General features: G+C 39.3%; 5 protein-coding genes across 6 annotated transcripts in view; 2 read left to right on the forward strand and 3 right to left on the reverse strand.

Moving 5' to 3' along the window:
• LOC133652341 (aquaporin-3-like) overlaps positions 1-6,097 on the forward strand; it is a 17,882-nt gene extending 11,785 nt beyond the window's left edge. Inside the window, exons 2-6 of the mRNA XM_062050974.1 lie at positions 1,610-1,736; positions 1,817-1,954; positions 3,066-3,181; positions 3,276-3,493; positions 3,584-6,097. Of these exons, the coding sequence (XP_061906958.1) occupies positions 1,610-1,736; positions 1,817-1,954; positions 3,066-3,181; positions 3,276-3,493; positions 3,584-3,785 (801 nt within the window). The 3' untranslated portion in view covers positions 3,786-6,097. The remainder of the gene's footprint in view (positions 1-1,609; positions 1,737-1,816; positions 1,955-3,065; positions 3,182-3,275; positions 3,494-3,583) is intronic.
• Positions 6,098-18,925: 12,828 nt separating this feature from the next.
• Positions 18,926-41,030, reverse strand: si:dkey-245n4.2 (uncharacterized). Its single transcript, XM_062049571.1, has 6 exons — positions 40,897-41,030; positions 37,091-37,476; positions 36,110-36,263; positions 24,897-25,022; positions 21,434-21,524; positions 18,926-21,356 (listed from the first exon to the last, which is right to left on the reverse strand). Exons 1-6 carry the CDS (start codon positions 40,946-40,948, stop codon positions 21,158-21,160), a joined length of 1,008 nt encoding a protein of 335 aa, XP_061905555.1. The 5' UTR covers positions 40,949-41,030; the 3' UTR covers positions 18,926-21,157.
• Positions 41,031-47,466: 6,436 nt separating this feature from the next.
• LOC133651596 (uncharacterized) lies at positions 47,467-58,927 on the reverse strand. The gene is made up of 5 exons (XM_062049572.1): positions 58,810-58,927; positions 58,588-58,735; positions 56,545-56,620; positions 53,045-53,298; positions 47,467-49,185 (listed from the first exon to the last, which is right to left on the reverse strand). The coding sequence occupies exons 2-5, from the start codon at positions 58,654-58,656 to the stop codon at positions 48,784-48,786; spliced, it is 801 nt and encodes a 266-aa protein (XP_061905556.1). The 5' UTR covers positions 58,657-58,735; positions 58,810-58,927; the 3' UTR covers positions 47,467-48,783.
• Positions 58,928-64,759: 5,832 nt separating this feature from the next.
• Positions 64,760-88,650, reverse strand: si:dkey-172m14.1 (uncharacterized protein LOC567451 homolog). The gene is made up of 6 exons (XM_062049574.1): positions 88,250-88,650; positions 82,076-82,133; positions 81,819-81,966; positions 78,182-78,278; positions 69,705-69,961; positions 64,760-67,755 (listed from the first exon to the last, which is right to left on the reverse strand). Exons 1-6 carry the CDS (start codon positions 88,506-88,508, stop codon positions 67,186-67,188), a joined length of 1,389 nt encoding a protein of 462 aa, XP_061905558.1. The 5' UTR covers positions 88,509-88,650; the 3' UTR covers positions 64,760-67,185.
• An 11,668-nt stretch (positions 88,651-100,318) lies between these two features.
• LOC133651598 (RCC1 and BTB domain-containing protein 2-like) lies at positions 100,319-409,772 on the forward strand. Of its 2 annotated transcripts, none has more exons than XM_062049575.1 (6): positions 100,319-100,440; positions 108,728-108,906; positions 271,154-271,196; positions 284,628-284,862; positions 378,369-378,481; positions 409,052-409,772. In XM_062049575.1, the coding sequence occupies exons 2-6, from the start codon at positions 108,744-108,746 to the stop codon at positions 409,164-409,166; spliced, it is 669 nt and encodes a 222-aa protein (XP_061905559.1). In that variant the 5' UTR covers positions 100,319-100,440; positions 108,728-108,743; the 3' UTR covers positions 409,167-409,772. The 2 variants fall into 2 exon arrangements, with proteins under 2 accessions (XP_061905559.1, XP_061905560.1); XM_062049576.1 differs by having other exon boundaries at positions 100,342-100,440; positions 108,732-108,906.
• Positions 409,773-420,000: the final 10,228 nt, after the last annotated feature.

Consider the following 420,000-nt stretch of genomic DNA (forward strand, 5'->3'; position numbering starts at 1 on the left):
ATATATATATATATATATATATATATATATATATATATATATATATATATACATATATATATGTATATGTATATATATATATATATATATATATATATATATATATATATATATATATATATATATATATATATATATATATATATACAGTATATATACATATATATACTGTATATACATATATGTATACATACACATGCGTATATATGTATATATATATATATATATATATATATATATATATATATATATATATATATATATATATATATATATATATATATATAAAATATATATATATACATACACTACCGTTCAAAAGTTTGGGGTCACCCAAACAATTTTGTGGAATAGCCTTCATTTCTAAGAACAAGAATAGACTGTCGAGTTTCAGATGAAAGTTCTCTTTTTCTGGCCATTTTGAGCATTTAATTGACCCCACAAATGTGATGCTCCAGAAACTCAATCTGCTCGAAGGAAGGTCAGTTTTGTAGCTTCTGTAACGAGCTAAACTGTTTTCAGATGTGTGAACATGATTGCACAAGGGTTTTCTAATCATCAATTAGCCTTCTGAGCCAATGAGCAAACACATTGTACCATAAGAACACTGGAGTGATAGTTGCTGGAAATGGGCCTCTATACACCTCTGTAGATATTGCACCAAAAACCAGACATTTGCAGATAGAATAGTCATTTACCATATTAGCAATGTATAGAGTGTATTTCTTTACAGTTAAGACTAGTTTAAAGTTATCTTCATTGAAAAGTACAGTGCTTTTCCTTCAAAAATAAGGACATTTCAATGTGACCCCAAACTTTTGAACGGTACTGTGTATATATATATATATATATATATATATATATATATATATATATATATATATATATATATATATATATATATATATATATATATATATATATACAGTGTATATATATATATATATATATATATATATATACAGTGTATATATATATATATATATATATATATATATATATATATATATATATATATATATATATATATATATATATATATATATATATATATATATATATATATATATATATATATATATATATAATATTATTAGTAGAAGTTGGAATCCTTGGGCCATCCAAATCCAATTCTTGGGCTGACAAATCGACTCAATTGCATACGATTCCCCATTCAAACTAATTCTCACAATGTTTTGTTTGGTATAATAATTACATGTCACAAAACCTCCTTTTGGTTGCTGACATATGACGAAACCATAGCAATGGCCTAAAAACATATTTTTTTTAAATTACGTTTTTTTTTAATCGATTTTTGAAAATTATTAATTGATTTAGAATCGTGTTGAAAAAGAATCGTGCTTTGGATGTGAGTCTATTTTTTGAGCACCCTTAATTATTAGAGACAAAACAAAAAACGTGTTAAATCTGCCTGCCCCAAATGATCCCTTTCCCCCTCTTTGGAAGTCAACTGAACCGAAGTTGTGAGTCCAAAGTTTTGAAACAATAAGTCATAACCATGTTTTTCTGAGGCTACAGTAAATTCACAATTGTCCAAGTTCCGCACCATCTGACATGAGAAGTTACATTCCGTACATTTATCTTCCAGATGTTCGGCTGCGGCGCCGTGGCCCAGTTGGTGTTGAGCGGTGGTTCTCATGGTTTGTTCCTGACCGTCAACTTTGCCTTTGGCTTTGCTGCCACTCTGGGCATCCTCGTCTGTGGCCAAATATCAGGTATCTTTCCAGGCTAATGTTTCCTATTCCACGAAGTTGATGCAACGTTACTCACGGTCTACATGGACTTGCTGTCACAGGAGGACATCTGAACCCCGCAGTGACCTTCGCCTTGTGCCTGCTGGGCAGAGAACGATGGAGAAAGTTTCCCATGTACTTCCTCTTTCAGACAATCGGCGGGTTCCTCGGAGCGGCTGTCATTTTTGCCATGTACTACGGTAAGTCCTAACATTTGGGTTCAACTGTAAGCCTTTTTTTGAGTCATTGTCAGTGAATGTTTATGTGTGTCAGTGTTGTGGCCACAACCATTGTTTTTGCACACTCTTGGCATTCTCTCGATGAGCTTCAAAGTCCATGGTTTTCACTTCGCAGGTGTGCTTGAAGCTCATTGAGAGAATGCCAAGAGTGTGCAAAGCAGTAATCAGAGCAAAGGGTGGCTATTTTGAAGAAACTAGAATCTAAAACATGTTTTCAGTTATTTCACCTTTTCTTTGTTAAGGTCATAACTCCACATGTGTTCATTCATAGTTTTGAAGCCTTCAGTGACAATCTACAATATACATAGTCATGAAAATAAAGAAAACCCATTGAATGAGAAGGTGTGTCTAACATTTTGGACTGTACTATACATGTTCCTGAATTTTGTCATTTTACATTTTAGAAATTCAGTGTACCATTTACAATCAGTGTAGATATTATATTTAAAATTGTATTTGTACTTTAGAAATATACTCTGAACCAGGGGTCTTCAACGATTTCCAGGCCAAGCATTCCCACAATAATGGAGAGATGACGTAGGGACCCTCTACTTATATATCCTGTATAAAATGATGTTTAGAATTAACCTAGTCCTAAAGGTACCTTGTTTTTGTGAAATATTAAGATATTCATATAATATAGTATATTGTCGCTAATAGCTGACTGACAACTGGCATTGTTAACTGGCTGGTTGTGCCGTCAATGGCTAGCAGTCAACTAGCGCGCTAATCGCCTGCATCGAGCGAACCTGTCCTAAAGACGGCACCCTAGCGCAAACAATAACACGCCTTTTCAGTGTCTGTTGATAAATATTTGTTGAATACAAAAAATGTCCGTCAGCAAACAAAAAATCTGTAAATTAGCTGCACCATTTTATAAGCCGCAAGGAAAAAAAATTGCGGCTTGGAGTCCAAAAAATATGGTACTTGATTTTTACATAGCACAGTTTTGATTTGATTTCACTCAAATCAATGTCTTGTGTATTAAATTAACGTCTGATTCAAGACTGAGTTAAATGTGTGAAATTAACCTCATTGGCAACAAAACTGTTATTTTCTTGAACCCATTCAGACGCCCTGTGGGACTTTCCTGGAGCATTTAATGTGACTGGACCAAATGCGACAGCTGGTATATTTGCTACCTATCCTGGAAAACATCTCACTCTTGTCAATGGATTCTTTGATCAGGCAAGATTTTAAACAGCTGCATATTCATTACACACACAAAAATGCTTTGGTAATGAAACTCACAATTTCCATCCGTCCCTGAACTGTACTGTAGATTATTGGCACGGCGGCACTGATCGTTTGCATTCTGGCCATCGTTGATCCTTACAACAACCCCATCCCCCAAGGACTGGAGGCCTTCACTGTGGGTTTTGTGGTCCTGGTCATCGGCCTGTCTATGGGATTCAACTCTGGATATGCCGTCAATCCCGCCAGAGACCTCGGACCTCGCATTTTTACCGCAGTAGCCGGGTGGGGCACAGAAGTTTTCACGTAAGCGCCCATTTTACACTTAATTATAGTAATTTGGTGAGCTTCTTGACAAAAAGTGCTCATGATCTAATCCTAACGGTCACTTTTCAGCGTCAGAAACGGCTGGTTCCTGGTGCCTGTTTTCGCCCCCTTCCTCGGTACGATCATCGGAGTCATCATCTACCAAATGATGGTCGGTTTCCACGAGGAGGGTGAAGTACGTGACCGAAGGAACGCGCAGGAGGAGAGTGTTCGACTCACTAACATCAGCACCCACGACAAGTCGAAAGAGGCCGCCAAGCAAGTGCACTGAGCACCGATTTTGATCCACTTTCCAGCACAGTTCATCTCAATCCTCTTTTCTAAGCTCCTGTCAGAATGCTGTGATCATCAAAATGAAGCTAATTTGTCGTTATTTGTATTATGTGTGGAGGGGAGCTTTGAAAATTCTTGTTCAAACAGTATTTAATGCCTTGTACCAGTGTAGTTTTAGGGATTTCAATCCACATGAGCATTTAGACATGATGCATTGCCAGTCCACACAATTTCAAGGAATTTGAACCATTTAAGTAATTTATGAAAATATTCCTTTTTTTAACTGTGGAAAAACAGTTCAATCACATAAGCTTTGTTTACATCCGCAAAATGTCTCCAATCCGATCCGAAATTCGGTTAAACGGAATTCCAAATCCACTGTTTACATGTTAAACCCCATGTGGTTCACTCCCTGATTTTTCTGTTCCGCCCGGGACTTGAACCTCGGTTGTCCAACTCGATTACCAGCACTGCTCTTGAAGTTGTTAGAGAATGAAGTTTTCCCAACGTACACATGGCCTAGCAACACCGGCTAGCCTCCGTTACACTCATCCCCTGAAACTTCACTCTCCTCCGGGTCACGGCACCACTGTATTCAGCGTTATTTGGTCCCTGCTTTTTTTTTCCGCCCAGGACTCGGACCTGGGTCGTCCGCATCAGACGCGATATAGCACTGCTCTTGAAGTTGTCAGGGAAGGAAGTTTCCCCAACGTACACATGGCCTAGCAACACCGGCTAGCCTCCGTTACACTCTTCCCCCTAAACCTCACTCTCATCCAAGTCACGGCATCACTGTAACCCGTGTGGTTCGGTCCCTGCTTTTACTGTGCCGCCCTGGACTCAAACCTAGGTCGTCCGCATCAGAAGCGAGCCAGCACTGCTCGTGAAGTTGTCAGGGAAGGAAGTTTTCCCAATGTTCACATGTCCTAGCAACACCGGCTAGCCTCCGTTACACTCATCCCCCAAACCCTCACTCTCATCCGGGTCACGGCACCACTGTATTCAGCATTATTCGGTCCCTAATTTTTCGACCCAGGGTCGAGCTAAAAGCCCGGGCTATCAAACCGATAGCCAGCACTGCTCTTGAAGTTGTCGGGAAATGTGTTTTTACCAACAGACACATGGCCCTCCATTACACTTTTCCCCCTAAACTTCACTCTCCTCCGGGTCACGGCACCACTGTGACACGCGTTATTTGGTCCCTGCTTTTTCTGTTCCGCCCAGGACTCGACCCTGTGTCGTCCGCATCAGAAGCGGGCGAGCTAAAAGCCCGGGCTATCAACCCGATAGCCAGCACTGCTCTTGAAGTTGTTGGGAAATGTGTTTTTACCAACATACACATGGCCCTCCATTACACTTTTCCCCCTAAACCTCACTCATCCGGGTCACGGCACCACTGTAACCCGCGTTATTCAGTCCCTACTTTTTCTGTTCCGCCCAGGACTCGAACCTGGGCCGTCCGCATAAAAGGCGATTGAGCTAAAACCGGATAGCCAGCACTGCTCTTGAAGTTGTCAGGTTTTACCAACGTACACATGGCCTCCGTTATGCTCAACCCCACGAAACCTTACTCTCATCCAGGTCACGGCACCACTGTCCCCCGTGTGGTTCGGTCCCTGATTTTACTGTGCCGCCCTGGACTCAAACCGAGGTCGTCCTCAGGAGAGGCGAGTGAGCTACCTACCGAGCTAAAAGATTTGGCTACCGGCTGGCCTCCTTTGGAACACGCGCCAAGTGTTTATTTAGAATATAAACCGTCTGGGCCATTTTTCGTGGAAATAGTAGAGAAATATGCTACTTTCACCAATGTTGTAAAAAAAAGTTGTATTTGTGTCCAACACATTTAATTTTACGCCTCTGTTTATGTTCGGTAATTTTTTTTAAATATTATTTTTATGAATTTGTTTCTACAACTCAGTGTTTCTATCAAGGCGTTCAACAACTCTTAACATTTCTAAAAATAAAGTTGTCAAAAATGCATATTTGCTGCTGGGCTCGGCTCTTTTCAAGGCCGGTGAAGGTGATTCACCCCAACCACGAAGCCAGGATCTGAATGGATGTGTACATTGGACCTTATTGGATTCAAATCTTCTGATTGATGTGCTTATATGTACCATTTTTAATCTGATTATTTGTGTCTAGTAAACATGGCTATGGTTAATAATAGTCACAAATGACTCTTTTACCCCCCACACAGGTACATAGTCATGAATTGAACCGTTAAAAATGCACCTTTTATGACACGTGTTACGGTGCAAGACTATATGACATTTATTTTGTATGTCGGGTGAGGGGTTGTTCTTTTGTACTGATACAATAAAGTGTTTTTATCGATTCATGACTGTCAAGGTCAAGTTTCTCTCTTTACTAATTCTACTGATTTATCATTAAAAATTAAATTTGTGAATCTTTGGGCATCAAACGATTCGATCAGATTCCGATTCCTGCGGTGACAAGTCGATTCACAATCGATTCTCGCAATGTATTATTTGGTATAATAGTTGTAATGAAACTTTTTAAAACCAGGCTATTCTGGTTGCATAGACATGGTATAAAAACGTTTTTATAAAAATTGATTCTCATGAAAAAAAGGAACATATGCATGTATATTTTTTATCGTTTTTTTGGAAAATTCTGAATCAATGTGGAATTGGGATGGGTAAGCATGTATTATTCGGTATAACAATTGATTCCTATAAAAAATAAATAGGTAAATAAAATGAATATACATTTTTGGAATCGATTTTTTAAAATTATGAACCGATTTAGAATCGGGATGAATCGGGATTAATTTTTTGATCTTTTTCACCCCTACTAAACATGCTTAACTTTATATTTAGTTGTAAAAACAAATGCGGCCATGTTGTTATCCAGTGAGCTACAGCGCCTGTAATGTGAATTAATTTAGCATTAATGTTAAAAATGTAGTCTCATAAAGGTAGGAATCATGGTCACACTCCTTAAGACGTGATCTAAAATAGAACAAGCTACTCTATTATTATTATGCAGTACACAGCAATGTTTCAAGATGACACTTTAATTACCGACTGCTATATTTAAAGCCTCATGAAATAAAATCTGCTTCGGTTCGTTGTTATGTTCTGGAACATTAGCCAAGAGAGGATTTGCTTCACTTGATTTAGCCTAACTTGCTGTAAAAAACAGGGCAGACAGACAAGCTTCCAGAATGGACCAAGACACTCCTGTGAAGCTCACTAATTATAATTTGAACAAGTATAAATCATTAATATTTATTTTTGGCGGCAAGAGTCGCCCTATTTTTACATAATAGCTTGAATATTTTAATCTTTATCTTTAGCATGTTAACCTAATGTGACTCAAAAGTCATTTTTTACAAGGACTAAATCTTTAACTGAACTCATGTTACTACAATAAAAATGAATACTGCCTTAAAACCTTGGAGATCAAAGATGCTTAAAGGGGTCGCATACACTCAAAGTTCGATATAACGCGATCATCCATGGACCCCAAATTTTCTCCCGTTTACATCGTAGTTTGGTGACCGGTAGACTGGGGTGTAGGACTCGCTAACGAGCTAAATCTGTTAGGCGTCTTAGCCGTAACTTGTAAGCCGTTTAAGGCTGCTACAAACTAGGCTTGTTAGCTCAATAAGGCTAACGCTAGCAAGTGTATTTTATGGATCCCAACAACCGTGTTATATCAAACGTTTAAGTGTTTTATGTTTTTTTATTATTATTATAGAGGTTTATTTGAAATAGGGACAGATACAAAAACATACTACAAACTAATGTAAAGTATCCAAACAACAGAAGAATAAGTGATTATTACATTTTAACAGAAGTGTAGATAGAACATGTTAAAAGAGAAAGTAAGCAGATATTAACAGTAAATGAAAAAGTAGATTAATAATTCATTTTCTACCACTTGTCCTTTATAATGTTGCCAAAATAATAGAATAATAAATGACACAATATGTTACTGCATACATCAGCAGACTAATTAGGAGCCTTTGTTTGCTTACTTACTACTAAAAGACAAGTTGTCTTGTATGTTCACTATTTTATTCAAGGACAAACATGTAATAAGAAACATATATTTAATGTACCGTAGGATGTTTTTGTTAAAATAAACACAATAATGCTATTTTTGTGGTGCCCCTTATTTAGAAAAGTACCGAAAAGTATTGAAATACATTTTGTTACCGGTAGCAAAATATTGGTATCGGGACAACCCTATTCTAAAAGCTTGCTGGCTCCAAAAAAAAAAGTAAAATTGGTGGAATTGATCCATATGCTAACAAAGGACAAGAGACTATATCAGTGAATAATTTCATATAGCAAAGTCTGTTAAGATTGAACTCATCCTTCGCTTATATGTCCTACAGGGAGTGAAGGTGCCCAGCCTCATTTCATTAGCAGGTTTCCCTGAAAAAAAAAAGCAAGCCCAATATTACTTTAAATATACTTCGACATCTGTGCTACTTCTCCGAAAATAGTGCTCATTCATTTTAGTGCTTACACATGACCAAAAGTAAACAGACAACATGCTTTTTACCAAAATACTGTACGTTGTTTGTAGCCCGCTGCTAGCTTGGCTAACGCTAACAGCCTACTAAATGTTACGCGTGAAACAGAATAAAACATGCTTTGATTCAAATTTGCTAGTCTGAAAATGCTGTCAACTCACCAACATGTATTAAGCGTTAAAAGTGATGTTTAATCGTCTTACAGCTGCTATCCAGACTAGGCGTCGTCTCTTTATTAGCTCACTATCCTAAATTCCTTGGCTTTGCTTTCACACAGGAAATGAAAAAAATCTCACAATTTTTTTTTTCCCACCTGGTTATGACGATTGGGGCAGTTAATGAGGTCGAGCGCTCACGCCATGTTTTGAACTCAGCCATGAAAAATAAGACCCACAATGCATTGCGGTTACTGTGTCACACTTTCAAGCTCTACAAGTATACAGCTTAGGTGTTATTATAATGTCTTTCTCCTGATTGTGTACATCCCTGCATTATTTGTAGCATGTTTATGTCTAGAGTTTGTTCTTAAACATCCATCCATTTTCCTCCGCTTATCCGAGGTCGGGTCGCGGGGGCAGCAGCCTAAGCAGAGAAGCCCAGACTTCTCTCTTCCCACCCACTTCGTCCAGCTCCTCCCGGGGGATACCAAGGCGTTCCCAGGCCAGCCGGGACACATAGTCTTCCCAACGTGTCCTGGGTCTTCCCCGTGGCCTCCTACAGGTCGGACGTGCCCTAAACACCTCCCTAGGGAAGCGTTCGGGTGGCATCCTGACCAGATGCCCGAACCACCTCAACTCCTCTCGATGTGGAGGAGTCGCAGCTTTACTTTGAGCTCCTCCCGGATGACAGAACTTCTCACCCTATCTCTGAGGGAGAGCCCCGCCACCCGGCGGAGGAAACTCATTTCGGCCGCTTGTACCCGTGATCTTGTCCTTTCGGTCATAACCCAAAGCTCATGACCATAGGTGAGGATGGGAACGTAGATCGACCGGTAAATTGAGAGCTTTGCCTTCTGGCTCAGCTCCTTCTTCACCACAACGGATCTATACAACGTCCGCATTACTGAAGACGCCGCATCGATCCGCCTGTTGATCTCACGATCCACGCTTTCCTCACTTTTGAACAAGACTCCGAGGTACTTGAACTCTTCCACATGGGGCAAGATCTCCTCCCCAACCCGGGGATGGCACTCCACCCTTTTCCGGGCCAGAACCATGGACTCGGACTTGGAGGTGCTGATTCTCATCCCAGTCGCTTCACACTCGGCTGCAAACCGATCCAGTGAGAGCTGAAGATCCTGGCCAGATGAAGCCATCAGGACCACATCAAAAAGCAGAGACCTAATCCTGCAGCCACCAAACCGGATCCCCTCAACGCCCTGACTGCGCCTAGAAATTCTGTCCATAAAAATTATGAACAGAATCGGTGACAAAGGGCAGCCTTGGCGGAGTCCAACCCTCACTGGAAACGGCTTAAACAATGGGTAGCAATAGCAAGAGGTAGCTAACGCTAATGCTACCGCGCTAATGTACAATAACAAATTGTCTGCCTACTGTTAGTAGACTTACCTCTGCCATAAAAATTAAATTTTCTGGGACAATCCTATTATATAATTGTTTATGGAGGTTAGTAAAAATGAAAATATTGAATTGACACTAAACAAAAGAGTTGAGATGAGGCTGGAGATGGGTGTAGTGACTTGTGCTGGTTGACACGACAACAACAACAGCTCAGGTCTTAGGAAGGTGAAATCTTCTACGTTTGTACATTTTAGGCAGAGTAATTATTTCTAACACGGTATATTTGTGTCAACTTTCCAAGCACAACATGGGTAAAATGTATTTTAAGTGGTATGTATTTTAAGTGGCGGACAAACATCTGTAGAAACTTTGTCATGTAGGAAAAAGCTACAATTGAAGTCCTACATGTTGCAAAAGGCAGGAAATGTAAATCCCTGGCTGGTCTGCTTCTGCAAAAAGAACATGGAATGCTTTCATCTTTAAACTGTATAATACCCTCAATATAGCATCCGACATACCGAGTTTAATCAATTTTACAAGGCAGTATAGCTTTAAGGTTGGTATTACATCCCCTGGGTCAGGTTGTTCATACCAAAGTCTCATCTCCAACATTGTCTCTTGTCTGGATGTCAGTTTATTTCGGGCAAAACAAGCTGATGACCATTTGGGGCAACTGTCGTTCTTCAGTCTTTGTTCTGACAAATGGTTTACAATAAACTAAAATCTACTAATAATTGCAAATCCAAAATTGTCCGTAATTGCATAGAAACGCTTATGTTATTGCTTTCAGACGTTTTGACAACGAAAAGTCAAAATGACTTATTTGGTCAAACATATTTTTTTTGTTTGACCAATGCACAAAACCTCCCGCCCCTTGTGTGTTTTGTTGAATCACTACGACTTGTCCCGCCCCTTGTGTGTCTCGGCCAATCAGGCCCTGACCTTCTCTTGCGTTCATACAGTGCTGTGGTACCTAAATTTCCATACGCCCCAGATTTAGTACGGTTTGGTTTTAGGTCAAAATATGTCTCGTTTTTTTATACTCGGTATAAGTACGATCAAACACACCTTTGTGACACTCCCACCCACCATGAAGCCAAATAAAATGGTTGCGTACAGTCATAGTTTGATCATAGTCAATAAGAGCCTCAATAGGGTACCAGTGGTAGTGTAAGAGAGAGACAGCAACAAATTGTATTCGAATGGATCGTACAAAAGAAAACAATCAAGAACCGGTACAAACTGAAACCTGCACTGCAAAAAGTCAGTGTTCAAAAACAAGAAAAAAAAATACAAAAATTAGGGGCATTGTACTTGAACTAAGCAAAATTATCTGCCAATAGAACAAGAAAATTTGGCTTGTCAAGACTTTCCAAAACAAGTAAAATTAGCTAACTTCAATGAACCCAAAAATACCTTAAAATAAGTATATTCTCACTAATAACAAGTGCACTTTTGTTGGTAGAAAAAAAAGAGACTTTTTTACTCAATATGTTGAAAACTATTCTTAAATTAAGTAAATTCTAGTGCAATTATTTTGACATAATGATATGCATCAGGCATTACATTTCTTGAAACCAGCAAACTTATACTAAAAAGTAATTTATTGTTCTTAATGGAAAGGCAACAAGGCAACCGCTTGTTACTCTCGGGGTCTACTAGCCGCTCAGGCAAATCATATTGTCTAAAAATGCATTTTTCCATTGATAACATGACATCATCGCGCCAAGTGCATGCTCTTTCAGTCCATTAGTGCGCATATACTGTATACAGCCCGGCCCCCGGCCAAAACATTTTTAATTGTAATTTTGAAGAATTCATCTGAATGTGCATGAACTATTTCTGTTCAAAATAGTTTCAAATGTCGCATGTGAAATGTTTAAATATTAACTGTCCGTTTACTATACTATACTGTGCCAACTGTACTACTATATGAGTGCGTATTTTCTATTGTTTCATTGAAAATAAAACAGCAAAGTCCATTTGGCTGTCATCTGTTTTAATTATGAGACACAATTGTGTCAAAGTCATGATTTTTTTTTCATGCTTGAAATAAGAAATTATTACCTTCAAAAAGTAGTTTTATACTTGTGAGTGTTGATGACACAGCTTTGCAACAGTTGATATTCTAGTTTCAAGCATGTTTTACTCAATATAGGTCATAAAATCTCAGCAACAAGCTGTAATATCTTACTGAGATAATTTAGGACCAAAACCCTTAAAACAAGTGAAACACTCTAACATAAAATCTGCTTAGTGAGAAGAATTATTTTATCAGACAGAAAATAAGCAAATATCACCCTTATTTGAGATATTAAATCTTACTTAGGTTTCAGTTTTTGCAGTGGGATCCAAAGGCTCGCGACCATAAAAATAAGTAAAAATGGTACAATTGATCCATGCTCATGATCAGGCCTGGCCCTACCAATCTGGCGCCCTAGGCAAGATTTTAGGTGGCGCCCCCCCACATCGGCAGTGAAGTGTATATACTCACGAGAAACCGAATAGCTTAGTCTTTGACCTTTTTTTTAACTTAAAGAAAGCAAATTAACATATTATATGAGAATGTTATGTTATGATTATCTTTAACCGAATCACAGCAGTGCTCAAATTAAAAAACAGGGGGGGGGGGGGGGGGGGGATTTTTTGTATTTAGAAATAATAGTACCAACTTTTTTATTTATTTATTTTTTCTCCAACATTTGTGGCACTGGCGTGGCGCCCCCTGATGGACGGCGCCCTTAGCATTTGCCTATACGGCCTATGCCACGGGCCGGCCCTGCTCATGATTATGAACAAGTCCAATAGACGAGATTTGTGTAAGCTAGCAAACATGTCCTGTTTCCCGGTCGTCAACCGAGTCAGTTTTTATACAGGCCAAACAAAAGTCGGTAAAGGCTCACCGTCAAACTAACTTTGGGTTTGTACTAGGGTTGTACGGTATACCGGTACTAGTATAGTAACGAGATACTAATGAATCATATTCGGTACCATACCGCCTCTAAAAAGTGCCGGTCCTCGCCCCCATTTTTTTTTTACAGGCATGATGGCGCGTCGTCGTCATGTCGTGACTTTGCTGGTTTTACGAGCAGAGGAGCATGTTCGGCAGCACGCGCACACAGAGTACTTACAAGCAGACGCAGTGTATGGAGAGAAAAGGGAGAACGGACACATTTTGGCTTAAAAACTAAAAATAAAGGTGAAGTTAAAACACTGAAACGCCCTCAGGAAGAGGTGCTTTAAGACATGGCTAGCTAGCTAGCAGCTAACGCCCATCCACAGTTGGCAGTGTTTTAGCTACTTCTAAATCACTAATTCTCGCCTCCAAGGTGACAAATAAAGTATGTTTCTTACAAGTATCATCCCTGCAGGACGAGGAATAGCTAAACATGCTTCACTACACACTGTATCTCACCGGCGTCACAATGTAAACAAACGCTATGGGTGGATCGACACCTGACATCCACTGTAATGATATACTGTATATATTACGTTTTTCATTATGTTACCTTGGTTTTGGCTATGGTGTCATTTTGATAATTCTTTTGTTAATATTATAATTGCAATATTTGAATAATGATAAATGATTGGCAGTTGCGGATTTCAGCAATGCGGTAGTTCGAGGAAACACTCCATTGCTTTTCCAAACGTTTTTAATGGTGAACTGCCACTTTGAAAATCCTAAACAGGAAGTGCTTAAAGTTGAATGACTTTGTAAAAACACTGAGACAAAGTCTAATTTAATTGTGTTCTTCGTGGTGTTTTTGAAACTGCACCCATTTTGTCCTTAGAATTTTCAACTCACTTGAAGTGTTTTGCCAAGAAGATTTATTTTAATATGCACACTTTCAGAATGTGCTTGTTCTATTTTAGCCAATGTAAGACAAAGAAAACAATCTGAAGCTGTCTTTAATTTTAAGTTATTACGCCATGATTCCATCAGTCCGGCCCGCGTGGGAATAGATTTTCCTCCATATATATAAAAATATATTTTATTGTACAAACCTTGCATCAGTGTGCGGCTATCTCAGTCACCCATTTTGTGGCCGGCAGCATATCCATTGTGGGCGGGCTGATACATTTTCTGCCCTGATTCAGTCAGCTACTGTTCTCAGTGCTACTTTGTGTAATTTTTAAGTGTTTAAAAAAAAAAAATTTTTTTAATTTTTGTTTGTTTTGCCAACTCAAAATGAGTCAAAAGAAAGCAATTGACAACCAATGTGTAGTTTGAAACATTTGGGAAAAATCCACAGCGTTGTCGACACTGCCCACTCACCCTAACCCCCTCCTTCCTCTGCCAACAAATTTAACTGACACGTTTTTTTTGTGTTTTTTTTAGCGCACCACATGACTAGTCACACAATGTGTGTGCGTGTCAACAGTTCAGCTTGTTGTTGTTGTTTTGGCTTTGTATTAAATAGGAGGTTAATCCATCACCCCTTTGTCATGTTTGTTTGATATACAGTACTGTATAGTACTTTATAATGTGCTATACCATAACATATACTCTTTCATTCTAGACTTCTAGAGTGTTTGATTATCACATCACTCTAAATGTATAGAATATAAAGTTCACAAACATAAAGAGGGATCCTAGTTGGCCAGGCCAATATTTCCTTATCTTTTTGGTGTAAGTAACTGAGTTAGTAACTGAGTAACTAGTAACTGTAACTAGTTACTGGTTTTCAGTAACTAACCCAACACTGGTTACTAATAAGCAATAATTCTGAGGTTATTGAGGGAAGACTCTTAGTTAATGGCTTACTGGTTGTATAATAAGGCAATGCAGAATAAGGCATTAATAAGTACTTAATATTGACTAATTAGGAGCCAATATGTTACTAATTTGCATGTTAATAAGCATCTAATTAATGGTGAATATGTGTTCCCCATACTAAAGTGTTACCCAAACGTTTATTAAAATATGGAATTTTTTTAAAGCTGGAACCAAATTTTCATATTTACATAGTCTTTTATGGAAATATTTGCTTCTCTATACAAACTTTTTTAAATGACCAACTCTGTTCAAGAATCAATTAGGTTTGTGAATTGTTGTTCCACTGTCGTTGGCTATATTTAAACTTTAATGGATACAATGAAACACAATTAAGCATACAAAGTCGACTTATTTTTCCCACTCCACTGCTACTTTAAGGTGAAACAATGACTTATTTAAATGGTGTTACGCAGGTATCGTGACTCTGACTCCCACTATTACTCAGCGATTAGGCATTTACAGGATGACAGATCATGTCAAAGTTGACAATCCTCGCATCATTGTCATAACTATCAAGTGTGTCACAGCACCGACACACCATGTTCTTCAAGTTCCGGCAGCACAAATAAGAATATAACTGTCACGTCAGGTCTCACGTGTTTCTTTCCCCATTTAGTCAGCGCTTTTATTCTGGTTCCTCTCCCTGGATGTCTTTCTGAGCGCTTTTTACCCTCACCTGTTCCTGATTGGCAACCTGAGCACACCTGTTCCTGGTTGCCAATCAGGCTTCTTTATCCGCCTGCCTCGGCCGCCAGCCAGGACTGACTTTGTTTAGCGGCATGTGTTGCTGTACTGCACCTCCCGTGTCATCAATAAAATCCTTGTCTTACTACCTCAGACGTGCATGTTCATGACAATAATGTTATATAAGGGTGATTAAATGAATATTTTGCAAACAATTACCATTCATTAAAATTCTCCGTTAAGTGATGCTTTGTGGATAAAAGAGAGTTGTTTTCCCCCCCAGCATATGGATGTAGTTTGGGGAGGGTGGGTTTAAGGTGCCATGCCATTTTCACAGTGTAGTCTACACTTTATGATGTGGTTCCCCTCTCATTAATTCAAACACTGCCAGCGGGGGAGACTCCTTCTCCCAATAAAAAGAATCATTTTCACACAATGAAAACAAAAACAAGTACTGGGTGAAAATTAATACATGAGAGGAAAACAATGTCCCACACTGTCTAAGATTAGAACATTGTTTAATGATCGCGAGCTACCGACCGATCGCCAGCCAGGCATTAAAAAATAGATCTAAAAATGATCGATCATCAATCTTCACCAAGACGTCATTTTCGTCACTTGATTGACATTCACGGCACCCGAGGGTCTTGTGAGATGACGCTGGCTGCTGCGAGATCGTTGTTAAAAAAAAACGACCGACAGGAAGGCGAGAAAGACTTTTTATTTCAACAGACTCTCGCGCCGTACCTGCCGTCAAAACACTAAAGACCGACCGCACAGCTCCTGTCTTCACAAAAGCGCTGCTTCATCCTGCCTGCGCTAACAAAATAAGAGTCTCAGAAAGCTAGCAAGCTACGGAGTTTGTCGCCAATGTATTTCTTGTAACGTGTATAAAAAGGAGTATGGAAGCTGGACAAATAAGATGCCAAAAAGCAACCACTTTCATGTGGTATTGGACAGAAAGGAGGACTTTTTTTCCTCCTCTATTTGAAAATGTGGACGTTATCATCACTACTGTCTGATTCTAATCAATGCAAGTCATCAGAATCAGGTAAAACACCAACTTATATTCTTGTCTTCATGAAAGAAAGGAATCTATATGTGTTAAACATGCTTGTATTATCACTAAACACCTTTAACTTGCTAACAAAAACGTCTCTTTCATAAATAAATAAATATAAATGATATATATGAATGAGGTAGATCCCCTCCACTTGGTCAATTGAAAAGTAGCTAGCCTGCAGAAAAAGTGTGGGCACCCCTGGTTTAATGCAATCCAATTACAGCCCCTGGGGCCCTACCGCCTCCTAAAAAACGGAAAAAAAAAAAAACGAAAAAAAAAAAACACTTCGTTGACACCAGATTCCTCATTCTGGGAAGTTTCCATGCATGATTCTAAGAGGATGTATTGTTCTTCAGAACTCCAGTCACCATACTTGCCAACCTTGAGACCTCCGATACCGGGAGGTGTGGGGAGGGGGGGCGTGGTTGGGGGCGTGGTTAAGGGTGTGGTTAATAGGGCAGTATATTTTCAGCTAGAATTCACCAACTCAAGTATTTCATATATATATATATATATATATATATATATATATATATATATATATATATATATATATATATATATATATATATATATATATATATATATATATATATATATATGTATGAAATACTTGACTTTCGGTGAATTCTAGCTATATATATATATATATATATATATATATATATATATATATATATTTTTTTTTATTTTTATTTTTTATTTTATTATACATATAAATAAAATAAATATTTCAATTTCAGTGTTCCGGAGGCTATCCAGTAGATGGCAGTATTGTCCTGTTTAACTTCTCCGTTCATGACTGAGTATATCATTTCAGCCACCGTGTTCAATGGAGAAGTCTGTTCTACAAAATGTACAGGTAAATTAATTACATACCCCTTCCCCTTCTAACTGTCCTGGATGAACTGAAATTCTTGTTTCCATTCGCTTTGGAACTTGCGAGCGTATTTCTTCATCTTGCCCGTCGACGGCGTCGCCATGTCTGTAACTTCCTCGTTCTTCTGCTTCGTCTCCTTGTTGTGTGCGCAGTTGTGCACTCTACTCTCTAAAAGCCGTAGATGTTATGACGTCATTGGGCAGGCAAGCTGTTTATATTGTGGGAAAGCGGACGTGAGAACAGGCTGTCCCCACTCAGGTCTGCATTGAGCTGGAGGGGGCGTGGCCTCCAGCTCCGGCTGAATACCGGGAGTTTGTCGGGAAAACATTTCTGCCGGGAGGTTATCGGGAGAGGCGCTGAATACCGGGAGTGTCCCGGTGAAACCGGGAGGGTTGGCAAGTATGCCAGTCACATTCACTGCATCCTATAGACCAGGTATTGTCAAACTGTAGTACCTGTACCACTAGTGGTACGCGGGCTCCATCTTGTGGTCCACCATAGAATCACTTGATTAAATTTCAGTGTTTTATTGTCCCTTATTCAAACGCAGTGTTACTTTTCAAACTGTGTGTAATGTCACAGTGGCTAAACATATTAAATATACTTGTTAAATCCAACCTCTGCCTTGTGTTTAATGAATACTTAGGCCTACTACGCTAATGTGTTTTACTAACGGTCCTTAAAGTTGCACTTAAAGTATTTTCTGAGGTGGTACTTTACTACTTGGTGAAAAAAGTTTGAGAATCCTATTTCAGTGGTGTCAAACTCTTATTGATTGAGGGCCACATTGCAGTTATAAGGTTGCTTTTAACAGTAAATATGTATGACTATTAATGTATATTCGCCTCATGATATCATTGCAAAATTGCCTATGCATTTGATATGTTTTTTAGGCACAAATTGATGAATACTTGCCTTGAAATTATTAGTCAGTGGGACAAACGTATATTAAAGTATTTTTTGTTTTTATTTTTATGAAGTTTCTCAGTTCGAACAATAAATATCTTGTCTTTGCAGTCTATTCAATTGAATATAAGTTGAAAAGGATTTGAAAATCATTGTATTCTGTTTTTATTTACAATTTACACAACGTGTGACCCTCGCCCCATCCTTGTTTGTGAATGACTGAGCATTTCATGGAAGTTGCTTTTATACCCAATCATGGCACCCACCTGTTCCCAATTAGCATGTTCACCTGTGGGATGTTCCAAATAAGTGTTTGATGAGCATTCCTCAACTTCCTCAGTCTTTTTTGCCACTTGTGCCAGCTTTTTTGAAACATGTTGCAGGCATCAAATTTCAAATGAGCTAATATTTGCAAAAAATAACAAAGTTTTCCAGTTCGAACGTTAAGTATCTTGTCTTTGCAGTCTATTCAATTGAATATAGGTTGAAAGGGATTTGCAAATCATTGTATTCTGTTTTTATTGATCATTTACACAACATGCCAATTTCACTTGGTTTTGGGTTTTGTAAATTAAAAAAAAGCATAATTTCATATAAATAAAAACAAAAGCATGACAAAAAGTTGGATTGGGGAGAGCGCAGCCCTGCACACACTTGCACTAAACACACACATACCTGTGCGCAGACACACACAGAGGGCAATATTTTCTTAAGAAGCAGCAACAATGTGCAAACATTATGTCTATCATGGATACACACACACACACACACACATGCAGTACATACCAAATACAAAGCCAGTGGTAAACATCACGTTTTATTACATGAAACAATAGCTTTAAAACTTGCAAAATGTTTATTTTGAAAAATAAAGTTATTTAGAGTTAAACTTACAACCTACCTATCTTTAACATACCTTGGAAGTCATGGTCAATATAAACCTACATTCAAAGGAAAAACATAAACTGTACATAACTGAACAATGCAAGAAAGTGCACTACATGGAGAACAACACTGAGTTCTAACTTATCCAAACTAATGGTTAAAAGTGAAAAGCTAAACCATTATTCCTTTATTACATGGTTGTCATTAAGGTAAATACATCAGATATTTCCAGCCTTAAAGGCAACTGGGAATTATGGTAAGAAAGACTACAAAACAACATTCTTCCAAGTAAAAAAACAAAAACAAAACTTTAGTAAGGCACCAGTAAACAAACCATTAATAGATTAGGTTTAATACAACAAATGACTTTAATGTGACTTATTATCCTTTCCATTCCCCCAAATGACATTTATTTTTGTTAAGACCACGTATTATACTATTTTTCCCCAGTTAAAAGTCTCACAGGTCCCAGTAGGGCATTGGAAATGTGTTGGAATTTACACCTTTTTTTAGTAAGACCAACTGGGGATAATTAGTGTGTCTGTAGCTTTAATGCTAATGAGCTGTTTCTCCGACAGCGTGTGGTTCCAAGAAGTGCATCTTTACTTTTTACATAAACACCGTGACTCTGCTCTTTTGCAACGTAGCAGAAGTCGTCCATCACACACAACGTGACATGAAGCGGTGAGGGAGGGCACGCGCGTTAGCAACGTTAGCATCTGCAGCTGCCTGACGGAGAAAGTGGAACCTCGGTTTACGAACCCCTCGTTGTATGAACTTTTCGACAAATGGACCGCAGACCGAGTAAAAATATACTTTGTTGTACGAACTTTCCATCAGTGTGCGGCTATCTCAGTCACCCATTTTGTGGCCGGCAGCACATCCACTGTGGGCGGGCTGATCAATTTTCTGCGCTAATTCAGTCAGTTACAGTTCTCAGTGCTACTTTATGTAATTTTTAAGTGGGTTTTTTTGTTGTTTTTTTAGCATTTTCCAAATTTTGCCAAATCAAAATGAGTCCAAAAAAGCAATTGACAATCAATATGTGGTTTGAAACCTTTGGGGGAAATCCACAGGGTTGTCGACACTGCCCACTCACCCTAACCCCCTCCTTCCTCTACCAACAAATTTAAGTGACACATTTTTTTATTTGTATTTTTTAAATATTCCTAATCATTGTAGCGGCCTGGCTGGTAAAGTTAAGGAGTTTTGTGATTTCAAACTGTGAGCGCACCACATGACTAGTCACACAATGTGTGTGCGTGTCAACAGTTTAGCTTGTTGTTGTTGTTTTGGCTTTGTATTCAATAAAAGGTTGATCCATCACCCCTTTATTATGTTTGTTTGGTATACAGTACTGTATAGCACTTTTTAGTGTGTTCAATCTACAAACTTTTACTAAAATATGGACTTTTGTCAAAGCTGGAATCAACTATTCATATTTACAAAGTTTTTTTATGGAGATATTTGCTTCATTAAGCTGTTTGTTTACATGCTTTTTTTTATTTCTCTTTGCTATTTGGGCTTATTGGACCCTAATTAGAATAAAAACTAAAAATCATCTTTTGATATGATGTACTTAGTCCATAAGTACACAAATGTGTACTTCATGTGTAGTGACATGCTAATTTTAATTTTTACACCTTTTTTTTTTTTCCAAATTCCATTGTATGTTATACTCTTCTGACACCACCAAATGGCAGTATAAGTGTCCACATAAGCGGCATAAGACCCCAATTCAGTAGTGTACACAATTTTGGAAATAAGAGCTAAAAGGTGCTGTCCATGCATGTGGCCTCTGAGGCCTTTAGAGGCTATACAAACTTTTTGATGAACAAACTCTGTTTAAGAACCAATTAGGTTTGTGAATCGTGGTTCTACTGTAGTTGGCTATATTGTAAGATGTGTAGGGAAGCCTGGATTTTCTTCCACACAAAGCATTAGTCATATGTCAATGTCATCATAATAACGTGCTACTCAAAAACCCGACTGTTTGAGTGTCTCCGCTCTGAAAATGGAGCAAACAAAATGAAGAGCATAATTGATTTTTGTCACGTTCAGTGCACATAAACATCCTCCATTATTGTTACGTCGTTAAAATGTCAATTTTGCTTTGAGTTGCGTGTCATCACATTGACGGCACAACCTTCAGGCCTCATAGAGTGGCGTGACGCTGCCATCCTTCCACTCAATCAGGATCTCTCCTCGCTGCAGAGTAGGGGAGGAGAGCGGGAGGCGCATGGCGTGCTCGGTTAGCGGGGCCCTCTCACTGGGCACCGGGGACCCTGGAACACCGGCCTCTGGCCTCGGAGTGTACGACTTCAGAACGCACACCACCTTTTTCCGTCTGCAAGAGCGAGACGACGACAATGCGAGATTGAGGTTGACATGTGAGGTTCTCTCCTTGGCCGTGTTTACACTCACCTATTGGAATAAACATTGAGAATAAGGATCACCGTTCCCAGGACGAGAGCCAAAGAGCTTAATACCAACATGGTTATTTTCCAGCCCATGCCTGTAAAAGGTGTATATATAAGCAGCGCGTCATTACTTTTACACAAACCACAATGCAACCACTCACTGTTAACTATTTCTAACCACTTTTAGCAGTCTAAATTTGAATGTTTACTCTACACTCCACCTGACAAACTCCAAAACAACACATTTCGTGTGAGTACTGAAGAGCCAAAATAGAACTGAAAGTGTCAAGTAAAGAAAAACCTGCTTACAGTTAGCATAAGTGAAATACCAAAATATTAATATATTTTTATTTTAATAGCAAAGTATACTTAGGTGTATACCTGATAAATTAGCTAAAAAGCTAACATGCTAACAGTACTATGCTAACAAAAGGCTGTTTACAGTTAGCATAAGTGAAATACCAAAATATTATATTATTCATATTTTATTAGCAAAGTATACTTAGGTGCTAAATTAGCTAAAAAGCTAGCATGTCATCAGTACTATGCTAACATGCTAACAAGCATGGTTACAGTTAGCATGAGTGAAATACCAAAATATTTTAATGTATTATCAATATATTAATACCAAAATGTACATAGGTCTCTATCTGCTAAATTAGCTAAAAAGCTGGCATGTTAAGAGTACTATGCTGACAAAAGCAGGCTCACAGTTAGCATGAGTTAAATACCCAAATATTATTATATTATTAATGTATTAATACCAAAGTATACTTAGGTGTATACCTGCTAAATTAGCTAAAAAGTTAGTATGTTAACAGTACTATGCTAACAAAAGCATGCTTACAGTTAGCATGAGTAAAATACCAAAATATTAATATTTTATTATTTTTTAATGCCAAAGTATACTTAGGTGTATACCTGCTAAATTAGCTAAAATGCTAGCATGTTAACAGTACTATGCTAACAAAAGCATACTTACAGTTAGCATAAGTGAAATACCAAAATATTAGTATATTATTAATATTTTAATAGCAAAGTATACTGAGGTGTATACCTACTAAATTAGCTAAAAAGCTAGCATGCCAACAGTACTATGCTAACATGCTAACAATAGCATGGTTACAGTTAGCATGAGTGAAATACCAAAATATTTTAATATATTATCAATATATTAATACTAAAATATACTTAGGTGTATACCTGCAAAATTAGCTAAAAAGCTAGCACGTTAACATTACTATGCTAACAAAAGCATGTTTACTGTTAGCATGAGTGAAATACCAAAATAATGAATATATTATTAACTTATTAATACCAAAGTATACTTAGGTGTATGCCTTCTGAATGACCTAAAACGCTAGCATGTTAACAGTACTATGCTAACAAAAGCCTGCTTACAGTTAGCATAAGTGAAATACCAAAATATTAATATAGTATTATTATTTTAATAGCAAAGTATACTTAGGTGTATACCTGCTAAATTAGCTAAAAAGCTATCATGCCAACAGTACCATGCTAACATGCTAACAATAGCATGGTTACAGTTAGCATTAGTGAAATACCAAAATATTCTAATATATTATCAATATATTAATACCAAAATATACTTGGGTGTATACCTGCTAAATTATTTAAAAAGCATAATGCTGTTAACATGCCATCACCAAATGTACCACAGTACTATGCTAACATGCTAGTATTAGCATGCTTACAGTTAGCATGTGTGAGATACCAAAACTTTTAATATATTATAAATGTATTAAAACCTTAGTATACTTAGGTGTATACCTGTTAAATTAGCTTTAAAGGGCTGAATGCTAACAGTACTATGCTAACATGGTAGAAATCACATGTTTACAGTTAGCATGACTAAAATACCAAAATATTATTAATATATTGATACCAAAGTATACTTAGGTCTATACCAGCTAAATTAGTTAAACAAGCTAGCATGCTAACATTACAATGCCAACATGCTAGCAATAGCATGTATACATTTAGCATGAGTAAAATACCAAAATATTTTAATATATTAATAATATATTAATTCCAAAGTATACTTAGGAATGGATATACCTGCTAAATTAGCTAAACACGCTAGCATGTTAACATTACAATGCTAACATGCTAGCAATAGCATGATTACAATTACCATGAGTGAAATACCAAAACATTTTAGTATATTATTATTATATTAATTCTAAAGTATATTTGTATACCTGTATACTTAGACTTAGACTTAGACTTAGACAAACTTTAATGATCCACAAGAGAATTGTTTAACACAGTAGCTCAGTTACAATGATGGAAAGTGTAAGGTTGGAAAGGACAATGCAGGTATAAATAGACTAATATAGCGATAAAAAAATCCAACATATATATGAATATATACATAATATGTGTACAGAATAATATATATCCAGATATATTATATTAACAAACCTGTTAATTTGCTAAAAAAAAAAAAAAAAGAAGCTAGCATGCTACCACTACTATGCTAACAGGCTAAAAATAGCATGCTTGCAGTTAGTGAGATATCAAAAATAAATATATGACACTGAGGTGTACACCTGATAAATGAGCTAAAACAGCCAGCATGCCAATGTTAACATGCTAAAATTCTAACTGTAACATGCGTCAAGTACAAAAATATATACCTCTTAGGTGTGTTTGAATTTATTTGAATGCTAGCCTCGTAACGTTAGCATGCATCAAGTACCAAAATATGACTGAGGTGTACAGCTATAACATTTGCTAAAAAATATATGTATAAAAAGCTACCATGTTAATGTTAGCATGCTAACAGGTATCATTCATAAAGTAACAAAATATTGGTATAGAATAGATTTATACCTGCACAATTGGGAAAGAAGCTAGCATGCTAATATTAGAATGCTAACCATTGTGCCGCACTCTGGACACTCCTGTTTAAGGCAATGTTTACTACTGCAAACTATAATTATACAAACATTATTAAATAAATACCGCTTTGTCAATCAAAATCAAGCATTACTATCTGAACAAAAGTATATTTTCTGATTACATTGTGCTAGTCCTTGGTTATGTGATTTGATTTTTATTTTTTTTTACTGGAAAGAAGTTGTAATAAATACACATGACATTCGGTATGTAATACATATATTAAATAAATACACATATTTAAAAAACATGAATAAAATAAGAGTTGTGGACGTATTGCTAAAACTCTGGAAGAACAAACTTCTGTTTGGGTTGAAAAAGGCTATGGAAATAAACATAATATTTTTGTTTAGTAAAAGTAGCTCTCAGTAGAAAAAAGCTTATTTAACATTTAGTTGATCTTTCCTACATCGCCCCCTAGTGGCGGACCATCAACATAATTTAGTGGTACAGTAAAGTCCATTTGAACTGCATGGCTGGATGCAACCTTCCCTCTCCTTTAATGAGATGATTCTAAGATGTATATTTTCACGTCAATAATGTACCATAGTCCATGCTGAAGAAGACCATGGTGGGGTCTGCAGGGGATTTGGTGCTCGGGGATAAAACATCGGACACGTCTCTTACTGGAAGTCCTTCTGTGACGCCATCACCAAATGTAGCAGCAGCAGCTGTTTGGAAGGAACATCTGATTCAAGTCAATGCAGATTTTGTTTGACATGAGAGAGAACAAAATATATATATATACTTATATATTCATTCTGGTTTAAGGAAAACATGACAGTATTTTTCCATGACTGGACAAAAAATTATGACAATATTGATTGGAGCAGTTTGTGTACATACAGTATGTGTATATATATATATATATATATATATATATATATATATATATATATATATATATATATATATATATATATATATATATATATATATATATACATATGTGTATATATATATATATATATATATATATATATATATATATATATATATATATATATATATATATATATATATACATATATATATATATATATATATATATACAGTATATGTATGTGTGGGAAAAAAAATCACAAGACTATTTAATCTCTACAGGCCTGTTTCATGAGGGGTTTCCTCAATCATCAGGAGATTTTAATGGAAGCATTCACATACCATGGTTTATATAGGGCACAGAGCGGGTGGGTACAGGCAGGCGTAGGGGCGTGGTGATTGGCTCATGTATTACCTAGGAGGTGTTTCCTTCTGTGACGGCATGCTGATACAATTTCGCTGCACTTGTTGAGGGATGACAGGTCTGGACGGTATATAATAAACAGTTTCTCTTTCAAGCATAGGTTGCATCTTTTATTACCACTGTTGTAAGGTGTGCTGGATGCAAGAATTTGCCATGTTATTGAACATTCAACATTATTGTCTTTGAGATTCCAAATGTGTTTGCTGAGTTCTGTAGTGTTCCGCAGGCTTTTGCTGCTGAAAGAAGCCTTGTGATTGTTCCATCTGGTTTTGAATTCTCCCTCAGTTAATCCTACATATGTGTCGGATGTGTTAATGTCCTTGCGTGTTACCTTTGCTTGGTAAACGACTGATGGTTGTAAGCACCCCCCGTTGAGAGGGCAATCAAGTTTCTTGCGGCAGTTACAGCCTTTGTCAGTTTTGGAGTCGTTCTGCCTGGTGGTGGACGGCTCCTTTTCAATTGCTTTGTTGTGGTTTGAAATTATTTGTCGTATGTTGTTCATGCAGCTGTAGCTCAATTTAATGTTGTTCTTGTTGAATACTTTTCTTAGGGTGTTGCCTTTGGGGAAGTGTTTGTCGATCAGGGTGAGGAATTTGTGGCCAATATTAGTTGAGACGTTTTTACTGTATGGGGGGGTTGTACCAGATAATGTTGTTTCGTTTTCTGCTCCTTTTTGGTTAGTTTCCTGGCGTGGGTTCTTAGGTGAGGGTGAAGTTGTATCCGCTTTCATCAAGTGCTTTTTGGTAAGGAGGGGTTGCTTTGTCGAATTCAGCTTTGCTAGATGACAGCATTGATAGTCTCTTATTAATTCCGGTAGGTATTCTTTTCGTGGTGGTGGGTGGGTGGTTGCTGTCATGGTGCACGTATTGGAGTGTTGTGTTGGGTTTCGTGATTTGTTGGTAGCTGTTATTCCTCAGGTTGAAAGTGACGTCGAGGAAGTTGACGGTTTGCTTGTTGGCTTCAATCGTGATCCGTAGACCGTTCTCTTTGAAGATTTGGCATATGCGCTTCTTGGTATTCTCGCTGCTCCTTGGCGAGGCGCGACACACTGCCAGTCCGTCATCACGGTAAATACCAAGGTTCAGGTTGAGGCTAGCGAGCTGGGAGAGGAGGAAACTCCCAACAAGTTCGCACGTTTCTGCTCAGTCAAAACTCCCCATAGTGACGTCGAATGTTGAATTGTTCTTTCTTTGCCATGGTGTACCGTTGCGGATGAGTATGGAGTTCTTTGCGTGGATGATGATGTTTCTTTCGTTGCCTGTGATTGAGTCGTAGTCCGAGGCGAAGTCTAGTGCTTGAGTCAGTAGGTCTTGCGTGATGGAAGGGTAAAATTCTTCGACATCGAAGGAAATAAAGTTGTGCTGTTGTTTGTCTTGGATGTTGCTAAACCATTTGATTACTGCTGCTGTATTTCTCCATTTGTTGAGTGGTGTTTTGTTCGTTATTTTTGTGTTGATTCTGTCCAGGATTATTTTGCTGATTTTTCCTATTTCGGATTTAGTTGGGTTTATTAGTCGGCATGATGGGTTATTTGCGAAGTTGGGTTTGTGGTCCTTCAATGTGATGAAGGCTTCCTTGTTGGCTGTAGCGTCCACCCTGTCCTCGATGTGTACCCACCCGCTCTGTGCCCTATACAAACCATGGTATGTGAATGCTTCCATTAAAATCTCCTGATGATTGAGGAAACCCCTCATGAAACAGGCCTGTAGAGATTAAATAGTCTTGTGATTTTTTTTCCCACACATACGTGTTACGCTCTACCACGGTATCGAGCACTATTTTTTTGGATAATCTAATTAAGACATATATATATATATATATATATATATATATATATATATATATATATATATATATATATATATATATATATATATATATATATATATATATATATATATATATTTATATACACTATATGTAGTGTGTATATATACACTTTGTAATGCACTATATTTAATGTATGTATATATATATATATATATATATATATATATATATATATATATATATATATATATATATATATATATATATATATATATATATATGCACTATATGTATATGTGCGTATACACTATATCAGGTGTGTCCAAACTTTTTCCACTGAGGGCCGCACATGGTAAACAATTAGCTGCGGGCCGCAAATGGCCCCCGGGCCGCACTTTGGACACCACTGCACTATATGTATATGTACGTATATACTATATGTATGTATACACTATATGTACATATACACTATATGTATATGTGTGTATACACTATATGTACAAACATATACGTATACACCATATGTATATGTACGTATACACCATATGTATATGTACGTTGTTAATTCAAGTAATTATAGTAGAATGTAAAATATATATACAGTATATGTCCGCGACCCCGAACGGGACAAGCGGTAGAAAAATGGATGGATGGATCGATGGATATATGTAGCAATGTGTATAGTTATAGGCTCACACAAGTCCTGTAAATAGTTTAAATTTGGAGCATAGCACCATAGTTTTCACAGCTTTTTGGTTGTTGTTTAAAGTAAAGTTCTAACTCTTTTTTAAAGGCACAAAAAATAGGTTGGCTATTGAGAACTTTACATTTATGAATATAAAACTTAGCCAATAGTTTATTGAGGTTGCAAAGGTAACATTAATTTGAACATAGCCACTCCTGATAATCAAACAGGAAGTGATCACTGATCAGTGGGAGGGACACGCTAACAGCCAATCAGGGAACAGCATCAATTGTCATGTTTGGTTGCACCATCTTGTTGTCTTCCGGTTGATTCTTTGCACAAGTTTTGATTGATTGATTGAAACTTTTATTAGTAGATTGCACAGTACAGTACATATTCCGTACAATTGACAACTAAATGGTAACACCCGAATAAGTTTTTCAACTTGTTTAAATCGGGGTCCACGTTAATCAATTCATGGTAAGTGAGAAGAGAGAGTAAAAATGAGTGAGCGAAGAAATTGTGGTTAAAACAGGAAACGTCACCTCGACAGGATGGCAATTTTTTGGATTAAAAAAAACAAAAACACACCGTAGTCGGACCAATGTCTCCCTCTGTAAATGATCCCACCAAGACCGGTAATACCACACCACCGTAGCTGTGCTCCCTATAGAGCACGGCCGTAACTTCCTGGCACTAAACCTGCAGAAAATAGTTCTTCTCAAGTTTCTCTCTGTTTATATTTTCACACTTTAAATGCACTATTTTGTTGCACTTTGTTAAGCATTTCTTACATATCCCTTTTTTTTTTACCCTTCTTTTAAGAGATTATTGTTAAGTGTTCAATGTTCAATGTGATTTTAGAATTTTGTTAAGATTGAGGCCCCTTCTACACTTATCCAGGGTAAATCCCACCTAACCTTATCCTTGTCCACACACACACAATGGTCGTATAAGACCCCCTCCGTCTGCCAGCGCAACGCGACCTAGTATGCATGCGCGGAAAATACGCACGTCATAGTCACCTCCAGTGTTGCTTTGTGTGCAAGTTCTTAAATTAAATGTAATTTATCTGAACAATATCCAGTGTTGTGGTATTTCAATTAACTGGAATCCAGTGTGTTGTGAGGCCCTATTGTAGTGAATCACACCTGAGCCATCATAAATTAATCAAATCTTTAATGGACATGTGAAAGTAAACAATGTGATAAAGAACATTTTACATCAGTCAATCGAGGGATCTAGATATCTGGTCAGGACAGTCCTCACTCTTTTGCTTTCACCTTCATTGTCCATTCGTTTTTGGTGACTTTATATACTCTGGACCTAGACGTTGAGTCCATGACATACATGGCGGATAATAACTGATACAGTCTGCTTTGCCAGTCCAAATGCATTCAATGTTTTCCGTAGTCTTCCCTCGTCGGCCAGGTAATACAAAGCACAAGCTACCTTTTTTTTTTAATCAAATCCACGGGAGCCCGCATTCTCGTTGTCTCTCCTTCGACAAATGGACAAAGTTTTTCGGTAAGTAGAATCACAGCTGACCTGGACATTGGAAAGTTCTCTTGCCGTCTGAGATGTGTTGTATCCCAAATAGCAACAATCGCTTTCTCTTAAGGTATTCATGTGTGATTTCCACAAGCGTCTCTACATGTCGAAGAAGGAGAAACACGGGCATGTCTGCATGATTTGCCTCCATCTTTCTAGTGTTTACCTCCGAGTGGAAACCGGTTGTTATGAAGCTGGCTGTGGTGTGTTCTTTCTGACGTCACTTCCGGTGTGGGGCGCTGTCTGTCTGGCGTCACTTCCTCTCCAAACTCAGTTTGTGAACGATCAATGAGTCCATACAAAGCTAAGAGCCGGAGATTCAAGAAATAAACGGCGCACTTACCCGTGTAAAAAATTATCCAAGGAGGGGAACCTTAAATGATGGTTTAGTGTGGCTGAAACTGGGATTAGGCTAAATAATTATTCGTTTAAGGCATGACCGTCCAAAGTGCGGTCCGGGGGACTTTTGCGCCCCGCAGCTAATTGTTTACCGGCCCGCCACACATTCTGAAAATGCCATTGCAAAAATTTTAAAAAACATTTAAAAAAGTGGATTGAGGTCAAATCGAACTAGAAAAAGTTGCAATGTTGACACAAAGCTGCCATGCAGGCTGTTTTTTTTCTTTTGTCTCTCTTTATTTTTCTTTTTTTTGCCATTGCTCAAAAAAAAAAAAAGAGTTCAATATTATAAGGAATTATTGACCTATTCAAGGCTCCAATTATTTCAAATATTTCACTTTAAAATGTTTTATGTGGAAAATATTGCATATATTGTGTGGTTGCCATATAAAAACATCAACGTTTTCTTTGACAAAAGAGCATAAAACAAACAAAATAATAGTTCAAACGTAAAATTGACAGATTTATCTGAAGTTGATCTCGTAACTTAAGTGTTGAAAGTAAAAAAAAACTAATAAAAATGTATCACTTTATGAGTGGGGGACCTTTTGGATCCCAAATATATTTAACAGGATTTTATTGATCTTTTAACTGTGATTACTCAAAAATGTTAAAATAATTAAAATCAATGGTGTCCTGCATTATTGATCTTTTAGGGCTCGTATTACTAAATACTGCATATTTCAGTTTTACTATAAAAAACAAGCTTGTCTTTGACAGAAAAGGCATACAAACTTTTTTTTTATTATTACTTTATATCACTCTGAAATTGATATGGAGATTTACTGTACGCGTTAAATAAATTAAAACAATTATAATTGGACTTGTTTTTAAAAATTGAATAACTGAGACCCTTTATGGTCCCTGGGAGCCCTAAAGGTAAACAATAAAAATCCATATAATTTGTTATGTTTGAAAATAAAAAATATTAAAATGGCCCCCGCATGCTTTAATTTTCCGGCCCTCAGTGGAAAAAGTTTGGACACCTCTGGTTTAAGGAGTTATCCGGCTTATTAGGCTCAACAGGGGCTGATTGTTTTCCATGGTTGTGTTGACATTTTCTCTCTACGTTTGTAGCTGAGGGATTATAATCAGAGGAAGGTTACATTTGAATGTTTACATTTGATATATTTTTCTCCTGGTTCTTATTTTCAATAGGTCAACAAATATCAATCATTATGGAAATCAACCAATATAAAACACTTATATTGTGATACAGTTTTCAGCAATGTCACCCAGCCCTAACACACACTCAAACACATGCTTATTACTTTTCTACAACTGAACCAACTAACGTGTGTTATTGATGCTCCCGGCAGTTGTTGAACCAGCTTTGTGATACCAAACCCACGACTTATTCATTGCCTTTGTTTGTTTTTGAGGGATATTTACAAAAAACTCATGCCACTCCCTGTGTCATTGCTTCACACGACATCTTCACTATTTGAGCAATTCTGATGGCGCAAACTAGAATTGTGTAACGTCAGTCGACCACAACGTACACGACTTGACACAATGGTGTTCTTGGGAGCGCTTACACTAAATAACGTTGGATATTTGCTGCAAAATAGGTCAGGTAGAACTTAATAGGGATAAACTATCTTGCTAAACTGAGTTGAATGTGCATGTGTTATTATTAGTTGAGGACTACAACATTTTCATCTCATTATTCAATTATGAAGAATAAAATTAATTACAATAATATGTAACCTTCTCAGTTGTGTTAATACATGTACTGCATATAGAATCATGGTATTCGTATTTTCACATTCAAGTGGATGAAAGTATAATTAGCAGAGGTGGGACCAAGTCATTGCTTTGCAAGTCACAAGTAAGTCTCAAGTCTTTGCCCTCAAGTCTCGAGTCAAGTCCCGAGTCAAGACAGGCAAGTCCCGAGTCAAGTCCAAAGTCAAGACTAGAAAGTCTCAAGTCAAGTCCCAAGTCCTGCATTTTGAGTTTAGAGTCCTTTCAAGTCCTTTTAACCACAGACTAATATTTTTACACAGATTGTGTATGCTTTTAAAACGCTGTATTTATTTATTAAAACAAGTGCATTTGAAATTGCAGGAAAAAAAATAGTGCTGACATTGCAATTCATAATAGCACTATTAACCAGTCATTTTAATAGTTTAAACAATTTTAAACATTTAACTCATTCCTTTACAGAATAAACACATTTGCAAAAACAAACATTAACATACTATTGGTTGTATTTTATGAAAATAATATTACCACAAAGTTGAGAAGAAGCGAAGATCTTCAATATTTGTATGTGAGAATCACAAAGAAATCTTCCAGGGGAGGATGACGCACCTACAGGGGTTTGGTTTACAAACTTTCAGCCCCACCTAAAACAAAATTCACCAGCCGCCACTGATTATGATGCATTCTCATTTTAGGCAAAGTATAAGACAATACTTTCTTAACAGTATAATTGTAACCAGGAATAAGTCTTCAAGTAACAATATTCAAATACTAACATTGTTGGGTAAGACAGCATTTGGTTTTATTCTGAATCCAGTGAAACAGATTGGTGGTTTTAGCTGATATAAAGACTTTCAGGTGTTTATATATGTTTAAGTATTTGGCAGACGCTTTTATCCAAAGCGACATACATAAAAAATAGATATAAAACAATCACTGTAAACATTATCATTTAAGGGAAGAATGTAATACAAAATATCAATACAAAGTGTCAAGACAGAATAAACTCTCTGCTGCTGCAGCAACAGTTACAGTCTATAGGTCCCTAAAATGTATAGATATCTAATGTATTCATACATTGTTTATGTAGGATATACGCATGTAAATATAATCTAATCATATTGTTCCTTCAACTTAAAAATAGCTGACCGTTTTTTTCCCCCTTCTCTGGGATTATATTCCCAGTTTTGATCTCGGACGTCTGGTCACTTATAGTGTATAAGAATATTATATTACTGTTAAGCAAACTATGAATAATAAAAACGCCAAAACATGTGTCCGTTATCATAGCTACACGTATGACAAAAAAACGCGTGAAAATCAGTGGTATTCAGTGAGGTAAGATGAATTAAATTTGCTGACAGTTCATTGCTCCTGCCAAATGAATTGCACTGAGTGGAGCGGATCACCACTCCAAGATGGCGGCTCCGCGTCTCGTCTGCGCCAGTAGCCAGTAGCGCTCAATGCTGCGTACCCTTATAAGATGTCTATGGTTATAACGTTAGCAGTGAGTTTGCAACCTCACTGATTTAACTACACAGCAAATAAAAGTCATGTTACTTAGCCAATAAACGTTATCTTACATTCAAAACTTACCCTTCTTTGTGCAACTTCAAATGTCGAACGAAGTTGGAAGTTGTTGCGTCTCCGTCTGTAATATTCGAACTGCGTGATTTGCATACGGCATTCGTTTTTTGTTGACCAAGTCGTAGTTTTTATACCCGAACGAAACCAACTTTGGCATAATTGTTTCTCACTGCCGCATTGTTTGACAACTCATGTTCGGTGTTTGTCCTGCAATTGGATTGGCTGAATGCTGTGGGATGAAAACAACATAGATTTAATTTGATTGGCTGTTGTACTGACAGCACACACGCTGACACGCAGCACACACGCTTATAGACACAGACGTATAAAATGAAAGATACGGAGCGCTCCCAAATAACTTTTTAAGGTTTGGGTTTTGGGGAAAGTAGCAAGTCATGTCAAGTCAAAAGCCTCAAGTCCAAGTGAAGTCACAAGTCATTGATGTTAAAGTCTAAGTCGAGTTGCAAGTCTCTTTACATTTTGTCAAGTCGAGTCTAAAGTCATCAAATTCATGACTCGAGTCTGACTCGAGTCCAAGTCATGTGACTCGAGTCCACACCTCTGATAATTAGTATTATATTGATAATGTTGGTTAATTACAGTTTTAAAAACTCTGCAAACTGCTGGTAAAAAATAATCAAGGAGTACAAATGATCATTGAAAAACCAATGGACAAAATACCAATATGTGTATAAAAAAGGAAACAACTGAGTATTGCAGCTTGTTCCATGTTAAAGGAAAACAAAGAAATTAAGCTTGAATAAAGTAAGAAATTATAAGGAATATAAAATACTATAAAACACAGTAATAATTAATAAAGCTACAATAACATGCACTCAACAATAATATATACATTTTATTTTGCCCTATTTTTCGTCAATATTGTCGTTTGTATTATTTATTTTATATTATATATTATATTATATATATATATATATATATATATATATATATATATATATATATATATATATATATATATATATATATATATATATATATATATATATATATATATATATAATTTATTTATATTATATATTTATTGTTTATTATTTTTATATATTTTTTTGAATTATTTCTTTAGTTCTCATGTGTCTAAAACTTTTTTTTTAAGTACACGCAAAGCCTATTTCTCTCCAACATTGTTGAATAAATCTGTTGTCAAAATAATCCATCCACTTTACAGGTGTGGCATATCAAGCTGTGGATTAGACAGCATGATTATTGCACAGGTGCGCCTTACGTTGGCCCAAATGTGCATTTGCCACATACAAGCCGAATTAGAGCCCGCCAAACATGCTCAAAGGCTAACATGTCTGCTTGCCATGCAATACCTGAGATGTTGGTCTTTTACAGTGGCCAACCTAAGGCGTAACTGTGCAATAATTATTCTGACTAATCCGCATCCATGCCACACATGTGAGGGGGATTAACTATCATGGCAAACGAGAAAGACTCGCTAAAGATAAATCTTTTTTTTTTAAAGTTTGTTACAGCCTCCTACATATAATGACAAAAATAAGACAATGACAAGTTCTGATGGTTACCAGCTCCACACACTCAGTGATTCTATCCCATCACTTGGGCATAGGCTAGTCCGGGTGTCAGCAACCCGCGGCTCTAGAGGTGGCTCTATGGAGGTTTTTGTATATGGAAAAAATGTATGGAAATGGGAAAATAAGATTTTTGTTGTATTATGGTTTCTGTAGGAGGACAAACAACGAGCTTTCAACTAATTATTAGAAAGCCCACTGTTTAATATGTTTGTGTTTATGCTTCACTGATGAGAGTATTTGGCGAGCACCGTTTTGTCCTACTAATTTCAGCGGCCCTTGAACTCAGCGTTGTGTGGACTGTGACTCAAAAGTTTGTTTAAATGTACAACTTTCTCCGACACTGCCACAGAAAGACGTGTTTTATGCCACTCCTTCTGTCGCATTTTGTCCACCAAATGTTTTATGCTGTGCGTGACTGCACAAAGGTGAGCTTTGTTGATGTTATTGACTTGTTGGGGTGCTAATCAGGCATATTGGTCACTGCATGACTGCAAGCTAATCGATGCTAACATGCTATTTAGGCCAGCTGTATGTATATATTGCATTATGTATTTGCATCGTGTATCTAGTTTATTTTTCCATGTCTCATGACACATTATCTGTATGTAATATTGGCTGCATTTCTGATAGTTGTTTGTGTGCCATGTTGTTCCAGACCACAGCAAACATTACCCAGCTTGCAAAGATTGTAATAAATCCATTAGAAGAAGACAGGCTGCCGTATCCTTAAACTTGGACACTCACATCTATCCCTTTGGTCATTCTAAGACAGTCATTTCCAGGCGTTATCTCACCCTCTGACAATATTTATGACTTATGTGTATTTTTGTTGAGAGTATTATGTTACATTTCCGCATGGAGACAGTGTCGTGATCCAAATATGCACAGGACAGCAGGCGGTGTGCAGGGAATCACAAGGCAAGTAAGGAAACACAAACAGTCGCGTGTAGCGAGCGATAATCCTTCGCCAATCAGATGGCAGGACCAGCATAAATAGCCCTTTGATTAGTAATCAGCGACAGGTGAGTGTCCTGATTACTAGTCAGAGGCAGGTGCGATCAATCAGCGCTCCTAATAACGAAATTAGGGACGGAGCGCTGAAACAGAAAGAGATCCTAAACATAGGAAAACTATAACAAACACAAAACAAGACATAACAAGACAAACAGGAGATATTAAGGATACATGAATAATTAAATATATACTGCATTTTATACACATTTTGACAGAAACACATATAAATCGAATAACCCCTACCTGCTTGTCCATTCATTTCAGTGATTGGTAAGAGAACATGTTCCATTGACCTTTCCAGAAAGTGTTGATGTTGGTGGTGGTGGTGATGGTGATGTTTGCTGTCTCTGCCATCACACAGCGTTTGGTTGTCCAATGTCCTCCAACGGCTTCCCTGCTAGTGAGTAGAAAAACTCCAAGATAACGTGATGGTTTTAATCAGGTGTGTCCAAACTTTTTAACTGGGGGCCCGCATTGGGCTTAAAAAATTTGGCCGGGGGCTTAAAAGGGACTGCATGCAAAGTAACTATATATATGAGTACATACTTGTCCAGGGTGTACCCCGCCTACCGCCCGAATGCAGCTGAGATAGGCTCCAGCGCCCCCCGCGACCCCGAAGGGAATAAGAGGTAGAAAATGGATGGATATATAATTAGTAATTATTATAATTGGTTATTGAGAGTATGTGAATGTTCAACTCCTATTTTGTTTACTTCCAAGACAACCTCCTTAAGGTTTTATAATTGATCAGAAATATCATGCAGCTAAAATGCACCAAACATTGATAAGTGTGGAGAATGTTTTGCGGTTCTCCCATGATGCTTTGTAATGGATTTAAATGGGTGTCATTTTGATTAATTTTTTTTAATGTTGATCTGACTTTTTTTGTATTATCCACAAAGTTCAATGAGCAGGTTGTTGGGTTTTTTTGCACCATGACTAGGGAAGGTTGTCTGGATTGGGTAATATGAGTTATTATTTATTACTGTTCTAAAAATACAATTAATGGCACAGTTTGTTTCTTTAGCCACCAGATGGAGACAGAATGACAATTATCAGACTGCTGAATTTTTATATATGATTTGGACACACTGCTCCTGGTTAATTTGTTTATTGAACTTGTGCTGTCTCGCTGGCCACACTAGTTTGGACACCCCTGGTTAAAATATTAATCTTTCCACTGGCCTAATATCAGTGTAGGCTAGAGACCTCTAGTTGTCTCACCTGTTTATGTTCCCTCGATAAGAATAGTAAAGTAGATTCTTGCGCGGCACTCAAGTGCAGGCCCTTCCCCAGCGAAGTCAGGTGGCCTTTCTTGGAACAAGACCATTTCTGGCTGCCTGCGTCGCCGCCCAACTCTGCACCAGCTTCTTCACTTTGGATTTGGGCGTCGCAGGGCTGCATGCGCACGCCCTCAAACTGCTCCTCCGGTGCAGTCAGACACTCCCCGCTGAAACGGTTGCTAAGAGCCTGGCCGCCAGGCAGCCACAGCCATTCTTGTAAGGCCGAATGCGGGTCGCATTCTCCGAGGGACACTCTCCCCCCTGGGCTTCCATCTTGCACCTGCAAGCATGTTCCCAGCAGCTTGTTTCGTATCTTCAAACCAGACACTTTAAAGAGAAAAGAGAGTGAAAGGAAATATTTAGATTTTCATTTTTTGTGGCTACTATGGTTGTACGGTATACCGGTACTAGTATAGTACCGCAATACTAATGAATAATATTCGGTACTATACTATGTTTGAAAAGTACTGGTTCCCCATGTTTTTTGGGTTAGTTTTTGTCACGTCATGACATTGCTGGTTTTACGAGCAAAGGAGCATGTTCGGCAGCGCACAAACAAGGAGTACTTACAAGCAGACACAGTGTGTAGACAGAAAAGGGAGAATGGACGCATTTTGGCCTAAAAACTACAGATAAAGGTGAAGTTATAACACTGAAACACCCTCAGGAAGAGGTGCTTTAAGACATGGCTAGCTTTTTAGCAGCTAACATCCATCTGCAGTCGGCAGTGTTTTAGCTACTTCTAAATCACTAATCCTTGTCTCCATGGCGACAAATAAAGTATGTTTCCTACAAGTATCATCCCTGCAGGACGAGGAATAGCTAAACATGCTTCACTACACACCGTAGGAGGATACAATAGCTCACCGGCGTCACAATGTAAACAACGCCATGGGTGGATCTACACCTGACATCCACTGTAATGATACCAAGTACAGGAGCGTATCAAGTCGATACTACTATGATTACATCAACATTTTTTAGCATCACAAAATCTTTTTTTATTTAAAAAAAAAAAAATTATATTATGTTTATAAACTCAGGAAATACGTCCCTGGGCACATGAGTACTTAAATTTTGACCATTGTATGATCCTGTAACTACTTGGTATCGGCTCAATACCTAAATTTGTGGTATCATCCAAAACTAATGTAAAGTATCAAACAACAGAAGAATAAGTGATTATTACATTTTAACAGAAGTGTAGATAGAACATGTTGAAAGAGAAAGGAAGCAGATAAAAACAGTAAATTAACAAGTAGATTAATAATACATTTTTACAGCTTGACCCTCATTGTTGACAAAATAATAGAATGATAAATGACACAATATGTTAATGCATACATCAGCAGACTAATTAGGAGTCTTTATTTGCTTACTTACTACTAAAGGACAAGTTGTCTTGTATGTTCACTATTTTATTTAAGGACAACAATGCAATAAGAAACATATGTTTAATGTACCCCAAGATTTTTTGTTAAAATAAAGCCAATAATACCATTTTCTGTGGTCCCCTTTATATAGAAAAGTATCAAAATACAGTTGGTGACAACATATTGGTATCGTGACAACACTCGTGGCTACACTTTCATATTCATGTTATAATGATAAACAAGCCTGTAGCTAGGTGGCAGCAGTGCTCAATCTAATCCACAGGTTCCATGTATTATCCTAAGGAACCTCGATTTACGAACTCCTATTTGCAAACTTTTAAATCGCGCTAAATATGCCTCCATGTGCGAATCATGTCTCTGTGTTTCATTCATTCATCAGCGAAGCCGGCGGCGTGTCTGGGTGTTGTTGATAAATGGCTTTCGCTTTGCATAGTAGAGTTTTAACTTGCACTTACAGATGTAGCGACCAACTGTAGTTACTGACAGTGGCTTTCTGAAATGTTCCTGAGCCCATGTGGGGATACCCTTTACACACTGATGTCGCTTTTTGATGCAGTACCACCTGAGTGATTGAAGGTTCGCAATATCATCGCTTATGTGCAGTGATTGTCACACCTGGGTGAAGTCTGGTCTGGGTTTCGTCTGGTTTCATGTTTTGTCATTTTGCCTGTTTTATTTTGAAATGCTGACTCTCCCTCTCGTTTCAGGTCACTTGCCCTTCTTCCTGTTTCCCTGGTCTGACGTCTTTCCTGATTGCCTGATTGCGCCCACCTGTGTCACCCTCCCTCATGTGTATAAATGTCTCATCCTCCTTCTGTCCTGTGCCAGAGTGTTTCATATTGTCTTGTGCGTACCGCCAGCGTTCCTTTGCCACAGTCTTGTCTACAGCTTTTGCCAAGTTTTTTGTACTTTTGATCCACGGGAGATTCTTTGTTTGTAACCTTCTGTCTGGTAAGATTAGCTTCTAGCATCGCCTCCGTAGGAGCGCTTTTTGTTGTATTTGTTAGTTTTTGTTCTTTAGCCCCTTTTTCCCTCCATAGCTGGAGTGTTTTGAGTTGTTAATATTTTTGTTAGTTTAGTAGTCAGGTTAGATCTGTTTTGATAGCCTGTTTTGTTTCTCCCGTTTTGGACCCCTCCCCTTCTGAGAATAAACAACTGTTTTCAGTAATCCTGCATCTGTGTCCAGAGTCCTAGTCGGGTCGTGACAGTTTTCTCCAGATTCTCTGAACCTTTTGATGATATTACGAACCGTAGATGGTGAAATTCCTGAATTCCTTGCAATAGCTTGTTGAGAAATGTTGTTCTTAAACTGTTCGACAATTTGCTCACGCATTTGTTCACAAAGTGGTGACCCTCGCCCCATCCTTGTTTGTGAATGACTGAGCATTTCATGGAAGCTGCTTTTATACCCAATCATGGCACCCACCTGTTCCCAATTAGCCTGTTCACCTGTGGGATGTTCCAAATAAGTGTTTGATGAGCATTCCTCTACTTTCTCAGTCTTTTTTGCCCCTTGTGCCAGCTTTGCAGGCATCAAATTCCAAATGAGCTAATATTTGCAAAAAATAACAAAGTTTCTCAGTTCGAACTTTAAGTATCTTGTCTTTGCAGTCTATGCAACTGAATATAGGTTAAAAAGGATTTGCAAATCATTGTATTTTGTTTTTATTTACCATTTACACAACGTGCCATCTTCACTGGTTTTGGGTTTTGTACATGTATAGTGTTCTATATTCTCAAAAAATCATCCATGTTTTGGTGTTGCTTGCTCGCGTCATCTATTTAACAGGTGTCAGCTTGTAGTCCACACGTATCTCTTATGTGTGACTGCCACTTACTGGTCACACTTTTCACTACATTAAGTACCAAATAAAATCTATTCGAGGTTGGTAAGCACAACCAGAATTAATATGTACATAAGGTTTTTAAACGCACTGTTGAATTTTTTTTTTTTAATGAAAAGATTTTAACTGTGCCTTATAGTCTGAATAATAATTTATATTATCCATGCATTTTGATGCACGACACTTTAGAGTGAATGTTTATTTCTCAGCAATAGTGCAATTGTTATTTGACAATCAAGTAGAGTTGCATTGCGGAATCTTGCACAAGCTCTATGAACAAGAAACTAATTGTTGGACAATGCGGCATTTGTTTGCTAAGCCTTGAATCTAACTGGAAGGAAAAAAGTGTTTTTTTTTTCAAGTTGTCGCTAAATCGAGCTCTAAAACAGACCCACAACTCAGAACAACAGCTCGCATCGCAGTACAGTGAACATCCAAGCTAAAGCGGCATCCAGCAAATAATGATGGAAAAATATGTTAACATTAAAGATTAAGTAATTGTGTCTCACCAGTATAAAGGAGGAGAGGAAGGAGGTAAACAGTCTTGATCTTTCTCCCCATGGTGGCGAAGGGTCCAGTGGGCCACTCAGAACTGGAAAGTGGACTTCATGCAGCTTCCCTCCTCTCTTGCATTCATTACGGCAGTGAGTGGATGAATGGACGCAGGGTGGGGAGTGGTGTTGGGGGTGGGCTTGCATTCCTTCCCCAAACTCCAAGGGACATCCATAACTCCCAAAGGGGGGGTGCACTCCTTCATTATTAAAGCTCCAGACAGGGCGTTTGCCACCATTACTTATAAATGCTTTAAATATTTCCAGACGCGTCAGTTTTTAAAAGATGATTAAAATGGAGAATCTCTTCGCTTGGTTTCTCTTTTTGCACGCAGTCTGTGATCGAGTCAGTGTACAACATGCAAATGAGCAACGGTTTGAGATAGGTTTAAGGGGCATAAATCTGTTGGGTGGGAGAAAACATTGTTCCACACTGAATGGGGTTGCCCACTCGTTATGGTGAGAAATGGGACAGCGATGGAGGCCTCTGCAGTCACATGATGTTTTTCTGTCGTGATGCCCCCCAAAGAATGTGATACTGTATATAAAAAACTAATCTAATGGTTTGAAAAACTGTGCTTGGATTTTTTTTAAATGTGGATATTGTTTTAAGTGACCAACTTAACGTGAAACCTGTTAAATGTGGCAAATGATTACAATTGTACCCCAATTAAGCCCTGATGTTTAAGACAAACATCACTGGTATAATTTTTTTCTTCAGACATGGTCGAAAATAAATGTCTTAAATAAATACTACAGTACATACTAGGGTTGTCCAGATACTAATATTTTGGTAACGGAACCAAAATGTATTTCGAGATTTTTCGATACCTTTCGATACTTTTATAAATAAAGGGCACCACAAAAAATTGCATTATTGGCTTTATTTGAACAAGAACTCTTAGGGTACATTAAGCATATGTTTATTATTGCAATCAAAGAACAATGTTATCCTTCAATAAAATAGCGGACATACCAGACAACTCGTCTTTTAGTAGTAAGTAAGCAAACAAAGGCTCCTAATTAGTCTGCTGACGTATGCAGTAACATATTGTGTCATTTATCATTCTATTATTTTGTCAACATTATAAAGGACGAGCTGTAATAATGTATTATTAATCTATTTGTTCATTTACTGTTAATATCTGCTTATTTTCCGTTTTAACATGTTCTATCTACACTTCTGTTAAAATGTAATAATCACTTATTCTTCTGTTGTTTGATACTTTACATTAGTTTTGTATGATACCACAAATTTAGGTATTGAGCCGATACCAAGTAGTTACAGGATCATACATTGGTCATATTCAAAGTCCTCTTGTGTCCAGGGATGTATTTCCTGAGTTTATAAACATAATATGAATTTAAAAAAAAGGAAAAAAGATTGTGTGACGATAAAAAATATGGATGTAATCATAGTACTATCGACTAGATACGTTATTGTTCTTGGTATCATTACAGTGGACGTCAGGTGTAGATCCACCCAAGGCATTTGTTTACATTCAGGTGAGCTAGCTTTTGTTAGCGGTGACGCCGGTGAGCTATTGTATCCTCCTACGATGTGTAGTGAAGCATGTTTAGCTATTCCTCGTCCTGCAGTGATAATGCTACTTGTAAGAAACGTACTTTATTCGTCGCCATGGAGGAGAGGATTAGTGATTTAGAAGTAGCTAAAACACTGCCGACTGTGGATGGATGTTAGCCGCTAGCTAGCTAGCCATGTCTTAAAGCACCTCTTCCTGAGGGTGTTTCAGTGTTATAACTTCACCTTTATCTTTAGTTTTAGACCAAAATGCATCCGTTCTCCCTTTTCTGTCTACACACTGTGTCTGCTTGCAAGTACTCTGTGATTGTGCGCTGCCGAAAATGCCGAACATGCTCCTCTGCTGTTCCGGCGCCGTCATGCCCGGGAATCGGTACTTGAGAGTATAGTACCCTTTTTGATTCATTAGTACCGCGATACTATACTAGTACTGGTATACCGTACAGCCCTACTACATGCAAACCAGCATTTAATAAATCAGCCAATCAAACTTTATTTATAAAACACTTGTCCCACACAGGCAAGTAAAACACAAAGTCATTGTTTCTTAACGATAGGGTCGGGCCACCAAAAAGTGTCTGTTTTTCATCTCTGGTCCACAGCAGTACTCAGTTGTAATACACGTTTTCCACCACTTGTAGCAGAAATGACAATATCAGACAATCCCGAAGAAGTCTGGCACTGAAGTCATAGAAGAGACGTTTATTTAGCGCAAAAATTATGACTAAAGGGGTTTAAAAATGGCGGCGCATGGCGATGGCGATGCTGCGGCTATGCTAACGCTCTTGGGAGTGTAGAGCGATTTGGCAAAAAACACCCGTCATTTCTGTCAATTTCATGGCTGGCTCAAAGCGTGAACACTCTGTGATCACATACGACCGACAGACAATTCTGGATGTGGATGGATCGGGTCGTTATAGACTGAAAGATGCATGTACGGTGGACCTCCTCGCTAGCATGGGAATACTTCGTGGGCTACATCGAGCGGCCTTTGTAGCAGCGGAGTCAAGTGCTAGCGGTGACCGCCAATGGAGACGACATAAGCGGTGCGAGCGGAAGCAGAAGCGGGGATGCCGAGCTGGGCTAACAACAAAGAGAAAAGCTAACCAAAGAAGCGTGGAGTCTCCGGGTAAGAAGCCATTTAAACTAGAACTAGCCGGCGTCAGGCTGGATAATCCCTGCACACATAGCAATTCTCTTAGAATAAAACACAACTCACATAATGTTTTTTCTTTTGTGACCGTGTCAGAGGCAGACATACATTGTACTGAGGTAGCTAACTTTGATGCGTTCAGTTTATCGCAATATCAAGCACACAATCTGAATATCCCCGTCGTATCAATTCCTAGATATGGACATAATATTGTGAAAGTCCAACACATCAGCGAAAGTCCAGTCCATGGTGGGGCCAGCGGGAACCATCCCGAGTGGAGACGGGTCAGCAGCGTAGAGATGTCCCCATCCGATGGACAGGCTAGCGGTCCACCCCGGAGCAGAGTAGAAAAGAAAAGAAAAGAAGCGGCAGATCAACTGGTCTAAAAAGGGAGTCTATTTAAAGGCTAGAGTATACAAATGAGTTTTAAGATGAGACTTAAATGCTTCTACTGAGGTAGCATCTCTAACTTTTACCGGGAGGGCATTCCATAGTATTGGAGCCCGAATAGAGAACGCTCTATAGCCCGCAGACTTTTTTTGGGCTCTGGGAATCACTAATAAGCCGGAGTTCTTTGAACGCAGATTTCTTGCCGGGACATATGGTACAATACAATCGGCAAGATAGGCTGGAGCTTGACCGTGTAGTATTTTATACGTAAGTAGTAAAACCTTAAAGTCGCATCTTAGGTGCACAGGAAGCCAGTGCAAGTGAGCCAGTATAGGCGTAATATGATCAAACTTTCTTGTTTTTGTCAAAAGTCTAGCAGCCGCATTTTGTACCATCTGTAATCTTTTAATGCTAGACATAGGGAGGCCCGAAAATAAAACGTTACAGTAATCGAGACGAGATGTAACGAACGCATGAATAATGATCTCAGCATCGCTTGTGGACAAAATGGAACGAATTTTAGCGATATTACGGAGATGAAAGAAGGCCGTTTTAGTAACACTCTTAATGTGTGACTCAAACGAGAGTTGGGTCGAAGATAATACCCAGATTCTTTACCGAGTCTCCTTGTTTAATTGTTTGGTTGTCAAATGTTAAGGTGGTATTATTAAATAGATGTCGGTGTTGAGCAGGACCGATAATCAGCATTTCCGTTTTCTTAGCGTTGAGTTGCAAAAAGTTAGTGGACATCCATTGTTTAATTTCATTAAGACACGCCTCCAGCTGACTACAGTCCGGCATGTTGGTCAGCTTTAGGGGCATGTAGAGTTGAGTGTCATCAGCATAACAGTGAAAGCTAACACCGTATTTGCGTATAATGTCACCTAGCGGCAGCATGTAAATACTAAAGAGTGCAGGGCCAAGAACCGAACCCTGGGGAACTCCGCACGTTACCTTAACATAGTCCGAGGTCACATTGTTATGGGAGACACACTGCATCCTGTCAGTAAGATAAGAGTTAAACCAAGACAAGGCTAAGTCTGACATCCCAATACGCGTTTTGATACGCTCTAATAAAATATTATGATCAACAGTATCGAAAGCGGCGCTAAGATCAAGAAGCAGCAACATAGATGACGCATCAGAATCCATCGTTAGCAATAGATCATTAGTCATTTTTGCGAGGGCTGTCTCCGTAGAGTGATTTGCCCTGAAACCGGACTGAAAAGGTTCACAGAGATTGTTAGACGCTAAGTGTTCATTTAGCTGCTGTGCGACAATTTTTTCGAGAATTTTTGAGATAAACGGTAGGTGGGACACCGGCCGGTAGTTCACCATGAGGTCAGGATCGAGGTTAGGTCTTTTGAGTAGAGGATGAATAACCGCTTTTTTGAATGCTAGAGGAACAGTACCAGAGGAAAGTGATAAGTTTATAATATTTAACACTGATGGACCTAATAAAACAAAAAGCTCCTTGATAAGTTTTCCAGGAATTGGGTCAAGTAAACATGTTGTTTGTTTTGTCCCATTTACACATTTTAACAATTCCTCCAATGTTATTTCATCAAAGAGAGAGAAACTATTTTGGAGGGTGGTATCCGTCGTATATACAGTCGTATTTGTGTTAATAGAACCCAGCTGTAGCTGAGATGCATTGTCTTTAATCTCTTTTCTAATGACTTCAATTTTCTTATTAAAGAAATTCATAAAGTCATCTGCTGAGTGGGTGGAGCTACTGGGAGAAGTCCCTTGTTGGGTTAGCGATGCTACTGTACTAAACAAAAATTTAGGATCATTTTTGTTGAGGTGGATGAGATTTGAGTAATATTTAGCTTTAGCTGAGGTAAGCATGCGTTTATAAGTTATTAAACTATCACTCCATGCTTGATGGAAAACCTCAAGTTTAGTCGCACGCCATTTGCGTTCCAGCTTTCTACATGATAATTTCTGGGCTTTAGTTTCTTCTGTAAACCATGGGGTACGCCTTTTAGGGGCCCTTTTTAGCTTTAGCGGTGCTACAATATCAATGGTGTCGCGCAGGGCGTCGTTAAAGCTGTTAGTGAGGTTATCAATAGAGCCCACATAATTTGGGAATGGTGCCATTACTGAAGGCAGTAGGTCAGTAAGAGTCGTCGTTGTGGCAGCATTAATGTTGCGGCTGCTATAGTAGTTATTATTATTATTATTAGTTTGTTGACAATGAGTCAGAACTTCGAATTTTATAAGCTAATGATCGGACATCACTTTAGTGTACGGGAGTATCGTAACTTTAGAGGTGGTGACACCCCTGACAAGCACTAGATCTATCGTATTACCGTTGCGATGCGTGGGTTCATTTATTATTTGTGTAAGACCACAGCTATCAATTATAGTCTGGAGCGCCACGCATGGAGGGTCCGATGGGGTATTCATATGGATGTTAAAGTCTCCCATTATGATTATATTGTCGGCGTGCGTCACTAGATCAGCAACGAACTCTGAAAATTCATTGATAAAGTCCGAATAGGGCCCTGGGGGCCGGTAGATGACAGCCAGGTGCAGAGGCAGCGGTGTGACAAACCTCACAGTAAGCACCTCAAACGAGTTATATTTATTATTTAGGTCCGAGGTAAGGCTAAAGTTTTTGTTGTATATTAGTGCAACACCCCCACCCCTTTTAATGGGACGGGCAATATGCGTTCCCGCATAGCCAGGAGGAGACGCCTCACCCAGCGCAAAAAAATCGTCTGGTTTGAGCCAGGTCTCGGCTAGACCAACGACATCAAGATTGTTGTCTCTGATGACTTCATTAACTAATAACGTTTTGGAAGACAATGACCTTATGTTTAAAAAGCCCATATTATAGGTAGTGGGCTGTTTTGAGGAGTTTTTGTTGAAAGTATCCGTAGTAGCAATATTAATAATGTTACGTTTATTATGCATAGTGCACTTTAAATAATTTCGACCATATCTAGGAATTGATATGACAGGAATTTTTAGATTGTTTGCCACCTCAGTAAAATAAACATTGATTGATTGATTAATTCTACAGACAGTTTATTTAAGAAACATATATATATGAATATAAGTCATTATTAATTTACTTCTTTTTTTTAATTTTAGAACTGCATAATTGGTTATCCAGGGTAAATCCCACCTAACCTCTTCCGTGTCCACACACACAAAATGGTCGTTTAAGACACCCTCACCCCCCTCCGTCCACCGACGCAACGCGACCTAGTACGCATGCGCGGAAAATGCGCACGTCATAGTCACCTCCAGTGTTGCTTTGTGTGCAAGTTCTTAAATTACATTGAACTTATCTGAACAATATCCAGTGTTGTGGTATTTCAATTAACTGGAGGCCCTATTGTAGTGAATCACACCTGAGCCATCATAAAATAATCAAATCTTTAATGGACACGTGAAAGTAAACAATGTGACAAAGAACATTTTACAACAATCAATCTAGGGATCTAGATATCTGGTCAGGACACTCCTCACTCTTTTGCCTTCACCTTCATTGTCCATTCATTTTTGATGACTTTATATACTCTGGACCGAGACGTTGAGTCCATGACATACATGGCGGACAATAACTGATACAGTCTGCTTTGCCAGTCCAAATGCAGTCGCCGTTTTCCGTAGTCTTCTCTTGTAGGTCAGGTAATACAAAGCACAAGCTACCTTTTTTTATCACATCCACGGGAGCCCGCATTCTCGTTGTCTCTCCTTCGACAAATGGACAAAGTTTTTCGGTAAGTAGAATCACAGCTGACCTGGACATTGGAAAGTTCTCGTGCCGTCTGAGATGTGTTGTATCCCAAATAGCTGCAATCGCGTTCTCTTAGGGTATTCATGTGTGATTTCTCCAAGCGTCTGTACAGACGGAAGGAGAAACACGGCCATGTCTGGATGACTCGTCTCCATCTTTCCAGTGGTTACCTCCGAGTTACGAAACCGCTTGTTATGAAGCTGACTGTGGCGCGTTTTTTCTGACGTCACTTCCTGTGTGGGGCGCTGTCTTTCTGGCGTCACTTCCTCTCCGAACTCAGTTTGTAAACGATCAATGAGTCCATACAAAGCGAAGAGCCGGAGATTCAAGAAATACACGGCGCACTTACCCGTGTAAAAAATTATCCAAGGAGAGGAACCTTAAACGATGGTTTAGTGTGGCTGACACAATGCTTAGGCTAAACAATTAATAATAAGAGTTATCCGGCTTAATGTAGACAGCGCTTAAATCACAGCAGTTCAGACGAGGAACCAAGCAGTGTGGGTGTGGAGCGTTTCCAAAGAGTGTTTCCAGAGCGGCCAGCCTGAAATGCGGGTGTCAGGGACAGACGCGGAAGGAGATTTTTACAACAAAGTTCTAAAGCTTAGTGATATATCAGATGTATCAGATTGTAGGTGGGGTAAATATGTCGATGGAGAGGGAGGATGACATTCTTATGTTGTCAATATTCAGTGTTTTATCGGCCATAGTTAATATTGTAAACCCCACATTCTTTATTTTCATGTACATTCTGGGTGTCTCAGTCAGTAAAAAAACTTAAAATTCCATTCCGTTTTTTGAGGCGGTCTGTCATAACGTTTTTAGCATTCAATCAGACATTATTGTGAGGTTTTGTATTAGTGTTCCTAAAAATCAGATATACCAGACCCCGGACACATTTTTTCTCTAAATTTGGGACCCCTGAGTCAAAATAATTTCCCAGGCCTGGTGTAGCAGGGAAAAAGAAGTAATAATTTAAAAAGATGCCTTTAAAAGCCCACCAACTTACTTGTTGCTGTTGGGGGGTGGGAAAACAGCCATGTAAGATGGAGGCTGTTCCCCATGCTGAAACATAGGTGGAGCATAGGGTGCTTGAGGCTGCACTAGAGCAGGCGGGAAAACCGCAGAAGAAAAGCCATAGGAAGGAACCGACTGCGGCGGGTATGCGATATTGTGGCCGGTGCTAAAGGCCCCGTATGGGATCTGAATTGGTGCCGGGTTTCCGTAAGGCTCTGGCGCCACAGGTGCCGGGTAGGAAAAAGCCTGGGCGGGAAAGTCATTGGAGCTTGGACCACCGGCCGCACCAGCTGGGTGGGGACCAACAGTCTGACCGATCACACCAGCAGGAACAATGACCAGTGGAAATGCCACCTGTGGGTCGATGGTGAACTTAATGTCCAGGTATACCTGGGAATTAAAAAAAAACACAAATAAAAGTCAGTGGCAGAGGTTGATTCAGACTGATGATTATGGAAGCGTGTCGTGGTATGCATTTTGCCTCTAAATCACAGCCGGGCAATTTTGGCAAATATAAAAGTCATGTTAATTTGAACCTTCTAGTTCACAGGTGTCAAACTCAAGGCACGGGGGCCAGATCTGGCCCGCGACATCATTTTATCTGGCCCACAAACACCTGGAAATGATATGTGTCAATAAAGTACTTAATATTTTATCATTAAATGTAATTAATTTTTTTAATTTTGACAGAAAAAATATATGTACTGCTTAAAATTGGATACGTTTTCAACTTTAAAGGCCTACTGAAATGAAATTTTCTTATTTAAACGGGGATAGCAGGTCCATTCTATGTGTCATACTTGATCATTTCGGGATATCGCCAAATTTTTGCTGAAAGGATTTGGTAGAGAACATCGACGATAAAGTTCGCAACTTTTGGTCGCTGATAAAAAAGCCTTGCCTGTACAGGAAGTAGCGTGATGTCACAGGTTGTGGAGCTCCTCACATCTGCACATTGTTTACAATCATGGACACCAGCAGCGAGAGCGATTCGGACCGAGAAAGCGACGATTACCCCATTAATTTGAGCGAGGATGAAAGATTTGTGGATGAGGAAAGTGAGAGTGAAGGATTAGAGGGCAGTGGAAGCGATTCAGATAGGGAAGATGCTGTGAGAGGCGGGTGGGACCTGATATTCAGCTGGGAATGACTAAAACAGTAAATAAACACAAGACATTTATATACTCTTATTAGCCACAACACAACCAGGCTTATATTTAATATGCCACAAATTAATCTGCATAACAAACACCTCCCCCCTCCCGTCCATATAACCCACCAATACAACTCAAACACCCGCACAACACACTCAATCCCACAGCCCAAAGTACCGTTCACCTCCACAAAGTTTATACAGCACATATATTTTCCCAAAGTTACGTACGTGACATGCACATAGCGGCACGCACGTACGGGCAAGCGATCAAATGTTTGGAAGCCGCAGCTGCGTAGTCACGGTAGCGCATCTGCTATCCAACTCAAAGTCCTCCTGGTTGTGTTGCTGCAGCGGGCCGCTAATACACCGCTTCCCACCTACAGCTTTCTTCTTTGCTGTCTTCATTGTTCATTAAACAAATTGCAAAAGATTCACCAACACAGATGTCCAGAATACTGTGGAATTTTGCGATGAAAACAGACGACTTAATAGCTGGCCACAATGCTGTCCCAAAATGTCCGCTACAATCCGTGACGTCACGCGCAAACGTCATCATACCGAGACGTTTTCAGCAGGATATTTCGTGGGAAATTTAAAATTGCACTTTACTAATCTAACCCGGCCGTATTGGCATGTGTTGCAATGTTAAGATTTCATCATTGTATAAACTATCAGACTGCGTGGTCGGTAGTAGTGGGTTTCATTAGGCCTTTAATAGTAATCAATATTGCAACAAATATTACAGTATATTATCATACTTTCCAAACATGTTTTTTTCTAAATAAAAATACTTAACTTTACAGCAAACTACCCATCAAATTAATACAAATTACAATACATTTTACGTTGTTCTTTACAGCGTATTACGGTAAATTGAAAAAAACTACTAGTGTTTTTTGCGTTAGAATTCTGTTGACTGAGCTGACAGTTTTTGACTAAAATCTACGGTTGTTGTTTTAACGGTTTATTACTGCAAATGGAAAGAATGTGCATTTGTTTTTACAGTAGAAAAACTGGCAGCTAAGTTGCCAGAATAAAAAAACAACTTGTACTGTTTTTCCATGAACAATATAATGTTGTAAAAACCAATGTAAATTTAACAGTAAAACTCTGGCAACCAAGCTGCCAGCTTTTTCTGTAAAAAAACAAAACAGTGGTACTGTTTTTATATTTACTGTAAAATGTTGTTAAAAAAAAATACACTATATTTTACAGTAAAATGTTGTAAATGTAAAGTTTTTACTGTAAAATCGACAGTCTACTCAAAAGAGTTGATATAATTAATAATAAAATTCAGAGGCAAATTCATACATTATTCACTGTCACAAGTGGCCCTCTGATTGCAGCCAAAACTGCTATGTGGCCCTCAATGAAAAGGAGTTTGACATCCCTGTTCTAGTTCAATGCATGGTAATTCCACTCTCAACTCAGTTCATTCTCTGAATATTTGTATAATTTTGAAACAAGTACACTAGTACCTCAACTTAAGAGTGTTTTGAGATAAAAGCTGTCTCTATTATCTCTAATTCTTATATTTTCTGGAATATAGAATGCACTGGTATATAAGCTGCCCCCACAAAACTTTAGAAGAGACATTTTTTCTAATTTTATTTGCCGCACCGGACTATAAGCCGCAGATGTATACATTGCAAAATTAGATATTTACAAAGATGGATTTTGTAAATGTTTACATTACGGCCCTGTAACACGGCAGTAAAACAGCTGATCAAACAAAACAGAAGTCATTGTCACAAACGCACTAGGTGCAGAAGCTAGCTCTCCAATCAGCTAAACAGACTCAATAAGTCCACGGTGACATCTGGGTGAATTTACTGAGGAATTTATGAAACTGAAACAATACAAAAAAATGCCATTGTCTGTTAATAATGCTAACACAGACTCTTGTAAACATGTTAGCATATTAGCTAATGCTAATGAGGCTTGATTACATTAAGATAAGACGTAATGTAATAACAAATATGCATGAAAACACTACTATCAAACATGTGACGGTTTAGTAAGTATGAATTGTTGGAGTTATACTGTAAAACTTACAAACGTTGCTTGGAGCGATGAATGAAAAATCCATACGAGTAGAACCGCTATGGATAACTCGTAGACAGAATGGCATTATTACTTTTGGTTCAAGGCGTGAAAAAAGGAAATGCAGTGAGCGAACCCATCCAAAAGATGGCGCCATAACAAAAACAATAACACCTTTTCAGTCTCTGTGTTGGTGTTACTACCATATACGTTTGTTTTAATACAACACATGATGGCCGTTAGCGAAGAAAAATTATATATGAGCCGCAGGATTCAAATCTTTGTAAAAAGTAGCGGCTTATAGTCTGTAAAATATGGTAGTTGGCATAGCAAATAAGATCCTACCAATAAATTACGCCTGCGTATTTTTTTCGTATTTTGCGAACAAACTTAAATTTTTCATAGGAAATCCACGCAATTCTTAATACATAGGGTCTTAGAGATGGGAGATGGACATAACTTTTTTTTCCAACCAAGAAAGCGAATGTGAAGGACAGTGCTAAGAAGAAGCGGTTTATATTCATTGACCTAAAGGAAGAAATCATCAAAAACATTACCCAGCAATTTGAGCGTCTCACTGCGAGTCCGCACCATAGTGAAGCAGAATGAGTCTAACGCCAACAAAGGATGTTAAAATAATACCTAAACACAGACATTTGTTCATGAAAATATGGAGAAGCTGCTGATGGTGTGTTTGACAGAGAAGCAACTCAAAGGAGATGTCCTAGGAGTCCAGTCTGCAAGGTAATGCTGTGCATTATTATTACATTATAGTTGTTCATAGTACATTCTGTTGCATTGTTTGTTTTTTTACAGTATTTATTGTTTAAAAGTTTTTATTTTCTAAAAGGTTTGGGAAAAATGTGGTGTTTTGATTTCAATGGGCCAGGTTGATTTGAGATACAAGTGTTTTGAGTTAAGAGCTGGGTCATGGAGCCAATTGTGCTCGTAAGTTGAGGTACTATTGTGTTATCGTATATCACATATTGTATCGTGAAGTGCCCTGACTGGACGAACGTAGCTTAATGTGAAGACAAAAACACAACACACCTTAACATAGTAGTGGACGGAGATAATGTCACAGTTGTGGACAGTGTAGGACTTTTCAGGGACCCTCAACTGGCAGGAGACATTTTCCACTGAGTTTGGCATGATGGTGTTGCCGACCACTTTGCACACACTGAGGTCGCTGTATTTTGACTTGCCGATGGCGAGGTAACATATCTTCTCCTGTATGCTGACTTTGGGAGCAACATTTTTAGAAGACATGTTGCTTATGTGAGCAGTTACGATCAGCGTTTCACCTGTTAAACAAAAATAATCGTCAACATTAGGCTTTTTTTGGTAGACACAATAAAACGGATTGGGATGTTGAGTCATTCTACAAAACCTATATATATATATATATATATATATATATATATATATATATATATATATATATATATATATATATATATATATATATATATATATATATATATACACTACTGTTCAAAAGTTTGGGGTCACATTGAAATGTCCCTATTTTTGAAGGAAAAGCACTGTACTTTTCAATGAAGATAACTTTAAACTAGTCTTAACTGTAAAGAAATACACTCTATACATTGCTAATGTGGTAAATGACTATTCTAGCTGCAAATGTCTGGTTTTTGGTGCAATATCTACATAGGTGTATAGAGGCCCATTTCCAGCAACTATCACTCCAGTGTTCCAATGGCACAATGTGTTTGCTCATTGGCTCAGAAGGCTAATTGATGATTAGAAAACCCTTGTGCAATCATGTTCACACATCTGAAAACAGTTTAGCTCGTTACAGAAGCTACAAAACTGACCTTCCTTAGAGCAGATTGAGTTTCTAGAGCATCACATTTGTGGGGTCAATTAAACGCTCAAAATGGCCAGAAAAAGAGAACTTTCATCTGAAACTCAACAGTCTATTCTTGTTCTTAGAAATGAAGGCTATTCCACAAAATTGTTTGGGTGACCCCAAACTTTTGAACGGTAGTGTATATATATATATGTAAATATTTATATATGTATATATATATATATATATATATGTATATTATATATATATATATATATATATATATATATATATATATATATATATATGTATATCATATATATATATGTATATATATATATATATATATGTATATTATATATATATATATATGTATATTATATATACATATATATATGTATATATATATATATATGTATATTATATATATATATATATATATGTGTATATATATATATGTATATATATATATATATATATATATATATATATATATATATGTATATATATATGTATATGTATATGTATATATATATATATATATATATATATATATATATATATATATATATATATATATATATATATATATATATATATATATATATATATAAGGGCTGTGAATCTTTGGGTGTCCCACGATTCGATTCAGAATCGATTCTTGGGGTCACGATTCGATTCAAAATCGATTTTTTTTTTTCAATTCAACACGATTCTCGATTCAAAAACTATTTTTTTTATTCTATTTAAAAACATTTTTAAATGAAAACAATACACAAAAATACAATAATAATGCAATACAATTTCAAAACCAAACCCAATTTTGCTGCCGGTGGTGTTAGTGGATGATCCTTTTCCTCTGATAACTGTGGGTGGTGTCTGTCCAAGTGAGTGCGGGGATTTGAAGTATTCCCAAAATACTTAACTTTAGCGTTGCAAAGAGCTGCAAATTGCATGAGTCATGTCAAGCCCTTTCTTGCCACGGTAAAACCCAAAGTGTCTCCAAACGTTTGCTTTCAAAGCCCGCGGAGGCGGTTGTATTTCTTTAGGCTGCTCTGTGTCTTTGTCTTTTACCTGCATTTTAGCGGCAACACAACAACACTACACTGTACACTCCCCTTAGTACTAGCTAGCCACCAGGTAGTAACGCTGCTTATTGCGCAATACCTACGGTAGCCCAGAAGGCACATACACATTGCTGGGAGCGGGGTTTGAAATTTGATTTTTGAAAAATGAGAATTGATACTGAATCATACAACGTGAGAATGGCAATTTGAATTCGAATCGATTTTTTCCCACACCCCTAGCTGACATGCAAGCAGAGTAGTAGATTTTTGTAAAAAGCTTTTATAATTGTAAAGGACAATGTTTTATCAACTGATTGCAATAATGTACATTTGTTTTAACTATTAAATGAACCAAAAATATGACTTATTTTATCTTTGTGAAAATATTGGACACAGTGTGTTGTCAAGCTTATGAGATGCGATGCAAGTGTAAGCCACTGTGACACTATTGTTCTTTTTTTATTTTTTTTAATAAATGTCTAATGATAATGTCAATGAGGGATTTTGAATCACTGCTATGTTGAAATTGTAACTAATATACTGTTGTTGATAATATTAATTTTTGTTTCACTCCCGGGTTTGGTTTTGGAATTGGATTGCATTGTTATGGTATTGCTGTGTATTGTTTTGTTTGATTGATTAATTAAAAAAAAAAAAAAAAAAATATATATATATATATATATATATATATATATATATATATATATATATATATATATATATATATATATATATATATATATATATATATATATATATATATATATATATATATATATATATATATATATATACATATATATATACTTTTTTTTTTTAAATCAATTTTTTAAAAGTGAGATTTGATTCTGAATCACACAATGTGAGAATCGCGATTCGAATTCGAATCGATTTTTTCCCACACCCCTAATATATATATATATATATATATATATATATATATATATATATATATATATATATATATATATATATATATATATATATATATATATATATATATATATATATATATATAGACTTAGACTTAGACTTCCTTTTTATTGTCATTCAAATTTGAACTTTACAGCACAGATAAGAACGAAATTTCGTTACATAAACTCATGGTAGTGCAGGATAAAAAAGCAATAAGGTGCATATATAAATAAATAAATATAAATATATACATAAACTAAATAAATATATATAAATAAATAAATAGATTACTGTACAGATAAATATATTGCACTTTTCCACATGCGTCCACGTTTATGGATGTATGTTATATTGTCTTTTTTATTCCAGCGAGTTAATCCATTTTGGGGGAGTTGAGGGGATAATTTAAGTATGATGCGTTCAAGAGTCTTACTTATATATATATATATATATATATATATATATATATATATATATATATATATATATATATATATATATATATATATATATATATATATATATGTGTGTGTGTGTATATATAATGTGTATATACTGTATATATATATATATATATATATATATATATATATATATATATATATATATATATATATATATATATATATATATATATATATATATATATATATATATATATATATATGAATTTTGTAGATTGTCCTGGTGTATCTAATGAATTGGTCACTGAGTGTATGCAACGATGTGAATCCAGCAGCGTCATTGGTACATTTTACCTGGAGAGCAAGATTTCTTGTCAACAGTAGCAGACATTTGGACGTCCCCTTTGGCAACTGAATCAGTGTGAGGACACTTAAAAAAAAAAAAAGGGGTAACAATTAAAACATTTTAAATCCTGACCCAATTTAGTTCCTAAACAATGCAACATCAGGCAAATAAGACATTTTAAAAAAGAATAGGAGATGCACAATATGTCTCCAAGCTAATACCGATAACTTCCTACTTCTCCAGATCAATGCTTAAAACCAAATCTTTTTTTTTTTTAATGTTTTGAATTTTGTCTTTTCTGACTTACAATTGTTGTATCAATGCTGGATACAAAAAAAGGTAGGATAAAGTATTATTGTTCATCCAATCATGACATGTGCATAACAATAGACACGTGACATGCAGTACACATGTGCTGTAAAAAACAGCATTTATCAAAGAATGTATCAAAGAAGGTGTAAATAATATTGTGACCGGATGAATCTATTTAACGTTTATAAAGTTTATTTTCGTGTCTGGAGAAGAAATTGCGGTGAAGATTTCAAGATATATATTTAATAGGTCTCTGATGTCCCCTTTAACTCTAATTTGTGCCCACCTGGAAGTAGGAAAGACTCGTACAGAGGATTGTGGCATAACTCTCCAAAAAAAACCCTAAAGGTCCGTGGGTGAAAGATGCCTTTAAGGACAGTAGTCGAAGGCGGAGGGTCAAAAGATGGCGCTAATGTTTTAACGGCATTACGAAGTTTATCTTAAACAACAACGGAGCAGTATCTCCACATCTGTGACTTACTAATGCAACAACACACACACCAGAAATGTGACCGTGAAAACCCGTCCAACTCTCTAAAAACAACTAAAGTTTTGTGGGTGAATTATGTAAACTTGCTACAGGATTATCAAATATGACATCTCTGCTGTAGTAGGGCTAACATCTCGTCCATGAATCAGTAATGACGCCATGTTTGTTTACACTGTGAGCTCTGGGGTAGCTCAGATAAAGTTTACGTCCGCCTACGAGGTATGAGCTCTTGATTTGTTCTACTTAACCAATCTACAGCACAGTATGGGTAATCTCGCCTCATTGAAGCATTTCTTTCTTCTTTTAAACCACTGATGTCAAACTCAAGGCCCGGGGGCCTGATGTGGCCCGCCACTTCATTTTATTTGGCCCTCAAAAGCCTGGAAATAATATGTATCAATAAAATACTCTAACTTTTCTTACTAAATGTATTCTTTCTTTCTATTTTGGGAGAAAAAATATATATGTACTCCATGTAATCGCAAATTATGTTAACTTAAATATTGTCTAATTATGCAAAGATATATTATCAAACATTCAAACCATTTTTTAAAGAGAAATACATACTACTAATAATAATGATTTCAAAGCAAGTTATTCATCAAATTGTGCAATATAAAAGTAGCAATAGATTTCATGGTAAAATTGTGAAATTTACTGTGGTTTTTACAGCATTTTTCTCTAAATTAAAACAATACTTTTTTTTTTACTGTAATAAACTGGTGCAGTTTTGGCATTTACAGTAAGACACCGAAAAATCCACAGTTGCTGATTTGCAGTAAAAAAAACAAAAAAAAACAAACAAACTGGCAGTTCAGGTGCCAACATTTTTTTTCTGTAAAATTGCAGTTTTTTTTATTTACAGTAAAAAAAACAAATGTCAATTTTACAGTACAATTCTGGCAACTGAGCTGCCTTTTTTTTTTCTTTACCATAAAAACAGCAGTACCTTTTTTCCATTTACAGTTATATACACTAAATTTTGAGGTGAAATTATTGCAACTTACCATTTTGTTTACATTTTAGTTTAAAAAAATCTACTAATAAAATGCATAAAAAATTGTGTAATAATAGTATTCACTGGTAGAGGAGGCCCTCTGGGGCCAAACGTAGCTGCGATGTGGCCCTCAGTGAAAACGACTTTGACACCTCTGTTTTAAACAGTTCTATGAGTTATTTTTTGATGCCATCGGATTTGTCTGTGTGACGTCATTACCATTAATATCGGTCTGATAACTATCGTGCATACCATGGTTTGGTCAGGCTGTGGAAAGTATTTTGCAGAAAATTTGAGTTCTTTTTGCACATATGTAGGCATATGCCAGCTCCGGGAGATCCACGCTTCGAGGGTGTAAACAATCTTTCCGCTGTACCCACTGAAGGCTGATGGCCAGTCCCTGGAAGTGCAGAGGAGTTTGGAAAATGTGAACATTTGCACAAATCAAACAACAGAGACTAACTAACTACTCACCCCTCTGGGATTTTAAGCGTGAACTTATAGGAATGATCACCTTTGGAAATTTCTGTGCCTGCAAAAAGAATAATAGAAAAAATACGTTTATTTACTCAACTGCAGAGAATACTAGGTGTTTATTAGAGGTTAGGCATGAATGGGGGACAGGCAGTGCCCCTAAATATGTAAAATATGTATGGCTGTCAAACGGTTAAAACATTTAACGATGCAGCACCAACCAACACAAATAAGCAGGGATAAGTTGGGGGGGGCTGGTTATGAATAATAACACATCCATAACATGACAACTATAAGAGTAAGACAAGCTTGGGGAGATTTTGACAAGTTGGGGGGGGTTGTTTCTGAAAAATAACACGTCAGTAACACAACTATAATAGGTAGACCAGGGGTCCCCAAACTCCGGCCCGCCAGGGTCCAAAGTCCGGCCAGCGGGATGTCCCAAGTTAAAAAAACTAAAAATAAATAATAATAATTTTTTTGTATTATTATTTTTTTAAATATGTTCTTTCTAATCCATTTCTACCGCTTGTTACTCTCAGTGTCTAATCATATTGTCTAAAAATGCATTTTCCCATCGATAACGTGACATCATCACGCTCGGAATATGTATACAGCCCGGCCCCCGGCCAATCTTTTTTAACCCAATACGGCCCCCGAGTCAAAAAGTTTGGGGCCTGAGCCAGACAAAAAAAATAACAAAAATGCAGCACCAACCAGCACAAATGTGGCACAAATAAGCATCACATCAATAACATCAAAAGTGTAATATTGTCGTTAGACAAACATTTTTTGCAGCACAAACCAGCACAAATGATTGGAGACAGACTTGGGGGGATTTTGACAAGTTGGGGCAGTTATTTATGAAAGAATAACACGTCACTAACACAAAAACTATAAAAAAAAACAATACAAAAAATTGCAGCACCAACCAGGACAAATGTGGCACAAATAAGCAGAACAAAGTTGCGGGGGCTGGTTATGCATAATAACACATAAATAACATGACAACTATAAAAGTAAGACAAACATGTTTTGCAGCACAAACTAGCACAAATGTAGCACAAACGAATGGAGACAAGCTTGAGGGGATTTTGACAAGTTTGGGGCGGGTGGGGGGCTTGTTATGAATAATAACACATCAATAACATCAACATTATAATACTGTCGTTAGACAAACAATTTTTGCAGCACAAACCAGCACAAACGAATGGAGACAGACTTGGGGGGATTTTGACAAGTTGGGGTGGTTGTTTATGAAAAATAACACATCAGTAACACAAAAACTAAAATAGTTAGACAAAAAAAATAGCACAAATGTAGCACAAAGAAGCAGGGACAAGTTGGGGGGGCTGGTTATGAATAATAACACATCCATAAAATGACAACTGTTAGAGTAAGACAAACATGTTTTACAGCACAAACTAGCACAAATGTAACACAAACGAATAGAGACAATCTTGGGGGCATTTTGTCAAGTTGGGGGGGGGGGGGGAGGTGTTGTTTATGAAAAATAACAAAAACTATAATAGCTAGACAAAAAAATAAATAAATTGCAGCACCAACCAGCACAAATGTAGCACAAAGAAGCAGGGACAAGTTGGGGGGGCTGGTTATGAATAATAACACATCCATAAAATGACAACTGTAAGAGTAAGACAAACATGTTTTGCAGCACAAACTAGCACAAATGTAACACAAACGAATAGAGACAATATTGGGGGCATTTTGTCAAGTTGGGGGGGTTGTTTATGAAAAATAACAAAAACTATAATAGCTAGACAAAAAAATAAATAAATTGCAGCACCAACCAGCACAAAGAAGCAGGGACAAGTTGGGGGGGCTGGTTATGAATAATAACACATCCATAAAATGACAACTGTAAGAGTAAGACAAACATGTTTTGCAGCACAAACTAGCACAAATGTAACACAAACGAATAGAGACAATCTTGGGGGCATTTTGTTAAGTTGGGGGGGTTGTTTATGAAAAATAACAAAAACTACAATAGCTAAACAAAAAAATAAATAAATTGCAGCACCAACCAGCACAAATGTAGCACAAATAAGCAGGGACAAGTTGGGGGGACTGGTTATGCATAGAAACACATCCATAACATGACAACTACAAAAGTAAGACAAACATTTTAAAGCACAAATGAATGCAGTGTTATTTTTTTCTTTGTAACGACTTCACAGAGGTCAAGTTCTGGTGTGAATGGCCTAACAGTAAAAGACATGAAGAAGAGGAAGGATTAAATATGAGCAAGGAACATGAGCTAACTTGTTAAACATGTCTGACAGAAAGAAATATTAACAAGTAGGTAAAAAAACATGACACGTAATCTAAAAGCCAACACTACCATTTTGGACTTACCTTTATCATTCTTTTCAATAAAATATTTCTTGTCCTTGAAGTATTTCCTGTGCGAGGTGTAGGATCTTCTATCATCGCCAACAGTTTCTCTCCAGTGCACGTGCGCTTCTCCTTTGACCTTCACCTTGAAGCTCTTCACTTTGGTATCTTTGGTCAAAGTGAAAGAAACGCATCCGGTGACGGTGTCCCCGTTAGAAAAGAAGCCTGCTCTGTTGGGAGCCTCGTAAATGAGCGCCAGATCTTTGATTGGAGACATTTCAGCAGTGCTCTGGGAAATGAGGAATTATAGTTTGAAGGTGAAAAAGAGTCACCTGTACAGGTAGAAAATGCCTTCCTGTTTCACAGTGGTGCTGATAGGTTGAGTCATAAATGTATGCACCCTGCACCTGGTGTGACGAGTATGTATATTGTAGTCGCCTGAGCTTCTGTTGACATTATAGACAACGCCCTCTTGCATAATGTGTTGCAAGACCTGGGATAATTACAATAAAATACTAGTCTATTCGCGGTCTGTGGTAATGTTTTTTTTAATGGTCACAAATCAGATATTTACTGCATGGAGTGTCAAATGGGACAAATATAATTAAATAAATACATATTTAAATACTTATGCAACATTATTTAATTGATTATAATTTGAATTATTACACAAATGTGTCATTATTTAATTATAGTTGGAATGAAATACACAAATGTACCGAAATATGTCATTATTTAACTATAATTTGAATTAATTCCATACATGTTATTAAATGTGTCATTATTTAACTATAATAGGAATTAAATACACAAATGTACCTAAATATGTCATAATTTAATTAATTCTAATTTGATTTAAACACCCCCGTGACCCTGAGAAGGACAAGCGGTCGAAAATGGATGGATGGATAAATTAAATACATAAATGTGTCATTAATGAACTATAATTGGAATTAAATACACAAATGTACCTAAGTGTGTCATTGTAAAATAAATTATAATTTCAATTAAATAAATACATGTTATTAAATGTGTCATTATAATTTAATTATAATTTGTAATAAATACACAAATGTACTTAGTTTCATTATTTGCTCAATCATAAATTGATATAAATACATGAATGTGTTATTAAATGTGTCAGAAATTATAATTGAAACTAAATGCAAAAATGTACCTACATTTTTCATTAAATATTTAATCATAATGTGAATTAAATACAAACAGGTGTTATTGAATGTGTCATTAATTATAATTGGAATTAAATACACAAATTGTATCATTATTTGATCAGTTATAATTTGAATTAAATACATAAATGTGTGGAAAAAATGTGTCATTAATAAATTATGATTGGAATACACAAATGTGTTTAGAATATATTTAATGGAAAGGTGCATTTCATTACGTAATATTTCAATAATTATTTGAGTGATTATTATTCTCATTAATTATTTTTGAATGTCTCTTGTTGTTTATTGACAGAGAAATAGTAAATTTGCAGCAAAACAACAGAGCTGTTTCTGTTATTTTGACCCACACATGTAGTTATATATATATAGGAACACTAACAGTTTCTCTATATAATCCACACCAAATGGCGAAGCACAATAAAATGATTGCTTTGCCCGGGATTTAATTGGATCGAAAAAAAAGTACTTATTGTAATGTCCAGCAGCAAAGTCTTTACACCAAGTACCACTGCAAAAACATTTTTGCTTAATAGGTACTCTTTTTGCTACTTCTGTTGACAATAACAGTTTATTTGTGAGAATATTTGTCTTCTAATCTCAGGTTGTTGGTGTGTGGCATATCAGTGAATATTTAATTTGTGTTAATACCTTTGTATGATTATTTAATACATGTATGTCTGTAATATCATTTCAAATAATTTGCCAGCAGCACCATGTCTTATCATGCTGCACACAAACGAGAAACTAGTTTGGAGGGGACAGTAATAATGAGTAGAAGTAAATTAATTTGGATATTTACACAAATATATCACAGTAAAATACATCACTGTAAAAACAGCAGCACGTTAGATTTTATAGTCCAATGACACAAACATGTGGCAACAGAGCAAAGTTCACAAAATAAATACAATAATACTGTTGTGTAAAATAGTAATACAGATTCTATGTTGATTTTATAGTAATTGTTGGTATACATGCTATATGCTTATATTTCATATAAAAGTGTTTTCTTAGTGGTGTGGTGAATGAAAAGATGACACAAGAAAGTCTGCAAAAAAACCTCGAAGAAGTTGTGTTACATTTTGACTACAAATTCCATCCCCAACGTGTTTAGGCATATCGGTTCCGTTTGTTTAGATCAGGGGTGTCCAAACTACTAATTGGCCCGTGAGACGTCATAAGATTAAAAAAGGAATTTTGCCCGCAGAGAGATTGCACTCAACATTAATGATGCTGTTTTGTCGCCATCTAGTAAACAAAAAAATGTTTTTCAGGTCATCCATCCATTTTCTACCGCTTATCCTTCTCTGGGTCACAGGGGTGGCTGGAGCCTATCCCAGCTGCATTCTGGCGGAAGGCAGGGTACACCCTGGACAAATTGCCACGTCATTGCAGGGCCGTTTTTCAGGTCAATGACCATTAATTATGATATGAATGGACCTCAGCGCATAATTCACTTATATGACCTAATGCAAACAACCTTCCTTAGTCATCGTGCAAAAAAAAGATAAATAAATACAAAGTCCAACCAAAACAAAACGTCCACAGACATGGTCGCTGAACTTTGTGGATATTATACAAATATATCCATTCACCCTAAAAATTTTTAAAAAATACACCTATTTGAAACAATTACAACGTATGATGGGAAAAATGCAAAACACTCCACACTTATCCATGTTTGATGCATTTTAGTTGCTTGATATTTCTGATTGATTAGAAAACTTTAAGAAGGTCGTCACAGAAGTAAACAAGGTAGAAGTCGGACTTTCACATACTCCTAATATCAAATTATATTAATTATATATCCATGATGCTAATATAATATGTACACATATATATTTATAGGATATATATATATACATTTACATATATGTATACATATATATATATATATACACTCACTTTACATGCAGTCCATATATATATATACTGTATATATAATGTATGTAAAGGTTTCTGTGGTTTATCCGTTATACAGTGCTCAATACAGAGATTGAGCAGAATATACATTAGGTCAGAAGAAAACACAGAGGCTATATCATCCCTAAAAGCCTGTTTCGCAGGTTTCCTGCAAAACAGGCTTGTAGGGATGATGGGTCAAATGCAGAGAATAATTTCGCCACACCTAGTGTGTGAAGATCATTGGTACTTTAACTTTAATATAGCCTCTGTGTTTTTTCCTGACCTAACCTATATATATATATATATATATATATATATATATATATATATATATATATATATATATACTTACATTACATGCAGTCCATACAGTATATATATATATTTATATATATATATATATATATATATATATATATATATATATATATATATATATATATATATATATATATATATATATATATATATATATATACTTACATTACATGCAGTCCATACAGTATATATACATAGTTACTTGACATAATTTAGCCCAGTGTGGCCCCCAAGTCAAAAAGTTTGGACACCCCTGGTTTAGATTATAACAATTTTCTTTACCATAGGGAGACATCAGAAGGCTGCAGGGGAGGCACAGCAGTTTGGTAAAGATAAAATATATTTTTCCAAACCTGCAACTGTATCTTAAGTTGTATCAATGGCAACATTTTTTTGTTTTTAACATACAATTGTGCTACTAAAAATGCTTTTTTTTAACAGAGTCAGGTCGGTCCCAATCATACTAATTCTCACAATTATTTTCATTGAAATTGTGAATATTTTTTATTAATACTGTATCTCTAATGCAACTTCATTAAGTTTTTTTTCCTTTTATTCCTTTTCTTGTGTCCTAATTTCCAGCAAACAATGCCTCACGACAGGGGTGTCCAAAGTGTGGCCCGGGGGTCATTTGCGGCCAACAGCTCATTTTTGAACGGCCCACAGCACATTTTAAAAATACAATTATTAAAAAAACAAGGATTAAAACCCCACAAAACAGTGAAATAAAAGACCAAACAGGTGTAATGGAACAAAAAAAAGTTGAAATGTCCACACTAATAACAGAAAACTGACTTTTCTTTCTAAAAGTGTTCATATTACACTGGTTTTAAAAGTGAGAAATATCAAAATGGCCCCCGCATCCTTTCATTTTTCAGTGTGTGACCCTCAGTGGAAACATTTTAGATACCCCTGCCTAAGAGCATCAAAGCAGTACCAAAATCCTCGCGCGCTAAAAACACACGTTGCAGAAAAGCCACACTAATTTAGCGTTGGAATGCGTAATGTCACCGCCATGCCAGACAAAAAGAATTGAATGGAAACGGAAAGAGTCCGACGTTTCGCATCCAGTGGAAATCCACGGACACTGTTTGCACTTGTGATGTGTTTCTCTGTTTCTTTTGGTACTTATATGTACATACATATATATGTGTCACGTAGCACAGGAAACAATGAACATTTAAAGTGACCAATCGCACAATTTAGAATGGACTTTACAGCACATTATTACATGTAAATCACAGGTGTCAAACTCAAAGCCAGGGGGCCAAATCTGGCCCGCCACATTATTTTATGTGGCTCGCGAAAGCGTTAATAAAATGCTTAATCTTTTCTTACTAAGTCTATTTATTTCCCTTTTGACATTAAAAATAATGTACTGCATGCAATTGCATATCTTTTCAAATTCAATGTTATCAAAATATAATATAATCATTTATTCCAAACATATTTTTTGTTAAAATAAAGATAAATATTGTACTTAAATATCTGCTTGACTTAGGATTTCAAAACAAATTACCAAGCAAATTGTATACTGTAAAATTAAATTTTACGGTTAAATTCCGCCGACTGAGTTTTTTTTACTGTAAAATCAACTTTGATGCTGTTTTTTTTCCATATAAAAACACTAAAACATAAAAAAACTAACAAAAAAAACTTTAAAACAACAAGATTTTACGGTTAAAAAAAAACGGGCAACTCTGTTGCATGAATTTTACCGCTAAAAACAGTGGTATTGTTTTTCCATTCCATTCCATTTATTAAATTTTGTTATATGCTGTAAAAAAACAAAACAATATATTACTCATTGTTAAAAATGGCCCTGTGAGGGCAACCATAACTGCGATATGACTCTCAATTAGCTATTCCTCATCCTGCAGGGATGATACTCGTAAGAAATGTACTTTATCCGTCGCCATGGAGGCGAGGATTAGTGATTTAGAAGTACCTAAAACACTGCCGACTGCGGATAGATGTTAGCTGCTATTAAAGTTTGTATGCAATACATGTACTTTTTTTTGGTCAAAATGGAAAGAACAAATACGATTTGTAGGAAAAGTAAGAGCAATTTATTGACGCATTTTATTTTAAAGCTCTTGAGGGCCACGTTAAACCATGTGGCGGGCCAGATCTGGCCTCCGGGCGTTAAGTTTGACACTTGTGGTGTAGAGCAGAATCAAAAAATCACCTAATTAAATATTCAGACACAGTGTAACTGTTCAAAATGTGTTACCGTGGCCAAAACTATTAAATACACTTGTTAAATAAAACCTTGGCCTTGTTTTTAATGAATACTTAGGCCTACTACGCTACTGTATTTGAATGTTGGTCATTATGGTTGGCGAGTGTTTTTTACGCGCAAGAATGTTGGCACTGTTTGGACCCCATAATACCTGTTAAACAACAACATAACGCATGAATACTTTGGACATTGTAAGGCAGGAATAAACACGACAAGGCCACTAAGGACGTGTAACTGTTAAAGGTGCCGATATCATCAACTGGCCAAAGACAATTTTACAACCTAAAAAAAACGTTGCACATCAAAACAATCACATGCAAACATGACACTTAGCCTTTTGATGGTAGTGTGAATACTGCTTGGCTATTTGCCCCCTTCATTTGCAGCTGATGGGAAAATAACCGAATAAGCCGGAGGAGGTTCATCCGAATGAGACAGGAAGTTGGTGCTCGTCGAATAAGAAGGCGGTTCGTACGCAGGAGCAGATGGGGCCGGGACGAATACTGGTGGTGCGGACGGGTTTTGGCGGGTCAGTTGGGTGGGTGGACATGAATGAAACGCTGGAGAAGGTGCGTGAAATGCTGACGCATTCGGCGGAGGGTGGAGAACGCTCGATGATGAAGATAAATATGGAGGGCCGTATGAAGAAGATCCTGGTCTGCTGTAACCCCATGCCATGGAAGCAGGCTGATTAGGATTCATGATCGGTGGGCGAGTAAATGGATTACCCGGGTAAGAAGGCGGGGGTGCTGAATATGCTCGGGCTGCTGGGGAGGCAGGATAACAAGGCACACTGGCTGCAGGAGGGAGGAAGTCGCTGTTGTGAGAAGGCCCAAAATCACCAGGCTGAATACCGGACGTTAGTGCAGAAGGTATGATGATGATTGGGAGCTTGACCTCTGGGTCAAAGGCAAAACTTATATCTAAGTACACCTGAGGGGGAAAAAACATCTCGTTACCTCAGAAATACCAAAACAATTACATGTCAGATAGAGTTCTACATGTATACATAATAGGGATGATCTTGTTTAGTAACTGAAGTTACTAATGTCGCGAATGTGATGTCAGACAATCATCAGTCAGGATTAGAGTTGTCCCGACACCAATAGTTTGGTACCGGTACCAGTACCAAAATGTATTTCGATACTTTTCTAAATAAAGGGGACTGGTAGAAAATGGATAGATGGATGGATGGGTTCCCAATTTTTTTTTTTTTTTTTTTTTAACGGGCATGACGGCGCGTCGTCACGTCGTGACATTGCCTGGTTTACGAGCAGAGGAGCATGTTCAGCAGCGCACAATCACAGAGTACTTACAAGCAGACACAGTGTGTAGACAGAAAAGGGATAACGGACGCATTTGGGCCTAAAAACTGCAGATAAAGGTGAAGTTATAACACTGAAAACGCCCTCAGGAAGAGGTGCTTTAAGACATGGCTAGCTAGCTAGCGGCTAACGTCTATCCGCAGTCGCCAGTGTTTTAGCTACTTCTAAATCACTAATCCTCGCCTCCATGGCGACAAATAAAGTATGTTTCTTGCAAGTTCTTGGAAGACGAGGAATAGCTAAACATGCTTCACTACACACCGTAGCTCACCGGCATCACAATGTCATCTACTGTAATGATACCATGTACAGGAGCGTACCTACTTGATACTACTATGATTACATCGATATGTTTTAGCATCACAAAATCTATTTTATTTTTATTTTTATTTATATTATGTTTATAAACTCAGGAAATATGTCCCTGGACACATGAGGACTTTGAATATGACCAATGTATGATCTTGTAACTACTTGGTATCGGATCGATACCCAAATTTGCGGTATCATCCAAAACTTAGACTTAGACTTAGACTTAGACAAACTTTAATGATCCACAAGGGAAATTGTTCAACACAGTAGCTCAGTTACAATGATGGAAAGGACAATGCAGGTATAAATAGACTAATATAGCTCTAAAAAAAAATCTAACATATATACGAATATATACATAATATGTGTACAGAGTAATTTATATACAGATATATTATATTATGTATATAACGTATATACAATATAAACCAATGACCATGTACAATATTACAGTATATACAGTCTATATGACAGCAGCAGCATAAAATGGAGAGTAGGTCCAGCAGGAAATAGAAAATAGACATTATAAACAAAGAGAAGTAGCTAACATGTCAGGTGTCAGGTAATAGGCAGATATCATCTATTGCTGTATGGCGAGTGATTATACAGCTGGATGGAGTGTGGAATGAAGGAGTTCTTGAATCGCACAGTGCGGGAAGGAAGTTGAAGGAGCCTAATGTAAAGTATCCAAACAACAGAAGAATGAGTGATTATTACACTTAACAGAAATGTAGATAGAACATGTTAAAAGAGAAAGTAAGCAGATATTAACAGTAAATGAACAAGTGGATTAATAATTTGTTTTCTACCACTTGTCCTTAATAATGTTGACAAAATAATAGAATAATAATTGACACAATATGTTACTGCATACGTCAGCAGACTAATTAGGAGCCTTTGTTTGTTTACTTACTACTAAAAGACAAGTTGTCTAGTATGTTCACAATTTTATTTAAGGACAAACTTGTTCTTCGATTACAATAAGAAACATATGTTTAATGTACCGTAAGATTTTTTGTTAAAATAAAGCCAATAATGCCATTTTTTGTGGTCCCCTTTATTTGGAAAAGTATCGAAATACATTTTGGTACCGGTACCGTTACCAAAATATTGGTATCGGGACAACCCAGGTCTGAGCTGAAAAAGTTTGGGAAAACTTCCTCCGTACTAACTTCCTCTTATTTTGTATCACCCTACTTTACGACTACTTTAATAATGGAGAGCTGCCATAGGCACAATGGTTACCTTTAAGCAGTATTCCACTGAGAGGATGTCGCAGTTCTTGATGGTCAGCTCCTGATTGGTGGGAATCTTCAACGCCCAACTGACCTCTTTCTCCGAGTGAGGTCCAATACTTTGGCCAGCTATTTTGTGGATAGTTGTGCTTTCGTGTTTGGTACTGGTGTTGGCGGTGTATACGACGGCCTGGGACAAACGCACTTTGGGTGTCATGTCACTGGATGAGGAGTTGTTGATTTTTGCGACAACCACTGATGTTTGCCCTGGGGAAGAAACACAAACATTTTGTCAAACTGTCAACTTTCTCAGAGGATAATGTAACTAAATAACACAATGAGTGCACACACAGTAGTAGGGTTTGTTTGCCTTATTTATTAGCTACATATTTTGACTCAACAGTAGATCCCCACTATTAATACTTGTTATTATTCAAGTCCCCAACAAACAGTGTAAAACCACGAATAATGCACGGAACCACAGAGATAAGTGCTAAATGTTGATAATCTAAACCAGTTATTCTTAAACTGTGGTACAGAGAATCACTTATTTAAATATTCCAACACAGTGTTACTGTTCAAACTGTTTTACATTTTACAGTGGCCAAAAATATTAAATATACTTATTAAATGAAACATCTTCCTTGTTTTTAATGAATGTCTATGCCAACTATTCTACTGTATTTTATTGTTGGTCATTACAGTGGAGAGCTAAGTGTTTTCTGAGGTGGTACTTGGTAAAAAAAGGTTTCGGAAACCACTGTTTTAAAATCTGAAAACCAATTAATATACCTCTCACAGATATTAAATGCATTTTAAATTGAGTATTACACTGTCACAGGTGTCAAACTCAAAGCCCACCCCTTCATTTTATTTGGCCTTCGAACGCCTGGTAAGAAAGTGTCAACAAAGTACTTTATCTTTTCTTTTTCCTTCTTTCTATTTTGACAGAAAATGTACTCCATGCAATCTTAAATATTATGTAATAATGCATCAAATATATTTTTATACAATGTTAAAATATAACTTAATACTTTTTTTCTGCTTGACTTATGATTTCAAAGGAAGTTATCCATCCAATCATATACAATAAAGTTTAATGTTGAATGAATAATTAATAATAACAATTAAAATAATAAAAAATAAATACAATAATCATACAAATAAATCATCTTAATTTCGCCTCGGGATTAATAAAGTACTTCTGATTCTGATTAATGTGTTTTGTTTTGTTTTTACAGCATTTTACTGTAAATAGAAAAAACAGTACCTCTGTTTTTTGACAGTAACATTTTGTCAAATGAGTTGCCAGTTTTTTTTTTACTGAAACAAAACGGTGGTAGCGTTTTGCCATTTACAGTAACACACCTCAAAATCTACAGCTGTTTTTACGTTACAACTGGCAGCTTCGTTTGCAGAACTTTACCATAAAAAGCAGTTTCCGGATTACGGTAAGAATAAAAAAATACATTTTTTTTGGCAACAGCAATACTGTTTTTCCATTTACCGCGATATGCTGTAAAAACTAGGGCTGCAAATCTTTGGGTGTCCCACGATTCGATTCAATATTGATTCTTGGGGTCACGATTCGATTCAAAATCGATTATTTTCGATTCAACGCGATTCTCGATTCAAAAACTATATTTTTCCGATTCAAAACGATTCTCTATTCATTCAATACATAGGATTTCAGCAGGATCTACCCCAGTCTGCTGACATGCAACAGAGTAGTAGATTTTTGTAAAAAGCTTTTATAATGGTAAAGGACAATGTTTTATCAACTGATTGCAATAATGTAAATTTGTTTTAACTATTAAATGAACCAAAAATATGACTTATTTTATCTTTGTGAAAATATTGGACACAGTGTGTTGTCAAGCTTATGAGATGTGATGCAAGTGTAAGCCACTTTAGAACTATTGTTCTTTTTTTAAAAATTTTTTTATGAATGTCTGATAATGTCAATGAGGGATTTTTAATCACTGCTATGTTGAAATTGTAACTAATATTGACACTGTTGTTGATAATATTCATTTTTGTTTCACTACTTTTGGTTTGTTCTGTGTCGTGTTTGTGTCTCCTCTGCTCTGTTTATTGCAGTTCTGAGTGTTGCTGGGTCGGGTTTGGTTTTGGAATTGGATTGCATTGTTATGGTATTGCTGTGTATTGTTTTGTTGGATTGATTAATAAAAAAATAAAATAAATAAATAAATAAATAAAACATTAAAAAACGATTTTTTTTAAAATGAGAATCAATTCTGAATCGCACAACGTGAGAATCGCAATTCGAATTAGAATCTATTTTTTCCCACACCCCTAGTAAAAACCCCTGTGAATTTGGCAGTAAAGTTCTGCCCAGTTTTTTACTGTGAAATTAACATTTTTTTTGGAAAGTAAAAAAAACAATTACTAATCAAATGCATACAGTAGGACAATGTGTAATAATTCACTGTTAAAAGCGGCCCTCTGAGGTCAAACATAACTGCGATGTGGCCCTCAAAGACACCCGTTGTACTTACAAAATGTGCAGTTAAACAACATTATGTCTTGTCAAAGCATCTTCCTACTGGAAAACATGGGTGAAGTAACAGCAACATCAAACCAGATTATATTTAAATTATACAAAAACAAATGTATTAACTATTCAAAGTAAGAAAAACAATCCCAGAAATATTTGAATGAGTAGATGCTGAACCTTGAATTAGCAGGGATCTACTGTAAAAGTGTACTGTAAAAGCTATAGTATATGCATATTAGGGTTGTCTCAATACCAATATTTTGGTACCGGTACCAAAATGTATTTCGGTACTTTTCGATACTTTTCTTAATAAAGGAGATCACAAAAAAAAATGGCATTATTGGCTTTATTTTAACAAAAAATCTTAGGGTACATTAAACATATGTTTCTTATTGCAATCAAAGAACAATTTTGTCCTTAAATAAAATAGTGAACATACAAGACAACTTGTCTTTTAGTAGTAAGTAAACAAACAAAGACTCCTAATTAGTCTGCTGACGTATCAGTGTTGTTTTCGTCAACGATGACGATGACAAAATCATTTCGTTGACGCCACTTTTTTTCATGACTATAACAAGACGGTGACGAGATAAACATGTCTCTCTGATGACGAAAACATGACGAGACGTGTGTGAGTTTTCGTTGACGAGACGAGAACGGACGAAAATGTTAGTGGGTAATCTGTCAGACGTTTAAAATGCATGGCATTTCTGTTTATTGTGTGTGTGATGGGTCAGGTGTTGTACCGAAATCTGTTACCCATCGGAATTTGTAACTCCAGGGGGCGATGTTCCCATGGCGTTTGTTTGATGGTTAAACGGCAAGCCCAAAGAGGAGGAGAAGAAGAACGCTTGCGTAAATGGCGTAAACTATCCTTAATGCTGAAACGTCAGTTGTCAGAATTTCAGCATTAATAAATTACACATATTCTGGAAATCAATGACTTACTTTCATTATTGTATGAGTCCATTGTATCGCGTAAATGGCGTAAACTATCCTTAATGCTGAAACGTCAGGTGTCAGAATTTCAGCATTAATAAATAAATGAATTAATCCGGAAAATGTATGTGTGTGAGAGAGAATCAACAGCTGATACAATGGACTCATACTATAATGAAAGTAAGTCATTGATTTCCAGAATATGTGTAATTTATTAATGCTGAAATTCTGACAACTGACGTTTCAGCATTAAGGATAGTTTACGCCATTTACGCAAGCGTTCTTCTTCTCCTCCTCTTTGGGCTTGCCAGAATATGTGTAATTTATTAATGCTGAAATTCTGACAACTGACGTTTCAGCATTAAGGATAGTTTACGCCATTTACGCAAGCGTTCTTCTTCTCCTCCTCTTTGGGCTTGCCGTTTAACGATCAAACAAACGCCATGGGAACATCGCCCCCTGGAGTTACAAATTCCGATGGGTAACAGGTTTCGGTACAACACCGGCAACACAGATGCATCGGCGCATGCGTCGAGCTCATAGAGCGATACCCTGTGTCGGTGCGCGTACCGCTTTTAGAAAGTCACGTGACCGATCATGAGCTGCTTTGGTCACGTGACCGATACGCGAACTGTATCGCACTGACGCCTCCTCTGTGGCCTGTGAGCAACGTTCCCTCTAAGGTGCGCGCCTGCGCAATTGCGCACTGCTCAAGCGTCCTCTACGCACACTGTGCGTCGCACAGCAAATATATGCCGCGCACCAAATCAAACCCATCTGAATTCTAAACAAAATAAACACATTTATCCTGTGTAATTTTGAAATGCAACTTTGAGTGACAGTGACAACAAGCGGCCCTAACAGTGTTCGTCAACAACACGCATACCACTAAGCCACTGGTGCGCTTATGGCCACACAAAAAGTCGGACAACTCAAACACCGCACAAAGTTACACTATGACTCCTCAGTCATACGTGTGCTTATTTTTCTGTCATTTATTATTAATGTTGATTTATTGATATTAATCATGGAATGCTGTTACTTGAGAAAGTTACAGGAACGACGGCGTGGCAAAGTTGGTAGAGTGGCCGTGCCAGCAATCGGAGGGTTGCTGGTTATTGGGGTTCAATCCCCACTTTCTACCATCGTAGTCACGATACATGATCACATTATTTATTGACTGTATCTAAAAAAGATAAAAATATATTTTTATTTAAATGAAGATATGAAAGAATCCTAAATGAAATACAATGACTTGGTTTATATTATTGTATATACTAGGTCAGACCTGGGCATTCTGCGGCCCGCGGGCCGCATCCGGCCCTTTGTGCGTCCCTGTCCGGCCCGCGTGAGGCCAATTATGAATTACAAAATACATTTTAAAAAGTATCTATGTCGAGTGTGCAATACAACGGTGCTGCTTTTGTTTTGAAAATCGTTATTTGTATGTATTCCGTATGGACGTATGCGTGTGCGTGATTGTGAGTGAATGTGAACAGCTGCAATCATTAATTACAAAATAAAGTTGAAAAAACATCTATGTCGTGCGCGCAATACAACTGTGCTGCTTTTATTTTGAAAAGTATTATTTATGGGCGTGTGTCCGTGTGTAACCTGCGAGTGAAGGTGCACACGCAGCGACAAGTGATGCACGGTTTACACCCGAGACGCCAAAAAGAGAAAAGTTGATGAAGAATGGCGTGTTTCCAACAAGACATGGACTGCAAAGCAACGTTCCCTCGAAGGTGCGTGCCTGCGCAATTGCGCACTGCTCAAGCGTCTGCTGCGCGCAGCAAATATATGCCGCGCACCAAATCAAATCCCATCTGAATTCTAAACAAAATAAACATATTTATTCTATGTAATTTTGCAATGCAACTTTGAGTGACAGTGACAACAAGCGGCCCTAACGGTGTTCGTCAACACCGTTCAATTATTGTAACGTCTATCGAGATGCTTCAAGGACAGGAATTATATCGATCACTTTATTGAGCAAAACTGTTTATATTCGGACATAACCACACCAAAAACATGAGTAAAACAATTCTATCTCGAAAAACTAGTCATTTTCTGCCGTACAAACCAGGCCAAAACCAACTTGTCATCTGTCACCAACACGCATACCACTAAACCACTGGTGCGTTTATGGCCACACAAAAAGTCGGACAACTCAAACACCACACAAAGTTACACTATGACTCCTCAGTCATACGTGTGCTTATTTTACTGTCATTTATTATTAATGTTAATTTATTTATAATAGTCATGGAATGCTGTTACATACACTATGTTGAAGTATTACTATTATTATTAATTATTATTATTATTATTATTTATCTTACGGTATATATCAAAAATAATATTGAGCAAAATTTATTTGAAATATTGTCGATGTGGCCCTCCAGCAGTGCTCGGGTTGCTCATGCGGCCCCCGGTAAAAATTAATTGCCCACCCCTGTACTAGGTCATAAAATCAGTGTCAGTTGAGTCGGTTTATAGGTTGCCTGTAGGGATTTTTAATGTCCAGCAGATGTCAGTATTTAGTGAGACAGTATTGACACAGTAGCAATACAGTTTTGCAATGTGTCGAAACGCTTCATGACGCCTCATCAACCCATCACTATGTGTGTCAATTAAAACCACGCCCACCAACTGACGTGCAGCGCACAACGTGCTCAACACGTCAGACTGTTGTTACTCATCAGGCAATGGACCGTGATGGCAGCGGCAGTTTCAACACAGGGGCTCGGTGGTCGCAAACGTAGAGACGACATATGGGTGTATTTTAAATATAACCCAGCAGATAATAAAACAGAGTGTATTGTGAAGGAATACGGTGACAAATGTGGCCACAAAATATGCGGAAAAAATACGACCAACCTTAAGGCTCGCCACAAGGATATTTTTTCGAAGGTAAGTTACAAATGCTGTTAACATAATCGATAAATGTCATAGTAAGCTAATACATTAGTACGTTTTCCACATACTCCTGGCGCAAATGGGCTGCTAACTTCAGGCTAAAGTTAGCTTTTGTTACGCTAACGTCAATTCATTATGTGTGTGTTACTTTAGCAACATGTTTAGCCATGTTTACATTCAGTGACGGTGTGGTTATCTCTTTGTGAGTACGTTCTGTCAGCACGTAACTTGATATGTTAAACAGGTCGAGTTACTGTTATACGTAGAGTCTGCTAGCTTTAGCCTAAAAGCCACAAGTGACGTTGTGCAGCCCCATTAAGGAATCAGGAATTAATTGATTATTTTATTACATGGTTTGCACAAATTAAAGAGAGTGGGGTTGTATGATATCTGTTGTAATTGCACTGGCAGACAGGGCCAAGTTGAGCATATGTGTTCCTCATCCATCACTCATATTTTGGGCATGTTTATGTTCATTGTACTTTAACAAATTCTGAGAAATAAAGCCACAATTGCTGAAGTAGAATGTTTTTGTTTTTTTGGCTTTTTTGGAGTAATGAACTTTGATTCCACTGTTACCACTTTATCTGTGTGTAATACACAATCCTTGGATCAGAAATTTGCTGTTGGGTGGAAACCTTATATGTCTAAAACCATTCCTTTATTGTTATTATTCGTGAAAATAGCAGATCTGCAAGCTTACAATGGGTTGAACTTATAGATCTGCTGCTATTTTCACAACTTATGTGTGACACTGCCCAACAGCAATCTCCAATACTTATTGACCTAAATTAATTTGTTAAAAGACTATACGTATATACTTATATTATACTTTTTATTCTTTTTTTTTGGACTAAAACTAGACTAAAACCTTTTTGACTTTTCATCGACTAAAACTAGACTAAAACCCTTTTGAGTTTTCGTCGACTAAAACTGGACTAAAACTATCACATATAAAAGTGACTAAAACTAATAAGCATTTTAGTCCAAAAGACTAAGACTAAGACTAAATGTAAGATGGTTGTCAAAAACAACACTGTGACGTATGCAGTAACATATTGTGTCATTTATCATTCTGTTATTTTGTCAACATTATGAGGGACAAGCTGTAAAAATGATTATTAATCTACTTGTTCATTTACTGTTAATATCTCCTTGTTTTCTCTTTCAACATGTTCTATCTACACTTCTGTTAATATGTAATAATCACTTATTCTTCTGTTGTTTGATACTTTAAATTAGTTTTGGATGATACCACACATTTAGGTATCGATCCGATACCAAGTACTTACAGGATCATACATTGGTCATATTCAAAGTCCTCATGTGTCAAGGGACGTATTTCCTGAGTTTATAAACATAATGTGAATTTAAAAAAAAAGGAAAAAACAGTTTGTGACGATAAAAAATATTGATGTAATCATAGTGGTATCGACAAGATACGCTATTGTACTTGGTATCATTACAGTGGATGTCATGTTTAGATCCACCCAGGGTATTTGTTTACATTCAGGAGTGCTAGCTTTTGTTAGCGGTGACGCCGGTGAGCTATTGTATCCTCCTATGGTGTGTAGTGAAGCATGTTTAGCTATTTCTCGTCCTGCAGTGATAATGATACTTGTAAGAAACGTACTTTATTTGTCGCCATGGAGGCAAGGATTAGTGATTTAGAAGTAGCTAAAACACTGCCGACTGCGGATGGATGTTCACTGCTAGCTAGCTAGCCATGTTTTAAAGCACCTCTTCCTGAGGGCGTTTCAGTGTTATAACTTCACCTTTATCGTCAGTTTTTAGGCCAAAAGGCGTCCATTCTCCCTTTTCTGTCTACACATTGTGTCTGCTTGTAAGTACTCTGTGATTGTGCGCTGCCGAACATGCTCTTCTGCTCGTAAAAACAGTAATGTCACAACATGACGTCATGCCTGGGAACCGGTACTTTTCAAACAGAGTATAGTACCGTTTTTGATTCATTAGTACCGCAATACTGTACCAGTACCGGTATACCCCATCCATCCATCCATTTTCTACCGCTTGTCCCTTTCAGGGTCACGGGGGGTGCTGGAGCCTATCTCGTACAACCCTAATACATATATCTAGTTCTTCTTTCTCACCTGGGGCATAAGCCGTCCGATCAACAGTGACTTCCATGTGCACATGTCCGCTTGAGAACATTCCCACTTCTTTGTCTGTTACTCCAATTTGTCGTGACTAGAAAAGGAACACACAGAAAACTCCAGTTAATATATCCCACAACTATCTTATTATACAGAGAAATAAAAAATTGGGAGGACGGAAAGAAGAGCTGTGTAAGGACCATCCATCCATCCGTTTTTCCACCGCCTATCCGAGTCCAGGTCTTGGGGGAAGCAGTCCGGGATGATTGAACTCCTCACCCTATATCTGAGGGTAATCCCAGACATCCTGTGGAGGAAACTTATTTCTGCCGCTTGTATTCGCAACCTCTTCCTTTATCCGAAAGCTTGTGAGCATCGGTAAGGGTAGAAACGTAGACTGACCGGTAAATCGAGAGCTTTGCCTTCTGGCTCAGCTCCTATTTCACCACAACAGGCCGGCGCAGTGATCCGTCTGTCAATCTCACATTCCATTCTTCCCTCCCTCGTGAACAAGACCTCGAGATACTTGAACTCCTCTATTTGAGGCGGAGGTTCACTCCCAACCCGGGGGTGAGGATTAGTGATTTAGAAGTGGCTAAAACACTGCCGACAGCGGATGGATGTTCGCCGCTAGCTAGCCAGCCATGTCTTAAAGCACCTCTTCCTGAGGGCGTTTCAGTGTTATAACTTCACCTTTATCTATAGTTTTTAGGCCAAAATGCATCCGTTCTCCCTTTTCTGTGTACACACTGTGTCTGCGTCTGCTTGTAAGTACTCAGTGATTGTGCACTGCCGAACATGCACCTCTGCTCATAAAACCAGCAATGTCACGATGTGACGACGCGCCGTCATGCCCGGGAACCGGTACTTTTCAAACACAGTATAGTACCGTTTTTGATTCATTAGTACCGCGATACTATACTAGTGCTGGTATACCGTACAACCCTAGTTTTTACGCATGATGTCACGTTAGATGTCTGCATATTGTCGCTTAAAATCTGGTAGGCCAACACCAAACAATTGACTATACAGTAGTTGTAACTTTTCGTATGATTCGGTTTTCGACCAAATTTTGCCTTCGGTTTTGTACATCGTACAAACTAGTCTGTTGGCGAGAGTCTTCAGTAAATGCAAAAATTATGTTGCAAGACATTTTCATGCATACATTTTATTCAACGTTTATACGTATTTCACAGTGTTTTCTGCAGGTAAAACGACAATTATTCCTTATAAAATGTGTTTTGTGTTGATATTTTTGGCTGTCTGGTAAATTGGATTTACATGATTACTTAAGGGAAAGACTGCTTTGTTTTTTGTACAATTTGGTTTTCGTTTGCTATTTATTAGGGGAATATTTACAGTGAACTGTACTTGAGATCTTATCTCATGAGCAGTAGATCATATTTAAAGACATCCGGTAGTTCCTATCTTTGCAAATACACACACACACTGTATCTCCTTAGGTTCCGGAAGAAGAGGTACCAGGAACGAGATGAAGGGAGAATGGACAGATGTGGCGTGTATCTTTCAGTTTTGTTCTCCGCCAAGGTGGCACACCAAGGAGGACAAAAGCATATGTGGTGGGTGACCATTTTAGAGATTGCTCCGAACTTTAGACTGGCTTGGTTCGCTCCACAGCGCTGATATTACTATTGTTTGTACTTATTCTTTTCTGTAGATTAAATTGGTAATCTTTCATTCTAGTCACCTGACATAATCCTTGGAACAAAAGGATCTGGGTGGACTCTTCCCTTCAAAAGCGAGGGTCTAATATATTTTAGAAAGGCTTGATAATGGAAAAACAAGGTACTAATGCTAAATCGTTTTGCTTAATCTTTGGCTTTTTTACCAAACTAACCCCAAAAAAGGACCAGTCTTAACGTTGGGGCTTTGTGTGAAGAAGAATGCAAGAAGATAAGAGTATGCGCTAAACCTCACAGGAAGTAAAGTGGAATAAAGGATTTTAATTTGCGTTATTTCCAATGGAAAACAATGACTGAAAATGGAGGATGACGCGGGTCTTCCAAACATTTTTGGATGTCCCACTCTAGCTTTTTTTAAATGATATTCCCTCTCTTCATGTAAAGTATGGTACTATATAGGCCTAAGCGATATGGCCTAAAAATAAATTATCCTTTTTTTTTTTTACAAAAAAATGTATTTACAATTTTTATCCCTACTTTTTAAAGAAACCGGTGCATACAAATGACCATACCAAGTTTTGCTTTTACGTGATAAAAAAAAAGTAGTTTGAAATGGCACTGCCGCTAAAACAAACAATCCAAGTATTGTTTGTTTTAAGAAAATAACAGGAAATTATTATCCCCGACTGAAAGCTTAGCAAGATAGACATTTTTATGAAGTGCGTTATTTTTAGAACAGATATAAATTGGACTTTGTATCTAACTGTGTTTCCGGTTTGGTGGCTGCAGGATTAGGTCTTTCCTTTTTGCAGATGATGTGGTCCTGATAGCTTCATCTGGCCAGGATCTTCAGCTCTCACTGGATCGGAGAATCAGCACCTCCAAGTCCGAGTCCATGGTTCTCGCCCGGAAAGGGTGGAGTGCCTTCTCCGGGTTGGGGAGGAGACCCTGCCCCATGTGGAGGAGTTCAAGTACCTCGGAGTCTTGTTCACGAGTGAGGGAAGAGTGGATCGTGAGATCGACAGGCGGATCGGTGCGGCGTCTTCAGTAATGCGGACGCTGTATCGATCCGTTGTGCTGAAGAAGGCAAAGCTCTCAATTTATCGGTCGATCTACGTTCCAATCCTCACCTATGGTCATGAGCTTTGGGTTATGACCGAAAGGACAAGATCACGGGTACAAGCGGCTGAAATTAGTTTTATAGCTCATTCTAGTATATACTGTGATCATTTTGCTCGTATGTTGATCAAAAAAAGTATGGATTGTTCTAATCAAATAAAGTTATTCAATATAGGGCTTCCTATGGGAGGAAAAACGCCTGTCTTGAATAAAATACTTGTGTAAATAAAAATGTAGCATTAAGAGGTCTCTATAGTTTAGTAAATGGGTGTTCGGACACCACATCTTGATCGACTTGCAGCATGTCCGCTATAGTGATTGTTTTCCACTGTGCTTCTTTTTCTCATGATACATGGTACCTTGTGTAAATTATTCCACCACAGTAAGCTGCTTTTTAGGAGGAGTTTGCTTGTTTGTTGTTAGGTTCTTATTCGCCTTATAAGTGTCGCATCTCCACCACTTGGCTGGATGCTTTGGTTACAGATAATGGAATAAGTTTGTTGTGCTGCTGCCTTTTTTAAACAAACTTTGCAGCGTGCACTCATTTGGTCCACGTTTGTTGCCGCAAAACCAAACCGCTGACAACACTTTTCTTTTCCTGGAAACAAACTTCTCGCTCTCGTTTGCGTTTTTTGATAAGTGTGTGTGAATGCAAGGAAATGAGGAGGGCGGAAGCTCCAGAAGCTCCTATGGGCAAAAAATATGCAGGAACAAGAAGAGGAAAATATCGATGTTAAATGTTCCAAATCATCTGCATCAAAAAAGTTGAACTCATTGATAAAAACATATTTATTGCCCAGGCCTAGTATCGAAGACGGGGTGATGGGGCACATCTTTTTCATTTTCAGATAAGTGAAAGTAAAATGACAAACCATCAGTGATTGTAGTTGTGGGAAAGACCTGGAGCAAAAATGTATCTTTTGTTCAATAGTCTGATCCACTCTCCAACTTCTGGACAACTTTGCTTCCAACTTGTAGACAATAGATCCATGGCTGCCTTTGAAGCTTGAAGGCATGCTCCTGTAACAGATATCACACATGCAATGTAAACAGAACAGTAATTCATATATTTAGTGATTTACTTTGACAATCGTGCGTCACATTAATTCATGTTGAATCTCTTACTTACGTTGACGGTAAGGTAAAGCTAAAGTTATACACATGGGTACCTCGGGGAAGCACAGTCTCTGCAAATGAAAGAAGTGGGATTTTACGATTAGCCTGATGACAAGTACAGTACAACTGGTATGGTAGTAAAACCCAACAGTAGTGTTGGTTGGAAAGATCACGATGGTTGTCATTGTCAATAGGGTCAGACAAGAGATTTGTTTTGACCTATAAGCCACGCACCAGTCTTGAATTTCTTAATTGATAACTCAAATGGGGTTCTGCAGAGCCACTAAATTCCCCGCATAACAAACCTGTACAAGCAACAGTTGGCGTTATATACCATAATGGGGCGGTATAGCTCGGTTGGTAGAGCGGCCGTGCCAGCAACTTGAGGGTTGCAGGTTCGATCCCCGCTTCCGCCATCCTAGTCACTGCCGTTGTGTCCTTGGGCAGGACACTTTACCCACCTGCTCCCAGTGCCACCCACACTGGTTTAAAGCTAAATCTTTTAACGTCCGCACTGTTTTTATTTTTATTGTCTGCATTTTAATTTTGCTTTTATTTTCTTTCATTTCACTTTGTTGTCTGTGAAGCACTTTGAGTCTGCCTTGTGTATGAAAAGCGCTATACAAATAAAGTTGCCTTGCCTTAAATGTAACTTAGATATTGGGTTTCACTATGTAAAGCGCTTTGAGTCACTAGAGAAAAAGCGCTATATAAATATAATTCACTTCACTTCATAATACTGCCACTACCATGCTTAACAGTAGGAATGGTGTTCTTGGGATTAAAGGCCTCACATTTTCTCCTCCAAACATATCGCGTGGTATTGTGGCCAAACAGCTTAATTATTGTTTCATCTGACATCACATGGACAAAAATAAGACCTTCTGGAGGAAAGTTCTGTGGTCAGATGAAACAAAAATTGAGCTGAACACCATGCCTACCGTCAAGCATAGTGGTGGTAGTATTATGCTCTGAGCCTGTTTTGCTGCCAATGGAACTGGTGCTTTACAGAGAGTAAATGGGACAATGAAAAAGGAGGATTACCTCCAAATTCTTCAGGACAACCTAAAATCATCAGGCTGGAGGTTGGGTCTTGGGTGCAGTTGGGTGTTCCAACAGGACAATGACCCCAAACACACATCAAAAGTGGTAAAGGGATGGCTAAATCAGGCTAGAATTAAGGATTTAGAGTGTCCTTCCCAAAGTCCTGACGTTTAACGTGTGGACAATGCTGAAGAAACAAGTCCATGTCAGAAAACCAACAAATTTAGCTGAACTGCACCAATTTTGTCAAGAGGAGTGGTCAAAAATTCAACCAGAAGCTTGTGGATGGCTACCAAAAACACCTTATTGCAGTGAAACTTGCCAAGGGACATGTAACCAAATATTAACATTGCTGTATGTATACTTTTGACCCAGCAGATTTGGTCACATTTTCAGTAGACCCATAATAAATTCGTAAAAGAACCAAAATGTTTTTTGTGACCAACAAGTATGTGCTCCAATCGCTCTATCACAAAAAAAAAGGGGTGTAGCAATTATTGGAAACTCAAAACAGCCATGACATTATGTTCTTTACAAGTGTATGTAAACTTTTGACCATGACTGTATGTATATAAAATGTTGATGGAGTTTTTTTTAGAGCGCTTTATAAGAGAACTGGATCGAATCTCCATGACTTGCATTGTTAGCCACCTTGCAAGTGTTTATTTACAATTTTCCATGCATACACAAATTGTCATATAGGAATTGTAATGATAGGCAAAATTCCCCAAAAGTGCAGTTCTCCTGTCAGAAATTGCAATTGTCAAAAAGAAGAGGACTTAAAGTGGTGCCTTGAGGAACGCCTCAGTGATGTAAATCACAAGTTTGGACCCCAGTGTTCTATGTTTGCTAGTTGTAACGGAGGCCAGCCGGTGGTGGCTGGGCCATGTGTACGTTGGTAAACCTCCCTGACAACCTCAAGAGCAGTGCTGGATATCGAGTTGATAGCTCGGACTTTTAGCTCGGTAGCTAGCACACTCGTCTATCATGGTTCCAGTCCCGGGCGGACCAGAGAAAGCAGAGAGTGAACCATGTGGGTTACACTAGCAAGGCTAAAATGTCAGTGCAAGGGTATGCCAATGTGTTTACAGTGGTCCAAGTTCCTACATACAACGTTTTTTTTAGAATTTGCTGAAAAAATGTTTGTTTACCAAGTTTTGCACTGAACTCAGGAGCCAATATGGTGTCATTCCTGAGCCGGGTTTGGCCCCTGGGCCGCCAGTTGAATACCCCTGGTGTGAAGTGTGCAAACAGACCCTTAAGGTTGAGCTATTAAGAGGTATATTGTGTATATCAGGTGTGTTCAAACTTTTTCCAGCGAAGGCCGTGTATATAAGAGTTGAAGGCTTCAGGGGCCAAGTTGATACATTTCGTACATTCAAGTTACTAGAACCAATACAATGTCAATGTGTGCTACCTGAACACAACATCCTTATCTTAGCTTTGTGTTATCAGTAAAAAAAATTCTAAATTAAGCATTTTCAACCAAAAATTTTTATAAATTAACCAAAAAAAATATTGATTTTACAGTAGTATTGGCCACTAGACGCGACCAAAACAACAACAGTATCCTGGCCACTGATTGGCTCAGCCTCAGGCAGCATCACTAACTTAAGAATTCTAACTTTTGCAGTTTTGCAGTCGAACACCTCAGTCATATACTGCAGGAAGGGGATTCAAATGGCCTCATTTGTCTTGGTTTACCTGACTCATGAAACGTGACAATTTGGGAGGTGCCCTATCCATTTTAGCCGCCAGACGGCAGTAGAGTGTTGAATATCTTCAAATATGTTTTGTGGCAAATCCAACTTTGACCACGGCGTCAGTCGCTATGTAGAGTGGCGTAGGGCTGGGCGATATATCGATATACGCGATATATTGCGGGTTTGTCTCTGTGCGATATAGAAAATGACTATATCGTGATATCGGAGTATACGTTCTCACGCAGTTGCTTTTAGCTGCTGGCATTACACGACAGGCTCTTCCCACTCTTTCTTGTGTCTCATTCTCAGACAGCAAGCGCACATTCTTACATACGTCACATACTGTCACGTCATACGTCACATACGTATACGCCCTCGCGCAGCAGAGAGGTAGCGGCATGGGTAACGTTAGCTGTGGTGCGAGTGGTAATACGAGAGAAAGAAGGTGCGAATCTGGTAACAAATGAAGGAAGAATTCATTCCCGAGAAAAACAGCACAGGGTCCATCGTCTGGCGGTGGTTTGGCTTCAAGCGGGAATATGTCGAACAGACAACCGTAATTTGTCAAGTGTGGGGCAAAAGTGTTTCTACAAAAAGTAGCATTACTGCTAATATGTAGCATCATTTGAAAAGTCACCCACTAGAGAATCAAGAGTGCTTACTCCGCATGTCAACATCTCCGTTCGGTGCCACACGCCCACACCATCAAAATGCCGAGGCAAACATTTCCAGATCAACTCCGTATGAAAAAAAGAGTCCACGACAAAAGGAGATAATGTCCGCCGGAACCTACCACATAGCGAAGGATGTACACTATTTGATTTCCTATTATGCAGCTCATTTTTGTTTGACACTTATTTAAATATCTTGTGTGAACGCCACTATTGTAGTGGCGTTCTGTACAAAAAATGCACTTTAATTTAGTGTTGTTTTGATAAGTCATCTTAGTGACGTCATGCACAAAAGTGCAATAATAGCTTGTTTTAAAATGTCTCTGACAATCTTGCACTTTCTGTTTTGGAAATGACGTGAATGTTTGTGCCACTGCTTAATAACTGTTTAATAAATACAGTTTTGGTAAATTGACTTAGTTGTGATTTCCCTCTCTGCATGAAAGTTTAAAATGAGCATATATTAATGCAGTATGAACAAGAATGTTTTAATGTAGACACATAGAATCATCATACTGCTGTGATTATATGCATCAAGTGTTCATTCAAGGCTAAGGCAAAATATTGAGATATATATCGTGGATAGGTTGATTGGCAACACTAAATTGGCCCTAGTGTGTGAATGTTGTCTGTCTATCTGTGTTGGCCCTGTGATGAGGTGGCGACTTGTCCAGGGTGTACCCCGCCTTCCGCCCGAATGCAGCTGAGATAGGCTCCAGCACCCCCGCGACCCCAAAAGGGACAAGCGGTAGAAAATGGATGGATGGATATTGTGTATCGCGATATGGCCTAAAAATATCGAGATATTAAAAAAAGGCCATATCGCCCAGCCCTAGAGTGGCGCATTCAAAATGATTACCCCCCACCCCCCATCATGCGAGATCCACTCAGGCATGGGGCCATACGAATCCCTTCTCTACTGTAACTTGTTACCTGACAAATGCTAATTGTTAGTATGTTAACTTTTAAAGGTAATTTTACATGCATACACTTCATACACATATAACCTGGTACTTGACGCATTCTAACTTTAGCATTTCTGCACCCACATACTGAAATTGCCTATTATAATTTGTTTAAGTAGTGCTCTAATCCGGCATGTGTTTAGTTTGCCTTTGGAATGTGTCACAGGCCAATAAAAAACAAGCTGCGGGTTGCAAATGGCAACACTGGCCGCACTTTGGACAGTACACGTAAGCGACAAGGCTGAAAACCAACATTGAATGCCCATGACCTTGGATTCCTCAGGCGGTACGGCATCAAAAACGGACATCAGTGTGTAAAGGATATCACCACATGTGCTCAGGAACACTTCAGAAAACCACTGTCAGTAACTACAGTTCGTCGCTTAATCTGTAAATTCAAGTTAAAACTCTACTATGCAAAGCAAAAGCCATTTATCAACAACACCCAGAAACGCCGCCGGCTTTGCTGGGACCGAGCTCATCTAAGATGGACTGATGCAAAGTGGAAAAGTGTTCTGTGGTCTGACAAGTTCACATTTCAATTTTCAATTTTCATTTTTTTGGAAACTGTGGACGTCGTGTCCTCCGGAACAAAGAGGAAAAGAACCATCCGGATTGTTATAGGCGCAAAGTTAAAAAACCAGCATAATAAATTATAAATGTGTTATACTTGTATAGCGCTTTTCTACCTTCAAGGTACTCAAAGCGCTTTGACAGTATTTCCACTCACCCATTCACACACACATTCACACACTGATGGCGGGAGCTGCCATGCAAGGCGCTAACCAGCAGCTATCAGGAACAAGGGTGAAGTGTCTTGCCCAAGGACACAACGGACGTGACTAGGATGGTAGAAGGTGGGGATTGAACCCCAGTAACCAGCAACCCTCCGACTGCTGGCCCGGCCACTCTACCAACTTCGCCACGCCGCCCCCTCATCGCCGACCCATACCATCACAGATGCTGTGATGGTATGGAGGTGTATTAGTGCCCAAGGCATGGGTAACTTACACATCTGTGAAGGCACCATTAATGCTGAAAGGTACATTTCGCCACACCTAGTGTGTAACAATCATTGGTACTTTTGGAGCAACATATGTTGTCATCCAAGCAACGTTATCATGGACGCCCCGGCTTATTTCAGCAAGACAACGCCAAGCCACGTGTTACGACAGTGTGGCTTTATAGTAAAAAGTGCGGGTACTAGACTGGCCTGCCTGTAGTCCAGACTTGTCTCCCATTGAAAATGTGTGGCGCATTATGAAGCCTAAAATACCACAACGGAGACTGTTGAACAAGCTGTACATCAAACAAGAACGGGAAATAATTCCACCTGAAAAGCTTCAAACATTGGTTTACCGAGTACCAAATGTTTACCGAGTGTTGTTAAAAGGAAAGGCCATGTAACACAGTGGTAAAAATGCCCCTGTGCCAACTTTTTTGCAATGTGTTGCTGCCACTAAATTCTAAGTTGATGATTATTTGAAGAAGAAAAAATCAGTTTCTCAGTTCGAACATTAAATATCTTGTCTTTGCAGTCTATTCAATTGAATATAAGTTGAAAAGGATTTGCAAATCGTTGTATTCTGTTTTTATTTACGAATTACACAACGTGCCAACTTCACTGGTTTTGTCATTCATTTCAGTCAAACAACCCTGCTGATTTTTATCATCACCCATAATAATTGTTTGAGACATGTTCATAACGGGTGCCCTTTATTCCTGGCTTGAGCATGTGGCCCCCAAAGTGTCTGGGCACGTCCCTGACTAGAGTTGAGAGTCCTGTAGTAAAAACAAGTCCTACCATCGTTCTCTGCAGCGGTGATCAAAAAGTGTTTGAGCTTGAAGTATCTGCGGTGTGCCGAGTGTGTGTAGTTGTGGTTCCCGCTCCTCGTCGTCCAGCGGACTTGAGCCTCTCCTTTGACTTTGACGAACAGGTTTTGCACGGCCGTGGGCTTCAGCAAGGCCAGCGTGACTTTCCCTGAGAGAGTGTCCCCTTCGGAGAAGGTCCTGTCCTCATTCAGGGCGTTGTAATCGATCGAAAAGCCGTTAATCGCGGGCATATTTTGCAAAGAGGGAGCATGAATGAAGACAAAAAATAGATATTCATCAAACAGTCATGCAATCGATCCACAGTTTTTGTGACTTGGTCAGTTTTTTTCTTCTTCCCCGAGACCCTCCTGACGCCGAGCCACTGATACGATCGGACAGGCCACACCCATTGTAGTGTTAACACAACACAAAGAGCTCTGCTGCCATCTAGCGTTCACAAGGGAAAGTGCATGTCACTTCTGTACACAAATATTGTTCGGATGGTGTTCAGTACTGTATGTATGTTTTTTGTTTTTGAACCTGTATACATAATAAACGGTCAAAGTATGCAGGGGACCATTTTGATATATTTTTTTTATTTCGGAAAAAAAACACACCTGAAAACAGACATTATGTATATTTAAAAACAAAACTGCGTCAGCGAGTGTTGTGTCATAGGTGACAAAGCATGATGTAGCGGCTGGCTACGGGGTGTTAGCCAATGGCTTTGGCTGGGGGGCGGGACTTCTGGGGAAGTGAGGGAAGTGACGTTGTTGACAGGAAGTGTGGGTTCGAGTTTGGCCGGGAAAGGAGATAGACGCATGTTGGAGCTGTTGTGTGCCTTAAATGCATCTTATACAATAAATGCAAGATAACGGAAGAAGTCTCTGAGCCTACATTCCTGGGATTATTACACTGGTGTCAGAAGTAAAACCGACGATTTTCGGAAGAGACTTTGTCGCGGTAAGGACACGCTGCGTATCGCGCATTAGCAAGTTAGCTTCAGTCTGTGAGTTAGCTAGGACCGCAAGCCGTTTAGCATGTTTAGCTCCGGTGAGCATAAGTTTAAAGTTGAGCGGGATGACGCTGTTTTGGAACGGGTGACCGTCGAACAGCCGCGCTCCTGCTCGCACACGAGCGGCTCGTCAGCCCATGAGGACGTAAAGATGTCGCCGCTGCCGCCGCAACCCACACCTTCCCCGCACGGCGCGTCCCCCCCACCGTCTGCGGCCGCAGTGAAGACGCCAAAATTTGCCGGTGGATCAGATTGGGAGGCGTTCCACGCTCAATTTGAACTGTTGGCGGACGCTAGAAGGTGGGAAGAAAGGGACAAAGCATTGCAATTGGCTTTGTGTCTGGAGGGAGAGGCTCTTTCGTGCCTTCTGCTGCTGGACCCTGAACAGCAGCGGTGCTACGCAGCCCTGGTGGGGGCGCTCAAGAGGAGGTTTGGGAGATGGTCTCAGCCAGCGCTTTTAAAAACTGAACTGAGAGGGAGGTGCAGGAAGCCTGGCGAGCCACTCCGGGGGCTCGCTAATGACATTGAGGGCCAGGTGCGCCGTGCATATGGTCACCTGCTTGCTGATGCACGGAATGAGCTCGCAACTGACCTGTTTGTTGGAGCCATTACTCCTCCTGATCTGCGTGTGCAGGTGCAGCTTCAGCACCCGAGGTCCCTGCAGGAGGCACTGGAAGCTGCCGTGGAGAGGGAGATGCTGAGGAGCGCAGCTGCAGCCGGGGAACTGGAAAGTATACCCCATCCAGTGAGGGCGGCATCGTCACACCCGTCTAGCGACGGGGCTCCGGCTTGGGCGAAAGAAATTACCGAACTGCTGAGGTCGGTGACTCTGCAAAGTCAACGTGGCCCGCGCCCCATGCAGGTCTGCTGGGGATGTGGCCAACCTGGACACTTTCGCAGGGAGTGCCCTGCCACTCGTCGTGAGCCGGGAAACGGCGCCGGGCCCGCATAGTCAGGGGTATGCGGGCCCCTACGTCCACCGCGGACCCTGACTCGCCAGCCCAGGCTCGTCAAGCAGGGGAAGGAGCACATCAGCACAGCCAGGGGGGAGGGGCTCCATCCCCCCCAGAAGCAGACGACGACTCGCCTTCTACTCCTTCTTCTCGCTTTCGGGCACCCGGAGGAGCCCAGCGGCACAGCCAGGGGGGAGGGACTCCATCCCCCCCAGAAGTAGATGACAGCAGTGTGCCACCTATGGCGGTGGGCTGGACACGGGGGGGGGCCAAAAGTGGGGGCTCCTGCCATGTTGCTGTCTCTGTCCAGGGGGTGCCTACCGTGGGTCTGGTGGACACAGGGTCATCGGTAACGCTGGTAAGACCGGACGTTCTTCCCAGCAGTACACCACTTGAACCCACGGCAGTACAGCTACGCACAGTCACGGGCCAGCTAGCTCCTATGGTGGGGAAGGGGTTCCTGTGGTTGTGCGTGGGGGGAAAGCGAGTCCGCCACCTAGTTTGGGTGGCAGACGTGCAAGACTGCTGCATCTTAGGGCTGGACTTCCTCCAAGTCACTGGGTGCCTGCTAGACATGGGGAGGGGTACACTTAACTTCCCGGGGGGCCCTACAGTTGCCATGGGTACCCTAGTTCCCGGGCCCCTGCCCGTTTCACCGCATGCCTCTACATTCTTGTTGCCTCACACATCACCTAGTTACTACCCCTGCCCTCGCCCTGTCTCCCTTCAGCCAATGAGGGGGGAGACAGAGCTGTGTATTACCCGGGGATGCCAGCCCTGGGCATCCCTACCCACGGGCCCCCACCCGCAGCCGGCACCCCCGGTCATAGGGGGAGGAGTGTGGAGAGAGGAGTACGGGGACTTGGAGAAACAGCAACAGGAGCAGCTGAAACAGCTGCTTGTGGAATTCCAGGGCAGCTTTGCAATGAACGAGAGTGAAGTGGGAAGAACCCACTTGGCAGAGCATGTCATAGACACTGGCTTGGCGCGGCCCATCAAGTGCCACGCACGCCGCATCCCCCTCGCTCGACAGCAGGTATGCGACAAGGCCGTAGATGACCTGCTGCGGGCCGACTTTATTGAGCCGTCCGAGAGCCCCTGGGCGGCACCTGTGGTCATGGTCGCCAAGAAGAAGGCTGGAGATTGGCGATTCTGTGTGGATTACAGACGGCTGAATGAAGTGACCACAAAAGACTCTTACCCCCTCCCCCGTATTGATGAGTCCCTGGACCTAGTTTCCGGCTCCTCGTGGTTCACCACTCTGGACCTTAAAAGCGGGTATTATCAGGTACCCCTTTCTCCTGAATCTCGCCCTAAATCTGCCTTCTGTACTGGCCGGGGCTTGTGGAAATTCAAAGTCCTCAGTTTTGGGCTCTGTAATGCCCCCGCCACTTTTGCCCGGCTTATGGACAAAGTGCTTGCTGGTATTTCCCGTCAAGAGTGCCTGGTGTACCTGGACGACATCTTGGTACATGGGCGTTCTTTCGAAGCAGCCCTGGGGTCCCTGAGGAGAGTCCTGGAGAGGATTCGAGCAGCGGGCCTTAAACTGCACCCCGAGAAATGCAGTTTCATGCGGCGGGAAGTAACTTTCTTGGGACATGAGCTGGGGGCAGATGGCATTGGCGCCATGGGAGAGAAGGTGCGGGCTGTGAGAGATTGGCCCGCCCCTCGGGACCAAGGACAGCTGAAGAGCTTTATTGGGCTTGCCTCGTACTATCGGAGGCATGTGCGGGGTTTTGCCACAATCGCCGCGCCCCTATATCGATTGCTGGAAAAAGGCAAAGACTTTGTGTGGTCCGAAGGGTGCCAGGAGGCATTCTGGGGGCTGAAACGGGCCTTGTGTGAGGCCCCGGTACTCGCCCCACCTGACCTCGCCCTGCCCTTCTTACTGGACACTGATGCCAGCGGAGTGGGGGTCGGGGGTGTACTTGCACAGCCGTGGCAGGAAGGGGAAAGGGTGGTGGCATACTTCAGCCAGAAACTCAACAAGTCTGAACGGAACTATTGTGTCACCCGCCGAGAACTCCTGGCAGTGGTGCTCTCTATCAGACACTTTAAATATTACTTGTGTGGCCTCCCCTTTGTGATCAGAACTGACCACTCTGCCCTCCAGTGGCTAATGACTTTCCGGGAGCCGGAGGGGCAGGTTGCCAGGTGGGTGGAAGAGCTGCAAGGATACAACTTTAAAATAGAACATCGGCCAGGTGCTCGCCACTCCAACGCGGACGCGCTCTCGCGCCGGCCGTGTGCAGCAGACGGATGTCGGTACTGCGAGCGCAGGGAAGCCCGGGAACAAGAGCGGCGGGCAGAGGGCGCTGAGTGTGCGGCCGTCAGTCAGGCTGATGACGTTGTCTGCGGAGAACTACAGACTGTGACGAATGCTGACTGGAGGCGCACGCAGGTGGAGGACACAGACCTTCATCCTGTTTTGCAGTGGGTAGAGGCTCGGCAGCGCCCGCCTTGGGAGGCGGTGGCACCATTCTCTAAGGCTACTAAGGGCCTGTGGGCCATGTTTGACTCATTGCGGGTGTCCCAAGGCGTGTTGCAGCGGGCATTTAAGGCCGCGGCCACGGGGGAAGAACAGTGGCAGGTGGTGGTGCCAAAGGGACTGCAAGGGGCAGTGCTTAAGGCAGTGCATGGGGGAGGTGGGTCTGGACATTTCGGGGTCGCCAAAACACTCAAGCGGCTGTGACAGGGGTTCTATTGGGGTCGGCAGAAGAGAGATGTGGAGGACTTCTGCCGCCGCTGTGACCCTTGCGTTGCCCGCAAAGGCCCCACTGGGCGCTCACAGGCACCGCTCCAACAGTTCCCAGTGGGGTGCCCCATGGACAGGGTGGGGATTGACATTACAGGGCCGTACCCACTGTCTGTCAAGGGGAACCGCTATGTCCTTTCCGCCATAGACTATTTCACCAAGTGGCCAGAGGCATACGCCATTCCCAACCAGGAGGCAGAGACCATTGCTGATGCCCTGGTGGAGGGCATGATAGGTCGGTTTGGCATCATGGCGTCTCTGCACAGTGACCGAGGCACAAACTTTGAGTCCCGGGTGTTCGCGGCCTTGTGCGAGCGCCTGGGCATTCACAAGACCCGCACTACCCCATTGCACCCTCAGAGTGATGGGTTAGTGGAGCGGTTCCATCGCAACCTGGGAGACCAGCTCGCCATTGTCACCTCCCGCCACCAGCGTGACTGGGACCAACACCTACCACTGGTGCTGATGGCGTGTCGCTCTGCTGTCCAAGAATCCACGGGGTGCACACCGGCGCTTCTCATGCTAGGGAGAGAGATGCGCACACCAGCAGAGCTGGCCTTTGGCCGCCCACCGGATGCCCCGGCCTTCGCTGCAGGGCCAGAGTACGCCAGGAAATTACAGGACCGGCTGGACTCAGCCCACAGTTTCGCTCGGGAGCAGCTGCAGGAAGCTGGCATCAAACAAAAGCGCTACTATGATGTGACGACCCGAGGAAGGGACTTCGCGCCAGGCGAGTTGGTCTGGGTCTACAATCCGATTCGGAAGAAGGGCCGCAGTCCCAAGCTGGACAGCAAATGGACAGGACCCTGTAAGATACTCCAGAAGCTGGGAGAGGTTGTGTATCGTGTCCAGCTTCCCCCCCGGGGAAGGAAGGTGGCCCTCCACAGAGACAGACTCGCCCCCTACCGGGGGGGTCCCCCTTCCCTTGCCTCGGATACACAGGTGACCTCTCCCTTGCCCGCCCAGCCCTTTACCAATACCCCGCTTATGCCCCAGGGGGAAGCAATTTCCCCACTCCCCTCCTCCCCCGCCCCCTCCAGCTCCCTCCCGAGGACTGGCACACCCGACCCAGCTGTCCCACTGCTGGGAAATGGAGGAGAGCGGCCGAGGCGGATGAAGAGGCCTCCGGACCACTTGCAAGACTTTGTGGTGTCCTTAGACTGAAGGGAACGGGGGTGGGGGGGTTTGTGAACCCGTTTTTGTGTGATGTGAGGATTATGTTGTTTACACTGTTTTGTTTGCACTAATGGGTTGCTCTGTTTTACATGCTGCTATGGTGTTGCCAAATGTTGCCTTACGGGTCAGTCCTCGAGGGCGAGGACTTTTTGTAAGGGGGGGGTGATGTAGCGGCTGGCTACGGGGTGTTAGCCAATGGCTTTGGCTGGGGGGCGGGACTTCTGGGGAAGTGAGGGAAGTGACGTTGTTGACAGGAAGTGTGGGTTCGAGTTTGGCCGGGAAAGGAGATAGACGCATGTTGGAGCTGTTGTGTGCCTTAAATGCATCTTATACAATAAATGCAAGATAACGGAAGAAGTCTCTGAGCCTACATTCCTGGGATTATTACAATATTATAATTAATCTTTAGTATCAACATATCAGCTTTTTTCTCATCTTTTTGGTCTTTTTTTTTTTACTGTTGTTGTGTTTTCCCGACAACATGTTGTGGTCCCCTAATGTAAGACTATAATAATAATAATAATAATAATAATAATAATAATAATAATAATAATAATAATAATAATAAAAACCAAATTGTGTCTAAGTCTAGTGTTGTGTCATAGGTGACAAAGTATATTATAATTAATCATTAGTATCAACATATCAGCTTTTTTTTTCATTATATTACGTCCTTTTGGTCTTCTTTTTACTGTTGTTGGGTTTTTTGATGATACATAATAATGATAATAATAATAATAATAATTATAATAATAATAAAAATGATATTAATAACCAAATTGTGTCAAACATTCTGCATATGGCAGAAATAATAATGTTCAGATTTACATTTAAAAGTGTTTATTATTGTTGTAATTTTTCAAATGAACTAATTCGTAAGTTAATAGTATTATTTTGTTTGTTTACTTTTTTTTTTTTTTTTTTAAATATCTCAACTTTATCTAACTTTGTATTTCATGTTATCTTTATTTCAAGAGCTTCTAATATTAGATCCGGGGTGACAAAACTGAAAAGTCAAAGTCAAAATCTACTCCCAAGTATTTTTCTGTTTTAATCACATAAATATTTAAAGAAAAAACTTTGTGTTAGCTTCGTGTAACAGATGACAAAGTATAATATTGTTAATTATCAATTCTAAGATTTCAGTTTTTTATCATTACATTTGAATTTTTTGCAAATTTTTTCTTAAATTTTTTTCTGTTGGGGTTTTTCATGTTGCGGTACCCTACTGTAAGAATATAATAATAAAGATAATAATAATAATAATAATAATAATAAGATTCTGTAATTGCATAATCTAGTGTGTCAAAAATTCTGCCTCTGTGAAAATATTAATATTGAGCTATACATTTAACAGTGTTTATTATTGTTGTAATTTTCAAAACTTATTAGTATAATTGTGTTTACTTATTTTTAATGAACCAAACTTTGTTCATATTAATATGTATTTCATTGTATATTTATTTCAAGAGCTTCTAATATTAAATCAGGGATGTCAAAACTGAAAACTGAAAGTATGCGGGGGCCATTTTGAAATGTTTCTGTTTTTATTACAATCAGATAGTGTACATATTTAAAGACAAAACTTTCTGTCAGCTTTTTCAAAGTATATATCCAAAACCAGTGAAGTTGGCACATTTTGTAAATGGTAAAAAAAAACAGAATACAATGATTTGCAAATCCTTTTCAACCTATATTCAATTTAATAGACTGCAAAGACAAGATACTTAATGTTCAAACTAGAAAACTTTGTTATTTTTTTCAAATATTAGCTCATTTGGAATTTGATGCCTGCAACATGTTTCAAAAAAGCTGGCACAAGTGGCAAAAAAGACAGAAAGTTGAGGAATGCTCATCAAACACTTATTTGGAACATCCCACTGGTGAACAGGCTAATTGGGAACAGGTGGGTGCCATGATTGGGTATAAAAGTAGCTTCCATGAAATGCTCAGTCATTCACAAACAAGGATGGGTCGAGGGTCACCACTTTGTGAACAAATGCGTGAGCAAATTGTCCAACAGTTTAAGAACAACATTTCTCAACCAGCTATTGCAAGGAATTTAGGGATTTCACCATCTACGGTCCATAATATCATCAAAAGGTTCAGAGAATCTGGAGAAATCACTGCACGTAAATGATGATATTACAGCCTTCGATCCCTCAGGCAGTACTGCATCAAAAAGCGACATCAGTGTGTAAAGGATATCGCCACAAGGGCTCAGCAACACTTCAGAAAACCACTGTCAGTAACTACTGTTACTGACAGTTGTTCTACCTGTGCCCGCAGCAAGGCCTCACACAGACCTCCGGCTGGTCTCCTTCACCCGCTTCCCATCCCTGCCCGCCCTTGGTCACACATCGCCTTAGACTTCATCACGGGATTTCCAGCCTCTAAAGGTAACACCACGATCTTATCCGTTGTGGACCGTTTCTCCAAGGCTGCCCATTTCATTCCGCTTGGCAAACTACCTTCGGCTTCGGAGACGGCTGACCTCCTCACCCTTCATGTCATCAAGTTGCATGGTATCCCGATAGACATCGGCTCTGACCGGGGTCCCCAGTTTTCTTCACAAGTCTGGAGAGCCTTTTGTAAGGGGATTGGGGCCTCGGTCAGTCTTACTTCGGGATACCACCCCCAGAGCAACGGGCAGGCAGAAAGGGCGAACCAGAGCGTGGAAACCATGCTCCGTTGCGTCGCCAGCAAGAAGCCCACAACCTGGTGCAAGTTTCTCCCTTGGGTGGAGTATTCTTACAATTCCTTGAAGAGCTCCGCTACCGGTATGTCACCCTTTGAATGCTCTTTGGGCTATCAACCCCCTTTGTTTCCCCAACAGGAACAAGACATAGCGGTTCCTTCGACTAAGGCCCATATCAGAAAGTGTCAGAGGGTGTGGAGAGCCGCTCGAGCTGCTCTAGAGAGAGCTTCTGTGAAAATGTGCCGCAACGCCAACCGTCATCGCATCCCCGCTCCATCCTATCGGCCAGGACAGCAAGTTTTGTTACTGGCTAAGGACCTTAACCTTCAGGTACCATCTAAGAAATTAGCACCACGTTATGTGGGTCCTTTTTCCATCACCTCTATCATTAACCCTGTATCTGTCAAGCTGGCTCTCCCACCCTCGGTCAAGAGACACTCAGTGGTACATGTTTCTCAGATAAAGCCGGTAGCGGAGAGCGCTCTGTCCCCTCCTGTCCCTGCCCCCCTCCCTCTAGGTTCTTGCCGAATGGGGATCAGGTTTGGACGGTTAGAGAGATCCTCAGGGTCCGTCGACAAGGTAGGGGGCTCGTATATCTGGTCGACTGGGAAGGATATGGACCAGAGGACAGATCTTGGGTGCCAGCCTCCTACCTTGTCGATCCCTCGCTTCTAGAGGATTTCTACCGTGCCAATCCTGATGCTCCCCGGCGCTCGTCGGGTGCCTCGCCTAAGGGGGGGATACTGTCACGACGCGGACTCGTACCCGCAATCCTCCTGCAAATGTTTGTCAGAGTTTCTCCTCTGGCTGCTCGTCTGGACACGCCCCTGGGCGCGGCCAACCCACGCAGCAACAAGGCTGCAAACAATTGTGCATCAGCACACCTGGACTTGACGAGAGGGACCAGCATAAAAGCCAGCGGACTCAGGAGATCTTCGCCAGAACGTAGCCAATCCCCCCTGAGTAGGCATCACGTCTGGCACCCCTCCCTCGTTCCTTGCTCGCCTTCTTTGTGCTCTTCCTCGTTACTTATTGATGTCCTTTGTGTCTTCCACAGTGTCTTCCCTGTTACCCGAGTTCGTGTCTTGCCTCACGACTCCCTCCCGGATCTTTGCTTGCCTCCCTCGATCCTTGACCACTGCCTGGACATTGACATCGTTGCCCCTCTCCTGCCTTCGACTGCTTGCCTCCCCGCTGACTGCCTCTTTGCCTTCCCCCTTGGATTTGGTGAAAGATTCACTCAACACGCACCTACAACACCCACTGGTAAATATCACATTGTTAATTCCACACATCGTCCGCATTCATTCACTAGTGGTAGCATACACACCCCACACATTCATCAAAGGTTTAAATAAACCGTCTAAACCGCAGTTCTGCCTTGGTGTCGCCTCCTTCCCTTTGACATTACATAACAATGTCCTCCGGCACAAAGTGGAACAAAAAAGTTAAAGTTAAAGTACCAATGACTGTCACACACACACTAGATGTGGCGAAATTATTCTCTGCATTTGACCCATCACCCTTGATCACCCCCTGGGAGGTGAGGGGAGCAGTGAGCAGCAGCGGTGGCCGCGCCCAGGAATCATTTTTGGTGATTTAACCCCCAAATCCAACCCTTGATGCTGAGTGCCAAGCAGGGAGGTAATGGGTCCCATTTTTATAGTCGTTGGTATGACTCGGCCGGGGTTTGAAGTCATGACCTGCCGGTCTCAGGGCGGACACTCTAACCACTAGGCCAATGAGCAGAACCATCCGGATTGTTATAGGCGCAAAGTTCAAAAGCCAGTGATGGTATGGGGGTGTATTAGTGCCCAAGGCATGGGTAACTTACACATCTATGAAGACACCATTAATGCTGAAACATACATACAGGTTTTGGAGCAACATATGTTGCCATCCAAGCAACGTTATCATGGACGCCCCTGCTTATTTCAGCAAGACAATGCCAAGCCACGTGTTACAACAGTGTTGCTTCATAATACAAGAGTGCGGGTACTAGACTCAGCTGCCTGTAGTCCAGACCTGTCTCCCATTGAAAATGTGTGGCACAATATGAAGCCTAAAATACCACAACGGAGACATCAAGCAAGAATTGAAAAGAATTCCACCTGAAAAGCTTCACAAATTGGTCCCCTCAGTTCCCAAACGTTTACTGAGTGTTGTTTAAAGGAAAGGCCATGTAACACAGTGGTAAAAATGCCCCTGTGCCAACTTTTTTGCAATGTGTTGCTGCCACTAAATTCTAAGTTAATGATTATTTGCAAAAAAACATTACGTTTCTCAGTTCAAACATTAAATATCTTGTCTTTGCAGTCTATTCAATTGAATATAAGTTGAAAAGGATTTGCAAATCATTGTATTCTGTTTTTATTTACGAATTACACAATGTGCCAACTTCACTGGTTTTGAGTTTTGTATATATACTGTATATATACTGTATATGTGTTTGTGTATATATATGTATATATATATACGTTTATATATACATAAATGTATATATATATATATATATGTGTATATACATGAATATACATATATATGTGTATATATGTATATATACATACGTACTATATATATATATATATATATATATATATATATATATATATATATATATATATATATATATATATATATATATATATATATGTATATACATATATATATATGTATATACTGTATATACATATATATGTATTTATGTATGTATGTGTATATATGTACATATATATATATATATATATATATATATATATATATATATATATATATATATATATATATATATATATATATATATATATATATATATATATATATATATATATATATATATATATATATATATATATATATATATATATATATATATATATATATATATATATATATATATATATATATATATATATATATATTTTATAACAGGCAAATACAGTGCCAATTGCTTGCTATTCTAATATGCCAACATTAATACAATAATATAATTATTCATTCATGTTTTCATTTTAAACCTGTTAAGCTACAGTCAGTAGCGTGGTCACGCCACTGCCATTTCTAAACTGCAATACAGTGAGTTGTGAAAAAAATTGCGGGGACATGCAACATTTTTTTTTTTTAAGTCTACTTAATCTTTTGAAGACCTCTGCTGTACAGAATAGCTTTAGAGATACAAAAATAAATACAAACTTAGATTTTTCCGTTTGCAGCCATTGGTAGAAAATGTTTGGACAAACCCTATTGAACTTTTTTACCTTTCACCTTTTTACATCTATATTTGAGCATATTTAGTAGTCTAGTTCTCACTTGAAAAAAATAAAGAAATTAATTCAATACAAATTATTATAAAATATTGTTAGATAAAGCACTGAGTTTAGACAATGTACTGCGTTCTGTATGAACTCATCTACAATATACTGTTATATATAATTCCCCTCTTGCAGTTCCATTGTAGGTTGCAAGAGGGCAGTAATGGTCATGGAACATCGTTGCCAGACGTCAATCAAACCAAAAGAGGACGTTCAAGACGCCATCACGCTGCATAATTCCAGTCTTTACTCCACAAAAAGTGTCAACTAAAGCGGTAAGTAAATGTTAGCAGTTGTTTATTGTGCTATAATTGCAGAGTTTCCTTTTTTTTTTTTTATCAGGTGAGTGCTTACTAAACATCTTTGTTGACTATTTATGCAACTGCTAACATTATGTCAAATCCCTCAGGCTTTTGTGCACACATCATTTTGAAATGGTTGTTCCGGTTTTCAAACTGTTAATTTAATGAAAGTGGTCCACTTCGCAATGCAGTAACATGTGCAATCTGTGTATTGTCTATACTAGTTACGGTAGGCTATACTACTAGCAGCTACGCAACAGCTAAGCACGCAACCCAGACATAAATAATAAGTGTTCTTAATTGAACAATATTGCAGTCTAAAACACAACATTTGTCATTGTAAAGAAGTATCAAATAATAATAGTTGCTTATTACTTACACATACAAAGTCTCTAAGGCAGACGCATATTAGAAAGTATCCAGTAACAAACGTGTCCGCATCATTACATTTACTGTGTACAACAAATACAATAGAAACACTTTGGAGGGCTAAAGAAAATAAAAGACTGGCACCTTCAACTTAATGGCAAAGAAGACCACTTCCTGGCTAAGGCAACACACATCTTGAATTTGCAACGGCCTGCAAAGTCTACTATGTAATACTTTAAAATGAGATACAGAAGTGTAAGAAAACAAGAAAACAATTGGACAGCATGCATATAATGGGAGCATGCTAAGGTTAGCATGATGACATAGGAAAAGTTAGCATACTTCTAAGCTGGCGCCAAGTATTGAAAGCCATTATTTTTAGGTTTATACAAAATGGGGACGGTGGGGACGGTGGGGCGTGGTTGGGACAGTGGCCGTGCCAGCAACCTGAGGGTTCCTGGTTCAATCCCTACCTTCTACCAACCTCGTCACGTCCATTGTGTCCTTGAGCAAGACACTTCACCCTTGCTCCTGATGGGTCGTGGTTAGCGCCTTGCATGGCAGCTCCCGCCATCAGTGTGTGAATGTGTGTGTGAATGGGTGAATGTGGAAATAGTGTCAAAGCGCTTTGAGTACCTTGAAGGTAGAAAAGCGCTATACAAGTATAACCCCTTTACCTTTACAAATATAATTAGTTAAAATGCTAGCATGTAATGTCAGTATGCTAAGGTTAGCATGATGACATAGGAAAAGTTAGCATGCTTCTAAGCTGTCACCAAGTATAACCCATCCATCCATCTTCTTCCGCTTATCCGAGGTCGGGTCGCGGGGGCAGCAGCCTAAGCAGGGAAGCCCAGACTTTCCTCCCCCCAGCCACTTCGTCCAGCTCCTCCCGGGGGATCCTGAGGTGTTCCCAGGCCAGCCGGGAGACATAGTCTTCCCAACGTGTCCTGGGTCTTCCCCGTGGCCTCCTACCGGTTGGACGTGTCCTAAACACCTCCCTAGGGAGGCGTTCGGGTGGCATCCTGACCAGATGCCCGAGCCACCTCATCTGGCTCCTCTCGATGTGGAGGAGCAGCGGCTTTACTTTGAGCTACCCCCGGATGGCAGAGCTTCTCACCCTATCTCTAAGGGAGAGCCCCGCCACCCGGCGGAGGAAACTCATTTCGGCCGCCTGTACCCGTGATCTTGTCCTTTCGGTCATAACCCAAAGCTCATGACCATAGGTGAGGATGGGAACGTAGATCGACCGGTAAATTGAGAGCTTTGCCTTCCGGCTCAGCTCCTTCTTCACCACAACGGATTGATACAGCGTACGCATTACTGAAGACGCCGCACCGATCCGCCTGTCGATCTCACGATCCACTCTTCCCTCACTCGTGAACAAGACTCCTAGGTACTAGAACTCCTCCACTTGGGGCAGGGTCTCCTCCCCAACCCGGAGATGGCACTCCACCCTTTTCCGGGCGAGAACCATGGACTCGGACTTGGAGGTGCTGATTCTCATCCCAGTCGCTTCACACTCGGCTGCGAACCGATCCAGCGAGAGCTGAAGATCCTGGCCGGATGAAGCCATCAGGACCACATCATCTGCAAAAAGCAGAGACCTAATCCTGCAGCCACCAAACCGGATCCCCTCAACGCCTTGACTGCGCCTAGAAATTCTGTCCATAAAAGTTATAAACAGAATCGGTGACAAAGGGCAGCCTTGGCGGAGTCCAACCCTCACTGGAAACGTGTCCGACTTACTGCCGGCAATGCGGACCAAACTCTGGCACTGATCGTAAGGGGAGCGGACCGCCACAATCAGACAGTCCGATACCCCATACTCTCTGAGCACTCCCCACAGGACCTCCCGAGGGACACGGTCGAATGCCTTCTCCAAGTCCACAAAGCACATGTAGACTGTTTGGGCAAACTCCCATGCACCCTCAAGGATCCTGCCGAGAGTATAGAGCTGGTCCACAGTTCCACGACCAGGACGAAAACCACACTGTTCCTCCTGAATCCGAGGTTCGACTATCCGGCGTAGCCTCCTCTCCAGTACACCCGAATAAACCTTACCGGGAAGGCTGAGGAGTGTGATCCCACGATAGTTGGAACACACCCTCCGGTTCCCCTTCTTAAAGAGAAGAGAATTCCTTTTAGGTTTATACAAATAAAAATAGCAACAATGTTAGCATAAAATATTAGCAGGTTAATGTTAGCATGCTAATATAGAAGAAGTTAAGTTATTTTTTTGACAATTAACATTTGTTGACACACTGAAACACACACCAAAGTACCAAAAATGGGTACTTTTGAGTACCAGTATCGATTCTTTGGTATCGTATCAATTCAAATATGAAAGGTACCCATTCATAAGGCCGTTAGAACGTAATTTATGCTTGCACAAGTGTTTTTTCTGGTTGAATGACATACATGGCAATGTTTTGGGTTACTTTACATCAGGGGTGTCTTAAAATCATTTTCGATCGGGGGCCACGTGAAGAAAAATCTACTCCCAAATGGGCTGAACTGGTAACATCACGACACGTTAACTTAAAAATAAAGACAACTTCAGATTGTTTTCTTTGTTTAAAAACAGAACAAGCACATTCTGAAATTGTACAAATCATAATGGTTTTTTTTTACACTTACATGTTGCAATTAATTGTATTCTATCTTTATTTGTCGTTATTTATATTTTCTGAATAAATGATGTGATAATGTTCATCAGTTAACTCATTGGCATTAATTTTCAATCTATCAAGATAAGAAAATTATATCAAAATCAAATTACATTATGTTATTTATGTCGTTTGATCATTTTCCTCGACTGATGTACTAACATCATGTGGTTTATTTTGTACATATGTAGCTAGGGATGATGTTTGATAAGAAATTATCGAGTTTGAGCCCATTATCGAATCCTCTTATCGAACCGATTCCTTATCGATTCTCTTATCGAATCCAGATACGTTGTTGTATATGGAAAAAAACACAATATTTGGTTTAACAAAAGCTCACATTTATTTTATAAGAAAAAAATAAAATAAAATAAATAAATAAATATTGACTCTTACCCCTCTAAATAAATAAAATAAATAAATATTGACTGTTGTTAGCCAAAGTATATTAAGTGGGATTTTTCAGAAAAACAAATACCGTAATTTCCGGACTATAAGCCGCTACTTTTTCCCCTCGTTCTGGTCCCTGCGGCTTATACAAGGGTGCGGCTTATTTACGGCCTGTTCTTCTCCGACACCGACGAAGAGGATTTCGGTGGTTTTAGTATGCAGGAGGAAGACGATGACACAATGATTAAAGACTGACTTTTCATATACCGGTAGGCTGGTTATTTTGATAACGTACGGGCGAGCACTTTGTATTACTTTGCACCGTTGTATTATTTGTACTCTGCACGAATGCTGTTCGCCATGTCAAAGATGTGAAAGTTTGATTGAATGATTGAAAGATTTATTGTTAATAAATGGGACGCTTTGCGTTCCCAAACAGTCATCTCTGTCCCGACAATCCCCTCCGTGGTAGCAAGAACCCCTATATACTACGGTAATTACACATCAAAACCCTGCGGCTTATAGTCGGGTGCGGCTTATATATGGAGCAATCTGTATTTTCCCCTAAATTTAGCTGGTGCGGCTTATAGTCAGGTGCGGCTTATAGTCCGGAAATTACGGTATATACAGTAACACAAAACCAACCTGTCTCTGTGATCACTATAGGTGTATAAATAATAATATAGTGTTAAATAAAATCAGTCCCTTGGGCACAAAACTGAAAATAATACCGCTCTCCCCAAGGGGATGGGACAAATGCAGAGGACAAATTTCACCACATCTAGTGTGTGTGTGACAATCATTGGTACTTTAATCTTTAATCTCCAAAAAATGCACTTCTGCTGCTATTGGAACATACTCACTACACACACTATGACACTAAGAACGCCACAGTCATTAATCAACAATTCTTCTTCCAAAAAATTAGCATGTATGCTTTTCAGGACCCAGTCTGACCCGCTCTTCGCTAATCGTGTCGCCAACGGTGGAAAAAACCCGTTCACTTGGCATGGAACTAGCTTGGACACACAGATAGGTTTGACAACATCCTCCTCCAGTCTGTATCGAAACCTTCTGGGGTCCATCAGTGCGGCCTCCTCCAGGAATGACTGCACGTCCTTGTCCTGGAGGGAAAATGAGGGACAGACACAGCATAGAATTAGGGGGGATATTAGCTGAATGTGAAGACTAGGGTGTCTGTCATTAAGTCTTTAGCATTAGTATGTGAAATTAAATGATGGACTGGATTAAGTAATGATGTTAAACATTGTACTGATATGATCCACTTTAAGAGGTTGTTCAAATTAATAGTGCTTACAAAGTACAAAGAAGAATTATGAGAAATACTTTCAACCTTATTGAAAATAAGATATTCTTCATCTCAGTATATTAATAATGACTGAATTAATTAATTACATATTACACAACTGTTGTATATACTAATTCACAGAAGTTATTTTATTATAAAAAGGTCAGTAAATGATGTATATATTTGTAAACGCTCTGAAGTGGGAAAGGGGTAGGATTAAATAAGCTTTACTTCTTCCTAGGGATGTCCGATAATGGCTTTTTGCCGATATCCGATATTCCGATATTGTCCAACTCTTTAATTACCGATACCGATATCAACCGATACCGATATCAACCGATATATGGAGTCGTGGAATTAACACATTATTATGCCTAATTTGGACAACCAGGTATGGTGAAGATAAGGTACTTTTTAAAAAAATTAGTAAAATAAGATAAATAAATTAAAAACATATTCTTGAATAAAAAAGAAAGTACAACAATATAAAAACAGTTACATAGAAACTAGTAATGAATGAAAATTAGTAAAATTAACTGTTAAAGGTTAGTACTATTAGTGGACCAGCAGCACGCACAATCATGTGTGCTTACGGACTGTATCCCTTGCAGACTGTATTGATATATATTGATATATAATGTAGGAACCAGAATATTAATAACAGAAAGAAACAACCCTTTTGTGTGAATGAGTGTAAATGGGGGAGCGAGGTTTTTTGGGTTGGTGCACTAATTGTAAGTGTATCTTGTGTTTTCTATGTTGATTTAATAAAAAAACAAAAAAACAAAAAAAAAATGATACCGACAATAAAAAAACCGGTACCGATAATTTCCGATATTACATTTTAACGCATATATCGGCCGATAATATCGGCAGGCCGATATTATCGGACATCTCTACTTCTTCCTACTCCTTTTCGGACATGATGTAAAGTGAAATGATATGAGACTGTGATGTGTTATGCTGTAAGTGTGTTCATGCACAAAATAAACTAAAGAAAGAAAGAAAGCACTAGTTTATTAGACAGACCTGCAAACTCTGGAGTGGTGTAGGCTACAAGATACCGTTAACGTTATCAGACACATACAAAAAGGCTAACGTTAACGTTACCGTTAGCCACTGACTATGCTTAGGTAACGTTAGTCTAGCTAACATTACTGCAGTCCTGGTTGACATAACAGGTAATGTTATTTTATCCTAAAGGTTACAAGTGAGCAAATATGGAAATTAACCGGCAACAGTTAACGTTAGTTACTCACCGCCACTATCACTGGAGCTGGGGCTGCAGGTTTGAAGCAGAGGAAGAGGGGCGTGCTTCGTCATCTCTGTTGCTGCTTCTCCACGACACCTTTCTCTAACCTTCAGGTTATGTACGGCCTGAATATGTTTCAACATGCTTGTTGTACTTCCCCCCTTACATGAGAGCGAAGCCTGGCAATAATTGCATATTGTCGTTTCCTTGTCGTATTTTTTTGTAAAATGAATCCATGCCTTGAGGCGTTTTTTCCGGTCCATTATTTTTGCTGCTTGTGTGACATCACAGGAAATGTAGTAGCTCAGTCATTAGATTGAGCTACGTCATTTCCTGTGATGTCCCAGAAGGGCATTTTTCTGTGGGAAGTGATTCGTTCCCAGCGATTTTAATAAAGAACCAACTCTTTTTCTTTACTATAGTGGCCTCAATAACGGGAACCGGTTCTCAAAAAGAGATTTGAGTCCATGGAATCGGTTCTTTTCTTATCGAACAACCGGGAGAACCGGTTTCGAACATCATCCCTATATGTAGCATCATATACAAAGATACAAATAATTGCTATTGCGACATCCAGTGGACACATTTAGAACAGCAGTTTATTTTATTAAAACATTTCTGGTAAATTTTTATACTTAGCAAACTCATCCCGCGGGCCCTATAAAACCTAATCCGGCCCTCGGGCCGTACGTTTGACACCCCTGCTTTACATGCATATGCACGGCACATATACAGTATATGGTATATGCCTTTGACCAGTCTCCCGCTCTGTTTATAGCTAACTTCAATTCAGAAAACATTAGCTCAATGTTTATTTCCTGCCAACGGGTGCCATGGAGACCGTAACCCTGCCAATGTGCCGAGTGCATAGACAAGAGGAGGGGTACATGGAGCCAGGGCGACAGGGGGCAAACATAGCGGTGGTGGGAGAAAGTTGTCAATGCACGCCAGCAAGGGAAGCAAGAACACGTGGGCACGGGTCAGTCTGATCGAGGTAATTCAACAATGCAAACCCTTAAACTATGTTGCAGAAGAAAAGTCACATTTTGAAGTAAATCTAGTTCTCTGGATGTTCGCAACTCCAGTGTTGTATTGACAAGAGTTCTGTAATGTCTTGATTTATTTGGACCTCAGACCAGCTGAGACTGAATCCGCAGCGCCGTTGTTGGTTGCAGCTTTTGCTAATTGATCTCCAATCAGTTCCGCACAATTAACAGGATTCTTAAGGATTAATTAGCCTTCTAATCCATTTGCCGACATGCCTTATTTCGACAGTTCTGACTAATTAATTGTAGGCGATATTCTAGGATAGTCGATATGAATATTTTAAATGATAAATAATAAATGATAAATGGGTTATACTTGTATAGCGCTTTTCTACCTTCAAGGTACTCAAAGCGCTTTGACAGTATTTCCACATTCACCCATTCACACACACATTCACACACTGATGGCGGGAGCTGCCATGCAAGGCGCTAACCAGCAGCCATCAGGAGCAAGGGTGAAGTGTCTTGCCCAAGGACACAACGGACGTGACTAGGATGGTAGAAGGTGGGGATTGAACCCCAGTAACTAGCAACCCTCCGATTGCTGGCACGGCCACTCTACCAACTTCGCCACGCCGTTCTTTTTTAATTGGTGGTTAGGACTTAAATCACAGCCGACAGAGGATGCCTATTCGGACATGTGTTTGTATGTGTGCTTCTGTTTGTGCAAAGAGAGGGGGCGCTGTGGTCAAGTCCAGCCTTTATTAAGATTAATGAACAGCTTGACATTTTTAGTCCTCTGTCTCAATCGATAATTTTAATACTTGCAAGAGCCAATGGGGATGTCGGCGGGCGGAACACACACCGCGGCCACACGGTGAATGTTAAATGTCCGAGGGGTAATCAATGCCAAGAAATTAGCTATTGATCTCTTATAGTTTTGTAATGGGTTATCTATTGGTTTGCTCTTTCGGAAAATTCCAATATCAGTCGGATGGAATGGTGTCGGTTATATTGCTGTGGGGTTGGTGTGTGCTCACGCACAGTTTTTGTGTGTGTGTGTGTGTGTGTGTGTGTGTGTGTGTGTGTGTGTGTGTGTGTGTGCAGGGTCACATTCTAATTAGGGCAGAAATAAACACGTTTAGAAGAATTTGTATCACATTCATGGTTTATTACTAATTCGGCTTCAGGTGAACTCAATGCTAATGACCAGAACAATATTGGTTCTTTATCATGTCAACCCGAAATGAATAGGAACTAATCGGCGTTTGTTCACTGCATCCAGTTAGGTTTAACTGACGATGGATCTGCTGTGCTGGGGCAATGGAGGGCTGGGCCAGAGCGGGCATGGCAGACCAGGTGACATCACCCCTGAGGACTCCCACCTCGCAGAGTTCACAGAAGGAGGGCTGGGCAGGGTGAAGATGATGGCATGTGGGTCTACCCACTCCGTGGTGGTCACAGGTATAGTTCCCTTACTTACGTACTACAAGTGTTCAAAGTGCGGCCCTATTCTAAAAATGCCATTAAAGACTAAACAACAAAAAAACCTCAAAAAACATTAAAAGTGGAATAAACGAGGAAACAGGTGAAATGTAACGAGAAAAAGTTGCAGTGTTGACTGTAATAACGCAACTCTGCTATACAGGCTACTTTTTTCTTTAAACCTGTCTTTGCTCAAAAAATAATAACACATCAAAATCAATGTTGTTATTAAGTACTTCACTTTAAATATTCCACTTAGAAATATTTGTCGGCGAAAATATTGCAAATTTGTGTGTTTGCCATATAAAAATTAGGTTTTATGACAAGAACGGCATAAAACAAACAAACAAACAAACATAAAAGTATAATAAAAACATATAATTGACGGATAAATCTGAAGTTGATAGAGAGCAGGCAATTACTTTAACTCGGGGGGCCAAATTTAGAGAAAAAAAATGTGTCTGGAACACTAATACAAACACAAATACAAAACCTCACAATAATGTCTGATTGAATGCTTAAAACGTTATGACAGACCGCCTTAAAAAATAGAATGAAATTCTACATTTTTTACTTAATGAGACACCCAGAATGTACATGAAAATAAAAAATGTGGGATTTACAATACTAACTATGAACGATAAAACACTGAATATTGACAACATATGACCGTCACACCCCCTCTCGATCGACATATTTTACAACCAAGCGAAACGCAACAAAAATGCAACAAACACAGCGAAATATGAACACGAAGGGTAAAAAATAAACCCACTTACAAACTGATATATCTGATATATCACTAAGCTTTAGAACTTTGTTGTAAAAATCTCCTTCCGCATCTGTCCCTGACACTCGCATTTCAGGCTGACCGCTCTGGAAACACTTTGTGGAAATGCTCCACACCCACACTGCTAAGTGCCTCGCCTGAGCTGCTGTGACTTAGATTACCATAGTAACTAATTAGATGACCATAGTCACTAATTAGAATACCATAGTAACTAGTATATCATGCAAAAGCGCAGATTCCAACCATTGAAATATGTTGTATAGTTCAAGACTTACGGTCATTTGAAAATATCACTGCACATCATAATGGCGGCTACAGTTTCCATCTTAAAGATCGGAAAAAAATATTTGGGAATGTCCGGCGGGCCAGATTGAAAAGCTTAACGGGCCGCATGCCCCCGAGCCTTAATTTGCCCAGGTCTGGTCTAGAGACTTAAAGGCCTACTGAAATGATTTTTTTTAATTTAAACGGGGATAGCAGATCCATTCTATGTGTCATACTTGATCATTTCGCGATATTGCCATATTTTTGCTGAAAGGATTTAGTAGAGAACATCGACGATAAAGTTCGCAACTTTTGGTCGCTGATAAAAAAAGCCTTGCCTGTACCGGAAGTAGCGTGACGTCGCAGGTTGAAAGGCTCCTCACATTTCCCCATTGTTTTCAATGCAGCGAGAGCGATTCGGACCGAGAAATAGTATGAGTATGTGAAAGTTTGACTGCTACCTTGTTTGTACTTCCCTGATGATCTCCTGAAAGTTTTGGAATCAATCAGAAAGATCAAGCAGCTAAAATGCGCCAAACACGGGGAAGTGTGGAGAGAGTGTTTTGCACCCATCATGCACTGTAGTGAATTTATATATGTGTAATTTTTAAATTATATATAGTGTTTGAACATTTATTATAATGTAACAAAGTTCAATGAGCAGAAGGTGTTTTATATAAAGTATGTATACTTTATTTGTTGATTATAGGTAATTTACACCATGAGTGGGGAAGGTTGTTTGGATTGGGTCATATATATTGATGCCGTGCTTTAGATTTTTTCCACATGAAATTCGTAGACCATCAATTCTATATTCACCCACAAGAGGGCAGCAGGATTGCTCCACTCCAATCAACAAGGGACCAATTTTAGGCTAAAACACGCGATTGGACAATCTTCTAGATACACTTTTGAAGACTGATGGGCCGCAGTTTGGTTAGTCATGACTTTGATTGATTGATTGAGACTTTTATTAGTAGGTTGCACAGTGAAGTACATCTTCCGTACAATTGACCACTAAATGGTAACACCCGAATAAGTTTTTCAATTTGTCTAAGTCGGGGTCCACTTAAATTGATTCATGATACAGATATATACTATCATATATACTATCATCATAATACAGTCATCACACAAGATAATCACATTGAATTATTTACATTATTTACAATCAGAGGTGTGGGGGGGGGGGGTAGGATATGGACAGTAAGTAGTGGACATAGAGAGAGAGAGAGAGAGAGAGAGAGAGAGAGAGAGAGAGAGAGAGAGAGAGAGAGAGAGAGAGAGAGAGAGAGAGAGAGAGAGATCAGAAGGCATAAGAAAAAGTATCTGCATTTGATTGTTTACATTTGATTATTAGCAATCCGGGGAGGGTGTTAGTTTAGGGTTGTAGCTGCCTGGAGGTGTACTTTTATTGCGGCTTTGAAGGAGGATAGAGATGCCCTTTCTTTTATACCTGTTGGGAGCGCATTCCACATTGATGTGGCATAGAAAGAGAATGAGTTAAGACCTTTGTTAGTTCGGAATCTGGGATTAACGTGGTTAGTGGAGCTCCCCCTGGTGTTGTGGTTATGGTGGTCATTTACGTTAAGGAAATAGTTTGACATGTACTTCGGTATCAGGGAGGTGTAGTGGATTTTATAGACTAGGCTCAGTGCATGTTGTTTAACTCTGTCCTCCAGCATGAGCCAGCCCACTTTAGAGAAGTGGGTAGGATTAAGGTGGGATCTGGGGTGGAGGTCTAGAAGTAACCTGACTAGCTTGTTCTGAGATGTTTGGAGTTTAGATTTGAGGGTTTTGGAGGTGCTAGGGTACCAGGAGGTGCATGCGTAATCGAAAAAGGGTTGAACGAGAGTTCCCGCCAGAATCCTCAAGGTGCTTTTGTTGACCAGAGAGGAGCTTCTGTAGAGAAATCTTGCTCGCTGGTTAACCTTTTTGATTACCTTGGTTGCCATTTTATCACAGGAAAGGTTAGCCTCTAGAATGGAACCTAGGTAGGTGACCTCATCTTTCCTGGTGATAACAATGTCACCCACTTTTATGGTGAAGTCATTGACTTTCTTAAGGTTGATGTGGGACCCAAACAGGATGGATTCTGTTTTACCCAAGTGTATGGATAGCTTGTTGTCAGCGAGCCAGGTGCAAGTTCTACAGAGCTCAGCACTGAGGATTTTCTCCACCTGTGACTTGTCCTTGCCGGATACCAGCAAGGCAGAGTCATCCGCAAACAAAAACAATTCACAGTCGCATGCCGATGACATGTCGTTTATGTATATTAGGAACAGTAAAGGTCCCAATATACTGCCTTGGGGGACTCCACAGCTCACCGAGAGGGGGGGGGGGGGGGGGGGGGGGGACACGGTGCCGTTCACCTCTACCACCTGCTCCCTCCCCTCCAAGTAAGATTGCATCCAGCTCCATGAGGTTTTGTTAAATCCGATTGCTCTGAGCTTATCCAACAGTATAGCGTGGTTAACAGTGTCAAAGGCCTTCTGAAGGTCCAGCATGACCATGCTGCAGTATTTGCCCGCGTCCACCTCATGTTTCATGTGGTCGGTCAGATAGAGAAGGCATGTGTCAGTGGAGTGGTTAGTTCTGAAGCCGGATTGGAATTTGTACATGAGTTTATTAGTAGCAAGGTAACTATCGACCTGTTCATAAACTATTTTCTCCATTACTTTCGAAATGGAACTGAGAATAGAATAGATCATTGGGGAGGAAGCTAGCCTGCCTATTGAGTGCATTAGCAAGCCCTACACATTAGGGTTGTACGGTATACCGGTATAGTATTGCGGTGCTAGTGAATCAAAAATGGTACTATACTCTGTTTGAAAAGTACCGGTTCCCCCTTCTTTTTTTTTAACGGGCATGAAGGCGCGTCGTCGTCACGTCGTGTCATTGCTGGTTTTACGAGCAGAGGAGCATGTTCGACAGCACACAATCACGGAGTACTTACAAGCAGACAGTGTGTAGACAGAAAAAGGAGAATGGATGCATTTTGACTTAAAAACTAACGATAAAGGTGAAGTTATAACACTGAAACTCCCTCAGGAAGAGGTACTTTGAAACACGGCTAGCTAGCTAGCGGCTAACATCCATTCGCAGTCTGCAGTGTTTTAGCTACTTCTAAATCACTAATCCTCGCCTCCACGGCGACAAGTAAAGTACGTTTCTTACAAGTATCATCCCTGCAGGACGAGGAATAGCTAAACATGCTTCACTACACACCGTAGGAGGATACAGTAGCTCACCGGCGTCACCGCTAACAAAAGATAGCACTCCTGAATGTAAACAAACGCCATGGGTGGATCTACACCTGACAAAATAGCGTATCTCATCGATACTACTATGATTACATCGATATTTTTTATCGTCAGAAAATCTTTTTTCCTTTTTAAAAAATTAATATTATGTTTATAAACTCAGGAAATACGTCCCTGGACACACGAGGACTTTGAATATGACCAATGTACGACCCTGTAACTACTTGGTATAAGATCGATACCTAAATTTGTGGTATCATCCAAAACTAATGTAAAGTATCAAACAACAGAAGAATAAGTGATTGTTACATTTTAACAGAAGTGTAGATAGAACATGTTGAAACAGAAAATAACCGGATATTAACAGTAAATGAACAAGTGGATTAATAATACATTTTTACAGCTTGTCCTTTATAATGTTGACAAAATAATAGAATGATAAATGACACAACATGTTACTGCATTAGTCAGCAGACTAATTAGGAGCCTTTGTTTGCTTACTTACTACTAAAAGAGAAGTTGTCTTGTATGTTCACCATTTTATTTAAGGCCAAAATTGTTCTTCGATTGCAATAAGAAACATATGTTTAATGTACCCTAAGATTTTTTGTTAAAATAATGCCAATAATGCAATTTTTTGTAGTCCCCTTTATTTTAAAAAGAATCAAAGTATCGAAAAATAACGAAATACATTTTGGTACCGGTACCAAAATATTGTTATCGGGACAACCCTACTCTCGACATTTGGTGTATCCATTTAAAACATGCAAGGCCAGAAAACAGATCTATTGTGTGCAGGTTTCAAGCAGACATCCGTTTTTTATTTACAAACAAGACATGATGTATACTGCTGCCCTGCCCTACTTATTTGCCAATTTGATAGAAACCCCAAAAACAAGACGAGAGGAGGCTCTTTTAGTGCATTGGCTGGCAGTTGTCATAAATCAACAGCCGGGGATGAGTCTTAGTAGATCACCCTTTACCTCTACTATCATTACAGGAGAAAGGTGACATGTTTTGATTGATTAAAATGGTGTGCGCTAGCTTAGGCTAAATCACGTTAAGTGATGTGACATTGCAGTTTCACATATCATATTTCTGTCAAGACAATGGCGGTTAGACGGCTTTGTCAAGGCATGATATCTGACAACAGCAGACGTCTGGGGGGGAGATTTATGAACAGGTTTTTAGTGGTGTGAGGGAGATGAGAGAGTGTAAAAAGTGGTCCTTTTTTGTACATTGTCACTTCCTGAGTGATTGTAAATTTTACCCCACTCCTGTTAGGAATCGGAGACATTTACACCTCGTGACAAATTGCCTGCTGTAAAAGTATTTACAGGTCTTAGCGCCCCTCCTCTTTACACTCGGGCAGATGCATGCCCACCACAGCACATGCAGAAATATTTACCCACAGATAATTTATGTGAGGCACATTTATGTGTTGCACCGAAGCCTTAACCCGAGACATGTCGTAATGGTGTCATGTTAAGAGTACTTGTCTGTTGTTATTGCTTGAAGAAAGTAGGTCTGAGTTGATCGTAATGGTTTTATATTGCACACATTGTCTCAAATCAGCAGCTATCTAGCCCTGACACCCCTCAGAAAGGCTTGTTTCAAACATTATAGTACATATTGACTTTATTGACCCAGAAATGCATCAGTCAGTTCAACATTGCATTTTGCTTCATGCCATGGTATTGTTAGGTGACCTCAAATGACAAACACATGAATCCTCACTGTACTGCATGTCAAAATACCTCAAGTTTGAACCCAAATAATCTACAATATGAGCCACTGGGTGGCACTGTGAGACTGCTAATAAGACTATGAAGTGTTAAAAGGGAGGCCCACTCTCTCACCATATGCAGACAGAACTATAATTTACTAATAGTGCAGGAGCCGCCGTTGCTGTTATCTTTTAATAGATTTGTACGGGTGGGAAACAGGTGCCTCTTCCTAATGTGTTCAATTGGCCAAGTTGCCGACTGAATTTAAGGCATACATCACTGTCGTATATTTGGACATCCCTGCTTATACTCGGGCTGGGTTGGTTCGCAGAGGAGCTTTCTCTCTATATATGCCCACAGTCACGCAAATTTGCATATACAGACCCAAAAACATCTCTCAGACCAAAGTTTCTTATGTGTTTTTTTGCAACAGAAATTGAAACCGGCAGTCGTTTCCCATTATGTCAGTTAGTTGTAGAGCAGGGGTGTCAAAGTCAAGGCCCGCAGGCCAGATCCGGCCCGCGAATGAATTATCAACGGCACCCGGGATGATCAATCAATCAATCAATGTTTATTTATATAGCCCTAAATCACGAGTGTCTCAAAGGGCTGCACAAGCCACAACGACATCCTCGGCTCAGATCCCACATCAGGGCAAGGAAAAACTCAACCCAATGGGACAACGAGAAACCTTGGGACGACCGCAGATGTGGGCACCCCCCTCCCCCTGGGCGACCGGTGCAATGGACGTCGAGTGGATCTAGCATAATATTGTGAGAGTCCAGTCCATAGTGGATCTAACATAATAGTGAGAGTCCAGTGATATTTGATTAGTATTAGAACCGGCCCGCAGGCCACAGCCGCCTGCTGCTGTTTTGCACGCACCAATACTTCATCAGTGTTGGCGCTAGGAATTTTCAAAAAGTCATAAAAATGGGGTCCCACAGTAAGTTTTTGGGGTCCCACTTTTTTGTAACCGTTTTGAAAACAAATGATAAATGTATGCATTATCCTGTTATTCTGTATTGTGTTTTGGAAAAAGGTTGTCTTAAACGTTACTTAATTCATTAAAAAAAATAATACAAAAGAAAACAAATTTTTATGCATATGTGAATTCATTCAGTTATAAACATTCATTCACTTTCTTCTATCCTTCATGGATCTAAACTTTACCGTTGCCGGTATTTTTTTCTATATTTTTATTGTAATATTTTCAGAATGTGCTTGTTCTATTTTTGGCCAAAGTAAGACAAAGAAAACAATCTGAATTTGTCTTTATTTTTTAGTTTTAATGCCATGACTTATTAGTCCGGCCCGCGTGTGCACTGATTTTCCTCCATGCGGCCCATGAGCTCAAACTAATTTGACACCCCTGTTGTAGAGCAATTATACTTGGATCGCCCCCTTTTTATCTCCAAAATCAATATGATGCCCTGTCTTGGTGTAATGTTATCAACGGTACTGGAGACGAATTAGACACACAAAGGAATGTTTAAGGGGACCTATGATGAATTTCATCGTTTCTAACTTATAAATGTTGTTACAATGTTGGATACCCGTGTTAAACTATTTCAAAGCATCAAATCATAAGGTTCATGGTTCATTAATTTTGGCCTGAGCTATGTTGTGACGTCAAGGCAAGGTGGACGTACTTAGCATAGGGAGCACTTCTCCCTATGCTCCACACCGTGAAAGAAAGACAAATAAAAGTAGGACAAAGTATAATTTTCAAATAATTGTGGGGGAATGTGTATAGTTGAGGTGTTTCGAAACTTAAACAATTTAGCTAGTATTGCTCTGCTATTTACTAGAGATTTGCCAATCAATCGGCCGATTTTCATGTAAAAGTACATACTGTACCCTTTAATGCCAATCACAAACTCCTATCCCCTCTTGCTGACATTATTTATAGTCACCCGACTAACAAGCGGCTAGCAGCTAATTGTGTGTCTCCATACACAGTGTAGAGCTAATAATAATCACCAAATAAACTGCATTTCTTGGTATCTTAAGTATCATTGTCACTGGAGGACCAGGCTAAACATGTTGCACACTGAGAGCAAGTCAGCAAGCTAATCGCTAAGCAAAAAAATAAGTGATTAGTAAAGTTTGGAAAGTGTGCAGGCAGGTGTACCTAATGTTGTGACCAGATGAATCTATATACAAATTATTTATTATTATACAAATTTACGACTGTGTCTAGACAAAAAAATTGCGGTGACAATTTAAAGATATGCAAAGAAACATAGTACATTTTTTAAAAGATAAATGATTACACTTTTGTAGAGGATGCTGCGGTGGTTTCATTTGCAATCTGGGATAACCTTCGCAAGCATTTTGTAGATAGACTCAAATAAAAGTGGCTGTGGAGAAAAATCTATACAAAATGTATGTATTAACTGTTTTATCTATCCATCCATCCATCTATTCATTTTTTACCGCTTGTGCCTCTCAGAGTGGAGCCTTTCCCAGCTGCGGATGTGTTTTAAATGTAGATAAATCATCATAGGTCCCTTTTAAACTATTATTTGGGTATTTTGATTAGATTTTTGTCGCCTTAGTCAATGATTTCTTCAACATTGATATGGTTAATATTATGAACGAAAAAAGAGTAGAAAATGTGATAATATATAGACATCATAGCCTGTGTTTCCTCATTTTCTTTTAAGCATTTCCTCAAACATCAGTGGCATCAACAGCAAAACATCAGTACAAGGGGACACACAATAGGCTTACCTTCATTTTCTCTCGTTTTTTTGGCTTCGGTGTCATGCTGGATTGCGTGTCCATGGCTGAGTTTGTACACACACACACACACACACACACACACACACACACACACACACACACACACACACACACACACACACACACACACACACACACACACACACACACACACACACACACACACACACACACACACACACACACACATTTTTTTTAACGATTTTATGAATACTCCATAATGTAGTAGCCATTGATGTTTGTGCTGTAAGCCGAGGAGGACGCGAGCAAAGTCCCTGTATAACCACGGCAGGGAAAAGTGAGAAAAACTTGTACTTCATGTAATGTACAGAGTAACTTTTTCTGAGCCAGTCTTTCTGCCCTCGAGGGTATTTTGCTGATTTATTTGAAATTTGCGAGAAAATAACTAAGATGCAACCAAAACACAGACTAGGCAATTTGAGAGTATACAGACATGGCCAAAATGTGGCTTAAACGCAAAAGTCTGCATCCAGAAATCAAGTTTAAAATGACCACTGTGTCTATTTTGTGGGGAATTTGACCTGTAGATCTAATGTTTAGGTCTAGAACCTAAATGTCCATTGAAGTTGGCACGTTGTGTAAATCGTAAATAAAAACAGAATACAATGATTTGCAAATCATTTTCAACTTATATTCAATTGAACACCCTGCAAAGATAAATGTTCGAACTGAGAAACAACATTTTTTTTGCAAATAATCATTAGCTTATAATTTAATGGCAGCAACACATTGCAAACAAGTTGGCAAAGGGGCATTTTTACCACTGTATTACATGGCCTTTCCTTTTAACAACACTCAAAGTGGTGGCCCTTGCCCCGTCCTCATTTGTGAATGACTGAGCATTTCATGAAAGCTGCTTTTATACCCCAATCACGGCACCCACCTGTTCCCAATTAGCCTGTTCACCTGTGGTATGTTCCAAATAAGTGTTTGATGAGCATTCCTCAACTTTCTCAGTCTTTTTTGCCACTTGTGCCGGCTTTTTTGAAACATGTTGCAGGCATCAAATTCCAAATGAGCTAATATTTGCAAAAAATAACAAAGTTTACCAGTTCAAACGTTACTTATCTTGTCTTTGCAGTCTATTCAATTGAAAATGGGTTGAAAAGGATTTGCAAATCATTGTTTTCTATGCCATCTTCACTGGTTTTGGGTTTTGTAGTATCAGAGTAGCACTTTAAGAGGAAAGACTGACTTCACTGTACTACATTAGGAATGCATCCATTGCGTAGAAGCAACCTGAACTAACCTCAATTACCCCTAAGAACTGATATCCTTCGGATTCAGTGGAGTGTGTTCGATCATGGAGGGGGAATATGCCATTAAAAAAATCTGTATAAACTCTGCCCCCTCAACTGCTTTGAATTCTTGAACTCCCAGCTGCACCCTTGAGCTCACCCAAGCACCGCATGTTGCTTGCAGGTTTGCCCTGTGCGCCCTGAAAAACACCGCGTGCAGCTGTGTTTCTTTAGGCAACGAGTTGTAAGGTATATTTGAGGTGCCTGCTAATGCCTTGTTAGAGCTCTATCGGGTGATGGGTCTCTGCAAGGTCAGTGTCGGTAGTGCTTTAGTTCAAGGCCCTTGATCTGCTAGATGAAGGCTGAGGCGCATAGCTGTGCTGCCCATTTGCGACCTGCTGATGTTTCCTGGCGAGCGCCTCTTTCTCTCTGGAACCATTGCTGCAAAATGGGTTTGGTGTTGGAGCATTAGATGGGGAATGTGTATAATTGAGGTGTTTCGAAACTTAAACAATTTAGCTAGTATTGCTATGCTATTTACTCGAGATTTGCCGATTTTCATGAAAAAGTACATACCTTTTAATGCCAATCACAAACGCCGATCCCCTCTTGTTGACACTATTTATAGTCACCCGGCTGACAAGCGGCTAGCAGCTGATTATGTGTCTCCGTACACACTGTAGAGCTAATAATAATCCCCGAATAAACTGCATTTCTTGGTATCTTAAGTATCATTGTCACTAGAGGACAAGGCTAAACATGATACACACTGAGAGCAAGTCAGCAAGCTAATTGCTAAGCTAAAAAATAAGTGATTAGTAAAGTTCGAAGTGTAGATATTAACAGGAAAAAATAAGTATATTAATAAGAGTCTTAAAGCAGGGGTGTCAAACTCATTTTAGATTGGGGGCCAAAGGGAGAAAAATCTACTCCCAAGTGGGCAGGACTGGTAAAATCATGGCACGATACCTTCAAAATAAAGACAACTTCATATTGTTTTCTTTGTTTAAAAATAGAACAAGCACATTCTGAAAATGTACAAATCATGATGTTGTTGTTTTTTTACACTTAGATGTTGCGGTTAATAGTATTCTACCTTTATTCGTCGTTATTTATACTTTCTGAATAAATTATGTGATAATGTTAATCACTCAACTCATTGGTCCATCCATCCATCTTCTTCCGCTTATCCGAGGTCGGGTCGCGGGGGCAGCAGCCTAAGCAGGGAAACCCAGACTTCCCTCTCCCCAGCCACTTCGTCCAGCTCTTCCCGGGGGATCCCGAGGCGTTCCCAGGCCAGCCGGGAGACATAGTCTTCCCAACGTGTCCTGGGTCTTCCCCGTGGCCTCCTACCGGTCGGACGTGCCCTAAACACCTCCCTAGGGAGGCGTTCGGGTGGCATCCTGACCAGATGCCCGAACCACCTCATCTAGGTCCTCTCGATGTGGAGGAGCAGCGGCTTTACTTTGAGCTCCTCCCGGATAGCAGAGCTTCTCACCCTATCTCTAAGGGAGAGCCCCGCCACCCGGCGGAGGAAACTCATTTCGGCCGCCAGTACCCGTGATCTTGTCCTTTCGGTCATAACCCAAAGCTCATGACCATAGGTGAGGATGGGAACATAGATCGACCGGTAAATTGAGAGAATCACTCAACTCATTGGTGTGCATTTTTAATCTATCAAGATAAAAACAAAATATAAAAATATAATTACAGCATGTTATTTATGTAGTTTGCTCATTTTCCTCGACTGATGTACTAACATCATGTGGTTTATTTATTTTTTACATATGTAGCATCATATACATAGACACAAAGAATTGCTATTGCAACATCTAGTGGACACGTTTAGAACAGCAGCTTCTTTAATTAAAACATTTCGGCTCATTTTTATACTTGGCAAACTCATCCCGCGGGCCGGATAAAACCTCTTCGAGGGCCTGATCCGGCCCGCGGGCCTTACGTTTGCCAACCCTGATCTAAAGAGAAGTTCATATAAAAGCAACTGTTGCCGTGTCAGCATTGTCGCAGTCCATACATGACAAGTCAGAAGAGGGTCGATCAATCTATTAATTGGTGGTGTCGATAACAAGAGTAGTATCAGCATATAATTGATACTAGTGTGATTAGGTCAATGTTTTAATTTTCTCAAAAAACATTTTTTTTTTTTTTTTTTTAATTGTTTACGAACACAGGGAGTAATTACCTGGTTACAGGAGGACTTTGAGGGCAAAATCAAAGGATTTAAATGACTAGTAGATAGTAGTTTTTGTTTTTGTTTAGTTAATGTTTCGATCAAACAATTCAATGCAATAAAAGAGATAAGGAACTACTTTAAGTTCAATTCAGTTCAGTTCAGTGTCAGTTTATTTGGAACATGCATACAATACAATGTAATGCATCACACATTTCCAGTTGTTTCATTACAGCACGTCCGAAAAGAAGTAGGAAGAAGCAGAGCTTATTTAATCCTACAACTTTTCATACTATAGCAATTTTACCCAATTTCCTTGTTCTCTGTAACAGAACAGTGAACAAATAAATAATAAAAAAAATAATATACCATAGTAAGCAAACACATATTAAATACATAAATAATCGTTGTCTCAATAAAAGAAAAAAGAAAAAAAAAAGGGTTCAAGATGTTCATCATAATTCTTGCTCTGTGTATTTTGTGAACACTTGTAGTTTGAACAGTCTCTTAAACTGAATCATATTGGTGCTTTCTTTGATTTCTTTGGTTAATCCATTCCATAATTTAATCCCACATACTAATATACTAAAGGTGCATATACATGTATTGAATTAGATTTTCCTCTAAATTTATATTTCTCCTCTTTTGTTGAGAAGAATTGTTGTACATTCTTGGCTAGCAGGTTATAGTTTGTATTATACATAATTTTAGCTGTTTGCAAATGCACCAAATCGTTGAATTTCAATAATTGTGATTTAACAAATAAAGGGTTTGTATGTTCTCTACATCCAACACTATGTATTATTCTAATTGATCTTTTTTGTAACACGGTTAATGAATGAAGCGCACATTTGTAGTTGTTTCCCCATATTTCTGCACAATAACTCAGATATGGTAACACTAGCGAGCAGTAGAGAATATGAAGTGATTTTTGGTCTAGAACAGGGGTAGGGAACCTATGGCTCTCGAGCCAGATGTGGCTCTTTTGATGTCTGCATCTGGCTCTCAGATAAATCTTAGCTGACATTGCTTAACACGATAAGTAATGAATAATTCCGCTGGTAATCACAGTGTTCAAAATATAAAACATTCTCATACATTTTAATCCATCCATCCGTTTTCTACCGCACCTGTTCAAGAAGTCACAGTAATGGTAAGAAGTATTTAATTTATTATTGGTTAGCTTCAGAATAACAATAGCTCGAAGACCTCAATGAAAAATAAAACCTATGGACCCAGATTTCCCTCGCCCGGACGCGGGTCACCGGGGCCCCCCTCTAGAGCCAGGCCCGGAGGTGGGGCACGATGGCGAGCGCCTGGTGGCCGGGCCTGTCCCCATGGGGCCCGGCCGGGCACAGCCCGAAGAGGCAACGTGGGTTCCCCCTCCAATGGGCTCACCACCCATAGCAGGGGTCATAGAGGTCGGGTGCGATGTGAGCTGGGCGGAAGCCGAAGGCAGGGCACTTGGCGGTCCGATCCTCGGCTACAGAAGCTAGCTCTTGGGACGTGGAACGTCACCTCGCTGGGGGGGAAGGAGCCTGAGCTAGTGCGCAAGGTGGAGAAGTTCCGACTAGACATTGTCGGACTCACTTCGACGCACAGCAAGGGCTCTGGAACCAGTTCTCTCGAGAGGGGCTGGACTCTCTTCTACTCTGGCGTTGCCGGCAGTGAGAGGCGACGGGCTGGGGTGGCAATTCTTGTTTCCCCTTGGCTCAGAGCCTGCATGTTGGGTTCAACCCGGTGGACGAGAGGGTAGCTTCCCTCCGCCTTCGGGTGGGGGACGGGTCCTGACTGTGGTTTGCGCTTACGCACCAAACCGCAGCTCAGAGTACCCACCCTTTTTGGATTCACTCGAGGGAGTACTTGAGAGTGCTCCCCCGGGTGATTCCCTCGTTCTACTGGGGGACTTCAATGCTCATGTTGGCAGCGACAGTGAAACCTGGAGAGGCGTGATTGGGAAAAATGGCTGCCCGGATCTGAACCCGAGCGGTGTTTTGTTATTGGACTTTTGTGCCCGTCACAGATTGTCCATAACAAACACCATGTTCAAACATAAGGGTGTCCATATGTGCACTTGGTACCAGGACACCCTAGGCCGCAGTTCCATGATCGACTTTGTAGTTGTGTCGTTGGATTTGCGGCCTCATGTTTTGGACACTCGGGTGAAGAGAGGGGCGGAGCTTTCTACCGATCACCACCTGGTGGTGAGTTGGCTGCGATGGTGGGGGAGGATGCCGGACAGACCTGGCAGGCCCAAACGCATTGTGAGGGTTTGCTGGGAACGTCTGGCAGAGTCTCCTGTCAGAGAGAGTTTCAATTCCCACCTCCGGAAGAACTTTGAACTTGTCACGAGGGAGGTGCTGGACATTGAGTCCGAATGGACCATGTTCCGCACCTCTATTGTCGAGGCGGCTGATTGGAGCTGTGGCCGCAAGGTAGGTGGTGCCTGTCGTGGCGGTAATCCTAGAACCCGTTGGTGGACACCGGCGGTGAGGGATGCCGTCAAGCTGAAGAAGGAGTCCTATCGGGTTCTTTTGGCTCATAGGACTCCTGAGGCAGCGGACAGGTACCGACAGGCCAAGCGGTGTGCGGCTTCGGCGGTCGCGGAGGCAAAAACTCGGACATGGGAGGAGTTCGGGGAAGCCATGGAAAACGACTTCCGGACGGCTTCGAAGCGATTCTGGACCACCATCCGCCGCCTCAGGAAGGGGAAGCAGTGCACTATCAACACCGTGTGTGGTGAGGATGGTGTTCTGCTGACCTCGACTGTGGATGTTGTGGATCGGTGGAGGGAATACTTCGAAGACCTCCTCAATCCCACCAACACGTCTTCCTATGAGGAAGTAGTGCCTGGGGAATCTGTGGTGGGCTCTCCTTTTTCTGGGGTTGAGGTTGCTGAGGTAGTTAAAAAGCTCCTCTGTGGCAAGGCCCCGGGGGTGGATGAGATCCGCCCAGAGTTCCTTAAGGCTCTGGATGCTGTGGGGCTGTCTTGGTTGACAAGACTCTGCAGCATCGCGTGGACATCGGGGGCGGTACCTCTGGATTGGCAGACCGGGGTGGTGGTTCCTCTCTTTAAGAAGGGGAACCGGAGGGTGTGTTCTAACTATCGTGGGATCACACTCCTCAGCCTTCCCGGTAAGGTCTATTCAGGTGTGCTGGAGAGGAGGCTACGCCGGATAGTCGAACCTCGGATTCAGGAGGAACAGTGTGGTTTTCGTCCTGGTCGTGGAACTGTGGACCAGCGCTATACTCTCGGCAGGGTCCTTGAGGGTGCATGGGAGTTTGCCCAACCAGTCTACATGTGTTTTGTGGACTTGGAGAAGGCATTCGACCGTGTCCCTCGGGAAGTCCTGTGGGGAGTGCTCAGAGAGTATGGGGTATCGGACTGTCTGATTGTGGCGGTCCGCTCCCTGTATGATCAGTGCCAGAGTTTGGTCCGCATTGCCGGCAGTAAGTCGGACACGTTTCCAGTGAGAGTTGGACTCAGCCAAGGCTGCCCTTTGTCACCGATTCTGTTCATAACTTTTATGGACAGAATTTCAAGGCGCAGTCAAGGTGTTGAGGGGATCTGGTTTGGTGGCTGCAGGATTAGGTCTCTGCTTTTTGCAGATGATGTGGTCCTGATGGCTTCATCTGGCCAGGATCTTCAGCTCTCGCTGGATCGGTTCGCAGCTGAGTGTGAAGCGACTGGGATGAGAATCAGCACCTCCAAGTCCGAATCCATGGTTCTTGCCCGGAAAAGGGTGGAGTGCCATCTCCGGGTTGCGGAGGAGACCCTGCCCCAAGTGGAGTTCAAGTACTTCGGAGTCTTGTTCACGAGTGAGGGAAGAGTGGATCGTGAGATCGACAGGCGGATCGGTGCGGCGTCTTCAGTAATGCGGACGCTGTATCGATCCGTTGTGGTGAAGAAGGAGCTGAGCCGGAAGGCAAAGCTCTCAATTTACCGGTCGATCTACGTTCCCATCCTCACCTATGGTCATGAGCTTTGGGTTATGACCGAAAGGACAAGATCACGGGTACAAGCGGCCGAAATGAGTTTCCTCCGCCGGGTGGCGGGGCTCTCCCTTAGAGATAGGGTGAGAAGCTCTGCCATCCGGGGGGAGCTCAAAGTAAAGCCGCTGCTCCTCCACATCGAGAGGAGCCAGATGAGGTGGTTCGGGCATCTGGTCAGGATGCCACCCGAACGCCTCCCTAGGGAGGTGTTTAGGGCACGTCCGACCGGTAGGAGGCCACGGGGAAGACCCAGGACACGTTGGGAAGACTATGTCTCCCGGCTGGCCTGGGAACGCCTCGGGATCCCCCGGGAGGAGCTGGACGAAGTGGCTGGGGAGAGGGAAGTCTGGGCTTCCCTGGTTAAGCTGCTGCCCCCGCGACCCGACCTCGGATAAGCGGAAGAAGATGGATGGATGGATTGATGGATGGATGGATGGATAACAATGTTATTAAAAGGAATAAGAGACTTATTATACTCTAAAAATGTTGGTCGCACTTAAAAATGCACGCATTGAGTTGTATTCTGTGTTAAAAAAATTACATGGCTCTCACGGAAATACATTTTAAAATATTTGGCTTTCATGGCTCTCTCGGCCAAAAAGGTTCCCGACCCCTGGTCTAGAACTGTTTTGCTTTATTCATTATTGACGTGTTTCTTGCTACTTTATGTTGTATATTTTTTTACATGAGATTTCCCAATTCATTTTATCATCTATTATTACACCCAAAAATGTGTTTTCTTTTACCCTTTCAATATTTACTCCGTCTATCTGTATTTGTGTTTGACTTTCTCTTCTACTGTTACCAAATAGCATTATTTTAGTCTTACTGACTAAAGTGTTTGTATTGTTAAACTGTCAATAGCACTTACCAGACATACAATACAAAGTGTACAGTTAATACTTTGTGATCGGTATTGGTATCAGCTGATCTCACTCATGGATAATCGGCTTTGGATCAGACCGATATGAACAGACTAGGGAGTCTGCATGTGTTTCAATGGGAAAAGGATGTTTTTCAAATCATATCTTCTGTTCTTCACTTAGTCATGTGCTGTATATCTCTCCTGCACATGTACTATATCCATGTCTATCCACATTTATGATGGACATTAAAACAGATCCCTTCAGGCAACGTTTGCTCTGAATTACACGGTACTGTAATTCAAGACTGTCTTTTTTTTTTTTTCTGAAACAGAAAAAAATGGTACGCTTGTTTCCTGGTGGCCGCTATCTAAGAAATGAATAGCAGCATTTAGGACAGAGTTCTATCTCAGAGCGAAATAACCAAATACTGGGAGGGATTTGAACAAAATCAAACAGATTGATTCAAGGACAGACTGTTAGTGTGGTAGAAAAAACAAAACAAAACATGAAAGCGGATATATGGCCATGCTTTTCAAATCAGCAGTCATGGACAGGATGTGTCTTATGGCAGGCTCAAGTGGTTACTTCTGTAAATGCAAAAATCCACTGTCAGGAAGTTCGGTTGTTAATATGAAGAGCATTTTTCCCCATTTATCTCTCTTCCTGCCGTCTTTGCCTGGCGGCCCGAAGCACATCTACTTCGATATTTTATTGTCTCCTCTAATGTTTGTCAAAACGTGCTGCAGCTGAAGAAAAGCACTGGCCATCCATCCCTTTGCATGTCAACTCAAGTATGTCTGATTTGGAGCCAGAACTGAAGGAAAGCTTTTGGTAATAATTTACAGTTTAACTGTGTTATTTTTTGTACATGACTTCCTGTACATGACGGGGGAAAAATAACTCCCGTCCTTGTGTCCTGTACGGTGGCCAACAGGGCCTCCTGCGCAAATCCCCAAAACTCATGTCATTAGGTCTGTAGCTCTGTAATATTGTTTAAAAATGTTTTCATGAGTACAGAAAAGTCATGTTTTCACTCCGCCAACTTTCTTCCGGGCATCTTGTTCATGTTTTAGTACAGATGTGTCTAACTCGTTTTCATTCAGGGACACTTCGCAGTTATGGCTGCCATCAGAGGGCCGCTCTTAACAGTGAATAATTTACGAATTTGCCTATGCATTTTAATAATAAAAATATTTTTTTACTTGCACTGTAAAAAAAAAAAAAATCTGTATATTTCACATAAAAATTCTGGTCACCATTTTTTAAATGCAAAATCTACAGATTTGTTTTAAACATTATATTACAGTAGATGGAAAACAGTATCCACTGTTTATTTGCCATTTTAAAATGGTACCACCGTTATTTTACGGTATAATACTGGCAGCTAAGTTGCCAGAATCTTACCACTGTTATTTTTGAGCTGCCAGTTTGTTACCGTAAAATAACTGTGGTACCATTTTTCCATTTACAGTAACAACCGTAAATTTTACAGTAAAAAAAAAAAGCAGCGTAGTTGGCACCATTTTATAGTAAAAACAGTGGTAGAGTTTTTTTCAATTTACAGTTTTTAATTGAATATGCTGTTAAAAAAACATCGTAATTTTAACGTAATATCTGTTGTCCTTTTTACAGTGTACAATTTGATGGATAACTTGCTTTGAAACCATAAGTCAAGCATATTCTGAAGTATTTATTTTATTTTAACAAATACAAATGTCTGGAAACTATGGTACTACATTATTTGTTGCAATATTGCATAATATTAACATTTAAAATGTATGCAATTTCATGCAGTGCATACATATATTTTTTTGTCAAAATGGAAAGAACAAATACATTTAGTACGAAAAGATAAGGTACTTCATTGATGCATATTTTCCTAGGCGTTCGTGGGCCATATAAAATGATGTGACGGGCCAGATATGGCCCCCGGGCCTTGAGTTTGACACCTGTGTATTAGACCGCTGGAAGGGCTTACTTCCAGTGTTGCCTACTCCTGAGTAAAAGTCACTAAAAGTTCCTCGATGACATCATTGCCTATTTGCATAATGGATTACAATAGACCAGGGGTGTCCAAAGTGCGGCCCGGGGGCTATTTGCGACCCGCAGCATCTTTTTTTAGTGGCCCGTGACACATTTTAAAGACAAAATAAGAGCATTACACAAAACAACTAGACTGTGCAATTTTGGTAGAAACTGCATGTGAATGCTGAAATGTGCAAGCCAAATTTAAATGCTAACGTTAGCATGGTAACAGTTTGAATGTATCGCGTATCAGACTATAAAGCGTACGCATGTAAAATTAGCTAAAAAAAAAAAGTTAGCATGCTATCAGTTAGCATATGTCAAGTACCACGTTACAGTATAGGACTCTGAGGTGTTCGGCTGTAAAATTGGCTAAAAAGTTAGCATGTTGGCATGCTAACAGTTAGCATGTGTCAAGTACCAAGTTATATGAGTCTGGGGTGTTCGGCTTCAAAATTGGCAAAAAAAAAGTTAACGCACTAATGTTGGCATGCTAGTATGCTAATGTTAGCATGCTAACAGTTAGCATGTGTAAAGTACCAAGTTATATGACTCTGAGGCTAAAATTGGCTAAAAAAGTTTGCATTATAATGTTAGTAATGCTGCCTGGGGCTGAGCCAATCAGTGGCCACGATACTGAACAGCAGGGTTTTATCGGTTTGGTCTCGTCCGTTAAATACTACTATTGATATTATCAGTTCATTTAGCCAAGTTTTTGCTTGAAAATGCTCAATTTAGGGCAAACTTACAGAGAATACGCTTTGTTACCGACAACACAAAGCTAAGATATAGATGTTGTGTTCAGATGGTTTGGCACATATTGATTGACTTATGTTGTATTGGTTTTAGTCTCTTTAATGTACAAAATGTTTCAAAGTGGCCCCCGCATCCTGCAATTTTTATTTACGCGGCCCTCGCTGTAAAAAGTTTGGACACCCCTGCAAAAGACACTATAGGAGAGAGCAGTTAAGTTATGGGAGACATTAAAAGTGAGTTTTATTTTATTTGTTTTAAATATGATTAGAACTCTGACTGAACTTTCTTCTGTTGATTCTTAGTTGAAGTATTTTTTCTTGGTTGTACATTGTTAAATGTTAGAGTATCAAATCTGATCAAAAGACTTAAAGGTTGTGATATTCACGAACAAACCAAATCTGTTGACTGGTTCATTAACATGAACATGTGTTTTGTTAGAATTTTTAGCATGACAGCGATGAACCATTTACTTCTCACTCTGTAAACCAGGGGTCACCAACGCGGTGCCCGCGGGCACCAGGTCGCCCGTAAGGACCAGATGAGTCGCCCGCGGGCCTGTTCCAAAAAAAAAATATATATATATATATATATATATATTTTTTAAATTAAATCTACATAGAAAAAACACAAGATACACTTTCAATCAGTGCATCAACCCAAACAACCCCCCCCCCCATGCACACTCATCCACACCCACTCACACAAAAGGGGTTATTTCTTTCTGCTACCAATATTCTGGTTCCCACAACATAGACAACACATCTGCAAGGGACACAGTCCCTGAAGCACAGATGATTGTATAGGCTGCTGGTCCACTAACATTTTCATTAATTACTATATTTTATGTAATTATTTTTATATTGTTTTACTTTCTTTTTTATCCAAGAAAATGTTTTTTATTTATTTATCTTATTTTATTTTATTTTAAAAAAAAGGGCCTTATCTTCAACAGACCAGGTTGTCAATGAAATTAGATTTGTTTAAAGGGTTTTTTAAACCAGGCCCAGTCCAGATAATGTCCAAGTCGGACTCAGCAACACACACCTTCATTCATGTACACAGAAAAAAATTAGGGAACACAACAGATTGCATATAATTTATAAACAAAATTACATTTTCAAAATAAGCATTTATGTACAGTCCAGATTATGTCCAGGTCACTCAAATTAGGGAACACAACAACAGATATCATATAATCTATAAACATAATTATACTTTCAAAATAAGCCTTTGAGGACTACTCATCTTTTTTTAAATGTTTTTTGGCATCAATATCGTTTTCAACCATGTAACTTTCTAAAGTTAGAAAATACTGAATAAATGTTTTAAAGAAAGTAATACTAAGTGAATATCTGTTTTTGGCCTTAAAAATAAACATTTTACAGAGTACTATAATTAAATTGACTAAATCATGATTGTCAATGAACTCTCCTAAAATAACAGAAACCACATTAAGCTTCATAAACAAACCAATCCTTAAACACATTTTTTCAACTTCCACCCAAAACAAAGACACAATATGACAATACCAAAACAAATACAGGGTGGATTCAGGCTCCTGACAACAAAATCGGCAATCATCTGACTCTGTCATATTCCATAATTTTAACATTTTCCCTGTGGGTAAGAAGTTATAAATAATTTTAATTTGAAAATAACGATTTTGCACATCGATAGTGGTTTTATAGATTAGTTTGAATAAGGCATCCCATGGCAACGGGCAGTCAAAGTCCTCCCATTTTCCATTTGTGTTGTATGAGGCAGCCTTCAAAGATTTCTTTATTAAATAAAAATGATATCTTTTTCTATTTATTTTAGTTCCTTTTTGCCAACTAGAATTTCTTATTAGAGGTTTACAAACTAATAATTTAGTAGTTCCATAATTAATTATTTGTTTCCATCTTTTCCCAATTACTCCAGTTAGTTGATAAAATGAAAAGCTTGAGCAAGCATCACCATACATAGCTCTAAATTCATCATACTTCATAATTTTACCATTCTCATTGATAATATCATTGACAAAAATGATTCCTCTTTCAAACACATTTTTCCAAAAGAAAGGCTCTCCATCTATTACAATATTAGACTTCATCCATATTAACTGCTGCAAAATATCGTCTCTTTTTTCTGGCACATAAAATTGAAAACACCACTATGAGTGGATTGTTTCCTTTATGAACCCCGCCATGTTTCCCAGCAGACTCTCTGGGAGGGGATCACTTGTAAAAAAGGATACAATTTCTTTTGATACAGTACATGTTTTTTGTCCAACAGGACATTTGTGTACCACTCAATGTTTAAATACATCTTTGGAACAATTGATGCTTTTAAAGACAGACACATAGCTTCAAGGTTGAGAAGTTCCGGCCCCCATATTCATACTCTTTGTACAAAACCTTTCTTTTAATCTTTTCTGGTTTGCCGTTCCAGACAAAATCGAAGACCCTCCGCTCATAAATCTTAAAAAAGTTTTGTGATGGAGCTGGTAATGACAAAAACAAATAAATAAATTGAGGAATAATTAACGAGTTGGCAATAGACATTTTACCATACAAGGTTAGGGATTTCCCTTTCCATAATTGCATAATTTTGTCCAGCTTTCTTAGTCGATTATCATAATTTACTGAGCCTAGATCTTCCAGATTTTCTGGGACAACAACACCAAGTATGTTAACTGGTCCATCTGTCCACAAAACAGGCACTTTGCATTCCATTCGAAAGGACGTTCCCTTTAGATTTCCGATCCTTAACATTTTACATTTATCATAATTAAGCTTAAGGCCAGATTGCTGTGAAAATATGTCCAAAAGATTAAGAAGGTTCCGCAAACAATGAGGAAAAATCTTATCTTTGTGAATCAGCCTTTTCTGACATGAACTTCATCAAGAACAAACACAGAACACGCCTCACTAATGCACATCTGCAAGACTCACTCAGAGTTGCAGTGTCAAGTTACACACCAGAGTACAACACACTAGTTAACAGCATGCAATGCCAGGCTTCCCACTAACTGACAAAGAAACAGATAACAGATTTGGTGTCCAGTTCAAAGTGTGACATGATTTAAAAATTTGAGAGTTTACTTTTGTATTTTACATGAGTTATTATTTGTACAAACATGGTGCAAAGTAATTCATGATTTGTTAAAAAAAAATGTTAGTGGCTAGCTAGTTAAAATGGGATATTGTGATTCCACAAGACTGTCTTAGAAGTGATCATTTGAAAATGTTCAATTTGAAAAATGTGCACTTAGAGAAAATGGCTGTTCATTGAGGACATTATCAGCAGAGTGATGCGTGCTTTCGTGTCTCCAAAACATCCCAAAAAGTCACTAGGTTTGTCACTAGTCGCTTTTGAAGAAGAAAGTAGCTAAGAGGAGTTGGGTTTACAAAACCCAGTGAAGTTGGCAAGTTGTGTAATTCGTAAATAAAAACGGAATACAACCATTTGCAAATCCTTTTCAGCTTATATTCAATTGAATAGACTGCAAAGACAAGATATTTAATGTTCCAACTGAGAAACTTTTTTTGCAAATAACCATTAACTTAGAATTTAATGGCAGTAACACATTGCAAAAAGTTTCCACAGGGGCATTTTTACCACTGTGTTACATGGCCTTTCCTTTTAACAACATTCAGTAAACATTTGGGAACTGAGGAGACCAATTTTTGAAGCTTTTTCAGGTGGAATTATTTCCCATTCCTGCTTGATGTACAGCTTAAGTTGTTCAACAGTCCGGAGTCTCCGTTGTTGTATTTTACGCTTCATAAAGCGCCACACATTTTCAATGGGAGACATGTCTGGACTACAGGCAGGCCAGTCTAGTACCCGCACTCTTTTACTGTAACATGTGCAGAATGTGGCTTGGCATTGTCTTGCTGAAATAAGCAGGGGCGTCCATGAAAAAGCTGTTGCTTGGATGGCAACATATATTGCTCCAAAACCTGTATGTACCTTTCAGCATTAATGGTGCCTTCACAGATGTGTAAGTTACCCATGTTTTGGGCACTAATACTCTCCCATACCATCACAGCTGCTGGCTTTTGAACTTTGCGCCTAGAACAGTCCGGATGGTTCTTTTCCGACGTCCACAGTTTCCAAAAACAATTTGAAATGTGGACTCGTCAGACCACAGAACACTTTTCCATTTTGCATCAGTCCATCTAAGATGGGCTCAGGCCCAGCGAAGCCGGCGGCATTTCTGGGTGTTGTTGATAAACACTTTCGCTTTGCATAGTAGAGTTTTAACTTGCTCTTACAGATGTAGCGACCAACTGTAGTTACTGACAGTGGTTTTCTGAAGTGTTCCTGAGCCCATGTGGTGATATCCTTTACACACTGATTTTGGTTTTTGATGCAGTAACGCCGGAGGGATCGAGGGACACACGCTGCTTACGTGCAGTGATTTCTCCAGATTCTCTGATCTTTTTGATAATATTACAGACGGTAGATGGTGAAATCCCTAAATTCCTTGCAATGGCTGGTTGAGAAATGTTGTTCTTAAACTGTTAGACAATTTGCTCATGCATTGGTTTACAAAGTGGTGATCCTTACCCCATCCTTGTTTGTGAATGACTGAGCATTTCATGGAAGCTGCTTTTATACCCAATCATGGCACCCACCTGTTCCCAATTAGCCTGTTCACCTGTGGGATGATCCAAATAAGTGTTTGATGAGCATTCCTCAACTTTCTGAGTCTTTTTTGCCACTTGTGCCAGCTTTTTTTAAACATGTTGCAGGCATCAAAATCCAAATGAGCTAATACTTGCAAAAAATAACAAAGTTTACCAGTTTGAACGTCAAGTATCTTGTCATTGCAGTCTATTCAGGAGAATATAGGTTGAAAAGGATTTGCATATCCTTGTATTCTGTTTTTATTTACCATTTACACAACGTGCCAACTTCACTGGTTTTGGGTTTTGTATTTGAACTTGGCGCGAACCTCTTTTGGGCAGGCTCACTTTTGTGCTCGGTTCATCGTCGGGCAGGTGGGTTTCTTGCCACAATAAGGGTTTAACACTCTCAGCAGAGTACTTGATAAATGCAATTTGCCAACTACCCGACTGCCATTCACCCACTACAGATGAGACAAAAGTTATGCACAACAAAAGCCGAGGAAAAGTCTGGCCTATTAGCAGCTAATGAGACAAGCTTGTGAGGATTTCCAAGCCCAAAATGTGTTGGCGCTCACGGCGACCCCCATCCCGCGACTGCTTCAACGTGCACCTCCATGATCTGCCCTCGTTGCTAACCTCTTGTAAGGAGACGAAAGCTCCGCCGAGGCCCTCCCTATGATTATGCACACATGGCCCTGGCATTTTAAAGCTGCAAATAGGTGTGGGGGTAAAAAAAAAAAAAAAAAGCAGTGCTTTGTGCATCACAATTGTGAAAAGTGCTCTTCGGATTAAAAAATAGGCTATTCTTTTTAAATAAATGTATTGTTAACTGCTTATTCTTTTTTCATTTTATTGAATATTTGGACATATTTAGAGTTTGGCCCAACCGGACCAGATGAGGATAGAAAGAAGAAAACAGGAGACATAAGGGGGAATTGTGGGGACAGAGACAACAACAAATACACAATGACAACAACAACATGACAACTTCAGCATATACGGTTTCTACAAATAGGGTACTAGTATTCATAAAAACTAATTAGTGAAATAAACAGTAATAATACAATGCAAACAATGATCATTATTTCACTATAATTGTAACAATACTATTAGTGTTAATGATTACATTAAAAATAACAATAATTAAGGATGTCAAATTTAACAGGTGATTAATCACAAAAAAAAAAAATCATTAATCGTACATGTATATGCATTCAGGCGACACATTTAAAAAATGTTCCTGGAAGACGTTTTGACCATAAAATTGCATTTGGTTCCAAATATTGGGCTCTTTTTTTAAACTAATTTGAATTACGGCGTGGCGAAGTTGGTAGAGTGGCTGTGCCAGCAATCGGAGGGTTGCTGGTTACTGGGGTTCAATCCCCACCTTCTACCATCCTAGTCACGTCCGTTGTGTCCTTGGGCAAAACACTTCACCCTTGCTCCTGATGGCTGCTGGTTAGCGCCTTGCATGGCAGCTCCTGCCATCAGTAGTGAATGTGTGTGTGAATGGATGAATGTGGAAATACTGTCAAAGCGCTTTGAGTACCTTGAAGGTAGAAAAGCGCTATACAAGTATAACCCATTTAATTATGCAAGCTAGTAAAACCTGTGATTAATCATGATTAATCCAATTTCAAAAGTGTATTTAATCTGATTTGAAAAATTTTAATTTGACAAAACTAATATTTACCTCTATGTAAAAATAATAATAATAAAATGGATTCACGTTTTAATCATTATTATTGATTTTTACAATTCTAAATGAATTCCTAATGTTAAAGAATGGATTAAAGAAAACATTTTTTTTTTTGAAGAATCAATTTTCAAAAAGACGATTTTTAGGCCATCTCCGCGCTTCTATACGTCATACGTTAGCAGCCAAGAGGAGCTTTTGTAACTTGTAACCTGTTTTAAAAAGGTCTTATAGCAAATAATATAATGTGAGACTCGATTTGAATCAAAAATCGATTTGGATCAACTCGTATCTCAAGAATTTGAATCGAATGGGATTGTGAGTGCTGCAACTATCAAGTATTTTAGTAATCCAACAAACTAACGATTAGTCTGTTCGATTAATTGAGTAATCGGATACAAGACACTTTATAGCCTCAATGCGTATTTTAGGGAAAATATAATTATACATTTATAATAGGGTTGTACGGTATACCGGTACTATTATAGTATCACGGTACTAATGAATCAAAAACGGTACTATACTCTGTTTGAAAAGTACCTGTTCTGTCTATCTGTGTTGGCCCTGCGATGAGGTGGCAACTTGTCCAGGGTGCACCCCGCTTACCCCCCGAATGCAGCTTTGATAGGCTCCAGCACCCCCCGCGATCTCGAAAGGGACAAGCGGCGCGCCGTCACATCATGACATTGCTGGTTTACGAGCAGAGGAGCATGTTCGGCAGTGCAAACACGGAGTACTTACAAGCAGACACAGTGTGTAGACAGAAAAGGAAGAACTGACGCATTTTGGTCTAAAACCTGACGATAAAGGTGAAATTATAACACTGAAATGACCTCAGGAAGAGGTGCTTTAAGACATGGCTAGCTAGTTAGCGACTAATGTCCATCCGCAGTCTGCAGTGTTTTAGCTACCTTAAAATCACTAATCCTCGCCTCCATGGCGACAAATAAAGTGAGTTTCTTACAAGTATCATCCCTGCAGGACAAGGAATTGGTAAACATGCTTCACTACACACCGTAGGAGGATACAATAGCTCACCAGCGTCACTGCTAAAAACGGCTAGCGCGCCTGAATGTAAACAAATGCCATGGGTGGATCTACACCTGACATCCACTGTAATGATACCAAGTACAATAGCGTATCTAGTCGATACTACTATGATTATATCAATATTTTTTATCATCACAAATTATTTTTTCCTTCTTTTAAAATTCATAATATATTTATGAATAAATAATAAATGAATTTGTGGTATCATCCAAAACTAATGTAAAGTATCAAACAGCAGAAGAATAAGTGGTTATTATAATTTAACAGAAGTGTAGATAGAACACGTTGAAAGAGAAAGTAAGCAGATATTAACAGTAAATGAACAAGTAGATTAATAATCATTTTTTACAGCTTGTCCTTTATAATTTTGACAAAATAATAGAATGATAAATGACACAATAGGGACAAACCGTAGAAAATGGATGGATGGATGTTACTGCATACGTCAGCAAACTAATTAGGAGCCTTTATTTGCTTACTTACTACTAAAAGACAAGTTGTCTAGTATATTCACTATTTTATTTAAGGACAAAATTCTTCTTCGATTGCAGTAAGAAACATATGTTTAATGTACACTAACATTTTTTGTTAAAATGAAGCCAATAATGCAATTTTTTGTGGTCCCCTCTAATTAGAAAAGCATTGGAAAGTATCGAAAAGTATGGAAATACATTTCAATACCGGTACCAAAATATTGGTATCGGGACAACCTTAATACATATATATATGATAACTACACATTATAAGAATAATAATAATAATACCTGGGATTTATATAGCGCTTTTCTAAGTATTATCATTTTGAGCAAAAAACTTCAACGGAAAACTCTCCCGTGCAGAAACTATGTCTGCGTATTTTCAAGTTCTGGCCACTCCATGCAATCTGGATTTAAATTTTTTTCATTAGTTACCCTTATTAAACGATTAATCGAAGCGAGAGACTAGAGAATAAAGCTTTTTTTGTATCAAATTAATTGTTGCAGCCCTAACATATAATAACTTATATCAGGGGTGTCAAACTCATTTTAGCCCAGGGTCCCCTTTATTTACGGAGGAAAATCTGTGCACACGCTAGCCGAACTATTAAAATCATGGCATTAAAACAAAAAAATAAAAAGACAACTTCAGATTGTTTTCTTTGTCTTACTTTGGCCAAAAATAGAACAAACACATTCTGAAAATATTACAATAAAAATATAGAAAAAAATACCGGCAACGGTAAAGTTTAGATCATGAAGGAAAGAAGAAAGTGAATGAATGTTTATAACTGAATACATTTACATGTGTATAAAAATGTGTTTTCTTTTGTATTAAGTTTTTTTTTAATGAATTAAGTAACGTTTATGACAACCTTTTTCCAAAACACAATATAGAATGTGAGATATAACAGGATAATGCATACATTTATTAATTGGGTAACACTTTAGTATGAGGAACATATTCTAAGTAACAAAGACTTAATTTAGAGTTATTTGGTTAGGGCTAGAGTGTTAGGGTTAGACTGGTTTAGGGTTAGGGTTAGGGTTGGTTGTATAATAAGGCCATGCAGAATAAGGCATTAATAAGTACTTAATAATGTCTAATTAAGAGACAATATTTTACTAATTTGCATGTTAATAAGCAACTAATTAATGGTGAATATGTTTCCCATACTAAAGTGTTACCATCATTTGTTTTCAAAACGGTTACAAAAAAGTGGGACCTCAAACATTTACTGTGGGACCCCATTTGTATGACTTGATGGGGTCCATGGGACCCCATTTTGAAAATTCCTAGCGCCAACACTGATGGAGTATTGGTGCGTGCAAAACAGCAGCAGGTGGCTGTGGCCTGTAGGCCGGTTCTAATACTAATCAAATATCATCAAATGGGCCATAGATAGTTCATCCGGCCCGCGGGCCTTGACTTTGACACCCCTGACTTATACAGTGTGATGATAATGATAAATTACACTTAGGTGTGTATGTATGGTATTTTTACCCGCTATCCATTGCTACTTTTCCATGAAATGGCAACGCCAGGAATTGGGTTGGGTAAGTTGCAGTTAGGAAGTTGGTGAGGCACATTTGACAAGTGAAAAATTATATGCCAAGAGAAAAAAACCCCCACCTTTGTCAAGCTGTGTTGGAAGCAAATATAATCTGCTTTTGTAACAGAGTTCTTTGGACATCCTTGAATGATTCGCCACTACTCTTTCTCTTCCTGGCCTCATTTGTTTCCCCCGAGCGTGTATTTGGGAGATGGCGGCAGGCAAAAGTGCGTTGCAGTAAACAGTGAGCAATGCAAACACGGGCCAGTTCAGGGAATACCGTGCTTGCAGAGTAACGCTTGGACTAGAAAAATGGAATGTGGCACAAATTCCACTCTCCAAAGGGAGCGTTAATTGATTCTGTATTGTTTTATACTAAACGGATGCGCCTTACTTTACTGGACAATCGCAACATTAAATGGTAACTGCGATTATTTAGTACAGCTGGTACAAAATGTGACCACAGATGGGTGAGCTGCAATAAAATAGAGAGGTGTGGGAAGCACCAAACATCCACTTGATGTGTTATTTGTCGGAGGTATGTTAACTAAGTGTGCCACTGGACTTGGCCGGCCCACAATGGTGCAAACATTTTCTATTATTAATTCCGTCTGAACACATCCATAAATGAATAATGAAATAAATAATGAAAACTTTATTACTTTTTGGCAGCCGTGTCGGTTTCTTGAGGCCCTGCTTTGCACTCCTTCGCTGGCTTCTTCACTAATTAACTTTCTCAAGAGTTGTCCTCCTTTTAATGATTTTATCATCATGAAGATGGGCTTTTGCAAGTGGGCTTGTGAATACTCAACAGCTGGAGTAATACATACAGTACAGCCCAAAAGTTTGGACACACCTTCTCATTCAATGCGTTTTCTTTATTTCCATGACTATTTACATTGTAGATTGTCACTGAAGGCATCAAAACTATGAATGAACACATGTGAAGTTATGTACTTAACAAAAAAAGGTGAAATAATTGAAAACATGTTTTATATTCTAGTTATTTTCAAAATAGCCACCCTTTGCTCTAATCACTGCTTTGCACACTCTTGGCATTCTCTCAATGAGCTTCAAGCACACCTGTGAAGTAAAAACCATTTCAGGTGACTACCTCTTGAAGCTCATCCAGAGAATGCCAAGAGTGTGCAAAGCAGTAATCAGAGCAAAGGGTGGCTATTTTGAAGAAACTAGAATTATATTTTCATGACTATTTACATTGTAGATTGTCACTGAAGGCATCAAAACTATTAATGAACACGTGGAGTTATGTACTTAACAATAAAAGGTGAAATAACTGAAAACATGTTTTATATTCCAGTTTCTTCAAAATAGCCACCCTTTGCTCTGATTACTGCTTTGCACACTCTTGGGATTCTCTTGATGAGCTTCAAGAGGTAGTCACCTGAAATGGTTTTCACTTCACAGGTGTGCTTGAAGCTCATTGAGTGTGTAAGCAGTAATCGAGCAAAGAGTGGCTATTTTGAAAAAACTAGACTATAAAACATATTTTCAGTTATTTCACCTTTTTCACCCAATTGAAATGTTCCTATTTTTTCCTCAGTGTTCCTCCTTTTTTCTCAAAGAGTGCTCACATAAAACAGCAAGTATACAGTACAGGCCAAAGGTTTGGACACACCTTCTCATTCAATGCGTTTTCTTTATTTGCATGACTATTTACATTGTAAATGGTCACTGAAGGCATCAAAACTATGAATGAACACATGTGGAGTTATGTACTTAACAAAAAAAGGTGAAATAACTGAAAACATGTTTTATATTCTAGTTTCTTCAAAATAGCCACCCTTTGCTCTGATTACTGCTTTGCACACTCTTGGCATTCTCTCGATGAGCTTCAAGCACACCTGTGAAGTGAAAACCTTTTCAGGTGACTACCTCTTGAAGCTCATCCAGAGAATGCCATGAGTGTGCAATCTACAATGTAAATAGTCATGAAAATAAAGAAAACACATTGAATGAGAAGGTGTGTCCAAAGTTTTGGCCTGTACTGTATGTATTACTCCAGTTGTTGAGTATTCACAAGCCCACTTGCAAAAGCCCATCTTCATGATTTATAAATCATTAAAAGGAGGACAACTCTTGAGAAAGTTAATTAGTGAAGAAACCAGCGAAGGAGTGCAAAGCAGGGCCTCAAGAAACCGACACGGCTGCCAAAAAATAATAATGTTTTCATTATTTATTTTAATTAATTAAAGATTAAAGATACCAATGATTGTCACACACACACACTAGATGTGGTGAAATTTGTCCTCTGCATTTGACCCATCCCCTTGGGGAGCAGTGGGCAGCAGCGGCGCCGCGCCCGGGAATCATTTTGGTGACTTAACCCCCAACTCCAACCCGTGTTGCTGAGTGCCAAGCAGGGAGGTTATGGGTCCCATTTTTATAGTCTTTGGTATGACTCGGCTGGGATTTGAACTTCATTTGATATGAACACATGTGGAGTTATGTCCTTAACAAAAAAAGGGGAAATAACTGAAAACATGTTCTAGTTTCTTCAAAATAACCACCATTTGCTCTGATTATTGCTTTGCACACTCTTGGAATTCTCTTGATGAGGTTCAAGAGGTAGTCACTTGAAATGGTTTTCACTTTACAGGTGTGCTTGAAGCTCATTGAGAGAATGCCAAGAGTGTGCAAAGCAGTGATTAGAGCAAAGGGTGGCTATTTTGAAATAACTAGAATATAAAACATGTTTTCAATTATTTCACCTTTTTTTGTTAAGTACATAACTTCACATGTGTTCATTCATAGTTTTGATGCCTTCAGTGACAATCTACAATGTAAATAGTCATGGAAATAAAGAAAACGCATTGAATGAGAAGGTGTGTCCAAACTTTTGGCCTGTACTGTATGTATATATATATATATATATATATATATATATATATATATATATATATATATATATATATATATATATATATATATATATATATATATATATATATATATATATATATATATATATATATATATATAAATGTATATATATATATATATATATATATATATATATATATATATATATATATATATATATATATATATATATATATATATAAATGTATATATATATAAATGTATATATATATAAATGTATATATATATATAAATGTCCTTATTTTTGAAGGAAAAGCACTGTACTTTTCAATGAAGGTAACTTTAAACTAATCTTAACTTTAAAGAAATACACTCTATACATTGCTAATGTGGTAAATGACTATTCTAGCTGCAAATGTCTGGTTTTTGGTGCAATATCTACATAGGTGTATAGAGGCCCATTTCCAGCAACTATCACTCCAGTGTTCTAATGGTACAATGTGTTTGCTCATTGGCTCAGAAGGCTAATTGATGATTAGAAAACCCTTGTGCAATCATGTTCACACATCTGAAAACAGTTTAGCTCGTTACAGAAGCTACAAAACTGACCTTCCTTTGAGCAGATTGAGTTTCTGGAGCATCACATTTATGGGGTCAATTAAACGCTCAAAATGTCCAGACAAAGAGAACTTTCATCTGAAACTCGACAGTCTATTCTTGTTCTTAGAAATGAAGGCTATTCTTTTGAACGGTAGTATATATATATATATATATATATATATATATATATATATATATATATATATATATATATATATGTATATGTATATGTATATATATATATATATGTATATGTATATGTATATATATATATATATATATATATATATATATATATATATATATATATATATATGTATATCAAGTCTTTTATTGGGCGCCAAACAATCATCCATGCCACACCCACTTCAAGTCCACTACTTGAAGATTACCCATACTGTGCTGCAGATGGGTTAGGCGGTAGGGTAAATATATAGATTCACCCGGTCACAACATTTAGGTACACATGCACACTTTGAGATCGATCCAAACTTTTGGCCTGTACTGTATTTCTACTTACAGACATGTAATCACTAAACTTTGGAAACAAAGATTGACCGCCAACTTCGTACTACCAGGCCACAAGTATATGAAGTTGCTATTCAGTAAATTGTGCCAGAACAGGTGCGGGCCAAAGTCAGCTAAACCCTAAATCACTTTCAAAACAACCCATTTTCTAAATGTTAGGCTTTGTATCTTACAAGTTACCTAATTGTTAGACTGTGAGAGCGTCTACGGGGTCCCTCGACTCCACCACAACCTATCTCCTGTCTTTAGGATGCCCTTTGCCCAGCGTCCGGCTGTTAAATCCTTGTGTTTTTGGACAGAGTCTTGGCACTAAGTGGTCTGCATTCATTCAGCCTCTTAAAGAGTCCAGTAAACCTAGCGGTCCCCCCCCCCCCTACTTTTTCTCTCGCACTAAGCATATAGATGACCGTTCTGTCTCGGTCTCCTCATTAGAGTCGTTGCAAGTTCTTTCAAACAGCGCCTTCCTCCGCTCTGCGTTTTTACTGTTAATTAGTTTGCTTTGTAAGGTTAGACGTGTGGACGGTGCAACTTCTCGAGTGCTCGGCCGCCATCTGCGTGAATATGCCGCTAACTATGTGCAGATGGTGCGTGCTTGCAGACAGGTTGCCTCTTGTTGGGGAAACGGTGCGAGAGACGCTTTAGCTTACTCTAACAAGATTTATGGTCATTCTCGCAGGTAACCGCCGAAGCTCTAATGATGACGGGGTGTCACTTGTCAAAAATGATAATTTGAGGCAATAGGAAAGCGGAAGGAAAACGACATTTTGTACGTCTTCATCCACGCATTCTCTTTATGTCAAAAGGAAAATATTTGGGTGAATTTCTAACAGTAAAACACATTGAAGCAATTAACAAGAGTTAAGTCAAAGCACTATTAGCCACTCGATGAACCGGTTAAGTAAGAGCAAAGTGGAGATAATTGCTTGACAATTTGCGTAACATAACCAAATAAGCAATATATTGAATTATTGCACTTAAATCCAAAACTATGCAGAAGTGGTTTATTTAAAAAAAAGTTCACATAGATATTATGTACTCGGTCTGCTTGCTTAGGGGGAATCTGCCCTTGTCAGTCGCAGTTCAGAGGCTTAATTCTTAGTGCCGGGCACTGCGAGTGACCCTCCCACAATTAAGAAAAGGTTAGAAAAATTATCTTTGGCCTCTTGCCACACACTTCATGTATGTGAATCCCCAAAATGTGACTTTACCTATGGAGCCGCTTGTGTAATCAACACATTAGAGAAGAGACAGTCTTGCAGGAGGTGGATAAAAGGAGAACCGGTGGACGCCATCGTTGTTGTTACAGCTTGCTTTCGCCAAAGAGCGATCTGTCGCCAATCATGTGGACATGTTGGTATATTGCCCTAATTGTCCGAGTCAAAATAGATCATATTTCTGCTTTTGTTTCTACTACTTCAAAGCCAAAACCGTTTATTAAGTGGCAGATCAAAGTATGTCCTTGTTCAGGACATGTACGCCTGTTTGCACTTTCAAAACTTATTGATGTATTCAGAGTAATGCATCACTAAGAGAGGGCATTTCATGTTCACACTTTTGTCAAATTCGGTTTATTAATGGTTATCATTTTTTCTGCTGGCACCTTTTTTCTGTCTCACGATGAGATGAAGTGTTGACCAGGCTGAGAGTTTTAAAAGCAAGGCGTCAGCGCCCAAGGATTTAATGTAGGGCTGCAACGGTTAATCATGATTTGATTGGAAAAAAGCTTTGGTTTATATTTTGACACATTAATAATTGTTTGATTAGTGTAACTAATAGAAATTAGACATTAAACATTTATTTAATTAAAAAAAAGAATGATGGCAAGCAGATTTTTTTTTTTTTTTAACACTTTTTCTTAATCTACGCCTTAAGGCTAAAAAGTGTGTTTTATCCGATTAGTCGATTAAACGAACAAACTAATCAATACATTAATTGATTATTAAAATGATCAATAGCTGCAGTCATTTTGTTTATACAGCAATGCGTCAGCACCTGTGGGTTCAGTCGAGGGCTGCAACGATTAATTGATTAAATTGAATTAATTGATTAAATTTATTAATTTGATTGGAAACAAAGCTTTGTTTTTTATTCTGACACATTAATAATTGTTTAATTAGTGTAGCTTATACAAATTACACCTTAAACATGTATTTAATTAGAAAAAAGAATGATGGCAAGCAGAAAATGTTTAGTTTTTTTCAACCCTTTTTCTTAAACTACGCCTTAAGGCTAAAAAGTGTGTTTTATCTGATTAGTCGATTAATCGAACAAACTAATTAATAGATTGTTTGATTATTAAAATTATCAATAGCTGCAGTCATTTCGTTTTACAGCAACACGTCAGCACCTATGGGTTCAGTCGAGGACTGCAACAGTTAATCAATTAAATTGACTAATTTGATTGGAAAAAAACCTTTAGTTTATATTCTGACGCATTAATAATTGTTTAATTAGTGTAACTAATACAAATTAGACATTAAACATTTATTTAATTAGAAAAAAGAATGATGTCAAGCAGAACTTTTTTTTTTTTTCAACACTTTTTCTTAAACTACACATTAAGGCTAAAAAAGTGTGTTTTATCCAATTAGTCGATTAATCGAACAAACTAATCAATAGATTACTCGATTATTAAAATTAACGACTGCTGCAGTCATTTCGTTTTACAACAACGCCTCAGCACCTATGGATTCAGTCAAGGGCTGCAACAGTTAATCAATAAATTGACTAATTGGATTGGAAAAAAGCTTTGGTTTATATTCTGACGCATTAATAATTGTTTAATTAGTGTAACTAATACAAATTAGACGTTCAACATTTATTTAATTAGAAAAAAGAATGATGACAAGCACAAACTTTTTTTTTTTCAACATTTTTTCAAACTGATACTCTCAATATATGTCTACAATTTCAATGTTGATGATGTGCATTTATTAAAAAAAAGAATCAAGGTTATGGCTAGCAGAAAAATCTTCACATTTCCCCAAAATAAGCATCAAGGCTATAAAGTGTGTTTTATCCGATTACTCGATTAATCGGAAAAAATAATCGATGCATTACTAAAATAATCGATAGCTGCAGTCTGAGTATATTATGGACGGGAATCTTTCAACAACTCACCATTCGATTTGTTTCAGATTCTTGGGGTGACTACTCAATTCAGAAATGATTCTCGATTCAACACAATTCTTGAAGTAAATCAAATCTCGCAATATTTTTATTTTCATAAAAGGATGATAAAACATTTTTAAAACTGATTACAGTTTATAAAAGCTCCTTCCGGCCACTGGCGTATGACGCTAGAGAGTAAACGCAGAAATGGCCATAAAAACCTATTTTAAAAATTGCTTCTTAAAAACAGTTGTTTCCTTTTCGAAAATAGACTTTTAACATTTTTAATTGATTTAGAATTGGAATAAATGAGAATTTAGATTTTTTTTTTAAGAAGCCATAAAGTTATGGCAAGCAGAAATAATTTTGTTTATTTCAACTTTTTTCCTAAAAATACGCATCAAGGGCCATAAAGTGTGTTTTATCCAATTACTCGATTAATTGGACAAACTAATCAATACATCACTCGATTATTAAAATAATCGCTAACCGCAGCCCTAGTTCCGCCATTTCGTTTGATTGGCAATAGGGCTGCAGCTATCAATTATTTTAGTAATCAAATAATCAACTGATTATTATTCAGACAAATATTATTTATGTATTTAATATTGTTTTGCTTACTATGGTATATTATTAATTAATTATTTATTTATCCACTGTTCTGTTACAAAGAACAAGGAAATTGGATACAATTGCTATGGTATGAAAAGGGGTAGGACTAAATAAGCTCTGCTTCTTCCTACTCCTTTTCGGACGTGCTGTAATGAAATAACTGGAATTGTGTGATGCATTACATTGTATCGTATGCATGTTCCAAATAAACTGAACTGAACTGAACTGATTGCTTGTTAAATCTAATAATAACCTCAATGCGTATTTTAGGGCAAAAAGTTGAAATAAACAACCATTGCTTGCCATAAACCTCTTTTTTTTTTTTTTATAAATGCACAACATTTAAATATAACTTTTAAGATGTGTGCATTAATAAAAACATACAAATAAAATAAAAAGAACGTTCACCACCACACAAATCATGGCACCCACACACCACCGCTCTCATGTACGCTCTATTGCAGAAACTATGCATTTTTTAATTCCGGCCTGGATTTTATCAATTTTTATTAGCTTTTTTCTGATTGATTAATCATTGCAGCCCTAAGATTCTGCAACGATTGTGTATTGACATAGCATGGGTCATGGGTAACGGACTGTAATTGTATGACATTTGCAAGATGCAGTCTTTCTAAGAATCCATAAATACATAACCTTTTTTAAAAATCATACCACTGCCTATTATTGACTGCAAAATACCACAGTGCAGTATGTCACTATATGAAATAACTAATTTGCTCGTCTATTAAAACCAGACTACTCCTTGCTTTTTAAAAAATCTCAACGCCTGAGGATGATCTACAAACAAGTCAAGAGGCAGCTCCAAATACCGAGGACAAAAAAGAAAAAGAGATGGCTTTGTTCATTTCTTCCTCTCTCGTTCTCACTCTCCCCAAGGTTCTATTAGGAAATAGATCCCAGGTGTTCGATAAGCCTGTACTGGACATGACAGCAGTGCAATCAAGTGTATAAATTTAATTGCAGGCTCATTTTGTGCCATTTATTAGCCGTTTAGGGGCACATCGCTCCACTTGAACCCTGTTATTGCCAGACAGAACAGATGTTTGGCTCCTTTTTAACTGTTAGTTTTAAAAGCCAAATGCTGCTGCTTAAAATAAACATAAAGCTGTGTTAGAAATGCCAACCATTTGGTTAGTGTACACAAATTAAATGGAGTGTGCATATGATTTGGCAATAGAAAAATATACATGTAAATAAAGTATGAATCATTTATGGTTAAAAAAATGGTCAGACGTACTAAACAACACAAAAACGGTCTCTTAATGCTTCGTGTCTGGCTTTTGTTGTTGCTAACGACCTTCTTTGTGGCAAACGCCACCACCCACAAAGAGGCTTGCAAATATAGCAACTTGGTGGACGCCTTACCCTTGTGTGACACTCCATTAATAATAAAAGAAAAAAAAAGCAGAGAGAAACCCGCGTTAATTGTTACTATACACTCAGCCGTGGCGCTCCTATAAATCACCCGACTAATTGTAACAAATTACAGGCTGACATTAAGCTATGATTCCAAACCGGCAAATATTCATCAACATTGCGAGTAGCCCCTGTAAAAGAGCCCGGCCATTTCCCAGGCCGAACATATATCCACCCTCTAACTCGCCTATTATTTATGGATCTTTCTTGTCCTGGCCGTTTAAGTGCTGGGCGGTAATTGAATGAGGTGCCGTGTTGTTTATTTATCGTACGGCTGGATAAAGCCCAAGCGGTGGCAGTTGTATGACCAGTCGCAGACCTTGTTTTCCATGTCACCCTTGCAGCCTGGTGAGCTCACAGCTCCTTATTGATTAACGTCTCGCCTGTTGCATCACAATAACCTTGAAGGATTTGGGGGAATGGCAAGTCTGCTTGGTTTTAAACAGAACAATATTGTGAAAGATTAGGTTTTATTGAATGATCTCAGCTAATATTAATGAGCAAAAATCAATCCAATCAATGCCTTTTCCACTTTTAAAAAAAAATAATTTTAAAAAATAATTTGTCAAAAAAAAAAAAAAATCGGCTTTCGAAAATTATTTAGCAATTTACAATCGAGATGAAAAATAATCACGATTCTTATGTGATAAACATTTTTTTTTAGCACACCTAATTATTATATATCGTATTACAGTTTGTAAAAATAACAATAAATACTCAAATATCTGCTTGTCACCTGGACTTACGATTTCAAAGCAAGTTATCCATCAATTTGTACGTACACAAATCAAATAATCAAATGCATAGGCAATAATATAATGAGGCGATTATACTTTTATATTCTCACTGTTCCAGGCGGCCCTCTGAGGGCAGCCACGACTGCGATGTGGCCCTCGATGAAAACAAGTTTGACACCTTAGGGTTAAATCAGTCGATTGCCGGTCAGTTAAAAAGGCAAATATCGGCCCCTGATCCAATACAATGATTGACAGGACATTTCTACTTTCATGTTTTGCATTCTTTTTCCTTATTCTACCAAAAATGAATGGACCTAAAAACAGGCACGTACTGATGCGTTGTTATTAGACCCCTACTGGACACTATAACTGCACATTAACTGTTCGACAGCCCATTGCATCACTACCACTAATCTTCTGTCGAAACAGGAGAGTTTTGTTCAAAACAACTTCCTGTACCGTTGAAATAGGCTCCTCCCAAGTGTGTATCACTTTTCTACAGAGCAATTTGATTAGACGTCTCTTTTAGTGCAATCTAAGTGTTTTAATCTCCAGTCCTATTATGCTTAGGTTCAAATTGCTGACGTCCTAGGAACCTTGATGGACCACAATAGTTATTATAAAGACAAGGTGGAGGTGACAGGCTTAAGAAGAATCCCTCCTCTTGACACTGTTAAACATTGACGGCCTTATTAGCGTGTTCTCTGATTCAGCCGGCTGTGTTCAAGGATCTTCTCGGCGGTTAAAAAGGTCAGCTGCTCTTAGTTGAGCGACGCTATAGAATACTAATACTGTCCTTATTCAAATTATCTGCTCTAGCGCTTATTAAATGGATTAGATGGCCGCTGTGCTCTAATTTAATAGTGTTGTTGTCCAGGAGAGAGACAAAGCTGAAGCTACCGGTGTGTTAGTTGGATGCCTGGGATGTAAAGTTCAAGCTTGAGTCCACTTTGCTTTAGAGATGCATTTTTCTGCAGCACATTAGTGGCCAATAATGCTGCAGAAGAAGAAGTTGCATTTTCAACATTTGTATACATATTCATTATGATGAGTTTGACTTGTTAGTATAATTTGAGCTTTAGATGGGCATTTCCTTGATCCGATTAAATACATAACAATCCATTCATTGATTTGTAATGTTGTAAAACAAAACCCAAAACCAGTGAAGTTGGCACGTTGTGTAAATCGTAAATAAGAACAGAATACATTGATTTGCAAAGCCTTTTCAACCTATATTCAATTGAATAGACTGCAAAGACAAGATACTTAATGTTCGAACTGGAAAACGTTGTTATTTTTTGCAAATACGAGCTCATTTGGAATTTGATGCCTGCAAAATGTTTCAAAAAAGCTGGCACAAGTGGCAAAAAAACTGAGGAAGTTAAGGAATGCTCATCAAACACTTATTTGGAACATCCCACAGGTAAACAGGCTAATTGGGAACAGGTGGGTATCCTTGATTGGGTGTAAAAGCAGCTTCCGTAAAATGCACAGTCATTCACAAACAAAGATGGGGCGAGGGTCACCACTTTGTGAACAAAAGCGTGAGCAAATTGTCCAACAGTTGAGGGAACAACATTTCTCAACGAGCTATTGCAAGGAATTTAGGGATTTCATCATCTACCGTCTGTAATAGCATCAAAAGGTTCAGAGAATCTGGAGAAATCACTGCACGTAAGTGATGATATTACGGACCTTCGATCCCTCAGGCGGTACTGCATCAAAAAGTGACATGGAGCAACATATATTGCCATCCAAGCAACGTTATCATGGACGCCCCTGCTTATTTCAGCAACACAATGCCAAGCCACGTGTTACAACAGTGTGGCTTCATAATAAAAGAGTGCGGGTACTAGACTGGCCTGCCTGTAGTCCAGACCTATCTCCCAATTGAAAATGTGTGGCGCATTATGAAGCCTAAAATACCACAACGGAGACCCCGGACTGTTGAACAACTTAAGATGTACATCAAGCAAGAAGGGAAATAATTCCACCTTAAAAGCTTCAAAAATTGGTCTCCTCAGTTCCCAAACGTTTACTGAGTGTTGTTTAAAGGAAAGGCCATGTAACACAGTAGTAAAAATGCCCCTGTGCCAACTTTTTGCAATGTGTTGCTGCCATTAAATTCTAAGTTAATGATTATTTGAAAACAAAAAAATAAGTTTCTCAATTCGAACATTTAATATCTTGTCTTTGCATGGCACACATGGACGCGACGTCCCAGGCTCTCCCCTTAGGTGCATTGTTTATATTGTTTTTATATAGTTTATTACTAGCCCAGACTGCAACCTGCTGGGCGAAAGTTATATACAGCCGAAACGATTTGTTGGAGTTCGGATTGCGGTCTGAGCAGGCTATTTCGGTGGATTTTACGAGCCGAGACAACATCCCGGAGGAGCTAGCAAGTAGCCCTGGAGCACCGTGGCTACTGTTCTCGGCAAGGCGGAGGCGGAGGCAAAGACGCCGTGGCCGAAGGGGCGGCTTGTTAGCCAGACTAAAGATGAACCCAAACAGACCAGCGATACCAAGTCTATTCCTGGCTAATGCGAGATCACTCACTCCTCATGGTAAAGAGGATAAGATGGATGAGGTGAGGCTCTGTGTAGCACAAAACACTGTGATGGATAGCTGCGCTGTATTGTTTACGGAAACCTGGCTAACATCCTCAATCCCAGACGTTAGCATGGAGCTAACCGGTCACACAACACACAGGCAGGACAACACTGTACCCAAGATCTGGAATATATTATATTTAAATGCCGACCCTTTCATCTAGCCAGGGAGCACTCTGCTGTCCTGATCACTAACGTGCATATAGCTCCCGATGCTAACGCTAGCACAGCGCTAGCTCTGCTGCACGATACAATCAGTGCACAACAGAACAAATATCCCGACGCAGTCCACATCATAGCGGGGGATTTTAATCATTCCGACCTGAAAAAGATGCTCCCTAAACTACACCAGCATGTGAAGTGTGCTACGAGGGGAGCTAACACACTGGACAAAGTCTATTCCAACATAAGAAATGGATATAGAGCCAAACAACTACCTCAACTAGGCAAGTCTGACCACATGTCCCTGCTCCTGTTACCAGCTTACATACCAATAAGGAGAAGTGCTCCAATCACAACCAAAATGGTCAAACCATGAAACAGCTGCAGGGCTGCTTTGAAACAACAAACATTAAAGAAAACACAAAAAGAAAGCTACTGTATATAGATCAACTTACAACAAATAATAACTTTATTAGAGTTTTTTTAGTCTCTAACAGAAAATGTTTAATTTGCCTGAAACAAAAAAACAAAAAAAACAATCCTTATTTAAACTATAAACATTTTTGACCGACTTAAACCATCTGATACTGAAACATTTTTAATTTAATAAAATAAATAATTAATTAAATTAATTAAATAAACAAAATAAATAATAATACCTTTAAATTCATCAGGAGCACAGTATATACTAGAACATTTCTGCAGAAATTTTGATGGGCCTGCTATCTGTGCCCTGTACTTCTGGCTGGGGGTCGTCGGAAGCCGCCGTACTTTTAAGATGGTGCAGAGGGTCTGAATCCGTGAGTTTTAGGTGTAACTGTACAAAATGAGCTATAGAGCTAGCCTAAAATATTAGCATGCTTACATTAAAATGTAACAGTTAGCATGTGCGCTAACGATGGCAGCTAACAGTTAGCATGTCTCATATCAAGTAACACTGCTCTAAGGTGTATGGCTGCGGAAGTAAAGAAAAAAGTGAAAAAACATTAAAAAAAAGTTAGCATGCTAATACTGGCTTGCTAGCATGCTAACGTTTCCATGATAACAGTTAACAAGTGTCACGTACTAAGTTATTTGACTCTGGGGTAAACGGAAGCAAGTTTAGCTAAAAAAATATCATGCTTATGTTAGCATGCAAGCAAGCTATTGTTAGCATGCTACCAATTAGCTTGTGTCGAAAGTAGAGAAGTGTGTGAACAAAATGAGACATTAAGCACTGAGCTATGTAAAAGCATGGCTAAGCTACAAGAGGAGGTAATCTTGTCTTTTTGGCATTTGTCTCAGAGTAATCGTCCATTAAAAGGATATGTACCCATTCAATTGGCCCATTTTTTTTTAAATTCGTGAATAGGGTCACCATGTTAACACGAAATGTTGCCAACTTAAAGTACCGCCGTAGGCGCGACTGAGACCTTTCCGATGGTATAACATATGTGGGGGTTCGTTGGCCGATCTGTCTCGTATTAATCATAAGAGAAACATGCGGAACTATAATAATACAAGTTGAAGTGTGAGGAATAATAATATGGGCTGCTTGCATTGCAGCAGGCCCATAAAAATGTGCTAACCTACAAAAAAAAGAATAAAAACATTTGTTTTTTAATCAAAATTAAGTCATGATTAATGGCTACGATGAGCACATTTTGTCGTGCAGTGCAAGCGTCAGACTGCATGATACTGATAAAGCATGTTCCTCAAGGTCACACGCACTCCCCCAGGGGTGCCTGCTCAACTATTTGAGAAGGTCTGCTTTAAATCAAGGCAGCACGGTGCTAACAGGGGTTAGTGCATGTGCCTCACAATACAAAGGTCCTGGGTTCGATCCCCGGGCTCGGGGTCTTTCTGTGTGGAGTTTGCAAGTTTTTCCCGGGACTGCGTGAGTTTCCTCCGGGTACTCCGGCTTCATACCACCGCCAAAGGGATAGGTTGATTGGCAACACTAAATTGGCCCCAGTGTGTGAATGTGAGAGTGAATGTTGTCTGTCTATCTGTGTTGGCCCTGCGATGAGGTGGCGACTTGTCCAGGGTGTACCCGGCCTTCCACCCGAATGCAGCTGAGATAGGCTCCAGCACCCCCCGCGACCCCGAAAGGGACAAGCGGTAAAAAACGGATGGATGGATGGATACAGTACATTGTCACCTGTGTGACTGTACTGGGTAGTTCTGCTTTACCCAGAACTGCAATGTGTCTCGCGACAGATCCATATTAGGACATCAACCTCTGACAGCGCTTGTTGGCCAATACACTGAGATGAAGCCAGTCAGCGTCGTTGGCGTCTGATTGATGTGACCTTGATGCGGTTTAGCGCCGCATTTGTTTATTGCCACTTACTTGGACACATGTGTAAGTGAGTCTTTAAAGCGCAGCCAGTGACACTTGCACACTTCACAGAACGAGCGCGATAAAAATGGATAAAATGGCTGGAGAGATGGAAGGGGGAAAAAAGCCAGGGAGATGGAAGAGGAGACATGCACTCCCGGGGCAGATTACATAATACATCATTCACAAAGCCTTGTTGCCAATGCCTCTTTTATTCTCCTTAAATTGCCGTTGCCATCCCAGAGCCCCCCCTCTACGCTTTGACGAATGCATCACAACACACACAAACATATTGTATTCTCTCTCTGTACAGTTTGTGTATAGTTAGTGGAGTCTATCACGGGCCCCCCGGGACACGCCTGTGTGAGGAGAGGAGCTTGAGCCGTACAGTATTGATGGAGCCGTGTTTCTGTTAGGCAGTGAAAACAAAGTCTCCCCGATGCACGGCGGAGTGGAGGGGGGATCAATAGACGCGGGGCGCTTAATTTCCTCGGGCTTTTACTGAAGAAACACTCATTGATGTGTCAGGGCTGCTGCACGTTGGTGCTGCTTGCAAACCATCTTGCTCCACTGTATGGGGAAGGATGGGAAACACACGTTTAGTGGACATGTTGGCGCAGTACGGATGGGTATGATTGACTGATTTTGCCAGCAGAGGGGGGGCAATTCATTCGGAGTTAGTTGTTTTAGAGTTTTTTGAGTGGTACATATTAATACAGTGTAGGTTTGTCTCGATACCAATATTTTGGTACAGGTACCAAAATGTATTCAATTGGCCCATTTTTTAAAAATTTGTGAATAGTGTCACCATGGTAACACGAAATGTTGCCAACTTAAAGTACCGCCGTAGGCGTGAGTGAGACCTTTCCAATGGTACAACATATGTGGGGGTTCGTTGGCCGATCCGTCTCGTATTAATCGTAAGAGAAACGTGTGGCACTATAATAATACAAGTTGAAGTATGAGCATACTTGCCAACCTTGAGACCTCCGATTCCGGGAGGTGGTGTGGGGCGTGGTCAGGGGTGGGGTGGGGGCGGGGGGCGTGGTTAAGAGGGGAGGAGTATATTTACAGATAGAATTCACCAACTCGAGTATTTCATATATATTTCATATATATATATATATATATATATATATATATATATATATATATATATATATATATATATATATATATATATATATATATATATATATATATATATATGTATATATATATATGTATATGTATATATATATATATATATATATATATGTATATATATATATGTATATATATATATATATATATATATATATATGTATATATATATATATATATGTATATATATATATATGCATATATGTATATATATATATATATATATATATGTATATATATATATATATATATATATATATATGTATATATATATATATATGTATATATATATATATACATATGTATATATGTATATATATATATATATATATGTATATATATATATATATATATATATATATGTATATATATATATATATATGTATATATATATATATACATATGTATATATATATATATATATATATATATATATATATATATATATATATATATATATATATATATATATATATATATATATATATATATATATATGTATGAAATACTTGACTTCCAGTGATTTCTAGCTATATATATACAGGTATATATATATTTATTTTATTATACATATAAATAAAATAAATACTTGAATTTCAGTGTTCCGGAGGCTATCCAGTAGATGGCAGTATTGTCCTGTTTAAGAGTGTCACAACATTGCTGTTTACGGCAGACAAACTGCTTTACGGTAGACAAAAACGTGACTGCTGTTGTGTGTTGTTACCGCGCTGGGAGGACGTTAGTGAAACTGCCTAACAATAAACTCACATAAGAAACCAAGAACTCGCCCTCGATCATTCTACATTTATAACGTGATTGGGCAGGCACGCTGTTTATATCGTGGGAAAGCGGACTGTCGCCGCTGTCCCCACTCAGGTCCGCATGGAGCTGGAGGGGGCGTGGCCTCCAGCTCCGGCTGAATTCCGGGAGAAAATTTATTCCGGGAGGTTTTTGGGAGAGGCGCTGAATTCCGGGAGTCTCACGAAAATCCGTGAGGGTTGGCAAGTATGAGTATGAGGAATAATGATATGGGCTGCTTGCATTGCAGCAGGCCCATAAAAATGTGCTAACCTAAAAAAAAAAGAAGAAAAACATTTGTTTTTTAATCAAAAGAAGGTCATGATTAATGGCTACATTGAGCACGTTTTTTCGTTTCCTCTGGCTTTTACTGAAGAAACACTCATTGATGTGTCAGGGCTGCTGCAAACCATCTTGCTCCACTGTATGGGGAAAGATGGGAAACACACGTTTAGTGGACATGTTGGCGCAGTATGGATGGGTATGATACATTGATTGACTGATTTTGCCAGCAGAGGTGGGGCAATTCATTCGGAGTTAGTTGTTTTATAGTTTTGTGAGTGGTACATATTAATACAGTGTAGGGTTGTCTTGATACCAATATTTTGGTACAGGTACCAAAATGTTTTTCGATACTTTTGTAAGTAAAGGAGACCACAAACATTGGCATTATTGGCTTTATTTTAACAAAAAAATCTTAGGGTACATTAATCAGAATCAGAGTCAGAAATACTTTATTATTCCCCGAGGGGAAAATTAAGATTTTCAGCACAATCCCTTTCAACATTACAGGGAGACAGAACAGGTTCGCTGACGGGTCTGAATCCGTGAGTTTTAGGTGTAACTGTACAAAATGAGCTATGGAGCTAGCCTAAAACATTAGCATGCTTACATTACAATGTAACATTTAAAAAATTGTCATAAAATAATTAATTAATTAATCAAAATGAAATAAACTCAATAAATAATAATACATTTAAATTAATCAGGAGCACGGTATATACTACAACATTTCTGCGGAAATTTTGATGGGCCTACTATCTGTGCCCTGGACCTCTGGCCGGGGGTCGTCGGAAACTGCCGTACGGGGTGAAAAAAAAAAAAAAAATCAGTCTAAGCCTGGGCCCCTAGAGAGGGGGTCCAGACTGAGGCCAAGAAAAAAAAAATCATAACCATAGCACACATAAGCATGTGTGTAAGATGGAAACATTAAACATCAAAGAACACTAAGGACATCAAAGATATTAAAAGAGCAGAGCTGATGCAACCAGCCATTTCTACATACAGCTACAAAAGTAAAAAAAACAAAACAAAAAAAAAACATACACTGTGGTGGCCTCTGCAGTGTTCCACGCCATCGTCTGCTGGGGTGGGGCGAGCATGGTCAGAGACAGGAGCAGACCCAACAAAGCAACCAAGAGAGCCGACTCCAACCTCGGCGATTGTCCAGTCCGCATGGATGAGCGAGGATTCGTCTAAGGAGACCGAGGTGTCCGATACACGCTCATTCAACCAAGACACTGTAAAGTTAAAGTTAAAGTACCAATGATTGTCACACACACACTAGGTGTGGTGAAATTATTGAAGCTTGTTAACATATGTTTCTTATTGCAATCCGAAGAACAATGTTGTCCTTGAATAAAATAGTGAACATACTAGACAACTTGTCTTTTAGTAGTAAGTAAGCAAACAAAGGCTCCTAATTAGTCTGCTGACGTATGCAGTAACATATTGTGTCATTTATCATTCTATTATTTTGTCAAAATTATAAAGAACACACTGTAAAAAATGATTATTAATCTAATTTTATTTACTGTTAATATCTGGTTATTTTCCTTTTTTAACATGTTCTATCTACACTTCTGTTAATGTAATAATCACTTCTGTTGTTTGGATACTTTACATTAGTTTTGGATGATACCACAAATGTAGGTATCGATCCGATTCCAAGTAGTTGGTCATAATTTAAGTTCTCATGTGTAAGTACTCTGTGTGTGTGCGCTGCCGAACATGCTCGTAAAACCAGCAATGTCATGTCGTGAAGACGCACAGTCATGCCTGTTAAAAAAAATATGTATATGGGGAACCGGTACTTTTCAAACAGAGTATAGTACCGTCTTTGATTCATTTGTACCACAGTACTATACTACAACCCTAATACAGTGGAGCTAGTGTCACAGGTATTATAAGCTGTACTGTCTATGAATTGGTCCTTCAACAGGGTTCCTCCATCGAAAAGTTTGTATAGTGAAGCAAATTTCGCCGTAAAAACAATGTAAATATGAATAATGGGTTCCAGCCTTGACTAAAGTCCCTATTTTGGTTGGTTTAAATTGACATTTATTCTAAACATGTATATACTTGTATCAATATAATATATCACATATTTTACATATGTTCCATCCAAAAAGGAGTAGGAAGAAGCAAGGCTTATCTAACCTCCCCTTTTTCTCTTCACAGCATTATTAACACATACTTCCTGTTCTCAATTTGTATTCAATTTACATCAATGTGTTCTAAATACATCAGTTCTTCTCATAAGTAGGCGTCATTAGCATTAGCTAATATGCTAACACATTTTCAAGCTTCTGTGTTAGTATTATTAACTTACATTGGTATTCTTTTTTTATTGTTTCAGTTTCACAAATTCCTCATTAATTTCACCAAGACGTCATTGTGGAGTTATTGAGTCTGTTTAGCTGATTGGAGAGCTATCTTCCGCAGCTGGTGGGTCCATGACGGTGACTTCTGTTTTGTTTGATCAGCCGTTTTACTGCCGTGTTACGGAAACAATTAAGGTATGTAAATAAACATTTACAGAATCTTTCTGTGTAAACAACTCATTTTGCGAGCTAAAATAAAATAATTATGGACAAAAAATATAAAAAATCCTTAAAATTTAGTGGGTGTGACTAATATACTGGTGCGGAAAATACAATACCATCACAAAAATAAAACATAAATTATTAGAAAAACTTCACTAAAAAAGCAAACGGGTATAATTTAAAATGTTTAATATGTGATACATCACATATTTCCAGCGGTTTTAATTACAGCACGTCCGAAAAGCAGTAGGAAGAAGCAGAGCTTATTCAATCCTACCCTTTTTCATACCATAGCAATTTTATCCCATTTCCTTGTTCTCTGTAACAGAACAGTGGATAAATAAATAATACAGAGATAATGTTCCATAGTAAGTAAACACATGTTAAATACATCATCTTTATCTCAAAAAAATAAAAAAGGGTTCAAGATGTTCATCATAATTATTGTTCTGTGTACTTTGTGAACACTTGTAGTTTGAACAGTCTCTCAAACTGAATCATATAGGTGCTTTCTTTGATTTCTTTGGTTAATCCATTCGACAATTTAATTCCACATACAGATACACTAAAGGTTTTAAGTCAGGGATAACAAACACATTTTAGATCGGGGGCCACATGGAGAAAATTCTACTCCCAAGTGGGCCGGACTGGTAAAATCACGGCACGATAACTTAAAAATAAAAACAACTTCAGATTGTTTTCTTTGTTTAAAAATAGAACAAGCACATTTTGAAAATGTACAAATAATAATGTTTTTTTTTTTTTTTTACACTTACATGTTGCGGTTAATAGTGTTCTATCTTTATTTGTTGTTATTTATATTTTCTGAATAAATTATGTGATAATGTCCATCAGGCAACTCATTGGTGTTAATTTTCAATCTATCAAGATGAAAACATCATATCAAAATCAAATTACAGGATGTTATTTATGTAGTTTGATAATTTTCCTCGACTGATGTACTAACATCGTGATACAAATAATTAAAAAAATACAAATAATTGCTGTTGCGACAACCAGTGGACACATTTAGAACAGCGGTTTCTTTCATTAAAAAAATTCCGGTTAATTTTTATACTTACAAACTCATCCCGCGGGCCGTATGTTTGACACCACTGTTTTAGGTGTTGTACAAGCATACAAATGTTTTAAATTCAATTTTCCTCTAAGGTTTTAACAAGTTTGGACACCCCTGCTCCCAATGCTCGAAATGTTCAGTTCAGTTCAGTTCAGTTTCAGTTTCAGTTTATTTGGAACATGCATACGATAAAATGTAATGCATCACACAATTCCAGTTGTTTCATGACAGCACGTCCGAAAAGGAGTAGGAAGAAGCAGAGCTTATTTAATCATACCCCTTTTAATACCAAAGCAATTTTATCCAATTTCCTTGTTCTCTGTAACAGAACAGCGAACAAATAAATAATAAAACAATAATATACCATAGTAAGCATACAAATATTAAATACATAAATAATCTTTGTCTCAATAAAAAAAAAATAAAAAAAGGGTTCAAGATGTTCGTCATAATTCTTGTTCTGTGTACTTTGTGAACACTTGTAGTTTGAACAGACTCTTAAACTGAATCATATTGGTGCTTTCTTTGATTTCTTTGGTTAATCCATTCCATAATTCAATTCCACATACAGATATACTAAAGGTTTTAAGTGTTGTACCAGCATACAAATGTTTTAAATTAGATTTTCCTCTAAGGTTATATTTCTCCTCTTTTGTTGAGAAGAATTGTTGTACATTCTTGGGTAGCAGGTTATAGTTTGCTTTGTACATCATTTTAGCTGTTGGCAAATACACCAAATTGTTGAATTTCAATATTTGTGATTTAATAAATAAAGGGTTTGTATGTTCTCTATATCCAACATTATGTATTATTCTAACTAATCTTTTTTGTAACACAGTTAGTGAATGAAACGCACATTTGTAGTTGTTTCCCATATTTCTGCACAATAACTCAGATATGGTAACACTAGCGAGCAGTAGAGAATATGAAGTGATTTTTGGTCTAGAACATATTTTGCTTTATTCATTATTGATGTGTTTCTTGCTACTTTATATTGTATATTTCTAAAATGAGATTTCCAATTTATTTTATCATCTATTAATACACCCAAACATGTATTTTTTTTTTACCCTTTCAATATTTACTCTGTTTATTTGTATTTGTGTTTGACTTTCCCTTCAACTGTTACCAAATCGCATTATTTTAGTCTTACTGAGATTCAAAGAGTCTGTTTTTGTCAAACCATCTTTTTAATTTGTTAATTTCTTCTGTTATTATTTGTATTATGTTCTGTGTGTTCTCTCCTGAACAAAACACAGTTGTATTGTCTGCAAATAATACTAACTTTAAGTCCTTTGTAACTTCACAAATGTCATTTATATCGATATTGAACAATTTTGGTCCGAATATTGATCCCTGAGGTATGCCACTAGATATGTTTAGCTCTGTGGAAGTGTGTTTGCCTATCTTCACATATTGCTTCCTGTTGGTTAAGTAGCTTCTTACCCAGTTCAAAACCAACCCTCTGATGCCATACCATTGTAATGTGTTTATTAAGATGCTATGATTTATTGTGTCAAATGCTTTTTTCAAATCCATAAACACTGCTGCCGCACATTTTTTACTATCTATTGCATTTGTGATCTCTTCCGTTATTTCGATTAATGCCATTGATGTTGAGATGTTGGCTATGTAGCCGTATTGGTTGTCTGTGAGTGTTTTGTTTTCATTTATAAATTTGTCTAATCTGTTATTGAACAGTTTTTCAATAATCTTAGAAAATTGTAGAAGTAGAGAAACAGGTCTGTTGTTTGTGAACAGGTGTTTGTCTCCAGTCTTATAAATCGGTACGACTTTTGCTATTTTCAAATTGTCGGGGAATTTGCCTGTTTGAAATGAGAGGTTGCTGATATATGTTAACGGTTCTGAAATCTCTTCAAACACCTTTTTTATCGTTTTCATATCACTTTCGTTGCAATCAGTTGAGGTCTTGGATTTACCTTTTTTCACAATATTGATTATTTCTTATTTTGTCACTCCTTCTAGAAACATAGAGTTGGGGTTTCTATCTATGGTGTCATTCAAGTCCTCAACTGACTCAGGATCTGGAATCTTTTCCTCCAGATTTGGTCCAATGTTCACAAAGTACTTATTGACGCTTTCAACTACGTTTGTACTTCGTTCATATTGTCATTTTTTTACATTTCCATCTAGGAAGTATTTAGGATAGTCCTTTTTGGCACCATTTTTAATAATGCTATTTACCGTATTTTTTGGACTATAAGTCGCAGTTTTTTTCATGGTTTAGTGCGACTTATACTCAGGAGCGACTTATGTGTGAAATTATTAACACATTATCCTAAAATATCAAATAATATTATTTAGCTCATTCACGTAAGAGACTAGACGTATAAGATTTCATCGGATTTAGCGATTAGGATCGACAGATTGTTTGGTAAACGTATGGCATGTTCTATATGTTATAGTTATTTGAATGACTCTTACTATGACTCATAATATGTTACGTTAACATACCAGGCACGTTCTCAGTTGGTTATTTATGCGTCATATAACGTACACTTATTCAGCCTGTTGTTCACTATTCTTTATTTATTTTAAATTGCCTTTCAAATGTCTATTCTTGGTGTTGGGTTTTATCAAATAAATTTCCCCCAAAAATGCGCCTTATACTCCAGTGCGACTTATATATGTTTTTTTCCTTCTTTATTATGCATTTTCGGCCGGTGCGACTTATACTCCAGAGCGACTTATACTCTGAAAAAAACGGTAGGATGCCCCGTGTTGCTCTCATATTGTTTTGGTTCTGGTCCAATAATTGACTGTAATATAAATATAGATGTTTTGGAAATGAAATATATCAAAATGGTCATTTGATTTCTCAGTCGAACAAGTTTGGACCCCTGCTTTCAAAGCTCGAAAAGTTAGTTTTGGAATAACACTTTAGTATTGTAAAAACACAATTCATTTTTTTCCTTGTTGTTAATCCTAGAAATATATTTGAATCACATTGTATTGCACACGTACGGCGTATAGAGGGTAAAGGTAAAGGTCAGTGTTAGAATAACCAGAAACAGGCGTGGAGCAATAGGGAAGGCTTCAGCTGACAAACAGGATATAACAACGCGTGAGCTTGAGCGATTGGGAAGGGTTGAGCCCCCGCCCCGAACGTAACTCAACATGCGACCGTGCGCCGAGGAAGGCTTGGCTGGCGCTCGGGATGACACAGGGCCAGAGCCTGGGGCAGCCAGGGAGAGTTGAGGGCCCAGCTGTCACCTCAGTCAGCCCCTTCTCTGGGGGCAACTGTCAATCAGCAGCCCCTCATATCGCGCCGTCATTGAAGCTAATTGCTATTGTCATCCCCAGAGACCCTCGTGCAATTGGCCTTTTGGAGAGAATACTGCCTCCAAACATGAAATTAGAAAAAAATAAAAGCATGTGCAATCCAGAGAACCATATCAAAGGTGGTACTGGTAGAGCGTTAATAAGGCATTAGAAGGAATTAAAGCCAAGATCAGACGATCTTGGTCCACTGTGGAACCTTGGAATAGTTCAACATCACATGCACACACACTTTTTACACACACACACACACACACACACACACACACACACACACACACACACACACACACACACACACACACACACACACACACACACACACACACACACACACACACACACACACACACACACACACACACACACACACACACGCCGCAATAGACCTAATGAAAATAAGATGGATGATCTCGGAGAGATGTGTGGCCGCATTATTAATTGCTGTCCGTCCCCTCCTACTGATAATGATGGGCCGCATCCCGGAGAATTTGCAGGGAATACACTTTATTTGGAAAGATTATTTATTGTCCTCCTCATCGGAGGGGTGGTGTGTTTGGAATAGCGAGGCTTTAAATAATGGCCCGTGTGAGATAAGTCCTGGTGTTAATTCCTCTTGTGCCTCTTCTGGCACCTTCTTAAGCAAGCCGTCCCCGTTATAGGAATTTATCTCCGCGGTGAGCGAGACCTCAATCGGGATATTTACCGCCTCTATTTTCCATTCATAATTCAAACGCTCATGGAAAAAAAAAAGAAAACGATCTTGATGGCCAATATAAACAGTTTGCAGGGATTTTGTCATCTTCCTCCTAATGGCATTATTGACATTCTAGTCCCTGCTTGTTCACAAGTGGACATGCGCATTTTTACAGTAATTATCACCATGGATATTACCATTCTGTTTTTATGAAGCGCCACTTGGCTCAAATGCAAAGAGCGTGTCCTAGAACACAGGTGTCAAACTCAAGGCCCGGGGACCAGATCTGGCCCGCCACATCATTTTATGTGGCCCCTCGAAAGCCTGGAAATAATATACTTTATATTTTCTTACTAAATGTATTAGCTTTTTCCATTTTGACAGGAAAAAATACATGTACTCAATGTAATCCATATTTTTTCAACATAAATATTATAATGTAACAAATATATGATTATACATTCAAACATTGTTTTGTTAAACTAGAAATACATACTTTTTATCCGCTTGACTTATGATTTTAAAGCAAATTATTCATCAAATTGTCAAATTTTATAAATAGATTTTACAGTGACCTTATGAAATTTAGGATGGTTTTACAGCATTTTACTGTACATGAAAAAACAGTACCACTGTTTTTTGACCATAAAATGCTGGCAACCGAGCTGCCAGTTTTTTACTGTAAAAAAACGATGGTACTGTTTTGCTATTCACAATAGTACACGGTAAAATCTACAGTTGTCGTTTTTTACGGTAAAATCCGGCAGCTAAGTTGCCAGAATTTTACTGTAAAAATGCAGTTTTGTATTTAGAGTAAAAAGACACTGTACATTTTACAGTAAAATTCTATCAACTGAGGTGCCAGTTTTGTACCGTGAAAAACGGTGGTACTGTTTTTTCCATTTACAGTAACATGCTGAAAAAAGCACTTTACAGTAACATTTTTGCGGTAGAAAATGGATGGATGGACGGACATATGTATTTATGTATATATATATATATATATATATATATATATATATATATATATATATATATATATATATATATATATATATATATATATATATATATATGGTAATTGTAGATGCGGACAGACTCACCGCGTTCAGAGCATCTTTCCTGTCCAGACACACATCTCCCCAACGGTTTCGCCACTGAAAGAGCTCGCACTTGACGTCACGTTATCGATGGGAAAATGCATTTTTAGACAATATGATTTCCCTGAGCGGCTAGGAGACCCCAAGAGTAACAAGCGGTACAAAATGGATTGATGAATGGGCGAGAAAGGACAGATTAAAAAATAATAATAAAAAATAATATACTACAGCCTGTAGTTTGGGGACCACTGGCGTAGGCAATTGTGTAATAATATCATTCACTGTTAGAAGTGACTCTCTGAGGGCAAACAGAACTGCGATTTGGCCCTCAATTAAAACGAGTTTGACACCCCTGTCTTAGCAGAAGAGGAAAGGAAAAAAAAATAACAACAAAAAAATAACGCCCACAAGAGTTTTGAGCCTGCTCACACGTCTCACACTCCCCTCGAGTACAGAGGGAAAGCATTATCATAAGGTAACACCCCCCTGCATCCCATCACCCTCTCACAACCCATAAATCAGGATGCTGCTGTCATGGCGACTGTAGGCGTGGTGACACGGAGGAGCCTGGTGTGGGTGTGAAATCACTTGACCCCAAGCGTTAACCTTTCTGGTGTGAATGGCCCATCTCCTCAGCAGGCTGCGGACAAAAGAGGCCGAGTATTGATTAAACTCCATCACGCGCACTTGATGTTAAACACTCGCTCTGATACCCGTGTTCCTCTCAGTCCCCTCCGACGCGCCGTCTGCGGCTGGCGTGTCTCCAACGTAGCGCAAGGCGAACACATCTCGAAGTCTTCGTCCGCAGGTCTCCTCCCAGGGAGGGGGTCGAAGGTCGCATCGGGTGATGGCGAAAGAGAGCACTGGGAAGGTGGAGGTCTCCGGGGTGATCAGCGTTTTATCATTTGGAGCGGTGTTTACTTTTTCTGTCGGCCTCCCCCTTCACCTGCCCCTCGTCTTCCCGATCGATATCATGCATCCACAAGGGTCCGACTCAGAGTCTGACTCAGTCAACACTGACACAGCTAAAGAAAATGGAGTTTGAAATCTCCCAGCTCAGGTTCAGCATGCCATCCAATTTCTCTTCTACTTTATAGACTCCTAGAGCTGAGTCGTAATAGAGTTGTGTAGGTGCTGACTCTTCTGTGTTACCCCTTATTAGCCACCCTTGCTCTTAATTATGGGCCTGCTGCAATGCAAGCAGCCCATATTATTATTCCTCATACTTGTACTTGTATTATTATAGTTCCACACGTTTCTCTAACGCTTAATACAAGACGAACCGGCCAACGAACCCCCACATATGTTATACCGTCGGAAAGGTCTCACTCGCGCCTATGGCGGTACTTTAAGTTGGCAACATTTCGTATTACCATGGTGACGATATTCACATATTAATTAAAAAATGGGACAATTGAATGGGTACATACCCTTTTAATGGAGACAAACGCCAAAAAGACAAGATTACCTCCTTTTGTAGCTCAGCCATCCTTTCACATAGCTCGGTGCTTAACGTCTCATTTTGTTCACACACTTGTCCACTTTCAACACAAGCTTACTGATAGCATGCTAACGTTAGCTTGCTTGCATGCTAACATAAGCATGATATTTTTTTAGCTAAATTTGCTTCCGTTTACCTCAGAGTCAAATAACTTGGTACGTGACACTTGTTAACAAGCTAATATTATAATGCTAACTTTTTATTTGCTGTTTTTTCCCTTTTTTCTCTACTTCTGCAGCCATACACCTTGTATCCGTGCTACTTGATATGTGAGACATGCAAACTGTCAGCATGCCATCGTTAGCACACATGCTAAGTGTTAGATTTTACTGTAAGCATGCTAATGTTTTAGGCTAGCTCTATAGCTAATTTTTTACAGTTACACGTAAAACTCACGGATTCAGACACTCGGCACCATCTTAAAAGTATGGTGGCTTCCGACGAATCCCGGCCAGAGGTTCATGGCACAGATAGCAGGCCCATCAAAATTTCCGCGGGAGTTTTTGAGTTAGCATTATAATATTATATACTAGTATTAGGGATGGCCATCTTTCACATTTGATCCAGGTACATTTGTGTGCTAATAATTTTAATTGGTTTAATAATAAAATCAATTTTTTCATTCAACTGATATTGGTAACAACGCAGTCCAGTTGTTATTTTCTTACATTTCTAAATCTCATTTGCAAGTATTAGACCTTGTATGCAGTTGCACTTTCAAGACGTTGGTTGGTAGTAATAGGAGACGGTGTGTTACCGAGGCAAGGAGTAGTCTTTGCCATTAAGCTGAATGTCTAGTCTTTTGCTGCACCCTACAAAGTGCTTATACTGTAAGTATATTGTACCTAATGGACACCGGCTGTTATGTTTTAATGTGCATCTTAGTTGACTTTTTCAATACAAAATTTAGAGGTGTTAAAATCACCATGTTAAACCGCTAATGCTAATCAGTAGCATGTGTATGACGCAGCCAATGTAAATTAGCATCAAGCTAGCGGTTTATGAAAAGTGGAGCCTTACTGTACGCTCGAACGTTTTCTATCAGTCATACTTGCTTTGTTGGCATGTGAAATTGCAACATTCCCTAAAGACAGTCCCACTTATTCTGTTCTGAGTCCACTTTAGTGCTTGTTTCCTCCGCCAAAAGTCTTAAGGGATGTGACGTCACCATGAAGATGCTAAAAACAGACATTGTGTATATTTAAATATATAACTTCAATATTTGTATAAACATATATGCTTTTTCTCAAGACATTTTCATTTTGCTCTTTTTTTTCATTTTAATTTTTTTCCTTTTTTTTGTTTGATATTATTCAGCGCGGGCCAACAAAACTTGAGCTGCGGACCTCAAATGGTCCGAACATTTTGACATATTAGAACTGTGACTTAATTGAAGTATACACCTCAGAAATGATGATACTATATGCCCGGTCTCGTAAAATACCATAGATATGAGTTTTAAAACTAGAATATTTATTGTTATTTATTGAATCTTTGGGGTAACTACTCGATTCAGAATCAATTCTCAATTCAAAACGATTCTCGATTCAAAATCAGTAATTTTTTATAAAATTGGGTGGCAGTTCTATGATGAACTAGATTCAACCATAAAATAGCTTTGATACATTTCTATATTACTTAAAAAAACAAAAAAATGGCATTGTTTCACAAAATTATACCTAAACATTCACTAAAGTGGCTAGACAGGACAGATTTTGAATAACAAATTTAAGAAAATAAAAATAAATTAATAAATAAATTTAAAAATAAATAAATAAATAAATTAATAAAAAAAAAAATATATATATATATATATATATATATATATATATATAATTTATTTTAAACAATTAAGAATCGTTACAAATAAGAATTGCGATTATCGATTTTTTGACACTCCTAATGAATGTATTCAATATTTGTATTTATTTATTTATTTATTTATTTATTTATTTATTTATTTATGTAAACAAACAAACAGTATATATATATATATATATATATATATATATATATATATATATATATATATATATATATATATATATATATATATATATATATATATATATATATATATATATATATGTGTATTATCTTTATTTAAATTTCAAATACAATCTATTTTTTTAATCATACATTATGCTACCGTATAGCACTCCAAAAAAGAAAAAAAGAAACAAAAACACAGTTCTCAATTAGATATTTGTTATATACTTTCTAATAATACATATATTTATGTTCAATTGCTTTGCATATAGACCTAAAAATAATAATTGCGATTCTCGATCTTTTGACACCCCTAATAAATGTATCAATTTACTTCAACAAATATTGCAGGGACAGAAGCCTTTGCAAATATTTATTTTTATTTATTTATGTAAACAAAATACATAATATATATATTACAGATTTTGTTTATATTAACTTTATTGAAATTTCTAACACAATCTATTTTTGTAATCATATATTATGCTACAGTATAGCCAAAAAACAAAACAAAACACAATTCTCAATTAAATGTGTTATATATTTTCAAATAATAAATACAGTATATCTATGCTGAATTGCTTTGCATATAGACCTAAAAATAAGAATTGTGATTCCCGATCTTTTGACACCCCTAACACATGTATTAATTTACTTCAATAAATATTACAGGGAAATAAGCCTTTGCAAATATTTATTTGTATTTATTTATGTAAACAAAATATATATCATATGTATATTAATTATATTATGTATATTAACTTTATTTAAATGTCAAATTAAATATATTTTTGTAATCTTATAGTATGCTACAGTATAGCAAAAAAAAAACAAACAAAAACACAATTCTCAATTAAATATTTGTTATATATTTTGTAATAATACATACATCTATGTTCAATTGCTTTGCATATAGACCTAAAATCAAGACATTTCCTTAACGGTTGGAGAGACTCAAACAACAAAAGACAAGCCGCGGTGGCCTAAAAGGCGTCCTTGCTCCAGTCCTGCCTCTCCATTACAAAGAATCCACAACAACAAAGCTGCTTGTTCCCATACTCTTCGTCTTCCTCGCCACGTTCACTTTAACCACAGACAGGCCGGATAGGAGAACGCCAACATCTGTTCCGGGAAGTGCTCGTCTTGTTCAGCCTTAATTGTCGTTCCAAAACCAGTAGAGGGCTGGTAAGTGAAAGCGGTGCGAGAGGAGGGGTTCCTGTCACGTGCACGTCACATCCCAGTGGTCCAGCAAATAGAGCGTGTGAGCGTACACCCCCGCCCAACCCCCTTACTCCAAGTCACTGGCGGACCAATTGCCCACCAGTCTCCCTTATTTATCTCTACTCTGTCATGTTCTTCAACCCGCTTGAAATTTATTAATTACTGCACCCTGTGATGATGTATGATCCTACCGACATAATTAATGATACACATCAATTTTTCAGCCTAATTGAAGGGGGCTGCCGAGCCTGGGCTGCCCCCCTTGGAAAGGCCACTGCCCCGAGAATGTGACTACAGCCCTTCTCGCTCACACACACACACACACACACACACACACACACACACACACACACACACACACACACACACACACACACACACACACACACACACACACACACACACACACACACATTTTTGTATTAGTTAACTTCTTGAGACCTCCGAATAATGCCTTCCTCTTTCGGACCACCCTTTCTAGATATATAACGATTTTGTTTTTACAACACTAATAATATATACATACTATGCAAATATATAAAAAACTGAGTGGAATTTCAAAAGAAAAAGGTCACAATTTCACAAGAAAAACTTTGAATTTTGGCAGTATTATAATACAAGTCGTCATTTTACTCAATGCAAGTCAAAAGTTTACACGAAAAACTGAACATTTGTGCGATATTATGATAAAAGTTGGAATTTTACTCAATAACAGTCACAATTTTACAAGAAAAGCTTTACATTTTGATAATTTTATGAAAAGAGTCTTACTTTTACTCGACAAAAGTCACAATTTTATAAGAAAATGTAACATTTTGGCAATATTACAATAACAATCAAAATTTGACTTTCATTATTTTACAAAAACAACAAAACAAATTGGCAATATTGTGATACAAGTCATAATTTTATATGACAAATGTCGACATATTGCAGTAAAAAGTAATAATTTTACTTAAAAAAGTAATCATTTTACGAGAAAATATTGCAATATTACAGAAACAGAAAGAATATGAGAAATTGTTCCCAATTTTATAAGAAAAAAGTCGACACATTGAGAGAAAAAGATTACTTTTAGTTAATTTATTTTTTTTAATTTTTGTTCGTAGTTGGTTTTTAATCTTCATTATTTACTTCAAGTTATTACAGTATGTCTCTATATACATATTTATTTTATGTTTTAATTAATTTTGGCCAAAGGGGGTGCATTTCAATTTCTGACACACCCTTTTTACATATGTTAGCCAGAGGGGGAGCATTTCGACTTTTTACACACACTTGTTATTTCATATGTTGGCCAGAAGGGGAGCACTTTTAAAACCGATCCACAGTCAATTTGAAAAATCCCTCCTTCTTTGGGACCACCCTAATTTTGATAGATTTCACCACCAGGGGTGCAAATAAGATCTCTATTCTTGTTTTTTGTAATGTGTTTAAGGTCGATGACAAACGAGTCACGGACCACAGATGGCCCCTGTGCCGCACTTTGGGCAACTCAGCTGTAGAAGCTAACTTTTAATGGCCACTATAAAAATGGGACCCATTACCTCTCTGCTTGGCACTTAGCATCAAGGGTTGGAATTGGGGGTTAAATCACCAAAAATGAGTCCAGGGCGCAGCCACCGCTGCTGCTCACTGCTCCCCTCACCTCCCAGGGGTGATCAAGGGTGATGGGTCAAATGCAGAGGATAATTTCACCACACCTAGTGTGTGTGTGACAATCATTGGTACTTTATAGTCTTAGTACTGTAGTGTATTTGTTCATCCTATGGTCACATGGGACGTGGGTCATCTTATGTCCGCACCAGATGTCGTAAAATCAACTGTTCACCTGGCGGATTTTTCCAGGGATTAATAGGGAAGTCCTTCTTTAGCTGCCGTCTTGTTTTACCATATATTGCTACCTTTCCACCAGTCAATGTTTACTTTTGTATGCACATTAAATCAACAAAAAGAAATCCTGATTTTGGAGCAATGTTCACGGACTGTAGTATTTGGCTCTCTATTAGATGCAATGGTTTTCCGTATTGGGACCATGATTTCGGTCCTAACTTGTTCACCGGTCCTCATATGGAAGGTACTTTTCCCTGTTGATGTCTCAAGAAAGGCAGGAATACAAGAATACACACACACACACACACACACACACACACACACACACACACACACACACACACACACACACACACACACACACACACACACACACCCTCAGCTTACTTCCTCTTTTCCTACTCATTCGTCTTCCCTTCACCCGCCACTGAAGTGCTACAATGGCCTTGAAGTTTCACATATCACACCACTTCCTGTCCAGAAGCTCCAAATAAACCGGACATTAGTTTCCACAGGCATCCTTGCACACCTTGTTGTGTGTCGGTGTTAGCGTGAGTATGCATGGCGACTTCACGATGGCCACTAGGAGCGTGTGCGCGGGTATACAGTGATATATGATTCATGAAGATGCGTGTGAGGCATATGTAATTCCAGCTCTACCCTCAGGACCAGAGACAACAAGGTAGCGCATGAATATTTGATTTGCGGGGAGAAGGTATAGGGGTCTATGCGCAGCATTTTAAACAGACAAACGAGCATATTCCTCTTGGAAATCTGGACACTCAGCATTCCCGCCATGCAAATATATATATTTTTTTAAATTCATGTCTAATTGCTTTGGACCATTCACACATATGGTTTTCTACACCAAAATTAATCCATTTATAATTATTATTCAACAACTTCTTCTTCTTCTCCAGATTTTGGCATGCTCTACCCTCCACATTTTACATCCGATTCAAACAGTTCAAATTCAGATTTCCCAGAATTCCAGATTTTCCAGGACATTTTTTCCCATTTAAAACAAATTGGCCATTTTTCAAACTTGCACCATTTCCAAATGTTTCAACCTATACAAATCATTCCACCTTCAACACATTCCACCATTCTGGAAATTCAACCTACCTTTTTTCCAAGTTCAAAAAAATTCCAGGGTTTTCCAAAATTCTTGGTTTTTCCAAAGCCCTATTTCCATCCTTTTTTCTGGCGACTACTCCTCCCACATTCAACTCACTTCAACCGCTCCACCGTCAAAACAGTCCTCTTAATCAGGACAAAAAAAACAAAGTTGTTTTGTGAACTGGAAAAAATTCCCGTTTTCCCGAAATTCCAGGAATTTCATAATGCCATTTCTCAATTCAACATGTTACCACTTCAACATTTCTCGACCGATTTGAAAAATTTCAACACCAAACATTTCAACTCATTCAGACCATTCGAGTTTTTTACCATTTAAAAAAAAATAAAAATCCCGCTTTTCAGGAAATTCCCACATTTTTGGGAAATTCCCATTGAAATCAATGGGACACTCTTCAAAGTGCCACAATTCCCACATTTTTCATCTGATTCAAACTGTTCCAACTTAAAAATATTCAGCCTGTTCCGGAATTGCGTATTCTACTTCACCAATTGTAAAAAAAATTCCAGGATTTCAGTTCAACTTCAGCATTGGAGCATTCACACGCAATTCATTCAGGAATTGCCTCATCTAGTATGTATTTAGTAGCACTGTCAAACAAACAACTCTGATTAATCACACCTTTGCATTTTGATTAATCATGATTCATCGTAATAAATTACTCGCGTGCGTAATTTAAATTAACTTTAAAAAAATAATAATATTTTGACCCAAATTTTGCTAGAATGTCATGGAGGAATACTTTTATAGTGTGCTACTTGAAGCTTTACATTTGTTTGCTTATTTACTTTTTAGTTTTATCTAAAGTACAGTCAGGGTGTATTTTGAAGTGAAATATACAGGTAGCATGTAAGTGGCTTAAGGAAAATCAGAAGTGTGAGCACTAGAACTGGGTGAAGTATGTAGTATGGACAAATGTGGCCAATTGTTTTTATTTTTGTACTTGTCTTTAATCCTTTTGTATGTGTTTTACACTTCTCTCAGCTTTTTTAAAAGCCAAACCAGGGACAAGGTTTGCAAATTAGCCTGTGGCTAGAAGTCTTATTTACTCTGACATCGGTTACCTATGGGTAGCAATTTTTAATTGTACTGTCCTTGTCACATAAATACATGAATGAATGAATGAATGAATGAATCTGCGTATATGCATGATTAATGCGACAATGTTCTGTGATTAATCGCATGAGTTAAAGCAAAGAGGTCCAAACTTTTCCGCCAAGTGCCACATAACGAAAAGGCAAAGTATGCAGGGGCCATTTTTATATTTTTTGTAAAAAAAAAATGCTTTGGAGACAAAACTTTGTCATTTTTGTGTAGTATTGTAAGTTACCCCAGGCGTGTCCAAAGTGCGGCCAGGGGGCCATTTTTAGACTGCAGCTTGAGTTTTGTTGGCGGAAAAAAACCCAACAACAGTAAAAACGTAAGACAAAAAAAACTAAATACATAATGTAATGATAAAAAGCTGATATTGTGATACTAATAACTTAATAATGCAGTTTGTCACGTATAACACAAAGCTGGCACTAAGTTCTGATCCATAATTCAGTTTATAGCATTTAAAACAAAAAATGTCTCTCACATACTTAAACTTTTGTAAAGTTTGTATAAGATGTTCAGCCCGACTCATTTAAGAGTGTTTATTTACAGATTTCCAAAACTACGTTTATTATAATTTTTCGTATTTTTCTCTCAAGACAAAATCACCAGAGTTTGCATTTTTCAAGTGTGAGGTGGCCGACTAAACGTGTGACCAGGTACACTTTCAAAGACTGTCAACACACAGAGCGTGGGCACGGAGTGTGTCGGGGGGCGCAGATAAGTCTCCATGGCAACGGCAAAGTATCACTTTGTGGACTGACAAAATTCTGCTACATGTGAAAGTGATTGGCAGTCACTGATGACCCATAGAAATTAGCAAGTGAGGTCTCTCTACTTTTTTTATTTATATATATATATATATCTATATAACTACTCTTGTAAGTGCTTCTCTTTTTGCATTTGCATAAGAAACATGCCATGCTTACAGGCGGGGGCTCGAGCATGTTGTGGGCTGCTTTCATATCTTAAGCTTGACGGCTTCTTTGTGATCAAGGGAATTTGAAGGGGGAGGAAAGAGGCTTGCCAGATGAGTATAACTTCATTTCAGCCTTGAGAGAGAAAGAGAGGGGGGGGGGGGGGGGGGGGAAGAAGCTATAAGTTCATGATAAAGTCTCACTTACATACAGTATGAGTTAAAAAATAAAGTCTGTCTGTGTCATTGCATTCATGTGGCGGGGAGCAAAGAGGCCACAAATGGTCACAATTATCAACATCAAACTTTACCCGTATCTGTGTGACCACACATTGGCTTCCCATTAATTGTGGACCCCAATATGAAAAATATGTGCGCAGGCATGTGTGTATTAAAAAAAAAAAGACACTATATGCAGAGCCTTCTGATTGGATTACATATAAGGCTGCGGCTAGCAATTATTTTGGTATCGTTTGTTCGATTATTTGTGTAATCTGAGAAAAAACACCTTTTATAGCCTCATTGTGTATTTCTGGAAAATAGTTTGAATAAACAATGTTCTACTTGTTTTAAAAAAAAATAATACATGTGGATTTTTAACATGTGTATTAATAAAAAAAATAGGGCTCGCAAATTCTTCTTCTTTTTAAATCAGATTAATCACATTTTGGAATGTGGATTAATCATGATTAATCACAGAATTGGTTCAGAAAAGACCTCAATATTTGTGCACAAATTGCAATTTTATTGTTAGAATGTCATCCAAGAACGTTTTTAAACGTGGTATTTGAATGCACGTCATTTTATTTGCACAAAACTTGGTAACAGATAAACAGCTAAAGTTAACAGCTAAACAAAAACATAAACAGCTAAAAACATAAACATAAACAGCTAAAGGTAACAGCTGTTGTTCTTCCAGGATGAATTTTGGAGTGAAATTTGCCAACAGTTGAAGTCTCCTCACTCATTTCTGTATATATGCGTTGATCTGATCACTGGCCGGTTAAGATAAAAGAGTTTGTATAGATGTTCATGATTAATGCGACACCGCTCTCATGTACGCTCTGTTGCAGCATTCGTGCGCATGGTCCGGTTTTCATCAACTTTTATTTAATACATTGCGATTATATACAAATATGTATCAAAACTTTTTTTTAAAATAATTGGTGATTTGTTGCAGCCCTAAATTTATAGCTAGCATTAGCAATCATTCTGGGTTGAGTTTATAAAAGGTACCACAAGGTGTGATGTGGGATAAAGAGAAATCCAAACATAAGTGGATTAAAATGTATAATCATTGTGGGAATTGGTGATGATATAATGCAGTTAAAGCTTTTTGTAAGTTTTTTAATAAACTTAATTTTAGAAATAGGCAATTTATTTTACTTGAAGTGCATGTGTTGGCCCTGCGATGAGGATGGATGGATGATGCTAATTTTCAGCTTCAATTGAACTTTAGTCTAAAACCAAGCAGTAGTGTAAAGTGCATATGATTCAATATTTGATTGCCAATTTCACACATTTACACCCACTATGCAATTGCATCATGTAATATGTATTTATCTACACGTGGAAGTTCAGCACTTGCAGCAGGTTAGTCCCAATTGCGTTGAAATGTGATTTAATTCCAGTGTCACATAACGTCCACTAGGTGGCACCAGTGCTCCACATATTGTTTTTCCCAATGGCTTTCCAGTAGGGCCAGTCAGGCCCTCCAATGCAGAGCAAGGCTGTGCTTTTGGCAGCACAAAAAACGTCCTCAAGTAAGAAGAAGCACAAAAATAACCTTGTAGATATTTTTAATTGATTCTGACAAGCCGTTTAGAGAAGTCAAACTCACGCTGACATTGTGAATACATTTTGTCTGACAGTGGTGAGGAATTTTCTTTTCAGAAGAAGCGACTAGTGTAAAAGTTGGGGTCAAAATATTCACGAAGAAGCATGAATGGAAACAATCTCCTGTTTTCTACACTTGGCGCCTTCTATTTTCTTTAACGGCGGACAAAATACAACGAGTGAATATTAGCTGGCATGGGGATTTTTTTCAGTTTCAAATTGTATAATAAAAAAGGTTAGAATTTACAACAACAACAAAAATCCCTTGCTTGCATGGGATTTTTTTTAAATTCAAATTAAAAAATAAAAAAGTTGAGGATTTACAAAAGAAAAATCCAATCCTTTGCTGGCATGGGAATGTTTTTAATTCAAATTAAATAATACAAAAGGTTAGGAGTTACAAAGAAGAAAAAAGAAATCCCTTGCTGGCATGGGATTTTTTACTCTTCAAATTAAATAATAAAAAAGTTTAGGATTTACAAAAAAAATAAATCCCTTGCTGGCATGGGAATGTTTTTAATTCAAATTAAATAAAAACAAAAGTTAGGATTTACAACAACAAAAAAAATCCTTTGCTGGCATAGTATTTTGTTTTTTAATTCAAATTAAATAATAAAAAAGGTTAGGATTTACAAAAAAAAAAATAAAAAATCCCTTGCTGGCATGGGAATGTATTTAATTCAAATTAAATAATAAAAAAGGTTAGGATTTACAAAAAAAATAAAAATAAAACCCTTGCTCGCATTGGAATTTTTTTTTAATGCAAATTAAATAATAAGAAAGGTTAGGATTTACAAAAAAAATAACAATAAATCCCTTGCTCGCATTGGAATTTTTTAAAATGCAAATTAAATAATAAAAAAGGTTAGCATTTACAAAAAATAAATAAATAAATCCCTTGCTCGCATTGGAATTTTTTTTTAATGCAAATTAAATAATAAAAAAGGTTAGGGTTTACAACAAAAAAAATATTGCAATTATTGGTGTGTGTGTTGTATTTTAACAAGATATTACATCTAATAGGTACATTTTTACTTTCTATTTTTAATAAAACATACATTCTTTAATCTATTATTTCCTGTGTTCCCATCAGGTGTTACTTGAAAACTCTTCCCCCATATAGTCTGTAATAATTATCTATAATGGTAGTATTTGACTATTAACTATTCATTTTAATCCACATCTTTTAGTTGTTTTGTTTTAATCATAAAACACAGCAATCCATATATATATATATATATATATATATATATATATATATATATATATATATATATATATATATATATATATATATATATATATATATATGTATATATATATATATATATATATATATATATATATATATATATATATATATATATATATATTATTGATATTTTTTCTTTATGGTGTGTATATGAAAAGCATTAAATGGCCTCAATACGCACATATTCATACCCGGAGCCTTTAGTAATCATCGCTCAGTGACCCTCATCAGTTTGTTGTCACCTGTGTCTCATTAGGAACATCTACTTTTATCCAACACACACACTCTGACCCCCAAACCAGTAATTAAATATGCACCTCCACGACTTATGTGTCAAAACTACCATTTGATATTTCAGTAACTTCAGGGTGTTTGCTGGAGTTCCCCACGTTGACAAGAAATGGCGGCGTGTGCATGCGAGTGCAACGTGGAGCAGACATCTGCGTGCAGGAGTGAGGTTCCCTCAGGGGGCTCAGGTCATGGGGCATCATAAGCCACGCCCTCCGCCGTATTCTGATTGGTTGACAGCGTGAGGCCAGAGAAAGCCCAAATTGGTTCCCCCAGCCCTCTTTTTTTTATGCCTTGACTGAATAGTAGGCCGAATAATCAGCCCAAATAAGTCGTGAAAGTACAGTTTGGTGAAATTTCAAGACTATTTCTTATTCAACCTTGCACAAACATTCAGATTCAGACGGTTTAGAGTGTTTTTTTTTTATAGTTATTTGGTTGTGTACGCTTATTGGTTACCCTGCACTCCCCTGTGCCATTGTGGCAAGCAGAGCCCCATGCCCTGTCCCCATCATCTGGCTGTGACACCCACTCGGTGGGACGTGGCAGCTCCCTTTAGTTCCAATCATCTACACGCCATAAACGTACGACTGCCTTTGTCCGAGCTGCTGCACGATTGTGGGGAAAAAAATTACATTTGAGTGCCGTAATGATATTTAGACTAAGTTGGGTGTGTAGTCAGTAGTACATTTAGGGCCTTTTCTCTATATACACCTAATGGGAACACAGGAAATAATAGATTAAAGATTAGAGAAATAAATATGTTTGATTAAAAACAGAAAGTAAAAGTTGACCTATTAGATATAATATCTTGTTAAAATACAACACACACACACCAATATTTACCATAATTTTTTTTTTGTTGTAAATCCTATCCTTTTTTATTATTTAATTTGAATTTAAAAAAAATCTCATGCCAGCTATGTATTTTTTTGTTTTTTTTGTTGTAAAGCCTAACCTTTCTTATTATTTACTTTGAATTAAAAAGAAATCCATTGCCAGCAAGGGATTTTTTTTTGTGGGTAAATGCACACATTTTTTATTATTTAATTTGAATTAAAAAAAAATCCCATGCCAGCAAGGGATTTTTTTTTGTTTTTTGTAAATGCTAACCTTTTTTATTATTTAATTTGAATAAAAAAAATCCCATGCCACAAGGGATTTTTTTTTTTTTTTTTTTTGAAGGCTAACCTTTTTTTTTATTATTTAATTTGAATTAAAAAAAAATCCTATGCCACCAAATGATTTTGAACTATTTTTTTCCATACATTTCCCTATAAGAACATTCTTTGAAGAATATTCTCTAAAAAGTACAATATTGGAGTATGCCTTTAAAAAAAACGGGTACAAGGTGATATTCATTTTTGTTGTTGCGATACAAGGATTCAAATGGGAGAAGATTGTTTCGTTACCATGGTAACTGCTGCCTTACAATTGTGTTTAGCTCAAGGGTCTCCAACCAGTAGCTCACCAAAAGCATCAAATAATATTTGCATAAATTCTCAGAATTTGTGTAAGTGTTCAATTCAGGGAATGTTTAATGACACATTAACACAAAATAGCATTCGAGTGGATATCTGTTTCCTAACTAAAGTGCAATTTAAAACAGAAAATTCTTCATTTTTCTCAAAGTAACTCTAATAGTAATAATAATAACAAACTAAACTGAAAATACATTTACAAGATGTAGATAACCACTATTATTTTGTTGTTTAATTTTTTTTAACACAAAATGTGAGTAATGGTGGCAAAACAAGCACATTCCCTTTGCTTGGGTTGAAATAAGCTATGAAAATAAATAAAACAAAAACAGTATTTTTCTGCGATTTACATTTTGTAAAAGTAGGTCCCAGAAGAAAAACGGTTAGTGACCCCGGATTAGCTCATAAGTAGAAGACCTATTATTAGAAATATTTTAAATATACGAATAGATAGATAGATAGATAGTACTTTATTGATTCCTTCAGGAGAGTTCCCTCAGGAAAATTAAAATTAGTAGTATAACTAGAGTTAAGACATTTAAATTTACTGATAAAAGTGTGATAATTATGCTATTTTATGTGAATGTGAGTGTGAATGTTGTCTGTCTATTTGTGTTGGCCCTGCGATGAGGTGGCGACTTGTACAGGGTGTAGCCCGCCTTCCGCCCGAATGCAGCTGAGATAGGCTCCAGCACCCCCTGCGACCCCAAAAGGGACAAGCGGTAGAAAATGGATGGATGGATGTTTCTGTTATTAGCAAATAATTATTGATATCATCTCCATTCTATACTTGTTCTATATAATTGTAGTTTGACAATTATAATGAGTGCATAATCAAGGTGTTCTAGCAAGCTACTGTTTAGAACAAGGCTATTTTTTTGATTTTTTGCTAATTTTAAAGTTAAAATTTTCTATAAACACAACTAAAAGTCTAAAACCTAACAGTAGTGCATACTATTAAATAAATGATTATCAATTTTACACACGTACATCCACTTGGATGATGGATAATGGCTCTAAATACTTTAGCTATGCTATAGTTAAGGTATTTAGTGCCATAATCAATAATTGTATTTCTATAATAATAATAATATCAATCCCTTTTTTAGCTCTGATTATTGTTTTCATCTCTAGCCTATCCTTATTCTATACATTTATTTACTCTATTTAACTTGTATTCATAATTTCTAACATTATTTTGTTTTTTGTCAATGTTATCCTTTAATATTTTACTTATTGTTGTGTATTACCCTTTTATTTTCTTAAATTATGGCTTCAAGCATAATAGAACATGGTTTTATCTACACGTCTCTTAAAATATAATAACACTTGTTCTTCTTTTTGTTTGGATACTTTACATTGCTTTTGGCCAACACTAAACATTTTGGTATGGATGCAACACCAAGTAGTTACAGAGGTAATATTGCTCATGCCAATACTGATACTTCAAATTTTAAAGATCATTTAAATTATTACATTTTTTATCACAATTATAATCCAACCAGACCACAGGATGTTAGTGTAACAATATCAATTCATATTTAAATTATTTCCTTATTCCTTTTTTTTTTTACATACAATATTTATAATAAAGTTGTTTGTAAACAATAATAAAAACAAAAAAAAATCAAATTCTGATGAAATAATGATTGATCTTCTGTAGTAGCGACAACATACTGATACTATACTTAGTATTGTTACTGTTGATATTTATATCGATCCACCCACCCCTGTTTAGCTCTGTTTGTATCATCCTATGGTGTGTAGAGTAGCATGTTTAGCTATTTCTTGTACTCTAGTCCTCCAGTGATAATGGTACATGTAAGAAACAGTTTTTCTGCCATGGAAGTGAGGATTTAGAAGCGACACTCTGTAGCCATTAGCCATCTTCAACATGCATTATATGTAAGGTACACACATTTGACCTGGACCGAAGGGTACAGAAATGTGTCTAAAAAGGTACAACGCCAGCAACAGGCAGGAGCGTAACACCAATTTCTGGGCCCCTATACTTCAGCTTCCTGAAGGGCCCCTCATCAACAATATCCAGCACACATAGCGTTAACAGTTTAGAAGCTACAAGCGGTGTGGCCACCTTATTGATATTTTAACTTGTAACTATCGTACAATTGTTGTTAAAGATGATGCATATTTGCAAGTAGCAATGATAATCATAAATTAAAATGCTAATGTATACATTTAAACAATGATTCATTATTTACTATGCCGACGGAAACATTTGTTTATTTGGGTTTTGCATCACTGCACAAGCACTGCAAATTAGTTAAGCGTGTTATTTCATGTACCGTATTTTCCGAACCATAGAGCGCACCGGATTATAAAACGCACTGCCGATGAATGGTCTATTTTCGATCTTTTTTCATGTATAAGGCGCACCGGATTATAGGGTGCATTAAAGTAATCAAATTATTATTATTATTATTTTTTTAATGGAAAACACTTCCTTGTGGTCTACATAACATGTGATGGTGGTTCTTTGGTCAAAATGTTGCATAGATTATGTTTTACAGATCATCTTCAAGCCGCTTTCTGACAGTCGCTTCAGGATGCGCCGTTTTGTGGGCGGTCTTATTTACGTGGCTCACCTTCGGCAGAGTCTTTTCTCCGTCATCTTTGTTGTAGCGGTGTAGCGTGCAAGGATGGTAGTGGAAGAAGTGTCAAAAGATGGAGCTAACTGTTTTAATGACATTCAGACTTTACTTAAATCAATAACGGAGCAGCATCTCCTCATCCGGAAACAGCAACAACACCGGAAATGTGTCCCGTGAAAAACCGTCTGACCGGAACTCTCTAATAACTAAAGTTCCTTGGGTGAATAATATAAACTCCCTACACCGGTATGTTTTAACGCTTTCATGGCGAGTTTACTAACAGATATAAGTAAGAACTTTACACTACTTTATATTAGAAATGGCAACAGTAGAGAATGAATGTCCCGTAACAAGAAGATAAAGAAAAAGAAGAAGCTTATCGACTACAGATACAAAGATTTATGCAGATCCCAAATACAGATCAGCAGGTACCAGAAGGTAAGAAAAGTGCTTTTGCATATTATTCGAAACAAAACGCCAGATGATATGTCTTACCTTAAACACACACCATAGTAATACTCGTATGTTGAAGTACAATCCATCAAGCGGTGCGGCTTCATAGCTTACTAAAGTCGTACTAAAACATTTTGATAGATTTTAGAGCGCCGCCGTGTGTAATGTTTTATATTTTCAATGGAACATATGAAATGTTAGTGTTGCTTACTTGAGTCATATTGCCATCATATTGCAGGCTACACTATATATTATGTGTGACTGCCATCTACTGGTCACACTTATCATAACACCATGTACCAAATAAAATTGCTTCGAGGTCATCGGTAAGCAAAACCAGAATTATTCCGTACATTAGGCGCACCGGGTTATAAGGCGCACTGTCGAGTTTGAGAAGAAAAAAAAAGATTTTAAGTGCGCTTTATAGTCTGGAAAATACAGTATTTTTTATTCACATATTGTTTTTACTGTTAAGTAAAAGAAATAGGGATAAGTCGATTGATCAGCGATCAGTATCGGACGATTTTCGTGACCCCGAAAGGGACAAGCGGTAGACAATGGATGGATGGGATGCGATTATTATTGCCGATTAATGCATTTTATGGCCGATCACAAACACAGATCCCCTCTGCCTGACACCGTATTTATTTTTAGTCCAGTCCACCGGCTGAAAAGCAGCTAGCAGCTAATGTAGTGTCTTCATACACAGTGTGGAGCAGCTCCTATGAGCGAATAATAATGATCACTTATGAACAAATGATCGGTATCAGAACTGGCATCATAAAACCCTGGTCGAAACATCTCTACGAATGTTTGATATTTTTCTAGGTTCGACTTAGTAAATTTGCTTTATTATTTACTGCGTAAACAAATACAACTTTTTTAGTATAGATGCTTTAAAACTGGCAGGTTAAAAACATTGATATTAATCATGATCCGATAATGTGAAAAACAGTAACACATTTTTTAGTTATATTGTCCAGCCCTAGACTCAACTACCACATTAAAAAAAAACTTGTAAGCATTTAACTGCCTCCTTATTTTTTCTCCTGGCTGCCTGATAGTTTAAGTTTATTTTCATGTTTATAAAGAACCAGGATGCAGTGTGATTAGAAATAGAAAGAGCCAGCAATACAATTCAACTGATGGATTAAACCATTTTGCAGTTTTTGCAACCGTTGCCTCAATTCGATTAAAACACCCTTGTAAATGAAGTTTCATAGCAGAATGTATTTTATATTGGCACTTATAGCCTTGTTTATGATAACTAACATATTTAAATAAATATAAAATATATGGTATATATATTGTGTATATATACTGTATATGTTAGGTCAGGAAAAAACACAGAGGCTATTTCATCCGTACAAGTCTACAAATCCCCTGAAGAGCAGTGAAACCTGCAAAACAGGTGTGTGTGTGTGTATATATATATATATATATATATATATATATATATATATATATATATATATATATATATATATATATATATATATATATATATATGTGTGTGTGTGTATATATATATATATATATGTGTATATATGTATATATATCATTGTATATATGTGTATATATGTATATATATGTGTATATATGTATATATGTGTGTGTATATATATATGTATATGTATATATGTGTATATGTATATATTTATATGTATATATGTATATATGCATATATTTATATGTATATATATATATATATATATATATATATATATATATATATATATATATATATATATATATATATATATATATATATATATATATATATATATATATATATATATATATGTATATACATGTATATACATATGCACACTACCGTTCAAAAGTTTGGGGTCACCCAAACAATTTTGTGGAATAGCCTTCATTTCTAAAAACAAGAATAGACTGTCGAGTTTCAGATGAAAGTTCTCTTTTTCTGGCCATTTTTAGTCTTAATTGACCCCACAAATGTAATGCTCCAGAAACTCAATCTGCTCAAAGGAAGGTCAGTTTTGTAGCTTCTGTAACGAGCTAAACTGTTTTCAGATGTGTGAACATGATTGCACAAGGGTTTTCTAATCATCAATTAGCCTTCTGAGCCAATGAGCAAACACATTGTACCATTAGAACACTGGAGTGATAGTTGCTGGAAATGGGCCTCTATACACCTATGTAGATATTGCACCAAAAACCAGACATTTGCAGCTAGAATAGTCATTTACCACATTAGCAATGTATAGAGTGTATTTCTTTACAGTTAAGACTATAGTTTAAAGTTATCTTCATTGAAAAGTACAGTGCTTTTCCTTAAAAAATAAGGACATTTCAATGTGACCCCAAACTTTTGAACGGTAGTGTATATATATTTATATATATATATATATATATATATATATATATATATATATATATATATATATATATATATATATATATATATATATATATATATATATATATATATATATATATATAATGTCTTGAGAACCTATATGACTAAAGCAATCCACTAACTTCCTACAGCAACTTTCACTACTTTTCCTATACAGTAGAGACCTGTCGAAACACTCTTGGGGCAAATGTAATAAAATACTGTACACAGCGTGGTAAAAACAAAGACAATGCAACAACAAACTTTGCATGGGGCAGTAAAGGACAGAAGTGAGACAGCGATGTCAGAAAGGCCGACCAGTGGGAGAACACAACGCTTTTTGTGTGCTGCAGCACTGTGGCCCGGCCTAGGGCTTTTTTTTTTGCCATATATGCCTTGTGCAGCAGCATCCCAGCCTCCTGTAAAATAAGATGGAGGATGCACACACACACACACACACACACACACACACACACACACACACACACACACACACACACACACACACACACACACACACACACACACACACACACACACACACACACACACACACACACACACACACACACACACACACATATATGCACACACACGGTAAATCAGAAGAAGCTGGGCTTGTTTAAGAGTCCCGTAGTGCAGTAAAAGTCCCTGACAATAGAGAACCGAGGTAGACTGACCTATCCTGCATGCATCCTTTCAACCTCCTCCTCTGTGCTCAAACCAAGTCACAAATGAGCTCCCTTTATTCCTTCAAAGCTGCACAACGATGCCACGTACTGCACGTGTTTACCAGCAGGGGGCAGTGTTCCTTGCCACGCAAATAGAAAACCCACTGATTGGGCCTAAAATGCATGCACACTTAATTAAAGACCAAACATTCCATGTTCTCTTGTTTGTTGTAAACTTTGTTCACATACAACTTTTAGCCTATTTACATGATTAGTTTGACGGGAATCGCCCTGCCTTTATTGGCAGTAGCCTGCAAATACACAGAGGCCCCATAACTTCAAATGTTTGCTCCACTTTCCCTCACAAGGTACTCCACTATATGGGTCATATGTTTTGGAAGGTGGAGAATGAGGGGATGTGGGAATTGGCATATCTTTTTTTTTTTTTTGAACATTTTGCCCATTTCCATTCCTGGAGTCACCTCCAAACCCTAATTAAAAAGGGAAAGTCGTCAAATTGGACTTAAAGGACGCAGTTGGCACAAACATTCCCGATGCCACCTTTTTACCCCGACAGGTAACTCATTCACATGTATTGCAGTGGAACTTTGTGTGTGCAATTACACTTGGAAGCACATGTAGATAAGGCTGAAACGACGCGTCGACATAGTCGACGTCATCGGTTACGTAAATACGTCGACGCCGTTTTTGTGCGTCGACGCGTCGCATATTTACGTCACACTACCGTCATGGCGAAGCGCAAAGCAGACGATCAAAGCAGACGATGCAAGCGGTGCGAACGAGGGGGAAAAATCACGCCAAAAGTAGTCAAAAGTGTGGGAGTATTTCAATAAACGGCCTAATAATGTTGTTGTATGCACACTGTGTCGAGCGGAAATGGCCTATCATAGCAGCACAACGGCTATGAACGAACATTTGAAAAGAAAACCATCAACTAGTCAATCGTCTGCGTGAGCATACGTTGTCATCATTACACAAAAACATGAATGTGTCATTTGTATCTGCTAGGGGTGTAACGGTACGTGTTTTGTATTGAACCGTTTCGGTACGGGGCTTTCGGTTCTTGTACGGGGGTGTACCGAACGAGTTTCTAAGCTAAAGCTAAAGTGTTAACAAGCTGCTTTGCTCCTACTGCCTCTGTCTCAGCACGCAGCATTGTCCCACCCACACAACCATCTGATTGGTACACACAAAGCATTATCAGCCAATCAGCAGTGTGTATTCAGAGCGCATGTAGTCAGCGCTTCAGCGTGGAGCAGATAGGTGTTTAGCAGGTGAGCATCAGGCAGCGGACTCTCCCCAAATGATAATAAACACCTCCCAGTCAACTACTAGTAACATCACTATGAGCCCGTTGACCTTCTAGGAATATACACTGCAGCTCAGCTCACTCGCAGTCCTGGCTTGAGGTGAAGGCCAATTACCTCTCAGTTCCAGCCACATCGACCCCTTCTGAGCGCCTATTTTCAGCTGCTGGGAATATTGTAAACAAGAAAAGAACCAGAGCATGTAGACATGCTAACATTTCTTCATTACAACTGTTTGTCACTCACTGGAATGAGTAGAATTGGTTATTGTGTACTGTGTTGGATTGGATGTTTATTTTGCACATTTTAGCAAATAAGCAATACTTTCACTTTTGTTGAAATGTTTACACTGTTACAGAATATTTCGTTTTGCACTGCCTTCCGCTCGATTGTAGCTGAGATAGGCTCCAGAGCCCCCCGCGACCCCAAAGGGAACAAGCGGTAGAAAATGGATGGATGGATGGATGTATTGGATGTTTATCTTTATTTTTGCACATTTTAAAGCAAAATAAGCAATACTTTTACTTTTGAAATGCTTATACTATTGCAGAATATTAAGATTTGCACTGGATGTTGACTTTTATATTTGCACATTAAAAAGCAAATAAGCTACTTTTAATTTTGTTAAATGTTAAAAGTTTTAAATGTTTACATTGTTACAGAATATTTAGTCATGTTGTTGTCAATGTTGACTGAGTGGCCATACTTCTTTTTTTTTGTAAATAAAAGCCATGCCTTTTGAAAAAACTGGCCTACATTTATTTTTTCATCTTCATTTTGAATAAAAAAATAATCGGTAAAAGGAAAAATAATCTATAGATTAATCGGAAAAATAATCTATAGATTAACCGATTAATTGAAAAAAATAATCTATAGATTAATCGATAGAAAAATAATCGTTAGCTGCAGCCTTACATGTAGAGCCACTTTATTTAGTAATGACACGCTGCTTTGAATGTAAGTCCACTTACACAATGTTGTATAACACTCTGTGTTTAACGCAGGATGTCCTGTGTGTTCTCTCAATTATCCCATTGGTTACATAACGGACTGATCTTGGTAGTTGAGTTTATTTATTTTATGAATAATATGAATACTATTTGCATTGAAGTACTTTATAAGCCACAGGTGTCAAACCCAAGGCCCAGGGGCCAGATCTGGCCCGCCACATCAATTTGTGTGGCCCCCGAAAGCGTGGAAATAATATGTGTTAATAGAGTACCTTATCTTTTCTTAATAAATGTATTACAAAAATAAATGTACTGCATACAATTACATATATTTACACTTTAATCATCTCTAATAATTTCTCGCTGGAATATAAAGACAATATAACATACATCCATAAACGTGGATGCATATGCAAAAGTGCAATATCTGTACAGTAATCTATTTATATCTGCACCTTATTTCTCTTTTATCCTGCACTACAACGAACTAATGCAACAACATTTTGTTCTTATTTGTACTGTAAAGTTCAAATTTGAATGACAATAAAAGGAAGTCTAAGTCTACGTCTAAGTCTAAAACAAAATATTATATTATCATATATTTCAAAATAATTTTATTGTTCAAATAAAGATAAATACTTAAATATTTGCTTGACTTATGATTTCAAAGCAAGTAATCCAACAAACTGTTCATGTAAAAATTTTACAGTAAAAACCACTTTCAATATAGAGTAATAATAGCGCGTGGCGAAGTTGGTAGAGTGGCCGTGCTAGCAATCGGAGGGTTGCTGGTTACTGGGGTTCAATCCCCACCTTCTACCATCCTAGTCACGTCCGTTGTGTCCTTGGGCAAGACACTTCACCCTTGCTCCTGATGGGTGCTGGTTAGCGCCTTGCATGGCAGCTCCCACCATCAGTGTGTGAATGTGTGTGTGAATGGGTGAATGTGGAACTACTGTCAAAGCGCTTTGAGTACCTTGAAGGTACAAAAGCGCTATACAAGTATAACCCATTTATCATTTATTTATTTATAAAACAACAACCGTAGATATTACAGTATAAAAACTTGCATGAATTTTTACGTAAAAAAACCCCCAGTTGTACCGTTTTTCCATTCCATTTAATTTAATTCCATGTATTTTTTTATTTTATCCATCCATCCATCCATCCATTTTATACCGCTTGTCCCTTTTGGGCTGTGCATTCGGGCGGAAGGCGGGATACACCCTGGACAAGTTGCCACCTCATCGCAGGGCCAACACAGATAGACAGACAACATTCACACTCACATTCATACACTAGGGCCAATTTAGTGTTGCCAATCAACCTATCCCCAAGAGCATGTCTATGGAGTCCACACAGTCACGGGGAGAACATGCAAACTCCACACAGAACGATCCCAGGCCCGGGATTGAACTCAGGACTACTCAGGACCTTATTTATTTTATATGCTAAAAATGTTATGTATCAGAGAAGGGAAGGAGGCGACAACCAGGGCAGGACTGCGGTTTACAAGGTTTATTTGAAACCTTTGATGAATACGTGGCGTGTGTATGCTACTCAAAGTGAATGAGTGTTGACTATGTGTAAAATTAATAATGTAAATGTTACCAAGGGTTGTTGTCTGTAAATGTTGGTTGTATCTTTCATCGTTATCCAAGGGGAAAGTCGAAGAGGCAGTTCATGGACAGGCAAGTGGTCGTGGGCAAGAGCAGGGCAGCGTGGTCTAGGTCCGAGCAGGGAGGTCGTGGATCGAGGAGGGCAGTTAGGAATCCGGATGGGTGTCGAGTGACAAGGCACAATCACGGAGGTCAGGAGAGTCACTGTGGAAATACAAAAGGGCATGAACCAGGGGGAAACCACGGAGAGAGAGCAAAACAAGGACGAGGAAATCACTGGGAAAGGAATGCCAGACGTGATGCTTACTGGAAGGTTAGCGACGTTCTGGCAAAGGTTCCTTGGGTCCGCTGGTCTTTATGCTGCTCCCCCTCGTCAAGTCCAGGTGCTCTGATGACTGATTGTTTGCAGGCTTGTTGCTGTGTGGGCGTGTTGTGCTCAGCGCGAGCAGAGGGGTGTCTGAGTGTGCTGCCAGCAGAGGGGTTAACAGAAGTGCCTGCAGCTCCAGCTGCAGAGGAAACGTGGGTTCGACTCCGCGTCATGACAGTACCCCCCCCTTATGCGAGGCCTCCGACGAGCGCCGGGGAGCATCAGGATTGGCACGGTAGAAATCCTCTAGAAGTGAGGGATCGGCAAGGTAGGAGGCTGGCACCCAAGATCTGTCTTCAGGTCCATATCCCTCCCAGTCGACCAAATAAACGAGCCCCCTACCTTGTCGACGGACCCTGAGGATCTCCTTAACCGACCAAACCTGATCTCCATTGGGTAAGAACCTAGAGGGTGGGGGGGCAGGGACAGGAGGGGACAGAGCGCTCTCCGCTACCGGTTTAATCTGGGGAACATGGACCACTGGATGCCGCTTGACCGAGAGTGGGAGAGCCAATTTAACTGATACAAGATTTATGATAGACATGATGGAGAACGGACCAACATAACGTGGAGCCAATTTCTTAGAAGGTACCTGGAGGCTGAGGTCCTTAGTGAGAAGCATCACTTGTTGTCCTGGTTTATAGGACGGTTGGTGTTGCGACACATTTTCTCGGATGCTCTTTCCAAAGCTGCACGAGCGGCTCTCCACACCCTCTGACACCGTCTAATATGAGCTCTAGTAGACGGTACAGCGATCTCCAGTTCTTGTTGGGGAAACAAAGGGGGTTGATAACCTAATAAGCACTCAAATGGAGACATACCGGTAGCGGAGCTCTTCAGGGAGTTATAGGAAAACTCCACCCATGGCAGAAACTTGCTCCAGGATGTGGGTTGACGACTGGCGACACATCGGAGCATGGTCTCCAAGCTTTGATTCGCTCTCTCGGCCTGCCCGTTGCTTTGGGGATGATATCCCGATGTGAGGCTGACCGAGGCCCCGATTCCCTTGCAGAAAGCTCTCCATACTTGCAACGTAAACTGAGGGCCTCGGTCAGAAACGATATCCACCGGAATACCATGCTGCTTGACGACGTGAAGTGTGAGGAGGTCAGAAGTCTCTGAAGCAGTAGGTAACTTGCGCAGCGGAATGAAATGGGCTGCTTTGGAGAAACGATCAACAATTGTAAGGATAGTGGTGTTACCTCTGGAAGATGGAAATCCCGTGACAAAATCCAGGGCGATGTGCGACCAAGGATGGGCAGGAATGGAGAGAGGGCGAAGAAGACCAGCAGGAGGCCTGTGTGACGTCTTACTGCGGGCACAAGTTGAACAAGCAGCGATAAACTCCAGAGTGTCCTTGGCCATGCATGGCCACCAAAAACGTCTTCGCTGCAGTGATAGGGTTCGTTGAAAGCCAGGATGGCATGAGAACAGGCTTGAGTGACCCCGATCCAGGACCCTGGGTCGTAGCTCCCGATGGACGAACAGTCTGTTGGGAGGTCCACCTCCCGGTCCTGGATTGGAATGCAGTGCAGACTTAACCAGGTCCTCCACTTTCCAAGTTACCATCCCTATGATGCAAGTGGGAGGAAGGATGGGTTCTGTCACTGCCGGACCGGTAGGTTCTTTCAGAAATAGCCGAGACAGTGCGTCAGCCTTAGTGTTCTTGGACCCAGGTCTGAAAGAAAGCACGTAATTGAAGCGAGAGAAAAATTGCTGCCACCTTGCCTGGCAATTGTTGATCCTCTTGGCAGCTCGGATGTGTAGGAGGTTGCTGTGGTCGGTAAGGATCTGAAACTGGTGTCTAGCTCCTTCCAACCAGTGTCTCCATTCCACCAGGGCCTCATGGACCGCCAGTAATTCTCTATTCCCAGCATCATAGTTCTGTTCGGCCGTGGTCAGGCGCCTGGAGAAAAAAGCAACAGGGTGAACCAAATTGTCATTCTTTGACCATTGAGGGAGAATAGCCCCAATCCCCGAGTCTGAGGCGTCAACCTCCACCAAAAAAGCAGTATCTAAGTCGGGATGGACTAGAATGGGGGCAGAAACAAAACGCTCCTTTAACTCCTCGAAGGCCTTCCTCGCCAAAAGAGTCCACACAAAAGGAACGTTTGTAGACGTGAGTGAATGGAGTGGTGCCGCAACTCTACTGAAGTCTTGAATGAATCGGCGGTAGAAGCCAGCGAAGCCGAGGAACCTCCGAAGTTCCGTCCTAGTAGTGGGTTGCGGCCACTTCACCACGGCCTCCACCTTCTTCGGGTCTGGCCTTATGTGACCTTTTTCGACCACGAATCCGAGGAACTCCACCGAAGAGGAGTGAAAGCAGCACTTTTCAGCCTTAACAAATAGACAGTCTTCCAAAAGACGTTGCAGGACAAGTCGAACATGTTTCTGGTGATCAGAGAGGTTACGGGAGAAAATTAGAATATCATCGAGGTATACTACCACGAATTGGTCCAGCATGTCCCGAAGAATGTCATTGACAAGAGTTTGAAAAACTGCAGGTGCGTTGGTGAGTCCAAAAGGCATCACCCGGTACTCATAATGCCCCATATGAGTGTTGAAAGCCGTCTTCCACTCGTCCCCCTCTTTGATCCGGACCAGGTGATAGGCATTACGAAGATCCAGTTTGGTAAATATGGTAGCAGGTGCCAAAGGTTCAAAAGATGAGTTGAGTAGTGGAAGAGGGTACTTATTCTTAATTGTGATGTTGTTAAGGTGACGGTAGTCAATGCAGGGACGAAGGGATCCGTCCTTCTTGGCAACGAAAAAGAATCCCGCCGCCAGTGGAGACTTGGATGGTGTAATGATGCCTGAGGCAAGGCCCTCGGTGATATAGTTCCTCATAGCTTCTTTCTCTGGCAGAGACAAATTGTATAGGCGACTAGACGGCAAAGTAGCGTTAGGGAGTAACTCGATGGCACAATCATAAGGTCTATGAGGGGGTAGTCCCAGGGCACGTACCTTGCTGAAGACCTCGGCTAAGTCATGGTAGCAAGCTGGAACCAGAGATAGATCTACCTGGGGAGTCGTGGTAGTGGAATGGTAGACCGGATGAGATGCTGATCCAAGACAGTTGGCCATGCAGGGTGTGCTCCATGCCAGAATTCTGCCGGAAGACCAAGAGATATGAGGGTTGTGGTAACGAAGCCAAGATCTTCCAAGTACCAGCGGGGCTACCGGAGCTTCCAGCACCCATAAACTAATGGTCTCTCTGTGATTTCCAGAAATGGTCATGGAAAGGGGCTCAGTGTGGTAATTGATGGGGCCCAATGGCCGTCCATCCAGGGCCTGTGCTGGCAGCGTCTTGTCCAGGGAGATCAGGGGAATGCCCATCTGCCGGGCGAACTTGTAGTCCAAAAGACTTTCATCAGCTCCAGAGTCCACAAATGCCTGTACTTGAATGCTCCTCTGGTCCCAGGCCAGAATAGCGGGTAGCAGTATGTCAGGGTTTTCCTCATTACGGGGAAATAAAGTATGGCTCACCAGGACTGCCATTGAGGTAGTTCTCTGGTTTCGTTCTGCTGCTCGCTCACAAAGTCTTAGGTCAAATTGGAGGGCTAGTTCGATGAGGTCCTTGCAGGAAGTAGGTCTGTCTCTCAGTAGACCGTCCTTAATCTCTTCAGAGAGGCCGCGGCGGAATGCGCTTTGGAGCGCCCGGTCCCCCCAACCGCTGTCCGCCGCCAGGGTCCGGAATTCCAGGGTATAGGCTGCCACGGAACGTAAACCCTGCGAAATGGTGTGTAGACGTCCAGCCGCGTCCCCCCATCCTTGGGGTGATCAAAGACAGCCCGAAATTCTGCACGGAACGCAGAATAGTCGGCGTTGAGCCCAATGGTCCTGTCGACTGCAGCGGTAGCCCACTTGAGAGCCGGGCCGGAAAGTAAGGAGAAAATAAATGCAATCTTGGCGCCGTCTGAGGAATAACGGGAGGGCTGGTGCCGAAAAATGAGGTCACATTGTACCAAAAACCCTCTACAAAGTTCAAAGTCCCCTTCAAAGGGTTTAGGGCTGGCAATCCTGGGCTCTCGTTCCAAAATGCTGTATTCGGGTCCAGGAACTGGAGAAGCACGTGGAGGTACCACCGGTCCAGAACTGGCTCTGGGGCACATGTTGTCCAGCTTGGAATAAAGTCTGGTAAAAGCTCTCTCAAGATGATCCTCAAGGGCAGTAAACCGAACCTGGTGTTCGCTAACGATGGAGCTAAGGATAGCTAGGTCGGAAGATATGGCTATCTGGGCCTGGGGCTTGCTGCTGTCGCCTGGTTCCGACATGTTGGCCAGAACGTACTGTTATGTATCAGAGAAGGGAAGGAGGCGACAACCAGGGCAGGACTGCGGTTTACAAGGTTTATTTGAAACCTTTTATGAATACGTGGCGTGTGTATGCTACTCAAAGTGAGTGAGTGTTGACTATGTGTAAAATTAATAATGTAAATGTTACCAAGGGTTGTTGTCTGTAAATGTTGGTTGTGTCTTTCGTCGTTATCCAAGGGGAAAGGCGAAGAGGCAGTTCATGGACAGGCAAGTGGTCGTGGGCAAGAGCAGGGCAGCGTGGTCTAGGTCTGAGCAGGGAGGTCGTGGATCGAGGAGGGCAGTTAGGAATCCGGATGGGTGTCGAGTGACAAGGCACGATCACGGAGGTCAGGAGAGTCACTGTGGAAATACAAAAGAGCATGAACCAGGGGGAAAACACGGAGAGAGAGCAAAACAAGGACGAGGAAATCACTGGGAAAGGAATGCCAGACGTGATGCTTACTGGAAGGTTAGCGACGTTCTGGCAAAGGTTCCTTGGGTCCGCTGGTCTTTATGCCGCTCCCCCTCGTCAAGTCCAGGTGCTCTGATGACTGATTGTTTGCAGGCTTGTTGCTGTGTGGGCGTGTTGTGCTCAGCGCGAGCTGAGGTGTGTCTGAGTGTGCTGCCAGCAGAGGGGTTAACAGAAGTGCCTGCAGCTCCAGCTGCAGAGGAAACGTGGGTTGACCCTGCAAATATTACGGTAAAATTGTGGCGACTGAGCTGCCGGTTTTTTACATACAATCTAAAGCAGGGGTCCCCAAACGTATATATATATATATATATATATATATATATATATATATATATATATATATATATATATATATATATATATATATATATATATATATATATATATATATATATATATATATATATATATATTCCTCGCGCACTAATTGACTGAAAGAGCGCATACTTGCTGCGGCGTGAGTGCGATGTAGTCACGTTATCGACCGCAGGCGGGATTTTGGACGCCTGCGGGCCGTAGTTTGGATACCCTGATCTAAAGGTTTGGTTTTGTACAGCATACGTAAAAAAACACTTATGTTTTATATATACACATCTATATTCATACTGTATATTATTCACTGTGAAAAGCGGCCTTCTGAGGGCAACCATAACTGCGATGTTGCCCTCAATGAAAACGAGTTTGACACGTCTGTTATAAGCTCTCCACACAGCATTCACACACATTTATAAACACTACCTATATGCTCTTAAAACTCGTCAAACACTCTAAATTTGGCGTGATTTTAACATGAAACTTAAGCGTTTCTCGCAGAATGGCAATCTATTTGTGGTGGTGGTGGTGGCGTGGCTGGGGGGTGTGTTAACACAATTAAGAATGTCTAAGACTACCTACACACTATCAAAAATTAAATGGTTTGCGGAAAACCTAACGTCGAACCCTTATCTCAACACAGACGTCATAACATCATCAAAGCTCACCTTGGAGCATTCACACACAGCGTCAGTATTTTGCAACAAGGATGAAGTGATGGAACGAATGTAAAAAATACAATAAATCTATCCGTAGTGACATCGGAGAAAGTTGTGTATACGCTTTACTGTTGCATTTCATTGTACGCAACTGTGGTGCGTTCACAGACTCTCGATTACAGTTAGAAACAGAGGCGTCACTAGTTTTTTTTTAAGACAGGGGATATTGAACTTCCTGGAGATGCACTAATAATAATATATTGGTAATAATAGTGATGCATTATCATGATTGGTATTATCCACTGATGACAAACATACTGCATGTGTGTCAGCTAATGTGAAGTGAAGGGATACTTTGTTTGCTGGGTTGCTCATTCTTGTTGCTAGGAGCGCTGATTGTACACACCTGTGTCAGTTTAGTGATTAGGACTAGCACCTGCAGCCAATTCCACTCAGGCACCTTAAAATGCCAGTCGGATTATTTTTTGCTGTTTGCTGAATGCATCTGTTCGCGTTTTATTGCTTAGTGTTGTGTTTGTTTGCTAACTGGCTGTGTATGTGTAGCATGTTAGTGGTTCTGCCTTGTATTTTGCCCTGCTAGTCTGCACTGCTCCGTCCGTGCTCCCCGTGCGCCTCCTTGTGTTCCTGCCTTGTTTTTAGAATTAAAAGACTTATCTTACCTGCTGCCTTCTGCATTTCCGGGATCACGAACAGCATCACCACGCCAAGTTGTGACAAACTTGCCATATTTACAATTTAATGTATTCATCAATTTATCATAGGATTTATAATCCGTTAATGAGGACGGAATTATTATTTAAGTTCATTTTCTGGTCACCTTATATTGACTCTTTGTTTTAAAACAAAAAAAACAAACAAAAAAAACAAGTAAAAAAAAACAAATTAATTAGGGGGTTTATCGAGATATGTTCTAGATATGTTAATGCCATATTTAAAAAGTCAAAAATCTAATTCAAGTTTTTACATGTGTTTCAAAAGTCTGGTTTAAATTAAATTCATGCAATAATTATTTTTTAGTGCATGTAAAAATATCAAGTGTGTGTGTTGGGTTTAGAATGGGATGGGGGCCTTTTAGGAGTCTCAGAGTGTCCCCTAGATTGCCAAAATACCTGTGGTAATTAGGGGGCGTGGTTAGGGGCGTGATTACCATGATGTCATTGTATAATTTGCTATGCTATATTTTAAATTGTTGCTGCTTATTGTACAATGTATTTTGATAATTTTTTAGGTGTCTTTTAGTGACTTTTTCTTTATTAAAAAAGACTAGCAACAAATCTAGCATCTTTTTCCGGTGTTATCATAGACTGTACTCATGTTTGGAGACTTCTACCTTGACAAAAAGCATGACGTCACATTTGCTTGGCGCTGCTGCTCCAGTTGGACTTTCTCTGCCGCCACCACTGCTCTCTGTTTGCACATTGTTTAGGTTGCTATCCACGGGTATATCTGGGATATATTAAAGTATGTCCACGTCGCAGACGTGCTAACTGTGCTCCTGACAAACGCGTGCGTCTTGTTTACGTTATCACAACATCAGGCATGTGAAATGTCCACAAAAACGCAGAAATCGGTGTATTTGAACATTAATTATCACGTCAAAATATCCCTTCCGCGTTTTTTTGAATGAAATATTTTAGCGTGTAAGGACGGGAGTTGGCGGAGGAGTGTCAAAAGATGGCGGTAATTGTTTTAATGCCATTTACACTTTGTTTTTTCCGACCGGAACTTTTTCTCGTGGGATAATTACGTATACCCATAACAATATTGCAGGACATGGCGCCGAAACAAACTAGCTAGTTAGCATAGTTAGCATCATCAAGCTAGCCTACTTGTTTTAATGACATTTACACTTAGTCTTTAGTTTTTTCCGATTGGAACTTTCTCTCAAAACAATAGTTCCATGAGATAATTATGTAAACCCATAACAATATTACAGGACATGGTGCCGAAACAAACTCGCTAGTTAGTATAGTTAGCATCATCTAGCTAGCCTACTTGTTTTAATGACATTTACCCTTACTCTTTAGTTTTTTCCGACCGGAACTTTCTCTCAAAAACAAAAGTTCTGTGGGATAATTACGTAGACCCATAACAATAATGCAGGATATGGCGCCGAAACAAACTTGCTAGTTTGTATAGCTAGCATCATCTTGCTAGCTTACTTGTTTTAATGACATTTACACTTAGTTTTTTCCGACCTGAACTTTCTCTCAAAAACAAAAGTTCCGTGGGATAATTACGTAAACCCATAACATTATTGCAAGACATGGCACCGAAACAAACTCGCTAGTTAGCATAGTTAGCATCATCTAGCTAGCTTATTTGTTTTAATGAAATTTACACTTAGTTTTTAGTTTTTTCCGACAGGAACTTTCTCTCAAAAACAAAAGTTCCATGGGATAATTACGTAAACCCATAACAATATTGCAGGACATGGCGCTTAAACAAACTCGCTAGTTAGCATGGTTAGCATCATCTAGCTATCTTACTTGATGTCGCCTGCGTTCGCTCTCCGAGCCACAGCGTTGACGGCTTTCTACTTTACTGCTAATAATATTTGATTGATTACAATCCGAACACTGTTAGTTCCGAACTGGTTGTAGTTGTAGAGTATTTATTAGTAGCCAACAAGAAGGAATATTTTCCATGTGACGGATTGTAAACAGAGTTCACGACACCGTAAGTATATTACCCAAGGGGGCGTGGCTATAAGATTAAGTGGTTGCCAGATGGGAAACATTTTTCTGAGTTATGTGCGTGCATGTTATGGAATTTTACATTACATTTTCTATGATGATAATGTTATTAAATGATCTACTAAAAAACAAAAAATGTGGAACATGTAAATGTCAAAAAGCCAGCCAAAAGAGGTTGGTAGTTGAAAATAAATCTGAAGGTAAAATATAGTGTAAAAATGCACCCAATTGCAGGATATGTAGTCTTCGTTTTCAAATATTTATTTCGGGGCTTGCGTGGCAGGACTTTGTGCCGATATAAATGTTTGTCTTTTTTTCACATGCCTCAACATCCTGTTTCGCCAGCGCAGTTTTCGGGGATCTAAGTATTTTTTCGGCGGCTATATTTACCGTGCATCACCGGTCAATTATGCACAAATAATAGGCTATATATATATATATATATATATATATATATATATATATATATATATATATATATATATGTATATATATATATATATATATATATATATATATATATATATATATATATATATATATATATATATATATATATATATATATAGCCTATTATTTGTGCATAATTGACCGGTGTATATGTATATATACATATATATATATATATATATATATATATATATATATATATATATATATATATATATATATATATATATATATATATATATATATATATATATTAATTCATACTGTAACACCCTGCTGGTGGTTGTGTTTTATGTTTGGGGGGTTTTGATTTGATGTTTACACGGGAGGAATTGGGCCAAGATTGGCAATACAAGTTAAAAATAGCCTCAGACTTTTTGACTTTTGCTCGATGCTACACTACATTCTATTACTTTCATTTGTTTTCACATAGAAAAACGCGTTATTTTCAAGGTGTGGCGGCTATGATTTTGCTATGGCGACGCACCACCATCAGTTACGTTAAAGGGAAACCCTGAATCTTGTGTACGGAGACCCAGAATTTGGTGCTACCCAGTGAATATTGCACTTAAGATCAATTACTGTTTTCTTGGCAGTTAAGCTTAGGTTTGTGTTGAATCATAATACTTCCTTAATATTTCTTGTCCAGGTTAAACAGTACCCCACTAATTAAAGTGCATTACTTTTTGTATGACAATGGAATTCCCATGAGAAAAAGCTCTATTATGAAGGGCAGAGATGTGGAGAAATCCAACCCTAAAGAAAAAGCAAGGCCAGCAACACTCGTGTCCTTCTGATAATTTTAATACAAACTGCGCAGGCGCTACCAAACACGGACCGGTTTCGACAATATCTTCGTCAGTGTGCAATTTTCAACAGGAAGTGATGCACTTAAATAGTCACAGCTGTGGTCAATCAACTGACATAATAAATCAAGAACAACTTCAAAAATGAAAGTGCACAAATAAAAGACAAAATGGAAAATTGCACAAAATAAATCAAAGACTCAAGAGAACTGAGTCCAGAGCCCTTGCTGTGCGTCGAAGTGAGTCCGACTATATCTAGCCGGAACTTCTCCACCTCTCGCACCAGCTCTGGCTCCTTCCCCCCAGCGAGGTGACGTTCCACGTCCCAAGAGCTAACTTATGTAGCCAAGGATCGGACCGCCAAGTGCCCTGCTTTCGGCTTCCGCCCAGCTCACGTTGCACCCAGCCTTTAAAGTTAAAGTACCCATGATTGTCACACACACAGTAGGTGTGGCGAAATTATTCCCTGCATTTGACCCATCACCCTTGATCACCCCCTGGGAGGTGAGGGGAGCGTGAGCAGCAGCGGTGGCCGCGCCCGGGAATAATTTTTGGTGATTTAACCCACAATTCCAACCCTTGATGCTGAGTGCCCAGCAGGGAGGTACTGGGTCCCATTTTTATAGTATTTGGCATGACTCGGCCGGGGTTTGAACTCACGACAACCACAAGATGGCGCCCCCCGTGGCTGACGTTTTTGCGTCGTCCTCCCGACAACAACTACGTTTTTTATTTATTATAGTACTAATTTGCATCCTAAATGCAAAGTTTTTGCACGCAACAGTGAGATATAACAGAGATGCACTTCTGGACATCGGAAAAGCTCACCATGAGCTCACTTATAGTCTGACGGACTTCAACTTTCTGCTACGACGAGAACCAGCTAACAAAGCAACAACAACAAGGCGGCGGGGCAAGAGAGCGGGGCTACATGCTAGACTAAAGGCTAGAGCTACACGACCACCACTACCTAGCCTGCTGCTAGCTAAAGTGTGCTCGCTCGACAACAAGCTGGATGAGCTGAGAACCCGGATTACATCCCAGCGTGAACTGAGAGATTGCTGTGCTTTTATTTTCACGGAAACCTGGCTTTCGGACAACATCCCAGACTCTGCCATCCAGCTGGCAACGTACTCAGTGGAGACCGGACAAAGGCTTCAAGAAAGGCGAGAGGCGGCGGCGTCTGTGTTTACGTGAGTAACCGCTGGTGCTTGGGTGGTTGAAAGACACTGCTCGGACAACATTGAGTTTTTGATGGTGAAATGCAGACTATTTTACCTGCCAAGGGAGTTCAGTGCAGTGTTTATACTGTCTGTTTACATCCCGCCGCGGGCGGATTCCACTACAGCGCTAAAGCTGCTGCATGACGTCATCAGTAAACAAGAGACCGCACACCCCGATGCTGCGTTCACGTTTGCTGGGGATTTTAACCACCGCAACCTAAAGAGTGTCCTCCCGAAATACCATCATTTGTGAACTTTCCTACGATGGAAAAAAACATTCTGGACCAAGTATACTGCAACGTGAGGGGAGCCTACAAGGCTGTACCCAGACCACACTTTGGACTATCTGATCACATCTCAGCTTTTCTATATCCAGCGTACAGACAGCGCCTCAAGCAAGCCCCCCCAGTGAGGAAAACTGTATAAGTGTGGAATGAAGACACTGAACTAGTGCTTCAGGACTGCTTTGGGAGTACAGACTGGGACATGTTCAAAACTGCTGCTCAGAGGGATGACGGTACTGTGGACATAGAGGAATATGCTTCCAGTGTAACTGGCTACATCAGCAGATGTGTGGAAAACATTGTGCCCACAAAACAATTCGAAATATACCCAAACCAAAAACCCTGGATTAACTGTGATGTTCGGTCCAAGCTACATGCCCGCTCCACTGCATTTGTCTCAGGCAACGCTGAGGACTACAAGAAGGCCAGATATGACCTGCATAAATCCATCAGTGAGGCCAAGGGACAATACAGACTAAAGCTGGAGGGATTCTACTCCACCACAGATTCCCAACGCATGTGGCAAGGCCTGCAACACACCACAGACTACAAGCAGGGGAGCAGGGGGGTCACAAACAGCCAACGCTCACTGCCAGATGAGCTGAATGAGTTCTACGCCCGCTTCGAGGTCCTCAACACCAACCAACAGAGAGGGGTTCTGACCACGGAGCGCACACAGGACCCACCACTCACTGTGACAACAGCAGAGGTACGTACAGTTCCGAGGAGAACAAACCCACGGAAGGCAGCCGGCCCAGACAACATCCCTGGCCAGGCCCTCAGGGTGTGTTCATCAGAGCTGGCTGACGTACTTGCTGACATATACAACTTGTCACTAGCACAAGCTGTTGTGCCCACCTGCTTCAAGACCACCACCATCGTGCCCCTGCCAAAAAAAAACACTGTGACCTGTCTGAATGACTATCGCCCTGTTGCACTCACCCCAATAGTGATGAAGTGCTTCGAGAGGATAGTCATGTCACACATCAAGAAGACCATCCCAGACACACTGGACCCTCTACAGTTTGCCTACCGGCAGAACCGGTCCACTGAGGATGCAGTCAACACCGTCATCCACACCACCCTCACCCACTTAGAGGGCAAGGACACCTATGCCAGGCTATTATTCATCAACTACAGCTCTGCTTTTAACACGGTCATCCCACAAAAACTCACTGCTAAACTCCTCACTGTTGGTCTGACACCGGCTCTCTGTGACTGGGTCCTGAACTTTCTCACAAACCGGCCCCAGTCAGTCAGAATCGGCAACCAGACATCAGGCACAAAGGTTCTAAGCATAGGGACCCCCCAAGGCTGCGTGCTGAGCCCCCTATTGTACACCCTCTTCACACACGACTGTGTGGCCTCCCAGAACAACACCAGTATCATCAAGTTTGTAGATGATACTACGGTCGTCGGACTGATCACCGGGTGAGCTGAGGCAGCATACAGAAGGGAGGTAGCGGAACTGGTGGCCTGGTGTGAGGATAATAATCTCTCCTTGAACACAGACAAGACCAAGGAGATGATTATTGACCCACGGAGAAGGAGTGCACAGTACACACCTCTGTAAATAGGGGGGACAAAGGTGGACAGGGTGAAAACCTTTAAATTCCTCGGGACCCACATCAGCGAGGACCTCACCTGGGATCACAACACCCAACAAACAATAACGAAAGCCCAGCAGCGACTGTACTTCCTAAGAAGGCTGAGAAAATTTGGCATGCCACCCAAAATTCTCAGCAACTTCTATAGAAGTACGGTTGAGAGTGTCCTTACCAGCTCAATCACGGTCTGGTATGGAAACTGCACTGCTAAGGACAGGAAGGCACTCCAGCGAGTGATTAAAACTGCTCAGTACATATCAGGAGCAGCCTTCCCCTCAGTACAGGACATGTACTCTACCAGGGCCACCAGGAGAGCACACAACATCATAAAGGACAGTACACACCCCCAGCACAGTCTCTTCAGCCTTCTACCATCAGGCAGACGATACAGGAACCTGAAATCCAGGACTACGAGACTGACAAACAGTTTCTACCCACAGGCCATCAGGCTTGTGAATGCTAACTTGTGAATGCTAGCTCACCCCCTCCCCATCCCCCCGTTTTACTTTTGCCTTTTTGAACAAAAGACCGCTACCATGACCACCCCCGAACTGTGAACCATCACTGTAGACACTTTTCACCTTTGATCACTAAAGACACTTTAACTGCTGCTGTGACCCAATGTCACCTCCATATTTATACTGTTGACTGTCAATCAGAATGTGCAATACAATATGTTACTTACTGTGCCTTGTATATACATTTTTATTTTTATTTTTATTTTTATTTTTAGCCAAGTACCGTGTGACTTGTTGAAGGGTGGACTAGCAAAGTAAGATTTTCATTGTACGGCAAACTGTCTGTTTAACTGTGCATATGACAATAAACAATCTTGAATCTTGAATCTTGACTTACCGATCTTTATGGCCCCTCCTATGAGCGGTGAGCCCATTGGAGGGGGGACCCACATTGCTTCTTCGGGCCCACGTTGCCTCTTCGGGCTGTGCCTGGTGCTCGCCATCGTGCCCCACCTCCGGGCCTGGCTCCAGAGGGGAGCCCTGGTGACCCGTGTCCGTGTGAGGGAAATCTAGGTCCTCGATTGTTACTTTCCATAAAGGTATTCGAGCTGCTCTCCATGGTTCTCGCCGGGAAATGGGTGGAGTGCCATCTCTGAGTCGGGGAAGAGATCTTGCCCTGTGTGGAGGAGTTTAAGTACCTCGGAGTCTTGTTCACAAGTGAGGGAAGAGTGGATCGTGAGATCGACAGGCGGATCGGTGCGGCGTCTTCAGTAATGCGGATCCTGCATCGATCCGTTGTGGTGAAGAAGGAACTGAGCCGGTAGGCAAAGCTCTCAATTTACCGGTCGATCTACGTTCCCATCATCACCTATGGTCATGAGCTTTGGGTTATGACCAAAAGGACAAGATCACGGGTACAAGCGGCCAAAATGAATTTCCTCCGCGGGGTTGCGGGGCTCTCCCTTAGAGATGGGGTGAGAAGCTCTGTCATCCGGGAGGAGCTCAAACATCCACATCGCGAGGAGCCAGATGAGGTGGTTCGGGCATCTGGTCATGCCACCCGAATGCCTCCCTAGTGAGGTGTTTAGGGCACGTCCGATCCGACCGGTCGAAGGCCACGGGGAAGACCCAGGACACGTTGGGAAGACTATGTCTCCCGGAAGGGCTGGGAACGCCTCGGGATCCCCCGGGAGGAGCTGGACCAAGTGGCTGGGGAGACGGAAGTCTGGGCTTCTCTGCTTAGGCTGCTGCCCCCGCGACCCGACCTCAGATAAGCGGAAGAAAATGTATGGATGGAAATCAAAGACTCAGTACAGTATCATAGGAAATTAAATAAAGCAATAAAAAAAAAAATAATAATAGTAATAATAAAAAAAACGTGTGTACAATCATTATGATAAACCAGGCTAATCATCGCCATGTTTATTCTTGTTAAATTGTAGTAAGTGCGTCTGCATGCGGCCCCTTTCACTCTCTGTGTTTGCGACTGTGCTCTCGAGCGCCTTCTGTATGCATGGGGGTGACAAGCGAGTGTGCGATGTCAGCCGAGGTGAGCGGCGTGACATCGGTCCTAGAGACGAGGGTTAAGCAGGGAATAGGGGAATAGTCCTGAGGTAATAGCGTGGGGGGGGGGGCGGAAGGGTTGATGAAGGGTGCAGCAAAGGTGATGCAGTGTTTTACAAACACGATGCCCTGATATGCTTTGTTGGCTCATTTGATACGAGCATGTGAGTGAAGGAGTGTGCCCTCAGGGGAAATTTAATAGCAGTCTACCGCTTTTGGAAGTAAATATAGGGTAAACACACAAGGTACTGGGAATGGAATAATTTCACAATGTAAGTGCTTGCCATTCATTGGCAGCCATTATTTCAGTTATCATTCAGACTGCGGCTAAAAAGGGAACCCTCTGTGTACACATTGTGCAGGGGCTCGAGGGTCTCCCCGCAGTTTCATTCTTCTCTGAGCATCTGATATTTAGCCGCATTATACTCTCCTTTTTTTGCAAGTCGAGACAAGAACCAAAGCCCGATGCCACCTCTTAAAGGGGCAACTTATTCCCAGGTGCGAAAGCAGACCAGAAGAGCTCTGAACTTCACATTTAACGCTCGGGGGCCTAATGGCATCTAGGAAAGGGTAGCAGGCGAAACACTTGACCTTCCATTAATTGTCTCCTATGCATAACCACTTGTTAATTAGTGGAAGAGCCAAAATGGCTTCCGAAGCTAGTTTGTAAAAGGTCAGTCGCCACTGGGTAATGAACAGTCTCCGAGGCTCTCAAGTTTGATAGTGTGCTGTTCTACTGTCGCGCCAATGGCTGAATATGTATGACGGACTCGTGTGGACGCTGCCTTTTTGAGCCGGATGAGAAAGAGAATCTGGCTTTGGCTTTCAAGTTTACTTTGACCATTGTGAACGCTCTCTGCCATTTTAAGTCAGAGGCGTCAACTAGAATTTAAAGTCCCTCTGGGGCGCCTATTCAGCATTCGTGCCAAACACTGTCGTGTCAAAGTGGAGTAAATGTAAGTCTATGGAAGTGAGGTGCCAATTAATAATCCTTGGGTTCACACACACACACACACACACACACACACACACACACACACACACACACACACACACACACACACACACACACACACACACACACACACACACACACACACACACACACACACACACACACACACACACACACACACACACACACACACACACACACACACACACACCCCATTAGCCTCTGTTCTTCTTATCTTCTCCACCTAGTCTGCACAAGAGAATAGATACATTCTTTGTAGTGACAGCATTATCAGGCAAGGGTCATCTTTTTGCCTCCTTAACAATAAAGGCGTGTGCTAGTTTAAAGAGCTTGTTAAAAGAGAGCCGTGACAATTCAATGATAAAGCGATTAAAACATAAAGGTTTTTATGTGATGCACATTAACAGTTTGTCTCCTTTCATGTCTCCGGATAGATTTCCTATACTGTAAGTAGGGTTGTCGCCATACCAGAGTTTGACTTGCCGAGACTAGGAATGGGTACTGTATTTTGTACTTTTATAGGTATTCACCAATTCACCTAAAATCAAACAGTGTCATACATCGATAATGATACATAAATGATAAATGGGTTATACTTGTATAGCGCTTTTCTACCTTCAAGGTAATCAAAGCGCTTTGACATTATTTCCACATTCACCCATTCACACACTGATGGCGGGAGCTGCCATGCAAGGCACTAACCAGCAGCCATCAGGAGCAAGGGGGAAGTGTCTTGCCCAAGGACACAACGGACATGACTAGGATGGTAGAAGGTGGGGAATGAACCCCAGTAACCAGCAACCTTCCGATTGCTGGCACGGCCACTCTACCAACTTCGCCACGCCGTCCCCATAACTTTGTGTATGTGATGGCGCGTCCGTTTGCAGACTTGCCTCTAGGTATTGTTACAAGTTTCCATGCCAATAAAGCAGGAAGAAGGCACTCAAAAGTACAGTCAGGCTCCACTTTTCTAAATGCGCTAGCTCAATGTTAATTTAGGTCATGTCTTGTTTTGTCTGTGTTATAGTTTTCCTGTGTTTAAGGTTTATTTCTGTTTCAGTGCTCCTTCCCTCATTTGCTTTCTCGTTGCTAGGAGCGCTGAGTGTGCACACCAGCCTCTGTTTGGTGATTAGGACACACACTTGCAGACGATCCCAATCAAGCCCCTGAATATGCCTGTCTCGCCGCCCTGTGCTCGCGGGATTTGTTAGCTTTACACTACTGTTTGCATTTCACGTGAGCTTTACGCTACTGCTTATGTTTCGTTTTCTTTTGACCATGCTATGCTAAGACAGGAACTTACAATTTTTTTGTCTTAGGCGCTTCACGTGCGCCTCCCAGCGGCACAACCTTTTTGTATTTTTGCCTGTGTAAAGAAGTACATATTCATCTTACCTGCACATTGTTGTACACCTCCACATTTTAGGATCACACACATCACCACCATGACGAGATGTGACATGTACATTTGTTCTACAAAACAAATGCTACCAATTAGCATTTGTCATTTTAAAAAGCAAATGCAACATTTCCTAATGTGCTAATGAATTATATGCATGTTACAATCAAACAACTGGTGTGTGAAGTACACTACTTACAGTTTAAACACTTTGTAGGGCTCAACAAAAGACAAGACAGGTTTAACTTAATGGCAAATACTATTTCCTGGCTAAGGGAACCCAATGTAGTCTATACACTACTGCCATTTAACGTCTTGGAATTGCAACTGCATGCAAAGTCTACGACATAATACTTGCAACGTTCCCTCTAAAGTGCGTGCCTGTGCAATTGCGCACTGCTCACGCGTCCTCTGCGCACGGCAAATCTATGCTACGCACAAAATCCATTCATCAATCCATTTTCTTGTCCCTCTCAAAATAAAAAATAAGCGCACAACAATTTTCAATGTAACTGACGACAAGCGGCCACAACAGAGAAAACAGTTTTTGTCATCACTGTTCAATTATTGTAACGTCTGTAGAGACACTTTAAGGGGGACATGAATTCCATCGATCACTTTATTGAGCAAAAGTCTTTATTGTCGGCCATAAACCCATGACCAAAAACATTGGGAAAACAATTTCTATTGCGTTTACAGCCACACAAAAAGTCGGACAACTCCAACACCACACATAATGTGTAATTCCTGGTCGTTACACTATAATTTGCCAATCAAATGTGTGCTTATTCTAGTGTCATTCATTAAGAATCTTAATTTATGAATATTAATCATGAAATTCTGTTATTATATTAAAGGAATACTAATAAAAATATATATATAACAGAAAGTTACAGGAATGTACACATGATCCCTTGCTTACATCTCATTGTGCAACATGTGAATGTTTTAATGGGAACTAAATACAATATCTGAAAGGGGTACAAATTATTTCCAAAGCAGGACCCCCACCCAGACATACAATACTAGTACACAGCTCATTAAAAACAATATTTTTTGTTATTGTTATTGTAAGTGGGCTAAAACACTGATATTAGAAAATAATCTAATGTATATGACTGCTGTCATTTGATTATAATAATATAACATTTAACTTGTTATTTAGTCAGGTTTGGGACAGGTGTGCTGCAGGTGTGGCCAAAGTGTGCACGCCTGATGTTGCGCACATGTGCTCCACTGAATGCTCAAGGAATTTTTGCATTTGCTCACACACATGACAAATTAAAGGGAACATTTCTCAGAAGTGTAAGAAAACTAGATATAAAAACAGGCCAGCATAGTTATCATACATCTGTCATTGTTGAATATTAAATTAAACAATTTGATTTTGTTCTTAAACAATTGTGGGGGACGACATGGTTTGATCCGCAGCTTTCGCCGTCCTTGTCACGTTCATTGTGTCCTTGGGCAAGACACTTCACCCTTGCTCCTGATGGGTCGTGGTTAGGGCCTTGCATGGCAGCTCCCGCCATCAGTGTGTGAATGTGTGTGTGTGAATGTGGAAATAGTGTCAAAGCGCTTTGAGTACCTTGAGGGTAGTAAAGCGCTAAACAGGTATATGTCACGTGGGGGTCGCATCTTTATGCGGGATCGTTCCTCCAATGCAACACGGACACTCCGGACGAAAACGTGAAGGTAGGATATGATTTATTAATAATTAATAATACACAGTACCAAACAGACAGAAACAAACAAAAGAAAAGTGTGCCGAACGCACGGGAAGCTAAGGCAATCACTTAGCACAGGATCTAGAACATGAAATACATAAACGTGATTGTTGCTTACCGCAAACAAGGAAGTCAGGACGAGTGAACAGAAAGGCAGGCTTAAATAGTGTCAGTGATGGCAAACAGGTGCGCGTCGGGAACACAAGCGGCAGGTGAAAATAATAAGTAACCATGGTAACAAACTCAAACAAGGAAGTGCAACCAGGAACTAAAGAAGTCCAAAACTAACAGAACATAACTAAACTAAACATGATCTGGACCACGGATCATGACAGTATAACCCGTTTACCATTTCTTAACACATTTGAACACACACAAAAATACCGAAAATTGTTACTGTTGAGTACTGGTATTCATTGGGAATTGGTACCGTATCAATTCATATGTAAAAGGTACTCATCACAAGTATTTCGGAAAACACTGCGAATCAAATTTTTTCAAATCGTGAACTTAAAAAGATGCCGTGCAAAATGTACTTCAGGTACAAGTAAACGCCTGTTACCTGATTATTGGACAAAATAACCCAGGACACTAAGGAAAAACATTATTTCGAATTGGCCCTGCGATGAGTTGGCGACTTGTCCAGAGTGTACCCCGCCTTCCGCCCGATTGTAGCTAAAATAGGCTCCAGCGCCCCCCGCGACCCCGAAGGGAATACGCGGTAGAAAATGGATGGATGGATTATTTCGAATTATTTACTTCCCTAGGGGAAGGGAGGTATTTTCAGGCTGGTAATTCATTTTGGAAAGTTCCCATCTTTGTCCTTCATATGGCTATTGTGCAGTTATATTAAAGTTGAAATTACAGTTTGAACCCCAAAACAATTGTGCAATCAGATACAGCATCGGTATTACCACAAATCACATTATGCTTTAGGAAAAAATGTGCTGCCTTCGACTTTTCCAGAGGTCTGTAACCTCTCCAAAGGGCGCTCATCGGAGGTATGCAAACGTAGCCGACGTTTAGTGCTGCACCCTGCTCGTTCTCCACCTCGACCCCCCTTTTTTTAATAACTCCTGCTATTGTCTTGGTCCTTGCTGACAACAAAGGGGATAAATGAAATGCCTACTGTAAGTCCCCGTGGTTAGGCCTTGGACATGACATGTGTCAGCCCATGATAAATTGGCTGTGTGTCTGTTCAATTTCAAATGCAAAGCTCTAAAGAGAGAGAGAGGAAGAGAGAGAGAGAGGAATTGGGAATGGGTTGAGAGGGTGTGAGGAAGAGAGAGATGCAAGCACATTTCTGGCACGGTGCAGAGGAGGATGCCTCCGTTGCTGAATGTTTGCGTGCGGAGTAAAGATAAGGTAGTGCACAAGTTTCAGTGCAGGATGCCCACTTTCTGCGGTTTAGGAGGTGGACAATTGGCAGGGGGACAGGTGCGAGATGACTGAGGGAGGCAGGGAGGGACCAGGAATGAAAGACTAGAGCTCTTTTCACAGAGCTAAGGATCAATGTTTTGCTGACACATTCCACAAAGCACAGCTATAACAAATATATTATTAACACTGCTACTTGCCTTCCGTCCTTGTGGGGACATTTATTGCACGTCTGGCTTGAGAATTGTGCGCGGTACTAGAAAGCGAGGGGGAGAAAGTCTAAAATAAGAAATATGCCGGCGTCTGGCTAATAATCTGCCCGTGCTAATCAGTGCAGCTGGGCCGGGAGAGTTGGCGCTCACACACCAGGCAGCTCTAGAGAGTGTCGGGGAAGTGGCGAGCCAAATCCAGCTTGTATCTCCAAAGCGGAGCTTCACAGGCAAGACAGGGTTGGGGGCGGAGGGGGGTTTGCAGGGTTAAAAGAGGGGAGGAAGTGGCTCAAATGCCTTGGAATGCTTTCCCGCCTGCTTGATGCCTTGATAGGGAAAGGAAAGGATGGATCTTTCCTCAGCGATTGGCCTTTTTGGTGGCAAATCCGATATTATGGTAATGTCAGTCTAATCACAGAATGAGATATCCCCAGAAAAGGAGATACCTAGGGTCTACCAGTGGGTACACCCCCCTCTCATTTGCAGCCACCTCTTTAGTGTATACCACTTTAAAGACAATCCCTTCCTTTGTTTTGGAGGAAGTATTTACTAGCGTGCCACTAAAAATACAGGAGCAGATTTTCAGGTGTGCATTTTTGAGGTGGTTTTACCATTTCCACACTCTAATTCACTCCACTAATGGGGCGGCATGGCGTAGTGAGTAGAGCGCCCGTGTCAGAAACCTGAGGGTTGCAGGTTCGCTCCCCGCCTCTTACCATGCCGTTGTGTCCTTGGGCAGGACACTTCACCCTTGCCCCCGGTGCCGCTCACACCGGTGAATGAATGATGAATGAATGATAGGTGGTGGTCGGAGGGGCCGTAGGCGCAAATTGGCAGCCACGCTTCCGTCAGTCTACCCCAGGGCAGCTGTGGCTACGAAAGTAGCTTACCACCACCAGGTGTGAATGAATGATGGGTTTTTAACATGTAAAGCGACTTTGGGTACTTAGAAAAGCGCTACATAAATCCCAGGTATTATTATTATTATTATTATTATTATTAATGCTGACTACTTATTTCATAGTTCTTTGCCTAGAAGTTATGTCTCCATATAAATTCCCTCCCAAAAAGACAAAATATTGATTTTAGGTTTGTTTTTTAACAAGTTTCAGCACATTTTGGAACGCCCTCTTTTAGCTCCAAAATGTGGGCGGGCCTGCATCAGCCCGGTGATCAATCAATCAATCAATCAATGTTTATTTATATAGCCCTAAATCACAAGTGTCTCAAAGGGCTGTACAAGCCACAACGACATCCTCGGTACAGAGCCCACATACGGGCAAGGAAAACTCACCCCAGTGGGACGTCAATGTGAATGACTATGAGAAACCTTGGAGAGGACCGCATATGTGGGTAACCCCCCACCCCCTCTAGGGGAGACCGAAAGCAATGGATGTCGAGTGGGTCTGACATAATATTGTGAAAGTCCAACACATCAGCGAAAGTCCAGTCCATAGTGGGGCCAGCAGGAACCATCCCGAGCGGAGACGGGTCAGCAGCGTAGAGATGTCCCCATCCGATGCACAGGCTAGCGGTCCACCCCGGGTTGGGAGCAGAGTAGAAAAGAAAAGAAAAGAAACGGCAGATCAACTGGTCTAAAAAGGGAGTCTATTTAAAGGCTAGAGTATACAAATGAGTTTTAAGATGAGACTTAAATGCTTCTACAGAGGTAGCATCTCTAACTTTTACCGGGAGGGCATTCCATAGTATTGGAGCCCGAATAGAAAACGCTCTATAGCCCGCAGACTTTTTTTGGGCTCTGGGAATCACTAATAAGCCGGAGTTCTTTGAACGCAGATTTCTTGCCGGGACATATGGTACAATACAATCGGCAAGATAGGCAGGAGCTTGACCGTGTAGTATTTTATACGTAAGTAGTAAAACCTTAAAGTCGCATCTTAGGTGCACAGGAAGCCAGTGCAAGTGAGCCAGTATAGGCGTAATATGATCAAACTTTCTTGTTTTTGTCAAAAGTCTAGCAGCCGCATTTTGTACCATCTGTAATCTTTTAATGCTAGACATAGGGAGGCCCGAAAATAAAACGTTACAGTAATCGAGACGAGATGTAACGAACGCATGGATAATGATCTCAGCATCGCTTGTGGACAAAATGGAATGAATTTTAGCGATATTACGGAGATGAAAGAAGGCCGTTTTAGTAACACTCTTAATGTGTGACTCAAACGAGAGAGTTGGGTCGAAGATAATACCCAGATTCTTTACCGAGTCGCCTTGTTTAATTGTTTGGTTGTCAAATGTTAAGGTGGTATTATTAAATAGATGTCGGTGTTGAGCAGGACCGATAATCAGCATTTCCGTTTTCTTAGCGTTGAGTTGCAAAAAGTTAGCGGACATCCATTGTTTAATTTCATTAAGACACGCCTCCAGCTGACTACAATCCGGCGTGTTGGTCAGCTTTAGGGGCATGTAGAGTTGAGTGTCATCAGCATAACAGTGAAAGCTAACACCGTATTTGCGTATGATGTCACCTAGCGGCAGCATGTAAATACTAAAGAGTGCAGGGCCAAGAACCGAACCATGGGGAACTCCGCACGTTACCTTAACATAGTCCGAGGTCACATTGTTATGGGACACACACTGCATCCTGTCAGTAAGATAAGAGTTAAACCAAGACAAGGCTAAGTCTGACATCCCAATACGCGTTTTGATACGCTCTAATAAAATATTATGATCAACAGTATCGAAAGCGGCGCTAAGATCAAGAAGCAGCAACATAGATGACGCATCAGAATCCATCGTTAGCAATAGATCATTAGTCATTTTTGCGAGGGCTGTCTCCGTAGAGTGATTTGCCCTGAAACCGGATTGAAAAGGTTCACAGAGATTGTTAGACGCTAAGTGTTCATTTAGCTGCTGTGCGACAATTTTTTTGAGGATTTTCGAGATAAACGGAAGGTGGGACACCGGCCGGTAGTTTACCAAGAGATCAGGATCGAGGTTAGGTCTTTTGAGTAGAGGATGAATAACCGCTTTTTTGAATGCTAGGGGAACAGTGCCGGAGGAAAGTGATAAGTTTATAATATTTAACACTGATGGACCTAATAATACAAAAAGCTCCTTGATAAGTTTCCCAGGAATTGGGTCAAGTAAACATGTTGTTTGTTTTGTCCCATTTACACATTTTAACAATTCCTCCAATGTTATTTCATCAAAGAGAGAGAAACTATTTTGGAGGGCAGTGTCCGTCGTATATACAGTCGTATCTGTGTTAATAGAACCCAGTTGTAGCTGAGATGCATTGTCTTTAATCTCTTTTCTAATGACTTCAATTTTCTTATTAACGAAATTCATAAAGTCATCTACTGAGTGGGTGGAGCTACTGGGAGGAGTCCCTTGTTGGGTTAGCGATGCTACTGTACTAAACAAAAATGTAGGATAATTTTTGTTGAGGTGGATGAGATTTGAGTAATATTTAGCTTTAGCTGAGGTAAGCATGCGTTTATAAGTTATTAAACTGTCACTCCATGCTAGATGGAAAACCTCAAGTTTAGTCGCACGCCATTTGCGTTCCAGCTTTCTACATGATAATTTCTGGGCTTTAGTTTCTTCTGTAAACCATGGGGTACACCTTTTAGGGGCACTTTTTAGCTTTAGCGGTGCTACAATATCAATGGTGTCGCGCAGGGCGTCATTAAAGTTGTTAGTGAGGTTATCAATAGAGCCCACATAATTTGGGAATGGTGCCATTACCGAAGGCAGTAGGTCAGTAAGAGTCGTCGTTGTGGCAGCATTAATGTTGCGGCTGCTATAGTAGTTATTATTATTATTATTAGTTTGTTGACAATGAGTCAGAACTTCGAATTTTATAAGGTAATGATCGGACATTACTTTAGTGTACGGGAGTATCGTAACTTTAGAGGTGGTGACACCCCTGACAAGCACTAGATCTATCGTATTACCGTTGCGATGCGTGGGTTCATTTATTATTTGTGTAAGACCACAGCTATCAATTATAGTCTGGAGCGCCATGCATGGAGGGTCCGATGGGGTATTCATATGGATATTAAAGTCCCCCATTATGATTATATTGTCGGCGTGCGTCACTAGATCGGCAACAAACTCTGAGAATTCACTGATGAAGTCCGAATAGGGCCCAGGGGGGCGGTAGATAACAGACAGGTTATCTACCGCGGTGTGACAAACCTCAAAGTGAGCACCTCAAACGAGTTATATTTATTATTTAGGTTAGGTGTAAGATTATAGTTTTCATTGTATATTAGTGCGACACCCCCTTCCCTTTTAAGAGGTCGGGCAACATGTGTATTGGTATAGCCAGGAGGAGATGCTTCATTTAGCGCAAAAAAATCGTCTGGTTTGAGCCAGGTCTCGGCGAGACCAACGACGTCAAGTTTGTTGTCTCTAATGACTTCATTAACTAATAGCGTTTTGGAAGATAATGATCTTATGTTTAAAAAGCCCATATTATAGGTAGTGGGCTGTTTTGAGGATTGTTTGTTGAAATTATCCGAAGTAGCAATATTAATAATGTTGCGTTTATTATGCGTAGTGCACTTTAAATAGTTCCGACCATATCTAGGAATTGATACGACGGGGATATTCAGATTGTTTGCTTGATGTTGCGATAAACTGAACGCATCATAGTTAGCTACCTCAGTACAATGTATGTCTGCCTCTGACACGGTCACAAAAGAAAAAACATTATGTAAGTTGTGTTTTATTCTAAGAGAATTGCTATGTGTGCAGGGATTATCCAGCCTGACGCCGGCTAGTTCTAGTTTAAATGGCTTCTTACCCGGAGACTCCACGCTTCTTTGGTTAGCTTTTCTCTTTGTTGTTAGCCCAGCTCGGCATCCCCGCTTCTGCTTCCGCTCGCACCGCCTATGTTGTCTCCATTGGCGGTCACCGCTAGCACTTGACTCCGCTGCTACAAAGGCCGCTCGATGTAGCCCACGAAGTATTCCCATGCTAGCGAGGAGGTCCACCGTACATGCATCTTTCAGTCTATAACGACCCGATCCATCCACATCCAGAATTGTCTGTCGGTCATATGTGATCACAGAGTGTTCACGCTTTGAGCCAGCCATGAAATTGACAGAAATGACGGGTGTTTTTTGCCAAATCGCTCTACACTCCCAAGAGCGTTAGCAGAGCCGCTGCATTCCCATGCGCCGCCATTTTTTCTGTGATGTCACCTACAGAAGACTGGAGGCAATTTCATATTGCATAATTTTGGGGGTTTTGGTAGCATATTCATCCCGAATTACAATATTATGTGCAGAATTTGAAGGAACTAACACATGTGTCTGCAAGATGCATTGTTTGAGGTTGTAGCAATACAACTAGAGAAGAGGTAAGCCTCCATACATTTCAAAGTGATGGCAATATGAGGAAAGTATGGACCTCTCTAGTCAAACTGACTCATGCAAAATGAAAATAAGTGAAAGAAGTGTAATTTGCAGCAATCTTTTTCATGATTCTGATTTTGAAAAAGAAGGGTTTTGATCAGAGTTTGGATGAAAAAAGTTGAAAAGTCAAATGAGATCCAGAAAATCAGGAGCACCCTCAAGAGAAGAAAAGCTGAGTTAGAACTGGTCGATACAACAATATCAATATATATCGCGGTAGACACGCAATCCATATCAATTAAAAATGCGTTATATAAAACAGTTGATTATTTATTTTGTTCTTGTTCATCGGAAGAAAGTGGAAGTCGCAACGCAAGATTTGTTGCATGAACAAAAGCACAGGCTCTAACCGAGGTAAGCAGTAAGATTGGGTGTTTTTGTCGGTTGTGGGAGGATTGTTAGATAGATGTATATTTATATATATATATACATTAGGGCTGGGCGATATATCGATATACTCGATATATCGCGGGTTTGTCTCTGGGCGATATAGAAAATGACTATATCGTGATATTCGAGTATACGTTCTCACGCAGTTGCTTTTAGCTGCAAGCATTGCACTACAGGCTCTTCTCACTCTTTCTAGTCTCTCCTTCTCACAGAGACTTAAACAAGCGCACATTCTTACATACGTCACATACGCATATATATATATATATATATATATATATATATATATATATATATATATATATATATATATATATATATATATATATATATATATATATATATATATGTATATATATATGTATATATTTATATGTGTGTGTATATGTATATATGTACAAAGTATATATATATATATATACTTTATGTGTATATGTATATATAAGTATATGTACTGTATGTATGTATATAGCCCCCGGCTAAAGTTTTTTTTAGCCCAATGTGGCCCCCAAGTCATAGAGTTTGGACATCCCTGTTTTTGAGTGTATTTTTTTTTTTGTTCGCTCATTATGTTAACCATATCTGTTTTGAAGCAATCATGGAGCAAAGGAACAAAAACCTGCAATTAAGTGATCAAAATAATAGTTTTACATGCTTTTGCATAGAGTGGATTCTTTTACATGCATCCACTCTATGCAGGGAAATGGGCTCCAGTTCTGTAGATGATGTCACATTAAGAGAGGTCAGTGCAGCACATGGTCACGGGTTAGTTGGAATCTACCCCAGCTAGGGTAATAGGTGGTTTACACTCTTGACTAGTTGCCAGTGAGTCACCGGATAAAAAATGAACAACCATCCACATGGACAATTTTAAGTCTCCATTTAAACAAATGTGTTTTTTAACTGTGAAACCAAAGTATACCGAGAGAAAGTCCACGCAAACACGTGGAACTGAGAAAGTCCACGCAAACACGTGGGACTTTGAACATGCTAACACAGAGCTGGATTTAAACGCAGAACACACCTGGTTGTAAGGCAGGCACTCAGGTGAAAATTCACTCGGATGTCCTCATTTTTTATTTAGAAGTTAACTTTGTGGAAATTGCCGTTGGGTGGGAACTAGGGTTGTCTCGATACCAATATTTTGGTACTGGTACTAAAATGTATTTCGATACTTTTCGATACTTATCTAAATAAAGGGGACCACAAAAAAATTGCTTTTTTAAAATAAAAAATCTTAGGGTACACATTTGTTGTCAACCATAAAAATGCTATATTGCGCAAACGCAATGCAAATGCATTGTACTGACCAGGAAGAGACGGGTTCTAATACTTGCAGCTTGCTATGACACGAGCGACCACTAGACTGCAAACACCACTTTTTAGTGGTACACTTATTTAAAAGTATTTGCAATTAGTCACCACAACTTGATCAGAAATTGTAACTTTTTTCCATAATTCGGGAGTACTTTTTTGAAGCCACCAAACAGACTAAACCTGCAGAATAGCCCCCGAAAATCTTGTAAAAAAATGTGCTGACCAGTGTGATAAATGTGAGGGAATAGGGATGGAAACAAAAGGTGGACTGAAGGAAAAGTCCACGGCGCGTAAGATCCTAATTGTGCTGACCCAGGGCCGCTTTTTTTCTTGTGATCCATCCATGCCTGAACTCTTTGACACCTCATCTGCTGTGCTGACGAGACGTTGCTGTGCCTTAATTGAAGAGGGTTTGTCTCATCTCTGCTCTCCCATCATCCTCTTCTCTATGGGTCAGTGAGAGGTGGGGGAAACCCCTCGAGTGCACTGCATTGGCGGGATTGCTATTTGCCTCCAACCACCCCGCAGAGAGCATGTTAGATTGAAGTTATTTTATGCTTGGCTTACCCCTCTCTTCCACTCTTCTGCATCGTATCTTTTGTCGTTCTTTTTTTCCCTTCCTGCCTGACTGCTTCCACTATTCCACCGTTCTTAAACCCTCTCTTCCAGCACGGAGGGCGGAAGCATCCCTAACAGTTTCAAAGTGTTGTGATTTTGTGGCGGGCCAACACTTGAATAATATCCTTTACCCACTGCATTGTAATTCAGTTTGACATTATCCCTCTCTTTTTGCGGTTCAAAACACACTATGACGATTGGAAAACCTAGTAGGACTGTTTTTAGCTTACTTCAAAGATACGTTTTGAAGCACTAGTAACTTACCTACTGTAATGCAATGAGTCTAATGGTCACTAAGCATGCATTTTTCCATTAAAATTACAAAAGCAGCGTGAAGATTAGAAATTTAGAGAGTTTAACCCTTGAGTCTACTTAATTCAAAACAACGTTAAGCCTCCTATGAGCAACGGAAAACGGATGAGCTCATAAAAGTGTTAAAAGTAAGTCATATATATAATTTTTTTAAACTTTCAATGCTTTAAATTAAAATGTTCTCATCTCAGTGTAGGTACTGGAGACTCAGCATCACGCTAAACTCAATCCATAATGAACACATGAGCCGTCGCTGTAGAGTCGGGAACTTTACTGGGTTCATTCACCATGACACAGAGTGAAAACTGTCAAACTAGTCAGAACAAATAAAGATTAAAGTGCCTGTTGGCTTTTTAACATGACACCGCATTACTTAATGCAGTCTGAATTAGCATAAACCTGCGATTAGCATAGCGATTTTTAACATCCTTTTCAAACATAAATTATAAAGTATTTGCATGAAATAATGACTGATAACTGTACACAAACAACTGATTAATGCACCACCACTACTTACGACATTGATTTGTCAGTCCTGTGTTAAGGATGCGAACATATTGCTGCTGCTGCTGCTCAAAACCTGATGGTTTCCCTCTCTGTCCTTGTTTAGACGAAACCAGGAAGTGATGTACCTGTGCATCTAACTAAATTGTCCCACCAGAAACAATAAAATGACATGGCCTTACAAAATGAGATAGTTAAGATTTAAGAAGTATTTGTATAAACAGCACATAAATTCTTCAACAGCTTTAGACCTATCTAAATATGTAAAGTTTTTATATATTTGTAATCTTTTTTATGCTCTTTTTGTAAAAACAAACAAAAATCATTTGCATAAATTGCCAAAAAACTAATTGCACAATGGAATACTTTAGATGAGGTGATTACAGCCTTTAATAGGTAAATAATAGAGATGTCCGATAATATCGGACTGCCGATATTATCGGCCGATAAATGCTTTAAAATGTAATATCGGAAGTTATCGGTATCTGTTTCAAAAAGTAAAATTTATGACTTTTTAAAACGCCGCTGTACGCAGTGGTACACGGACGTAGGGAGAAGTACAGAGCGCCAATAAACCTTAAAGGCACTGCCTTTGCGTGCCAGCCCAATCACATAATATCTACGGCTTTTCACGCACACAAGTGAATGCAAGGCATACTTGGTCAACAGCCATACAGGCCGTATAAACAACTTTAACACTGTTACAAATATGCGCCACACTGTGAACCCACACCAAACAAGAATGACAAACACATTTCGGGAGAACATCCGCACCGTAACTCAACATAAACACAACAGAACAAATACCCCAAACCCCTTGCAGCACTAACTCTTCCGGGACACTACAATATACAACCCCCCACCCCCCGCCCCCCCTAAAACCCAGCCCACCTCAACCTCCTCATGCTCTCTCAGGTTGAGCATGTCCCGAATTCCAAACTGCTGTTTTGAGGCATGTTAAAAAAAATAATGCACTTTGTGACTTCAATAATAAATATGGCAGTGCCATGTTGGCATTTTTTTCCATAACTTGAGTTGATTTATTTTGGAAAACCTTGTTACATTGTTTTATGCATCCAGCGGGGCATCACAAGAAAATTAGGCATAATAATGTGTTAATTCCACGACTGTATATATCAATATCGGTTGATATCGGAATCGGTAATTAAGAGTTGGACAATATCGGAATATCGGATATCGGCAAAAAAAGCCATTATCGGACATCTCTACCGGTAACCTTAAAATTCAACTGATATGTCCAAAATGTAAAACAAAAACAAAAAATGCAGACAATATCAGTTTTTTGGTCAAAGGTGACTTTGGAAACAAAATTGTCAACTCACGATACGAAAGATAACAGTGCTCACGAGACGAAACACAGTGGGTCTGGGTTAGTTTTTGCCTCATCCCTCACTTAAAGCGTGAGTGAAGAATGCACTACCGACCTAAAAGGCCTGATAAGTCCAAAAGACAAAGAGATGATGCAGTTATCTGCACACACATGCTGCCTGGCGGTTGTTGCAGCTCATCCTGTTTCAGTCACATGCAGGATTCTCACAGGAATGAGGCAAAAACTGTACTCATAAACAAAAATAATAATTAACTATGCTTAGTGAGGCTAAAATTGCAGCAAAATGACATTAAAAAAACCCTCAACAATAATAAAGTGCACTAAACAATTTTACTTTCATACGTGATGCACATTGTACTGATTTTTGTGGAGTAAATATACAGTAGATTTTAAATGTCTCGGACTAGTGTGTGGTGGCAGTGAATGTTTGTTCCTGACTGTTTGTATCGCTAAGTGTTGAGCACATTAGGAGGATGAGGGTAATGATGTGCAAAGCAGTTTTGTTTTGTGCCAGGGCGACCCTGCGGCTCACACCCCATTCCCAGCCCACCGTGTTTCTGATTCTCTTCTTCCCTCGTAACGAGTCAGCCTCTATGTGCCGCAGCATCTTATGCGAAGGCATAAGTCGCATGCGAGGACGCCATCCTTTCATATCACATCACGCTGCTTGTTATCTAATGCACTCTCACACACGTTTATTATTTTCAATGGTGTCATGAGGTACCAGCTTGTAGTGAGAGTGAAAGAGGAGAATGTGTGACACGTCAAGTTAAGTTTCAGTTCGATTCCAGTTGCCGAGGTGGGGAAAATTGCGTTGTCGAAAGCATGAGAAGAGGGGCAAACATGAGAGGGACTGCTTTGACCTTTAGATAGCTCTGTTCACTCTCTCTGTATATATTTTGTTCGCACTTAGTCCCGTTTTAAAGAACAAATTGTTAAACTTCATTTTTTAAAATATTTTCCCTAAATTCCACATTGAAGCTTTACAGTGCGTTTTGGATTCATCGAACGGAAGAATCGATAGATTACTTATTTGCTGAATCTAACCCTATATGTATGTACGGCCATTAAATGCCACAAGGGACGAACAGAGGACGGCTGTTGCTACAGGGCCAGCTACTAATAGCAAAATGTTGCAGCCAGTTATGGACTGGACAAATCAACTGTGTATTAACTGGGAACATTGTGTGCAATCTATCCATCTTCTTCCGCTTATCCGTGGTCGGGTCGCGGGGGCAGCAGCCTAAGCAGGGAAGCCCTCACTTCCCTCTCCCCAGCCACTTCATCCAGCTCCTGCCGGGGGGTCCTGAGGCGTTCCCAGGCCAGAAGGGAGACATAGTCTTCCCAAAGTGTCCTGAGTCTTCCCTGTGGCCTCCTACCGGTTGGACGTGCCCTAAACACCTCCCTAGGGAGGCGTTTGGGTGGCATCCTAAACAGATGCCGAACCCCCTCATCTGGCTCAGCCTTTACTTTGAGCTCCCCCCAGATGGCAGAGCTTCTCACCCTATCTCTAAAGGAGAGCCCCGCCACCCGGCGGAGGAAACTCATTTCGGCCGCTTGTACCCGTTATCTTGTCCTTTCGTTCATAACCCAAAGCTCATGACCATAGGATTGGAACGTAGATCGGCCGGTAAATAGAGAGATTTGCCTTCCGGCTCAGCTCCTTCTTTACCACAACGGATCGATATACAGCGTCCGCATTACTGAAGACACTGCACCTGTCGATCTCACGATCCACTCTTCCCTCACTCGTGAACAAGGCTCCGAGGTACTTGAATTCTTCCACATGGGGAAGGATCTCCTCCCCAATCTGGAGTTGGCACTTCACCCTTTTCCGGACGAGAACCATGGACTCGGACTTGGAGGTGCTGATTCTCATCCCAGTCGCTTTACACTCGGCTGCGAACCGATCCAGTGAGAGCTGAAGATCCTGGCCAGATGAAGCCATCAGGACCACATCATCTGCAAAAAGCAGAGACCTAATCCTGCAGCCACCAAACCAGATCCCCTCAATGCCCTGACTGTGCCTAGAAATTCTGTCCATAAAAGCTATGAACAGAATCAGAGTGCAAACTAATGTCACATTTAAAGCGGGCCTAAAAACCCCAAAATGCACAGTAGTTTTTTGTGTACAATTGCAGACGTCTGCTTTGAGTTTGTGCGAACTCTGCTCAGTGTACATGACCCCCGAACAGAGTCTGTCAATCCTTGGCAAAGCAACCAGGCTGAGCAGCTGGAAAAATGTAAACAACGCACAAGGATTGTAGGAAACTTAATTTTTCACGGAAATATTACTGGAAACACGGCCGTGCACATAATTCTGATGACTTTGGACACTTCCCGCGGAATCCGCTCAAGTCTGTGAAAACCTTCAGCCCTCGCACAGTAATATCCAAGCGCATAAGCGTAGAGTAATTTATTTATTTATACCTGCACCTTATTGCTCTTTTATCCTGCACTAAAACGAGCTAATGCAACAAAATTGTGTTCTTATCTGTACTGTAAAGTTCAAATTTGAATGACAATAAAAGGAGGTCTAAGTCTCTAAGTCTAACTTACCTTCAAGGAGCACATTTTCTTTTTAACTTCAAAACAATCAGTTGCTTGACCACCCCTCCTTTCTCTCCGAAATGCAAGCACATAGCATTATTCCACCTCATTCCTAAGGTGAAACGGTAAGGTCATTTTATCATTCCATCATGCAAACACATGGGGAGACTCACACTCACCCATATAAATGGTGTCTCAAAAATCTGTCAGAAACATGCGGCTGCATATGTATTGTTGTCATTACCACCATTCTGTGTATTTCCCCCACCTACCACTGTGGGGTCTGACTGGGACACAAAGGCAAATACAGGCAATAAAACCTTCCCTTGAAGTGCTTACCTTTATGGTTTACTGCGGTAATTGGCCAAGGGTGAATGTAGCCACTCCACGCTGGCAGTTATATATTTGAGAAGATATTGAAAAAGCTGATGAGGGAGACGCACGGTGTGTTGTAGAATACAAAAGTTAATAACGATGGGGGTTTTGATGAATGGATCTCAGAATATATTCTGATGTCAGTCGAGATTGGACTCTTAGGTCGTTCTTTTTTGTGTTTTTAATTCATACCTGTCCTCAATGACTGCGCTTAAGGGAAGAGTTCACTTTATGTGGAGGATAATGCATGCAGGAAGCGCTGTATATATAAATGTCCACCGAGGTTGTTCAGACAACACTGTAAAAACCTCCCGCTACTGTAATCACAAAGGCACACCGTCAACGGAGTCCTGGGCTCAACACACACATTCAATGTGCTTTTGAGTACATACATATCATTTTATCACTGCATACATCATCCCCGCACAGAGGCATCTAAAGGAGAGCATGATCTATACGGAAACATTAATCATCATTCATTGTATGTTAATAAATTCAGAATTCCTCGATTTACCATGCGGACGTCCACGCGTGCTGGAAATGCAACCTTTCCAGAGCTCATAAATCACGCACACTGAGTCATCTGACAAAGTACCCTAAACACAGGCTGAGTCGCCGCGATCCCTGGGGCACAAACACAAGCCATGTAATGCGACGGAATCACAGCGGGAACCGGAGCTTTCTTATGCCTTTTTGTAAGGCAACCTGGGGGGGAAAAAAATGAAATGATGTTTACAGAGCAAAAAAATTATAAATCATAAAATTATGATTAATTTGGTAAAATTACAAAAAGGAGAGAAAATGTAATCTAAAGATACTTTGCATGTAGAGCAGAGGTGTCAAACTCGGGGGCCACATGGATGATAGTCTATTCCCAAGTGGGCCGGACTGGTAAAATCATGTCATGATAACTTAAAAATAAAGACAACTTCAGATTGTTTTCTTTGTTTAAAAATAGAACAAGCACAATTTGAAAACATACAAATCATAATGTTTTTTTTACACTCACATGTTTCTATCCTCTTTAAGAAGGGGCACCGGAGGGTGTGTTCCAACCATCGTGGGATCACACTCCTCCGCCTTCCCGGTAAGGTCTATTCAGGTGTACTGGAGAGGAGGCTACGCCGGATAGTCGAACCTGGGATTCAGGAGGAATAGTGTGATTTTCGTCCTGGTCGTGGAACTGTGGACCAGCTCTATACTCTCCACAGGGTCCTTGAGGGTGCATGGGAGTTTGTCCAACCAGTCTTCATGTGTTTTGTGGACTTGGAGAAGGCATTCGACCGTGTCCCTCGGGATGTCCTGTGGGGAGTGCTCAGAGACTATGGGGTATCGGACTATCTGATTGTGGCGGTCCGCTCCCCTTACGATCAGTGTCAGAACTTGGTCCGTATTGCCGGCAGTAAGTCGGACCCTTTTCCAGTGAGGGTTGGACTCCGCCAAGGTTGCCCTTTGTCACTGATTCTGTTCAACAGGTTAATGGACATCATTTCTAGGCACAGTCACGGCGTTCAGGGGATCTGGTTTGGTGGCTGCAGGATCAGGTCTCTGCTTTTTTCAGATGATGTGGTCCTGATGGCTTCAGCTGGCCATGATCTTCAGCTCTCACTGGATTGGTTCGCAGCCAAGTGTGAAGCGACTGGGATGAGAATCAGCACCTCCAAGTCCGAGTCCATGGTTCTCGCCCGGAAAAGGGGGGAGTGCCATCTCCAGGTTGGGGACGAGACCCTGCCCCATGTGGAGGACTTCAAGTACCTCGGAGTCTTGTTCACGAGTGAGGGAAGAGTGGATCGTTAGATCGAAAAGTGGATAGGTGCGGCGTCTTCAGTAATGCGGACGCTGTATCGATCCGTTGTGGTGAAGAAGGAGCTGAGCCGGATGGCAAAGCTCTCAATTTACAGGTCGATCTACGTTCCCATCCTCACCTATGGCCATGAGCCTTGGGATATGAACAAAAGGACAAGATCACGGGTACAAGCGGCCAAAATTAGTTTCCTCCGCCGGGTGGCGTGGCTCTCCCTTAGAGATAGGGTGAGAAGCTCTATCATCCGGGAGGAGCTCAAAGTAAAGCAGCTGCTCCTCCACATCGAGAGGAGCCAGATGAGGTGGTTCGGGTATCTGGTCAGGATGCCACCCGAACGCTTCCCTAGGGAGGTGTTCAGGGCACGTCCGACCGGTAGGAGGCCATGGAGAAGAACCAGGACACGTTGGGAAGACTATGTCTCCCGGCTGGCCTGGGAACGCCCCGGGATTCCCCGGCAGGAGCTGGACGAGGTGGCTGGGGAGAGGGAAGTCTGGGCTTCCCTGCTTAGGCTGCTTCCCCCGCGACCCTACCTCGGATAAGCAGAAGTAGATGGATGGATGTTGCTGTTCATAGTAGTCTTTATTTGTCGTGATTTATAATTTCTGAATAAATGATGTGATAATGTTCATCAGTCAAATAGGTGAGAGTCTGGCAGAGTTTTGAAATGCTCTCAATGGTGTACAATTTTAATCTCTCAGAAGATGTAATAAATAGTAATATCAAAATCAAATTACAGCATGTTATTAATGTAATTTACTAATTTTCCTCAACTGATGTGCTAACATCATGTGGTTTATTCTGTACATATGTAGCATCATCTACAACAAAACCTGTGAATTTAGACTAATTTCATGAATTACACATGAAGTCAAAGAGGCATACATGTTATTTCAGCATATTTATGTGCGCCCAGATAATGTGTCCCCAGTCCTCTATCTTAACCGGGCACATAGCTCCGCCCTCTCTGAAGTCATGCGCAGTCCTGCGGCAGGGGATACAATGAATTGCTATTGCGACATCCAGTAGACACATTTAGAAGAGCAGTTTCTTTCATTCAAAAATTTCAGCTAATTTTTATACTTACCAAAGTCATTTCGCGGGCCGGATAAAACCTGTGCCCGTGTGCCGTACGTTTGACACTCTTGATGTAGAGCATATTTAGAACCAACTGTTGAGCCAACATGAAATCAAGCGCAGAGTTAAGGAAAAACTCCTGTCTGCTACAGAGACCTCAAAGAACACTATGACTTCACACAAGGAAGGTACTGAAACTAAATAAATACATTTCCATGTTGCTCAGCAGATCATCTATAAATGGAGGTCATGTGAGAATGGGTGCTGTTGATTAATGAGGAGATCTCTCAAAAGTTCATGACAACTGCATGACAGATTTGTCATTGCAAATTCTACCAGGTTCTATTCTCTGTTGTCTCCAACCTCACGGAACAACGTTTTCAGGCAACAGACTATTTGCAGCAGACCAGATGATAATTTTGTTCAGGAGAAGCGAATCAAAAGGCTCCTATTTAAGATATAAAGACCAGTGAAGTAAATAAATGTATAACTACTTGTATGGTTGGGCACTGATGGGATGTTACATTACATTCCGATTCTCCCGAGTCTGTCCAAATTTTTAAACGTTGATTCCTGTTTTCGATGCCAAGTCTGCTCACCGGAAAGAATAGCTGCTACAGAGGCGGTTAGCAGCTGATTGTATATCCATGCACCGAGTGGAGCCGCTCCCCTTAGTCAATAATCCTCCATTGCGGCAAATAAAGTCAATTTCTAAAAGCATCTTACAGATGTAGAGACCAACTATAGTTACTGACAGTGGTTTTCTGAAGTGTTCCTGAGCCCATGTGGTGATATCCTTTACACACTGATGTCGCTTTTTGATGCAGTACCGCCTGAGGGATGGAAGGTCCTTAATATCATCACTTACGTGCTGTGATTTCTCCAGATTCTCTGAACCTTTTGATGATATTACGAACCGTAGATGGTGAAATCCCTAAATTTCTTGCAATATTTCGTTGAGAAATGTTGTTCTTAAACTGTTGGACAATTTGCTCACGCATTTGTTCACAAAGTGGTGACCCTCGCCCCATCCTTGTTTGTGAATGACTGAGCATTTCATGGAAGCTGCTTTTATACCCAATCATGGCACCCACCTGTTCCCAATTAGCCTGTTCACCTGTGGGAAGGTTCCAAATAAGTGTTTGATGAGCATTCCTCAACTTTCTCAGTCTTTTTTGCCACCTGTGCCAGCTTTTTTGAAACATTTTTCAGGCATCAAATTCCAAATGAGCTAATATTTGCAAAAAATAACACAGTTCTCCAGTTCGAACGTTAAGTATATTGTCTTTGCAGTATATTCAATTGAATATAGGTTGAAAAGGATTTTAAAATCATTGTATTTTGTTTTTATTTATGATTTACACAATGTTCCAACTTCACTGGTTTTGGGGTTTGTACACTCTTCCACAAGTGGGGTCGAAAATGATCCCAATTAAAATCTAAGCGTTTTTGCAATAAACTGGCTTGTTATTCTTCAAAATCTTAAACGAAGAGTTGCAATAGTTTTATAATACAGGTATTTCTCACAAAACATGTTTGTGACAGATTAGGCCATTTGCATTTGTATTTATTTTTTCATTAATTTTAAGAAATTGCAGTTTCTGTATCACTACCCACTCTTCCACAAGTGGGGTCAAAAGGGACCCGAAGCAGTTTCTATTGTAGTGGATTGTCCGAAGCTTAAGCAGGCATCAAAAGTAGTTTAGTACAACAAATTTATTTACCCTTTATCAGAAGTGCAGGTTGAATTAAGTTGGCCGTGCAGACAGACCACATGTTACTCCGGAGTAAACAAGACACACACAAGCCAAAATCACTCTCGAGTTCCGGTCTTCTGCCATTTTTTATATGTCTCTTGTGCGTCATTGTTTGTTATCTAATGCGTCAATGTCTTTTATCTAGTGCGTCAATGTCTTTGTTTTCCCTATCTGTTCCATAACAACTCGAATCCTTTAGACAGTCAACACATTCTGTAGACAGGTTGGCACGACTTAATATTCACGTTTGTCCCACTGGCACAGAATAGAAGAGAAATTAAATGAGCGTACATTCTTGACAGACATGCAATATAGGTCAAAGGTCAGAAATTCTACGACATACCCTCCTTCCAGGGTCTTAAGACCCTGGACCAAAACAATTTCTGATGTAGACCACTAAGTTAAATCTCTACCACAGATAGAGGCAAAAACCTCAATGTTTTTATACGAGGCAAAAATTCCGTCTATGACCCTCCTTCAGAGTGATCGCTGTTACCAGCCTGCAGTAAAACCATCTCACAGAACACAATTAGTGGCCTACCCTTTGATTTAGTTAAGGAATAACAAATACTTTGATCATGAACATCATTGAACATAAATAGATGAATGTATATAGACTTATGACTGTAAGACATTTGCAAAAATATTTTTCCCGGCATTTGCAATGAATGTAGTTACCAATATTGTTAATTATCAATTGATTTTGAACACACAACTGAATTTCGTATGAGTCCATGTTCGATTAGTGCTCGTATAGATGGCTCGGTGGTGCCTCAGGCTGGTGGCCTGCCGACACCTCGTTGGGCTTTTGGCTGCCTTGGTGAAGAAAGAGATCCACTCAAACAGTCTGTCTCTGTCTCTTCTTGGGGTGTGGTTCAGTCCATTGGGCAGACTGTGCAATGGCATGTGCGCGCTGGCCGCTTTGGGGAAAACTCAGGTAGAGTGCCCCTTCATGGACACATTCTTAGTATACAATACAACCACACCTTATTTACATCATCACACAAAGACAATACATGCTCTTGTTCACATCTGTCATCATTCATAACAACAACCAAGATTTTAACAGCCATACCTCACAATTTACAACAAAAATGCTCTCATAGATAAATATAATACTCATTAAATTGATGTGTCAACATAATGCCCCTCTTAGTGACCGTGTGAGCAGCCTTGATTGCTCCAAAGCCACATTTTAACTTCAAATGTTCTATTCCTTTTGTTATAACGTGGATAAGGCTAATTGGTCTGTACATGTTCTGGTCTTCTTTATTTCCTGCTTTATGGATTTAATCATAGTAGCAGTTTCTCGACGTGGTAGGGAAAGTGTTTTCCGTTATTGATTTATTTATCAATCGTTGTTATACGAGCAATAATACAATCCTTATGTTTTTAGGAAGATAGTGTCCAACCCATATATATATCTCTAGATCGTGAGTCTGATAATGCAGTGAAGATTTTGTTTAACTTTGTTTCATTTGTTAATTCTAAAATTAGTCCATCCTGAATAAATGACAATTATTTGCACTGATTTTGAGGGATTTTTTATTCAGGGTTTGTACAGACTGGATGAAATGTTCATTAAAATTATTACTTATGTCCAGACTGTCTGCGATAGTAGCGCCATTGATATTTAATGTTATAGTGTTGTTTCTTGTTTGCTCTTTTTCCGTAAGTTTGTATCTGGTTTTCCATAACTTTCTAATGTTCCCTTTTGCAGCTTTGATTAATTCTAAGTGAAAGTCAGCCTTAGACTTCCGCATAAACATTGTAACTTTGTTCCTCCAAACTTTTAAATCATACGATTTGTATTTAGACCTGTTATAATTGCTCTTATGAGAGCTGAGTCCTCATGTCTTTATTAGAATCCAATGGTATTTTTATTTTAGCACTCTTCTTTCTGGTTTTGTATTCGTGTATTTACAGATGTTCTCTTTGATTTTTGTCATCCAATTGTAATTCTAGTAGGGCTGCTTATCATTTGTATCATGTAGAAGCCGTTTATAATATCCTTAAATTTCTTTCTACGTGTTTTATTTAACCAGTCCAGATTAACGTCCCCCATGACATTACTTCTTTCATATTATGCTGTTTGAGGATGTCTGAAAATGAATCAAGAAAAATGTCTTTAGCTGTGGTCGGTCGGTATACTACAATTAACTTGAAATACATTTCTGAGGAAAATGTGATTTTAATTTCAACATACTCAAATTGATCTACTTTTAATGTTTTCCCTTTCATAAATCATAATTCCTCCCCCCTTTGTCACTCGATCTGTATTTTCTGTAATCTTGTCCCCCGGGACATTGATTAGAACAAAAGTTGTTGTGGGTTTTAACCTTGTCTCTGATAGACACGGTAATCCGGATTAGAGTCTGACAGTAACTGCTGTATTTGTTCAGTATATTTCCTGTGGTAGAAAGTTTAATAATGCGGACACGTTTGTTACTGAGTACTTTCTACAGACTTCTGTCTCTAAGCGACTTTGTGTATGTAATAAGCAACTACAATTTTTTGATATGCTTAAATTTGTTATTTTAGCTCAGCTGTTGTGTAGCTGCTAGCTCCTTGTAGCCTACAGCAGGAATGTCCAAATTGCAACCAATAGCTATGTTTTTAACAGACAACCGAAATAATTGAAAATGTGGTATTTGCGTATCGGTTCAATCAGCGGCAGCTACGCCCTGTTTTATCATTTGACCTAAATTTTTGGTTTCGTAGGCAGGACAGAGGGAACAATGTGGGTCATTAGTTGTCCATCTTACACCATTCTAATTGTTGTAAGGATAGTTCACATGAGCGGCCATACCTTGAGTCCCACCATATATAAGAGTCAAAAGGCTCCTATTATGAGTCGTCTAATTGGTGATCATACACTTTGGCGGTTTGGGTGGCAGGACACACGGACGCACCGCCGTCAGCCAGTGCTAGGACAGTTGGAGCAGTCCCCGTCCTCCACTCGTTCCTGGGAGGCGTCCCCAGTAGTTGTCAGCTGATGTCGTGCTGTCAGGCAACATCAGGAAGTTCCTTCTGTGTGGTATTGAATTGTCAGGGCACAGTTCGTAAGCAGGTCATTACAAGGTGTGTGCAGGTTGACCACAAAGGAATGCTTCAAAGATTGTGTTGAACATTGTCCGTTGACACTTATGTCCAGCAGGGGTCTGTTTGTATCCTGCTGTTCGTCCTGCTGTCACACCTGTATTTTTTGTGAGCATGTTCTGGCTACAACTTTGGAGCTTGTCTTGTTCAGAGAAGCTGGCAGTCCCCCGGCTGCACATCCTTTCCACCCTCGCTTGACCCAGCACAACCGTGGCTACCACCCAAGTCCGTCTGTATGGTGTTACGTTTTGTTGAGGTTTTTTCCTCCAGAATTTGGAACTCAAAACATGTACACCCATCGTTTTCATATCCTCTCGGTTAGTTCAATTTTGCATATCACGTTTTAAAATTATAGTCTTAACTATCCCATTAATTGCTAATCAATAACCTTAATTCAAAGATTATACGTACTACTTCATGTGTATTTAAGTACCCTTTTAATTCACTTAAAGATTATCTATACGTTAATTTAAACTATCATTTGTCTATCAGTAGCCGCGAGCAAGCTGTCATGCTTGCACTCTGACCTCCCGCTGTGCGTGATATTCTCCAAAACAAAAGAATGTTTTTATTCACGTTTCTCCTTATCTTTCAGCTAAATCTTTTAATCTTTTAACTTTTAACGTCCGCACTGTGTTTATTTTTATTGTCTGCATTTTAATTTTGCTTTTATTTTCTTTCATTTCACTTTGTTGTCTATGAAGCACTTTGAGTCTGCCCTTTCCTGGAAAAACGCCACACAAACAAAGCTGCCCCGCCTTGCCTTGCCTGTCTCCGACTGGTTATCCAACCTAGTCACAACAAACACACAAGGCCATGCTCTAAGCGCCAGGCTTAATCACACTTCTCCTCTTTTTAACACTTTACATATCGGCTCTTATTCTAATTATTAATGTAGGCTGTTATTTGTAATTATTATTCAACACTATTCACAGCAAACAGTTGTAAAGTTATAGTTATTCGCATTATACTCTCAAAATCTGTAGCTAACTGAATGCTGTTGAGATCTGGTTTGCCTCCTTCATCTCAGTGGCCTAGTGCTTAGAGTGTCCGCCCTGAGATCGGCAGGTCGTAAGTTCAAAACCCCGGCCGAGTCATACCAAAGACTACAAAAAATTTTGGGAGCCAAATCACCAAAAACGATTCCCGGGCGTATGGTATGGTGTACTGCAATGTCTAAATAAAACTATAAACTAAAATGTCAGACTGCACTTTAAAGTTACTTTTATTAAATTAATTTCCAAACTAACCACCACCACAGCAGACATCTTCCTCAATCCTATCCCAATACTCCCATAAATTAGAAAGGTGTTTCACAACAGTGGTTAAGTAGTTATTTTAAGTAATAGATCTCGATATGTAGAAATTAATAAGACTAAATTTTCCCTAGTGTGTGAATGTTGTCTGTCTATCTATCTGTGTTGGCCCTGTGATGAGGTAGCGACCTGTCCAGGGTGCAAAGTCAAATTGTGAAACAAAAATTAAAGTTGAATCAAGTGGAAATTGACAGAGTATATGAACTACATTCTTGAGAATAGTAATTGATCATTAATATGTTGGAAGCCGCATATTGAACATATTAAAGAAAAATATCCAAATCCATTGCTATTCGGTATAAAGTTAAACACATGCTGAATAAGAAATGTCTGCACATGTTATATTATTCATTTATTTTTCCATATGTAATATTGTTTTGAAGTTTGGGGAAATGTTTATAGAAGAAATATAGACCCAATACTTAAACTTAAAAGGCTAATTTCAATATTACACAAAGCATTATTATTATGATCATACCAATCCATTTTTATAAGTCATAATGTGTTAAATGTTCAGATAATTTAATTTTAAAACAATGGCAATTATGTTTCCGAGTAAAGAACAACAGCCTTCCAGTTAGTATTCTTAGCTTATTTACATTATGAAAAGGAAACTATCATTTACGGGGGATATTGATTTTTGAAATAGGTCAAGTAAAATAAAATAAAATCACAAATGTATTTCAGTTTTAGGAGTTAAATGATGTACCATCCTCAGTGATGAGCTGAACGCATGTAGTTTTTTGTTATGGTTTTGGAGACCCTTGAAAAGTAAAGTTTTTTGAACATTATACAATATAGTAACAATTACTTTCATCTTTTAATGTTGATGTTCCAGGTAATTTAATGTTCAGTAAATGTATATCATAGGCCAATATAAGCTTTGGCTTCCGCCTATTCTTTTTTTTTCGGTCATTCTTTTTTCTTTTCTTTTCTGTGTGTAAATGTGTATGATTGTTAATATGTCTAATTTACTGTTAAACTGCTCACACAAATTGGTTGATGGTTGATTATATGACCAAAATAAACCTATTTCATTTATTCATTCATTATCTATCGCACTCATAGTTTTATTCCATTTTGCATGTAATTATTCCTATTGATTTCTTCCCATTTCACTCAAACAACTAAACAAACAAATAAACAAACTTGCAGCTAACCACAATCAACAGCATACCATTTACGAATACCTTCATTTGTCACTTTCTCATCTTTTCTTCACTTTCGTTTTCCTTTACAAACAACATCCTGTATCCATCTCTTCCTTACACTTCACACAATGTTTCTATTTTCTGTTCTCCTAGAAACCATTCACATAACGTAAGGTTATAAACATCCTTTTCCCATATTTTCTCAAACCATCCTCTTCACCCTCCTTCTGTTTTTTCACCTGCTCTCTCTTCCTCTCTCTCTCACTTTCTCTCCTTCTCTCACAATACAAACACAATAATCCAAAATAATCAGTCTTATAAAATAATTTTAGCTTTAGATATGATTTAGGGCAGTGGGTTTCAACCTTTTTTCCCAGTAAAATAAAGAAATAAAATACAGCATAATGTCATCATTTTCTGATTTATTAAATTGTATAACAGTGCACCATATTGCTCATTTGTTGTGGTCTTACTTGACTTATTTGGACAAAAAAAAATAAGAATAACTAAAACGTTTTAAAAATTAAACAAGTGATTAAATTATAATCAAAATTTCTATACATATAATCAATCATCAACCTTCTTTGGATATTGTAATAGAGATCCATCTGGGCTCGTGAACTTAATTCTAAATATTTATTTTGTTGAAGAATTATTCTTCTATGGCTATATTTATAAAGGATTTTGAATTGTCGCTATTTTAAAATATTTAAAATCTCAGGTACCCCTTGGCATACCTTCAAGTACCCCACTTTTTTGTCCGGGCGGAAACACCATATCCTCCTTTGAGAACTACTGGTTTAGCCTATACAAAATCCTTTGTCTCATACATCATTAGACTGTACAACTCCTCTTTGGGGGGGCTAGGATGACAGGGAATGCAAAACAATAACAGTGCAATACTTTTTTATATCATGGTCGTGTACTCAAAATCTCAGTGTGTAAAACAACTGTAATATCGCACAGTCACAATCACCAGTATAGTTTAAAACAAATTCAAATGACTGGAATTCGCTCGCAGCGCCAAAGAGGGCGAGCTTCCCTGCTTAGGCTGCTGCCTCCGCGATCCAACCTCTTGATAAGCGGAAGAAAATAATTATATGGATGGATCATTCACTCATGTGTTTTCTGTACATAACTTTGTCTATTTTCTCACACGCACACACATTTTAGACAATTTCCCAACTTTTACAGATAGCGGGGCTGTGAGAAAAAGCGTGAAGGGAGGTTGCGAGGGGGGGGGGGGATATATTAAATTACGCATATATCTAAATGTACCAACATAAACTGACTCACTCAATACACACACATTTCAGCATTCATCATTATACACACACATTGTTAAATTACCATACCACCCCATTGTCCGGACAAATATAAACAACTAATGCATGCGTGCTTTTGTGGAATCGGCCGTCTCATATCACAAAAACCAGGTTCCATCATTGCTCATAAAACGGCGATTAACCCGTTTCATTGGAGCAGCACCTGCGTTATCCTTCCTGACCAACACGGATAATCGGCCTAAGGCGCTGTAGAATTACCAGGAATCACCCACCAATCCTACAGTACATCGTGTCTGGTCAGTCCATATAGTTTCACCAAGGCTCTACCATACGGAGCCCTTAACTCTATCCATCTATACTGCAGCAAATTTCCAAATTCGTGACAACTTGGCTCAGTTGATCTCCTTTACCGGAGTCACTGAACGATCACCTTATATCAGGCTTTTTACCCGGCTGCAGTTTCCACATAGACAGATACGTAGGACCTTCATAGACGTCATAAATTTGTGTGGGCCAAATGTCACACCAGTTAGCCAACCTTGCCTTAAATTTCGCTCTGTCCAACTCCGGCTAACCTAATGTACTTGCAGAAAAAAGCATCCTCTGCCAACAAGGACAGAGGATGAAGAGGTTAAATAAATTTTTCGTCTCACATCGTCTATGCTTCTACACTCCAAACCACCAAAATTATAATAACAATCCCCTTATGTTAAAAACAAGAGATCACAAGTTTTCAACAAACACACAGACAAATGATCACATATAAAACAACTCAATCCAACCATAATTTACCCCATTCCAGGTTGTTTTTGGAGAACCTGACTAAACCTATCTTTTATCAAAAATAGATTCAGCAATTAGTCTTATCGATCCGGCTCTCTCCAGGCAGAAAATGTTTACACTTTAAGCAAAACGCTTACCTTGTTATGCGCGCGTGCAGCACACTGTCTGCCTGACAGAGAGAGCGGGAGCGGCTGTCGACCTGTAGCTTCTAAACCATCCTGTACGTGACGCCAATTTGTGTAGTGGATTGTCCGAAGCTTAAGCAGGCAACAAAAGTAGTTTAGTTCAACAAATGTATTTACCCATTATCAGAAGTGCAGGTTGAATTAAGTTGGCCGTGCAGACAGACCACATGTTACTCCGGAGTAAACAAGACACACACAAGCCAAAATCACTCTCGAGTTCCGGTCTTCTGCCATTTTTTATATGTCTCTTGTGCGTCATTGTTTGTTATCTAATGCGTCAATGTCTTTTATCTAGTGTGTCAATGTCTTTGTTTTCCCTATCTGTTCCATAACAACTCGAATCCTTTAGACAGTCAACACATTCTGTAGACAGGTTGGCACGACTTAATATTCACGTTTGTCCCACTGGCACAGAATAGAAGAGAAATTAAATGAGCGTACATTCTTGACAGACATGCAATATAGGTCAAAGGTCAGAAATTCTACGACACTACGAACCTTTAATCCAAAGCATCTCTGACTGCCCCACTGACACACTTGGTGTAATCTCTCACATCTGATGCAACTTTGACTGTCAATACTGTCCCACTTACTTATCTGATGTCAGCAGTTTCACCACTAATTTCTTAAAATTAATGAAAAAATAAATACAAAGGCAAATGGCCTCACGTCACAAATGTGTCTAATGATGATTAGCTGGAATATGAATATCTTACAACTTTTCACTTTAAATATTTTGAAGAAAAACAACCAAATGGGGTAATTTTTGGCTTTGTTATAATTTAGATTCATTTGTATGAATATTAATTCGTTCAGCGTATGCATAGTCATTTTGTCATAGATGCTACTGGGGGTTATGTGTGGGCCCTAACGGGCTGTGAGCCCTTAGAATTGTCATTACCTTTCCCCCCTATACGTCGGTTCTGCTTGTGACAGTTCATAAATGGTTAAATGAATTATAATTGTATAGTGTTTTTCCAACTTCAAGGTACTCAAAGCGCTTTGATACTATTACAAAATTCAAACTCCGAAATTACACAGCATCTGGAGCAACTTGGGGTTTATTATATTGCTCAAAGATACTTTGACATGGTCAACCATCGGGTTAGGGGCACCCCATTCTACCCCCTGAGCTATGCTAAAAAACTCCAAATTGACCTGGGAACTCCTTGGTATACTCTCAATTGATCTTGAGAAAGTGGTCAGAAACTGGTCTTTCACAGTCCTCGCAACAAGGACATGTATAAGATGAGGACAGTGGATAAATGAGCATGATGTTTTACAAATAAGGTCACAGCAGTTTAATGTTTTCAATTTTGGAACTTGCAAAAAAAACACATTGTATTTAATCGATCAATCAATCAACGTTTGTTTATATAGCCTTTAATCACAAATGTCTCAAAGGGCTGCACAAGCCACAACAACATCCTCAACTCAGATCCCACATCAGGGCACGAAAAAACTCAACCGAATGGGCACAATGAGAAACCTCGGAGGGGACCGCAGATGTGGGGACCCCCCGGGTGACCGGTACAATGGATGTGGAGTGGATCTAGTTAGTAATGTGAGAGTCCAGTCCATAGTGGAGCCAGCAGGGGATCATCTTGAGTGGAGACAAGTCAGCAGCGCAGAGACGTCCCCAACTGATGCACAGAGGAGTGGTCCACCCCGGTCCCGACTTTGAACAGCTGGCGCTTCAGTGTCATCTGATAACCTCTCCACGCAGGAGAGGGGGGCAGAGCAGAAAAGAAAGACGGCAGATCAACTGGTCTAAAAGGGGTCTATTCAAAGGCTAGAGTATACAAATTACTTTTAAGATGGGACTTAAATGCTTCTACTAAGGTAGCATCTCTAACTGTTACCGGTAGAACATTCCAGAGTACTGGAGCCCGAATAGAAAACACTCTATAGCCCGCTGACTTTTTTTGGGCTCTGGGAATCACTATTAAGCCGGAGTTCTTAGAACGCACATTTCTGTCTGGGACATATGGTACAATACAATCAGCAAGATAGGATGGAGCTAGACCGTGTAGTATTTTATACGTAAGTAGTAAAACCTTAAGTGCACAGGAAGCCAGTGCAGGTAAGCCAGTATAGGTATATACATTATATAGGTTCAAAAGTTTGGGGTCACATTGAAATGTCCTTATTTTTTAAGGAAAAGCACTGTACTTTTCAATGAAGATAACTTTAAACTAGTCTTAACTTTAAAGAAATACACTCTATACATTGCTAATGTGGTAAATGACTATTCTAGCTGCAAATGTCTGGTTTTTGGTGCAATATCTACATAGGTGTATAGAGGCCCATTTCCAGCAACTATCACTCCAGTGTTCTAATGGTACAATGTGTTTGCTCATTGGCTCAGAAGGCTAATTGATGATTAGAAAACCCTTGTGCAATCATGTTCCCACATCTGAAAACAGTTTAGTTTGTTACAGAAGCTACAAAACTGACCTTCCTTTGAGCAGATTGAGTTTCTGGAGCATCACATTTGTGGGGTCAATTAAACGCTCAAAATGGCCAGAAAAAGAGAACTTTCATCTGAAACTCGACAGTCTATTCTTGTTCTTAGAAATGAAGGCTATTCCACAAAATTGTTTGGGTGACCCCAAACTTTTGAACGGTAGAGTATATATATGTACACCACCGTTCAAAAGTTTGGGGTCACATTGAAATGTCCTTATTTTTGAAGGAAAAGCACTGTACTTTTCAATGAAGATAACTTTAAACTAGTCTTAACATTAAAGAAATACACTCTATACATTGCTAATGTGGTAAATGACTATTCTAGCTGCAAATGTCTGGTTTTTGGTGCAATATCTGCATAGGTGTATAGAGGCCCATTTCCAGCAACTATCACTCCAGTGTTCTAATGGTACAATGTGTTTGCTCATTGGCTCAGAAGGCTAATTGATGATTAGAAAACCCTTGTGCAATCATGTTCACACATCTGAAAACAGTTTAGCTCGTTACAGAAGCTACAAAACTGACCTTCCTTTGAGCAGATTGAGTTTCTGGAGCATCACATTTGTGGGGTCAATTAAACGCTCAAAATGGCCAGAAAAAGAGAACTTTAATAATAATAATACCTGGGATTTATATAGCGCTTTTCTAAGTACCCAAAGTCGCTTTACATGTTAAAAACCCATCATTCATTCACACCTGGTGGTGGTAAGCTACTTTCGTAGCCACAGCTGCCCTGGGGTAGACTGACGGAAGCGTGGCTGCCAATTTGCGCCTACGGCCCCTCCGACCACCACCTATCATTCATTCAACATTCATTCACCGGTGTGAGTGGCACCGGGGGCAAGGGTGAAGTGTTCTGCCCAAGGACACAACGGCATGGTAAGAGGCGGGGAGCGAACCTGCAACCCTCAGGTTTCTGACACGGGCGCTCTACCCACTACGCCATGCCGCCCCACTTTCATCTGAAACTCGACAGTCTATTCTTGTTCTTAGAAATAAAGGCTATTCCACAAAATTGTTTGGGTGACCCCAAACTTTTGAATGGTAGTGTATATATATATGTATATAGGTATATAAATATATATATATATATGTATATACTTATATACAGTATCGGCGTAATATGATCAAACTTTCTTGTTCTTGTCAAGTCTGGCAGCTGCATTTTGTACCAACTGTAATCTTTTAATGCTATAGACATAGGGACATTTGATACAACTCATCCATTGATTGCAATTCAAAAAGATTACTTTTTATAGAGTTTGTTCAGTTTTGCCTCATTTACCTCATATTTTTTGTCTCCGCAGAATACGATCACTGTAATCTGGTGGTTGGGAAAGATTACCAAGGGAAGTAGAAAATCTTGGCCTTTACATTAGCTTCCCTAGCCTCAGCACAGCAAATCTCCTCACTTGAGAAGCTGAATAATATTAGGTTTGCTATTCAGGTGTAAGCCTGTTTTTTGTGCTTCTACATGACAGATTAGATTATTTTTAGCCTGCGGGGAAAGGATCATCATTGTGTCTGTCTTTGCACGGGAATAAGCAGGTCTTTTTACCTTTTCGCAAAGTGGTCACATGATCTCTGGGCTGTTTACACCTTCTTTATTCTTAAGATTAAGAGATTAAAGGATTTGTGTTGATGAAAAAAGAAGACACTGCAGTCATTGCCAACGGTAGCCCATTGAAAAGTGGGATACCGTCAGAAAGGGTTTGAGTCAGAGCCGCAGTTACGTTGTGTACATTATGGAGGAGACCCTCTGTAGTGCGATTACGGAGATAACGCCAGTGCATGTTAATGACCGTTGTGTTTGCAGTGTGGAAATGAGCGCCCTCTGATCTGCAAAACACTTCTGCTGAGAGTGTAGAATCGTCTGAAAAAAGAGACGCAAGTCGGTGCAGGATAGAAGAGAAAGCATTATTTATCCCTCCCCTTTTTTGCTCATTTTCTCCTTTTTACCCCCCCTTTGGGTCTCTGGATCCTTTCCCATCTTTCCTCTGTTACAGAGGCCCTTTTGCTGGCTCTCTGGAGACCGGAGGACGAGTGGTTATTTCTGACTCCGGAAGATGGTCGTGATTAATTGATTCGACATCTGATAGAACGTGTGTTACGTCGCTCTTTCTGTTTTTTCTTCCCCCTGCCGCTCTAGCCTGGCTGCTTGCTCAGATGAGCGGGAACCATTAATGTGTTGTGCATATATTTAAGTAATATATGGCAGTGTTTGATATGAGAAATGTGTTTACGCCAGTACTGTCTTTGTAAAGCCCACATGGAGTTTATGTCCCTGGCAATCGACATTGTTATTGTTTGCCGTTATCCTTGGAGAAAACAAATTCTGTACATCAATGTAGTCCCATTGGTTGGAAAACAATGCGTTTACATGGCTAAGATTCAACAGACTCTCATTTGTCATCACTTTGTATTGTTTTTACACAATTTTTCGACGTCGCACCACATGAACACAGTTGAATCCTGAGGCGCGCTAGTCGGGATGCCTCTTGTTGAAGTTTTGAAGTCCATTGTCTGTTTTTCTGTTGGAAAGAATACAGAAACATAAAGGACATCATAACGGTCAATGTCCCGTGGCTTTTGACGCTTCAGCAGTATGAAGCTGGTGTCCAGTCCAAAGGAACAAAGTGATCAGACCATTGGTCCTAGGGAAGACGCGCCCCATAACAAATGTACTGATATTGCTACAGTTGCCAATATACAGTAGTAATCAACGACCCGGTACATGTGCTCAAGTCACTGGGGCTTCTGTCTGCTAAATGATTTTGTAGAAAAAAACAACTTTATCGCTTGTTTTCTTCTGCTCGTCCAAAATTTCTGGTTCCAGAAATACATATGAAATGGATACTTAAGGACTTATCTAGCAAAGGTTTGTGTTTATTAAAACACATTCAAATTTGAAAACACATGCAGATCTACACTGGCAAAGAAGACGTGCTCCCTAACACAGATTTAGACAGATTGGTGAACAATATTTGAGAGGAATAGGTATTTTGTGTATATAGCAAAGGTTTTAGATCGTTGAGTTCGACCCATGAAAAATGGGAGCAAAAACAAAAGTGTTGCGTTATATTTTTGTGCAGTATACTAAACATGTGCGCAAAGGATTTAATCCCTTTGTGAAATTCGGTTCTGTGGCCACTCGTTTGCATCTATATTTAGTATGCCTGCAGAGTATTTGCAAACTGGCACAGTTATGCACAAATGACTGTGAGAAAGGTGTTGAATAATTACTAAAAAGGTGATTATTCGAATAATCATTACAAAGGTGATTAATCACTACAAAGGTGATGATTCGACGGGTGTCAGAAATGAAATAAAAATTAGACATATCCATTCAGCAATATCATTTTATATTTTTTTCGCTGTTGGATGAATTGAAGGGCAACTGCACTTTTTTTGGAATTGTTCCTATCATTCACAATCATTATCAGAAACCAGAACACACGTCTTTTAAAGTTGATGAAAAAAACGCCTGATAAATGCGGCTAACGGGAGAGCTCTAAAACAACTTTAAAACCCACACATATATACACACTGCAAACATATATATAATGTAGTAACAGACACTTTCGTAACAATATGTAATATGTACAATATACATACTGCCAGTATATGTATAATGTAGTAACAGCCACCTTCATAACAATATGTAATATGTTCAATATTTACCGTATTTTGATAATTTCAATCATTTCCGGGACTGATTTATTTCACACATTAATTTCTGTTTCCATAGCAGCGCACATCTGACTTCTGGCAACATGTGTGTTCCTACTTCCGGAATCAAACAGGAGTGTGTTTTCTAATCATGGCAGACTTGGTAACAGACAACAAAGACGGCTACTTTTGGACAGATGAGAATTTACAACCTTATACTTTTGAAGCTAAATTTACTGCTACGTATAGAAGCGAAGAGTGAGATGTCGGAGCAGACGGGAGAGGGGGATGAAAGCGATTTTGACGCTATAAATATGGAACTTGGAGAGAAGCTATTTTGACATAAATGGATTGCTTACCCAAAATCAACAGGAAACGTCCCCAGCCAGCTGGACCAAACAGACAATTGTCCATCGAGTGAGTCACTTTATATCGATCATGATACAAGCAGCAGGTCGTGTGTTATTACAACTACAGTACATACGCTGTCTGGCTAGCTGTGTACAAACAAAACATGAAATGTGTGCTAATAATACTTTACAGATACTGTAATATGATTGTTCATGTTTTTCAGTCAGTAAAAATTGGCGTTGCATCGCAGTGTTGTGCCTTACAAGCTCAAATGTGTTGTGTGTTGTTGTAGAAGCTAGCTTATCTTTTGCTGTAGTTAGCTTTTATGGCTAATACCAAAGCACGCCAATGTGTTACTACGCTAGAAAAATAGTTCCTCAGTGTTCACTCTTACAATAACAATGTTGCTACAGTTTGGTTATTATACAGGTTACGGAACGTAAATGAAGTATTGTTGATGGTTCTTAGATGGTGATTTAGAGCTAGAATTGATTGCTCCCACTAGCTGCAATGCTAGCCACCTAAAACAAGCCGATTTTTACTTGTCTCTCATGATTGTGAACGATAGGCAAAATTTAAAAAAGAAGTGCAGTTCCCATTTAAGAGGTTGCAGTTTTTGTGTTTGTTTTTTAATGGTTTTTTGTTTCCCCAAAGTGCAACCTTGATTTACTAACTTAATTAGTTTTTATATAGAAGTTCATGTACTGTATTGAAGCATATTTCTCCATTAGAAGCAATGTACTGTAAACATAAATGATGGCTTCGAGCTTTAACAGAAGTCCACATTTTTGCAAAACTTAGTCCACTTTCAACACAATATAAAGCATTTTGCAGTTTATATCAAACAAACTTAACAAGAGGGTGCTGGATCAACCTTTTTACTAACAATGTCAGAACGCCAAGCTGAACTGTCCTCATTTGCAGTAGCTTTCTCACTCGCTATCAATTGCACAATTGTCTTATTAGATCACCTGCAACACACGCACTGATAGTAGTCACAATTTTTTACTTTGCCACGCTATTTACACATATTTGGATTTTTGTAGATGAGACCCTTAAGTGCAGGGATGTCAAACTGGTTTTCATTGAGGGCCACAGGACAGTTATGGCTGCCATCAGAGGGCCACTTGTGACAGTGAATAATGTATGAATCTGCCTCTGTATTTCATTATTAATTATATAAATTGTTTTAAGTAGACTGTCGATTTCACAGTAAAAACTGGCAGCTCAGTCAACAGAATTTTAATGCAAAAAACAGTAGTAGTTTTTTACTGGAAATATAGTGGGTTTTTTTTCTTTACAACATTTTACGGTAAATATAAAAACAGTTCAATTTTTTTGTTTTTTTACGGAAAAATAATTTCACTGTTAAATTGACATTGGTTTTTACAACATTATATTGTTAATGGCAAAACAGTACAAGTTCTTTTTTTTATTCGGGCAACTTAGCTGCCAGTTTTTCTACCATAAAAACCAATGTACCGTTTTTCCTAACCTGCTCAGTGGCCTTGTGGTTAGAATGTTTGCCTTGAGATTGGTAGGTCGCGAGTTCAAACCCCGGTCGAGTCATACCAAAGACTATAAAAATGGGACCCATTACTTGGCCACCGCTGCTGCTCACTGCTCCCCTCACCTCCCAAGGGGGTGGAACAAGGGGATGGGTCAAATGCACAGGGTAATTTCACCACACCTAGTGTGTGTGACTATCAGTGGTACTTTAACTTTAACTTTTTAACTTCCATTTACAGTAATACACTGTTAAAAACAACAACTGTAGATTTTACAGTCAAAAACTGGCAGCTCAGTCAACAGAATTTTAATGCAAAAAACATAGTAGTATTTTTCAATAATATGCTGTAAAGAACAACCTAACATTTATTGTCATTTTTATTAATTTGATGGGTAGTTTGCTGTTAAATTAAGTATTTTTATTTAGACAAAACCATGTTTGGAAAGTTTGATAATATACTGTAATATTTGTTGCAATATTGGGTATTATTAAAGTTTAGAAGGTATGCAATTTCAAGCAGTACAGTCAAAATGTACACCGCCTTCCACCCGTGTGCAGCTGAGATAGGCTCCAGCATTCCCCGCGACCCCGAAATGGACAAGCGGTAGACAATGGATGGATGGATAGAAAATGAAAAAACATCTATTACATTTAGGGAGAAATTATTAAGTACTTTATTGACACATATCGTCTGCGTAGAGAGGTTATTAAGTGACCACAGATGATGCGCTAGCTGCTCAATGTTGGGACCCGGGGTGGACCTGTGCATCAGTTGGGGACGTCTCTGCGCTGCTGACTTGTCTCCATTCAATATGATCCCCTGCTGGCCCCACTATGGACTGGACTCTCACACTATTAACTGGATCCACTCGATGTCCATTGCACCGGTCGCCCAGGGGAAGGGTCCCCACATCTGTGGTCCCCTCCAAGGTTTCTCATTGTAACACATTGGGTTGAGTTTTTTCGTGACCTGATGTTGGATCTGAGCCAAGGATGTCGTTGTGGCTTCCAGGTGTTTGCGGGCCATATAATATGATGTTGCGGTCCTTGAGTTTGACACCTGTGCTTTAGAGTGAAGTTTGTGTTTCAGCGCACTGAGTGGTAAGCAATTTGATATAAGTTGCTAGTGAAAAGTACGTTAAAAAGGGATCCACCATTTACATCTTTAATGGTTGGCAAGGCTGGGTGCAATGGGTTTTATGTTATGAGAAAGACATGCTTGGTATATAGCGGGCGTGGAAAAAGCCACCAGGGGATGATCAAGTGTGCATCCCATCGACCCACATCCCCTTCCCCATTACCCTGACATTTCATCCCTACATTTAATTCCAGGCATTTCTAAAGAGCAGGTAATAGTGCAGAGGGGTACAGGGACCCAGAATTAAGCAGTTTTGCACCGAAGGGTAATTTGGTGTGATAAATGTGCCTTCGCTGCTAACTAATAATACATATTTTAAGTAGCAGCGACACGGCTCGGTGGCCCAGTAAAGGTAGCATCATTATTAATGTGGGAGTCTGCGTGTTTTAGTCAGGGTTACGGCACCAAGGTCAGTGCTACGTTTCACGGAATTAAAAGCCATTTTGAGCTATGGCACTGCTAATCAACTCGGACTTAAAAGGTGCATAGCTCAGTTATAATGAGGCACCAATGAATTTAAATAAACAGCGAGATCCAGTGATTTATAAAGGCAATGTGCTATCCTTATAGCTCGTTAGCCAGTGACAGATACACTTTATTTTCGGGGGCCTCTTTACCCACAGGAGCTTGAGCTTTTAACCAAGTAATGTCTGCCTCCATTGTCAGCGGATGCACACTGAGAGCAGGACACTTATCCCCGTCATTTAAAAAGTGGAGGCACAATACAAGAGTAATGGTAATGTATGCTACCCAAATAGGTGATTTTTCTCCAGCCCTCCCCTCCCGCTTCTTGCAGATGTAACAAAAAAAAAAAACTACCCCTGAGTTTTAGGCCTATGAATTCTTCATCATCATATTTTCACAAAGGGGTTTTCATATATCCTGAAAGGAAGCATAATCCTTGATAGTGGGAATGTTTTGCATTTAAAGGGCCGCTTTTGGTCGGGGGAAATGATGACGATGTTTAGAGGAGGGGGGGTGGGTGAAGTGTTAAAAAAAAGAGAATGAAAAGTTTTAGTTTGTAGTGATTACTTATATATATTATAATATTTTCACGACTGAAAAGTCTGTGGCTTATTCAAGCTACTCTGCTTTGAAATACCCAAACTTTGCAGGCAATGTGCCGCCATTAATATGCTAATTAGGGACTTTCCACCATAATAGTGTTTGATGCTGATACTCTGCTTTTCCAGCATGCTATGAATTAATTCTTAGGGAGTTTGCTGTTCGTTAAAAGGACCCATAGCGCCCAGATGACCGATATTTCACCTACAAGTTCCGTATGTCTTTTTTTGCTCTTGAAAATGAATCTGCAAGTAATTTCTCATCATATCAATTAGTTTTAAAGTCATGGGTAGACAACTGACTGTACTTGTAACTCTTGGTGTGACGTCATCTACTGGAGCATTGACAGTGTGGACAAAGGCATGCAAAACTAATATTTTCATCACATCATTGCATAATTTTGTCTCCCTGATCCATACTTTCTTCAAAATCGATGTTGCCATTTTCAGTTCGCCTTTGCCTTATAATAACAATATCACTAATACTTGGTTAATATTCAAGTCATGAAATGTAGTGGTTAGAGTGTCCGCCCTGAGATCGGTAGGTTGTGAGTTCAAACCCCGGCCGAGTCATACCAAAGACTATAAAAATGGGACCCATTACCTCCCTGCTTGGCACTCAGCATTAAGGGTTGGAATTGGGGTGTTAAATCACCAAAAATGATTCCCGGGCGTGGCCACCGCTGCTGCCCACTGCTCCCCTCACCTCCCAGGGGGTGATCAAGGGTGATGGGTCAAATGCAGAGAATAATTTCGCCACACCTAGTGTGACGATCATTGGTACTTTAACTTAACTTAACTTAAATTGAGTATTGTTTGGCGCTTTTTGGATGGTTATTTATCGGATTTTATGGGCGCAATAGTAGAGCTCCCATTGGCTCCGCTTAGTAAGCTGACTTTTATTTACTTTTATTTAATACTTAGAATTAATTTTTTTTAAATCCATCCGTCGTCATGTCTTTCATAATGATTGTGAACAATAGTGCAGTTCCCCTTTAATTACTCGATTAATAAAGTCTTGAAGGAGTGGAGTGGCTGCAACCAGCATTAAATTGTACTTTATTTAAAAAAAACACCGTTTAGTTTAGAGCACATATGTCAGAGTCAAGGCCCGCGGGCCATATCCGGCCCGCGAGAAGGTTTTTTACGGCCCTTGGGATGATCTTGATTTATTATTAGAACCGGCCCGCAGACCGCAGATCTTTTACACGCACCAAGCGGATGCCGGTCCAAGGTTCCGAAAGGGGGCGAGCGGCCCGCCGGGACGCGCCTGCCGGCCGAAGGGCTGCAGCCCGGCCGTCAGTCACGGAGCCCGCCGTGCCACGCGCGCCAAGGGGGCGGGCCGAAACCCGGCCCCGAGGCCCTGAGACTTCTGCTTTGTTTCCCCAAACCGCGCGTCACCGCCGGGCCCGCACCACCGTCGGGCTGCAGCCCGAGCGTCGGTGGCGGAACCCGTCATGTGCCGCGCGCGCCGAGCGGAGCGGGGGGGTCAAGCGGGCCGAAACCCGCAGGCCACCCCCTCACCACGAGGCCCTGAGACTTCTGCGTTTGACCCCTACGCGCGGCCCGTCGGGACGCGCCCGCCGTCAAGCCACGAGGGCCAGCCGTCGGGTCGCGGAGCCCGCCGTGCCACGCGCGCCAAGGGGCGGGCCGAAACCAGCGGGGGGTTTCGGGCACCCAACTCGCCTCCCTCCCACGGAGGGAGGAGGGGGGTTTAATGTGAACATTACTGTGCAATCACATATTTAGAGTTTTTACTCAATTCAAGTTTAAAAGTTAAAGTTTAATATTTGTTTTCACTGCATGTTACTTCTCCTTAAACAAAGTGTTGTTTTTGATTTATAGATTTTTGCACTTTATTTTTATTGTATTTCAATTTAATTATATTTTAAAAATATTTCAGTTGAGTGGATGATAGAAAATTGCTATTATTGTTTTTTTCTTTGAAGTAAATTTAGCCCACTTTTGCTAAAATAGAAAATATAGGCTACTGATGGTGCCTTGAATACCGGTTTCTTTCATTTAATGTTCATGTTATGGGGATTTTTATATAAAGGAAATTTGTCTTTTGTGTCTGTTGAAAATTAAAGATTACTGACAGAGCCATAAGAAAATATTGCTTTATTTATCTGATCATATTGGAATATATTTGTTAGGTTTTCAGTAGGTTCAATTAGGTTCACTAGACTATATGCGTCATTTAAAAATTTTTCAATGAACATTCGAACAGTCCGGCCCTCGGCTTGTAGCTAAATTTTTTATTTGGCCCTCCGTCCATTTGACTTTGACACCCCTGGTTTAGAGCATTGCTTCTACCTTGTTTTTGTTACGCCCCCCAGGATTAAGAAAACATTTCATGCCCTCTACCCCACGACTATGAATAGTATCATTCGTCTTAGATGCTCTTCCATCTCTTCTTCCATAGACACCATAGCTTGTGTTTCCTCATGCTCTTTCAGCATTTCCTCAAGCTTCGTGAGGAAAACATCAGTAGAAGAGGACACAAAATATAATACTAGCAACTGACCTTCTTTTTCTGTAATTTTTGAGCCACAGGTCTGCTCTTCTTTCTTCGTTTTCCCACAGGATGTGACTCAGTCTTTCTCCACTTGAAAGTGCTCCTATTTTTTGAGATCACATTTGACTTGACTCTTTTCAATGTTTTCCGTTGAAAATCAAAACCCTTCTTCTTTGAATTCTGAATCATTAAAATAATCACGGCAAATTACGCTACTTTCGCTCGGTCCGTCCCACAATTTGAGGTCCATACTTTCCTCATACTCCCATCATTTGTAAACGTTTTCAGGCTGAACCTTTTTTTTAGCTGCATTTGCTACAACCTCCAACAATGCATCTGGCAGACATATTTGAAAATTCCTTTAAATTCTGCCCAAAAACTTCATGATACAGGATGAGAATGCTACCAAAACACATACTCGGCAATATGACATTTCCTCCAGTCTTCTGTAGGTGACGTCACAAGGCTGATGCAGGCCCGCCCACATTTTGGATCTAAAAGTAGGCGTTCTAAAAATGTGCTGAAAACTCTTTAGAAAACAGACATAAAAATCACTGCTGTGCAACGTTCCCCCTAAGGTGTGTGCGCGCCTTTGCAATTGCGCACTGCTCACGGCAAAGTTATGCCACGCACAAAATCAAATAAAAAAATAAACGCATAACAATTTTCAACGTAACTGACGACACGCGGCCACAACAGAGAAAACAGTTTTCGTCATCACTGTTCAATTATTGTAACGTCTGTCGAGACGCTTTAAGGAGGACATGAATTCCGTCGATCACTTTATTGAGCAAAACTCTTTATTGTCGGCCATGAACACATGACCAAAAACATTGGGAAAAAATGATATCTAGTAAAACTGGTCATTTTCAAACCAGACCAAAACCAACTTTGTCATCTGTCATATCAACAGCACCAGCTCGCTCTTTCTCACGTGCACCAACTAGTGTTGTCCTGATACCAATATTTTGGTACCGGTACCAAAATTATTTAGATACTTTTCGGTACTTTTTGATACTTTTTTAAATAAAGGGGACCATACAAAATTGCATTATTGGCTTTATTTAACAAACAATCTTACGGTACATTAAACATATGTTTCTTATTGCAAGTTGTTCTTAAATAAAATAGTGAGCTTACTAGACAACTTGTCTTTTATTAGTAAGTAAACAAACAAAGGCGAAGTTGGTAGAGTGGCTGTGCCAGCAATCGGAGTGTTGCTGGTTACTGGGGTTCAATTCCCACCTTCTACCTTCCTAGTCACGTCCGTTGTGTCCTTGGGCAAGACACTTCACCCTTTGCCTCTGATGGCTGCTGGTTAGCGCCTTGCATGGCAGCTCCTGCCATCAGTGTGTGAATGTGTGTGTGAATGGGTAAATGTGGAAATACTGTCAAAGCGCTTTGAGTACCTTGAAGGTAGAAAAGCGCTATACAAGTATAACCCATTTATTTATTTATATAATTAGTCTGCTGACATATGCAGTAACATATTGTGTCATTTATCATTCTATTATTTTGTCAAAATTATGAGGGACAAACTGTAAACATTTATTATTAATCTACTTGTTCATTTACTGTTATTTTTCTGCTTACTTTCTCTTTTAACATGTTCTATCTACACTTCTGTTAAAATGTAATAATCACTTATTCTTCTGTTGTTTGGATGGTTTACATTAGTTTTGGATGATACCACAAATTGGTAGTTACAGGATCATACATTGGTCATATTCAAAGTCCTCATGTGTCATTGGACAAATTTCCTGAGTTTATACACATAATATACAGTTAAAAAAACCAAAAGAAGAGCTTGTGATATCAAGAAAATATCGACATAATAATAGTAGTATCGACTAGACACGCTCCTGTAATTGGTATAATTACAGTGGATGTTAGGTGTAGATCCACCTAACATCCTCGTCCTGCAGAGATGATACTTGTAAGAAACTCACTTTATTTGTATCCATGGAGGCGAGGATTAGTGATGTAGAAGTAGCTAAAACACTGCCGACTGCAGCTGGCCGTTAACCGCTAGCTAGCTAGCCATGTCTTAAATCACCTCTTCCGGTGGTCGTTTCAGTGTCATAACATCACCTTTATCGTTAGTTTTCAAGCCAAAATGCGTCCGTTCTCCCTTTTCTGTCTACACACTGTGTCTGCTTGTAAGTACTCTGTGATTGTGCGCTGCCGAACATGCTCGTCTGCTCATAAACCAGAAATGACACAACGTGACGACGACGGGGACTCGAGGGGGTGGAGGACCGGTACTTTTCAGAGGCAGTATAGTACCGAATATGATTCATTAGAATCCCGGTACCATACTATTATCGGTATATTGACAACCCTAGCACCAACACATGCACACATGGCACTTAGCCAGGGATGCGTTTACAGCCACACAAAAAGTCGGACAACTCCAACACCACATGTAATGTGTAATTCTAGGTCGGTACACTATGATTTACCAATCAAATTTGTGCTTATTCTAGTGTAATTTATTTAGAATCGTAATTTATAAATATTAATCATGACATGCTGTTATTATATGAAATAGATACTAATAAAAATATGTATTTTACAAACAGAAAGGAATGTACACATGATCCCATGCTTACATCTCATTGTGCAACATGTGAATGTTTTAATGGGAACTGAATGCGATATCTGAAAGGGGTACACATTATTTCCAAAGTAGGACCCCCACCCAGACATACAATACTAGTACACAGCTTATGAAAACAATATTTTTTGTTATTGTTATTGTAAGTGGGTCGAAAAACGTATATTAGAAAATAATCTCATGGATGATTATGATAATACAACATTTAACTTGTTATTAGTCAGGTTTGGTGCTGCAGGTGTGCACGCCTGATGTTGCTCACATGTGCTCCACTGAATGCTCAAGGAGTTTTTGTGTTTGTACATGAAAAATAAGAGGGAACGTCTCTGCTGTGTCTATTTCTGCAGCAATTTTACCTGTACCCATAAATGTAATCACTAAACTATGAAATACTTGCCAATGTTTTTTTATTAACCATATTATTTTTTCCATATTCTAACATTTTTCGGTCGGTTAACTTTACTGCCCGGATCTGGATTTCGCTAATCTAACAACCCCGGGAGGTTTGTTGGTACTTAATTCGGGGGCCAGATGGGGCAGTGGTGCATGCACTTGTCTGGGCGCCCCCCTACTGCTCCTGTTTGGGGGCATGTCTGGGCTTTAGCCACTTCATCATTGGCTTTGTTGCCTGACGCTTTTGTGTCACCCCCTTGAAGGACATTGCATGCAAATCAGTGTACTCAGCCTCCTGTTAACAAATTGATACACACTCTGGGAAATTAGCGGCCCTGGACAGTTCTAACTCTGAAATTTCCTCATGCTTTATCGCTGAAAAGGATTTATTGCTGACCAGTTTAAGAGCCCTACTTACTGGCCACCCTAGCATTTCCAAGAAATAATATGAGCGAGAGTTCCGCTGGTTTACTCTTCTATTGAAAGTGATAGTCACTTCACTTGTGTATGTCAAGGTAGCTTTATTGTTGAGCTGCAGACTGTCTTCAGCAAAACCAGCAAACCCTTCATCAAAAGTGACACGGAATATTTTCATTTCCAAAGGACAAAATGTGTTGACTCTCATTCAAAATACACTTGTTTGATTTCCCATGTGAAGGCAGCGCGGCGTGACACCCACAGCTTTCACCGCTCCTCGCCGTGCTCCTCATTGCGGGGTAATTTTCACTCCTGACACCACGGCTCTGCTCACCTGCCAATTTCCGTCTTGCCTCCTCAATGGGTGATTTGTAAAGCTGTGTTCACCTCAACACTCGGAAGATTTACGCGGGAGCGAGCTTGCCAGGTGTTTGAGCTGTCAGTTTGCACAGTGTTCACAAAGTTGCCGAGGGGCAAGCAACAGCCAGGCTCGGCAAATTGACTTGAGAGTTGTTTTTTTGCGGTTGTAGTTAAATATATATGGGTGTTCATATTGATTTGTGTGCAGTGTGGGCTTATTTCATGAAATAATTCACTTTTTGTTTTTCCAAGATGGCGCCGCTGTAGTGGCTGCTGTTGACAGGAGCTCTGTGCTCTTGTGTCATCCTTTTGCTCCTGGTGTTTCCCTCTTGTTTTCATGTGGTTTTTTTTTGCCTTTTGATTCGGGACCCTTTGGAACTGTGTGACAAGGGGTGGCACTTTTGGGACTTCTGCTGTGCTTTTTTTGTGAACTTCTGGATCTGTCTCCCGGGAGCCTTTTGGCCATGGGGACCATCTGCAGGGTCTCTGCCACACCAGAGTCCGTTTGGAGAGACTGGAGGAGATGCGGATGAAGAGACAGGGCTGCGGAGCTGACCGCTGAGCACCGGGACGGACAAGCTTCACAGTGTCTTGGCTGAATGAGCAGGTATCGGACACCTCGGTCTCCTTGGACGTATCCTCGCTCATCCATGCGAACTGGACACTGGCCGAGAGTTGGTGGGCGGCCGAGAGTGGAGTCGGCTCTCTTGGTTGCTTTGTTGGGTCTGCTCCTGTCTCTGGCCATGCTTCCCCCAACCCAGCAGACGATGGCGTGGAACACCGCAGAGGCCACCACAGTGTATATGTTTTTGTTTTTTTTGTTTTACTTTTGTGGCTGTGTGTAGAAGTGGCTGGTTGCATCAGCTCTGCTCTTTTTAATGTCTCTAATTTCCTTTGTGTCCTTTGATGTTCCCCTCTTACACACATGTTTGCTATGGCTATGAGTTTGTCTGCTCTTGAATGGGATTGTGCTGAAAATCTTAATTTCCCCTCGGGGATTATTAAAGTATTTCTGATTCTGATTCTGATTCTGATGCTTAATTTTTATTTCAAAGGCATGACATGCGAATGCTATGATTCTTCATTGTTGCACCATTGTCACGTCTAATAAATATGTGCACTTCAATCCTGAACTATACATGAGGGACGACCTTTAGAACGATAGACAAAGCATTGAGGTCGCAGTTTACAGGCCGTGGATCAAAATATGTTTCCATCCTAATTAGTGTTGTCCCGATACCAATATTTTGGTACTGGTACGGGTACCAAAATTATTTTGATACTTTTCGGTACTTTTCTAAATAAAGGGGACCACAAAAAAGTGCATTCTTGGCTTTATTTTACCAAAACATCTTAGGGTACATTAAACGTATGTTTCTTATTGCAAGTTTGTCCTTAAATAAAATAGTGAACATACTAGACAACTTCACTTTTAGTAGTAAGTAAACAAACAAAGGCTCCTAATTAGTCTGCTGACGTATGCAGTAACATATTGTGTCATTTATCATTCTATTATTTTGTCAAAATTATGAAGGACAAGCGGTAGAAAATTAATTATTAATCTACTTGTTCATTTACTGTTAATATCTGCTTACTTTCTCTTTTAACATGTTCTATCTACACGTGTGTTAAAATGAATAATCACTTATTCTGCTGTTGTTTGATGCTTCACATTAGTTTTGGATAATACCACAAATTTGGGTATCAATCCGATACCAAGTCGTTACAGGATCATACATTGGTCATATTCAAAGTCCTCATGTGTCCAGGGACATATTTCCTGAGTTTATAAACATAATATACATTTTTAAAAAACGAAAGAATATGTGATGCCAAAAAATATCGACGTAATCATAGTAGTATCGACTAGATACGCTACTGTACTTGGTATCATTACAGTAGATGTTAGGTGTAGATCCACCAATCGCGTTTGTTTACATTGTGACGCCGGTGAGCTATTGTATCCTCCTATGGTGTGTAGTGAAGCATATTTAGCTATTCCTCGTCCTGCAGTGTTGATACTTGTAAGTAACTTACTTTATTCATCATCATGTAGGCGAGGATTAGTGATTTAGAAGTAGTAGTTTTAAATGCGTCCGTTCTCCCTTTTCTGTCTACACACTGTGTCTGCTTGTAAGTACTCCGTGATTGTGCGTTGCCGAACATGCTCATCTGCTCGTAAACCAGCAATGACACGACGTGACGACGACAGGGGTGCGGGGGGTGGCGGACTGGTACTTTTCAGAGGCGGTATAGTACCGAATATGATTCATTAGTATCACGGTACTATAGTAATACCGGTATACCGTACAACCCTAATCCTAATATGTGAAGGAGGACAATAGGTTCCCACTAGAATGTTCCAGACCTTTCACTGTCATGACTATTCCAGCATATTACTGAAAATAGCCTTCTTCCACTATGGCTGGCCTTTCATGCAACTTTTTATTTCTGCGGGTTTGTGCACATTTTGTAACAACAACTAACCAACTAAACTAACTAACATTTTTAAAGTTGACTGATAATTTTTGGCGGATGGACCTATAAAAGGATTAATTTGATTATGTGGTATTAAAGGTGGAACTGGAATTTTGCCTATCGTTCACAATCATTATGAAAGACATGACGATAGATGGATTTTTTAAAATGCATTCTAAATATTGAATACATTCGATCAAAAGTCCTCTTACAAGGGAGCTGCTCTATTATACCTATAAAGCCCTTTAAAAAACATCCTCCATTAAGGTTTTGTATACATGATGTAAGTATATATGTAATGTAGTAACAGGCACATTTATAATAACATTTAATATTTACGTATTTTGATCATTTTAAGCATACGTGGCACATTAATAAAAAAAAACGCATCACGATGTTGGCTTTTTTTTTTCTTCTTCATCATAGATTTCTGCTCACTGCAGACTTTGTGAGAGCCAACACACATAATAAAACATCACTTACTGCACAAGGTCTGCTGTCATTAAGATGCCGACTGCTAGGATGTTCATATATTCCCATTTAGATGAAGAATGACTCATAATCCTCGCAAAGAAACAGGGTGTATGGGCGGGGGGAACACACACTTTTTGTGTCGTTCTCGCCAGTTCCAGATCCTAAGTGGCGGTCAAAATGTCTCAACTTGTCGGATTATATTCTCAGCCATCTACTTTCCAGGTGAGAGGCATAAATTATGATCTAGAATAAATTTACAGGGAGCAGGGAAGCGAGGAAATAGCAGACCACTCAATAATGTAAACATGATGTATGTGTGTGTGTGCGTGTGCGTGTGCGTGTGCGTGCATGTGCGTGTGCGTGTGTGTGTGTGTGTGGGGGGGTGTTTGTGTGTGTGTGAGAGAGAGACGGAAAGAGACCCTGTATTGGCAGGACCAATGTTAGCATATGCACAGCTGAAACATAAAACATATCTACAATTTACCAAAACAGTTGGAAGTGGACTTCTTGTAGGCTGAAACGTGAACATTTCTACTGACCCAGATGACCGCTGCTCTTTTTCGTAGTTTGTAAGTAAACATTGAATGAAGCGTTGTAGTTAGACTGCCATGGTGTGACTGCTAGGCTCCGTTTGATTGGTGTGATGGAATCAAACGTCACTAGTGCAGACATAGGATTTTTGAAACTAAGTCCTGTGACTGTGTATGAATACATCTTTGCAAGCAGTAATCAAGAGAATATAAATACATCTAATCATGACAGACAAGCGGTATAGAATGGATGATATAAATAAATGGATCATTAGTAATGAAATGCAGAGTAATGGAGTAAACGTTGTGTTTTTTATTCACAAAAATACTCAAGTAGAAAGTATGGTTGCAATAAAACTTCTCTGACAGTACATTTTAACCACAAGTAACTTAAATTCTGGATAGTGCCTACAATCACTTACTGCACACTTTTAACACATCTTCGGACTATAATTACCTAGTGCGGGTGCACACTAAAATTAATTGAGGAATAATTTTCAAAATAGTCGGTAAAGGAAATTCCAAAAACGACAATATGCCGCCTCCCAAATGCTGGTTTATAACAGGGGTGCACATTACGCAGATTGCGAGCTACCGGTTGATGGCGGAGGGTGTGATCGCCAGCCAGGCTTTAAAAAAATAGACCTAAAAATTAGCGATCATCAATCTTCATTATGACTTCACTTCCGTCACTTGATTAACATTCACAGCACCCGAGGGTCTTGTGAGATGACGCTGGCTGCTGCAAAGTCATTATTAAGAAAAAAATGCCCGATAGAAAGGCGAGAAACCCTTTTTATTTCAACAGACTCTTGCGCCGTACCTGCTTTTAAAACTCTAAAGACCAATTGCAGAGTTCCTGTCTTCATAATAAAAGCGCTGCTTCATCCTGCCTGCGCTAACACAATAAGAGTCTCAGAAAGCTAGCGTGCACGAGCTAGCAAGCTAGGGAGTTTGCCGCCAATGTATTTCTTGTAAAGTGTACGAAAAACAAGTATGGAAGCTGGACAAATAATATGCCAAAAACAAAACCACTTTCATGTGGTATTGGACAGAAAGGCGGACAATTTTTCTCCTCCATTTGAAAATGTGGACGTTATCATCACTACTGTCTGATTCCAATCAATGCAAGTCATCAGAATCAGGTAATACACCAACTTATATTCTTCATGAAAGAAAGGAATCTATATGTGTTAAACATGCTTGTATTATCATTAAACACCTTTAACTCGTTAACAAAAATGTATCTTTCATAAATAAATAAATATAAATTATATACAGTATATACGAATGAGGTACATCCCTTTGACTTGGTCAATTGAAAAGTAGCTTGCCTGCAGAAAAAGTGTGGGCACCCCTGGTTTATAGTAAAATACTTCACACTAAAAAATGTTGGATTAAAAAATAACCCAATTTTAACCCAACTGCTGGTTCAGAAAAGGACAAAGACCTTATTTGAGTTATTTAACTCAACATTTTGGGTACATTTTTTCAACCCAACTTTTGTGTTGAATTATTTAACCAAAAAGTTGAGTTATGATATCTTAATGTTGGGTTATTCCCAACCAAACTATTGGGTTAAATTATTTGGTTATTCCAAACCCAACCATTGGGTCCAAAACTATTTTCATTCCATTAAAATATACTCAAAAGCAAGATATGAGTGACTTTTTATTTATTTATTTTTTTTACAATAATTGCCGTGTGTGGTCATAGTTGTCATGGCGGGGTCGCATTTTACTGCATGGATTGTTCTCCCAGGATACAGACAAGACTCCAGAGGCAAGGTGCAGGTAAGGACATGATTTATTGTCCATAAATCATGCAGGATACAAATAAAAGAGCACCAGCGTGCTGATAGCACGGAGCTAACGGAATAGCGAACAAGAAAAGCTTAGCATGTAAACAGGCAAACAAAAATGCGAAGCTTAGCTCAGGGATCAAATAGTCATACCAAAGACTATAAAAATGGGACCCATTACCTCCCTGCTTAGCACTCAGCATCAAGGGCTGGAATTGTGGATTATATCACCAAAATGATTCCCGGCCGCGGCCACCGCTGCTGCTCACTGCTCCCCTCACCTCCCAGGGGGTGAACAAGGGGATGGGTCAAATGCAGAAGACACATTTCACCACACCTAGTTTGTGTGTGACAATCATTGGTACTTTAACTATTAGATTATCTGCTTAGTGCCCAGAAGCAGGTGAGCATCCCGAACACTAATCAGAGGCAGGTGAAAACAATCTGCAGTCATGGCAACTAAAACACAAACCCAGGTGTGCTCAAAACAGGATTGAGGGAGTCAAAAACTAAACAAACATGATCCGGACAGCGGATCACGACAATAGTAGTTTTATACAGCTTGCTGAAATATTTTCATGTACATACGATGTGTGATTGTAAATAATGTTAATGAGATTAATCTTTAATACAATTCCCTTCAAGAAAAATTACCTTTTTAAGAAAAAGAAAAAAAGCCTTTTACTCAAAAATGCGTCACTCATTGAAAAACAACGGTTCATAGTTTTGAAAACACAGAAATTGAGTTAAAATAATACCCTTATAACCCAAAAAATTGATTGCTCTACATAAAAAAAACTCCAACATTTAACCCAACACTCGCAACTCATAAATTGGGTTATGAAAATAACCCAGCATTTTGTAGTGTGTTGTCTTCATCTTGAATATTTATCTCTACTTCTTTCACACTTTGCACCTTGAACTGGCTGTAATATTTTGGGAGCTGGAGGTCGTTGATTCGTCTCCCTCCGCATGTAGGCCATCAGGGTCACCGTGGCCCCCGGGAAGCATCACGCTTTGAAAATGAGAAGCCCCGCTCGGCTTCCCCGGGAGCACCCCTTGTCCGCGCCCGCCCCAATGATTAATGCCACCCCCGTCCAGCCACAAACCTTTCTGCCTCAGATAATGCCAGGCAGCTAGCGTGGCTGACACTTTTAATGTATAATTAAGTAGAAAAAGTCAGCCCCGGCTATGCAAATTTTTAAAAATGATAAATGACGCTTTACAGCGGCAGGGATTGATTTGGTGTAAATGAAACTAATTAAGGAAATGTCAAACATAATTAATAAAACAGGTTTAAACTGCAAAACATTGTCAATTGAATGAATGAGGAGGCACGGGCTCCCATTGTTCAGGCTTTATTTAGGTCCTGTGTTTAGCTTGTTCCTTGCTCCAGAATGCTCCCTCCCCGCCTCGCGCCCTCCGCCACCAATTCCCTGAGAGCGGGAAAATAAATTTGCTTGTCTCTCCGCTGACTGTAGAAATTAATTGCTGAAATCTTGTCCCATCCAAGTGTTACATTCACACACAGGACATTAACATAACTAATTTGAAAGAGCTCAAATGACTGCATAATAGCGCTCCGTCACCATGCATGACAGTCGCTGGTCATACCAAATTAGCTTGGTTTTATAATTGAAAATCCCCCCAGCCCCCAGCCCCCACACCCAATCTCATTTTTACACCATTTCCCTACTTTTTCTTTATTCCCCCATATTCCTTGCACCTCTCGCCTCTTTTGCATTGTGTTTTCCTGATAAGAACACAGCTTTCATAATTTACAAAGTCAGAGTGCTTGACCTATAATTAGAGGGAAGGGAGGGGGGGAGAGTCTGATCCTTAGTCCTGGTAATGATGCTGGAGACCTTGTGCCCCCCAGGGAGGCAGAAGAATAATGGGACAGGCTATTTTTATGGGGGCGAGGGGGCAAAGCGATGCGCCACCAGCCGCCGGGATGCTAGTGCCCGGGCAGCGGGGGCAAAGGAGGGTGAACGCTCAACCTGTCATGCCGCCCTGCCCATCCGTTTTCTATGTCAGCCTGATGCACTGCTGGGCGCCCTCTGTGCCCCCGTGCCAGCCGCTGCCCTTGCCACAGAGGGAGGGGACTGAGCGGCTGGGTGAGGGTGGGAGAGTGGGCGAGGGCGAGCGAAACATCTGCCGCCAAAAAACAGCAACCACAAAGATACAAGGTTGAATGATGCAACGACGGATTTGGAAGAAAAGCTTTGATTTATATTATGTTGATTTGATTAATCATGTATTTAGTGTTGGAAGTTAAAATAAACAAATATCATTTCCGCACCGCCGTTGCAATAGAGCGCACATGAGAGCGTGGTGAGTGGGTGTTGTGTAGTTTTTTTTTTGTTTTGCTTTTTAATTAATGAACACATGTTAAAATGCAATTACAATGTTGTTAAAAAATAATGAAGGTTATGGGAAGCAGGAAAAATATTGTCCACGTCCTTTTTTTTTTTCTTAAACATGTCCTGTCCAGCCACTCAGGCGAATCATATTGTTGATGTAGATTGTACAGATTTAGTGTGGGATACTTCTCTTGTTGCCTTCTTTGTATCTGACTTTATTAAATGGATTTATATTAGTATTTGGTGCAGCCGGGCCGGAGCAGGAGGGGGTGGAAAAAAGACAAAGATGGAAGAAAGAGGGGGAAATTGCGGGGATAGAAGGGGGATAAGACAGAGAGACAACAACAACAGAACAACATCAGCAAATAGGATATGTACAAATATCATACGAAAAATGATAGCAAAGAAGCAGTTAGTGAAGTATAGATAATAATAACACAGAAATGACAATGAACATTATTACACTACAAATGAAGCAATAAAAATACCAAGAGAAATAACATTATTGATCATTAATAATAATAATAATTACCCTTTATTATTAACAACACAATTGTTTCAAATGCAACAATACATACAGTACAGGCCAAAAGTTTGGACACACCTTCCCCTTTAATGCGTTTTCTTTATTTTCATGACTATTTCAAGAAATGCTTTTCACTTCACAGGTGGGCTTGAAGCTCATCGAGAGAATGCCAAGAGTGTGCAAAGCAGTAATCAGAGCAAAGGGTGGCTATTTTGAAGAAACTAGAATATAAAACATGTTTTCAGTTATTTCACCTTTTTTTGTTAAGTACATAACTCCACATGTGTTCGTTCATAGTTTTGATGCCTTCAGTGACAATCTACAATGTAAATAGTCATGAAAAAAAAGAAAACACGTTGAATGAGAAGGTGTCTCCAAACGTTTGACCTGTACTGTATTATGTAATGAAAACTTGAATTCAAAAGAAAGCAAATACATGAAGGGGAAGTAAAATAAGCGGACTATAGTAACCTTATAGATTGTTATAGTAAAAGTAGGTTGAAGTGAAGTGAATTATATTTATATAGCACTTTTTCTCTAGTGACTCAAAGCACTTTACATCGTGAAACCCAATATCTAAGTTACATTTAAACCAGTGTGGGTGGCACTGGGAGCAGGTGGGTAAAATGTCTTGCCCAAGGACACAACGGCAGTGACCAGGATGGCGGAAGCGGGGATCGAACCTGGAACCCTCAAGTTGCTGGCACGGCCACTCTACCAACCGAGCTATACGTTTCCTCTAGGGGGACAAGTTAATATATGTGTGATAAAACGTGATTGTATGCATGAGTGTATGTATGTGAATGTGCTTGTGTATTTACAGTGTACATACAGTATATGTTTGTTTATACAGTGAATATAATATTGTTTATTTCTACAATTTTCCCCAAAATTTGCATTGAGGCTATAAAGTGTGTTTTATCCGATTACTAGATTAATCGAACAAACTACTGCCCTAATGTGAACTAAACTGCAGCCCTCGATGCCACTGAAAATGTGCGGGATTACAAATACAAAAACACATATAAAATCATATTTCATGACATTCTAACATAATTTATTTTGTATCTGTGTAACATTTTTAAAAACTTAAAAAATAACATTCTTTCAAATCTTTTCTTTTTTCTTTAAGCTGCTAAAAGTGCACTTTTAGTGTTGTTGAAAACAAATTATAGAGGTTATGGCAAACAAAAATAAAATTTATAAAGTGTGTTTTTATCCGATTTCTCAATTTATCGGACAAACTAATAGACAGATTACTCTCTTACTAAAATAATCGATAACTGCAACCCTACAATATTTGCATCATTACCAAAACAAAATCCAAATCCTATTTTATGACATGAGTTTTCTTAGTATTTGTTTTGCATATTTGTAGCATATATTAATATATTGTAAATCTGGTTTATTTCCCCTAAAATATGTCAAGGTCTAGCAGTATAATTTCTTTAGCATGGAATATTTTTATTTCCAAAGGACAAAAGTGTTGACAAATGTGTACCTTGTATTTTCCATTGGATATGCATTGTGGCTATATAGTGTGTGTTTATTTAATTTATTGATGAATTGAACTAGCTAATTGATATTTTACTCCTACTGAAGGAATGGATAGCTGCAGCTTTAGATGCCACTGATTATTTTAAGATACAAATACAAAAACACAGATCAAATCACATTTTGAGTCGTGAACATTTTTAAGTTAAGTTTTCGTAACTTATTTTGCAACTCTGTACATTTTTTAAAAACTTTTTCATTGTCCCAAGTCTGGTATATTAATGATGTGCCGGAGTCGCCGTACTTGGAACTCTGCATCAGACTTACGGCTTCCATCATTTTTGTTTTGGTCCGAACACTTTCTAAGCATTGCTATTCATCTCAATCCCACTTCACAAGTCTCTCATGTGCCTCGAAAGACTCCCAGGACAAAACAAGAGCACAATAACAACACAAAAACAAAACAAACCAAAACAACAAGAAAACAATACACTGGAAGAATCACAGACTTGATTTCCCATAGGATGTTCATCCTCATCTTTATTTCAAAATTCCAGCAAAGACTCTCGTCAAAGTAAACGTACATGATGGACCCCTGTGTCGTTTTTTTGTATTTTTTATGTGTCGCTGCAGATGTGGCCTCACTCTCTGCCGCTAAGCATGTTTTAAATTGTTGTACTTGTACAAAGGACAGGTGTATATATATATATATATATATATATATATATATATATATATATATATATATATATATATATATATATATATATTAAGTATAATATATATATATATATATATATATATATATATATATATATATATATATATATATATATATATATATATGAGCAATACCCCCAGAGTCGCCCGAGAGGGGGGGAGGATGAGAGACTCAACGGGACGGACACAACGATAACGGCCAGGAATGGATCACGGACAAAGAGACGGCTCACCCAAACAACAATAACTGGAGAGGTATTGGAGGTAAACTGTCATTGCGGAAAGACCTGCAAAAACACAAGAGGGCTTAAAATACATCAAGCCAGGACCACATGTGGAAAAGGGGGGACACAGGTGCAGCGCACAGCGGTAGCACCTGGTGAGACGCAGGAGAGCTCCAGACAGGAAGTGCCCCACAGCACTGGAGATCTCTCAGCACCTATGCCACCTCAAGACCTCAGGCGGGATCCACCCCATACCTCTTCAGAGAGCCAAACCCACACTGCGAGAGAACAAATTAAGTGGCCCAAGATGAGTGACACCAAAGAATGGAACCAACTAGATGAAGACCTCGACAAAGTGCTAGAAGCCGCACTAGCAGGAACAGCTGAACAGAAAGTCAATACACAACAATAACGTACAATCTGGCAAGGGAGCGTTTTGGGGTGGAGGACAAGAAGGTTAACACCAAAATGGCGCATCAGCCAAGCAAAAGAGAAAGAGAAATCCATCGCCTAAGGAAGGAAAAGGAAGGCATCAAGGATCTGACAAGGCAACTCCGGGAACATCTTTGTAGACTCCGTAGAGCAGAAAGCATTCGGAAGAGGAGGAAGGAGAGGGAGAACAGAAGAGCACAGTTCACCAAAGACCCTTTCAGATTCACCAGGAAACTACTGGGTGAAGCAAAATCCGGAATGCTGACCAGCTCGAGGGAAGATGTGGAGGCGTTCTTAAGGGAAACCCACCATGACACCTGCAAAAACCAGGCCCTGGGTGCCAACCATAAAATCGACAGCTTGGAAAAACCAAGAAAGGAGCTCAACATCAGTGAACCATCCTGGAAGGAAATCCAAGAGGTGGTGAAAAAGGCCAGAACAGGATCTGCCCCCGGCCCCAGTGGTATACCCTATAAGGTGTATAAGAAATGCCCGTTGCTCCTTCGGAGGCTGTGGATGCTGTTCCTGAGGATCTGGAAAAAGGGCACCATTCCATCATGCTGGAAGAGGGCAGAAGGCTGTTTTGTGCCAAAGGAAGAGAACTCCTCAACCATAAATCAATTACGTACAGTATCACTTCTAAACGTAGAAGGCAAAATCTTCTTTTCTGTACTGGCAAAAAGGATGACCTTATACATGACGGAGAACAGATATGTTGACACCTCTATCCAGAAAGGTGGAATTCCAGGCTTCTCTGGATGCCTGGAACACACCGGAGTTCTCAGTCAGATGATCCGGGAGGCCAAAGCAAGCAAAGGCAACCTGACTGTTGTCTGGCTCGATCTAGCTAACGCCTACGGAGCAATCCCTCACACCCTCATTCACACTGCACTAAACCATTACCACATCCCTCTGCACATCAAGGGAATGATAACCAGCTACTTTGGAGGCATCCAGATACGGTTCAAAACAGCCAATTTCACAACTCAGTGGCAAAACCTGGAAAAGGGAATCGTAACTGGATGCACAATCTCCCCCATCCTCTCCATCATGGGTATGAACCTCCTCATAACAGCTGCTGGGAAAGAAGCCAGAGGACCAGCAATGGAATCAGGCATTCGACAACCCCCAATAAGAGGTTACATGGACGATCTCACCGTGACGACCACAACCCATGTGGAGGCGAGATGGGTGCTAACAGTTCTGGACCACATGGCAACATGGTCCAGAATGAAGTTTAAGCCCAAAAAATCAAGGAGCATGGTTATCCGGAAAGGTAAACTGACGAACAGGTTCAAGCTGCAAGTGCAAGGAGAAGTGATTCCATCGATTGAGGAGAACCTTATAAAGTGCCTTGGAAAGTGGTTTGACAGCTCACTTACTGACAGGAACAACATCACCAGTACAGAGAAGCAGACAGAGGAGTGGCTGAGGAGGATTGAAAAATCAGGACTCCCTGGTAAATTCAAAATATGGCTCTACCAACATGGACTGTTACCAAGACTCATGTGGCTGTTGACGGTGTATGACATCCCTATGACATGCGTAGAAGGAGTGGAGAGAAAGATCAATAAGTACCTCAGAAAATGGCTGGGAATCCCTCCAAGCTTCACATCAGTAGGCCTCTACATAAGATCAGGACAGCTCCAGCTTCCCTTGTCATCCGTGGTGGAGGAATTCAAGGTAGCGAAGTGCAGAGTCTTAATGACATACAGAGACTCCCAGGACGAACAAGTCAGACAGGCAGGCGTCACTACAAGATCAGGACGCAAGTGGGCAGCTGACACATCTGTTGCACAAGCTGAGAGCATGTTGAGGCTACGTGACATCATAGGAACGCCATGCACAGGAAGACAGGGTCTTGGAACTTCTCATGTCCAACAGTGGAGTAAGGCAGAACCCAGAGAAAGAAGATCTATGATCCAGGAGGAAGTACGAAACCTGGAAGAGGAAGGTCGGAAATCCAGAGCAGTGGAACTAGCGTCCAAGGGAGCCTGGACCAAATGGGACCTCCCCAAGAGAAAGATCACGTGGGCGGATCTATGGAAGCTGGAACCATTCCGCATCTCTTTCTTGCTGAGATCAGTGTATGACACACTCCCGACTCCAACAAACTTGCACAGATGGGGCATGAGAGAGGATCCACTGTGCAAGCTTTGCGGACAGAAGGGTACCATGGCGCACATCCTGTCAGGGTGTAAAACAGCATTCACCCAAGGGAGATACAGATGGCGTCATGACAAGGTGCTCATGACACTGGCTAACACCGTGGAGCAGCAGAGATGCAAGAAACGGCAACCACAAGGGAGAACAACATCAATCCAGTTTGTGAGGGAGGGAGAAAAGCCACCAACCACAGCAACATCAAGGAAGAGCCTATTGCAAATGGCTCGTTCTTGGGACATGAAGGTAGACCTGGGAGGAAGGCTTCAGTTCCCCCAGGTTGTCCAGACAACCCTGAGACCGGATGTGGTGCTGTGGTCTGAAGAGGCAAAGAAGATCATTCTCATAGAACTCACAGTCCCATGGGAAGAAGGGTGCGACCAAGCCTTCGAAAGGAAAAGTGCCAAATACCAGGACCTTTTGAATGACTGCAGGGGAAAAGGATGGCAGGCATGGCTGTTCCCGGTCGAGGTCGGCTGCAGAGGATTCCCTGCCCAGTCGGTATGGAGAATGCTCACAGCCTTGGGAATAACAGGGAAGGAGAGAAAGACAGCAGCTAGCAGGATGGGGGAGGCAGCAGAGAGAGCCTCTTGCTGGTAATGGAGCAGGAGAGACGAGATGAGCTGGAAGCCAGGAGGAGGAGATAGGCAGTGACTTGGCCACCACTGCCGGCCCACCAGCGGTAGGGTGTTATGGTTCAGGGTCGAAACACCCAATGACCGCTGGATACCATCTGATGATATCAAGTCCTCCTGGCCAAGGCTCCATTCACCTAAGGTGAATGAAGAGGAAAGCATCTCCGGATGTAATATAATCATATATATATATATATATATATATATATATATATATATATATATATATATATATATATATATATATATATATATATATATATATATATATATATATATATATATATATATTATATAATTCCCTATTTAGGTCTGTGCTGATAATTTGCTGGCGGATATATTGTCCACCAAATTATTGCTAATAAAATACATTGTCAGCATTGTTATGAGACCAAATTAATGTAATTTAATGGAGTCATAATATATAGTAATAATAATAATAATAACAATAATGCAAAAAACCCTTTCAAACTTTTATATCTCATTAGTATTTTACCCTTTTAATTGGAAGGTCGAGAACTTGTAATTATACTAAATAGGTAAACAAACTCCAAAGACATGCACCTGGGGATAGGTTGATTGGCAACACTAAATTGGCCCTAGTGTGTGAATGTGAGTGTGAATGTTGTCTGTCTATCTGTGTTGGCCCTGTGATGAGGTGGTGACTTGTCCAGGGTGTACACCGCCTTCCGCCCGAATGCAGCTGATATAGGCTCCAGCACCCCCCGCGACCCCGAATGGGACAAGCAGTGGAACATGGATGGATGGATGAAAGTGAACAAATATAGAACAAAAATGGAATCTCAATCTCTGTCAGGAAAATGTTCAATTAAACAAATGGAAGTGAGGTTTTTTCCCCAGTTAAAAAAAAATAGGTCAGGCGGTTTGTTTTGTTGTTTTTTTGTTGCCCTCACTTTCCGACAATAAATACAATTAATTCCCTTGTCTTGTTTCCATGGTTACCCATTAGTTTCACCTGTTCCACGTTTGCACTCATTGTGCACTCTTGTTTGTCACCATAGCAACCCATTAGTTTTCACCTGTCCTCACGACTCATGCACCTGTCTTTAATCATGTCTTCACTATTTAACCCTGTAGTTGCCAGGCAGTCAGCCTGGCGACATCACACTCCTGACACTCTGTTTCATGTCCATCGTTCATGCTGCTCCTTTTGTCCGCAAGTAAGTTATTGTTTATTAAGGCCATAGTTAGCAAGTTTTGTTTTCTGTCCATAGTTTACGCCAAAGTGGTAGTTTTGTTTTTCATAGCCAAGTTTTCTACCTCCGTTGTGAGCGCCTTTTGTTTATTGTTCCTTTTGAGTGTTAAAATTAAATATGTCTTCAACTTCACGCCATGTCCGCTCCAACTTTTATTGCATCTCGGAAAAACAAACCCGCCATAGTCCCCATCATGACAATACTACATGCAATGGCATAACTTTTAAACGTTCTTATTATCTAATCATGCAACAAATATTAAAATATTAATTCCAAACATGTTTATGTTAATATAGAAATACCTACTTAAATATCTGCTTGACTTATGATTTCAAAGCAAGTTATCCATTAAATTGTACACCATAAAAATGACAATTGTTTTTACGGTGAAAAAGTGGTAGCTCAGTCACCAGAATTATACCCTAAAACAGTGTTATACTAGGTATACAGTTTTTTTTCCGTTTACAGTAATATGCTGTAAATTTAAACTGAGCCGTCAATTTTTCACAAAAAATAGATTTAAATAAAAAAATATTGATAATCAAGTGCATAGGCAATTGTGTAATGATATCATGAGGCAAACCCCTTTGCTGTATATTTTCATATATTATTTAAATATTGTCACTAGGGGGGTAAAAAAAAAGATATTTGAATTAATTGTGATTCTTATTTGTAACGATTCTTAATTGATTCAAAAAAATAAAAAATGTTTTTCTTAAACGTTATATGTTCTGTCCATCCACTCAGCAAATCATGTTGTTGATGTAGATAATTTATATCTGCTGTACAGATTTACTTTAGAAAAGAGAAGTGTTGGATACTACTCTTGTTGCCTTATTTGTATTTGACTTCATTAAATGTTTGGGTAGCATTTTATTAAACTAAACCAGTTTTCTTTTAAGTAATATAAACATTTATCAGCGCTTTTTTATGGAGGAATGTAGTTAATCGTAGAACTGGCACCCGATGTTATTAAAATGTATTGATTTTGAGTCGAATGAAATCCTACCCCCCAAGAATCGAATTAAATCAAATTGTGTGGTGCCCAAAGATTCAAAGCCCTAATTGTTACAAACGGCCCTTGAGGGCAGCCGTAACTGCAATGTGGCCCTCAATGTAAACAAGTTGGACACCATTGCTATAAAGATTATTCGATGACTCGAACAAACTTATCGATACATTACTCCATTACTAAAACACTCCAAGGCTGCAGCACTATTTGGCATGCATGTGATATTTACAACTTAGTGTCTACAAATGATAACACACACCACTGCCTAAAGTCAGTACATCTTTAAAAGCTTTTGCCGTGTTTTACCTTCTCTGCGGTACAACTCTTTCATGCAACCTCTAAAATGCCAAGGGGTCAGGAGTCAAACATATGCAGCATGGATTACAATTTATTACCCCGCATTTGCCTGATAATTTTTCTCCTTTGACAAGCTAAGGTAAATCACACAGCCTACTCTATAATGTATGAGAACTCTGCAGGCTTGATGAGTATGCTCTGTTGCCATTGGCTGTTTCCCGGGAGGCTTTTGGGTTCCCAGAAGACCAATAAGGCTCGTCGGTGCGCCAACATGGCCGGTATTACTGCCGGAACAGGTAGTGGTCCAAGTATTTATAGCAACCATATGCAAATTGATCAATGCCACGTTGGACTGTTAGAGCAGAGAGGTGACAGTTAAACACACGGACGTGGAAGTAGGAACATATTTCCCCCCTCTCCTTGAGACAAGCCTAATCAGTTAGAAAGGTCTCCCCTCATTTCATTTGAATATATTCATCCTGGATTCTTAAGTGTCCCTCTCTCCTCCCGTGCATAGTATTCCTTCATGCTGACGGCTCATTATTTTCTAGGCTCTGAGGGCTGGCCTCGCTCTCCGGACTCTCGTGTTGAGGTTGTATTAATCAAACTTCACACAACAGGGGACGGTTCAGCTACTGACGCGACACACCAATATTGTTTGAGGCCGAGCCCTCTGTGGTTGCTCTCAAACGTCGCTTGTTTGCTGTTAAGAAAATCGATGACAATGTGTTACTATAAAGTCGAAAATATCCTGCAGAAAAAGGCTGGACCTACAGTTGCTGTCGTACTGTGTCATAGGGTCACCACATCACCATTAAAGGCCTACTGAAACCCACTACTACCCACCACGCAGTCTGATAGTTTATATATCAATGATGAAATCTTAACATTGCAACACATGCCAATACGGCCGGGTTAACTTATAAAGTGCAATTTTAAATTTCCCGGGAAATATCCGGCTGAAAACGTTTATGTATGATGACGTTTGCGCGTGACGTCACGGGTTGAAGCAGACATTTTGGAATAGCACGGTGGTCAGCTTAAGTCGTCTGATTTCACCACATAATTCCACAGTATTCTGGACATCTGTGTTGATGAATCTTTTGCAATTTGTTTAATGGACAATGAAGACAGCAAAGAAGAAAGCTGTAGGTGGGATCGGTGTATTAGCGGCTGGCTACAGCAACACAACCAGGAGGACTTTGAGTTGGATAGCAGACGCGCTATCCGACGCTAGCCGCCGACCGCACCGATGATCGAGTGAAGTCCTTCGTCGCGCCGTCAATCGCTGGAACACAGGTGAGCACGGGTGGTGATGAGCAGATGAGGGCTGGCGTAGGTGGAGAGCTAATGTTTTTAGCATAGCTCTGTCGAGGTCCCGTAGCTAAGTTAGCTTCAATGGCGTCGTTAGCAACAGCATTGCTAGGCTTCGCCAGGCTGGACAGCATTAACCGTGTGGTTACAGGTCCAGGGTTTGATTCGGTGTCTCCTGATAGTAGAAGTAATAATAGTATTGTTGATCTTCTGTCTATCCTTCCAGTCAGGGGCATGTTTCTTCTGTTTCTATTCGCAGTTAAGCACGATGCCATCACGTTAGCTCCATAGCTAAAGTGTTTCGCCGATGTATTGTCGTGGAGATAAAAGTCACTGTGAATGTCCATTTCGCGTTCTCGACTCTCATTTTCAAGAGGATATAGTATCCGAGGTGGTTTAAAATACAAATCCGTGATCCACAATAGAAAAAGGAGAAAGTGTGGAATCCAATGAGCCCTTGTACCTAAGTTACGGTCAGAGTGAAAAAAGATACACCCTGGCGTCCTGCACTGCACTCTAATCCTTCACTGTCACTTTCCTCATCCACAAATCTTTCATCCTCGCTCAAATTAATGGGGTAATCATCGTTTTCTCGGTCCGAAACGCTCTTGCTGCTGGTGTAAACAATGTGCAGATGTGAGGAGCTCTTCAACCTGTGACGTCACGCTACTTCCGGTACAGGCAAGGCTTTTTTCATCAGCGACCAAAAGTTGCAAACTTTATCGTCGTTGTTCTCTACTAAATCCTTTTAGCAAAAATATGGCAATATCGCGAAATGATCAAGTATGACACATAGAATGGATCTGCTATCCCCGTTTGAATAAGAAAATCTCATTTCAGTAGGCCTTTAATTCAATTACAAAAACGCTTCGATTTATATTATGTAGCTTTGATTAAGTGTCTGAGGGTAATTATTACAAATTAATAAAAATCGTTTACCCTACGGCACAGGTGTCAAACTCAATGCCCGGGGGCCAGATCTGGCCTGCAAACACCTGGAAATGATATGTGTCAGTAAAGTACTTAATATTTTCTCACTGATTTTTTTCATTTTGACAGAAAAAATATATGTACTGCTTGAAGTTGCATACTTTTTCAACTTTAATAGTATCCAATATCGCAACAAATATTACAGTGTATCATCATACTTTCCAAACATGTTTTTGTCTAAATAAAAATACTTAACTTTACAGCAAACCACCCATCAAATTAATAACAATTACAATACATTTTACGTAGTTCTTTATAGCATATTACTGTAAATTGAAAAAAAAAAAAAACTACTACTGTTTTTGGCGTTAAAATTGTGTTGACTGAGCTGCCAGTTTTTGACTGTAAAATCTACGGTTGTTGTTTTTAATGGTGTATTACTGTAAATGGGACGGCGGTACATTTGTTTTTACGGTAGAAAAACTGGCAGCGAAGTTGCCAGAATAAAACAAGTACTTGTACTGTTTTTCCATTAACAATATAATGTTGTAAAAACCAATGTCGATTTAACAAAAACATTTTGGCAACTAATCAGCAAGCATTTTTCATAAAAAACAAAACAGTGGCACTATTTTTATATTTACCGTAAAATGTTGTATAAACAAAACAAAAAAACACTATATTTTACTGTAGAATGTTGTAAATGTAAAAGTTTTTACTGTAAAATCGACAGTCTTCTTAAAACAAGAGACAAATTCATACATTATTCACTGTTACAAGTGGCCCTCTGATGGCAGCCATAACTGTGATGTGGCCCTCAATGAAAACAAGTTAGACAGCCGTGCCCTACGGAATGCCCGGAACTTTAAATATGCAAACACAATTCCCGCATGGCAATAGAGCACACATGAGAGCGGTGGTCTGCTAATGTCGTGATCTGTGTGGATGTTTATTATTTTTATTTAAATTGTTATTCATTCGCACATGTTAAAATAGCAATTTCAATGTTGATGATGTGCAAAAATGAAGGAAATGACAAGCAAACATTTTTTTCCCTAAATAGAGCTTTCAGGCTATCAAGATTACTCAATTCATCGACCAAACTAATTGCAAAAACAATCACTGGCTAGAGCTCTACTTTGTACCTGATTTTGAGACTAATGAATTATTTTTCTTTTATTCAGTCCAATAATAATAATAATAATGTATTTTTTGTCCACAGTGGCTAACAAGATCTTTGCGTGGGGAAATGGCACCAGCGGACAGTAAGTACATTTCTTTACTGATAATATGGACAACAATCAATGCTTATTTGCCACATTCTACACAACATAGCATGCGACACAACACATTCCTCGAGCTACTATTTGGAAGTATATGAGCTAACGCTCGGGTGTCCAAATAATTTTGTTTATGAAACACACTAAAATCAGAATAATGTACTCTCAATATACAATAGCTGAATATATGTAAATAAACAGTAACAGTGTGATATATTCTAATGTAAAACATGTTTTACCTGTTTTTTTTAATGCATCCTTAATGTTGTACATGTATATGTTTTGATTTGAGCTGTAGTGAACTACAGTATACATTTTTTAGAATATGTTGTACGCGAAAGAGTTGTCTTTTTATTTAGAATGAGGTAAATTCTAGAACACAAAAATTCGACCATGTCAAGTTCAAACTATGGACATAATATTTAGCAACTATTTAATTACTTGTCTTGTCCTGACAAAGTACATTGTTCATTTAAACAGGACTGATGTATAGTAAAACTTGTATCATTATGCATGTGCAAACCTGGTGCACTCCTAAAACAGTGGTCCTCAACGACTGAATCGCGTTTCTTACTCGTAACGATTTCTAATTGATTAAAAAAAATGTATTTAAAAAAAAAAAAAAAAAAAGGTTTTTGTCTTTATAAATCTCTCTGATCCAGCCACTGAAGCAAATCATATTGATGATGTAGATCAGGGGTCTCAAACATGCGGCCCGCGGGCCAATTGCGGCACGGGAGACGTTATTTTGCGGCCCCCACCTTAATATGACAGTTTAATGTTAGTGCGGCCCGCGAGTTTTAAATGAATGGCGCTTGACAGCGTTGTGTGCGGAACGAAAGGAATCTACCATTCACGGTGTGGTAAAGGCTCTCACAATATGGCACTGCCTTTAGCGTCTTCTAGAAATTGTCACCGCATCATATTTTTCTCCATACTAACAGCCTGCCGGCCCAGACACATATTGTATGAGGCCTCTGCAGACACACACAAGTTGTTGCAAGACATACTTGAGGAACAGCCATACATGTCACACTGAGGGTGGTCATATTTTATTTTATTTATTTTTAACACTGTTACAAATATGCGCCACACTGTGAACCCACACCAAACAAGAATGACAAACACATTTCGGGAGAACATCCGCACCTAAACACAACATAAACACAACAGAACAAATACCCAGAATCCTTTGCAGCCCTAACTCTTCCGGGCTACAAAAACACCCCCGGTACCCCCAACCCCGCCCACCTCAACCTCCCCACACACACCTCAACCCCCCCCCCCCCCCCCATCTCCCGAATTCGGAGGTCTCAAGGTTGGCAAGTATGCATTGACGTCACTTGCGTGCTGCAAGTAGAGAAACATTTTGCCGCTTTTCCACGACACCCGCACACGCTCTTCCTCCCTCCCTCCCTCCCTGCCTCACTCGCTCGCCCGCCTGCTCGCTCCCGCCCTCGTTGTAAACAGTCCGGGCGGGGAAGACGAGCGGTCAAGTAGCTTCCAAAGCACTCCGCCGAAGGAGCAAGCGACAATACAAAAGTGTGGTGCACTGGACCCCAGCGCTGATACTCCGACAGAGAGTCGCTGGGCGAATCAGACGTGTAACACGTTAGTGGTGATGTTAGCCCGTTCGGGGCTAATTGTGGTACCGTAACTGTAAACTTCACGGCGAGTTAGTGTGTTCTAAGTAATCTACTTTATGAATAATCCTTATAGCTCTTTTCTGTAGTTGATACAGAGAAAGTTGCGGTGCACAATGAATACAATTTGAAACGTCATTATACAACTAGACATGCTGAGGAGAATGCAAAATACCAGGGAGATGAGAGAGTGAACCGGGTTGCAAATTTTAAAACCAGTCTACTGAGGCAACAAGATTTCGTCAAGAAAGCAAGCGAAAAGAGCGATCCAGCAGTCAAAGCTAGCTACATGGTGAGTGAGATGGTTGCAAGGGCGGGAAAGCCATTCAAAGAAGGTGAATTCATTAAAAAGTGCATGTTAGATTTTTTTTAAGAAATCTTTTCTTGCGGCCCAGCCTCACCCAGTTTCTGCATCCAGTGGCCCCCAGGTAAATTGAGTTTGAGACCCCTGATGTAGATGATCTGTATCTGCTGTACAGTTTTACTTTAGAAAATAGAATTAAGGAATTAAGGAATAAATAAAGGAATTACTTCTCTTGTTGCCTTATTTGTATTTGACTTTATTACATGTTTGGGTAGAATATGTTTAAACAAAACCAGTTTTCTTTAAGTAATGCATATTTTTATCAAAGCTGTTATTTATTTTATGGAGGAATGTACTTTGTGAGTTAAAACCCCGGCCGAGTCACACCAAAGACTATAAAAATGGGACCCATTACCTCCCTGCTTGGCACTCAGCATCAAGGGTTGGAGTTGGGGGTTAAATCACCAAAAATGATTCCCGGGCGCGGTCACCGCTGCTGCCCACTGCTCCAAATGCAGAGAATAATTTCGCCTCACCTAGTGTGTGTGTGACAATCATGGGTACTTTAACTTTAACTTAATCATAGAACTCACACCCAATGTTATTAAAACATTTTGATTTTGAATCAAGAATCCTTTTCAATCGAGAATCGATTCTGAATCGAATCGTTACCCCCAGAATCAAATCAAATCGTGTGGTGTCCAAAGATTCACAGCCCGAACGACCTGTGCTACCAGGCAGCACAGAAGCATTGAATAATTCATAAAAGACCACATTTTCTCCGACTTAACTTTTGCCTGTCCCATCCCAGCAGGCACATGACGTTGATACAACGCAGTGGCGTGCAGTCACTAGAGGCAGGGGAGGCGGGGCCTCACCTGCCATCATGGAAAGAAAAAAAATGTAAAAAGAAAAAAAATAAAATTAAATTGTTATATGTATCCAGTGATTATACTAAAGTTATTTTCCATTTAACTTCACCAGTTTTAGATTATTTTTATTTTTATTTTCACATTTGCCGTTCAAATACTGAGAAGAGACGGTGCTGTGATCAGCAGCCAGTTGAGGCACGTCACTGATTTGTGCCTCAACATGGATTGTGCACAATGACTCGGCTAACTGCTGAGCTGCTGTGCAGTGAGACTGTATTGCTATATGAATTATATCAGCTAACTAAACTATGGCATAGTTTAGTTAGCTGAGGTATATAATGTACAGTGTATTTTGTCAACAACTGTATGTGTGTAACGTATTTCTTGTGCTGAGCATTCATAAAACTGCTGCAAAAAACGTACTGTCTGAGGCTCGCAGTAATCCGGCCTCCTGGTGGTAGAGGGCGGTAGTGATCCCAGAGATCATTCCTCGCCGCAGAAGAAAAAAAAAAAAAAAAAAAGTTTGCAAGTCAATTAGTGCAGCGATTATTTATTTCCTCTCGCCTGGACTTTTATTAAAAACATGGAGGATTACATATGTAAAATAAAACAGTTTTCTAAACTGGACTTTCAATCGAAGCAGGAGGTAATAATTAAAGGTAGACCAACGCCGGAGCTACAAGGTTTGCTTTTGACTTCGGGACAGAAGACCCGTTCTTTTCAAACGGCATGGTACACACGCAAAGGCTGTCCAGCAAGAAAGGTAAGACCATAATAATGTTTTTTTTATTAAATGTGCTTTTTTGTGTGCTACAGTTGTGTAAAGAATGCTGGTATGAGCTTTTAAACATAACCCGTCAACTGCTGCCAATCACATGGTGAATAAGATACTATTTAGGGTTCATATGTTTGTAAATCTGACTGTGATGATGCAGTGCCTCACCAGACATTAACCTCACCGCACGCCACTGATACAACGTTGATTATACATATGTGTTTTTTAAAACTGACTTCGAAACAACGTTGCAAAATAATTGTATTTGTAAATTGAGACAATGTTGATGTCTGATGTTGGATCCACGTTGTTGGTTGGAAAATGACCACATTTCAATGGTCAAATCAACATCAGAACCTAACATTAATTAAACGTCTTCAAAAAGCATGTTGTTTCAACGTTGTATTTGTGTTGTAGAATATTGGCTGGGAAATGACCAAATGTCAATGGTCAAATCAACGTCACAACCGGACATTGAATAAACGTAGTCAAAAAGCATGTTGTTTGAACGTTGTATTTGTGTTGTAGAATATTGGTTGAAAAATGACCAAATTCGATGGTAAAATCAAGGTCAGAACCCAACATTGATTAAACGTCGTCAAAAAGCATGTTGTTTCAACGTTGTATTTGTGTTGTTGAATTTTGGCTGGGAAATGACCAAATTTTAATGGTCAAATCAACGTCAGAACCTCACATTGATTAAACGTCGTCAAAAAGCATGTTGTATCAAAGTTGTATTTGTGTTGTAAAATACTGGCTGGGAAATGACCAAATTTTAATGGTCAAATCAACGTCAGAGCCTCACATTGATTAAACGTTGTCAAAAAGCATGTTGTTTCAATGTTGTATTTGTGTTGTAGAATATTGGTTGAAAAATGACCAAAATTCAATGGTCAAATCAACGTCAGAACCTCACATTGATTAAACGTTGTCAAAAAGCATGTTGCATCCACGTTGTATTTGTGTTGTAGAATATTGGCTGGGAAATGACCACATTTTAATGGTCAAATCAACATCAGAACCCAACATTGATTAAACATCGTCAAAAAGCATGTTGTTTCAACGTTATATTTGTGTTGTAGAATATTGGTCGGGAAATGACCAAAATTCAATGGTCAGACCAACGTCAGAAGCCAACATTGATTTAACGTTGTTAAAAGCATGCTGTCTCAACATTATTTTTGAGTTGCTGAATGCAAAGACCGAATTCAACAAGTTCTCAACGTTGCTTTAATGTCTTGTGCCTGCCGGGATTAGACACACAGATAAGCTTGTTTAAAGATGTATAGTAAAACTACTGATAAGAAGTCGCCATTTGTTGTATTTGTTACACTGGACAATGCACATTAAAGAACATATAAAATGTGAAAGTGCCAAATTGTAGCGAAAGGCTAATTTCCTTCTGCAGTGCTCGGGTGGTTGATGTTGTATATAAAAAGGTCCATAAAAAGTTCAGTTAGACAGCACCAACATCAGACATAAACAGTCCCATACAATACACAGACTCAGATATATTAATAAAAAGCAAATGAAATACAGACCCATACAAAACAGTAGGTTGCTGCATGACCTCAGCTCAGGACAGATCAAGAATAAAGTCACCATTTTATGTAAAAGTGCTAATTTTGTGCAAATTTTAACCCAAGTATTAGTACTACTGTTATTATAAGCGCTAACACATTGTCACAGAGAGCGAACTAGCTTGTTGCTCGAGTTGGTGAGCTGCTTTCTCGCCTCGGCGCTCGTGAAAGTTCATTCTAGATCATAAAAAATGCCTCTCATCTTGATAGTGGAAGGATGAGGACATAATCCAACAAGTTGGTCAACTTTGACATCTAATTTAGACCCGTGAATGGCGAGAACGACACGAAAAGGCGTTTGTTCCCCCCCCCCTCTTTTTTTTTCTTTGCGAGGGCTGAAATATATCAACAACCCATCAGTCGGTATCCCAGTGACAGCAGACATTGTACAGTAAGTGATGTTTTACTATGTTTGTCGTCTCTCATGAAGTCTGCAGTGAGTAATAATCAGCGATGTTAATGAAGAAAAAAAGCCAACTTTGTAATGAGTTTTTTATAAATTAATGCACCGCCGTATGCTTAAAATGATCAAAATTCATACAAATGACGTGGTATTATGAATTAATATTTACTTTCAATGTGTTTGGATGTTTTTTTAAGCTCTTTATAGGCAACGTTATACTTAGTATATTTAGCACACGCTTTATGGTTGAGGAATTCACATTAGTCGCATAATTTTGGTCTTGACCTCTATATCCAACATTATATATTATTCTAACTTATCTTTTTTGTAACACGGTTAATGAATGAAGTGTACTTTTGTAGTTATTTCCCCATATTTCTACACAATAACTCAGATATGGTAACACTAGCGAGTAGTAGAGAATATAAAGTGTCGGCGCCCCCGTCGTCTTCACGTCGCGACATTGCTGGTTTTACGAGCAGAGGAGCATGTTCAGCAGTGCACAATCACAGAGTACTTACAAGCAGACACAGTGTGTAGACAGAAAAGGGAGAACGGACGCATTTTGGCTTAAAAACTAACGATTAAGGTAAAGTTATAACACTGAAACGGAAGAGGTGCTTTTAGACATGGCTAGCTAGCTAGCGTCTTAAGTTCAGCCGCAGTCGGCAGTGTTTTAGCTACTTCTAAATCATTAATCCTCGCCTCCATGGCGACAAATAAAGTACGTTTCTTACAAGTATCATTCCTGCAGGACGAGGAATAGCTAAACATGCTTCACTACACACCGTAGCTCACCGGCGTCAAAATGTAAACAAACGTCATTAGTGGATCTACACCTGACATCCACTGTAATGATACCAAGTACAGGAGCGATACTACTATGATTATGTCGATATTTTTTGGCATCACAACATCTTCTTTCATTTTTTTAAAATGTATATTATGTTTATAAACTCAGGAAATATTTCCCTGGACACATGAGGACTTTGAATATGACCAATGTATATGTATGATCCTGTAACTACTTGGTATTGGATTGATACCTAAATTTGTGGTATCATCCAAAACTAATGTAAAGTATCAAACAACAGAAGAATAAGTGATTATAACATTTTAACAGAAGTGTAGATAGAATATGTTGAAAGAGAAAGTAAGCAGATATTAACAGTAAATGAACAAGTAGATTAATAATTCATTTTCTACCACTTGTCTTTAAAGGCCTACTGAAATGAATTTTTTTTATTTAAACGGGGATAGCAGATCTATTCTATGTGTCATACTTGATCATTTTGCGATATTGCCATATTTTTGCTGAAAGGATTTAGTATAGAACAACGACGATAAAGATCGCAACTTTTGGTATCTGATAAAAAAAAGCTTGCCCCTACCGGAAGTAGCGTGACGTAGTCAATTGAACATATACGCAAAGTTCCCTATTGTTTACAATGATGGCCGCATGAAGTGAGAGAGATTCGGACCGAGAAAGCGACAATTTCCCCATTAATTTGAGCGAGGATGAAAGATTTGTGGATGAGTAAAGTGCAAGTGAAGGACTAGTGGGGAGTTGAAGCTATTCAGATAGGGAAGATGCTGTGAGAGCCGGGGGTGACCTGATATTCAGCTGGGAATGACTACAACAGTAAATAAACACAAGACATATATATACTCTATTAGCCACAACACAACCAGGCTTATATTTAATATGCCACAAATTAATCCTGCATAAAAACACCTACGTGTTTGTTATGCTAGCTCCTAGCTCCTCTGCTAGCTCCTAGCTCCATAGAACGCGCCAATACAATTCAAACACCTGATCAACACACACAATCACTCAGCCCAAAAGACCGTTCACCTAACCCAAGGTTCATAAAGCTTATATATTTTTTAAAAGTTACGTACGTGACGCGCACATACGGTCAAGCTATCAAATGTTTAGCAGCCAATGCTGCATACTCACGGTACCTGGTATTCAGCTGGGAATGACTACAACAGTATATAAACACAAGACATATATATACTCTATTAGCCACAACACAACCAGGCTTATATTTAATATGCCACAAATTAATCCTGCATAAAAACACCTACGTGTTTGTTATGCTAGCTCCTAGCTCCTCTGCTAGCTCCTAGCTCCATAGAACACGCCAATACAATTCAAACACCTGATCAACACACACAATCACTCAGCCCAAAAGACAGTTCACCTAACCCAATGTTCATAAAGCTTATATATTTTTAAAAAGTTACGTAGGTGACGCGCACATACGGTCAAGCTATCAAATGTTTAGCAGCCAAGGCTGCATACTCACGGTACCTGGTATTCAGCTGGGAATGACTAAAACAGTAAATAAACACAAGACATATATTTACTCTATTAGCCACAACACAACCAGGCTTATATTTAATATGACACAAATTAATCCTGCATAAAAACACCTACGTCTTTGTTATGCTAACTCCTAGCTCCTATGCTAGGTCCTAGCTCCATAGAACACGCCAATACAATTCAAACACCTGATCAACACACACAATCACTCAGCCCAAAAGACCGTTCACCTAACCCAAGGTTCATAAAGCTTATATATTTTAAAAAAGTTACGTACATACGCAAAAAAAAGTTGCGCACATACGGTCAAGCGATCAAATGTTTAGAAGCCAAAGCTGCATACTCACGGTAGCACATCTGCGTCTTTGTCATCCAAATCAAAGTAATCCTGGTAAGAGTCTGTGTTGTCCCAGTTCTCTACAGACGTCTGTGTATCGAAGTCAAAAGTCCTCCTGGTTAGAGTCTCTGTTATCCGAGTTCTTCCATCTTGACTGCATCTTTCGGGAATGTAAACAAAGACGCGCCGGCTGTGTACTGTTGTTGCTGACTTCGTTCGAAAAATACGTCCGTTTCGCACCGACAACTTTCTTCTTTGCTTGCTCAGCTTCTTTCTCCATAATGCAATGAACATAATTGCAACAGATTCACGAACACAGATGTTCAGAATACTGTGGAATTATGAAATGAAAACAGAGCTTTTTTGTATTGTATTCAATGGGGAAGGCATACCTCTGTTCCCCGGGCTACGTCACGCGCATACGTCATCCTCAGAGGCGTTTCGAACCGGAAGTTTAGCGGCAAATTTAAAATGTCACTTTATAAGTTAACCCGGCCGTATTGGCATGTGTTATAATGTTAAGATTTCATCATTGATATATAAACTATCAGACTGCGTGGTCGGTAGTAGTGGGTTTCAGTAGGCCTTTAATAATGTTGACAAAATAATAGAATGATAAATGACACAATATGTTACTGCATATGTCAGCAGACTAATTAGGAGCCTTTGTTTGCTTACTTACTACTAAAAGACAAGTTGTCCTGTATGTTCACTATTTTATTTAAGGACAAACTTGCAATGATAAACACATGTTTAATGTACCCTAATATATTTTGTTAAAATGAAGCAAATAATGCAATTGTTTGTGGTGCCCTTTATTTAGAAAAGTACAGAAAAGTATTGAAATAATTTTGGTACCGGTACCAGTATCGGGACATCACTAGTCCAGAACATGTTTTGCTTTATTCATTATTGACGTGTTTCTTATGTTGTTGTTTTTTTATATGAGATTTCCAGTTCATTTGATCATCCATCATTATACAGAGAAATTCGGTTTCATTTACTCTTTCAATTTCTATTCCGTCTTTTTGTATTTGTGTTTGACTTTCCCTTCTACTGCTACCGAATAGCATTATTTTAGTCTTTGGGTTCATGGATGAGCTGGAGCCTATTCCCTTCAACTTTTCTCTATGCGGCCCTTGTTGGAATAAGTTTAGACACTACTGGCATGTGAAATATAGCCTTACAGTGACACTATAGACAAACTTATATTTGTGTCCTCCTCATAAGCCTCCTTAATAAAACTTCACTGCCTTCCATTAGAGTTTCTGGCCTTGGGGCAACAATGAGTCGGTGGCCCTCCAGTAGTCCAACAAAACAGCCCGGGAGACCTCTGAGAAATACACAAACGGCACATTGTCACTTCTTCTCGTTATGTTGCACTGCATCTTTGTCTTGTTCCCTCAATCCAATAACGCTCTGACCTCCCCAAGCAGGCTGAGACTCACTTATATTCGGAGAAACCAATAGTTGGAGCTGCACAACACCCACTCACGGAGCAAAGGGCGAGCAACGCTGTTGTACAACCGGCACGCCGATATCTGAAAAGTCTGCGGTTCTCCTGCATGCCTCACTGCAGGCAACGGTTGAGAAGGAGCCGTGTAAATTTAAACTGGCAAACTTTCCGATGGAAATAGTTGTGACCCCAGAGTGGTCTTGTCTGGAGTTTGAAGCATTGTTGTAATCAATACAGGCTCTCACGGGAACGGCAGGCGAGGACCTTTCGTTCCCCCGTTAGTGGAAATAATGGAGAAGACTGTTTGTTATTTTTCCCAGACATGCCGCACACTCGCAGATACGGCCAGGGCATTGTAGGTTATGGAGCTGGCTGGGGACAAATACAAAGAGGAGCGTTTTATCAAGAAACAAACAGCCCAGCTCGGTTTGGAGCTGGGGGGAGCTGGCGGGTCACGGGGGTGCCGGGTCCGTGTTTGACCGGCTCATCTTAAAAAGGGCTCTCGGATGTACTTTGTTCACTCCCGCTGGGGACAGAGAGACCAATCGCAGAACTCTGTGCTGATATCAACGTGAAGTCCTTTGTACAGTAACAAATGTACTTTGGTGCAGATATTATTTCTTCCCACTGACATTATCGCAATGCCTTTGTTTATATCCACACTACTTGGTAAAACTGCTTTTGAGAGTGAAACGGGAATACTCGAGGGATAGTTGTCCTTTTGAATGTATGTCGTATTTTTTTTTCATGTCCAGAAAATTAGTCAGTCAAAAAATTAAACTTTTTCCACTTCCGATACGATGACGACATTAGAGTCTTGACTATTGGCCGATACCAATATTAAATTGATATGGTAGCAGCACAAATCATAGTACATACTAGGGTTGTCCCAATACCAATATTTTGGTACTGGTACCAAAATGTATTTTGATACTTTTCTGAATAAAGGGGTCCACAAAAAATGGCATTATTGCCTTTATTTTAACAAAAACTCTTAGGGTACATTAAACATATGTTTCTTATTGCAATCGAAGAACAATTTTGTCCTTAAATAAAATAGTGAACATACTAGACAAATTGTCTTTTAGTAGTAAGTAAACAAACAAAGGCTCCTAAGTAGTCTGCTGACATATGCAGTAACATATTGTGTCATTTATCATTCTATTATTTTGTCAACGATATGAGGGACAAACTGTAAAAAATCATTATTAATCCACTTGTTCATTTACTGTTAATATCTGGGTATTTTCTGTTTTAACATGTTCTATCTACACTTCTGTTAAAATGTAATAATCACTTATTCTTCTGTTGTTTGATACTTTACATTAGCTTTGGATGATACCACAAATGTAGGTATCGATCCGATACCAAGTAGTTACAGAATCATGCATTGGTCATATTTAAAGTCCACATGTGTCCAGGGACGTATTTCCTGAGTTTATAAACATAGTATTAATTTAAAAAAATGTAACAAATATTTTGTGACAATAAACAATCTAGGTGTAATCATAGTAGTGTCGAGTAGATACGCTATTGTACTTGGTATCATTACAGTCAATGTCAGGTGTAGATCCACCAATGGCATTTGTTTACATTCAGGAACATTCAGGTGACCTACGGTGTGTAGTTAAAGTTAAAGTACCAATGATTGTCACACACACACTAGGTGTGGTGAAATTATTCTCTGCATTTGACCCATCACCCTTGATCACCCCCTGGGAGGTGAGGGGAGTAGTGAGCAGCAGCAGTGGCCGCGCCCGGGAATAATTTTTGGTGATATAACCCCCAATTCCAACCCTTGATGCTGAGTGCCAAGCAGGGAGGTAATGGGTCCCATTTTTTATAGTCTTTGGTATGACTCGGCCGGGGTTTGAACTCACAACCTACCGATCTCAGGGCGGACACTCTAACCACTAGGCCACTGAGTAGGTGAAGCATGTTTAGCTATTCCTCGTCCTGCAGAGATGATACTTGTACGAAACGTACTTTATTTGTCGCCATGGAGACCAGGATTCGTGATTTAGAAGTAGCTAAAACACTGCCGACTGCAGATGGATGTTAGCTGCTAGGGCGTTTGTGTTATAGCTTTATCTTTATCGTTAGTTTTAGGCCAAAATGCGTCCATTCTCCCTGTCTGCTTGTAAGTACTCTGTGTGATTGCGCTGCCGAGCATGCTCCTCTGCTCGTTAAAACCAGCAATGTCACAACGTGACGTTTTCTAGTTTTATTTTAAAAATGGGGAACCGTTACTTTTCTGAGTATAGTACCATTTTTTATTCATTTGTACCGCAATACTATACTAGTACCAGTATACCGTACAACCCTAGTACATACTTTTAAAATGTTGTATTGTGTAATGTTAGAAAAGGCATGATCAAATGAAATTACACAGAAAACAATGGTAAGTATGAAAAACACTAACAGCTGTCTTTACATTGAAGTGATGTGGTAATTACTTTTTTGGTGACAATAATTGATTGTGTTAAACACATGGTGCAGTAAATTGAATGATATGGACACGTTTGTTACTGGATACTTTCTAACAGGCTTTTGCCAAGGAGAGTGTATGTGTAAGTAACATGCAACCCTAATTACTTGATACTTGTTTATATTGACAAATGTGTTTCAGACGGCAATATTGTTCAGTCAATCTTCTAGCTTATGTCCCATCGTGTGCTTAGCTGTTGTGTAGCTTCTAGCTCCTAGTAGCCTATAGTTGACCATATTTACCTTTTGTAAATAACTTGACTAAAATACTACAAAAGACCAATCTTGTGTGCTTATGGACATTTAGATGATAACTGGCTGCAAACACGCTGCAAGACTGCGTGTGCTTGATTTCAGATTTAGGCCGATACAATCAAAATCTCAGATAATCCAATTTTTTTCTCGTATTGGACAGATATCAATATTGGATTGAAACACCCCTTGTCACTGTTTGGACCCCTGTTAAAACTGGGGGCGTCCCAATCTGATATTAATATCGACCCGATATCATTGTAACATTGTAGACTATAGGCTACTAGGAGCTAGCGGCTACACGACAGCTAAGCACACAATAACACCCAAGCTAGACATAAATAATAAGTTTCCTTAATTAAACTGTAATGCAGTGTAAAACGCGACATTTGTCAATATGAACAAGTATCAAAAAAGTATACTGTTGTTGCATACAAAGTATCCAAGGCAGAAGGCGTATTAGAAAGTATCCAGTGACAAACGTCTCCACATCATTGTGCCATGAGCTCAACCTAATGAATTATTGTGAATTATTTTGCTTTAATTCAAAGACAGCATACGTCTTTGATATAGTTATTGTTTTCCTACAGTAAGTTCTCTGAGTAATTTCACTTGATCACATATGTTCTAACATTCGACACTACAAAATAATACAAGTATTTACTATAATTTGTGCTGCTATGGTATCGCATTAATATCGAGATCAGCCAATACTCAAGGCTCCAATGTCGGTATCGTGTCGGGAGTGAAACAATTGTATCGGGACACCGCTAATTAAAATTGGATCTGTCTTTACTTCCATGCATTTCCCAGTTTTTCAATCATATGAATGTCAGTGTTGTGATTTTAAGTATGTACTTTTCACAGGCTGCATCAGTTCATCACAAAATTCAAATAACTGACGACATGATTAGTAAAATTCCTACTTGCCAACTATTCTTTTTTTTTTTTTTTCATATTTGTTCTACTTTGCTTCAGGTTGGGTGATGGAGAAAGGGCAGTAAAGAACCAGCCAGTGGAAATCACATTACCACTGGAAGAGAATCGTAAAGGATGGGACGACAATGTTCAGCAGATGAAAATAGCTGGTGTTGCCTGTGGAAGCAGACACTCCTTCGTATGGACTAAAACTGGGCTGGCCTATGGTTTTGGAAACAATTATTACGCTCAGCTGGACTATGATTTCCAGAGGGCTGATTTCAAGGAACACCAGGTATGGATATGACAATTTATTCATTTTGATGACCAAATGCATTTTGAATAAGTATCTAAGGTATCATATTTGTTGTTTTGCTACCATTTTTTTTTAACTTGTTTTAAAGTCACTCAAGTGGCTTTTTAGAAGGGACATTGTGGTCTAGCTAAATACAAAAAAATATAATGCATTTGTCTAACTGCACAGAAACGCATGTCTACCATTTCAAATCCAAATGGAGTTTCATGGCTCTGTCAAAAAGTCATATTGAATGACTCCATGCAATGGGACTAGAACTGCGTTTCAGTTCAGTTTATTGCCTGTTTATTGGCTGATAGGTGAATGTTGCATTATTGCAGTGTGATGAATGGGTTAATCAACTTAACAAGGAAGAGCAATGCAACACAGGAGTAAACATGAAGCACTTATTGACAAATTGGTGTGTCTACAGTACTTTGTACTGTTACTGAATAGTAGCCTAATGGAAAGCTGCCATAACAAGGTACAGATTTGTTATTTGGTACCCTATAGACTACGGTTATTCAACCAAATTGTTCCCAGGGCCACATTTCTACAATGCTAAGGACTGGACTTCTCCTTTCACTATTATTCTTATTCGGAGAACCAATATTCTCTGGAGTGGATATTTGTTCTCAATCTTTTGTCGGAGTAAGTAAGTAAGCAAGTACATTTTATTTATAAAGCGCTTTTCACAAATAAAATCACAAAGCGCTGTACAAAACATAGGTGAAGTAAAACAACAATTAAATGAAAACAACAGGGGCCACATCATAAAAAGGACACAAAGTGGATTAAAAATGATAGTTAAAAGCTGCATTAACTAAAAGCTTTACTAAAAAGAGAAGTTTTCAAATGTTTCTTAAACGTGTCAACACAGTCAAGATCACTGAGGGACTGGTGCAAGTTGTTCCAGAGTCTGGGAGCTATAGTCTGGACTGCCAGGTCTCCATGGGTTTTAAAATTAGTTTTTGGGATCTTTGAAAGACCCTGGCCTGAAGACCCTGAGGAGTAGGGGCATAACAATTCAGTGATGTACTGAGGGGCCCCACCATGCAACACATGGAAAGTCTGGACTACAATCTAAAACTCAATACAGAATTTGACTAGAAGCCAATGAATACTGGATAACATGGGGGTGATATGGGCTGTTCTGGTTGCACCGGTCCAAAGTCTAGCAGCTGCATTTGGTACTGTCTGAAGTCTCTTTAGTGTTGACTTGTTGAAAAGAGTGATTAGAGAATTGCAATGCGAGATGAAATGAATGATCATTTCGAGATCCATATTTGACAGCAAATTTCTCACTTTAGAAATATTTCTGAGTTGATAAAAACAGTTTTTGGTCAGTTGACGACAGTGACCCTCCAAACACATTGACTGATCAAACCCAACCCCAAGGTTTCTGAAGCTGCTTTTAACAGATGCGCCCAGAGCACCAAGTTAGTTCTTGATCAGGGGGATCTATTTGCTTGTTTTAAAATCACTCATGCAGCTTTTTGAAAGGGATGAATAACATTGTGGTCCAGCTAAATACACAACATCTAATGTATTTGTGTAACTGCACAGAAACAGCACGCATGTCTACCACTTCAAACCCAAATGGAGTTTCATGGCTCTGTCAAAAAGTCATGGTATTGAATGACTCCATTCAATGGTACTAGAACTGCATAGATGCAGTGTGATGAATGGGTTAATCGACTTAACAAGGAAGAGCAATGCAACACAGGAGTAAACAAGAAGCACTTATTGACAAATTGGTGTCTCTACAGTACTTTGTACTGTTACTGAATAGTAGCCTTATGGAAATCTGCCATAAAAGGTACAGATTTGTTATTTTGTACTCTATAGACTACAGTTATTCAACCAAATTGCTCCCAAGGCCACTTTTCTGGAATGCTAAGGACCAGACTTCTACTTTCACTATTATTCTTACTCTGAGAACTGGTATTCTCACGAGTGGATATTTGTTCTCAGTCTTTTGTCAGAGTTACATATTTCAGAAAAAAAAATAGCTCTGTTGTGCTCCTTTCGGAGGTTAAAATGTCTATACGTGTTTACACTTGTCCACGTTTCTCTATATAACAGGAGCACGCTAGTGTTTTTAGGAATTTGCTGCAAAATTGTTAAACGAAAGTATCTCCTAAGTTTTGAACTGAACTCAGGGGCCTGTTTGGTGTCATTTCTGGGCCTGATTTGGTCCCCAGGCCACCTGTTGAATAGCCCTGCTACAGACAGACGGACAGACACATAGAGTACAAGCACTATAAATAGTATAGTAGTAATTATGGATTTTGTAATCAGACAATATTTTCAGAATATTACAAAATGTACCGAAAATATTGTCTGATTATGAGAACAATGGAAAAGTATATGAATAAGAAGACATAATTAACCTTTTTGAGCAGTAATTATGGATAGAACGGTTAATGAAAAACTTTTGAACTGTCCAGTTGACCTGATACGGTTTGGATCATGTTTAATAGTTTTTTCTTTGGAGTCAGGATTTCCGCGTTAACTGCATGGCAGACATATCACGGAATTGGTCAACACAAAGGGAATCTAGCAATCCACCAAAAATACGAGGAAAGTTGCAGAAATTGACATAATTTGACTGAAATGCTGTCACCGTGAGGAGAACGGACGTTTGGGAAAATGGTGTTTATGGGGATGCGTGAACATCCACCATATTTTAATTTACTGTACCTACGAGTAGATACAACCCCAAGCCCTACAAACATTTACACAAGAGATCAGATGTCGCTTTAGATGGCCACTAAGTCTGTGAATCTTTGAGAACAACACAATTTGATTCGATTCTTGGTGTAACGATTTGATTCAGAATCGGTTCTCGATTCAAAATAACGAAATATGAATGTGAAGGGTAAAAAAAAACCCCAGCTAAAATCTGTTATATCACTAAACTTTAGAACTTTGTTGTAAAAATCTCCTTCCGCGTCTGTCCCTCACACTCGCATTTCAGGCTGGCCGCTCTGGAAACACTCTGTGGAAACGCTCCACACCCATACTGCTTGGTGCCTCGTCTGAGGTGCTGCGACTTAGATTACCATAGTAACTAATTCGATTACCATAGTAACTAATTAGATTAACATAGTAACTAGTATGTCATGCAAAAGACACTCGTGATTTAGGGCTATATAAATAAACTTTAATTGATTGATTGACAAGCACAGATTCCAACCATTGAAATACTTTGTATAGTTCAAAATTTACGGTCATTTGAAAACATCACTGCACATCATAATGGCAGCTACAGTTTCCATCTCAAAAAACAAAAAAAATATTTGGGAATGTCTAGCGGGCGAGATCAAAAAGATTAACGGGCTGCATGCGTCCCCCGGGCCTTAATTTGCCCACGTCCGATCAAGAATGAGAGATAAAACATATCTCAGGGTATACAGTATCTGATAGCTGTACAAATATTAGGAATTTGAGCTAATTTGTGCAGCAGCCATTGCTTTTTGGCACGTGTTAGCAGTGTGCTGTGATGTGAGAATATTCATCTTCTCGCTCAGTGATTGGGTTTTCAGATTTGACTCACACCTGTGCTTCCTTTTGTTCAGGCTTGCAATGACATTTTATCAACAGACAGGTTAGACAGGGCCGCTGCTCAGTGGTTTGATGGCTTAATATTAATGTCACACTGAGGGACGCTATATGCCGGAGCAGAAATGAAAGTCAATCTCTTTTTACCTTCTCTTTTTATGCATGACAAGGTAGTTTTTTAAAAGGTTTTTTTCCGAGATATATTCTGTTATTTTAGTAAAAAGAAGCATCCAGAAACTGTAGCTTTCACATTTGAACTGATACTCTGCCGATTCCCGGTACATGGGAATCGATAACAGTACCCAACAGTAGCAATTTTTTTTTATTTTTGTGTGCTCACATATTAATAAATGTTGATAGGTAAATAATACAATTCATTTATTTTATTTAACATTTAACAGTTAGGTTTTATTATTATTATTATTTTCATTACGACAGTGCTGTCCAGTTGTTGTTTTCTTAATTTGCAAACATTACATTACAGCACAGGTCTTCAACAGGGGGTCTGCAACCCCCTGGGTGTCCATAAAGGTATTGCAGAGGGCCGAGAAATTTTTTTTTGGTAACACTTTAGTATGGGAAACATATGAACCATTAATTAGTTGCCTATTAACATAGGGTTAGGGTCAGGGTTAGAGTTGGGGTTAGTGTTAGGGTTAGGGAAGACTCTTAGTTAATGATTACTGGTTGTATGATAAGACCATGCGGAATAAGGCATTAATAAGTACTTAATAATGACTAATTAACAGCCAATATGTTACTAATTTGCATGTTAATAAGCAACTAATTCATGGTTCATATGTTCCCCATACTAAAGTGTTACCTTTTGTTTTTTAAAATATATATATATTTTTAATTTACCCCCACAATTTTTCCACAAATGGAACATGAACATGAACACTGTTATGTAGTTGCATTTGAATAAATAATAACATATAACATTGATGAATAATTGTATCATTATCCTAATGAATAATGCATTCTAATATTCATGTTAGCATTTAAGATAGCTAGCGAGCAATTAGCTCTCTATTTGCCAACTAATGATTAGCACTCTTGTGGTCACCTAGTGATAGTTGTCAGTTAGCAAATGGTGGGATATTTGCCAGCTAGCGATTAGCATGATAGTTTCCAGCTATCGATTAGTGCGCTAGTTGTCAGCTAGCGATCAGCATGTGCCTTGTCAGCTAGTGTTTAGCACTCTAGTTGTCAGCTAGTGATAAGCACTATAGTTGCCAGCTAGCGATTAGCAAGACAATACTGTTATTATTTAAATGTTGTTAATATTGCACAATAACAAAGTACCTTTCGGACCAGTTTAATGTAAAATACAATCATAATTTCATACAAGACATATAAGTCGGGGTCCCCGCTCCATCTCTCCATGAGTTCGGGGGACTTTGGACTGGAAAACGTTGGAGTCCCCTAGACTACGGTGTGTTGCTAGCCAGGAAGTAGTCTTTGCCCTGAAGCTGAATGTTATGTTGAGACCCACAAAGTATTTATACTGTAAGTATTGTACTTGTTATCCACTAGCTGTTTGATTGTAACTTGTATCTTAGTTGTTTTTTTTAACCACATTTGGAGATTCAAGGTGATTTGTTTATCACACCCGTACACATTTGCACATGTGCGGTATGAAATTTTAGCTAATGCTAATCAGTAGCAGTTAAGCCAATGTAAATTAGGATCCAGCTAGCGCGTTTTGGAAAAGTGGAGCCTTACTTTACCTTGGCATGGAAAATTGTGACATTACCTAAAAGCACTTTGGCTGAGTCTTCTCTGGGCGCTGTTTGTGTGCTTGTTTCCCCCGCCAAGGGTTTGAGCCGGTGCAATGTCTGCAACCGGCCGTGACGTCACGGGCAACAAAGGTATCAAAATATGTTACCTTTTTATTTTACGTCAAGAGTACAAAGGTATTAAATTTTGTAGCCACCCCTAATCATGTGTGCTTTTTTCTTCTTCTTGATTTCCTTAAAGCGGGGGTCAGCAACCCGCGGCTCTAGACTCTTTAGCGCCGCCCTAGTGGCGCCCTGGAGCTTTTTCAAAGATGTGTGAAAATGGAAAAAGATGAAAACAAATAAAATAAATTGTTTTACTATGGTTTCTGTCAGAGAACAAACATGACACAAACCTTAATAATTGATTGAAATCCCACTGTTTATATTAAATATGCTTCACTGATGAGAGTATTTGGCAAGCGCCGTTTTGTCCTACTAATTTCAGCGGTCCTTGAGCTCCCCATAGTTTGTTTACATGTACAACTTGCGGTGCCACAGAAAGACGTGTTTTATGCCACTCCTTCTTTGTCTCATTTTGTCCACCAAACTTTTTATGCTGTGCGTAAATGCACAAAGGTGGGCATTGTTGATCTTATTGACTCGTGTGGAGTGCAAATCAGGCATATTTGGTCAATGCATGACAGCAAGCTAAACGCTTACATGCTAAATAGGCTAGGTGTATGTACATATTGCATCATTACGCCTCGTTTGTAGGTACATTTGAGCTCATTTAATTTCCTTTACTTATGTTCTCTCTGTATCTCATTTATATTTGCGTGTCTCATGACACATTATCTGTATCTGCTGTTTCCTTCAACTTGGACACACACATCTATACCTTTGGCCATTCTGAGCAAGTAATTTCCAGAAGTTATCTCATCTTGTGAGAAGCCTCCATTTTACTAGTGATTTCCAATGTTGCAAAAATGTGTAAAATAACAATTAAAATAAAACATTTCTGTCAATGAAGATTTGCGTCAGCCTTTGATAGTAGGCTATTATAGCTAACATAGACACTTACATCATGTGTTGTCTTCATTATAACACTTATATAAGACTTTTAAATTAATTTTGATAGTAGGCTACTATAGCTAATATAGACACTTACATCATGTGTTGTCTTCATTATAACACTTATATAAGACTTTTAAAGTCATTTTGATAGTAGGGTAATGTAACTAATATAGACACTTACATCATGTGTTGTCTTCATTATAACACTTATATAAGACTTTTAAAGTCATTTTGACAGTAAGGTAAGATAACTAATTTACACACTTAAATCAAGTGTTGCCTTCATTATAACACTTATGTAAGACTTTTAAAGTAATTTTGATAGTAGGCTACTGTAGCTAATAGACACTTACATCATGTGTTGTCTTCATTATAACACTTATATAAGACTTTTAAAGTCATTTTGATAGTAGGCTATTATAGCTAATATAAACACTTACTTCATGTGTTGTCTTCATTATAACACTTATATAAGACTTTAAAAGTCATTTTGATAGTAGGCTATTATAGCTAATATAGAAACTTACATCATGTGTTGTCTTCATTATAACACTTATATAATACTTTTAAAGTCATTTTGATAGTAGGCTACTGTAGGTAATAGACACTTACATCATGTGTTGTCTTCATTATAACACTTATATAAGACTTTTAAAGTAATTTTGATAGTAGGCTATTATAGCTAACATAGACACTTACAACATGTTTTGTCTTCATTATAACACTTATATAAGACTTTTAAAGTCATTTTGATAGTAGGCTATTATAGCTAACATAGACACTTACAACATGTGTTGCCTTCATTATAACACTTATATAAAAAAAATAAAATGGCGGTGCATTGATATGCAGCAGCTTGAAGACGCTCTTGGGAGTGTAGAGCGATTTGGCAAAAAACACCCGTCATTTCTGTCAATTTCATGGCTAGCTCAAAGCGTGAACACTCTGTGATCACATACGACCGACAGACAATTCTGGATGTGGATGGATCGGGTCGTTATAGACTGAAAGATGCATGTACGGTGGACCTCCTCGCTAGCATGGGAATACTTCGCAGGCTACATCGAGCGGCCTTTGTAGCAGCGGAGTCAAGTACTAGCGGGGACCACCAATGGAGGCGACGTAAGCGGTGTGAGCGGAAGCAGAAGCGGGGATGCAGAGCGGGGCTAACAACAATGGGAAAAGCTAACCAAAGAAGCGTGGAGTGTCCGGGTAAGAAGTCATTTAAACTAGAACTAGCCGGCGCCAGGCTGGATAATCCCTGCACACATAGCAATTCTTTTACAATAAAACACAACTCACATAATGTTTTTTCTTTTGTGACCGTGTCAGAGGCAGACATACATTGTACTGAGGTGGCTAACTATGATGTGTTCAGTTTATTGCAGCACCAAGCAAACAATCTGAAAATTCCCGTCGTACCAATTCCTAGATATGGTCGAAACTATTTAAAGTGCACTACGCATAATAAACGCAACATTATTAATATTGCTACTTCGGATAATTTCAACAAACAGTCCTCAAAACAGCCCACTACCTATAATATGGGCTTTTTAAACATAAGATCATTATCTTCCAAAACATTATTAGTTAATGAGGTCATTAGAGACAACAAACTTGACGTCGTTGGTCTCGCCGAGACCTGGCTCAAACCAGACGATTTTTTTGCGCTAAATGAGGCATCTCCTCCTAACTATACCAATGCACATGTTGCCCGTCCTCTTAAAAGGGGAGGGGGTGTCGCACTAATATACAATGAAAACTATAATTTTACACCTAACCTAAATAATAAATATAACTCGTTTGAGGTGCTCACTATGAGGTTTGTCACACCGCTGCCTCTCCACCTGGCTGTTATCTACCACCCCCCTGGGCCCTATTCGGACTTCATCAGTGAATTCTCAGAGTTTGTTGGTGATCTAGTGACGCACGCCGACAATATAATCATAATGGGGGACTTTAATATCCATATGAATACCCCATCGGACCCTCCATGCGTGGCGCTCCAGACTATAATTGATAGCTGTGGCCTTACACAAATAATACATCAACCCACGCATCGCAACGGTAATACGATAGATCTAGTGCTTGTCAGGGGTGTCACCACCTCTAAAGTTACGATACTCCCGTACACTAAAGTAATGTCCGATCATTACCTTATAAAATTCGAAGTTCTGACTCATTGTCAACAAATTAATAATAATAATAATAACTACTATAGCAGCCGCAACATTAATGCTGCCACAACGGCGACTCTTACTGACCTACTGCCTTCGCTAATGGCACCATTCCCAAATTATGTGGGCTCTATTGATAACCTCACTAACAACTTTAACGACGCCCTGCGCGACACCATTGATAGTATAGCACCGCTAAAGCTAAAAAGGGCCCCTAAAAGGCGTACCCCATGGTTTACAGAAGAAACTAAAGCCCAGAAATTATCATGTAGAAAGCTGGAACGCAAATGGCGTGCGACTAAACTTGAGGTTTTCCATCTAGCATGGAGTGATAGTTTAATAACTTATAAACGAATGCTTACCTCAGCTAAAGCTAAATATTACTCAAATCTCATCCACCTCAACAAAAATGATCCTACATTTTTGTTTAGTACAGTAGCATCGCTAACCCAACAAGGGACTCCTCCCAGTAGCTCCACCCACTCAGCAGATGACTTTATGAATTTCGTTAATAAGAAAATTGAAGTCATTAGAAAATAGATTAAAGACAATGCATCTCAGCTACAACTGGGTTCTATTAACACAGATACGACTGTATATACGACGGACACTGCCCTCCAAAATAGTTTCTCTCTCTTTGATGAAATAACATTGGAGGAATTGTTAAAATGTGTAAATGGGACAAAACAAACAACATGTTTACTTGACCCAATTCCTGGGAAACTTATCAAGGAGCTTTTTGTATTATTAGGTCCATCAGTGTTAAATATTATAAACTTATCACTTTCCTCTGGCACTGTTCCCCTAGCATTCAAAAAAGCGGTTATTCATCCTCTACTCAAAAGACCTAACCTCGATCCTGATCTCTTGGTAAACTACCGGCCGGTGTCCCACCTTCCGTTTATCTCGAAAATCCTCGAAAAAATTGTTGCACAGCAGCTAAATGAACACTTAGCGTCTAACAATCTCTGTGAACCTTTTCAATCCGGTTTCAGGGCAAATCACTCTACGGAGACAGCCCTTGCAAAAATGACTAATGATCTATTGCTAACGATGGATTCTGATGCGTCATCTATGTTGCTGCTTCTTGATCTTAGCGCCGCTTTCGATACTGTTGATCATAATATTTTATTAGAGCATATCAAAACGCGTATTGGGATGTCAGACTTAGCCTTGTCTTGGTTTAACTCTTATCTTACTGACAGGATGCAGTGTGTCTCCCATAACAATGTGACCTCGGACCATGTTAAGGTAACGTGCGGAGTTCCCCATGGTTCGGTTCTTGGCCCTGCACTCTTTAGTATTTACATGCTGCCGCTAGGTGACATCATACGCAAATACGGTGTTAACTTTCACTGTTATGCTGATGACACTCAACTCTACATGCCCCTAAAGCTGACCAACACGCCGGATTGTAGTCAGCTGGAGGCGTGTCTTAATGAAATTAAACAATGGATGTCCGCTAACTTTTTGCAACTCAACGCTAAGAAAACGGAAATGCTGATTATCGGTCCTGCTCAACACCGACATCTATTTAATAATACCACCTTAACATTTGACAACCAAACAATTAAACAAGGTGACTCTGTAAAGAATCTGGGTATTATCTTCGACCCAACTCTCTCGTTTGAGTCACACATTAAGAGTGTTACTAAAACGGCCTTCTTTCATCTCCGTAATATTGCTAAAATTCATTCCATTTTGTCCACAAGCGATGCTGAGATCATTATCCATGCGTTCGTTACATCTCGTCTCGATTACTGTAACATTTTATTTTCGGGCCTCCCTATGTCTAGCATTAAAAGATTACAGATGGTACAAAATGCGGCTGCTAGACTTTTGACAAAAACAAGAACGTTTGATCATATTACACCTATACTGGCTCACTTGCACTGGCTTCCTGTGCACCTAAGATGCGACTTTAAGGTTTTCCTACTTACGTATAAAATACTACACGGTCAAGCTCCTGCCTATCTTGCCGATTGTATTGTACCATATGTCCGGGCAAGAAATCTGCGTTCAAAGAACTCCGGCTTATTAGTGATTCCCAGAGCCCAAAAAAAGTCTGCGGGCTATAGAGCGTTTTCTATTCGGGCTCCAATACTATGGAATGCCCTCCCGGTAAAAGTTAGAGATGCTACCTCTGTAGAAGCATTTAAGTCTCATCTTAAAACTCATTTGTATACTCTAGCCTTTAAATAGACTCCCTGTTTAGACCAGTTGATCTGCCGTTTCTTTTCTTTTCTTTTCTACTCTGCTCCCAACCCGGGGTGGACCGCTAGCCTGTGCATCGGATGGGGACATCTCTACGCTGCTGACCCGTCTCCGCTCGGGATGGTTCCTGCTGGCCCCACTATGGACTGGACTTTCGCTGATGTGTTGGACTTTCACAATATTATGTCAGACCCACTCGACATCCATTGCTTTCGGTCTCCCCTAGAGGGGGTGGGGGGTTACCCACATATGCGGTCCTCTCCAAGGTTTCTCATAGTCATTCACATTGACGTCCCACTGGGGTGAGTTTTCCTTGCCCGTATGTGGGCTCTGTACCGAGGATGTCGTTGTGGCTTGTACAGCCCTTTGAGACACTTGTGATTTAGGGCTATATAAATAAACATTGATTGATTGATTGATATAAGACTTTTAAAGTCATTTTGATAGTAGGCTATTATAGCTAACATAGACACTTACAACATGTGTTGTCTTCATTATAACACTTATATAAGACTTTTAAAGTCATTTTGATAGTAGGCTATTACAGCTAACATAAACACTTACAACATGTGTTGCCTTCATTATAACACTTATATAAGACTTTTAAAGTCATTTTGATAGTAGGCTATTATAGCTAACATAGACACTTCAGTGTTTCCCATAAACTGCCAAGATACCTGTGGCGGTGGGGGCGTGGCTATGGGCGTGGTCACCATGACATCATCGAGTAATTTGCATAATTTACTACAATTTTAGTTTTCTCTAAAAAGGCTCAAAAAATGTATACTTACTAATTAATAATAACAGTTTTGTTTTAAACGTCCATCTATCCATCCATCCATCCATTTTACAATATAATTACAACACTTTATGTACATATTTATATACAGATTTGAACAATAAGTTATTCACTGAAATATATTTATTAATTGTGGTTCTTACAAAAAATGTATCTTATAAAAATATAAAAGCTAAAATGTCTCTTAAAGCTCTGCCCCTTTAATTAGTGCATACTAAGTAATTTAACTTTCGCCTACTACTACAACCATATTATTTACCAGCAACATAAAGTGAAACAGAGGCAGAGGTGTCCTGCCACAGTCAGTAACAAATAAACAGAAAACAGTAGTGGTGGTAGATAGACACAAAGCTTCATCAAACGTCTGATCCACTGAACAAAGAGCTCCAAAAATCTTGATCCTACACTTCTCTTTTGTAAAGTAAATCTGAACAGCCGATATGGGCATCTACATCAACTATATGATTTGCCTGAGAAGCTGGACAGGACAAAAAAAAAATTGAATGCAGCTCTCATTCCGTGTGTTTCTACCAAACTACTCATTGTGAGCGCAGAATGAAACCCCCAAAGTGCGACAACACAGGCTTGGCACAGCATCCATGTTCAGCCTGGCTGAACACAACTTGTTTGAATGTCATATTTATTCCTGTTTTGTCAGGAAATTGACTTCCTGTGAGTTTGCAGCAGAGTGGAGCATATGGCCGCGGCTCTCTGGAGATGACAGCCTAGCGGAGCGGGAGCTCGCCGGTGCCGCTGCCCTGCTCCGGCGGCAGATGCTCCGGGCTTCTCCACGATTAAGTGGAGATCATCACTGTTTTCTTTGAGCACCGCTGTGCCTTGTACTCTGAAGTGTTCCGTTAATCACTGGCTGTCTTTGCCGCCTTCGTCACACAAGCTGTCAAAGCGCTCATTAAGTTCGAACTTTTTTTTTTTTGTCTGGGAAAATACATTTCGGGACTGTAACTCGGTAGACGGCCCCGCGATAGGAGAACATCGCTTTGTTGTACCTGTTTGCTCGCCTGTTTAAATGGTGAATGCAACTGTGTCTCTTTTGCGGTTCATTCATATTTAAAGCGTCTGTTGTACAGTGTACACAATGCAAAAGAAAAGTTGCACTTACTTTGTGCGACAGAATGTTTTCTGATGTACAGTAGGCTGTTTTTTAGTTTCTCTGCGGGCCTTATTTCCAGTACAGGCCTCAGAGGAACCTGTCTTCTCTTCAAATGGTTCCCCCTCCTTCTTTTTCTGCATTTTATTAGGGAACACAACAAATCACATCAGTAGGGATGTGTCGATCGGTTGGCCACCAGTCAGCATCAGCCGATTTTTGTGAAAAAGTATGTGATCGCCATTTCTAATGAATGTTTTTACATTGCCAACTACTTTAGTCCCCCGGCTGACGAGTGGCTAGTTGCTAATCATGTGTCTCTATACACATAAGCTCGGCTAATTTTAATCACCTCCATAACAACAAATAAACAATATCTTTAATATTATCATCACTGGAGGACAAGGCTAAACATGTTACACAAGGAGATGAAGCAAGGAGCAGGCATGCTAATAACTAAGCTAACCGCAAGGCTAGCTTTAAACAACGCAAACAAAATAAATGCTTAAGAATTTTTAAGAAGTATAGAAGGAACCGTGTTACAACAGAAAGTAAGCAGTTATTAACCAAATATCAACAAGTAGATAGATAAGAGTCTAGAGCAGGGGGGCCCGAACGTTTTCCACTATAGGCCACGGACCAGCAAATCAAGGAATGCGGGGGCCATTTTGGTAGTTTTCACCTTCAAAACCAGTATAATATAGATGTTTTTTTGCAAAGAACTAGATAATGCCATTTCGATAGAAATGTTATGTGAACGCTGAAGAGCCAACGGCGAAATGAAATGCTAACTATTAGCGCACTAGCCAGATAGCGTCATGTAACAAAAAATATGAGCGAGCATGGTAACACTACTGTGCTAACAATAGCATGCTTGCAATTAGCATTAATGAAATGCCAAAAATATATGACACTAAGGTGTGTAGGCCTACCTGTGAAATTAGCTAAAGATGTTAACATATGTTAGCATGCTAAAATTATTCCTGTATCATGCGTCAAGAACCAAAATATATTACTCTGTGGTGTGTACCTGAAACATTGGTTTTAAGTGCTAACACACTACTTGACTAACATCAAGTACTAAAATATGACCAACGTGTATGACTACAAAATGAGCTAAAAAAAAAAAGCTAGCATACAAATTTTAGCATGCTAACCAGTATCATTCATCAAGTAACAAAATATTTTGACGCTGAGGTGTATGCCTGCAAAATTTGCAAAAAAGCTATAATTCTAACATTATAATGCTAACGATTGTGCCAGAATTGTCACAGTACACAACATGTAAGAAGACGGCAGTTTGATCCATAACTTGGTAAATTCCTCAAAAATTATATACATTTAGCCGACGGTAGCACTTTTAATACGATCGTTATATCGTGATAATGCAAGTTTATGACACATTTTATCTTTGTCCTGCAAATTTGACTGCGACAAGCAATCAAACGCTTCCTTATTTTCAGTTTAAAAGTTCTGCTAATTTCCAGATAGTCTTAATGTAGGATGTCTTATCAAGTAAAATGATCAAGCTGCATGGATAGATAAACTAATAAATTTTAGTATTTATTTTCTTAAATCCAGTCTTTTTATTTTATCTTTTGTCAACTCTTTTTTGCAGTGATATTGTGATATAAACTGTTATCCCAGGAGACTGCGATACATATCGCGATATAGATCCCTAGTGTGGATACCAAACATAGTTTAGTATAATAGTAATCAAGAATATGACACAGGACACAGGAGGATTTAGAGGGCACAAACCAAAGTATTTAAAACGAGTTTTGTGTACTGTTGACTTTCATTTTTCTCAAAGAATTGTATGTAATATAGACCAAGAAACTAGTTTAAATAGTGTGTTGATATTGTTGAACTGTCAATAGTACTTACTATCAATAAATTGGAAGATTTACAGTACTTACATGTGATCGGTGTCTGTAAAGATATCGGTCGATCTCACTCATGGATCATCTGTGTTGGAATCAGCAGCAACAACTTCATAGTACTACACTGATTTTTCTTTGCTAAATGGTGTTAGGTTTACCAAACCCATATAGTATAAAACAGTGATACTCAAATTGCGGAACGCCAAAAAAAATCACTTGATTAAAGTACAGTGTTTATTATTCCTATATTCAAACACAGTGTTACTGTTCAAACTGTTTCATTTTACAGTGGACAAACATATTGAATATACTTGTTAAATAAAATATCTGCCATTTTTTAATGAATACTTCGGCATACTGCGCTACTGTATTTTAAGTTGGTCATTTTGGTGGTACTTGGAGAGCCACATTTTTTCAGAGGTGGTACTTGGTGAAAAAAGTTTGCTAAACAGGGGTCCCCAAACTTTTTGACTCGACTTGGGTTAAAACAATTTGGCCGGGGGCCAAGCTGTATTTATATATAAATAAATATATATATATATATATATATATATATATATATATATATATATATATATATATATATATATATATATATATATATATATATATATATATATATATACACACACTACCGTTCAAAAGTTTGGGGTCACCCAAACAATTTTTTGGAATAGCCTTCATTTCTAAGAACAAGAATAGACTGTCGAGTTTCAGATGAAAGTTCTCTTATTCTGGCCATTTTGAGCGTTTAATTGACCCCACAAATGTGATGCTCCAGAAACTCAATCTGCTCAAAGGAAGGTCAGTTTTGTAGCTTCTGTAACGAGCTAAACTGTTTTCAGATGTGTGAACATGATTGCACAAGGGTTTTCTAATCATCAATTAGCCTTCTGAGCCAATGAGCAAACACATTGTACCATTAGAACACTGGAGTGATAGTTGCTGGAAATGGGCCTCTATACACCTATGTAGATATTGCACCAAAAACCAGACATTTGCAGCTAGAATAGTCATTTACCACATTAGCAATGCATAGAGTGTATTTCTTTAAAGTTAAGACTAGTTTAAAGTTATCTTCATTGAAAAGTACAGTGCTTTTCCTTCAAAAATAAGGACATTTCAATGTGACCCCAAACTTTTGAACGGTAGTATATATATATATATATATATATATATATATATATATATATATATATATATATATATATATATATATATATATATATATGTATATGTGTATATATGTTAGGTCAGGAAAAAACACGGAGGCTATTTTTTCCCTACAAGCCTGTTTCGCAGGTTTCCCTGCTCTTCAGGGGAGTTTCATCCCTCTTCAACTCCTATATACAGTATATATATATATATATATATATATATATATATATATATATATATATATATATATATATATATATATATATATATATATATATATATATATATATATATATATATATATATATATATATATATATATATATATGTATGTGTGGGAAAAAAAAATCACAAGACTATTTCATCTCTACAGGCCTGTTTCATGAGGGTTTCCTCAATCATCAGGAGATTTTAATGGAAGCAATTACATACCATGGTTTATATAGGGCACAGAGCGGGTGGGTACAGGCAGGCGTAGGGGCGTGGTGATTGGCTCATGTGTTACCGAGGAGGTGTTTCCTTCTGTGGCGGCATGCTGATGCAATTTCGCTGCGCTTGTTGAGGGATGACAAGTCTGGACTGTATATAATCATCAGGAGATTTTCCTGATGATTGAGGAAACCCTCATGAAACAGGCCTGTAGAGATGAAATAGTCTTGTGATTTTTTCCCACACATACATATTACGCTCTACCACGGTATCGAGCACTATTTTTTTTGGATAATCTAACTAAGACATATATATATATATATATATATATATATATATATATATATATATATATATATATATATATATATATATATATATATGTATATATATATATATATATATATATATATATATATATATATATATATATATATATATATACAGCCCGGCCCCCGGCCAAATTGTTTTATCCTAATGCGGCCCCCGAGTCAAAAAGTTTGGGGATCCCTGTTTTGAACCAAAATGTTTTCACCAAGTACCACCTCTGAAAAAATGTGGCTCTCCAACCACCACCAAAATGACCAACATTAAAATACCATAGCACAGTATGCCGAAGTATTCATTAAAAAAGGCAGAGATTTTATTTAACAAGTATATTCAATATGTCTTGGCCACTGTAACATGACACACAGTTTGAACAGTAACACTGTGTTTGAATATAGGATGAAATCGCATCCATCCCTTCATCCATACAAGCCTGTTTGGCAGGCTTGTAGGGAGTAAATAGCCTCCGTGTTTTTTCCTGACCCAACGTATATTTCCGCTCTACTCCGGTATTGAGCACTGTATGGATAAACCACAGTAACATGGGCTACATATGACTGAAGGAGCGCGCACTTTGCCGATGATGTCACGTTATTGATGATGTCACGTTATCGATGGGAAAATGCATTTTTAGACAATATGACTTGCCTGAGCAGCTAGGACACCCCAAGAGTAACACGCGGTAGAACATGGATTAGAAAGGACATATTTAAAAAATTAAAAATAAATATAAATATATATTTTTTTCAACCTGGGACGTAGTTTGGGGACCCCTGGTATAAAAATCTACATTCGGGTGACAAAAGGGATCGAGGCGTTGTCTTTGTTTGCGCCTGGAGTCTCCCACCCAGCCGCGCCCAATCCCACCTCCACTTCTGGTGTGCGCGTGTCTCCCTCGCCAACAATAATCCATTGTTGTTCAACATTATGACACGCATGAACCCTGATTGATCGTGATCTCCGACACAAATAATAATGCGATTACAGGCTTCTCTTTGCCTCGCTCCTTACAGCAGTGGAAAACAACATTAGATATTTCCTTTCAGGTTAATCGCCTTGGTTTTAAGCATACCTTGGTTCACCAATAGGCCTCTGTAATGCCTCCTTTCTTTTTCTCCCCAAAAAATAAACATCCCCAAAAAAACCTATTGGCTGCACTCACTCCCACACGCACTTCAGCGCTTTAACGCCATTATTCTGCCGCCATCAAAGCCTTGCTGGTGCGGCGCCTAGTCCCTCACAATAGGGACGGCATGGCTGTGCTTGTGAAAGCAATAAACCTCGACTTTGTCAATAAAGGATCCTGTTGGATTTCTAGGATAAATCTGGAGTGCCGCATCATCTTGTCCGGGGTACGCAGAGCTCGCTTTCCCATTCTCAGGTCCTTGAGCGCCGCGTCTTTGCAAGGCTCTTCCCGTATTCTGTTCGTCAGACTGAACATGTGTGGTTTTCCTCATTATTGCCGCAAGATTCCCTGATAGAAGGCCAGGCCTATTCACTGACTCTAAATAGCAATTTCACTTCACAATCAATTATGGTCAAATTGATTCGTATTGTTGGGGTTGATTAGTGACTCTACAGAAATAAGCAAAAGCTCTTAGAATTTTACGCAACTCTTCAAGGATGCGTTGAGCTGGTGAAATATTCCAATTCCACCCACTTAGAGTTACAATAAATGACACATTTTTTAATCATAAACTGTACAGTATTGTGCCAACGCAACGCGTTTATCTCATCTACTCAGAAATATGTTACAAATTGCCCGTGCACTCAAATTTTTCGAGGAGGAAATTCCTTGTCAGGAGCAGCCGAGGGAGAAGGTGTCAGTTTGACGCGCTAACGGCTGTTGCAGGAGCATAAGTGTTTGCCGCGCTTCGGCGGCGTTTGATTTCCACGCTGACCACCGGTGACGCCGACGCTGCAGTCCTCATCCTGAGCTGCCTCCTGAGACGCCGACGTTCCTCCCCCGCGTCTCAATGCCGCCGCAGGGAACGGGGAGGCATGCGGGCAAACCAAGTTGACAGAAAGTTGGCGTGCACTTTCAGAACTCAACGCAGAAGTTTGGGATGACGTGAGAATACGATGTGGGAGTACCGCAACCTTTTACACGGTTTTCCCTCAGGGGAACCTCTGAAGATGCTTGTTCCGCTCCTCCTCTCAGGTCTGCTGAGAAATAAGTGAAGAGAGGTGCAATGGAGATGTCGTCTGTGTATAGCATGGGTGCCCACACTTTTTCTGCAGGCGAGCTACTTTTTAAATGGACAAGTCGAGGTGATCTACCTCATATGTATATTTATATGTGTATATATATATATATATATATATATATATATATATATATATATATATATATATATATATATATATATATATATATATATGTGTGTTAGGTCAGAAAAAATACAGTGGCTATTTCATCCCTACAAGCCTGTTTTGCAGGTTTCCCTGCTCTTCAGGGGATTTTCTCATGATGAGGGATCAAACTCCCCTGAAGAGCGGGTAAACCCGCGAAACAAGCTTGTAGGGATGAACTAGCCTCCATCACCTCATCCATACAAGTCTGTTTCGCAGGTTTCCCTGCTCTTTAGGTGCCACCTCTGAAAAAATGTGGCTCTCCAAATACCACCAAAATGACCAACATGAAAATACAGTAGCGCAGTTTGCCTAAGTATTCATTGAAAAAGGCAGAGATTTTATTTAACAAGTATACTCAATATGTTTTGGCCACTGTACCATGACACACAGTTTGAACAGTAACACTGTGTTTGAATATAGGATGAAATAGCCTCCATTCCTTCATCCATACAGGCTTGAAGGGATGAAATAGCCTCTGTGTTTTTTCATGACCTAACGTATATTCTTCCGACTTTATAGCAACGGATAAACCACATAAACCTTGACTATATATATATATATATATATATATATATATATATATATATATATATATATATATATATATATATATATATATATATATATATATATATATATATATATATACACTACCGTTCAAAAGTTTGGGGTCACCCAAACAATTTTGTGGAATAGCCTTCATTTCTAAGAACAAGAATAGACTGTCGAGTTTCAGATGAAAGTTCTCTTTTTCTGGCCATTTTGAGCGTTTAATTGACCCCACAAATGTGATGCTCCAGAAACTCAATCTGCTCAAAGGAAGGTCAGTTTTGTAGCTTCTGTAACGAGCTAAACTGTTTTCAGATGTGTGAACATGATTGCACAAGGGTTTTCTAATCATCAATTAACCTTCTGAGCCAATGAGCAAACACATTGTACCATTAGAACACTGGAGTGATAGTTGCTGGAAATGGGCCTCTATACACCTATGTAGATATTGCACCAAAAACCAGACATTTGCAGCTAGAATAGTCATTTACCACATTAGCAATGTATAGAGTGTATTTCTTTAAAGTTAAGACTAGTTTAAAGTTATCTTCATTGAAAAGTACAGTGCCTTTCCTTCAAAAATAAGGACATTGCAATGTGACCCCAAACTTTTTTGCTTGCTAGCTTGTGTGCGCTAGTTTTCTGAGATTCTTATTTTGTTAGCGCAGGCAGTAAGGAGCAGCGCTTTTGTTGTGAAGACATTAACTGTGCAGTCGGTCTTTAGAGTTTTGACAGCAGGTACGGTGCGAGAGTCTGTTGAAATAAGAAGTGTTTCTTGCCTTCCTGTCGGTCATTTTTTCCTAATAATGAGCACGCAGCAGCCAGCGTAATCTCACAAGATGCTCGGGTGCTTTGAATGTCAATCAAGTGACGAACGTCACGTCTCGGTGAAGATTGATGATCGCTAATTTTTAGATCTTTTTTTTAATGCCTGGCTGGCGATCGACTGACACACCCTAACACCATCGACCAGTAGCTTGCGATCGACCTGTTGTATAGGAAGTCTAACCTGACCCACACACTTGGCATAAACACCCTATGCAGTTGTTTAGGGCTCTGCTTGTTCTACTTTGATGCACTGAACTTTATTTTGTTTATTTTATTCAACGGTGAGTTGAATAACCGTTACCACCGTTACATGTCCTTTGTAATTGTTTTAGTTGGGTTAAGCAGCATCGCGGCCGCGTCCATTCAAAAGCCAATAGAGATATTTGCAATGATGGGCAAGCTATCGTATTTTTTGGTACATAGGGCGAACTGGATTATAAGGCGCATTAAAGGGATCATATTATAGGTCATACCTGCTCAGTGGCCTTGTGGTTGGAGTGTCCGCCCTGAGATCGGTAGGTCGTGAGTTCAAACCCCCAAAGACTATAAACATGGGACCCATTATCTCCCTGCTTGGCACTCAGCGTCAAGGGTTGGAATTGGGGGTTAAATCACCAAAATTATTTCCGAGCCCGTGAGCTCCCCTCACCTCCCAGAGGGTGGAACAAGGGGATGAGTCAAATGCACAGGGTAATTTCACCACATCTAGTGTGTGTGTGACTATCAGTGGTACTTTGACTTTTAACTTTATTTTTCCTACATTTAAAACACTTCCTTGTGGTCTACATAACATGTAATGGTGGTTCTTTGGTCAAAATGTTGCATAGATGATGTTTTACAGACGATCTTCAAGCCGCTTTCTCACCGTCTCTTCAGGAAGTGCCATTTATTTGGCGGTCCTTTTTTTTAATGGCTTCACTTCTCCACATCATCTTTGTTGTACCGGTACATTTTAGCACATCCATAACGAGTCTACTGACAGATATAAGTTAGAACTGCACGCTACTTTTTATTAGAAATGGCAACAGCAGAGGATAAATGCCCCACAACAAAAGGATAGAGGAAAAGAAGGAGGTTATTGACCACGGACTAAAATGACACATTTCCGGGACAAATGCAGATCCCAAATACACATCAGCAGCTACAAATAGGTAAGAAAAGTTGGTTTTGCATAATATAGCAAAAGAAGATGCTAGATTTTGTCTCCTAAAAGGTGAAATTTTGGGGTTTTTATACAATCAATCAATCAATCAATCAATGTTTATTTATATAGCCCTAAATCACAAGTGTCTCAAAGGGCTGTACAAGCCACAACGACATCCTCGGTACAGAGCCCACATACGGGCAAGGAAAAACTCACCCCAGTGGGACGTCGGTGAATGACTATGAGAAACCTTGGAGAGGACCGCATATGTGGGTAACCCCCCCCCCCCCCCCCCCCCCTCTAGGGGAGACCGAAAGCAACGGATGTCGAGTGGGTCTGACATAACATTGTGAAAGTCCAGTCCACAGTGGATCCAACACATCAGCGGGAGTCCAGTCCACAGCGGGGCCAACAGGAAACCATCCCGAGCGGAGACGGGTCAGCAGCGCAGAGATGTCCCCAACAGATGCACAGGCTAGTGGTCCACCCGGGGTCCCGACTCTGGACAGCCAGCACTTCATCCATGGCCACCGGACCTATGCAATTCCCCCTCGCAAGGGACAGGGGAGAAGAGGAGAGAAGAAAAGAAACGGCAGATCAACTGGTCTAAAAAAGGGGGGGTCTATTTAAAGGCTAGATTATACAAATGAGTTTTAAGATGGGACTTAAATGCTTCTACTGAGGTAGCATCTCTAACTGTTACCGGGAGGGCATTCCAGAGTACTGGAGCCCGAATAGAAAACGCTCTATAGCCCGCAGACTTTTTTTTGGCTCTGGGAATCACTAATAAGCCGGAGTTCTTTGAACGCAGATTTCTTGTCGGGACATATGGTACAATACAATCGGCGAGATAGGCTGGAGCTAAACCGTGTAATATTTTATACGTAAGTAGTAAAACCTTAAAGTCACATCTTAAGTGCACAGGAAGCCAGTGCAAGTGAGCCAGTATAGGCGTAATATGATCAAACTTTCTTGTTTTTGTCAAAAGCCTTGCAGCCGCATTTTGTACCAACTGTAATCTTTTAATGCTAGACATAGGGAGGCCCGAAAATAAAACGTTACAGTAATCGAGACGAGACGTAACGAACGCATGAATAATGATCTCAGCGTCGCTAGTGGACAAGATGGAACAAATTTTAGCGATATTACAGAGATGAAAGAAGGCCGTTTTAGTAACACTCTTAATGTGTGACTCAAACGAGAGAGTTGGGTCGAAGATAATACCCAGATTCTTTACCGAGTCTCCTTGTTTAATTGTTTGGTTGTCAAATGTTAAGGTGGTATTATTAAATAGATGTTGGTGTCTAGCAGGACCGATAATCAGCATTTCCGTTTTCTTAGCGTTGAGTTGCAAAAAGTTAGCGGACATCCATTGTTTAATTTCATTAAGACACGCCTCCAGCTGACTACAGTCCGGCGTGTTGGTCAGCCTTAGGGGCATGTAGAGTTGAGTGTCATCAGCATAACAGTGAAAGCTAACACCGTACTTGCGTATGATGTCACCCAGCGGCAGCATGTAAATACTAAAGAGTGCAGGGCCAAGAACCGAACCCTGGGGAACTCCGCACGTTACCTTGACATAGTCCGAGGTCACATTGTTATGGGAGACGCACTGCATCCTGTCAGTAAGATAAGAGTTAAACCAAGACAAGGCTACGTCTGACATACCAATACGTGTTTTGATACGCTCTAATAAAATATTATGATCGACGGTATCACACATCATAACACATCATAACAATTTGTTGAAGCACAGTATGTCTGACTAGGGTGGCCGTAATGCCGTAATGTGGCTTCGTAGCTTAAAGTCACACTAAAACGTTTTTGACAGATTTTTGAGCACCGTGTGTAGGGATGATACTCGAAACCGGTTTTCCTGGTTGTTCGATAAGAAAAGAACCGAGTCCTCGGACTCGCATCCCTTTTTGAGAACCGGTACCCGTTATCGAGACCACTATAGTAAAGAAAAAGAGTTGGTTCTTTATTCGAATCCCTCGGAACAAATCCCGTCCCGTGACGGGACGTCACATAGCTCAGTCATTAGGCGCAGATAGGGAAAGCAGGAAAAACAATGGACCGCGCTCCAAGGTGTAATAAAGTTCAAAACAAAAGGTATAATCCAATGAATAACTTTACTGAGAGATTTGAGCAGGGTACAAACACACGACGAACACTTTTACGACCAACCGGAAACATAGCAACCAGGCTAGCAACGCACCTCCTTTACGGCAGCTGTCGCAACTTAAAGCAACCGCAGCACATAGTACATATATATGACATCTCCCTTTTTTAACTTTTGTTTTTCTTTCCTTGTAAACAAAACAAAATCACACTTATGTGTTGTCTGTCTAATTATAAATAATGCAGACGAGGCGTGTTGGCTGATTTCTTGACGTTTACTTTCACAGCGTGCTCATAACCTCATTCTCAGCTGCCGGTGGTGACATGCAACAACACTTTTCGGGGCTACCGTGCATGCTCGTCACTCCCGTTGCATGCTGGGTAGTGTAGTTGTTATTTTCCCTAGCTAATAACATCAAATCTTTTCCCCTATAAAGAAAGATTTTAACTCAATAAAGTGTATTTCTTTTTTTAGCTTTAACTTTTCATTTTTTAGCATTGTAACCACATTTGCAAACAACTTTTCTCTTCATAGAATTTTCTTTCAATAAAGAAATAAAGTGCAAAAATTTCAAAGCATCATAGCAAACAGTTATGTCAAATAGCAGCAGAAGTGCACTTTTTGGAGAGCTGTATTATTTTAAGTTTTGTGCCCAAGGGACTGATTTTATTTAACACTCTATTATTATTTATACACTTATAGTGATCAAAGAGACAGGTTGTTTTTGTGTTAATGTATATATTTGTTTTTCTGAAAAATCCCACTTAATATACTTTGGGTTACAAGAGTCAATATTTATTTTTTTAATTTTATTTTTTTAGGGGGGTAACAGTCAATATTTATTTATTTATTAGATTTTATTTTTTTCTTATACAATAAAAGTGAACTTTTGTTAAACCAAATATTGTGTGTTGTTTTCCATATACAACAACCTATCTGGACTCGATAAGAGAATCGATAAGGAATCGGTTCGATAAGAGGATTCAATAATAGGCTCGAACTCGATAATTTCTTATCAAACATCATCCCTACCGTGTGTATTGTTCTATATTCCCAACTAAACATCAACATTTTGGTGTTGCTTGCTTACAGGTACTTGCTGGCGTCATTTATTGAACAGGCGTCCGTCAACCTGCAGTCCACACATATTTCTTCCATGTGACTGCCACCTACTGGTCACATTTATTATTTTTGCACCATGTTCCTAAAAAATTGCTTCGAGATCGGTAAGCACAACCATAATTAGCACATACACGTAGGTTTTAAGGGGCATTGTCAATTTTTGAGGAAATGGATGGATGGTAAGGATTTTAAGTGTGCCCTATAGTCCGAAAAATATGGTACCTGGAAAATGTAGTAAGCTAATTGTAGAAAGCTACACTACCATATATTTCAACTTTCCACCAGACAAATAGGCAGAGAAAAAAATGTCAGCTTGATTGTTCATCATAATAAACGCAAACCGTACACAATGAGGGAAACCCTCTCCTCATGTGGTTTATGCCATGGCTGATTTTGCTTCCTGGTTTTGATGACCTTCCCTATCTTGCCTCTGATTGGCCTGCATGTAACGTTTTAGCCTTAGCCCAGTGATCGGCAACCCAAAATTTTGAAAGAGCCATATTGGACCAAAAATCTGTCTGGAGCCGCACACAATTTTAAGCCTTATGTTATAATGAAGGCAACACATGATGTAAGTGTCTGTATTAGCCGGTAGGTTGTGAGTTCAAACCCCGGCCGGGTCATACCAAAGACTATAAAAATGGGACCCATTACCTCCCTGCTTGGCACTCAGCATCAAGGGTTGGAATTGGGGGTTAAATCACCAAAAATGATTCCCGGGCGTGGCTAAGCTGCTGCCCACTGCTCCCCTCACCTCCCAGGGGGTGACCAAGGGGATGGGTCAAATGCAGAGGACAAATTTCACCACACCTAGTGTGTGTGTGACAATCATTGGTACTTTAACTTAACTTAACTTTAGACTACTATTAAAATGACTTTAAAAGTCTTTTGTAACTGTTATAATGAAAGCAACACATGATGTAAGTGTCTATATTAGCCTACTATTAAAATGACTTCAACAGTCTTATATAAGTGTTATAATGAAGGCAACACATGATTTAAGTGTCTATAATAGCAATATTAGCCTACTTTCAGAGGCTGACGCAAATCTTCATTGACATAAATATTGTATTTTAATTTTTATGCTACACATTTTTGCAACATTGGAAATCATTAGTCAAATGGAGGCTTCTCACAGGATGAGATAACTTCTGGAAATTACTGGCACAGAATGGCCAAAGGTATAAATGTGTGTCTCCAAGTTAAAAGAAACAGCATACTGTCTTCTTCTAATAGATTTATTACAATCTTTACAAGCTGGGTGACGTTTGCTGTGGTCTGGAACAACATCAGAGGCACACAAACAACTATGAGAAATCCAGCCAATATGACATACATTATGTGTCATGAGAAATGCAAATATAAATCAAATACACAGAGGACATAAGTAAAGGAAATTAATTGAGCTCAAATATACCTACAAACGAGGCATAATGATGCAATATGTACATACAGCTAGCTTAAATAGCATGTTAGCATCGATTAGCTTGCGGTCATGGATTGACCAAATATGCCTGATAAGGTCTCCAGCACATCAATAAAATCAACAAGGCTCACCTTTGTGTATTCACACACAGCATAAAACGTTTGGTGGACGAAATGAGACAAAGAAGGAGTGGCATAAAACACGTCTTTCTGTGGCAGCATTGGGGAAAGTTGTACATGTAAACAAACTACGATGAGTTTAAGGATCGCTGAAATTATTAGGACAAAACGGTGCTTGCCAAATACTCTCATCAGTGAAGCATGTATAACATAAACAGTGGGATTTCTAACAATTAGAAAGGTTTGTGTCATGTTTGTTCTCCTACAGAAAATGTATTAAAACAAAAACAATTTTTTTCTTTATCTTTTTCCATTTTAACACATCTCTGAAAGAGGTCCAGGGAGCCACTAGGGCGGTGCTAAATCTAGAGCCGCGGGTTCCTGACCCCCGCTTGAGCCAATCGTGGCTCATTATACATAAACTAACCAATCATCATGGATTTTCTCCTTTATTTTAATTTTTTTGCCTTTGTAGCATGTAGCTTTGATAGAGGCTACTACGCTACATGGGGCTAAACATAGCTAAGCTACAGGAATCGCTATTGGTTCAAAAAGGAGTGTCGCTACTTGGAAATGTAGTTAAGCTACGTAGCGCTGCTACTGCCTAACACTGAATAATTGCTGATTTAAACATTGAACATTTTATTATTTAGGTTTATAGTGAAGCCAAACCTTTTCCCCCAATATATAATATCTAAAAAACATTTGATTTTCATAGTTTATGCCAATCACTAGTGTGTGAATGTGAGTGTGAATATTGTCTGTATATCTGAGTTGGCACTGTGATGAGGTGGTGACTTGCAGAGGTGTGGACTCGAGTCACATGACTTGGACTCGAGTCAGACTCGAGTCATGAATTTGATGACTTTAGACTCGACTTGACAAAATGTAAAGAGACTTGCAACTCGACTTAGACTTTAACATCAATGACTTGTGACTTCACTTGGACTTGAGCCTTTTGACTTGACATGACTTGCTACTTTCTCCAAAACCTAAAGCTTAATAACTTATTTGGGAGCGCTCCGTAACTTTCATTTTGTACGTGTCTGTCTGTCTATCAGCGTGTGTGCTGCTTGTCTGCGTGTGTGCTCTCAGTACAACAGCCAATCAAATTAGATCTACATTGTTTTCATCACACAGCATTCATCCAATCAAATTGCAGGACAACCAATGAACAAGAGTTGTCAAACAACGCGCCAGTGAGAAAGATTTATACCAAAGTTGGTTTCGTTCGGATATAAAAACTACGACTTGGTCAACGAATTGCCGTATGCAAATCACGCAGTTGGAATATTACAGACGGAGACGCAACAACTTCCAACTTCGTTCGACATTTGAAGTTGCACAAAGAAGGGTAAGTTTTGAATGTAAGCTAACGTTTATTGGCTAAGTAACATGACTTTTATTTGCTGTGTAGTTAAATCAGTGAGGCTGTAAACTCACTGCTAACGTTATAACCATAGACATCTTATAAGGGTACACAGCATCGAGCGCTACTGCCTACTGGCGCAGACGAGACGCGGGGCCGCCATCTTGGAGTGGTGATCCGCTCCACACAGTGCAATTCATTTGGCAGGAGCAATGAACTGTCAACGCATTTAATTCATTTTACCTCACTGAATACCACTCATTTTCACGCGCTTTTTTGTCATACGTGTAGCTATGATAACGGACACATGTTTTATTATTCATAGTTTGCTTAACAGTAATAGAATATTCTTATACGCTATAAGTGACCAGACGTCCGAGATTAAAACTGGGAATATAATCCCAGAGAAGGGGGGAAAAAACGGTCAGCTATTTTTAAATTGAAGAAACAATATGATTACGTTATATATACATGCTACATAAACAATGTATGAATACATTAGATATCTATATATCTTATAGACTGTATCTCTGTTGCTGCAGCAGCAGAGAGTTTATTCTGTCGTGACACTTTGTACTGATATTTTGTATTACATTCTTCCCTTAAATGATCATGTTTACAGTGATTGTTATACATGTATTTTTTATGTATGTCGCTTTGGATAAAAGCGTCGGCCAAATACTTAAACATATATAAACACCTGAAAGTCTTTATATCAGCTAAAACCACCAATCTGTTTCACTGGATTCAGAATAAAACCAAATTCTGTTTTACCCAACAATGTTAGTATTTGAATATTGTTACTTGAAGACTTATTCCTGGTTACAATTATACTGTTAAGAAAGTATTGTCTTATATTTTGCCTAAAATGAGAATGCATTATAATCAATGGCGGCTGGTGAATTTTGTTTTAGGTGGGGCAGAAAGTTTGTAAACCAAACCCCTGTAGGGGCGTCATCCTCCCCCAGAAGATTTATTTGTGATTTTCACATACAAATATTGAAGATCTTTGCTCCTTCTCAACTCTGTGGTAATGTTATTTTCATAAAATACAACCAATAGTACATTAATGTTAAATCTTACTTGTGAAAAGTAATCCCCCGATTCCTATTTTCAACAGTCCGCTCATTTGAGCAGGAAAACGCTGAACACCAGCCCGGCATCTTTGTGTTCTACCTGTCAACTGTCAGTTTAGGCTGCTCGCCGGCTCCTCATCACCACTTCAAGATGCAAATTGCTCGCGTCACAGCAACCAATATTGCGTCTACATATAAGATGTTTATGGTTATAACGTCATTGTAAACACGGCAATATGTTGCGTCCACTGCAGTTTGCTACCTTATTCATACTTTTTGTCAAGTGATTTTTTAAGCAGGGTTGCATGAGGTATCACACACAGTAACATAATGTTAGACGGCGGTCAGCAGCACCGCGTATTTTAGCCACCTACAAAAAGACAAACATAGTCAAATAAAGGTCAGTTAAAATATATACCATATTAAGAATATGTGTACATATTGCATAGGGCCCTGACATCTAAAAAGTACAACTCTGTTCATTGTTATGTTCATGTATTTGTTATGTTTTTCATGTGTACGCACACATCAACACACATACAGTATGAGATGAGATCAATGAGATAAGGTAAGAACAGGATAGAAACTGCTGTGGAACTAGTTACAATGCAATATGCCATGGAAATACAATGTTAACACTTTTGTACAAATAAGTACAGTTGCACTTGTTTTTGCAAATGTGTTTATTCTGTAAAGGAATGAGTTAAATGTTTAAAATTGTTTAAACTATTAAAATGACTGGTTAATAGTGCTATTATGAATTGCAATGTCAGTACTATTTTCTTTCTTGCTATTTCAAATGCACTTGTTTTAATAAATAAATACAGCGGTTTAAAAGCATACACAATCTGTGTAAAAATATTAGTCTGTGGTCAAAAGGACTTGAAAGGACTCGAAACTCAAAATGCAGGACTTGTGACTTGACTTGAGACTTTCCAGTCTTGACTTTGGACTTGACTCGGGACTTGCCTGTCTTGACTCGGGACTTGACTCGAGACTTGAGGGCAAAGACTTGAGACTTACTTGTGACTTGCAAAGCAATGACTTGGTCCCACCTCTGGTGACTTGTCCATGGTGTACCCCGCCTTCCACCCGATTGTAGCTGCGATAGGCTCCAGCGACCCCCCGCGACCCCAAAAGGGACAAGCAGTAGAAAATGGATGGATGGATAGTTTATGCCAATTTCAAAGCCTAGCAGTTTTAAATTGGCTTTACTGCAGTAGGAGATATCAAACATTTTTCCTTCCTGTTGGACTTATTTTTTTTAGCATTTTATATAAACTTTGAACATTATCTGGTATATAGTAATATAATAGTAATAAAGACTGAAAGGGGCCACAAACACCGACCCCGTTCTCTGAAATATTTAGCAGCATGTTGTTGAAGTAGTTCTCCGTGATGGTTGCCGCCGCACTCTGGAATTCCCTGCGGACATTTTTCATTGTTTGCATTTCACTTCGGTCCTTGAAAGACACATTATTTCCACAGCGTAAATGAGACAATATGGTTTTTGTGACCTTGTTTTAGGTTGAGCCATGCGCCTAACTGTTTCCTAATATGTCCCTGGTGTGCGCGAGGCTGAATGCACATTTAAAACACATCAATAATTCTGTACATTTCCTTCCGGAAAACTAATTCTCATAATAGGATTTTGTCAATGTGATTTGAATAATGATCTCAAAACATCCAATTTTAGGCTACTTAACTAAATAGAATATTACTGATTGCAACACTTATTCATGGTAGGGCTTTTGGTAACCTTCTTTTCACTTTCTTGCCAACAGCCAATTTTCTCTCAATTAAAGCATGATATTAGCACTCACGAGGGCATAAACAGAAATAACCGTACGCTACTCAATATCATGCTTTGATTATGAGCTTAGAGTGTGGGTGTGCAGATGGATTCTGTTTCAATACTATTTAAGCATGATTTTTTTTTGTATTATGTTGGAGTGACAGAAGAAGAGAAAGAGCCATTACCTGCTCGCATACGAATTGATGCATAAAAAGGGGGGGGAAAATTCATTAGCTAAAGTCAAACTAATGAAAGAATAGTTGTATTCAACTGTATTTTATTTTGCAATATAATTAACTTTAACTTCCTGATAGGAATACAGAGTAATTGCATCTGCAGTGTCCCCGCTAGCGCACAACGGCTGTTAAACAATCTTTCCTGGATCCTGGCCAATGATGTGCAAGGAAAGTATGCAAATTAGGAATGTCCCGATCAACATTTTTGGCCTCCGATCCGATATTTTGACAAAAGATTATGGAAGTAAAAATCGTTTATAGCAAGTAACTAAAGTAAACACAATAACACGTTTTTATAAAGCTTATCTTCTATGGAAATACAAGAACCGAGACTCAGATTTCCCTCGCCCGGACGCGGGTCACCGGGGCCCCCCTCTTGAGCCAGGCCCGGAGTTGGGGCACGATGGCGAGCGCCTGGTGGCCGGGCCTGTCCCCATGGGGCCCGGCCTGGCACGGCCCGAAGAGGCAACGTGGGTCCCCCCTCCAATGGGCTCACCACCCATAGCAGGGGCCATAGAGGTCGGGTGCAATGTGAGCTGGGCGGAAGCCGAAGGCAGGGCACTTGGCGGTCCGATCCTCGGCTACAGAAGCTAGCTTTTGGGACCTGGAACGTCACCTCGCTGGGGGGGGGGAAGGAGCCTGAGCTAGTGCGCGAGGTGGAGAAGTTCCGGCTAGATATAGTCAGACTCACTTCGACGCACAGCAAGGGCTCTGGAACCAGTTCTCTCGAGAGGGGCTGGACTCTCTTCCACTCTGGCGCTGCCAGCAGTGAGAGGCGACGGGCTGGGGTGGCAATTCTTGTTGCCCCCCGGCTCAGAGCCTGCATGTTGGAGTTCAACCCGGTGGACGAGAGGGTAGCTTCCCTCCGCCTTCGGGAGGGGGGACGGGTCCTGACTGTTGTTTGCGCTTACGCGCCAAACAGCAGCTCAGAGTACCCACCCTTTTTGGATTCACTCGAGGGAGTACTTGAGGGTGCTCCCCCGGGTGATTCCCTCATTCTACTGGGGGACTTCAACGCTCATATTGGCAACGACAGTGAAACCTGGAGAGGCGTGATTGGGAAAAATGGCTGCCCGGATCTGAACCCGAGTGGTGTTTTGTTATTGGACTTTTGTGCCCGTCACGGATTGTCCATAACGAACACCATGTTCAAGCATAAGGGTGTCCATATGTGCACTTGGCACCAGGACACCCTAAGCCGTAGTTCCATGATGGACTTTGTAGTTGTGTCATCGGATTTGAGGCCTCATGTTTTGGACACTCGGGTGAAGAGAAGGGCGGAGCTTTCTACCGATCACCACCTGGTGGTGAGTTGGCTGCGATGGTGGGGGAGGATGCCGGACAGACCTGGCAGGCCCAAACGCATTGTGAGTGTCTGCTGGGAACGCCTAGCAGAGTCTCCTGTCAGAGAGAGTTTCAATTCCCACCTCAGGAAGAACTTTGAACATGTTACGAGGGAGGTGCTGGACATTGAGTCCGAGTGGACCATGTTCCGCGCCTCTATTGTCAAGGCGGCTGATTGGAGCTGTGGCCGCAAGGTAGTTGGTGCCTGTCGTGGCGGTAATCCTAGAACCCGTTGGTGGACACCGGCGGTGAGGGATGCCGTCAAGCTGAAGAAGGAGTCCTATCGGGTTCTTTTGGCTCAAAGGACTCCTGAGGCAGCGGACAGGTACCGACAGGCCAAGCGGTGTGCGGCTTCAGCGGTCGCGGAGGCAAAAACTCGGACATGGGAGGAGTTCGGGGAAGCCATGGAAAACGACTTCCGGATGGCTTCGAAGCGATTCTGGATCACCATCCGCCGCCTCAGGAAGGGGAAGCAGTGCACTATCAACACCGTGTATGGTGAGGATGGTCTTCTGCTGACCTCGACGGCGGATGTTCTGGATCGGTGGAGGGAATACTTTGAAGACTTCCTCAATCCCACCAACACGTCTTCCTATGAGGAAGCAGTGCCTGGGGAATCTGCGGTGGGCTCTCCTATTTCTGGGGCTGAGGTTGCTGAGGTAGTTAAAAAGCTCCTCGGTGGCAAGGCCCCGGGGGTGAATGAGATCCGCCTGGAGTTCCTTAAGGCTCTGGATGCTGTGGGGCTGTCTTGGTTGACAAGACTCTGCAGCATCGCGTGGACATTGGGGGCGGTACCTCTGGATTGGCAGACCGGGATGGTGGTTCCTCTCTTTAACAAGGGGAACCGGAGGGTGTGTTCTAACTATCGGGGATCACACTCCTCAGCCTTCCCGGTAAGGTCTATTCAGGTGTACTGGAGAGGAGGCTACGCCGGATAGTCGAACCTCAGATTCAGGAGGAACAGTGTGGTTTTCGTCCTGGTCGTGGAACTGTGGACCAGCTCTATACTCTCGGCAGGGTCCTTGAGGGTGCATAGGAGTTTGCCCAACCAGTCTACATGTGCTTTGTGGACTTGGAGAAGGCATTCGACCGTGTCCCTCGGGAAGTCCTGTGGGGAGTGCTCAGAGAGTATCGGACTGTCTGATTGTGGCGGTCCGCTCCCTGTATGATCAGTGTCAGAGCTTGGTCCGCATTGCTGGCAGTAAGTCGGACACGTTTCCAGTGAGGGTTGGACTCCGCCAAGGCTGCCCTTTGTCACCGATTCTGTTCATAACTTTTATGGACAAAATTTCTAGGCGCAGTCAAGGCGTTGAGGGGATCCGGTTTGGTGGCTGCAGGATTAAGTCTCTGCTTTTTGCAGATGATGTGGTCCTGATGGCTTCATCTAGCCAGGATCTTCAGCTCTCACTGGATCGGTTCACAGCTGAGTATGTAGCGACTGAGATGAGAATCAGCACCTCCAAGTCCGAGTCCATGGTTCTCGCCCGGAAAAGGGTGGAGTGCCATCTCCGGGTTGAGGAGGAGATCTTGCCCCAAGTGGAGGAGTTCAAGTACCTTGGAGTCTTGTTCACGAGTGACGGAAGAGTGGATCGTGAGATTGACAGGCGGATCGGTGCGGCGTCTTCAGTAATGCGGACACTGTATCGATCCGTTGTGGTGAAGAAGGAGCTGAGCCGGAAGGCAAAGCTCTCAATTTACCGGTCGATCTACTTTCTCAATCTCACCTATGGTCATGAGCTTAGGGTTATGAATGACAGGACAAGATCACGGGTACAAGCGGCCGAAATGAGTTTCCTCCGCCGGGTGGCGGGACTCTCCCTTAGAGATAGAGTGAGAAGCTCTGTCATCCGGGGGGAGCTCAAAGTAAAGCAGCTGCTCCTCCACATTGAGAGGAGCCAGATGAGGTGGTTCGGGCATCTGGTTAGGATGCCACCCGAACGCCTCCCTAGGGAGGTGTTTAGAACGCGTCCGACCGGTAGGAGGCCACGGGGAAGACCCAGGACACGTTGGGAAGACTATGTCTCCCGGCTGGCCTGGGAACGCCTCGGGATTCCCCAGGAGGAGCTGGACAAAGTGGCTGGGGAGAGGGAAGTCTGGGCTTCCCTGCTTAGGCTGCTGCCCCCGCGACCCGGCCTCGGATAAGCGGAAGAAGATGGATGGATGGATGGATCTTATTGGATTTAGAATTTGCTTGTATTGTTATAAATCAGATGATGTGGTATGGAATGCTACATACATCTGGCCCTGTGTCACTCTTTTTCCTATTGCTTGTGCGTATCCTGAAGGTTTGAACTCGGTGGAAGGCGAGTATCTACCTAACCGTTACATACAAAACCCAAAACCAGGGAAGTTGGCACGTTGTGTAAATCGTAAATAAAAACAGAATACAATGATTTGCAAATCCTTCTCAATTTATATTCAATTGAATAGACTGCAAAGACAAGATACTTAATGTTTGAACTGAGAAACTTAATTTTTTTGGCAAATAGTCATTAACTTAGAATTTAATGGCAGCAACACAGTGCAAAAAAGTTGGCACACGGGCATTTTTACCACTGTGTTACATGGCCTTTCCTTTTAACAACACTCAGTAAATGTTTGGGAACTGAGGAGACTAATTTTTGAAGCCTTTCAGGTGGAATTATTTCCCATTCTTGCTTGATGTACAGCTTAAGTTGTTCAACAGTCCGGGGTATTTTAGGCTTCATAATGCGGCACCCATTTTTAATGGGAGACCGGTCTGGACTACAGACAGGCCGGTCTAGTACCCGCACTCTTTCACTACGAAGCTACGCTGTTGTAACACGTGTAGAATGTGTCTTGGCATTATCTTGCTGGAATAAGCAGGGGCGTCCATGAAAAACCGTTGCTTGAATGGCAACATATGTTGCTTAAAAACCTGTATGTACCTTTCAGCATTAATGGTGCCTTCACAACTTGCACTTACAGATGTAGCGACCAACTGCAGTTACTGACAGTGGTTTTCTGTAGTGTTCCTGAGCCCATGTGGTGATATCCTTTACACACTGGTGTCGGTTTTTGATGCAGTACCGCCTGAGGGATCAAAGGTCACAGGCATTCAATGTTGTTTTTTTTGGCCTTGCCGCTTATTTGCAGGGATTTCTACCAGATTCTCTGAAACTTTTGATGATATTACGGACCGTAGATGGTGAAATCCTTGTTGGTTGAGAAATGAGAGTATGCACCTTTCAGCATTAATGTTGCCTTTACAGATGTGTAAGTTACCCATGCCTTGGGCACTAATACACCTCCATACCATCACAGATGCTGGCTTTTGAACTTTGCACCTGTAACAGTCCGGATGGTTCTTTTCCTCTTTGGTCCGGAGGACACGACGTCCGCAGTTTCCAAAAACAACTTGAAATGTGGACTCGTCAGACCACAGAACACTTTTCCACTTTGCATCAGTCCATCTTAGATGAGCTCGGACCCAGCTTTGCATAGTAGAGTTTTAACTTGCACTTACAGATGTAGCGACCAACTGTAGTTACTGACAGTGGATTTCTGTAGTGTTCCTGAGCCCATGTGATATCCTTTACACACTGATGTCGCTTTTTGATGCAGTACCGCCTGATGGAACGAAGGTCGTGCAGTGATATCTCCAGATTGTCTGAACCTTTTGATGATATTACGGACCGTAGATGGTGAAATCCCGAAATTCCTTGCTGGTTGAGAAATGAGAGTATGTACCTTTCAGCATTAATGGTGCCTTCACAGATGTGTAAGTTACCCATGTCTTGGGCACTAATACACCCCCATACCATCACAGATGCTGGCTTTTGATCTTTGCGTCTATATCAGTGTATTCAATTGAATACAGTTGATTATTATTATTTATGATTTACACAACGTGCCAACTTCACTGCTTTGGGGTTTTGTACACAAACAAAAGTGGAAAAGGCCCAGGGCAAATAAAGGTATATTAAGATGAGCAAAGTGTTTCATTGTAGCGATGCCAGTTGGCCGAAGTTAGCAGGATGCTGTCTTAGTAAATGGCAGCAGCTGCTCGCAGTTCGCGAGAGCATGTCCCAGTCAGAGGAGAAAAGCAATGGCATCTACATTAATACTACCTTAATGGCCCATCTGGTGCTCTATAGGGTCCCCAACTGCGCCATCGACTCCTAGGCGTTTGACAGGCAGTCTCCAACGCACCAGACGCGCATGGCATGCCAAATGGAGGAGAGACGTCTCCGCGGTGCACAGATCTGTCAAACTCTCGCCGTAGACGCGCAGGCGAGCGAAGTTGAGGCAAGTTTTCACACGCGATTGCTTCCTGACACGGGGAAGACGGGCGGAGGGGGGGCATGAGAACCACTGCGCTTGTCTGTCTCTTTCCTCTGCGCTCGCCTCAAATTCACACACTTAATCACTCGCACGCAAACACGCTCCCCGCGCTGGATGCTAAGCAGCCGTGACCAGATTAAACGTGAGTGAGAAAGCCAGGTTAAGATTAGCCGGTGGTGGCTTCTCGGCGCTCTGATGGCAAACTGAGATAGCAAATATTATTTTCGCTGGAAGTCACAGCCTCTTTCTGTAAACAAATACTGGAACAAATTACTTCATTGGAAGAAAATACAGAAGGTCTTATCAAAACACCGCAGGGGGTTCTGCTTATAATTGGCATAATTGGTTGACGGAGCAGAGTGCAGTCCCTGATGTGCCGCAGCGATGCACTTTACGAGAAGTTGCTGATCGTGGCTTTAGGTCTATAGATTTTTAAACTGTTGCCAAAAACTTCCTATGCAAATATAAGCTCTTTACTAGTTGGTGTCTATGATAAACTGTTTAAACCAGTGTTTTTCAACCTTTTTTTGAGCCAAGGCACATTTTTTGCGCCAGTTGACAGTAAAAAGTCGTCGCAATTGTTGGATATGACTTTAAACCATAACAAACCATGCATCACTTTAACTCTTGTCTCAAAGTAGGTGTACTGTCACGACCTGTCACATCACACCGTGACTTATTTTGAGTTTTTTTGCTGTTTTCCTGTGTGTAGTGTTTTAGTACTCGTCTTGTGCTCCTATTTTGGTGGCTTTTTCTCTTTTTTTGGTATTTTCCTGTAGCAGTTTCATGTCTTCCTTTGAGCGATATTTCCCGCATCAACTTTGTTTTAGCAATCAATAATATTTCAGTTGTTTTTATCCTTCTTTGTGGGGACATTGTTGATTGTCATGTCATGTTTGGATGTACATTGTGGACGCCATCTTTGCTCCACAGTAAGTCTTTGCTGACGTCCAGCATTCTGTTTTTGTTTGCTTTGTAGCCAGTTCAGTTTTAGTTTCGTTCTGCATAGCCTTCCATAAGCTTCAATGCATTTTCTTAGGGCCACTCACCTTTTGTTTATTTTGGGTTTAAGCATTAGATACCTTTTTACCTGCACGCTGCCTCCCGCTGTTTCCGACATCTACAAAGCAATTAGCTACCGGCTGCCACCTACTGATATGGAAGAGTATTACACGGTTACTCTGCCGAGCTCTAGACAGCACCGACACTCAACAACAACACATTATTTGCAGATTATAATTACTGGTTTGCAAAAAATATTTTTAACCCAAATAGGTGAAATTAGATAATCTCCCACGGCACACCAGACTGTATCTCACGCCGCAGCACAGTGGTTGAAAAACACTGGTTTAAACATTCAAAAAATAATATTGTCCCAGCCCTCCACTTTTTGATGTCCCTTGCACAGAATTAAGAAAAGCATCCAATTTCGCTGAGGTGCACCAACCTGGCACAGTGGAGGTTTTTTTTTCATTTTCGCAGTGCCTGCCAGCCCAGATCACAGTCCCAGATGTCTGTATCACACTCCTGTCTGAAAAGCATGCCTTCCTTTCAAACGGGTAAACACCAAACGGAAAACACGTCGCACGCTGCATTTTGCGTTTTTTCTCGAGGACGTCTTGGAGCGATAGCAGCAGTTCAAAGATGGAAAGGAAGGCTCTTTTAGAAAAAAATGTGTTTTAAAATGTCTTATTGGCTGGGGTAGCCCCAGAGGACACCTGGGGGATAAACCTTGGCAAGAAGGGAAGAAAGCAGAGGGAAAGAAGACACAGCTGTGAATAAACAGAAGCAAAAGAGTGGAGACAAAAAAAAAGTATCTCCTTAACCTGCCAACCCACGTATTAGTTTTCATTTACTGCACATTCACTTTCTGGAAATCGACTGGACAACACTCTGAAATACCAGATCGTCTGATATCCATTCAGATTATTTTTAGTCACAAAGCCAGTAGAGTTGGCTTGGCATATCAATTATATCGATTGAAAATATATTCCCAAGTGGGCCAGACTGGTAAAATCATGGCATGATAACTTAACAATAAAGACAACTTCAGATTGTTGTCTTTGTTTAAAATAGACCAAGCACATTCTGTAAATGTACAAATCATAATGTTTTTTTTTCTTTTTACACTTACATGTTGCGTTTAATAGTATTGTATCTTCATTTGTTGTTATTTATACTTTCTGAATAAATTATGTGATAATGTTAATCATAATAATTGATGGATTTGAGTCTGGCAGAGTTCAAACACAAAATTGAAACGAATAATAATATAAAAATCAAAAAACAAGATGTTATTAATGTAATTTACTCATTTTCCTCAACTGATGTACTAACATCATGTGCTTTATTCTGTACATATGTAGCATCGTCTACAACACAACTTTTGAAGTCAGACTCATTTCATTAATCGCACATGAAGTTGGAGGGGGATGCATATTATTTCAGCATATTTATGTGCGCCCATAACATGTGTCCCCACAGTTATAAATAAGTACAATACGAAATGTACAGATTATCAAAAACATTTTTTTGCAACAACATCTTTGACAATCAGGGCTTTAATTTAACAATCCACATTTTTGTATACTATCACTAATACGAAGCGTAAGTACATAGTGTTCAAACATGGACGTGTTGCCTCTATTGTAACACGCACATAGCTCCGCCCTCTTTGAAGGAGAAACAAGGAATTGCTGTTGCGACATCCAGTGGACATATTTAGAACAGCAGTATCTCTCATTCAAACATTTCAGCTCATTTTTATACTTAGCAAACTCATCTCGCGGGCCGTCCGTTTAACACCCTTGCTTTAGACAATCAAAATCCGCCAAGCCTTGTATTTTCCTCACATAGCCCCCCTCCCTCCTTTAATGATCTACTACTGATTTTCTAAAAACCTTAAATGTGATGTCATAAAACTACTTTAGTTTGATTGGAGGTATGTTTTTATTGTCCTCGAACATGAGTACAGTATATTTTCTTGATCGGCCATTGGCCAAAAGCATAGGATAGGAAAAATAATACAGGGCTCGAAAGCGCATGTCATTTTGCAATGCATTGTGGGGCCGCGGCAGCCATATTTGTTGGCCAATGGTTTTGTTTACATCCTTGTACTGTACCCGCGGTAATGTAAGAAAGAGCAAAGAACTGGAAAAAAATGGATCTTACAACATTGATAATCAAGGGACCGTACCAAGATAAACTGTACCCTGTTCCAAATACTCGCTATCCTTGAAAAAAAAAAAATCCATTTGAGCACGTCCAGTAGAGTAAACTGCCGCCATTGTCAAAGCCAAACGTGTTTATATTTTGTCAACGGAGTCTGTTTTTATACCGATGAGGAATTTCAGAAACCAAAGTCTGTTAAGGTTCATTGTCCTCCGTTCAAATTGCACGTCATCTACGGCTTTGATCACTAACGTGTCCGAGATGGAGTGAGGTTTCCCAGCCTCATTTCTGAAGCAGGTTTCCCCTGAAAAAAATTACTCTATTAATACTTTTAAATATTTAAACAGTGTTCTTAAAAAATCTAATAATACTCATAAATATTTGTGCTTAACCATGACTAAAAGTAAACAGCAAACATGATTTTTTCTTTAACATACTATATACGTCGTTTGTAGCCCACAGCTGTAGCTAATGCTAACAGCCTAATAAATGCTATGTGTGAAATGGAGAAAAAAAACATGCTTTGATTCAAAAATAAGACCTACTCAGTGGCCTAGTGGTTAGAGTGTCCGCCCTGAGATCGGTAGGTTGTGAGTTCAAACCCGGGCCAAGTCATACCAAAGACTATAAAAATGGGACACATTACCTCCCTGCTTGGCACTCAGCATCAAGGGTTGGAATTGGGGGTTAAATCACTAAAAATGATTCCTGGGCGCGGCACCGCTGCTGCCCACTGCTCCCCTCATCTCCCAGGGGGTGAACAAGGGGATGGGTCAAATGCAGAGGACAAATTTCACCACACCTAGTGTGTGTGTGAAAATCATTGGTACTTTAACTTTAACTTAACATACCAGTCTGAAAATGCAGTGAACAAACCAACATGTACCAGGTGATGGCGTTAAAAGTGATGTTTGATCGTCTCCCGGCAGCTATTAAAGCTATTTGCCGCCTTTCTTGTTTTAGCTCTCTAACCCGACTTCCTTTGTTTTGCTTTTAGCTGGAAATGAGAAAAATCTGACCAAATCCTCTTTTTTTTCCAGAAGTGATCATGATGAAGTTGGCAGTTAATGATGTCGCACATTCATGCCATATTTTGACCTTGTTGAAGAAAAGAACACAACTTCGGAGTCTTGCATCTAAATAAGCTATTCAGAGGCCCACAAGACCCACAATGCATTGCGTTTATCATGTCACCCTTTCAAGCCCTATACATAGATAATTTCTATAATGTATAAAAAATAACAATATTGGATAACTAATGTATTGATCCTTATTTCTGTAAAAAAATGTAGTCAAAAGCCTAGCCATTTTTTAAAAAGCAAACTAGTCTGCTGGTCTGCGTGTGTTTCAATTTAAGTCAAAGGAAAATCAATTACACACAGTTGTGCGCAAAAATAGATTAAGCGATTATTATTTCAATGTAGGGTTGTACAGTATACCGGTACAACTATCAAAACCGGTACTATACTCTGTTTTGAAAAGAACCGGTTCGCCATATTTTGTGACGTGACATTGCTGGTTTTACGAGTAGAGGAGTATGTTCGGCAGCGCACAATCACAGAGTACTTACAAGCAGACACAGTGTGTAGACAGAAAAGGGAGAATGGCCACATTTTGGATTAAAAAAACTAAAGATAGAGGTGAAATTATAACACTGACACGCCCTCAGGAAGAGGTGCTTTAAAACACGACTATCTAGTTAGCGGCTAATGTCCATCCGCAGTCGGCAGTGTTTTAGCTACTTCTAAATCACTAATCCTCGCCTCAATGGCGACAAATAAAGTAAGTTTCTTATAAGTATCATCCCTGCAGGACGAGGAATAGCTAAACATGCTTCACTACACACCCTAGGAGGATACAATAGCTCACCGGCGTCACAATGTAAACAAATGCCATGAGTGGATCTACACCTGACATCCACTTAATGATACCAAGTACAATAGCGTATCTAGTGGATACTATTATGATTACATCAATATTTTTTATCTTCACAAAATCTTTTTTCCTTTTTAAAAAATTCATATTATGTTTATAAACTCAGGAAATACGTCCCTGGACACATGAAGACTTTGAATATGACCAATGTAGGATCCTGAAACTACTTGGTATCAGATTGATACCTACATTTGTGGTATCATCCAAAACTAATGTAAAGTATCAAACAACAGAAAAATAAGTGATTATTACATTTTAACAGAAGTGTAGACAGAACATGTTAAAACAGAAAATAACCAGATATTAACAGTAAATGAACAAATAGATTAATAATCCATTTTTACAGCTTGTCCTTTATGATGTTGACAAAATAATAGAATGATAAATGACACAATATGTTACTGCATATGTCATAAGACTAATTAGGAGTCTTTGTTTGCTTACTTACTATTAAAAGCCAAGTTGCCTAGTATGTTCACTATTTTATTTAAGGGCACAATTGTTCTTCAATTGCAATAATAAACATATGTTTAATGTACCCTAAGATTTTTTTTAAATAAAGCCAATAAAGCCATTTGTTGTGGTCCCCTTTATTTAGAAAAGTATAGAAATATATTTTGGTACCAGTACCAAAATATTGGTATCGATACAACCCTATTTCCATGCATCATGGAAATACCTTTGATGATGATATTTGAAAGTTCTAATATATCGTACTACAACACAACACAATATTGGGAATGTGTACAATTATGTTTTTTTCCCCCCACAAAAATACCGAAATTGCTGCGTAGAAAAGAAGGAGCTGGAACAGTGGTGTCAAAGTCGTTTTCACTGAGGGCCACATCGCAGTTATGTTTGGCCCAAGAGGGCCTCTTCTAACAGTGAATACTATTATTACACAATCTTTTCATGCATTTTATTAGTAGATTTTTTTTAAACTAAAATGTAAAAAAAAGATGGTAAATTGCAATAATTTCCCTTCAAAGTTTAGTGTATATAACTGTAAATGGTAAAACAGTATTGCTGTTTTTATGGTAAAAGAAAAAAAAGGCAGCTCAGTTGCTAGAATTTCACTGTAAATTGTTTTTTTTTTACTGTAAATAAAAAAAGATGCAATTTTACAGTAACATTATGGCACCTGAGCTGCCAGTTTGTCTTTTTGTCAACTGTCATTTGTTCGGTGTATTACTGTAAATATGTTTATTACAGTAAAAAAAATACTGTTTTTTTTATTTAGAGAAAAATGCTGTAAAAAACACAGTACTTTTCACAATTTTACCATGAAATGTATTGCTACTTTTACATTGCATAATTTGATGGATAACTTGCTTTGAAATCATTATTATTAGTATTTATTTCTATTTAAAAAATTGTTTGAATGTTTGATAATATATTTTTGCATAATTAGACAATATTTAAGTTAGAATATTTGCGTTTACATGGAGGACATTTTTTTTTTCTCCCAAAATAGAAAGAAAGAATACATTTATTAAGAAAAGTTACAGTACTTTATTGATACATGGCTTCCGAGGGCCAAATAAAATGAAACTCGGCCCTTGAGTTTGACACCAGTGAGCTGGACAGAAAGGGTGAAGAGGGAAAGTGCTTTAGAGGAGGTTGAAAGAGGGGCGAAAAAAAGGGAATCAGCAAAATTGGTTTTGGGAGAACTGAAAGAGAAGAACGAGAGGAAGTCTTCAACTTTTTCTCTCATTCCCAGATGTGTTGAAGCCAGGCAAGGCGTTGCCTTTGAAGAACTTGTGGCAAAGTATGCGAATACACACCCGCCCTCCCCTTTCATTCTCTTACATTCTCCTCAGTCGCTCTTTATCATTCTCTCTGGGCTTTGCTGTTCTTTAGTGGCGAGCCCAGCAGGAAAATGTGCTGTAGTACTGTGAGTGAACTAACCGTGTGTCCTCTGCAATACACCCGTCTCCTCACAAACAGTCACACAGAGCTTTATTTATCATGACCAGTGTACTTTAGAGCAGGGGTGCCAAACGTATGGCCCGCGGGCCGAATCAGGCCCGCAAACAGGTTTTATCTGGCCCGCGTGATGAGTTTGCTAAGAATAAAAATTAGCCGAAATTTTTGAATGAAAGAAACTGCTGTTCTAAATGTGTCCACTAGATGTCACAATAGCAATTCTTTGTATCTTTGTATATTATGCTACATACACTATATTGCCAAAAGTATTTGGCCACCCGTCCAAATGATCAGAACTAGTTGTCCTAATCACTTGGCCCAAGTGTATACAATCAAGCATGTAGGCATGGAGACTGTTTCTACAAAAATGTGTGAAAGAATGGGCCACTCTCAGGAACTCAGTGATTTCCAGCGTGGAACTGTCATAGGATGCCCCCTGTGCAACAAATCCAGCCGTAAAATTTCCTCGCTTCTAAATATTCCCATGTCAACTGTCGGCTTTATTATAAGAAAATGGAAGAGTTTGGGAACAACAGCAACTCAGCCACCAAGTGGTAGGCCACGTAAACTGACAGAGAGGGGTCAGCGGATGCTGAAGCGCATAGTGCAAATACTTTCTGCACAGTCAGTTGCTACAGAGCTCCAAACTTCATGTGACCTTCCAATTAGCCCACGTACAGTACGCAGAGAGCTAATGGGTTTCCATGGCCGAGCAGCCATACATCACCAAGTCCAATGCAAATCGTTGGATGCAGTGGTGTAAAGCACGTCGCCACTGGACTCTAGAGCAGTGGAGACGCGTTCTCTGGAGTGATGAATCACGCTTTTCCATCTGGCAATCTGATGGACGAGTCTGGGTTTGCAGGTTGCCAGGAGAACGCTACATTTCGGACTGCATTGTGCCAAGTGTGAAATTTGGTGGAGGAGGGATTATGGTGTGGGGTTGTTTTTCAGGAGTTGGGCTTGGCCCCTTAGTTCCAGTGAAAAGAACTTTGAATGCTCCAGGATACCAAAACATTTTGGACAATTCCATGCTCTCAACCTTGTGGGAACGGTTTGGAGCGGGCCCCTTCCTCTTCCAACATGACTGTGCACCAGTGCACAAAGCAAGGTCCATAATGACATGGATGACAGAGTCTGGTGTGGATGAACTTGACTGGCCTGCACAGAGTCCTGACCTGAACCCGATAGAAAACCTTTGGGATGAATTAAAACAGCAAACTGAGAGCCAGGCCTTCTCGACCAACATCAGTGTGTGACCTCACCAATGCGCTTTTGGAAGAATGGTCAACAATTCCTATATACACACTCCGCAACCTTGTGGACAGCCTTCCCAGAAGAGTTGAAGCTGTAATAGCTGCAAAAGGTGGACCGACATCATATTGAACCCTATGGGTTAAGAATGGGATGGTACGTCAAGTTCATATGTGAGTCAAAGCAGGTGGCCAAATGCTTTTGGCAATATAGTGTATGTAAAAAAATCTACCTAATGATGTTAGGGCACCAGTCGAGGGAAATGAGCAAACTACATAAATAACATCCTGTAATTTGGTTTTGATATTATTTTTCTATTTTGTTGGATTGAAAATTAACACCAATGAGTTGACTGATGAACATTATCACATCATTTATTCAGAAAGTATAAATAACGCCAAATAAACATGTAAGTGTAAAAAAACAACAACATTATGATTTGTACGTTTTCAGAATCTGCTTGTTCTATTTTTAAACAAAGAAAACAATCCAAAGTTGTCTTTATTTTTAAGTTATCGTGCCGTGATTTTACCAGTCCGGCCCACTTGGGAGTAGATTTTTCATCATGTGGCTCCCGATCTAAAATGAGTTTGACACCCATGCTTTAGAGCCACTAGAGGGAGCTGACATTATTGTTTGGATCATGTGCCATATTGTACACCAGGGTGAATTCATTTGAATGTTCCCTGACCTCCCACCTCCAAAGACATGCACCTGGGGATAGGTTGATTGGCAACACTAAATTGGCCCTAGTGTTTGAATGTGAGTGTGAATGTTGTCTGTCTATCTGTGTTGGCCCTGCGATGAGGTGGCGACTTGTCCAGGCTGAGATAGGCTCCGGCACCCCCGCGACCCCGAAGGGAATAAGCGGTAGAAAATGGATGGATGGATGGATGTTCCCTGTCCTGGAATGGGGTTCCAAGACAGGATACGAGTGGCCTCAGCGTCAGGACTATGCTTTCCTCTTAATATGTATGTGTGTGTCCGGGTGTGAACACTGATATCCCGGAGTGTGAATTTCGAGGTGATAATTTTACAGTAGCTCCGAAGCCGTCGTTAGGGTGTGTAATGACAATAACAGAGAGCCTGTCTGGGCGTGCTTTCATGCCGGCTCCCCAAATATAATGAGTCTTGCGTAAGCCTGGTCATCCCGACTTCATCAAAAACAGTAGGAAATCTGCAAATGATGTATTACATCCTGTGGCGATTCATCACTCGCACATGTCAGAATGACGCTGAGCTGAAAATTAAAAAGCATCTTTCATCACCATTATTTTCCTAATCGAGATGGAAAGTGGGAGTCAAAAGTAGAACTCGCAGGGCTTTTTTCCCTCCCCCCTCTTCAGTTGGAAACGTGTCCAACTTGAGATGATCATGCTATCAATTACTTCATTATGGATATTATTTTACTTGAGTGTGTCATCAAGATATTAAGAGGGGGGATTATTATTCCACAAGAAGAGTGAAAACTCGAAAAATCTCACTAAATACATTTTTGGACGCTGATAGACCTAATTTGCCTCATACAAAATGGTGTTGATTAAAAAAAATCACATTCTTGAGTAAAACTTAACTTTGATGACTTTCTTAAATGTTTTACCTAAAATCACTCCTTGGAAAGTAGGGCTGCAACTATGGATTGGGTACAAATTCCCAGTAGGGTTGTACAGTGTACCGGTATTAGTATAGTACCGCCATGCTAATTCTTCATATTGGGTACTATACCGCCTCTGAAAAGTACCGGTCCCCCTGTCGGCAGTGTTTTAGCTACTTTTAAATCACTAATCCTCGCCTCCATGGGGACAAATAAAGTATGTTTCTTACAAGTACCATTATCACTGCAGGACGAGGAATAGCTAAACATGCTTCACTACACACCGTAGCTCACTGGCGTCAAAATGTAAACAAACGCCATTGATGAATCTACACCTAACATCCACTGTAATGACACTAAGTACAGTAGCGTATGTAGTCGATAATGCTATGATTACGTCAATATTTTTTGGCATCACAACATCTCCGTTTTTTTTTTTTAATTAATATTATTTTTATAAACTCAATAAATACGTCCCTGGACACATGAGGACTTTGTATATGACCAATGTATGATCCTGTAACGACTTGGTATCGGATTGATACCCAAATGTGTGGTATCATCCAAAACTAATGTAAAGTATCGAACAACAGAAGAATAAGTGATTATTACATTTTAACAGAAGTGTAGATAGAACATGTTGAAAGATAAAGTAAGCAGATATTAACAGTAAATGAACAAGTAGATTAATAATTCATTTTCTACCAGTTGTCCTTAATAAATTTGACAAAATAATAGAATGAGAAATGACACAATATGTTACTGCATATGTCAGCAGACTAAAATAAGAGCTTTTGTTTGTTTACTTACTACTAAAAGACAAGTTGTCTTGTATGTTCACTATTTTATTTAAGGACAAATGAACAATAAGAAACATATGTTTAATGGACCGTAAGATGTTTTGTTAAAATAAAGCCAATAATGGAATTTATTTGTGGTCCACTTCATTTAGAAGAGTACCGAAAAGTACCGTATCAGTACCAGAATATTGGTATCAGGACAACACTAATTCCCGGTACCTGAAAATCGATACCGGTAGTCAAAGGTACCAATTTTCATGCTCTTATTTTTGCTATATTCACCTGTTCACCGGTCCATGAAAATATTGCGGACATTAAACCGGTCCCTGGTGCAAAAAAGGTTGCAAGGATTAACAGTATTAATGATAAACTGCATTAACAGTACTGTCTGAGTACATTCAAGAATTCAGAATTATAACTGTGATCAATTTAGTCACAATAATCGCGATATACGATTTTCATATTGTTACGTTCTTATATTCCATTGTTACATTTTACATAGTCCTCTTTAAATTTTGCAGCTGGTCTACAAATAAATGTTGCCCCTTCATGTCCCCGCATGTTAATCGATACTGACAACTATATTAGACTTTCTGTAAAAAGGAATCCCAGCCTTGTTGGGGAAGCTGACGATGAAAATACAGAGGAGGAAAAAGAGCGGCGTAGTGATGGACGCTCTTTATAACACCGACATCTGGCAACAGCTGCCGTATCATTTTTCCAGCGACAGCTTGCCGTCTCTGTAAATATTGCCACAATCTGTCTTGTACGAGCAAGTGTAAATTACTTTAACACGTCAATAACTACTTTGCAATGATGTTGTTGTTTTTTCTGCCATTTTGCAACATATTGATTTTATTTTTTTAAAGGGCACAGGGTTTGCCTTAGACTCACTGCAAACCTGGAACAAACTCTACACATTGAATGCCTTGGAGGAGGAGCAAGGTCAGATTTATAAAGCTTTAGAACCTTAATTTTCCCCTAAATATTAATTATTCAGATACATAGAACCCCGACCTCAACCCATTCAAACCCTTTGAGATTGACGAGAGCTGTGAGCCAGGCCCTATGTCAGTTCCAACAATCTGTGAGCTCTGATTTCCGCAAATTGATGGATGCACGACAATTTCCAGACTTTAAAAAGTAAACTGTCTCATTAAGACATATGTTTGTTTTGTAAACACTTTTTAAGTGTAAAACATACACGGAGAATGTCTGCAACTTGTTGACGACATAGCAGATAGCGGACAATACGGGAGCCTTTAGTGGTGTTTTTTTCAGCATTTACAACTATTTATTACTGTTATTATTTATAATTAATTACAAGTACAGTCATTTTACAATGAGCTTTGAATATGTGCTTTTACTGCCATCAAGTTTCGACTTTTAAGTCAGTGTGATATAAAATAAGTAAAACATCAACACAGTATTTGGTTTCCCAATTTTTGTTGAAACCCAGTGGCTTTTTGAGGTTACAAGGAAAACTCAAAATCTTAAAAATATAATAAAATCACAAGTTGATTCAATGTTTAAAAAAAAAAAAAAAGCCTCAAAACACTTTTTATGCAACTTTCTGAAAACGGTCTCAAATTCAGGCGTTTTAAGCTGCAACAATCACACAAAACAGCCTGTGAAATCCTGGAGGGACTGAATTTTATTTTCTTCAGTAGTCATTTGTTTTTGTTCCCTGTCACACATTTCCTTAAACATAATAGGCCTGTGATGCAAAACACAAAATGTCCCCCATAGAACGCTGGTTCTCAGAAAGACGTGGCTATGCTTGTGTATACATGATGCTAAGACGGGAGCGCGAGCACGTGTCGGCCCATCAGGCATCCCGGCAGCCACGTGTCTATGTTCATTGTTACGTGTTCGTCTTCATGAGAGCAGATGTTGGGGAAACCCACCAAATCAGAGTTGAAACTGCACTGTAATTACTGTGATTTTAATCAGGGTCCGTCATTTTGACCCACTTATTTTCACAGAGTGCTGATTGCACTGCAGAACAGTTGCGACTTACATTACGCAAGTGCAGCCGATGATTAACCTTCACATCAGATGCATATCAACCAGCACACAACCTCAGTTGAAATAAAAAAAAAATAAAAAAAAGTTCATACCTATTTTTTTATTAAATTGAATTAAATTCAATTCAATTAAAAAATTAAATAAAAACACAAAAGAAAAGGATAAACCTTTATTTATTTATTGTATTTTTATTTTTTTTCAACTGAGATTGTGCGTTGGTTGATATATGCATCTGTTGTAAAAAAGTTAAAAAAAAAAAAAGATCATATGCCACACACAAAATATATATTAATTATAGAAAAAAACATGTGGTTACAGACACGTGGTCTTCCCATTTAAATTCAGGGAACGCAAAAGGCTTCGGTGAACATGAAGACATGTTCTAATTTCCGTGGCCATTTTCACCATAGTACCAGTCATTTTCACATCAGTGATAATAAAGCAGATTGATTATTCATTTTCATGCGTCAACACCATTTAATTGTGTAGCCAGAACACTCCAAGTTGGGGTCAAGCAGGGCTCTCCCTCATTTACACAAATCCAACACACACCTCACACAATCCTCTTTCCTTCACAGGCACACACCTCTCAAACATGCCCAGACGGCATTTTAGCCAAAAAAAAAAAAAAATCCTTTATTCTATCAAGCACACACTGTGGCCCATCTTAGTCCCATGTCACCTTTTCCTTCCGCTCAGCAATTAATAGTCTTTTGGCGACATACCACCCAACAGCCGCAGATACTCCGTGTGGTGGCCAATTCTCCTGATGAAAACCCACTACAAAATATAATATAATAGAATGCACAATACATTTTGTAATTATTTTATAAGAACAAAATATGCAATGATGTGGAAATGTAACTAAAAATGTTCCATATTGTAATTCCTATTCATTATTATATAAATTTGGGTAGCAATGCCATGTATGTATGCAAAATAAATACAATTATCCTTACAAATGTTCATTTTGTAACGCTACCTATTAGAATCTAGAACAATAGGTCATGCAACATAGTTGACAGGTTATGTTATTTACATGTTGTAGGTCCTTTGAGTACTGTACTATAAGACTGTCAAAGGTGAGTTATCAATATAAACAAATAGTAATGGTGCACCTGTCCCTTCAAGCGGACATTTTATGCAAAACCAACTTCTCCTACATATTGGTTCATGTTTTATTTGGGATCTGTATATGTCCCAGACATTTAAAATGAAGCTATGGAGGTACGGTGGAGATATTTTTAAAACAAACTTGCCTTATTTCATACTTCTTCTAAACGAGCCGCTTGGAATTTGCCCAAGTTGTGACGTTTTTCCCCCAATTGTGACTTCGGCGGAGATCTCCGTACAGTAGGAAGGGGATGCATGCTGCCCCATTCTTCTTTGTTTACTTGACACATAAAACGTGACTAATTGAGGTCCACTTTAGCAAAAGACAGCAGTAGAGTATTGGATATCTTAGATTGTGTTTTTTGGCAATTCTAACTATGACCACAGTGTCAGTTGCAATGTAGAATGGCGCTTTTCATCATTTTCAGTAGACTGCTTTGCAAAATGATTAACCCCCGTACCTTCCTCTCTTGTGAGATCCACCCAGGAATGGGGCCATATGACTCCCTTCCCTACTGTATACAGTAGACTTTTACCCAAAGTGCTTTGCCCGAGTCTGACGCTGTAGTCAATAAGCTCCTTCTTTTTCTCTATTTCCTTGTTGTGGGGCAGACTGGCTTGTACATGCACATGCATCATCCGCTGTTGACATTTCTAATACAAAGTAGTCAATTCTGGACTATAAGGCGCTACTTTTTTCCTACACTTTGAACCCTACAGCTTATAAGACAGAGCGGCTAAATTGTGGATTTTATTTTTTGTTGACGGCAATAATAAAAAATAATAAAAGAACAAGCGAAAACACTTAGAGGGTGTTTTATTGCTTGTGCTATGGCACCATCTTTTGGATGAATTCGTTCACTGCAGGTGCTGCAGTGTCCTATTTATCGGTAGTGCTTTTTTTTTTTTTTCAATTTCAGTCTTCTAGCCATTAATAGCGTTTCTACTCGTATTTTATAATATTACTAAAACTGTTTATAATTAAACCGTCCCATGTGGGGGACGGCGTGGCGAAGTTGGGAGAGTGGCCGTGCTAGCAATCTGAGGGAAACTGGTTCAATCCCCACCTTCTACCATCCTAGTCACATCCGTTGTGTCTTTGAGCAAGACACTTCACCCTTGCTCCTGATGGGCCTGGTTAGCGCCGTGCATGGCAGCTCTTGCCATCAGTGTGTGAATGTGTGTGTGTGAATGGGTGAATGTGGAAAATAGTGTCAAAGCGCTTTGAGTTCCTTAAAAAAAAAAAAGGTAGAAAAGCGCTATACAAGTACAACCCATTTACCATGTGTGATATCTGTAGGAGTGTTTTCATGCATGTATAAGTGCTATCGTAACGTAATGACGCTAGCACCGTTAGCGTTAGCCAATATGCTAACACGTTTATGACCATCTCATTAACTTGCAATGGTATTCTTTTTGTATTGTTTCAGTTTCACAAATTCTTCAGTAAACTCACAAATACGTGGAAATATTGAGTCTATTTATCTGATTGGAAAGCTAGCTTCTAAAGCTAGTGGGTCCATGAAGATGACCTCTGTTTTGTTTGATCAGCTGTTTTACTGCCGTGTTACATACACCGTTTGGAAACAAATAATATATGTACAGAATTGTTCTGTGTAGATAACTCATTTCACAACGTATATATATATGTGGCTTATAGTCCAGTGAGACTATTATATGGGAAAACATGATTCTAAAATTTACTGGGTGTGGCTTATATATATGTGCACTATAGTCTGGAAAATACGGTATTTTGAACTTAATCTGTCAGTAGACCCGCTATGGAAGTGCTAAAAACTACAACATGGATGACGGGAAGAAGACACTGTCAAAGTGGAGGCAGGTAAATATGACCGCCCACAAAACGGTGCATTCTCGAATTGACGGTCAGAAAACAGCTAGTCTGCAAAAAATAATCTAAATAACCAAAATAACCTCCATTACATGTTATGTAGACCACAAGGAAGTGTTTTAAATGTAGAAAAAAAATCATAATATGACACCTTTAAGGCACCATCTTTAATTGTGTAGGGATAAATGTCGAAACATATAGTAATTGCTTGTCCATCTACCAGAGCCCCAAAGGTATCTGTTTTGAAAAAAATGACCTGCAATAGTCAACATCAAAGGGTTTAAAAAGCAGTACTTTGCAATTATTTAATGTTTCATAGTTTGACGAGTTATACTTATTTTGTTGAGAATTTAAAAAAATGCTATTCCTTGAAATCTGTATCATCCACTGTCCTTCTGTTTCTTTCCTTATCCCTCTTGCTTCGTAGCTAATGGATGGTTGTGGTTTTCAGTATCTGTTACGGAAATGTTTTCCTGTTTGAGATCTGGGAAGAAGTACCCTCATCTGGCCCCTTCGGTCTGCCATTAGGCCACTCCACACTCTTTATCCCAAGACCTATGAGACCTCAAACTGCCAAATTAGTTGAATTATGGCCAGTTATGTGGAGTGGACCTTGTGTCACAAGGGAGAAGCCTAAGTCAGTGCAACAAACCACACTTCTGACCATTAAGAGGCATCCTGATACTGGCTCTTCGTGTCCTCTTGCATTTACAGGCCTCCATTGCAAACCTCTATCTCCCAGTGGGAGGACTGCAAGCATCCTGAAAGCACCAATCTCATCCGTACTCTGACTTGAACATTGCCATAACTGTTAAAGCGACATGCCGCCTCCAAACAACCACGTGTAGTGCTGATGCTAGTGCAAACACAACACAAGAAAAGGACAAACCAATAGACAAACATAATGAGCTTGTGTGTTCATGGCCTCTCATTTTAAGCTGGCAGTGTGTTCCTATGTGTTCTACCCTTTTGGTACTTAGGAGCATGCTTTGAATACATGGCCTCTGCAACTCCCCTCTTTTCTGATTGGTCACTTTAAATGCCTACTACTGTCTATGGTCACCAGTGTTCAGAAAAAACTGTGTTACATAATACCGGGGTTACTAACGTCATTAGTTTTTCTAGTTATGATAAATGATAAATGGGTTATACTTGTATAGCGCTTTTCTACCTTCAAGGTACTCAAAGCGCTTTGACAGTATTTCCACATTCACACACACATTCACACACTGATGGCGGGAGCTGCCATGCAAGTCACTAACCAGCAGCCATCAGGAGCAAGGGTGAAGTGTCTTGCCCAAGGACACACCGGACGTGACTAGGATGGTAGAAGGTGGGGATTGAACCCCAGTAACCAGCAACCCTCCGATTGCTGGCACAGCCACTCTACCAACTTCGCCACGCCGTCCCATAGTTACAAGTAATCTAATTACTTATTCATATGTACGTACCAACCGATAAGTTTGATGTAACGTGGCAGCTACTTTTGATGCAGACAAAACAATATCGCCGGATTTACCGCTGCTAACCTACAAGATAATTTGATGCACAAACAAACTGAGAAATAGCTATAATGACTCGTCATCTAAATCAGGGGTCTTACCCTTTTTGACCTCGGGACCCAATGTTTCTTCTAAGGCGGGGCCTGGACCCCACTCAAATATTAACACTGAAGTAATAGTCTTACTCTTGATTTTATTCATGTCCAATAATTACCGTATTTTCCGGACAATAGTCGCACTAACTACATTTTAGAAGAAAAAAATATGTTCCATATATTAGCCGCACTGGACTATAAGACGCAGGCATATACGTTATGAATTGAGTTATTTACAGATTTTGTAAATGTTTATTTTCATTCCTTTATGGTTTGAAGTAAAATTGTTTACAATGAAAACAAAAAAAAAACTCACACATTTGATCAGATTGCAAAGGCTGGCGATTCTGGCACTATGACATCAGAACATTGATAAATATGATGCGCATCATCATATACATTAGGTCTATATAATGCAGTGCTTTCCAACTATTTTCTGTTATAAATAGCATAAATGTCCCGAATGAGCTGAAATTGTCAGTGTTGGAATTGTTTGAATCGGTTAAGAAATATTGAAGTAGTAGCATGATATATTTCAAATTTTTTTTACAGGATTGCTGAAATTTCAGGAAAAACTGAAATTCTTATTGTTTGAGAACCAACCTGTTTTATTGTTGTGACTAAGAGAAATTGTTTAATGGTGAAATGGTTGGAATGTGTTGGAAATGTGGAAGGAGTAATCGAAAGAAAAAGGGTGAAAAGACTGGGAATTGTGGGAAATCCTTGAAAACTTGAAAAATGGTAGTTTAAATTTCCAGGATGAGTGGAATGTGTTGAAAGTGGAATGTTTTGAATCAGTTGATAAATATGGGAATTGTGTAAGTTTGAAACATGGCCAATACATTTTGAATGGGAAAAATGTCCCGAAAAAATGGGAATTCTGGGAATTTCGAAAACATTGTCGATGGACAGGCTGAACAGTTTGAAGTTGGAACAGTTTGTATCGGATGAAAAATGTGGAAGGTAGAGCGCGCCAAAATATGGAGAAGAAGAATATTAATAAATAGATTAATTTTGGTGTAGAAATGCGCAATTAAAGTACCGGTACATTTTAAGTCAAAATTGAAAGAATGATACATGCATTTGTAGTCAGAAGGTGTCTCATCATTTCCCGCCTTTTTTTGCAGGCCACATGGCATATCACATATAATGGACCAGGACCACTTAAAACAGTCCTTTTCAAATAGTGGGGTGGGACCCCTGTGGGGCGCGGTGCAATACCAGGGGGGCACGTGTGACCTCGGGGAACATGTTCTTTTTTGCCGTACCAAAACATGATGAAGCCTATGCAGCACTTGGCTTCACTGTAACCATGGTGGGGGACAAGGAAAGTCCGGTGTGTTGTTTCCTTAAATGTTAATAAACTTCCAATGTTATGCAGAGGTGTACTTATAACAATTTTATAGACAAATTAATAAAAACGGTGGGGAGCGCAAAATATTACATTTTTCCTAGTGGGGGCGTAACAGAAAATATTTGAGAAGCCCTGACTTAAAATGATGTGTGGCGGTCCAGATTTGGCCCCCGGGCCTTGAGTTTGACATTTTTGGCATATATAGAAAGGGAAAGACACAAAGCAAAAGGACACCACGCGCAAACACAAACAGCGTCTGCCGGCACTCAAACTAGAGGCCTTTTATAAGCACACATTTTGGCAATGCTTTGACTCTATATATCTCTAACTAATTTAAGATTGTAAAAAAAAATACTATAATCTAGGACCCTTTATAGAACTGAATCAGTTCCACAGAAAACCCATGCATGCACACTCACAGCTCTGACTGTGATGTGTGCCAATAAGAGGGGCATCGTGACATGATGTATACCCTCCTCTCCCCTGCTATGCCTCTCTCTGCTAATCTTGATGCAGTGTGTAATGTTTGTTGTAGCCCGTGGCTGAAATTGAATGAGTGATACAACCACAGGTGCCGGGATTACTCTGGGCAGAATATAGATGTTATCTGTCCAATGATGTGTTAGATTTTTTGTAAGTGAGGCAACAAACCTGGAGAGAAATGGTCACAGCGGTCCCTGGTGTTTTACAGCTGTGGTGGTAACATACATACCTGATAGCTCTTTTTTGCAGTGTACAATGCGGCCTATCTAAATAAAAAATTAAAAGATTGGATTTCAGGGAAAAATACTAAAAATAGTGAGATGAACTCTCTATTTTATGCTACCTTTTTTTAAAATGTTTTATTAATATATGGTCAGCTTTCTGTGTTGTGTTATTTTGATAATGAAGAGAATGTTCGTCCATTACCCCCTTGTTTATATATATATATATATATATATATATATATATATATATATATATATATATATATATATATATATATATATATATATATATATATATATATATATATATATATATATATATATATATTTATATATTTTTTATTTATTTTTGCTGCAGCTGTTACATATACTGTAATATTGTACATGGTAATTGGGATTTGTTATATATTGTATATATTATATAAAATATAATATAATAATAAAATATATCAATATATATTATATACTGTATATACAATATGTAAATATTACATATATGTTATATTTTATATTGCTACTGTATTACATTTTTAGTTTACTTTATACCTGCATTAACTTTTCCATCCTTTGTAACTGAGCTACTGTGTGGAACAATTTCCCTTGTGGATCAATAAAGTTTGTTTGAGTCTAAATCTAACTCTGATAAGATATCTTAAATTAAGATTTGTATAGCTACAAAGTAGCAGGACTTTTAAGATGGAAAAAGGTATTTTAATCTGAAAAACAAGCATTATTCAACTTTTAATCCTTTATTCAAGCATCCTGGAGATGTTGCAGAGTCTTTAAACAAGGACCTCTATGAAGGACAAAGACAAAATATCCTATTTGAATAGTTATTTTCTTAATTTTAACATTTTAAAACTAGAATATAAACACATATAATTATTTGTGCTAAAATTAGGATTAGTCAATGACTAAGTAAATAGCTCTTAAAACTAGGGACATTTCGAGAAATACAATTTTACATCTTGGCAAGTGGCAAATAATTTTCAGTGTATTGGTTGGATAATTTTAAAACAAAAAAGAACTGCACTTTTGGGAATTGTGCTCATCATTCACAATCTACAGTACAGACAAAAAGTTTGGACACACCTTCTCATCCAATGCGTTTTCTTTATTTTCATGACTATTTACATTGTAGATTGTCACTGAAGGCATCAAAACTATGAACACACGTAACAAAAAAAGGTGAAATAACTGAAAACATGTTTTATATTCTAGTTTCTTCAAAATAGCCACTGAACTCTGATTACTGCTTTGCACACTCTTGGCATTCTCTGGATGAGCTTCAAGCACACATGTGAAGTGAAAACCATTTCAGGTGACTACCTCTTGAAGCTCATAGAGAGAAAGCCAAGAGTGTGCAAAGCAGTCATCACAGCAAAGAGTGGCTATTTTGAAGAAACTAGAATATAAAACATGTTTTCAGTTATTTCACCTTTTTTTTTTGTTCAGTACATAACTCCACATGTGTTCATACATAGTTTTGATGCCTTCAGTGACAATCTACAATGTGGGGGTTAAATCACCAAAAATGATTCCCGGGCGCGGCACCGCTGCTGCCCACTGCTCCCTTCACTTCCCAGGGGGTGAACAAGGGGATGGGTCAAATGCAGAGGACAAATTTCACCACACCTAGTGTGTGTGTGACAATCATTGGTACTTTAACTTTAACTTAACTTAAATAGTCATAAAAAAAACAAAACGCATTGAATGAGAAGGTGTGCCCAAACTTTTGGCCTGTACTGTGTATGCAAGACAAGAACATACATGTTTTTCTCTTTTTGTTCATTCTAAATAGTGAAAATCTGCGAGCAAAATATGAACATAACACAGTCATTTACAATAACCGCTCTCACTGGGGTGCCGACTGATGGGATGGTTATATATTTCAACACAAGACTTGCGCTCCTCGTTTAGCTGGTAAATTCAGCATTAAAAAAAAGGCTGGTATGAAACAAGCCTCTTGCCGTGTCTCGCTCGTACTGTTTTGAGGTCGAGGTTGAATTTCGAAGTTGACCAACTTCTCGGCGAATGTCATGATTTATAATCAAGCATTAACTTTTCCAAACTCAGAGGCGTTCCAATGGCAGCAGCTTAGTAGTTGGTACCTAGCTTACCTCTCGCTTGTGGCTGGAGGAGCGTTGTAAGTATCTCTGTGATCAAGGTGCCGTGTTACTAAGGCCCCTTCTACACTAAGCCGGCTAAGGTTATCCAGGGTAAATCCCACCTTTGATTGATTGATTGAATTGATAGAAACTTTTATTAGTAGATTGCACAGTTCAGTACATATTCCGTACAATTGACCACTAAATGGTAACACCCGAATAAGTTTTTCAACTTGTTTATGTCGGGGTCCACGTAATGAACTCATGGTACAAATATATACTATCATCATAATACAGTCATCACACAAGTTAATCATCAGCAACCTTATCCTTGTCCACACACACACAATGGTCGTTTAAGACCCCCTCACCCCCTTCCGTCCGCCGGCGCAACGCGACCTAGTACGCATGCGCGGAAAATGTGCACGTCATAGTCACATCCAGTGTTGCTTTGTGTGCAAGTTCATAAATGAGATTGTACTTATCTGAACAATATCCAGTGCTGTGGTATTTCAATTAACTAGAATGCAGTTTGCTGTGTGGCCCTATTGTAGTGAATCACACCTGAGACATCATACATTAATGAAATCTTTAATGGACATGTGAAAGTGGAGGTTCGGCGGAGGTCAAGACACACCCGACTCATCGTGTAAATACAAACTTCTCCCTATTGGCGTACTACGGATACAGCAACATTTGACTGATTTGCAGGTGTGTAATTTGTTGTGAGTTTATGCACTGTGTTGGTTTTGTTGTTTGAACAAGGTGAATGCACGGTTCATTTTGTGCACCAGTAAAAAAAACATGGTAACACTTTAGTATGGGGAACATATTCACCATGAATTAGTTACTTATTAACATGCAAATTAGTAACATATTGGCTCTTAACAAGTCATTATTAAGTACTTATTAATGCCTTTTTTGGCATGGCCTTATTTTAACCCTAACCCTCTAACACTGGCCCTAACCCTTTTAACCCTAACCCTAACCAAATAACTCTAAGCCTTTGTTATTAGAATATGTTCCCCATACTAAAGTGTTACCAAAAACATATAACTTTGTCTTGAATTTGAAAAAAAAATATATATATATTTTTCACTAAAGAAGGGTTCGATGAATGCGCATATGAAACTAGTGGGGTTCGGTACCTCCAACAAGGTTAAGAACCACGGCTTTAAATGATGGTTTAGTGTGGCTGACACAATGTTTAGGCTAGATAATTATTTGTTTAAGAAGTTATCCGCCTTAATGTAGACAGGGCCTAAAAATAGTTCCTTGGCGTTCGTTCTTACAATAACAACGGCGCTATAGCTTGGTTAGTATTGTAAATGGAGTGTTGTTTTTGGCTTTATAGGCTAAATAGATGACTCCAATTAGCTACATTATTAGCTGCTTCTTGCAAGGTTGTTTCCTGCTAGTAGAAAGAGTGTAAATGTGTGTTATTGTCATTTAATCAATTTCCAAAATGTAACTTTTTCTTTTCAGGACTTTTTCTGGGCTTTAAACTGAGGCTTCAGTTAATGTTGCTACTTATTACTGTACCAGCTAGCTCAGCAGGAGTGTGGAAGGTTCTGGCCGGTATCTGTAATCAGGCCAGCTGAGGGAAGGGTCAAAGGTAAACTAATGACACCTACAATGAATAGTTGTCCTTGGAAGCCAACGCTGCAGCTGAGCAAGGCGTTTGCTTCTGGGAATAAGAATGTGCTACTTTAAGAATGCCTCGGCTGAACTATGCGCTTACAATTTACAAGATTGTATTCACTCTTTTCTGCTGGTACGAGGAAACAAACCAAGGGTCCTCGGCGCGGTGGTGGGCTCAATTGGGGTCAGGTTCAAACCATTCAGATTGCACCAACACGTGACACACCTTCCACAACATTCTGAGCATTTTTCACTTCTTATACGTTTTAGTGGATTAAAGGTGAGAAACAAACCTTCAAGTTCTGATTTCCAATTATTTCCAAGTCCCCATGCAGGAATTTGTTTGCAGTAAAGTTGTACACACTCGAGGAGACAGGCTGTGCTACTCGATTTAAGGATGAAACAAACTGGCTATTCCATCCTCTATGTAAACATCTGGCAGCTTCCCATGCTTGCACAATTCATGGGCATCTAATTGGCTGTAATCATTTTAGCTTAAGTAAATTTAGAATAGGCACTTACCCCTAGAACACACAGCTGTTGGCAGACCATTCTGGGGACTGGGTGTGCCTCATGCTGACTGCAAGACATGGCCCGTACATAAACTTCTTGTATTGTATCAATATTGCAGGATTTACTGCTTCTAACCTACAAGATCATTGGATGCACAAACAAACAAAAATAGCTATAATGACTCGTTGTCTAAATCAGGCCCACTCAAATATTAACACTAAAGTAGTAATCCTACTCTTGATTTTAATCATATTCAATAATTACTGTATTTTCCGGATAATAGAGCACACCTGTATATAAGTCGCACCAACTAAATTTTAGAAGAAAAAAAGATGTTCCATATATTAGCCACGCCGGACTATAAGACACAGGCATTTCCGTTGTGAATTGAGTTATTTACAGATTTTTTAAATGTTTATTTTCATACCTTAATTGTTTCCAAACGTTGTCAGGGCAGTAAAACGGCTGATCAAACAAAACAGGAGTCATCGTCATGGATGCACTAGCTGCAGAAGCTAGCTTTCCAATCAGCTAAACAAACTGAATAGATCCATGGTGACCTTTGGGTGAATTTACAAAAAAAAACAACACTAAAAGAATGCAATTGTGAGTTAATAACACAGACACTCATAAATATGTTAGCATGCTCACTAATGTTAATGTTATTATCATGTAATGACAATAACATGTACAGATATGCATGAAAATACTCCTACAGACATCACACATTGGACAGTTCAGTAGGTAATAATTGTTTTAGTTATACTGTAAAACCAACAAACGTTGCTTAGAGTGATGAATGAAGAATCCATGCGAGTAGAAACACTATTGACGGCTAGAAGACGGAACGGCAATGGTACTTCCAGTTGAAAGCTCAGTCTAAACAGAGGGTCATTGCAGTACTGCAGCACCCGCAGTGAGCGAACACGTCCAAAAGATTGTGCCACAGCACTTGTTTTTTTTGTTTTTTTATAAACTATTTGCAATATGGCTATCAGCGGAGAAAAAAACATAAATGATTCCAATGATTCCTGGGCGCGGCACTGCTGCTGCCCACTGCTCCCCTCACCTCCCAGGGGGTGAACAAGGGGATGGGTCAAATGCAGAGGACACATTTCACCACACCTAGTGTGTGTGTGACAATCATTGGTACTTTAACTTTAAATTAGCCGCACCGTTTTATAAGCCGCAGGGTTCAAATCATAGGAAAAAAGTAGCGGCATATAGTCCTAAATTTACGGTATGTTGTGCTAAAATACATAAACTAAACTAATAATGAATTTTTGTCTTAACTAAACTGTCTATAAAACAAAAGTGCAAATGAAAATACAGCTTTGTCACTTTAGTCAACATTTTTGCGCTTTACACATTTCTCTATGACTTTAGCTCCAGACTTCTTCTGTTTGTTTTTGAGATTGACATGACTGCCACAAGTGGTGGAAACATGTATCACAAATGAGTAACCCCGCGGCCCATACCGACCACAGCTGAGAAACCGATATTTTTTGGCTGCCCAACAATGGACCCAGACCCTCTAGTTAAGAAACACAGGTCTAAATAGCTGTTACAAGCTGTCCCAGCTCACTTTACTTAAACAGTCACCCTAAATATGGTCTGTAAGCATTACGGGACACGTAACACCAACTGTGTATTGTTGAAAAGTTACAAACAAGTTGACCTTCAGTTAGAGATGGGTGTTTGTGACCTATTACCGGCAACATATTTGAACTTCAGTCCGTCTTTTGCACGGCGCACGTAACGGTAAGTTGCAAAGCATCTGACTTTTTAGTCATTTGTTTTAAGAACGCTTGTCAAGTCCGCTTTTAAGGTCACCCCTCTGCGACGTGTCTGTAGACTTATGATTTCATCAAGTGAAAGCAAGCCTGCCAAGGCCGTGATTCAATAATAAAAAGCTATGAAATAGTACAGTACTAGCAGGAAGGACAGAGCCTGGCGGCCAGCAGAGTGGCAGGCGGCAGGCAATGAATTCAACCGCGTCCTTTAAATGTATAACTTTATCTTGCCGGAAATTGCCGCAACTGAAAGGCAAATTGGGCTTTGACAAAACAAAGTGTCAAGCGCATTTGATAAAAGTACAGTAGACATGTTTTCATCTGTGACTTTGGGACCTACATTATGATTTTCAAACTAATCTTTTTTTTTTTTTGCCTTAAGCCTTCTCCTTGATTAAAGGTTGAATGAGTGAGGGGAAGCAGGAGAGGGATTGAGTGCGTAGGATGTTGTAAAGTAATGTCAAACAGCCTCATTGTGGAAAGGGAATGGATTAAGGGCATTGTTTGAGATGTGAGAAGAGGTTCCCAGCTATAGTAGTAGCTGACATCTTCCAGTATCTCCAAGCCCAACTGTGGCCTAATCTGCTGGTTTGCACGCCTGCAAATAATTTTCCATTTGTCAGACTGACAGTAGAAGCACCGTCTTGCTCTGCATTGCGGATTACTGTATTGAGCATCCTGTCCTGCACCTACATAGACCCCCTGACAAAGGATTTAATTGAATATCCATCCGTAGCTAATTTGCACTTGTACCATGTGGGAACACGCATACACACAATGCTTGAAGCCCAAACAAAAAATATGCAGACATGTGTTATTGTTTGTATGACACGCATCTTTCTTACAGTTTGCATATTCAAGTGAGCGTCGGTGTATATATTTTATCTGCAAAAGTCAAAATGAACGCTTTAATAGGGATTAATCTGTTGTCATTTTACAGATGATTAAAAAGTTTAAACCAATTATACCCATATCCAGCGCGGAATGACTCAAAGTCTCCGGCAATGCATGTCAGGCGGGTTTTTTCCAAGTCGTGTTACAGTTGTCCATGCACACATGGACAGTAGACGCTCTAGTGACAGGCTACACGCCCAAACAAGTTAATATGGAAGATGCTAAACAGTATGTCGGTCCTGTCAAAGGGAAATTTGAGTAAGAAAAAACAACCAAAAAACATGACGAAACAGTTGACTGACATAAAGCATTATCTTAAAGGCCTACTGAAATTAATTTTTTTTATTTAAACGGGGATAGCAGATCCATTCTATGTGTCATACTTGATCATTTTGCGATATTGCCATATTTTTGCTGAAAGGATTTAGTAGAGAACAACGACGGTAAAGGTTGCAACTTTTGGTCGCTGATAAAAAAAAGCCTTGCCTATACCGGAAGTAGCGTGACGTCACCGGAGGAAGGACTCCTCACATTTTCCCATTGTTTACAATGCAGCGAGAGAGATTCGGACCGAGAAAGCGACGATTACCCCATTAATTTGAGCCAGGATGAAAGATTCGTGGATGAGGAAAGTGAGAGTGAAGGACTACAGTGCAGTGCAGGATGTATCTTTTTTCGCTCTGACCGTAACTTAGGTACAAGGGTTCATTGGATTCCACACTTTCTCCTTTTTCTATTGTGGATCACGGATTTGTATCTTAAACCACCTCGGATACTATATCCTCTTGAAAATGAGAGTCGAGAACGCGAAATGGACATTCACAGTGACTTTTATCTCCACGACAATACATCGGCGAAGCTCTTTAGCTACTGAGCTAACGTGATAGCATCGGGCTCAAATGCAGATAGAAACAAAATAAATAAATCCCTGACTGGAAGGATAGACAGAAGATCAACAATACTATTAAACCATGGACATGTAACTACACGGTTAATAATTCCCAGCTTGGCGAAGCTTAACAATGCTGTTGCTAACGACGCCATTGAAGCTAACTTAGCAACGGGACCTCACAGAGCTATGATAAAAACATTAGCGCTCCACCTACGCCAGCCAGCCCTCATCTGCTCATCAACACCCGTGCTCGCCTGCATTCCAGCGATCGACGGAAGGACAAAGGACTTCACCCGATCATCCGTGCGGTCGGCGGCTAGTGTCGGGTAGTGCGTCTGATATCCAAGTCAAAGTCCTCCTGGTTGTGTTGCTACAGCCAGCCGCTAATACACCGATCCCACCTACACCTTTCTTCTTTGCAGTCTTCATTGTTCATTAAACAAATTGCAAAAGATTCACCAACACAGATGTCCAGAATACTGTGGAATTTTCAGATGAAAACAGAGCTTTTTTGTATTGGATTCAATGGGGTACCAATACTTCCGTTTCAACGATTGACGTCACGCGCATACGTCATCATATATAGACGTTTTCAACCGGAAGTTTACCGGGAAATTTAAAATTGCACTTTATAAGTTCCATCCATCCATCCATTTTCTACCGCTTATTCCCTTCGGGGTCGCGGGGGGCGCTGGATCCTATCTCAGCTACAATCGGGCGGAAGGCGGGGTACACCCTGGACAAGTCGCCACCTCATCGCAGGGCCATTTGAACGTTTTGAACCGGAAGTTCCCCGGGAAATTTAAAATTGCACTTTATAAGTTAACCCGGCCGTATTGGCATGTGTTGCAATGTTAAGATTTCATCATTGATATATAAACTATCAGACTGCGTGGTCGGTAGTAGTGGGTTTCAGTAGGCCTTTAAGTGGGCTCTGTACCGAGGATGTTGTTGTGGCTTGTGCAGCCCTTTGAGACACTTGTGATTTAGGGCTATATAAATAAACATTGATTGATTGATTGATTTAAAATACAACATGAATATCAAAAAGAAATACAAGTCCGCATTATTGTGGATTAATGTGCACACAGACTTGGTATGTTTACATGCACTAAACAACTAATTATTGCAACAATTTGGTTGAAAACAAACTTTACGTAGGTTTTTGACCCTTTCAAAAATGCGATTAACATATCTAAATCATATCTAGATAAAAAGTTTTTTTTTTTTTTTACTAAAAAGTGATAATAAATTCAATATAAAGTGGCCAGCATATGAACTGAACTAATCACATTATCTGTCATTATTCACTTAAATATGATTATTAATATGTCAAGTTTCCATCTACTTCATAGTTTAAAGTAGAGATTATCTGATTTATGTGGTATTATCATTAGTAGATAATACAAATCATAATAACACATCTTTATTACCATGATTATATTGTTACATTTTAGTCTCCCCCTTCTTTGAAAACTAGCGGCGCCTATGTTTTTAACTTTAATCAAGGGTCCTTGAACGCACCACAGTTATGTGCAATGAGAAAAAATAAAAAAAAGTGAAACTTGTCCCATAACTTTATGCTATGCTGCCCTACAGACATTTATTTATCTGCATTTTATTTTGTATCACCTCATCCTTGTTTTGAAATGCTGGTGCTGTGTGTGGATGCTTTAAAGTGAGCAACAATTTGGACTGCATGGAGTCGTCGGAACTTTAAATATGTGGACATAGTTTTTGCATGACAGTCGTGGTGTGTGGGTGCCGTAATATGTGTAGTTATGGAGATAGTTTTTTTTCTCTATTAATGCATATGTGTTAACTATACAATGTTGATCATGTGGGAAAAATTATGATAATGGCAAGCAGAATTTTTTTTAAATTATTGTAAATATGTTCCCTGAAATACGCATTAAGGCTAAGAAGTGTTTTTTTAATCCAATTACTTGATTAATTGCACACAATAATGTTTACATTACTCGGATAATGAATAGCTGCAGCCCGACATATGCCAATGAATGATCCAAATAAACAAGGTATATACACTACCGTTCAAAAGTTTGGGGTCACATTGAAATGTCCTTATTTTTGAAGGAAAAGCACTGTACTTTTCAATGAAGATAACTTTAAACTAGTCTTAACTTTAAAGAAATACACTCTATACATTGCTAATGTGGTAAATTACTATTCTAGCTGTAAATGTCTGGTTTTTGGTGCAACATCTACATAGGTGTATAGAGGCCCATTTCCAGCAACTATCACTCCAGTGTTCTAATGGTACAATATGTTTGCTCATTGGCTCAGAAGGCTAATCGATGATTAGAAAACCCTTGTGCAATCATGTTCACACATCTGAAAACAGTTTAGCTCGTTACAGAAGCTACAAAACTGACCGTCCTTTGAGCAGATTGAGTTTCTGGAGCATCACATTTGTGGGGTCAATTAAACGCTCAAAATGGCCAGAAAAAGAGAACTTTCATCTGAAACTCGACAGTCTATTCTTATTCTTAGAAATGAAGGCTATTCCACAAAATTGTTTGGGTGACCCCAAACTTTTGAACGGTAGTGTATGCTCAGTTTTACTTAATTCAGTCCTTCTCAAATGGTGGGGTGGGCTCCAGAGTATGATGAAGTGTAAGTAGCACTTGGCTTCACTGTAACCACGGTGGGAGAGGAGGAAAGGCCGGTCTGTTGTTTCCTTTAACGTTAATAAACTTACAATTTTATGCAGAGGTTTAGTTATTACAATTTTAAGGACAAAAAATAAGATGGGACTTAAATGCTTCTGATATGTTGGATCCACTATGGACTGGACTTTCACAATATTATGTCAGACCAACTCGACATCCATTGCTTTCGTGTCTCCCCTAGAGGGGGGGGGGGGGTTACCCACATATGCGGTCCTCTCCAAGGTTTCTCATAGTCATTCACATCGACGTCCCACTGGGGTGAGTTTTTCCTTGCCCTTATATGGGCTCTGTACCGAGGATGTCGTTGTGGCTTGTGCAGCCCTTTGAGACACTTGTGATTTAGGGCTATATAAATAAACATTGATTGATTGATTGGAATAATACTATTTATAGTCATGGTGGAGAGTGGGGGGCGCAAAATATTTTCTTCTTTCTAATGGGGAGCTTAACGGAAAATATTTGAGAAGCACTGTCTTAATTTACCTTAATTTAAGGCGGAAGAGGTGCACAAAAAAGTTTGATTGTTATTCATTCCGATTGTAATTTGATTCATCATTTTCAAAAATGGAGTTCAAAACAAAACAAAAACACAATTTTTGTATACATATATATATATATATATATATATATAATTGTTTTTTAAATATATATATATATATATATATATATATATATATATATATATATATATATATATATATATATATATATATATATATATATATATATTTAAAAAACAATTATATATATATATATATAATTGTTTTATATATATATATATATATATATATATATATATATATATATATATATAATTGTTTTTTAAATATATATATATATATGTATATATATATATATATATATATATATATATATATATATATATATATATATATATATATATATATATTTATATATATATATATATATATATTTATATATATATATGTATATATATATATATATATATATATATATATATATATATATATATATATATATATATACATATATATATATATATATATATATATATATATATATATATATATATATATATATATATATATATATATATATATATATATATATATATATATATATATATATATATATATATATATATACATACAGGCCAAAAGTTTGGACATACCTTCTCATTTAATGTGTTATCTTTTTTTTCATGACTATTTACATTGTAGATTGTCACTGAAGGCATCAAAACTATGAATGAACACATGTGGAGTTATGTACTTAACAAAAAGAAGTGAAATAACTAAAACATGTTGTATATTCTAGTTTCTTCAAAATAGCCACCCTTTGCTCTGATTACTGCTTTGCACACCCTTGGCATTCTCTCGATGAGCTTCAAGAGGTAGTCACCTGAAATGGTTTTCACTTCACAGGTGTGCTTGAAGCTCATCGAGAGAATGTCAAGAGTGTGCAAAGCAGTAATCAGAGCAAAGGGTGGCTATTTTGAAGAAACTAGAATATAAAAAATGTTTTGAGTTATTTCACCTTTTTTTGTTAAGTACATAACTCCACATGTGTTCATTCATAGTGTTGATACCTTCAGTGACAATCTACAATGTAAATAGTCATGAAAATCATTTGGTCTGTACTATTATATGTATATATATATATATATATATATATATATATATATATATATATATATATATATATATATATATATATATATATATATATATATATATATATATATATATATATATATATATATATATATATATATATATACTTGTTTTTTTTTTTTTAGAATAATACATTTTTAGGATGACACTTTTTGGCCATCTCCATACAACCATAAGGGGCTTTTATAACCTATAACCTGTTTTGAAAAGGTTTCATCATAAATATTATTCCAAATAATATGTTGCAATAATTGCTTTAAATGGTGAATCGTATTGAATCGAGAATCGATTCTGAATGTAATTCTCACCTTTAGAATCGTAATCGGATCAAATCGTTAGGTGCCAATATATTCACACTCTTAACAGTTTGACTCTTCTAACTCAGAGATAGATCAAGTTCCAAAATCTCCAAAATGTTCCCCTCTCTCAATCTAAATTCCCACTGTTACAATTTTGAAGTGGAAATCCTACCCCCCTAAACCAAGGACTGAACTAGATGACATTTCAAATAAACTATTTTATACAATAATATAAATTGTGTAGGGGATGAGGATACCCTTTACTTACCCTTGATCCCAAACCCTTCTTTTCCCCGTTTGTTTGTATTTCAGCTCGCAGATGTGATATACTTAATGCCTAAATACATATAATTGTCCATTTTAGCTTCACATTACACTTGTGCTTAAGCTAATTAATCCTCAGTGTTTGTCATACTTAAACAATGATGGATTCCCATTATATATCTCCAGTGTTGGCGGTTTTATTGAAATGGTATTTAGCGCAATCACTTTTTTGTTTGTCCTTGTTTGGAGACAAACAACTTGCCATTGATTGACGTCGGAAAAAAAGGAAGGTTAATTTTCCTGGGATTGACTGCGTGGAGATGGATTGTTTTGTTTTTGTTTCACACATTAATCCCGATAATCCTGAACGTGGCCCCGGTGACACTTGGACAGTCTGTGTCGACTTTTCCGAGTGACAGCAGTGCTCCATCCCGTATGATGATGTGTTAAATAAAACACTGCCCACATGTTTGCCTTAAACTAAGTAGCCCTTAACTGTTTGGACAGACAGCCAGCAGTTGCACTTAATGTATTTGTTTATTTTCCAGATAAGCGGCCTCCTTTATGGATAAGCAGTTGATGCTTCCCTTCTGTCAAGCTGGGACAGGCTGTGGAAGATAAAATAGAGTCTGTTAATCTGGTGCTGGTGAGCGGAGAGAGCGATGTTATTGACCTACGCTGGCAGCAATGTGTTTCAATTATACTCCGCTATCCATTTGTCAGGCAAGCAATGTGATGGTAGGGGGGTGGGGGGTTCATGGAGTTCAGGCCTGGGTTACAGTCCTTCTCCATCACGTATGTGTCTTATAGCAAAGCGCTTTAATTGAATTAGCCAATTTATTCTTTAAGCTGCGATGTCCTGGCTCTGTGTAAAACAATAAGGTGCATGTTTAAAAATAAATGCAGTTTGCACATGTCATGTCTTTACGGTCGAAATGCATTTACTTCCTTGTCACTGCAAATCTGAATACATCAATTATAATAATAAATCCGATAATCTTATTTTCTCTACAGATTTGATTCATGATGTATTTTAATAAGTGGAGTTATACCAATACATTTGTAATTACGATCTGAAAATATAAAATATTCAAAACCAGAATTCTCCTGAATAGGGATTGACATCATGGCCTAAATTTCACATTGGGATATACATTGTAGGCGATAAGGATATATTTCACAACATAATCTTGTTGTAAAATGATTTACATTATAATAGAACCGTTTCAGAACAGGATATATCGGCCCTAAGGAACGTCAACTGATTAAAAAAAAAGTATGTGTATATACATACAGTCGCGATCAAAAGTTTACATACACTTGTAAATAACATAATGTCATGGCTGTCTTGAGTTTCCAAGACCCAACCTCCGGGCTGATGATTTTAGATTGTCCTGAAGAATTTGGAGGTAATCCTCCTTTTTCATTGTCCCATTTAAAGCACCAGTTCCATTGGCAGCAAAACAGGCCAAACAGCTCAATTTTTGTTTCATCTGACCACAGATCTTTCCTCCAGAAGGTTTTATCTTTGTCCATGTTATGTCAGATGAAACAAAAATTGAGCTGTTTGGCCACAATACCCAGCAATATGTTTGGAGGAGAAAAGGTGAGGCCACCATCCCTACCGTCAAGCATGGTGGCGGTTGTATTATGCTCTGGGCCAGGACAACCTAAAATCATCAGCCCGGAGGTTGGGTCTTGGGCGCAGTTGGGTGTTCCAACAGGACAATAAACCCAAACACACGTCAAAAGTGGTCAAGGGTCAGGCTAGAATTAAGGTTTTAGAATGGCCTTCCCAAAGTCCTGACTTAATGTGGACAATGCTGAAGAAACAAGTCCATGTCAGAAAACCAACACATTTAGCCGAACTGCACCAATTTTGTCAAGAGGAGTGGTCAAAAATTCAACCAGAAGCTTGTGGATGGCTACCAAAAGCGCCTTATTGCAGTGAAACTTGCCAAGGGACATGTAAGCAAATATTAACATTGCTGTATGTATACTTTTGACCCAGCAGATTTGGTCACATTTTCAGTAGAGCCATAATAAATTCATAAAAGAACCAAACTTCATGAATGTTTTTGTGGCCAACAAGTATGTGTTCCAATCACTCTATCACAAAAAAATAAGAGTTGTAGAAATTATTGGAAACTCAAGACAGCCATGACGTTATGTTCTTTACAAGTGTATGTAAACTTTTGATCGCGACTGCATATGTATATATATTACCGGTATACCGGTACTAGTAAAGTACCACTATATTAATGAATCATAATCGGTACTATACCGCCTCTAAAAAGTACCGGTTGTCTTTTTTCTTTAACAGGCATGACGGCGCGCCGCTGTCACGCTGTGACATTGCTGGTTTTACGAGCAGATGAGCATGTTCGGCAGCGCACAATCACAGAGTACTTACAAGCAGACACAGTGTGTAGACAGAAAAGGGAGAGTTGACGCATTTTGGCTTAAAAACTAAAGATAAAGGTGAAGTTATAACACTGACATGCTGCTCAGTAAGAGGTGCTTTAAGACAGTGGTCCCCAACCACCGGGCCGCGGCCCGACCGATTGGTACCGGGCCGCGCAAGAAATAAAAAAATAAAAAATTTAATTTAAAATTTTTATTTTTAATTTTTTTTTTTATTAAATCAACATAAAAAACACAATATATACATTATATATCAATATAGATCAATACAGTCTGCAGGAATACAGTCCGTAAGCACACATGATTGTATTTCTTTATGAAAAAAACAAAAACAAAAAAAAGGTTCTTAACCTGCAGTGGTTCTTAATCTTGTTGGAGGTACCGAACCCCACCAGTTTCATATGTGCATTCACCGAACCCTTCTTTAGTGAAAAATAAAATGTTTTTTTTTTTCAAATTCAAGAAAAGGTTATATGTTTTTTTACTGGTGCACAAAATGAACCGTGCATGAAAATCACCTTGTTCAAAGAACAAAACTAACACAGTGCATGAACTCACAACAAATTACACACCTTACACACATTACCATGAATTGATTAACGTGGGCCCCGACTTAAACAAGTTGAAAAATTTATTCGGGTGTTGCCATTTAGTGGTCAATTGTACGGAATATGTACTGTACTGTGTAAACTGTACTGTTTCATATAATGTATTCTCTTCCTTTGCAATCTACTAGTAAAAGTTTCAATCAATCAATCAAAAAATCTGCAAATCAGATGGAAAATTAGAGGGAACATTGTTTGGGGGTATCCATAATACGCCGATAGGGAGAAGTCTTTATTTACACGATAAGTCGGATGTGTCTTTACCTCCGTGGTGGAGGCTCCGCCGAACCCTTGAGGCCGACTCACCGAACCCCTAGGGTTCGATCGAACCCAGGTTAAGAACCACTGCCCTACTGTGTAAATGTGAGTGTGAATGTTGTCTGTCTTACTATGTTGGCCATGTGATGAGGTGGCGACTTGTCCATGGTGTACCCTGCCTTCCGCCCGAATGCAGCAGAGATAGGCTCCAGCACCCCCCGCGACCCCAAAAGGGACATGCGGTAGAAAATGGATGGATGGATGAATGCTTCTCTTAGACACACATATTAAAGGTCTTACATAAAACATTATTACTGGTTCGATATTTCCTGGAAAAAAAACAAAAAACAAAAAAAACAACAATTCAAAGCCTTTGCATGGTGTTTAATGATGTATACTATTATCAAACTTTCACTGCAATTAAATATCAGCTCTAAATATCAGTTATTAATCTCCTTGACTACTAATAAGCAGTATCGGCCCTGGAAAAAAAACATATCGATCTCTAATTATGACCACTCCTTCTTTCGAATTGTGCAGAAAAGCACTCCAATACGCTCAAACTGCTTCGCCAAGTCGGGCATGATTTTGATGATTTATTTATTTTTTAAAGCTATATGTTCTTGTTCTTCTCAGCACTGTCCTTCACACTCATTATTTCCAATGGTTTGAAAACAACATTACGTAGATTTTGTCACGCTTGGGTCCCATTTTACTGCGCGGATCGTTCTCCCAAGATGCAGCAGGAACTCTGGAGGCAATATGCAGGTAAGGAAATGATGTATTCCTCATAAATCATTCAAAATACCAAAAGACGAGATACAAAAAAAAGCTGATCGCACGGGGAGCTAAGACAAAACTTAGCACAGGAATCGTGAGCAAAGAAGTAAGAAATCATCAAACGTAACTGTTGTGTAACGCAAACAAGACAACCAGACAGTGTGTGGCGAAAAACAGGAATAAGTAGCTCTCTGATTAGTGTCCAGGAGCAGGTGAGCGTCTAGAACACTAATCAGAGGCAGGTGAAACTAATCAGCACCCATGACAACTAAAACACAAACCCAGGGGTGCTGAAAACAGAACTGAGGGAGTCAAAAACTAAACAAAACATGATTCGGGCAATGGATCATGACAGATCTCTAAGCAAGACATGACGCTTTGGGCGGATATTACCGGGTTCACTGTGGCATTTGCTTCGCCAACTAATGGCAGGGAGTCTCATAACAAATCTTCTTTGCCTGCAACTGAAAGCATAACAATTAGCAGAGAAGCAAACTTGTATCTCAAAACATTTGTTAGTTGGGGCACTCGTAAGTCGTAATGTTTTTTTTTTCATTAAAGCAATTTATTCTTTAAATAAAGAAACTACTTCGAGTATAAGGCACACATACAGAAATCGGAAGTCAACAAAGCGGTCCGTACCTCCAACTTCACTGAAATGTGTGCTTGTTTACAGCTAGAGTACAAGCGAGGCAAATTCCCTGGCTTGTTGTCTATCATATTTGCAAATTGCAAGTAGTTGCATGAGATTAATTCTTATCAAGTTCAATTTATTCTGGTGGAGCAGCTGGAAGAGGTCGGAGTGTGGCCTGCATACTGTCTGTGAGCTGTCTGACAAGACGGCTGGCCTGTCAATCACCTCAGCCCTAGTTGCAGGTGTGGAGAAGGTGTGTGCATTCATGGTGCGCTGGCCGACTTGCACTCTGGCCCCTCACACCTGGTTTTTCCACTACGCTCTAATTGTCAATTCATTCATTTCCCACAAGTCTTCAACTCCTGCTGCGTGATCCCGCTATCTGCATCTAATCAACAGTGTATCTCCTCAGCTCCTCTTGTTAAGAGTGAAGAATAGTGAGTAAAACCGCTCTCCATAAGCGTGTCATGTACACCAATTATGGTAATCTGCCGCGTTTGCAGATGGTCCAGTTGTGATTGCAGCTTTTTGCGTCGTGAGAGGCCGCCTGAAATTGCCTCGTAAAAGCCACGTGCTACTCATTACTGCTCATCCTCAACCGAGTATCCCTTTGTCACTTGTGAGCCATCTGCGGAGGCTGTCTGTAGCACAAGCGGAAATGCAAAGTTGCACCAGAAGCAACAGAACATCTATTGTCTTGGTAAATATGCAATGTTTGTTGACTGTATTTTTTTGGACAATAAGGTGCACTTAAAATCATTCAATTTTCTCAAAAATCGACAGTGCGCCTTCTGAGCCGGTGCGCCTAATGTACGTGTTAATTCTGGTTGTGCTTACCGACCTCGAAGCAGTTTTGTTTGGTACATAATACGTGTGAACAGTAGATGGCAGTCACACATAAGAGACACGTGTGGACTGCAGGTTGACGCCTGTTCAAAAAATGACGCAAGCAGGTGACTGTAAGCAAGCAACACCACACCTTTGAATTTCCATTGAGAATATAGAACATTACACACAGCGCTCAAAAATCTGTCAAAACAACTTTGGTAAGCTATGATGGAACACAGGCCATTACAGCTACCGTAGTCATATGTGCTGTGGTACAACGTACGGGTATTAAATGACACTTATTAGGAGACATATCTTCTGGCGTTTTGTTTTACAATATTAAGCAAAACCAACTTTTCTTAACTATTGGTACCTGTTGATGTGTATTTGGGATCTGCATAAGTCCCGGAAATTACAGTTCTAACTTATATCTGTTAGTAGATTCGCTACAAAAGTGCTAAAAGATGACGGTACAACAAAGGAGCCACGTAAATAAGACCGCCCACAAAACGACGCCTCCTGAAGAAACGGTCAGAAAGCGGCTTGAAGATGGTCTGTAAAACATAATATACTGTATGTAACATTTTGACCAAAGAACCACCATTACATGTTATGTAGACCACAAGGAAGTGTTTTTAATGTAGAAAATGCCACGTGCTACTGCTCATCCTCAACCGACTATCCCTTCGTCACTTGTCAGCCATCTGCGGAGGCTGTCCGTAGCACAAGCGGCAATGCAAAGTTGCACCAGAAGCAACAGAACATCTATTGTCTTGGTAAATAGGCAATGTTTGTTGACTGTATTTTTTTGGACAAAAAGGCGCACATAAAGTCATTCCATTTTCTCAAAAATCGACAGTGCGCCTTCTGAGCCGGTGCGTCCAATGTACGTGTTGATTCTGGTTGTGCATACCGACCTCGAAGCAGTTTTGTTTGGTCCATGATACGTGTGAATGTCATGATTTGTGGTCTGGATTATGTTTTTGTTATTTTCTGTTAGTTTTAAGACTGCAATAGTTCCTGTTTTTGTACATCCTTGTTTATTTTAGTTTCCATGGTGACTGATTAGTTTCACCTGCCTCTGGTGGCCTAGTGGTTAGAGTGTCCGCCCTGAGATCGGTAGGTCGTGAGTTCAAAGCCCGGCCGAGTCATACCAACGACTATAAAAATGGGACCCATTACTTCCGTGCTTGGCACTCAGCATCAAGGGTTGGAGTTGGGGGTTAAATCACCAAAATGATTCCCGGGCACGGCCACCGCTGCTGCTCATTGTTCCCCTCACCTCCCAGGGGGTGAGGGTGATGGGTCAAATGCAGAGGATGATTTCACCGCACCTAGTGTGTGTGTGACAATCATTGGTACTTTAACTTTTAACTTTTAACTCTGATGTTCGGGACCAGTATTTAAGTCTGTCTTTGCCTGTCAGTCGGCCTGGCATCATTGCTTGTGTCATGCGATTGCTTGTTTCATTGGCAAAAGTGCAAATGTGAGGAGCCCTTCAACCTGTGACGTCACGCTACTTCTGGTACAGGCAAGGCTTTTTTATCAGCGACCAAAAGTTGTAAACTTTATCGTCGATGTTCTCTACTAAATCCTTTCAGCAAAAATATGGCAATATCGCAAAATGATCAAGTATGACACATAGAATGGATCTGCTATCCCCGTTTAAATAAGAACATTTCATTTCAGTAGGCCTTTAATAACATAGAGGATAATGCCATGACTTTCATTGTGTTTCAGTGTATCTTGAAGGATCGTGCAAGTAATTGTTTCTTGTTGATGCTGTAAACAAAATGTCACTGTGCAAACCCATGTTTGTTGTTGTACTGAACACAGATTGAAACTAAACGGACTGAAATAATAATAATAACAATGAATAATTTCTAAGTCTTTGTTAGCCGTTTGTGAAGTTTTGTGCTCGTGCGCTATGTTCGCTCGCATCCTGCATCTCCTGGGGGCTAAGCCCCCCCTGTCCTTAAGGGCTAGTGACGCCCCTGGCTTGTTTCATGCTTAGTTTATGCTGCTAGTTTTCATATCTGATTTCAAGTTAATGCTAAGTGTTTGCTTCATGCCTTGCCAAGTAAGTTTTGTTTGTTCATGCCACAGTTAGTGAGTTTTTGCCCTGTCCATAGTTTATGCTAAGTGTTAGCTTTTGTTTCCTGCGCTAAATTGTGCCTTTGCCTTGTGCACCTTTTTGTTTGTACCTATTTGAGAGTCAAGATTAAATCATGTTCCTACCTTCAAGTTCTGTCCGGAATAGTCCGTTTGCGTCCTGGGAGAAAAAACCTCGCAGTAAGCTGCGAAACCCCCCCCCCCCCCTATGACAGTGAACAGTAGATGGCAGTCACACATAAGAGACATGTGTGGACTGCAGGTTGACGCCTGTTAAATAAATAACACAAGCAGGTGGCTGTAAGCAAGCAACACCACAACTTTGAAGTTTCATTGAGAATATAGAACATTACACACAAAAATCTGTCAAAACACAACTTTAGTAAGCTATGATGGAACGCGGGGCATCACAGCTACTGTAGTCATACGTGCTGTGGTACAACGTACGGGTATTATTATGGTGTGTGTATAAGGACCCCAAAATGACACCTATGAGGAGACATATTTTCTGGCGTTGTGTTTCACAATATTAAGCAAAACCGACTTTTCTTACCTATTGGGACCTGCTGATGTGTATTTGGGATCTGCATAAGTACCGGAAATTACAGTTCTAACTTACATCTGTTAGTAGATTCGCTACAAAAGTGCTAAAAGCTAATGGTACAACAAAGATGGCGGGGAGAGGATGCTGTCGAAGTGTAGCCACGTAAATAAGACCGCCCAGAAAACGGCGTATCCTGAAGAGACGGTCAGAAAGCGGCTTGAAGATGGTCTGTTAAAAATAATCTATGCAACATTTTGACCAAAGAACCACCATTACATGTTATGTAGACCACAAGGAAGTGTTTTTAATGTAGAAAGAAACATCATAATATGACCCCTTTAATGCACCTTATAATCTGGCGCTCCTTTTGTATGGAAATAGACCTGAATAGACCCGCTCATCGCCAGTGCGCCTTATAATCCGGTGCGCCCTATGGTCCGAAACATACAAAGGAGTCACACTAATTAGACCAGGACTGTAAACCCAGTGTAATTATCTTGCAACAGGTATTTTCCCTGAGTAAACAATATGCCTTTTTAAAACCGACCCACACAAACATACCTAATTATGCAATTTTATCTTTCCCTTGATATTTCACTCCGTAGACGTACAGGTAGTTATTCACTTCCAGCTATCTCCATCCTATCCAAATGTCAGTCCTCAATGGGGACTGTGGCATTTAAAGCTTGCAACCTTGTGTTGTGTAGTGACTCAGGGACGTGTGCACAGTTAACTGTGAATTCATAATTATCTACACCAAACTGTTAAAATGGGCAGGTTTTTTTGTACAAAAGCCAGAGTCAATAAAATGTGGAGGCAGACTACACGGTATAAGTGCTGTAACCTTTGTGACGTGGGGTTTCCTGCCAGCCATGATTCTTGTTTAGTGTGTAATTACTGAGGCTGCACAGCAAAATGTCACCAGCAGACAAACTGTAAGGACAACTACACTGTCAATGAAGGATTCATGCAATATGGTTTGTCTAAAATAGGAAAGCAAATTAATTACAATGAGTAAAAAATGTTTTAAAAAAAATAATCAAAGGCTACTAAACTGTCTTAAAAAATGACATTTCCATATGAACCCCGATCTATAGTCAGATTACATGCTCTGTGTACTGCAAACTAATTCCTAGCCCTTTCCTGCTCTGTCCCTGATAAGAATATAAAGACACATTTTCAAAAACCGTCAATAATACGTCATTTTCGTTCCGTAACCTGTATAATAACCAAACTGTAACAAAATGTATTATTGTAAGAGCAAACACCGAGGATTTATTTTTCTAGTGTAGTAACACATCGGCGTGCTTTGGTATTAGCCGTAGAAGATAACTACGGCAAGAGATAAGCTAGCTTTTACGTCAGCACGAAGCGTGTCTGAGTTTGTAATGCACAACACTGCGATAGAACACCAACCTATACTGACTGAAAAACATGAACAATCATATTACAGCAGTGGTTCTTAACCTGGGTTCGATCGAACCCTAGGGGTTCGGTGAGTCGGCCTCAGGGGTTCGGTGGAGCCTCCGCCACGGATGTAAAGACACATCCGACTTATCGTGTAAATAAAAACTTCTCCCTATCGGCGTATTATGGATACCCCCAAACAATGTTCCCTCTAATTTTCCATCTGATTTGCAGGTTGTTTGATTGATCGATTGAAACTTTTACTAGCAGATTGCAAAGGAAGAGAATACATTATATGAAAAAGTACAGTTTACACAGTACAGTACATATTCTGTACAATTGACCACTAAATGGTAACACCCGAATAAGTTTTTCAACGTGTTTAAGTCGGGGTCCACGTTAATCAATTCATGGTAATGTGTGTAAGGTGTGTAATTTGTTGTGAGTTCATGCACTGTGTTGGTTTTGTTCTTTGAACAAGGTGATGTTCATGCTCGGTTCATTTTGTGCACCAGTAAAAAAACATATAACTTTTTCTTGAATTTGAAATGTTTTTATTTTTTTTTCCACTAAAGAAGGGTTCGGTGAATGCGCATATGAAACTGGTGGGGTTCGGTACCTCCAACAAGGTTAAGAACCACTGTATTACAGTATCTGTAAAGTGTTAGCCCACATTTCATGTTTTGTTTGTATACAGCTATCTATACAGCGTATGTTGTCTGTAATGATACACACATGACATGCTGCGTGTATCATAATCAATATAAAGTGTAACTCACTCGATGGACAGTTCTCTCTTTGGTCCAGCTGGCCAGGGAAATTTTTTCAGTTTTTTTTCTGGTAAGCACTCCATTTATGTCAAAATAGCTTGTCTCCAAATTGCACATTTGCAGCTTTGTGTCGCTTTCACCTCTCTCGATCTGCTTCAGTCTGCTCCACCGTCTCTCTCTTTCTTTGTGCTCGCTTCTAGAAGCAGTAGTCCACCTTTCGTTCATTCACCTTCAAAAAGATAAGGTTGTGAATTCTCATTTGTCAGAAAATAGTCGTCTTCGTTGTTTGTTACCAAATCTGCCATGATTAGAACACACATAAGTGTTTTGTATCCGGAAGTAGGAACACACTGGAAGGCCGACGTGCGCTGCTATGAAACCAGAAATCAATGTGCGGAAGAAGTCAGATTAAAATGATCAAAATACGGTAAATATTGAACATATTACATATTGTTCTGAAGGTGTCTGTTAATACATTATATATATATACTTGCAGTGTGTATATTGTACATACTACATATTGTTATGAAGGTGTCTGTTACTACATTATATATACTGTATAATTGCAGTGTGTATATTGTACATATTACATATTGTTATGAAGGTGTCTGTTACTACATTTTATATATATATATATATATATATATATATATATATATATATATATATATATATATATATATATATATATATATATATATATATATATATATATATATATATATATATATATATATATATATATATACTTGCAGTGTGTATATTGAACATATTACATATTGTTATGAATGTTTCTGTTACTACATTATATATATACTTGCAGTGTGTATATGGTACATATTACATATTGTTATGAAGGTGTCTGTTACTACATTATATATATACTTGCAGTGTGTATATTGTACATATTACATATTGTTATGGAAGTGTCTGTTACTACATTATATATATAATTGCAGTGTGTATATAAAACATATTACATATTGTTATGAAGGTGTCTGTTACTACATTAAATATATATACTTGCAGTGTGTATATTGTACATATTACATATTGTTATGGAGGTGTCTGTTACTACATTATATATATATATATATATATATATATATATATATATATATATATATATATATATATATATATATATATATATATATATATATATATACTTGCAGTGTGTATATAAAACATATTATATATTGTTATGAAGGTGTCTGTTACTACATCTGGGTAGAACAGGGAGTTTGTTGATTATATTGAGCATTGCTGCCACCTAGCTTCAGGCTTTTGTATCGTTCTAAAATGAATACCAGAATGTTGACCCAAATAATGAACATCTACCCCGCATTATTCACGTACAGCTAATGGAAAATAGATACAGGTGTATAATGACAGCTGGCTATCACAGTTACTGTTAGGTATGAGAACCTTTAGCTTCTCGATTCCAATTTACCGCGTCTCTGATTGGCGGATGAATCCACACAAATTGCCTTCGACTAATGACGGCCCCCTAACACTTGACTGCAAGGCGGCCTCCATGACATCATAAGCCTGGGGAAATGGGAGAGCCAGCCAGCCAGCTATAGTGTCATTCTATTACCTGCTGAAATTGATGCCGGCATATCTTCTCCGTGATTAGCTTTGTCTCGAATAACAATGATAGCTTTAAGTGTGTCTAATTGAGGCTGGGCTCCCCCTCCCTCTATTGTGTGAAAGTGCTTAGTCATTTTGTCTGTCCTTTTAATAATTACATTATCATTTTACGCCCCTGCCAGTTACTTGAGAAGTGGGCCGGCGCATGTGTCGAAGTGAAAGCTCATTATTGGAGCTGAATTATGTGCAGTTTATTGATCCCCGTGGTGGATTATGGCACTCCAAGTCGGTCTAGACCGAAGAGTTAGCCAGATGACAGTGGCGGGGACGTATAGGTCCCCAGGGGAGAATTCCTGGGCTCACTTAGCAATTAATTCCTTGCAGGTAATGGAATTTAAGTTCACACTAAATTCACCAATGCCTTGGCAGGTAAAGTGCCTTACGCATTAAAAATAAACATTAACAATATAAATTAACAAAATTAGATGCTAAAGAGAAACTATATTGTTGTTTCCCTTATCTGTCCCTCCAGACATTTTTTGTGTATGTATCAACCTAAATCGTCTGAATTTGTGGCAGATTTTTGTTTTGAAGCTTGTTTTTATTATTTGTTGATATCAATATTATTACTGTTATCAGTGTCTAAGTGTTTCTTGGAACCTTAAAGTACCAATAGATTGGAAAAAAGTTGACTTTACATGCGTATGTGTTTCATTGTATCCATTAAACCAGGGGTCCCCAAACTAACACGGGAAAGTCCCAAGTTAAAAAAAAAATAAAATATTTATATATATATATATATATATATATATATATATATATATATATATATATATATATATATATATATATATATATATATATATATATATATATATATATATATATATATATATTATTATTGTTATTTTAATTTTTTTTTTAAATTATTTTTAAAAATCTGTCCTTTCTAATCCATTTTCTACCGCTTGTTACTCTCGGTGTCTCTTAGCCGCTCAGGCAATTCATATTGTCTAAAAATGCATTTTCCCATAGATAACGTGACATCATCACACTTGGAATGTGTATATATACATATATATATATATATATATATATATATATATATATATATATATATATATATATATATATAGGGCCGCCAACTTTTTTTAAACAAACACTGCCCCCGGGTCAAAAGGTTTGGGGACCCCTGCATTAAACCATATCCAATTGTATCAATTCTCCAAGTATGTGAACATCACAAACATCACAAAATGCCGCAAACTCTGTCGGCCATTTTGAATATTCCGCTCCGAATATCTTTGGCAATTTCCGTAGAGTCTATGTCACTGTAGTAACACTTCTGCACTCAGATCATATTATCAGCTCAGTCATACTGGAAATACACAAAAATTGGAAAGAGATATGGCTTGTATCATTCACAATCGTTATGTAAGACAAGAACACATACGCTTGGCTTTTTTTATACATTCGAACTCATGAATAAATAGCTAACAATTGAGTCAACAGATCGAAGGTCCGCTATTGTTCCCATTGTACTCTCTAAAAAACATCCAGAAACTGCCAACAATATTCCATCTACATGTCATGACCTAAAAATTTAAAAAACATGAGCAATATCGTTGCGGCCCGTTGATAGCAGTGAGCTATTGCTATCTTACGCAGCTATTGTTGACACACTAAGTCGTCAGCTGCTTCTGCTTCGTCTCAAACTTGCTAAAAGTTCATGCTAGATTATAATTCATGCATCTCTTACCTGGTAGTCGACAAATGTTGCCATGGGCGGAAAGGCTGGTCGACTTTCACATCCAACGGGGAGATGGCAAAAAAGACACTAGTTGCTGCAACTTTTTCTAACTCTTTGTGAAGATTGTGATTGAAATTTAATCTAACCAGGATTATGCGAGCATCCCGTCGGTCGGCGTCCCAGCAAGAGTAGAAATGTTACAGTAAGTGTTTTATTATGGTCTATTGTGGTTAGTTTGTATGTTTAGCACCGAGCAATGCTACTGATGCTCGTGTTACAATAAAGCTTCTTACGTTTAGCAGTCGGCTTCTAAAACTTTTTGCTCATCCTCTTTGTGTTCGGGCTCAAAAATATAAGGTTCTGGGTCATAATTTTCCCAAAGTAATCGTTGTTGGCTCTCACAAAGTCTGCTTGAATAGCATTGTTGTTGATGGGGAAGGGATCTGTGGTTGCTACTTCTACATCACAGATCACATGACTGGCTTCTTCATTATCTCTCAAAATGGCTCCAGAATCTCCGTGAGATTGATACTATTTTGATCGTATCTTTTTATTAACTAACTTTGGAAGTCTTTTGGTGTCTTAAATCAGATATATATGATAACTGCTTCAATATAGCGGCAACCTTTTTTCCACTCTACTGGTACTTTAACCTAATAAAGCAAATGATTTCAACAAACATTGGCAAACTAATACTGTATTTATACTACACAGATTCAAAAGTAGAACCAGATGGCAGTAAAAGCACATACACATAGTATGTGTCAAATTACTGTATTTTTAAAGTAACCATTTTTAGTAATGATTAAGTTTAATCAAACAAAGAAACACCACCAGCGAAAATGACGCTGATTGGCCAAAATGTACAGAAAACTTTCGGGCTTTGGACAAAGTTGCAAGGCTGCGCACACTTGGTTGAATTTGTTTGAATCAGCGCAATCGTGACATTGCACATTCATGGAGGAACTGCCTTATAATAAACAAATAAATAAACAAAACCCTGAATATGGATATTTTGGATATGCATTTCCCTCCTACTGAGTGGCAATGCTCAACGTTGATAGATAAGCTTTAGTGTGCTCCCATTTTCTAGATAGCATTTGCTAATCTCCATCATAGGCTAGGTGAGGTTGTTTGTGTGATAAAAGGCTCATTGAATGGGGAAAGGCCAAAGTGCTGAGTAAGAGGCCGTAGAGTACATTCATCTCTATAAAGCAAGGGGTCGGCTTTAAAGCTATCCATCATTATCTTGATTAACAACGTTTCCCTTTTGCCATCCATGGCTTGTAGCTGTTTGTCCTTCAGTGGAGTCATTGAGACTCCAGTCATGTGGAAAGACAAGACAAGTATCTTATTTTTTTAAAGTTATACCATTTTTTTTGCTAAATACCATACAGAACCTTATAATGATTTCTGAGTACCTTAATGATAGGGTACGCTATAGCCTACGGCTCTTTGACTCTATTTGGCCTATTAGTTTATGTTGTTTTCTTCAAACTCTCCCATTTTACACACTTAAACACACAACAATACGCATACACAACAACACACACACACACGCGCGGCCTTGCAAAACCCCGTCAGCATTTTTAGCTAGGAGTCTAGCAAATGAGCTGTCCTATTGAAAAAGAAAGCAGAGTGCACCGTTTTGCTGAACGTGCTACTATGGCAAACCTTACAAGAGACTAACAATCACCAGAATAACAATGAACACACAATTTCCATGCACTGACTTTGTTCCTCACTTCATATTTATATTGTAAAATCATCCACCACTGATTTTGCAATAATGAGTTAAAACATTACAAATAGCCCAATTAGTAGATACCAGATTATTGTTAATCTATTTGGGTCATCATTTTTTTTAAATACAAAGCATATTGATATATAATTAATTAATGCTGCATATGTATCATTGTTCCATATTAGATACTATTCAACCATAATATTGTTTATGAGAACTTTTTATTATATTGTACATAGCCCGATCCAATACTTCGAGAATAGATTATAGAACTGGAGGTCGGCGTGGTGCGGTTGGGAGAGTGGCCTTGCCAACAACCTGAGGGTTCCTGGTTCGATCCCCACTTTCTACCAACCTCGTCACGTCCGTTGTGTCCTTGAGCAAGACACTTCACCCTTGCTCCTGACGGGTCGTGGTTACGGCCTTGCATGGCAGCTCCCTCCATCAGTGTGTGAATGTGTGTGTGAATGGGTGAATGTGGAAATAGTGTCAAAGCGCTTTGTGTACCTTGAAGGTAGAAAAGCGCTCTACAAGTAAACCCATTTACCATTTAACTGAATGTTTGGGGGAGAAAATAGCAAAAATAACATAACACAATTTTATCAAGAATATCTTACTAAATGTAGAATTTGCTAGTATTGTTGTAAATCATTATTAAATGTGTAATATTGAATACTACATACAAATGTTTAAGGCTAGTGCACAATAACTAAGTCAGTAGCTAGTGCACAATAACTAAACAAAAGCAAAAACTACCGTATTTTTCGGACTATAAGGCGCACTTAAAATCTTTTTTTTTTTCTTAAAATTCGACAGTGCACCTAATAACCTGGTGAGCCTAACGTGTTGAATAATTCGGGTTTTGCTCAATGACCTCGAAGCAATTTTATTTGGTACATGGTGTAATGATAAGTGTGACAGTCAAACATAAGAGATACATGGTAAGAGGTATGATGGCAATATCACTCAAGTAAACAACACCCACATTTTATATGTTCCATTGAAAATATAGAACATTACACAGGGCGCTCAAAAATATATCAAAATGTTTTAGTACGACTTTGGTAAGCTATGAAGCCGCACCGATTGATGGATTGTCTGCGCTTTAAACGTAACAAGTATTATTATGGTGTGTGTATAAGGTAAGACATATTATCTGGCGTTTTGTTTCGCAATATTATGCAAAAGCAACTTTTCTTACCTTCTGGTACCTGCTGATCTGTATTTGGGATTTGCATACATCCTGTAAAATCCGCCTTTTTAGTCCATGCCGACGACGTGGTCGATAGGCTTCTTCTTTTTCTCTATCTTCTTGTTATCGGACATTCATCCTGCGCTGTTGCCATTTCTAATATTGTGAAATGAAAGCGCTAAAACATACCGGTGTAGGAAGTTAATATTATTCACCCAAGGAACTTTAGTTATTAGAGAGTTTCGGTCGGACAGTTTTTCAGGGGACACATTTTCGGCCTTGTTGTTGTTTCCGGATGAGAAGATGCTGCTCCGTTTTTGATTTAAGTAAAGTCTTAATGTCATTAAAACAGTTAGCTCCATCTTTTGACACTTCTTCCACTCCCGTCCTTGCACGCTACACCGCTACAACAAAGATGACGGAGAAAAGACGCTGTCGCAGGTGACACACGTAAATAAGACCGCCCACAAAACGGCGCATCCTGAAGCGACTGTCAGAAAGCGGCTTGAAGATGATCTGTAAAACATAATCCATGCAACATTTTGACCAAAGAACCACCATTACATGTTATGTAGACCACAAGATAGTGTTTTACATTTAGAAAAAAATTACAAATAATATGACTCCTTTAATGCGCCCTATAATCCGGTACGCCTTTATATGAAAAAAAGATAGAAAATAGACCATTCATCAGCAGTGCGCCCTATAATCCGGTGCGTCTTATGGTCCGGAAAATACGGTATGTCCGGAAAATACGGTATTAGTTCCCTTTAAATCATTTGGGCATTTTCCTCAAAACCTTCCTGTCTCCCGCAAGTATGTGAAATTTTCGCCAAAACGCGGGAATTTCAAAATATCATACGTTTAAAAAAAATTAAATATCAATAAAAAATATGATCTAAACAAAATTTGCAGGATGAAGACATGTTTAGGAGCACCAAAACAAGCTCGCTAGTTAGCTAACCATTCAGCTAGCTTACTTGTTGTCGGTTCAATACATTCAATACACACACTTCTCTTTTATAAAGTAAATCTGTACAGCAAATATCAACAATACGATTTGCCTGAGGACCTGGACAGGACAAAAACAATAAATCAATACTATAGTAACAAACAAGTAAAATATTAATAATAGTTACAACAATAAATTACAATAATAACAATATAATAAAACAACACAATTGATGACATTTTTTTGAAATTTTTTTAAGTCTGCTTTTTAGCTTTTACACTTCTTTTACTACCATAGAGTGTGTGCTTTTTGTGTCAAATACATTTTAATTAAATGCAAAAATTCCGTACATTTATTGGTGCAATACATCTTTAGAACATTTTGACCAATATTTTAAGTCAAAGCATAATATATTGTAAACTTTTTTAAAACCTTTTTTTTATTAGTGCACGTTGCGCACACCGATGTTTTTGTGAACGGGGGAAGTGTGCTGTTGTTCTGAGCTTGACAAGTAAGATGACGACTTGAAGCAGTTAAAAAAATAGAGAGCCTCCCAAGTTGCAACTGCTGTCCTGTTTGTACATTGATCTTACATCCACGATGTCGTTAACAACAACACAAGCATATGAGATGTGTTGTGGGCGTATGGATTGTTCTTGCTTGCTTGGGCTTCGTAGTTTGGTCGCTCTTTCAAGTGGCCGTCTCGACAATGTTTAATTTTGAAAATGTTTTTCGGGGCTGAGTGAGCAGTACTGGACACAATATTTTCCCAAACAAATGTTCCTTTTACTGACAATGACAGCATTTCACTCACATTTATGTCAATTTCCGTGATATTCTGCGTTCAACAGCAGATTCTGTTTTACTGGCCCAAGATCTTAGACTGCGTCCGCGGTCACAACCACATTGAAATGCCTTACTTTTTTTTAGTTTGTGATTATCTATTAGGCATAATAGCGCTGTGTTAAATAAAACATACCAACAATGGTAAGATCCTAATTTATAAGTAGAAGTGGTGATGTTTTGACTCAAATGCTCACTTATTCGTTTCACCGTATAAGCTCAGGAATTTGCATGCCCGTTTTACGGCCTATTAACCGTTTTTTTCGAATATAATATTTTCATGATCGTTTGAAGCCAGAATCGAAGCCTAAATCGAAATTCAATTAATTGTCCAGCCCTGATCATTAACTTACCGCGCATCAGCTGATCTCTGTCTCTCTGTCGTAGCACAAAAGGTTCAACGATCCATAGAATTCGGTTGAAGGCCTGCGGTGTCACTTGTACCGCATCAAAGAAGACTAACCAACCATGATGCCTTCCTACATTTTTAAGGCTGAGGATGATTGCTGCGTAATAATCTCCCTTCTGAAAGCCGTGGATGGAACCTGGCTGATTGACTATATGTTCACAGATGAAGGCGTCTCATACATTTGAGTCTTAGAAAAGAAAAGTAAAACTATTCAGTTGCCCTGCGTACCAATGCTTATTTGCCAATTCGGACAATGTGTAGCAAACACATAGCAGTGGATGAAGCCATTCAGTCTCTCCAATCTGTCATACTCTTGGCCTACTCAGAACACAAGTCTTGCTACCCCTCCTCCTTCAGCCCCAATTAAGATTTCATTAAGGCCTGAATAGGAATGTTAAGAGCGAGGGTTATCACTGGGCCCCTCTTGGGCTCACCCAAATGAAACACCTATAGTGACCTCTCTGATTGGCCTACACCACCCTGCCTATCCCCCTCTTAAACCATCTTGTTGTGTGGTCTGGTCTCTTCACTTCTCTCAGTCCTCTCAGCGTGACGGCCTGGATGGTGGGTGGCGTGGGGGGAGGCGCAGGATGGCAGGCGACAGGGTGGGCTCGGGGAATCTTCTGTTCCCGCGTGAGGGAGTGTGGATAAGAAGTTGTTTGAATTCATAATTGTGCTCTTGTGAAGGAGGAGATTTGTAAAGCGAGGCCGGCTTCATTGTGCGGCAGGGCCCGGTCCGGCGGAGGGTGCGAGCCGCCCAAAGCTAATGTAATCTATGCTATTAGAGAGGGTTAATTAGCTGCTGAACTAGCTCCTGAAGAGCCGGCGCGGAAGGGGGAGGGCATTTGGAGCGAGGTGGCGCGAGAAGGAGAAGAAGGGCGGGCAGCAGCGATAGAGAGGTCTTAAGGGAGTCATTAGCGGCTGCTTGTTGTAATACAGCCACACAGTCAATAAGGCTACTCATTATGAAGTGAATGGAAGGCAAGGGATGAGATGAACAGAGAGAGACTTCCAAAGATGATGACTTTGGCGGCATGCATACTTTTAGGCCTGGGCGAAAGCAAATTTTGTTGGACGTTGTATTGTCCCACAAATTATTGACAATAAGCAATATAATGTTTAGCATTATTTTGAGACTAAACTAAAGGGGAACTGCACTTTTGGGGGGGAAATTGCCTATAATTCACAATCTTTATGAGAGACTAGTGTTGTCCCGGTACCAAAATTATTTGGATACTTTTCGGTACTTTTCTATATAAAGGGAACCACAAAAAACGGCATTATTGGCTTTATTTTAACAAAAAATCTTAGGGTACATTAAACATTTGTTTCTTATTGCAAGTTTGTCCTTAAATAAAATAGTGAACATACAAGACAACTTGTCTTTTATTAGTAAGTAAACAAACAAAGGCTCCTAATTAGTCTGCTGTCATTTATCATTCTATTATTTTGTCAAAATTATTAAGGACAGGTGGTAGAAAATACATTATTAATCTACTTGTTCATTTACTGTTAATATCTGCTTACTTTCTCTTTTAACATGTTCTAGCTACACTGTTAAAATGGAATAATCATTTATTCTTATGTCGTTTGATACATTACATTATTTTTGGATGATACCACACATTTTGGGGCGGCATAGCTCGGTTGGTAGAGTGGCATGCCAGCAACTTGAGGGTTCCGGGTTCGATTCCCGCTTCCGCCATCCTAGTCACTGCCGTTGTGTCCTTGGGCAAGACACTTTACCCACCTGCTCCCTGTGACACCCACACTGGTTTAAATGTAACTTAGATATTGGGTTTAACTATGTAAAGCGCTTTGAGTCACTAGAGAAACGGACCATATAAATATAATTCACATAATAATTCACATTTGGGTATCAATCCGATACCAAGTCGTTACAGGATCATACATTGGTCATATTCAAAGTACTCATGTGTCCTGTGACATATTTCCTGAGTTTATAAACATAATGTAATTTTTTTTTTAAACAAAGAAGATGTGATGCCAACAAATATTGACATAATCATAGTAGTATCGACTAGATACGCTACTGTACTTGGTATCATTAAAATTGATGTTAGGTGTAGATCCCCCCATGGCATTTGTTTACATTTTGATGCCGGTGAGCAACGGTGTGTAGTGAAGCATGTTTAGCTATTCCTCATCCTGCAGGGATTATACTTGTAAGAAACTCCTTATATTTGTCGCCATGGAGGCGATTATTAGTGATTTAGATGTAGCTAAAACACTGCCGACAGCGGCTAGCCATGTCTCAAAGCACCTCTTCCTGAGGGTGTTTCACTTCACCTTTATCATTAGTTTTAAGCCAAAATGCAGCCGTTCTCCCTTTTCTGTCTACACACTGTGTCTGCTTGTAAGTACTCTGTGATTGCGCGCTGCCGGACATGCTCCCCTGCTCGTAAAACCAGCAATGTCACGACGTGACGACGACGGGAGCGCGGGGGGTGGGGGAACGGTGCTTTTGAGAGGCGGTATAGTACCGAATATGATTCATTAGTATCGCGGTACTATACTATACCGTACAACCCTATTAGAGGCACATGTTTTTTTTTAATGCAATAAATCAACAGAAATAAAAGTCTACTTACACTGGTCATTGCATCTATTGTTTTTATTCAGACCATAAAACCCAACAAATAATCATCCAAAAAGCGCCAACAATACTCCATTTACATCTTGTGACCTGAATATTAACCAAGTACTGGCGACATTGTTAATATAAGCGTTAACAAAAAAAAAACTATTTTTAGATGCTTGACTACACCCCCACTTTTTCTTCACAAGGATTATAAGTAATTCTTCATCTAAACGGAAATATATCAATATCCTATTTATTGCATCCCAGTGAGAGCAGAAATTGTACAGTAGGTGATGTTTGATTATTTTTGTTGGCGCTTATGATAGTAATCAGTGCTGTTGTTGAAGGAAAAAGTGAAAATTAAGTGAAATTAATTGAAACATACAGTGTGTGTGATTGTGAATGATAGGCAAAATAAAATAAAAAGTCAAATTTCCCTTTAACAACTAATGTAATCATAATAACAATAGTGATGATAATAATAATGATGATGCATGAACCCTTTCAAACACAATAAACTGCTAGTATTGTTTACCATTTTAATTGGAATCAATCAACAACGAATTGTCCTATATACAGTAAGTAAACAAGCATAAACCGTAAGTATCAATCTATGTTGGCAAAAATGTAACTTCAAAATAGAATGATCTTCTTGAAGTGCAATATTTTGTTACCCCATTGAGAATGATTGGTTTGTTTTGTTGTATTTTTTGTTACCATCACTTACTCCTGGCTTCATGTTGATGGGCTCATTTTGCTCACTGAAGCCAACATATTTCCACACAGGCACAGGTCTCCCACTCCATTACAAAAAAAATTTTCACTCTTTTTTTTCCATTTGTGAAACACTGTTTATAATCCTTAAATCAAACGTCAATTTAATTCAGAGCATTTTTTGTGCTAAAACTGATTCATAGGAAATCATTTTTTGAAAAATTTAGTGCAAAATAACACATTTAACATATAGATTTGCAAACCTTTCTGATGCAGTTCGGACCGGAAATAGAACTACTATATATATATATATATATATATATATATATATATATATATATATATATATATATATATATATATATATATATATATATATATATATATATATATATATATATATATATATATATATATATTGTATATATAGAACAACTAGTACTACTGCTTTATAAAACACCAACACTAAAACGTCGCACAACGGGGGTTAGTGGATACATGGGGGGACATTTGTCATAAAGGCAGTGGTCTCTCGGCTTACGAATACCGCAATTTACGAGTTTTTCGAGATTGCAAGCTGTTTCTCGGCTAATTGTTGCGAGCACAAAATCGGGTTACGAGCTTGCCCACCACAGTGAACACCTTAAAGGGGAACTGCACTTTTTTTTGGAATTTCACAATCATTATGAAAGACAAGGCGATGCATGTATTATTATTGTTTTAATGCATTCTAAATAATTAATAAATGCGATCAAAAGCTTGCTTACATTGGAGCCTATGGGAGCCGCACTATTCTATATTCTATAAAGCCCTTGAAAAAAACATCCTAACACCTCCATTTAGGTTTTATGTTCATGATGTTCATGATAGGTGTAATGTAGTAACAGGCACATGTATAATAACATTTAATATTTACCTATTTTTCTTATTTTAAGCATAGGCGGCACATTCATTTAAAAAACGAATTACAATGTTCTTTTTTTTTATAACAACATCACTGATTAATACTCACTGCAGACTTCATGAGAGCCAACAAACATAATAAAACATCACTTACTGTACAACATCTGCTGTCATTAGGACACCAACTGCTAGGATGTTCATATATATTCCCATTTAGAAGAAGAATGACGCATAATCCTCACGAAGAAAAGGGAGGTGGAACCTAGTTTTTTTTTGTGTCGTTCACGCCATTCCCGGGTCTAAATTGGCTGTCAAAGTGGACCAATTTGTCAGAATACGTCCTCATCCTTCTACTATCCAGGTGAGAGGAATGAGTTATAATCTACAATAACGTTTGACAAGCAAGGAAATGAGGAAGCAGCTGATCATGTCAACATTGGCACACAAACTTGTGATCGCGGCGCCGCTATAAATAGTTTGCCTGCGTTAGCGCTTATTCTAACAATATCACTAATATTTGGTTAACATTTAAGTCATAAAATGTAAATAGAGTATTGTTGGCGCTTTTTGGATGTTTTTTAATTGGGTTTCATGGGCGGAATAGAGGACCTCCCCTTGGCTCAGTTGTAAGCAGACTTTTATTTACGTTTATTTATGAGTTACAATGCATAAAAAAAAGTACATATTCGTTGTCATGTCTATCATAATAATTGTGAAGGATATGCAACATTCCAAAAAAAGTGAATTTCCCCTTTAAGATCAAACCAAAACACTTGTTATCTTACTAGCATTAGCTTACAGCGAGAGATCAACATAACTTTTTTTTTTTTTTTCCAACTATGGAAACCAAGAAAGTGAGATTGAAGAACAGTGTGGGATCAACAAAGTTTGTCAAGTCTAAGAAGAATTAGAGGATTATACTCACTGAATTATAGAATAAAATCATCAGAAACATAACTGAGCAAGTAGTTAGAGGCTAACACTGCTAGTATGCAAGATACTGAAGCAGATTGTGTCAATAACGCCAGCCAAGGGCATTCAAATATTTTCTAAACGGCAGACATTTATCCTTGAAAATATGTAGAAGCTGCTGATTGTGTGTTTTACAGAGAAGTGTCACAGAAATCCGTTCTCCAAGCTATGGTTTTATTATGTACATTGCTTAATAAAACCACAGGTGCTTGTAGTACAAACTATTGTATTGTTTTCGGAAAAACAATTTATTTTAAAGTTTATTCTACTTTTTAAAAGGCATGGTACATGTCACCATAGTTCTGTTTTGTGGGAGTGAAGCACCAATTTAGTAGATTCCGATCAACTTCAATGGCCGCTGTGTCGCAATACAAGTTTTTAAAGGTACGAGTTACATCAGAAGAAGGATTAAACTCACATGTATTTATTTATCAGTGTATCTGCTGCTGTTCTTCCATGGGTCTGGTGTCTAACTTCACTTAAAGTCGGCTGTTGGAGCTGTTAATTCTGACTAATAGTTTTCCCCTGCGGAAGCAATCTATTTTTGTTTGTTTGTGGATGCTGTGGCTTTTTCACCTTGAGGTTAGAAAAAGAGAGAGAGAGCCTTCCCCAATGGAGTTATACCTCTCAATTTAATAGTGGAGTGAGGTGTTTCTCCAGCCTCATCAGATCAATGGCGAGTAAATAGCCCACACTTCTTGTTTCACAGTGCAGTATTGATCTTTTCCTCAGCCCCGGCTTCCTTTTTCCCCCAGCATCTTGTGTCTTTCAACCCCAGGGACTGTGCTGATTGCCATAGATTGGACAAGCTAACAAGCGCATGATGAGGAACCAGACTTGCGTTTCTTCTCATAGGCTGTTCTTATTTTTTTTTGTCTTCCTTGTGGCACTGCCATGAAGACAGAAAGACAGACAGACGTACACTCAGGGAGTTTTAAAAAAAAGCATCAGACCTACACAGCTCGGCGCCATGAAGGAGTATTCTTTCTTGTTGTTCACATTGTTCCGTCTTCATCTTGGAGGATCTGCTGAAGCTTTGCCTCTGCTGCCAGCCTACTGGAGTAGACCAACTTAGCTACACAGCAACTCGATGTGCCTTCACCTCAATGGAAACTTAGCTTTTTTTTGTTGTTGTTTTTCTTCCAGCTGACACCACGTTTGTTCCGGAGTCTACCATCATCTTTGAAGATCTCTCAAGTGGCCTGTGGAGAGCGACACACACTGTTTGCACTGCAGGACGGAAGAGTCGCGGCATGTGGGTAAGTTCAGTATCAGTTTGCAGAAGTCTATAAGCTGATAGGGTTAGCAGAAGAGATGAGCGGATAAACTCCTCCCCACATTTAGTTACACCCCTGACATTAGGGTAGGAGAAAACTCACAGGCAATATTATCATAAAGGATGGAAAATAATTGAATGCATTTGGGGGTACTTTTGTGCATGCATGCTTGCATCTCTTACTTGTCTCCTCTTTAGACTCCACGTTGGTCGTAAATAGTGTTGAATGCTGTGCTGCCGAGAGGCAAAAATCAATATGATGTGTGTTTATTGAACACAAAGGTTGTTTGTGCAGAAAGCGAACAAAGTAGATCAACTATGTCAGCTCTTTTTAGGAACGTTTGGTCACAGGGACCCGTCTTCTGCTGCGATATTTCTGTATTTTTGACTTTTTTTCCTTCGCAAACCTCAAATGACCTTTGCTGGGAAAATCATATTGATTTGGTTAGTAAGTGTCAAACTATATATATATATATATATATATATATATATATATATATATATATATATATATATATATATATACAGTATATACAGTATATATATATATATATATATATATATATATATATATATATATATATATATATATATATATATATATATATATATATATATATATATATATATATATATATATATATATATATATATATATATATATATAGTACAGGCCATAAGTTTGGACACATCTTCTCATTCACTGCGCGTTCCTTATTTTCATGACTATTTACATTGTAGATTGTCACTGAAGGCATCAAAACTATGAATGAACACATGTGGAGTTTTGTACTTAACAAAAAAAAGGTGAAATAACTGAAAACATGTTTTATATTCTAGTTTCTTCAAAATAGCCACCCTTTGCTCTAATTACTGCTCTGCACACTCTTGGCATTCTCTCGATGAGCTTCACCTGAAATGGTTTTCACTTCACAGGTGTGCCTTATCACGGTTGATTAGTGGAATGTCTTGCTTTATCAATGGGGTTGGGACCATCAGTTGTGTTGTGAATGAGAAGGTGTGTCCAAATTTAAGTGGACAAATCGAAGCCAGGGGGCAAGATTTGTTCCACCACATCATTTTATGTGGCCCGTGAAAGTTTGGAATTAATGACTCAATAAAATACTATGTATATATATATATATGTATATATATATATATGTATATATATATATATTTTTTTGTTTTGTTTTGTTTTACGAGATGAAATCATCCTTGACATTTGACAAAAAATGCAACTAGTACATGAAATTGCAAATCTTTCAAACTTTTAAGATTATTTGGTAAAGAAATAGATGTATTATTATGCTGTACAATAAAAAATAAAGTACAACAAATAAATACAGTAGAACCTCCATGTACAAATGTAATTAGTTCGTAAATAGAAAATTTGGTGTAGTGAAGCATATTTCTCCAAAACAAACAATGTGAATATGGATATTGGGTTCCAGCCTCGACAGAAGTCCTTATTTGACTAAAATGTGTACATTTTAAATACAGTATACATCACTATACAGTGCTGTATATCAAACACAGATAACAAGGGGGTGATGGATCAACTTTTTATTTAATAAAGTCAAAAAAACAACAACTAATTGAAACGCCGTCTTCGTATTTAGCCGCCCTGCTGACACACACACACACTGGCACTAGCCCTGTGGTGCACTCACAGTTTGAAATCTTAAAACTTCTAAACTTTAACAGCCAGGTCGCTAGTGTGATTAGGAATAACATATAAAATCCACTTAACCTTGTTGGTTAATCTTCTTGGCATGCAGCAGAAAGGACTGGGAGAGTGAGAAAGACAGTGTCGAAAACACTGTGGGAACCTCATGAATGTTTCAAACCTCCATAGATTGTCCATTGCCTTCTTTAGACTCATATTTAGGGTACAGTAGCAAAAAATGTTGCAAAAAGGCCTAAAAGCAACTAATAGTAATTAGTATAGTTGCTAACGACAGCACTAATCTACTGACTGAATGAGCACCAAAGATTAACCAGCTCGCCCAGAATGGATGTGCTGCCGGGCACAACATGGCTGCGCTGCAGGGCACACAATGGGTGGGTGAAATGTTTGTACACGGGGACAAGGTACGTACACCAAAGCATATTTTTATTTTGTCTGTGGATCGTAAATTGAAAAGGTTGTACAGTGATGGGTTCGTAAATCAAGGTTCCCCTGTACTTCCATCTCATCTTTAATATCTGATTGTCACATGGCTTCATGATTTCAAAGCAAGTTATCCATCAATTTGTACGTAAAATTATAATAATTAAATGCATAGGCAATTGTGTAATATCATGAGGTGACTATACATGTATTTTCATAAATATTCACTGTTAAAAACGGACTTCTGTGATGTGGCCCTCAATGAAAACGAGGTTGACACCCCTGCGATAAGTAAAACAGGCCGGGTCCTTTTGTCTGCGTGTTGTTATTAAATGTGTAAATTGTTTTATGTATTTCTTCTTTGTTCAACCACAGAACATTTCTAGAGAAAATATGACCTCATTGCTGATTTTTCCTGCGCAATGACTGAATATAAGGAAACAAGTATACTGTATGATTGCTGATTTTAAGCATAATACATGCATAATTAATATTATATATATATATACAGTATATACTGTATATATACATCTAATATTTGACTTTACTTAGGAGAAGTTTGATGTACTTGTCCTTTTAACACTCAGTCAAACTTGAAGCTTCATGATAAATGAAAATCCCACTATTTAATATCATTATGTCATCTTATGCCAAATATGATACCTCCAGCTACCTATCTTTATTTTTGATCCTGTTGCCCCAATTTCTCATCACCTGCTTGCAAACACGCTCCAATTCTCCCCTTCCTTCTTGGCTTTGTTTGCATGGGATATTTCAGGCGACGGTGTGAGGGATGACAGTTCTAACTAGGCCTATTAGGCAACCCTCAGGGTGCCCTCAGCACTGATTTGAGCACCATTAATTTTCTATTATGGAGTGCTAAGGATGTGCCCCTGCACAGTCATTCACCTTGCTTATTGAGTCTCACACGCACCAATTGTGGACTTTTCCTGGGCTGCTTGCTGCTGGAGGTGTAGTGTGACCCCTCAGGGGAGCTAATTTATTATTTGCAGATATTGATCTGGACGTGTAGGCCAGCCGAGCTGTGTCCGGTGTTGACTTTGCTCTGGCCTGTGGCGACTTTAACCATTCCCAGACTGAAGCAGACACACTCTGCCCTGGTTAGAATGCGCTTTTCCTCGTATTTTCACTTCCTATATTGGCAAAATGTCTTGTTTTACCCAACTAATGATAAAACCTAAAATGATAAGTTATATATACTGCATATATCTTCATTGAAACATTGATGCAAAAGCCCAGCACACACTAAGTGAGATTTAGATACACTTGATGTCTTGTCCAAAGGTAATACAATCGCAAATCAGAGGAAGGAAAACAAATGTATAAGGTCAGACGAAACATTTATCAAGCTGTGTGCATCTGGTGGGTAAATAGCAGAGCAACAGTAAAGGTTATGACTCTGAAACCAGCAGATAACCGCAGCACTTCATGACACACACCGTCTCAAGATTCCCCGATGAGAATGACTATTTCTCATATGGCTGCTTGAGAAGTGTACCTTTTGTTTTGCTCTTTTATTATGAACACAAGTTCCAGGTACTATTTCATACACCAATGTCACTGTATACAGTCGTGGTCAAAAGTTTACATACACTTGTAGACAACATAATGTCATGGCTGTCTTGAGTTTCCAATACTTTCTACAACTCTTATTTGTTTGTGATAGAGTGATTGGAGCACATACTTGTTGGTCACAAAAAAGATTCAAGAAGTTTGGTTCTTTTATGAATTTATTATGGGTCTACTGAAAATGTGACCAAATCTGCTGGGTCAAAAGTATACACACAGCAATGTTAATATTTGCTTACATGTCCCTTGGCAAGTTTCACTGCAATAAGGCGCTTTTGGTAGCCATCCACAAGCTTCTGGTTGAATTTTTGACCACTCCTCTTGACAAAATTGGTGGAGTTCAGCTAAATGTTTTGGTTTTCTGACATGGACTTGTTTCTTCAGCATTGTCCACACGTTTAAGTCAGGACTTTGGGAAGACCATTCTAAAAACTTAATTCTATCCTGATTTAGCCATTCCTTTACCACTTTTGACGTGTGTTTGGGGTCATTGTCCTGTTGGAACACCCAACTGCGCCCAAGAACCAAACCTCCGTGCTGATGATTTTAGGTTGTCCTGAAGAATTTGGAGGTAATCATCTTTTTTCATTGTCCCATTTACTCGCTGTAAAGCACCACTTCCATTGGCAGCAACACAGGCCCAGAGCATACTACTACCACCACCATGCTTGACGGTTGGAATGGTGTTCCTGGGATTAAAGGCTCACCTTTTCTCCTCCAAACATATTGTTGGGTATTGTGACCAAACAGCTCAATTTTTGTTTCATATGACCACAGAACTTTCTTCCAGAAGGTCTTATCTTTGTCCATGTGATGACATTATGTTCTTTACAAGTGTATGTAAAGTTTTAACCACGACAGTAAATCATGAAAATAACTAAGAAAGAAAAGCTACTTGAGAACGTATTGCTAAATATCCAGATAATGCACAGTGTCTCTCCTGATAGAAGCATGCATGCAATAATAACAATTAGAGGTGTTACAATTGGTTTTAAAATGATTCGATCCCATTCAGAATTGAGGTTATGATTCTGGGACCGTATCATTATTTTTAGAATTATGTGATACTAAGTGATTCAGTGAGTTGCAATTGATTCAGTAACTTTTTAGCTAAACAAAATCAAGCAGTGTGACTGCGAAATAAATACTGGATACTGGACACTGCAGGTGAAGTTTCCTATATTTCTTGTCAGTGAATTATGTATTAATTAATTATGGATACGAACAAACAAGTAAACACTAATTAATGGCCAATGCATTCACGTCTTATTTGAATAAAGTGCAACCAACAATTGACGTTAAATAAACAAGAGGAAACCTTTTATGCACAAATTTAAATATTCAAGACATTATCAATGAAACTACAGTAATCAACATTTTAACAGTAGATGGACCTGTTACTTCTGCTTTTAATTTTTCAATATAAAATAGTACAATATTAGTATCAAAAATAAGGTGCAACCAACGTCTCGTCAGGTTAAATTAACAGTAGGTTTACCTGCAACTTTTACTTTTTTTTCACATATAAATAATACAAATACAAAATAAATTAATGTAAGAAAGTAAGTGCAACCGAATCTTTTCAGGTCAAATTGATCAGTGGTTTGACATGCTACTACTCTCACTTTGATATACAGCTACGGTAGCAGAGAAAACGCACAACAAATGCAAATACCACAACACAACAACTTTTAGATATAGCACGATTGCAAAATCCACAACATATACACTCTCTACAACCCAACAACTCAACACCATAACACAACAACTACAAGCCAAAACACGACAATACAAAGACTTCCTGAGACGGAAAGTAGAAAACGGTGTAATAAACAAAGTTGGAAAAGTAAGTGAAGTGTAACCACGTTTTCAGTCATAAATACCTTTTTTTAATTTTTCAATAATATCAATATAGGAAGTCGTCCATAGCCATAACTCGCTGCGCTGTCACTTCTGTTGTGTCCGTCGCGTCCTTTTTTGCTTAAAGTTGTGTTGCGGCTTTTTACTTTTGTGTTTTGCCGTTTGCATTTATTATGGCTTTTGCAATTGTGCTGTAGCGTAAAGTTGTTGTGTTGTTTTTATGATATTGTCTTGTCACGTTTGCATTTGTTGTGACCTTTCTTAGCCACCGTAGGTATTCACCATTTTTATTTTGCTGACTGATTGCAATGACGCCACATACGGGCAAACAGACTTGAATAACTTTTAACGTCCTGATCATTGAAAGCGCTAAACTTCATTTAAAGTCTGCCGTTCTTAAATCCAATGTTTTCCTTTTTCTACAATCGATAAAATAGGTGGATTTCCTTTTAAAACGATGCTGGATTGATACCTATCTTCCGGAAGGCAAACTTGCTGAGCACAGATCAATGTAATTGAATCCAAGGAATATAAATTGATATATCGATTAATGGTTACACTCCTAATAACAATCAAACATCTTATCAATTAGCATGCAAAGTTTAAAACACTGAACAAAAAGTGGAATCAACTTTAGGTTGATCCAACTTAAAAACTGGTTGGAAAGCTTCTCAGCGTTTACTCAACTTTATCAGGGGGTATTTGTGCCAACTTTATCTTTTGATTAGTCTGGCCCTTGACTCAGTTTATTATTCCAATGTTTTAAAAAAATATAATATTCGTATTTTCAATAACTCTTTATTTTGGTTTAAAAAAACGTTTTATTATAGTAACCCTATGCTTTTTATGGGTCCTGTTTCACCTTGCGCTTCTAAATCTATTTATCTATCTCGTATTGTACCAATCCAGCCAATGGTTCAAATGACTTCAGATGAATATATATATTTTGAATTATCTGTGCGCAGGGGCATTAGTGGGATTTTTTAACTGAGGGGAGGGGAATCAAGCTATGTCAGCAATTTTTTCAACTCAATTACTTATTTTTTAAACTCCATGCCATAATCAAAATCTGGTTTATTTGAATGTTTTATAGTAACTGTACTTTAAACAGTATATGTGCATACATACAAAAGTTTGAATTCTGTACATTAAATGCACTTTTTAAATGACAGAATAGCAAAAGTAAGTAAATGTAATGCTAATTCAGAGATAATAAGTTATAGCCGTGTTTTCCACTGGGAGATGTTTCATGAGATCAGAGTGTGTTGCTTTGAAAGGCGGGGCCTGTTGCCAAGTAATGTGTGACGTCACTGAGGGAGAGAAGCATTGGCCGCAGTCCATGGGAGTGACTTGGAGATGCAGTGCTTGTTAATAAATCAATTCAACATGCTTTCAACATTCTTTCAGCCTTGTGGTTAGAGTGTCCGCCCTGAGATCGGTAGGTCTGGAGTTCAAACTCTGGCCGAGTCATACCAAAGACTATAAAAATGAGACCCATTACCTCTCTGCTTGACACTCAGCATCAAGGGTTGGAATTGGGGGTTAAATCACCAAAATGATTCCCGAGTGCGACCACCGCTGCTGCTCACTGCTCCCCTCACCTCCCATGGGGTGGAAAAATGGGATAAAGAGGGTAATTTCACCACATGTGTGACTATCAGTGGTACTTTAACTTTAACTTAACTTTTGGGGGCTCTTTCCTTGTCCACAAACGGAATGTTGTAGGATTACACATACTTGATGTTCATTATTACCACCTAGTAGTAGTTCCTATTTAGTACCCTGATTAAAATTCCGACATGTGTGTACAAAACGCCGTTTCCATATGAGTTGGGAAATTGTGTTAGATGTAAATATAAACAGAATACAATGACTTGCAAATCCTTTTCAACCCATATTCAATTGAATGCACTACAAAGACAAGATATTTGATGTTCAAACTCATAGACTTTATTTTTTTTTTGCAAATAATGATTAACTTAGAATTTCATGGCTGCAAAACGTGCCAAAGTAGTTGGGAAAGGGCATGTTCACCACTGTGTTACATGGCCTTTCCTTTTAACAACACTCAGTAAGCGTTTGGGAACTGAGGAGACATATTTTTTAAGCTTCTCAGGTGGAATTCTTTCCCATTCTTGTTTGATGTACAGCTTAAGTTGTTCAAAAGTCCGGGGGTCTCCGTTGTGGTATTTTAGGCTTCATAATGCGCCACACATTTTCAATGAGAGACAGGTCTGGACTACAGGCAGGCCAGTCTAGTACCAGCACTCTTTTACTATGATGCCACGTTGGTGTAACACGTGGCTTGGCATTGTCTTGCTGAAATAAGCAGGGGCGTCCATGAAAAAGACGTTGCTTGGATTGCAACATATGTTGCTCCAAAACCTGTATGTACCTTTCAGCATTAATGGCGCCTTCACAGATGTGTAAGTTACCCATGTCTTGGGCACTAATACACCCCCATACCATCACAGATGCTGAATTTTCAACTTTGTGCCTATAACAATCCGGATGGTTCTTTTCCTCTTTGGTCCGGAGGACACGACGTCCACAGTTTCCAAAAACAATTTGGGAAATGTGGACTCGTCAGACCACAGAACACTTTTCCACTTTGTATCAGTCCATCTTAGATGAGCTCAGGCCCAGCGAAGCCGACGGCGTTTCTGGATGTTGTTGATAAACGTTTTTTTTCGCCTTGCATAGGAGAGTTTTAACTTGCACTTACAGATGTAGCGACCAACTGTAGTTACTGACAGTGGGTTTCTGAAGTGTTCCTGAGCCCATGTGGTGATATCCTTTACACACTGATGTCGCTTGTTGATGCAGTACAGCCTGAGGGATCGAAGGTCACGGGCTTAGCTGCTTACGTGCAGTGATTTCTCCAGATTCTCTGAACCCTTTGATGATAATACGGACCGTAGATGGTGAAATCCCTAAATTCCTTGCAATAGCTGGTTGAGAAAGGTTTTTCTTAAACTGTTCAACAATTTGCTCACGCATTTGTTGACAAAGTGGTGACCCTCGCCCCATCCTTGTTTGTGAATGACTGAGCATTTCATGGAATCTACTTTTATACCCAATCATGGCACCCACCTGTTCCCAATTTGCCTGTTCACCTGTAGGATGTTCCAAATAAGTGTTTGATGAGCATTCCTCAACTTTATCAGTATTTATTGCCACCTTTCCCAACTTCTTTGGCACACGTTGCTGGCATCAAATTCTAAAGTTAATGGTTATTTGCAAAAAAAATAAATGTTATCAGTTTGAACATCAAATATGTTGTCTTTGTAGCATATTCAACTGAATATGGGTTGAAAATTATTTGCAAATCATTGTATTCCGTTTATATTTACATCCAACACAATTTCCCAACTCATATGGAAACTGGGTTTGTACATGCACCTTAAACACACCATTAGCCTAGCACGCAAATGTTAGGCTCGATGTACGCTAGTCCGCAGTGCCATCTACACCCATGCCTTTGAGTATTGTAAGTTGTACCCGTTAACATTTTTTTCATTAATTACACCAATTTATTTCGAACACAACAAACAACAATACTCCCCATCTACACAATTTAAACAAAAAGCATCTCCAATATAATATATTTATGTGCAAAAAACAATAGTAATATTAAAAGACGTGATATAATGTCATACGCTCCCTTCCTCCCAAAAATCCCTAAAAAACGACATTTTCTTGTAGACCAAACGCCAACATTTTTTGAGAATATCTGTGCTCTCTTGGACACAGTTTTGCATTCTTTGTCATTAGGTACAGTAGATATTTTGTCTGAGCATCAAAACGACACACAAATCAAACTGTGTCTAAGAAATGTCAGGCACACCAATCAAGCCCTGTCTCGCTATAAGGTAATATAAAACAAATGGAGACAGGAACTCAACTTTTCGCAGAGATGAAAACATAAGGGCATGTGGACACAATGTTTAATAAGATATCCAGATGTGGAGCGTGTGTTTGAAGTAGAAATTTGTCCATGGGGAGATATGTCTCCGCTATTGATGATCCCCTTACATAAACATATTCTTTCACATAATGTACGTACCTGATGGCCAGCAAACGCAGACGCACTTGTGTATCTTTGTGCACATGTGCTCCTATATCTTTTCCCATAACAAGAACTAAATCATGCAGGTTGTCACCCAAAGTCTTAACCCTCAAACAGCTATTAACTTGTGGGGTCCGGCAGGGGCCCTCAAGTGTGTTTTCAGACCCCACCACACCAAATCATGCTATCCAAAGACCTTCTTAAAGCATTTTAACAACTCCTGACTGAACTTGGCCCACCACAGCCTTAATTGCTTTTTAATGTTTTTGTTTGGCCTCAGAGGGCAAACAGCAATGTGTTGTTTTTTTCTAAAGTACTGCAGGGCCAATTTATCATCGGGTATATTACCAAGCAAAGGGCAAAGAAGTAAGATTCAGATAGATGTTCAGAGATGCATTATACAAGATTTTCTTCTATAGTATGTGATTTATTTTGATGGAATCTAACCTGGTCTTTATGGCCTTGAACATAAAGAAAAAGGTCAGGAATTTTCCCACTGACAAACGGCCTGTTTGAAAGCCAAATTTGTCCACACTATCGCTGTAAAGATGATTTCATGGTTGACAAGCTGTTGTTGAATTTGGCTGGACCTCAGAAGCTGGCACATATTCATCTTTCATATTCATGCGAGTCACTAAACCCGAGGCAGAGGTCACTCAGAAGACATCTCTGATGAGGAAACATGGTGTAGTGGATTTTCCACCATTGCCGCATTGATGTCTGCTAATGTCGTTATGGAAGAGCGCTTGGGCGAGCTGCCTGCGGAGCCGTGATGGAGAAAGAAACAGGGGAAGGAAGCCACCTCAGACACCCTTTGTCTCGTTCCACGCCACTTCCAAAACTCAATTGTCTACCCTCTGCCAGAGACCACAGACTGTGGAGACACTCTTCACAGCTGTCTACACTCGAGGGGGGGAGTGAGTGGACGAACAATATGACAAGGATGGAGAGAAAGAAATACATGAGATGGACACGAAAGGATATTGGCCATTTAGTGTGTTGATGATTGGGTACTCTAGGATGGTTCCTTTCAGATTTGAACTGATATGGTACCATTTTCAGTACTTTTGTATGTTCACGTTTTAAGAGGTGTTTATTGTGTATTATTAACATATCTTTTTGTATTCATAATCATAATGATAACTGTGCTGTCCAGTTGTTATATATTGTTTTTTTTACACTTTTGAGTCCCATTTGCAGAGTATTACAGAGTAGACTTCACATGCAGTTGCAATTCGGAGACATTAGATGGCAGTGGTGTATAGAATATGGTGTTTTGCCATAGCCGAGAAGTAGTCTTTGCCGTTATGAGTAGCATCGGGATCTGGGTCTGACGATATTGGCCATTTAGTGTGTTGATGATTGGGTACCCTAGATGGTTCCTTTCACATTTGACCTGATATGGTACCATTTTCAGTACTTTTGTATGTTCATGTTTTAAGAAGTGTTAATTGTGTATTATTACCATATATTTTTGTATTTATAATTATAACAACTGTGCTGTCCAGTTGTGATATATTGTTTTCTTACACTTTTGAGTTTCATGTGCAGAGTATTACAGAGTAGACTTTACATGCAGTTGCAATTCGGAGACATTAGATGGCAGTGGTGTAAAAAATATGGTGTTTTGCCGTAGCCGGGAAGTAGTCTTTGCCATTAGGCTGAATGCCCATGCCTTGACCGAGGCCATTTTTAAAAATTGGTTTGTTTTTAAAGTGACCCCGTGTGTAAGCTAATTAACAAACATTTGCATACAACAGCATATTTAAAGATACACTTTTATTTGCAATTATTGCGATTATTATGAGTAAACTACGAACGATGTGATCGCGATTGAATATTCTAATCGTTTGACACCTCTAATTATATTTTTTATTTATTGTTATTCATTGTTTTATTATTATTATTATTATTAATTATATAATTGTTATTATTATCCTTAACATTCATGTTATGTATAATATGGTTTCAAAATGAACACAATAACAAAACAAATGACCTTAATCATGTATAAAAAAAAACATAGTAAAAAAATTAAGTTAACTGTAGGAAAGCCAAAGACACAGTAAAAAAGACAAAGTAGCAAAGTAAATGCCAACTGTATTCAAACAGGGACCAGCAAAGATGGAGTGGGTGTGGTCTGATGTGCATGGAAGTGACAAGCAGGTGTGTGCAATTAGCTTAAGTAGCTTGAGGTGATTGCCGGCAGGTGTGCTCTGTGCTCCCGCCCTTCCCCAACGCCATGGCAACCAACGGATGAGAAAGAGAGCAGAACTCGGAAAAGCAGGCAAGCAAAAACAGCAACGTTACACATGTAGCTCTCCTGATAAATGACATAAACGGACAAAGGTAAATGTATGCTACAAAAGCAATGTGTCGGTATGTTCAGTAATGATTATTAATAATGGGACTTCTCGCTGGAACTATTAATACTGTACTTTAAACCACAATGAATTTCAATTTCCTTAAAATAAATATTGTAAACGATCATACTGTTGTATAAGACACTGTATATTTTTACAATTTTCATTGTATTATATTATTGTAGAATTGCCTGCTAGCATTTAGTAGTTTTAATGTTTCATTTGAAAAGGATTTACACAAAATTAAGGTTGCAATGATTAGTAGAACTAATCTAATGTCAAATATAAAATGAATCGATTGTTTACAGTCAAATAGTTGCTCATTAAGATTTTAATTCCTAGACCACCAGGAATGTTTATTCTTTACACTTTTATTCCTGCAGCTAAATAACCCCAAACAGTACTGGACGAAAATATGTTTTTGTTTACAGTCCATTTTACACTTTAAGTCTGTTGATTTCTTTTTCACTGTGGTTGTATACTTTCTGTAAACAAGTATAGTAAAGACCTGCTCAATGGACTTGTGGTTAGAGTGTCTGCCCTGACACTGGAAGGTCGTGAGTTCAAACCCTGTACCAAAGACTATTAAAAAATGGGACCCGTTGCCACTCAGCATCAAGGGTTGGAATTTGGGGTTAAATCATCAAAATGATTCCCGAGCGTGGCCACCATTGCTGCTCACTGCTCCCCTCACTTCCCAGGGGGTGAACGAGGGGATGGGTCAAATGCAGAGGATACTTTCACCACACCTGATGTGTGTGTGACTATTGATTGGACTTTAACTTTAAAACTATTTTATTCTCTGTAAATTATGTTTCTTTTGTTACAAATTCTATTTAAATTAAGTTAAAGTCAAGTTGCGGACTCAACATCAAACTCAAACGTGCACGGCAGATCATAAACAATAATCCATTGACAAGACGACTTATCTAAAAAATTAGCACTGACTAGTCGACAATTAAAAAAACTGATAGTCGCAGCCCTAAACGAAAGCTAGAAATTGTATTCATTTTGTTCCCTGAACCAAAAAATGACCCTAAAGCCGAGTGCTGAACTGTGATTATGGCATACCGTTACACGCCTACTTTTTAATGTTTTTCTTATAGCTACTGCCGGTCGATGTTAGACATTACTCCAGTAACTAGAAACTATAAAAACACACATTTAATATCATATCCAGCTCTATTTATCAAAACTGGTACATGGTTGTGGTTCTTTCCACTGTAGTTATTTTTATTGGATTTTCATCCATGTCACATGTTTGGAACCCGTGCCAATATGAATTGTTAAACACTCTATTGCAACGCAGTTGTCAAAAGCATCATTGCTAACGTGTCTGCTGTCTCATCACTAATCATCTGCAATCTGTTTTGACCAGAACATTTCATGGTGTCTTGTGAAATCCAAATCAAATGCTATTTGACAGCAGAAGCGTGGAAACTGCACGACAACTTACTTGGATTCGGGGGAGCTGCCAGCCCTTTGCATTAAGTTACACAAAGCGCTAATTGGATGCTACCTGGCTCCACATCACTAGCAGTTATGAGGAGCATCGGGATCTGGGTCTGGCTAACAGCAGGCTCTCTGGTGTTTCTGGCTGATTACCTTTTTGCAACGGAAAGGGGATGAGGAAAAATAAATCTCTCTTCTCTCACACGGGCCCTTGGCCTTGTTGGCACGGTGCTATGTAGAATTTAGATTTTTCCTGATGTCCCTGAAATTGATTTTCAGCCATGATTGCCTCTGTGAGGATGATCAAAGATTTGGAATAATTGCTGCAGTATGACTGTACATCGGGGAATAGCGAGGCGAGTGGCTAGACTGCCTCTCACTGTCTTGTGCGGAATAATTGTTACTGATGTCTATACAGTATGACTTCACATCATACCTTCGAAATGGTTTCCAGTTCTCTGCATGACACTATGTGTTTCATTGGACATGGTAATGGAATGGTACAGCATCAAAATCTGTGAACACCATACATAATTCAATCAATGTTCATAATGCTTTTTTCACGGAGTAATTACAGAAATATGTCAGCTGTGTAACGTTTATTTTGCTTATTCTAACTGTATTGTTTACAAAAACCTTCTGATCCCCAGTACATCTGTGACACCCATTGTTTATTGCATGTTCTGTGGAGATATACCAAATATACCAAAAGGGGACCTATGATGATTATAATCCACAATAACTACTCAGTGGCCTAGTGGTTAGAGTGTCCGCCCTGAGATCGGTAGGTTGTGAGTTCAAACCCCGGCCGAGTCATACCAAAGACTAAAAAACAATGGGACCCATTACCTCCCTGCTTGGCACTCAGCATCAAGGGTTGGAATTGGGGGTTAAATCACCAGAAATGATTCCCGGGCGCGGCACCACTGCTGCCCACTGCTCCCCTCACCTCCCAGGGGGTGAGAGGACAAATTTCACCACACCTAGTGTGTGTGACAATCATTGGTACTTTGACTTTTCCTTTTGGTCTTGATAATATGTATTGAATATTCTTAGGTTTTTTTTCCCGTTCCTTTCCGATGCAAATCAACCCCTCCATGCCCCACCCTCTCCACAAGTATCACAATTACCGAATTTTCCGGACCATAGGGCGCACCGGATTATAAGGCGCACTGCCGATGAGCGGGTCGAGTCAGGTCTATTTTCATACAAAAGGCGCACTAAAGGGGTATTTTATTTTATTTTTTTCTAAATTGAAAACACTTCCTTGTGGTCTACATAACATGTAATGGTGGTTCTCTGGTCAACATGTTGCATAGATGATGTTTTACAGATCATCTTCAAGCCGCTTTCTGACAGTTGCTTCAAGACGCGCAGTTTTGTTGGCGGTCTTATTTACGTGGCTCACCTTCGACAGCGTCTTCTCACCGTCATCCTTGTTGTAGCGGTGTAGCGTGCAAGGATGGGCGTGGAAGAAGTGTCAAAAGATGGAGCTAACTGTTTTAATGACATTCAGACTCTACTCAAAACAATAACGGAGCAGCATCTTCTCATCTGTGGCTCACTAGTGCAATAACAATGTTATGTTACTAGAGCAACGGAAACGTGTCCTGTGAAAAACCGTCCGACCGGAACTCTCTAATAACTAAAGCTCATTGGGTGATTCATGTAAACTCACTACGCCGGTATGTTTTAGCGCTTTCAAGGCAAGTTTACTGACGGATATAAGTACAAACTTTACACTACTTTATATTAGAAATGGCAACAGCGGAGGGTGAATGTCCCATAACAAGAAGATAGAGAAAAAGAAGAAGCTTATGGACTCCGGCGACCGCACGGACTACAAAGACGGACGCGTGCAAATTTTCAGGACTTATGCAAATCCCAAATACAGATCAACAAGTACCAGAAGGTAAGAAAAGTTGTTTTCGCATAATATTGCGAAACAAAATGCCAGATAATATGTCTTACCTTATACACACACCATAATGATACTCGTATGTTGAAGCACAGTACAATCCTTCAAGCGGTGCGGCTTCGTAGCTTACCTAGGTCGTACTAAAACATCTTGATATATTTTTGAGGGCCGTGTGTAATGTTCTGTATTTTCAATGGAAAATATAACATTTTGGTGTTGTTGACTTGAGTCATATTGCAGTCTACACATATCTCTTATGTGTGACTGCCATCATTCTGCAGTCTACACATATCTCTTATGTGTAACTGCCATCTACTGATCACTCTTATACTTTCACCATGTACCAAATAAAATAACTTTGAGGTCGCTAAGCACAACCAGAACAGAATGACATTAAGCGCACAGGGTTATAAGGCGCACTGTCGATTTTTGAGAAATTGAAAGGATTTTAAGTGCGCCTTATGGTCCAAAAAATACGATAATCTTTCGAAAAATCACAATGTAAAATTTTGAAAACGAATGTCAATGCAGTTTTTCCTATCCGAAATAAAATTCATAATCAGTGTAATTCATAATCAGTGTATGGATTCACCGGTCTTAACATTAGGTACGCCACTTCTTCCATTAAACCCCTGTCTGTACAAAATAACACATTAAAGATGCACAGTAGGGAAGTGAGTCATATAGCTCCATTCCTGGGTGACTCTTGCGTGAGAGGAAGGTGGGGGGTAATCATTTTGCATTGCAAAATGTCTAGTGAAAATGATGGAAAGCGCCCCTCTACATAGCAACTGGCGCTGTGGTCAAAGTTGTAATTGCCACAAAACTTATTTTAAGATATACAACACTCTATTGTCGGATAGTGCACCCCCCCAATTTGTCACGTTGCATGTGTCAGGTAAACCACGGGGAATGGGTTAATATGAATCCCCTTCCCACTGTATGATGACTAAGAATTGGAATTGATAATATTTTGCAGGTTCTGATTCCACTTTTGATTCTGCTTAAAAATGTGCGTCTTTATTGATTCTCTTATCGCTACCAAAAGTCAGGAGCATCTACTATGGCAAATGAGTCCAGGTATTTGACCACGCGCTTATTTACTGCTCGGTGACATTGGTAATCAGACTCTGTCTTAAAAATATGTACAGTAATGGGAATGACTGAATGAAAATCTAGTTACAGGAAATCATGCAACTTTTCTCTGACTACAACGGAACATTCACTTTCTAAAAATCAGGAGCATCTATTGTGGCAAATGGGTGCAAGCCTTTGATCACAGACTTGGTCATTACACACTGACTTTCGTTTTCAGATTATGTCTCTTGTCATGATCGTCTAAATGTGAAGGTATTCATTTCAGATTAACAGGTAATAGCAGCTTTGACAAGTAGGCAAATGGCACTAACATGATTGTCTGTATTACTTAGTACCTGTTGTATTTATGGGAGATGATTGCTACTGGGATGAGACTGGAGCGGTTTAAAAACGTGACAGTTATAGCATCCTGTGAGTTTAAATGTTTCAGCATATTGCTCTTATTTTGTCCTTTTTTAGTAGCGCTGTTGCTTTTTTTTTGTAAAATATAGCCAAACTTTGGAGTGTTTCAGTCACCTAGGCGCTATGTTTCTCTCTGATTCCCGCCCGCAGGAATCGTTAAGGCAATCGTTTGAAAAGTTGACAAGCAATTCCAAGAAAATTATACACTGGGAACCGGTTCTGACCAAGATATCCCATGCCTAATGAAAATTTATAATTGTAACGATAACGAGGCACGCTGGGAAACACTTCCTCCTCAGACTCATGCTCAGACTGCCAACTCTTCAGGTTTTTACCGACATCCCGACTGAAGTTACACATCTCCCAGATTCTGATATAAAATATTGTAGCTTTTGCCCGGATGTTAAAAGTATGTCAAGGTGGTGGTCTACCAATAATCACTTTTTTCTATCGATCCAAAACAACATCCACAGCCGTGTCAGAGTGCACACAAAGCAGCTTTCTTCCATCCAATCAATTGTACCGATCTAAGTGTGCTTTGAATTTCGCCCCTCTGTGTGATTCAGTTTGACACCCTTGGTCTATAGTCTTGGTCAGTGGTTCTCAAACTTTTTTCACCAAGTACTACCTCAGGAGAAAGAAAAACTTGGCTATCCAAGTACCACCATAATTAACGATATTAAAGTACAGTAGCATAGTAGGCTTAATTATTTATTAAAAATACACACAGTTTGAACAGTAACACTATGTTTAAATTTAGGAACATAAAACACAAATCACTTACTTAAGGGATTCTTTAGCGTACCATGGATGGAGCCCGTGTGCCACAGTTTGAGAATCACTGGTCTAGTCATGGATATTCAACTAAATTATTTCGGGGGCCACATTCCCAGAAAGCCAAGGTCCATGGCCCAGACTTCTCTTATCACTATTAGTCTTATGTTGTATATTCTGCAGAACCAGCGTCCTCTACAGTAGACATTTGATTTTGGTCTATGTATTCTGTTAGTGTTACAAGAGCACTGTGCTGTTTTTAAGGACCTTACGCAAAAAGATAGTCAAAGATCTTCTCTCCAGTATGACAGCATTCTAGTGTTTTTAAGAATATGCGGCAAAAATGTGAGTTTTTTTGTACTGAAGTCTTGAGCCACTATTTCAATAACCCAAATGTTGAAAAAGAGAGGACCTAAAATGGAACCACAAATATACCTACAAATGAGGCATAATGATAGCCTAAATAGCATGTTAGCATTGATTAGCTTGCAGTCATGCACTGACCAAATCTGCCTAATCAGCACTCCAACAAGTCAATATTGTCAACAAAGCTCACCTTTGTGCATTCACACACAGCATGAAACTTTTGGTGGACAAAATGAGACAAAGAAGGAGTGGTAGATTCTACATGTAAACAAACTGTTGCGTCACAGTCCACACTATGGTAAGTTCAAGAACCGCCAAAATTGATAGGACAAAATGATTTTCACCAAACACTGTCATCGGTGAAGCATACACACAAACATATTAAAGAGTAGCCTTTATAACAATTGGGAAGGTTTGTGTCATGTTTGTCCTCAAACAAAAAAAATACTAAAACACAAACAAGTTTTCCCCCATCTTTTTCCATTTTCAATCCTTTTTAAAAATGCTCCAAGAGCCACAAGGGCGGCACTAAAGAGCCGCATGCGGCTTGAGAGCCGCGGGTTGCTGACCCCCGTTCTATACGGAAGGAACACGCTTTTATTTTCTAGAAATTTTCTTGGAAAGTGTTTGTCCCCCAAGTTTTGAACTGAACTTGGGACCGGTTATTGTGTCATTCCCTGCCCGGGTTTGGCGACAATTAAATAGCTCTAGTTGAGGTGCTCAAAGTTGTTATCGGTGTTACGTGAATACAAATTAAAAAAATATTGTGAATACATTTGTGTCTCAAAGTTATATATTACACCTTGAACTCATCATGTAAGCTGCGCCTCCACAGTGCACGGAGCACTGCTTATTTGTCTTGCAGTTAAGGCTATGTCTATAATAAGCCGGATAACCCCTTAAACGAATAATTATTTAGCCTAAGCCTCCTTTTGGCAACACTAATTCATCGTTTAAGGTTCCCCTCCTTGGATAATTTTTTACACGGGTAAGTGCGCCGTCTATTTCTTGAATCTCCGGCTCTTAGCCTTGTATGGACTCATTGATCATTTAAAAAATGAGTTCGGAGAGGAATTGACACCAGAAAGACCGCGCCCCACACAGGAAGTGACGTCAGAAAGAACACACCACAGTCAGCTTCATAATAAAGCGGTTTCGTAACTCGGAGCTAACCACTGGAAATATGGAGGCGAGTCATCCAGACATGCCCGTGTTTCTCCTTCCGTCTGTACAGACGCTTTTGGAAATCACACATGAATACCTTAAGAGAAGAAAACCCGTGAATGCAGCTATTTCGGATACAACACATATCAGACGGCAAGAGAACTTTCGAATGTCCAGGTCATCTGTGATTCTACTTACCGAAAAACTGTGTCCCTTTGTCGAAGGAGAGACAACGAGAATGCGGGCTCCCTTGGATGTGATAAAAAAAGGTAGCGTGTGCTTTGTATTACCTGGCCGTCGAGGGAAAACTACGGAAAACGGCGAATGCTTTTGGACTGGCAAAGCAGACTATCAGTTATTGTACGCCATGTATGTCGCAGACTCAACGTTTAGGTCCAGAGTATATAAAGTCATCAAAAATGAACTAAGGTGAAGGTAAAAGAGTGAGGAGTGTCCTGACCAGATATCGAGATCCCTAGATTGATTGATGTAAAATGTTCTTTATCACAATGTTTAATTTCAAATGTCCATTATATATTTGATTAATTTATGATGGCTCAGGTGTGATTCACTACAATAGGGCCCCACAGCACACTGGATTCCAGTTACTTGTGATACCACAACACTGGATATTGTTCATCCATCCATCCATTTTCTACCGCTTGTCCCTTTTGGGGTCGCGGGGGGTCGCTGGAGCCTATCTCAGCTGCATTCGGGTGGAAGGCGGGGTACACCCTGGACAAGTCGCCACCTCATCGCAGGTGTCATGTCTGTGTTAATCATGTTTTTGTTTTGCTTGGGTTTTGGGCTCTTTTTTTAGTTCCTGGTTGCACTTCCTTGTTTGGTTTGGTTTCCATGGTCACCCATTAGTTTTCACCTGTCTTGTCACGCACCTGTTTCACATCCTCATGTCACGCACCTGTCTCACGTTTTCACTAATCATGTCACCAGTATTTAAGGCCATTGTTGCCAGGCAGTCGGGCTGGCGACATCACTCTGTTCACCCTCATGATCCATGCTGCTCTTCCTTTTGCCCCTCTTGTCATGTCAAGTAAGTTTTGTTATTGTTCATAGTTTATTGCCTTTGTGCTAGTGTTTTGTTTTCATAGTCTAGTTTTGTACTTCCGCCATTGTGCGCGCCTTTTGTTTTCATAGTCAAGTTTTTTTGGGATGGAAAAAAACTTGACTATGAAAACAAGTTTTTTTGAGACAGGTGCGTGACATGAGGATGTGAAACAGGTGCGTGACAAGACAGGTGAAAACTAATGGGTGACCATGGAAACCAAACCAAACAAGGAAGTGCAACCAGGAACTAAAAAAAGAGCCCAAAACCCAAGCAAAACAAAAACATGATTAACACAGACATGACAGCAGGGCCAACACAGATCGACAGACAACATTCACACTCACATTCACACACTAGGGCCAATTTAGTGTTGCCAATCAACCTATCCAGATAAGTTAAATTTAAGAACTTGCACACAAAGCAACACTGGAGGTGACTTTGATGTGCGCATTTTTCCGTGCATGCGTACTAGGTCGCGTTGCGCCGGCGGACTGAGGGGTGGAGGGTCTTAAACGACCATTGTGTGTGTGTGGACAAGGATAAAGTTATGGTAAATGGCAAATGGGTTATACTTGTATAGCGCTTTTCTACCTTCAAGGTACTCAAAGCTCTTTGACACTATTTCCACATTCACCCATTCACACATACGTTCACACACTGATGGCGGGAGCTGCCATGCAAGGCGCTAACCACAACCCATCAGGAGAAAGGGTGAAGTGTTTTGCTCAAGGACACAATGGACGTGACTAGGTTGGTAGAAGGTGGGGATCGAACCAGGGACCCTCAGGTTGCTGGCACGGCCACTCTTCCAACCGCTCCACGCCATCCCCAAGGTTAGGTGGGATTTACCCTGGATAGACCCTTAGCATACTTGCCAACCTTGAGACCTCCAATATCGGGAGGTGGGGGGTTGTGGGCGGGGGGCGTGGTTGGGGACGTGGTTATTTACAGCTAGAATTCACCAACTCGAGTATTTCATATATATATATATGAAATACTTGACTTTCAGTGAATTCTAGCTATATATATATATTTATTTTATTTACATAAAAGAAATACTTGAATTATCTATCCATTAGATGGCAGTATTGTCCTGTTTAACTTCTCTGTTCATGACTGAGAAATCATTTCGGCCACCGTGTTCAATGGAGAAGTCTGTTCTACATATTTACAGGCAACATACACCTTCCCCTTCGAACTGTCCTGGATGAACTGAAATTCTTGTTTCCATTCGTTTTGGAACTTGCAAGCGTATTTATATTGTGGGAAAGCGGACGTGAGAATAGGCTGTCCCCACTCAGTCTCAGGTCCGCATTGAGCTGGAGGGGGCGTGGCTCCAGCTCCGGCTGAATACCGGGAGTTTGTCGGGAGAAAATCTCTGCCGGGAGGTTGTCGGGAGAGGTGCTGAATAACGGGATTCTCCCGCTAAAAACGGGAGGGTTGGCAAGTATGACCCTTAGTGTAGAAGGGCCCTAATTGTTCTGTTTAAGTATATCAACAAATGAGTGTGTTTGATAATTATGTTGCACAAAAGAGTGACAATTTATTTCACGATGTGTGCTAAATTACAGATTATGTTATGGTGTGGCTGGCAAAGCAGCTCACATGTACTATAGCCTCTTGAAACCGTCCAGGAGATAGCTGAGGGTTATTGGATCACTGTTGCATGTTTCCAATTTAAGGCCTACTGAAACCCACTACTACCGACCACACAGTCTGATAGTTTATATATCAATGATGAAATCTTAACATTGCAACACATGCCAATACGGCCGGGTTAACTTATAAAATGCAATTTTAAATTTCCCGCTAAACTTCCGGTTGAAAAACTCCTTTGGATATGACGTATGCATGTGACGTCACGACGGCAACGGAAGTATTCGGAGCCCGTTGAATCCAATACAAAACAGCTCTGTTTTCATCTCATAATTCCACAGTATTCTGGACATCTGTGTTGGTGAATCTTTTGCAATTAGTTTAATGAACAATGGAGGCTGCAAAGAAGAACGTTGTAGGTGGGATCGGTGTATTAGCGGCTGGCTGTAGCAACACAACAAGGACTACTTACTTGGATAGCAGACGCCTAGCCGATGCTAGCCGCCAAGCGCACGGATGATCGGGTGAAGTCCTTTGTCGCGCTGTCGATCGCTGGAACGCAGGTGAGCACAGGTGTTGATGAGCAGATGAGGGCTGGCTGGCGTAGGTGGAGCGCTAATGTTTTTATCATAGCTCTGTGAGGTCCGGTTGCTATGTTGCTAAGTTAGCTTCAGCGTCGTTAGCAACAGCATTGTTAAGCTTTGCCAGGCTGAGAATTATTAACCGTGTAGTTACATGTCCATGGTTTAATAGTATTGTTGATCTTCTGTCTATCCTTCCAGTCAGGGATTTATGTATTTTGTTTCTATCTGCATTTGAGAACGATGCTATCACGTTAGCTCCGTAGCTAAGTGTTTCACTGATGTATTGTCGTGGAGATAAAAGTCACTGTGAATGTCCATTTTGCGTTCTCGACTCTCATTTTCAAGAGGATATAGTATCCGAGGTGGTTTAAAATACAAATCCGTGATCCACAATAGAAAAAGGAGAGAGTGTGGAATCCAATGAGCCAGCTTGTACCTAAGTTACGGTCAGAGCGAAAAAAGATACGTCCTTCACTGCCTCTCTAGTCATTCACTCTAACGTTCCTCATCCACGAATCTTTCATCCTCGCTCAAATTAATGGGGTAATTGTCGCTTTGTCGCTCCGAATCTCTCTCGCTCCATTGTAAACAACAGGGAATTGTGAGGAATACTACCTCCTGTGACGTCACGCTACTTCCGGTACAGGCAAGGCTTTTTTTATCAGCGAGCAAAAGTTGCGAACTTTATCGTCGATTTTCTCTACTAAATCCTTTCAGCAAAAATATGGCAATATCGCAAAATGATCAAGTATGACACATTGAATGGATTTGCTATTCCCGTTTAAATAAAAAAAAATCATTTCAGTAGGCCTTTAACTTGACTATGTAAATAGACTAGAATGTGTGTGCTAATGTGTGTATTACAGATGATACAGCACAAATTGCACATTAAAACACAACACATCTCTCTTGTTTTTTTTTTGCTCGTCTAGTTTTACAAGTCATCATCTCTCACCTCTCTGCCTCTCAGTCTCACACACATTTACAGCCATATCTTTTTTTGACACCTGTAAAATATGGAAGTAATGATGTCTACAGTGAGTTGATGGCTGAGCGAGCCTGCAATGGGGCTATATAGTGCCATGTTCACCTTGGGGTCACTTATTCGATTCAGCACCTGCTCGCTACTGATCAGAAATCATTTCCATCTAATGGTGGACCAGAATGGAAGGAACCAAGCATCCCGGCGGCCCCTGCTTTCCCTTCATAATACAGAAGAAAGCATTAAACCCTCGCCCACTTCCTATACTGTACCAGCTTTACTGCGGGTTGATCCCTGAAAGTGATGTTGTGTGCGTGCCTGTAAACACACTAAGTTTATCATGTCTTCTTTCATCTCAGTGAGACCATTCAATTATATTTATGGTAGCCTTATAACACTTTCTTTTTGGTATTGTATTGTTTTATAGCTGCTGCAGAAGGCTTTTTTATTGTTCTCACAACTAGGTGGACATGTTAAGAGTTCATTGCTGTAAATACACTGGAAATATTGAAGGTCTTTGTAGTCACCTAACATTTTTCATACTTTGCGAGTCACTCTAGGACAACATTATTCTTCTAATCTACTTTTTGGCCTGAAGGGCCTCTTTTTAACGTTTTGGATGTTATCTTTTGAATTATTCCAGTACCAGTTCCCTGGAACCCTGGTACCTGGGAATCGATAACCGTACTCAGTTCGACTAATTTTCAGTACTTTTGTGTGTGTTCAAATAAGGAAATAAATGTTGATTGTTTAAAAAACAAAAACAAAACAATATTTAACACTGAGCTGTGCTGTTCAGTTGTTATCCTGTTTTCTTACACGTCTATGTCTCATTTGCAAGTACTGTGCTGTGTACTGTAATATATTGTAGACTTTGCATGCAGTTGCATTTCCAGTAGTGCATAGACTACAGTATGTTACTTTAACCAGAAAGTAGTCTTTGCCATTAAGTTGAATGTCCCAGTCTTTTATTTTTGTTGAGTCCTCCAAAATGTTTAAACTGTAAATTACATTACATTCCTTCTGTTCCTGATTCGTTGCAGTATTCAGATTTGGAATAGTTGAAATCGCCGTGAAAAATCACTAATGTTAATCTTCAAAATGTCTTTTTTTTTTTTTTTTTGGTCCTGTCCAGCTGCTCCGGCAAATCATATTTTTGATGTAGATGGCCATATCGGCTGAACAAATTTACTTTACAAAAGAGAAGTGTGGGATATATTTATGTAGTTACCTTATTTGTATTTGACTTTATTAAATGGATTTAAATTATTATTTGGTGCAGCCGGGCCGGAGCAGGAGGGGATAAAAGAGAAAAAAGGAAGGCAGAGGGGGAAATTGTGGGGACAAGAGGGGCATAAGACAGAGAGACAACAACAACAGCAAACACAACAGTAACAATAACAACAACAACAACAACAACATATGTACAAATATGATGGTAAAAGTGCTAGCAAAGAAGCAGTTAGTGAAATAAATAATAATACAGAAATGACAATGAGCATTATTACACTACAAATGGAGCAATACAAATACCAATAGAAATAGCACTATTGATAATGAATAAAAACAATAATTACCTCTATTATCAACAATACAATTGTTTAAATGCAACAATACATATATGTAATGTTAACTTGAAATAAAAAAGAATGCAGATAAATGGAGGGGAAGAAAGAGAAGCCAACTATTTCAACCTTGTAGATTGTTATAGTATCAATAGGTTAAGCTTTGGCAGTGTGCCATGTGTTACCCAGTTTTCTTCAGCATGTCTAAGGCAATTCCAATGTAAATTTGAATCGAGGTAGCGCATTAAAAAAAATGAAAATAAAAATTGCCATGAACTAGCAAGGATTGACATCAACACAAATTAGAGATGTCTCTAGTCATTTGAACGATTTCATAAAAAGATTGAATATTATCATCAATTCCAAATTAGGCATCAAACCCTGCAGTGTGAACGTAGCCGGATTCCAATGCCCATTCCAAGATTGTTGGGTGTCCAATTGTGAAAACTTCAAATTTTAAGACACATTTTTAATGACATATTTCGGATTGTTATAAAACACAATTTATTCTATGGTTCTAGTTCATGATTAAGTTGTTTTTAACGAACACTTCATTTGTTGTAGGCTTATGTATATCAATCATCAACCGATCAAAGTTTATTTATATAGCCCTTAATCACAAATGCCTCAAAGGACTTCACAAACCACAACAACATCCTCGGTTCTGAACCCAGATCCAGCCAAGAAAAAACTCAACCCAATGGGGAACAATGAGAACCCTTGGGAGGGACCGCAGATGTTTTCCCCTCGTTCATTTTTGTGTACACCATTAAACCAAAATACTTTTATACTTCTAATTGAAACTTCTAGGAGGTTCTGATTGTTGTCCGCTCTGCTCGCCCACACCGTGCAGAGGATCATGGGAGATGTACTTTACTTCTCAGACTGGCCCGCTCACTAGTGCCAGAAAAAAACTACACTGACGGGAGTACACAAAATTCTCGTGTAATACCGTCATATGAGACGGCATTATCGTGATAATTTTGGAAATGGCAATACTTTGATATCTACAATACTGTTACTAGTAAATACCTCGTGATGTGCAATACCTTTGATTTTCTTTGCGATCCAATACTGAGTAAAATTCAGGGTGGTGTTGGCGATACTGATCCGATACTTTGTGCAAAATCGCTTAATATGTCTGCTAAAATAATATTTTAAAAAGTGTATTTCAATACACAACATGTCCCATGGCATAAATAATGCAAGACAGTTATTTATTTATTTATATTGAGGTAGTGGCGTGAATAACAAAATAGTCAAGCTACTTTAATAAAACAGAAAAAAGTACACAAAAATGGTGTTTCAAACCATAAAAAAAGTAAATGAGTAAAATAATAAAAGCATTAAAATACATGTATTATTAAGAACTACCATTAGCATACGAACTAATTGAAAACTCAGTTACATGAACAGGTTTACGTGAAAATACTGAACATGTGAATAACACTGACACATTTCCTCATAAACAGGTTTGGTTACTTTTCTACACTATGTTCCTGTTAATGATACACATTATCTCAAATAACTTAAGTATCAAAAGTATCGATATTTTGATTTGAGAATTGATATAAAGCAGGGGTGTCAAACTCGTTTTCGATGAAGGCCACATCGCAGTTATGGTTGCCCTCAGAGGGCCGCATTTAACAATGAGTAATATATCAATATACAAGTATATATATATTATACATTAATATATATATATATATATATATATATATATATATATATATATATATATATATATATATATATATATATATATATATATATATATATATATATATATATATATATATTCTTTTACATAAGCTGCAAAACAAATATTAAAATTTTACTTTAAAAACTGGCAGCTAAGTCACCAGAATTTTACAGCATATAAAAATATCTAATAAGTGGAAAAACAATACCACTGTTTTTAGAGGTAAAATTCAAGCAACAGAGCTGCCAGTTTGTTTGTTTTTAGCATAAAATCATGTTGTTTCAATGTTTTTTTGTTTTGTTAGTTTTTTAATGTTTTAGTGTCTTACTGTATATGGAAAAAAACCAGTACCAAAGTTGATTTTACCGTAAAAAACTCAGTCGGCGGAATTTAACTGTAAAATCTGTTGTCAATTTTACAGTATACAATTTAATTGATAATTTGTTTTGAAATCATAAGTCAAGCAGATATTTAAGTACAGTGTTTATGTTTATTTTAGCAAAAAATATTTTTTGGAATACATTATAATATAATATGTTTATTTAGTTATATTGAATTAAAAACAAAAAAAAACCAAACTAAAATAAAAATGATTACATAGAAACTTGTAATTAATTAAAATTAGTAAAATTAACTGTTAAAGGTTAGTACTATTAGTGGACCAGCAGCACACACAATCCTGTGTGCTTCACGGACTGTATCCTTTGCAGACTGTATTGATGTACTGTATATTGTAGGAACCAGAATATTAATAACAGAAGGAAACAACCCTTTTGTGTGAATGAGTGAGAATGGGGGTGGGAGGGTTCTTGGGTTGGTGCACTAACTGTAAGTGTATCTGCTGTTTTTTATGTTGATTTAATAATAAAAAAACAAAAAATAAATATGAATTTAATTTTAAAAGATAGATGGATAGATATATAGATAGATAGATAGATAGATAGATAGATAGATAGATAGATAGATAGATAGATAGATAGATAGATAGATAGATAGATAGATAGATAGATAGTAAGTACTTTATTGATTCCTTCAGGAGAGTTCCCACAGGAAAATTAAAATTCCAGCAGCAGTGTACAGAATTGAAATATAATTTAAAAAGTAGAAAATAAATAAGCAATTGCATGCAGTACATGATTTTAATGTCAAAAGGGAAAGAACAAATATATTTAGTAAGAAAAGATTAAGCACGTTATTAATGCATATTATCTCCAGGCTTTCGCAGGCCACATACAATAATGTGGCGGGCCAGATTTGGCCCCCGGGCCTTGAGTTTGACACTTGTGCTATAAAGCATCAATATTGGGTATCGGCGGTATCGATATTTGGACACAGCCAGATTTAATGCAGTGAGAGAACTTGAGCACAGGGGACATGGGGCACCGAGTAGGCCAGCTTGTCTTTCTCTGCCAGCTCAGGTTGTCCATGGTTTGTTTGTTTTCCAACACATTCTCCGATAAGTATAGGCGATACGCTACTCTGCAAGCAAGCCATGAATCCATGTGTCCTGGCCTACTGAACGAGTCTTGGAATGAGCCACACACGAAAACACCAAACAAGAGTGCATCCTCGCACACCTGACTCACACAAACAAAACTACGGGCTTTACTTAGCGGTTTATTTGTTTTGGAGCCAAACGGATAGAGGGTATAATCCTGGCTACTGCACTGCACTGACACTCAGCAGAGTTCAGCAGACATCGCCGCTTCCTGTTGTGCCCAGCACTTTCCTCTTTCGACACTAAGTTCTTCTAAGTCTCCGTAACAAAGAGAGGCGCTCATGCCCTCCGCTCCGCCAGAATCAGCACGGCAAGAAAGTCATGCCTCCACTTCCTGCCTCTAAACTACTTTCACAGCTCAGTGCTCAAGAGGCCCAAGTGAAGGTTAGCTTGTGCAAAGTGTTGTGCTCGCTTAATGTTTCTTTTCTGTTATTCACTTCTGACTAGGGACTCTGTCCTTTTGTCTGTACTAGCGCGTACACATCACGTAAAATCAAACGGTGCCAAATTTTGATAACGACTGATTTTTTTTCCACTTTTCAAAAATTGCTAGCTTGACGCTAATTTACATCCGATTCGCCATAGACATGCTAAAGATTAGCGTTGCCGATTTTACATGGAAATCTCTAAATTTGGTAACAGTGTATATGTTTTTTTAAATTTTGATTACATTTTTATAATTAATTTTTTTATTTATTTTTTGTAGCTGTATGTAGAAATGGCTGGTTGCATCAGTTCTGCTCTTTTAATGTCTTTAATGGCCTCTGTGTTCTTTGATGTTTGATGTTTCCCTCTTACACACATGCTTATGTGTGCTATGGCCATGAGTTTTTTTTTCCTTGGCCTCAGTCTGGACCCCCTCTCCAGGGGCCCAGGCTTAGACTGAATATTTTGTTGGTAACACTTTAGTATGGGGAACATATTCACCATTAATTAGTTGCTTATTAACATGCAAATTAGTAACATATTGGCTCTTAATTAGTCATTATTAAGTACTTATTATTCTGCATGGCCTTATTATACAACCAGTAAGCCATTAACTAAGAGTCTTCCCTCAATAACCTCAGAATTATTACTTCTTAGTAACCCTAACCCTAACCCTTATATGTTTCCCTAGTGTCCAAATAACTATAAATCAAGTCTGTTACTTAGAATATGTTCTCCATACTAAAGTGTTACCTTTTTTTTTCTCTTTTCAGTGTTTACCTGTTTCTCACCTTTTTTGTAAGGGGTGCCGGAAGTTGGCAGACCCGTCAACGATCCTGTTCTGTCTCCCTGTAATGTTTGTCTGCTCTTGAATGGGATTGTGCTGAAAATTTGAATTTCCCCTCGGGGATTAAAAATAAAGTATTTCTGATTCTGATATTCGGTTGCAAACTCGGCCATGACTCAAGCACTTGTCCAGGATACAAGCAGTCAAGCACTCAGAGCGGACTCAGTCGAACTACTTCTATGTAACGCTAATTTCCCATGTCAACAAGGTGAGAAGAAGGTGCTCAAAGGTTCACTAATCGATTTGCCAAAGACTTGCTAAAGATTAGCGTTAAAAACTCCAAATTTGGTAATGAACAGCTATTGTGTCATAACTACACCAATTACATTGTAAACACTTCGTAGGACTTAACAAAAGAAAGGACCGGCACATTTAACTTAATGGCAAAGACCACTTCCTGGCTCAGTTCTTTTTATTTTTTCCCGTTTTGGAATGCTGCTTATGCACAGGGGTGGGACCAGACAATCAGAATCAGAATCAGAAGTACTTTAATAATCCCGAGGGGAAATTAATATTTTCAGTACAATCCCATTCAAGAGCAAGCAAACATTACAGGGAGACAGAACAGAATCGCTGACGGGTCTGCCAACTTCCGGCGCCCATATATATATATATATATATATATATATATATATATATATATATATATATATATATATATGGACATTGAAGACATTAAAAGAGCAGAGCTGATGCAACCAGCCATTTCAGAGAGAGGAGCAGACCCAACAAAGCAACCAAGAGAGCCGACTCCACCCTTGGCCGCCCACCAACTCTCAAGCTACCATCAAGCTCTGCTCCTTCTCTCTCTTCCCGGACGGAAAATTACTTGTGCAAAAACGTGTGTTTGCGAAGTTTTAACATCCATCCATATATTTCCTACCGTTTGTCCCTTTTTAACATGTTCCAGATAATTAAAACAAGGATTGATTCATTGATTGGCTAAACAATCAATCAGGAACTATGTGCTCTTGATGTTTCCCTGTTGTTTTCATGTGTATTTTGCCGAATGGTTCGGATCCCTTAGGGACTGCGCAACAAGGAGTGGCGCATTTGTGACTTCTGCGCTGCTTTTGGTGTTTTTTTGTGAACATTTATATCTTCCTCCGGGGAACCTTTAGGCCATGGCCATGTTTGCACCCGAGACCAGTTGCTGGCTCTCTGCCACACCGGAGTCTGTCTGGAGAGACCGGAATAGATACGGAGGAAGAGACGAGGCTGCGGAGCTCGCATTGAGCGTTGAGATGGACGAGCTCCACTGAGGCCTGGCTGAATGAGCATATATCGGACACTTCGACCTCCCTGGACATTGGCCAAGAGCTAGTGGGCAGCCTAGGACGAAGTCGACACTCTTGGTTGCTTTGTTGGGTCTGGTTTGTGTGCAATATATATTAGTTATTGCTGAAATGGCAGTGCTGTGGTTTTTAATGTATTGTATGTACTTCAAGTTCTTTAATGTTTATTTCTTGTTTTCATGTGTTTTTACCTTATTTTTTTGTGGACTTTTTGTATCTGTACCTCAACCACATACTTCCCACATGATGAATTAAGTGTATCCTAGTGTATCATATTCTATGTAACGTCTTGGAATTGCAACTGCATGCACAGTTGATTATATAATACGTGCAAATGAGACACAGACGTATAAGCAAACAACTGAATAGCAGAGCTCAGTGTTAAATTATTATTATTATTATTATTTTACACTCATAAAAGCATCAACAATGGGTACGGTAGAGTACCAGTATAAGTCCCCAGGTACTAAATATTGGTATCGTATTAGTTAAAATGTGAAAGTACCTATCCCTATCTCTGAGATGTTTATATAATTCGGATTAGCTTCACACATTCTTTTTTCCATTTTAAGAATATTTTTTTGTACCACATTTTGCTACAACTTGGGATACAAACATCAATAACAATGACCTGGTTTCGAATTCAAATAAATAATAACCACATTCTTCTCGTGCCATGTTTTTTTTTTCTTTTAACAAGGGTTCTTGGATCTTCGTTTTGCTGTGTATTATCTAGTCCGATGCCAGCTGAACAGGGGCAGGGGATGACAATAGAGTGGTGTGCTGCGAAAGACTGAAGGCTGTGCCAGCAGGATAAGACGAAGTGAAAAACAGAGAGTGGGGGTGGGGGGTTCATTAGCATAACTAGCGGGATGCCCAGAACCTTTCTGGAGTGGCATGTTTATGGCACCGTTCTTGGCCAGAACCCACTCATTTTATGGGATTTAATAAGGAGACAAGGGGAGGCATAAGCAGAATGCAGGATTTGGGATATTGTCGGTGCATGTTTTGGTATATTTGACTGCAACTAAACATCTGTTTTTATTTTCTGCGTTCAATTTGAATGTGTGGGGTCTTTCAGCAGTGTGCTATGTGGCGGCATCTTGTCCAACTACTTTGACATACAGTACAGGCCAAACGTGTGGACACACCTTCTCATTAAATGTGTTTTCTTTATTTTCATGACTATTTACATTGTAGATTGTCACTGAAGGCATCAAAACTATGAATGAACACGTGTGGAGTTATGTACCAAACAAAAAAAAGGTGCAATAACTGAAAACATGTTTTATATTCTAGTTTCTTCAAAATAGCCACCCTTTGCTCTGATTGCTGCTTTGCACACTCTTGGCATTCTCTTGATGAGCTTCAAGAGGTAGTCACCTGAAATGGTTTTCACTTCACAGAGCTTGAATATTGAAATATATATATATATATATATATATATATATATATATATATATATATATATATATATATATATATATATATATATATATATATATATATATGGGGCAGCACGGTGGGAGAGGGGTTAGTGCGTCTGCCGCACAATACGAAGGTCCTGAGTAGTCCTGGGTTCAATCCCGGGCTTGGGATCTTTCTGTGTGGAGTTTGCATGTTCTCCCCGTGACTGCGTGGGTTCCCTCCGGGTACTCCAGCTTCCTGCCACCTCCAAAAACATGCACCTGGGATAGGCTGATTGGCAACACTAAATTGGCCCTAGTGTGTGAATGTGAGTGTGAATGTTGTCTGTCTATCTGTGTTGGCCCTGCGATGAGGTGGCGACTTGTCCAGGGTGTACCCCGCCTTTCGCCCGATTGTAGCTGAGATAGGCTCCAGCACCCCCCGTGACTCCGAAGGGAATAAGCGGTAGAAAATGGATGGATGGATGGATATATGTATATATATATATATATATATATATATATATATATATATATATATATATATATATATATATATATATATATATATATATATATATATTTATATATATTTATATATATATATATATATATATATATATATATATATATATATATATATATATATATATATATATATATATACATATATATACATATATATTCAATATTCAAGCACACCTGTGAAGTGAAAACCATTTCAGGTGACTACCTCTTGAAGCTCATCAAGAGAATGCCAAGAGTGTGCAAAGCAGCAATCAATTCATAGTTTTGATGCTTTCAGTGACAATCTACAATGTAAATAGTAGTAATTTATATATATATATATATATATATATATATATATATATATATATATATATATATATATATATATATATATATATAGGACACGCCTTCTCATTTCAATGTGTTTTCTTTATTTTTTTGACTATTTACATTGTCGATTGTCACTGAAGGCATCGATGAGCTTCAAGAGGTAGTTACCTGCAATGGTTTTCACTTCACAGTGCTTGAATATTGAAATATATATGACACCTGTGAAGTAAAAACCATTTCAGGTGACTACCTCTTGAAGCTCATTGAGAGAATACCAAGAGTGTGCGAAAAAGTAATCAGAGCAAAGGGTGGCTATTTTGCAGATACTAGACTATAAAACATGTTTTCAGTTATTTCACCTTTATTTGTTAAATACATAACTCCACATTTGTTCATTCATAGTTTTGATGCCTTCAGTGACAATCTACAATTTAAATAGTCAAGAAAATAAAGAAAATACATAGAATGAGAAGGGGTGTCCAAACTTTTGGACTAAACTGTATATGTATTTTGACTTAATTGCCCCTTTTAGAAGACATAGCATACGGTGGTGCTTTCATCAGCCAATTCCCTGGAATGATCCCATTTCGGACGAGCAGAGAATGGAGGTCTTTGTTGTGTTCGTCCTCCTTTCATCTCTCCGTGGTCATTTTCACAGAGCAAACAGGGACACTCATTATCAACCTGCACCTGAGAGGTCAGAGCCTGAACTCTCCTCCCCAGCTGTGCCTCTGTTCGCCCCGAATACCCCTGGTTCGCACTCTGCTTTATTAGTGCAGAACATCTTTTCCAGTGACTGAACTTGCCCTTATTGTCTGCCGTGGTCAGGGTCAAGTCAAGGGCACTCAGGCTAGATTGGAATCATTTGTCACGCGGTCCCGGACCGCCGCTGATTTCAGCAGAGGATGGAATGAGGTACATGGTGGTTGCAATGCAAACTCTGACACTGAGGGGAAGGGGGAGCAACCACCGGACTCTGTAGATGTCCCCTACGTGTTACATAGCCTCAGCTTGCCAACAAAAGCCCCCACACCCTTTTTCCCCTTTTGTGCTTGGACTGAGAAGTTTGAAGATATATGTCTCCAAGCGCAGACCAGGTACCGGAGCCTAGGTCTGCTTTGGGGAGGCCAAGTTTCACTGCGATAATGACTACACTTTTTATGTCACAAGCAGATTGTCAAAGTTTTCAAGCAAATTCAACCAATCCTCGTGAATTATGTGCATCCTCGCAACTTATTTGGCCAATCAGTGTCATTTTGTTTCTATGTTTGTTTTTGTGCGGACGAAGCAGGACCTCAAACGTCACAATTGTCATCCTCCTGCATATGCATGCATATATATTTGTGTATTTTGATAATGAAGAGAATGTTCGTCCACTACCCCCTTGTTTATATATATATTGTATATATATATATATATATATATATATATATATATATATATATATATATATATATATATATATATATATATATATATTTATATATATATATATATATATATATATATATATATATATATATATATATATATATATATATATATATATATATATGGACTGTTTCATGAGGGGTTTCCGCAATCCTCAGGATTGAGGAAACCCCTCATGAAACAGGCCTGTAGAGATGAAATAGTCTTGTGATTTTTTTCCCACACATACATATATATATATATATATATATGTATGTGTGGGAAAAAATCACAAGACTATTTCATCTCTGAGATCTCAGAGATGAAATAGTCTTGTGATTTTTTCCCACACATACATATTACGCTCTACCACGGTATCGAGCACTATTTTTTGGATAATCTAATTAAGATATATATATATATATATATATATATATATATATATATATATATATATATATATATATATATATATACAGTATACACACATAGTGCTTTTCTACCTTTTTTTTAAGGAACTCAAAGCGCTTTGACACTATTTCCACATTCACCCATTCACACACACATTCACACACTGATGGCGGGAGCTGCCATGCAAGGCACTAACCAGGACCCATCAGGAGCAAGGGTGAAGTGTCTTGCTCAAGGACACAATGGACGTGACTAGGATGGTGGAAGGTGGGGATTGAACCAGTAACCCTCAGATTGCTGGCACGGCCACTCCCCCAACTTCCCCACACTGTCCCAAATATATATATACATATATATATATATATATATATATATATATATATATATATATATATATATATATATATATATATATATATATATATATTTGTATGTACGTATGTAAGTATGACTGTATATACAGGTATATATATATATATATATATATATATATATATATATATATATATATATATATATATATATATATATATATATATATATATATATATATACACACAGTATATAAACAAGGGGGTAATGGACGAACATTCTCTTCATTATCAAAATAACACAACACAGAAAGCTGAACATTCAATGCACGCACACACACAAAAGTCCCTATGGTGCTCTCAAAAATGTTGACAACCATGTTGCTACAATAACAAATAAATAAAAGTTAAAACGAAGAAGGCAGGCAGAGAGAGGAGGGCGCAGGCAGGAGAGGACGTGTGTGTGGGTGCCCCCTCCTTTCCTCTCTAAGTTTAAGTCCAAAGCCAATCCCTCCTTTTTTCCAGGTTGGTTTGTTGCCTTTTTTTGAACCCATATTGAGCAAGCAAAATACAGAAGAAAACAAAACACACACTGAAGCTTTGAGAACTAGCGACCGGGTAATGGACTGCATAAACAGGATGTGACGTAGGTCGCTCTGCTTCTCCAAAATGTCCGTGTCCTGTATGAACTGTACTGCAGAGGAGGTGATGTCATCAAAATGGCAGCGCCCAAAGGCTTCCACCGGCACACACAATGAATGAATGACGCGTTCTTACACCGAGACATGGTTTGCACACAGAGGAATAGTTGGCACATTTGCAAGGAGACCACATTTACATGAAAGAGATGTTCAAGTGTGATGATAATCTCCTATAGACTAATTTACCCACAAAACTTAACGTTATAAGTTTATATCAACAGTTCATAAATGCTCCTAATGTGCAGAGGTAAATGTGTTGTAACATAAATTAATGTTCAAGGCGGACAAACACTATTTGAGCCTAAAATAAACATGTAGAAAGTTTGCAACTTGTGGACGACAGAGCGGACAGTGGACATTAAGTAAGAATTTGATGATGTTTCTTTCTTTACTAAGAGAGTACAGTAATTTTACAATGAACTCAGAGTATATGTTTTTACTGCCATATAATGTTTACTTTTAAGTCTGTGTGGTATAAAATGAGTAAAACATCAAGGCATATTTGTTTTCCAATTGTTGTTGAAATCCCACCAAACACACACAGGCCGTAGGTGCATAATAAATCAAATATATTTGTTATAAATATACCTTTTTATTAATTAGAAACATTTATTGATGCATGCAAAATCAAATCAAAGTTTAATCATATCAAATTAATCAATTTAATCGATTAATTGTTTAAGTTCTAATTGGCATTGCTGCAAATATACATCAAGATACTGCACATGGAGCCTGTTGTTTCTGTGAATATGCATATCTGAAAGGGCAGTATGTTGATTATGTTCTTCAGTTCATCTGTCATGTTCAACCCCTGACACAAAATATATATTTCAACTAAAAAGTAACCTTCTGGTTACTTCTCATCTCACTTATTAGCAGTATAACATTAAAGCATGAAGCACAAATTGTGATTTCATTAAATTTATTTCTATTGGTATTGACTAGGGATGGGTACCTTTCACATTTGAACCGTTACGGTACCAATTACCGATATCTGGGAATCGATAACGGTACCTATATTCGCTACTTTTGTGTGTGTTGATAAATATTGTTTTTAATAATAACATTGAATATTTTTTTGGAACATTTTAAAATGATGTTATTATTACATTTCCGAGTCAATTTCTTTGTTGGCATTGGTAATTTCAACATTACCTAGGGGTAGTTTGGCTTAGTCCGCTCTCAGTGCTGCTGGAGTGATCATTAAGTTCTAATAATGTGACCAAAATTAGCTCTGTTATCATAATTGCGATATTGTTGAATGTGCTCAAAAAGTACTGAAACACACACTGAAATCTTTAGATATTTTAAATAATTGAAATAGACTACAGAAAATAGAAAAACCTACAATTGTGCACGTTTTGTGTTTCTCACTGCTTAGTCTTAGTATTTAATTTGTTTTAATGGCTAAGCTTTTTTTGTTTTGAATATTGCTTTGTATTATTGCACCTTTAAGATTTATTTAAATGAAAGTGCGATGCAAATACAATGTATTATTATTTATTCCGAGTGGGCGTTCTACGCCTTGCTTGTCCTACTCTGTTCAGCTGTCTTTGAACGCACCGTAAAACCACCTCTGTCTCGATTACTTTATGATTAAATATCTTAGTTTTTCAGACAGTAATGTGTTTATATCAGTTTGGATTAAGGCATGACGTTTCTTAATGTAGAAAGATGTTAATGCTTCTTGTTTTCATGTTAGCATTTTAAGCTAGCGCCAGTCAGTCCGTGAGTTTATCAAAGTGCAATTATCAATTATGGTTTTTCCATAATTTTTTATTTAAAACGGTAATGCTAACCGTTGGCAGTTTTACTGTGGTTATCATTAATTCCGTTAATCAGTTACATTCCTAGTTAGAGCCGATGTTCTGGAATTCATGCTCCCCCTGTATATGTGCAGGCGTATGAATCCAACAAATACGGAAGCGAGCCCTGCTTACAACGTGCATCGACCGAACCCTTTAAGTGAGTACAATGTACACTATACACGATCAAATGTACGATTTATTATATCCCAGTTTCTTGCAAAGATTTAAAAAATGTTCTCATATGACGCTAGTTAGATGCATCGCATGTCAAAATGTAATCGAAGATTAACATGCAAATGTCGCAAAACTACTTTTGTAGTGTTAGTTAGCGAGATACATTGTTTTTTAGCATGGCGAACATTCATGTAAAGACATCAAAAATTTCATTGTGCTGGCATATAATTACTGTAAATGCATTATATTCTTTTTATGTAAATTCTGGAAAGTAAACTGGTGCTAGAAAGAAAGCATGACTCAATTACATTGTGATATGGTGTCCAGTCCGCTCATCCATGCAGACTGGACACTGGCCGAGAGTTAGTGGGCGGCCAAGGGTGGAGTCGGCTCTCTTGGTTGCTTTTTTGGGTCTGCTCCTGTCTCTGGCCATGCTCCCCCCACTCCAGCAGACAATGGCGTGGATCACCACGGAGGCCACCACAGTGTATATGTTTTTTGTTGTTATTTTAGTTGTTGTTGTTTTTTAACTTTTGTAGCTGCATGTAGAATTGGCTGGTTGCATCAGCTCTGCTCTTTCAATGTCTTTAATGTCCTTTGTGTTCTTTGATATTTCCCTCTTACACACATGCTTATGTGTGCTATGGCTATGAGGTTCTTTTCTCCTTTTGTATGGCCTCAGTCTGGACCCCATTTCCAGGGGCCCAGGCTTAGACTGATTTTATTTTATTTTTTTATCACTCCCCTCCCCCCTATCCAGCGTTTACCTGGGTCTCACATTTTTTGTAAGGGGCGCCGGAAGTTGGTAGACCCCTTCAGCGATCCTGTTTTGTCTCCCTGTAATGTTTGTGTGATCTTGAATTTCCCCTCTGGGATTATTCAAGTATTTCTAATTCTAATTCTGATTCTGATTCTGATTAGAATACAATCTATGTAACAGGACTGTGTGACTTTTATAATGTTACACACAGAAAAATTGCTTTGAAGATGAGACAAATACATTTGTTAACTACATCTGAAAAAAAAAAGCATACAAATATTGTGATTCAATTTATAAAATACATTATTATAGAGTGAATTTCATCTGACAATGTAGCTAAATCTAACAAGTGTCTAAGTAGATAATGTCACAAATAGATGATCGACATGGCTATTCATCATCTGCATCGCAGTCTCGAAAGACCATTGATTTCCTGTGCCTCGGAGTCAGGTCTTGTCGTAGCGTCTCCTGTGGCTGTGTAGGCCAATTTGTGAAAGACATTCCCGGTCGCAGATGTCACATATCCAGACCGGTCCCATAGATGTTGCCGGTATCGTAGAGCCCTGTTTCTTTCTCTTTGTCCTCTTAGCCTCATGGTGTTGGGCCAGGGTGGTTTCTGACTTGAGCAGCCCGCTGCGGAGTACCTGCTGCCACTGAAGGCAGTCCTGGGCTGCATCTTCCCAGCTGTCGGGGTCTAATGTCAAAAGACTTGAGGTCTTGTTTGCAGATGTCCTTGTAACGCAGCTGGGGATGGCCAATCTGCCTCTTGCCAGTTGTGAGTTCAGCATAGAGGATGTCCTTTGGGATTCGCCCATCGTCCATCCGTCGGACATGGCCCAGCCAGCGGAGACGTCGCACACATGCTGGGAAGCTGGGCTCTTTCCAGGACTGATTGGTTTGTGATCCTGTCCCTCCAGGTGATGCCCAGTAGACGCCTAAGGCAGCGAAGATGGAAGATGTTTAGCCGCCGCTCTTGGTGGGAGTATAGGGTCCAGGTTTCACTACCGTACAGTAGAGTGCTGGTGAAAAGCCTCTGTACACCTGCACCTTAGTGTGGATAGTGAGCTTGCTGTTTTCCCATACTCTCGCTGTAAGCTTCTCAAAAGTTGAGGCAGCTTTTCCGATGCGGCCACTGAGTTCGGCATCGAGTGACAGGTTGTCGGTGATGGTGGAACCGAGGTAGGTGAAGGTGTTTACGACTTCCAGGGTGTAGTTGTTGTTGGTTTTGCTCAGACTGATGGTCAGGCTGAAGTCCCGACAGGCATTGGTGAACTGGTCCATTAGGGTTTGCAGGTGCTTCTGGGAGTATGCTACCACTGCTGCGTCGTCAGCAAACAGCATGTCCCGGATGACGAGTGGCCTGACCTTTGTTTTGGCTTTCAGACGGGCAAGGTTGAATAGTTTACCGTCTGTCCTTGTGTGGAGGTAGACTCCTTCAGTTGCTGTACCAAATGCTTGGCGCAGGAGGAGGGGAAAGAAGATCCCAAACAGGGTGGGCACCAGCATGCATCCCTGCTTGACACCACAGCAGATTTTGAAGGGGTCTGATGTGGACCCATCGAACTGGATGGTGCCATGCATGTCGATGTGGAAGGACTGGAGGATGCAAAGGAGTTTGGGGGGGACATCCTATTCGTTTAACCAGCAGAAAGAGGCCACTCCTGCTCACAAGGTCGACAACTTTTGTAAGGTCAATAAATGCCATGTAGAGTGGTTTTCTCTGCTCTCTACACTTCTCCTGCAGCTGTCTCAGAGAGAAAATCATGTCAGTGGTAGACCTTCCTGCTCTGAACCCTGCCTGAGATTCTGGGTATATTTTCTCAGCGAGAACCTGGAGTCTATTCAGTGCAACTCTGGCAAAGAGTTTGCCGGTAGTGCTGAGTAGAGAGATACCACGGTAGTTGTTACAATCACTCCTGTCTCCCTTATTCTTGTACAGGGTTATGATGGTAGCATCCCTCATGTCCTGTGGGACAGCACCTTCACTCCAGGACAGACAGAGGAGCTTTTGAAGTTTGTCAAGGAGAGCAGGCTTTCCACACTTGAGGATTTCAGCTGCGATTCCGTCACTGCCAGGTGATTTACCGCATGCTAGGCTGTCAATCGCTTTGCTTAGCTCCTCAGTTGTTGGTTCCATGTCCAGTTCTTCCATTACAGGTTGACACTCAACATGGCAGAGGGCTGCATCGGAGACATTGTTGTCGCTGGCGTAGAGTTCGGAGTAGTGTTCTACCCAGCGGTCGAGTTGTTTGGAGCGGTTAGTGATGATTTTTCCCAGGGACGATTTTAGCGGAGCAGTTGTGTGGTGTGATAGTCCAAGCATCTTTTTGATGCTGTCGTAAATGCCTTTGATGTTACCGGAGTCAGCGGCTGATTGAATGTTGCTGCAAAGCTGTAGCCAGTAGCTGTTAGCACAGCGACGGGAGGCCTTCTGCAGTTTCTTCCTTGATGCCCTGAGAGCCTGTAAGGTCTTGTCACTCGACGTGCTTTTGTAGTTGGTAAGGGCGACATGGCTATTATGCAGCTATAGAAGACATGACTACGTGGAAATCGCAATTTAAGTCGATGTTTGACAAGGTTTTTATGCAGCTACCTTACAAAATGTAAATAACGCGATTTTCAATATCTTCACACAAAACTAAAACCTAATAAATCGTACATTGAAATGTTTTTAGTGTGAAGCGTATATTATATATATGAATTCCAATGGGAAGCAGTCGTCGCCAGAACACGGGCTTAGTCTGCGACTGGACATGACGTCATGCGCAACCCAGGTACAGTAACATGGCATTGGATTTTACTTGAATCGCGGCCTGGCGGGATTTGGCCAATGCCAAAAAAGTACATAAAAAAAGTGCACTTCGACTGATATAAAAAATTGTGATATGATTTTCCCCATATCAGCCTACATGTGCAGGTGTTGGAATTTAACTTTAAATATGTGTTTTTTTTTT

This window comes from Entelurus aequoreus, linkage group LG06 (genome assembly GCF_033978785.1).
Source record: "Entelurus aequoreus isolate RoL-2023_Sb linkage group LG06, RoL_Eaeq_v1.1, whole genome shotgun sequence".
Classification (NCBI taxonomy): Eukaryota; Metazoa; Chordata; class Actinopteri; order Syngnathiformes; family Syngnathidae; genus Entelurus; species Entelurus aequoreus.

Coding starts and splice junctions, on each gene's coding strand:
- si:dkey-245n4.2 (XM_062049571.1), bottom strand. CDS start 40,948: ATGGGGAGAAAGATCAAGACTGTTTACCTCCTTCCTCTCCTCCTTTAT. Junction 21,525..24,896: donor CTTCTTCAGCATGGACTATG/GTACATTATTGA, acceptor CACCTTTTACAG/GCATGGGCTGGAAAATAACC. Junction 21,357..21,433: donor CTCAATGTTTATTCCAATAG/GTGAGTGTAAAC, acceptor TCGCTCTTGCAG/ACGGAAAAAGGTGGTGTGCG.
- LOC133651598 (XM_062049575.1), top strand. CDS start 108,744: ATGGATCTGCTGTGCTGGGGCAATGGAGGGCTGGGCCAGAGCGGGCAT. Junction 284,863..378,368: donor CTGATTTCAAGGAACACCAG/GTATGGATATGA, acceptor TTTTTCTTCCAG/CTGACACCACGTTTGTTCCG. Junction 378,482..409,051: donor GGAAGAGTCGCGGCATGTGG/GTAAGTTCAGTA, acceptor GGGAACCTTTAG/GCCATGGCCATGTTTGCACC.
- LOC133651596 (XM_062049572.1), bottom strand. CDS start 58,656: ATGCCTACATATGTGCAAAAAGAACTCAAATTTTCTGCAAAATACTTT. Junction 53,299..56,544: donor CAAGAAATCTTGCTCTCCAG/GTAAAATGTACC, acceptor TTTGTTTAACAG/GTGAAACGCTGATCGTAACT. Junction 49,186..53,044: donor CCGTCCACTACTATGTTAAG/GTGTGTTGTGTT, acceptor TTTAATTCCCAG/GTATACCTGGACATTAAGTT.
- si:dkey-172m14.1 (XM_062049574.1), bottom strand. CDS start 88,508: ATGCCCGCGATTAACGGCTTTTCGATCGATTACAACGCCCTGAATGAG. Junction 69,962..78,181: donor TCGGACGGCTTATGCCCCAG/GTGAGAAAGAAG, acceptor TTTCTTCCCCAG/GGCAAACATCAGTGGTTGTC. Junction 67,756..69,704: donor CAGTGGAATACTGCTTAAAG/GTAACCATTGTG, acceptor TTTCCCCCTCAG/GTGTACTTAGATATAAGTTT.